This window comes from Pantherophis guttatus, chromosome 3 (genome assembly GCF_059756535.1).
Source record: "Pantherophis guttatus breed Tessera chromosome 3, ASM5975653v1, whole genome shotgun sequence".
NCBI classification, from domain to species: domain Eukaryota; kingdom Metazoa; phylum Chordata; class Lepidosauria; order Squamata; family Colubridae; genus Pantherophis; species Pantherophis guttatus.
Window position 1 is genome coordinate 53,444,969 of NC_142065.1, and position 550,518 is coordinate 53,995,486.

A 550,518-nucleotide genomic window follows, 5' to 3' on the forward strand; every position below is an offset into this window, starting at 1 on the left:
GGAATTCCAACCCAAAACGTACTTTGTCCAAAACCAGCAATGCATACAGTATATCTAATTCTCACCCCAACACTCACAACTGTGGGTGCTAGAACCACGTTATTTTTTTATCAATAGTTTATCATAGGGTGTAAAGAGAGTGATAGTTTATCATAGGGTGTAGAGAGAGTGCTGGGTAAGAATTTGAATAAATATTTTTATTGTCCTTAAGGAAAAGGTAACTACAATGAGATAATTCATTATTTCACAATAAAGCTTCCAAATGTTAAAAGACATTACCATATTAAACAATGCTATAGAATAATACAATGCTTGTTAGTTCTTTTAAACTGACAAATACTTTACCTGGCTAATTGTGAGTTAGAGGACCACAAAAATTGGTTCCACCTTGAGCATACATAATAAAGTCATATCAACAATTTACCAGAAATTATTCTGTCTCCCAAACACAGTTTGGGATAATTATGAATTGTCTTGCAGCAACTAACAAAAATTATCAATTCTTTACAGTTTTTTTGTTTCCTCGAATGCTAATAATAAAGCTAAAAAAACATCTAGTGCAATATCTTGATTGGTATTTCCTTCTTTGAATGAAAACTATGAATTATTTTTTTTAAAAAAATCATCATATATCTAAATATGTTCCAATTTGATTAAATTCTCAGTATCACTTGAGGCTAGTCCCTGGCATTATTAAACTGTTTTCTAGGTGTTATTAAATACCCTTAAGTAATTGCCTTTGTGAACTTTCTCTAATTTGGGGGAGAAGTTTAGTTCTTTATTTTTTAATAATATTTATTCTTAGTCTTTTAATAGCTATATTTAGGTAAAGCTATTAAAAACTTTGCTTACATATTGTTAAAAGCCTAAGGATATACTGTATTAAATATATGCTTTGATTACACCCATCCTGTGAAGCTAGATTAGCTCCAGTTAACCTCAAGGGCATAGACCACTCCCTAAACCATAATGCCATTTATTGCCGGTTGAGCAGAGAGAATGTATGAGCAGCCTGCTCTAATAAGGAAGTCCCAAATTACTCAAATATGTGATGTCATCAATTTATAATTTGCACTAAATCAAATAATACGTTATTTGAACTCACATTAATCATGACCACCTGAACCCTTGTCTAAATGTTGGTGTTTTTCTGGGAGATTTTTTTTTTTTTTTTAAATCTCTTTCTTCTCCAGTGTAGAATTCCAAGAACCACTGTGTAAATCAGTATTTAAATCAGTTTGTTTTTCTTACATTCAATCATGTTCAACTCTTGGAGTCTGCCTAAACAAGTCCATGCAGTTTTCTTGGCAAGATTTTCAGAAGCGGTTTGCCATTGCACTTCCCTGGGCAGAGAGAGAAATGGCTATCCCAAGGTCAGAGCTCCTACCAAAGCAATTGTCAGATAAGGAGGGCTTCAGCCTGGGCCAAGAAAATAACATGATAAAACATCCCAAACACCTCTTTAGTTCACACCTCCTTAGTTCACACTAAGATAAAATGAGGGAGAAGGACGCACACCCAGACCTGCAAGATTCTGTTACTATAGCTGTTACAATAAAAGTAATCCTGACCTATTTGGCATTGGTTCTCTTAGTCTGGTCTACCTTACTGGGCTGACTATATAAAGGGATAAAGGAAGCAAAGCTCTAATAGTGTACAGAGTAAGGAAGATAACCTTGATGGAGATATGCAGGAACTGTTTCCTAGGCAAAAGGGGCTGAAGCATTTTTTAAGTCCAAAACAACAGGATAACATTTGGAAGTAACACAGGTACATGCCTTCTTATTTCATTGGAATATAAGGAGAAGGAGGGATAGCACAGAGTTGCAAGATTTTTTATAATAGCCAACCTCAGTAAAAGTAATTTTAGCCTTCCTGCAGAGTTGATCTCCTGATCTGTTTTACCAAGTGGGACTGACAAATGCTGAAGGGCAAAGGCTGGGAGAGAAATATCTGAGTGGAAAATGCCTAGTGATCGAAGGAGAAGGGGTATGCCTTCATACAGGGTACACCTGCAACATATATCTGACTTGGTTTTTAAAATAATAACACTAAATATCCTGAGATAGGTCTTGGGTAGTGTTGGGATATGGGGGGGAAGTGTCACATTTTTACGGTATTATTAATGACCAACTTGAGCCTGACTCTCTCATGGATGGGAGGATGAGTAAAGATAAAGTTGTAGGAACAAAGTAGGAAATTGGTGTAATTGGGTTATTACTGGGCCATGTTAAGAGGTAACTCAAGATTGATTCAGCCTTCCATCCTTCTGATGTAGGTAAAATGAGGACCTGGTTTGTGGGGGCAATAAGCTGACTTTGTATAAAATAGAAAAACGCTTGGGGGGGGGCAAAAGCCCTACTAAGCAGGTATATACAAAAGTATGAAGGCTATTGCTTAAAAGCATTGTAAGACGCCCTGAGTCTCTGGAGAAGGATGGCATATAAATCAAACAAACAAACAAACAAACAAACAAACAAACAAACACAAATAAATAAATAGGAACAAGTCCTAGGACATAAAGCAGCAAATAGTGCATGGTATCTCTCATTTATATCATGAAAATTCCAAGAAGTAATCTAGTTTGCTCTTTCTGTCATTAAAACACCATATTCTTTCATTCTTTAATCTTTCCTCAACAGGGCATCCTCCAGATGTGTGTTGCAACTACAACTTTCTTCTTTCTCTACAAATTGTTGCCTTGTATTTTAATATTTTCTAAGTCAGAAATGGAGGCTCAAGACTGCCACCTGATGGTACAATTGCTTTTACTGTACATATTATACTCAACCAGATGAAAAAATTTTTATTATTGATTTGTCATCTATCTTGCTGTAGGGTTACTCTAGGCAGCTTACAATAATAAAAAGGAAGAAAATGAAAGGAGCCTAAACAGAAGTAAAATAATAGAGCCTATAAAATAATCAATGAAAAGGGAACTTTAAAACTTGCGGACTTCAACAAGCATGGCTGGCTGAGGAATTCTGAGAGCTGAATTCGGACCACAGGTCTTAAAAAGTTGCCCAATTTGGAGACCCCTGCCACAGAACATTTCATTTGTAAGAATTTGAAGACTGGTAGAGTTCAGTTAATGGTTTTTAAATTTTGCTTTATGTACTTTTTTGTGACATGTAGGAGTCATTTTGAAATTTGTGTGTGTGTGTGTGTGTTTGCATGTGTGTACATGCATGCACATTTTGATGTAAATAAAAATAAATAAATACATATTTTATTACCCAGCAACACATTTATAGATGCATTAAAATTCTAAACTTCATCAAAATACTTAGAAGAACATAGATAAGGATAATTTAGGTTAGTCAGGGAGGTCAATGAGGGCCTGGATCAATTTTACTTATAGCACTGTAAAAATGTACTGTTCAATTTAGCATTAGAGCATAATACTTCGTTGTTTTTAAAAATAAAAATAAAAAAGAACAGCAAAGTTCTGTTCTGTAAATGTTTTGCTGTTGTTTTTCTTTGATTATTGGAATTTTTGTATACTCTTCTCTTCTTATTCTTTTTCCTTGGTTACTTTCAGCCATATTCTTTGACAATGATGGACTGCATCACCGCTCTACAATAAGGTGATGTCTTCTCATCCATCTCAGAGACACAAGATAGTGCTGGAATAGAGCATCACAGTATCATAGCTAAATACAATGCAATTTGTATATACCTATATAGATCACAGAAAAATGTTTAAAGGCTTTTTGATATGAATGCAAAATAGCTACATGCCTCTCTAAGCAGCAATTCTGTGTACAGGTAATAGCCACCCTTTTCTGAAGAATACATTAAGTTTATTGCCAATGACAATAGGCAAATTCTTAAGAAAACAGAACTCAGAAAATTAGTCAAAACTCTATTTTTACCACTGTGCCCATCAAATTTGACTACTGGTTGCCAGAGATATGGAAGAAACTCATGTAACACCCAGTGTCTGCCTCGCAAAGCAGAGGACAGGCTTGAGATGGTCATGTTCCTTTCCTTGGAGGCAGTTTTCCTGAAAATGCCCATGAATGATCTTGTAACTAGGGGGAAAGAGGTATGCTGGCAGTTTCATACAGCAACCACTTTGCCACAGCAGAGAACCCCACAAGTTGGGCTCTTGTCAGCATAAATTAGGTTTTTTTAAAGGCACTGTTAAAGCACAACAGGAAAGCACGATTGCAATCTGCCTCTGCTCCATGATAAAAGTCAGCCAGGTGTAATGTTGTCAGTTCAAACCTTCTCAATTTGACTGTGTAGATTGCCTGTGGTTAGTAGCTCATCCAGAAAAACCCCTGGTATAAGTCTTGGTTCTCAGACTAATTAAGATTCAGATTGATTTATTATGTGCCATCAAGTTGTTTTCAGCTCCCACCAACTACATAGATTTTCTCCATAGCAATTTAGCCATAACCTGTTCTCTCAAGTGCTTTAAGTGATTGTGAGGTACTATCTATTCTCTTTCACCTTTCAAAACATTTGCTATTTTTGGCTCAGGTATCCTTAGTTTTGGATCCTTCTCTAGGAATCTGCCACGCTCCAGGATTCTCTGTAGAGCTCAAAACCCAGCTTGGCTTTGTTAGTAAGTCTGTTTTTGTAGCATTTTCATTTTCAACTTCTGCTTTTTCTCACCTTTAGTGTGAATTGTTTCACAGTTGCTTGAGAATATCATCTTATCTAAACCTAGCACTTCCCTTGTTTTACGGAAGAGTATTCATTTTGATTTGATTATTGCAGTGTCTTAGAAGACACTGGGAGCCTCCAATTTGCTCATGAATGCTGAGCAACCTTATATTCACAGGTTTTTAACACTATGGATGTTCCCAAGGTGGACTCCTTGTTCAATCTGGCCACCCTAGATGTCTTGGTTGCCATTCACAGCAGTTATTACAAGGCATATCAAATCATTTCTAACATGAAGCAATCCCAATACATACGGTTGTAGTTCCTAATCCAATGTAGAAATGATTGCATAGAGAAGTGATGAGCTCCTCTTTATTGGATGTGTTCCAAGAAAATATGGACAGACGGCTGTTATGGAAGTTTGAATTTGTGCATGCAGGAAGACATTGAACTCTATAGTATATAGCCCAACTAGCACCTCCGAATTCATATTCTTTTTAAAGTCTCCACAGCTTCAATTATTTGAAAACAATGGTTTATCTTTTTTTTAATTTTTATTTTATTTTAAAACGAAAACAAAACATAAAACCATCATTCCAAACAATTAGACAGTGAGTCTAACGATTAATATTCTCTTGTGCATAAATCCATTTCTAAAATACCAATTTATAACAGAAACTTATATCTTTTATAGAAAAAACCTTCAGATATTTTATCTTTACATCAACCCCATATTTCTTAACAATGGTTTATCTTTTGTTCATCTTGCTTTATAGGATCACGCAGTGCGAATCCGTATCTAGGGGGCTCACTATGCAATTCTAGGCTAGTCAGTAGACTGCAAGCAGGCAGAAGAGAAAAATCTGGATATTAATACAATAATAAATAGATAAGTAAACAAACTTTAGTTCCTATGAGTTGCTTCAAGGAAACGAGGACACTGTTTCAACTTTCAATTTTGATGTGAAAATTGAGCCTCGGTGGTGCAGCGGACTAAAGTGCTGTTAAATGTTGACTGAGAATAGTCATATGTATCCCCGGTCTACGAGCCGAAGTTACCACTTTTATTTTAATAAAAGACAAAACATTACTTCCAAAACGAACAAGAAACCCGATCCACAGATTTAAAACAAAAAACCAAAAAACTTGCGGGCGCGTCGCCCGACCGACCAATCAGTTTTATCGGCCTTCGTTTGTTGCTGCCTGAAAGGACGAGGCGCGCCGTTCTAGGACTCTTCGGCGATCAAGAACGCTTGGCCTATCTATCTGAGCTCGATTAGCCTCACTTGGCGGTTCCGGTGCCGCGCTGGCCGTTCGTTCCTCCTAGAGATGCGGTGACGAGTTCGCCTTTGGCTGGTGGGGCGGTCGTCATGGCTAATGGTGGGCAGCCGGTTCTCTCCCCTCGAAACCTTCTCCTGGCTGTTCTCTCGGGTCAATGTTGGGCATTCCCCGCTCGCCGGCCCACCCGAGTACTTATGCTCCCGGGAGTGGGGCGGTTCTCCCGTGTCAGAGTCCCCAGACCTCCGTGGGTCAGTCCCCCTTTTCATGCTTCCTCCCCCCCCCCAGTCCCCGAAAGCAGGAACGATCCTCGCCACCGGCACCGACTTTCTTTTCCCTGTTCTTCGCAGTGTATTCCCTGGACGGGCTCTTGGTCTTCGGCTTGCTCTTCGTTTGCACCTGCGCCTATTTCCGGAAGGTGCCTCGCCTGAAAACCTGGCTTCTGTCGGAGAAGAGGGGCGTCTGGGGTGTATTTTACAAAGGTAGGCGCCTCGCACTGAGCGTCAAGGACCGACACGGTAAAAGCAGAGGGGAAAACTTCAGACAAGCAGGAGTAAGACCTGTCGGAGAAGCTTTGAGTAGTAGCAGAAGTCAAGCTGATTGCATCTTCGGCAGGAAAGACAATTTAAGGGTTTCTAAACTTTTTTTTTTTGCCATCGCACTTCCCTTTAGTATATAAACTTAGCATATAAATCTCCGTTTAAAAAAAACCCCGAATACAAATGAGCAATGAAAACAGTACAATAAAACTTTGGAATAGGCCAGGGGTGGGCAACTGTGGCTCTTTTACAACCTGTGGACTTCAACTCCCAGAATTCCTGAGACAGCCAACCTGTCTCAGGAATTCTGGGAGTTGAAGTCCACAGGTTGTAAAAGGGCCACAGTTGCCCACCCCTGGAATAGGTGGATTTTATTGTGACAATGAACACAACTCAAAGGTTCTTCCCCGCCCCCACTTTTCCTGAGACACTTTCTGAACTTCCCCAAGGAAGTTTGGGAAACCTTGGGTTAGATGGAAGGTAGCTTGGTGTGTAAATCGGACTTGGGTGGATAGAAGTTAATTAAGCATCTGCTATATGTTCCCCTTGTGATTTAGCTTTAAATCTCTTTACATTTATTTGATAAAGTAAGGGTGTTGACACTTTGAGATGATTGGAAATCATCTCAAAGTTGCTTATATAAAGCAAACGGTTCATTCAACTTTAGCCTTGGTATAGCATATATATATTGAGACCAGAGGGTTTAATCATGTTTAACCTTATGTTACTCACAAAGGTGGTAGGACAATGTGCTGGTGAATATCACTTTTCACTGGTTGACGAGATCAGCAAGTTGGGTAGAGGTAGACTTCTATTGTAGTGGTCTCTGCTGTGGCTCAAAAGTGCTGGCAGTGTTATAGAAGGATTCTATGCCAGTGATAACAAATTGAGAAATCTTAAAGGGATTCTGTGAGCAGTATGCAGAAAACTGGCTTGAAATGTTGGGTCAAAAGATTTGAAGTTAGCGAGGCTGGCAGTGCACTCTTAGTGTGCATTGCAAGAAAGCATTTTTATTTTTCTTCATTGTCGAAGAATTATATGAAATAACATGTACTTATTATTGTTTGAATAATAAATGGTCTTTGATGTTTTTCAGCGGCAGTCATTGGTACCAGACTTCATTCAGCAGTGGCAATATCCTGTATTGTCATGGCTTTTTATGTCCTCTTTGTAAAATGAATCCCACTGCTTCAGATGGACAACTGTTTAAATGAAGACACTATGCTCTTTTGCTTCAGAGAACTGTACCTCCTAGCAGAATTCACAAGAACCTATACAGATGGCAAGAAGAAATTCTTCTGTGGCCATGTCTTGCTTGAGACCAAGGGAATGTTGTTTAGATAGAACGTCTAAGAGAGTTTCAACAAAAATCAAAAGAATGTTTTATGTGCAGATTATTAAAATTAATATTAGTCTATACAAAAGAAATATCACAGGTTTGTGACAAGTAGAAATGAGTGATGCTTTTTCCAGAGTTTGATATAACATGGAAGTGGAAAGGTTACTCTAGTGTTTCTTTTGTCCCCAAAATGTAGTAGCATTGAAAGGCTATAATTTTTTTTCTTTGATTACTATACTTAACCCAAACTCATTATAACAGGAATAACTGAAGAGGAGAAACTAGCCAATGATAGAACAAAACATTTATGGATTGTGGAATTCTTGAAGTATTGAAACATAAAGGAAACAAAATACAATTTGGTGGTGTTCACTTATCTTTTGCTATAATTAAAATTGCTGAGTATGGTTAAAATGTCATGTTATTTTGTAGAACCTAGTTTGCAAGTAAGAATTAAAAGAACTTAAAATATGATATGGTATTGGAGAAAACGGGGGGGCATATGCTGTTACATAAGACGTGAGTTGCTAACATGTTTAAATTACATATAAAGATAACATGTATATTTTGAGACGTGTACATACTTAAGAGATTTGTTCTAGTCTTTATTTTTATTATACTTTTAAATTTTCCTCATTCCACTCCTCCTTTTGATAGTAATCTCCTATCACCATGTGCTTGAAGTGTAGGAGATTCTCTTCTAAAATAGGAGCATTACTGTAAAAGAGCATGTTTGACTTGTCTGTTTAATGTTTATAATGTTGTAAGCATCTGGCTGATTCACAAATAGTTTCAACATTGGCCCTAAACAATTTTAATCCATTGTTTTATATATCAGTTCAACCTGAGAAAGCCAAGTTTCTTTTTCAACATTGTAATTTTGTCACAGTACTAATTACATATTTATAAATCAGCAAGAACACTAAAGCCATAATTTGGCCTTTGGTATTCCAGCAATATGTGTTTGAATAAATCTGCCTTTTTTTATCTTCCCTGTACTTCCTATCTGATATATATTTGAACCCTTCTCTTTTTTTTTCCTGTGTGATTTCTTGCTGTTAGAAACTATAGAAATAAAAATTTTGTCAGTTTGATGTAGAAATGGAAAGACAAAAATAAGGTGCTACTTTGAGTAGTGGGTTATTACTTTCAGCATTTCAGCATTTAGAGGATTTTACTTCAAGGCATGTCTCCAATGGAAATGTTAGATTTCTTTTAACAAATTGCATAAATGGTTGACCACATTAATGATACAAGTTAGCAATCAGTAAAGCAACTTTTTAAAAAGCTTCTTGTCTATTTGAAGATATTTTCATGTTTGCTATGAAAGCTAATTATCTAGACAGTGATTGGAAGGAAATATTATAATCTTAATGGTTTTCTGAAAAAAAAATCTATTAGAGATATTCCGTTTTTGATTATTTGTAATTTAGGGAACCTTTCTACAGGTACTTTACAAATACATAATTCTGGGAAACCATAATGCTGTCAAAGATCAATGCTAGGATTATTCCATTAATGAAGATAAATATCAGACTCTAAAAAATACAATTTATTCTTCACTGCTTTTGTCAAATTTTTAAAAGAACATGAAGAAATGCTGACAAGCATTTCGATACAATGTAATGATATATATCCATTTTCCCTGATGGGATTATATGAAAATCTGCCATGCATAAGAAATGGCTTTGTTTTAGCTCTATTATTCAAAATGCTCTTATTTAAATTTCTTTTAACCATTGGAAGTGAACTTGCTTGATCCACTAAATCTTCTCTTCATTTCCTTTCTTCACCTAAAGCTGATGACCAAGTTTTGTAGTGTTTAGGTTTTTTCATCTTTATATTAAACATTTTAAAAGAATATGAACAATTAATAAAAGACATATGAAAAGAATATAAAGATATTTAATAAACTATCTGAAATATCATGAATACTATTTTTAAATATATTAGTTGCTCATAAAGCTATGAAATATATCATTTTTAAAGGAAAAACTAAAATTGCTATTATTGGTTAACAAAATAAAACACTCTTTGGAAAAATAGGATATAATTAGATCAACATTAGAGATCAAATTTCTCAGAAAATTGAAATGTAGACTCCAGTGTAGAAAAAAATGAGGTGTAGTACAGATCTATGAAAAATGGTTTCCAGTTAGAAATTGAATTCTGCATCAAGATTTACTCTTTAAAAATGAAATTACTTTGGACATCAAGGTATATTCCTATAACTTGACAGCCATTCTTCCAAGGAAGGACTCAAACATCCTTTTCAATAAAAAACATATACTTTTTCTGCAGGTAACATATATACAACTAGTTCTGTATCTTTAGATGGAATATGCAACTTGGTAAAATTCAATAAAAATATTGCAGGTTACAAAAGGGATTAAACTTTAAACATATGTTTCATTCTAATATAAATTATTTTCCAAAAAGGTTGATCATATAAGAAAAATGATCAAACTCATTACATTTCAAAAACATTTCAGAAAATATATACGAGTTGCAAAGCATCCAAATTTTGATCACGTGACACGGGATGCTGCAATAGCTATATGAAAAAGCCATAAGCCACTTTTTTCAGTGCTGTTGTAACTTCAAACTGCCACTAAGCAAGTTGAATACCTGTATTCCCTCTTGTTCCTGAAGTTATTTTTGTGTTATTTATCTGAAAGGACTACTCAGGTAAACTAGATCCTTGTAAGAATCTGAAAAGATTTTAAGTCTTGCAACCTGAGCAAATTGTTACTTTTCCAATGGACAAATATTTTGGCTTCCTTTGTATTAAAAAAACGAAGCAAAGAGGGAAAAACCTGGACTTTTTCTCTGTATTTATCCCAAATATTAAATGCCTCTACTTATTATTGTAGGGTCTCTTTTAAATTGGATAGTGAGATGGGCAGCCTAGAAATTTAATAAATAGTTTAGTTATATTTGTATCAATTCATACACATATGGAAGCCATCTGGAAATGCAGTGAAGCAGTGAAGCATTAGAACACCTAATACTGATAACATCCAATTCCAATGGAGTTTAATTAATTAGTCATTTAGTGAGAATTGCTCTGTAATTGGTTTATTTAGTTGCAAATGAACTTTCTGCTTATAATTCTTCAATTCTTTCTTCACTTACTGTATCTGCAACTTCTTTCCATACCTGTTGTGAATATGAGACTGCACAAAAGGAATAAAAATGTAGCTGGTATGATATTGTCAAGAAAAATGTGAAGCTTTAATTGCAATTCTAACATTTTACTAAGCAGTCAGGATTACTTTCTGCTTGCTTCTGTTGAATTCTTCCACATAATTCATTAATAAATTAAAATGACTGTTTATAGTAATTTCAACACTCCCAAAACAAAAACAAAGATGGAGTTTTATGTTCTTTATAACTAATATATTCACACTTGAAAACTTAAATTTGTTTCCATTTTAAAGTAGTTGCCCTTCCTATGTATGGCTAATCTATAATTTTCATCAAATTGCAGATGATGAGACTAAGTTTTTGAAAATCTTATAACATTTTCACTGTCTCATTGAAGAAGCCAACATCAATATTGGCTATTCACTAGCAGTAATATAATCTGGCAATTTTATCTTTTTATCTGGAGGTAAGAGGGGGAAAATCCATTTGTAAAAGAATGTAAATATATTCTTAGAAACATGTATAATACTGTACCTATAACAAAGGTAGTTAATGTTTTTTATTTTTTTTAAATAATCTTTATTCATCTTTTTTATTTTAAAATCACATTTCCATTTTTACAGCGTTCAGTTATCAGTATCAATTCTAATTACATATTTTTCATTTACGCCTTCCTACCTTTAAAAAACCTGCACTTGAATAGTTAGTTATCTTGGTGTTGAAGCTAAATACTTTGTAGAGTTCTAATTGTTTGGATGACTACATCTAAGATATAGGAACTCTGGTATTCTAAGAAAGATAGAGAAATACTCAGTTTTTTATGACAGATAGAAGGTCCATATTCATAGGATTGCATTATCATCAACCAGGCTCCTTATTTCCCAGATTTTTCAGGGTCTATGAAAATCAGTATGAATGCTTGTGTTCTCATAGGATTAACAGTATATGCTTTTTTTTTTCGAGAGGCAAATGGACTTTCTTGTTTTTCTTTGAAGACATTTCGCTTCTCATCCAAGAAGCTTCTTCAGCTCTGATTGGATGGTGGGGAATGGAAGGATTTATACTCCTTGCAGACAGCTGGTCATTTGCATTCTTTTAGAGTGTCCTTGAGGCCACTTGGAGGTTTGTCGTGTCCTCAGGGTCACCTGAGTAGTGCAAATGGGTGTAGAGCCTTCTTGGAACTGTTGAAAGGACTGTGTTGTAGATTGGAGATGATGTTGTATCCCTCCCCCTCTGTTGAGAGAGGGCTGTTCAATTTTGACATCTGCAGAATATTTTCTGCCCTGTGTCCCTTCACCGTTGAACACAGGTGAAGGCTGTTAAGGATGAGTCTGTGTTGTCTGCATCTCAAACTGAAGTGCAAATAGTTCCTGTAGTCTGCAATTTTCCTGGAAATCTGTTCATGCTCCCGCACCATTCGAAGGGTGTTCATCCCAAAGTGCATAGCTAAATGTCTAGGAAGTCCAGTTGTCTCTTGAAAAAAAGCATCTTTGGGACAACCATTACGTGGATGATTGAGAATCTCCATAGACAATTAACAGTACAGTTTTATTTTTATTCCTTAGACCAGCATCTCTCAGCCACAGCAACTCTTAAATTGTGTGGACTTCAACTCCCAGAATTACCCAGGGTTGAGGTTCGTAGGTAAAATTTCTTGAGGTTGAGAAAAGTTGCTTTATAGATACTTGCCTTGTCACATAGTAACCCCAAAGTTTCAAATTATAGCGATGTCACTTTCAAGGAAATTTTAGCTGCGATTGTTCTCATTAGTCTAATGCAGATTGTATTTATTATGAAATACTGTGCACATATAATTAATGAACGCATTTTTATATGCATTTTTAAGGAGCCTTGGTAGCGCAGCAGACTAAAACACGGTTAAGTAATACCAACTGCCTGCAATTACTGCAAGTTCAAATCTCACCAGGCTCAAGGTTGACTCAGCCTCAGTAAGTAAAATGAGGACCCGGTTTGTGGGAGCAATAAGCTGACTTTGTATAAAAAAGAACACCGCTTGGGGGGGCGGGGCAAAGCCCTACTAAGCAGGTATATACAAAAGTATGAAGGCTATTGCTTAACGCATTGTAAGCCGCCCTGAGTCTCCGGAAAAGGGCGGCATATAAATCGAACCAAATAAATAAAACAAATAAATAAATAAATATCAGTTTTCATTGTTGATGACTTTTTGATGAACACCATAGTTAAAACGTTTAGGCACACTATAAAATGCCAATAAGAAAGCCATACGTTTATTGTACATCGAGAAAGGAAACGAATAGAACATACTGTTAGGCTTACTGTGCCGACTGACGGATCTGTTTGGTTCCGGTGAACCTTTGGAAAGTAACGTGGAAATGCAGCACACAAATAATCACGGATGCGTGGCGGAAGAAGAGTAAATTCAAACGAAAAGGCAATTTAAGCGAAAAGGCAACCACTTCAAGTACTTCAACTACTCTCCCCCCCCAACCTCCATATATTATTCTGAAACTACTACTTACCCAGCAGCCTTAAAACTCTTTTCGAAATTCCGGCCATTCGAACACCGAGTAACTAATACGCCCAATCAGGCGCCGGCTTTCTTGGAGGCTCTGATGCGCAGCGCTCCCTCCTCCCTCCTCCCTCGCAGGATCTCACGGAAAGCCGCAGCTCGCGCGAACCCCGCCCAGAGATCTGTGCGATGCCCAGAATGCAATGCGGAGTAGATAAACCGCGGAGGCCCCGCCGGCCATCTTTGTGTCGGCAATCAGGGGGGGAGTGATCGCGGCGTGCCTGTGAGTGGGAGCGAGCGTGGGTTGGAGGATATGCTTGAACCGCGTGTGTCTTATGTGAGGCTTCGTGAGGTGTGTGTGTGTGTGTGTGTGTGTGGCCCTGTTCGGCAACAATTACATTCCTTTTTACACGTTGATCTTATTTGATCGGGCCGAGATGTCGCCGCTTTCTCGGCCTGAAATGAAAAAAACCCGCTTCTGTGAAGCCCTTGGCGCTGTACAGAGAAGCTTCGGTTTAATGAGCGTGCGGCAGTATTGTCGGAGATGATGAATTGATCAGATAGATGAGGCTGGAGGTTGGAAAGTTCCTCTTCCTAGCCAATGCGTATCGAAGCGATTCTGATCCGGCTTCAGCCGAGGAACTTCTTTTGTTCTGGTGGGCCTTTTATTCTTCGGGCTAGAAGCACCGACGTCCAGCAAAGTCAGGATTCGATTTTCCTTAAATCAGCAGCCCTGTGCTGGCGGTTGAGTGTGTTTTCTTTAAAATTTAACAAAAGTTAATGCGCCCAAGAGGCTGGCGATGCTCTAAAGATCGATCTGAGTACGGTATGCGCCTTTGAAAAAAACGATAAAATGGATTTTATCAAAGCACACGGGCGCATGGTGGGTAAGGTGCTGCCTCTTACAGCTCCAAACTAGCTTCCTCTTCAGGAACTAATGTGTGCATACAAGTTTGAGAAGTCGCTTTAAAAAAAATGCTATTTCTAGTATCCAAATTAAAATTCCAACATTAAACAGAATGAGAAACTCCCAGCTATCATGGTCAATAGTGAGGAATCAAGGGAGTTTAAAAAGTTCCAGCAATACCTCTGAAATATCAAAATGTGACCTCACTTGAAACTTTTGTTAAGTTACTGAAATGGGACAAACCCTATCACTAATAACATTAGTGATATTTCTTATTTTTATTCGTTGGGACAAGAAGCCATTTGTAAATGAGATTAGACCAAGATGAAGACTTGGTATGCATTCCTGGAAAATAAGAATTATGTGTGTATGGAATGCATTTTTGGACATGATAGCGGTTAAAAGACTGAGCTTGTTTAGCCAGCACCCTGGGTTCAAAACTTGAATGCTGCATGACAAGGTGATCCCATTACTTGCCCCAGATCCTGCTTACTTAGCATGCAAGTACATAAATAGGTACCACTTCAGTGGGAAGGTAACAACAGCGTTCTGTGTACCTCAGTGTATAGTCATGCTAGCCACATGGCCACAGAAGCATCTTCGAACAACACAGGCTCCCTCAGCTAAGAAATAGAGATGAACACCATCCCCTAGAATTGATCATGACTGGACAGAAAAATGGAAAGCCTATATTCTGGCTTGTTAAAAAATTTCAAATTTAAAGTGTGGGATCTGGCAATATACTTTTAAAATGTAGCACAATGTATTATCTAGCTTATTGAACTTAAAAATATTTTTTTTAATGTTATTTAAGGTGCATGAGATACTCATATATTTTGCTAAAATTATGCTAGAAATAAATATTTGGGTTCAATGTTTTGGGGGATGTAGTCTTTCCATAATAGTAAATGCAGGGGAATGTACAGCAAAATTTTGTTTGCTGTGATGGAGAGAAGAAGAAGATTATAAGTAAATTCAAAGCCCCCTGGAAAGTCCGTTTTCTATGTTGGAAGGCTTAAACTAGCAGGAGAAATAATATACACAGAAGTCTTGGCCTTGTGCTTTTTTGAGAATATAAGGAGATAGTGTTCAGGGAGTAACCAGTTTGAATCCAACTTTTACATGAATGTAGTATCGTGTTTTCCCCAAAATAAGACAGGGTCTTATTTTCTTTTGATCCCCCCCAAATAAGGGTTTGGCCTTATTATTGGGGGGTCTTATTATTTTGGGGATGCAGGAGGCGTCGAGCATGGGAATGGATGTCCTGTCGCTGCTGTTGCCTCCCCTCCTTGTTCTTCGTGCCAGTCGAGCAGCTCAACACGTCAGACCCCACCCCAATGGCAACAGCTGCTTCCCTTCCTCGCCGTCTCTTTATCAAGAGGTGGCAGGTGGGGCAGGGAGAAAGCGAGACACCTAGAGCGAGACGTGGCTCCCCTTGCCATCTCTTCTCCCCCCCCCCTCAGTTCAATCAAACTTCTCGAACTCACGAGAAGGCTTTCTTTTACAGCGTGTTTCCCTGGACACAATGGCGAGGAAAGTGATGGAGCTTGAAAGGTAAAACGCATGTCCCGCTTCTCATCCGCCCTACCTGCCACCCCCAAATTACATCCCTAAAGGGGGTGGGTGGCTAAATGAGGGGCAGGAGCCCTGTCATGCCCGGCGGAGGGGGGAAGAAGAGACAGCCAGGGGAGCCACGTCTCGCTCCATGCGTCTCGCTTCTCTCCACCCTACCTGCCACCCCTCTTTAGAGACAGCGGGGAAGGGAAGCAGCCAGGCTGCTGTTGCCATTGGGATGGGGATGGGACGTGTTGGGCCGCGAGACTTGTTTCTTACCTTTCAAGTTCCGTCGCTTTCCTTGATGTTGTGTGTTGCATTCATCCTGGCGGGCTCCGCATGAGAGGTTCAGATGAGAGATAACACAAGGACAGGTGTTTCTCGTGATGAGAGAGCCTCGAGCTGACTCCAGACCTCTCTTTTATTAAGCAAGGGTATTGGGCGTATCAGAAGGCATGATTACAGCTATACATTCTCATATTACCTCCGTGATACAAAGGATTTTCTCCATATCTGGACATAACTTTCACATCCTACCATATTACAGTAAATCACGTGAATTCTAGGAAAGCGTTACCTAATGTAAAAACAAAACTTAACTTTGCCATGTTATCATATTTGGCTTTGTTCCCAGCATCCCATCACCTGCCAACAGAGAGGCCCCGTTACCAGAGATCTACCTCAGTTGTCAGGAATGTTCTACAAGGAGATGTCTCTGCTATGCAGGCACAGCCTATGTTATGAACAAAGAGAGAACGAATAGGGCCCTTCAGAGAGTATCCAATTGAACCCGCTTTTCATAGATTATTTCGGTGCTAAAGTCCATACACGTGTCCAACCAGCTAAACTGGTCTATACATGTACTATGGCCACCGCATTCCCACAGTTGTATCCAGGGAAACACGCTGTAAAAGAAAACCGTATCACGAGTTCGAGAAGTTTGATTGAACTCGCGAGAAGGCTTTCTTTTACACCGTGTTTCCCTGGACACAATGGCGAGGAAAGCGATGGAGCTTGAAAGGTAAGACCTGCATCCCGCTTCTCGCCCGCCCCACCTGCCACCCCCAAATTGCATCCCTAAAGGGAGCAGGTGGCTAAGCAAGGGGCAGGAGCCCTGCCATGCCCGGCGAGGAGGGGGAAAAGAGACGGCAAGGGGAGCCACGTCTTGCTCCACGCGACTTGCCTCTCCCCTGCCCCATCTGCCACCTCTCGATAAAGAGATGGTGGGGAAGGGAAGCAGCCAGGCTGCTGTTGCCATTGGGGTGGGGTGGGATGTGTTGGGCCGCTCAGCTGGCACGAAGAACAGGGGAGGGCATGTCCCCCCGTTCCACCCTCATCTCATTTTGGTTGCGCGGCAAGCAACCAGAGGAAATAGTGGCACCGGCTGCGCATGAATGTAAGAAGTGGGGGGGGGGGCTTATTTTGCAGGGGTGGTTTATCGCATGCACTGAAAAGCTTGATTGGGCTTATTATCCAGACATGTCTTATTTTCAGGGAAACATGGTAAAAAAAATCTTATTGTAAACTTTATCATTTAGCACAAGGGTTTCCAACCTTTTCTATACCCCGCACCCCTAGAATACTTCCAATATATTCACACACCCCTTACAAAAGTAAATAATTATATGCATATAATTATGCATATACACTATAATTTTGAAACTTCTAAACTCAAGTTTTCTCACTCCCTGGAATATCCCACACCCCATTGGGAACTCCTAATCTATAAGGACAAGCAAGCTAATTTTAGATAGTGCTTAATTGTAGATTTTTGCAGTTGGTTGGAAAAAATGACTAAAATACGTTTAGCAATATACATTCTTTCTGTCTTGACTGAAATTCTCCCCAAGCAATTTAGAGTGGAAATTTCACATTTGTTTATCTGAAATTTAATTTTAAAAAAATTAAAAACATAATATATTAGGGTTTTTTTACTCTGCTAGTCATAGGAAACTTTAGAGGCAGTGCCTATCTTCATTTCTGTGAGCCATTAAGCAAGCACTGTGATATGTTAAAACGAGAAGAAATTGACTTCAGATGAATTTCAATTCAAATCAGCCAGAACTGGCTTGGGAAGTGATTATGTTCCAGATAAGATACAAGATACAAATATATAATAAAACCTTTAATGCTAATTACTGTAACTGAGATGATATAATGCTTAGAATGTTTATTCATGAAATTGCATGATTTAATATTCATATACAAGAAAGAATATAGTTGGTTTGAAACCAAAATGTGAAACAATTATCTGGAATCTACCCAAAAAATCTTTTTGTAGAAAAACAGAAAAATTGCAGCACAGAAACCAGAAGGCAATAATGTGAAAGAAGATAGATGAAAAGATGAATTAAAATGCATATTGAGAGTGGCAAAAAAAAGATCAGCAGAAGAGGATGAGTTGATTCTAAGTGAGTGTTACTGCAGCATGGATTAGTTTAAAAAACTGCAATAGGAGGGAGTTAATACTAAATAATGAAAAAAATGGACAAAAGATAAAATCTTTAAAAATATGGCTTTATATGTGAAGATAAAGGATCAAAAATTAAGTCAATGCAGGAGACAGGAACTGAATAAGTCTGAAAGGTATAGAAACTTGTCTTTTTGGGGTTTCTTATCCTTTTTTTTAGAGCCAAATTCTCACAACCCATACTTAGCATAGTTAATAATCTAACATGTTTCAAAAGTACCAGGCTTAAAACTCCAAGGGAAAATATCAGTTCAATAATGGGCTGGATTTGAGATTCGGTTGTATTGGCAAACTTTGGCTTCAGCTTGCTTTTGTTAAACTTGTCTGCACCCAGCCATGGCGTTTATAAATGACATCAGGTGCTTAGTCCCCTTGATCCGTGGCAGTTTTTGTACTTGCAGAACTTTTTAAAAAGGTTATAGAATTGTGTATTTTGGCATTCAGCCTTTGTTCCTGGTTGGCATTCTTTTTGCTCTTGATATAATAGTTTTAATCTTCAGAAGTTGGATCACTCTGTTCTTCTGGGGACTTGTGTTCTGAAGTACTCTATAAGTGTATTAGGAATAATTTAGGAATGAAGTTATATTTGCATTTTGTGTTTGAAAAACATTTTTTTTTAAATTTAATCAATGTTCATATTTTGCTTTGGAGATGTTAACTAAGATACTTTTAGCTAAGATTGTGTAAATTAATACTGTTTATGGTTATGAAGAAGTAGTAGCTTCTTTGGAGGTGAGCCCGAAGTAGATTAGATTCTATTAGTTGAGTCCTCCTAACCAAATATCTGAATTTATTAGGGCTGATATGTTTGGGGCTCAGTCCATTGGCAAAAACAAGCTGTTTTTTTCAAATACAGCACAGTTGAGCTTTTACTAAAATTCAGTGAAGCTGGCTGGTTTAATGGATGATCTGAAAACTAAGCATACAGTGAGCAAAGAGTTAGCATATGGGAAGCAATTACAGGCCGAAGGGAATAAAGCTGCAACATGACCCTGCAAAAATCATTAATGATAGAAGATCCCACCATTCTCTTTACGGGAATATCCACTGTTTGTGGCAGCAGTATGTGGAGATTCTGCAAACAAAGACAAATCATTTTGTCAGCTGTCATTCACTGTTCTGAGAATTGACACTCCCCCTCCCCAACACCCACCCACACACACACACACACACAAATGTAAATAACTGGTATCTTGCAATGGAATAAAGCTACAGAACTCTCTTGACTTTTTAATGATTCTATCTTTAAAATACTGTAAGTTATATAGCCGGGAACATTTTTTAAAGAACTACCAATTTTTATTGTATTTTAGTTTCTACTTCACTATTGGAATTTAAATATTTATAATATAAAGTTTACAACAGTTATTGTCTACCGTATTTTCCGGCGTATAAGACGACTTTTTAACACATGAAAATCTTCTCAAAAGTCGGGGGTCGTCTTATACGCCGGGTGTAGTTCTCCTGTAACCAGGCAGACCAGCCCGAAAGGCTCTGACGAGCCTTAAATGGCTCTGGCGATCCCAGCTCTGGCGATCCCAGCTCTGACAATCCCAGCTGAGTTCCCTGCAACTCAGCTGGGATCGCCAGAAACCACGTGAAAGGAAAAAAGTTTTTTCCCTTTTACTCTGTGGATCCCAACTCTGACGATCCCAGCTGAGTTCCCTGCAACTCAGCTGGGATCGCCAGAAACCACGTGAAAGGAAAAAAGTTTTTTCCCTTTTACTCTGTGGATCCCAGCTCTGACGATCCCAGCTGAGTTCCCTGCAACTCAGCTGGGATCGCCAGAAACCACGTAAAAGGGAAAAAGTTTTTTACCTTTTACTCTGAGGATCCCAGCTCTGAGGATCCCAGCTGAGTTCCCTGCAACTCAGCTGGGATCGCCAGAGCCATGTAAAAGGGAAAAAGTTTTCCCCCTCCAGCTTGCTTACCTCAGCTGCTAGTCGCAACGCTTGCCTTGCTTTGCTTGCCTGAATCTATTCAGGCAAGCAAGCAACTCCCTGCCTGCAATCAAGCAAGGAGTTAGTTGTGGACTTCAACTCCCAGAATTCCTCAGCCAGCAAAGCAAAGCTGGCTGAGGAATTCTGGGAGTTGAAGTCTACAAGTCTTAAAGTTGCCAAAGTTGGAGAGCCCTGTTCTATTGGGTAAGTTTTTTTCCTCTTTGGGAGCTTTAAAAAAAATAGTCAATTGGGGTTTTTTTAGTTGTTCTTTTTTAGACCTAGCCATTTAAAGTTTAGGAAGTTTTAAATTTAGCTTTCATATAAAAATAAAAATAAAATAAAATAAAATAATATTTGTGCAGCTTTCTGAGATTTTGTGTGTTTCTGTAGTGTTTCACTCCAACTACACAAACACACAAAATCTCACAAAGCTGTATGTGGAATTTTGTGTGTGTGAAGTGTGAAAGTTGGGTTTTTGGACTTTTTGTGGCTGTGTGAGGTTCCTGCTTGTTGCAGGGGCCATTTTGGGTCTAGCACAGCTGCTTTTACATTGTGGGTGAGCCAGTTGTGTTGTGTTGTGTGTGTTTAGAGTGTGAAAGTTTTTTGGGGGGGCTTTTTGTGGCTGTGTGAGGTTCCTGCTTGTTACAGGGGCCATTTTGGGTCTAGCACAGCTGCTTTTACATTGTAGGTGAGCCAGTTGATGTTTTTTAATTTTTATTTGGTGTGCATTGGAAGAGGGGCAGTCTTATATGGCGAGTATAGCCCAAACCCTATATTTTAACAGGAAAAGTTGGGGGTCGTCTTATACGCCCAGTCGTCTTATACGCTGGAAAATACGGTACTTTGAATGAAGAAGCTTTTAACACAGACCTGTGATTAAGGATATAATATATTGTCTTAAAAGAAAGCTGGATAAAACTATCTAAACTAACTTGAAGGGAAGGTAGAAAATCGATCTACTGAAAAGGTTTCTGTTCTTATCCTTAGCTCCTCTTCAACCAAAAGAGGCATTTAATGGTCATGCTTACCAATGGCTCCCTCAATGTGGTGGATAGATTCTTTTACAGGATTAACCCAGTGTCTCACAGTAATACCCTTGGAGGTAGGATGCTGAACTGAAGTGTATTTCTTCACAGGCTCTAAACCCTTCAGTGTTCTGCCGTGCTCAAAAACAAAGGACATGCATTAGCAAGAAAGTGTTGCCTTTTGGGCAGAGATAATTGTTGAATGATAAACATTAAGGTGAATTAACATATTTTGTTAATTAACATATTTTGTTAAGTAAAAGTCATAGGATAGGGCTATTTAGCTAAGGAAATTGTAGCGCGCTTTTCAAATGTCTGAGAACACTTAGAATTCTAACAGGAATTATTGATCATAGAGTTAAAAAGGGCCATTTAGGCTATGGAGTCTAATCATCTGCTCAGTATGGAAAATAAATTAAACTATCCCTGGTATTGTCGAGTATATGTCTATATACAGTAGTCAAGAGACTGCATTCTAGAGCTTGGAAACATCTGTTATGTTTTCACACATGCATTTGTCTTTGTTCCAAATTGAAAATATTGAATATGTATTTTACATGCCTGATACCAGTTGAAATTTACTCTGAAGAAAAGGAAATGTGGCTTATGTGGACATCATGTGTTTAATGTAAAAATATAATAAATATGATTGGTAGGATTATGACTATGGGCTTATTGATTACACAATGTATATCCTACTGTTGGTTTCATGGCTACAAGAATTGCAGCACTATTAAGAGTATGCATCCACTGGAGTCTGATGCTCATTTTTTAAATTTAGAAGAATAAAAATTTATGTTTACCCATGGTCATCCAGGAGGGTCTCTTTATGGAGGACTACTTGACTTTTGTTTTTAAGCAGGTCTTCATGGTGATTGTATAGAGAACTGAGGTTAAAATCCAAACTGTCTTTAGAAATCTGCAAATGAGATTGGTAAATGGGGAGCATGTTAATTTACAAGCATAAATTAGGAATAGCATAGTAGAAATGTTTTAAAAGTGAAATAGTTTATGCAAGCTTTTCAAGAATTGCCTGTGTAACAGCAAAACTGAGAAAGCAAAAATTAAGATATGTATTAGGGTAAGAACCTAGTAATAAATGTTCTCAGAATTAAGGTTGTGTAAAGTGGCACTATTTTATATATCTATCCAGATTAGTAGAATGTATCTATACCACAACATAGAAAAGCAAGATGCCCTATCCAGACAGCTGTAATTTATATATCAATATAAGTTGCTTCATTCTACTGTGATTTCTTTTATAGTGAAATTAATGGAAATAATAGAATTAAAAGTATATCAATAATAATGGATTTTTAAAAAATTATATAGTAGTAATAGCTATCTACCTTGGTCATATAGATCTAGATCATATAGACGCATACTAAAATAGTATAAATACATTTCAGAAATCAAAACATCTCTAGAATTCACTCTTGACACATGGAGTGTTGTTTTTCCCTGTATCGGCTGATTCTCTTAACTGATCCCCATGTTTGTGCCAATTAGTAAAATGTGAGCAAACCCTACTCCCTACTAACACTGATGATGTTGTCTAGTTTGGTAATGAAACATCTTCAAGAAAACAACCAATCTCAGAAAGTAAATAACTCTTCAGAAGAGTTCTTAATACAATGTAAAATTCTGTAATTTTGGAATGCATTTATATATATATATATATATATATATATATATATATATATATATATATATATATATATATATATATATATATATATATATATATATATATAGTAACTATATTCTCTAAAATGAAACTATGATAGAATACAACCAAATTATATAAAAGAACCCAGAAATATCTTACAATTTCATTATGAGAAACGCCATGACAAAAAATGTTTAAGAATGAAAGTTTATTTGGAAAGTTCAGTAAACATGAACCAAGAATTTCTAATCAAGTAATTTCATCCATATGTCACAAGTGTATTTAGCATTTTTAAAAATTTGGGCCCATTGATTTTCCAAGAATTCCTTATTCCACAAATAACATATTACTGTCCTAACTTTAATTTGTATAGAATTGAATTGTTAGGTTGTATTTCAAATTCAAACAGCTGCTATTGAACATTCTTGAACATTAAAGAATTTCTGTTTCTCTGAAGCTGCTAAACACATCTAGGCCATGTTCTAATCATACATATTTAAACTGAATATACTGACAAGTAATTATATTCAAAATGTAACTGCAAATCCTTAAAGTAGTACTATTAATAATTAACCTATTTAAGGCATTGATTCCTTACTCAGCTTAGAATTTCTAATGAAACATTTCGCCCATTTTCATATTAAGATTACTCCATATCATCTGTTTCTCATGTAAATCGAGTTCAATTTTTTTACAGCTTCCCTGTTAATGCATCTAGAAGCTTTCAAAGCTAGAAAGGTGTACATCTGTTTGATAAAAATTGACCCAAGGACTTGCCAAAATTTCCAAAGACTCACTCTTTAAATAAATCCCAAGCAGATAGTAAATTTTTATTCCAAACAAACATTTTATCAAAATGAAGTGTCCTTTGAAGTTCCCAAGGTCTGTCTAATACACATAACATTTCTAAGGCATTTTAAAGAAGGAATAGTAAGGGGCTAAATAATAAAGAAAAGAGAAGACACCTTGAAAAACAACAAAGACAGCAATATCATTTCTTTTTTACCTCGGGTTCTGAGTACCAGACTTCTCTCCTAATGCTTGCCAAAGTTGCTGTTCCATGTAGCCGATTCCAGGTGTCTTGTTGCTGAGAAAGATGGGAGGGCATGCCATAGGAGGTTTTCTGGATCAATAAGAATGATACTAAACTTATACTGACTCCATAAAAAGATAAAACTTAACTGAACTGCTTACTATTTATAATAACTTCCAATATTGTCTATTGAAGTTGGGATCCAAAGACCCCAGGACATTAGAATCATCAAATACATGCCAGTTGCCAAATATCTAAATTTTCATTACATGGCCATGGGGACACGGCAACAGTCATAAATCAGGTTTTTTTAGTGCTGTTGTAACTTTGGTCACTAAATGAATGGTTGTAAGTTGAGACTACCTATACACAGGTTTTTCTAATCAGTAAAAAAGTCAACATAGCAACAAATTTCAGCAGATGGATAATATCAAACCATTCTTGCTTTAAAAGGAAATCTAAAATGTTATATAGAACTGCCCTTGTGTTTTTAAGATTGCATGTTACAAAGGATTCTTAACGTATTTTAGGCAGTCTTCTTCAACCTGTTACCTTCCAGAGAAGCTGGAATAAAATGCAAAAACATCTTGCGAAACTATTAGCATAGAAGTCTGAGTCTTGCAGTCTTAACACCTCTGAAGGGCATCACGTTGGGGAAGACTGAAGTTAATTTACCTACTTGGTAACATCCCAAAACTGATTGCTTGACTTGGAGAAAACTGATTGGTTGGCTTGACTCAGATTTGACCAATTAAATCTTTGGTACACATTCTGACAGAGGTTCTATTGTTATGTTTTACAGTAGTTCAGTGTTTTCTTGTCTTTCCATTTTTCCTAATCCCCTTGTTTAAGGAAGTTCTCATTACCTCAGTGAAATATAAACATACTTATAATAATTGCTTTGTGCTCTTTTCATGTTTTGTATTTTTATAAAGAACATTATAGCAAGTGAAGTCACGTAATTTTGACAATTTGGATCTCTTTTATCCTTTGCCTCCGAGTCTATTTTTCTTGTTCATTTTGATTTAATAGTCTGGGTGGAACGCCTATTTCTCTATATATAATTAATATGAGTCATTAAGGGGCAGTAATTGTCTGAAAAGCAAGAAAAATAGGATATATCTTCCAGATGTGCATTTTGCACATACTAGATATAGTTAGGGCTATTTTTAAAGCCAGACCTCCACATTTTATCCTGTATTAATAAACATCATAAAATGTGTATCTCAAGTTCAAAAGTAGTTTCCAGCATCATCTGTAAAACATTAAGAAGCTAAAGGGAGGCTGCCCTATCATTGAGTTCACAGCATCTGGCTTCTAAATTTCATTAGGATAAACTAACTGCATCACAATGCAAATGCTTTATATATTTTAAAGAAAAAAAAAATAAAGGGATCTCTCTTACCTGTGCATTCCCATTACCACTGTATGTATTTTCATTTTCGTAATGAGGGAATGAAAAAGAGTTCCTAGCGGGTGACATACTCCAGCCTTTCTCAGCAGTAGGGTTGCCAGCTGTCAATTGCGGATGCCGATTTCTCTCCCCGCGTGTCAAGTTTTGTTTAGGATATGATGGCGGTTGCTAGGCGACGGGGTCTTTTAGAGTCTTCCGGTCACTACGTATCAAAGCGCCCTCTAATGGCTGGAAAGAAAAGCGGAGCTCTTGGGAGGCGGAAAGAAACCACAAAAACGGCGCGGGGCAGGAAAGGACAGAATCCAGCACGCGCTTTATGCTCCAAATGAAATAAAGAAAAATCCGCCTTTATAAGGATACTTATAAAGTCCAACCCCACTTTCCTTCATGTTTACGGCCCATCAGGTTTAAGCGTATTGAATAGCTCTGAAAGACTTTTTAAACAATTCTCTCCTCTCCTACACCCCCCAGCGAGATTACTCCGAAGAGTTAGTCCCAAGTGAACCGAAACATTAAGGCAGCGCCAGGCAAACACCAAAATGAGAAGCGAGGCACCCCGTTTAATAGTCTCAGAGCCCGAGAATAACTTGGGGTAAAAGGAGCGCGCTCCCAGGAACCGGCAAAGCGAGGGGCGAAGAGAGCCGGGTTGCTGGCCGCTCCTGAGTCGAGAACGGCTGCCCCCAAAGCGCCACCCGCTACCCGGCTCAGGATTGGATCGTTAGTGCAGCGCGCGTGGCTTGAGCGACTCCGGCGAGGCCTTGCTGGGGGCCGCTGAAGGAGCGCTTCGAAAGCAAACGGCTTTTCCTTCGTCGCGCGCCTCTCGAGCCTCAGGTGCTCCTCGGCCTCGGGAGGGCCGCGCGGCGGAGGCAGCTGCCGTTGCTAGGCAGCGAGGTGTGGGCGGTCCGAGGGGGCGGGGCGGGCTCCTGCATCCCTTTCTGCCCCAGAGCGCGGCTACCGTCGCACCTGAGTCGGTGACTGCCTGCCCGAGGCGCCGCGCGACTACCGGCTCTTCGCTGTTTCTGCTGCGCCACGATGGCTGGGGCTGGCAGGCTCCATCCCGCTGAGGGGATAACCAGATGCTGCTGCTGCTGCTGCTGCGTCCACCCTGTTGGGATCGGCTGGAGGCGCCTGCCGCTCCTTCTGCTCTGCCTGCTGTTGCTGCTTGGGGCGGGCGCCGCTACCCAGGGGGAGAATCTCCACGCCTGCAAAGAGGTACCCGCGGAGGGACAGGGTGACATCTTACTCTCTCTGCGTGGGGAGCGGGGAAGCGCGTGGGGGGGGGGGGGCGCATCTGTGATCAGATCGCAAGAGTGGAATCGGGAGATCCCACCTACCTTAAAACCATTGGCGAAATATCCTTGTGGACGTCCTGCGCCCCCCCTCCCAAAAAAAAACAAAAAAAACCACTCTCCCATCAAAGTAGAGGAAAAGCCACTCTAGCTGCGCCCCGTTTCTTTCACTTAGGTCTGAATGAGGAAAAGCAAAAGCTTTGGCAGATTTTGATTGAGATGGGCATTGGGCAAACATTATAAACATCTGGCTCCCCTCCCCAAATATTTTGGACAACTAACACCATTTAGGATCAATTTCTATTTAATGGGCTAACTGTGTGTGTGTGTGTGTGTTAAGTGTGGAAGTAAACTAACTTCATACCATTGCCTCCCTTAAAGGAGGAGACTTCAGAATGAGCAAAATTTTGGACAACAATGAATCAGCAGTGGGGCTGAGTTTCCTTAAATCATTGCCCTCTGAATTTTGTACATGCTGCCTGTGAGACCTCTTTGTAATCCCCATAGAAATGGACAGGCATTGATGCTCTCTAAAGACCCACCCATTCTACCTCAAATGTAGCCATTTATTGCATATTTATGGGCTTTTGCTTAAAGATGTGTTAGCCTTTAAGATGTAGCTGTGTTCCCTGTCATTTAACAGTCTCGTTGGCCTAAGCAAATGTTCTAAAAGCAACTGCGATACCTGCCTTGGCTTAAAGCAAAGGAAATTGCTAGAATACAACTTGCAAAGCAGAAGAGAAAGTCTGTCTTTCAACTGCTGCTTAACTTTCTAGCGCATGAATATTTGTTTGGCTGGATCCCACACCCACTACGTGCTAGCTGCAATTTACCTTGGGAAATTGACCAAATGTTTGCCTATTTTTTCCTTTCAGGTTACGTGGCAGGTTGTCATTGAGTCAGACAGTACTAACTTCCTTGTAGGTTAATATAGCAATACCTTAATGTCTTCTGAGCTTGTTTTTGTTTCTTTTTGAAGGATATGAAGTATGGGAATGAAACTAAATACAGTGAAATAAAATGGGGTAAAATAATTATAGTAAAAGAGCAGCCAGGCGCATGAGAGTTAATACCCTTGTATTTGCTTTTGTTATACAGACTGTTGTGTATGTAGATTTTGGGCAGGCAGTTTGAATTAACTGACCATCAGCTGATTGGCTGACCACCACAGCTGCAAGGTATATAAAGGGAGCTGTTTCCCCTAGTCAGTTGCTGGGTTCTCACCCTACAACTTAACATTGGCGATGAAGGTGGGATTTTGAGGCCAGAAGCCACGGAAAGAGCTGAAGCCACGAGCCGATGAGAGAGCTGCAAACCCGAATCCAGCCAGGCGAGCGAGCAGAGTACTTGGAGAATCTACCAACGATGTCTACCTACGTACCGCCAGCGCCTTTCAACCCTGCGGAAGAGAAGTGGGGATACTACATGTCCCGCTTCGAATGCTTCCTGATGGCCAGCGACCTACAGGGGCTACCCGACGTACGGAAGAAGGCACTGTTCCTGAGCCATTGTGGACCCAAGGTGTTCGATATGGCCGAGGCCCTGTCGGAACCGAACTCGGTCCACACCATCTCATGGCAAACGCTTCAGACGCTGCTGAAGGACCACTATGCCCCAATGCCATCGAAGTACGTGCAGCGTTTCGACTTCTGGCAACGGCTGCAACACGAGGGAGAATCGATCAGCGAGTACGTCGCTGCCCTGCGCAAGGCTGCAAACCAGTGTGAGTACCGAGACCACGATGAGATGCTGCTAGAGCAACTAATCTGCGGAGTGAGAGATATTCGCTTGCAGAGAAGGTTGCTCACAAAGACAAATCTCACGCTACACATCGCACTGGATGAGGCGAGGGCTCATGAATCTTCCTCCAAGGCAGCCGAGAGACTACAAGGGTCGGCGCAGAGCAGAACAGCACAGAAGTCGGCCCCGGTTCACCAGGAAACCGTAGGCACGGGGAGCAAGGAAGAGTTGGACGAGGAGATCTGCCAGACCGAACAGGACCAGCAGGACTGGCGAGGCCATCGAGATGCCTGTGCCAGTTGTGGGGGATCCTATCCGCACCAGACCTGCAAGTTCCAGGACGCAATTTGCCGGCAATGCAAGCGGAAGGGGCACATCGCTAGAGCCTGCAGAGCCAAGCAGAACCCCCAGTACAAGCCGCAGAGCAACGCTAGCCAATCAGAGACGGTGCAGCGGACAAGAACCAATCCAAAGGGCGGCTACAGGAAGAGCGCAAAATCCAAGGATCTCGAGGCCTGCATCATTCGAATTGGCCAGACCTGCACATCCCCCGGGGAGAAGACCTACACGACGGTCGACATCGAGGGGCATGAGTGCATAATGGAGATAGACACCGGATCCCCAATTACCATCATGTCCTGGGACAAACTGAAGAAGGCCGTTCCCATAATCCAGAGACGGCAACTACGGCACCAGCGGCTGGGACTGCGCGATTACCAGGGGAACCGCATCCCCATGGAAGGAATTGGTGAGTTCCAGGTGGAGTACGGGGAATTCCGGGAGAAGCTTCCCCTCACTGTGGTCAGCGGAAAGCTCCCAAGCCTCCTGGGCATGGACTGGTTCAGAGCCCTGGGCATGGGATTCACTGGAGTCCGCAACGTGTGAAGCACCCTGAAGGATGACCTGATGCAGGAGTTCCAGGATGTGTTCGACGAGCGGCTCGGCAAGTATGTGGGGACCCCTATTTCATTCAACCTCTACCCCAATATTGCCCCCATCCAGCTGAAACCCAGGAGGGTCCCTTTCACCCTAAAGCCCAAGATCGATGTGGAACTGGACAAATTAATCAAGCAGGGGGTGTTAGTGCCAATCGATCATGCCCGATGGGAGACCCCAATTGTGACCCCCATTAAGCCGGACGGGTCTGTGCACATCTGTGCAGACTATAAGTGTACGATCAATAAGGCCCTGAAACAGAGCGCTTACCCAGTTCCGATCGTACACCATCTGCTGCATTCCCTAGGGCCAGGCAAGATTTTTGCTAAACTCGATCTTGCGCAGGCGTATCAGCAGTTGCACTGATGGCGCTACCGCAGAGGCACAGACTATAGTAACACATAGAGGTGCCTTCAATTCGGAGTCAGCATAGCCCCAGGACTGTTCCAGAGCACCATGGAACGACTGTTACAGAGGATACCCAGGGTGGTCCCGTATTTTGATGACGTGCTCATCACCGCAGAAGACGAACAGCAACTAGGGGAGAGACTGAGACACATACTAGAGAAATTCAGAAGTGTAGGACTCAGGGTCAAACACAGCAAGTGCATGATCGCAGTCCCTTCTGTGGAGTTCTTGGAGTATCGGGTAGACGGGACTGGCATACACCCTACCGAGAGCAAGATTAAGGTGATCCAAGAGGCCCCACCCCCAAAGACAAGGCAGAACTACAAGCGTTCCTGGGACTATTGAACTTTTACACAATTTTTCTAAGGGACAAGGCAACAGTAGCGGAGCCCCTGCACAGACTGTTGGCCAAAATGTCCAAATGGGTTTGGGGGAAGGCTGAGGCTACTGCGTTTGCTGCCATAAAGAAACTCCTGTTGGCCGAGAGTTTTCTAATTCAGTACAACTCTACGCTTCCCCTAGTGCTAGTCTGTGACACGTCCCCCTTCGGCGTGGGGGCCGTCCTGAGCCATAGACTATCGAACGGTCTAGAGGTGCCCATCGCCTACTACTCCCAGACTCTTTCGAGCGCCGAACGGAATTACAGTCAACTTGACTAGGAGGCCCTGGCAGCGGTCTCAGAAGTCAAGAAGTTCCACGAATACCTGTTCAGCAGAGACTTCGAACTCATCACAGACCATTGCCCCCTCCTGGGTCTCATCGCAGGGGACCGACCCACACCGGCAGCCCTGTCTCCCAGGATGACACGCTGGGCCATCTTCCTGGCAGCCGACTCCTATCGCCTGGTACATCGACCAGGGCTGAGCATGGGCAATGCTGACGCCCTCAGCTGTTGCCTGTTACCAGACAGGATAGAGGACCCCACACCCGCAGTTCCAGTCCTGCTGATTGACGTCTTGGACTCAGGGCCCATCACTTCAGCAGAGGTGGCGAGGGCTTCAACCAGAGACTATGTGATTAGGAAAGTCACGAGTTGGGTCATGAGGCGGTGGCTGGAAAAGACTGAGGGCAGGGAATTCAAATATTTCGCTAACAAAAAGGGTGAACTGACTATGCAAGGGGGTTGTCTATTGTGGGGCAATCGGGTCATTGTTCCCTTGTGCCTAAGGGAAAAGGTTTTGAATCTGTTGCATGAGGGGCACCCCGGGATCGTAAGGATGAAGGGGTTAGCTAGGAGTTACGTCTGGTGGCCCCTAATGGATAAAGACATCACTGAGTGGGTAGGGAAGTGCCAGCCCTGCCAGGAGTCTAGACCAGACCCCCCCACAGCACCGGTCAGGGAATGGGAATGGCCCCAGGGTCCCTGGTCCAGGATCCATATAGATTTCGCTGGCCCATTCCATGGGCAGGTATTCATGGTCGTCGTGGACACTTTCTCAAAGTGGTTGGAGATCAGACTCATGAAAACCACTACCACTGACACCGTCATTAGAGAGCTAAGGCAATTGTTCGCCACCCATGGCCTACCGGACACCTTAGTCTCAGACAATGGGCCCCAGTTCATGGCCATGCAGTTTGAGGGGTACCTAGCAGAGTTGGGGATCAAGACACATACTATCAGCCCCGTTTCATCCGGCTAGCAATGGATTGGTAGAGAGATTTGTGAGAACAGCTAAGGAACCTATCTCACGCCTAGGCCCAAGGGACTGGCAGGAACGGATAGACAAATTCTTAACGGCCCAACATGCCACACCATGCACCGCCCCATCGCGGAAGATTGGTCAGCCAAAGAAGTTGCCGCCCACAACGAATTCTCGGAGGTTCCATTGGCGGAGCAGGGAGAAACAGGGAGTTCCTCTGACCTGCTCGACGCCACACCTCCAACTGAACTGCGCAGGTCAACTAGGGTGCGGACACACCCTGGTCACCTGAGGGACTACGTATGCTAATATCCAACCCAAGTGACTTCTGTGAGGGGAGGAGTGTTGTGTATGTAGATTTTGGGCGGGCAGTTTGAATTAACTGACCGTCAGCTGATTGGCTGACCACCACAGCTGCAAGGTATATAAAGGGAGCTGTTTCCCCTGGTCAGTTGCTGGGTTCGCACCCTACAATAAAGAGCTGTTGTCACTCACTGCTTGGCTTGCTGAGTCCTCATTCACCCAACTTAACACAGACGATTGTTGCATTCCAGAGGCTGAAATGGGTGAGGCTAGTGACACCGCTTGCCATATGGTTCGCTTTTTAAAGTTGCGTTGGAAATGCCACTTTTCTGAATTTATTGAAAAGAGTATTTTTTTCCTATTGCAGCTTTATGAGTAGATTCTTAGATTTTTTTCAACTCATTACACTGAAAATTGTACCACTTCAAAAGTTATTGCAATTGCCAGAAAGGACTTTCTGAAGCTGAATTTGCTAACCTTTGTCAACCTAGTGCCCTGCTGTTTTGAAACTTCAATTGCCATAATTCCCAGCCAACATACTAACAGCTATGCCAGTTGAGAAATGCGGTTTTATCAGAGCTAAAGGGTAGCTAGTTGAGGAAAGCTTACAGTGAAATCTTATATATACATTATGCATATATGTATCTATAAAATATACAGATTGCTTTTTATTTTATTACTGCTTATGCAGTAATCATTTCTTTGTTTTCTTTATTTATTGGCAATACAATAGTTCAAAATAAACAAACTTTCAATCTTTAACAATACTGTAAGCTGAAAGTAAAGGAGTATCCATGGGCAGAAGGTCAGGGGTAAGAAGGTCAGAGGACCTGTTTCTTGTTTATGTGTGTTACATGGTGAATATATAAAAGGAACAGGTCTTTTGTTGTGTTATGTCACCATTTTAACTTTCTAACCACGAAAGACTCTTCTGGTTGAAGATGTTCATTTGTTAGTTGATAGTGGTGAGCACAGCAAAAAGATTACTTTGACGTGGGTCGATACCCATGATGACGAACCTATGGCATGCGTGCCACAGGTGGCACTCAGCGCCTTCTCTGTGGGCATGCGAGCCGTCACCTCAGTTTAGCTCTGCCACACATGCGCGCATGCCTCCCACCAGCCAACTGGTCATCGGGTCTCCGCCGCACATCGTGGGGGGTGTGGCATGTGCAAGGGGCCTCACATGCATGCACGGGGGCAGGGTGCATGCGCAGGGGTGCATGCGCATTGCAGTTTGGAGGTTCAGGCATGCATGTGCGCTTTGGGCACTCGGTCACGATTACATAAAAATAAATATTCGGTTTAACTATGGCATCAAAAATTCTTACCATCTCAATTGTCCAAAAGTTTATTTTATTAAAAGTGCTGCTTACTGAAGAAATTTAATTTCCTCAGAAACAAGTTCCAATTAAATGTTAAGAGATTTATTCCAAATCATTTCAGGTTCACATACAAAAATATAATGTGACTCCTGTTGAAGGTGAGTCCCTTGGAAGATTAGTGGAACTTTTTCCAAAGAGAATGTGCTTTGGCTAATGGCCAGATGGCTCAATGATTAACTTGGCAATTACATTATGTACTTAGGTTTTCATTTGATAAAAAGACTTTTATTAATTACTTCCTTTTTAGCTGGTCAAATAAGATGATTAAAATTAAATAGCAAGCAGTGCACTGCGGGCTTTTTTTTTTACTTGCAAGATCTGCACAGCTTTTGACCCATCCAGGTAATGCTACCCTTATGGTAGGTACTAGGAGTTGCCAAGTTTTAATAACTTTCACAGTTTTGGAGTTTAGGGTAGAAAAAACGGTTTCTTAAAGCCTAGATGGGAGCACTACTCTGCAAGTCTGCCTTCTGCAGCAAACCTAGATGGAGAGAATTGGTTCTCATTACTTACCTGTGCTTAGCTTTTATTATTAATGATATCATATGAATGGTATATAAATATCTCATCAACTTCATGCCTGAAATGGAAATGATATACAGTAGTTGTTTTTAGTGTACTGAGAAAAGTAAAGTAATAATAAATGCATTTAAGGACAACACATGTCATTTAAGGGTTTCAAGTTATGGCAAGATTAGTTCTGCCTGCAGATGTTATGGAGCCATGGGAGCAGCTAGATGCATTTTGCAAAGGCCCTTATTTCCAGCCAGTGGAGGATTGCCACCAAGTTTCAGCAGATAGACTTATGTGGGCCACCCCAGCCATGCTGAGCATGGTGGGCCAAGAGTAAAAGAAGATTTTGTCTGACAGGTTCAGTTTAGAATAGCAGGACTTGAAAGAGCACTTCTTGAATCACTTAAGGGGGTAGAAAGAAAGCGACGAGGAAAATGAAGGGCAACATGGATTTTTTTCAGCTAATTCCCTATTTAGGATTGTAGCCATGGGAGAGTAAAGCATTGTTCCAAATCCTATCATAACTGTTCAATTATCTTTAGATAAGAGACAAAAATAAGAGGTGGGAATAGAGAAAGTAAGCTTCTAATCCTGTGGTTGCTGTTTGAAAAAAATAAGGATTTGGGCAATATTCGCTGGGAGTGTTGACAATGACATTTGGAATATATCAGATTAGAAAGTTTTAAGAACGAAACAGACAAAAACAATGGTCTGTTCCTGTGCCTCCAACATCTGTATATATGGAATTTCATGCTGGCCTAGAAACCAAGAGACTTTGAGTTCCAGTCTTCCTTTAGGCATGAAACTAAGTTGGGGGACTTAGAGCCAGTCATTCTCTCTCAGCCTAAATTGTTTCTCAGAGTTATTGTTGTGGGGAAAATAGAAAGCAGGAGTACTAAGTATGTTCCCCATCTTTTATTTACTACAATATATAAAAGACAGGATAAAAATATAAGAAAAATCAAGAAAAAAGAGCTAAAATCATAAGAGCAAATTGTTCAAACTACTGCAATCAAGGCCAGAATTGAAAAATCATTAAATGATTCAAAGTGCAGATTGTGCAAAGAGGCAGAAGAAATAGCAGCTCATATATGGAGCTCATGCAAGAAAATAGCACAAACTGATAATAAACAACAACATAACACAGTCGCCAGAATGATTCACTGGAACATCTATAAAAGTTATCATGTGCTAGTAATAAAAAAATTGATGGGAACATAGAGTTGAAAAACTATCAAAGATGAGCAGGTTAAAATATTGTGGAATTTCCAAACACAAATTGATAAAGGTCTTGGCTGATAACATACCAGATTTAACTGTGGTTGAAAGGAAGAAAGTGTGGATAATTGATGTGATAATACCAGGGGATATACAGTAGAATAGAAGATAACGCATTGGAGAAGATCATAAAGGGCAGATCATCCTCAACATATGACAAAATTCCATCAATCGATTACAAAAGGCAACACTGCTTGGATCCGCACATGTACTACACTGATAGATTATGACGTCCTAGGTTCTTGGGAAGAACTTGATGTGGATGAAGGCCAAAACTAGCTAAAGAAGTGACAGCTGTGATTTCACATTTGTGTAAATAATAATAGGTTTGCAAAATAGGCAAAGTAATAGAAAATGAGGAAGCTAAAGTGCTTTTGCTTTAGTATTCCAACAGCAAAAACTGGAAAAAACTAACAAAAAACAAACCTGCAAATAGAAATAGAACAACTACATCAAAAGAAAACAAAAATAGTACCAGTAGTAATAGGTGCCTTGGATTCGATCCCAAAACATCTGGAGCACCACTTGAAGACTATCCTCATTGACAAAATCACCATCAATCAATTGCAAAAGGCAGCTTCACTTGGAATAGCTTACAGCCTATGATAGTATCTTTAACATCATCAAACATCAATATCTGCCTATTCAAGGTCCTTGGGAAAGACCTGATAGGATAAAAATGCCAAATCCAGTCTAAATATCTGGCTGATTGTGCAACCAATCTATCATAATAGATTATTTGGATTTGTGGGTTATAGTATAATCAGTAGATGACATGGGGACTGGAAGGTATGTGATATGCCACAACCAAATATAAGTAAAAATTAGAAAGGGATTATGTTAGTATTTTAAATAAATAAATAAATTACTTATATTAACACCTTTGTATTTATAGCCTAGACAAGTGAAAGTTAAGGCAGTTTATCAAACATTTAGAGAATCTTGGTCGCATTAATTTCCATCCTGCTCTTTACTGTTAAAGGTTCCCAGAGTAAGGCAATCCCTGTAGTTAGATTTACAACCTACAAAGATAAGACACAGAAAGAAAAGTTGATGGGCTGTACCAAGGAAAATAAGGATCTCAGTCAACTGTTATTAATGTTTACTGGCTCTTCTAATAATTGTGAAGGAACTGAGGCCCTCAGGCAAGGTTCAGAATAGATGATGCTGTTGTTCTTGCTGACAAGTCAGAGAGAGGGGATGCCCCAGTGGAACTGGTAGCAATCTCAGCAAGTGGAGATGTCACTTCTTTGCTGTTTTCTGTCCCCTTCAGCTTTTCTAGGAAAAAATTAGAAGTCGTGAGAAATAATAGTAAATTAACGAATAGAAATGGACATGTTTGGGTTCTTCAAAATGTCCATAGATAAAGCAGAGCAACTACAAAGCTTACTTTCCAAAACGTTCATGGACTAATTTCCCTTTTTCTGAATTAAAAATATTTTAAAAAAATATTGTTTGTTTCAGTAGGTTGTAGTCGTCTACTTAAGCATCCTTCCCTCTGGAAATGATTTTGCAATCCCTAACAGATACATTTAAGATAAATGTATTGTAATAATAAGGCATTAGGATATATTTAGTATCCTAATAAGTCTCATGATCATTGTTTTTATTATTGATATATGTTGATATGTTTTTCCTTTTATTTTTATGGAATATATTATAATCTTGATTAAATAAACTAAGTGTGTTATTTGGCATTAATAGTTGCAATATACATCCATTCCCAATAAATGAATGATTTGAGGGGGTTAATTTTCTCTCGCTTTTAAGAAGAACTTAATGTTTTAGGACTGTGGACATCTTTGGAATGTTGAAACAATGCCTGTCAGGTTCCAATTAATGTACCCATTACAAATCGAACTCCGAGGCCTTTTTGCAAAATGGCTGCCACACATATACACACACCTTGTTTGCTAGATAGTGGTATGAAATTGTTCCCACAACTTTCTCTAGTCAATAAACTCTGTCTTTGTCAGCTTTCCATTTTTTAAAGCAAAGTATTGAATGACAACACATCTATTTTTTTTACTAAGAATATCTCCATGGTTTACGAAGGGCTAAAAAGTATCTTTTGAAAAAAATTATATATGATGGTTGCATGATGTATGATGGGGGTGTGATGGCTCAGTGGTTAAAGACACTGAGCTTGTCAGCTCAAAAGCTGATAGCTCCGGTTCGAGACCTGAGCACTGCATGATGGGGTGTGCTCCCGTTACTTGTCCCAGCTCCTGCTCACCTAGCAGTTCGAAAGCATGGAAATGGGAGTCAATAACCTTCCCACTTTGGGTGGGAAGGTTACAGCATTCTGTGCACCTTGGCATATAGTCATATGGCCACATGACCATGGAAATATCTTTGGACCACGCTGGCTCCCTCGGCTAAGAAACAGAGATGAGCAGACATGAATGAACAGGGGAAATATTTACCTTTATGATAGTTCTACTTTGCTTTATGGTATTCTAGCCTTCCTTTTTATAAATAATTAAATTATAGACAAACACCTCTTTTTAAATTGGTCATAAACATGTAATGCTAAATCTTAACATGCTTTGTTGAGCTTTGGCTTAGAGTGTTGAGTGAAGCATAGAATATAATTCTATGACTTAGAATTATATTCAAACCAGGCCATTATGATTTGTTCAAAGCATCATGATTAGAAAAAATAACGCTTTGTCATTATGTGTGGATGCTTTTATTGAATGAACTAATTCTGATTTTATCACTATTACTTCAAATTCTTGATTCATAAATCACCATTTGCAAGATTGTAGTGCATTCAGGGATCTGCAGCCATAATTGGGTTTATTGATCCTATTCCATTCATTCTGTATCCACCTACTTCCTCTTGCTTCATTAATATGTTTCTTTTTTAGAAACATATTTTCTCTGACTATTTTTTATTGGCTGCTTATCCTATGACTTCTTGGCTCTTTCTCTTTCAGCAGCCTTCTGCCTTCTATAAGGTGTTTTCTGAGTAAATTGTCATTTTACTCCCCTTGTATAATTTGTTATTGAATTAGAAGCACTGGAAGATAAATGAGGGCAATTTATCTTCAAGGTCATTTGTTTCCTCTTCAAGTCTAGTCTAGCATAAGTTTGAAAGTGAGTATATTTTTCTGCCTTTATATAATTTCACTATTGTCATTTTTTTTGTGATAACGGATGCTTATCTGAATCACATTATCTAGGAATATTTCTATGTCTCAGTTTTGATATGTAGCTTCCCAGCACAACTGGTTTGCTTTAACCAAGATTAAAATACATAGATTTAAAATCAGGGAAGGCAAACTTCCTTAATGTATCACTTGTAACAACGAAACTGAATGATGTAATTTGCAGAACATTAAAAAGCCATGCTTTTGTATTGAATTTGCCCTATGCTTCTCTGGCATTTTCATAAAGAAGAGATCAGAAGTATTTTTCCCCTCAACAACTGCAATTTCTAATTCTCAGTTTGGGAAAGATAGTAGTCCTGATTGTGAAAGAAAAGAGAATTATTAACCACAATCTTTTATAAATTATCATTGGGCAACTAGCTTCTTCTACATGCCAGAAAGAGAGAAAAGTTCTTATATCACATCTGCAGTTGATCCAACAAATGGCTTTTCAAAATACTTCACATTGACATTAATAGTAGCTGGGGGTTAATATTTTCAAAGAATGGTATTACTGTTACAAAATAAATCATAGCTAAATTAACCATAACTTGATCTGAATTTTGCATAGCCACTGTTAATTTAAAATGGCTGATATACAAATTTGTTTTATTATACTTTATTTTGGCCTTGTTCAAATCCAGCCCTTGAATCAAACTATAATTAAAAGGAATGTTTTGGTACTTGGGGTTTAATATACGCTGTACATGTCATGCAAGCCTTGACAAATGGCTTAGTTAGGTTTAAGTGATTATTAGTCTTCCAACAATTGAGGTGTATTATAGTGCAAAAGGAACTAAAAGTAGATCCATTCCTGTCTCTGAGTCTTTAATATTATTACTTTCTTTCTGGCATTTATTTTTGACATTTCCTATGAAGACGTAGTGGTATGGTGGTGCTGATCCATTGCCCGAATATTTTTGCTAAATTCTATAAAAAATAAATCCAATCTAAAAATAAAAGTTGTTAGCATACTGATGGAAAAAGAGGGGTTTGATAGGTCATGTCTGGTTGGTGCTGTCAGTCGGTGTTGCTCTCCTCCTCCTCCTCCTCCTCCTCCTCCTTCCATATCTGTCATCAGACATTGGCGATTATGTTGATGATCCTATTTTTATTAACAAAAAGTGTTGCTGAGTCCCTTAGATTGAAGCCATGATGTTCTTCTTCCGCCTGGACCTCGTTTGCCTTTAATCTTTCCCTGGTTAAGGCCGTTGCCCTTAACCAGGCTAAATGCTAAGCAAATGTTGTCACATTGTTAAGTACAGTGTGACACGTTTCTTTCTGGAGTTCTAAAATATAACAAGCATGGTCTATAAACTAGTTACATTCACATAATATAATAAAACATAATAAATAACCACATTTTAAAAATGTGTGAATCAGGCCTTTCTCGTAACAGAGTACAGAATATGAAACTAGCCATCATGAGTTAGACATATGTAGAAACCAACCCATTATAATTTATTCAAACCATGATTAGAAATAATTCTGGCTTACATGGAATACCCTTGATGTTTCTAATCTTGTCACAGCACTGCTGGAAAAGAAGCAGCAGCAGGCAAGACACCTACCTGCAGTGGTGAAATCCAATTTTTTTTACTACCGGTTCTGTGGGCGTGGCTTGGTGGGTGTGGCAGGGGAAGGATACTGCAAAATCTCCATTCCCACCCCACTCCAGGGGAAGGATACTGCAAAATCCCCATTCCCTCCCCACTCCTGGGGGAAGGATATTGCAAAATCTCCATTCCCACCCCACTCTGGGGCCAGCCAGAGGTGGTATTTGCCGGTTCTCCGAACTCAAAATTTCTGCTCCTGGTTCTCCAGTACCTGTCGGAACCTGCTGGATTTCACCCCTGCATACCTGATTGATTGCAGCAAATCTCTCCCTCCTTACCTGTTGGCCCAGCTAGCCTGCTAGCCTGTAATTCAATGCTTCTGTAAATAAGAAAAAGATACTTGCTTTGCTTTACTAATTCTGGATTACAATGCAAGACAAATGTCTAATGGTTACTTATATAAGTATGTTCTTTCATTGCATACTTCACCAGATATACTGAATGTAGTCAAACTGACATATTGGTAATAATGTTGCAAGAGTTTGTAAACTGTAGAGTTATAGTATTACTAGCTGGATACCCGTGCTTTGCTACAAAACTATGTGATCGGGCTTGATAAATCGACACTTACTGCTTGGAATACATGAGTAGATCAGTGCCTGCAAAAATACATGAGTAGATCAGTGCCTGCAAAAATACATGAGTAGATCAGTGCCTGCAAAAATAAATGGGTAGACCAATGCCTGCAAAAAATAAATGGGTAGATCGGTACAGCTCTGCAAGCAGTTAAAAGCCTGGTAGACCAGTACCTCTGCTAAATCCTAAATAATTGTCACATTACCATCAAGCCATGCTCACAAAATAAGCCACGCCCACAGAACCAGTAGTAAAAACTTTTAGAACCCACCCCTGTCCCAGTTGTGGGTTTACCTTGAGGACTACCTGTTTTAGATTTATTTTTTTGAAATTTCAAAACCTTCAAAACTCTCCTTTAAAAGAAATCAAACAAATAGTGCTAAAATTATTATTGTTGAAATCATGCTTCTTTTCCATGTTCATGAAAATATAAAATAACTTTTATTTATGAAAGTTCCTGTGGAAGATGAAATGATGATAGCACCATGTGAATTCTCTCTAAAAAATTAGTGAACAAAGCATGCCATATCCATAATGATACCCATGAAAAAGCAATATGACAAGAAGTGACAAAGGAGATATAGCTAATGACAGGGAAGGTTCCATTTTTAAAAATTCTTTAAATGTTTGACTGGTTGAAAAAAAGCTTGATGCAATTTCGAAGCAAAACTGGAAAAACCAGAAGCATCAGTCTGTGATTTACAAAGAGACCTACTTGTTTCCAAACTATCACTAAGCTTAGTAAAGACACAAAAACCCTTCGTAATCCATAAATATTCCCTAGGAGATTTAAAAATTGGGTACTGGAGTCTGAAGTTACTTTTATATAAAGAACTTTACCAGATATTCTTGATAAATGATAAATGTTACCTCAATAGGACTTGTCATTTCATCAGGATATTGTCCAGTGATAAAGTTCAGAAGGGAGAGGTGAACCTTTAGCAGGTATTTAGTTCATCAATAAAATATAATGTTTTGGGTGCACTTGGTTTCATACTCTGCCTTTGGCATTTGAATCATTAAAAATGAAAGGCATATAGACTGAGCAAGAGTTTAGTACCTCAGGTTGTTTATGGGAGTTGGAATACCAATTCTGAGAACTTGGGCAAGTAGAGCCAGTTCAGATTATAAACTTGCTATCATACTAGTTGAGATTGACGTTTGTTGCAGAAAACTGATTTTCAGCGATAATGAAAGTTGCCAGGACTATGGTATGTGGTGAACCCGAATACTGCCAAGCTGAATGAATGAATGGATAGTATCAATGCTTTTAACAAAACATTCCAATTTGGTTTCAAAAGTGCCTATTGTGCTGTATAAGAGAAGTGTTTCCAGTCTTTTTTTTAATAAAGAGGTTGTCTACCTTATTAGGTTGAATAATTAAGGTATGATAGACTATTAAGTACTAGTTTGAAATAATTTGGAAAACTGAAATCATATGCATTGTCATTAATGACAAACTCACTTTTGTATTAGTATTAATTTTTGTATTAAAGGTTTCCCTGTCCAGTTGTGTCCAACTCTAGGGTGTGGTGCTCATCTTTGTTTCTTGGCCAAGTCATTGTTGTCTGAAGACTTTTTTGGAGTCATGTAGCCAGCATGGCTATACAACAAAGGCATACAAAATGCTGTTTACCTTCCCATTGAAGTGGTATCTATTAATCTACTTGGATTTGCATGCTTTTGAACTGCTAGGTGGACAGGAGCTGGGGCAGGAATTAGTACTCACCCCATTGCACACCCCCAAGTCTCGAACCCGGACTGTCAGCTTTCCAGCTGCCAAGTTTAGCTTCTTTAGCTGCTGAACAATTGCACCTCCTTTGATATTAGTATCGGATATGAAATATGCTAAAAATAGCAGAGGCAGAAGTAAGACTCTGGGCTGGCCCCAGTACTTGATTCCAAACCTTGGCAGGATAGCAGATTCAAGGTGCCTACAGAAGTATGTGATTGGTACAGATAAGAACTACTTGTTCCTACTCTGATGTTTTTTTACAATCTGTTCCTCACAGATAAATATCATGGACTATGAGATGAGTGAATTATTATCTATCAGTTTGGTTAAGTTAGCAGTACCATTAACAAAGCTTAGTCCAGTTTAGAGGAGAATGAATTATTTCAGAAGGGTATTCTAGATTTTCACTTCCATGTGCATGTTTGTGGTAGGTAAATCATTTGCAGTATATAGAATAGTATATACTACAGATGCATCTACTCAGAAGTTAGCCCCATGGATTTTAAGGGATTTTACTGCCAAGATGTATAGGTTAAGTGTACTGCTGATATGAAAATTGTGCTACCTTGACAACTGATTGATTAAGGTAGATAGAAGCCAAGTATTAACATAAGAAGCCGTATTTACAGTATGCTGTATGACTGAGCTACAGATGATCTAAAACCGCTGAATCAAATTCAGGGGTCTTTTAAAAAAAATGCCTACCATCTATTTTCTATAGATGATGGTCTGTTTTTGTTGCTTGACCATTTGTCTCCAGCAATAAGTTCCTAAAAGATTTTTAAAAATCATATTTGTGTTTGAAAAGACATCTCATAAATACAAAATGTATTCTTCTCTGTTTTTTCTGCCTTGCATTAATACTCTAGAAGAATATATTGGTGATATTACTCGCCACGATGTAAAAAAGATGTTGAGACTCTAGAAAGAGTGCAGAGAAGAGCAACAAAGATGATTAGGGGATTGGAGGCTAAAACATATGAAGAATGGTTGCAGGAACTGGGTACGTCTAGTTTAATGAAAAGAAGGACTAGGGGAGACATGATAGCAGTGTTCCAATATCTTAGGGGCTGCCACAAAGAAGAGAGTCAAGCTATTCTCCAAAGCACCTGAGGGTAGGACAAGAAGCAATTCTCAAGGAGAGAAGCAATTTAGAACAAAGGAGAAATTTTCTGACAATTAGAACAATTACTCAGTGGAACAACTTGCCTCCAGAAGTTGTGAATGCTCCAATACTGGAAGTTTTTAAGATGTTGGATAACCATTTGTCTGAAGTGGTGAAGGGTTTCCTGCCTAAGTAGGGGGTTGGACTAGAAGACCTCCAAGGTCCCTTCCAACTCTGTTATTCTATTCTAATATAGCTACCTTACATTTAGCGACTACCTCAGTTAGTGAGTATTTGTGTATGCAACAATAATTGTAGTAAACAGCAGTTTTAAAAAATCATTTTCTGACCAATGCACATACTTATGCCCAAATTTCTGCACTTGAGAACAATTAACACTGGAGTGACTCAAGTAAAGCTGGCATTGCTACAGGAGATAAGTTTATCTAAACAAGACAGCAGCAACCAGCAATGTTCCCTGTCTCTCTCATTGTCTCTGTAATATGGTTTGCTTTAGTGATCATTTTGCTGGTGTATGTATATAAGTGCCAGATAAAGATCAGTTCTGACAAGTGCCAGCAACAGATACTGTATGAATCTCGTGTTAAGAATACCAATTTATATACAGGATTCCCTTGATTATCACAGGTCTTGCTTCTTAAAAGAGGCACAGATTTCCGTGATTGTTTGAATCGAAGTAAAAATGTCTGAGATGATTTATAATGTATTCATTTTATTAAATTTATATCCTAAGGTATTAAACATGTTAAAATGTCTTATAATAATTGAAAATACAAATGAAAAGCATAAGAATGAAAATTTGTTTTTCTTTTTATGGTTTTTTAATTATACCTTGGTTTTTTTGTTAAGAGTGTTTGTTTATTTTGTTTGTTTGTATGTATTTTTTGTTATACAACTCACCATCATTCTAAAACTTTTCTAGTTGTTTAGACTTCCCTATCTGAAAGTCCAATGAGAAAATTCCCTTGGGATTGAAAGGAGGCAAGGCAGGGGAGCTGCCAACTGCTGGGCGAATGATGAGGGAATGAAATGGAGGAGTTTTCATGCAGAAACCCTGATCAGCCTGCAGTTATATAAATACAAGTTATCACAGTTCATCAATACTCTCTTCTCACTTGAAATAAATTTCAAAAACTTTCTCATTAAATTGAAGGAAACTGGCAGGAAAATTTAAATGATTTTTTTTTTGCATGGAATTGTACATTTTAAATATTCCCTATTCATAAGAGATATGAATAAAACTGGACCATTGTCCTGATTTAGAACGTTGGATTGTGTGATGCCAATCCCGTTTTTTTTTTACCACCAACAAATTACGGCTCAACATATCATATACAAACTACCCTACATCTGATAGAAAATGTTGAATTTTGCTCCAGGATTAAACAAAAGAATTAAACAAAATTGGCATCTTGTTAGGAAGACTGTTTCCCAAACTACCAGCAATAATAATAATTAGGTACACAGTGAAACACGAAAAGCTCTACATCCATTAAACAAGTACACTTTATGAGGGTGCAATGGGGTATTTCATTCCTCATTATTAAGTATGACTGAGAATTAGACCTTTTAAAATCTTGGCACTGCTGGCATGCCAAGTGAATGATAAGGAGGCTATTCTGAATATTGGCTTCTCCTTCAAGTACCGTCGATTAGTTCTGCTGCATGATTGTGAATGTCATGTTGATCTTTCACTCAGCTTCTAGCTAGATGAGTAGTTTGAGATGTATTGCTTGATTTTCTGATTGGAAAAATGCTTATAACCCTTTGGGCTTCAACTGGAATAGTTTGGAATGTCATTTGTAAGAGAACTAAGAAACTCCTTATTCTTTAACAGGTGTAAGAACTTTGTACCTTTGTTCCCATGACTGTAGTGAAGATTGATTTGATTTTTCTAGTATATTCAAAAATGTGTGCCAAGAAAATTACTTGGAATTGTGCTGGTCTGTGATCGTAATAAAGATTGAATTGAATTGCTTGGAATATTTGAATATTGCTTGGCCTGTATGACTTTTTTGAGGCAAAGGCTAGCTTGCCAGGAACAGACATGAAATTGGTGGAGCCAGGGTAAATTTGATTTAATTGAATTGAATTAATAATAAACACATTAAATACAATTGACCTTGTTACTCCTCATGTATTACATTATTTCCCTTAGTATCTGACTAAAACGACAGCTTTAAAACAACAGACTTTGAGGACTAAAATCACAGATTAAAATTGTGCATAAACTATCAGAGAATTTGGCTTGAGAATCCTAGTTTCCTATATGACATAAATGTTTTATTCAGGCCTCACCTTTGCATTTGTGACCATAATTTCAAACACTAAATTGCCTTCTGGACAGCAGCATCATAGCTGGAGAAAGTGAATCATGGAGGTTTAGGGAAGTCTAAATACTGGGGAACAGTTTTTCCATCTTTCAAGGTGTTTATCTGAAGGAATATTTGTATTCTCTGGAGAAATACAGAGAATGCTTGTATATTTTTCCAAAGCATGATATCTAGAGTGTTCTGTCACTTGAAAATGAATTTTCTTTTGAAGACTGAAAGTTGCTCAACTGAAATAAAATGTACCAAAAGAAATTGCATATAGCTGCATCTTTCTGTAGTATGGAGATCTAAATATGCTGAGAAAGATCAAGGATTTCAAAAATCATCCCTATCAAATAGACAGTATAAAATAACTGCTGACACCCATTTCCTTTTCGGCCTATTTAAATGCTGTAACAGTAAAACTTCAAAGGGTTTTATTTTAAACTGCTATTTTGAAGAGCTAGTGTTTTACATATAATTTTTCATCAGCCTAAAAGCAAAAGTATTTCTGCACACTAGTTTGACAACTAGTTTTGGGGAATGACTGAAAAAGGTCTCTTATTTGTTTAAGAAAATGTGAATGCAGTTCTAGAAATTTGGATCTGTAAGAAAGCTAAATTCAGGGGTGTTTTCAGAGTGTGGTCAAGAAATATATATTTCACCTCCCAAGTCCCTAAGATATTTGTGTATGTATTTCTTCATTTAAATATGATGGTTTAACTTTAAATGACTACCGTATGCCTTGAAGATTATTTTTTTAAAAGATCTGACATTTAAAGAATGTTCTTTCTGGAGTGTTGTTGTTTTGCCACTGATAATGATAAACTCACAACTGTTCACTACTGTGCTTGTTAGGCAAATAATAAAATTTAGTGCTAAAAAAGTATAGTACCCCCAAAGAAGAGCTGCTTTTGAAGACTGACATACTTGCTACATACAACTACACAAGACAATAATTTTAGAGGTGCTAACAGCTGTCATGGAATGGCAGTGCTGTATACACTTGCCCACACCTCGATTGTACAGATAGTCCTCGACTTATGACCATAATTCAGCCCAACATTTCTGTTGCTAAGCAAACACTTGTTAAGTTAATTTGCCCCATTTTACGACCTTTCTTGCAACAGTTGGTAAATGAATCACTGCAGTCGTTAAGTTAATAACAAAGTTGTTAACTAATCTGGTTTCTCCATTGACTTTGCTTATAAGAAGGTTGCAAAAGGTGATATATGACTCTGAACACTGCAACTGTCATAAATGTGAGTCCGTTGCCAAGTGTCTGAATTTTGATCACATGACCATGGGGATGCTGCAACAGTCATAAGGGTGAAAATTGTTCGTAAGTCACTTTTTTCAGTGCTGTTGCAACTTTGAATGGTCTCTAAGTAAACTATTGTAAATCAAGGACCATCTGTACTTTGTAGAACTCTAAATAGGGGCTGGGCTATTGAGTCTCTGCCACTTCATGATGTGAAGAGGTAGCCAGCTGTATGAGAAAGTAATGTTGGTGTGTCTCTCTTCTATGGATAGCTTTAAATAGAGGCAAGTATGGCTGTGAACCACACAAATTAGGAGGGGAGGACTGAGAATAGATAGAGTGTAATTGTTAAGTGCCTATTTCAAAATTTATCTTACTATTAGTGTGTGTGTTTTGCCAATCTGAAAATGGGAAAATGCACTATCAGTTTTCAGTGGTCGTTATCATTATTACAAGGGACTGCAAAACTTTGGCCAGATTTGGCCACCCTAGCCCTGGAGCTGTAGCCTGACCTCCCCACACAGGAAACTTAAAAACAGTGTACAAATATTGATTTGATGCTTAGGTGCCATAAGGGTGTAGACTCTATACAATCATATAAAATCAGTGATGGGTTTCAAAAATTTTTACTACCGGTTCTGTGGGTGTGGCTTGGTGGGCGTGGCATGGCTTGGTGGGCATGGCTTGGTGGGTATGGCAGGGGAAAGTTACTGTAAAATCTCTATTCCCTCCCCACTCCAGGGGAAGGATACTGCAAAATCCCCATTCCCTTCCCATTCCTGGGGGAAGGACATTGCAAAATCTCCATTCCCACCCCACTCTGGGGCCAACCAGAGGTGGTATTTGCTGGTTCTCTGAACTACTCAAAATTTCCACTACCGGTTCTCCAGAACTGATCAGAACCTGCTGAAACCCACCTCTGATATAAATGGATCTTCTCCAGGATGATCTGTTCCTAGCTTGACCCTTTGAGTCCTCCAATTGTTCCCCCATTTTTCCTTCCATCTTTCCTAAGAGATCTCTCAAGGGAACAAGAATTGGGAACTATTGCTTCCTGAGAAAACATAGACTACAATAATGATTCTTTAAGGTTACAATATTGTTTTTTTCATAAAAGGAAATGCCAGATGAGGAAGAAAGCTGAAACATATCCCAAAAGCTATTTTAAAAAGTATTGGAAGGGTTGACAAAGCATTGAAAGCAAAGTATAAAAACAGCCAGTGAAATGTGATGCTGATAAAATGACATGTGAAGAAAAGTGTCATAAAAGGTAACCAAGAATTAATTGTAATGTCATTCTCTTTTAAAAACAAGAACTAAGACTGACATATTAACCAAAAGCAGAATCAAAGCACTAAATAGAACATATTACATTTTCCCTCCTTATTTGACATTTCTTTTTATTTAAAAAAATAGAATTCCATGACACTTTAAAGAGATGACACTATGGAATAAGTGTTCATGGAAGGCAATAGTTTTCTGTCTATATACAGAAATATTTTTCACGATCATAGACTTTTGAAGGCTGCTTACAAGTACAAAAAGAATACATATCAAAAATATAATACAGGATCACTTTTTTCCACAATATAGTGCTAGGTAATTGAATCCACTTGGAGCCCAAAAAGTATTTAACATCTCCTGGAAGCACTGGGAGGTTCATGTCTGCCTTGGGGTTGCTTTACAAAATGAAGGCTTTTTGACATTCTGTGCCCATGTGAGTGCCATTTTGTGAAGATATTCATGATAGTTTCAAAATTCATACTTCTCCGAAAGAACTGAGGCTTTCTGCTTTAGTGTTTGCCAGCCCTCTGATGTTTGTGGTGGGCCAAGGAGTCTCCCTTAACATTTGATGAGCTTGTTGAGATCTTTTTGATGCTTCAAGTAACTGGGACTCAAATGATCAAAACCGGTATTCTGAGAAATGCCCTGGCAATTAGTGTATCTGATAAAGGACTGATGTAATATGATAATGATAAAGGAAGGATGACCTAGTTATTCAGAACCCATGGTAACTTTGACAGCACAATTGTCTTCAAAGGCAGTTCTACAGTATTTAAAATACATTTTTGTAATTCAGTATGAATAAAACTAGGGCACACTGTAAAGCAGCATAGAGTGGTATGTAAGTGCTATTGCTATTAGAACTGAACACCTACCGTATCTTTCTGGAAGTCTAAGTAAGCTTGGGGTTTTTGGTTTGTTTGGTTTGTTTTGCAGGGGAGGCTGCCTTTTTTTTTATACTCCTCAGAAAGTAGATTTTCGTTACTCTTTAAGGAAATTAGCCTGACATTTCAGAAATTGTAAAGTAGTCCTACTTTTTTGATTATGCTTAGAATAGTTTATACTGCAGCAATTTTCAGCAACTAACATTCTGTTCTCTACTTTCTGCATTGATCTTTTCTTAATGTTTTGAAACTTTTGGGCTTGCAAAAACTCAGAATTTTCCATAATCAATTCTGGGATGGTCAGCACGATTTCTTGTTAATTATTATTTTTTAAAACTATCTGCATAAAGTATTCTTTCAATCCAAAATGACATATTTGATTTTTCTAAGAAACTAAGGCTACCATTATTAACTCTATGAATAGTTATTGTTAGAAGGAAAATTATTGGGTTACTCCAGACAGCCTGTTTGGCTGTCTGGAGTAACCTCTTTGGTTCCAGGTCAGTAAAGAAATGTCATATTTTAGGACCTTCCTTCTCTACCCTCTCAGACCTATGGTCTAGCATTCTCTCCCCTGAATTCTGCAGAGCTTCAATCCCGTTGTCCTTCAAAAAAAAAAAAAAAAAACGCCATTAAGACCTGAGTTTTTTCAAACCTGAGACAGAGCATTTTGTAACTATGCATGGTGTATCTTGTTTTGTATTACAATATTGCAGTGGTAGGATTCAAATTTTTTTACTACACATTCTGTGGGCGTGGCTTGGTTGGCGTGGTAGGGGAAGGATACTGTAAAATCTCCATTCCCTCCCCACTCCAGGGGAAGGTTATTGTAAAATCCCCATTTCCTCCCGATCAGCTGGAACTCGGGAGGCAGAGAATAGATGGGGCGGGGCCAGTCAGAAGTGGTATTTACCAGTTCTCCGAACTACTCAAAATTTCCACTACCGGTTCTCCAGAACTGGTCAGAACCTGCTGAATAGCATCTCTGTAATATTGGTTTCTCAAGGAGGTGAGAGATATTTTCTTACTGCATGTTTTAAACTTGTTTTTTTTTTTTTAAACTGTAAACTGCTTAGAGTTGCCTTGGTGATTGAGAGGGTAATAAATTGAACAAATAAATTAATTAGGGCCCTACACTGAAAAACTGCCCCTGTGCTCCAACATGTAGATCAACTGAAGACCTAATCAAATCCCATTTTTATAACTGTCTCAGTTCCCATAATTACTGAAAATTGTAGTGTGTTTTCCTTTCATTTTGAGACAAAACACTCAAATCTAACTTAAAGCAATAGGTTTAACTTAAACAAACAACAGTTTAAAAAATCCAATTTGTTAGTGTTAAATTAAACTTTAGTGTTAAACTTTACAATGTTAAACGCCAACACTTTAAAATTCCCCTCAAAAACCAAGAATTTTTTTTTAGTTCACCCCATTTTGCATAATTTACTACTGTGACCCATGCATTCCTAAAAAAAATATGTTAAGTATTGCTTCTAGTTCTTAAATGGTTCCCAATTCTGTTGTAGAACTAAGTTGCTTCTGGTAATTTGGTATAACATTTTATCTGATGATCTGATGGGGAAGAGAGTTTACAGAAATATACAGAAGATCATTGTGCTCTGCCTATTGGGACAATGTTGACCTCTCTCCCAACCTTCAATTGCTTTTACTGCCTTACTGGGATATTTAAATGCTCTGATCTCTTATCCTCTTTTCATTTTCTTAAGAGCTTGCAGGTCGAGATTTCTTAGATTCCAAAAGTACAGTGGTTGTGTATTTACAGATTGCACAGATAAGGTCTTTGTACATTTGATTCTGCACAGGTAGCCTCCTTGTGCACATATTAACTTACAAGTATGAGTGACAAACAGGAACAGAACCTATACCAAGTATTTAGTGAGGTCTGTAGCTCAATACAATACAGGCTATGACCTCACAATGTTGCTATATGAAAAATAGGAGGCAGAAGCAGTATTGGGTGTGTTCGCCACCTTCAGTTATTTATAAATAATAATAAAGGGGACATAAAAAATAAACAAACAAAAGTGGTCCCTTTTCACTGATACTGTTGTTTTTACAAAGCTCTACTATGTCCTATGAAGATAAAATAAGTCTTGAATATACTGTATATGTACGTATGAATTTTTTATTGATAAAATGATTCCAAAATAACATATTTAGGTTCCTGCACTTTAAGGTCCAAGCCATTTTCTTCCTTTTAAGATAAGCGTGATGGTGATACAGAATACTTAACAATTGCCTTATATTCCCTTTGTGTTTTGTTATACAGTTATGATCAATTTTCCAGCTGACTGTATTTGCCTTCAGTGTTAGCTTTAACTCCTACATAAACATCCCTTCCTGGCCTCTGTTGGGAAGGTATTGGTTTTCAAGGTGATTAGCTGCAGAGAACACTTTGCCCATGTAACAGCTGTTCTTCCATATGGATGTACACAGCAAGGTCCACGAAATAAGATTAAACCAGGTTAGAAAATGTATTGGGAGACCAAAGGTGTGGGCTTGATCGATCCTCATGAAATTCACATCTTGGGGAAAATAATATTTACTTAGAGTTATCTTTTGTTGTTGCTTGTTCACTTAAAACTGCTTTGTGTGTTCCAAACAAACAAATTAATCTTTAAATTGGGAGGCCAGAGCTCCCCATTCTGCTAGCTTAGAACCAAGTGTTCTCCAGACAATATAATTTTTTAGTGCTGTTATTTAACAAGAAATTTAAAGCTTGGTTTTTATCTTCTAAGAACTGTGAGGACTATTGGAAAGAGAGAGGCATCTTGGGATGGCTTTAATTAGGGTTGGGGGGGGGAGTTTTATTTTGGCCAGTCATCTCAAAGTCTCTCAAAGAGCTCAAAGGAGGCTGGAGATGGATCAGAACTAAGGGATGCTACGCACTGTAGTTCAGTTCACATAGATTGGCTATTCCTGCCTTACTGCCTATAGATTTTTTTTTTACAGAACTAGGATCAATCTGAACTAAGGGCAGCTGCACAGGTGACAGATGCAGTCTTAGCATGCTCCCCATGTGGAGGCAATTGTGCATTCAGATGGCGATGGTTGTTATGCCTGAAGTCATTCATTGCCACAGCTATATGTTTGCTTTCTGTTGAATCAGAACTTAGACAACTTGACCTTATAACCATTATTGTATTTGAGCAAGGTAATTATTAAAACTTCCTGGATAGTGAAAGGTTTCAGTCCAATGTTAGGATTATATTAAAACATAGAATATAAAAATAGCTAGGTAACTTACATCCCATCTGCAGTTACAGTAATTAAACCCCAAAGTGCTCACCATCAAACCCATTTGTACTTTTCCTCTGATTCCATTCATAGATGCAATAAAGCTTTCAGGCTATTTGTAGGTTGGTTAGCCAAGCTTAGTGTAACATGCCCACATTTTATAGTCAGAAGAAATATCATAATACATATGCAGAACAATCTGTAAAATCTCTGTTGCAGAAATTCAGTGATTGATTTATTTAGCCAGTAAAAACATAGAAATATAGTACTTAAAAGGAATCGACTCATTTCCTAGTCCTTCTCTGCCCCCAGTTAACAATTTACAGTATGTTGGCAAGGAAGTGGAAGACATTTTTATATAGCAATAGCAGACTTATATACCATCCCATAGTGCTTTATAGTGCTCTCTGGGTGGCTTATGGAATCAGCATATTGCCCCCAACAATCTGGGTCCTCATTTTACCAACCTGGAAGGCTGAGTCAACCTTGAGCACTGTCAGAATTGAACTCCAGACTGTGGGCAGAATTAGCCTGCAATACGGCATTCTAACCACTGTGCTACCAGGACTTTGCATTTATAGTGTATAATGCATCTATGCACTTGCATTGCCTTTTATGTTCAGTTGAAATTGTTTAGATTAGAATACTGTACTGTAAGACACAGATATACTTTGAGTGTTCATCCATTTAGAATATTAAAGAAATGTAGTTATTTTTCTTTCTTAGGAAAACTCCACATCTGGGTTCTCAGGGAAATGTTTCATGAACAACTTGCATTGTTATGTTAATCTCCATTGTGCTAGAATAAATATAATTTTGTTTGGTGAAATATTTAGGTCTTAAAAGGATCAATTCAAATTAAAATGGTATTAAAGAGAGGCACTTACAAGCACACATCATATTAAAACAAACATTTTGGTTCTAGATCTTTGGTGTTCTCTTTTTCAAGTTGGGTTTTCATAGGTTAGAAAGTTTTCCTGTATCATCTTGAATCAGAAATTACATAACTTCCCTGAACGTGTATGGGAGAAACGGAAAGCAAGTTGGGTGATAATATGCAGTTAATATATTTGTTTAATTTGACAGTTATGCCCAAATTCAGAGAAACACTTGCATGATTGGTAGAAATTAACTTTTGAATTTATGTTGATTCTTTTACCCACACATGCTGACAAATATTTACAGTACTATGCTTACTCTTTAGATGTCAGATTTGGCTTATTTCAAAATTATTTTTGACATAGGGATTGGCTAGTTTGCTTGCTGTAAAATCCAGCATTACTAGCAGACAATAGGCATATATAAGATTAGAACTGGAGCAAAGGTCTGAAGTTGGGCTGATTGTATTATGTCCTATTCTACTGCTACATGAGGAGATATGAAGATAGCTTTGGAATCTGGATTTCACAGTTTTGTAGTATGTTCAGTAGCACAATCCGTTGTTGTTGATTAGTAGACATATTAGGATAGGTAGTTGTGTGTAATAGGGCTAGAGATCTGGTCTTCAACATCCAGAAAACCACTAGATGGCAACCACAAGTTAGTTTTCTATATCTCTTGACTATGTATAGCGGTCCTCTCCCACCTACTCAAAAAAATCCACGTTTTGTAGCTATAGTCTGCAAGAAAATGCCTGATGCATTCTCTGAGAGTGATTGTGATTTAGCCTTTAAGATGCTACAAAACTGCAGTTTTCCCTGCTTTGGCTAAATGGTTACCTCTGTAGAAACCATTACGGATTTAGAAGTAACTGTTTTATATCATTAAATGATAAGTCCCTCAAAACTGAAACTTGAAAACTGGCCCATGATTTGTTTTGTATGCTATTTTCACATCAAAAATATGATCTGAAATCTCTAGGAGAGTTGGATTCTCCCCCCGCCCCTTGCTGTAGTTTATAGATTTTAAAATAATAAAGTTCTCTTATATCCTGCAGAGAAACAATTTCATAAAATAAGAAAAAAATTGTCTGTCATTGGACTAAATGCACACCTTGTTATTTGGTCTCTCTCTCTCTTTTTTTTTCTCTTCCAGTCTGAATACCATTATGAATACACAGCATGTGACAGCCTGGGCTCCAGATGGAGAGTTGCTGTGCCCCACACCCCAGGACTCTGCACTGGCCTGCCAGATCCCATCAAAGGCACAGAATGCTGTAAGTCATGATTGCTGCCACCCATCATTCTTGTTCGCCACTGATTTCTTTCTTTTGATATTTCAAACATTATCAGAACCAGAGACAAAGGTTACTCTACACTACAAGATACTTTGTTTAAGAGCAGGGGCAACACTGTCATTTCAATAGAATTACAGTGTGTAACCATTTCTTTGTTTCGATGTAGTCTTATTTCCCAATTCCAATAATATGTGAAGATTCAAAAGGGAGAAATTTAAATTTGCAACTGACCTAGACTATCTCTCTCTCATATTTTTCTCCTGACCAAGGATATATCTGAAGAAAAAGCATTTCAGAGATTTAAAATGTTATGTTGTATAGAAGGCAGCTCATCAGTAAAGAATCCTTAAATTGTGACTAAACTATAATTAGGATTACCATGTTAGATATTAATTAATTTGTCCATAATCAAGTGGACCACAAATACGTTTAAAGAATTGTAAAATTCTTTTGCATGTGCTTCTAAAAATTGATAAAGGCAAATATATTAGAAGAGACATTCTATATCCATGATGGCGAACCTATGGCATGCGTGCCACAGTTGGCACATGGAGCCATATCTGTGGGCACGCAAGCGTTGCCCTAGCTCAGCTCCAGTGCGCATGTGCGTGCCAGCCAGCTGATTTTCGGACCTTCTGGGCCCACTGGAGGTTGGGAAATGGGCCTCCGGGGAGGTGGGGAAGGATGTTTTCATCCTCCCCAGGCCCCAAGAAAGCCTCTAGAGCCTGGGGAGAGCGAAAAACAGTCCTTCCAGTCCCACCGGAAGTCGGGAAACGGGCCATTTCTGGCCTCTGGAGGGTCCAAGAAAGCCTCTGGAGCCTGGGGAGGGTGAAAGACGGACCTACCGGGCCCACTGGTAACCTTTTTGCCATCACGTGCCAAAAGTGGGGGGAGTGCGGGGGAGTTGCGTGTGCATGTGCTGGGACGCGTGGCCTGGGGGGCATTTAATTATGGGTGTGGGCACGCATGTGTGCGATCCCCCTGTGCGACCCCCACTTTTGGCATGCAATGGCAAAAAGGTTAGCCATCACTGTTCTATATCCACCCACACAAGAAAATACAACTTTTACTTAGAAGTATAATTTTGATTATAAATTTAACCATAAAATTGTTCATTTTTATTCCAATGGTACAGAATTACCGATAGCACAATGATAGCAAATGGGACCTAAAAATTTAAGCCAGTGTATTTGTACATAGCTCTTTTGGTTCTTTCTATTACATTCAATACATACTGTTATTCCCAGTGTTACTATCAATAGTTAGAAGCAGTAGTGGGTTTCAAATCCCGACATTACCGGTTTGCTGTTGGTAGCGCGCGGGCACACGCACTCGCTTCGAGAGCGTGCAGTGCCTCTGCACATGCGCAGAGTGTTTTTGATGATGTCTGGGCAGGAGGGCGAACCGGGAGCAACCCACCACTGGTTAGAAATAAAGTAATAGTGATATCAGCACGTCAAGATGCATTTATCCTTGTGTTGACATAAGAAGGAGAATGCAGGCGTCTGCAACGGGACAGCCTGAAAACCTGACAAGTATCTTTAGAAACATACATCCCACTTCTAAAAGATAATTATTTCATAAGGTGCCATCAAGTTGCTTCAACTGGTTTCCATCTTGAACTATCTATGTAGTAGTAACATAGATCTGCCAAGAATATTCCAGTCATCTGTTTGATCCTTTTCATCTATTTTATCTTTCCCTGTCTTCCCCTCCTTCTACTTCCCTCAATCTTGTCATGCATCATTATTTTTTATAGTCTATCATTCTATCAATCACATGGCTAAAGGGTTTCTGGAGCTAGCATATTAATGAGCAATAGCGTATTCTGGCATTGTTAACTCTGAATTTTATAAAGAAGGATAGGACATAAATATTTAAATAACACAAAATATCAGATAGACTTTTCTGCCCATTTTTAGATCATTCACTTGCTTTCTTTTTAAAGTTCATAGAGAAATGATATAAAAGGAATTAGGATGTCCAAATTTCCATCTCCATTTAGATAAAGGAATCCTCCCCATACTGTTTTCTGTTGTTTTTCCCATAATTTCAGTAAATTACAGGTAGCCCTCAATTTACAACAGTTTATTTAGCAACAGATCAAAGTTACAATAGAACTGAAAAAAGTGACTGACGATCATTTTTCACAGTTAACGACCTCTGCAGCATCCCCATGATCACATGAACAAAATTCAGAGACTTGGCAACTGGTTCATATTTATGACCGTTGCTACATCCCAAGGTCATATGATCCCCTTTTGTGACCTTCTGACAAGCAAAGTCAATGGGGAAGCCAGGCAACAAGGTTACTAACTTATCAATGCAGCAATTCATTTAACAACTATGGTAAGAAAGATAGTAAAGTGGGGCAAAACTCACTTAAATTTCTCATTTAACAGAAATTTTGGGCTTAATTATGGTCGTAAGTCAAGGACTACCTATATTATGTACTTGCATTTGTATGCACAGGGCCTTGACATCTGAAATATTGTGGATATATTCTAATCACAGAAATACCCTTTACTCGTGTTGAACAATAAAGAAAAACCTGATTGGAAATTTAATATTTGTAACCTTTCTTACAAAAGACAAGAGCTGTATGCATGGTACAGAATTGTTTTGTTTCCACCTATCCATTCCTGCAAAGTGTGTGTGGAGTGTGGGTGTGTGTGAACAATATGTCTGGAGCTCATGGTGGACATTAAAAAAAATCCCCCACCCATACTTTCATTGACATGGTTTACACTCTTTTCTTCTTAAAAGAATATCATATGTTTTGTACAGTGAATCTAGCCTTTTTGGCTTATCTAGAAAATCGTGGTTAAAACATGCTTTGGTGTGATGCTTAAACCTATAATAGGGGAAACAGAGAAAAAGAAGGGTTGAACTGTGTGAACATGAGATTCATTATAGTTTATTCATGTACATGGGAAAAATAGCTTGTATTTATATAAAACAAAGTCTTACAGTACAGTTTGAGATCCACTTTTTAAAAAGTTCCATTGACTTAAAGGAACTTATTTCCAGGTATGGAAACATTTGGGTGGGCTGATTGGTCATGTGGAACAGCCCTTAGTGTCTTTAATTCTGTGTGTGTGTGCTTTATTTCAGTTATGTTTTGGTACTAGGTATCTAATGAAAACTTGTATGCAATGAAAATATAAAATGTAGCTAACGAACATGTCTTTCATTTTATCTAACAAAAAATTAGCCTTGTCATATGTTAAACACAACTCAAAGATATTAGAAAGTGTCATTCTATAAAGTCATCTGTAACAGATTTACTGAAGCTACCTGTGTTGGTCTGGATTCATCTTTTGCCCTGATTTTGTTTTGGTGATTTTCTGTATTTCAGCATTTTCTTGCAAAGCAGGTGAATTCTTGGATATGAAAGATCAGTCTTGCAAGCCATGTGCAGAGGGCACATATTCTCTTGGGACTGGTGTCAGGTTCGATGAATGGGATGAGTTGCCTCATGGATTTGCCAGCATGGCAACCAATTTTGAAATTGATTACAACCTCTTGGAGTCCTTGGGAAACTGCACCAAGTGAGTGAACCTGTTGTTATTAATACTGGGATATGTCTATTTTGAAAGTCAACCTATATGCCAGCGAGTGACCTTAAGGCTGCAAATTCTAAAGCTTGACAGCATTTTGAGTAGGAGTGTTTATGAAACATTGCAGCTAATTTATCTCTAAGCGTGGGATCTCAGAATAACATTATCTCCTTTGTACATTACCACCAGTGCTTTGAGTCTTCTACTTTAGATTGAATTTCTAGATTTTGTTCAAACATTAATGCCTTCTTTACTTGAAAGTAATAGGGGAAGAAACTGAAAACTGAAGCAAGGTGAGCACCTGCCAGTTCAAAGAAAGACGATGACTGGCCCAAGGTCACATAGCTAGCTTTATGCCTAGAGTGGGACTGAAACTCAAGGTCTCTTGGTTTCTAACCTGGTAATCACTACACCAAATTATCTCTCAGTAGTGATTTCCTTTATGCTGTTTAGATGAAAAACTGGTCTAGTAGAAATTTCTTTTTCTTGCTACTTCCTTGGTGGCAGTGGAGGGGTGGTGGCGGCAGGGATTTTTTCTACACTTTTTAAATGTTTCTTTTTCATTCTTTTTGATATATTTCTGAATTAGGTTGTTATATCTGTTTAATGTAATTAATAAAATTATCGGGGAGGGGGGGAGAAACTAGTCCAGGAAATGCTTTAAAGCAGTTATTTTCAACTTTGTGCCTTCTAAGCATGCAGACATCTGCATCTGCCATACTTCAGAGTGGACAAAGGTTTTCCAATATAATCAGTTAAGCAAAAAGAAAGGTATCTATATCCCTTTTTCATTATTGTATTACATTGTACACACACAATCTTGAATCAATATGCTTTGGCCTTCAGGTGGCTTTATCCATATATGCATATACAGTAGTAGAAATGAGCGTATAGATTATATGCTGTCCATTATGAAATTAGTATAATATCAATATGGCTCAACTACTCTAGATATGCAGCTTTTTTGTTATATAACCTTGCTTTCAAGACCAAATTAAACCAGATACAAACAAATTACAATTAATCATTCATAAATATTATTTTGTTTTCTGTGGAAATACAAGATCTGGCATTTGACTGTGTAACTTCTTCAGTAAAAATGTAACTCTCTTGTAATGTCTTGGGAATACCTGTTTGCTGATGATGTGCAGTAGTACTCTCACAACTGCTGGGCTCTTTCTTCTGTTCCAGATCAACATGGATTCCTAAGGGAGATTATATTGCCTCCAACACGGATGAGTGCATAGCTACTCTGATGTACGCTGTTAACCTCAAGCAATCTGGGACCGTCTCCTTTGACTACATCTATCCAGACAGTAACATTGTCTTTGAATTCTTTGTATGTTTCTTGCAATTCAATTAAAAGATTCTATCTAGGTTTTGATTATTTTATGTTATATAAGAGAAATTTTCAATTAAGTGCTACCTTTCAGAAACTAATCACTGTTTTCCAGAATTTGCATTCCATGTGATCTGGTATCTCCTCCCAGGTTGAATAAAACTGTTTCTATTTTATTTAAATCAGACACCACTAAAATTCATGTCCAGTAATCTGATTGCAGTAATCTGTTAACACCTTCCAGATATTCTTTCTTTCTTGAATTGCATTTGCTCATGAATTTTGGTAATGTTCTGGTGAGCTTTCAAAACAAAGTGATAGCTTTTTGTGCTCCTTGAAGAAACAACTTTGTTATTTTGGCACTTCTTTCCATAACTATAATAATGTTATAACCAAGAAGATTTTTCCAATATTTATTTCTAGTCCAGAACTTGTTGCTGGCATGTTCTTCAAAATGCACTTTTGATGACTTTGCAAATTTAAAGTATATTGAAATGCATGTTTCAATATACTTTTAATTAAAAGTGTTGTTTTAATTAATATTAGTGGCTCTATTCTTTTATATTGAAAGAAGTAGTAATAGAAAAGATTCCCATGGATCATTAAAATGGGCATTAAAAGATTCCAGCTCACATGTTACAATCTAAATAAAATAGTCTAAGTGTGCTAGAATCAGCCTGAACACTTTAAGCAGCCTGTATTTTTTTTAGTAATCAAGAAAAACATACTGTATTTCAATGTGCAGCCTTAAATATATACATTTTTAGAGACTGAGCTATAAGTGCCAAAATGGTAACCAATATTAATTTAATATTAAAGTATGTCAAATGTTATATTATTTCTTAATGTTCTTACACAAGATCTTGGGGAATTGTACATATTCCACAGGATTTTCAGGATTGTTTGAAAGGTAACACAGTTCTAAAAAGTTAGAATATCATTCGTTATACAAACTTGTAAAAAGAAGTTTCCATCTAGCATCAAAAGTAGAGCATATGTTCAAATTGTATTTAATTGTGTCACCTTAAATAGGTGCTATGAAGAATCCAATAAATCTCTATTCCTGTGAACAGAAATGGCATCCTTATTTGCATCTTCATTTATTGTAGGTTCAGAATGACCAATGTCAACCAACTGTGGAGGATTCTAGGTGGATGAGAACTACAGAGAAAGGTTGGGAGAAACACAGTGTAAGTATACAATGTTTTTAAACTTAAAACTGCAGCTAGCAGTAACTTGAGGAAGGAAAAATGTATGAACTACTGGGAACTAGCATTGCATTTCAATATACATATAATCTGAGCATTTTAACTAGATTTTTAATATCTATAGGTGGAGCTAAGTCGTGGCAACAATGTCTTGTACTGGAAGACAACGGCTTTCTCTGTTTGGTCCAAAACCCCCAAGCCTGTGTTGGTGAAAAATATTGGGATTACAGGTATGTATTTTGTCAGTTCATGCACTGAATCTAATGAAATGGTGAGGACCAGGATTATGACAGGCTCAGATAGCTTCTCTGCTCCCCTTGAACAGAGCAAAATTCACCATCTTCTGTTCTAGAAGATGATTCAGAGAGACACGAGTACTTTGAAGACTTCTCCAATCAACCATGTCTATATTCCATATTTTCTCTTCTCAGAGAGTTTTGTGGTCAGGGCAGAATCACAATTGTAGGTGTACAGTTTTTGCTACAGATTGTGACAGATTGGTGAGGGGACTTGGAAATAGGAGATGGAACTTTATGAGAGGGACCTCGTTTGAGATTGATTGGTTGGTTATCTCTGTGAAATTAGTCTCATGGGTCAGAAAGGTATTGCCTATCTCTAGTGCAAGTTGCTGCTGGTGACGTTCAAAGGATTATTTTGCTTGCTGCAAACATGTTTCCCTTCTTTTTTCCCATGTTTCCTAGGTGTGGCTTATACTTCTGAATGCTTTCCTTGTAAAGCAGGCACCTATACTGCCAAATCTGGTTCTTCCTTCTGTCAGCAGTGCCCAGCAAATTCTTTTTCTTCCAAAGGAGCTACTTCCTGCCAGCAGTGTGAGACAGCAAATTACTCAGGTAATACGTTCCATGCCTCAGCCATTTCTTTGATGTGTAGTTGATTTTTTGTACTTTTTAGATAAATTATCCCACATTTCCAGCCATGATAGGTTTAGATGTATAAATTGTCATCTTACATCGGCCCCTCTTTGTTTTTTAACTTCACTGCACATGCTCTGTACAAACTGAAAATTGGGTATCATTCTCTCTTATATTTCTAATCCATTTTTGTCTGTGTTTGCCATATCCTTGCCCTAAATTCTACAATATTGCATGCTAGATTTTGTTTCAGCTTCACTCTGTTGGTACTGTCTTATTCAGCAGCAGCAGCCACAAAGGTAGGCAGGGAACTGCCTTTTTTTCTAATAAGGTTTCTAACAGTCGAGGGTCACAAAGATGATGGCAGTGATGTTACTGGAAGGACTATGCCTAGGATTTGAGGCCTCTTTAAATAATTTGAGTGGGGGAGTATTCTTGGGTTTAACAACAAGAGCAAAAAGAAATTATAGCCTTAGCAAACCTATAATTACTTCTTGTATTTGAAATATTGTAGAAAAACTTGCTGCTGAATTTTGATAATGTGGTCTTGGGGGACTACAGAAAAGGAACAAAGAGGTTGCAGGCGATAATTTAGCATACCTGATTTACTAGTTCCTTTCAGGTTCCTCTGGCACTTTTCAAAATTTCAAAGTTCAGAAGAAAAACAACAAATGTTGAAATATTTACTCTGTGCTTTTGCTAACACAAACACTAGAATATACAGTACTGTATTGTTTGAATTCTTCCTGCCATGTTGATTAAAAAACAGTAGAAACTTTGTTCAAATCAGAGTCTCCTTTACAATGAATTGATTCAGCCCTCTTTGAAACTTTGATGGCAGAATTAGAAATTTATGAAGAGTCCACAATTTTTACAAGCTTGTTTATTTGTACTTATCCTTTTCACTGGCAATTTTGAAAGTTGGAGAAAAGAGACAAGAGGAGAAGGAAAATAGAAGGTGGACCCTCTAAATTTGGGAGTGCTTTTTAAAAAGGCTTGTATTGTATGATCACTCCACACCATTCCCATAATTTAATGAGGTTATAATTCCATACAAAATTCTGCTGTTTTTTATAACTGGTTCTGAAATATGGCATGGTAGCCCTAGGAGACCTCTATATGGAAGCATGCTGGGTCTTTTTTAGATGTGGTGAATTCTTGGAAAAGGATAGCAGATTCAGTGTGAGCCAACTTGTACCTGTATGGAATAATTTAACCCATGAGGCATATAATTTGAAACCTAAGTTCAAGATTTGTAGCCTCATCCCTTTAATTTTTCCTGAGCAGTAGCTAGGCTGACTGGGTATAATAATTGTAATCAAAGAACATGTGAAGACTGAAAAAATCTGCCTTATTCTCAAACGTATTTTTGTTGTTGATGATGCCACATTAATCCACCAGTGACTTGAAATAACTATGATCAATGTTATCCTTATATATATATCCTTATGTACACTGAGAGCAGGGTGAATAAAAATCAATGATTTTTTTAAAAAAATCAAAAAAATCAGATTTTTTTTAATTTAAATTGGATTTTTTTTATTTAAATTGGAGTTTTTTGATTTTTATCGAATTTATTTTAATAAAAAACTTTTGGGGTAAAAATCTATCGTAAGATAGTTTTCTATTTAAGATACATAAATAATTTAGTTTATTCAGCATGAAATGGAGCTTAGTTATGTAGCATGAGGCTGTATATTCTGCAACACTGGGACTATCGGTGAGTCAACAGTGGGTCAAAGGAGTAGCAGAGATGACAGTTGCTCTTTAAAAATTATGATTTAAATCGAGTTGATTTAAATCAAGCCTTTTTACTAGTGATTTAAATCATGATTTAAATTGTGATTTAAATCAACTCGATTTAAATCAAATCCACCCTGACTGAGAGCATATACACCAAAGACAAATTCCTTGTGTGTCCAATCACACTTGGCCAATAAAGAATTCTAATTCTAATTCTTACACACACATACACACACACACACAATATATATATATAGTTTTATAATTTTTATAGCTTATTGCTGAAAATGTTCCTGAATCTCTCATGTCTGCATGGATTTAACTGCTGTTTCTTTTGCAATAAAGAACCAGGTTCTTCTTCCTGCAAGACTCGCCCAGCCTGTACAGATAAGGACTATTTTTATACCCACACGACCTGTGATACAAATGGGGAGGTATGCAACCTCTAGAATTCCATACAGTAGTGGGATGCTGTTTGGGGGGCTTTTGAAGCACAGCCTTGATGATCAGCATTATTCAAAATGTTTTTGTTGCAAAGTGTCATATGCGTATAAATAAGATAGGGAATAGCAAGCACTTCCTTGTGGATACAATAATCAGAATGATTACCAAGACCTAAAATAGATAAGGATTGGTTCACACATCCCACATAGCCAGTGTTTATTTAACTTTAAGGAGAGTCAAAATATTTGTTACCAGTTCCATGAATATTGAATCTGGGTCTTCAAAGGGCTGTGTGGGCCACCTAAAATTCTTGGAGGTAGCAAACAAAATCTCTTCTCTCTGTCCAGCTGGGTTGAATTATGTTATCTGAGAAAAGGGGGAAATTATTAAATATATGTAGTAGGAAGAAAGGATTATTAATTGTGTGAACAGTAATCATAATGAATGATATATTTTTTAAAATTTAATTTATTAAATCAAATAGAACCAAATGCCATTTTGATCATGGCTCTGCCCCTTTTTTTGGTTTTGCTTATAGGTTTTTGCAGAAAAGTCCCAGTTAAAGCTAAGTTCAGTGTATGGTCCTTTTTTTCTTCTTCATACATACCGTATTTTCAGGCATATAAGACGACTGGGCGTATAAGACGACCCCCGAATTTTCCTGTTAAAATATAGGGTTTGGGCTATACTCGCCGTATAAGACTACCCCTCTTCCAATGCATACCAAATAAAAATTAACAAACATCAACTGGCTCAGCCACAATGTAAAAGCAGCTGTGCTAGACCCAAAATGGCCCCTGCAACAAGTAGGAACCTCACACAGCCACAAAAAGCCCAAAAAAACAACTTTCACACTTTACACACGCACAACACAACACAACACAACTGGCTCACTCACAATGTAAAAGCAGCTGTGCTAGACCCAAAATGGCCCCTGAAACAAGCAGGAACCTCACACAGCCACAAAAAGCCCAAAAAAACCAACTTTCACACTTTACACACACACAACACAACACAACACAACTGGCTCACCCACAATGTAAAAGCAGCTGTGCTAGACCGAAAATGGCCCCTGAAACAAGCAGGAACCTCACACAGCCACAAAAAGCCCAAAAAAAACAACTTTCACACTTTACACACACAAAATTCTACATACAGCTTTGTGAGATTTTGTGTGTTTGTGTAGTTAGAGTGAAACACTACAAAAACATACTAAATCTCAGAAAGCTGGACAAATATTATTTTATTTTATTTTTATTTTTATATGAAAGCTAAATTTAAAACTTCCTAAACTTTAAATGGCTAGGTCTAAAAAAGAACAACTAAAAAAAACCCCAATTAACTATTTTTTTTTAAGATCCCAAAGGGGGAAAAAACTTACCCAATAGAACAGGGTTCTCCAATCTTGGCAACTTTAAGACTTGTAGACTTCAACTCCCAGAATTCCTCAGCCAGCTTTGTTTTGCTGGCTGAGGAATTCTGGGAGTTGAAGTCCACAACTCCTGCCTGCTTGATTGCAGGCAGGGAGTTGCTTGCTGATGGAATGGATTCAGGCAAACGAAGCAAGGTGAGCGAAGCAAGGCAAGCAGCTAAGGTAAGCAAGCTGGAGGGGGAAAACTTTTTTCCTTCTCCATGGCTTTGGCGATCCCAGCTGAGTTGCCTGATTAGCAGATCGTCAGGGCTTGGATCGTCAGAGCCATGTGAAAGGAGAAAAGTTTTTTCCTTCTCCATGGCTCTGGCGATCCTAACTGAGTTGCCTGATTAGCAGATCATCAGGGCTTGGATCGTCAGAGCCATGTGAAAGGAGAAAAGTTTTTTCCTTCTCCATGGCTCTGGCGATCCTAACTGAGTTGCCTGATTAGCAGATCGTCAGAGCTTGGATCATCAGAGCCATTTAAGGCTCGTCAGGGCCTTTCCCGACACCCAGCGTATAAGACGACCCCCGACTTTTGAGAAGATTTTCATGTGTTAAAAAGTGGTCTTATACGCCGGAAAATACGGTATTTGTATTTTTGTGTATATTTGGGGAAATAGAGTATACCATAGTATACCTGTGAAAATTGTTCTCATCTTAGTAACACTGGAAGTTATAGTTCAACAACTTCTAGAGTACTGTAGGCTGTATGGATTGCATACTGTAGATGTATGATACCTTGCTTTTTGGATAATTTGGATCTCAACTCACATTAACCACAGTTAATATGACCAGCAACAAGGGAGTCCTGGAATTGTGAACAAAAATATCTGGATACCATGAAATTGTTTATACTACTGTATGAGAAGTGACAATTATAAATCCTTTGGCATATAAAGATGCTGTAAAATGTTTTATCTATGAATGAATGAATGACTGATTGATTGATTGACTGAATGAATAAATGAGTGATACTTTTATCTTCACAGACACAGCTAATGTATAAATGGGCTGAGCCTAAAATCTGCAATGAGGACCTCCCCAAGGCAGTGAAGTTACCTCCATCGGGTGTAAAGATGATGTGCCCCCCTTGTAATCCTGGTTTTTTTAAGACAAATGCCAGCACCTGTGAGCCTTGCCCATATGGAAAATATTCAAATGGGTCTGGTAATGCTATTCTGTTTTTTTCCCTTCTGAATTAGGTAAAACTTACATAAATGAGGTTCTCTAAATGGTTTAAACTGGCACCGTGCTCTGATCACTGGGAACCGCCTCTAAAAAGCATGAACTTGGCACTTCCTGGATTCAGTAGTGGCATAAAAGAAAATTCAGTCTTTTATTATGAGAGTTTTTCTTCTCTTTTTCCCCTTATTCATTGTTCTTTCTAAAGGCAACAGGGCTATGGGACTATAAATAATACTGGTGGAGAGGTAATTCCTTGGTTTACTTAGATTAACCTTCCCCAGTACGATGCTCCAAATTGTGTGCCTTCCAGTACACTAAAATACAGATTTTTCTTTGATGAACCATCCACAAAGCAGGAAAAGAAGAAAAAGCCAAAGGAACAAAGCTAAGAATGTCAAGAATACTGATTTATTCTTGACCTTGATATACCTGGCTAATTTGGAACATGAAGAATTACTCCCTGTATAACAATTCACTCCATTAAAACAAATGAAAAAACCAAACCATTAAAAGGTCATTGTGGCTGCTCTACAAGTTATATGTCTGAAAAAATGCTGCCTGCTTTTATGAAAAATTTCAAGACATTACAAAAGAAAACTAAGCCAGAGTAAAACGTTTAATGCAGTGATTCTCAAACTTGGCAACTTTAGGACATGTGGCCTTCAGCTACCAGAATTCCATAGCCGGCATTTCTCAAATTCTGGGAGTTAAAAGTCTGCATGTCTTAAAGTTGCCAAGTTTGACAAATATCGATTTAGTGGGTGTTCTTAAAAGGACTCTTTTAAAGGCTGCTACTATCATAGCTGTACTATATTTTACCATTGTTTTAGAAAGTGCCATTAACCTCAGCACCAGTTAAAGACTTTCATTAGCAGTAGTGATTCTTTTCCTGACTCTATATGTGTTTGGTGTTTTTGTTTTTTTTTAATTTGGTTCTCAGGTTGTACCAATTGTCCAGTTGGCACCGAGCCTGCGCTAGGCTTTGAATACAAATGGTGGAACACACTGCCAGCTAATATGGAGACTACAGTCCTCAGTGGAATCAGTTTCGAATATAAGAGAATGGCAGGTATCCTCCCAAAATGTGTATTTTTACCTAATGCATTTGGATAATGCAAGGGTCCCTAGTTGTGCTATGTGTCTTTATTAGGTTGCACCATCAGACGGTTTATGAACCAACCCTAGACTTGTTATTTTACTCTTATGGGAATGGATAGTTTATTTTTTTATAGTAATTTTATTAAAGATTACAATTACAACAACAAAAACTAATACAAACTAAAAAGGGAACCAGAAAGGAAAAAAAAAATAGAGAAATAGAAAAGAAACAATAAGAATATAGTAAAGAAAAAGAAAAGAAATAACAAATGACTTTCACTTCATCACAACTGTAGACAATTTTAGTAACTTATCGCCTTCTCTTAAAATGCAACAAATGATCTACTCTTCTCCTAGCCTATAAACAAATCCATACAGCCTCATCATTTAAGTCCCGATGTCATCAAAGTCCATTAAGGATTATCAAAGATAACTACATTTCTATTTTAACCTTGATCAAAGAAATCAACTTCATATTCTTTCTTGAGTCACTTATGACCTTCCATACCAATGTCCCCATTGACCTGGCTTGCAGGAAGCTGACAGAAAAGGTCTGGCAAACAACCTTGTTGCCAAACACCCAAATTTTGTTCATGTGACTATGGAGGTGCTGCCGCACCTGGAACTTCAAGAACTGGTCATAAGTACCTTCATACAGTGCCTTTTTAACTTTGAATAATCACTTAACAAATTGATCATAACTCAAGGACTACATGAAGTAAAGAAACTCAAAAATATGACTTTCTAGAATTCTATTTGCATTGAGTTCTAAGTACCAGAAAAGCAGCCATAATTAGAAGCCATATATGTTCTAGACTTGTTTCAAGGTTATAAAGAACTTGTCCCAATAAGAAGAGATACTTATTAAGAGAGTTTTTATTTCAAACCACATTGTATTATGCAGAGTTTGCAATGCTCTGAGGATTCCTGCCTTGCCCTAGGTTTAAAGAAGAAATTGTTTGAAGTCCCTTCTAACCATGTGATTCCATGATGAAAATCAAATATTACAGGAGTTGAATGACTCCCTCACAAATCAACAAAATCAAATCCTGATTTTTCTGTTTTTAGTTTTATTTCAAGGAAAAAGGAAAAAGAAAGAAAAAAGGTAGAATACAATAAGGAAAAAGAAATATATAAATGACTTCCAATCTTCATCACTACAAGTATAAATGGATTTAGTGACTCTTCATCAACTTTCAGGTTACAAACCATTGTCTCTTCATCTTAGATCCCATCTCTTATTTAGAAAACCTCTTCCAGTTTGAAAACTTCCTTTTCTAAGTCATTATCTTGGTCTGTCAGTTGTAAATTCACTTTTGATACCATCTCTATCTTGTCAGATAAATTTGTTCTACATCTGTAGATAACAATTTTTGGACATAGTCTGTCCATAGAAGAAGACATCATTATCAACATTGTTGATATTGTGGCTACTCTCTTCTGATTCCATTATTCAAAAGTCTCCTGTATTTTCATTGTTATGTTTTGCATCATTTTACAAGCTAATAAATCTTTACTTAAAAACTTTAGTCCCTCTAGTGTCCACTTTTTGAAATTATGAAATTGCTTAACTTTGTTATGTCTTGTGAAAACCAAAACAGAATCTATTTCTCATGAAAAGCTGTGTGTTCTTTATAATTAATTCCAAAATTTTATTGTAAGTTACAATATTCCAATTTTATCTGGATTCTTAATCCATTTATAGCTTTCTAAGCTCAAAACTTTATTTAGTTTTTTGCTGTTTATTTCACATACTTTGAATTCTAAAGCTTATGATTAAATTTTTCTTCTGTTCAGAATTGAAGGCAGACTCACCCAGTGTTTTCAAAATTGTTGTTCCAGAAGGTTTCTAATCATTTAAAAGTAGTTAATGTGCAATTGGTGATAGCTGTTCTTAAGTATCCTTGCAAACAGCAGCCATCTGGATCATATGTGGGCAACCTCCTGTCTTCTCCTTGTTTGGAGAGGTTCCAAAGAGCGGGTCTATTCATGGGCTCTTTGTTTTTCACTGCAGTTGTTAGCTCCACTTTCATGGAGACGTCTTCAGTTCTCCATTCCTCTCCTGGAAATTTCTTTAATATGCAATTCTCAACTGACCTCTACTGCATGGCTATATGTTATAACTTTCTATTATCTTGAGTTCTTCTTTCCAGATTTGTTGAGATTCCAACCTCCAGAATTCCCCAGCTAGTACGGTAGTAGCCCTGATCCCTGGAAAACTTCTCAAATTGTGATCCAAGTTCTTCTAGAAAAACTACTTTGAAAATGTTAGGGAGTGGATGGAAATAAGTTCAAAGCAATAGATTCCTTGTGTTTCTGTGAAAAGAATGTACAAAATTTCACATTAAATATGATATTACATAATGGAAAGAATAACTTTTCTTCAAATTGTGGTTAAGTGGTTAACTCTTGATTTTTATTTTCAGGGTGGGAAGTGGCAGGTGACTACATCTATACAGCTGCAGGAGCTTCTGACAATGATTTCATGATTTTAACATTGGTGATTCCTGGCTTCAGGTGAGGTCACTAGTCCAAATTAAGCTAAGTATTGGAAATGCATTAGGTAAAGCAATGTGAGCAGATATAATAAATAAGTGGAAAATATAAATAAAGAATTAATCTAAGCTGTGTGTTTAATTTCTAGATAATTTCTTCAGTCAACAGTAGCTTCTGGCTAACCTTGCCTGCTCTTGAAAACTAAGCAGGGCTGAATCTGGTCACCGTATGGTACACTGAAAAATCAATAGAAAGGGTCCAAAAGAATGCAGTGGCAAATCCCTGTTGTACTGTTATTAAGAAAGCTGCATAAACAAATTTAATTTCTCCCAGTCAATGTTCTGCTTGCATTACTTCACGATGATTAATAATAAATGGCAGAAGGAAACAGTGAAGGAAAGATTGAGCTGATTCTTAACATTTTTAACATAATTTTAAAATGTGATCTTTAAAACTGGGCAGAGATTTTATTGTTTTGTCACAACCAAATAAATGTGCATAGAGTGTACTGACATGCTGTACACTGAATCATCTATATGATTGAAGTGTGATTCCATTGGAATATCTTGTTCTGAATATATTTGAAGTGGAATGTAGATATTCTGTTTACCTAGTTACTGAAGTAAACAGCGATAATTGAGATGTTTCATTTATAGCTATTTCTACAATTTATGAGTCCTGCTTATTCTTTTGCAGTCCACCACAATCAGTTATGGAAGACTCTGAAAATAAGAAGGTAGCAGAAATCACTTTTGTCTTTGAAACCATCTGCAGTGTGAATTGTGAACTTTATTTTATGGTGGTAAGTTTTTATCCAACATCTAAAACCAAGAATTATTTAGGTGTATTGTTTATTCATAGACTTATACCATTTCATCTTTGGTAGGGTATGAATTCTAGAACCAATTCCCCTGTAGAAACCTGGTTTGGCTCCAAGGGAAAACAATCCTATACGTACGTTGTTGAGAAGAATGCCACCACGAGTTTCACATGGGCCTTCCAGAGGACAGCATACAACGAAGCGGTAAAGACTGAGAAATCTGTTTTTTACTAATTCTTCAAATATCCTTTTAGGGAATTCTCATCAAGAATTAGGTTTATTCTTAAAAATAGAGGCCATTAAAGTTAGGACTATGCCCACCATTTCCTGCAATTGTCCTGCCTTCTCTATAACTGAATACTTTTCCTACACAAAGGCATTCATGACACGCTATGTTTTCTTTCAGGGAAGAAAATACACAAATGATGTTGCTAGATTGTACTCCATCAATGTGACCAATGTCATAGATGGTGTAGCTTCTTATTGCCGGCAGTGCGCTTTGGAAACCTCTGGCTCATCCTGTACTTCCTGCCCTCATGGGCACTACATTGACAAAACATCTGGTAGTTGTTCTCCATGTCCATCAAACACTTACCTGAAAGCTCACCAACCTTATGGCAATCAAGCTTGTATCCCTTGTGGCCCTGGCACAAAAAATAACAAGGTACTATATTGTCCTCTTTACTGTTCGTAATTTCTGTACAGTGACAACTGGAGCTACATCATTATTTGAACAAAAGTGCAACATGAGGAGTGTAAATATTGGAGTTGACAAAGGATTGTCACTTAAAATAATGAAAGCAATATCAGGGCAATAAATTCCAATAAAATATTAGGTTCAGATACATTGCCAGAAAGTAGCAATTTGTCAGATTCTTGATGTCTGCTCAAAACCAAGCATGATCCTTCTCCTAACACAACTCTCAGAAAGTCTCTCTAGCAGAATTCACTGAGAAGAGCTGAGTTTTAAGAATGTCAGCAACTGCATTCTGTCTCCAATCAATATGTCCCAAACCACATTCAAGTGGAAACTTCTTTACTTTCTTTCTAATCGCCATCCATTGAATCAGGAAACGATGGCTCTTTTCAGTTATAATGAAGGAGCTTGCAACAGGCAGCTTACATAACATTAGAAAAAATACTATCCTGTGCTTCTGACAATTTTCCAGATGGCCAAATTAGCTATCTATTATCTTATTACATAAAATATAATTTTTTATGAAATATTGTCCATGTAGTCCTCGACTTATGACCACAACTGAGCTCAAAATGTCTGTTGGTAAATAAGACATTTCTTCAGTGAGTTTTGCCCAATTTTATGACTTTTTTTGCCACATCTGTTAAGTGAATCACTGTAGTTATGTTAGTAACACAGTTGGTAAGTGACTTTACTTGTCAGAAGATCACAAAAGGTGATCACATGACTTGAATTTTGATTACATGACCATGGGGATGCTGCAATGGTAGTATGAAAAATGGTCACAAGTCACTTTAAGTGCCTCTGTAAGTTCAAACGGTCACTAAATGAACTGTTGTAAGTGGCAAACTACCTGTATGTGTTGCTTGGCAGCCGACATTAATCACCCAAAGAGCCAAGCCAAGGATAGCAACCTTTGTGCATCGGCCAAATTCATTTTGGTGGGAAGGATGGCTATATATATTAGATAGATAGATAGATAGATAGATAGAGAGAGAGAGAGAGAGAGAGAGAGAGAGACGTTTCATTGCATGATTTTGCAAGAGTGCACAGAAGCTCAATATCTAATAAAAATTAACTTGAAAAGTCCAAACTCATTGGAGATTTTAGCTTTCTCACTCCAGGTCTTGTGAAATTTAGAGGCTCAAGCAAGATTTTTGCCATTTCTTTTTTGTATCCTCATGACATAAGATGGTATTTGTGAGAGAGAAGGCCCTGTGGGTGCTGGAATGCCAAGTCCAAAGTTCAGTGCATAAAATAGCAAACAAAACTTGGCCTTCAGCAAAACTAACTATTCTGTTTGCTCAACAGTAGTAGGAGCTTCAGGATTTCTTTTGGAGCTACATTTTCAGTTATACACTGTGCATACACAAAGAGCAAAATGTTCTTTGAAAATGTAATCTTTCCTTTCTTCCAGCATACAGTGCTGAGCATGGTACAATCTCTCAGTTGGTCATAAATTTACAGAATATTCTGAATCTGAAATGTTGATCTTGTTATTAAATCGTTGTGATCTTTAAAAAAAAAAACTCATATAGCTTTTGTGGGCCTAGATAAGCAATGACTGTAGCTGTAGGGATAGCAATAATAAAATATGCTAAATTAGCATATTTGATTAGATTTAATTTCATGTTCCTCAAATCATCAAATAATTTGTATGGATTTTTGTTTTATTGAATCAGTGTAGATTTCTCTTAAACACAAATAAAATTATATTCTTTTAGAAACAGTAGTTACTTCCTGCCAAAACTGAATTAGCACAAGAGCTGCTAAGTCCTTCCTCTCCAATGTTCTGTTTTCTATAATCATCCAGGTTGTTTAGGCAAGCAAGGCTTGTCTGAGCAGAACCCTAAGGGATTCAGGAGCTGGTATTAGGCATCTCAGTAACACTTGAGTGTCCTTCTACTGTTGCTGACAAAGTCAACAGTTTCTAAATTCTTCTGCTGGGGTGTGTTTTCTTTCTTTAGATGCATTCTCTGTGTTACAATGACTGTCACTTCTCAATCAGCATGAAGGATAGGACTCTGGAGTATGACTTCTCCAGACTGGCTTACAGCACCTCCTTTTTAGGAGAGCCAAGCTTTACTTCAAAAGGCCTGAAGTACTTTCATCACTTCAACATCAGTCTATGCGGAAATTATGTAAGTATATGTGTATTTTCATGAGGCACGCATCAGTGGAAGCGTCGAAGATGGTGTAGTTTTTCCATTTAGAGTGGTGTTTCTCAACCTTGGCAACTTCTCAATTCCCAGAGTTACCCAGTTAACAGTGCCAGCTGGCGAATTCTGGGAGTTGAAGTCCAGACATCTTAAAGGTGCCAAGGTTGAGGTGAAACGGGGTGCAAGAGTCTTGTATTTTATTATATGATCATATCTGCATCCTCATTGACCTTCCATACTTCAGTTTAATCTACAGTGGAATGCCTCCTAAAGGAAGAGTGGTGGGTGAGGGTGTCAGATAAGAAAGCATAGACAAAATGTTTGGCCACAGAGAAGGTCAGAAAGATGATATTAGCAGAAAAAATTATACCAGCATTTTTGACTGTTTCATAATAATAAATTGAAAATAAATTCTAAACCGCTAATGACAAAAAAGCATTTTTGCAGAGAAAACAAAACTTTGAAAAGTTAGCATAGCATAGCATAGCGTAGCGTAGCGTAGCGTAGCATAGCATAGCATAGCATAGCATAGCATAGCATAGCATAGCATAGCATAGCATAGCATAGCATAGCATAGCATAGCATAGCATAGAATAACAGAGTTGGAAGGGATCTTGGAAGTCCTCTAGTCCAACCCCCTGCTTAGGCAGGAAACCCTACACCACTTCAGACAAATGGTTATCCAATATCTTCTTAAAAACTTCCAGTGTTGGAGCATTCACAACTTCTGGAGGCAAGTTGTTCCACTGATTAATTGTTCTAACTGTCAGGAAATTTCTCTTTAGTTCTAAGTTGCTTCTCTCCTTGATATGTTTCCACCCATTGCTTCTTGTCCTACCCTCAGGTGCTTTGAAAAATAGCTTGATTCCCTCTTCTTTGTGGCAGCCCCTGAGATATTGGAATACTGCTATCATGTCTTCCCTAGTCCTTCTTTTCATTAAACTAGACATACCCAGTTCCTACAACTGTTCTTCATATGTTTTAGCCTCCAGTCCCCTAATCATCTTTGTTGCTCTTCTCTGCACTCTTTCTAGAGTCTCAACATCTTTTTTACACCATGGCAACCAAAACTGAATGCAGTATTCCAAGTATGGAATTATAAAGTGGTATTAACACTTCATATGATCTTGATTCTATCCCTCTGTTTATGCAGCCTAGAACTGTGTTGATTTTTTTGAAACTGCTGGCTCATATTTAAATGGTTGTCCATTAGGACTCCAAGATCCCTCTCACAGTTACTACTATTGAGCAAGGTACCACATATACTGTACCTCTGCATTTTGTTTTTCTTGCCTAAGTTTCATTTTGTTAGATAGCGCCCAATGCCCAATATTAGATAGCGCCCAAGTTGGAAGACAGGTCTTTTTTTGAAAACTATCAATTTTTATTGCATTTAAGCAAATGCAAACCTGACACTCCTTTGGACAGCTCTATTTAATGCAGGGAGAGTCACACATTCTTGGACAGAGAAATATGTTTGTCCCTGTACATCTTTTGAACCCCAATTCTTCAGCACAATGCCCATATATTTTTTATGATTACAGGTAGTCCTCAACTTGCAACCACAATTGAGCCCAAAATTTCCATCATTAAGCAAGACAGTTAAGTGAGGTTTGCCCCATTTTACAACCTTTCTTCCCACAGTTGTGAAATGAATCACTGCAATTGTTAAGAGTATTGTGGTTGTTAAGTGAATCTTGTTTCCCCGATGACTCATCAGAAGATTGCAAAAGTTGATCACATGACCCGAGGACATTGTAGCTGTCATAAATACATGCCACTTGCCACACATTTGAATTTTTATCACATGACTATGGGAATGCTGCAATGGTTGAAAATCATAAAAGTCATAAGCCACTTTTTTCAGTGCTGTTGTAATTACAAATGGTCACTAAACAAATGGTGGTATCTTGAGGGCTACCTGTACAATATTTCAAAAAGAGCATCTCACTTTTTAATAGCAATGAGAGACAGGGTTGCTATCAAGTCTCCCATTTTGTTTTTTCTTGAAGGGAAAGAAGTCTGCTCTCTGCATAGATAATGTCACAGATATTCATCTTTTGGACAAAGACACTGAGTTCTCCAAGTCAACTTCATCCTATGTATGCCAGTCCGTCATGATTCCTTCCGAAGTGATGGGTTACAAAACCATGGTCTCTTCTCAGCCTGTGAGCCTGGCAGATACCTTTGTGGGTGAGAGCCATTGAAAAAAAAATTAGCCTCTTTACTGAACAGAAGTCAAAAGCAGTTGCCAGGTGGAAGTGCCATACAGGTGATCTTTAATAATACTGAGCCAAATCTGGACCCAGTATTGGAAAAATCACTTTTTAATCACTGACACAGAAGAACAAAACCATTCTATAGAAAATATTAGGCAGGGGGATCCTTTTTCTCTTTAAAAAAAGCACCAGGTGTCCATTCTCTGTTCTGTTTTCCATCACCTCTCCGCAATTCGCAGAAATCTTCCTCCACAGTTTCTTGAGGCTCACCAATTCCCTTTTTACCACTGCCCAGACTTCTCTCCAAATACCGTAAGTTAAAATTGTGTCACAGTCTCTGACTATTAATGGTTTAATGGGTTTTTTTTTAATAACAAAGGAAACCTCCTCCCAATTCAGAGATGGGGGACGGGGGGGATGGGACCAGTGGTGCGTTCCTCCCGGTTCTGCCCGGTTCTGCCGAGCCGATAGCGGTGACGATATGACGTCACCGAACCAGTTCTGCCCCCCCCGCCCCGCATTATTCTTACCTTTTATTTGGTCCCACCCCCAATCTATTGCTGCCTCCTGAGTCCCAGCCCATCGGCTAAAAGGAAAAAAACCTGTTTAAACTCTTGCCACGGGGCTTCAAAGGGCCGCCCTACAGCTGATCAGTGTTAAAAGGCAGTGTGGTGGTAGACCGGTGCCTCCAAAAATAAATGAGTAGACCGGTGCCTGCAAAAATAAATGAGTAGACCGGTACAGCTCTGCAAGCAGTTAAAGGCCTGGTAGACCAGTACCTCTGCTAAATCCTAAAGAATTGTCACATGACCATCAAGCCACGCCCACAAAATAAGCCACGCCCACAGAACCAGTAGTAAAAAAAATTAGAACCCACCCCTGGATGGGACCCATAATATTTTGACCACACATACACACTCATAGTAGAGCCATTTCCACACTTGTTCCCTGTGCCTGTACCTCTTGGCCCTTTTTCACTTTAGTTCTTCTCATTGTTAGAAAAACAAGGTTATAGTTCATACCACTCATCATGCTTTACACACACACACACACACACCAACACTTCTTCTTTTTTTAGACTAGTGTAAAGGTGAAATGCACTACAAATCTTGGAATTGGCAAATAAATAGCCAAAAACCAGTGGCATACTATTAGCTATGTGATATACTGTGCAAAATAAATCAAGGCTTGCTAGATGCTCTAGTTCCAGTTTCAATTCCTGAAAACAACTATGGACAAAACAAATGTATTTATCAAACACAGTAATTAATACAACATGGGATTTACCTTCTGATGCAGAAAATCTTTAACTTAATATATTTTGGGGAACAAATTAGATTTATCCCTAAAATCTATCTTTCCTATGTGGTGGTATTCTTATTGATTGGGATTTAATCTCTAGGAGTAACAACAAAATCTACTCTGGACAACATAACTTCTCATGCTGATTATTTTCCTGCTAAAAATGGGGACTTACCTGATGTCATATTCTTTTATAGGTAAGCTAAAGAACTACCTAACAAGGGTATGGTAAAAGTTTTAACCCCAACTTGTTTTGTGAAAAAATGGTATATATCTGACAAAAATTTCCTGGCAATATTTCAGGATTTTGGAAAAGTTTGGAAAATTTATAGCTTGTGAAATCTTACTTTCCAAACCAGAACATAGTTAGAAATAATATAGCAGAAAATGCTGTTGTTGCTCTAGTGTTGAATTATCTGCATTTGACAAAGTGAGGTCGCCAAGGCCGGTAGCTGATTTGTGATTCATGAACTGGCAATGTTATTTTATATGTATTCTTTGCATTTTTATTAACAAAGAGGGGGCACTGACTGCCCCAAACTATGCACATGGACCTAAAGTTTGTACAGTTGTATAAGCCATGCTCATTCTGTTTGGGTCAGAGGAGGAGAGGGAGGGGGTCAAGGAGAAGGAAAAGCTGATCATTGACCCCTTGGATATTGGGGCAGAGGCAGGTGTGAAATCCATCAGGTTCTGACACTTTCTGGAGAACCGGTAGTGGAAATTTTGAGCAGTTCAGAGAACCAGTAGTGGAAAGTTTGAGTAGTTTGGAGAACCAGAAAATACTACCTCTGGCTGGCCCCAGAGTGGGGAGGGAATGGAGATTTTATAGTATCCTTCCCCTGGACTGGGGAGGGAATGGGGATTTTGCAGTATCCTTCCCCTGGAGTGGGGTGGGAATGGAGATTTTGCAGTATCCTTCCCCTGGAGTGGGGTGGGAATGGGGATTTTGCAGTATCCTTCCCCTGGAGTGGGGTGGGAATAGGGATTTTGCAGTATCCTTCCCATGGAGTGGGGTGGGAATGGAGATTTTGCAGTATCCTTCCTCTGCCATGCTCACCAAGCCATACCACGCCGACCAAGCCACGCCCATAGAACCGGTAGTAAAAAAATTTGGATTTCACCACTGGGCAGAGGTCAATATTGACCATTTTGGCAAACCCTGGTTTAGTTTTTCTTAAAATAATGACTTTTCTGAACTGCAGATCCAACGATGTGACCCAGACATGCCATGATGGAAGAGTAACTACCATTAGGCTGAGATGTGACCCCCTAAAATTTGAGTTTGGAGCTCTCTCTTTACCAAGGTAATGTCAAGATATTGAGTTGTTATTTTTTTTCTCTCCTTCCTCTGCTTCAGGCAGATAAAATACTGTCTGAAGTGCCAAGTGCACATGCTTTTGTAAAATTTAAGGAACCTCCCTGTTCTTAAAAGATTGCTTGGCAGTGTGGGATTTCTTAATATTACAGTGCTCAGCTAGCTTCTGAATTTATTCCTTGAGAATGAGCCTCAAAAAGTATTATTCTACTGAATGAGCCTCAAAAAGTATTATTCTACTGAATGAGCCTCAAAAAGTATTATTCTACTGAATGAGCCTCAAAAAGTATTATTCTACCTGTAGTCTGCTGAGTTATCAGCAGACTACAGGTAGTTCTCAACTTACAATCACAACTGAGCCCAAAATTTATGTTGCTAAGTGGAAATTTGTTAAATGAGTTTTGTCCCATTTTATGACTTTTCTTGCCACATTTGTTAAATGAATCACTGCAGCTGTTAAATTACTAACACAGTTGTTAAGTGAATCTGGTTTCCCCATTGCCTTTGCTTGTCAGAAGGTGGCAAAAGGTGATCATATGACACAGGGATGCTGCAACCATCATAAATGTGAGTCAGTTGTCAAGCATCCGAATATAAATCACGTGACCATGGGGATGTGCAATGGTGATAAGTGTGAAAAATTGTCATAAGCAGTGGTGGGTTCCTCCCGGTTCGGTCCGGTTCGGCCAAGCCGGTAGCGGTGACGATATGATGTCACAGAACCGGTTCTCTTCCCCCCGCCCTCCCACACCCCCCCACGTTATTCTTATCTTTTATTTGGTCCCACCCCCAATCTATTGCTGCCTCCTGACTCTCAGCTGATGACTAGAGGGAAAAAAACTGTTTAAACTCTTGCCGCGGGGCTTCAAAGGGCCATCTTACAGCTGATCAGTGTTAAAAGCAAACAAATGAGTCGGGTCGTAAGTGCGAGGACTGGTCGTAAGTGCGAGGACCTTCCAGAAATGACTCTGACCAGCTAGCCACGTCCTCCTAGTCACATGACATCCAAGCCACACCCACAAAATAAGCCACGCCCACAGAACCGGTAGTAAAAAAAATTAGAACCCACCCCAGGTCATAAATCACTTTTTAAAGTGCCATTGTAACTTCAAAGGGTCACTAAGTGAACTGTTGTAAATTGAGGAGTACCTGTATAGCCTTGTGAAAGAATCAGACCATTGGTTCATTAGTGTAAATTCATACTGTCAACATTGAGTGCTAGCAGCTCTCCAGGATCTCAGACAGAAGTGTTTCCTGTTTCTGAAGTTGAAGTTGCCTATCTAGTTTGGCAGTATACATTCTTGGATCAAGTTTGTTTATTCACATTATTCACATCTCAAACTATTTCCAACACTATCTCTAGAAGGTATGCTATATATTTCACAGTAGCTATATTTTTTAAAAGAGCTTTTACAAATGCCTTGACAATAAAATATATCAGAATGGTCAGATTAAGCTGCTTTGTAATTCAGCAACTCTTACATAACCTGTACATGAGGTATGATGTTGATCATTGGTTAAGAGAAACTTCCTTAATCTGACTGAAAGGAGCTGCAACTTCCAGAATTCCCAACATTTCTGGGCAGCATTAGGTTGAAGGGTGCTAGTTTAAGGGATACCTGCTGGAAAATTATCGTTGCTGAAACCTTCAACAGCTAGGGCTTGATCTGTTGATCTCCCTGCACAAGTATGTCTTTATTTGGTTCTGTTTAAGATGTTTCTTAAAATTTCAAAATAGCAAGTGTCCTGATGGAACCTGTGATGGATGCACTTTCCATTTCCTGTGGGAGTCGGTTGAAGCCTGTCCTCTCTGTTCTGCAGAAGATTACCATGCCATTATCAGTGCCTGCGTTGGAGGGATACAGGTAGATTAAAACTACAAGGGGTTATAGAAATAATGTAGACAAATATTAACCTAAGTGTGTGTGTGTGTGTGTGTGTGTGTATATGTGTGTGTGTATATATATATATATATATATATGTATGTATGTATGTATGTATGTATGTATGTATGTATATATATAAAACTGTATATATATCCGAAATAGATCTATCTTAGTCTCCTTAGTCTCCCAATGGGCAGCAGAGTGTTTGCTGGCTGCCAGAAAAAAAAGCCTAGAAACTAGGGGATTGTGATTTCACTGAACTAGGGCTGCATAAAAATCTTGGTTTACGTAGGAAGAACCTGGCTAATAATCTCGATATATATGTATATGGATAGATAGATGGATAGATAAATAAATAATGTCTCAATATCAGCACCCAAGAAAGTCAAAAATCTTTTTTTCTATTTTATTTACTTTTTTCTTTTCTTTTTGCATCTCTTTTTTCTTTTTTGATTTTTTTTTAAAAATTCTCAAACCTTTTCTTTCTTGTCTGTGTATCTTTTAATTTCCTGTTTTTGAAAATTTTGAAAATGCTAACAAGCCGGGAAGATGACTAACCTATAGAATTAAAAAGTTAAAGGAATATTCAGGTTTCTGCACTTGTGCTACTATTGCTACATTTGGGGATGAAACTCATAGGGTTGTAAGTATGACTTTAGAGCAAAAGCTACATATTAATTATTAATTATTAAACTCCTAATATTCCAAATTTATGAAGACATCACGAATTGTAGATCCTTTCCACATGAGGGATAGCTAAAAAACATAAAAATATAACACTGGAAGATATATCTCTATCTGATTTAGTAATTTACCAAAGTGTTACCAAAGTGTTACCCTGAGGCAAGATGGGCGGCCAATAAATTGTATAAATAAATGTTATCAGACATGAGCACCATGCCCTAGAGCCGTGATGGCGAACCTATGGCACGCACGCCACAGGTGGCACGTGGATCCGTATCAGTGGGCACACGAGCTCAGCTCTGCCAGCTGATTTTCGGGCCTTCCAGGCCCATTGGAAGTTGGCAAACAGGCCATTTCTGGCCTCTGGAGGGCCTCTGGTGGGGGGGTTGAGAAAGGCCATTTTCGCCCTCCCCAGGCTCCTAGAAAGGCTCTGGAGCCTGGGAAGAGCGAAAAATGGGTTTACCCGGCCCATTGGGCCATCACATGCCAAAAGCGGGGGGAGCTGCGTGTGTGTGTGGGATCACATGCACATGCATGGGCGGCATTGAATTATGGGTGTGGGCACATGTGCAGACAACCCCCCCCCGCGCTCCCCCCGCTTTTGGCACGTGATGGCAAAAAGGGTAGCCATCACTGCCCTAGAGTCAGACATGACAGGATACGGAAAAATTTTCCTTTACTACATTTGAATTAATCTCCCCCCCCCCAAGATAGGAACTTTCTGCTAATACCATGAAATTTTCTGCGTTGTTTAGGTCCAGGTGTTCTAAACGATGTTTGGCACCAAATAGTTATTCATACTTTTACTTTTGTTTCATAAATAATAACTGCTTATCAGACTGAAGCTATGACACATCAGCTTTCCTCACTATACAATGTTTAAATATGCAATTAATTGATTATTGTGCTCTGCTAATCATTCAGTAAACATGCATGTAAAAACAAGTAGAGATCCCAAATTGAAAAAGGAAAGGAAAAAAAATCTGTTGGAAATCCAAACTATGTTTACTTAGAGGGCAAGTAAATTTCACAGAAATGCATAGGAGTTCAAATTATAAACCACCTGGGGTAGCTAGTGCTGGACTGAAACATGCCTTAGGACAATGGGGAAAATGTTCTGGCACACCTGGATGCTGCCAGGTAGGGAAGGCTTGTGATATTCTATTTCAGCAACCATTTCAGTAATAAAACTCTGATATTTGTTCCTAAACATGCTTGTGCCCTGTGAGATCCCTGTAGCGTGCAAAAGTGGTGCAGCTGTCACTGTTGATCTTGACTGTGTTACTGTTTATCAGACTGAAACTGTGACAGACTATGCTTTCCTCACTATAGCGAACCACCTATGTATGGCGGAAGCCAAAGCTATGCGCTGGAGGCGTCCTGCTTCCAGAAGAAAAAGTCAGCATCTGCAAGTCCATGGACTTCTGGCTTAAGGTGGGGATCTCAGCTGGGACTTGTACTGCTATCCTGCTGACCGTCATGACTTGCTACTTCTGGAAGAAAAATCAAAAGTAAGTTGTTTCACTCCACTTGTCATCAATTCTGACTGTGGCCAGAAATCTTCAGTTTAATAGACTCTTTGGGTCAGCAAACTGAAATTTCATTAAAACAGTAAATGATGTCTTTTATTAATTTCCCTCATTTTTGTAATGACATATTTATGAAATGGTGTCTTTATATTATTTGCATAGAGTATGCAAATGATATAAACTGGTGGAAATAGATATGTGGACATCATTTACAGATGTAATTAACATTCAGATTTAATAATGAATTGTACTTTGCCTTGAAAAAAAATGTTCATTTTATATGAAATCCATTGAACCTAGTCTCTCAAATGTGGGGTTTTTTATATTATGGTAGTTTATACAAAGCTCCCATCCTAGTTAACTTTTTAAAATAATTTTGAACAACACAGCAGGCAATAACAAAAGCTGCAAGTCAGTTTTCAAGTGCTAATATTTTGCATAATAGCCATGTAAAAGTATGTAAAGTTACATGCGTGTTTTTTATTTTCTATTTGCTTTTTTTTTGAATTTCAGCCATTACACACTTATATTTAATATAATGTATTATATGAATTATATTAGGCTATAAATTGTTTAGTTATTTATTTGAAGCAACCTAGAAAATTTGTAACAAATAAATATTCCTTGGTTTCTCAAAAAAGAAAGTGTGTGTGAGAGAGATGACTTTATATTATAGTAAAGTCCCTGTTTAGCATCTGTAATAACAATTGATGCTTGTGTTGCTTTGAAATAGAGAAGCCAGCATTGTCTTTTCCAGTCTTAGTGCTTTGCAGATGTGTGGCCTTCATCTAACTTAGCCATTGCTGAGAATTCTGGGAGTTAAAGTTCAGATATTAGAGGAATCGCCTGGTTTAAGGAAGGCTAGATTAGTCTAGTTTAAAAAGAAAACATATTAAAAAAGAGAAATGTAAAAGACATTGACAGAATAACTCAAGGATGCAAAAGAATCCAAAATCTGCTTTACAAATATAATCCTTCCATCTGATTTTCACATGTCTATATCTTTTTAGGTTAGAGTATAAATACTCAAAGCTGGTTATGAATGCTAGTGCCAAGGACAGTGAACTGCCTGCAGCTGACAGTTGTGCCATCATGGAGGGGGAAGACGTAGAGGACGACCTGTTATTCACAAGCAAGAATTCTTTCTTTGGAAAAATAAAGGCATTCACTTCTAAAGTAAGCTGGGAGGGAAAGGGGAAGGGGTGGGAAAATAGCTTTTATAAGTGTCCAGAGTGAAAGTTCAGACCTTTGATTTAGTTCCCGTGTTTATCTAACCTTGACAGATGTTTCATCTGTCATATTTAACTTTTGAGTCCACTCTGAGTTACCATTTTCTAAATTCAGCTAATGTATGAAGTATTCCCAGGATGTGCATTGTAGAAGCTATTTTTTTTTAAAAAAAATTTGTGGCTGTTTGTAATTAATGATCTTGGCTACTATAGGCTGCATACTGTACAAGCCTCATGAGTCAAGCCAATAGAATTGTTCTGAGTGTTTCTTTTCTCCCCTGCTAGTATTTCTGGCAGAAATGAGTAGCAAAAGTTAAAAGGACCTTTCCCCATCCATCCCAATAATAAATACATTAAATTTTCTAAGATGCAACAGATCATCACCAATAATAACTCATATACTGTCGATCTGGCAAAATACTGCACTGGCATCCCTATTATTCTGGGATAAATCTGTGTGTACCATAAAATCTCAAAGCCTCTCCACATTTACTGCTATGTTTCCTGTTGTTCTAACTTACATTCTAATTAATGGTGCATTGTCGTTTAATGCTTATTTTCTAATGTGGCTATTTGTTTTCCTATAGGCTTCTCTTAGGTACAGTCAGGCATGGCAGGACTCTGTGTGTAGGGCTGTTCTCAATAAACTAAGAGGAAGACTCTTCCAGGTAGATGGAGTCAAATGTAGATACATGTAAAAACATGCCAGCAGATGGAGGGTGTGCCACAATCAAATATTACTAGACAGCTTGACAGTACGGTCTGTGGTCTCTGGCTGGGACATAGAAGGCCTGTATTGTGGGGAAGGCTAGACTGTGCCTAAAATCACAGACTCTCTGTTCTTAGAGATTTGAGGAAATAGTGTACTTGAAGACATTTAGCAGTACAACCTTTTCAAACTTACGCTCAAAAAGTGTTGAACTACAACCTTCAATAACTCCCAATAAGCATGACTGTTAACGTGGAATTATTGGACTTTTAATGCAGTGTAGATGGAAGGGGCATGATAGGGAAGGCTGCACAGGAGACTTCAAATTCATATTGCAATTACAGGATTGTATATCTAACCCAGAAAAAGATGTGGAACCCTGGCCTATCTCTGGAAGAAGTGACTGCTTGTTAAACATTCTTCAGAATAAGACCAATGAGTATTTTATGTTACCAGCTGGTCTTTTGCTCAGATACCTCATTTGGGAATTAGAACCCGGGCTCTACACTAACTTTCTGTGAAGCTGGACAACCAAAGCAGAGCATGGAACCTGGCTCTAGATGCTTAAATTCCATGAATGCAATAAAGACATGAGAATTTAATTCTGCAGATGAAAAATCCTCCTCCCCAATTCTTGAGACTAGAGGGAAACTTGAGTATTTTGGGTTTGCCCCCAATGATGATTCAGCAAAAATATGCACTTAAGTATTTAGCAAGCCATTTGTGTGCACAGGCAAATGTTGACTGCTCCTCACCTCCATTTTTCTTCTCATCCATTCTGAAGTAATGACTCTATTCATGGTTATTTCATGGTACACATAACTGTGGGTGTAAAGCCCCTAGTGAGATGAATAGTAAAGGGGGGCTTGGCAAAGAGTTGGTCCTATCTGTGTGCAAAGATATTTAGAAGCTCTTACATTCTTCCCGTTCCAGGTGCTTCATTTGAATGCACTGAGATCCATCAGAGTTTGCTTCCACACAAGGGACCTTTAGCACTGCTGAAGATTGTTCCTCTGCAATCCAAGCGTAGAGTTCTCCATTCTTATTCATGGGCCATATCTAAATCTTGGTTATTCAGAAATATTATCATTCTGCATTTACAACACCACCTAGAATTGAAGCCCTCAGTCTGCAAATACCTTCTTTTTTCTTTCAAAAGCAACTTCTGTTAAACAGTCCCTTGCTTATGTGTTTTTCATTCATTTCTCTCTTCAGCAGTTCTAAACTGATTCTTAATTAGCTCCTATTGCTTTTTATATTTAAAGCAGTTGCTTGCTCCTTTATTTTTTATTTAAAAAATGCAATAGGGATCATTTAAAACAGCAGAACTAGGAACTAAAAACTGAGTATTTAAAAAACAAAACATACCAAAATCTGGGGCTGACAACAGCTTCGTTTTCAATATTTGTAAATATTTTTTTAAAAAAATGTCACTCTCAAGAAAAGGGATTGTGAGAAGTATCCAGTGCTATTCACAAGCAGCTAAACTGTATCTTAACTGCAAGTATCCTCAAATGGATCCTTCTTTGGCCCCCAGTGCACTGATACCTCCCAGTAGAAGCAAAATCATGTGCGGACATCTGGGGAAGAAACATCAAAAGCAAGTTTCTGGTAAGAATCAGAGAGTCTTCAGTTGCTATTAAATGTTCCTCCCATGTTGGAATATGTTCAGAAGAACATGGAGGCAACTGGTAGAGAAATATTAGACTCACTACTAATGAGTTGAAATTGCATTTATTGAATTCCCAGCTTGCTTGAGCTTTGGTATGCTGCCTGGGAACTCTGGAAGATATAGTCCCTGTACATCTGAAACAGGCGTACAGTTCCTATACACTGGAAACACTTGTTTCACCATAAGTTCTTATGGGAGCCATTCTCATGTTCTGTGAATATAAGGAGCAGGATTGCATTGTTTGCCCTTTCCAGGTCACTAAATAAAGGATTTGACCTGATTCCTATAAAAATAGGACTCTGAATGACAAAGTATACAAAATCTTCATGTATTCTAGTTTTATTCACATCTCCTTTTTGTATTATCTTTAGAGAACATCTGATGGTTTTGATTCTGTGCCCTTGAAGACCTCCTCTGGCACCACCGACATGGATCTTTAGAAGTCGTTTGCCTCTCCCATACCTTTCGTGGAGGATGCTTTGGGAGTTCTCCTTGATTAATACTGGCACTTTGATGAACTTGCCATGTGGCCTTATTGGAATATCTTTTAACTTCAGCTTCTTACTGTACTTTTTTAAGTCAAACATTTTAACATTCCTCCAAAAACAAACTGTGCCAAATATAATTGTGGTTTTAAAATTATGTGTAGATGTATATTTGTATGTTTATTGCATACATTGTGCCCTCTTTTGTGATAAAAGAAAAAAATCCCACAAAAAGTTGTTTTCTGCAGTAAAGCTAATGACATTATACACATTTTCTCTTTAATAGCTAATACACTGTAAAATTGATTTAAAGTCATGTCACTCTGCTAAGACAAACTGCTTCTCTCAGTAACACCTATTGCACCAAAAGGTCTTAGTGTTAAGAATAACGTGTAGAATTGTGCTGTAAAACTTTCCATCTGCTTTTTGTAGCTTGCTACAAATGTCCCTCCTAAGGAAGTAGTATAACAACAGTTACATCAAACAATTTGCCTCTCTAAAGACTTTACTGTACTGTTGAGGACTCCTTAACAAAGTAGGCCTATCTTTCCCTGTCTGGATACCTGGCTATTCTGTAGTTGTCTCTATTTTCAGTTCTTTTATTTTAAAACAAGGAAAAAATATCTGCATTAACTTTTTCCAAGACTTGAAAACACTGTTATTTGCTTTGCTAATGACCCTTCAGGAAAATGCATTGTGGTCAAGGACTTGTGCTGCTGGTGCACCTATCATGACAGTAGCATATGTGAAGCTCCATGGCCTAATAGGTTTTCTGCCACATCATGCAACTCAATCAGATTAGGATTTCAGATCGCATTTCTAAACTCTGGGAGTTGTAAATGTTATAACAATGACTGCAATGATAAAGAAAAACCTCTAGCATAGCAAACCAAAATCAGGGTATTATATATTTGAAAAGTTCTGCATCACATCCAAGGTTAGTTTAATAGCTTTTAGAAACATGTTTCCAACTCTGAATTCAGATGTCCATTTTAAACCCATTCTCACTGTTTGTAGGAAACTATTGAGTCTGTTTAATATTTCAGGCAATTTTCCTGCCCTGATTCCACCCAGAAAAGCTTATTCTATAGGACAAGTTCCTGTCACATAAGACTTTTCTGATTTTCTTGCTGTTTTCAGTGCCTTCTAAATTTTAAAGAGCTTCTCCAATCTAGCAAGCTTCAAAGATATTGGCTGACTGGTGATAATGGGGTTGTAGTTTGACATACCTAGAAGTCATCGGATCATAGAAGCTGCCTTAAACTAAGTACTATATGAATTATTTTGAATGAATACTTTAGGACCACAAAGAACAATGCAGGAGACCTGAAAACAAGGCCGCCTGATATGAGTTTCAGTGTTTGTTAGATGACTTATGTTAACACAGTGAAAATGGCCCAAAATAACATTAATATTTTGAGTTCAGATGTTCTGTTGTGATTTTATCTTGATATTATTGTCTTTCAGAATTTTTCAGAACAACTAGCTAGAGATTAAGTCCTCCATTACACTTGGAAAGGACTAACAATTTGGGCTTTGGAATTCAGGCACCATCTAATAACTGGCAATTGCCAAGTTAAAATTGACTGATTTTGTTGCTTTGTTTGTTTTGGCAGGTTAGAATAAACTTCAGGGTTCTGTTTGCAGTTAAACAGAGGAATATACAAAAACCAAGTTCATTTTCTGACAGTATACTTCTCTACCTCAGAAATAATTCCCACTGAATTCAGTAGGGCCTTCCTCCAATTAAAAGATCTCCCTTAGATTCCTTTGAATGTCCAAATACACTGTAAAAGAAATGCAGTACTGTTTCAAGTATGTGCTTAAAGTATTCCCTAGTATAGATTGCTATCCACATTCCACTTTAAACATACTATCTTGAAAGTAGTAAATCCATTCTTATACCGTATAATGGAGCGTTTGAAAAAATGGTAACTAGCCACTACATGATTTTTATTTTTATTTTTGTCCATTTTTATTTTTTATTTTTGTTTTAAAAAATGTTTAATCAAGCCTTCCCAATCAAATATTTTTAGATGTATTGGAACCACAGCCGCTATCACTCCCAGCCTGTATAGCAGGATGCTGCTGCTGACAGTAATGGAAGTTGCATTCCACCACATTTGAAGGATACAATTTTGGGAAAACTTGGTTTAATCCATTTTTGCCAAATCAGTTAGCAAGACTATTATATTGTTTGAAATGGATTATATTTATTGGGATACAGCTATACTAGTTCAAGAGAGATAACCAATATTGTTTTCAAATGAGACAAGCTAAATGCTTTTACTCTATAAATAGCTTTTAAGTACTAATGCATGATAAAATTGAAAAATACTATAATCCTAAAGATCAGCATACTTTGCAGTTAAAAGGCCTAATAGCTGTTGCTGTGACAGTAATTGAAAAAAATTGAGACTGTGACAGCCTCTTAAAAATGATACAGAGATGAAAAGGCAGAAATTGCTGTGAGAGTATAGTTATCAGTTGTGCTTTCTTACCCAGTAGGAAACTGTACAGTCAGATCTGAATGAATCAGTTGTTGCTAGTTGCAATAATTTGAGACATTCTATACAATTCACAATATGTAAAGTTAAATGTGGCTTCTATTATGGCTTGCCAGTTATTTGACAATGTCTGTAGTGAAAGCCATATTTTAGAACACCCAAGGGACACATATGATAGGGCACATTCATTTTATGGGGTAGTTGCAAATCAGAGTGATTGTCAATATAACAACACTGACTAGAACAGGGGTGTCAAACTTGCGTCATCACAGTGGCGTCACGTAACGTATTGGGGCTTTTTTTTCCCTTCGCTAAACCGGGCGGGGAGGGGGTCAGTACGTGACGCATCTGGGCCACGGGCTGTGAGTTTGAGACCCCTGGACTAGAACATGTCTTGTAATGGAAGGCTGCCATAGTACCTGGACTGGTTTTCCCCAACTGGACTTTAGTTATTTAAACAGTAGATAAAAGCAAGTCTTGTCTAGGATTACCAAATCAATTTGGCATCAAGTTCCTGATTCTTTTCTAACTGTCTATGTCAGAAGATGTTCCAACTTATTTTGCTGAAAAATGTACATAGGAAGAAGGCCAGGGGTAACCTAATATGAAGGATGAGAAATTGGGACTTTAAGAGATATTAAAGAAAAATTACCCTTTGGTATTGCCATTTGCAGAAATTAAAGTACCACTTTAGCACTGTGTAACATCAAAGTATTCTGGAAAATTCTAGTGCTGAGAAAAGCAGCAGTCTTTTCTTTTGAAAACCTCCGATCTTTTCCGTACAAAAGTGCTTGCCTGAGGATAGGAAGGTTACACTCATGTAATACAGTAAGATATTATGGACAAATTTATCAGTTGTCATGAGGGTAACTTAGGAGAGTTTCTTAGGGCAGGAAGATTTCTTTTTTAGTTTCAAATGAAGCTCACAGGCATAAAGAAAGGCAGGGCTGGTATTAGGCTAGATAGAATACAGTATAGTTTGTAATAAAAAAAGATTTGGGCCTATATGTCCCAATGAAGCGTCTCCTATCCAACTTGAAAAGGCCTATAGTTTCAACCTCTTTTTCTTTTTCTAAAAAAGGAGACCACTTAAATTCAAACCATATTCAAAAGAAGCAAAACCATCACTTGTATTAAAACATACAGTAACAGAATTGTGCTGTGTCCCTAATCAATTCAAAAGAGAGGCTCTGGAGCATAAGGGAACATAGAAACAGCACTAGTGTAGGACTCCTTAAAGCAGAATTTCTTACGTTGTGTGGCTGCGGGAGAAGCTTTTGGGTAACTGCTTTAATGAATCATAGAGAGGTGGTGGATCTGTATATCTGCACATTTCAGAGCATCACTTCTAAATAATTTCAGGATCTTAAATTTAACATTCATATTATTAATATCAAAATATGATGTTTCAGTAACTTAACTGTAAAGGATCAAGAGGGGAAAGAGGCTGCAGCTGGACCACTAATAATGGGGACAGGGCTGCAAAGCTATTCTCAAAAATTATGTATTTATTACATTTCTAAATAATGTGTCATTTTCTTCTCTGTTTGGAAAATTAGATGTGTTGTGAAAGTAATCTTTTTTTTAAAAAACCAAATACTAACTTTGTAGGAAGCTTAGCGATAGCAGCAGTCCAAACAAAATAGCATACTTGAAGTTTTGGATTTGTGTATGCAACTTAACATAATTGATCACATTCAGTGACAGTATGTTGCTGAATATGTGTTTTAACACAAGGAGGAAAAAAAGACTTGGTCCATTTAATGGTATCAGTAGCCATTAAATATATGAATGGCTCATATATATAATAAATATAATACCAAATCAGAATTTGTAAACATTAATTGTGGTTTGTTGAACAAGCCATAATTGTCTGGTGTATATTAAATGCTAAGCCATACTGGATGCAACCACACATCATATAAGCAAAAAAAAAAAAAAGAATCACATTTTGGCTTTTCTACTATATGTAAAACAAGCCATTTAATTATTCCATAGTAGAGCAGTGAGCAATAGGAATATTCTTTTTCAGAAGTATGGAAATGGACCTTGAACAGCAGCCATACTTCTTAAGATTCAGAAATGCCCTTTTCTTAGATTTTTCTAATATTTTCTCAAAAGATATTATTATTAATGATGTCCACTGGTTAAGTATATTTATTCTTACTTAATGTTACCTAATGTAGAGGGTGGTGAACACACTACGGTATAGCATCTAGATTTTCTGATATGTCATCTGTGAGAATGTGGCCCAACTGTAATTCATGTTTGTAAATTTCATTCATGTAAGACAGGAAAAATACTTTTGTCTATTTAATAGCATAACAGCATTACTGTTTTGTATTGTTGTGATTTATTATGCTGAGGGATTTTTGCTTCCACAACATTTTTGTACATGCTTGGGGGTTTTGAAAGAAAGTGTAATCTTTTTAATATATGATTAATAATATGTCAGATATTTTATTATTCCAGTAGTAATCTTTAAGGACTTTTCAAAACATGGATGAATCATAAAAATGCTATTCAGGGACTACAATATAATACATTTCTTAAAAATATGACAATGAATTTTTGCAATGCTGTATAAAATTGATTTAATTATACTTATAAACCTGTGGGGGAGCTTTTCCGCCGTGTGATGATAAACTACAGCTTATTTTGTTCTATGTGCATAATGGGCTGGGTTCTATTTATAAGGTCAATACAATTTTATAATTAATGGAGACAACATTGCATGTGGATTTTTGATTAAGGACTAATGTACTGTTACGACTTTTGATGTGAGCTATTACCTTTTTTTGTTCATTTTAGATGAACTGAAAAAAGAGAGACCAAGAAAAGCTTCTGATCTCTATTTAATCAACTTTTATAATAATGTTGTTTAATATTCAAGATAAAGAAAATAAAATAGGAGCTGCCTGTACCTAATACCTTACCAAACAATGCTGAAGGATCTCAGGTTTCTCTGGGCCTGTGTAATGAAGATGCCATGGCTAGGGCCTTTTATTTGCAAAGTGCATCTGTTATTACACAGCTCTGATCAACCCAACTTGAAGATAACTTGAGAACAACTAGGAGCAAAAAGACAAACTCCACTATTCTCCATTTTTTTAGCCAAAGGTGCTTTTTGCAAAAAAAAAAAAAAAAAAAAAAAAGCCAACTGGACTTTTTTAGAAAGAAACATGACCAGGATAATTGAGAATCTCCATAGATATTTCTCCAATGATGTGTTGCACTGTCATCTCTATCTGGCAGGGAGACTGAGACCCTACAGAAAGCTGAGAAATAGCCACTGAATCTCCATTCTATGGAATACATCAGAAATAATCCCTTCTGTATAATATTTAACATTATACATATGCTAGAAACCTATTTTCTAATACATTTTTGGATCAATTGCATGATAAATGATACTGGAATGGGTATACCATTAATTTTCATGGTGGCAGTACCTGTAATGAAACAATAATACATCATCTTCACAACAGGTTCCATCCAAACCTACAACAATGCTCTATTTGGTTTTCAAGTACAATGAAACCAAAGGCAGGTTAAACCAAACTGATGGCTGGCAGGGGTAGTCATCCTGCAGCTGCCCAAAGGGACAACTACTTGCTGCAGTCCTGGCCAGTAGACAGAGAAGAGCTGGGAGTTACAGCTCAGCAACATCGGACCCAAAGGCTGCAGATTGCCCTTCCTAGTCCTTTCTGTGGCTTTCAGAAGATGATGTACAATTAAAAAGACTGGTAACCCAGATTCAGTTTACACATTTATTGCATAGCATTATATTGTACAGTTTATACATTTGTATAGTGACATAGAGTAGAGTAGAGTAGAGTAGAGTAGAGTAGAGTAGAGTAGAGTAGAGTAGAATAGAATAGAATAGAATAGAATAGAATAGAATAGAATAGAATAGAATAGAATAGAATAGAATAGAATTCTTTATTGGCCAAGTGTGATTGGACACACAAGGAATTTGTCTTTGGTGCATATGCTCTCAGTGTACATAAAAGAAAAGATACATTCATCAAGAATCATAAAGTACAACACTTAATGATAGTCATAGGGTACAAATATAAGATGCTTACAGTTCGTCTTAAATGTATAAAAGTCCAAGGTTTCTCAATTACGTTCTTTTATAGTCAATAAAACATCCTCCCAAGAAAAAAGGAAAAAAGAAGTGCTTTAAAATGCGAAGGGTTTGACCAGCGCGCCACCCCACTCAGCTTGCCCGGCCATAATCGCCACCAGAGGCAATTTAACGCGGATGGTGTGAGCTTTGAAGTCGGGGAGAATTCATAAGCTTTCAAGAAACCATCCCTAAGTTTGTCCCTTCCCAAACTTTACCTAGAACCTTCGCTACAGAAGGCGTGAAGCCGCCTTCGTTGCATTCATACAGGCAGATGCTCCCGTGTCAAGGAGCTCCTCGGGAAAGCGCCAGGGACCGCCCCACCTCCCTCCTCCACCCTTTCCAGGCAGGGAAATTCTTTTCAGGCGCGCGCGCAGTTCCCTTCCTCTGCGTCTCTACTGCGCAGGCGCCCTTCGGCTCCCCTTCCTTGCCTCCTTCCCTTTCGCTTGCCGAAGCGAGAGACGCACGTCGGGCTCCTCTCTCTCTTTTCGTCCCTCTCCGCTTCGGCGGCTCTCCTTCGCCGCCATGGTGCTCGACTTGGACCTCTTCCGCGCTGACAAAGGCGGAGACCCGGAGCTGGTGCGAGAGATGCAGCTGAAGCGCTTCAAGGACCCGGCTCTCGTGGACGCGCTGGTGGCCGCCGACGGGGCCTGGAGGAGATGTGAGTGAGTGAGCAGTTGCGGATGTGTGTGTGTGTGTGTGTGTTGGGTGTGTGTGTGAGTCCAGACCCATTTCTGCTGCGGGAAAGCGAGGAAAAGAGCCACGGTCCGACCCGGGTCCGTCAGCTTTGTTTTGGGTCTGGCGTGCCTTTCTTCCTGCCCGCTGTGCGGTCTGCTTGAGCGTCCCATTCATACGCGTGTCTGCTCCTCTCTTCCGCCTTCAGCGTCTTGACACCCAAATGAGGACCCGGATTGTGGAGGCAATAAACTGACTTTGTATAAAATAGAACACGGGTGGGTGTGGGGGGCAAAAAGCCCTACTAAACAGGTATATACAAAAGTATGAAGGCTATTGCTTAAAAGCATTGTAAGCCGCCCTGAGTCTCCGGAGAAGGGCGGCATATAAATTGAACCAATAAATAAACTAATAAATAAATCTGTTAGCAAAATCAGGGACGCCGACTTTCCGTATTATTTGTCTAATGGTCATGTCAATGACAAGGATCGCGTTGAAGTGGAGGGTCTCACGTGTTCCTGTCCTGCTTGTGATTTTTTTCCCCCTCCCCAACATCTGGTTAGGAGCCTTTGATCTTATCCACGTGGGACGCCCTTAACCCTTTCTTTGCTTGCATGTGGACGCGCCCCAATAAGAGGGGATCTCCTTCCTTTCTTAGCCTTATTGGGGCAGGCACAGTGGTGGGATTCAGCCAATATTGCTGAGCACATTGTAAGCCGCCCTGAGTTTTCGGAGAAGGGCGGCATATAAATCAAATTAAAAAATTTAAAAAAAAAATTGCACCAACCGGTTGTTAACTTTCTGAGCAGTTTGGCAAACTGGTTGTTGGAAGAAATCATTAGGGCAGAGAACCGGTTGTTAAATTACTTGACTCCCACCACTGGGCAGGCGTCCCTGGTTTAGCTAGTATCCTGCAAGAAAGCGTGTGTCCCCCCATATTGTTGTAAATGTCCGAAGGTCTAATCGGGAAAACAGATTTAAAGTGAACAGAAGAGTACAGCAATCCAGAAAGGTTGGGAAGGGGAGTTCAGTTTCTCCTTGGAATTCCCTGTTTTCTATGCCATCCTAAGGAAGAACATCGCACAAATACAGTTGTAGACATTTTTATTATTTTTTTTTCATTTTGTCATGAGAAATGTATAGTGCAGTGATCCCCCTCCCCTGCAGGGTAGATTTTGCCTTATTTTTCAGCATTGCGGTGCTCTTTAAATTGGCAAATTTACCCTATTTGTCAGGAGTGTGCACAGTTCAAGTACTGGTGCGTCTGAGTCTGATGCAATCCTGCTGTGTTTGTCATCACCCTGGAAAATGACTTCTGGGTGCTGCAAATACACATGTTGCAGTTTCATTTTCTTTTTGGCAGTGCTGCTTTATTTTTTAGAGAGAAGGAAAAGACCTGTATTTTGGGGTGTGATGTCCTTTGAAAAATCATCATTTTATATCCATCTCTAAGCTGTCTCAGGATTCTAAGAATGCATAATGTAGAAATGTTTTAATAAATATTTTTTTAAAGAGAAGTAAAAGGTTCTAATGTAAGATATTCTAAGGAGTAGGACAGAATTATGTTTGGATCTATTGAATTGGGAAAAGCAATTCCATCTTTTTCTTGCCTTTGGCAGCATGAGCCACTAGGCTTTGAAGGAGATAGAAGGCCTGTCACTTCAAATCAATTAAAATTCCATTGTAATGCAGTAGTAGAATGAGATCTTCAGGTTATTTTGTTCATTTTTCCAAGCCAGGCAAAATACCATTCAATTGAAAATAAACTCCATTCAAAAATGAAAGTTGTTTCTTTTAGTTAGAGTAGTCCTCTGTATTTGTAGGTTGGTCCTACTTTTTGGCATAAGGAAACTGCTGCTTTTGGTGGTAGGTAGACTTCGTTAGGCAGCAAAACAACAATGCATTTATATACTTTTCAGTTTTTTCAGTTATTAGTACAGGTAGTCCTCGACTTATGACTACAATTGATCCCAGAATTTATGTTGCTAAGTGAGAAATTTGTTAAGTGAGTTTTGCTCCATTTTACAACTTTTCTCGCCACATTTGTTAAGTGAATCACTGCAGTTGTGAAATTAGTAACACAGTTGTGTGAGATATAAGACCCAAATATTTTAATCCTCACAATTCATAAACAAGTCTGGTTCACAAAATCAAAGATTTATTGGAGATAAAATGAAGAAAAATTAAAAAAACGGTTGCAAGCGCGGCCTCTTAGACCCTTCCCAAATGGATTGAGCACAAAAAGCTGTTTTCAAGCTACACATTTTATACTCCTACACACTGAACGCCACGCCTAAGAAGCCCTCCCAACTCCCCTTTATTCTCCTAAGCCATTCTCCAAGGTGTTTTACATTTTAAAGGGTCATCTTGACATTTCCTGCCTAACAGCAACTATCTTATCATGTTTACTTTTAATTTTCACCTTGAGCGGATTTTCCATTCTTACTGATAGTGGTCCTGCCCAAGGCGTAGGTTCCTGTCTCCAAGAGAGCTTTTAGCAAGTCATAACACATTGTCTCTACTAATTACAAGTTATGGTCAGTTTGCAACAGTAAGAACATTATAGCTTTTTAATACATTAAACACTTTTATAAAAGAGTAACTTATTATTCATTTCCTTCAGTTGTGAAGTGAATCTGGTTGACTTTGCTTGTCAGAAGGTTGCAAAAGATGACCCTGGGACACTGCAACCATCATAAATATGAGACAGTTGTCAAACATCCAAATGTAAATCATGTTGCTATGGGATGCTGCAACTATCATAAGTTTGAAAAATGGTCACATCAGTTTTTTCTATGCCGTTGTAACATTGAATGGTCATTAAATGAATGGTTGTAACTATCTGTATTGTTTACTTTATGTACAGAAGGAGCTTTTCACTTCTATCAAAAATATAATTTCCTAATATTTCTGCAGTACTTTTTTCCATCTATTTGATTAATGTACCTAATTGCCAGTAATAGTAATACAAAAGGTAGATTTAACATTGTATTGGAAAGTTTGTCCTTTAAACATCAGATTTTGTAAACTTTCTGGTGCATTTCTTCTAGGCAGATTCCGGGCAGACAACCTGAACAAGCTGAAGAACTTGTGCAGCAAAACCATAGGAGAAAAAATGAAGGTGCAGTACATTGTATTAAAAGCAAAAATGTTATTACTTCATTGAACAGAATCATAGTAAATTGAAGTTACCGTATTTTTCAGAGTATATGACACACTTTTTTCCCTCCTAAAAGAGGTGGAAATGTTGGTGTGTCTTATTCACTGAATACAGCCATTTTTGGCCTCCCGAAGCCCCACCCCATGGGCCCATTTTTCGCAAAAACAGGGTGCGCAGAGTGTTTGGGAGGCCTGCAGAGTGCTCCTGGGGCCAGGGAAGGCAAAACCCTTTTTTTTTTCTTACTTACCTGTTTGAAATCTTGGTGCATCTTATAGTCCGAAAAATACAGTACATGCTCTGGTTTTGTTTACCTTTTATACATTATTATATGATTAAGTTGCTAAACAGTTGTAAAGGATGGATTGGAAACCCCCATCAGATGAATGCAGTCTGTGAAGTTTTCCATTTTACCTGCTGGTAACTAGAGGTCTTTTCCTGACTGGATCCCTTTTTCCATGTCCTAGGACCGTGATGGCGAACCTATAGCACCTGTGGCACACGGAGCCATATCGGTGGGCGTGTGAGCATTGCCCTTCCAAAGTTGTTTCTGGCCTCCGGAGGGCCTGTGAGTAAGGCCCGTTTTTCACTCTCCCCAGATTCCAGAGACTTTCTAGGAGCTTAGGGAGGGTGAAAATGGCCTCCCCCTCCCCCAGACGTCCTCAGGAGGCCGGAAACATCCCATCACTTTTGGCATGTGACGGCAAAAAGGTTAGCCATCACTGTCCTAGGAGGAAGGAGTTATCTGGAACAGTTGTTCCTTCTCTCTTGATACATAGGGACAGGGCCCTGAAAAGAACAGTCTTTGTGTGGTGAGAAGACTCTGACTCTTTGCAGTGATACAATATGCCCTCATGGTAGAATCTTAGGTAATCCAATAAAGATTCCCTACTGTTCGATTAGCAGTGTTAAAAACAACACCAGAAACATTTAAGCTTAGCAGATGGTATATGAACTAACAGTGGAGGAAAGTGGCACACTTGAATTGTGATCATGACATACACTAAATATTTAAACATGAACCTCCCAAAGCAGCTGAGTGGAATTCAGTGTGATTTTTGGAATAGTAAAGATAGCGATTCTCCCAAACTAAACTAAAACCCTCTCCCCAAACTAAAAAGAAGCCACCGGATGAGCTGCTTCACTTTGTCTTGTATGAACGATTTGAGTACCATTTGAAGTCAGTTTTACAAAGAAAGATGAGTGGGAACAATGCTTAGCACTGACAAATTCTTAATTAAATTCTTCGAAATGCCTTTTTAAAAAGAATTAGTCATCTTCTCTTCCTTCCTTCATTGATAAATACAGAGATTTACCATTGTATTTACAACAAATAATGCTAGATGATATGCTTTCATTACAGCATTCAGAGTTGTCAAATCTGCTGAATTTGCAAAAGTAAAATAATTTAGTAAGAATGGAGATACATTGGTCTGAAAATTTTGAAATAAATCCATCTATATTTTCCTGAGAAATATGAAAACCATGTGAAAAAAATGGGAGAGGGATAGACTTTCTTTTAAAGTCTTTGGATTTTTCTCTCCTTGAGGTTTTATATATTTAGACAAAAGATATACTCCTTTTTCCTCATCAAATATAATGCCTAGTTTATAATTGTTCAGCTTACTAATACTTTGTAACTAATTTTTTCTGGAACTCTGGAAATGGAATTCAGAGTGTCCTGGAAGCTACTTAATCTTTTCTATTTTTTTTTCTTTGCTGACCTGTTTTCCTTTTTATTAACATTTCTATTTACAGAAGAAAGAACCTGTGGGTAACAGTGATGATATACCAGATCATGCACAAAATCTTGACGAGCTCACAGTAGACATTTTAACAGTAAGTTCATTTCTTACTCTATTATTCATTGACTTTCAATGCATCCGTTGTATTTGAGAAAGTGATAGATTATATGATTTAGATTTGGGAGAGGGATGCTTGTACTTAATGGATTTCTGTTCTGTTCTGTTCTTGAATTTATTTCCATTATTGTGCTATTTGTTTGTCTTTAAGGTACAGTTCAGTGGTTTTTTAAGGTATATTCTTCCAATTCTCTTGCACTGTGAGCTGAACTATTATTTTAGTTCACATATTATGCTAACCTTTGGCTTATTTTTGATAGTAAATAAATAATTGACTGTGTTTGAACGTTAAGCTAAGCCATCTAACATGGCTTATACACCAAAATGGTTCTATTCATAAGACATATTGTCAGGGAAGGTGGAAAATAAAATGAGGATGAAGCCTATAATCCTGAACACATCCATGCTACTGCATCTTACTACTGATCTTTTTCATTCTTGGATTAGTAATTTTACCAATTAGCCCTTGTATGGTCATGTTATTATTACTATTCAGTCAAAGTATGTCGAAGTTAGCCTTTAGTGATATATTACTCACGTAAGTCAAACACCTTTCTTGACCTCATGTTTGGTATGATAAACTTTCAGCTAAAATATGATGAGCATAAAGTTACAGTCCTGCCCCCATAAAATCCTCTTTTTACAAGAAGTCTTTTTAAATCTTCTCTCATTATGACATGCTGACACACCCAGCTATTCTCTTGTGCTTCAGAGTCTTCAAGTTAGCCAAATCAAGAAAGTCCGTCTCCTGATTGATGAAGCAATTCTGAAATGTGATGAAGAACGTTTGAAACTGGAAGCAGAGCGCTTTGAAAATCTCCGAGAAATTGGAAATTTTCTTCATCCCTCTGTGCCAATCAGCAATGATGAGGTAGGAACAATTTTCATGCCCTGCATATAAATGTACAATGTGAAATGTATGATGGACCATTGATTATGGTCAATTTGAAACAATCTTGAGAATCTAATTTCAGGTGTTCTTTTGCACAGCTGTAGTGTGGGCATGATGAATCCCTGGTGAGAAGAATGAGCATTTAATATGGTTTGCATTATAATGCAATTATCCTTCAAAGAAAGAAGCCACAAATATAAAAGAACCAACTATGTCCTAAATCACATTCTTCTTTGAAATATAAATGTGAAACAAACTGTGTGGCTGGCTAAGATCAACTCCATTTTGTTTATTTAGAGCATTTTACTCTGCTCTTCAGGCAAAAATAAGCACCCAGGGTAGTTCACAGGTCAAGTAAAGGTAAGGCAATGCTGTCCATTGACACAATCTAAAACTTGTGATCCAGAAAGAATAAGAAAGATGGAATGAAGTTCACACTGGCATCTGCTGTTGAAAGTGATAGAGTTCTTATTAGCAGCCAAAAGAGCTGATAGACTGGTCCCTCTTTCTCTTCCTGTGCTCTGTAGCCCAATAGCAGCTCGTAAGTAAATGTAAGGATGAGCAGAAGATAGTTGAATGGCCAGCAGAACCAGTGTCTAGCAAGACCAGTTTTAATATAATAATACTGTTGGATCAGTCATGGTTAGAATTTTTAGTAATTATTGTCAGATTGTAAGTAATCACTTGAATTGCAAAATAGTACCTTTTACGAGGCAAAATTTGCAATAAGGAATTCCTTTTTAAGGAATTCTCCAGTACAGGGAAATCACTGAATGTAATCTTTACTTCCCAGAGTACCCATCACCTTTTCATATTAGATCAAATTCTGTCATCTCTTGAAAGTCCTTGAAGCATTTATCACAATACACATAGGCAGAGAACAGTGTAATGCAGAAAAGCTTCTGCGTTACACTGTGCTGGTGAGTTTATTAAATGCTAATGTGTAATTAAATGGAAGTCAAAGTTGTGTTGTGACTAAACAAAATGTCCAATAGGTTGTTGTTTTCTTGGTTTGTTCAGACACACAAAGTATCCTTTTTTTAAAATCGGTAGGATGTAGATAATAAAGAAGAGAGAGTTTGGGGAGACTGCACTGAGAGGAAGAAGTACTCTCACGTGGATCTGGTTGTCATGGTGGATGGCTATGAGGGAGAAAAAGGAGCTGTTGTAGCTGGAAGCAGAGGATACTTCCTTAAGGTAATGATTATCATCTTCATGAAAAGGTGGGAGACCTAATTTCTTCCAGCTTTTGCTAAATGTAACTCTCAGAAGCTCTCACCTGGCCGTGACTTTGAGGAGTTATACTTCAACTATAGTATCTGGGGGTGGGGAGTGAATATGATCACCACATGCATTTAAAATAAACTTGGATGAATGAAGTTTCTGTAAATAGGTCTTTTACTTAATTGTAGAAGAATATAGGGTCCTGAGGCCTTTTTAAAGCATGGTGTTAATCTGTTTCTATTTGATTGTAGGGACCGTTGGTTTTTCTAGAACAAGCCCTCATTCAGTATGCCCTGCAGACACTGCTTAGGCAGGGATACACCCCAGTTTATACACCCTTCTTCATGAGAAAAGAAGTGATGCAGGAAGTGGCCCAGCTAAGTCAGTTTGACGAAGAGCTCTACAAGGTAAGATGTGAGAAGAATGGTACTATTTCAATAGCACGGGCTGTGAGCTTCTAGACTATTTTTGTTGCTATTTATTAATTCAATTTGTATGCCGCCCCTCTCCGAAGACTCAGGGCGGCTCAAAATGCATTTAAAATCATTATAAAAAACATTTTAAAATTAAAAACATTAAAACTCATTCACACCATTCATGGCCGGATCTCGCCGGATCACAAGAGCGAGATCAACGGCCCCAGGCCTGCCGGAAAAGCCAGGTCTTCACCGCTTTTTGGAAGGCCAATAGGGTGGGGGTGGTCCAGACCTCAGGAGGTAACTGGTTCCAGAGAGCTGGGGCAGCCACAGAGAAGGCCCTTCCTTGCGGGCCCGCCAGCCGGCATTGTTTAGCTGACGGGACCCGGAGGAGACCAACTCTGTGGAATCTTACCGGTCGTTGGGAGTTATGTGGTAGAAGGCGGTCTCGAAGATACCCTGGTCCTGAGCCATGTAGGGCTTTAAAGGTAATAACCAACACCTTGAATTGTGACCGGAGACCAATAGGGAGCCAGTGCAGCTCGCTATCTCAGTGGGTAATTAGACTATCCATGGAGTCATGGGAATTTTTCACATATTCTGGTAAAAATTTCAATAGGATAATTACCTGTATATTTTATTTCAAATGTTTACCTTTCTGTTGGAAAATAAATATTCCTACCTACTATAAATAGAAGCATGTTCAAAGGTAACAAAAAAGAGGTGGCCCATGTCTAAATACTAGTAGTCGTATAATAATATTTTAAATGTGTAAATATATTTGTAATGCATATACTTGAGTTAATTTAAACTAGCATTCATCTGAAGTAGAAACTTTGTGGATATAAAACAGTGTGCTATTGCAGTTGTCTGATTGCCAAATTTCTTTCCAGGTCCTAGGAAAAGGCAGTGAGAAGAGTGATGATAATACTGTTGATGAAAAATATCTAATTGCTACCTCTGAGCAGCCAATTGCAGCATTGCACAGGGATGAATGGCTGAAGCCGGAAGATTTACCCATCAAATATGCTGGGCTGTCTACTTGCTTCCGCCAGGAAGTAGGCTCTCACGGTCGTGATACCAGAGGCATTTTCCGAGTACATCAGTTTGAAAAGGTAATGCTATCTAGTTTTTTGGGGAAGTGTGTTGAAAAAAATTATGCAGTTTTTCCTTGCACCTACTCTCACTATATAAGAGATAGTAAAATTTGAAAGCACAGAATGCACAGGTTGCTCTTTATGCATTCAGTACTGTTTCCAAGTCCAACAAGGCAAAGACAAAATTGGTAAAAGAGTCATTCCTAATCATTGGATACAAGTAACACAGTTTAATATTTCTGTACATATAGAATTCAGTCAGCGTTAAATGTCAAGATGGATTATGCTATTGATCTTCACCCAACCTAAAAACAGTTATTTAACCAACCCCCAGTTCTGTGCTTTTCTAAGCTATGTTCATTATCATCAGAGCTTGGACTTTATGGAACAGATCAGAAACTTGTTTCTCTTCTCCTTTATTTAAGACTAATAGTGGAAAATGATTGCATGTTGAGTTCTGAGGGACCACTTAACAGGTAGCCTTGCATATTTCTTTTGACTTCGGTATGTTTACTTAACAAGATGTCCTATTTCCTCAGCTCAGAATACTTAGTTCCCTATTATGCCATATGTCCAAGTATATCATGTGTTTACAATAAAGATCTTGGTTCAGTTATATTTCTTAATCTATTTGCGAATTATTTTCTATATGTTCATGTGGTTGTTTGGACCACCCAGATCTGGGGATTTGACCTTGGATGGGATTACTCTTCCCCATTCAAGGATGGTGCACAATTTGGGAATCTTCCTGGACTCACACTTGCTAAGGAGGCAGGTGGCAACTGTGGCCAGGAAGGCTTTTGGCCAACTTAATCTGGTGCTCCAGTTGTACTCTTTCCTAGATTGGGATGCCTTCAGACTGTCAATCATGCTTTGGTTATCTCACAGTTTGACTACTGCAATGCGGTCTACACAGAGCTATCCTTAAATTCCAATTAGAATTTTTAAATGGTCTAGAATGCAGCGAAATGGGCAGTAATGGATATGCCTCAGTATGCCCATCTAACACGTCTGCTTCACAAGCTGCACTGGCTGCTAATTCCCCAGAACAATAGCTACCACCTTTAATCCAGATTGATTGATTGCATTCTGTTTTTATGACATACATTTTTGGATTTTATTTTCTGTATTGTTAGAATGTTTCATAGTTAACTTGACAATCTTGCCTAGAGACCTATACTTACAGAATGGAGCAGAAGTATAATTAAAAAATCCCACCAGTTCCTCTTAATTGTAGCTATGCTCAGAGATTTCTGTCTTCGTACAATTTCCTTATTCAGTGTGCACAGGATTCAATGTCATAATAAGAAATGAACATGTTTCTTTAAATCAGTGGCAGGTAGGAGCCTGTCTTTGGAAAATGTATGAGGGATGAATATGTAACCCAAAACTTTTTAATACAATTAGAGTGGTTTACTAAGGTATATTTTCAATATTGGGCAGCATATTTCTTGTTATAGAAATTGCTGATTTAGTTTTGCTTATATATAATGTCATTAAATCTCAGTTCATTAACACTAAGAGCAGTTTGAGATTCCATAACATTGAAATGAATTAACTTTCTTAAGTTCTCATATTCTTAATATGACACTAGTTTCACAGCTGTTCTTTCAAAATCTGAGTCTCTTTCTTATATTTTATAGTTTGATTTCTAATTTTCCCCCCTTCTTTTCTTTTTTTTTAGATCGAGCAGTTCGTCTATGCATCACCGCATGATAATAAATCTTGGGAAATGTTTGACGAGATGATTTCCATTGCTGAGGAGTTCTACCAGTCACTGGGCATCCCTTATCACATTGTGAATATTGTCTCAGGTATTTCTCTCTCAGAACAATTTCTGGTTGTGGGGGATGATTCCCTAGTATATATGTACAGTATTTCACCATTAACTTCTAATAAAAGTAGAAGCTTTATGACTTCTCAGATATGTAGTTGTGTACAAGTATTCATTTCTCAAAGTGATTAAGAAAATCCTAGGCCATCCTAACATTTTCACTTTTAGAGGATTGAGAGATTCTTTCCTAATGTTACTTCTTCTAATACTACACTAAATGCTGCCTCCTGCTATTACAGGTTCCTTAAATCATGCTGCCAGTAAGAAGCTTGATCTGGAAGCATGGTTCCCAGGTTCTGGCGCTTTTCGTGAGCTTGTTTCTTGTTCAAACTGTACTGATTACCAAGCACGTCGGTTACGGATACGCTATGGCCAAACCAAAAAGATGATGGATAAAGTATGTTGTGTTATCATTCAAGCACTCTGGAAGCATTATACAGTTGTCAATAACTTTTTTAGTGTTATAGCCAATAAGGTTTTCTTGGAGCAGCTTACATATTTTATTCTTTATAGAAAATCTGCATTTTTGCCATAGCATGATTTTTTTTCATTCAGCATTTGGGGGCAGCTGCTCCAAATATAATAATTTGGAATTGTAGTAGTAGAAATGATATAGGAAGGCTGAAATAAATTTATAGATGCATATCCAATTTGAATATTGATTACTTACTAGTTATGTCATTTAGCTTACTAAAATAATGGCAAGCTATATATAAACCGTAGAATTGCTAACTTGGAAAAATAAAAATATTCGATATTCTAAAGATTATAGAAACTGAGATTTGTAGATTAAAAAAAATATTGGATTATCATTGGTTTTTATAAAGTTTAGAATGAATGAATGAGCACGTACATGTGTACACAGAGCTTTGGCATTTGTAAATAAAATTATTTGCAGAATGGTCTGCTAGCCAGATATACTTAGTAGCAATGTTTTCTGTGTGCTAATATATTTTGTATTTTAAAGTACTATTATCTTTTATATTTTAAATGTGGATTTAATGTGTAAAAATAAGTTTTAAATTTATTTTTAAAACAGTGGGCAGTTATATCAATCACAACAACTACTTTTAAATTAAAACCTGGGGATTTAGTAAGGTCTCTGGAAAAATATCTTTGCTTTTTGGGAAATGTATGAAACATAGCATGTTTTATTTTCATAGGTGGAATTTGTACATATGCTTAATGCCACCATGTGTGCTACAACACGGACTATATGTGCTATTCTGGAGAATTACCAGACAGAGGAAGGAATCATTATACCAGATAAATTAAAGGATTTCATGCCACCAGGTAATAATGCTCATTTCCCTTCCTACCTCCTTTAGCTCTGTAATTTTGCTGTTGGTGTCTGAATGCCTAATGTCCTTGAAGATTAAAGGTCCCCTTTTGAAAACTCATAATTACGAGATCGCCTTCTGCCACCGATAGCCTTCCACTGGCCAATACGCTCCCACAGAGAGGGACTCCTCAGGGTGCTGTCGGTCAAACAGTGTTGACTGTCGACCCCCCAGGGGGAGAGCCTTCTCGGTGGGGGCACCTGCCCTCTGGAATGAATTGCCCCCGGAGATACGTATGATCACTGACCTATGCACCTTTCGCCGTGCCCTCAAGACATTATTGTTTCAACAAGCTGGGTTGGTTTACACATGAATTTTAATGGTTTGTTTTAGTTTTTAATAATATTGGGGCCAAATTATGTAATATGTTTTTAAACTGTTTTAAAATTTTATGGATATATGTGTTTTATTGTTGGCTATGCACCGCCCTGAGTCCCTCGGAAGAAGGGCGATATAAAAATATAAATAAATAAATAAATAAATAAATAAATAAATAAATAAATAAATAAATAAATAATTCTGACCTTAAAGCATAGAATTATATTCCATGAAACCCGTGCACTGATCATCTGCTACATTGATTTAATTTAATTTAATTAATTCAATTTATATGCCGCCCCTCTCCGAAGACTCTCCGAAGATTGGTACTACAGATAGTCCTCGATTTAACAGTTCGTTTAATGACCATTGAAACTTAACAAAGGCACTGAAAAAGTGATTTATGACCGTTTTCCACATTTATGACTGTGGCGGCAACCCCATAATAATGTGATCAAAATCCAGATGCTTGGCAACTGACTCAAATTTATGAGGATTGCAGTATCCTAAAGTCATGTGATCACCTTTTGTGATCTTTCTGACAAGCAAAGTCAATGGGGAAGCCAGATTCACATAGCAGCTAGGTTAATAACTGATCAACTGCAGCAATTCATTTAACAACCGTGGCAAGACAGGTCGTAAAATGGGGCAAAACTCACTTAACAAATGTCTGACTTAGCAACAGAAATTTTGGGCTCAATTGTGGTCGTAAATTGAGAACTACCTGTTTAAGAGTGATCCTTGAGAGTAGTAATTCGAATATGTCTGATGCCAGTAAATTATGTGAAGCTGATTTGAACGGTGTTTCTTTACTATATTAAACTAAGAAGGTCAATTTTTATTGTAGTTTTCCTGAACCAGAATATTTTAGAAGTTGTACTGTAGTTGTTAGTATTAATTTTGCAGTCAAGGAAATCAGTGACAAAATAGAAGATGCCCAAGAAAGCCTGAGAAGGAAGGCTTCACTTAAGGGTTTTCTCCCTTTCAGCTACTCGTGACACTTGCTTGGAGAGAGAAGGGTGAGCTTGGATGCTGCCCCTAACCTTATAATATTCAGCAGCTAGTGTTATGTAGTAAAGTAACTACTTGAAATAGTTTTATATATAGTGGTTTGGGTTGTGTGAAATGGAAAATACTAATCTGAAAGAAAGATGCTTGGTGATACCCATTTTGGCATCCATCTGTATTTAACGTACTCTTTATTCTCTCTAGGTCTAAAGGAAATGATAACATTTGTGAAACCTGCACCTATAGATCAAGAACTTTCTAAGAAGCAAAAGAAACAGCATGAAGGAGGCAAAAAGAAATCAGCTGGTGGAGACTGTGCTCTAGAAGGGAAGATGCAAAGCATGGATGTGAACAGCCCCTGACAAAAACTCAGCTAGTCTCACTGAGGAGCACTGTGGAGTTCTTAAAGCTGAGGGGGGCAAGTGTGGGTGTGGGGGTCCCTGGGATTAGTTGCTGCTTTTTGTCTCCTCTTTCCTATGTCAGGAACATGTTACTTTTACTGTCTCAGTTTTCAGCCTCCAGTAGAGGAAGATGAAGCTTCTCATAGTGATTATATGTGCGTTTCCTTACACTGTGAAAGTGAAAAGCAGTACAAAAGCTGTTGATTTCCCAGCCCCCAACCCATTTTAAATTATGTTAATTATATGTGAGAAAAAAATTCTGTCCAAGCCCAGAATTGCAAATTCAAGCGGAGGAAACAAAACGCTGTATAATGTTCATTTACTTTTAAAAAATCTGCATATTGAAATAAGAGGTAAAGGCAAATATCAAAAGGGGAAATAAATGTAGGCACCTGTGTTATTTTACCATCATGATTTTTGAAATGACTTAGAGGGACTTGGTCAATAAAGCAAAGATTTAAGAAATTGTCTTTTTTTTAGTTAATTATTCTTCCATATTTCTTGGAGCCCTTTTTAATTCTCACAGTTGCAGAAATTTACGTGGCTTTACAGCATCTTACAAGATTAAGAATTTTTAATATTTTCCTATTGGCAGTGTACTTTCTTATATCATGCATTACATTTCTGCTTATTTAATAAATTTATAGGCCACCCATCTTATATACCTAGCTCTTGGTGGCTAGCAAAACAGAATTAAAAAAAGCAAAAGCCAGAATTAAAACAGGAAAAATAGCAGCTATAACATCTCTTGGGTGTTTGATGTATCTTAACATGCATCTTTAATTGATTATAATTTTTCATAAAACATTAAGGTCATCTAACATTCAAATCAACTACTTAATTGGTGCAAATTGCCAAGCTTCAGGAGTGTGATTTGATAGAAAGTTTGTTGTCCTTCTTCCTGTCATTATTTATACTTCATAAAAAAGAATTATACACAACAGTAGATTTTGTTAGTTCAGTTATGCTGAGTATAGAACTACTGTAAATTAACTACTAAATGGGTTATATTGCAATACAGTAAATTTACTTCAGACAGAAAGTCTGACCTGGTTTTACAAAACACTTCAGCAGCCTTCTGTTTTTTAAATCCCAGCTTGTGGCTTTGTTCATGCTATTACTGAGGTTGATTTATATTTGATGGTCTGAGAGAGAGCTTACTCTTGAAATCTTAAGAGAGGTACAAGAGGGAAGATGTCCAGCACTTGATCTTAATTTTTTAATCTATGAAATTAAAGGAACAGGAACTTTATAGAAAACTCATTGTTTATAAAATCACGTCACAGGGTAAAAAAATGGGCATGTGTGATTTTATAAACAATGAGTTTTCTGTAAAGTTCTGATTCATTTAACTATACTTATGCTTTCGAGAACATTTATTTTTCATTAAGCTTTCAATAAACTTTTCAATTTGGAGGAAGGTAATGATACAAATGATATTGCAAGTTTAATTGGTGACTAAATGCAGAATTTGCCATTAATTTTTCCTGAAAGGGGAAATTTGTAAATATATAAAACAATTCAGTATCAAAAACACTAATCACTTTAAATGAATTCAAGTCCATATGACAACATTGCACAGCATTCTAGGAACTTTTTGGTGTACAGAACTCTCAGAATTTCTTTCATCGTTTTTGTAAGTGGGATAACAGGTGAGATTCTCAATAAGTGAAACCATAATCTTTCTAACTTAAAAATTTTTTATTGAATTTTGGGGGAAAAAACCCTATAGATAAGAAATAAGTCAAAAAAAAAAAATTCAAAGAAAGCAAAATAAAAAGAAAATGACTTCTGACTTTCTTTAGCATAGACATAGATAAAAAATACATCAAATTCTAAAGATAATAGCCTACCTTATTTTTATAATTCCATATAACTTTAGTCATAAAATCCCAGTCAGGATTTCATTTATCTCAGTTCCAAAATTGATTCCCAAGCAGAGATAAAATTAGTCAAAAGTTTTTCTTTAATCAGAGTGTCAATTTCATATTGACACTATATTCTCTACCATAGTCTGATATGTTCATCTTCAATTTCCATCTTCAGTAAATTAGGACATCTTTGCAATAATGTGATTATTTGTACCCATTTCCACATCAGATTCAGTTCAACCATTTTCAAAATCATAATTGTCAAATTTAAATCTTTCCATTAGCTGAGCATAAGAAAATCAATGATATATACTATATAACCGAATCCCAAATCTCTTGTTTTTAACTTAAGATCTCCTTGAGAGAAAGACTACACTAGCATAAGTTAACCATTTTTGTTTAACTATCATTTCTCTTTTTTAAAAAAGCATCAAGTCATCAGCAAATGTCTTTTATGTTTCTTAATCTTTATTACCACAGTTCTTTCATCTTATATGTCTAGTCAATATTTCAAGAATTAAGATAAACAGGAGAGGAGACATCCCTATCTTGTCCATTTTTGTATCTCACAGGTTTTTTAGTTAGATCTTTATTGACAATTTGTGCTTTTTATGAAATGTAAATCAGTCTTACTTAATCTGAGGAAAAAGGGCAGTTAAGAAATATGGAGTATAAATAAATTCTCTCCAAAATTCATACAGGTAGTCTTCGACTTAAAACTACTATAGAGCCTGGTTGTGGTCATAAATTGAGGCACCATGTGACTGGTCTCGATTTTACTACATTTTTACAATGGTCGTAAGGTGAATCACTGCAGTGGTTAAGCATTGTATGGTTGTTAAGCAAGTCCAGCATATCCTATAGATATTTTTTGGCAGAAAAGAGCAAAAACTTGCAAATTACAATCGTGACGGTGGACATTCAACCAGTCATAAATGCAAGCTGGTTGCCAAGTGCCTAAAATGCAGTCATGTGACACTATGTGTTTCTGTGTGGCAACTGTAACTTCAAGACCAGGTTGTAAATAGATTTGTTTGAAGCTTGTCCTTTTGAGTTCACTATTATGTTGTATAAAATAAAAACTGTCCTTGCATCCCAAACCATTCTTACGTCTGTACCTTCATACAACTATTTATCTAATTCCCTAAACATTTTCTGAAAAAAAAATCTGGTGTAATTCTTTCTGCAGGTTGTTCTAATGATCCCCTCCTCCCTTGTCCTATTTTGGCCACTTTTCTGGTAATTGTCAGACCTATTTGTTTAATTCCATTCCAATATTTTCCAAAGCACCATCACAAAAATTTAACCTTTCAAAATTACTGTCCCCTTTATCTCTTAAACTTCCTTATAACTAATTCTTATTAAGCTGTTTGTTGAACATTTAAACCTCTTAAAGCCTTTTTCCTCTCCTTTAATCTAGAAAGACAGTTGGTTCATCAAGTATATTTCTTTTATCCTCCTGCTCAGAAAATCCCTCTTTAGTTGTAAATTGATTATATCCAATAGTGATTAAGAAAGTGAGGGTTTTGCCAACCTTGTGTACTTATAGGCTGCATTTTGGCTGTGAGTTTGATTGAAATCCCTCTAGCCACTCAACTGATGAGTTGACTGCAAAACTTCAGTTCCTGCAGATTCCTTGCAGAGTGCAATGGGTGATCTCATATTCTCTACTTGTCTGGGGAGAGTGGACTGGTTAGAATTCATGATAATCTCCACCGCAATGCTGTCGCTGCACCTTCAGGAACATGTAGTCCACCATAGAACCTCACTTGGGAGCCAAAAAAGTTATTTGTGACATTACCTCATGCAGGATTCTCAGCAGGTGGCAGCATCTGACCAATCTTGACTGATCTCAGAAAAGTTAAGCAGGATCAGATCAAAGTTACATTTTATTTATATATCAAATTTGGACACCACCAATCTCACAGAGTGATTCCGATGGACAACAATTTGGAAATGCCAGGACTGACCTGGACCAGCAAGTAAATAAGGCTGTGTGATTCTCTCTCTCTATTGGAAGAAGGCAATACCAAACTTCAAAATTACTTAGACATCTCCATGTAGTCATCAGGAGTTGAGCTTATTCAAGCAATAGAATTATATTACTGGCAAATGTCCTTGATGGTCTCAATGGCTGATAAACACAGTCAAGCCATTAGCAGAATATTCTTTAAGCATCACATTTTTATTATTTAGAGCAGGGCTGTCAAACTTGCAGCCCAAGGGCCAGATGTGTCACATGTTGGCCATGCCTAGTTTAGTGAAGGAGGGAAAAGTCCACATACATCACATAGCACCGCCATGATGACGCAAGTTTGACACCCCTGATCTAGAATAAGATCAGTAGATCTTCTACCTTATTCTACCTTCTGAGGTAGAATAAGTAGATCAGTAACTGGCAGCACCTTTTAGTCATTTAATTGTCTTTTGTGCCCAATAGTTAGCAGCAGTGCTACAGTAAGTTCTGAATATTGAGACAAAAAGGGGAAAAAAACTTGTATTCTCAACAATTATTCTTTCTGACAGTTGTGATGGATTGATGAGTAGCATCAACACAATTTACAAATAATTGATTGGAACATCAGGAAATTGCACCTGCCCAGTTAGCAGCTGCTAACTTATATCTGCTAATGCCTCATTCTTATTGCTAACCATAAAAAGCTCCCTCTGTTGCCATTTATGGTGATGGCCAAGTTCTCTCCATCACAGCATCTCCTCTATTTTTTTAATGGGGGCAAATTTTTCTTCAGTTTGCTGATTTCTCTCTCTCTCTTAGCTGCTTAGCAAAGAAAGTTGCCTGGGATAATATTAGTGCAAGAAAAACTGTTTTTTTCCTACTCTGAGAAACTATTTAGGATCTAAATAGTATGTGAGTTCTAAATATTAGGAAAAATATCAGTATTTTGCTATTATTTTTCTATGCCTGCTTTAGGGAAACCTGCTTTGTCTCATGCTTTTTATTATTAAAAAGAATGGATGAGAGCTTCATGCACAGGTACTTCATTAGCTACATAGCAGCTTTATTTGAACATTGTGCAAAGCTGAGTTTGTAAGAAGGAGACCGTTGCCTAAAAAGGGAAATAAAATAGTATGTGACGGAAAGAATGAGGATAGTGGTAAAGTACAGCCTTGTTTAGTTTAACTTAAGTTTACAAACATAATGACTGTGGCACACAAGCTAAAGAGACGCAATAAAGCCTTAGAGTAAAATGATGGCGTGTCTGGCCATCATTATAATAATTCCTTACAATTTTCCTTCCTGGCTTTTAATCTTTTGCTTCTTGCTATAGTTGCTTTTAAACTGTTTCAAGGATTATGTTTGATGTTGCTGGTCACTTCTGAACACTTCAGTCTATGCATATGTTTTTTGCTATTTAAAAGCAACTTTAGCTTCTATCTGGAAAGGAAGCATGTAATAAAAGCCACACGTCACACCCACACCCACACATGCCACTAAAAAACGCTAGAAGGATTTTCGTTGCACCTGTTTGGACTAACCAATTTTATTAATGGCCTAAGCGTTTGTGAGCTAGAGCGCTTCATTAGATGCATGGTGGTTTTGGCTAATACTGTGTTTGTCAACCTTAGCAACTTTTAAGAAGTGTGGACTTCAATTTCTAGCCAGCATGCTCGGGGAAGTTGAAATCCACACGTCTGGGAGTTGCCAGTGTTGAGAAACATTGCTATAGCCAAACATGATTCTCCTACAATGTCTAAAAAAACATAGAAGCCTATTGAAAAAGAGCTAAGGGGAGTAGAAGGTCTGTCTTCTGCCCTGTTCTATTTCCAATGGATATCAGCCTGAATTATGGAGCACTTGAACTATACATTATGTCTGGGACAAGCTCTGTAGGTATAAAGCAAAAAAATAATAATAGCACTCTCTGAAAACTGCAATGTGAGGAATTGGAATACACATGCAACTCCAATCACTGTAATAAGCTTTGTATTTGCCTGATACAGATGTGAATACCGTGTTTTCCTGAAAATAAGACCCTGTCTTATATTTTTTTGAACCCTGAAATAAGCACTTGGCCTTATTGCCATGCACTCAAAAGCCCGATTGGGCTTATTATGAGAGAATGTCTTATTTGGGGGGAAACAGGATATAATATGGATACATACAACGGATGTAAAAGATGCATGAATCAGAAATCCCAGGTTCATTAATATCTACTTCCATACAAGCATTCCCCCACTCACAGAAGAAAAGGCAGGTCTTAGATATTTTTTGAAAAAAGCCTAGCACTGATCTCATCTCCATTGTGCTGGCTGGGGAACTTGTGGGAGTTGAAGTCCACACATCTTAAAGTTGTCAAGGTTGAGAAACATTAAGCTACAGTGTTGTGCTTGCTTGTCAGTCAGGACCCCGTGCTGAGCCCGTGTGGAGAGCTTCACCTTCTAGAGCAGGGGTCCCCAAACTTGGCAGCTTTAAGACTTGTGGACTTCAACTCCCAGAATTCTGGGGCCTGAAGTCCACAAGTCTTAAAGCTGCCAAGTTTGAAGACCTCTGTTCTAGAGACAACTTGATTACTGTGATCATAAGTCTTCTTAATCTTTCTCCTCAGTGAAATCCACTGACTGTTTTCTTAGAGAGGTCCTTTTGGGCTACAGAATCCTGTTCTTTAGAATCAGACCTTGGGGATGGTTTCCTGAATGATAACCAACACAGGATTTCTGATGCCAACCTATTTTTCAATTATGTGGTGACTAACTGAAAATGTGAAACAAGAAAAACAGCAACAAAACCAGCTTTCTCAGTGTGGAGGCCTCCCACACTTGGATAGACAATCTTTGCACAAACAACAACTGGTCATATGGAGAGTCCCTTTCACACTTCAAGAGAATTTTTTCATCACAGGCAGATATTTTCGAGCAGGTTGCCTCGTGTGATTCATCCTGTGGTGAGATGAACAGAGTTTTTCTTTAATGCCAGTTATTATGGTAATCTGGATCTTGCTTTTCCACAATTACAAGTTTTGCCACAGCTTCCAGCCTATGAGTGATTACAGTCCTGCTTTTGCCCTTGTGCCACAAGCAAAAAAGTAGGAGAAAATGGTAATCAGTATCAATTGCCTCTCATTTTTCTTTTGATGAAAATATTTCTGGCTTGTCTTCGTAAATGGCATCTAGCTGAGAAAGTAGGCAGGCTGTGATACATTTAATGGAGAAGGAGAATATGCAGGCTGGCTTGAGAGAGAGGGTTTCTTTCAGACTACATTGTAAGACCCATTAAATGCTTGTGCACTTTGAGGGATTGATCTTATTAATTGTGTAGCTGGGTTTAAAAAAAAAAAGTTTTGCCCAGTTATTTTGCACATGAAAGAGCATCTGGTACCCAGAGAGCTAGGAGTAGCCATTCATTGGCCACTGGCTTTCCATCCCTCTGACTGAGAGCACTTGTCCCTGGCTTTCTTTGATCAGCTACGCTGAGGAATAATGCTAAATAGAAAGGAGAACAAAAGGAACAGCTTGGAGAGGCTCCCATTTGTAATTCAAAAAGCGGGCTTGGAAATTCACATTCCTGGTTCTTCCAACCCTGTTTGGGGGGGGAGGGAAGGGGGTTAGAAAAGGACGTGAACAGGATTTCACCATCTCTAATGATGGCTGAATCCACAAACATAAGGAGAGTGGTTAACAAGAAATTATCGCACACATTCACTCCTCACTCCTCAAATACTAAATTGACAGAGGCTTCCTATTTTGGGAAAGTGGGAGCTGATTTCTGAAACTGTCTAAATGAACAGAACTAAGCATGGTAGTTAGTGGCAGTAGGAAATAGGTTAATCTATCCTCCACTGTGGGATCCCACTGAATCCGAGTTTGGCAATCATCTTGCTTCCCAAAAGAAAGAAAAATCATAGAGTCTCACACTGAGTCTGTTCAGTGGTAGGTGACTTACAAGGCATAGACAGAGGCAGTCCTCTTGCCCCCAACCGAGCTGCTTTTCTGCCAATTTTAAAAGAACAACCCTGAAGGCAATTTCATCGTTCTTATCCCAGTGACATGAACCTGCTTGTAAAGCACCAGCCTAAGCTAGGACTTGCAAAGGGAATGAAAACTGATCCATGCTCTAAAAGCATACAAACCCTCTCTCTCTCCCCCCCCTCTCTCTCCACACACACACACACACACACACACACACACACACACACACACGGGGTGGGGGGGAGTATATTGTAGTTGCCACATGGTGGCTTGATTTTTGTCCGTGGATGGTTTGGATGGACAAGGTTATCCAAGCCATGACATAACAGACAGTATTTTTATGTTGAGAGCTTTTAGCAGTGGAACAGGTTTCTGCTAAACTTATTCCTATGTGTCTTGAAGTGTGAAAAATCCATGATGCCTTCATTTCCCCTGGATTGGCGTAATATTGGGACAGGTTCTGAAACGGTAAGTTTCTGTCTCATAGTGTTTCAGAATCCATTCTTCCACCTCACTGCTACGTCTTTTCTAAACAAGGCAACATGATTATATTATTATATTATATTATATTATATTATATTATATTATATTATATTATATTATATTATATTATATTATATTGTTTTATTTTATTATTTTAATTTTAATTTTATTTTATTTTATTTTATTTTATTTATTTTATTATTTTATTTTATTATTTTAGCACACCCAGCCACACACACACATTTGGATGACTTTTCATATGTAGGTTTCACAATGTATCATTGTATGTGTAAGTTCCCACATGGGTAAGTTGCTCTTGTGTAAGGCTCACTGTGACACTAACTCTATTAGGATTTATAAATGAGCTCTTCTAACAGCAAAATTAGAATTTAAGAATCATTTTTAGGTGTCAATTTTTGTTTTCTTGCCATGGAAACTCTTAGGACATTAACTGACTACATTCAGTCCATTCATACATTACCCTGCATTCTTTTTGGATTTCCTTCCCAACACAATGTGCTCAGTTCCAACATTACCTGTTCAGCTTCATTCATCAGTAATATAAAACTATTCATTAGGTTCAAAGAACAAAGTGCTGCCTTAATATCTCTGTTGGCTTCTAGCTAAGGAGGCGGCCACCTTAATCCTATAGACCTAGGGGTCGACTCAGTTAATTGCTTCTGCTCCCATACTAGCAGATCCAATCCTTCCCTGGTAGGCACTTTGCCAAATGCATGCAAAGATTTTCTTTCCAAATTACTGCAATCACTAGAATCATTGCTTGGCCATGACTGTAATTGCTCAATCCATGTTACAGGTTTTGTTTAGGCACCTAGGAATAACTAGAACAAACCTGTGTGGGTACAAATTGGCTGTGGTTCCTTTGCTTTTGGATCAACATCATACTTTCTGGGTGATTAAGTCCTTCCTTGGGAAGGATGGATTTAGAGAGCCCTTGTGGGGCCACTATGAGGATTGTGAAACACACCTGTTGATTAAAGTCACTTGGATCCATTTAGATTGTCGGTGCTGGTCTTGTGCAAATGAATGGAACTGCGTCTTGTCCAGTTATCTGGGCTGAGTTTGACTTGGCTACTCCTAATGAGGTGGACAGGATCCTTGGGTGGTTGACTTCTGCTCTCGATGGCCAATGTATTTCCTTCCTGCTTAGTCAAAGCCTCCTAGGAGGTAACATGTAGCTGGGTCTACGTAGTGGTAAATGCTTCTTTGCAGCAGGGAGCAGTTATGTGTGCTCTGATGGAGGTGGTAATCTGTTCCTTCCTCAAGAGATCATTCCTCAACATGGAAATATTGAACATTTTTCATCCAGTCTGCAACTTTCCTTTTTGGCCCTAATTGATCTCGGACTTTCTATACCATTGATCATGGCATCCTTCTGGCCCAGATAGGAAGTGATTCTCCTTCCTCCAAGACCAGTTCAAGTTTGTGTTGGCAGGGGGCTTTGGGCGGGGCAGATAATGTTTAGCTCTAGGCTCTGCTTTATGAGGAGCCATGGAGTTCCTTTCTCTCTCCACTCCTATTTAATATCTACATGAAACCACTGGATGAGGTGATATGTTGGCACAGGGTCAAGAATCAGTATGCTAATGATACTCAGTTGTACATCTCTGCCCTGGGCCATCCAAGTGATGCTGTGGAGGTACTTTCCCAGTGCCTGGAAGTGATACAGGTCTGGATAGGAAGAACCAACTTCAACTCAATCCTGACAAGGCCAAGTAGCTATGAGGTTTTGGGCCACCTGTATCTCATGGTTTGCCATATTTAACTCTGGCTGACATTACACCCCTGCAATCAGAGTTGGTGCACAATCTGGGTGTTTTCCTGGAGTCTGGGCTCCTGTCTAAAGAGCAAATGGCAGCCATGACATTTTTTAGTTGTATCTTTTTTTTAGATTGACAGGCACTGCTCCCATTTCTTCATGCCTCAGTCACCTCCCAATTGAACTATTGCAACCTGGTGTACATGGAGTTGCCCTTGAAGATCCTTTGGAGGCTGCAGCTGGTCCACAATGCAGTGGCAGTAGTGAGTGTATTACAGTACACTTATGTAATACTACTGCTACGTGAGCTGCATGGGTTCCTAGTGGGCTTTCAGGTGCAATTCAGGGTGCTGGTCATCATCTTTAAGCCCTTCATAGCATGGGGCCAGGTTATCTCTCTCTCTAATGGTTTCTGCCTACCACACCAGATCTGACAGGGAGCATACGCTCTGAATCCCCTCAGTGAAATAGTCTTGTCTGGTGAGGCCTCAGAAATGTGCCTTCTGGATTGTAGCACCTGCCTTATGGAATAGATATGAATAGACTTGACTTTGTTGGCCTTCATGAAATCAGTGAAGATGGGCCCAGAATGTTGATTAAGTCAGCATGGTATGGTTGATGAATGGAAGTTTTATTGCGATTTCAGTATTGTTTTTTATGGTTTTTTCCTTCTTTGCTCAGTTAATTTAACTATTTTGTGATTTATTTATTTATTTATTGGTTCAATTTATATGCCGCCCTTCTCCGGAGACTCAGGGCGGTTTACAATGTGTTAAGCAATAGCCTTCGTACTTTTGTATATACCTGCTTAGTAGGGCTTTCGCCCCCCCCTCAAAGTGGTGTTCTTTTTTTTAATACAAAGTCAGCTTATTGCCCCCACAATCCGGGTCCTCATTTTTACCTACCTTGAAAGGATGGAAGGCTGAGTCAACCTTGAGCCTGGTGAGATTTGAACTTGCAGTAATTGCAGGCAGCTGGTGCTACTTTAACAGCACTTAGTCAGCTGCGCCACCAAAGGCTCTTGATTCTTGATGTTGATTCTTGTTTGCTATTCAGAGTTGCTTCTAGTAGATGAGCAATTATATAAGTTTGTTTACTAATAAATCTCAGCCTAACTCGCAAGGTTTATAAATCATGGATTAGGGTGTAGTGTGACATATGAACAAAGCTGCTGTGTTGTTGTTGTATTTGCAAAGTATGGTCAAAATAAATACAGGTAGTCGTTGTTAAGCAACCACAATTGGGACTGGCAACTGGGTCATTAAGTAAAGTGCTTGCAAAGTGAAATTGCATCTTACTTCAGCTTTCCTTTGCTTTACAGGCCTGCAAAGTTTGTGAATGTTAGGACTACTTGTAAAGTTACTTTTTTCATTACCATCAAAACTGTGAACAGTCACTAAAGGAGGATTGCTTGCATGATGGCTTACATGATGCAAGAGCCCCACAGAAGTTGCCTATAATTCGTGGGAAGCTTATGCTTCCCACAAAGGTTGTTGAGAGTGTGGTGGCACGACAACTGCCCGGGCACCTGGATGAAGCTATCTATCTGGACCCGTACCAGTCGGGCTTCAGGTAGGGGTACAGCACAGAAACGGCATTGGTCGCATTGTTGGATGATCTCTGGAGGACTCGGGACGGGTTGCTCCTCTATCCTGGTCCTGTTAGATCTCTCAGCGGCTTTTGATACCATCGACCATGGTATCATGCTGCAGCGGTTGAGGAGGTTAGGAATAGGGGGAACCGTTTTGCGGTGGTTCTCCTCCTTCCTCTCTGACTGCTCGCAGTTCGTGTTGACAGGGGGGCAGAGGCTGACTTCGAGGTGCCTTGCATGGGGAGTGCCGCAGGGGTCGGCCCTCTCGCCCCTTCTGTTCAACATTTATGTGAAGCCGCTGGGTGAGATCATCCGTGGTTTTGGGGTGAGAGTCCATCTGTACGCTGATGATACTCAGCTGTACATCTCCACCCCAGACCACCCCAATGATGCCCTTGATGTGATGTCTCGCTGCCTGGAGGCCGTGCGGGTCTGGATGGGGAGAAATAGGCTCAGACTCAACCCCTCCAAGACTGAGTGGCTGTGGTTCCCGGCGTCGCGATATAGTCAGCTGGTACCATCTCTGACTATTGGGGGTGAGTCTTTACCCCCCACAGAGAGGGCCCACAATCTGGGCATCCTCCTGGATGCACGGCTGTCTTTAGAAGAACATATGACGGCCGTGGCCAGGGGGGCTTTTTATCAGGTTCGCCTGATCCGCCAGTTGCAGCCCTTTCTGGACCGCGACGCCTTGTGCACAGTCACTCACACCCTTGTCACCTCCTGACTGGACTACTGCAATGCTCTCTACATGGGGCTCCCCTTGAAAAGCACCCAGAGGCTCCAACTGGTCCAGAATGCGGCCACGTGGGTGGTTATGGGCGCAACTTGTTGTGCCCACGTGACACCCCTCCTGTGCGAGCTGCACTGGCTCCCAGTGGTCTTCCGGGTGCGATTCAAGGTGTTGGTTACCACCTTTAAAGCGCTCCATGGCATTGGACCTGGATACCTTCGAGACCGTCTTCTGCCACCAGTAGCCTCCCACCGGCCAGTTCGCTCCCACAGAGAGGATCTCCTCAGGGTGCCATCGGCCAAATTCTGTCGGCTGGTGACACCCAGGGGGAGGGCCTTCTCTGTGGGAGCCCCTGCCCTTTGGAATGATCTGCCCCCAGAAATTCGTAAAATCTCTGATCTCCGTGTGTTTCGCTGTGCCCTCAAAACCATGCTGTTCCGCCAGGCTGGGCTATCAATGTAAAGATTTTAATTGGTTTTAAATGGGATTTTAAATTTGGGGTTTTATAAACTGGGCCTATTATTTAATAATTTTAATTATTTTTAAATTTTGTCTGTCTTTGTGTTTTTAATTAGGCTGTACACCACCCTGAGTACTTCGGGAGAAGGGCGGTATAGAAATAAAATAAATAAATAAATAAATGCTGCTATGGTGCCTTAAAAGTTGCTGTGCCCTCTGCCACCATCCTCTCATTGCCAATCCAGCATAGAAATAAGATTGGGGAGGAGAAAATCATGCCAGTTGGCCTCTCCAAAAGAAGTAAGTTTGAAAGCATCCTTCCTGTCCTTCTATCACAAAAGATGCTACAGTAATGCTCTTTTGGCTGGTTTTCTCACTAGGGGTGACATTTCCTGTTCTTTGTTTTCACTGAAGGGCCAACAGTACATAAGGAGGACCAGAATTGATCGTGTGATGATTTAGCAGCTTCACAGGGCCAGGCTCAGTCACCTTGAGATTGCCTCATCTCCACAATTTGTCTGTCTTGCTCTTGGTCTATCTGTACCAATCATTCCGGTCTTGGCTTTGGTGTAGAAACCTGCAAACCTTCCTGCCAAGAAACCTTTCCTCCAGAGATGGGTCTGTTACAGAGACATCTTCTTTAAAGCAGAAAAAGGACTTCGCTTAACTGAGCACTTTTGCTTTGAAGCGATCTTTTGCCTGTTTATTAAAACTCTGTTGGTCACTTCTTGCCTTATGTTTCCAAACCAGGCAAGTGATTTTAAAGTCTGGAATCATCTCCTGCACTGTGTCCCCCCAGTGCCATCATCACCATCTGATTGCCAATGCTATGCGATTGCGTTAGCAGTTATTTGGTGCTTCCAGGAGAGAATTTAGCTTTCCCACTGGATATATGTTTTCAGCACAACAGTATGACCTGCCCCACTACTAATAGCAGTAACAGAACAGTTTCCTCTCCCTAATGCTGGATGATTCAATGTCATTATCATGCTCCAGGACCAGAACTGCCAACTTTTAAAGTATCATTTACCAATCTATTGACATAAGCCTTTGGAGTCAGTGGTAAGGAGGAAGTAACCTCCATAGATTCTGGGTGATTTGCAACAGATTGACAAAGACTCTTGATTTCCAATTGTTTAATAACAGCAGCAAACAGAAAGAAAAATTCCCCCTCTCATTTTACAAGTGGAATTAACAGGATGGATTTTTGTGGGGAAGAGTTGCAAGTGCCATTTGATTTTGATGCTGAAGACAACTGTCTGAGTGCAACATTTATTTATTCTAATTTGTGTTTCATACCAGACTCCATTGGGTGGATTTCTAGTTTCCATTTTTAAGAGTCCAGTCTTGATTTAGTGACAAAGATTATTACACAATTCTTTGGGATTCATGAAAAATTGACATTTTTATTGTAACATTAAAATATTGTCTTTGATCATTTAAAGGAGAAAATCCCCCCTACCTCTTCTAACAGATGCTGGAGCTTGGATATTTTCCTGACTAATAATTTTACTGGCTCATGTAATCTGTAGATTAAGTATTAGAATTAATACCATGAAACAGTTTTTTGAATGGCAGCAAATTTTGCCTTTCCTTTATGAATATTCTTGGAGTAGTACAAGAAGCTTAAATAACTTTTTAATGGTTTAAAATGAATTGTGTCTAAATGTTTTAGAGTGAGTTTACCATAATGGGAAAGCTGTTTGACAATAGTGAGAGTATACCAAGGAGGGTCTCATCTGGAATGCAAATCATTTAAAGTACATTTTGAACAGATTAAATCTCCTAATTCTTGCTCTTTTTTTGTGGAGTTCTATAACCCATTTGGTTGTGTTACTTACTGTGAGGACTATCACCAAATTTTGATTCCAAGTGTAATGGATTTATACAGTGATGGAATTCAATTTTTTTTACTACCAGTTCTGTGGGTGTGGCTTGGTGGGCATGGCTTGGTGGGCGTGGCAGGGGAAGGATACTGTAAAATCTCCATTCCCACCCCATTCCAGGGGAAGGATATTGCAAAATCTCCATTCCCACCGCACTCTGGGACCAGCCAGAGATGGTATTTGCTGGTTCTCCGAACTACTCAAAATACCAGTTCTCCAGAACCTGTCAGAACCTGCTGAATAGCACCCCTGCATTTATAGCTCACCCCGATTTCATTTTATAAGGTAATGAGTAGGACATTAATACGTGGTAGAACAGTCCTGCTGCGTTTGCAGGGGTGGGGGAATCATTATAACATGTGAAGCTGTAGGGTTTTGTCCCACAGTCCTGTCCTGATGGCAGTCTCTTCCAAATTCTACTTTAAACAGGATATAGAGAAATTAGATCACATACTTGTTTAAAGGAAGAAGTAACACACACAAATAAGTGTGTTTCTGTGTTGTAGAGTTCCACATGAAAGAGGAAGGGAGTCACATGTGGGAGGGGGCATATACATTTTAGCTACAATCAGGGTTTTCCAATATATCTGACACTCTTGCCAGATGTAGTTGGAGACTGGAGACTTCCAGATTTTCCCATAATGAGTTATCTGAAGTAGTGAACAATCTGAAATCACGAGTAGCCACTAGGCCAAATTTTAAAAATCGTTTCATTAAAACTAAATGAAATGAAATCCCATTGTTTTTTTTTTCCCTGGCCACATCTCTCTACTTTGGGGAATGCAACCCCTGACATGCCATTCAAAATCCGTGTGAGCCTCCTGCCCTAAAGGAACTTAGAGTCTGCTTAGAGAAGGTGCATTTATTTATTTCTACCTAGAAATATTGCTTTGAAATTTTTTTCCACCTGTGATGCAACCTGATGGCAGGAGCTGCTGATATCTCTGCCTCTCTTATAGTTCCATTTTCCTGTATTCTTTGTCTAATCTTAACCCCTTCACATCCTTAGCTCAGATCCCGAGATGCCTTTAGAAATTTAACAAAGTTGTCTGAAGGCAATTCCCCCTTTCTTGGTCTCCCTGATGGTACTAGATTCTTTCAACACCCTTCCAGGATGGGTCCTAAATCCAGGGTATAATTAATTGATGGCCATTCTTCTTCTGAATGGTGGTGTCTAACTTGTTTGTTTTCACTCCTTAGACTAGGAGGAGCGGGTAAATTCCTCACTGTATCCTTGGGATCCATTGATAGTTCCTGCTTGCTGGCTGGCTTGCTTGCCTGTTTCATTGGGGTTTGGCAAGAAAATGACTTGGCCTGGCCATTAATGGTTGAGACAGGAGTTTAAAAGTATTTAAGGGAGACCTTCCATAATTTGCTTTCAGCTTTGCTCTGTGAAAGTGCAGAGAGCCATGTGGCCAAGACACCCAAATCAGTGCCAGGTTTTGTTTTGTTTTGTTTTTGCAGTTGTTTTGTTCTATAATAGTTAGATGTCAACGTTCCATTACAAACTAAGGTATTTATAGGAAGGCAGTTCTCCTTAGCACAGTGTTTTCATACTTGGCAATTTTAAGATGTGTCTACTTCAACTCCCAAAATTCCTCAGCCAGCATATAGAACTTGGCAGAGCTCCATTTTTCCCCCATATTGTGAAACTGGTTCACTTTAAATTGTTTGATTTTGTTGCAAACACTGGACTCCTTCATTTTGTTTTTGTTTGCTAGGTTGCTGGTACAATAATTGTTGATCTCTAAGCATGGTGGAAATTGAATACATTGAAGTTATCTGAAAGTAAGCCCTGTTGAAGTGACATGTAACAAAGGGTTGGCAGGCATGGGTTCACACATTTTAAAAGCCTCCATATAGATACAGAAACATGTACAGAAGCAAAACAAACCACAGATCTACAATTCTAGCAACCTACATCTAAAGGGGCTGCACCATAAATAACACAGATGAAAAGACAATCTGTTACGTTTTATTTGTCCAAACATTTTTGAGACCCTTTTTGCAAGCTTGCCAGCATGCCTAGATCCATCATGTACCCAACAAAATATTTTTAAATGTTTGCTCTGCTCTGAAGATAAAAGGAGTAGAGGGAGGTACAATATACTCCATCTCCCTTGCTGTCATGGAAAAATGCCAAGGAATTCACATTTTCAACATATTGTTACTGTTGTGAAGAAACACCTGTGGAGTATGCTTGTACAATGCCTAAACAAGTGGCAAATGGTGTGTGCATTGCTGCCGTCGCCTCATTATTATTGTTTATTTCTTTAAAATATTTAAATCCAAATATGCAATAATGCATTTTATTCCTTATCCCTAAAATGTACTAGGACTGATTCCTAAGTGATCTCTGTGTTTTTATTGGCGTATAGTATAAGATCAAAACTGAACATTACCATCTTACCAATTTATCGTTCAGAAAGGCAATTTTAAAAGTTTTCTCTGCTGATAAAGAAAATCAGCTGACATTTCCACTCGGGCTTCATGGGAATAGAGCATATGGCTGCAATACCTGATGAAATGTTTCTTTTTGTTTTTTAATATGGTCTTTGACAATGCTGGATGGAATTTATCGGAGTTGAGATGCAATCACAGAATGCGGTACCATATGGCTAAACTGCCAAGCTTGGAAAAACTAAGTAGGGTGTAGCTTGGTTAGCAACTGGATGGGAACTCCACGACTATAGACTACTAGACTGAGAAGTAAAAAGAGTCATTCCATAAGAAGACAGTGGTAAACCACTTACACACTGTTGTGAAGATGACTGCACAGGCATATCTATGGGATCAAGCTCTATTTAGGGAGACTTTATGTCAACAACTGGAAGACATCAGATTGGAGAACGCTAAGCCCTTATATACTATCTGATACATTCTGTTTTTAATGCTTTTCTCAAGTACCATATGAATAGTTGGGTGTTTCAAATTCCTCCTCCTCCCCCTTCCTCCTCCTCCTCCTCCTTCCATCATAATGCACTGCATTAATCATAAACCAATGGCATGTAATAGTTAAAGCCTTGGATTAGGACCCAGGAAATCCAGCTTCAAGTCCAGCTTTATAGATGGAGGAAGCTCCCTGGGTGATTTTGGTAGTTACTTATTTTATACGATTGTGTAAAAAGTGGAAAATAATGTAGCAAATAACCATTGCACAAATATATAAATGCAAATGTTTAAAAGCAAGAGAAGAGAAATATTTTTGCTGCAAAATTTTTCTGACCTATGGAGGATTTAACTACTGTATGTCTTCATATTATATTGTAGAAAGAATTGGCTTTCAGCATTCATTTTCTAAAAATGCTATCTATCATTTCTCTCTCTCTCTAATCTATCTATCATCTGCCTATCTATCTATCTATCTATCTATCTATCTATCTATCTATCTATCTATCTATCTATCTATCTATCTTTCTAAAGAGATTATTGGAATGTAGATTTAAACATGTTTAACAACTGTAATAGGAACATTGATTGCACATTGCCATTATGTATATGACAAACATAGTGCTGGTATTATGGCATTTGTCCAGCTCACTAGTTGAAACTTTTCATAGATGCATGCACCTGCAATGAGTGTTGCTGTGGGAAAACTAGAGGCATTGCCCTTTTAAGAAAGACTATTCTAAGAGCAGCCCTTGTGGTTTCTTATGGATACAAAAATGTACACAAGCAAGATGTGCTGCAAAAGCTGGTGTGAAAAGGAAAAAAGATGAATGAGATAGAAGGAAAATATAGAATCCAGCCCTTAGCTCTGACTTTGGATCCAGACAGTCAACCACTGGGGCTGGACCAGCTGTTGGAGACTGGAGAAATAAGGAACCATGTGGGTACTAGTTAAGGCTGCTGTCCAGCATAATTTTACTATTTATGCTTATCTGTATTTATCACTCAGACAGATTCTTGAGCTCAGGCTTCTTTAGTTTAGGCCAGCCCTGTGACACAACAGTGGGTTGAATGAAATCTTCTCCGGAAAAATTGCCTTGATTCAGAGAACAGATTGAGAGTTGACCTAATCAATAGTCTTACGGGTTAGAAAGAGGAATCTTAGATTTTAGGATGATCAGATGCTGATTTGGAACAGCCCAGGCACATGGTCCATCAAATGCGGAAGTATACAATTCAAGACCCAAAGCCATGAACATCCCCAGAAAGCCTCAGCTGTGGTCCTCAGACCCCTTCCAAAAGACGTCATGTTTTACTTTTTAATATGATAGAAAAGCAAAATCACCAACTAATTATATGAAATTAATGTAACGTAATATTAATGTAATGAAAATGTTTTTTCAGAAATGTTAAAATCAAGGGGTAAAATTGGTAAATTACAACATAAATGTTGTAATGTAAAGGTCAAGTAAATTGTAGATGATAAAGAAGATAGATAGCAATATGGAACAAGATAAAGCTAAAATCTGTATAAATAGTAAATATTAAGAAAGGATCACTACGAAAGCTGTAAAAAGAGTTTATGTATATAAATGTTGCATGTTTGTGTGTTTGTTTTAATGTGTTTACAATAAAAAATTTTTTAAAATTTTTTTTAAAAAAAGAAAATGTTTTTTCAGGCCCCATTCACTTTTTTGTCCAGACTTTCTTTTCACCTCCATGCCTCCAAATTTGTGCATTAGTCCAGTGATATTTGCTGCATATTCTTTGGCTCCTTCTGAACATGCTCCAGTGCTTCATCACACACATTTTTTCTGCTGTTTCCCACCTACCCACCCAGGAGTCATCTGTCTTCACAAGGCCTCCACAGTGATCCATAGTCCCAGGATCAAGCCTAATGCCTTCAGTCTGATATAAAACGTGAGGGACTGGCTCTACATTCATGACTATGCCAAGCAACTCAGTTTGCCTAAACAACAGGCGTGCACAGGTAGCTATGTATTAACCAACATATCTAAGGAGAGATGATAAATCATTACATGCAAGAAACTTTGTGGCATATGGATTCCCTGCCATATCTTGAATGGCTTGAGGTAAACTTCACACATACAGCATCCTACATTTGCTAAACATAAATTGTGTGCTGAATGCAAAGGAGCAGCTGACAAAATTGTTTTGAGAAGTATAAGGAATATTACTACAAGGTGGGTTCCTGGGCCCTCCTTCAGATGCCGAAGTGTTCCGCTTATAGCTGTTGATGATCTGCAGACTTCTACCTGCTACCTCCACTCTGGGAATCCTAGCAATCAATTCATACTGCTGTGAATTACAGAAATTCAAATCCAATACATCTGTAGGGTAGCAGATGAAGAAAGGTTTCATGCTTTACAATATAGACTAGCTGAGCATCTGCCTCTTCCAAGACTGCTGGGGAAGAGTTATGTTTGTAACTCATCACAACATCTGTAAGAATCAAACTCAGATATATGGACCGGAAGGACAGTTTTCTATGAACCTTAATGGCGGAAATCTCGCACATAATCTATTTGCTTTATGTCTTCAGTGGAAATTAATTCTGCTTGTCTGCAGAACAGACTGTTCATGCTTGTGTTATATTAGATTAGGGGTTCCTATTTTTTTTTTGCCATTACACCTCCCTTTAGTATAATCTTTAATGTATACAATAATCAATAGGCTACAATGAAATCCTTACAAATTTACACGAGGATGCATATGAAAAGAATAATTTTTTTTGCCAATACTGTGGCTCCCACATAGACAGTTATGATGTTGTAGCTTGAGATACTGTGTAGAGTTTTCAGGAGTCTGATAGCACTTTTTCCAACTAGCAAATTGTATTAAATGGCGTAAGTTTTCATGAGATGCTATTAAGCTCTTCCTGATTTCTGCCACCAACTAACATGTCTCTCCTCCTTTAATGTGCACATTTTTATTACTGTACTCCCAAAAAGATTGTTTTGGGATGGGAGAGATGTAGAAAACAGCAGAATGATTAAGGGACTTTCATTGTATTAAGTTTGGGGAGTATAGCTTAAGGGGAAAAGGTGAATGGAGACATTGATAGTGATGTATTATATTATATCGTGATGTGAATGCATATTTTTTTCTCCCTTTCAGAATAGTAAATCATCCAAGTAAGCTGACAATAGGAGAAGAAAGACAAAACAAAGTATCTCACATAATGTAAACTATTGGATTTGCTAATGCTGTGAGCTCAGAAGTTGGATTTGCTAATTGGATTTGCTAATGCTGTGGGCTCAGAAGTTTTAACAAAACATAATGGAGAATCACACTATCATTTTTAAAAAAACAACACTTTCATTCAGAATTTTCAAATGTTTGAATTTTTCTGATACTCTTAATTCAAGAATTAAAAATCAGTGAACAAGTTATGGCTTAATTTGCAAGTTTGTAAAAGTTATTTATGCTTTTGCATTGTATATGGAACTGTTCATTAGGGCTTCTTCATGGTTCTAAGAATCTGTGGCTTGATGGAATATGAAAGTTCCACATGTTAACTCCAGCCTCCTTTGCTTAAAAATAAAAAAGATACATGAATTCTCATGTCATGTTAGTGATCATTCCATGGATACTTGAAGGACCATTCAAGTAGGGTCCCAATGTTGGGCCAGAGGGGCTTTGGGGTGGATCCCGCTGAATTCTTCCTGCCTTGTGAACCTACCTGAGCATTTTTTTTCCTTGGGGCTTTCTGCCAAGTTCTCCCCATTACTATAGGACAGACACAGTCTTTCTTGCTGTGAGACCCACAACATGGGATCCTTTTGTGAAGAAGTTCTTTGTGGACAGCCAGGAACATCCTATTTCAGCAGGACACTGGGGATGTTTCCTTTGCTGATCCAAACATGAACTGTTTTTTGTCTCCTGATCTTTATGCATATCTTGTACCTACCTTGTAAAGATAAAGAACAATTGCTGGTTTGGAGTAGTGTTGCCTTCTCTTTCTCCTCCTTTTCCTTTTCCTTCTCCTTCTACAAACTTTGTTGACCAAAATGAGCCCATCTGAGAAGACCATATTTGCTAATAATAAGTGATAACTAATGTCTATGACAATAAACAAAATGATCAATTATTATAGATTTTAGAAATAGTCAACATAAACGCCATCTTCTGGAACGGAGTCCTCTCCCCTTGTTTTTTTTTTTTTTTTTTTTTTAAAAGATGACTTTTCTTGTGAAATTACTCCACTTTCACAAGGTGGAACATTGGGGAAGGCCAATTGTCTTTCATTTCTCAACCCCACCATGTTTTTTTGACCTCCTCGCATCGTTTCAGAGATCATTTTGGGGCAACCTCTTTGGCAGTGTTTCTCAACCTTGGAAGCTTGAAGATGGGTGGACTTCAACTCCCAGAATCCCCCAGCCAGCAGCGCTGGCTGGGGGATTCTGGGAGTTGAAGTCCACCCATCTTCAAGCTACCAAGGTTGAGAAACACTGCTCTTTGGATTCACAAGTCTCAAGATCTGCCTGCCTGGAAGTGCTCTTGTTTCATTCTCCAACAGGTGAAAAGAAAAGCACATTCACAGGCAGCCTCTTTCTGACTGCTTTGGGCTTCGAGGGCTGAGCACTCAAGGCCGCCTTTCAACCTTGGTCTCAAGTGAGGAACTTGGAAATGCGCCGCGCGGGGAGGACTCCCCCCTCCCCCCCACCCCGCGATTCTACAGTCCTTGATTGGTGGAAGGTATTGAGGGAAGCCCCGGATTCCTCTCTGTTGCACGCTCTGCGCTTTTGCGGTGGATCGTAGCCATTGGAGCAGAGGTGCGAGGCGGCTGAGAAGGCCTCTTGCCCTGAGGTGGCTGCTGCCCACAAGAGGCGGGCAGAAGGGAGGCCCCACCGCGCGCCAGTTTTTTTTTTTTTTTTCTCAGCAGCGAGGCTGACGCGGCTCCTTTAAGAGCCGCAGGTCTATGGAAATGAGCCTCGCAGAGCTGCTGCCGCAGCGGAGGCGAGCCGGGCTTGCTTGGCAGGCGGCTAGACCTTAGCTGGCTGCGGCGGGAGAGAGCAGGCGGCGGCGGCGGTGGCGGCGGACCTGCTCGGGCTCATCGGGAGAACCCGGCGGGGAGAGCCCGTCGGCCCGGATCTCCCATTTGGCATGAAGCGCAATTGCTGATCGCTGGACGGACAAAACGAAAACCGGACTGCGGGCGGTGGGAGATGGGCGGCGGCGGCGGCGGTGGCGGCGCCCCCGGCCGGGCTGTGCTGCTACTGCTGGCGCTGGGGATCCCCCGTTCCCGCGCCGACGGCCCCGAACCGCCCCCTCTCTGCGCCCCCTTCAGGGACCCTCGGCTGCCTGAGCGGCCGCTGTCACCACCGGGCGAACCGGCCGCTTGCGCCGAGCCGCCGCCGCTGTGGCTTTGCCGGGTTTCGCGTCCGGCCCGCGGCCTCTGGGCGCACCTGCTGGGGCCGCCGTGCGATGGTGCTTCGGCGGCGGCGGCGGCGGCGGCGGGCGAGGATGGAGAGCTGTTGCTGTTAAGCCACCTTCTCTTGGCCCCGGTTCCGGCCGGCCGATTCCGCAGAGGGCGAAGCCGGACTCTGTGCTTGAAACCGGGCACCCACATTCCTTTGCCGCCCGCTAGCTCGCGGGGCGGCTGCCAGCTAAGGTGCGCGGTGCGAGGCGGCGGCGAAGGCGACGTTAGAGACAAGCGTGGGCCGTTGCATCCCCGGGGAGAACTGATACTGCCCCCACGAACCCTCTGTCTCCGGCCGGGACGCCCATTACGGTTGGGGCTGTCGTGCCAACTCTGCGATGAGAAGAAGGAGATCTCAGTCCACTGGCTCCTGGCTGTGGGCTCTTCGCAGCAGGAGATGGAGAAGCTGTGGCCCTCGGAGGGGTGCGGCTGCCAAGGAGAGGGGGGTAGCAGAAGGAAGCGGGATGTGAACACCGGCCCCCAGTTCCAGATGCCCACCTACCAAGTATCAGTGCCGGAGAACAGACCAGCAGGCACACCTGTGATCTTGCTGAGGGCCATGGACCCTGATGAGGGGGACGCGGGCCGATTGGACTACTCCATGGATGCCCTCTTTGACAGCCGCTCCAACAGCTTCTTTGCCATTGATCCCCAGACAGGAGCCGTGACCACAGCTGAAGAGCTGGATCGAGAAACCAAAAGCACCCATGTGTTCCGGGTGACGGCGACAGACCACGGCATACCGCGTCGCACAGCTCTGGCCACACTCACAATCACTGTCAGTGACACCAACGATCACGATCCTGTGTTTGAGCAGCAGGAGTATAAGGAGAGCATGCGGGAGAACCTTGAGGTCGGCTACGAAGTGTTGACGGTGAGAGCAACCGATGGCGATGCAAGCCCCAATGCCAACATCCTGTACCGCATCTTGAACGGGAACGGGGTCAACAGGATCTTTGAGATTGACCCCAAGTCTGGAGTCATCCGCACCAATGGCCTTGTGGACAGAGAAGCTGTGGAATCCTATCAGCTGATAGTGGAGGCCAATGACCAGGGCCGAGACCCAGGAGCACGCAGCAGCACGGCCACAATTCATATTACAGTGGAGGATGACAATGACAACTCACCGCAGTTCAGTGAGAAACGTTATGTTGTACAGGTACCCGAGAATGTTGCTTCAAACACCCACATCCTGCAGGTAAATGCCACAGACAGGGACAAAGGCAGCAATGCTATGGTGCATTATAGCATAATGAGTGGCAACACTCGGGGACAATTTTACATAGATGCCCAAATAGGTAATATTGATGTAGTCAGCCAGCTTGATTATGAGATGAATAAGGAATACACTCTTCGCATTAGGGCCCAAGATGGAGGAAGGCCGCCCCTTTCCAACATCAGTGGGCTGGTGACCATCCAGGTACTGGATGTGAATGACAATGCCCCTATCTTTGTTAGCACCCCTTTCCAGTCCACGGTGTTGGAAAATGTACCTGTGGGCTATTCTGTTATTCACATCCAAGCCATTGATGCAGATTCTGGGGAGAATGCCCGACTTGAATATGCTCTGGTTGATATGAGTCCCGGTTTCCCTTTTACTATCAATAACAACACAGGCTGGATTGTAGTGGCTTCTGGTTTGGATCGTGAAGCTGTGGACTTCTATAAATTTGGGGTTGAGGCCAGAGATCATGGTAACCCTCCAATGACTTCTTCAGCAAGTGTTAGTATTACTGTTCTGGATGTCAACGATAACAATCCTGAATTCACGCAAAGGGAATATACCATGCGTCTCAATGAAGATGCAGCGGTGGGTACCAGTGTTCTTATTGTCTCAGCCATTGATCGGGATGTCAACAGTGTCATCACCTACCAGATCACGAATGGGAATACTCGCAATCGCTTCTCCATCACCAGCCAGAGTGGTGGTGGTCTCATCACTCTGGCCCTACCCTTGGATTATAAATTAGAGCGGCAGTACCTTCTTACAATCACAGCTTCTGATGGCACTCGGTTTGACACAGCTCAGGTCTTTGTTAATGTAACTGATGCTAATACACATCGACCGGTGTTCCAGAGTTCCCATTACACTGTTAACATCAATGAGGACAGTCCAGTGGGTACTACCGTAGTTATTATCAGTGCTACGGATGAAGATACAGGGGAGAATGCTCGCATCACTTACTTCATGGAGGACAGTATTCCTCAGTTCAAAATTGATATAGATACTGGTGCTGTGACAACTCAGATGGAATTGGATTATGAAGACCAAGTATCCTATACTTTGGCAATTACAGCTCGTGACAATGGCATCCCACAGAAATCAGATACCACCTATCTAGAAATACTAGTTAATGATGTAAATGACAATGCACCTCAGTTTTTAAGGGATAATTACCAAGGATCTGTCTATGAGGATGTACCTGGTTTCACAAGTGTCCTACAGGTTTCTGCTACAGATAGAGATTCTGGGATGAATGGGAGAGTGTTCTATACCTTTCAGGGTGGAGATGATGGTGATGGAGACTTCATAATTGAAACCACCTCTGGTATTGTTAGGACGTTGCGTAGACTGGACAGGGAAAATGTTCCACTCTATGAGCTTAGAGCATATGCAGTTGATAAAGGAGTACCGGCCATGAGGACTCCAATTGATGTCCATATCACTATTCTTGATGTCAATGACAACCCCCCTGTCTTTGAACATGATGAGTTTGACATCTTTGTGGAAGAAAATAGTCCAATAGGCTTAGTGGTGTCCCGAATCACTGCCAGTGATCCAGATGAGGGTACCAATGCTCAAATTATGTATCAGATAGTGGAAGGTAATATTCCGGAGGTCTTCCAACTTGATATCTTCTCAGGAGAGTTGACAGCATTGATGGATTTGGATTATGAGACCAAGTCTGAGTATGTCATAGTAGTCCAAGCTACTTCAGCTCCACTGGTAAGCCGGGCTACTGTGCATGTTCGTTTACTGGATAGGAATGACAATGTCCCAGTCTTGAAGAACTTTGAGATCATATTCAATAACTACATCACCAACAAGTCCAGCAGTTTCCCCACTGGAGTGATTGGCAGGATCCCAGCTTATGATCCTGATGTTTCTGATAGTCTTACATACAGTTTTGAGCAAGGCAATGAATTGAAACTTGTTCTCTTGAACCACAGTACTGGAGAACTACGTTTGAGCAGGGCCCTGGATAACAATAGACCTTTGGAGGCAACCATGAGAATTTCTGTAACAGGTAAGGTGTGTTTTGGTGTGGGAGGTATTAGTCTGAATTTGTGTCAGCTAATGGACTGGGATCAAATATACTACTAGGCTATAATAAAATTTGGTTTATATCACTATAAGTCATGGTTATATCCATTCTGGTATATCAGCTGTAGTTATAGTTTATAGTTTATGTGATGTGTGAATCCAGCTAAGTGTGGCTTGGCTAACAAAATAACAGATTTTTAAAAAATTGTGGTTTAGCAATGTGAACATAAGACCAGAAGGAAGTAATGAAGCTATTTTATCCAATTTCTATTTCTTCAAGTTTTCCTCATTGCCCAATTGAGAAGCTATAGCTAAAATTATTATAGCAATTAAGAAAGGAAACAAAATCACATATGAAAAACAAATTACTGAGTCTGATCCCTAATCTTTGATTAAGTTTATAGGTGTTGTGCAAATGGATGGATGACACCTTTTAGAAATTCAGCTGCCAGTCTCTCATTTTTGGTTCTTTCGGTAGAGACATTGTAGAATTGGTGGAGATTGAAAAATATGCAAACAATTAATCTTGTTGCATTACCCCAGTTTACTGTCATAGTCTTCATTCTAAAATAGTTCCTTTTCTCTATGTTGCCAATTTTCCAGAAAAATATCTCCTCTTCTTCTTTTTTCTGTTGAAATCAGTCAATCACTCAAAATTAATCCCAAATAAGATTGACTTGTCTCATATATGACTAGACTGAATGATGATGTGAAGGCATCAAAATGGCTTTTTAGTGGCCAGGACAGATTGCATGAGATGCCAGGAGAATGAATTTTGTGAATATTTCTAAGTAGGAATTGATGTTCTTCTGTCAGCACTTAGAAAGCAGGGAAAGAAAAGAATTTGGTGCAGTTGTCACGAAGAGATTTGGTTATCATATGAAGCATTTTGGATAGTTTGTCTGTATTTGCCACTTGGGGTTCCCATAAAAATCTTGACGATGTAAATTTATGCCATTGAAAGTTTGCTGGTCTTTACATTGCCTCAAGACTATTTTTATTTGAGCAGACAAATAAGTTGCTCTTCTGCTAAATTTGTGCCACAGGTTGGCATACTGTGGAAGAAATGTGTCAGGGGAGCTGAAGATACAACCCCTTTAATTAGCCACATGCTCTTCTTTTCTTACATTGCCTCTTTATTAGGGTGCCTAATGCCTAGCAATTAACTTAAATTAAATGTCACTATCCCAATTCAGAGCTTTCCAAGGGCTGCAGGGCTGCAAGCATCAACAGATAGATATTTATAAGTAACATATAGCTAAAAGTAAAGGAAGCTGCTGATGGTGTCAAGAGCGTGCAAAAAGGGCCAGTGATTAAATCTTAAGATAGTAAATGTTCAAATGACAAAGTTCTTCAATGACAGGAATATTTATACGTTTGATTATGCACGACAAAAATGTAACACCGCGTAGTTTATTGAGGGCTACCAGATCTGGGCTACGAAAATCCAGATAACCATGAGAGGTCAGGAAAGTTTTAGAGCTTTCTAGATGTCTTTGCTGCCAAAGACCTGGAGTTCCTAATCCTATTAATAGGATAGGATAGATGTTGTCTATAAAATAGTTTAGCTAAAATAGGCTTTCCTGGTGTTATGTCCTCTATGTATAGTTGGATCTAGTGGGAATAAATATGGCTGGATTAATTCTTTAAGAACAGTTTTGGCCAGGGCTTAGATGATTAGAGACATGGCATTTCAGGCCTTCTGATTAGTTTCTGGGTGCTACAGTTTGCTAAGACTTTATTTTGCTAAGGCTTTTTGCTCAAAAACCTCCCTACAACCATCATCGTTGGCAAGCTCTTTCCGGCATCAGTGAACCCTGTGTATTTCAGGTGGCTCTGGCAATTGGGGCTTCTTCCCATTTAATTTTCTACATTGTCCCTGACTTAGTATTCTGCTTGGGATGTGTAGGAAATAGTTAGTTTCTTGCAAGTCCTTGAACTGTAAAAATCGGATCTGGAAGTAGACAGGGCTTATACTAGAATAGCCCTTGGCTAAAATGGTACCAATTGTGCCCATTCCAAATGATTGGAATATGAGTGAAGAATTAGTATTGATGATGCAAGTGCAAGGAGACAGCACATTTGGTTAGCCTGGATAAATCCTATAGTGGTGTCTGTTGCTCATTCCATCTCCACTGCTGAAACGATTATCCTCAAATCTTACAACTCACTTATGTAGCATCTCCCATTTGGTGCAAGACATAATTCACCTTTCCCTAGAAGAAGCTTGGTGGCCTACATCAGTGGTCCCCAACCCCCCGTCCCTTGACCGGTGCCGGGCCGTGGAGTACCTGGCACCGTGCCGCGCAGCGGCCGGGGGACATGAACGCTGCAGCGCAAAGGCTCCTGGGCCGTATGCAAAAGCTCCTGGGCCGTGCGCAATGGGCCGTGCGCAAAAGCTCCTGGGCCGTGCCCCCACCCCTGCGCGTGCTCAGCGGGCCACGGCGATAAAAAGGTTGGGGACCACTGGCCTACATTATTAAACTTATCTGGAAGAAAAGGCTCTGCCCCAGGTTCTTCAGAAGAGAATAGGTTACAACTACAAAACATTTAAGTCTCTACTTCTATAGCATCTCCAGGAGGCAATTACCTCTGTACAAAGTCAGATGAGTTATTGCATGATGTTTTAAATGCATATGATCCATTACTGAGTTAGTTCTGGTTAGGACTGTGAATTTGGCAATGTTTATTTTCCCTATGGTCTTAGACGGTGTCTACCCAGACCAGCACTCAAAATTATTTTCCTTCAGCAATAATTTTTACTAGTCATTACTTGTCTATTTCTTTCTTGGGTCGTTGTAGTCACACCTGTTCTACCAGGTTTCTGGTAGGAATTATGGAGCCACATTTATGGTCCAAATTTTGCATGTGATGCTGCTGGTATCTACCTCCAGGGACAAAATAATGATGGATAGTTGGAGCAAACTCAGTTTGAAGTGAACCAAATGCCAATGGCAAATTTGACAGACTTTGCCACTGAAATATATGTTCATGTGTGTGGATTGATTGCAGATGTGTCAAGAATTGTAGTTTCAATAGACCTGTTTTACCTTACCATTTGAAGGCTATTATTGAGCCATTGTATACTTCTTTTTAATGAAAAAAAACTTTACTGCTTAATTATTATTAACGCCAACATCGTCCTACATTGGAGAATATGTTTTCCTGCAGGTTCTATATATTGACATTTGCTCTGCTTTTGTTTGATAAAAGAAATTACATGCTTTCAATTTTTGTGTCTATCAAATTTTTCTTACATAACTAAATTTTCTGCAAGCTTTATAATTAAAGGATTATTAATTTTGCATCTTATTTTCTTGCTCCTAGTTTATAATATATTTTGCAGTATGTATCTCCTTCTTTAGCTCCAACATACAGCGTATTTTTCTATATAAAATCCCAAACAGTATTATTATTATTATTATTATTTTAAAAAATCCTATTTCAAGCGAGCATAGTACTACATCTCCAGATATAGACCAAAATTTGTCAACCTGATATCCTTGAGATCTGTTGGATTATCAACCTCTTTTCAGGAACATTGATGTTGATATATTATTGTTGTGAAGCTATTGAGATTGAAATATTATCTGTGGCTCTTAAAGGAGTGTTCACACCAAATAAGTACAACCAAGGCTAGAAAATGCAGGATACAGTGATTTCAGCCTATACCTTCCTAAAAGGAAAGATATATTTTTTTCTTCCTGCCTGTTTGTAAGAATAACAGTCAGGCTTTCTAGATTATCCCAAATGTTGCAGAAGAACAAAGGAGAGAGATTTAAATATATGTTGGGGGGAATGAAATTCTTTGTCCCAGGAGCATCATTGCATATCCACCCCTCAACCCCCATTAATATCACCGTCCATAGCATAGATGATGATAGACCTGCTTGCTGGAAACAAATTTGGAGATGCGTAAGAGCAGCTGTCCCTGGGTTTCAGCAATTAAACTCTCAGCATGGTAGCTAAAGATCGCACCTGCTTGGTGGGGATAGGCGAACAGGGACTGGGGAATACTGCACAGTGGCTAGATTAAAGGACTGATAATATCCATGGCTCCTGGCTGCCTTCAGAGCCTTGCTGAATGATATTGCTGCCTCTGATGGAAGCCCCTGGCATTATTAGAAATTAATGCAGCTGGCACTCTGGGGCCGGTTACTTGCAGCAGAGAATGGATTTTCTTTGATTCTTCTGCCATAGCAATAAATCAAGAATACCCAGCTATATTGCCAGATAATAGATTGGTAATTTCTAAAGAAGCATCCAAATGCAGGTAGTCCTCTACTTATAACAGTTCATTTAGTGACTGTTTGAAGTTACAATGGCACTGAAACAAGTGCCTCATGGTCCCCATGGTCATGTGATTTACGTTTGGATGCTTGGCAACTGATTCATATTTATGACGGTTGCAGTGTCCCGGGGGCACGTGGTTTCCTTTTGCAACTTTCTGACCAGCAGAGTCAATGGGGAAGCCAGATTCACTTAACAACCGTGTGACTTAACAAGTGCAGTGATTCACTTAACAACGGTGGCAGGAAAGGTCGTAAAATGGGGCAAAATTCACTTAACAAAGGTCTCGCTTAGCAACAGAACTCTGGGGCTCAATTGCGGTCGTAAGTTGAGAAGTACCTGTAATAAGTTTTCCATTGTACCATTCTCTTTTCTTTCTTTTTTTAAAATAATTTTTATTAAACATTTTTTCAAAAAAACAAAAAAGACTCCTTAAACAATAGTTTCGCAAAGGTTAAACATTTCTTACTTATTCATTTTTTTCTCCTTTATTTCAATGTACCCTTTATACATACAAGTTAATATTGATTTATTTACATATATACATATAAATAACAGTGTACACAATTTCATTTCTACAAACTGCATTTTTTCTGTTTCCTCTTATGTGTTGTTACATTTCTACTCCTATATCTTCCTTATTTGATCTTCCCTTGCCTTTTATCTCTCTCATCTAGCCATTCGTACCATTTCTCCCACACTATATAATATTCCATTTTAATATAAATAAATTATAAATTATTTAATATAAATATGTACATATAATATGTACCATTTTCTAATTATGGTTTGTTGCACCGATATGATGATGTTGAGCCCAACTGCAGTATCTACATATGGCAGATAAAAAAGATGCTAGAAAATACAAAGATAATAGAGGAGGAAGAAGAAGAAGAAATAGAAGGAGATGTAAATTTGATGAGTGGTGGTTTCATGTACTTGGATCTTGTTGCAATAGAGCCATGATAGTGAACCTATGGCACGTGTGCTGGAAGTAGCACGCAGAGACATCTCTCCGGGCATGCGGGCCGTCCCCCCTTGCTCTTCCGGGTTGCGGCGCACCGGCCAGCTGGTCTTCGCATGTGCACGCATGCCAGAAACCGGAAGTTCAGGTGACCGGTGTGTGTGTGCCGGACACCTGAAGATCATCTTCCCAGCACGCGCATGCACACCAGGCAGCTACTCTTCTGGTTTCTGGCATGCGCATGTGCACCAGGCAGCTAGTTTTCGCACGTGCATGGTGCCAGAAACCGGAAGACCGGGTGGCTGGTGCGCATGTGTGCACCAGAAACCGGAAGATCATCTTCCCGGCACATGCATGCGCACCAGGCGGCTGCTCTTCCAGCAGACGCTCCCATTTCAGCACTCAGTACTGAAAAGGTTCGCCAACACTGCAATAGAGGGATGTGGGCCTTTCAGTGGTTTCCAGAGAGTTTGGCTTCCATGTCTCAAAACTTGCTGCCACTGACTGTGCTTGGCTGATAGGAAGGCATCTAATGGAAAAATAAGCTGTAGGGAGAAAATATATCAAGGCCATATCCATAATTCAGAAAGGAATGAAATTAATTAGTTGAAGATGTTTGAGTATACAGTATTGAGTTGGAGACCATTTGAAAATACGTTGCCATAAGATCAGAGTTATAATTTTTAAGATCTAAGTAAACATAACAGATCTAGAATGTTCAAATTACATAAAAGAATTTTTAAAATAGTATTTTAGCTGAACATTATGACATAAAAGTTAGCTTTCATAAAACCAGCATGAACAATCCTATTTTTTCCCTCCAAAGGAGCATGGAGCCAATATTAATGATTTTTGTTCAGAAAATGATGGGCAAGTTAGTATAACGCACTAAATTGGATACTATAGTGCAAAATGACTCACCTGTATAACAAAATAATTCTTTTAAAATCGTACTGCTGTTATTAAGGTAACACTGAGAATACAAGAGGATCTTTTCTCTATTAGAACAGTTTTATCACATACAGTAGATTACAATTGTGTCTGTTTGGACCATAATTTAGCTTGCTGCAGTGAACCATGGATTCACACAGTCACTGTTCACTCTGTACTTCAAAAATCAGAAGTTTACAGTATATATTAACTGCAATATACCATGTGATCGGAAACAAACATTATGGTCAATATGAATTTTGATAGTGACAAAGTATCAGCTAGACTCATAAATTGTATTCTGAAATTGCCATGTTTAAGCATATTATAGATAAAATCAGTCACGTTTTATGTGTGTAGAGACTTCAGTTACTATAAAAGAGAATGAAGGCAGCATGTGTAATAGAGGTTTGTTGCAGTTTTGACTTGCAGTATTAACCTATGGTTTATTTATTATATCCCAATACAGCCAGTAGCTGGTTTTACCATTCTATTTCAGGTTTCTTCATTTTAGCACTCTCTACATTATTAGGATTGCTGCCTGCAATCCTAATAATACATGGGCGGAATGTATGTATTTGCATAATAATTTTGTTCTTTTTTCTTTCCCCCCATTATTTAAATATAATAGCAATAAAAATAATTAAAAGATATTCTGGATGAAAGGCTAGGTAGAAACTTTTCATGAATTATTGTTGATATCACTAGGGGAAAAAAAAACATGTTTCAGATTGCTAGAATGTATCCAGCCTGAATATGATGTAGACCAGGGGTGTCAAACTGTATTTCTTCAAGGGATGGATCAACATTGTAGTTTTCCACTGGCTGGTGGTGGTGGTGGTGGTGGGGAGAGCGGGGGGTAGGGGGGGAGACAGGACGGACAGCTCCTACAGCATCCTGCCAGCCGAAACGGGGTGAGGGGGGCGTGCACAGCCCCCTCTGCCCTGTTTTCGGCCTGAACGGCCTCCCCGCACCTCATTTTTGCATGAGGTGTCCCCCTCACCTCAACTTTGGCCTCCCCGGCTTCTAGCAGCACTCTGCCGGCCAAAAACGGGCCATGCAGAGGCCTCCGCAAGGCCCGTTTTTGGCTGGCAGAGTGCTGCAGAAGGTCAGGAAGGCCGAAAACAGTCCGTGTGGGGGCCACACATGGCCCATTTTGGCCAGCAGAGGCACTGCACTGCAGGCTAGTTCTTTGATATTTCCAGACCGGCCCCACGGACCAGAGTTAGGGTTGATGTAAGTCTGATGTAGACCATTCAGTAGAGGTTTCTTTTTGGTGTCAGTTATAGGGGTTTTTTCTCCCGCATTTTGCTTCTTACTAATCCTTTTTATATGCTATCCTATTAGACTTTTTTCCATGTCATTTTTTTGCCAGTCCCTATAATCTTGGCCCAATGACTTTCTGCTTTCTTAGATTGAATTGGTTTACAGTTGTAGCTGTTCAGGTATTTTGAACCATGAAATAGGATTTTCTATAAATTAAAGGGTGTTAGGATTGAGATTAGCATGTGAAAATATAAGAGCCGGCTTGGCAACTGCTAGAATCCTTCAGTCCAAGTCCCAAGTTGGCCTAGATAATTTATTTAAACCATCGGTTCCACCTTTATAACTATAATACCACCTCTAAATTAGAGGAATGACTATGGAGGAATGGCTAATCAGTTATCCTTTCAAGGATCTTCTGGCTATGATGTAATTTTAGTATTGGGAATGAATTGATTTATGATGTGGAAGATTGTAGGATGCAAAGCAAATAAATTACCCAGTTCCTATTTCATAGATTCTAGTAGTGAGATAGCAGATAATAAAAATTAAAAGGAGCAGATCTCTGCCAGCAATATCTGCTGAAGAAATATAAACCATCAAAAATTGGAGTATGGAAAATGGAATTCCTTTTATAACTGAACAATATTTTCTAGGCAAGTGTATTGGAATGTCTTGTGAAAATAACTTCATTACGGGTAGTCCTCGAATTACAACAATTCGTTTAGTGACCATTTGAAGTTACAATGGCACTGAAAAAAGTTACTTATGGCCGTTTTTCACACTTACGACTGTTAGCATCTCTATGGTCATGTGATCAAAATTTGACTGCTTGGCAACTGGTTCATACTTATGACTATTGCTGTGTCCCAAAGTCATGCTTTTATGACCTGACAAGCAGAGTCAATGGGGAAGTCAGATTCACTTAAGAATCAGTTACTAGTTTAACAACTGCCTTGGTTCACTTAACAACTGTGAAACGAAAAGTCATAAAATGGGCCAAAACTCACTTAACAACTGTCTCATTTAGCAACAGAAATTTTGGGCTCAATTGTGATCGTAAGTCGAGGACTATTATGTATTTTTTAAAATCCATACATTCTGATAGCAGTGTTCAAAATGTTTCTAAGTTGCACTGGTTGTAAATAAGATTGTGCTCTAAACCGATCTGTAATTTCCTTGAATATGAGTACGGCACTGTAATGCGACGAGAATGAAAAAAAATTACCATTAGTCAATATCTGAGCAATAGTTTGCGTCTCTGAAGTGGAGAGTTTTGAATCAAAGTTCATGAGTATGCTCAAGAGATGGTGTCCAGGGTTGGGCTGCTGGGGGTTTGGAGGAGTTTGGGAGAACCTCTAGCTAAGATTCTGTGCAGTTCAGAGAACCCCCAAATCCCATTCGTGGCTGGCCCCTCCCACCTCACCCCGCCCCTCCCAGGAGTCCCCACATGGCCCATTTTGGATGCAGGTAATGCATGGAGGCTCGGGGAGGGCAAAAAACATGTCTACCGGAAGTTCGGGAGGCCTCCAAAGGGCCTCTGGAGCCTGGGGAGGCCGTTTTCGCCCTTCTGGAGGCTTGAGGAAAGCCGTGGTGCAGGAGGCCGACTTGGCCACGCCCACCCAGCAACCGGACAGAGAACCCCTTGCTAAAATTTTTGAAGCCCACCCCTGGTGGTGTAGTGTTCTGTTTTTGCATTGTGCTTACCAGATTGACATTCTCATGTATCTCATTCCAAAATAATTCACATGCAGAAGAACATTTCAGTTATCACTTACTGTGGAGCAGTTTACTTGACTAATGTTAAATGAGGAACATAAAGGAGCTTTTTTTCAACAGTCTTGTTCCCATAGCAAATGTCTCCCTTTTCCTCTGAATGAGAGTAAAATCTGATTGGGTGATTGCTTGATTATGTATCATCAGGTTGTTTTTGACTCCTAGTGACTACATAGATAGATTCCCACCCCCCATAACACTCTATCCCTAACCTGTTATTTCAGGTCTCCCAATGGTGCTGCTATTGCCATTGCAACTGAATCCATTCCACCTCACTGCTGACTATTTTCTTTTCCTCTTTCCTTTCACCTTTCCCAGCATTAGAGCCTTTTCCAGGGGGCTGGATGTTCACCTAATGTATCCAAAGTAGGATAATTTGAACCTGATCATTTTTGCCTTTAGTAAGAACTCTTGAGTTGATTTATTTGATGATCCATTGGTTTGATTTCTTGGCTGCCCACAATAATCTTGGCCATCTTCTCCAACACTAAAATTCAAAGGCATCAATACTTTTCCTGTCCTGCTTCTTTAAAGTCCAACTTTTGCTTCCAAAGAATATTACAGGATATGCTTGCATGATTCTGATCTTTGTAGGAATAGACATAGGTAAAGGTAAAGGTTCCCCTTGCACATATGTGCTAGTCGTTCCCGACTCTAGGGGGCGGTGCTCATCTCCATTTCAAAGCTGAAGAGCCAGCACTGTCCAAAGACGTCTCCGTGGTCATGTGGCTGGCATGACTCAACACCAAAGGTGCATGGAACGCTGTTACCTTCCCACCAAAGGTGGTCCCTATTTTTCTACTTGCATTTTTTACATGCTTTTGAACTGCTAGGTTGGCAGAAACTGGGACAAGTAATGCGAGCTCACCCCGTTACGCGGCACTAGGGATTCAAACTGCTGAACTGCTAACGTTTCAATCAACAAGTTCAGCATCTTACCCACTGAGCCACCGCATCCCTTAGGAATAGACATAACACAGCACTAATAATTTCAGCATACACGTAGTCTGGTTCCCTTCATCCCATGGAGATACATGTTTAATCCGTTGCTTTGGGCCAATTTATCAAACAAACAATATTGAATCTTTAGAAGGGGTTGCATCAATTACATATATTCTGAGTTCAGCATCTGTTTTAACATTCCTGCAGTTCTTTTGCATTAAGTTCTCTCCTTCCTATTCCACTTGTCAGTCTGTTTCTGCCACTTCTACAGTGGCAGGATCATTGTGGTAAGGTTGTGAATCGGTATCCTGATTTGGTACCATGTCAACAGCATTTCCATTTTTAGCAAAGCAGTTCTGACTTTCGATATTGTTATGTTGACCCAGATGGTCTGGCTTTACTTCTTCGGCATTGGCCTCCATTATAATAAGAATACATATAATGGCTTTTGCTCTATCCTGAGCATGTGTAGAGCATATATTTGGAAGGGCTTTGGTTAAACAGTATTCCCAACTTGCTCCCTTTATTCCTCAGTCTCCAAATTACATTTTCCCCTTAAAACTTTTTGTTGCTGGGCTTTGAGGGATGGTTGTGATGTGTTAATGCTATTTGTTTCTAAATTTTATGCCCATGTCATTGCACAAGAAAAAAGGTTCAAGACTCTGCTTCAGATCAAGTGACTTCTTACACTCAATCCCATTTTATGCTTCCTTTGGAATAAATAGAATTTTGGCCATTCTTTTCCTTTGCCTTGAGAGTTGGAGATGTCTGGTCCATTGGTCTGTAGCCTCACAAGTTCAGTCCTTCAGACAGGAACTGCTTTTCCTTTAATCTGCAACTTTATGCTTTATGCATCAGAGTGAATTAGTGTGCTTTAGTCTGAGACAGGGATAGCTCATGTCCAGACAGGCTATCCCAGCTGAAGTTTCATGGAGTTCAGAAAAGTAGGTTTCCAACTGTCTCATCTTGGTTGGGGGGTCTTTGCCACCAAACAGAATTTGAGGCTTGGTTTCTTCTGTTGTAAAAGTATAGTTGAGTAAATAAAACATTCTAGACTTCATAAAATTTGGTAATTGGGAGAAAGTACACCTATCAACATTCCTTCCTATTTCACTTGTCAGTCTGTTTCTGCCACTTCTATTGTCTTCTATTGTCTTTCCTACAAAATAAAAGAGAATCCAAATTCTTATATGCCATTTATGTCAACCCAAAGGTGCTTTGGATGAGAGAAACAAAACGTCTTCAAAGAAAAACCAGAAAGTTCAGTTGCCTCTTGAAAAAGCACCTTTGGGACAACCATGACTCGGATGACTGAGAATCTCCAGAGAGATTTATGTTCAACAATATTTAACCAACAATATTTAATATTTAACTTACCCTGTTTGGCTTCCAGTCCTACCTGACTTGACTTAGTATCATAAGACCCTGTCTTATATTTTTTTGAACCCTGAAATAAGCGCTTGGCCTTATTGACATGCACTCAAAAAGCCCAATTGGGCTTATTATCAGGGGATGTCTTATTTGGGGGGAAACAGGGTACTCAGAAGGATAACTTAGAGAATTTGTTTTCTTGCATATGAGTGCTGCTGTTGCCATTCATGCTTGCACAGTCCAAAATCAAACATTTATGGACCAACCTTAATTGATTCTGCTGACTCCTTTTAAACTTGGATTCCTAATTCCTGGTTGTCTGGGCAAAATTCTGCAACCCTCTTTCTTGCTGAACATCATGTTTTACTTTTCTAGTGGTTTTTTTAATCAAATGGTTGTCACCCCTATTTCCATACTGTAGTTTCTTTAGACAGTTACAAGACAGTACCTGCAATTTGATTTATCAGCACAATGCTAATAATATAGAATTTTCTTAGTAGTATGGTACTGTAGAAGACCAGCATTCTAAAGGTGCACAATGGAAAAAAAATGAAGACTTCAAAATTCAGTTTTCCCCCAGTTGTAGAGCAAATCTGCCAAACTTTTTACATCGACCTATTATTTTTGAATAACATCAACCTTCATAATTTAAGGAGAAGGAAAAGGGATTATTTAGGCGATATAATGCATTTCATCAGTAAAGTCAATTACAATTTAGGAAATTAGATCCTAACTGCAAAATAGAATTTGATTGAAAGATCTAAGTTTACCATGAAGTTACTAAAACTCTGGGATTAAAGATGATGTATGCTGCCTGCAGCATATTCATACAAAGGTGATAGAGCACAGGCAGAGAGCCAGTTAGTTCTAGTGGTTAAAGCACCAGCAAACTATGAGCTCTAGTCCTGATATAGCTAGTGGGGTGACTTTGGGCCATTTATTTTTCTCTCAGCCATGAATTCAGGCTTGGGTGACATGTTAGTCAGTCAATTTTTGTCACAACCAAATGGATCAAAACTTGGTTGATAAAAAAAAAAGTGAATGCTACCCTTGCAGAAAAAATGCTAGGAAGAAAATAGAGAATAGGTATTTATAAACGTTAGGATGTCTTAATATTGCTGGTAACTCACTATTCAGGTCTGCCCATTGTGATCACTTTGCAGAATCCCTCTGTCCATAAATTTGAGGGAGATAAAGTTTTCTGTAAGTTGTCAGTGGAAATTCAACCGGCAAAAAGAGGTATTGGAAGCCCAAAGAGGCAACCAAGAGGAACTTGGTTCTTTTTGAGGTGTGAGATGATTTATAGGTTTTGATGGGAGCTGTATCTCTCTCCAAATCAAAGCTTTAATCTGGACTTCTGTCTAAAAGCGTGGGTTTTCCTTCGCTGCCTGATAAGGGAATCTGGGCTCCAGCCGTTGCCATAGCAGCTATTGCCCTTCACCAAACAATGAATAACGGTTAGAAAACCACATGCAGATTTTTTCTGTTGGAGGTTTGGCTTCAGGCATGCAGATGATTGTGTCCCTTTATAATTCTGTGCTGATGCCACCCAAATTCACGTTGCAGCTGTTCTGTTCCTCAGCCTTGAATTTCCCACATATCCTCACCTCTACAAGATGTCTCATGTGTTAAATCATCTACCACCTGCCACTCAAAACCCTTATTTTTTTTCCAGTAATTTATTCACCTGGCACAAACAAATCAGCCAAGAATATACTGTGCATAAAAGTGCCCACCTGGAGAGAAGAGATTATCAGCCCCTCCTACCTGGAATATCTGAGGCATGCAATCTTCAGATTGGAGAGCCCTTTAGCTGTTTGAATAGCACTCCTGAGGACAGTGTTTGCTGATCTTAATGGAGAACAAGGAAAGGATTCATAAAGCCTAAACTCACTCACTCACTCACTCTCTCTCTCTCTCCCTCCCTCCCTCCCTCCCTCCCTCTCTCTCTCTCTCTGTATCATCTGTATCTGTATCCATATGAGGGAAGCAATAGTATACTGCATCACGACTAAGTATTGGCAGCTGTTAGAGTTCAGTCAGAAGCAGAGTGAGAGCCAAAACTCAGAGCTGAAAAATGTTCAGAAATACTATGCAGCCCGGAAGAGATTTGTGCTCATGATGGATCCCAGTCCAAATAAGAAGCTTTTCATAGCCCTTTCTGTTCAGAAGAGCCCAGTGACCAGCTTGTCTAGAGTCTGAGAATATTTCACTGCCTAAAGAGAGGTTTCCGGTGTCAACTTCCATTCACTTTTCTATACAAAAAGAACCTAATGCTCCTGGTTTAATTAAAGGAAGGGAGTTATATGCTCTAGATGCATATTTAAATACTGCATGCAAACATTTGGCTGACATTTGCAAATTTTCTTTGCTATTTTTCTGATAGCGAAAAATAATGGTTAGTCTAGAACAGGGATGTTAAACTCAAGGCCTGTGGACCGGTTCCATCCCACGGGGTGCTTAAATCTGGCCCGTGAGGCCGGTCTAGAAATATCAAAGGACTGGTCTGCAGTGCTTCTACCCACTAAAATGGGCCACAGGGGGCCCATTTTCAGCCTCTCCAGCCTCCAGCAGCACTCTGCTGGCCAAAAACAAGGCCCCTGCACAGCCCGTTTTTGGCCGTCAGAGTGATGCTGGAGGCGTCCATCCCATCTCCCTGCTGGCCCACAGAGGAGAACAACAATGCTGATCTGGCCCTCAAAGGAATCCAGTTTGACACCCCTGGTCTGGAAGTATGAAAAACATATTTCAAAAGTATCATATTTATCTGAAGAGCTTCAATGCCCATAAACACTACTTGCGCTTTTAAAGTACCAGTAGTCTGTTCAAAGTTACAATGGCACTGGAAAAAGTGACTTATGACCGTTTTTCATACTCATGACCATTGCGGTATCCCCGTGGTCACATAATTAAAATTCAGACACTTGGCAATTGATTCATATGATGTTCACAGCGTCCTTAAGGTGATCATGTGATCTCCTTTTGCGACCTTCTGATAAGCAAAGTCAATGGGGAAGCCAGATTGACTTAACAACCAGCTACTAACTTAATGACTTAACATTAAGTTACTTAACAACTCGAGGACTACCTGTAATTTGAAATGAAATACTTAGACATAGAAAATAATTCTCATTCATTTTCCATTCTTATGTAGGATAGAATTTGACTAGGTTGCTTTGACCCACATTTGCCCAATGTTTGGATACTTGCTGGGAAATAACATTTGATAAATGACTTTCACGCATCCTTTTTGCTGCTTGTCATAGAGAAAGGAGCACAACCATTGCAACCATTGTGCTGAGCCCAAATCACAAAAGGCACAAAACCGAAGACAGTAAAGAATAAAATTAGCAGATGTCTTGCTATCAGGGAATCTTGCAGTCAACTGATAAAATTAGAGGATGCCATACGGAAGTTTCTGTGACATTTCTATAGGTGCAGTTGAAGTAAGAAACATCAGTGACCTGATAGATTGAAATCATTTGAACAATCCCCGTGAAGATGGAGGGATCTAAGTAAATGTGCATAGTTTCTGTTTGAGTCTTAATGCTAAGAGATTCTCAAAGACAGAAGGATGATTCATCTATCCATGTGGGAAATCTGGTTCTACAGCATCCTTGGTTGGTAATTATCCAATCTGTTTTTTTTTAAAAAATCTCATTTTAACTCAGGAAAACCCTTTAACTTTTGAATGGCTCTTCAACATGGTAGCCACCAGCTCCTGTGTGAAAACTGTCAAGATACAAAAATGACTTAAATAAATGTTCCTGGATTTCATCCCCTTCCTTCACATTAGCCACAGTGATGGCTTGATGTTCTCTTTGTCTACAATGAATTGAGGTGCAGGAGACAAACTGGACAGCACCCCTTGAGCCAGTGCTGCTTGCAAAGTACTATATTTGATGCATAGCAGGAAAATGATGAGTTGCCTTCACCGAGGGCAGGAGATAAGTAGAGATGGCATTGTGCATTCTTATTCCTGAAAAATTGTGTGCAGCAAACTAGTTGTGTGGATCATCTCCATGATATCCCATTTTGTGGGCTTTCCCCTTCCATTAAATTATGTCTGATTCTTGGAGACTTCCTGGACAAATCCCTGCAGTTTGGTTTGCCATTGCCAAAACACCCTAGACTTCATAAAATTTGGTATTTGGAAGAAAGTACACCTATCAACATTGTCTTTCCTATAAAGTAAAAGAGAATCCAAACTCTTCTATCCCATTTATGTCAACTGAAGAGGCAACTGAACTTTCTGGTTTTTCTTTGAAGACGTTTCTCTTCTCATCCGTTTGCCATTGCCTCCTTCCTACGTCTGAAAGAAAGAAAACCTAGTTGGTTTTTTGCCCAAGACAGGACTGGAAGTTTCTAGTTTAATGCCTTAACCACTACACCACACCTGTTTTGTTTTGAGGTCAATGACAATCAGGAAAAGCATTGCAGTACATCATGTTTGTATTCTGAATTTATTCTGAGTGGAATTTTTCTACTTAAGATGGCTAAAACATTTGATATGGTACTTTATTCTTCAGGTAGCTAAGGACCTGCAGTTTACCTAACCTGCTTGACAGCAAAATTCAACTGCATTAACCTGCATTTTTTTTCAGTACAAAGAGAAGTTGGTCTAGCTACCCAAAGGTGTTTCTCTTTGTTTGTTCCTTCCTTGTTCTTCCAAAGACAATATAGTTCATTATGGCCATTATTCAATAGGAGGGTCTGAGCAAATAGGAGATTAAGCCCTTTTTTCCTTCTCCTTGCCCCTTGTTAACAGATCTGGCAGTCTAGGTAGCACTAGCAATCCCACCATTTCCTTGTCTAGACAGGCTGGCTTGTATCTGCAGAGGGATTTGTTCAGGCACGGTCTGGTATCAGAGACTTAGACCAAGTTCCCGCGATCTTGGAGGATGTTGGGCTAATAAGAGCCATGGTGGTGCAGTGGTTAGAATGCAGTACTGCAGGCTACTTCTGCTGACTGCTGCAGTTCGATTCTTGCTGGTTCATGGTTGACTCAACCTTCTGTCCTTCTGAGGGTTGGTAAAACGAGGATCCAGATTGTTGGGGTCAATATGCTGACTCTGTAAACCTCTTAGAGAGGGCTGTAAAGCACTAAGAAGCGGTATATAAGTCTAAATGCTATTGCTAATTCCAGCAAGCATGGTCCTGGATCTCCTGAGCTGTTTCATATGCCATGGATCTCTCTGCAATCCTCATATTATTTCTTTTTGGGGGCAAAGAGTGCAGATGGGACATAGCTGTTAAATCATTCACTATTCTATCTAGGGATGAAGTGTGTGATTGACCAGTCTCCCCATGGTTCTCCAAAGATTTCCAATTTGAGAACGAGAGAGCTCCGAGAGGGCTATGTTTTTCTTAAACACGCAGGCCCATATGGAGCTCCCGTGTCAGTTGACAAATGACCTCCCGTTTTCCTGCTGTTTCTGAGCTGAGCGCCTTCTCTTTGTCAGGGACATGGGATGTGTTGGAGTACAACATTGCCATGATGTCTTTTTTTTTTTGCTTTCTGTGGCTCTGAGAAAAAGTGCAGCTCTGCTAGATGCTTTGTTAGTAGTTGTTGCCATGGTGATGCTGAGGCGATAGTGAAGCAGCAATCTTTCCCTGAAAGGAGGAGTAACATAGTAGTGGGGAAGAATTCAAATTCACCTTTGTTCCCCAGCAGCGGGGTCTCCATCTGCAGAGAGTTCAGCAGAGAGCAATCTTGTGGGGGGTTTTTAAGCAGAACACCGGACCCATAGGCAGGCAACCAAGTAACTTTTGCAGACAAACTAACTGTAGCACCATGAGGGTCTTTGATAAGATAAATGCTTAGGGTTTGTTGCAGGATAAGAAGCCCGTTTTCACATATTTCAGGGATTGAGTATCAGACCAGATATTATAGTCTCAGGAATGAGCATAATAGGACAAAGCGTCTGTGAGGAAGTTATTTGAGTGCAATGAATGGTGTCTCTGCAGAATGAGCACGCAGAAGAAAAGTAGGGTCATATTAGCTGTTTGTTTTTTTTCTCAACAACTTTTAAAGTCTGATGCATATGAAACATGAATTGATATTTGGCAGTTGTTATTACTATAAAAACTTCGGCCAACCTAGCAGTTCGAAAGCACATAAAAAATGCAAGTAGAAAAATAGGGACCACCTTTGGTGGGAAGGTAACAGCGTTCCGTGCGTCTTTGGTGTTTAGTCATGCCGGCCACATGACCACGGAGATGTCTTCGGACAGTATTGGCTCTTCAGCTTTGAAATGGAGATGAGCACCGCCCCCTAGAGTCGGGAACAACTAGCACATATGTGCAAGGGGAACCTTTACCTTTACCTATTACTATAAAACGTATTACTAAACTCTGATCGTGGATCTGTCTATGATATCCCCCATGCACAGTCAGTCAGGAAGGTGAAAAACAATTGCCTTATTCAAAGGCTTTAGGCAGTAATACTTCCTGCAGTTATAGTTAGCAGTATAGTTAGCAGTCACCAGCGATAACATTAATTATTCCTTGCTTTTCCCATGTGACCATCCCCCTCTTGTGTGGCCCATGTGGCCAAGAATATTATACATTCAACAGAAAGGATGTTAGTTCACTTTCCGGGACATAGTAGAAAACTGTAAAGCAAACAGTGAGCCAGGTTCTATATTGGGAAAGATGTTTCAATTTCTTCTACCTCATAAAACAAAAGTTCATTAAACTATTCAGAAATATTTATCAAATAATTCAGGAAGTCTAATTTTAGGTGGCAATAGAGCTTAATTACAATTGGTGGAGGTGTGATCATTATAATTAATTCTCCTTTGCTCAAAATAGTTATTACATTGTTGAAGTGTTTATACACCACAGAATTCACTGGTGGCATTTGCTTATTAAAAGGCAGTGTTGGTCATGTGTTTACAATTGTAAAACAAGGGGTGTGCTTCCACAAACAAAGGAATCCTTTAGATACAGAGCAAGTGGAATTGGCATATGGAATAGCAAAGGCTTACGTTGTTTGATTTTCTATTCCAAATATGATGGCTTTCAATTTCAGTAATTTTCAGTAAGAATCCTGAAGGCCAAAGACACTTGGTGTCTTATGAAATCCCGGATCTTTGAAATTACTTTTACAATACTGTAGTTACAGTAGGGGTGAAATGCTACCAGTTCGGACCGGTTTGGCCGAACTGGTAGTGATGGCAGCGGGTGGTTCGAAGAACCGGTAGTGATGGCGGTGCAAGGCTCTGCCCACCCTCCCAGTTGTTGTTACTTCCTGGTTTTAACCAGGAAGTAACCTGTTAAAACCAGGAAGTAACCTGTTGTTTACCCTCTGCGCATGCACAGAAGGGTTTGCGCATGCGCTGAGGGTCCAAGCGCACACGTGCACTTCTGAACCAGTAGGGAAGGTAAGTAGATTTTATCCCTGAGTTACAAGTAGTCCTCAATTTACGACCATAATTGAGCCCAAAATTTCTGATGCTAAGTGAAACATTTGTTAAGTGAATTTTACCCCATTTTATGGCCTTTCTTGCCACAGTTGTTAAGCTAGTAACACGGTTGTTAAGTGAATCTGGCTTCCCCATTGACTTTGTTTGTCAGAAGGTCGCAAAAGGGGATCATGTAACCTTGGGACATTGCAACAGTCATAAATATGAATCAGTTGCCAAGAATCTGAAATTTGATAACATGACCATGGGGATCCTGTAAGTATGAAAAACAGTCTTAAGTCACTTTTTTCAGTTCCCTTGTAACTTTGAACGGTCATTAAATGAACTGTTGTAAGTCGAGGACTACCTGTATTTAAAGCTAAAGGAAAAAAAAACTTTGTTTAAGAGAGCTTGTCTCTAATAGATTCTGTTTCTCTTACTGTGTTTATAATATGCCATAAAATATGCCAAAATTGGTGAGATAAAGTATATTCATATATAGGAAGAATGATGCCATTTTTTGCCCAGTGCATGTACTACTTCCTCTGATTTTTCTCAGAATGGTCTTTACAATGAGGAACCCTAGCAAAATATTTAATTCATCCTTCCATCATTTATTGGGTGTTGAAGGTCCCGTATTGTACTTCTGGCACATTGCTGTTGTGATGTTTCGTGATGTTTTTCCCATTCGCGGAGCTGTGGTGGATGTGGCCTTTGTGTGATGCATCTCGCCCACGGGCCACCAGTTTGACAACCCTGCAAGTTATAAAGCATAGCCTCAGGCTATGTTTTACCCACAGCTGAATCTGAACAAGGTTCTTATATTGCAGGCAATGCTTAGTCTTTGGCTGGTTAATCCCAGTCTTCCAAAATCCCAGTATTTCCTTTCCATGCTTTAATCTTCTACCTTCTGTATATCAACACTGACAAAGGGAAAGTATTTTGTTTTGATTGTTTTAGTTTTGTAATAATTAGAAATGATGCAAAGAAAGGAAAAATGTCTGCATATGGTACAGCTAATTCAGAAGTAATATTGGTCTAGATCAGAGTTCCTCAACCTTAGCAAATTCAAAAATTAAAATTGAAGTTTAACTTGATGGGAACCCATTCCCCCTCCATTTCCTGCTCTCCCTCTGCTCATCTTTTTAATTTTGTATTATTGCACTTCCACTGTTTATTTTTATTGTTTCATTCCTATACTATTGTTATTTTTACATTTTTTATCATTCCCCCCCACATTTTATTGTTGTAGATTGTCCAGAGTAGGCCCATGGTGAGATTAGTGGAACATATGAATGAATGAATGAATGAATGAATGAATGAATGAATGAATGAATGAATGAATGAATGAATTTCAAATCTTAGAATTTGTGTGGACTTCAAATCCTAGAATTCTGAGAGTTGACGTCACAACATGTTACAGTTGCTGAGAAACATAAGTCTAGAGACTTTATCCTATGTTTCAAAGGAATGTTAGGGTTCTTCAGCATATGACATTTTCGTCAGTTTGGGATCATTGTGAGAAGGCAGCAATATAGAATAGTAAAGTTGTGAGGTTTCTGCATTTGTTCTACAATAGGGCTGTTTAACCTCCAGTCATCCATGTCGCAAAAGGAAACAGTGATTAGGAACGGACATCTATACAGCTACCATCTGGAATGTAATTATTAAAGTGGAAACTGGATCAGATTTGAACTATCCAAGAAACAAAAATACTGTTATTAAAGCCAAAAATTCACTTTTCAAGTACTTCAAATTCAAGTACTTCACTACTATGTGAAGTATGGTGCCACCTATTAGAAGGCAGCTTGATGAGGATGTTCCCTGCCATATCTTTTAGCCTCAGGATACCGCCTACCACGTTCCATTTATTTGCCTTCTTTCTGCATAGATGGGAACAATTCCAGAGAAAGCACTGAGTTGCCAGTTACATTGCATTTTTATTTTCTAAGGGCCCAGGTAAATTTCAGAAGTATTCTATGAAATGAAGACAATTCTGGGGGCTTTTATTTTGCTTGGCAGCATTCCATATTGTTTAAATAAACAAAAAAATAATTCCATATAATTTTTTCTATATAATTGTAGCAAAACCAGGCTTATACATAATGATCTGCCTTTGTCATATATCTTCTGCCCTTTAATTTCATTGCTTCTTGAATTTTTGCTAACAGCTTTTAGCTAAGTGGTTATAACTGCATTCATATTCTGCTTATAGCATATAGCATATTCTGCTATTCTCCCATATTCTGGGAGTGTTTCTCCCATGGCAGTGGAATGTGCTTTGACCCCCTTGTCAGAACCCAAACACTGATTTCACGGACAGCATCATGTAATTATCAGGTGGGAGCCTAGATAAATTTTTGTATTCCTTTCTTTGACTGAATAGCAGGATTCTTTAATTTTTTTGGATTCTCACACTCCTAATTGTAGAATTGGGGCAGTGGCCATTTTTTTCCTGAAGTTCTACAAGGCCTCTGAATTCCTATTCTCACTGAAATTAATGCAGCATTATCTTTCACGTTTGGATGAAATGTTTAGTTAATGCAAATCTGAACCATTGTTTAATCCTGAACTACGGTTGCAATTCTATGTCTATTTACGGTGCGGATATAATGATAAAGAGGTAAACAGATTTATAAGTACCCTATAATTTAAATAGAAATATCATTAATCTTAACATGATTGGGAAGATTACAGTTAGTGGTCTGTTTGATCTTCAGATACTTATTGGACTGGGCAAGTGGACAGCCTCTGACATATAGGTCCTGTTGTTGAATTAGAGGACTGTCTTCTATTTAATAGAACACACAGTTAATTCACGCACAAGGACGTGTAGATTTTGGATTGTTTTTTAGATAGACATGTCTACCTGTCACTTGGCTTTTACAAATTTAACAGCATTTACTTCTGAGTAGACATGTAAGGGATGCGGTGACTCAGTGGCTAAGACGCTGAGCTTGTTGATCGAAAGGTTGGCAGTTCAGCGGTTCGAATCCCTACTGCCGCGTAACGGGGTGAGCTCCTGTTACTTGTCCCAGCTTCTGCCAACCTAGCAGTTCGAAAGCATGTAAAAAATGCAAGTAGAAAAATAGGGACCACCTTTGGTAGGAAGGTAACAGCGTTCCATGTGCCTTTGGCGTTTAGTCATGCCAGCCACATGACCACGGAGACATCTTTGGACAGCGCTGGCTCTTCAGCTTTGAAATGGAGATGAGCACCGCCCCCTAGAGTCGGGAACGACTAGCACATATGTGCAAGGGGAACCTTTACCTTTACCTTTAGACATGTATAGAATTATAATGCAAGGATACTTCAGTAAATATAGTATGGGGTATTTTGCATATAGGTCTGAAAACCGATATGGTTGCTAACCCTAAAGAGATAACTTGGGGAGTCTATGCAAGGAACTTCTATTTCATGCATTGTGATTACAATCCACCTTTGTCATACTGTTTCTAATTTCAGCACTGAGGGCTTCTAGTTTGTATGCTGGGCTTAGGATATATGCACTAGATCTCTGACTGAAAGTGAAGGAGGGGCTAAGGCACTTTCCTAAGGGAATTTCCAAGTGCAGGTGCCAGAGAGTGTTACCACTCCTGACTCTTGGGAGCTACTCAACCGGTAGATTCCTACCATTGCTCAGATTAAGAAAGTTAATTATTGATAACATTTGTCTGAACTGGAAGACTGAACAGACCAGCTGTAGCCTCTTTCATGACTGGGGGTGGGTGGAAGAAATGTAAGGTTTAGGGCACTATGTCCATTTTTAAAAATCAGCCATAGGGAAGACAAGACAATAGCTATTTTGGATAGCCTCCTCTCCTTGTTTTGTGTAAGTACAAAGATGGCACTTGGTTCAGCTCTTTGTTCTTGTGGCTCCATATACTAGAAAACAAAATGAATCAAACAAAACCAGACTGGAAACATCCCCCACCCAGCAGTGAGTTGGAGTTGAAAGAGCCTGTGCATGTGAGAGGGGAGAGCAAATGACTTTCGATTAGTTATGGTTTAATAGGGTATGGGAATAATTTCTTAAAAATGCAGGTAGTGAATGGTTTAGAAATGTGGAATCCTTGGTGCTCTCTAAGCTTGGTTGTTTGCTTGAAGACAAAATTAACATGATTCCATTAGACCTTTGACTCAATTTTTGTACCTGTTCTTATTCTAATTATACTGCACTGACTTTATTATGTGGGGTATAGTATGATCATGGAAGCAAATAGAAAAGACCCAATTATGAAAAAGTTAAATGCTAAAGAAGGAGAAAGACACAAATTACATGAATTGGGAGTAAAAAAAAACATGTGACTGCCAGGAACACCGTCTATTTTTCTTTACAATTTATAGAGGTTGTATTTGTGGGGAAGAGCATGGTGGAGTAACAGAATAACAGAGTTGCAAGTTGGAGGTTTTCTAATCCAATCCCTGCTGAAGCAGGAAACCCTATACCATTTCAGACAAATGATTGTCCAATCTCTTCTTAAAATCTTCGAGTGTTGGAGCACCTACACCTTCTGGAGGCAAGTTGTTCCACTCATTAATTTCTCCTTAGTTCTAGTTTGCTTCTCTCCTTGATTAGTTTCTGTCCATTGCTTCTTATCCTACCTTCAGGTGCTTTGGAGAATAGGTTGACTTCCTCTTCTTTTTGGCAGCTCCTTGGATATTGGAACACTGTTATCATGTTAGCCCTGGTTCTTCTTTTCATTAAAGTAGACATACCCAATTCGTGCACCCGTTCTTCATGTTTTAGCCTTCAGTCCCCTAAGCATCTTTGTTGCTCTTCTCTGCACTCTTTCTAGAGTCTTAACATCTTTTTTTATATTGTGGTGACATTTTGTAGACATTGTAAATTGTAGGTGTTTATTATTTTAAAAGTGAATGCCACAAATCATGTGTAGATTGCACTGAACACATATATTGCAGAAACATTTTGGACCTGGCCAAACAGTATCTCTCTCCCCCCGCCCCCAACCTCTGTGTGTGTCTGCCTATGGAACTATTATTCCTGCATGTTTGTTGATGTCCTGTCTATCTTCCCTAGGTGTGAATCTGCCCTTGTGACTAACAACAGGATGATATAAGTTTCTACTGCTGCTTCCTGACCATGCAGCTCATTTGTTTCCTTTCTCCTCTTTCCCTTTGCTTGAGCCAAACTACTGGCAGAAACCAGGGCCAGCTTCCTTCCTGCTTTTGTTTGCTCTGAACAGCCTGTTGTAATTTTTACTATAGCATCATTTTCAGTGCTTCTCTTTTCATTTGATTTGGTCATAATTTCTGGATACTTTTGTAAATATATAAACTCCCCCCCCCCCCCCGGCGCTTTTCATTTTTACACTTCTGTTTGGATATACTAGATGAATCTGAATATCATCCAGAATAAGTAAATTACCTATTAACAGCAGTTGAAACAGGGAGGGACAAAATGATAGTCGGAAAGTGTTATATCATCATGTCCAAAATAGGCAACAATAAGAGAATTTTTACCATTTAAAACATATTTTAAGGTTGTAGTGATTATCCTTTATTATCTCTTTAGATCTTAGTGCATTCCTTTGTATGTATGTATTTTGTTCATATCCTGCTGGATTAGTTTAATCCTAAAATCTTAAAACAAATAGAAGGTATAAATTAAGAAGTAATCAAATTAAAACTTCTAATAGACTTTTACCTATCTGGTGGCAGATCATCCATCGGCAGGACTGAAACCATTTTCAAACGGTGTCCATCACTTAGAGGAGTGATTAGTGTTGTCAAATGAAACCATAAGGATAAACGAACAATCTGAAGAAGGTTGTACTATCGAGACGGTTTTGGAACTATATCAAACCAAAGTGCAAGACTGGTGTAAAAATTAAAATTTCGGAACAGGTTAAGACAAGTTTGGCTATGAAGGTGGAAACTAGATCTTGAAACCTCAGAAAGGTCTATTCTCTGGAATTATGTTAATAATTCTGATCACGATCATTGGGTAGGCTCTTTTAGATCCTTCAGCAAAAAGAGCCCCATTAATAACAAGGCACTAGGATAATAGGAATGGGTCACTAAAGCCCAAAGTAACAGCAGAGAGAGTATTTACTGGTGAAAACTGACCCAAAGGTTTTTTTCTTTTTTTAAGAAATGGATACAGTGGGCTTGAGAGCCAGTTTTGTGTAATGGCTAAGGCACCAGAATAGAAACTGTGAGAACACGTATTCTAGTTCTGCCTACAACTTGAAGCCAGCTGGGTGGCTTTGGGCCTGTCATTCTTGGTCAGCCTTGTAAAGTATAAAGTATCCAAATAAGAAGCATACCCAGAAGTATTAGGTGTATTTTATTGTAAATTCACTTTAATCTTGCAAGTCTGGAAATCCTTTTCTCTCCCATTATCTTTATAGCCCAAGAAACTAGGGAGGGTCCCTCCTGTGACATTTGCTGTCCACATTCCTTCTGCATCTAAGCTGCCTGTTGTTCAACCATTTCCCTGGCTGTCGGTCTTTTCTCTGTCTCCCAAGATTATTTCCACATACAATAACAGTACACTCTCATAGTACTATTACACTAGCTTTCAGTCCTACAAAGAAAGAGTGGCAAGCTACTTCTGAAATCTTGCCAAGAAAATTGCAGGGACTTGTCTAGGCAATTGCCAGGAGTCAACAATATCTCAAAGACACAAGCATTCATGGTGGGTTTTGGAACTTTATGCAGACCTTCAATTTGAGACATTTGCAATAGCAATAGCATTAGACTTATACACCACTTCACAGCGCTTTACAGCTCCCTCTAAGCAGTTTACAGAGTCAGCATATTGCCCCCAACAAACTGGGCCCTCATTTTACTGACCTTGGAAGGATGGAAAGCTGAGTCAACCTTAAACCAATGAGGATTGAACTGTCAAACTACTGGCAGCCAGCAATCAGCAGATGTAGCCTGCAGTACTGCATTCTAACTACTGTGCCACCAAGCTCTTCACTGTGGTATATGGAAAATCATTTGTACATACTATATGAAAATATGAGGTGAAGTTAGTCCTCGGGTGCATTAGTGGCCAATATTTCTTGGAACTTTAAAAAAAAGATTTTTAGACATTCAATCAAAAGTTACAAAACAAAAGTTACATCCCATAAGGTGACACTGCAAGGAATATAAGTCTCTATCTTGATATCAAATCAACAAAACGTGTGACATCCTGCCATTGCTTTCTCTGTTTTCTTATCTTTCATTTCTAGCAGCTAATCAAGAAACATGAAGAGTGTTGCAATCTCATTGCACATCATGCCTATGCCTTGTCTGTACACAGGCAGTAGAATGAGGTGATAATTGAACTGGAAATAATTGAATTACAGTCCTTGAAGGGACTGTATCCTTTCAGCTTTGTTAGCTGGGGCTGTAGCAGTCAAATAAACACCTGACAGGGACCAGGTTAGGATGGAGCAGGCATCTTGATTTTTTTTTAAAAAATATGGAAATAACTTGCAAATGCAAATAAGGAAACAGTACAGGTAGAAACCCACACCTAGGGGTGAAGTGGTATAATTGGTTCTTTTTGCTTTAAGAATCTGCCATCTTGATTTTGTTCTTTTTTAAAATGTATTACAAGTTTTAAATATGTTACAAGAAAGACAGCAGGAGGAGATATCAGTTACGTTAGCTCCGTATTTTGTAGAAAATCTGCTTCTGCCATAAGAATGAAAAATGATTATGCCTCAAATCTTCTTTAATGTGAGGGAATTTCAATTTGACCAATAAGCTTGTCTTCTGTCTCTTGTCTTCACGAAACTATGGATTTTCACCATTGCCATTTCTAAGTAGACATCCTCATTTGCAACTACTCCAGCTTCAAGTGTTAAAGATTGAAAGCTACTTAGTCATTACTTGATAAAATGAATTACCTACCTAATAACATTTTATAAATGTTCAACTTGTTTGTGTTTCTGAATCAGTAGTTTAATTGGAAAATTGAATGGCTAAAATTCAATAAAATGATGAACTGAATAACAAGTAGAGGACAAGAATGCTGTAGATTAAAAGTGTTTCCAATGTTACTGTGTTGTGATTGCATATATTGATATGCAGCAACACAAAGATATATCTCTCATGCCATGCATTTATTTGAAGGTATGAATGTTTATATATGAAAGATGGAATGTATAAGAGATCCACTCAGTGCAAGCCTTAGAGGCAGAACCAAAGCATTTGTTCTGGAAAAATACTACTTCTGCATTGGACAAATGCCAGGGTTCAGATCTTTAAGAAGACTTAGGAGGGAATTGTTTTGAAACAAAAGATGGTTTTCCACATGTAGTGAACTGGATGAGGCAATGCCGCATAGATAAGGAGGCATGGTAAGAGTTCCAAGCTCAGAAACATTAGACCATCACATAAATAAAATATTGCCCATGATAGGTATCCCATCTTGAACTCTAAACTAGCTAGAGTTTGAGTTGGGTAGGTATGTATGCATAAGTGTGTATGTGCACACTGGTATGAATGAACTATAGCTTTTCATTCACAAAGAGAATAATAAAACTTTTAATTAGTATTTGTTTCTATGTGCCTTGATTCTCTGCATAACAAAGAAATAGCACAGGAGGAATTATAAAGACTCTGCCTATTAAGCTGTGTGAGAGCTTGACAAAGAGTATATTACACTAATCCAAACTGGATGTGAGCAAGCCTATGTGATAGTACCTCATTTAGTTTCACCAAAATGGATGAAAGTGGCAATCAGTACAACTACAGCTAGACAGCAACACTTGGGGATAAGGATGGGAATGATTACAGTCCCAGTCAATGATTAATAGGTCATCTAGAGTTCAGGCATGCCCCACCTATAGATGAAAATTGTTTTGGGTTAGTTTTAGTTTCAAATGATCAGCTAAATCAAGCATGTACGACATATGGGATTGTAGAAGTTGTTGAACTCCCATCTGTGCCAATCACCATGGTCAGTGATAAAAGGTGACACGTTGCTAATCTGTGATCCATGTAATTAGAAGTAGAATAAAATATTTGATGAACTCAGAGAGCTTAATCTATATTATAGTACTATATCTATAATACAGATAATACAGATTATTTATTAATTAGATTTATATATCCCACCTTTTGTCCTAGTGCTCAAGGAGGTAGCATTCCCTTATCCCAACAACAACCCTGTGAAGTGAGTTGGACTGAGAGAGTGTGAGTAGCTCAGAGTTCCACAATGAGCTTCCATGGTTGAGGATAGACTTCATCCAGATTGCCCTGTGTCATATTAACTATACTATCTTGGTTTAGACACTATACTGTACATTAAAGAGAACAGTGAAATACTTTCCATTGTGCACATTCCATTGTGCCTCACAATACTGTACATTTGCACAGCCTGCCTTTTTAAAACTAAAGTAGATGTCAGTCCCATTCACCCATGTGCTTGCTGTATAAAAGAGAAACATCGTTGCCCCAAAAATAATATGAATATTACAAGGTGATCTCTACATTCTCTTCTTCACCCTTCAGTGCACATTGAAACTAATTATTCTCTCCTGTTTTCTATAGATGGGATCCACAGTGTTGCTGCCCAATGCATGCTTCAGGTGACCATTATCACAGATGAGATGCTGACCAACAGTATCACTTTGCGGCTGGAGAACATGTCCCAAGAACGCTTCCTTTCACCACTGCTGGCTCTCTTTCTTGAAGGAGTAGCAACTGTGCTATCCGCTCCCCGTGATCATGTTGTCCTTTTCAACATCCAGAATGACACGGATGTTCAGGCTGCCCAAATCCTGAATGTTAGTCTGTCAGTACAATTGCCTGATAGAGTCCATGGCAGCCATTATATTCCTTCAGAAGACCTCCAAGAACGATTGTACCTCAACCGGACACTCTTGGCTGCTATTACGGAGCAGAGGGTCTTGCCTTTTGATGATAACATTTGTTTGCGGGAACCTTGTGAGAATTATATGCGCTGTGTCTCAGTGTTGAAGTTTGACAGCTCAGCACCCTTCATTTCCTCCGACACTATACTTTTCCGTCCTATCCACCCTGTCAATGGTTTGCGTTGCCGTTGCCCACTGGGTTTTACTGGAGATTATTGTGAAACTGAGATTGATCTTTGCTACTCCAATCCATGTGGAAATAATGGTCATTGCCAAAGCCGGGAAGGAGGATATACTTGTGAGTGCCAAGAGGGCTATACTGGTAAGTATTGATTTGGGGGGGAAATCAGCCAAGGCAGATCTCTCAAAAGGGAGTCACTTAGTAATCATTGGAAGCTGTTATCTTTGTTTTTTGATAAATCCCAGTGCCAACATTCTATCTGGAATCATTGCAATCATTTTCTCCAAGGGTGTTTTTATTGCTCAAAATGACTTTTGTAATTTTTTTTTTTTAATTTGATTTATATGCTGCCCTTCTCCGGAGACTCAGGGTGGCTTACAGTGCGCTAAGCAATAGCCTTCATACTTTTGTATATTTTATACAAAGTCAGCTTATTGCCCCCACAAACTGGGTCCTCATTTAACCTACCTTAGAAAGGATGGAAGGCTGAGTCAACCTTGAGCCTTGGAGAGATTCGAACCAGCAGTAAATTGCAGGCAGCTGTGTTAATAACAGGGTGCTTTAAACCACTGTAGTACCAAGGCTCTTAATTAATTTATGCTTGTTAAGTAAAAGGGATTAAAATGCTGAAAGATAGAGGTTTCAATTCAAACTTGGAAAGAGAAAATATAAGTTATTTCTATTGATCGAACAGCCTATCTCAGCCTTTCCCACTGTGGTTACCTAGGCAACACGGCCTAGGTAACCACAATTCCCATCATCTTTAGACAGTAGCCAACACTAAGAAAAGGCAGCTGGGTGCTGTTCAGATTAAGACTAACTGACATAGGTTTTATGCAGGATGGCTAGTGCCAAAGACTTGTTGAGGTTGTCACCCAAAACTTCTAGAAGGCACAAAATCACCTGTTATTGCTATACATGATTTCTTACAGCAGAAAGTTCGAGGACCTAAGAGTAAAGCTCAGAACATCTTGTGCTAGGAAGTCAGCTGTAGTCCACAAAAGCCTGAAAGATGGCCTTGTTTGGACTTTTATCCAGTGGTGGGTTTCATATAAGACAGGGTCTTATTTTCCCTGTTGGTACATATAGCATTTCTCACCCTGGTGTTAATTCCCTCCATCAAGAATGTTTTTAAAAATCCCTTTTTCCATGCTAATCATCTGGATTGCAATCTTCACCACCTTCATGGGTTCACTCATTCAGTAATGATCTTCCCCAAGTGCTTTTCAGGTCTCTTAACCAAAGCTCCATCAAACCATTTGATGACCAGTGGAATTTTCCTAGAATTGTCTGCTCTGAATAACTGCAGGATACCAGACCCCTAAATTCCACACTGTAGTTTTTCCTGAATTAGGTTGGATTCTGCTTTCTATTTAGTAGCCTCAAGATATTTCATTTCTTCTAAAACTTTCCATAAGTTCATTCTTACTAAAGAATATATGGCAATGTAGAAATGCAAATTAGAAAAGTGTAGCAGGTTATGTGTATAATCCATTTGATTGTTTTGATTGTTTGTTGAATAGGAGAGTGAGGCAAAGGAAGGCCAAGAAGATGCTCAGTCAAGACTCTAGTTGAATCAGGGAGAATTACAAGAAAAACATCACAGGATTGTGCTTGTTTCACTCCTGATTATACAGTAGAGTAGAACAGAGTAGGCTGTAGAAGTGGTGCCCCTTCTTTTTAGGGAAAAGATAATGCCTGGCATCTCCTGTCCTAAGACATCTTGGTATTCTTTGTTTTTCACTGTCAATTTTCCAATTGTTCCTTTAATCAACTACTATGGCTTTGACACAATTTTTGTTAGTTTCTCTGGAAACATGAACTAGGATATTGTAAATTGTAATGTATAGCTTTACCCTGGGTTAAAAAAAAATTAAAAGTAAACTAAACTAAAATTAAATTGTAGACATTGCAGAATTCAACAGCAAAGGTATTTTGATGGACTAGTTAATTCATTTATCTATGGCCATTTTCCTACTCAAACCCTTCCTCCCTGTCCCTTAATTATTTTACTAATAATAAAACATGCTTCTTTATTGTATTATTTTCTCTATGGAAAGCACGGAAAGCTATTTATTAAATAATAGCGAACTAAAATCCAGAACTATTAAAAACTATGCGTTATATCAGTGTGGATATTAGTGAGTTTTAGGTAATATTCATTTCACTAATGCAATGCCACTACATGGATACCATTGCATCCATATCACTACAGCTAATGTTAATCAAAACTCACATGGGCTTCAAAATTTTTAATCCTATCCAGATACCATCACTATACTTAATACTGAAAATTATATTACAAGAATGTTAATGTTAGCAGCATGTTGACTGATAATTCGCGTTGCTTAGAGTGACCACCGGTGAAACAATCCATACCTTCTGTAGTCCACATTTTATCTTAAAATGTCTTCTGTTTTAGAGGAACTGGTTTTGTAGCAGTATAGATGACACAGCCTTGTGTCAGCAAGAGCATCTCCTCAAGGTTGTGTGTTTTTCATAGACAGAGTCCTTAGAAAAGGAAACTCTTGCTGAGGTATGTTCCAGGAAAATGTTCCAGATCCCTGTAGCCAAATGCCTAGGAGGAAAGCTATTTCTGTGTTTAGTGCTTATGGTGAATGCTGAGGATAGAGGCTGGGGAAGAGGAGCAATGAGAGTTGGTTGCCCTGTGTAAATCTATTTTTTTTCTTTTCTTTTTTGGCTGCAATATTGGCTCTCCCTGTGCAGGTAGAGGAGGAAGGGGGAGGCAGACAGCATAGTGGGGAGGTGGAATAGGGGCTTTGTCTGCTCAAGATTGGGGAGGGGCACTCTGGGAGAATATTTGTTTCCTTGGCAACCAAAGCTGGTCACTAGGGTAAAGAATCAAAAAGAGGCTGGGAATAAATCTTCTATTCAAAAAAAAATCTTGATGAAAATGTGTGTGTATGTGTGTGCACACACACAGATGTGTATGCATGGCAGGGGTATGTGATACATATAAAGGAATGTGGAATAAACTGGGCTAATGGAGAGGAACAGAGTGGAGCAGAAAGAATGTGAAGACACAGACATATTTTTTAATCATGAATTTAGTGGACATATAGCTATTAAAATGCCATGGGGAGCTGAATCTTTAAAAATCCCCACACTTTCTGTAGACATATTTCTTGCTCCACATTCTGCAGAGTTTGTCTCCAGAATGTACAGCAATCAAAATTGTGTCACATTGCCATGACTGCCATGCACCATCTTACAAACTTCTTGGGAGCATCCCTTAGGTCACACAAAACCTAGGTTTCTAGGTTACAACATTTTAGAGTAAAACCAACGAGTAAATAAATAAATAAATAAATAAATAAATACTGGAGCCCCTGGTCAAGAAGCAAACTCTTAACGATGAAAAATTGGCTGTCTTCAAATGATATTCGCCCCCCCCTCAGACATGGAACTGTGTTTCATGAAACACGCTAGGCTCCCATGAAACATAGTGTGAAAAAACATCTTTTAGGTGATTCATCATCTTAGAAGATGATTCCATATCATCTGAGTCTGTTAATATATTGAATATACTTCTAAGTTGGTTTGGATTTGGGCAACACTATGTTTGCTTATAAAATACTCTCTAGTTTAGAGACTGTAGCTTGCATGAATACATTTGGAGTAAAACTGCATGTTGGCCAGAATGTACAAAACTGACCTGTACTGTTCATACTATTAACAGGAAATATCGCATGTGTTATTTGGTAGGTATAGTTAGAGCTAATAACTTAGTCTGCCCTTTCTCCACCTTACTAAAATATTATGTGAAAGTCTTGCTTAACCAGAGCGATGATCAGTAGCACAGGTCAACATCTATGAGCCCATCTGGAAGTGATCACAGTGTGTAGAATATTGAGATTTGGTTTATAAGGGGCATAAATGATAAAAAGTATATGTTTATAAATGAAATGAAAGAAAAATAGATATGTGTTCAAATGTATCTAAAATGAGGGGAAACAGGAAGAGTAGAACAGACTCGAATGAAGATTGTCTAATTTAATGGAATGGAGTTGGTTAATATCTGTAGGAAATATTAATGATAGTGAAGTTTTGATTATGAATGAAATGTACAATGAAATCTATTTTGATGATAATTAATGATAATTAATGGTTGATTTTTTTGTTTATCCCCCTCCCAAACTCTGTTTGCTTTTATGTTCTTATAATATTTTATAATTTTGCATGCCATCTTGAGTCCTTTTTTAGTTGGAACTTATTAATATAATGAATTATTTATAATTATTAAGTATTAATATATTTAATCCATGCATGTGGCAAAGGAATTAATATACATCTAAATGCAAAGTTCAATGTATGTTTATAGTTATATTAGTGAATTATTGGTTGGGAACTACTGCATATGTATTTTTTTTAATCAAAATGATGCTTTTCTGTTGACTGAGAACCAGAATAATTTGTGGTGAATATTAGATCTAAAAATTAATGTATCAAAGAACACTGCAGTTGTGTTTGGCAAGGAAAAGGAGTGAACAATTACTGTACGTGTTAAACATAAATGGTAAAAATTAGAGCAAGTAGACAAATTGAATCTTGGTGTTGTGTTTACTAAAGATGGAAGAAATGGATGGGGAAAAATTCAATACGGGTAAATGCTGTTGCAACAGTACGGAGGTCATGTGTAGTTTGTTGTGAGTAATGAATGTTTGTCGAAGGGGTGAAAAGGGCTGTAAAAGAGTGCTTTTGCCCAATTTGTGACATGTAAATGAGTTTTGGGTATGTCAGGGAAAACGGGAAAGAGTGCTTTTATATTAGAACTGAAGGGAAGGGGAATTTAAGAAGTGTGTATGGTAAACAAAAAGCGATAGGGTCAAGACTTGTGGACTGAATACAAAAAGAATGACTGGTAGGGGAAAGTACGTTGGGATGTTTTGCTTGTATATAGTGAATGAAAGAAAACTGAATATGAAAACAAATATAGGAATGCACTGTGAATGAATTGAAAAGAAGGGAACGACTGAGAATGAAGTTAGATGGGTGAAATCCTGAAAAATGGAGAGGTGAGCAGTTTAAAGGCTTAAAGAATAAAAGGTGATATATAATGTGGCAAATGAACACGATGGGAAGAGGAATAGTTTGCAGAAAGGCATGGAGAAGTATAGTGAGTAATGTTGGTATAAACTTGTTTTAGCAAAGTTTCCTTTTCTCAACATGCCTTTAATTTCTTTGGTTTACTATTTCTCAGTATAGTACTCTTTAGTATTTTTATTGGGTATGAGTTTATATCATCTCTTTACCACCACAACAACTCTGTGAGGTAGTTTCTGCTGAGGGCCTGACTGGTCTAAAATCACACACTCGGCTAAGGGTGGACTGAAATGGGCCAACCCCTGAAATTTCCGTGCCACCACACTAGTTCTCTCCTTACTCCTTTGCTGTGTTCTGTTCTGCATAATGTTGCTTACTCTGAAAGAGAAGAGGGCTAGGAATGTATGTTCTATGGTAACATAGAATTCCATGGAGGCCAAAGTTCCAACTTCGACTTGGAGCAGGATTTTTTTTTAATTGGACAGATTTTGATTTTGCCTTTCCTTCAAGAGCTGGAAGAAGCATACATATCCCTTCTTCTCCATTTCTCCCTCCACAACTACCCTTTGATATAATTTGGGCTTAAAAAAATAATCAAATTCAGTGAGCTTCTGTAGCTGTGTCTGAATTTGAATCTGGCTCTCTCGATCCTACGGTAGTCTAGTACAGTAGTTTTACTATCGTAGTATATTACTCGCTGGAATTTTGCTCTAGACTGGAACCCTCTGCCACTTCTTTTGTCTCTGTCTCCTTCTTCTCTATCTTCTGTTTTGTAACACAGTTTTCACATATATCAAATTATTTGCATTATTATATAGAGACATGCAAAAATGCATTTCATGTGTCTCATCTACTTTAACTCTTATTACAGAGTAACAAGCATGCTTTTGGCATAAGCCTCCTAGCTAACATTATGTTATTAAAGCAAACACCTGCTTCTCACTTAAGAGCATAATTATGGCATGTGTACGGATAATGAGGTATCATTTAACCCTATGTCCAAGACCTCATAAATGCTTTGGTTTGCTGAATGCAACTTAAGAAAATAGCTCAGAAATTTCTCAGAGTTAGGTAACTTACATTTATTAAATGTAATACATTTATTTACAATTTATTTTACTTGGTGCTTCAGAAACTACCGTAATCCTAAATCAGAGTCGGGCCATATGTGAAGGTGAACTTTTCAACATTAATTTGTGATGCGTTTCACCATGCATTACTAGCATTTCTAGCTTGGGTGTGTAAAATGGGATCAACATTGCAGGAAAAATTCTATATATTTTTGATAAAGTACTTTTCATATTTATTATGGTCAAGAGACTTATGTGAAGGTTATATTGAGGAGAAAGGCCAAAAAAGTAGGCCAGGTTTAACTACAAATTCATTTTATAACAACTATCCAATCCCTTCCTTTCCTGTCCTATTTCTGCATATGTCAGAGACAGAATATGGCCAGAGGAATCATTGCACTTTGTAATATGGCCTCAGCATAAATTCCTGTTATTATGTATATTTATAGCAGCCCCATTTTTCCCTAGGGAGAAATTTGAACCTGTCCTGCAGTTTCCTAAGTGACTTCAGGATAACATAGAAATAAGTTTCTATTAAATTACCTCACAAACCAGATGGGGATGTATATAGTCCAGCAGCAAAATGGTGTGTCTGCAGCCTATCAAATTATTTCTTCCCATATCCAAAAATCTTTAGAACAGCTTCTTGAAACTCCCTTTAAGGCTTCTTTCCAGTTCAAATTATACTTCAAGGAAGTTTCATAATTTTGTCTGGAGGCCCAAGGACATTTCTATATGATCAAATTCTACTAATTTTCACAGGCCAAGTGATGGTAAATATATTCTAGAATCATAACATCACCCTGCTAAACACCCAATTCTCACAGATTTGTCTAATGTGCATGTACATCAATCTATAAAGTGTGGCTTAGTATCTATCTATCTATCTATGTAAAAAGTTAAAATCTCGGGTGTTTTCCCGCGTCATTAAAAGTCTGTTAGTTAAAATGCTTAAAATCGTGGCTAAAATCCCAGCTTAAAATCCTCCAAAATCCCAACAAAACACTTTGTAAGGTCTTTTGAAACTCTACCTAAAATCCTAACCAACACTTCAAAAGTTTTATTTTTGGCAACGTTTCGACAAGCTCTCTAACTTGTCCTCATCGGGCCCCTACTTTCAGTTTAGAAGCTTTGGGTATGCTGCCAGGTCGGAGTTGTCGCTTTTCTATGTTTGCTGCTGCTGACGTATGCTGATTAGCCTGCAACTCTGTGTCCTGATTGGAGGGCAGCAGTTTTTTCTCCTGCTTCATTATCCTAGCTGCAGCCTGACTGCGTGTTAAAGGCCCAGTTCTACCTCTATTTGTATTTTGTTTTCTTCTCGGGTTCCTTCTCTTCTCTTCTGCTGTCTCCAGGTACTGCCACATCCATTATCCAGACTTTTTTTTTGTCTTTCTTATTGGCAGTTGTTAAATCTGGTGTGTTATGCGGCAGACGCCTTTCTGTTTGAATTCTAAAGTCCCAGGCCACTTTAGCTTCTTCATTTTCTATTACTTTCTCTATTTTATGGTCCCAGCAGTTCTTGCTTGCAGGCAAATGGTATTTATTACTATTATTATTATTATTATTTTCTCTGTTGCCTTGAAAGTACACTGAGTGCTTCTGTACCACAGACAAATTCCTTGTGTATCTAATCACACTTGGCCAAATAAAGCATTTTATTCAATTCAATTCAATAACAAAAGATGTTCAAATTTCAGGTCTCTGATTATTAGTGTTATGCAGTTATTTGAGAATGATTCAGGAAAAACCGTTTCAGAATGTACAGGAGTGTAAACAAGCTGTCTGTGAATGATTAAAGCACTCACAACGGTTTCTAAGGTCAAATGGCTGCTGTAGAAGACTCCCTCCAATGGCTCTAATACATCGGGCAGTTATTCTACATTAGTACCTTTTCCAGATCAGATCTGAAGCATTATACAGCCCTATTGGTCTTACTACACCTATAGTCATGTTATGAGAGCTAACTAGTCAATTTTTAAAAGCGTAACATACCTTTTTATACATTCAGATGCAGTAAAACATTAGGTTTTTGTTACAGCCATTTTGAAGTATAGAGCTTCTTCAAAAAGTAGAATTTGTCTCTTAACTTTCGGAGCTTTGATATGTAATAAAGCTGGACCCTTTTCTGTCTGCCACCAAATCATGCTATTCATAATGATTAGTGCTGCATTCACACCATTTTAGTTGTCCAGGTTGATTTTTTAAAAGTAACCTTAATCTTTGAGTACTTGGAGATTTACATCGATGTATGAATCTGCGGTAAGGTTTTTAACATGTTTTGCCACAACCATGTAGCTGGATTTTAATAAGAGAAAGAAGAGAAAGGAAGATCAGTTACAAAAGAGGAAACTCATTTACTTAGAATTTGTTCTAATGAAAAAAATTGCAACTTGCAAAAAAATATATTTTTATTATTATTTTTAAAAACGATACAGTTATTAAAAATCAAAATTATATTGTTGGGATAGAACCCATAATGTTGCTCAGATGATTAGGACCAAGTCTCCCCTAATACATTATATTATTATTCTGGCTGGATTGACTTGCTTTTCCTCTTGAAATCTGAACTGTTGAAAACTTCCAATCTGAGTTTTTGAGGTATTGGCAGAGAATTGGATACATGCATTTAGTTTGGCTTGCAGTTGCTTAGGATAAAGCATCTTGAAAATCTTTATGAGGTTTTCTTGGATCATAATTTAACACAATTCTTTTGGGAACCCCTCTTGAAATAGCACTAAGACTTCAGACCTTTGCATGCAAATACAGAATAATAGAGTTGCAAGGGACCTTGGAGGTCTTCTAGTCCTACCCCCTGTTCAAGCAGGAAATCCTATACCATTTCAAACAAATGGTTGTCCAATATCTTCTTAAAAATCTCAAGTTTGGACCACTCACCACTACTGCCAAGTGTAAATGTGTAGATTCAATCTAAAGTATATAACTCTGCAGGATTCTATGCAAATATGTCCCTGAGATCAAAATAGCCAATTTTATATTGCTAAAGAGAAGCATTGAAGCACAAATGATTAGGCTCAAATTATCCTACTTGAGACATGTTATGTGAACATCTAGATTCCAAGAAAAGGCTCCAAGGTAGAAGATAAAAGAAAAGAGAAGAAAAAGATAACCAGTTGCAAGATAGATAGACCTATTTACCTTTTAAAAAATCTGAAAGAACAGATTAGGGACAGATTTTGACATGCTCAAGATGTATCAGGAGATGTAGCTCCAGCTATTGACTGTATTGGTTGGGAATTTGTTGTTGTTGTTGTTGTTGTTCAGTCACTAAGTTGTGTTCAACTCTTTGCAACCCCAGGGACCATAACATGCCAGGCTCCCTTGGTTTGGAATAATGATAGTTAAAAGTCTGGATTCTGGAGCATTCAAATAGAAGGATGTTTGTGTAAAATAGGTCATGTGGCTAAGCTAGTTAGCTTCCAATCTATCTTAATGAAACTGTTGTCTGAACCCAGTAATTAAAACAAAAATGAGAGAAGAGGGAAGCTAATGTTGGCAATCTGGTTTAGGATTCAGAAGAAGTTTTTGAAGGTAATGAAAAATAAACAAGAAAATATGAAAATAAGGCTGAAAGGAAGGGTGTAAAAGAAAAAGCTGGTGGGGAGAAAAACATGTTTGGGTTTCAACTATTTATTTTAGACAAATCTCAGTTTTGGTTACTTGAAATTTACAACAAATGAATGCAAAAGTTTTTAAATCAGAACTTGAGTCTTCTTTGCTTCCAATACAAGAGCATTCAGTATACAAACTTTTGAGAAAAAGTGGTATCAAATTATCAGCTTAGTTTATTTGTATCCATCAAAGGCTATTCCTGGCAAATGCAGCTTTTCTACATTATCAGATCCTGCTTTTTCAACTCTACAAGCTACCCATTTGCTCTGCAAATTGAGAAATGAACAACGGATAGAGTTAAAGTAATAAATCACTCCTTCAGATTGCTAATAATACAGGGAACAGATTTGCTTGTTTATAACACATGCTTTGCAAGTGAACATCATTTTGTTGAAGACATCCCATTGTTAAGCAGTTTCCATTATTAACAAAAGCAGCTGCATGCATATTGATAGAATATATCAAAGACATTTGACATTAAACCTTTTGATTAGGCAGATTTTTCACAAAAGCAAATTGAAGAGTAAACTCTGGAGAATCAGACTTGTTAGGGCTAGGCTTTCTAATCAAGTTTTAATTCAGCTTGCACAAACATGCAAATGGTTTATACGATATGACCAGAGACTTTCTGAGATTGCTCTTGTGTTTTAGTGCTAAAATGATAACTTATTTGACTATTTATCTTCTGCTTTATTTTCTGCTTTAATTGGTGGGAAATCCCAGCCACTACTTACCTACAACTGGTATCTGAGAACAAAATGGAAACTGATATTGCACTGCTAATTTTCAGGGTTATGTTATAGATCTTAAGAACTTGGACATCATTTTAAAAAGGGCCATTGCTTAATATCATAGGAGTGTTTGAGTGTTCATATATTTCATATATCAGGCACCTTAAATTAAATTAATTTCTGTAGTCTCACAAATGAGAAAGATCAGTCCTGCAACAGTATCAAAACAGGAAATAGAAAAGAACAGCTGAACTAGCATAAAACTAGGTTTTAAGAGTCTTGGGAAAATAAAATATTTTCCCTTGGCTTTGAAAAGTGGGGAGATAGTAGTTATTGAGTCCATATTGTTGACATCTGCTTCTTTGAGGAAGAAAGTTGTGCCCTTAGCCTTAAAGGAGACTGTGGGGTGTCCTCAATATGCTACTTATGATTCCAAAGATTCTAGACAAATTTCATCCAGTCTCCAACCATCCCTTTTAAGGAAAGGTTGTGGAGAAGGTGATTGGGCTTTAGCAATAATCTTTGAGAAGATGGTTTATCTGAACCCATTTCAATTGGTTTTCAGGCTGGATCACATCAGGTGTTCTTTTTGATGACCTGTGGTAGAGCCAGGATGAGGCTACTGCATTTTTCTTTGTGTTCCTTGATGTCTTTAATAATTTTAATCATCATATCCTTCTGCACTGGCTGCAAGTTTTTTTTGGAGGGAGCACCATTTTGCAGTGTTTCTTCTTTCTTTGTGGCTGATTCCAGATGTTAACATGGAGGAGAGATGAAGCCTACAGTCTTCTACTTATGGGGAACCACAAGGGTCAAAATTCTTACCCTTTCTGTTTAACATATACATGGAGGACCTTTGGGTCACGTATTATCATAACAATGATGACATCCAATCATACATCTCATTCCCAGATTGACTAAATGATGCTGTTGAAGTCATGTTCCAGTGTCTAGAACCTCTGCATGTCTAGATGAGGAGGAACAGATTCGGGCTCAATCTTGACAAGACTGAGTAGCTGCAAATATTTGGATCATCTAGGTCTGAGGATGTTCCATTATTGATCTTGGGTGGGATTGCATAACTTGTTTATACTGCAACTGACAGGTTCTGTTCAAAGAGGAGGTGGTAGCTGTGGCCAAGTGGATCTTTGCACAGGTGTAACCAATGTGCCACTGGCAACTTTTCCTGAACCTGAAGGCTTTCAGGCAGCCACTCACACACTAGTCACCTCACAAATAGATTACTGTAATGTGCTCTACTTAGGACTGTTCTTAAAGAGCACTTGGAAGTCCAGAATGCAACAATCTGGACAGTGTGGGGCATGCTTCATTATTTCTGCATGATCACACTGTTCTCTGAGCTGCACTGGTTACCAGTTGGCTTCTGGGAGCAATTCAAGGTGCTGGTTATCATCTATAAAATTATTCATGGCATAGAGCCTTTTTTTTCTTCGAGGGACCACTTATCTTTGGTTGTTTTTGCCTACCCAGTGTGATCAGGGAGAGTGGGTCTGCTCCATGTCCTATTGATTAAGCAGTATCATCATGTGGGAATCAGAAAGTGTGGGTGGCTTTTGGAATGATACTCATTCAGACATCCAGATGGCTCCCACTCTGATGACGTTCAGGAAGATGAGCTATTCTTCCAGGAGGTGGATAGAGTGAAGGTTGAGCCCCTGCTGGATGATATGTGTGTGGTTATACTGTATGTTGTTTTGAGAGCCTCTCATGATTTCCTTTTGTGTTTTGTATTTTTTTTACTTTTAATTTGTAATCCATTCACAATCAGGAGTTATGTAGCCTATAAATGGTATAAATACTACTAGTAGTATATATAGTTAGTTATACCACCAAATCCAAGTGCTTTGCTTCAGATGGATTTGTGGGAAGATGGATTTGTGGGAAGAAATTCAATTGGGTTTGGAGTAGCTTTGAGTCTTAACTAATTTTGAGAATTATGGAGAAGGTAGGTGGAGAATATATATGTTTGTTGATCGATATTCTTTGCTTCTGCTACAGGAGAGAACTGTGAAGTGAATTCCCGGTTGGGCCGCTGTACCCCTGGTGTCTGCAAGAATGGTGGCACCTGTGTCAACCTGCTGGTGGGTGGTTTCAAGTGTGACTGCCTTTCTGGAGACTATGAGAAGCCGTACTGTCAGATGAATACCCGTAGTTTCCCGGGCCACTCCTTTCTTACTTTTAAGGGGCTGCGCCAACGCTTCCATTTCACCATTGTTCTCACGTAAGTACTTGGCTTAGGAAAAAAAAGAAGTCCAATATAGTTTTGCACCTATATGTACATTATTTTGTCCTTCCTTAAATTTTCCTGACATTCTGTACTATGAGCCAGCAGGGTAACCCTCGTAACTATCCCTGTTTTTAAAAAATCTATTTCATTTTCAATTTTTTTTTAAAAAAATAGCTAGAATATGAAGTCCTGAGAAAAAATATTTTAAATATAAAATATAATTAGAAAAGTATAAATGTTTAACCAATTTTCCAAATATAATGTTACAGAATTAAATGTTTGCAAATAGTAAAGTTTTTTGGGGGAAATCCCCCCCCTTTTTTGAAGCCAAACTAGATGGACTATAATTCCTTGGATAATATATTCACTTTCATTGAAAATAAGTTCTATAAGTTTAAAAAATGTCCCATTGTGTCTAGATGAACCATCTTCTACTAAACATGTTTAAAATTGTTGTCTTAAAAGTTTTGATACAAAATTCTGCTTCATCTTCATCATATTTTTTTCATGCTGTTATTTTGGACAATTTAAAAAGATTTGAATATGGACATTATGTGTCAGGGGAATCAGCTTGATCCAGACTTTTACCCACAGCAGGAAGTTGTATAGGTAAACACTGATGGTGTTCGCTTGTATATCTCCCCACTCCCAACAATTGCTGTCTGTATTAGATTTGTCTGTGTTTATGTATATGGAGGCTGAGAGCTACCACAGGCATCTGGACCATATAGACTGCTTAATTTCTTGGATCTGTTTTGTTCCATTTTCAGACGTATTGTGCTACCTGTTGAATAATCAAGTGTCTTCCTCTTTCTGTATTAGCAGTACTGTTAAACTAGAAAGGAACTTTTACTAGAAGGAAGCATAGCAAAATTTTTGGGATTTGTGTATCTCACTTCTCATTCTGTCCTTTCAGTCTAAATGGGCATATAAGTACTGTATTTGTCGTAAGGATGTTATTTGCTTGAGCTCCTCTGATGAGATTATGGAGCCTTCCCCATTTCCTGGCCTTACCACCCATAATTATTCCAATTCCATCCTTTTTGTTAGCCTAGCACAAAGAAGCCAGCCAGCCAAAGCCTTTTTGTCCCCGGCGAAGGGTCAGTGATCTCCAGTTCTGCTCTGTATACTTGTCACACACTTTTTCCTCTGGGACTGTGTATGTGTGTGGGGGGGATGGGGGAAAACTGCCAAGTGCTGACAGTCTAAAACGAATCTACCTAGGAGAGCAATTCTGTGTGTGGTCACAAGGGAAAGGAAGATCTGGTTTGCTCAGATGGGAACCATATTTTTCAGCCCTGACAGGCTTACCATTCACTGTTTCTATGCGGGGGTGGGGGGTGGGGTATCACTCCCCACCTGCTGCAGAAGGGGTTGCTCCAATAACTCAGCCCCTTGGTAATCTGGGATCACACTTTGGTTTGGGGAAGAGACAAAAACAAAAATGGCTGATGCCTGATTTGAGAAACATTCTATTGTTGAATACAGGTACTGCTCAACTTTCAACAGTTCATTTATTTGACCGTTCAAAGATACAGTGGCACTGAAAAAAGTGATTTATGGCAATTTTGCACACTTACAACCGTTGAAGCATCCCCATGATCAGGGTGAAATGCTACCAGTTTGAACCGGTTTGGCTGAATCGGTAGTGATGGCGACGGGTGGTTCGGAGAACCGGTAGCGACCCACCCACCTGGTCGTCATTACTTCCTGGTTTTAACCAGGATGTAACCTGTTTTTTACCCTCTGTGCATGCGCAGAAGGGTTTGCGCATGCGCAGAGGGTTCACATGTGCATGTGACTTCCGAATCGGTAGGGAAAGTAAGTAGATTTCACCCCTGCCCATGATCAGTTGATCAAAATCCAAATGCTTGGCAATTGACTCATATTTATGAGTGTCCTGGGGTCATGTGATCTGCTTTTTGTGACATTCTGACAAGCAAAGTCAATGGGGAAGCCAGATTCACTTAACAACCGTGTTACTAACTTAACAACCGCAGTGATTCACTTAATAACTGTGGCAGGAAAATTCATAAATGGGGCACAACTCACTTAACAAATGTCTCAATAACATAAAGTTGGGGATTAATTGTGGTCATACGTTGAGGACTACCTGTATAGTAATTCATCTAGGGATATACATATACATATATGGTTTTAATATTGGATAATCAGTTATGAAGCACATATTTTTTCTCTTTTTTTTAACCAACCTTATATGTGTTACAAATGTCTCTCTATTCTTCACATGTTAGATCAGAACAAAATACTCTTTATCAACCTTAATAAAATAGAATATGCTGAGCAGGTGTAATTTCACATATTCCACTGAGGTACTTAAGAGTCCAAGTATATCTGCAGGTATAAGAACAGAATGGGCCTCTGCTCATTTGATTCTAAGCATGTATGTTGGGAAAGAAGCATGTTGTTTTTAAAGAATAGACAAGTGTGTATTTGAAATAGCAACAATAAAACAAAAATTTGCAGCCATGCAGAAGTTCGTAATTGGCAATTGGCTGAATCCAATTATAATGTTTTTTTTTTAAATATTAAGAAAAGTTGCTTTAGGTAACCGGCAGCAGCTCTAGATTCCCTATGCCAATCCAAATATTAACTGACCTCCCTTCAACTTTCTGAATGGCAATTTAGGAGTAGGGTTCTACATTTCATTAGTAGGTATACCTTTCCTACTTCACAAGGTTGATTTGTGCAGGGCAAATGAAACATTCAGAACCAGTAGTAAAGAGCTCATATCTTAAAGGAACGTGTGGATGAGAAGTTTTATGCAGAGAACATGGTGTATCTTTTTCAATGTCTGAGTACCGATCATGAAATGTATAAAATGGGTAGAATTCAAAGGTGGTAGAAATTAATGAAGATATATAATTTGTATAGTTTGTGCTTTCTGACTGTTCTGAGCTGGTGCTTATTTTAAACATTCATTATTACTTAACAAGCATGTTTTTAAAATCATTGGGAGATTTTAAAGGCTTCCATGCTCAGAAATAGTGTGTATTTTTACAAGTGTGAAACTGTATCATTGATAGCTAAGATGCAAAACATATTAACTGACCTATTTGAATGATGTTTTAGTCTCTTTTTTTATATAAATCAGCCTACATAATAAATACAGAAGATGAGAATGAGAATAGTAGGCCCACCTTAGGCCCACCTTATACATAGGTAATTCTGGTTGTTATACCGAGAAGCATTCATGTCTTATTTTCCCATTTGCAATTAGAAATGGTACATTTTAGGAATGAGTAACAGTAAGTAATAATGCTCTGATAAAAGCCTATATGAAATAATCAACTAAATTTATAAATTATCCATTTTTAGTGGATTTAGTTCAGTTCAACTACAGTTGATAGGTGGGCATATTGATGTCCCTGAAATATAAGAGAAGATAAGAAGGTGATATAATTCTTGTTATATTTATCAGAAGAGAAAAGATGGAATAATTTGACACCTCTAAGCTTATTTGTTGGGATCTTTGAGTTCCTTTTTCTACCGGATTTCATTTTTGATCTGGTGCCAGGAAGCTATAAGGATTGAAACTAGTAAATGGATGTTCTTTGTTCTACCAGAAGATTGTAGAAAGCAAAGAAAAAAGACACCCAGTGATCTGACTATATAGACAATTAATATGTCAGTGTGCACAGTTAATTAAAGAAAACATCATCCTAATTATAGTGGTTTTCGGATGATTTATTTCCATTTCTTTTTAGACTAAATCATAGTAAGCAACCTTTGAGTGCCTGATGATCAACTGAATTTGCTCTGGAGACTCAGCAGTTATGTTAAAGCGGACATGACCATGAATGTGGAAAGGAGAATCTTTTGCAATTTTTTTTTTAAAATAAAATCTTCCACCACCAGTAACGGAGTAAAGAGGGCACCTAAAAATGGCATGCCAGCAATCTTAAAGTTGAAATAGATTGGTGGGGGTTTTGATTTCATAATTACATGGAAGTTAATGAGTATCTGAATCTTTCATCTAAATGTACATTTTGGAATTTTGTGTTTGCTGATGTTAGAAAAACTGACCATTACATTAAGAAAGTAGAAGTTTCATTATAAATCATCTAGAAGCACTAGTGTACTGTAAATCAATTGGACATTTAATTTAATTTAATTTAATTTCCAATTTATATACCGCCCTTCTCCCTGAGGACTCAGGGCGGTGTACAGCCAAGATAAAAAACATAGAATACAAATATTAAAACATTTAAAAATATATATAAATTTTGGCCCGAAAGTTAAGAATCACAAACTAATTAAAAGAATTTTAAAATTTTAAAAATTTCTTCTTAAGCCAACCCGGCTTGTTGAAAAAGATAGGTTTTCAGGGAACGACGGAAGGCATTGAGGTCCTGGATTCTTCTTATCTCCGGGGGCAACTGATTCCAGAGGGTGGGAGCCCCCACAGAGAAGGCCCTCCCCCTGGGGGCCACCAGCCTACATTGTTTGGCTGATGGCACCCTGAGGAGGCCCTCTCTGTGGGAGCGCACGGGTCGATGGGAGGTCATCGGTAGCAGCAGGCGGTCTCGGAGATAGCTAGGCCCTATGCCATGGAGCGCTTTAAAGGTGATAACCAACACCTTGAAGCGCACCCGGAAGACCACCGGGAGCCAGTGCAGCTCGCGCAGGAGCGGTGTTACATGGGAGCGCCATGTTGCTCCCATCACTACCCGCGCTGCTGCATTCTGGACCAGCTGGAGCCTCCGGGTGCTCTTCAAGGGGAGCCCCATGTAGAGAGCGTTACAGTAGTCAAGGCGAGAGGTGACGAGGGCGTGAGTGACTGTGCACAAGGAATCCCGATCAAGAAAGGGCCGCAACTGGCGAATCAGGCGAACCTGATAAAAGATCCCCCTGGTAACAGCCGTCAGATGTTCCTCCAAAGACAGCTGCCTATCCAGGAGGACTCCCAGATTGCGAGCCCTTTCAGTGGGGGCCAAAGACTCGCCCCCAATAGTCAGTGATGGAGTCAACTGACTATATCGGGACATCCCACTGTATTTCCCAAAGTAGCCCATCAGTGCATTTTCTCCTCCTAGCCACGTGTGAGGCTACAAGTTAAGTTGTGAGGTATGAAGCAGAATCCAGTTTCTAGATTGTTTGGCCAGAGCTTTAATCAGTAGCTAGCAAAACCTTTTAATTTATACTGAGCACTTTCCCACAAGCTGTGAAGGTGTGATTTTCTTCCAAAACAACTATATTATTTTCTGGATATGTTTGGATCAATTTGCCCACCAATCCCTATTTCTGTTATCATGGTTTCTAGCTTGACTTAACAGAAATCTTACTCTTCTTGGACTTCTGGCTGACGTTGCAGCGAGATCGGATGGGAGAAGCAGGTCTCCATGCTCCCGTGCCAAGTTCTCCCCATTGGAGGGCTCCAAAAGGAGCTAAAGCCATCCTGGAGGGGTGGTAAAGAAAAGAAGGGCACCTTGTAGGTCGCGGAGAGTTGCATCTCTCCCACTTGACCCAGGGCTTTTCCCCTCTCATCCACGACAAGGAGAAGAGGCAGTCATCATGGCTGCTGTGAAGTTGGGACAGCCAAGGCAACCAAGAAAGTGCAGGAGCGGTGTAGATGAACAGTCATTGGAACTGGGTGAGACGATTCCTTTTTTACCTAGAACCTAACCCTAAAAAGAAAAAAAAATTCAGGAAAAGAGATATTCTCAGAACTATCTGTTAAAGCGGCAAATGACTACTGAGAGAAACAGACATGAAAGAAAAGAACTAAGAGGAGAAAAGTAAAAAAAAACTTCTAAAACATACAAAATTGGACTTTTAAACTGGGTAGGTATTGTTTTTGGGAAAGGCATTTTAAAGTGCTGGAACTATTTACTTAATAACTGACTTTGCTTCCATAAATGGAATTGAAATTGGATTAAATATTTGTGAGATCTGAGACAACGCTGAAACCTAAACTGAAGGCACCGCCTACTGATGAATGGAAAATATACTTTGCCCCTACAAGTCTGGGAAAATTTTTGATAAGAGAAATAAATAACATTTATCTGGAGGTGATATCTACTGTTAGAGAAATAAACAACATTTATCTCCAGTGATATCTACTGTTCTATATTTATCAACTTTATTACTACTGGAGGTTCAATTGTGAGAACAAGGAAGATACCTAAGTAAAGTGACTTTTGAATGTTAAGATATATGACTAAACCTATAGAGTGAATATAAGGAGATATTTGGAAAGCTTCCTGGACTATCTAAATGGAACTGATTGAATAATCCTGGGATATAAAGAACTATGATTATTGTACTCTCTGAGGAGCAAATATATGTGGTTTTGGCCTATTGACCAAGAGTGAGACTTATTAAAATAAGACAAGATACTCCACCAAGAGGAAATGAGTGGAATTTTAAAAGAAATGGCATTGATGTTCCAAAGTATCAATGACACTGTGACAAAAAACTACAGGGAGATAAAGAATCTAATGCATAGCATAGATGGGGAAATGGAAAATATTCTACAAGGGACAATGAATAAAGATCAAAATGTCCAGGAAAGGGAGGAGACAACAGAAAAAATGGAGGAAAAGATAGAACAGACAAATCAGCAAATAAGGCAAGAAGACAAGAAGGAGAAGACAATAAAGACAATAATGACTGATAAAACAAATCAAGGAAAAAGTATGTATGCTCAGATAATATTGGCATTAGAATGGCACATTGAAACTCTGAACAACTAAATAATGAAGGATTATATTTTAATACAAATGTGTATTAACACTAAGATTACAAAAGTCTGACTAATGTAATAAATATTATTAATGTTATTATTATTTATATACCAATATACTTATTATATTTATTATAATATATTATTTATATTAATGTTATATACCCAGATGCCACACTGTTCATGTATTGATGTTGATGAATATTTAAAAATAAAATAAAAAATATACAAAAAAATAAATAAATCTTACTCTTCTTGTCCCATTTCTTGAACTTGACCTGGACACCATGCTTTCTTGCCTCTTCCTCAAGACTATAAATATATCTTGGGCTATCTCAGAATTTCTTTTAAGGACTATGACTGAGACTTGATACTTCTTGTCATTATGTGCCCAGTAACAATATGTGACTCCAGAGTCTTGATTTTGGGAGTAGTAATCAAATTCTCATAATATTCCCAGCACATCATTAACCATTTGAAATGACCACTCTGGCTTCTTGCTGATCGCTTCCAGAACTTGAAGACCTTCCCAACAACATTGGAGAAATTGTTATTTCATGCTTATTGTCCTTTTCCTTACTCTTACTCATTATTTATATACAGTCACAATGCAACCAATATGAATGAATGGAGGGTTGAGGGGAGGAGTGGTGGGGGGAGTTCCAGGATGACTCACAGCTGAGCCAGCCTTTTGGGCACTCCTTTGTATGAAGGAACTACATGTCTAATCACAAAGGAATGCCTTTGTTAAATCTAGCGTGCTTCCTTAGGTAAACCATGGCACTCAGCAACCAACAGTTCCTCTGAGGCAGGATATCTCCAAAATTTCTATGTAATAAATTTTGTGAATTCCACATGCAATGGGTCTGTATTTGTGAATGTTGTATATATGATCTCTCTCTTTGTGCGAATGTTTTCAGAGGAAAATTGTGTGTAAGCATATGGGCTCCAGTGATAACAGTTCGGGATACAGTTTCTGTTGCTTTGTGTGGGAATCCATTCTGGGGGTTTTCTAAACTCTTTTTTCATCTTTTAATTTCATAAGGCATTAGAAGCTATTGCAAGATTTCTGACCAGACAAAAATTCTAATAATTCACGTCCTACAAATCACCTTAGTTCTTATGAGCATCTCGCAATGGGCATTGGGATGCTTGGAATGAGGCTCAGCTTTCTCTTCTTTTTGGGCAGGTTTGCCACTAAGGAACGGGATGGCCTTCTCCTCTACAATGGGCGTTTCAATGAACGGCATGATTTTGTTGCATTGGAAATCGTTCAAGAGCAAGTTCAACTTACTTTCTCAGCAGGTGTGATTGTTCTCCAGTATATCTGTCAATTTGTTTTAGCTTATAAACATTCCACTTTAGGTTTTACTTTCTGTACCTTATTTTTCTAAATCTTTAGCAATATTCTCCTTCACTCAGCATGCTATAACTCTGATGCCCTCACCGCTTCTCAGAATCTTTGTAAAATGATGGGGAAATTATTCTTTTTCTCCTCAGACTTTATTTTTAAAACCTGAGTGGTGTTTCATCTTTCCTTCAGGAGAAACCACAAGCACGGTTGCCCCATTCATCCCAGGAGGTGTGAGCGATGGACAGTGGCACACTGTCCACCTGCACTATTATAACAAGGTAAGATTATTTTGTGCTGAACTGCAACAGGCCTAGTGTTGAAGTACCCAGCATAGCAATTGTCTTGGGATCTCTGAAGTATTCTGCTCATTTTATGCCAATTTTCCCACTGGTATCCCCCCGGGTACCATGTCATTATCTGTAGTTGGAGATGTGGCTTATAGGGGAAGAGGAGGATATTTTCCATGCCCATGAAACATTCAAGAACTAAAAGAAGCTTTTGATTGTGCAGTCATTGTCAGGATGGCTGCCTCGAAATGTTCATCTCCTATAAACTGCCGGATATCTCCAGCTATTAGTATTCATAGTGCTCTAAACACAGAAGCATGGCGGGGAGGGGGGAGTGGAGAGAAAACTGTGGTGGTCCCAGCATGATTGAGTCCAAGAAGCCAATCGCTAAATAGGAGGATGCTGACAGGGGGCAAGAAGAGGTGAACAGCTGGTGCAATTGTCACAGCCTGCTTCAGTTAATAAGCACGGGCCTGAAAAGGCTGCCCAGGGGAATGGAATGGCATTGATGGCTGGTGGGTGGGATCGGAATGGAGGGAATGATACTAATCTGGGGGAGGGAAAGGAGCAATAGAGAAGTCCTCCTGTGCTCTATAGTTCAATCAGAATCAATCAGAATAAAGCTGGAAGGGATCTTGGAGATCTTCTAGTCCAACCGCCTTCTCATGCAGGAGACCCTATACCATTTCAGATAGGTCCAAGCTTTTCTTAAAAACCTCCAGTGATGAAGCGCCCACAATGTCTGGAGGCAAGCTGTTCCAGTAGTTAATTGTCTTCACTGTTAGGAAGTGTCTCCTTAATTCCAGATTGCTTCTCTTCTTGATTAGTTTCCATCCATTGTTTCTTGTCTTGCCTTCTGGTGCTTTGGAAAATAAATTGACCCCCTCTTCTGTGTAGCAGCCCCTCAAATACTGGAATACTGCTATCATGTCACCCCTTGTCTTTCTTTTCTCTAGATTAGCCATACCCAAATCCTGTAACCGTTCTTCATATATTTTTGTCTCCAGGCTTTTAAACATCTTAATTGCTCTTCTTTGCTCTTCTTTACATTTTTTCCAAAGTCTCTTTTTTTCTAATCTGATATCCAAAACTGGATGCAGTATTCCAGGTGTGATCTTACTAAAGATTTATAAAGTGGTACTAATACTTCACTTTATTTTGAAGCTATGCTGTGTTTATACATCCAAGGATTGTATTAACTTTTTTGGCTGCTGCCGCACACTGCTGGCTCATGTTTAAGTCATCATCCATCAGGACTCCAAGGTCCCTCTCACAGTTATTGTTTTTGAGCCAGTTCCTGTGTGCTGTCTCCTTGTTGACCTAGGGCAGTCATGGCTAACCTTTTTGTGCTTTTGTGTCAAAAATGTGTGTGTGCGCATGACAGTGCACATGTGCGTGCCCACACCCATAATACAATGTGTGCACGACAACCCCCTGCGCATGTGTGAACCATCCCCCCCCGTGCGCAAGTTCCCCCATGCATGTGCATGTGACCCCCCCGTGCCCCATTTTGGGCCTAGCAGGCCTCCCTGAAGCCACCTAGGACCAAAAAAGGCATGCAGGGGGGACGCACCACACCCCCTGTGCTCCCCCCTGCACCCCCAGAATGCCTACGCTTACAGGTGTTATGTCTGCCTTGTATGAAGCTTTATTCCTCTCTAGCATTCATCTCCATTTTTCAGTGATGCATTTCCTGCCTTTCTAGGATTTACCTCTATCTGCTCCTGTGAGGCACTTCCTGTTCCTGTTGGATGTATATACAGCTCAGCTGGGGCGAGGGCTCACGTGCCGGCAGAGACCTGTGGCACACGTGCCATAGATTCGCCATCACGGACCTAGGGAATTACCATCGCTTCTGTACATTTTTCATTCATTTGTCCAAAAGTCATCATGCTGATCCAATTCATCCTCTGCTTGAATGTGATGAGCTGAATCTAAAGATCATTTGAAGGATATAAAAACCTTGATCACAGACTAGCCCACTTGATGTGAGAAAGCATCCAGAAAGATCAGTTTAGAGAAGCCCTGGGCAAATTGTTTGAAGTAGAACTACATATTGAAGCCACAAAGGTGCCATAGATACCCAAATGCTCAGCATGGTTGCTTCAAGGCTCTCCCAAAGCATTATAAATATGCATTTACATGTCCAGGAGACATTTCTCCTGAGTTCACTAGTGGAGAGAAGCAGCAGGCATTTTACCTCACCTGTTATCCTGGCAACTGTCGAAACAACTTCAGGAAAAGCTTTGAAGCAACCTTGTGTATTTGCTTGTTGCAATTATTTATATACTCCCATATCCCAAAATTCTGAGGAGTTATGCAGTATCAAATTCCATAAAATATCATAAAATCCACAAACCTTTCACAATAAAACCAAATCAAAATAAGGTTGTACTAAACCTGGCAGCCCATTTCATCATTAAAATTCAGAATTAAAAGTCCCTTAAGAGAACGGTCTTCCTTTTCTTTCATTGTCTAAGCTGAGAGCTAGAGGGCAAGAATACCTCTAAGGCCAAGTTGTTCCATTGTGTTGGGAGAAAAACAGATAAGGTTGTTCTCCAGGTCCATGTCTCAGGCACCTCTCGAGAAATTGGGATTTTAAACATCCACTTCCTAGATGATCGCATCAGACAGGCAAAATCCATTTAGAGAAGATAATGTTAAACAGTTGCATTTTGAAAAAAACAGATCTGGAGCATCCTATTGAATGATTTTCATGACACTGACTTACTTCATAACATTCAGCTTTAATAATTATGCTTTTGTAGTGTTTGGACAGAGAAACTAATTCAGTTATACATGTTATGTTGAACTGAGACTCGTAAATGGTTTCACGATAGTGCTATAACAGGACTCCAGTCTTTCAGAGCTTGAATGAAAATTCTGATGCCAAGATTCAGCCTAGTTAACAGGCATTCCTCTCATTTGCTTAATGTTATGCTATTGCATCAATACAGTACCTGTTAGGCAAGGACTTTTGCTACACACACAAAAAAGGGATCAGACAATCCCTACAACTGTTTGACACTTATTTAGCATTGACATCGTGTTAGATAAATACCATGTTAGACAGCACAATTAGCCATCTGTTGTTGTGAGCTGCATTTGTTCTTGTTTGACCGGTGCTTATTTCATTCCTCTATCAAATGCAGAAGTCAAAGGTGGCAGTAAAACAGAATCACATTTTTGTGACGAATTAAGAGTTTTAGAGGAGTCTGGCTTGGCTCCATGTTCTAATTTGAGAGCACTTTATTTGGGATGGGTGTTGTTCCTCCCATTCCTGGGAATATTTCTGAATATTGTACAGGTGTCAGCACTGATGAGCTGGATTGCCTGTGGGTACTTCACCCAAGCACAATGCTTGTGCGCCAGCAGACAGGTCTTGCTAACTAATGTGGGAGGGTAGCCTCCAGCCTCCAGCTAATGCCATAGAGCGGTTTCTTTCTCCCCCCTCCCAAATTTTCACCTTCGTTTTAAAAGGATAGGTGCCTGACAAGTTACAATGTAAAAATCAAACTGGAATCAAAGGTGCTTTCATAGGTTGTTGTAGGTAGCTTGTCAATGACAAGTTCTTAACAGCATGTTGTGTTGACCTAGAGTTCCATAACTTGGGCTGAAGCATTACAATATTTCGTTACACCAAGTCAAACCTGCATAACCTCCTGATTTTTTGTAGAACTAATTCTGTGACTCTCCCTCCTACCTTGCATTGTAAGAATTAAAGGTGTCCTGTGAGTTCTGACCCTATTGTCAGAATATTACTTTCTTTAAAAATGCTTTCATACAAATTAGAATTAGAATTTTTTTTATTGGCCAAGTGTGATTGGACACACAAGGAATTTGTCATGGTGTAAATTACATGGGAGATAGAGGGATACTCTATCCCTGGCCTCCTTCCCACCAACTAAAAATATGTTATCCTTTGCTTATCCTGGCTGGAAACCAAGATGTGTTAGCTTTTACTGTTGGTTCTTTGGATAGTTACTGTTTTGGGTTTTTCTCCCCTGCACACTGTGGCAGGCAGAGGTGAAGCTGGGGAGAGGTTTGACAAAAGTGCTCTTTTAAGTGTTTGTAAGAGTGGCTAAGCTTCCAGTATTTGGAGTGCTTGATAAAGTGAGCAAGCTCTGGGTTTCAGTGCCATGCCTGTCAAGTGGTAATAAGGTAGCCCTGCTGTTTCTTTCAGAGCAATAAATACAGCTTATTAAAAACCACTGTGAATCTCTGCCCAAACATGTGAGAGCTTGCTTAATTGTTGAAGGTGCCTTGTCTCTTTATCATAGCTTTGGAAGCTAGGACACACAGGAAGTGAAGCTCTTTTTCCCCTTTCTTTGTAATGAGCAGAAAGCTTTCCAATTAGGGCAAAATGTGCTATTTCCACCAACGATTCCTATAAAGAAAGAGTGCGATAGCTCATTGCATACCTGTGGCTAACCTTGGCTTTCAGTTTCTCTATTCTCTTGTGTCAGTAAGTGGATCCAAAGAACACCTCTCGGTACATTTGCTCCGTGTCCTCCTAGGCATTGCCTTGAGGCTTATTGGTACATCTAATAAAATTTAATGAGAGATTGTGTGTGTTTCTGTGCATATATACGCACTTATGGGAACAAAAAATACTAGAGCTGTAGAAAAATTCACTCCTGTTTTCCTCTAGCCAGTGAAAAGAATTGAAGGATTTGGGGACTTTTGCTAGAAAACTAAATCACTCCCTTCTAAACCTAAAATGCAGAATATTCATGAACTGACAGACAGATAAGGCATACTAACACTACATTATGGAAGGATAAAAAACAGTAAAGTATGATCCTACTAGAATAAAATTAAAGGAGATTATGAGGTCTTCCCTATAGCTTGGCTAAAGTGCTCCCCTCCCGTTTGCAAATCTGCAGAAAACATATTGCTGTCCATATGCCAGTCCCTGTTGTTTTTGTTGTGGCTTGTAGCTGAAAGATACCGTATATCCAAGTATTGGTTTTGGTTTTAGTTAATAAACGTTAGTTACATTTATTTTCTAAACGTATCTGGAATACGTTTAGAAAAATTGGAATCCTTGAATACATAGTTGCATTCATGTAAAATCTATACATAGGTCAGAAAACCACAGTATGGACCGAAGATGGCAAAACACACTGGCTCTAATTAGCAAAGGACTGAGACAAGGCTGTATCGTCTCCCCTTATTCAATTTATGTGGAGAATATATATTGGGGATAGGTGGATTGGATGAAGATGAGCAGGGTTTTAAAATTAGAGGAAGAAACATTAATGACCTATGCTCTGCTGGTGATGCTACTCTGGTTAAGTGAAGTGGCAAAGAATCAGCAAGCTCTCATAATGAAAGTGAAGGTGCATGGTGGAAAAAAATGGGACTAAGATTAAAAGTACAGAAGACCAAACTCATGACAGCAGGTTCATGTAATCGACAATGAAAATATTGGTTAGTTTTTGCCTTTGGAGTTCAGCTATCAACAATAAAGGAACCAATATTCAATAAATATTTTCAAATGCCATGATGTTTGTATACTTATAAATACTAGAATTGCGCAGGCAATGGTCTCCCTATAGTGTTCTAGGGAAGCAAAAGTTGGACTTTGAAGAAGCAAAATAGAAAAAATAGCTTTTTAACTTCAGTATTGGATAAGACTCCTGAGAATGCCCAGGCTAGCCAAGAAAATGTACAATAATAATTAAACAAAATAATTAAACAAAACCTAGAATTCTAACTCAAGGCACAGGTGACCAGGCTCAAATGATCATACTTTGGACATATTATGTGAAGACTTTGGCTTCATAAAGACTGGAGATCTCCTGAAAAAGAAACATCTCTAGTAACTTTCAGTTGGCTGTTTTTTTGGCAGGTTAAAAAGGAACTCCCAATGCGCCATTTCCCCTTACAATTCTAACGATGATTACTCGTGTGTGTGTGTGTGTGTGTGTGTGTGTGTGTGTGTGTGTGGTCTTGGTGCTGCTATATGTATGAACAGGAACGTTTATTTTGATGATAATGGGAACTTTCTTCCTACAGAGCCATCAGGAACCCTACACTGAGAAATTTTTCCTCCTCTACCTACAGGGGTAGGCAACTACAGTATGGCACCTTTACGACCTATAGACTTCAACACCCAGAATTCCTGGATCAGGAAGTCCATAGATCATAAAGGTGCTATAGTTGCCCATCCTTGGTTTAGATACTCATTTGTGGCAATAACTGTGTTTTTCTAAAATGCCCACATTTGCATTTATCATTGCAAACTGCATTCCTCAACAATAGGAGCAACTAAAAGTTGCTCTCCTCTAAAAGGCCATGGTGCAGCCATTGTTTGTTTTCATGGTTTACCTGGTATTTCTACAACCCAATAAAAGTTTGTATGAAATTGAAGTTCATACTTATAGCTCCTGTTTTTTTGGGTTGTTTTTTTTTATTGGGTTTCCTGGAGTCCTCTGTAATCAAAGCAATCTTCTGATTGCTTTTACTTTCCATGAGTTTTTTTTTTCCTCTGTGGTCAGATATCAAGCACTTTCACCAGTCTGATGTCCTCCAGATGTGGAGGAGGTTGGGAATAATGATTTGTAGAAAAAAGAGAGAGACCTCCTTTGTCACTTGTCACAGTGGGTTAGCTGAGGACCCCTCACTATACAATTAAAATGTTTGAATGACAGAATGGAGAAGTTCGGTTTACCAGACTCACAAATCTTTCAGGCTACAGTAATTCCAAAATACTGTAATCTTATCCCAGAGAAGTAAAGCCTCATGTTTAATAACCTGTGGCAAACAAGAACTGCCTCTGGGCAAAACAGAGGGGAAAACATATGCTGCCTTTTGTATTGTGGAACTTGTCTCTGAGTGTCAGCTATCCAAAAATAGGTATGTGTACCTGGAGTTTGAAAGCAGGGGCGTCTGTTGCTTCAATTGCTTGCACGAAAGGGAGATCGGCAGCTGCAGTCTTCTTCTAATCCTGCTCCTGTAGATTTTTTTGACCGAAGTCTCTGTTTTGCCATGTGCCTGCCATTTGCAAAAGCCACCCCACAGCTTGTATTTGATCTGAGGCAAATTTAGACTTAGCTCCAACTCTGAGGAGTTTGCTTGGATCTGCCTGGGGCTGAAGTGTGGGGGCTGTGCTCTGAAGCTTAAGATCAGTTCCTCCCTCTCCGCTCTCCCATTTTGCTTTGCATGTTTGGAGAGAAGGAGTGACTCAAAGGCAGAGAGAAGATTTGGGCTGCCTGCCAGTCCCTTGGTGCTGTGCTGTGACCTGCTGCTGTGGGCACCCCCCCTAGCTGTCTTCACTCCCTTTGTCTGGAACTGGCCTGTTTCCTGAGCCAGGCCTTTGAATCCTTCTTCAGCTACTGTAGTCAAGGCCTTCACACAACAACACTGCCACTGGTGACCCATGGGTTTCCCGTGCAAGGGACAAGGAATGTGGAGGATAGGCCAGCCCCATGATGGATGAACACAAAAGGGGGAGAGAGAGAGAGAGTCCAGAAGTAAAGCTCACACTGTGTTAGTTAAATGGCAAACGGATGCCTTGTGGAGGGTTTGTTTTTTTTTAAATGCATTTCTGAAAAGAAGCCTGAGAATTTGTAGCATATTTTAAAGAGATATATAATTAAATTACCATCTGAAATGTAGATTGTATTCTCATAAGCAAGATCAACATTTTACACCTGAAGGGGAAAAAAAAGATCAAAAGCAGCAGTAAAAAAAATCCACAGCAAGAACAAAGAGTGACCTCCAACTCTCAAAATGACGGCCGCAAATGGAGTTAATTTGAATTTTTCTGTATGCTTTAGTAACTGTCTTCAGAAAGGAAAAAGAAAAAAAATACGAATAGATTTTTAATCTGACACATTCATTTGTTCACCAGTTTTCCAAACCAGATACCTCTGGTTAAGTCATGATTACTCTTTTCCTGATTTTGTAGATGCTTATCTGTTCACATTTTCCTAAACAGGCACCTTGTCAAGAGTCTTTGTGAGATATTCTGTCCCTCCAGCAGTGTATAAAATGAAAAGTATAAGTGGGGAGAATGCTAGATAACAAGATTTTATTTAATAAGACAAAATGCACACCTTTAAGTTGTTCTACATAGTCTGACAGTTCAATAGGCATTTTGCAAAACAATAGTGTGAATTGCTTTGAGGGCTTTTAATGTAACTGGAGATGTTTCTAAGGTGAATACTAGCACAACCTATTTTAACATTAGACAGTAGTTGGGTATGTTCCTTGTTTCTGAATTTGGTTTTGGTAAGGAAAAAAATGGAAAAAATAATGCAAACTATGGCGATAAGGTTACTTAAAGGAAGTTGTTATCTGGTTCCCCTCCTCCCTTTTCAGTGGTGCTTTGCCTATTTCTGTAATTGCATTTTGTGGGAGAGTATCTTCCAGCTATTTGGGGGATATAGACTCTTCATTGTACACATAGCTACTGGCGGCATGGTGGCATCTTTGCAACTTGATATTTGTCACAATAGAGCCAACCCTAGTTGTGATTTGTGGTTTATACCTTCTACAGGTATGTTTGTGGGTTTTCATGTGTTTGATGGGAGAGAGACTAAGGGCTCACTTCAGTTCCACTCATGTTGTTTATTTAAACAGAAAACCTAGTCAGGATATTTTTTGCAGTGATTGTGAAACTGACTACAAGTGTTAAGAACTCCTTTAGAAATTATACAAGCAGAGGAAAGCTGCTTTCTTTTTCTCATATTGTGACATTGACTAGGAAGTGAACAGAAGGATTTAGATTGAGTTGTTTGATAGGGTTGTTTAAATTCCTTTCTTAGAATAGTTAAGGAAATGGATGCTGAGAAATACTTAATTATGGCCAGGAGCTGACAGGTGTTGTTAAAGAAGAGCAAAGTCAGTAGAAAACCAAATTGTTCACAGGCCTTATCATTTCACAGGAAAAAGGTTAACTTTGCTCCAGGTTCAGACAAACAAGTGTGGAATTAAAAAAAAACACCTTGAAATAAGCCAATTTATCATGGGGATGGTGCATCTGGAGTCAACTGTAGAGGGGTGCAAAGAGAGTATGCAAAGTGCAAATTAGAAATGGGCCTTTTTACTAGATTCATCCTAATTTGGGAGCAGCTGTATTTGCATTGTTCAGTAGGTTTTGGTCAGTATTCTGCGCCTCCCTATCAATATTTTCTGTCGTAACCATTAATTGGCTGCCCTGAAGTTTTATAACAGAATTCTGCTTTCTTTTCGCAGCCTGTCGTGGGGACGTCTGGAATTCCACAGGGGCCTTCAGATGAGAAAGTAGCTGTGGTGACAGTAGATGACTGTGATACTTCAGTGGCCTTGAAATTTGGCTCTATTCTAGGAAACTATTCCTGTTCAGCTCAAGGGACACAATCAGGCACAAAGAAGTGAGAATTTTACAAGCACTATTAAGTTCACCTGATGAGCTTGTAATCATAAGTATGGAATAGAGATGGGTGAAAGCAGATTGACTTTACAGGAGTTATTCAGTGGGGAAATGGCTGTGAGAAAGATAAGCCGTGGGGCTATAATTAACTTTATTAATTTTTCTGGCTCAACTTCATCCTATATGAGAATGTGAAGTACTATAGATTTTATTGGTCATCTGCTTTAATGTGCTAGTATTCATGGAGATAGGAAGCTAGTAATTTGACACGTTGCATGGATGCCTATACAGTACATAAACCTGTAACCATAATGAGAACTAATACTACTGTATGTTCCAAAATACATTATTTCTATTTTATAAATACTATTCGGCTGTTATGTTAGTCTCCCTTAACCCGAGTGCCTTCTGGATGAATGAACAGACATCAACTTCCAAATACCAATCAATTTGGCTATTGCTGAAAATTCTGAGAAGTGAAGACTATACTCAGGGCAGGACATTTGAGATGGTGATGATATATTCCTTAGTCTTCCCTGCTAATTTCTGCTGCTGCACTTTTACATACATAGTGATTTGCTAAAATCTCAAACTTTTACTATAAACCTCTAACTATAAATTGGATTCATAGTGACTCTGAGGTCATATGTCTACTCTTTTAATATAATGTGTGATTGATGACAGCTTAGTATCTGTTTAGGTCAGAACAACTTTCTCAAGCAGATTTTTTTTCCCCTTGATCATGTTTTTCTCTTGAGTAACTCTAATTTGACTTTACAGATCCTTGGATTTGACAGGTCCTTTGTTACTGGGTGGCATTCCTGACCTTCCTGAGAGTTTCCCAGTACGGAACCGGCATTTTATAGGTTGCATGAGAGACTTCCTGATCGATAATCAAGATATAGACCTGGCTGACTTCATTGCAAATAATGGAACTTTGCCTGGTATGATGAATTCAGGGGAGAATTGATAGTTTACGCAAATGGTGGAGTTTCTGTGGGTGGAAATTGGCAAACAGACAACCACCTATTGGGAACACCACAGCAGGCCCTAGCCATTGTCTGCAATATAACACATCCATAGGAATGACTTTCATTCATGACTTAGCTCCTCATTACTCAGTAGCAAATTCAGCAAACACTTTCCTAATCCCTGGAGAATCTTCTATTACTAGCCTTCCAGTGCATTGTTACATTCTCCTTTCAGGCTGTTCTGCCAAGAAGAATTTTTGTGATAGCAGCACATGCCATAATGGTGGAACTTGTGTCAACCAGTGGAATACTTTCACCTGTGAATGCCCCCTGGGTTTTGGAGGCAAGGACTGCAAACAAGGTAAAAGATGGAAGCTGCTAAAGAAGGTGCTTTTTAGGAATGACATATGTGCTAATTGCCAGGAACTATATCAGGAAGTCACACCTTTCCTAGCTCCATAGAAAATATACTATTCTAATTATTAGAAGAAATAGAAGAAAAGGTGGGAATGCTAATGTCCTAGAAACTCTTCTCTCTCCCTCTCCCTCTCTCTCTGTCTCTCCCACCCTCTCCCTCTCCCTCTCCCTCCCTCCCTCCCTCACTCCCTCTCTCTCTCTCTTTCCAGTCCAATAAAATATATAGAGAGAGGATGTGCTGATCCATTCTTGCAAATGCCTGGAGATCTAAGTTAACAAAACAGCTGTTACTTACTTAGCTGCAGAATACGATTCTCTTAAATACTCTTTCTTCTAAAGTGGTTATATCATCCAATATAAATTAGCAAAAATGGCAGGGGTAGAGAAGCAGTGGTTCAAGCCCTTATTTAGGATGGTAGCTCCCATATGTCTGGTTGGTTATAACAAGGAGTGAAAAAAGAAGAAGAAGAAGAAACATGCTTGCCCAGATTCAATCAGAACAGCACCACAATGGAATGAAATGATTTTTTAAGTGCCCTGTGGAATGGGGGAGAAAAAGGAAAATGCCAAGTATACCTCCACATAAAACATGAGCCAAACTCTGGAGGCAACCACAAAGAAAGCTGTTGTCTCATATATATTGCTGCACTTTACAAGGGAAATTAAGAGTACTCTTAATAGAAGCCTTTCTTGATATTTGGACAGGATGGGCAGAATCAATTCTGACAAGAAAGTGCCTAATGTATCTTGATGCTACACCATGTAGAGATTTACAGGGGATAATTAACACTTGTAAATTGGACCTATAAGCTTAATAACAGTCAATGCATTATTATTATTCTGCAGCATTGGGTAGTCTTGACACCAATCTGGCCACTTCATTCTGTATCTTCTGCAACTTCAGAAGTTGCAGCTTCTGAGCCACCTCTAAAGGCAATTCTGCATAGAATGCAAGTGGTGATTAGGGACCGTGGTTCCATTGTAAGGATATTCTGATCCAGGTAGGATCATAACTAGGATACTAGACAGAGCTAGGCAAAGTTCAAATCTTTGACCATGGCTTCTGCCTCTTATTTGAACAGGAACCACAAATTCAGAAGGTTCCCTAATCACAAACCATTTCTTTGGGAGGGAGCTAAACCCCATTAAAAGTAAACCTTGGAATCAATGTTTCTATACTGTCTAAGTAGTTATTAACATAAAACAACTCCATCAGCTAATGCTTAATCTTAGTGTGTCTTGCTCCATCCAGGGTTTAGTAGCCCAGGTTCAAGACTTCCTTGGAATATGTAGGGTGACATATAACTGATTGTTGAACACATGTGGGTAACACCCCACTTAAGCCAATGGATGACCTCTCCCAAGTTTTCATATAAATGTTAAATAATACAGGGAGAGCACAAAGCTCAGGGGTACCACACATTAGAGCAACCAAGGGTTTGAATACTATGCCTTTATAGTAGTCCACTAAAACCATTTGCTCAGATAGGAGTGAAACTATAGGCCTTGCAAGCAGTCCAAAAGTGTGTTGTTAGTTGCGAAGTCGTGTCCGACCCATCGCGACCCCATGGACAACCTTCCTCCAGGTCTTCCTGTCCTCCCGGAGTCCATTTAAACTCACGCTGACTGCTTCAGTAACTCCATCCAGGCACTTCATTCTCTGTCATACCCTTCTTCTTTTCCAAAAGAGTGCTATGCTTTATATTGTTGAATGCCACTGAAAGACTTAATAGAGCCAAGAACAGTACACTCCACCCATCCAGATTTCCAAAATAGCTCATCTTTTAAGGAAGAAGTGTCATTTCTTTTCCATGCCTGAGTCTGAATCCTGACTAGAAGGGATCTGCATAATCCATTTCCCCTAGGAATTTTTTTGTAATTGGGTCCTCACCTCCTTGTCAACATCCTTCCACATGTTAATGACTAGAAAAGTTGATAATTATAAAGTGGGTTTATTGGTTCTCACATTTTCAGCAATCAAGAAACCAATATAGTAGGCTTTAGCAATCCAGCAGAAATGGAGTAAACCATTTTACCTCTTCTGGAATCTTATATAACAAAACTACAAAAAGGATATTAAAAAATGTTTTCCCTCTCTTTTTGTGATGTGTGTACAAATATGTAACACCGTAGAAGGCAATGGCAAGCCAATTCTATATAGTTGCCAGAGATTACAATATGAATATGAAATTGTAGTTACCAGAAGGCCCTTCTATTGGAATGGGTTCAAACACACTCATTTTGTATCTCCAACCTATGCAAGGGCTGGGTATGGCCCCTCCTATATTCATTTGTACAGCAAGAAAATTGGGAGAAAGAATGGACCCCCACAAACTCCCCACTCTAATACAGGACTACAATACAAAATTCTCTCCTGCTTCTCCATATGGTACTTACTTTTTAAGGATTTTTTTTTTAAATCATCAGATCATTGATTAGAACTTGGGTGGAATTGTTGAACACTTTAAGCCCAAAATGCTGAAGGAACACTGTTTTAAAAAATATTATGAGTATATAAGAATAGTCCAACACACACACACACACACACACACACACACACACACACACAAACAATTTTATACACTTGTTGAACTCCTCTTTTTTCTCTGTGAAGACATGGCAAGTCCTCAGCGTTTCTTGGGCAACAGTATGGTGATCTGGAGTAATTTGGCATTGATCATCACGCTTCCATGGCATATTGGACTTATGTTTCGTACCAGGCAGAGCAACGGTGTCCTCCTCCGTGCTGCAGCAGGGCAGCATTCTACCATAACTCTTTGGGTGAGCGGGCAACTCTTTACTATTGTCTTGCAGATTAGTGGCCTAGAGAAAACCACTTTGTGTTACAACACAACAGGGCACCTTGTGGCCCATGGACTAGGTGCAGCCTCCTAGCATATTGAAAAATATCCCACCAACATTTATTGATAGAATATGTATATTCTGGAGCACCATTTCAGAGGATTGGTGGGGGGATTTTAAAATGTGGAGAAGGGTCTAGTTTTCTCCCAGATGCCTCCCATTCCAGTTGCAGTGGCAGCAAACCACAAAGGGAGTTATCGTCTCCATGTACCTCTTAAGGGCAGGTATGGAACTGTGTACTTTCTGGACTCTAGATGGGGGGATTTGACAGACAGAGATGGGTAGTGCCTTCTGCAGTGAAAACGTGGCTCAAAACTAAACTCATTCTGTTCTTATTTCTTTGCTCAGTTAAATGAAGGTACAGTGCTGATGACCGTGTACCGAGCCAACAGCCAAATTTCAGCATTGAGGCTACACCAGGTGAAAGTGAATGATGGTGACTGGCATCACCTACAATTGGAGCTGCATAGCAGCTGGGACAATCCAGAAGCCCAGTGGTTAGCCATAATGGCTTTTGATTATGGTTTGCACCAGGTACAGTGAGCACTAGAACTCAATTAATATCAATGGTCAACTAATGGCTGAATCATTTGGCATTTATGAAGCATCATTCTGTATATTCCCTAAAGCTTGAATGTAACACTTGTAGCATAATTTAATCCAGGGGAACTAAAGCTATCTATGGGATGGCTCTAAATGGGATGGCTCTAAATTGATTCCTAGTAGTCTAATACACTTTATCACTAATCTCTTTGACTATCCTTACACTTAGACTCTTTTTCTATAGATTTTGATTTATAATTAGTTAATTCTATAAAATTCATCAGTATTAAGCTACAGCTATCTTAATAATTTATTCCAGCCCACCTCTTCTTGGTTTTCACCACTGTCCTGATGATTTATAACATCTGATCTGTATTATACAAATAAGTACTGTGGGCTCATCAAGAAATTAAGGAAAAATGATGTTTGCTTTGCCTGTCTATCCTCCAGGTGATGGCCAATATTAGTAGTGAACTTCGTGGACTAAAAATGCGGAATTTGAGTATCGGTGCTATACTGGGGGAGAAGGGAAACCTGCAGCATGGATTCCGTGGCTGCATGCAGGTGAGTGGGTGAAGAACAAGCCTTGATGGCCAGTGGTGGGTTTCTACTGGTTCGCACTGGTTCAGGCGAACCGGTAGTGATGGCGGTGGGAGGCTCGGCCCATCCGCCCAGACATCATCACTGATGCTCTGTGGTTGAAGCGCTGTGCGCATGGTCACAGTTCCGAATCGGTAGCAAAGGTAAGTGGAACCCACTACTGTTGATGCCCCTTTCTGGATGTTATTGAGCCAATGGGCCATATCATGATTGACCCATCAGGTGCAGGCTCCACTACTTCTTTCAACTCTTCTTTCTTTGGTGCTTTTTATATAGACATATGTTTTAGGAAAGGTAGGCCCAATTGATTAGACCACATCACTCTTAAGCAAATAGCGTAACTGACATCCTTAAGAAATTACGTAACCGGGAGAGATTGTTGTGGAGTATGTGTCTGTGTCAGTATAACTATACATATTAATAAATTAGAAGCTGTTACGTCTGGAAATCTCCAGGAACCAGAGCTGTGTACTGATGAATCTCATCCTCCAGCCTGATTTTGCTGAAAATTGAATGAAGCAGGAATGCTTCTAGGTCCTAAGTCATGTCTATATTATGCAGATCTTAAACAAGAGCAACAACACATACAGGTAGTCCTCGACTTACGACCACAGTTGAACCCAATATTTCTGTTGTTAAGAAAGAGATTTGTTAAATGAGTTTTGCCCCATTTTATGACTTTTCTTGCCACAGTTGTTTAAGTGAATTACTGCAGGTGTTAAGTTAGTAACATGGTGGTAAGTGAATATGGTTTCCCCATTGACTTTGCTTGTCAGAAGGTCACAAAAGGTTATCACATGATCCCAAGAGAGTGCAACGGTCATAAAAATGAGTCAGTTGCCAACATCTGAATTTTGATCACGTGACACGGGGATGTTGCAATGGTTGTAAATGTGAAGGTCAAAACTCACCTTTTTCAGTTTTGAACGATCACTAAACAAACTGTTGTAAATCAAGGACTACCTGTAGCATACAATTCACAAGTCTATAACAGCATTTTTTTTTCACTTAATAGTCATGCTGGCTCCGTATTTCCCGTTTATGAATGGGGACTGAGCATCTTAAATTCAATGAATGCTGGAACAAACTGTATTTGTGCAGATCTGTCAAGTATCAACTGTGTTTATTTTTAAGCAATACAGCACCATCTAGGGGCTGCAGATCTCATAGTTGGCTTATTTATTTAAAGATATTTACATTTTGCTTTTTGGGTTCCTAAAAGGCGGTTGGTATAAATAGGCTGTAAATTGTGTTCACTCAATTTCTCAGTTCATAGTTCACTGAGTTCATAGGTTCACTGAGAATCAGAAGCAAGAATGAATGTGCAGAAGAGTAATCTATGTTATCAAAGAGCTGATCTTCTCCTTCCTTGTGTTTTTGGGGTTTTTTTGCTTGGATCCTCCAGGGTGTAAGGATGGGAGACACCTCAGGCAATGCTGTCACCCTGAATGTAAACCAGGCTGAGAAAGTGAATGTGGAGCATGGCTGCAGTATCCCCGATCCTTGTGACTCCAATCCTTGTCCTCTCAATAGCTACTGCAATGATGATTGGGATAGTTATTCATGCAGTTGTGATCCAGGTCAGTGGAAGGGACAGTGTGATGATAATGGTGAAGAAGCCTCCATATTATGGTTCTTAGGTGGCCTAGGATTGCGTACCACAAGATGGGCTGCCATATAAATTCAATGTATGCATATATTTTTAAAAAAATCCTCTGAAACAGTTCTAATGCTGTCTAAGGTTTAGGTGACTATAGTCCAACATATCTGGAGGGCACCAAGTATTTGCCATGTATGATATGTAATGGGCTTAACTGTTGTAAATAATATTTGCATTGTACTCAAAGCATTATTTTTAGTTGTGTAATAGCTGACTCAGAGTACTATTGAAATAGTACTATTAAAACTCTGATACAAAGTTTCAATAATTTATTCCGATTCATCCTGATTTGATGGAAAGAAACGTTATAAATTTACTGTGTTTTGACTGTTTTTTCTTACGGTAGTTCATTTTTACAATATATATGGACTTTCTGTGCTGTTTGCTTTAATCCTATGTAGTTTGTTTTTGACAGTTTCCTTAATTAAATAACTAATATACAGCAAAATGAAGATTGTTATCTTAGCATAATTATTGAAATAACATGAACTATATTTACATAATTCACAGTGGTAATATTTAGACATTGCACCTGATTAGGATACTATACAAAACATAACTACCAGAAATAAACAATTTTTATTTCATTATTTAATACTTAAGACTGAGGTTGGGCCAGAAGCCAATATTCTTGCTAGGGATTGTGTAGATATACATATACGTACGTATATGTATATGTATATCTACATACATATATGTACATATACATGCATATATCTAATATTAGCCTGTTTCAGGTTTTCATTGTTTTATTAAAAAGTTAAGATACAAGTAGGTGGTTGAGTAAGCACAAAGTTCTCTATAACAGAGCAGGACTTCATTTGCATCAGACAGGATAGGTGCCATGTCATTTCTATCTTTCAAGCCACCCCTCCTACACGCAGCCTTTAGCTCAGTTGTGATTGGAGAATGATTATCCCAGAATTTCCTGCTTGGCCAGGCTATCATTTAGTCTCAGGTTGGAGATTATTGCCAGAGATATACCCAGAATTCTTCCTGTGATGCCCAGGTTACTATGGAGACAGCTGTTCCAATGCCTGTACCTTTAACCCCTGTGAGCATCAAGCCATTTGTGTCCGCAAACCCAGCTCATCCCATGGCTACACCTGTGAGTGTCCTGACAGCTACTTCGGGCCATACTGCGAGAACAAGTGAGTCTGAGAAAGTTCACTTACATTTGTTGTGATGTGCCCATAAGTGTGGGTTTGTACTTTTTCAGTATTTGTAGAATTGAAATGTGGAAGTGCTGGATGCATATTGCAGCTATTAATAGAGATCTTAGGCATTTGCATCTCGGTATATATGTGCAAATAAAAGGTCATCCTAAAAGTGTGTAACATTCGTTCATGTATGGGAGAGGCATGAATGCAGTGACATTGGCTTGCATATACAGTGTGGATGCTGTACATAATTAACATACCGTGATTGATATATATGTGCATGCCAACCAAGGAGATTACTTCAAATAATGTGATTTACCATACACATCAATATAGCAAACTTGTGGAAATCCGAAATAAAACATCCCAACATCTCTTTAGATATTGTCTCTTTACTGAAAGCTTGTAAATTATGACAGTTTTCATGTGCAAAGGAATGAAGATCTTAGAAAAGGCAAAACCATAATTTGTAATGAAGAAGTTACTATACTCTTCTACTGTATTTGAAAGATGCTTACAATAGGCCTCATGTTTTCATTGTTAGGTTAGCCCAGCCTTGTCCGCGGGGATGGTGGGGGCATCCTATATGTGGCCCCTGCAACTGTGATGTTGATAAAGGATTTGACCCCGACTGCAACAAAACTAATGGAGAATGCCACTGCAAGGTGAGCTTTGGATTATTTATCTAGTTAAGGGTAGAAACGTACAATCTGGTGTTGAATTATCAAAGAGGATGCAGAATGATTGATCAAATGGTTTCTGTTTCTGTATTAATATTTTATTGCTACTCATTGTTTTAATAGCTTGGCTATTAAACATTTGGCGTGGGTTTTAACAAATGAATTTGCTTACTAAGGAAAGTTATGACACACCAAACAAATATGTGGGTATCTTTGTGTATACAAAGTATTTTGCTTTTTTCCAACTATTGATTTGCTGTTTCCCAGACCAATAATTATGGTATTTATTATACCAGTTAGTTTATTTGTTTGCTTTTATGCATTTTGTGATTTTATGTGAGTCATCTTCAGATTAAGGAGTTTGATGAGGTAAAAATTAAATAAATAATGGTTCAACAGCCTTAGTTAAAATTTGTTTTAACAATATTTTTAAAAATGTCTGAATATTATTTGATTCTACAGGACAATCACTACCGTCCAGCAGATAGTGCCACATGTTTCCTCTGTGACTGCTACCATACCGGCTCATTATCTCGCACCTGTGAAGCTGAGACTGGGCAGTGTTCCTGCAAGCCAGGTGTCATTGGACGCCGCTGTGACCGCTGTGACAATCCTTTTGCAGAAGTTACCATCAGTGGCTGTGAAGGTTAGAAATACTCCTTAGGCAGGAAGCACAGCTGAATCACTTTGGATTGGATCCAATTTGTGTACTGCGATTACAACCTTAGCTGATCTCAAAGAATGGTGTAGGGTTAAAGTTGACTGGGATTTGAATGTAGGCCACCAGGAAACCCTAGCAATAGGCAAGATTGAGGGGGGGGACGGTAAAGAAATCTTGGAAGAAAGCAATCGCAGACCACCTTTGTGCTAGTTCTGAAAAAGTCTACATCAAGGGTGTCAAACTCAAGGCCTGCGGGCTGCATCTGGCCCATGGGGTGCTTAGATCTGGTCTGCGGGGCCACCCTGGAAACAGTGAGGGACCGGCCTGTGGTGCCTCTGCCACTGAAAATGGGCTCCCGAGCTCCATTTCCGGTTGCGACGGCCGCCTGCAATCATCTACCAGGGAAAATGGAGCTTGGGAGGGCTGCATGCGGAGTCCGCTTGGGAGCCCTTTTCTGCTGGCAGAGTGCTCAGACCGCCACCCCCCCGACATGAGTGACATTGAGCAGGCCACACCCACTCGCCATAACCATTCCGGCCCCCTGAGATCAAACACAACCCTAATGCAGCCTTCAATGAAATTGAGTTTCACACCTCTGGTCTACATGGACATGTCTATGAAGTGAAGAGAAAACAAAGTCAAGCTTGATTTGAAGAAAAGTGCTTTATCATGCCCTTTTACTTTTGCTCACCAATTTTCTGAACTAAACAGCTCCCAGCAATTAAAGGGGATAATACAATATAACTATCACATTGATTCATGTGATTCATACACATTGGATTACTTGGAGGTGGAGTGTTGTTTTCTATATGACCAGAGTGCATTCTTGCTCTTTGTTTTCTGTATGCAGTTTATTTCCAAAGCAAGTATTTGTAAAAATATTAAACCTTGATTACCTTCCCTTTTAAACATGCTTACTGAAAAGAGCGCACTGAGTTTGCATAGAGCAAATTACTACACACAGACTCCTTAACGGTTTTTCTTGCAGTGAATTACGATAGTTGCCCACGTGCCATTGAAGCTGATATTTGGTGGCCACGCACCCGCTTTGGTTTACCTGCAGCTGCACCTTGCCCTCGGGGATCTGTAGGTAATGAAATATATTTAAGGATGCAGTCGTGTACATATAGTAATCAATTGAATTATTAAATAGTCTTTGAATGCTTCCAGATAAAGGCTTCTTTAGTTATCATACTTTCTTTATGACTTGTTATAGGTGGCCAAAGAAATAGTCTTCCTCAAATAGGCATCCTATGGTTTTCTAACCTTCATCATTTTTTTAAAAAAAAACTCTGATGTGGAGTAAACATTACAATATATGTTGCAGAGTTTTTCTCTCTGCTTGGACCACATTTTGTGTCAGCCATATTTTCCTCTTAGCATCATGGCAATCTGATTTGTGTCCGGAAAGGAATATTCCACATTATTAAAAGGAAAATACAAGCACAATCCCATTCTTCTCTCTGTGAGATGTGTTTAAAAAACAAATGTTTCAATCAGGAAGGAAGGAAGGAAGGAAGGAAGGAAGGAAGGAAGGAAGGAAGGAAGGAAGGAAGGAAGGAAGGGGAAGGGAAGGGAAGGGAAGGGAAGGGAAAGGAAGGGAAGGGAAGGGAAGGGGAAGGAAGGAAGGAAGGAAGGAAGGAAGGAAGGAAGGAAGGAAGGAAGGAAGGAAGGAAGGAAGGAAGGAAGGAAGGAAACTGAGCAAGCTAATATTTTGTGGCATTTTATGAGCTAACTTTCACATTGTCACACAAATGATCCCCTCTCCTCTCTTTTTGCTCCACAGGGACTGCTGTACGGCACTGTGATGAACACAAGGGCTGGCTGGCACCCAATCTTTTCAACTGTACCTCACTGACTTTTGCTGTTCTCAAGGATTTTGTAAGTATTTTTCTTTCGTTTTCCTGGTCCAGAGCAAAGCCAGGAATCTATGGATTTACTCTTTTCTATATGTATGAATGAATACAAATAGTTTATTTTTATTTCACCAACATTCTCAAAAGCAATGACTGTTCGATACAGCTCTTTGTCCTCACTATGAATGAAACTATGGTTTCATTCATAGAATCCCCAATCCTTCCGATTACCATCTCTTGACTATAAGGCAGGGAGAAGATGTTGACTCTCTTAGTAAGATATTTCACAAGGAACTTGTGGAGACTAGGCCTGTATTATGGTAAAAATAGAAGGACAGCAGCTTTCTCAGGACCACTTCCTCTTATTGTCTGAATTGATAAATGGAATGGCAATATGAATTGTCTTTTAACGAAGAAGTGCAAGGAGACATAGTTTACCAACTGCCTCATGCATTAACCATTTTTTATTCATTAGATATGTATGCCACTCATCTCTCTACCAAGAGACTCTTAGAAGGTTTAAAGTTACATTTGAAGTTACATTGGTGCTAAAAAAAACAACAACTTTGTGGCCAGGCACACTTTTACAACTTTCACAGTGTTTCTCTCTCTTTCTCTGTCAGTCACATGTTTACCATTATAATCAGTTAGTATACCTTGTCCTGTGCCTGGCCCATTTTCCTCCCCCCCCACCTTTCTTTCCTCCTCACAGAGTGGGGAGATTGCTTAAACAAGCTATCTCTTCACGAGTTGCTTTTCTTTAAATACTGTCAGTTGCTGCCTGTAATTGATAAGATTTCCATCATTTTCATTTCTGGCTCTTTCAGCTGGTATAATCCTCACATTTTCAGGTTATTTTTTTAGCTCTGGGACTATAACTTGAAGAAAGAGATTTTCAGAGTATTAAATTCTGTGATGAGTATTACATTCAGTACTAGAGCATTTTGATTGAAGTAGCTTAGGATAAGCTTTGGTTCAGTTTCTGACTATATCTTAGCAAAGCTGTGATAAGACAAAAGCTGCAATTGAGCTATCAAGACGCTGAACGACAAAGATTTTGCTTCCTGAGTACTTTTGAGTATAGATTTTTGGCCTGCTAATCATGAAAACAGCCTGTAATTTAACGTATCGTGTACCATTTTATAGAAATATTTTTTTAAACAATGGCAATGTACATCCTTCAGTACCTGTTGGCTATGCTGCACAGATGAAAGAAACATTCAAAAACTGTTTGAAGCACATTCAGTACACCTGGAATATCTGTGGAAATCTAAAGTACTGGCTTTGCTGCTTGGAATGCAGCTCAGATGTACCAAGTACTGTTGTTACTTATGTGAATGGGACAGCTGTGGAAGAGAGTCTCATTACATTAAAAAGAAATGGCTTTCCAAATTAATTTGATTCCAGGACAGTAAAGCATAGCACACAAACTACCTATGGACCTGACAGATATATTTTTTTCTCCACTTCACATAAAACCCAGACTAATGAAAGCATATGTGAAAGCAATGAACAAGGAAGGTGAGGGTTTTTGTTATTTCAAAAGATGTTTTCAAGAATAACTGATGCCGAGGTTAAGGACGGTTAGCCAAGGTTTTTGTTGGTCTACAGATCAGATACATCACCAATGACCGTTAATAGAGCCAGAGAAAATCATCTGGAAAGCATTCAAGGTTGTAGTTGAGAATTTTCTTGGCAACTATAGAGCATCAAACTACATTCAGTTGGTTGACAAGTTTCTTACAACATATAAGATTATGAAGTGCAACATGTCACTGAAGATTCGTTTTCTGCATTCACACTTGGGCTTCTATCCTGAAAACCTATCAATAATGAACGTAGCAAAAGGTTTCACAAGATATTGCCACAATGGAAAAATGGTACCAGGGCAACTGGAATCCATCAATGCTGACTGACAACTCTTGGACATTGCCACAAGTTGCATCAGACACTGACTACTAATGAAAATCAGCAGCAATTTTTTTAGCCCTGTTGAACTCATGCAGCATGTCGGAAATATTATGCAATTAAAAACATAATAATTAAAAGAGAAATTAAAAATATTTCTCAAGATTCCTATGTGATACAGTCATTCTGAAATTATATTTGTGTTCAATTTGAAGGGGTCTATCATTATCACCAAAAAAATTTCAGAAAGCAAAACTTCTAAAAAAAATTGTCCAGTAGAATCTATGTTTGGTTAATTTACCTTGTTTTGTTGAAGCGCCTTTGCAAAATATCTTAATCTTTCCTGTGGAACAGGCAGAAAAATTGCTGCGGAATGAATCCTTTTTGGATACAGAGCAGTCTCAGCGGGTAGCTCTCCAGCTTCGCAACGCTACACAAAACACCGAGAATTTCTTTGGCAGTGATGTCAAAGTGGCTTTTCAGCTCTTAGCTCAACTTTTGAAGCATGAAAGCAACCAAGAAGGCTTTGGCTTGGCTGCTACCCAGGATGTTCACTTCACTGAGGTAAGCCCATCGGCTTAGGTTTATATGAAATAAAAACTCTTGCGAGCAGCACACCCTTTTTTAAGCAAGCAAGCAAGTTTGAAAACCAGGGTTTCTTTGATGATACCAGATGCTGATTTGATCTGATGATACTAGGTTGGTCACTTGGTCTACTCTTTACAGCATGGGAATATGTGGAGCACTACATGGCTTATTGGAAGAGAAGTGACAGATATTCTGTTGCACCTCTTAAGAAAGGGGTGTTAAACTTGCATCGTCACATTGTCGTCACGTGACGTATCACAACTTTTCCCCTCTTTGCTAAACCGGGAGTAGATGTGGCCAGGGCGTGTCGCATCTGGCCTGTGGGCCACGAATTTGACACCCCTCTTTTAAGAGAAGCAAATTATTTGGTGCTTTCACTGATAGCTTAAGGGAGGAACAGATCTGTGTAGCTCAGTTGAGCATTGTGGAAGGAATGACAACTGGCAAATTAGGCTTCATCCTAAATGATTAAAATTTTATCTACAGGTGTTTTAAATAGAAATAAAATCAATAAAAATAAATGCTACAGCATAATCTATATGAATCCAAAGCCCAAGTTAGTTCTCCAGTGAAGATTCTTTTCTTAATAAATGTGGTTTGTTAAAAGGCACACACATATTGTAAACAAATGTTTCTTGCAAGAAATACCAGCAATGAATATTCTTTTGCCATTGATTCCTGTAACTTTTTTGGCCTTCCTAGATACCAGTCTTGCCCCTTGAAGCAAGCTGTTACTTTAGATTTGTTATCAGAAGCTACTCCTAGCTGTCTCATATTCTTTTTTGTGTCCTACAGAATTTGCTTAAGGTAGGCAGTGCTTTACTGGACAACAGCAACAAGCATCATTGGGAACTGATCCAACAGACAGAAGGTGGCACAGCACAGCTGCTCAGGCACTTTGAGGACTATGCAAGCACTCTGGCCCAGAACATGCGCAAGACATACTTGAACCCATTTACCATCATCACACCCAACATTGGTGAGAGAATAATAATAATAAGGTCTCCTAATTAGCAAAATAGTAGTTGCTCAATTCTATGCATTTTAGATAATTATACAGTTGAGTACGTTGGTTCTCAAAATTCATGTCAAAATGTGTTGAGAACCAAATTTGATGAGTTTTAAAGCAGTTGAATACCTTGATACTCGGTACTCAACTGCTTTGAAACTCATCAAATTTGATACTCAACACATTTTGACATGAATTTTTTTCCCCGGTACTCATCATTTGTTTTGTACTCAACGCACAAGCTAGAACTTGTTGGTCTCAGCTGCCTTGTGACTCATTACATTATTTCTAATGGGAAAAATTTGTTTGGTACTCATCATTTTTGGTACTCATCACTCCTTCCAGGACCAATTTAAGGATGAATACCAAGGTACCACTGTACTTACAGTAGATTAATCTGCATCTGAATAACAACAATGATAAATGAAAGACTTGATTATTATTATTTAGTTTTTGATGAAAACATGACAGAAGAGAAGCTTACTTCATATATCCCATAATTATAGTAACACTTCTATGGGGTTAGGGCAGTGACCTCAAAACTGGATGTCCAATTTAGCTATCCAGGCAATCTTTCCTGATGTCACTTCATTCAGATCTTCTAAGGAATCAAATAATGCATGTTGTGGACAATCTTGCACAATATGCATATCACTTCGCATATCAGCACCTCAATCCCAACAAGGGGAATCTTTCCATCCCCATTGATACAGGGCAGAGGCACTTCTTTCAGAATCACAACCAGGTGCTTTGGTAGAGGGATCACTAATGGTCAAGCCACAAGTAGGTACCTTGGACCATTCCTCTCCTCAAGAAGTCTTGGGGTTAAACTGGAAAGATGTTAAGTGAGTGGCTGTTTCCAAGCTGGACAATGAGATTCCAATCAATTCAATGAAAGAGGTATTTTGTGATTATATACAGCTGAAGCACCCATGTGTGTTTTGTGGCAGGCTCCATCTTGGAAAAGGTATTCTCTTGTAAAATTGGAGTAAGAGGCTATTTCTTTTAAAATGATGCTTGCTATCAGTTTCTATAAGTCCTTATATTTGAATAATCAACAATAATTTGCTCTAAAAGTTACTTTGATTAAGAAATTGTGGTAGAAATACAAATTTATTTATCAAAAGGATTTAAATTAATTATTTAACTAAATATCAAACATGATATTGAACTATCATGTTTTTAAAACGGGCATAATAGCTCTTTTCTTATAGTATCCCCATAAAAGTCCAATAAATCCAAGATACACCTAGAATATTACCTGCAAATTAATGATAGGGAGCTGAAATGAGGTTTCTTAAATTTTATTTAGTTAATTACTGTCTAGAACAAGGATGTCAAACTCAATTTCATTGAGGGCCGCATAAGAGTTGTGTTTGACTTTGAGGGGCTGGGGAGGGTGTGGCCAGGGTAGGTCTGCCAGCTCGATGTCACTCATGTCAGGGGCACCTGTGGAGGCCCGAGTGCTCTGCCAGCAAAAAGGGGCTCCCAAGCTCCATTTTCACTGGCAGAGGCACTGCAGGCCGGTCCTTTGCTGTTTCCAGGGTGGCCCTGTGGGCCAGATCTAAGCACCCACATCCGGTCCCCAGGCCTTGAGTTTGACAGCCCTGGTCTAGAATATGGGGCAGTGATTCCCCTCATTCAGAATGATATTAGCATGGCTAAATGAGCATAAGTGGGTTGTAAATCCGTGTTAGCTTTACTGTCAAACACAGCACCTCCAAGAATATCACTAGGGTATACTGGTGTGGTGGCATTGCATAATGTAACTTTGTGATTCCTCCACAAATTTATTTAACATAGTAATTAAGCAGCAGCAGCAACAACAAAATTATTAGTTATTATGAGTGTCCTTCCCTGCTTTGTGCAAAAATATTTCATTATACCAACTGATGATGAGTGGGCATATTCTGGAAATAATTTTTGCCATTATGAGATGATTTGAAACTTAATGTGTTTGTCTGTTGCTTTGGTCTGGTCATATAGTTAGGATTTATGACAGTATGTGGAGATAAAAGAAAGGGACATAAATGCCCACTCAAGAACATCCAAGTCTGAGTGAAAGAGTTATAAGTAAAAAATCCAACTGGACACTACCATTCAGTTGGCTTGATGCTTCATGCTTGTGTATGTGGGTCTTTATCTATCTGTGTCTTACATTGGCAGTTATTTCAGTGGTGAGGCTAGAGAAAATGAACTTTGCTGGTGCCAAACTGCCCCACTACGAGACACTCCGTGGTGAGAAACCAGCCGACATAGAAACTACTGTCATTCTGCCTGAAAGTGTATTCAAGGCTCCAGAAGGCAAACGTGAGTTTTGGGCATGGGGGTGAAAATTCCTGGTATTGTAAAAGAGACGAGGAAGAGCAATCAATTGATACAATCCCTCTTTGGCAATACAACCAATTTTGTTTTGTTTTTTACTGCCCAGGCTCTTGTATCTGGGGCATGAGCAGTAGAAGAAGCATTATTACATATACATATCATTTATAATACCTTGACTATGTCAGAATGCACAAGGTTGGGCTGATTAGATCTTTTCTTTAACCAATTGGCCTTTTCCTGAAATCTTATTATATGACACTTCCTAAGCTCTTAAGTGACTGGATTTTATTCAGTAAGCTAAGCTGTAGAGTACTTACCAAATTTCACTGAATACAGCAGAACTGGCAATACACTAAAATAAATTACATTATGGCTTAGTGCAACATGGAAACCCATCCATTCTATCCTTACCACCTTGTTTTCTGACGAATTAGCTGTGTGTTATGTAACAGAAATGGATTTATTTTGAGGCTTCATGGTTTCCTGGAAAGCATTGGATGATCAGTGCAAATTAGTACTGAATGCCATGATCAAAACTAAAATGCACATGAAGAGGAAGTCCTATTGTTAGATAGGTGGATTGAAGAGACTGGAGACAGGCTTCAGACAACAGCTCTTTATTCAGCAACTATTTACAATCCAACAGCCAGCCTCTCAGACCCTTTTATAGGGAGCTGTCAGGGAAACCAGCCAATCACACTCAAGCATTCTTCCTGCTTAAACAGCGGACGAGAGGGAAAACTATCCTGTCAATATAACACCTATTATCTATTATCTTCATAAAAAGCTACCAATAGGAAGCTGAAATGGAAAACAGAGATCAAAATAAAGAAGCCTTGTTAATATTTCCTTTCCTCTTATACAGCATGTCAGTTCCAAAGAATTTTATTTTCTATGTGTGAGGGAATGGGAAGAGGATATCTTTGCCATAAAGGACAACTTTGGGCCCTGTTATCAAAATAAACAGTCTAAAAAGAAAAATAGTAGGACTAGCCCAGTAGATCAGAATGATGTAAGAAGTAATTTAATAGAAGTAATTTGTTGGGCCAAGCAAGAAAGGGGCAAGACAAGAGCAATTAAGTTGTAGTTTCAACTAACACGTAAACCAGGAGAATTGGGATGGCTCTAGTATGCAGAAAGCTTCTAATCACTTGTTAGAAGGGAAATGGTGGTCTTATAGGAATAGGGAATGTGTCATGATGGTTTAATGGTGATCTAATTATTTACTGAAATAATTTAATAAAACATAGGCATAAACATAGAGTCCTAGGGCAGGAAGGGACCTTGAAGGTCTTCCAGTCCAACCTCAGGGCAGGAGACCTTATACCATCTTGAACAAATTGTTGTCCAATCTTTTCGTGAAAAATCTCCACATCTCCTGAAAAATGTCAGCTTCTTTTTTGTTTCCCCAGACAAGCAGACTACAAATATTGGAAATAAATATTAGTGAAACCTTGTTTAGCCTGTTGCTCTAGCGAAATAAAATGTGGCTCCATGTTTCACGTTCACTTTTCAGAATCTTCTGTAGCCAGTGCCAAGCATTTGCCAGGCACCAATGAGGAAGAAGAACATGCCCTTATGACAAGACAGAAGAGACATCCAGATCTAAGTGAGGGCCAGGCGATTGCCAGTGTAATCATCTACCGCAACCTGGCAAGTCTGCTTCCAGAGCAGTATGACACAGATAAAAGGAGTCTAAGGTAATGTCTGCATTGCACCTCAATGCATGGATGTATTAGTAGAGAGGGTAGAAATGTTTAGGTACTCAATGCTTGTGTATTATTCCAATTCTTCTTTGGGGTTCTCCATGTTGTTTATTGAAAGGGTTGTTGAAACTCCAACAGCTTCATGACTGTCTGATCCACAAAATGGTTGTTGTTATTTACCTGGCTGATTTTATCTCGATTTAGAAACTAAGCAGGGCATATTCTGGCTAGTACTTACTTGGATGAGGGACCACTAGAGAATCCCAAGACTGGGAAGTTGAAAAAATATTCCCTGAAGCAATTGCAAAGCTCCATCTGTCGTGTTGGTAAAAAAAGGAGGATATCGATGTAATCATTAAATCTCCAAGACCCAAGCTTGATTTGAAAGAGATTTTATTTTATTTTTGAAGACCTAGCAAATGTCTGAAAGCACTAAATGGGGAGGGTCTGTGTGATGGTAAGCAGAATTCAACTTTACAGAAGGGAAACAGTGATTTAAGTAAATACATTTTATTGATTTATGTCAGTGGTGGGTTGCCCACGGTTTGGACCGGTTCCCAAAAACCAGTAGTAAAACCGGCACGAGGCTCCGCCCACCGCCCCGGATGTCGTCATCAGCGATCTGCGCATGCGCAGTAGCTTCCGTGCATGCGCAGCAGGGTGCACACATGCAAAATGAGCGCGCGCACACAATTTTGTCTGCGAACCGGTAGTAAAGGTAAGTAGAACCCACCCCTGATTTATGTGTTTAGGGTCCTGCCATTTCGCTGTACTATAAGTTGATTAATCATCATGGCTGCTGTTTGTACTTACTTTGTGGATGTTTTTACTGTTTTAATGCTTTTTAATTGTTTTATAATTTTAGAGTTGTAAGTCACTTGGCTGAGTTGAGCAGCTATAGAAATTGAATAAATGGATGAATGTATGACTAAATAAATGCACTGTTGTCACCACAGAGTCCCCAAGCGTCCCATCATCAACACTCCAGTGGTGAGCATCAGCATCCATGACAACGATGCATTGATGCAACGCGCCCTTGAGAAACCCATCACTGTGCAATTTCGGATGTTGGAAACTGAGGAACGGACCAAGCCTATTTGTGTCTTCTGGAATCACTCCATCCTGTGAGATCTATTTCCCAGACAAAATGGCTGGGACAGCCATATAACGAACAGGGAGGGAACAATAGATATTGGGACAGGGGGGCAGGGTTCCTCAGGCTGAGAGCGCCGTCTTGACTCTGCTGTTTTTCAGGGTCACTGGGACTGGTGGCTGGTCAGCTAAAGGCTGTGAGGTTGTCTTTAGGAATGAAACTCATGTCAGCTGCCAGTGTAATCATATGACAAGCTTTGCTGTGCTGATGGACATTTCCCGCAGAGAGGTGAGAAAAATAAGGACACTACTTTAAGGAGAATAAGGAGAATAGGGCAAGGGAGAATTCTGAAGGGAGCATAACTTAGTAGCAGAAGTTAGGTTTTGGCTCCTTAAGGATGATAGATTCATAGGGTTGAGAACAGCTATTTGGGCCATCAAATACGCCTCCTACTCACTGTTGGAACTCAAAACAAATAGCTATCCAGCCTCTGTTTGAACACATTTAGTAAAGGGAAATAATTGATTCCACTGTCAAATTGCTCTTGCTTTTAGGCAGACCAAATAATAAGATGCATGGGTATCCATTAATAAATTCTCTGTTCCTCCCAGAATGGTGAGATCCTACCCCTGAAGACCATCACATATATCTCCATTGCTGTGACACTGGGCAGTCTCCTGCTTACTTTCTTCTTCCTGGCTGGATTGCGAACTCTGCGATCCAATCAACAAAGCATCCGCAAGAACCTAGTGATTGCGTTATTTTTTTCTGAACTTGTCTTCCTACTGGGCATCAACCAGGCTGATCTGCCAGTAAGCATCTGTATGGGTGGGAGAGAAAAAAACTCTGTTAAAAAGATTTAAGTTCATAGTCATGGTCACATCTACTAAGTATCAATACAACAATTACTATCTATTGCTAATGAACAGTCAGACACCCCACTCCTCCCCAACAAACCATACAGGGTTATCTGGCATCCACACCAGGGATGAAATGCTCCCAGTTTGGACCGGTTCGGGTGATCCGGTAGCGATTGTGGCCAGTCGTTCAGAGAACCGGTAACAATGGCGGCGTGAGACTCCGCCCACGTGCCCGGGTATCGTTATTTCCTGGTTTTAACCAGGAAGTTTTACCCTCTGTGCATGCACAGAAGGTTTTGCGCATGCGCAGAGGGTCTGCACGTGCATGTGATGCGCACATGGCGCGTGCACTTCCGAACCAGTAAGGAAGGTAAATAGATTTCACTCCTGATCCGCACATCCTTCTTTGTTTGGGTGCCTTTGAAAGCCAAGAAAACTGCCTTACATTAATAGCAGGAGCTCCTGGAAATGTGAATCAAAGATAGGAAAATATCCTATCTGAATTCCGAATATACAGTGAAATGGTTCATTACATTTCAGGTTTTGTGTACCTTTGGAACAGGTTTCTAATCCTGCTCTTTTGTCCCTTTCCATGATAGTTTGCCTGTACCGTCATTGCCATCCTGTTGCACTTTCTGTACATGTGTGCCTTTGCCTGGGCACTGCTAGAAGCATTGCATATTTACCGCATGCTGAGTGAAGTGCGAGACATCAACTATGGCCCAATGCGCTTCTATTATATGGTCGGATGGGGTGTGCCAGCATTCATCACAGGTGAGGCCTGCACTAAACTTCAGATAATCTGGCATACAGCCATGGCCATTCTGAGGCCATTATACTCTTTGTGAACCTTGTTTTATTAAAAAGAAAATAGCTTATTTTATTAAAATAAAATGGTTCCTTCCTCTGCTAGCCTTAGGTAACTGAATCAGGTAACTGAATCAATTTAAGCAGGATATAACTGGCCAAGCCTAAAGATAGGGCTGGAGTGTATTGAGCTGTTTAAATTATTTATTTATTTATTTATTTAGAAATTTAGAAATTTATTTGCTGGCCCTCTCATGTCCAATGACTCTGGGCAGCTTACAACATAAAAACATAAAAATAATCAATTATAAAATAACAAAGCAGATAAATCATGAACACAAGATGGCAAAGGAGGAAGCCAGATACATGGGGGAGGGTGAGGTAGGATTAGATTTTAATTGGTCCACCACATCCAATGTGAACGTCTCCCATTGGGAGAGCCATCTGGCAGGATCAGGTCTTAAGGCTCTTACAAAAAATCAGGAGGATGGGAGCCAATCTCACCTCAGGGAGGAGGTTGTCCCAGAGGGCAGGAAGGCTCTTCTGGATCCCACCAGCCAAAATTCCTTGGCTGAGGGGATCCACAGTATGCCCCCTCTGCTGGCATGGATGGGGTGGACCAGTCCCATCTGGGTGAGACTGTTCCTCAAGTAGTCTGGACTCATGCCATGCAGGGGTTTAAAGATGACAACCAAAATCTTAATACTGTTCTGTCACAATTCATTCAATTCGAACTGGCTGTCTAAGTGACAATCAAAGCTATGGAGTAGATGAAACAATTAAGGACTTATGTTTCCTCTTTATTGATTGTTTTGTGTGGTATTCTCCTTAGGACTTGCTGTGGGCCTGGATCCTGAAGGATATGGGAACCCAGACTTTTGTTGGCTCTCCATCTATGATACCCTGATTTGGAGCTTTGCTGGTCCCATTGCTTTTGCTGTTGCAGTGAGTAGAGAAGCAAAGGAATACAGGGAGAAAAGGCAAAAGACCCACATTTCACATTATCAGGACAGCTGTCTGGTTCCATACAACTATTCCTGGTTTACCTGCAGTGTAAATTATACACACTATATACATTATATTTTTTTAAGATGGACATGGCAACTATTACTTTCACAAAAGGGTTTAGTTTTATTTATACAGCGTGTCAAGGACTGCCTAGTTCTGCCATTTTATTTTTCCATCTGAAACACTCTGAATAACTTGGAAAACAATCTTCTTGGTCAACTGACTGAAGACGCAATGGAAGGGTGAGATGCATTGCCCAGAATTGCAGATCTTCCCTTGCTCCAACAGGAACCTCAGATGATGGGTTACATGAGTTTCCCAGTCTGTCATAAAACTCAGTTATAAAACTGAAGGGTCCTTGGTGCTCTCTGAGCTTCCTTGTTTTCTTGCAGACATCTCATTACCCTAACTAGGTAACATCATCAGTGCTAGTGCTAGTTATAAGACTCTTATGAAAAAGAACTGATCTTTGCAAGAATCAGGAAAGGGCGCTGCCAAGGAAGAGGGACTGATAACAGTATTTAAAATATTCCAGGTTTGGGAGGATGCACTATTAGCCAGAGAGAAATTTAGTATTAAACCTTTCCCTCTTTCATTCTATAGATGAGTGTCTTCCTCTATGTCCTGGCCACCAAGGCCACTTGCGCGGCTCAACAGCAAGGTTTTGAGAAGAAGGGGACAGTGTGAGTCTGGCATTGTTTATGCACAACTACTCTTTTCACCGATTATGAACATTTAACTATTCTTCCATGTCCCTGCATTGTGATTTCTGCTTTTTTGATCCTATGTGCCTTTCCTCTGTTATTTATTTATTTATCACCCTTGTTATTGTCTCCACCTTATCTCACCCTACTAAGTCGTTCTGTCTCCTGCTTTCCATTTTCTGACTTAGCATTGATGTATCCCAATAGTCAATGCTTCCAATATTTTTATTGGAATTGTGGGATCAGTCCTATATAAGTGCAAAACTAGGTTGTATTACAAAGTCAATGGAGGCCATGCCCCAGAGTCAGCCAAGAGAATCAGGAGCTTATTCATATTCTACCCATGAGACTTGGGGGTTGTTGTGTGGGAGAGCCCCCACTGACTGCTCTTTCTCTACTATAGCTCTGGTCTACGGTCGGGCTTCATCTCTCTGCTGATCATGAGTGTCACCTGGTTGCTGGCTCTGCTGTCCATCAACAGTGATGCCATCCTCTTCCACTATCTCTTTGTGGGCTTCAACTGCTTCCAGGTAATTTGGGTATCAGGACATAGCACAATAGCACACATTGGTATGGAATCTCCCCAGGTCAGTCAACATTTGCTCAATAATATTGAGCTGTTATCAAGTCCCCCAATTCTATTTTGTTTTCACCATTTTCCCTTTTCTCCAAGAACTCATTTATCTCAATTTCATACAGTAATAGAAATTGAAGAATCAGGCCAAAATTGATTCTTAGAATTTCATGTGGCTTTTTGAGTACGATTGACCTCTGTTTGGCAATTGGAGCAGGGAGCATGCAGATTTTATTGATCATGAGGCTGTATCAGGCACATCAAGCACTTTCTAATTAGGGAGGGAAGAAGAGCTAGTTGTTTCAGTGGGTTAGGATATTTTAAAAGATGAAAGAGTTCTGGAAACATAAGTGTACTGGGAAACATGAACAGAATTTACACAGCATTTGGACCACATGTTTTAGACCTTTGAAATAAATCAGTCCTTATATTCTTGAGCTCTTTGGCTCTCAAAATGATTGAGTCCTATGGAACAACAGGATTTTAATTTCCATTTATATATATAGAAATAGGGGTGGTTTTTTTAAACTTCCCTTTGTTGCTCCAAATACTTGGATGTGTATAGATTTCATATAGGTTCATACTTTACTGCTGGGTCAGAGATCTGTTTCGCTAAATAATTAGGAAATGATTTAAAATAGGATTTTTACCAAAACTTTAGAAACATGCAAAACATTTTTCTTTTTTACAACTACTGTTATTTTCCCAAGGTAACATCTACTAGAGCAAGTCTTATTAATAAAAGCAGCAATTATTCTTGATGTAGAAATTGGTGAAGCCCAGTCAAATCTTTAAAAATTTAATACAACCTTTTTCAATTTTTAAGAAGAAAAAAAATTACTGCTTATGAGTGGGAAGAAATATATGAAACAAAAATAGCAAAGACCATGTAGGTTTGAAAATAGAAAACAAGTCTGCAGATTAGGCTACTGGCTTTCCCTTACTATAATACTTTGGAAACTCGGCATGATACAATGGTTAAATTGCTGGACCAGTACTAGGGTTCTAAGAACCCCTTTAGCATGGAAATGCCATGATGACTTTGGACTCTCTCTCAGCACAACCTGTCTCACAGCATTGCTATTGAGAAGATACAGTGAAGAGATCTCCATAGAGATCTCAGCTGCTTTGAGCTCTTGAAGGAAGAGCAAGATATAAGTCTAAGAAACAAATAAGCATTATGAAGCTTGGAAGCCATGAGGTTGTCATTCATTGTTTATTCTCTCATTGTTCCATAGGGACCCTTAATCTTTCTCCTCTGTATCATCTTATCTAAAGAAGTGAGGAAGGCTCTCAGATCTATTTGTGGGAAGAAGCACAACACTGATCCTACGCTCACTACCAAATCTACCTTGACAGCAGTGAGTATTTCAAGGCACTTTCTTTCCTAGGCTCTCTGAGGGCCAATAATACCTTTGAGTAGAAAACTATGGGTGTTTTGTTGCAGAATTTGACACTGATCTTAAAAGGCAAAATAAACAAAACTTTGACCTGGAGTTGGCATTTTGCTCCAGTTCAGAATTTTAAGTCATATTCTGCATCAAGAGATGACAATGAAGCTACTGGCAATGAAGCAGATGTGCATATATTTTCATGTTTTCCCTAACTGATTCTCCTTCTAATAGTATTATGGAAGGCATCCTGAGCCAAATTATCTACAATCTCCAGGTTTGACCACCTGAGCACTCACATCTTTTCACAACCAACTACTGTCTCACTTAAAGCAGACTCATTTCATGAAAACTGAGATTCATCTCTGAATTTTGTGTTTCTTAGATCAGACGGCATGCACAATATTCTATATCCTGCTTTCAGGTCATCATCTGAACGTTTATATATCCAGGATATAACAGGAAAAAAGATGGTTTGGTTTCTTATAGCAAAGATGAGTTTTTGCAACAGATTCCAAGGAACAACTAGTGAACAAATGCCTGTGAAAAGAAACACACTACTAGCATTGAGAAAAGAGACTTAATATAAAAGAGAGGAATGGTCAAGTAGATGAGCAATGGTGGCACAATGGAAGATATGAAGTCCAGAACTCAGAACTGTGCTAACAAAAAACACTCAGATCTTTAGTCTAATTGGTGAATACAAAAAATATATATATTGAAGGGACTTATTAAGTTACCCCTTGCCTCTCTGCTACTATTAATGCTCTCTCTCTCATATTATTCTGATCTCAACAGGCTTATATTTGCAACAATACCTACGTGGATGGGCAATTGTACCATACACCATTTGGGGACTCCACTGGTTCCTTGCATAGCACTGTCCGCTCAGGCAAGAGTCAGCACAGCTACATCCCTTTTGTGCTCAGGTAATGCTAATGTAAAGAATGTATAACTCTTTCCTTACCCCATGGTATAGATCTTGCTGTCTGTATTGTGGAATCTTAAGGTAAATGTAAAGGTTCCCCTCGCACATGTGTACTAGTCGTTCCTGGCTCTAGGGGGTAGTGCTCATCTCCATTTCAAAGCTGAAGAGCCAGCGCTGTCTGAAGACGTCTCCGTGGTCATGTGGCCGGCATGACTAAATGCCAAAGGTGCAGGGAACACTGTTACCTTCCCACCAAGGGTGGTCCCTATTTTTGTACTTGCATTTTTTACGTGCTTTCGAATTGCTAGGTTGGAAGAAGCTGGGACAAGTAACAGGAGCTCACCTCATTATGTGGCACTGGGGATTCGAACTGCTGGACTGCCAACCTTTCGATTGAAGTGGAACCTTGGCAGCTATCAAATTCTCTATTTTCTGTTCACAGGGAGGAGTCGGGCTTGAACAATAGCCAGGTACACATTGGGCCTGCAGATCCCAGTTCTTTGTTCTTGGAAGATAAGGATCAGAACAACGGTGAGAGGAAGAGAATTGGACAAGTTCTGGACAGAATTGTCTACCTCTCTGGGCTTATGAATTGCCTTCAATTGATAGCATGCCTTATAATTTGCTTATTGAAGCTACAGTATAGTATTTCTCATTTCCATGTAGTCCTTTTCTTGTTTTTTTCCTTCTACTTCCTGATCACCTTCTTTAAATGCTCTATGATTTTGGACACCTATGGTGATTACATGTGAACAAAAAAATCCACAATTCTTCCTCCTCATGTTTCTCAGAGTCCAATCAAAGTTAAATATGTGCTAGGACTGAGGATGTAGTAGAGCCATAAAGCTGCAGCTTAGTATATTTCATGTTATATACATATTATATCTATAGATCCCATAAAACTCAATGATATCTTCATAGAATTGCACAGCATTTTTTTTTATTTGCTTTGCTGTGCTAAAACTGTTTTATTCTAAAAGAGAAAGGCAGATTAAAATGAGCATTGTCTTTGTTTGCATACAGAAATGACAAGCTAGGCCATTATGATATGTGTCTGTGGGACTTTTTATAGAGGGATACTTGCCTTTTTCATAGACACTATCCCATTCCTTATGAAATTGCTATTTTAGCCCTTCATAGTTAAAGAATCTGTATTTTATCTACACTGTCATCTTGTGGAATAGATTAGGCGGGCAGATAGCCCATTGCCGTTCAGTAAACTTAGTCAGTTACAATATAAAGAGGGGTTTGGGGTGGATACTACAGGTTAGAAAGCAGACAAATTCATTGTGTGAGAAGATGTATTCCTAATACCTATAATTCTGATTTATTTGTTAAATTGTTGAGAGACTAAAAAATTAGCCTGGACTTTAGAAACTGATAGGACAAAAAGCGCCACAGCCAATAAGACCACTCTTGTATAACCAGTTTGGTCTAGTGGTTAAGGCACCAGGCTAGAAAGCAAGAGATCGTGAGTTCTAGACCTGCCTTATGCATGAAAGCCAGCTGGTGACCTTGGGCCAGTCACTCTCTCTCAGCCCAGCTGACCTCACAGAGTTATTGTTGAGGGGAAAATAAGAAGAGAAAGGTATATGTTAGCCACCTTGAGTTATTTGTAAAAAAAAATAATAAAGGCAGGGTACAAATAAATAAAGGGGTAAGAAGTAAAGCTACCTTCAGTCCGCTTGATTCCTGGTGAACTGCTGGGATACAGGAACATCTTCATGTAGCAGATACGTGAACACTGGAAATTGAAAGAGATAATGTGCTGTCTCTTCCACCAATGAGTGAAACATAGGACAGAGGGATTTTCCCCTACTGCAGAACTGAATTGCTGAAATACTGCATTTATATTTGTACAGATAAGTTTGTTTCACTCATGGGTTGGAAACATGGTGGTGATAACATAATGTAGATATGACAATCTTCACCTTTTCCTCCCCAGGAATATGTTTGTTATGGTTAGGTAGAAGTGGGGAAAGCAGTAGCAATAGCAATATACTTAGACTTACATTACTATACAGTCTGTATATACCTCTTCATAGTGCTTTACAGCACACTAAGTGGTTTACAGAGTCAGCATATTTCCCCCAACAACCTGGGTCCTCATTTTACTGACTTCAGAAGGATGGAAGTCTGAGTTAACCTTGAGCTGGTCAGAATCAAACTCCTGGCAGTGAGCACAGTCAGCCTGCAATGTTGCATTCTAATCACTGTGCCATCACAACTCAAAAGTTAGGACCCAGGTTTTTTAAATGGTAATGGTGTGTATAGTATCCTTAATTGAATGGAGAAATTCTAATAGTAGACATGGGAAGAAGCTTCAGGTAGTGTTCATATTCAAACATACATTTCATCAGTGTGAACCAAGGGACATTTTTTTCCCATCTTGAAACCATCTCAGATTGGATGATAATGTTACAGACCTTGTATCTTAAAATGTGTTTTGCAAGAGAAACAAAAACTCTTAAGAAAAAAACTCAGCATTGTTAGGTTTGATGCTGCTTGAACATTTTATTATCTTCACTCTGGTTTACTCCAAAGTGACACATTCTGATGACTTTCTGAGTTTAGATTTGAACCTAGTTTTTCCCAGTTCTAATTGGACACTGTAGCCACTACACACATGGAACATTATAGATTGAGCTTGCACAAAAATGCATGTGCAAGAGAACAATTTAATTGCATGCTATAATCCCCTGATTTGTGTAGATAGTTCTTAAATAACCATTAAGTACCTGGCATGAGACTCTGGTATGAGTTGAGACCGGAGAACAGGTGAGTGAAGAATGGATGCACTATTAATGCAGTCTGATTACTATTTGTCTCTCTCCCTGCACTTTTTGGGCACAGAACGTGATACTGATTCAGACAGTGACCTTTCCATGGAAGATGACCAGAGTGGTTCCTTTGCTTCCACCCATTCCTCTGACAGTGAAGAGGATGAAGAATTTCCCAAGGAACCTTGCTGGGAGAACTTACTGTGTCCTAACAATGAGAAGCTGCCAGCACTCAGCACTCCAAAGGGTAATGCTAGACATGGGCAACTCCAGGAATATCTCACTAAAACTGGAGGAAGGGATGAAGTCAACACTAAATCAGACTTTATCAAACGTTGAAATCTACAATCATCTTCTCCTTTCTCAGTAGATAACATCTCTGGACCTGGAAAACCTTATTGGCCGGGTGACTTTGTAACCACTGCCAGTGAGAGCGATGGCCACCCTGGCTCAGAGTCGCTGCGGGTAGAACCAATGGGTAAGAATGACCGGCTGGGACTGACAGAGGAGTTGGCCAGAGAGAATGGAGAGGGCATCTTGGGCTCACTGCCTCACCCCACTGCTCAGCCCCAGAAAGGTAAAAAATTAGATTCTGGGAACTGTAACACCGACTGGTCTGTTTTACCCTAGCAATTTTCTCTTGAATTGCACTAAATACCAAGTTGCATTTGGCAATTGCTCTTATTATTCAGGAGTGAATTCAGCATCTTAAGTCTCTCAGACCAGATAAATATGGATTAGGTGTATGTGAATTGTGGGAATTAATAGAAATAATTTCTTGCCTCTCTGTATGACTGGAAGAAGCAAACAAAAAAATGTAAAAATGTTTTGCAAATAAGCATTTTCTCTGGTGTGATACAGTAGTACAGAATTTAGCTTTATAGGACATGACCTTATAATAACCTTTTAATCAACTAATCTAATTGTGTGTCATTCTTTGGTATTCATCCTGGATAAACTAGAAATAAGATTGAGCCTATAGAAAGCACTGGGAACAGACTGTTCCTCCATCATTTAAATGCCTCTTGGAATCCTGTACAGACAGCATAAGCAGTTGATAATGAAAGAAAAGAGCTCAATTACCAATATATTTTAATATAAATATATTAAATTTAAGCATCACAGTAATTCATTTATAGAGCATAAACTGCAGTGCCTATTGATACATGTTAAGGGATACAATATTGGTTATGATTAATTTTTTCTGTTAATAAAACTAGCTCTCTTTGGGCAGAAATAATGTGTCATTGCAGCCTTTGGTGAGAAAGCTCCACAATACCAATTTATAAGAGTTTATATGCATTATATAAATAAGCTGGCAATGGCAATTCTTGTAAAGTTAAAGACTGAACTGGAATAAACATTCTCCAAATTACCATCTTAGAAATGAGACAAAAAAAAAATCTGATTTCTTTTAAGATCTTGCTACCAGATGGGCCTAAGACCATGGGATGTGATAATATGATGAAGAAAATACATAAAACCAGATAGCTTTTAGTCATTAATTTCAAAACCATTTTAATTTACCGAGAGGATTGGATCCTGGTGCCTTTAAGGTTTGGAGATGAAAATGGGACACAGCTCTGCTTTTTGTTTTTTACAAGTAGAACAGGGGTGCTTAGTTCTGGCCCGCACCTGGAAACAGTGAGGGACTAGCCCACAGTGCCCACACTGCCTCTGCCAGCGAAAACAGTCTCCCAAGCTGTGTTTCCAGCTGTGATGGCCTTCTGCAACCCTCTGCCAGTGAAAATGGAGCTTGGGAGGACCACGTGTGGCCCTCCCAAGCTCCGTTTTTGCTGGCAGAGGGTTGCAGGAGGCCATCACAGCCAGAAACGGAGCTTGCGAGCCCGTTTTCACTGGCAAAGCACTAGGGCTGCCACAGGCGCCCCTGATGAGTAACATTGAGCAGGCCACACCCACTCTGCCACACCCACCCCGACCCCCTGAGATCAAACACAACCCTGATGCGGCCCTCAATGGAATTGAGTTTGACATCCCTGAAGTAGAACATTATGGAGCCCACACCTCTATCCATAAAGAGAAGTAGTCATATCCTTTGGCCTTGGTTTCCTGACTGTAGCAAGGAATGGTGTGTTTTTTCTTTGACTCTGAATCTTCTGCCCTCAGGCATTTTAAAGAAAAAATACCTGCCACCCATCAGTGAGAAGAGCAGCATCCAGCGTATCCATAACAAGCTCTCCAGCTGCCGCTCAGGGATGGTATCATTGCATGGTTCTTCGGGGAGCGATGGCAGCCGTGGGGGTGGGGTACCACGACCCCGACAGACGCTACAGGAGCAGCTCAATGGCCTTACACCTATCACCATGAGCATAAAGACTGGCACAGTGGATGAGGACTCTTCAGGCTCCGAGTGAGTATGGCTGAGCCTTCTCCTTGCTCGCCTATCCTTGGTGGTTTGCGTGTGACAACCTGCTGCCTCTGTGAAGCCTCTTGTCCACACGCCAGATCTGGTGCTTCCGATCTTTCAGGCTGATATTTTGTTATATTTCATAGTTGCCCCCACCTTTATTCCCAGGCTGTGCCTTTAGGAACTATCTACTTACAATTCCCTAGATTCTTCCTGACGTTTGTGTTATAAAAATCCTTTAATATTTCACTGACCTTGGGGGAGGGGGTGTTCCCATTCTTGGAGAATATATTCCTCTGACTTTGGGCCCAGACTATAACCCCTTAGCTCCATCTGGATGTAGCTCAGAATTTAAAAGGCAGGATGTAGCCATCTCCTTCTTAGGTGGGAAAGGGTTTTTTTTTAAAGCCCAGGGTTACCCTGTAGCTTGCCCAAGGGGCAGAGGAGCATGTCAGAATTAAAGTCCTTGAGAAGTACTGAGCTGCTCCTGTGAGATGCTGTGGGACTCTGCCCACCTATCCTCTTTAGCAATGTGACGGGGGAATTGGGGGATGCTATCCTGTTCTAACTTCTTCCTGAGCTCTCTTGCACTAACCCCCTTCTCCTCCTCCTCTCCTCCCTTCTCTGTTTCTTGTTCTCTCACCTCTCGCTTCAATCGCCCAGATTTCTGTTTTTTAATTTCCTCCATTAACACACGAGCCCCAGGGGGGGTGCTTTGCTCAAACCTGCTCATGACCACACTCATGTGTTTGTGTTCCCCCTGTCCTGTCTCGCTTTGTGTTTGATCACTGAGCAGGAGCGATGAAACCTCAATCTGATGTCGCATGCACCAGACTCTCTCTGTCTCTCACACACGTTTGGCCAGTCTGGGAGCCAGGATTGCTCTCAAACCACAGCGAGGAATGTTGTCTCCGTCAGCCCGGCCTGGCCCAGGGAGCTGGACCCACTGTATGTAGTGCCAAATGAAAAGTGACCTGCCCCCCCACCCCCTGGGGGGAACAGCAGGTTCCAGGAGGCGGACCTTGTCGAACAGATGCACTTTGGATCATTCTAAAATGGACTGAAAGAACATAAACTTAACCACCTCCACGTCTTCAGGGATTTTCATGCTTTGTTGCCCAGTCTGGAAGTGCTGCGTGTCTGGAATATATATATTTTTTTCTTTATCAAAATTGGTCTGGGGGAGCCTCAGCAGCCACCATGTGGACATGTATTACTGTGCAGATGTTTTCATTGAATATTTGACAATGGGGTGGAGCTAGGGGCCACTGTGCTTGAAGATGGCTGCAATTAGGAGCCGCCAAGAACTGTATGTTTTGACTCGAGTAACAAACCAGGATAGGCCCAGTTTTGGAGGACACCATCCTGGGCTTCTCCTAGGACGGAGGGAAATAGCACCTTTTAAATGGAAGCTGGAGGGTGTAGCAGACCTGGCTGTGCAGGGGACGCATGTGAGACCTACTGTATGCTCGATATTCCTTAAGAACCACAGCTGGCTTTGCATTGAATCTGGAGGGCACAACCCAGAGCCTCCCTCTGCAGTATATGTGCATCCACCAGCCATGGTCATGCTTTTTTCCTGATCCAGCAGCGTGCATCTAAACACACCTTCCAAGGTGCAATTGAAGCATATTTAATCCAGGGTGCACTTCAATCTCGGGCTCTCTGGCACGCACAGAAAATGGGAATCTGACATCTTGGTTTTGCCATACTAAGCAATTATAGAATAGGAAAGAAATTCATCATCCAAATAGCTTTTCCAGAATGCTGTATAAGTACATTGCTGTTCTGCAGGGCAGCACTAGTTCCACCTGCACTTTTCTGGCCTAAGGAAAGTTTTTTAAAAAAATGTTGAAAGAGTAGGCTTGTTCCAGACCTACTAGCCATTTCCCCAGGATGTTCATCACCATCACGCTGCCTACATTCATGGACTGTACAGATTAGCGTCAGCTGTGGATCTTGTTCTTCTCTGGCAAGTTGCTTACTCCAGCCTTGGTGCTTCAGATTGCAGTGGGATCAGGGACACAGGACCAGCATATCCACTGGCATCAATGGAAACGTTCTTCCTTGGATCACAGTTACTTTCAAACTGCTTTGTTTGACAGCCACTTCTCCAAGCTCAGCTCACCATTCCAGTAACTTGGCCCCATCAGAATGCTCCAAGAGGCAGCCCATAAGGTGTTGAGCACCACGGGTGTGGCCTGCTGAGCCATCAGTCCATGCTGCAATTATTTTCGTAGAAAATGACAAAAAGAAAAAAGTCCCACCTCCCGCTCCTCCCAGCCAATCAGCACGTGTCCCCCTGTTGCTACTGTGGCTGGAGCAGGAACGCTGCCTTGATGTCTCCCAAAAGCGCCTGGCTCTCATGCCAACAGGTTGCTGCCTTTCTGCCTCAGAAGCCTTCATTTTTTTCTACACTCAGCCAAGTCCTGATGCCTGCTCATAATGGGGATTTTCATGTCGGTCCTTTTGGAAAGTACTTTTTTTATAACGACGTTCACCGGGAAAGAGACTTTTCTGCTGAGGGAGAGTGGGAAGGGGGGGACAGCTTGGGGAGGGTGAAGGCACTGTTACTTTGACGTGTTTTGATTTTTGTTTTTTCATTTGACCATTGCTGAAGGATGTTCTAATTTAAATAGCTGAAAAGCCCTTGGGGGTCATGCTTTATAGCAATGTTAAATCTTGTTAGCTGGGTGCAGAATCTGATGCGCTTTATTGACTTAGCCAAGGTTTGCACAATAAGAGGTTAATTGGGACTTGACTGTTGTCATGGCCTGGCTTGTCAAAGAAAGGAGTTCTGAAAATGAGGCTTTTCTTTTCAACACCTCCAGTAATATTGTCCATTACTGTTTAGCCTTTTGTGGCCTCTGTACTTGCCAATTCCAAAACCTTTCTTGGAATGTTTTGACACATAGAATGTGATTCTCTGAAATCTGTATAAGGTCAAATTGGCATGGCAGTGGCATCTACAACGCTAAGTAGATCTACGACAACTCATCACGACCAAATCGCCATGGGATAATTTGCCATGGCCAACTCGCCAAGGGACAATTCGCTGCGGGACAAGAGTTACATTAATATCGAAGAAATGGTGGAATAGAATCATTAAAGAAAGGATGCCAAAGGAGGGACAAAATGAAATGTGAATGATGAAACTTAAAATAATTTTTTAATTATTTTAAATAATTAAATTGAATTGTTGAATTGTCCTGCAGCGAGTTGGCCATAGCGAGTTGGCCATGGCAAGTTGGCCGTGGTGAGTTGTCCCATTCCAGTAGGTCGCAGGGGATGAAGACCAGCCTCTTCAGCGTATGATCTACTACTGTGTTATTTCCATTGAGTGTTCCTTCTGAACCATTTGACTTTAGCTGGTTAAGCGAAAGGAGACACAACCCCCACCCCCCCCATCCAAAAAAAGTCTGTACAAAAGAAGAGCCATTTGCCCAAGCTCCACCTGGAGCCTGTATTGCTGTTGTCTTCAACACCATTTTGGTCAATTCCTGCTGCTCGTACTGAAGCAAACTGGAGATACATATGGAAATAAAATTCAACTAGGCAGGAATCCCTTTGGCTTCCTAATATATGGCTTGTTGCAGTTACTGCAGCAAGAAGGAATATTTAAACCCGGAGGACTTCCCATGTTGCCCTGGAAGCATTTTCCCTCATGACTTGACTCATAGGTGAATGCAAAATGGTAAGTGATTGCCAAATTCAGGCAATGGGACACACTTTTGGCTATCCCATATCTATAATGGCTTTCCTCAGCCCTCTGCTGTTCAGATGTGTCTGAGCTACAAGTCCCATTATCCAGAACCAGTATGATCCATTAGTCATGCAAATTAGGGTTTGTTGAATGTAGTCCAATGTCTCTGAAAGGCATTGCTTGGGGAAGGCCAACTTGAAATGCAAAGGTATTAGAGTAAGCAGATCAGATGAAAAATTCATTAGGACAGGAGGCCTAGTTACAGTTCTAGGTATCCCTGACCCAGATGATCAAAGCTGGGAATTATTAGCTGTATTTGCAGGACTACACATGTCTTACTCCTGGACACGGAGAGGCAAACCAAAAAGGCTCCCTTTTAAATTGCCACCTATTAAGGTAGAGGCTAGTTTATTCCTGAATATCTTTATTTTGTTTTGGTATGCTGAACAAAGGTTGGAAGGAAAGATCAATGGCTACTCTACAGTGTCTTCCATAAAGCCCCATTCCTTCATAAAAACATGACAATTATATTCTTCTCCAAGCAACATTGCATTATATTTTATGTCAGGGCTCCATTAAGGCAGCTATCAAACAAATGAAGCCTTGGGAATTTTTCCTTATTGGAAACATCTTCACTTACCTACATTTTGGCTTCTCTGAAACCATTCGCAGTATTAGATTTCTACCAGACAAAAGCACTGGTTACCTGCTCCATCACCCCAGTCCCAAGTACCTCTAAATGCTGAGTTTTTAGACTGTACGTCAAATGCACAAACTAGCCTACAATAACTTCCTATGCAAAATCTTTCTTATATGGCAAATCCATTAATTGAAACAAACTTGAAAGCAGTGGTACGAAAGGATTCAAACTAAGCTCTCTACAGCAGCAGTGACTTCCAGGGAAAAGAGTTGATCCACCTGTTCCTGTGCCAGGTGGGACGGAATTGGAGGGGAAAGGTGTGCCACTCCATTCATGACCAAGGAAGTGTTAAACCTTAACTGTATTAAAGACTGAGAAACTGTCTTGTATGGGGAGCTTGATGTGAAGAGTTCAGCTTCTGCTTCATCACTGCAGCCAATTAATTTTTTAGTGTCCCTCTGCTGTCTATAAAGAGCTAATTAGCTGTTTTAACTGTGGAAAGGATGTATTTGACATGTCTGCTTTTTAATTTATTATTTTTTAAAGATGTATATGCATATATTTACAACTGAGCACACCTTTCATTTCCTAGGCAATAAATCGCCACCGCCATTGTCCAGATCTAAACATATGCCATTGTAGGTTCAAGGTTCTTGTCTTCTAGTGCGAATTCCCATTGATCCAATCCATTCTTTTCCTCTTCGCTAGCTAGTAAAGTCATTCCCAGCAGAACTCAGCTACAGCCATGTACAGTTGTTTCCATAGTCTTGAGTAGCTGTGATGCATGCAGAAATTCAAGAAATAAATGCTTTCGTGTCACAGCCTCATCTACTGAATTGGAAATAGTAGTCTTTGAATTTCTGCTTGACAAGCAACTGTTGAAGTTGGTGGAATAGGGCCAAGGAAACAAACCTTACTTTTTCTTAAAAAACCCAGTTTGGTGAGAGAGGAAAGCACAGGAAGAGTTCTGATGATTTAATTTTTTGGGAGGAACAAACTGTTTTCTTAATACTTGGTGGGTTACAGGCTTTTCCTTTGGTTTAGATATCTCAAGTGTATAGGGAGGGTTCTTAATGTAAATATAACAGAGTTCACCCCTTTTCCTAAATAATAAAACCATAGTTTTGTGTAGGTGGCTCCATTTCAGTGCTTTGTCTACCTTTTCTAGAAAATTGAGTAGGGAAAGGGAAGACCAAGAACCTGAATTCAATAGAAAGAGTTGAAGCTATTAAGTTTCCTTGCTACTGGCAGAGGCATTGTGAAGGAGGATCTAGATTTCTTCTCTTCCAAATATATAGAGAAATGGCCCCCAGTTCTTCTGATGATGATTTATCCATTATGAGAAACCCTTAGTCTTTGCAGAAACATGATGGTTCACTGCAGGTTTTGTAATTCATTCAGTTTTTGTCTGCTGTGCTGAACAAATGTACATGGTCTATCTATCTGGAGACATTACATTAACAGTATCAAAATGGGACAAAAGTCAAGCTTCTGTTACTGAAAAGGAACTGCAGTACTGGTTCTCTTATCCCTGAATGAGCACTGATCACCAAGAGGTAATAATAGAATTACTAGAGGAGTTCGTTTTGCTACAAGTCATTATACAGATGTGTGTTTTATTAGACAGGCATATATTTTTTCAGAAATTAGAAAATATCAATACAACATACATGAATATGGCAGAATTGATACTGCATTTTGTCACAGCATTTGTTCCTTCAATCTTGTGCAAGACATAAGGATTAACTTCACTGTTGCAACTCCTTAAACTGCAAAGAATTCATCTTCCATCTCTTAGGATCTACTGGAGGAAGAATTTCCAGGAGTCACTCCACAGTCTTTGAATAGTGTCCTGTCGCTATATTGTCTTGAAATCAAGAGTATTGTGGTGCTTAACACATTATTACACCCCTTCTACAGAGATTGTTTAAATAGTCTCAACTTCCTTCACTTAAAGCTTTATTGTACAACAGGGAAGCACCATTTAATTTAGAATAAGAAGGAGCTGAAGATTTTTTTGATCAAGGCATTTTTCTCTGGGTTAGATTGTTGCAAATTTGCTTAAGTAGATAGATGATGAAGGCAGGCAGGTAGCTCTGTTCAAAACTGAGATTCTAAGAATTCCACTGCACCAGCTTAGAAGTATTATTTCGTCTTTATATAGGTCTAAATGGTATGAAACTGGCTCACAAGCACAAGTATTTTCAGTACTGTGTACTGCTTTTCCATCATCTAAGCCACAAATGCCCTGAGAATAATCAAGAACACTATACAAATGCTATTTTATGAGTGTGATTCGTGTTTTGGGGTAAATCTTTATCAACTCCATAACAGAGTAAGTTAATTTTTTTTAACCTGTTTAGGTTTCTGTCTCTTATGCAACTATTAATAGCACAGGAAATCTGTGGATTAACAACATTACCACTGGCTATCCTCAGTTTAATTATAAAGAGGAGGTATGGAATAAGTATGAAAAGATAAAGGGGTTTGACATGAGCATTGTGTAGTCTTTCACATAATAAGAATCAAAAGCTTTCTTACTTTTGAATAAGTTTAACCGAAAGAAACAAGTCCTTCACATATAACAACCGAAAGTGTACGTTAGTGTTTACCTTTAAAGAAATATCAAAATGATCAACAGTGCATACATTATTCAGTATTACATAATGCTTCTTTACAGCTCAATGCTGTATAGTGGTCGGCGTATCTTATAAAAGACTAAATATTCCACTGGGCTCCAGTAAGGCTGTTTTTAACCTAAAAGTTTTAAGCTAAACCAATCGTCAAAAAGTCAGGGGAGTCTCTACTGCTGAGCTGAAGTTCTCCCTTTCAGCAATGGCTCAGCAAAATGTCATAGGACGCAACTCAAGACTTCTAGCCCACACAAGTTTCACTTGTAAATCTAAGGAATGTAATGATAGGACAAGGACTGGTAGTCTTTGCTTCCTTACTCCAGGATCCTCAAACCACAAACCCAGAGTGTGATAACATTAGAGGAGATGCACAGTGCAAGCTTTGAAAGTTCTCTTGAATGAAGTGATTCCAGGAGTTTCTATGAGACCAAAGCAGCTTTATCTTCAAAAGGAAGGCACCACCTGAGATTATCAGTTTTTTCTGGCTTGTTCCCAAGATTATAGTAATGGCTGGTAGTGTTATCTTAAAGGACAGATGGAGTAGGTAGTTAGGACAGGTTTACAAATGCTTGAAATCAGTATACACTTAATATTAATTTGTACAGGTAGTCCTCGACTTGTGACCACAATTGAGTCCAACATTTCTGTTGCCGAGACATTTGTTAAGTGAATTTTGCCCCATTTTACAACCTTCCTTGTCACAGTTGTTAAGTGAATCACCGAAGTTGTTAAGTTAGTGACATGGTTGTTAAGTGAATCTAGCTTCCCCATTGAGTTTGCTTGTCAGAAGATCGCAAAAGGGGATCACATGATCCCAAGGACACTGCAACCGTCATAAATATGAGCCAGTTGCCAAGCATCTAAATTTTGATCATGTGACCCCGGGGGAGGTGCTGCAATGGTCGTAAGTGTGAAAAATGGTCCTAATTCACTTTTTTCAGTGCCATTGTAACTTTGAATGGTCACTAAAGGAACAATTGTAAACCAAGGACTACCTGTGTTGTACTTTTTACATACACCTTAAATCTATTCCATTATTTAGACCAATCAATAGTGTACTTTTTAAAATCTGAGGGTTGGGATTTTGTTTTTGTAATCAACGTGGATAGATTTTCAGCTGCTAATCATTGGATCCACACGTGTTCAGTATCCAGATCATTCGATAGATGATCACTGCAGATAATCTCCCACTAATACGTGGGTTGACTTTCTCCCCACAGACTGTCTTAGATGTTTTTCCATTGACAGTGGTGAGGTAGGACACTTACGTGGCTTCAAAACCCAGGGATCCATCCCTTCATTTTGAATTGCTAGAAGTCTTTGGCAGTCTGAGCCTGCTGTTCTGAAAAGTGCCCGGTGGGATTGGCTTCTGACATGCAGCTGTAAAGGGAGGTGGAGAGAGAGAAAAGAGAAGTAAATTTATATTTAATTTATTATTTATTTTATAATTCTATCACGGAGAAAACTTATGTTCCCCAAAAGATCAGACAATTCTTGACTGGAAACTGAGCAGAGAAAACCAAATCAACCAGCTCTAATCTTGTGTTATTCTTATATGGGAAATCCATTGTTTGAAATAGACTTAACCTCCCTCTCTACATATTGAGCAAAACAAACAAAACTCTGGCAGCCCACTTAGATTCAGTATGGCAACCTGAGTGCTACCAGTTGTGTCCATTGCTGAGAATTCTGGGAGCTGAAGTCCCCATATCAGACAACATGCAGATTAGGGAAGGAAAACAGTATACAGTATTCAGTACAAAAATGTAAGTGTAAAAGCGTGCAAGAAACGGGTCATCCTGTTTTCACCAGAGGATTTCTCTTATACAGACAGTGCTCTACTTATGAACAGGTTACATTCAAGATTTATGATCAATTCCATTTCGTCCACAAGTCAAAACAAGGGCAGGTATGTGGCATGCTGTAAATTATCTTCTCCCAAATTCAAGGACTTTCTAGGTTGGAATTGCAAACGCTTTTTTGTGTGTGTGTGTGTTTAACACAAGACTGTCCTAGCATCCAGAGTATAGAAATTCTATATCTTCCTTGTACATAGATCATGCTAATTTTCTCTGTTGTTCCTATTTTAGTGTATGTGCTGCTAAAGTAAATAACCTATAAACCAGGTTATGTAGTCCATTATCCGGCATGGTTACAAATGTACTTCATGGCATTTCAAGATGATAAAGAATTGTGGGAATGAGGAATGACGTAATGATTATACCTCATTGCTCCTATTACGGTATTTTGGTTTTACAGGTAGTCCTCAATTTACGACCCTAACTGAACCCCAATGACTTTGCTTGTACGAAGCTGTCTGGGAAGGTTATGAATAGAGTTCACATAATCCTGGGATAGTTCAATTATAATAAATACATGCCAGTTTGTCAAGCATCCAAATTTTGATCACATGACCATGAGGATGCTGTAATGGTCATAAGTATGAAAACCAGGCACAAGTCACTGTTTTCAGTGCCGTTGTAACTTCTGTCATTAAGTGAATGGTCTCCAACCACCTTTCTGAATAGGAGAGAAGGTGGCAGCATGGAAGCTTCCGGCCTAATAGGGCTTCCAAAGCTGACAAATGGTTGTAAATTGAGGACTACCTGTACTATCTAAATAAGACCCAGATGGGATTATTTCATATTATGTGTAGATTAAGAACTTGTTTCTCACCTAAGAAGGCAATCTGAGGTCACACATGCCTACCATTTTAATAGATGAAATGGCACTGAGGACAATCTTATCCCTATATATAGTTTTTCTAACAATACATTTCAACAGAATTGCAAAACTCTTTAGAATGTCCCTGTGTATTCACTCACCTTTCTTCCCAACCCCAGCAGTTGGTTTAGTGGATCTCTGCCCACCAGATGTTTCTGAACTCACTGGTTTAAACTGGCTGGATTTCCCAGGAACTGTGTATCTGCCTGAAACAGCAGCAGTATGATTGGTTGGCTTTGGGAGTTGGCTTGCCAGTGGAGATGTGGCAGTGTGTCTTGTTTGACCAGAACCACCACGAGGCTTGGAGGTGGCTTGTCTTTTGGGGCCATTGCCTCCCATAGTTTTCACCTGACCTGGGATGAAAGAAAGAAAAAATTGATTTAATGGCAAATCAGCAAAATGTTTCTAGACATAGTGACTGGATCCTACTTAATTCTTTAAATGTAAAAGGATTATAGGGGCCAAGATACATTCTTTATATGGATTTTCAAGAGTACTTTATTTAAGTCCCTGTCCAACAGCCATTCAGCAGTCTCACAGCAAGGAATGGAGTAAGAAACAAAGGCAACTCATAGTGAAAGGGGAAAGTGTGTGGGCTCTAAAGATTTGAATTAATGCTGATACCAGTTCACTTATCAGCTAGAGAATCAGGCATTAATGATGGGTCAATAATATGTGGTATATAGATAACACTTAAGTTTTCAATCTAGTGAAGACCCAGACTGAACAGCTAAAAAAACTGTTTATAAACTAGTTTATCTCTTGTTGCCACATAGCAGATTGTGGATTTTAGTCCACTTTAGGCATAAAGCCAGCTGAGTGACTTTGGGCCAGTCACTCAATCCTAGGAAGCAGACATTGGCAAACCACTTGTGAAATCTTGCCAAGATTTTCATGAAACCTGATCAAGGGATAAGGCAAAATACAAGTACCGGTCATTTATTTTAACTTACTTGCATTTGTCTTTTGGAGAGGTGCCATCTTTTCTGGAGCAACTGGATTTTTTTTCACAGGGCTGGTCCGCCAGAGACGCATCTGAGGATTTGGCTTTCCTTTCGGTTGTGCAGCAAGCACTGTCCCTTGGATAGAGGAAACCTGCAGATATATTCACAGCAAGATTCCAGAGGAAATTACATTTTATAGGATTGTGTTACACTGGTTAAAGATGGCTGGTGCTCCATAACATTCAGAAGCTTCTCTGTTGTGCATGAAAAACAAACATATGGTCCTACATGCATACACACCCTTCCATGGATGAATATATATGAGGGCTAAATTGTACAATTTACACGCATGCTTTTTGAGATGTTTATAGCCTTAGCTTGCATTGATACAAACAAAGATATGCTAAGCACCCTTTCGGGCTGGAGAACCATGCAAACGTTAGTCACTATACATACAGCTTTTATGCAGGGGTGTACATTCTTAACTATCTGCCCAGTTTTCTCTCTTCCTTCCCCCCTCCAACCACTCCAGCAGCATTTCTGTTGGAAATACCTGTGGGCCTTGATCAGGACTGTTTTTAGCAGAAGCTTCTGTCTTCCTCTGCATTTTCCTTATGCTGGTTTGAGGGAGAGGTTTCAAATGCAGCAATGGCTGCTGGCCTTTTGTGGTAGTGGGGAGGATGAGTAGTTTATCTGTCCTTTTGTTCGTGATGGTTGCCTGAAGCTTAAGGCAGAAATAAAACAGCTGCAGCTTTTGAACAGAACTGCTATTCTGTAGAAAATTAGCTAAAGCTTTTTAAACAGATTTCCTGTGGGGGGAAAAAAAATAATCCAGAACATGGATATCCCGTTCGAAGAAGTATGGTCCTCAAAGCAGAGTAGCAGTTTTTAAAAGGCAAAAAATCAGTAAACATATGACTGTTAAGGTAAAAGGTAAGGTAAAAACAAACAGGCAGATTCTACAGAACCGAAAAGTACATAAACTTAGGTGAACAAAGTTTTAAGTGGTTGTCTAAACATGTTTATCAGAACATATTTTTTTTCCAAATGGACTACACACAGAACTTTCTTCCACGGCTGTGTTGTAATGTACAAGGTGGATATGAAAAGACTGAGAAACATTTGATGGCCAAGAGCTGTATTTCCCATTTAGAAGAGGGAAGCTGAGATGTACATAGGTGAAGCAATGTTATGCTGTAGGCAGGGCCATATACTAGGAGAGCCAGGTTTTGGATTCCTACCCATTCCCAAGGTGGCAGGCAGATTGTTTTTTGCTTGTTTGTTTGTTTAACATAGTAACTATTTTAGGACATTGAACTTTGTTTGTATTCTGCCTTGAGATAGTGAAAATCTTAGCAAGCTGTTTGATAAAATAAAAGGGACTACAAGAGCCACAAAATTAACTACTTGGGGAATGCAGCTACTCCTGCCTTTAGCAATCTTCAATTCCTAACAACTTTCATACAAATCTAAAATTGACTAGCATAGATTCTGGGCAAAAAACTAAGGTTTTGAAAGAGTACAGTAGGCATCTCTGTCCCTCTCTCCTTTTACTATACATTTAGTGCAAAGTGAAACAAGTATCTTTCTTAAATGTATATAACTCTCTCTCAAAAATCGAAGGACTTTGATTGCAATGTAGACTTCTGCATTTCCAGAATCCATGATCATGACTGTATATACTGTACTAGATTTTACACACAGAGATACATTCTTCTTTAAGAGTGTTAACTACTACTCTCTTTGCATTTTGATCTGCTCCAGAAGATGCTTCTAAAATAATAGGGCTTCCTTGTGATTTCTGAAGCATAAGGCAACTATGGGAATGTAAACTCAAAGCAGAGAATATAATGTATAATTTGGTAAGGCCACATTTGGAATATTGCATTTGGTCACCACGATATTAAAATACGTAGACTCTGGAAAGAGTGCAGAGAAGAGCAACAAAGATGATTAGGGGACTGGAAGTATGAAGAACAGTTATAGGAATTGGGTATGTCTAGTTTAATGAAAAGAAAGACTGGGGTGATATGATAGCAGTGTTCCAATATGTGAGGGGCTGCCTCAAAGATGGCTCAATCTATTTTCCAAAGCATGTAAAGGCAAAACAAGAAGCTTATTCTGGATGTTCCATCCATGTTCTTGGACGGAAACTAGTCAAGGAGAGAAGCATCCTAAAAATAAGGAGAAATTTCCTGAAAGAACAATTAATCAGTGGAATGTCTTGCCTTTAGAAATTGTGGATGCTCCATCACTGGAGGTTTTAAAGAGTTGGACAACCATTTCTCTGAAATGGTATAGAGCAGGGGTGGGCAAATATGGCCCCTTTATGACCTGTGGACTTCAACTCCCAGAATTCCTGAGCCAACTTGGCTGTCTCAGGAATTCTGGGAGTTGAAGTCCACAGGTTGTAAAAGGGCCACATTTGCCCACCCCTGGTATAGAGTGCCCTGCTTGGGAAGGCAGGCGGAGTAGAAGACCTCCAAGGTCCATTCCAACTCTGTTATTCTGCTATTCAAATAAGAAGGTGCTGGATAGAGAAAGAAGTTATTAGGATGGGAATTTTCTTTCATAATACTGAATTTGCAGATTCAATTTCACAAAACGAAAATGATTAAAGCTAAATTATCTTTTACAGGGCTAGTGAATAGATTACCACAAAAAGTACTTGGAGAAATTGGTAAAGAAATGCTACACATTGTCACAATCCATATAATGAACTATTGCATCATCTTTATTATATGGTAATAAGATAATGCTAATAAGCACCATGCAGAGCTACTTAAAATGATCTTTGTGTCACTACTGCAATATGGAAAAATTCTGCAACCGTACTATCTCAGTTTAAAATATTAAAAAGAAACAAATTCTTTAGGTCTAGCAGTCCAGAGATTTGGGGATGGGGGTTTACCCAGCAATTAGATTAAAAAGGGAGCCATTATGTGTGCAATATGTGTGGATGAAATGTCTACAAACATTTTCAGTTAGCGAACCTCCCACTGCAATCTTTGCAATTCTAAAAAGTCTAGGAGGTCAATTGCTGAGGTTTTGCGAGTTGTAACTCTTAACAGAGTTGAAAGGCTGACTAAGTATAATAAGCACAAGCTTAGGAAGAAATCAGAATCAAAACCAATGGCACAACCTAAGCACAATCTTCGCAATCTACATGCCTTATTGATGAGCTTCTGTCCTGCCACCATACCTTTTTATTGCCGGATGTCATTGTCATCAAGGCCTTAGGTTCAGAGAGCTTAGCTTGGGGAACCTCAGTGCTGCAAACATAAGATGTATTTTGGAGTCTTCTGGGACTAGGCAAGTCCACCAGGCGGGAAGAAGGACTTCTACCTTTGGGAAATAGAGCTTTGGGGGAACCTTGAGCCAAGCAGGTAACTGGTTCCACTGTTGGGAGCAGATCTTTCAGAGGACTGTCCTTCACATTGAAAGTCTTTCTCCGGGAGTTCTGGGGGCTCTTAGTCTCTTCACACAAGGACCTGATTGGAGATAAAAGCTCATGTTCTAGAACTGTCTCAAGCTTTGTTTCAGAACTGATATTCTTCTTTTCCAGAAGCTGACATTTCTCAAGCTGCCTAGCCAGCAGGTTAGCTTCTTTCATGACCTCCTCCAGCTTCAATGGAGTCAGGGGACTCCACTGGGGATTTGGCTCTTTGGCCCTTCCATCATTCTCTTTCAACAAGATGTTCAGATCAACTGCTTGTGCCACACTCTTGTCACTGAGTTCAAGGGGACAAGTTATAGATTCTTCCTCTTCTTGTCTATAACAGCAATAAGTGCTGAGAGAGAGAGAGAGAGAAAATGTAACACATTTACACATTCAAGGAAATAGCCATGTAACTCAAAATAAAGTTTCATATTTTTATTATTGTAGACTTGTTATGAGAGCCATGTAAATATTGTAAAAAAAAAAAAAGAATATAAGAAGGTCACCTAAGAAAGCTGCTCCCACCTGGCCGGATTTCAAAGTATTTGGCTTTTGTACAAAACCAGAATAAAGCTTCTCAGTATTAGCATTTTCAACTGTTTTTATTTAAAAATACATTGGAAATATATTAGGGATAGATGCATAATCTTTTAATTTAAGGAACGGACAACAAATTAGAATCATTTGTGTATATTTTCACTTTTCTCCCAAGTAATTTAATTGATCCGCTAAGACCTTCATTTGTGCACCCTTGAGCAAAAACTTTGCACTGGGCTTTTCATTTTTATTCTCCAGGGGAGTATAGTAGCTTCAGTAATCCTGACAGCATGATCATGAACTTCAGGAACTTATCCTTGCTGATAAGATCAGAAGGATGAGAAATAAGGTAAGAATGATTCAGTAGGAATGAAGGCAAGTGGAGCTTGTTATCTAGGGAAGGAGCTCCAAAATGAATGCCAGAGGATGGCAAGGCTTCCTTGTTGCCAAGGAAGCTTTATAGACATGGCTGTAACATTTAGATAGAATTGATTCTAGATTACGAGACCATCAGATTAGAAGACATTTCTCTTGTAATTGAGAAAAAAAACCCTGAATTTTCATTAATAGGTCTGGAATAGACAATGTGGCTTTATCAATGCTACAAGTGAGCCTGATCACTGACAATGGTACTCTCATTTTATAAGGGCAGACTAAGTTGGAACATGGAATGTAAAGTACGATGATCCAAAGGAAATCTGACATTTTCAAAGTAGGAATGAAATGTACTATATTGCATGTTTTAGGAATAACTCAACTTAGTAGATACACTATGTGAATCAGAATTGGTCACTTTAATTACAATATATTATATATGAAGGACATGAGGCCATACACAGGAATGAAGCATCACTGATACTTAGAAAAGATATAGTGTGCTTACCTATAACATGATAAATGACAAGATAATATATTTCAGAATTAGGAGGGCATATAGTGAACATCAACGTCAAGAAAGGTATGCATCAATTATAGACACATTGATGGAAGCCATTGACAACTTCTATGGCAAATTGCAAAAGGATGATTGAAATGCAAAATTTGGAAAAATGGAGAAAACTTGAATTACAGGAAGATTTGGACTAAGTAAATGCAACAATGCAGGAGATGGTAAGACTTTTATGAAGAAACATCTATCTTCACTGCCACCATTTGCATCAAGCAATGTAAAGGCATATCACATCTGGACATCACTGAATGGACAACATCCAAATCAAATCTTTCATAATAAAATACAGAAAATGGAGATATATATTCTAATTCATCAGGACATTTTCAGGTACAGTTTGTAAAACCCACTGATTTGACCTAGAGAATATACAGTAAAAATATAAGACAATTGAGGACCAAATTTAGTATATTTAATTTAGTGAAAAAAAGATCTCATAAAAAAAATAGTGAAAAATATTAAGATGACAAACATAATATCAACCACAATTACTGAATTCACAGGTAGAATCAAAGAAATGAAGGAGATTGATAGTTTTGCCTTCTTGGACTCAAGAACTGACAGGCATGGAGGGTGTTTCACATGAGTTAAAGAAAGTACAGTAATCCTAGCAATGAAAACAATGACAAATTTAGACAAGATGTGAAGATTAAGGACATTTTCTATGACAAAAGAGTTAAGACAATCCCCTCTCCAAGTGATAACATATAGATATGGAAGCTAGATATTGTAATAGATCAAGGGAAAGAATTTGTTAGAATAGTGCCACCTACAAGAAAACAACTGTCAGTTGGTCCTGGACAAAGTAAAGATTCCTTTAAAATTCTGATCACCAAGTAGAAACTCATACATTACATAGACAAACTTTGAATATGTAATGCAAATGGATGATGAACTAGAAAAAATTATTGTGCATAGCCTAATTGATGGAAATAGAAGAATGGAAAGATAATGGAAAAATTGAATGAGCAGGATCAAGGAAATTATTGGAATATCCTTAGAAGGATTATCAGTTGATCCTGGTCAAGATAGCAAGGAGGGACTGGACATGAGTTCATGGCCACTAAAGTCACTAATTCCATGTTTAATTTAAAAAAAACCCCACTATTAGTGGTTGTGAAGGTACTTGCTTACCAACTTCACACATTTGCTATTTACTCATGTGATAGCTTCTATGAATTGTAATTATTTATCAGTCTTACCCATCCAATGGAGAAAATAGTTCAAAATCCAATGTCTCATCAGTAATAAATTTTATATCTGAAAAATAAGAAATCATAATCATTAGAAGTATTAACCTATTTAACCTTTACCATCAACACAAATATTACCTAGGCATCTTAACAGTTCTAAGCAAGAAGAGAGAGGGGGGGAGGGAGGGAGGGAGAGGGGGAGAGAGAGAGAGAGCACATTATTATTTGTACTTTGTAGTGAAGAATATTCCCAAGAAAAAGCTACTTAAAGCCCTTATAAACTCCATGGAAACAAAAGTTGTTAATTCTTGTGCCCCGAATCACACGGAAAATTAGTGGCAAAACAGAGAATTAAAGTCATCTGTCTATTCATTATTCTGCTACTAATAACTTTAATATGTTCTGAGAATTATACATGTCATGGAGGAAACTGACCTAGACAATTATGAATAGTTAGGCATATTTATACCAAATGAAATCTACCTGAATAAATTTATAATTCTTCATAATATTGTACAGAAAGCTTCACACCAAATATTACAGAGTGTTAAAAAGTTTCTACACCACCCTGAAAGGGGACTTTTACAAAGAAGACTGATGTTATAAAATTTTTGCAACAAGTTGTAATGTTTCTAGTCCAAATGACTTTGGATATGGTGTGGAACAATTTCATGCATATATTTAAATGCATAGACACTGACTTTCTGTACTCACCCTTTGATGATTCCATGCTTTCTAGCAATCATCTCAGGATACTACTAAACAATTGAAGTGGGAAGATAACAGTTAAATACATCTTGAATGTTAAGGGAGATGCGTTCTGCTATTTTTACATATTAGAAAAATAACTCGATTGGAACATAGAAAGCTGTTATCTTCAGATTACTGGCATTGACGTTCTAGGTTTTCAGGCAAACAGTTTTTATTTGAAAGTTTAATCCTGCTTTGATCATACAAAACCATCTTGTTTAATAGCAACTTTAAACCTGACATCTATTATTATTTTAAAAATTTGAAATCCATAAAATAATGTACTGTATGTGTGTTAATTATACAATATTGGTTATTGATAACATTATATTCTGCATTCTGCAAAGGTGGGATTTGGAAAAAGCCAACTCAACAAATGCTACAGAAGTTACAGAAATTTCACTAATGGCAGATTGAAAAAGGCTGCTTGGTGAAATACGGTGAAAAAAACTCTGGATGAGAAAAAAAATACAAGAGTGCTCCAAGAAATTAGAATTAAAAATACTCAATAATTTGTATATAAAAAACACAATGACTAGGCATGTAATCAGAGAGAGCAAGATCCAGTTCAGATTAGCAAATGCAGAAATATTTGAATGAAAGAGTTTTGGAATTGGGTATGATATGCTCTGGGATGAAACTGAACTGAAGGAATACTGAAAGGTATATTTTAGAGATCTGTATGGGCATGTCAGAGACACATAAAATAAATGCTGTAAATGTTAGTACTCCAGAAAAAATAGACAAAAATAAATACTATGAGAATGTTGAAAAATGTATAAAAGTTAAACTATGGGTGTGGTTTGTTTATGAAGTGACTGTGCTACTTGTTCATTTGTATGTAAAAGACCTGCATCTGTGCCTATCTTTGAAAGAATGAAAGTGAAAGGTAATAAGAGTGAATGCATAACTACAGGGAGTTTAATTTATTAAGTATGCCTGGGAAAGTGCTTGGCAGAATTCTCCTTGAAAGGATAGAAGTTATTATGTCAGGATGCAGAATCTGAGAAGTGCAGGGCAGCTTTACATAAGGCAGGGGTTGCACAGATTAGATCTTACTTTTCAGCAATTCAGTGAGAAATGTATGAATGTGAGGAAGATTATTTATTGTAGAGTTGTTAATATGAGTAAGTACACAATGAAGCAAATTGCCTGACACAGTGGATCATTTTTTGTGGAAATGGAATTGAAAGATGGTTGCTGAATATGTTAAGTTATGTGGAAATAAAATGTATGTGAGAATGAACAGAATGCTTAGCAAACTGTTCCCTAATGAGCAGGGAATAAGTTCCTTTTGGTTATTTAATGTACTTGAATATATGTATAAATAATACTTGTGGCAATATTAGAGACAGATTATGAATAGAAATGGCTGTGTATTTTTGTATGTAGCTCCTGTGTGTTATTGACTGAAAACACCAATGAGTTTCAGCAAATATTAAATGAATTGTATGAAATATACTGGAGTGATTTTGTGATATAATGAAGACTGAACTACAGAGAAAATATATGCAGTAAGGGAAAAGCAAGTGGGTTAAATGGAAGAGAAGACCAAGAGGTTGGATGGAATAGATGAAATCCTCAAAAAGAGAGGGATGAAATTTAAGAACAAAAAGCACTGCATAGGCAAGAACACTTTGCAGGGATAGAAGTGTGGAGAATAAAATGTTGTTGATATAAACTAATTTAGTTACACTATCTTTTACTTTCTCTCTTGCCTTTTTTTTTTTTTTTGCTTACTAATTCTTATTCTGTGCTTTGAATGGGTATTTATGGATGGATGTGGTTACATTAAATCTGTTAGAAACTTCCTGCTCTTAAAATTGTTACAAATTGCAGAGTAGTTTCATTACATTATTAAAACAATATCTAACAAATGCAGGCAGAAAGTGGGACCCAAGAACTTTGAATCAAAAGACTTTGGAATGCTGTGCTTAGAGTGTTGCAACTTCAACAAGCAATCCAATTCAACCATCCAATCCAAATGAAAATTATGCAGCTTTTCTCCTCAATTTAGGGATAAGAATCAACGTTCTTTACTCTGATTATTCAAAAGGACACTGAGACAATAACGGTGTTGAGCGTAATGCCACCTCGGAGCACCTTTTGTATCACCAGGATCGAACTCGGCAGGACCAGTCAGCTTCCAAACATCTGTAGCCCTGGCCACAGTTTATTTCAGGCAAGAACGAAGCCATCTATAACCTATATCCATGTTCGTTTGACTCGTCACGCTTTTTCGTGTATCCCAAGATTGGGAGTGAAGTCCTTTTGAGTCTGACCATCCTCTGACTATAGTAACTAAATTGCCGTCATTTTGAGCAATGGGCGTATGCTTCTTAGAAGAAACTTAAGACCTCCTTTGCCTTACCCGTTAAAAAGAAAACAAAACAGCTTACAAGAATCAAGGGCAACCCTAGCGGGGAGGAAGGAAGGCAGGCAGGAGGCAGTTTTACTTTGCTTGGAGGAAAAATCTCACTCTGCTCAGGGAAGCGAGCGGGTCGATTCCCCGATATGTTCAGCATTGCAAGTTTTAGCTCCCGAGTAAAGGAGCTAAAGACGGGTGCTTAATTTGCAAACAGGAGCCAGGTGCAAATCGAGTCTCCATTCAAATGTTTTGCACGCTCTCGTTTCGTTCTTAACCTCACCTAAATCCTCACCTAAATGAAGTGCGGCTTCATTTTAGCCCCCTCCGTGCGAAAAACCTACCCATCCCTCCATGCAACATGCAAGCCATCCCCGCCTCCAGCGTTACCATCTCCCCCACGGTCTCACCGCAAAGCTCCTCCGCTGCTACAAACAGCCAAAAAAAAAGAGAGAGAGAGAGGCAAAAGCAAATTCGAATTTTCCCCCTTTTGACTCCGTCACAATAGAGTTCGGCCTTCCTTTATGGCGATTGGCCCGAGGCACGCGGGACTCCCATCGGCAACGCCCCCCTTTTCGGCTTTCTCTTGCGAGGGGGACGACTTAGTCGGTGGTACCGGAAGTGTGGCGCGAGAATTTGATTCCCCCAGCGGCAGACGAAGGAAGCATGGCTGCGGTGCCTCCGGACACTTGGCAACCGCCGACTGTTTCAATGGAAACCACGTAGGTGTGAGGAAGGGTTGGGTAGCACGACAGAGGGAAGGTTCCAGGTTTGGTTTTAGCACGAACTAAAGAAAAGCTCGTGGAAAACTTCTGCTGGGAACCATTGCAGTCTGATAGACCGATTCCGGTTAAGTTTCCTAAAAGCTGTTTTTGGAAAGAGTTGAGAGGTGCTGATATCCCAGAATTTCTGACTGAGGAATTCTGGGAGTTGAAGACCACAGGTTGTAAAAGGGCCACAGTTGCCCACCCCTGTCTTAAAAGATAAATTTTGCCCACGACGATCTGTCCCCAATGGGCTTCCAGAGATGCACTCATCACCACTGTAATTGAGTCCATCCTCCTTACTGCTGGTTATCCTATTGTTTACTTGCTATCTTTCCTATTATTACAACCAGTGAGTTAACTCTTCGCATAATATGTCTGAATCAGAGGTGGGTTTCAGCAGGTTCTGACCAGTTCTGGGGAACCGGTAGCGGAAATTTTGAGTAGTTTGGAGAACCGGTAGTAAAAATTCTGACTGGCCCCACCCCCATCTATTCTCTGCCTCCCAAGTCCCATATGATCTGGAGGAAATGGGGATTTTGCAGTAACCTTCCCCTGGATTGGGGAGGGAATGGAGATTTTACAGTATACTTCCCCTGCCACGCCTACCAAGCCATGCCCACAGAACCAGTAGTAAAAATTTTTGAAACCCACCACTGGTCTGAATAGGATAATGAGCGCCCTGAGTAAGAACTCTGGATCATGCATTTATTTGTTTTCTTGGCTATCCATGGGATTCTCAGGACTCTTCTCCAATACCAAAGTTCAAAAGCATCAGGAGCTTTTCTATTCTGCTGCTTCAAATTTGAAATATGAAGGTGCCATATTATATCATGTTGTACTTTTTCATCTTAATATTTTATTAAATAAGCATGAAAATTCTATTTCACAGCATGGGGCTCATGGTTTTGGAGCTATACTGGAAGCACGCACCCAAAACTTGCAAAAATTTCGCTGAGCTCTCCAGACGAGGCTATTACAATGGCACCAAGTTTCATAGGATAATCAAAGATTTCATGATCCAGGGAGGTGATCCAACAGGAACTGGTAAGAACACATTCAAAATACATTTATTAGATGTGGTGTTAATAAATGCTGATAAAATCTAATGTATAAGATAAATGTGATATTACGATGGCCACAGTTTGTCCATTTCAACTTTTCCCTAAATTCCTCCAGTCTCATTAAATCTAGGTATCCTAGAAACACAAATTTTCAGGAAGCATTTTCTATGTTGGCTTTCCAAATTAATTTAGTCTTATTATTGTGATAGGAAGAGGAGGAGCATCTATCTATGGCAAGCAGTTTGAAGATGAACTCCACCCAGAACTGAAGTTTACAGGTAGGTAATTGTTTAAAAGGATTTATATCGGGGTGAAATCTGACTGGTTCGGACTGGATCAGGCGAACCGCTAGGGATGATTGGCATCGGTTCGCCGAACCGGTAATAATCACCCCTAGTTGCTCACACCTGCCCGATCACCCAGTCACCACTCACCTCTTCCAGCTCGCTCACCCCTCCCAGCTCAGCGTTTCCGGCTGCTAGGCTCCTTTTTTTTTTTTTTTTTTGGGTGTACCTGGAGGCGGTTCTTGCACCGAAAGATGCAGCAGCTGCAGGCTCCTTGCAAGTGAAAGTTACTGGAGCCACTCCCCTTCTTGAACGTGCCGTTGCCATTACCGCCCTGTTCCATATGCTGGCCGCGCACGTGCACACCATTTATTCATTGTTCATCAGCGGCAGGTTGGATGTGCACGTGCACGGCCAGCACATGGAACAGGACAGTGATGGTGACGCATTCAAGAAGGGGAACGGCTCCGCAGTAACTTTCGTTTGCAAGAAGCCTGCAGCCATTGTATCTTTTGGCGCAGGAAGCGCCTCCAGGCACACCGAAAAAAAGAGGCTGCAGCTGCAGCCATCTTAAGACAAGGGAAAAGGCAGAATAGAAATTAATTTTTTTTTCCTATCGGGTTCTGTGGGCATGGCTTGGTGGTGGGGGGTGTCCATGTGACTGAATGGGCATGGTTGTGAGTGACGTTGAGTTGGCCATGCCCACTCAGTCACCGGCTTACACCATCCCCCCCCCCCCCAACCAAGCCATGCCCACAGAACTGGTAAGGAAAATTTTTTAATTTCACCACTGATCTATATGCTCTAGATCAGGGATGTCAAACTCCCAGCCCACAGGCCGGATGAAGCACATGCTGGCCACGGCCCTGCCCGGTTTAACGAAGGGGGAGAAAGTCCTGATACATCATGTGACAGCGCCATGACGACGTGAGTTTGACACCCCTGACCTAGATAAAATGCTTCATATCTGAAGTCAAATCAATTTCGTAAAATTGTACTTTAAAGGCACATCTGACATTATTATCCCCCCAATTAGTTATTGGTGGCCAAATTTATAGTGATTGTGCTCAAATCAAATTAATAGATTTTTGTTATAATTTCTCTTAAAATTATTTGTTTAGTTTTTAAAGGTGTTTTTATTTTGCTTGACTTGAACTAACTCAATGTCAAATTACAAAAGTAGTTTATGAATGTCTTCTGGGGTTTTTTTTTCAATTTCCCAGTCTAGATCACAGCCAAGAGTTTTCATCAAAGTGCTAATATAATCAGGTCCAACTCATCTAAATACCAATTTGATCCTGTTAAATTCTGACCAAGATTGAACAGTTGTCATTTGCTGTGAGTAATGACCCGCTCAGCCTTTCCCTGCCACTGTAGAAATGCAGTGCCCCCCTCCTACCTCTTCATCATTGGAAGCAAGGGAAGAAGTTATATCCCTTTAAGCATAATTCAGTATTGTGAAAAACTTAGTCCCAATGGTTCATGGACCAGATGACTGATAAAAATCTTTTCATCTTTTAAGTCTAGGTTTTTAGGGGATGACACCAGAAATTTTTTAGTTACAGAGATACCCTAAAAGTGATGGAAATGACACATAGCACATTCCAGAAAGTGCTGTGAAAAACATCTAGTATTACAAAGGCTTGTGGATGTCAGGTATTAGTCAATAGAGATGCGCAGGTATCTAAGTAAGAAGTGGGAAATGTACTTCAGATCCAGATAGACATATATGTTGTACCTTTCAGTGGCATCTTAATAAAATTGTGCCTTTTCCTGGTCACAGTAGCTCACAGAAAGATATCCATTTAGGTACTAATGTCTCCTTAACATCTCCTGAGCTTAAATCCGTATGTTAATGGTTGATATAAGTGTAAAAGCCATCTGGAATGCATGAGCAGTCCTATAATCTCAGTAAAAAAATTCTATTGATTTGACTATGAATTTTGATACCAGTGACGGAGTGATATGCCATAAAGATCCAGCAGGGTGCTACCATTTGTTTTGTTTGCATGTTTCATACAGATAACTTAAAAATTATAAACTAGTAATATTTTTTCCTCCTTAAGGTGCAGGAATCCTTGCTATGGCAAATGCAGGTCCAGATACAAACGGAAGCCAGTTCTTTATTACACTAGCACCAACCCAGTGGCTTGATGGCAAGCACACTATCTTTGGTCGTGTTTGCCAGGGAATTGGGATAGTCAACAGAGTGGGTATGGTGGAAACGAATGCGCAAGATCGCCCAGTGGATGATGTAAAGCTTTTGAAAGTTTTTCCATCTGGCTAGACTGAAACCACAAAATTGTTACATGTAGACTCTTCAAAAACAAACAAACAAACCCAAAACTGCTGTGTGTCAAGACATACCTGCCAACTACTTGCAAAATAATCTCTACTAAAATTACCTTCAGGATTCACCGTTAACCTTTTTATTAAAGCTAAATAATCAAGAGGTTCCTGAATTATTTGTAATGGGTAAATGCCATCAAGGTGTGACAAGTGTTGTTGATAGCATAATTTTGTCATCCATTTATGCTTCATTTCAAATGTAGCAAATCACATGCATAAATAAACATAAAATTTTAAATGCCCAGAAGTAATCAGGCAATATGTAGTATTTTACAAGTCATCATAAATGCCTGTTAACCTAGTGCAGGGTCCACATGCCTCTAGAAGTAAGATTAGAATGTTCCAAGTAGAAATAGGGAGTTGATTTGTTACCATTTGTTTATTATGTAATGATATAAAATATCATTTATAAAATATAAAATTTAGGACCAAATCATTTATACTGATGGTAATTTAACTCTTGGTCTCATTTTATATCCCTCAAAGTCAAGGACATGAAAACTTATGATACATTGTTTGAATAAAGTGTGTTTTACCAAATACATTCCCTTCTTGTTTTTAACATGATTAATAGTTCAGTGCTGCAAATAAAATACGTATTTGTACATATCCATTCTGTGTTTCTCTTCATAATATCGTTCAGCTCTATTTCTTTCAGATTTCCATAGTCTTAACACCTAAAAAAATACATAATAGTATTTCAGTACAAATTTGTACTTCAGTACAAAACAAATAATAATAGGAATCTGAAAAATGCTGAGAAAACAGTGCATATTTTTGACAATGATTGGTTTAATACAGCCTAAAACTCAGTTCATTAGTGACTTAGCAAATTACACATTTGGTTGTTACTTTTTTAAAGTCCAGCTAAGTGTAGTTTATTCAGTCAACCTCTAATGGCAGTTTTTGATGTCAGAAGTTAGCAAGTCACCTATAATGCATCAGTTTGCATTAACATTTGATCTTTATATAGACTTAAATTTATGACAGCAAAGACTTTTGTAGTCTCCATAGAATTCATTGGACAAATGGAATATGCTAATGGCAGACGCACACATACAAATTCACCTCTAAATTGAATGGTTATGAAGAATTAAGAAAAATGTAAGTAAAGTTAGAGGAAAATAAAATGCAGGATGTACCCTGATGATGATGATTGTTCAAAAAATAGTTGTTCACCTGAAATGAACATTTTTGGACTAGTAAACACATCTGGAAAACAAACCCTTTGCTCTTTTCCTGCTTTGTATTGTAGATATGTTGATACTGCACCATCTTAGTTAGACTAAAGAGGGCAGTCCTATTCCACAAGTATTCTAAGCTGTCTGTAGAGAAATGATTGAAGAGGTTACTAATGGCCATAAGGTGGAGATAGAGCCACCTTGCAGAAATATGGCACTGAAAGAAAAAATTGCAAGTAATGGAATCATTCTTGAATTATTCAAGATTGAAACAGTTTAATGGTGAAATGAGACTTGGTATTTTTAAAAGCATATGCAAGATTTCCACATTATACTCTACTTTTTTTAAAAAAAAAAACCTAAGCAAAGTGTCACATAATGAAATGCCTTTCAAATATATTCATAGTATACAGATTTTACCTAATGTTGGCTGGCTGTTTTCTGTATTTGTTTGGATTACTTACTTGCATAAACATAATATTTCTCAATTTTCTAAAATATTCAGTAGTTTTTCAACCAGTTTTTGAAAGATGAAAAATATAGTACCGGTAGGATTTAGCAGAAATGCATCTGAGTAAACACAGTTCTCACTCAATTTAAGCAATTATGCTATCATGTAAAAGGCTCACTAGTATAGTACATAGATTAAACATAATGCCCTAATTATGCCACCATCATAATCTAATTGGAAAAACTCTTGGCTTTGATAATGAGATGTGTACATGCATAATCTGGGAATTATTTTCTTTGGAAATCTGTGTTTTATTTTTCTCTTAGCCTTGCATTCTTCTGGTGGTTACATTTTTCGCTATGATTAATTGGCAAGACAGGAAATGCCATTAACTTCAATAAGAACAAAGTTCCAGGCGGCTGCATTAATATCTTCTAATGATTAATCTGTAGTGGTTTGTGAAAAGGAAGACAAGCACACCTGAAAACATCTTGGGTTGATTATGGAAAAAGCTGCTGCCTAGTAACCGAGAGGGCATTGGTCTCAGATTTTTAATATAAAAGATGTGATGTGATTTAAGAATGCTTAGAGAACCTCTATTTATACTGCAACAGACTTCTAGTTCATTTAGACAAGCGCTTCTCTGCAATGTCGGCTATCATTTGTCCAACAGTTTCCGGGCACAACGAGAGAGACTCCCCTTTTTTAATCCATTGCTATACAACTGATAGGAGAATGCATTCTGTCCAGTTTCTCTTGCCCATTTTTCATCTCGGCTTGCAAGGGATGAGAAAGGACCCTGCTTTAGATTAAGGGAAAATACATGAAACCATGTATATATACTGTGGTTCTCAAGATCTGCAATCTTCCGAATTGTTACAGGGTTGAGATTAAATAGAGAGCAAGCAGGAGATCTAAACAAAGAGTCAAACTGCGTAATGGAAAATCTGGGAAGCTAGGTGATGTGCTGAGTAAGCCCATCACATTGTTGGACTGGGGTGGTTTTTTTTCTGCTTTAAAATCTAAATCATATTTTCACAAAATATTATTGCATTGCATTTCTCACAAATAAAACTTATTTTTTTTACCATTGCATTGGCATGGAACATGCTTGTAAATAATTATCCCTAAAATTATGCCTCCCTTATTTTCTAAATCTGTGAGCTCTTAAATGTTTGATGTCATCCTTTGCCCTGGGGAAGAAAACATGTTTCAGAAGCAATTATGTATTTATTTTCATGAATAAATCTTAGTCCTAAAATCGCCATGTCCTGGTTTTATCACACAGACTGCAATTAATAGAAGAAAGAAATTTGAAACTCTGGCTCCTCCCAACATCTGCACAGACACTGTTATTCATTTTCTACTGCTTACTTATATAATTAATGCATTCAAATATGGTTCTTAATAGAGAAACTGTTATTGTGTATGTGTGTATCTCATACATATACATTCCACAATGTATTTATTCCTCACAAAAAAAGCAGCTTTTTAGAGCAGAATCCAATTTAAACAATAAAAATACTCCGTACCATATTCTGAAATGTCCTCCTACCATCTGTGAACCACCTCTTAGGAGTCTACATCCAAAACAGGATAAACATGGTCTAGAGAAGGGGGCTCCAAACTTGGCAACTTTAACACTTGTGGATTTCCGAGTCCTAGAATTCCTCAGCCAGCCCCACTATGGCTCTACGAGCAGGCGGCTTAACAGTTTCCCTCCTTTCCAGCCTGGTGCCTAGTTCTCTCAACCATTCATGATATGGTTTAGCCTCCAGACACCTTATCATCTTTGCTGCTCTTGCATTTTGTGGGGTCTCAGCATATTTTTGTATCGTGGTGACTAGAACTGTATGCAGTATTCCAAGTGTGGCCTCACTATTGCAGTATAAAGAGGTATCACTTTTCATGTTCTTGATGCTGTTTCACTGTTGATGCAGCCTAGGATTGCATTGGCTTTTTTTTGGCAGCTGCAGCACATTGAAGGCTCAGATTTAAGTGGTGATCCACTTGGATTAGCTTAATCAATGCCAGGCTAAGATCCACAGAACAGTATTAATCAATACTGAGTAAGAAATAAGAAAAGGTAAAAAAGCCACCTAGGTAGGCAAAACTTATCAATGAGACATACTACGTTTCCACACCAAATAAAGAATGTAGATATGTCCTTAGTTCAGAGTAGAGTTCGTCAATCTTGGCATGAGTGAATTCGTGCAGTACACAGGGCACTTTAAGATGTGTGGATTTCAACTCCAAGAACTCTGGCATACTAGTTGGGGAATTCTGGGAGTTGAAGTTAACACATTATGCATTTGTTGCGAAAGATTGAGAAACATTGCTACAGAGCATCTAGTAAGGAATATAAAGAGGACAGATGTTTTTGTCAACACACATCTATACTTTTGCCTAGGGTCCAATCCATTGGGAAAGTGAAACCTTGAGTAACTACTGAAAAGCTTCTAGTAACTGATCTAATTCTGAGATAGGATTCCTCTACCTTGGAACCCAGATTTGGTGCTATTCATTCTGAGGAGAAGATCTCTTATAAAAAAAACTACTGGGAGAATTGTCTAAGTTTTCTACCTGCTACCCTTCAACAGACAGAAAACTCTCATTAACCAAGAAAGATCAATATTTACTGGAAAAGGATATGAGCCTATTATTGCAAGCCAGATCATCCTGTCCTGTTACATTCTGTCAATTGTTCCAGATTGATACTCCTGCATCTGCACTATTTTCAAGATTGCTTTCATTTCTTGCCTGTCGCTTCCATTTTGATTGCACCTTTGCATTTTCCTTCATTCTCATCTTGCTTTAGTTCTACAATTATGTTGTACATCCCTGCATAAACTGACACTTAAAGTGGATTGGAAAATCCCTGATGAGCCAAGAAAATGCACAATTAAAAAAACCATCTGCCAAATACAGTAGGTAATCTTGATTCAATGGATTATCATATTAATTCAAAGCTAAGGAATGTTAAGAAAATAAGTTCAGTCTGAACTTTAATTTGTTGATTTGATTAGAGAGATCAGGAAGACAAAGAATGGTACAATATATAACAAAACAATAGCCAGATTAGAGGCACAATTCAGTGTTTAGAAAATAATCCAATTCAACTGGACTGAACCAGAAAAAATGAAATTTGGGAAACCAAAGGGCTTTTTTGGGAGTGATGGTGGTGATGATTTGTCTGTTTTCTTCTTTAATTATTAGTGCAGAGGTACTAATAATTTACAGCCTTTGCTGTAATACAAATATTACAGCGAAGGCTGTAATATTTAAGACAGATATGAAATATTCAGGCACAGGAGCCATCCCTAAGGCAGGGAAACTGGAAAATCTGTAATGAACTGTTTTCTGGGATTAGTGATGCCTTAGCAACTTTCCCAAGCCTGCAAAAGCATCATCTGAAACTGTCTCTTTTGGCCAACAATTTCTGTCTTTCTCCTCCTTTAGACTCATGCAGTTCACAACGCACTTTTTACAAAAATGTGCAGATTTTTTGTACTGAAAACCATTTTCTATCCTTGAATGTGCTCCTTCCTACCAAAGATAGCATTTGTATAATAGTTACAGCGGGAATGGAAATCTACACCCTCCAGATATTGATAAGGTGCAGCTTCCAATATCTCCAACCAGAGAGCTGTAGTTCAACAGCCTCTGAATAGCAAGAGATATTTCTAGGGAGAAATTTGTATCAAATAATGATATTGGAGGAATGTGGTGGTTTTTTTAACATCCCCAATCAGTACTGTATTTCCAATTCTAATGTTCCACCTTTCAAATCCATCTTTAAGAAATACTGTTTTTGCATCTCAGATTCTGTGCTTAAGGTGCAACGTAATGGGCTGTAGTATAAGTTTCTTTAACTCAGTCATTGGTTCCCTCAGTGCGCAAAGTGCACAAAGATGTCACGTACATGATTCTGGCTTAAAGGGAGCAAATGATTACCAAATATTAGATACACATTAGATTGGAAAGCAATCATATTAAGTATATTTATTTTTAATTCCATATAAATGATGTTATATTTAGTCCCTCCCTGCCAAATTTTTGAAGGGCAATTCACATACCCATTTCAAAGTCAATTGCAGCCCTCAGAACAGAAATGACTTGTCCACCCCTTAGTTTAAATGTTATATGAACCCAGTTGTTGCAGGTTGCAAAGCAGGTTTGTGATTCAATGTGTTTTGAGAAACCAGCCAATCATGGTTTCTTCAGATACCAGATATAAGACAACCCTGCTGAGATGCAATATATCCATGTGCTGAAATGGGTCCTGTATCACATTGATAAGTTGCAATCAAAAATGCATTTACCTTCAATATATTTTTTTGGGATAACAATTAACCCTTTTTTTTTTACAATGAACAGCTATTGGGTTGATTTGATTGGTAGACAATAGATTTGTATGTTTGAGATATTTGTCAAAAGAATGTGATGTAAAATAATAATTTAGTAAGCATAGATGAAAAATGTATAACTATTTGTAGACCCGCGATGCAAAGGAGCAAACCTATTAGATTATGTGAGACACAGCATCCAACTAGGATGGAGGCCATATGTTTATTATTAATTTTATATTTGCTTTTGTTTTCTTTTTTTTTGCCTGTAATTTTTTTGTTCTTTTTTTAATTTTTATTATTATTATTATTATTATTATTATTATTATTATTATTATTATTATTATTTATTGGATTTATATGCCGCCCTCTCTCCGAAGGACTCAGGGCGGCTTACATCAAACGAAACAATCCCAATAAATACAAATTAAAACAGACTAAAACAGACTAAAAACCAATTTAAAACAGTAGACCCCATCAGTTCTGGCTAGGGTGTTTAAACAGCCAGGTCTTAAGCTCACGACGGAAGGTACGAAGGTCGGAGGCCAGCTGAAGACCCACGGGAAGCTGATTCCAAAGGGTGGGCATGGCCACAGAGAAGGCTCTACTCCTGGGGGTCGCCAGCCGACATTGTCTAGCCGACGGCACCCTGAGTAGGCCCTCTCTGTGGGAATGCACCGGGCGATGGGAAGTCAATGTTGGTTGCAGGTGCTCCGACAGATATCCTGGGCCTAAGCCAAAAATTTACAAATTTTGTATTTGTATTTTATTTCTGGAAAAATAAAAAAAAAGTAAAAATGCATTTTTAAATGCACCTGAGGATAAGCCCAGTTAAAGATTACTTATACTGTTAATCTTTTAAAAGAAATCTATTTTATTTGTGCACTGATATTATATAATCAATTTCTTTATAATAGAGCCCTGTGGCTTACCACTAGGTTTTTAACTGAGTGCAAATTACCTTATAATTATAATTACCTCTTGTTAGCTTCATAGTGACAATGTCTTACAGGAAATGCAGTTGTTTCATTGCCAACACTTAATTGCCAATTCACACAGAAAAGCAGAGTTTTCAGCCCAGCAAACATCCTTGGTCCAGTTTTTCAAGGCATTTTCACATCTAGAACAGGGACTTTTTAATGGAATGAATAACTGCAGTACTTATATTCCTTTTTCAAGACTGTTAATAGATCATACTGTGCAGTTTATCTATCTTATGGCAGTTTGCCGAAATGTTTCTGGCTACTTCATGCACACATAAAAAAAATAAGAGTTCTGCTGTTGAGCAAGTATGGTCAGATTTGTCACTGAATAACATCAACAGGAAGAGATGTGCCACCATTTGGAAGATATTTCCTGACAGGTATCAGCTTGTCCAGAGATAGCTAATGAAGTGGCATGCATGATGACAACAAATTAAGATGCTGTTTAGATAGTCTGAAAGGAGGATTATAAAAAAAAGAGTGAGAAAAGAGTATGAAATTAAGGGAAAGGATGTATCTGTGCTGACTTATTGGACAAGAAGGAAAAAGGAATGCATTAGCAAGCCACATTAGAAATAAAATTTAGAACTGTTTATTACTGAAAATCAAAAATGGAAGGAAATTGATACATACAGGAAGAAGCAAAGAGTGGGATCCAGCACTACAGAGAGAGAGAGAGAGAGAGAGAGAGAAGTCCCATTTTTGCAGAAAGTTTTCTTGTCATTCTCCTCTTTCTTTCAGCCTCCTATCTAAAAATCTTTCCAAAGGTTCAATGGACCCTCCTGAACAAATAAGGGTACATAAAAGAAAATCATTTTCCAAATTAGGGAACAGAACATCACTATGCCTAAGTTGCTATAGATGGAAATTGTACAGTGTTAGGAAGATGACCTTGATGGAGATACGCAGGAGCAATGAGGGGAATAAAACATATTTCAAGTTACAGGAGCAGGATAAGATTTGGAAGAGGCTTAGACAGAAACCTGCCTAATTCAATGAACTGTAAACAGCAGAAGGAGGCAGAGCATATTCAGATTTGTGAGATTCTGTTTTTACAGCCAATATCACTTTTAGCCCTCCTGTGTATTTCTTGCTCTGGTTTACCTGGTGGGTGCTGACAGAAATGAAGAAGAGCTAATGGTCTTTAAATGAATGCAGGCATCCTGCCTTTTACAACTGTGCCCTGAAGAATTGCAAAGAGGCAAATGCTGGGATAAGAACTTGCACATGATCTTACTCGTATTACGGATATTACCTTGTTAGCCATGATTATGGTCGGAGACAAACTCCCTCTGCGGTGTTCCGTGTCCCTCCAAAATTTCCACATGTTATGTGGTAGTAAATTTAAAAATCAAGAGTGACACAGATATACATGCTTCAGATGTGGATTTCTAAAATTTGGCAAATCTCCGGTATTCTGAGGTAGTGAAAAAAACTAAATGAATCCGAGAACTAAAAAACAGATTTCACCCTCCTCTGTACACCAAAACAGTCAATGCTGCCAAAATTCCACTCAGAGTGGCAGAGTGACAAGCAAAGGGTGGCAAATCACCTGTTGAAAACAGGATGAAAATAAAAAGAATAATCAGAATGGTTAATTTTTACAGAAATATTGCACTTTGGCAGGTAGTTATTGAGAAAAAATTCTTTTCCTTAGTTTAGTATGGTGTTACAATAACACGGCCATACAAGTCTGGAAGGCTGGCACAGATTTTTCAAGCCAGGTGCATCTTACAGGTGCTTCAAATCAACACCACAGGTAAACAGCTGACACAGATGTGACCTATAATTTCCCTGTGCCTAAATCCTCCTATACAAATGCAATTATGTTAAATTAGAAATAAAATCAGTTTAGTTCCGCTATGCTGATTGGAGCTCTGGGATTAGGTTTAAAGTACAGCTTCCTTATGGATCCTGAACCTTGGGTTACAGATGTTTGACACCACAATCTTTCAAGCAGGAAAAGCTAAACCTTATCTTTACCCAAGTCAGTAGTACAGGTAATGCAACTGCAATATACGTGAAATGCTCTCATTGGTAGATTTTGCTGTTTCAGAAGGCTAGAATTATTCCATTTTCCATCTGCTGCATAGGGCATTCTGGCTCTTTGAGAATGTTGTGCGTATTTGGCAAGACTGTCAAATTGTCACTCAGTTAATCTGCAATTGCCCAAGGCTTGACTTAGAATAATATATCATCAGAATTATCAATGAGTGTCTGTATTTTGGCTCGGCTATGATAAGAGAATTACTACAAAGTATATGCTGTGAACAGGTCTGGATGGCAGGAGGAATATAATAAATGAGAAACATCTTGAAATGTTAGCCCTCTATTTTAAAATATTGTTGCCCCAGCATGCAAAATACAGGGGCAATGGCAGAAAAAGCTGGTTCCTGCCTCCTCTGCATTTAATCTTCTTTCTCTGGCAGAAAATGTCAACCACAATTGGCAGAGAGAGTGACAAGGAGATACACCTTGCATAGAAATGAATCAAATTTAGTCACTCAGAAGCCCTCTTTGGCTTGCTCGGAACACACTCCTATCCTCACTATGAAGCCAATTAAAAGACAGTGAGGAGTTAAGGGTTAGAAAGAGACTGGAGGACTCAAGGTAAAAAGAGATGCAGGGGAGAAAAAAGTGAAAAAATGTCCATCTGCATGAGGGAATTACTTAGGAACATTAGAAGAATATTCTCACTTATAATGTGAGGCTTTCAGAACCATTGGAAAGCTTTGAAATGGTCATAAGAAAGCAATGCACCACTGAAGAATACTGCTGGGTTTGTTTTTCTGGGGGTGGGGGGATTAGAGGAAGTCTCTTCTAAAGGAAAGGAACAGGAAAAAACCCTTAATCAAAGGATAATTCTTGTAAGCTATTTGCAAGGAAGGGGCATCTATGGCGTTAATCAGAGGTCTTCAAACTTGGCCGCTTTAAGACTTGTGGACTTCAACTCCCAGAATTCTCCAGCCAGCTATGCTTGGGGACCCCTGGTGTTAATGAAAGGGTCTGGCTTGGAGACCCGTGAGCAGGGTTGAGAGAAAAGCGATTTTTGTCAGGTCTTTCCTGAGAGGAGAAAGAGCTCTTATCTTTCCGAATGCTAAGCAAGCTCCCACTTTCCACACTTAAAAAATAAAGCCCACTAATTGCATCTGTGCGGTTAATGTGGCATATAGTTTAGTTCTTAGAATTGTTTGCAATAAAACAAAAGAAATTATTTAAAAATTCCCACCATGTCTCCTTCCAGATGCTGGAAATGCCCGTCTTTTGGCTTGAAAAGCTGCAGATGCATTGGACGTCCATCAATCATTTTCAAGTTGCTTGAAATTCAGCACAGGTCGGTGGAAAACAAGAAATAATTATGATCATCATCATCATCATCATCATCATCTTCTGACCTTTGCTTTTCCTGGCTTTGCAAACACATTGATCTCTCTGCATCACACTCTTTGAGATACAACCCTTGCATGTTGCTCAGGCTTTGTGAGCTTTCTTGCAGCAGCATGTTAATCTCATATCCCACAAGAAATGCAGGCTGTAGACCCACCAGCAATATTTATCCAGCTGAAAATTGCCAGGAATTTTGGACACATGGATGTCATCCTTCCATACAAATGATTCTCATTCAGCAGCTGGCACACAATAGGTACCTATCTCTCCATTGCCAAAGACAATCCTGAATTAATATGCATTCACAAAATAGGAGCACTGGGCCAAGTGTTTAGAAGCAGACGGTTTGTTACAATAGAAAGAATCTGCATCTCACTAAATAAAATACGATGAGTAATCTCCTCAATGATTCTTTACAAATATTGGAAATTGCTTGACGTGTTGACAGATTTGAAGTAGAAGCCACTGAAATTCTTAGTTTTATGCTAGAATAATTCATCTGAGTTTCAAACTTCTTACTTGCTCTTGAATTCTTGACAGAAATCATCAGAAAGATTTTTTTTCTGCTCTGACCTTGACTTTTTCAAGCTTTCCACTAAAACCTCTAACTAAATAGTTTTGAAAGTGCAAAGATACTGCAGAATTAGATACCCTCCTTATAGTATCTTTGTCCTGGGAGATAATAATTAATAATCATGCTATACATCACTACCTTATGTAATATATTAAATTTTTTACATTAAAATAATACTTAGCAATATTTTAAAATGAATGTAAAAGTCTATTGCTATTTAAGCCACTCTTCAGTTATCTTCACCATGAACATGAGCCAATAAGTGTTCAAGGAGGAAAAGAATAAAAGACACTTGTTGTGAAAATGCTTTTATTGGGGAAGCAAAGAATGGCACCGACTACTTTAGCTGGTTTGAATGGGATGCCCCTGATGCTTAGGTGGCAGCAGAGAGAAAAGTCTGTATGGCAGAAATTATAGTACCACTTTATACAGGACTAGTGTGGCCATCTTTGAAATACCACAATACAACAAAGATGCTGAGAGCCCTAGAAGTTGTGCAAAGAGCAACAAAGATGATAAGGGGCTTGGGGTCTAAATTATATGATGAACAGTTGAGGGAGCTAGGTTTGTCTAGCCTAATGAAAAGAAGGATTAGAGGTGATATGATCGCTGTCTTCCAGTATTCGAGGGGCTGTCACAGAAAAGAGGGGATTGACATATTCTCCAAAGGACTTGTAACTCCAAAGGAAAGTAACTTGTCAAAGAGAAATCCAACCCAAATTTAGGAGAAATTGACTGACAGTGAGAATAATCAAGGGAACATCTTGCTTCCTGGATTTCTGGGTACTCTTATTGCTGGAGATTTTCAAAAATAGACTTGACAACTATTTGTCCAGGATGGTATACGTTCTTCTACCTTAAGATGGGGGATGTACTAGAAGAATAAGTTTCTTATGTCATTTATGCTCCTCATAATGTCATTTTGTGGTTGTTAGGATTGCTGCAGCTCCAATGTTATGGTGCTCTTCTTATGGACTCTTCGTTTTCTATAATAAACTCTTATTTCTCTGCAGTAAAAATAGGTGCAAAGGATCCTCACTCTAACTAATGAAGCATAAGAAGCTTATTTGTACCAGATATTCCAGGCAATTCATTGAGACTGCATTGTTTTCAGAGTCCTTAACCTTATGAAGGCATGTGTTTCTATAGTTTCTGCAGGTAGAAAGATTGTATAGACAATTGAGCGAAGAAACAAATAGGATGAAAAGCTGCTATGATTCCACTGTTGTTGTTTCTTGTTTACTCCTGGCCTAAGTGATTATGCTCCTGTTATTAAATCTTTTGTTTTCAAAAGGTTTCTAAGGATTTCCCCACTCCAACAATTTTACTCCTAAGATCTTTGTATTCTTTTTGTTCTCTTTCAAAAGCCATCAAAATAGCTCAAGGCAACCTTTTCTCCCAGTTCCTTTCTCGAAGCATCCAGTGCAATTTTACCTTTGTGATCCAACCAAGATGGGCTTATTTGTTTCTTCCATAATGGACGGAACCTATAATTGCTTAGAGCTGTGCTGTTGAACCAATCCATTTTACACAGGTCTTCCTTACTAGTTTTTCTCAAATAGGAGAATGCACACCATAATATATTATTTGGTCTGGGCATCTTCCATTTGAAAAGCCATTCATTCTTTTTGAGGTCAGCCACAGAAATCTTCCATGTATGATTATACCTATTGGCTTGGTTCATAAATATATCATATAATGGTTTCTCATCTTTTGCTTAGTACAACGTACACATTTTAGTATTATCTGTGACCAGGCAACCTATGACTTCTTTAGCAGATTCTGATTAATAATCTAGGCTTAACAATATTGTACATAAACAGGCCAACATAAATATTTAACATTCAACATTCAATAGAGAATGTGAATATGATGCTTCTTCCCACATTCCACTAAATGTAGGTAGCCTAGATTAACCAGACTGGTTTAACTGCTAAACTCTGACAATTATACATCCAAAACAACCTACCTTTTGCTGGACTAAAAGTATAATATGCTAGTTTGGAGACAGCCATGAGCAGTGACCCTTTTGTGATAGAACAAGCATGACTGGTTAGAACAAAAAGGAAGAATAACAAGTAGGACATATAGCACAATAAACACCTAAATGCTTATTTATTTATTTAGCCAAATTGTTATAGCTACTCATCTTACAGAATGCAATTCTGGGTGGCATACAACAATGAAACAACAAGTACAGGTTGTCTGTGATTTACAACCACAACTGAGCCCAACATTTCCGTTGCTAAGTGAAATATTTGTTATGTGAATTTTGCTCCATTTTTACAACCTTTCTTGCCACACTTGTTAAGTGAATCGCATGGTTGTTAAATGAATCTAGATTCCCCATTGACTTTGCTTGTAAGAAGCTCACATGACCCCGGGACACTGCACCCATCATAAATTTGAATCTGTTGCCAAGCATCCAAATTTTGATCACATGACCATGGTGATGCTTCCATGGCTGTAAGTCAAGGGTGAAATGCTCCCGGTTTGGACCGGATTGCCCGATCCAGTAGCGATGGAGGAGAACTGGTAGCAAAAATCCCTGCCCCCCCACATGTCCAGCTGAGCCGCGCGATCATCAGAGGCATTTTTCTTTTAAATGGCTCTGACGATCCAAGCTCTGATGATCCCAGCTGAGTTGCCTGATCGGCAGAGGATTTTTTAAAAAACCCTCTGACAATCAGGCAACTCAGCTGGGATCATCAGAGCCTTTTGAAAGCATTTTTTTACAACCTCTTCGCCAAAGAGGTTGTAGAAAAAATGGTTTTAAAAGTTAAAAAAAAAAATTGGCCACTCCCACCCAGTCACATTACCCCACCACCACCAAGCCACGCCCACAGAACCAGTAGTAACAAATTCTAGATTTCACCACTGAAGTAAGTGTGAAAAACTGTCATAAGTCACTTTTTTCAATGCTGTTGTAGCTTTGAAAGATCACTAAATGAACTGAACTAAGTTGAGGACTACCTGTAGAAAAACAAGAAATATAAATATATATATTACAAAAATATAAAATCCCAATTAAAAATAAATATTATAAAAACATACATAAAATATATTAAAAAATACACAAACCCTTGGCAACCCCAGCTGATGGTATCCAAAGCATGCCTTTTCTGCCAGATCTAATCATTAGATCTAATCAAATGTGATGGGGAAGAGGCAATTCCCTCAAATAGCCTGCTCCCATGCCATGAAGGCATGAATATTAAATTATTGCAGGACTTTCTGACTTGTTAGGATAGTACTTGATACGATAATAAAAATCTCTCCGAGGTAATAATCGCAAAGCATCAATGTCATCGAGCATGTAGTTATGTATTCTGACTGAATATGAAAAGGAAAAAAAAGAGTAGTTCATTTGAATGTGACTCAGTAGACTATTTTAGGAAGTGATTTTTTTAATAAAAAAACCTTTATAATCTGTATTTGAACTGAGAATTTTAATTACTGTTCTTTTGTTAAACAGGTTTTGTGGAAAAACACCTAATCAGAGTGAATACATTTATTTCCAGAACAACTGGTGATGTGAAATGGAAATGCAATGCATGTCCTCACAATATAGAAAAGTTGGTAAAAAAAAATTGGGAAAAACACTTCTTTGAAAGTGTCTATATGTACTAAATGGATTCTTTAAATGTTTTTAATCAGTAGAATTTTGTACTTTATATTTTCAATTTTAAATCTTACCATGCAAATGTATTTTGCAATTTTTTAAAAAAGTGATTATTTCAAAATGCCATTTGTCTGCTGTTTTCCTAAATATCTTTTACCCAGGATTTACATTTTCATTGGCCTCCTGTTTATATAGCCAGGGGTAAAGCAGAAATACAGATAATCCTCAAATTAAGACCACAATGGAGCTCAGAATTTCCATTGCTAAGCAAGGCAGTTGTTAAGTGAGTTGTGTCCCATTGTTAAGTGAATCACTGTGGTTGTTAAGCCAATCTCACTTCTCCCATTGACTTTGCTTGTTGGAAGCCGGATGGGAAGGTTACAAATAGCGGTCACATGACCCAGGAGAGTGCAACTGTCATAAATACATGCCAGTTGCCAAGCGCTCAAATTTTGATCACACAGCCATGGGGATGCTGCAATGGTTGTTAAGTGTGAAAACCCATCATAAGTCACGTCAGTCACTAAATGAATGATTATAAGCAAGGCCTACCTGTAATCCAAGAGGAATTTAGACAGATAAACATTTGTTATTCCAGTGTTTCTCAACCTTGGAAGCTTGAAGTCTACCCATCTTCAAGCTACCAAGGTTGAGAAACACTGTGTTATTTTCTTTCCAAGCAATGTTCCATCAGTTTCTTAGTTAGATGTTAAGAAATGGGTTTTTACAAACCATAAAATCTTGAAGTCAAGATACAGTAATAGTAGGAAATCAGATACAGCATCCACTCTCAACGTATCAATGTATTTCAAGGAGATTCATATCAGCATATATAGGCTGTCTGTTCAAAAATGGCTTCTCGTGTTGAAATATGACCCATCGTTTTATATTATCACACACACTATTTGTCCCAGATTCTTGGAACCCTGTAATAGCCTAAGGAGACCAGGTGAAGAGATACTGCCTAGGGAACAGTCAGATATGAGGGAATATAACTCACAGCTGCACAGTGGGAAAAGCAAGAGGCTCAGGAGAGACCCTCCCTAAGCAAACAGGCTGTAAATAGGGGGAAATAGCAAGGTTTTCTACAATATAATCTTCATCTATATCAAATATAATTTTAAAAAATGTCCCAAAGTTTTTTTCCTTGAAGACATTTCACTTCTCATCCATGAAGCTTCTTCAGTTTAACTGAACTAAACTGAAGAAGCTTCTTCGATGAGAAGCGAAACGTCTTTATGGACAAACAAACAAAAGTTCAGTTGCCTTTTGAAAAAGCACCTTTGGGACAACTATGACCTGGATGACTGAGAATCTCCATAGACAATCCAAAAAGTTATTATAATTTAGGCTCACCTGTGTCAATTTGTACTGAATGGTTCAGCACTTTACAAAATATTGGTTAACCAAATTATCCAGGATTAATTTTACATTGAAGTTGTCAGTTACATTGTCTTACATTGAAGTTGTCAATTTAACAAAGAATTTCCTGCTGATCAATTCTAAATCAAGCTGACATACACCAATAAAATGGTAATGCATGATAATTTTTTGTTTATCAAAATTAAACTTTTTTTATGAAATACGAACAACAAATATTCATCAGTATACATATTTAATGAAGATCCAAGAGAAAGTAATACAGTGATGAATTTATAATAGAAAAGAATAGCTTTTATTAGAAAAGTTGAAGTAATTAATTTGAAAAATGTTGACATAATGTGGATTACAAATAGATCATCAAACTATACCCCTAAAATAGGGCTTCTCATTCTTTGTGATATTGTGCTGTGCTAAAATGATAAATCAATTTGTGTGATAGCTATTAAAACTAATGGTTTCATTGGATTGGCTAAGAATAATTATTGTAATATTTTTTAATTTATACAATAAATAAACAAAGAAGATTGCAACTATATAAATAAAACCTTTTCATTGAAAGTGAACAATAAATTGAACACATTTAAAAGTGAGTTTCCTTACTTTTCCATAGTTCTAGAAAACTGGGTTTTATTTTTTTATTATTTTATAATATAAAATACAAAAGTATCCCACATAAAAGAATCATTTACCCATTTTACCATAATGCAAAAACTATACAATATGTATTCTTTTTTTACTTCCTGGAAGATCAGTCTGGATATAGGAGGCATATGAATTAACTTTTTTTTGCTACTATCTATATTGGGATTGCAACAGTGTTTTCTATTTGCTACATGAAAGGAATACATTAGAAAAGTAAGCAAAACCCTTAATCTATAACTATATTCTAAGGATATATGGCAGTGAAACATTTCTAACCAGGCTGAATCCATACAGAGTATTTTTGGAAAATCAGCCTCCTGCATATCCAAGCTGTTTTTTAAGAGGGATAGGAGACAGTCTATTCAGAAGACAATCTCTCTTTTTTAAAATAGCACCCTGAAGATCACAAACTATGCTTTGAGAGTACTTATTTCTCTAATGTAACTCATATCCAACACACTGAATGATTATTGTAAAATAAAAGGGGGAGACTTATGCCAGGACTAAAGGAAAAGTATTTTTTCTTATGTTTTTCTCAATGTTTTCATTAGAGGAATGATTATAGAGTTTAATGAGAGATTTTATACATTTTGTAATATATCATCCACCCTCCAAAATTCTCAATAGAGTGCCAATTTCTAATTAATTATTTTACTAATTTCTGTAATGCATGGAATGACAGCCACATTTTTAGGTAGATTAGCAATTACAATTAATTAATCACTAACAATGTCATTACTCAGCTTTAAATGAAGCATTTGTGTTACTTTAAGAGTAAGTTTATAAATGCTTTACAAGCATTTAGTGTAATTTTTATATAGTCGTCCTCAACTTACAACCAGTTGCTTAATGAAATTACAAATGGCACAGGAACAAGCCTTTTGTTTTACAAAGGCCAGAAGTGCTTTACTTCTGGCCTTTGTAAAATGTCATGCACCCACCCACCCACATGGCCACATGACTGCATTTTAGGCCCTTGGCAGCCAGGCTAATTCTGCCCACTACCAGCAGTTCGATCCTAACTGGCTCAAGGTTGGCTCAGCCTTCCACGGTTCGATCCTAACTGGCTCAAGGTTGGCTCAGCCTTCCGAGGTTAGTAAAATGAGGGCCCATAAACCACTTAGAAAAAGACTAAGTGCTATTGCTAACTTGTCTTTATGGCCTGTTGCAGAGTCCCACAGTCATGTGGTATTTTTTACCAGTTTCCAGCAAAAACTGTCCATTTGGAAGAATGCTTAATAACTGTAGATTCACTTAACCATCATGATTCACTTAATGACTGCTGAAAAAAATATCAGGTTGTGAATGCCTCAACTTATGATCATAATGATTTACCACTGGAAATCCGTTTCCAATTACAGTCATTAATCAAGGATTACCTGTAAATTATTTTTTATTTCCAAGACATTTAGGCTCGCTCTACAGACAATTTCATAAAAGTTCTATCTTTAGTCCCTTATCCGAGAAAGCTATATTGCCTCACTCTGATGGGAGAGATGAGCCATGGTGGTGCAGTGGTTAGAATGCAGTACTGCAGGCTACTTCTGCTGATCCCAGCTGCCAGCAGTTTGGCAGATCGAATCCCACCAGGCTCAAGATTGACTCAACCTTCCATTCTTCCGAGGTCAGTAAAATGAGGACCCAGATTGTTGGGGGCAATATGCTGACTCTGTAAACCGCTTAGAGAGGGCTGTAAAGCACTATGAAGTGGTATATAAGTCTAAGTGCTAGTGCTAGTGCTATGAGCAAAAAACTCCAGGAGTGTATGCCAGGAGTTCATACTCTCAGAATAATCCAAGCAAAAGTCACCCCACTGCCCGGCTAAAGCAAGCAAATACATATACAGGGCAATAGTGATAAAGGAAGATGTTGGAAGGGGATGATTCCAAAGGAATCCTTTTGTCCCATGCAGGAAAAGGTATGGTATTGGAGTTTACCAAGAAAACCACATGTATAAAAAATGATTGACAATATAGTACCAAATGATGGGTTCCTCAGATCAGATGGCATTCAAAATGCTTCTGAGAAAGAGCTGAAGGTTTTCCATAGTACTAATAGTATTTATGACATGCCTAGTTTAAACCTTTTAGTATACCTTGCTGATATTTGCCATGCAGAAAAAGAAAATCCAAAGCTATAAAGACAGAATTACAGTGGGAATGTAACAACCATGATCATGGGAAAGGCCAACACAACGAAAGGTGAACTGAATCAATTACACGTTGAAATTTAGGCATCAGTTGATTGAGATGGACTGGGATTGAACACTTTCAGTCAGAAGATCACATTGATCATTACTTGGGACATGAACAATAAAGAGGGAATGGCGTTTCTCTTATAGTTAGGAAATGTATAGCAAGAACTGTACTTCTACAATGCAGTCAATAAATGTGTAATATTAATTGGCTTTGGTGGACAACTATTTAGCAGGATGATTGTCCAAGTTTATGCTCCATCCATAGGAGAAGAGGAGGTTGATGAGTTTTATGATCTATCTAGATCCGTTCCAGTCGGGTTTCAGGTCTGGGCACAGCACGGAAACGGCATTGGTCGCGTTGGTGGATGATCTCTGGAGGGCTCGGGACAGGGGTTATTCCTCTGTTCTGGTCCTATTAGATCTCTCAGCGGCTTTTGATACCATCGACCATGGTATCATGCTGCACCGGCTGGAAGAGTTGGGGGTGGGAGGCACTGTGTTGCGGTGGTTCTCCTCCTTTCTCTCCGACCGGTCGCAGTTTGTGTTGGCAGGGGGGCAGAGGTCGACCTCGAGGCCTCTCATTTGTGGAGTGCCGCAGGGATCGGTCCTCTCGCCCCTTCTGTTCAACATTTATGTGAAGCCGCTGGGCGAGATCATCCGTGGCTTTGGGGTGAGATACCACCAGTACGCTGATGACACCCAGCTGTACATTTCCACCCCAGGCCACCCCAACGATGCCCTTGAAGTGATGTCCCAGTGCCTGGAGGCTGTGCGGATCTGGATGGGGAGGAACAGGCTCAGGCTCAACCCTTCCAAGACTGAGTGGCTGTGGCTCCCGGCATCCCGATATAGTCAGTTGACTCCATCACTGACTATTGGGGGCGAGTCTTTGGCCCCCACTGAAAGGGCTCGCAATCTGGGAGTCCTCCTGGATAGGCAGCTGTCTTTGGAGGAACATCTGACGGCTGTTACCAGGGGGACCTTTTATCAGGTTCGCCTGATTCGCCAGTTGCGGCCCTTTCTTGATCGGGATTCCTTGTGCACAGTCACTCACGCCCTCGTCACCTCTCGCCTTGACTACTGCAACGCTCTCTACATGGGGCTCCCCTTGAAGAGCACCCGGAGGCTCCAGCTGGTCCAGAATGCAGCAGCGCGGGTAGTGATGGGAGCAACATGGCGCTCCCATGTAACACCGCTCCTGCGCGAGCTGCACTGGCTCCCGGTGGTCTTCCGGGTGCGCTTCAAGGTGTTGGTTATCACCTTTAAAGCGCTCCATGGCATAGGGCCTAGTTATCTCCGAGACCGCCTGCTGCTACCGATGACCTCCCATCGACCCGTGCGTTCCCACAGAGAGGGCCTCCTCAGGGTGCCATCAGCCAAACAATGTAGGCTGGTGGCCCCCAGGGGGAGGGCCTTCTCTGTGGGGGCTCCCACCCTCTGGAATCAGTTGCCCCCGGAGATAAGAAGAATCCAGGACCTCAATGCCTTCCGTCGTTCCCTGAAAACCTATCTTTTTCAACAAGCCAGGTTGGCCTAAGAAGAAATTTTTAAAATTTTTAAATTCTTTTAATTAGTCTGTGATTCTTAACTTTCGGGCCAAAATTTATATATATTTTTAAATGTTTTAATATTTGTATTCTATGTTTTTTATCTTGGCTGTACACCGCCCTGAGTCCTCAGGGAGAAGGGCGGTATATAAATTGGAAATTAAATTAAATTAAATTAAATTATGATCAAGTTCAGTTTGAAATTAATAGAACAGAGAAAGAAGGTGTGCTGATTATCATTTGGAAACCGGAATGCCAAAGTTGGAAATATTAAGAAAATAAATGTAATTGTATCATATGATTTAGGAAACTGGAATGAAGCAGGAGAACAATTTACCAATTCCTACCACCCAATGATTCTTCATTGCTAGCACTGTCTTCAAACAATCAAAATAATGCCTGTATATGTAGACATCTTCAATGCATAGAAATCAAAGTGACTATATTATTGCAAAAAAAGAGTTGGAGGTGCTCAATTACAGCATCAAAGACATGGCCAAATCTTGACTGTGGAAATATGATGGAATGTAGTAGTCTGGATTCCCAGGAGTAAAAAGGTGCATTTCAGAGGAATAAGAGACAGCTCAATTTAGATATTTGCAAGAGAAAGAGGGTGAAGATAGTCCATCCATAATAATTATCAGAGTTTATGGTAGATTCAGAGAGAAGAGTGTTTCAACCTGGCACTTTTGTGGCAAGTTGTGTGGAAGAATCACCACATATCTTTCTTGGGTGGGGGGAAGGGGCTGACAGGAACAGATCACAAAGTGATCATATGCAGGTTCTAAGTTAAGCTACAGAAGAAAAAAAAGTAAGCCAATCAGTTTCCACAATATGATCTTGAGCTTATACCTACCATTCTCAAGGGGAACATCAAAAATTGTTTTGAAGTCCTGAACCTCACTGATAGAAAAGCAGAGGAAGTGTGCAATTTATTTAAAGAAGTTGTGAATATGAAAGGAGACTGCCAAAAATGGAGAAACAGAAGATAGCAAACTCGATATCGGAAAAAATGATGGAGATTGCCAAGAAGAGAAGCCAAAGCCAAGAAAGGCAAAGATCTCAGGAAAGAGTTTAATAAAGATTTTCAGAGAGCTATTAGAAAACACAAGAAGCAGTATTGCAATGACATCTGTAAGACATCAAAGATGGAAATAGATTTAGAAAAAAAGGAAAGTCTTTCAAAAGATCTCTGAACTCAGAAAGAAGTTTCAGCATTGAATTGTTTAAATTGTTATAGTAAAGGATGTCAATTGACAGATAGTACTATAACTGATTCAAAGATCAAATAAACATGGGAGGAGTATACTGAAATTCTGTACAGTAGAGATGTCAAATCCAAGATAACTAAGAAGGTATATCTCACAAGAACCCCTAATACTAGAAAATGAAGCTCGATTAGCATGCTGGTCATTACCAAGTCAGAAGGCTACAGGAATTGATAGAATAGTTATAGAAGCAAGAGAAAGAAATCAAGTTCTAACCAAGCTATGCCAGCAAATTTGGAGAATGAGTGGGAAACAGACTGAAGTAGTTTACATCCTACAACAGAGGATACAAACTATTGTATATAGGTCATTAAGTGACCACTCATTCAGTGACTGTAATTGCAACAGTACTAAACAAGTGGTACTTACAGCTGGTCCTCAAAGTTCTGGCTGTTCCACCATCCCTACAGTCATGGGATCATGATCTGGGCACTTGTCAACTTGTTTGTACTTATGACTATTGCAATGTCCCACAGTCAGGTGATTGCCATTTGGGATCTTGTCTGCTGGATTTCTGCAAGCAATGTCAATGGGAAAGCTGACAGGAAGGTCACAAGTTGCTCCAGTAAGCCTCCCCTGGCCCTGCTATCCTAGTACCACATCTTGCTGGCTACCTGTGCACCCTCCCCTCCTGGCAGCAACCATCCCTAGATCTGAAATCATGTGTGTATATTGCAGCAGCCACCTATGCCTCTCCCTCACCTGGTAGCATCTACTTACCTGCCTGCTAGCCTGCTTGTGAGCCATCTGGGACTTGCAACTTCTTGCTGGCTTCCCATTGACTTTGGTTGTTGGAAGCTGTCAGGAAGTTACAAAGAAGTTCTTGCTTAATGACCTATGATCCTCATTTAACAACAGCAACAGGGACTGCTGAATACTTAGGTTCATCCAATGCGGATTAGAACCCTATATGGAGAGGGAAATTGTAGATGTTCAAAGTAGCTTTTGAAAAGAATGAAAAACACAAGATATTATTGCTGAGGCACACTGAATAATTGAGAACATCAAAGAATACCAAAAATAAGTCAGTATGGGCTTCACTGATTATAGAAACGTCTTTGATTGTGTCAATCATATCTAGCTGTGGAAGGCACTTGGAAAAATGGAAATCCTGGAACATCGTATTATCCTCATGCAAAGCCTGTACACAGTCAGCAAAAAGCAATACAGATAGAACGTGGTGAAACAGACTGACTTCAGGTTGGCAAAGGAGAGATACTCTCCCCTTATTTATTTAATCTATATGTAGAGTATATATTGAGGGAAGCTGGACTGGAAGAAGAGTGTGGTTTTAAAACTGGAGGAAGACACCAATGTGAGAAGGAGGGGTGTACCATCTTTGGGATGAAACCAGTTCCTTGCTATTATGTGAAGATTTTTATTGCAATTTTATTAAGATATTGAACATATGTTGGCAATATTATTTCTATATTCTATAATCTTCATAACTTTTAAAATTATGCTTTGCTTAGACTGCTTAGAATTAAATGGTTGAAGAGACATAAACGTGTAATGAGCAAATACTAAAATAGCTTAGATGGACAGAAGATAACTGCCAATGTCTCACTACACTAGTTGATTCATATGCTACTGAATGAGGCAAATGCTGTATTCAAAAGTTGTGAATTCATTCATTTGCTCTGGGATTATGTTTAAACAACAAGTTGCCTCGGTTAAAGAAAGCTGATCCTAAGAGACATGTTATACAATGGGAGAATGTCTATGGAGATTTTCAGTCACTCAGGTCATGGTTGTCCCAAAGGTGCTTTTTCAGAAGGCAACTGGGCTTTCTTTGTTTTTCCTTGAAGACATTTCACTTTTCATCCAAGAAGCTTCTTCAGTTCAGTTCACTTCAGTTCAGTTAAACTGAAGAAGCTTCTTGGATGAGAAGTGAAACATTTTCAAAGGTGGGGGGAAGTCCAGTTGCCTTTTGAAAAAATTTGATACAGATGAAATCTTGCAAATTTCCCCCCTTACTTGAAATTTTTGGCAAAAGGTTGAAATGATGACATGATGGTCAGTTTTACTTTTATTGCCAGTATAATAAAAAAATCCTTGATAGCCAGTTTCTCTGCTAAAACTGTTAGTTTTATTTTACATGGAAATTTAACAAAATATGATTGAATTATATAAACATGTGGTAGATCATTTCTAATAGAAAAAAGTTACACATCGGCATTTCTGACTTCTGTCCTGTGATTCAGCAATATTAAAAATCTAAGCAGTATGTAAAGCAAAGGAAGGAAAACTAAACACATTCTCAAATTATTTTTTAAAAATAATGACAATTTACCTGCAAAATGTTGAAAATACTCTTCTTTACTCACCAGCCCTTTATAAAAAATCCTGTCTTGCATGAAATTGTTTTCAACTATTTAGGTCAAATATATGCTCAAGGCATTTTCTTTGTGATTGTGGGTTGGACAGATGAATATTGCTTATATCACTCACAAACTTTTTTCCCCCCACAGGCTGCTGTTTGGTTACATTAGGCTAATGTGAACAGAACATGAAAAATATGACCTAATATTATGATAATAAAAAGAAGGCGGAGTCAGAGAATTGGAATATGCTAAATCTTTATCCTGTTGCTTTTTTCTAATATGGCTACTTGCTTATGCAGAGCAAGAATAATAACAGAATATTTCTCTCCACGCTCTAAATCCGAGCACTTCTTGATACAAAGCCCCCTTCTCTTCCTATCTTGTAAAATTCTGCTTGCATGCTTGCCATTTATATTATTATCTTATTCCTGGGCAACAAATATGAGTAATATTATTTATTTATGGGACTTATATGGCTGCCTATTTTATGGGCCATAACTCTGGGTGGCTCACAGCAGTGATAAGAACATAACAATAATAATAAAAACAAACATTCCTCTGACCAAGGAAAGCAAAACAACTTTTAAACAATTCTTTTCAATCCATTAAAAACAACAACAACAACCCCACATTAGACACTTGGGGGGATGTTGTCACTCTCTAATACACATTCCTAATTTCTCCAGCTCACACTTATATATACACCTGAATTCATGCTCCTCCGTATTCCAGGCATACATGTAATCACTGGCCCATGTGTTGGGAAAATCTGCCCCTTGTGGCTTTTGCTAGGCACAGCTAGGATCTACCAAATCAGTCCCTTATAGACCAGGGGGTATGTACAGTAGAAGTGAAGTGGGATTGAGCTTCACACATTGATTTGAAGGTTGCTAGGTTTTGTGGCTGAGATCCTGGACTCCACCCCTGGCCTTGGGCATCTCTCTCTCTGTGTTTTAGCATCTCCAAAATGGGCAAATGCTTCTAAACAATTTTCTACATGCATATTCATCATAAAATGTGTAATTGACACAATGGCTTAGTGGCTAAGACGCTGAGCTTGTCAATCGAAAGGTCGGCAGTTCAGCGGTTCAAATCCCTAGTGCCGCGTGACGGAGTGAGCTCCCGTTACTTGTCCCAGCTTCTGCCAACCTAGCAGTTCAAATGTACATAAAAAATGCAAGCAGAAAAATAGGGACCACTTTTGGTGGGAAGGTAACAGCGTTCCGTGCTTAGTTTAGTCATGGCTTTGAAATGGAGATGAGCACCACCTCCTAGAGTCGGGAATGACTAGCACATATGTGCAAGGGGAACCTTTACCTTTTATGGTCTGTGCCTTGACTCACTTTCTTGATGTTTCTCTTGCATATTACATCTATTTCTTGCTTTTTGACAGACATTTAGTCTGGATGGTGCTGGGCAGCTCTGTGACAGTCTACTACCTTTCTTGCATTGCGTAGTCAGGTGGTTGGAAACTATAATTACTTGTTTTAAGGTGTTTAACAAGAAAAAGGAAAACAAAACATCCACATACCCTGGAGGCACTTAAGGTATAACCACTCTAGTGGAGTTTAGCATGTATGCCTCCTGCTCTGCATATGGAGGGCATGAGCTTCTCCCAATGGCCTTGTTTTATGATTTCACCCTCATACCTTCCCAAAACCTTCACACAGGAGAAAGCTGATTATGTCCTATATATGAACCTTTGTGCCTTGCCCTGGTCTGCTTAGGCCCGCTCATGTGTGAGTTGTGTGCCCGCGCGCGTGTGTGTGCAGCTGTCCTAAGAACACACATGTACCGAATGCATTCCTTCTCACACTCGCCACACTCATTCCTCTTTTCTTCCCTGGCCGCAGCCCAGTCTCGGATTCCAGGTCTCCTTCAAATCGCATCCCACAAAGCTACGGCACTTATAGCCAGTTCGCATACTTTCAAATGCTAGGAAAACCGCTTGCTCCGACCCGGGGCCCTCGGACCAGAGGACTCGGGGCCCCCGGTTGGGAGAAGGTCGCAACTCCGAAGCCAGACGCCACGCCACGGGCACCTGCACCAGAGACAAAAGAGCCTTCGCTCTCCGCCCCCTGGAGAAGCGCGGATCCAAATCCCCGCGCGCTTCAGTGGCTGCCCTGCGGTTGCGAAGGCTCCTTCCTAGCCCTCCGAGGCTGACGCTCCCCCGGGCCCCGGCGCAGAAAGGGTGTGCGGCGGGGAAACAGGTTCCCCGGGGGATGGGGGGGGGTTTCCCCCTGTTTGCCGTAGGAGCAGCGCTGGGCTGAGGCGCCCCGCCGGCCGTTTTGACTCTGAAGGAGGTGGAGCTTCACTGAAATCTCCCTCCGTGGACTTGAGGGGAAAGAAAGCCCCCCCCCTTTTTTCCCCCCTTCTCAAATCGCGGCGTGCGTGGCGAGAGAGAGAGAGAGAGAGAGAGAGAGCGCTACCTCAGATTAGCTCTCCAAGCTCGGCTTCTCGTCGCCGCGGCCAGCGCTTCACGCCCGGCTGGTGCGTGGGTCACCGCGGCGCTTGAGCGAAGAAACACGTACCGTCCAAGGGAGCCAGGGAGAGAGCGCGCCTGCTCGCCCGCCCGCTGGGCCGGGGCTACGATTAGGGTTCAGTGGCGGATTGGTTTCTCCGGCTAGCCGGCGCGCTCGGCGACTTGTTGAGAGGCGCCGGTCTCCCGTGCTCTCGCTCTCGCTCTCTCCCATGGAGGAGGACGTTCTGGATAAACTCGAGGACATGGCGTCGGTGCAGGACTTCGACCCCCTCACAGGCAGCATCCCGGCCACCAAAGTGGAGATCACGGTCTCCTGCAGGTAAAAAAAAAAAAAAAAAAAAGCGGGGTGGGGGGTGGGGGGTGGGAGAGGCCGGCGCGGTCGTCGAGGAATGGGTGGGGTTTGCGGGTGACGAGGATGAGGAGGATGGGCGGGAGGTGGAGAGGGGGCTCCGTTGGAAGTAAGACGGCGGCAAGTTTCTCGGCGCGTTAGCTGCCGCGAAGGTGGCGCGCCAGGGGGCGGCGGCTGCTTTGCCGCCGGTTCGAAGTTTCTGCCCCGGCAAACCTTGGGCTCGCGCGGGCGGCTGCTTGGGAACTTGTGGGAGGAAGGGGAAAAAAAAAAAAACCCGCAACGAAACGAGGTTGGGGGAGTCCGTCTCGAGCTCGGATATCGCCCTCCGTTTTGCGGAGGGGTCAGGCTCGAAAGCTCGTGGCGGTCGACCCTCCTTCCCTCCTCCCCCCGCCCCCCCTTCCGCACGTTTCACAAATAAGAACGAGGAGATCGCACGCACGCACGTGCACAAGTTGCAGGGCGAGCCCGTGGGCGGGGTCTCGGGGAGCTGACAGGTAGGGGGCGGGGCTCGTAGGTTCGGGAACATCTCACCTGTAGATACGCGAAAGGGAAGAAGGGCCTTCATTAGCCCCCCCCCATCCCCACCCCCTGGATGTGCAACTTGGTGTGACTGGTTTAAAGAATTCCTGGAGTGACTGTATTCCATTCCAAATAAAAGTGAAGCTAGGCTCTCATGCGATTAGTGGGGAGATAGAGAACAATCAATCAACTTTTGGGGATCAACTTTGTCAATCAACTTTGGGGGGATAGGCTTTCAAGGTAAGAGCTAGATCCTCAAGAGCTGCTTTGTCTGAGTACCCCATTATTTTCAGCGTTGCATGTATTCTGGTGGAACAGCTGCATGTGAAAAAAGTGGAAGTCTGTTACCTTCAAATAAAAATGGATTCTCCTAGTCTCAAGAAGGCTCTACTTTAATTCTTGTGTCTCGGCCAGGAAAGATCTGGAAAGTTGCCTCCAGTGGGATGAAGGAGTTCTAAGTTACATGAAGGATTTTACAACTGTTTCATATGTTAACAAAGATTGCCTGCTTGGTGAGGCTCCAACAAACTTAATTCGAGGGAATATTTTACCTAGATTGTGCTGTGTAATGAACTGTGAGAGACGACCTATTCTCAAATAATGAAATAAGCATGTATTTGGGGAAGAATAAAAACTCCTGGGCTATTAAACCTGCACTAAAACACTGTTTATTACTGTATGTCGAATGAAAGAGGCTTTTGTAATACCGGAAGTCTACTGTTATACAAATTCACTTTAAAATTCCAGTAAGTATTACAAATTCACTAACTGACTTGGATCTAGGGCTTATAGGAAACATATGAAGTATTTCTGCATGGAGAGCTAATACTGAACTCTTTGATAGAGTTTAGAGGTGAGGATGGAAGTTGCTGAGGACTGGAAAAACCTCCTGGGTTTTAGCCTCCCTCCATCCAGTTATGGAAGCTCACCAAGTGACTTTAGACCTTTGACTCAACCTACCTCACAGGACTGCTGCTGTTAAAAAAATATATGGAGGAATGGGTCTCAAATGTTCTGAGTGAAGCTCTCAACCTCAGCTACTTTAAGATGTATGAAATCAACTCCCAGAATTTCCCTGTCAGAATGCTAAGCTGGTGAATTCTGGGAGTTGAGGTCCAGGCAGTTTAAAGTTTATGCTATTGAAAAACACCGACTTAGAAGAAAGATGGGATAAGAATAAAGGAGAATATTTGTACTTCAGGATTGGAATGGAGGGTCCTTAGTGGTCTCTGAGCTTGCTTGCTTTCTTGCAGATGGTTCATTACCCAAATTAGGTAACATCATTAGTGCTGAATGTCTATGGAGATTCTCAGTCATCCAGATCATGGTTGTCCTAAAGTGCTTTTTCAAAAGGCAACTGGACTTTCTGGTTTTTGTTTGAAGGTGTTTTGCTTCTCATCCAAGAAGCTTCTTGGATGAGAAGTGAAACACCTTCAAAGAAAAACCAGAAAGTCCAGTTGCCTCTTGAAAAAACACCTTTGATTTCAGTGTTGGGATAAGAGTCTGAGAACAAAATACAAACAATAAGATATTTTGCAACCTAAATATCTCTCTTTGGAGTAATTAAGAACCCCAGATTGTTACACATATGCAAATGCTGAATATGGTATGTGGTTTGCAGTATTACCAGGATTGATGTTTTTGCATATATGATCCAAGATCATCTTATTAATTGCATCATAGGGTAGATAAGAGGTTCTCACAATTGTATTTCATAGTGATAAATCCAAAAGAATCCACGTCACAAATTCCCATGCTTTAGACAGATCCACACAACAACCTTACCTTGGGGTGAAGAAGACCACTATCTGTTTGCAGAAAACATTTCTGTGTGCTATCACCGCTGTAGCATTTTCTAGCCATGGCTGAGGCAACCTGGGAATGTCTTGGGAAGTGTTTTTTTTTTCTCTCTCTCTGTTCTCATGCTTCAGAAGCTGTATGCTGGCATTGTATAATGTGCTGAAGTGACATGATCTGTGTTGGCAATTGATTCTTCTAGTTTCCTGTGAGACCGTCCCTTCCATCTGGTTCCTGACCTGTATTTCTATCCCTCAGCTGTGAGGGAGATCAGAACCCTGGCCACCACAGCCACTTGCCCTCTTCCTCCCTTTTTAAACCACTTGGTTGTCTGGTTACCCAAGAGAATATGAAGCTTTCCGGCTGAAATGGACTAGGAAGCCCTGAAATTGATTAGGATGTCCTTGGCTTAATGCATATAACTGGAAGTCTTACAGAAATAACTCATCTAAAGCTTGCCTGACTGGGAATGTCCTTCCCAATAGCTGGTTCCCCCAGGATCCCCAGTTCCTTATTTCTTCTTTTCACATAATATTCTTTGGGTAATTTACATCACTTACATGGATGCCCAGAACCTCCCCTTTACTGAAAATCCAGTTATTCAGTGCTACTTATCCAATGACTGTCCAAATCCAGACAACCACTAGAGAGCAGCCAAGAGTTATAAAATGTCAAGTGCTTGCTGCCATCTATTGGTCAATATAATAAATAGGCAAGCAGCTGATTCATATATTGAAAGATTTTTTTAAAAACCCAGTTGGCATTACAATGGGAAAGAAAATGTGTGTGTATGTGTGTTAGTAATGATTGTGCATGTCAATTAGAGGAGGATTTTCACATTGTTTAACAGGGCTGGAACTTCAGCTGAGAGAACAACGAGCATCTCCCTTTGAGTGTTGTGCATTCAAGCTGTGCAGAGAAGAGCACAGCACAGAATATTCTGGGTGCATAGTAAGGGCTTGCTATAAAAACAGCAAAGCCTAGGGCAGAGTGGTTTCTGCTAGCTCTGAGGCAGGAAGGGAGTTGGGTTGATGTAATCTTCCAGGGTTTTACATCCCTCTCAGTAGCATAGGTACTGAGAGGGATGTAAAACCCTGGAAGATTACATCAACCCAGCTCCCTTCCTGCCTCAGAGCCAGCAGAAACCACTCTGCTCAGTACCTATGCTGTATATAACAGGGATGTCAAACTCATGGCGTCACAGTAGCATCACGTGAAATATCGGGACTTTTTCCCTCTTTGCTAAACCAGGTGTGGGCGTGGCCAGCAGATGACACATACAGGCCAGGAGTTTGACAGCCCTGCTGTATAAGGTATTGTATGGGATGGTCAGTTTATTACATGCCTCCAAGAAGCTTCATCAGCTCTGACTGTTATGGTGGAGGATTTATACTCCAAATGACCAGACAGCTGGTCATTTGCATTCTTTTACTGTGTTGTTAAGTCACCTGGAGGTTTATCTGTATCATCAAGGTCACCTGAGTGGTGCAAACAGTTCTTGGAACTGTTGAAAGGACTGTAGATTGGAAATGATGTTGTATCCCTCCCCCTCTGTTGAGAGAGGGCTGTTCAATTTTGACATAGATGGCCTCTTTAACCCCTCTTTCAAACCTCTCTGTCCAAAATGTGAACTTTGGACACTCTTCAAAAGAGTGGCCTGTGCCTTTTAAATGCAGGTGATTTTAAACCTCCAGGTGACCTTAATGACCTGCTAAAAGAATGCAAATGACCAGCTGTTTGCAACAAGTATAAATCCTTCCATTCCCCACCATCCAGTCAGAGATGAAGAAGCTCCTTGGATGAGAAGTGAAATATCTTCAAAGAAAAACCAGAAAGTTCAGTTGCCTCTTGAAAAAGCACCTTTGGAACAACCATGACCTTGAATGACTGAAAATCTCCATAGACATTTAACTGTTGTTGAGTTCCACAGGACACCTTCCTAGCAACATGGGTAGAAATCTATTGATTTAACATGAAATTTACAAAGGAAAGGAAATTGTCACCAACCATAAGCAAAGTCTTCACTCTGGCACTATTCAGTTGGACAAACAAAAAAACCATGAAACAATGAAGAAACTCAGCCTGCTTGCTTTGTTATCTCAGATGATGAAGAGCCCTAAATAAACAAAAAGCCTGCATACTGTTTTTATGATATTTTGGCTGGATTTCAGGTGAAGGAGTAAATTGATGTTTTATACAACCAGACTAGTCATGTTGCATGGGAAAAGTCATTGTAACATCCATTCAAATATAAGCTTGTATATATGATATATTCCATGTGAAATTACATCTGCATACCATAGAAGAAACATCCTTTTTTCACTCCATGCTAGTTAATTAATTTGGAAAAAGAAATCCCATTTCAATGCTAATATTCAACGATTTTTATCTTGACCCAAATACATTCCGTACAATCAGTTTTTTGTAATTCTTTTTTCCACAGACACAAGTGGAAGAGGACTTTTGCAGACAGATTGGATTCAGAGTATTTTTTAAAGCAGCAGGCCAAAGAATTTCTTTAGACAATCAGAAATTGTCTGCCTAATCCATTTGACAATTTCAGTACCTCTATTTGCACTGACACAAGCAAACATAGTGTTTGTGCTATGCTTTTGTGACTCAGGACCACAGTCTGTTAGTTCGGTAATGAAAACATTCCAAATAGCGTAGGAACTTGTATTGCGAGTAGTTCTAATCTGTCAAGAACACTTTTCCCCCTTGCATTGAAATTCTTTAAAGAGTATGACATCTTAGATCTGACATTCAGTCTGAAGTATTGCTTTTCTAGGTGTTGGCTAATTGGGTATAATTAGCAGGGTCATTATGAAGTAAGCAGTGGATTGAATCATATGCAATCTGATTTTTAACGATTTGAGCAAAATGGAATGAATGCTTTCCATCCTGAGTCACCAACCTTCATTAAAACCATCCTTGCCCTGCTTTCAAATGGAGAGAACTCTTCTGAATAGGGCAGTGAGACTATATTCAACACAATTAGTACCATGAGTTGATTGTGCCTCATGCTTCACTGCCTATCTGGGAACTGAATTAAGATATAGTTTCTGGTAGTTTGTTGAATCAGCACAGTTGACCAACTTCATCTATCTCTTTAAAACATAGCACATATTTTTCAAATACTTGTGTTACAATTCCATAAGTTTTAGTTAGGTTTGGGTTGTTTTGATTTATTATGCTGTGTGAACAGTTATTTTATTTATTAAATTTGTATGGCCACCACCTTGACACATAATTCTGGGTAGCTAACAATCAAATCAAAAGTATAAAAAATATGTATTAAAAAAGCAATATAAAGCAACATTAGTGATCATGAGTAGATCCTTACAGTTTTTGCCATGGTTTAAAATGCAACTTCTGAAACAGTTTGTGTGTCTCCTTTTTCCCCACTAACTTTAAACGGGGCCAGGTCCATTCTCTACTTTTCCTACTTTAGAAAAGGATCTCTTTCTCTTAAGGTAAAGTTTTTCAGTTTGAGTTGTGATTCTAAATATAGTTACAACATTTTCATGTTTTATTTTTACCTTTAGCCAATTTAGATGGCCTATGAATGGAACAGCAGTGTATCAATAATAAAGAATATTCAGTTGTCCATTTGTTCAAGTTACATGGCTATCTAAATGAATATATTGTTGTCCTTTCCTCCAGAAGACTAATGATCAATATGTGATACATTTCAGAGCAGGATCCATACAAATGTGCATCTAGGTTCCCTGTACCCACACTGATTTGCAGAAACTGAATCTTTCTATGCTGCTTAAAGATAAAATTCTCTGGACTATCATCACATATCACAGAACAGCTCAGGCAGTGTAGTTTTAATGTCACTAGTAAAATCCCTTTGGTTGCTTAACTATATGTTGACCTCAGCTGTATCCCTACGGCCATAAATTCTAAATTATTGTAAGAGCAAGTTGGCAACTTCCAAATTGCCTTCCCTAAAGAATTGCATCATAGCGTGAAGCTATTCTGTTACAAACATCCTTTAGCACTTATGCACACAGTGGAACTGCAAATATACAACCTTCCATTTTCAATGAATTTGCATTCAATTTCAGATCTTAAATTAAGGTTACAGCAGGGTTCCCCAACCCCTGGTCCATAGACAGGCACTGGGGTGTGGCATGCCAGAAACCGGGCCATGCAAACAAGCGAAACCCCATCCACAGGATGCAGACAGCATGTGAAACCACGTCCCCTCCAGTCCGCAGAAAAACCTCTGTCCCCAGAACCAATCCTTGGTGCCCAAAAAGTTGGGGGCCGCTTGGTTACAGTAATGAGAATTAATCCATGTTTGGGTAAACTGATGGCATTTACATTGTACTACAGTTCATGTGTAGCTATGAGGTATTCGGTGAAGAATCCAGTTAGTACCCAGGGTCTTTTCAACAAGTGGCCAAGTCCAGGATTTCATACATAGGCAATGAAGTTGAACAGAAGTCTTGTATTTTGCTACTGTATCACTTTAGTTATTGTCTTCAGCCCAGATGTTTTAAAGAGAGTAATATACCTCTTGGAAGTGCCAAATACATGTACAGAACTCCCAAATAGAGAAACATACTTTCCTCTGCAAACTCCGCAAACAAGTTTGTGGCTCAGTGTAGGGCACAAAGCCAGCCAAAGGTTCACAGTTCTGAAAAGCTTGAGTACAAAGATGGTTAATTCTTTAGTACTGAGGACCCCTCAGCTTCCATGGTTATGAAGGAGAGGAGTTTCATTCAAACCTACATCAATCTGAGTTGGAAAGCACTGATAATCATTCCTTCTGGGCAACTGTTAAAGCAGGGTTAAGCCTTTTGTGGTCTCACAGCCACACAAAATTTCCAGACTCTTTTCTCTCTGTGTTTATGTATTCTTTAAAATCCTCCTGACTGCACTGCCGAATTTAACATTTCCATCATTTTGAGACAGGAAGCCCTTGAAAACAGTACTATAAAAATAAAACTAGGCTAACATTGATTTCTTTCTTACTTTCTTTCTTTTTTTAAAGGTACACTCCAACCTCCACCTCAGCCCCAAACTCAAGTAGTTTCAGTTCAATCCATTGCATATCATGGCCCATTCACTTTGCATAACCACCCTACCCTTTGGAGTCATCTCCCGCACCCTCCAGCTCATTTAAGTGCATGAAGAAGCTTTCTGCCAAAGGTTTTCAGCCCTATTAAAAGGGGCCAGATATTGAAAACCTAATAATCTTTTCCCATAATTCAGTTATATTGTATTACCCTTATGGAAAACCTCTGTGCTGAGTTATACTGCTGAGAACTAGTCCGTTATTGATTGCTTTAGCTTCTGACAGCTCCCAAAGGCGTAGAAAGATATTTTTCCACATCTGCCCCAGGAGTTTATATCATGGACAGATACCTGTTTTTGGATGGATGTGCTCTGCCAATGCACAGTACTGTAGGTTTCTCCAATAATATGCCTTTACTTTTTAATTATTCATCTATTTGGTTTTGATTGTCTCTTCCCTACCCCAGCATTTGCACCAGAACCTTACTAAAAATATTTGTGTGGCATTTTATTCTTGTTGATTCTTTGATATGAGGATTGAAGCTGTGCGGTATTACAGAGTAGATATGAGCAATGGACGAATTTCATATTCAAACAGTTTCAGAATCCCAAGTCAATACTATCAGAGACTAATATCTTGTTATTGTTTAATTTATCACTTCATCCTGAAAACTTCCATTGCTTTGCAATTTGTGATTGTCCCCATTCCCCTTTATTACCTGAAAAACAAAACAAGTTGGAGTGAGTATCTCCTTAGTAACCCCTGTCCTAAAGACAAATTTTAAAGCTCCCATTCATTTATCTGTCATCAGTGAGTACCTGATGGAGTTTTGTGGCCGCCATGGTCCTACTGATTCTGCAAGAGAGTATTTGCTCCAAGGTATCCTTTTAAATAATTTTCTCTTCCATGTACTTCAGTTCTTTGTCTTTACTGTTTTAAAACAGATCCATGCCTAAGTGTCCTTTTTCAAGGGGAGACTATAAAGAATTGAGGCAAATGGAGATGGCAGAAAATAAATCTATAGACATTATTGATACATTAAAAATTAATCACTAGGAAAAGAGAGGCAAAACACTTTCATATAATTTAAATATCACCAATTCAGTTAAATATTTATTTTAAGTTTTCAATATTTAGCTGCCATATTCCTGGCAGCTAATAGCTGAAGCAGGTATTTGCATTGATTTTATGTATATGTCTTAGGAAATATATACAATAAACCTGTAGCAGTCCTATGATTTTTCCAGTTTCTTTAAATACTTTCAGCCAAAACGATTGTCTCATTGGGTCCTATAATTAAAGATGGCAAAATATTCTAATTTATCTACATCTCCACCAATACAGTCCAGGAGGTTTACACAATTCCATATATAAATTTATGATATAGTTGTACTTGGAATATTGTGTGTAGTTCTAGTCATTGTACAGTGTCAACAATCTAATTGCAAAGCTGTTAAAAATTCAGGCAAGGACAACTAAAGTGATTAGGAAGCGAGGGAAGTTTTCCTGTGAGAGAAGACTACAATGTTGGGAACTTTTCAGTTAAGGAAAAAGGAATCATGATAACGTTTTTTAAAAAAACATGGGAAGAAAATTCTTCCCTAGTCAGGGCAGATTCCCAGATTTATGGACTTCATTTCTTATAACTCCTCAGCTAAACTGGCTATTACTGACAATTCTGAGAATTGAAGTCTTCCGGAAGGCGCCCAGTTTGGAGACTGTGGAGGGTGGAGGTTTTTTTTCCTCGTCTCCCCAATATTACAGCAAGAGGAAACCATATGTATGATTTGGATGAGAATATTAGTGAATCAAATTTAGAAAGTCTCCAAGAAAGAATGTTTGATCACAGACCAATGAAACAAAAGGATTTGGGGAAGAAAAGATGAAACACCTTCATTTCTTAGCCTAATTCTGTGTGGAACTCGGGAAATGCCTCAAAATGAACAGTGTTAGAATCATCATGTCTGATGCTTAAAAAGAAAGATGTCTGCAAAATGACAGAAATACCCTTAAACAAGTCTCTGAACATAGATTTCAGCTATTGTGGACTAAAATTTTATGTAAATCACTACCAGGAAAATAAAAATGGATAAATACTATATGATTGAAAGAAGAATATATAATAGCTTTAATGAGAAAGTGACTTTCAGTTTATCTCTTCATATATCCCTGGAACTAGTTACGAAAATAGTAGAGCAGGAAGAACTCCAAATGGTGAACTATTCTCACATTCTCAATTCTTCTTAATCGCATCTAGTTCAGATAGGCTTTACAAGCCTTGATGTAGAAATATATTAGTAATTTGATTGTTTTAATGCTGTCTAGTAGTGCTAAATCAACTTGGTAGTCTTTTGATATAAATTTTGCTTTTTTTAACTGTAACAGATTTGTGTTCTAAGAAAAGGAAAGGAAGACACTTTTTGCCTCAGAGAGTGAAATACTGTAGACATAAATGCTGTGCATGTAAATCCCCAAGAGATTCATCTCAAAAGAAGTGTAGCAATATAGTTTTTAAAAAATCCTAAACTCTGCTATGAACCACTAAATTATTAGCTAAAATAAAAGTATACACATGGGGGTCATTCCATGTCAAGTGGTCTGGGATTTCCAGCCTGACCATCATGGATTTCAATGAAATTTGGTGTGAACATGCACACATGTCCCCAATGAACATTGGTAACCAGAGTTTTTACTTGGAGTTGGGGTTTTTTTCTGGAATGCTGACATTGATATGGAATGACCCATGGGCTTGTTTACTATAAAGTAATTCCTTACCATTCATTGAAACTAAATATATGGATGTCCTCCTAGCTGCAGTGATTGGCTATTAAGTGGCCCAGAAGACTTTTCTCCTATTCCTGAGGATGCCTAAAATTCCTAAGAATGCCTGAACAATTCTACCAGCATGTATTCTGTAGTTGGTCCTACGTCCGTGAGAGTAAAAGAGGTTGCAGGAGGAGCCAAGGTGAGAATGTGTAGCACATCTATTCAAGATATAATATTCATAATATAATAAAAATGCAAAATTCAACAGAGAGAGGCTATGAATGTAAATTCCAATCTATAATGTATAATCCACAGCCATAATAGATGGCAATGATAAATTACATTTGATATAGGAGCCCTGTAGTGGCAAATAAACTCAGTGTTTGGCCTTTTAACATACGTAAAAGCAGAAGTCCATTTGTTTTGGCACGCCCTCTGTGTTCTGCTTAGAACTTTATTATATTGTGATTGTATTGCTGCTTCCAGTTTTGTATTGATTATATGGGGTCTCCCAGCTCTTTTTAGCTTTTAGGATGTGCAGATGTAAATGCCCACCTCGTAGGGTCAGGGCACTGATTTTCTGATATTTAGTCTTATGGGAGGTACTTAATATCTCTGATTCTCCAAATTGGTCAGAATTGGTAAATAGCAGACAGTTTTGGGAACCATTTTCTAGTGAAAATAGAATGAATCTATTAGAATATTTTGTACGTTTAGTATGTTTTGTACCTTTGTTTGGATCATCTTTACTGAAAACAAATAGTTATAATTGGAAAAGTACAGAAAGGGGCAAACAAAATTGCATTTTTAAATATAAATAATGGGGCACATCAAATCTTTCTGAATACCCTTTCTAAAATCAAATCATAGTTCTAAAAACAATACATTTCACAATTTGAAAGAACAAATTAAATATTATAGGCTATGGAATGAGATGAGATGTTTCTCATAGATTTGTTATAATAAGATGTATTAATGGCCATATAGATCATTTAGAAGTTTAGAAAAGGCTTTTCCAGTTTGGTGTCTTCCAAATGTGTTGGATTCAATTCGTATCAGTCCCAATTTGCGTATCTATAAGTGATGGATTACATTCAAACAGGTTTAAATCTATGACAACCCAATTCTATTTTGAATTATTTATTTGGGAGTCAAGTACATCTCATATGTACTTGAGACTTATTCCCAGCTAAGTATTTATAGCATCATAGTCTGATAAACCTTGTTGTAGGTCCTATAGTAGTAGATGCTACATGCTTAATACTATTCAGAATCAGAATAGAGCTGGAAGGGACCCTGCTCAAGCAGAAGACCCTATACTATTTTAGTCAAGTGACTGTCCAGTCTCTTCTTAAAAACCTCCAGTGATGAAGCACCCACAACTTCTGACAGCAAGTTGTTCTACTGGTTAATTGTCCTCACTGTTAGGAAGTTTCTCCTTAATTCCAGATTGCTCCTTTCCTTGATTAGTTTCCATCCATTGTTTCTTGTCCTGCCTTCTGGTGCTTTGGAAAATAAGTTGGCCCCCTCCTCTTTGTGGCAGCCTCTCAAATACTAGAATACTGCAATCGTGTGTCCCCCATCCCCCTCTAGACTGGCCAAACCCACATCCTGCAACCATACTGAACTGCTGAGTATCACAAGGAAAACAAACTAACCAGGGTTATCCAATATGGGCTGCGAACATCTAAATGACCTCCGGATGTTAGGTGTCATGCCCCTGTTGGAGTCTGACTCTGAGATGGAAGAGGAACATCTGACAGAGAGCGAGAGAGCGACTCCATTGGCTGTGGAGGAAACCGGGGAAGGGCAAAGTCAGGCTGGGCAGAGCAGGGGAGAGTTAGAACAAGGGAGAGGGGGATCTGATGAAGACCAAAGCCCACCCCCTCCTCATCCTAGGACACACAGAGAAGAGAGCAACGTGGGTTGCGTGGCTTACGAGGGAGGAAAGGGCCTCGATCCCCTTCACAAGATACACCTGGAGCTGGAGTTTAAAAGGAGAGGCAAATGGGAGGGATGGTTGTCGGGAACAAACACTGAGTTCATCTTGTGTTTATCTGAGTTCCTGGCATCCTACCAACTGGTTTGATTTACTGCCGTGCTACTTCACTTCTGGAATTCCTTATCTTGCTTGCCCTGCCAGATTAATTGCCTTATCTTGCCCTGTTGGATTTATGGTTGGGAGCTATGTCTGCTAACAGGTTTGTGAAATAGTTTTTCTCCAAACCAGAGAGTAAAGGGATGTTGGGAGCAAAGTTTGGAGCTAATAAAGGGACTAGTACTTATTTTCTGTCTTTGTGCCAGGCCCCGGGTCATCACAGTAGGAGAGAAAGAGAGAATAACTGTAAAATAAGTCAAACATCTTCATGTTTGGTTTACGTATTCCTGGAAATTTCTAGCTGACATTTGGCTGGGAATGTGGTGATCTGGCAAGGGAATGCTTATAAGGCTAGCCTGATAGTATCTTCCATATTATGTAAGATATGATACAGAACAGAGATTTTTCCCTTGTCTACTTCTTTTTATACTCAAAGTATATGAAGATTTGTGTGAACAAGATACACTCTGATGGGACTTTGTAGGAGCACCTGAAATATATACTATATTTATGTGTGTGCATGTGTGTATTTCTTGCTGTTTTTAATAGGGTAAGGAAGGACAGAGTAAACTTCTATGTTTAAATGCCTATTTTTGCCATTTTTATTGACTTGTGTTGTTTTTGATGAGAGGAGTTATGGGTTAAAGTTTCAGTGTTTAAAATACAGGATTAGATTCAGAAATCCTCTGTCTCCACAATTCATTAAACTCTCTTCAGCTCAAATTTACGGTACATTTTTAAATTGGAAGAGTACCTTTAAAAAAACCCACTTTTTTGAAGATCCATAAAGTTTGCATGGTTCAATTTTTCTGATTTCCTTTTCTTTTCCTCAAGGGAGGTATCAGGGGGTATTTTGATGTTTAACATTCATAAGTCCTCTGATATATTTATTTCAAAGCACTTCAGATGCATTATCTAGTTCTAATCTTTGCAGCAACCCTGTAAGCTGTTTCTGCCTTAACTTTCTTTGGTATAAGAGAGAGGAAGAAAAGAAAAATACTTCCTTTCAAGATTCTGTTATTATAACCTATATCAATAACACAAAGTTTCAGTATTTCTTGTGAAGTCTGTTTCCTGATCTGGTCTATTTTAGGGCTGACGCTATTTAGAGAAGTTACCTGAGTTTAATTTTTGGACATTTCAAAGAGAACCATAGAAATCAGTGCAGTAGTATTTCTGTGAAACAAGCAAAGTATATACTTCCCTTGGAACTTGATATTTCTTGTATTTGTAATCTTCATGGGTCAGACTTGGATTAAATATAGAGGAGCATCTGATTTTGTCACCAACTGTTCTTACCAGTTGACAGGTTTTATCTCTTATTATTACAGATACTCTGGCCACATGGGGAGAGGGAAAGCACAAAGGAATTAATAGTAAAGCAAAGAAATGATCTTTAAAAGTTTTCCTTTGTTCCCAAGACTTCCAGTCTTCATTTCCATGTGATATATTAAGTCAGGCCATAGCATATACTGGGCTGCATGGCACAGATGCAGATAGGCTGAAAGCACTGTTACAGGAGAAAGTGCTTGGCTAAAGGGAGAGTCTCATTAATGAGAAGTCCTTGAGGGAGTAATAAGCACAGCTACAGTCCTCTTTCAAGTTTGGTTTCTGAATAGAAGCAAAAGGTTGAGATCCTAGCATGCCTATGGGATCCCTGACAAATTATCCAGCCTAAATTTCTTTCTCTTTAGTACAGAGGAATCTGGATGAAAGCAGGGTGATTTATCCTATGAGGATGTCCCAGATTGTGTTTTCCTGGGGCAATTGAGAATGCCAAGCATGTTATGAGGGCTCTGCTTTTGGAATTACTATTTCTTTACAATTGAAAAACAGACACCAGAAGTCTGTTTGAATTTTTTTTTCTAACACAAAGAAATATTAAAAGGAAGGGGCTAATTTGTCTCAGTTTTTAGCATCAGAAGCCTTTAAACAGAATCCCCCAAGGATACTCAGGTTTCCTTCTGCATTCTTCAAGAGATACCAATCCCTTCCATCTATTGCATAGGACCACATGTGCTGTCAAGGCAAAACAGATAACTTGAAATGTGCTTTCTTGGTTTTTATTAGTGTAGCTACTATTCCAGCATGAAGAGTATTTCAGTTGTAAAACCAGTAGGAGGGGGAAGGTTCTTGTTGCTTAGCATTAATAAATGCAGAAATAAGAATACCTTGCTGCGTAGAAGAAATTGCATCCCAGAATATTTTTAGTTTTCTGAATAAATTTGGTGATCCTGATTAATCACAGATCCTGGCTTTCTTGGGCTTAAGCTTCTTGAAAAGCATTCTGAATAAACAGGAAATAAAGTAGAATGTAAGTGTCACATTTGGGAGACTTGAATTTTGGCAGTCTTGCTTTGTCATGAAACCTTGGGTGGTCAGAGACAATCTCTTTTCATTTAATCCATCTTGTGGACTTTGTAAAGATAGTAAGGAGGATGATACCGTGTAGCCATAAACGGCTGTGGAAGGGTGGGAAGGGCAAGAGATGTCATGAAACATGTTATGTGTCATTATATATGATATTAGAAATTGCCTCATTGCAATAAGGGCAGCAAAACCAGTTTGATTTAGTGGTTAAGGCACCAGGCTAGAAACCAGGAAACTCAGTTCTAGTCCTGCTTTAGGTTTGAAAGCTAGATAGGTAACTTTGGATCACTCACTTTCTCTCAGCCCAAGCCATCTCACAGAGTTGTTCTGGACAAAATAGGAGGAAGGAAGAGTATTATGTATGTTCACTGTCTTTAGTTATATATAAAAGTAATAAAGGTGAAAAAATCAGTATTTCTCTCCCCTTAACTGTGGTTCACTGATAGCAGTACAATGACTTTATTTAGGATGATCCCATCCAGGGTGGATTTGATTTAAATTGAATTGATTTAAATCACAATTTAAATCATGATTTAAATCACTAGTAAAAAGGCTTGATTTAAATCAACTCGATTTAAATCATAATTTTTAAAGAGCAACTGTCATCTCTGCTATTCCTTTGACCCACTGTTGACTCACCGATAGTCCCAGTGTTGCAGAATATACAGCCTCATGCTACATAACTAAGCTCCATTTCATGCTGAATAAACTAAATTATTTATGTATCTTAAATAGAAAACTATCTTATGATAGATTTTTACCCCAAAAGTTTTTTATTAAAATAAATTCAATAAAAATCATAAAAATCCGATTTAAATAAAAAAAATCCGATTTAAATTTAAAAAATCTGATTTTTTTGATTTTTTTAAAAAAATCATTGATTTTTATCCACCCTGATCCCATCCCTACTAGACAGTGACTAGGCCTAGAACCATCTGCAGGGATATTGTGAAGATTATTTTGGATATTTAATGGATAATGTTGCTCTGGACTGCTGCAAGTTGGATTCAGACTGGGCAGATCTAAGTGAGGTGCCCAAGACACAGTCTTATGGTCTGATCTGGGAGGAATTTGAACATGGGACAGAATTCTCTGTGCTGTGAGCTTGGCTGCCTGTTTGTTGGATACAGGTCTCTACTGAATCATGAAAGAAGCCAGGAAGAGGACGTGTAGGGGAGTCCCTGCTGTGGTGGTGTCAGCCTCTTTGAGGGAGGAGTAATGCCTCTAGCCTTGAAAGAGGCAATGGTACATCCCTTTCTCAAGAGGCCAATCTTGGACCAAGTCGTCTTTTTCAAATATAATTTTTACCGGAGAAGTTTTTAACAAGGTTAAAAACAATACAAATATTGGAAAAGAAAAAAATAAAGAATTTGAATAAGAAAGAAAATAGGAAAAGAAATAGAAAAGAAATAAAGAAGCAACTGATCTTTTTGACAGTAGATATAAATGCATTTAAATTTTACCATCTCTCTCTCTCTCTAAGGTTATATCAAAGTTTCCTTCTTTCCATGAGTTATCTTTTCTAATATTCAAGACCATAAATCATAAGTTCATTTTTTTCTTTTTTCATCTTTTATTCTCCTTTTACTTGTTCTAGCAACTTTCAAGAGAATAAACATTTTTCTTTACCTACTGTTTCTTTCTTGTAAAATACTTTTATGGTAAAACCATAAAAGTATTTTCAGGCACAGTCTGGACTTATATCTGTTCCATGCTCTTAATATAGTAGCACTTCTAATATTATGAATCTTAAAATCTACATTAACCTTAACTTTATTATATAACCTCTGAACCTCAGATTGTGCCCTTCCAGTCTTCCTTTTTCTTTTGCATATTGAAGTATTTTATTTTTAACACTTGGTTTTTTTCCCCTTGCCATTAAAAATTATATACATCTTTCTGCTATTGTTTAAATGTACATCAGTTGTCATTATAGGTTGTCATTATTTTGAAATAAAAACTCTTTCTTAGCAAAACATTCATTTTTATCACAGAACAATGACAATTGTAATTTCTCCTATCTTAACATGTTCTTCTTGATTTCATTCCATGTTTTAACATAATTATTCTGGTATAACATACAATTCATGTTAGTCATAGTAATACCAAAGTATTTAACCTTTTCTCAATCTTAAAACCATTTTTCCATCAATTCCATTTACTTTTTGATATTCATATTCTTTACTAATACTTTTGGTTATTAATATTAAAGCCAGCTAATACCCGCAAGTCCATAATTTTTTCCATTAATATTTCTATTCCTTCCAGAGGATCTTCCAAAATAATTACAAGGTCGTTAGCAAAAAGTATGTTTCTTTTTTAATCTTCACCTCCAGCAATACTCTCATCTTGCCTTATATCTATGTTCAACACTTCCACAGCTAAAATAAACGGCAATAGTAACAAAGGGCATCCATCTTTGCCTAGTCCCTTTCTGTATCTCCAGGGTTTTGTTAATTCCCCATTCGCAACTATCTGTGCCTTTTGTGCAGTGTAAAATCCGTTTTACCTATTTGATAAAATTCTCACCAAAGCCTGCATCTTCCAAAGTTTTAAACAAAAAAGTCCAGTTCAAATTTTCTACATCAGGAAAAATCAGTGCTGCTTGCTTTTCATTATGTTGTTTTAAATACTTCAAAATATCCAATACATTTCTAATATTGTCCCTTAGAACCAGTGGTCTTGAATAATGTCCCTTCTCCTTGTTAAGAAGTTGGTTGGATTGCCATGTTTAGGATCCTGGAGGAAGCAAATTATCTCACCTGGTTTCAATCAAGTTTCAGGACTGGATTCAGGACAATGATAATCTTGGTTTTGCTTGTTGATGACCTTTGCCAAATCTGGGATGGAGGTGATGTATCTATCCACGTGCTTCTTGATTTCTCAGCTGCTTTCAGTATCATCAACCACAGTAACCTTCTACGCTCTGGGCAGTTGGAAATTGAGGGCAACATCTTGCAATGTTTCTTCAGGTTCAGTTTGAATCAGTGATTGTTGGGGATGGAGAGGTCACTCTCCAGGTCCCTCTTTTGTGGTATTCCACAGGACTTAATGCTCTCTCTATTCCTCGTCAACATCTACATGAAACACTGGGGTGAGATTACCTGTTGGTTCAGTATCATGATGATGATAATCAGTTATATCTTTTGACCCCAGACCAGCAAAGTACAACTGTCAAAGACCTGTCCCAATGCATACAAACCTGAATGGGGAGGAATTATCTAAGTCTTACTAAGACTGGGTAGCTGTAGATATTAATGTCACCTAGTTCTGGGGAAGTTCCAAATTTAACATTGTGTGGGGTTGAACTTCTTTATTCAAGGGTGGTGCACAATCTGGGGGTCTTCTTGGACTCACTGTTCTAGCTTGAGCTCTTGCTTGTGCTGTCTCCAAGAAGGCCTGTGTCCAGCTCCATTAGTGCACTAGTTGCATCCTTTCTTGGATCAGGAAGCCCTTCAGATGGTGGTTCATGCCCTAATCACCTCAAGGGTCAACTACTACATTGTACTATATATATGGGATTACTCTTGCAGTTCAGTTGGAGGTTTCAACTGGTCTAGAAGACAGCAGTGAAAGCAATTGTTTTCTCTCATCTTTATTCTATTTGGTTCAATTACATTATATTTTATTTTCTTTATTATGTTGTGAGCTACATAGAGGAAATTCTGTAGTTAGGCAATACCTAAATTAATTAAATTAAATTATGGCTTCTACAGGCCACCTACATGTACAGAGCCTTATGGATTTCTTGGAGGAAGGACAGGTTGATGTAATTAAATAGGCTTGAAGAATCTGTGGTCTTCTAGATGTTCCTGCACGGAACATCTTCCAACATGTCTCCTTATTGGCCCTGCTGCTTATGGCTACTGGGAACTTAGTCCAGAGCTTCTGGATGACCATAGATTCCAGTTCTAAGAGCAAATGTCATTTTTGTTTGTTTGGTCTAAAAACAATAACTTTATATCTTTATTTACTGAGTGTTATTTTTTTTATTATTTCATATCTTTCCAAGATTTAGATTGTAGCAAGTAACAGTTCAATGTTTTCAGGGACAGGGGGGCAATTAGGTAGTGTGTTGGCATGGCAAAACCAATGCTTTTTTTTTATTTAGTTGTTATATTAACATTCAGCCACAGCACAGTTGCATCATAATGGTATTTTCTGCTCCTATTTATTCTGTTTCTTCATTAAAAATATCCTCATTACCCATAACAATCCCATAATATTGCTCCTCTGGTGAGTCCTTCAGAATTCATGGCTCTTGATGGTGGCCTCTTTCTCATAGAAAGTTGGAGATGAATTAATGTTACATTTTTTCTTCTGTGGCTTTTACAGGATGAGATGAAATGGAAACTTTCCTGGACTCAGTCATCATTCCCAGTTTGTCAAAGTGAAAATAAATCCTGTGACTGAAGAATATCCCTTGCTTGTACTTTATTATTCTTGTGATCACTCCTCCTGAATCAAATATTGTTCTTCACTTCTTTTCTAAATCTAGATAGATAGATAGATGCCTTTATTAAAATTGTTATGTCATTTGAGTCAAGCCGAACTCCTGACACCTATCAAGGCAGTTTTTGTGAAAGTAGGACAGAAAGAGTATTCAGTTCTTTCTTCTAGAACATTTTCCCCATTTCTCCATGTAAGAGTCTTGCTTACATCACTAGGATCTTCTGGGGTCTCATCCAAGCACCAACAAGATCCAATCCTGCTTAGCTAACATTATCTAGGTCTGCTTCCTAACTGGACATTAGATGAAGTTCAAATTAATTTTAATCTAGTAAGTATGTTCTCTGAGCAGGCCAAGGCTGTTTTTGACTTACCTGTAGTCAATTACAGAGTGGCTGCCTTTATGGTGTTAGTTGAATAGTTCCATTAGAGTATTATTTACAGCAACTTATCCAAGGTTTCAGAGCAGTCAGTCTTTTCAGATCTAAGTGGAGATGCCATTGACTGAATATGGATGATAAAGCTGCAAATCAGGACTTCTGCTCTGTGATTTGTCTGCAATTAAATGTCATGTTTCTATGGAACTTTTGGCAACTTACAGAGAGAGGTTTTAGCAGCTTCATCTTATGTAGCAAGGAAAGGATCTGTTGAAGCTTTTAGCTTCCAATTTTCCTCTTAAAAGAGAGACAACGTTGCAGGAAAAACTAGAGTGCTCCCACTTAAAACAGCCATCTTCTGAACTGTTTTTTTTTAAAATTTCCCATTGGATTAAATTATAAAATCCAATTGCAGATTGATGAATGAGGATCAGGAACTGTTTCATGTAGAGGAATTTTATAGAGAGAGATTAACAAATGATGGTATTTAAAAAAGTATGAGTGGATTATGATTATAGAGTCTCAGGGCAGGCAAGCTTTATATTTTATATTTATAAAATATGTACATTTGTTGAACATTTCAACATAAAATTCACTATCATGTCTGAAGTTTGTAATGTGTGAAGTGGCACTCATTCATATATCACCATAGGCCTAACCTAATTTAGCATGTTTTATTGACTAAGCCAAAACCAAGCCAAAATCAGTCATATAGGGGAAAAAATTGCATGGTTTGTTTTTCTTTCTAGCCAAATTTCAGTTTTTCCTTCCCGATTTTAACTTCCCAATTTTGATCTTCTATTGATTTAGAGATAGGAAAAGATTGGAAACAAATCAGGGATAAAATTATGTGCAGGGATAAAGTTATTATGTAATTATAGTTACTCATTGTACGAAGCCACAATTGCATATAATAGCAATTACATGTAATAAGTGAAGTAAACAATAATATTTATGACAAGGAGGAAAGAACTATACAGTCTTGCTGAAGTTCTTTTTTCTTTTTTTTTTACTTACAGAAATGACTTGTCACAAAAATTTGCATGGAATTTTTAGTGTTGATTCTTTATGATATATGAACAGTTTGTGGGGGGGGGTGAATATCATGCTTTTAGTTAATATTTATTGGCTACAAACAAGAAAACAAATGGTTAAGTCTTGCTTGAATGGCTTGTCTGTTCAGTCGCTCAGCTCTATTTGTCTTTCCATATGCTCTCTTTTTGTTGGCAAATCTACTTTTGGAATGATGATATCTGTGTGGCACCAATACAAACTCTGTATTCACGATGTACCTCTAAACTAATTAGCTAGTGTAATTTTTTTTAAAAAATCGTCAGAATCAGATTTTCTGGGTCAAGTTTCAAAGCTAACGGAACCAATTTTATTTGTTTACAGACTTAAAGCCAACTTGGAATGTCATACGATTTCCATATTCAGATTAAAAACAAACAATTAGACATATAAATAATATTGATAGAACACATCAATAGGAAAAGAAAAAGAAGAAAGGAAAAGAATGGGAATGGACCAAAAAATTAAAACCCTACTCTTCACCAGAGTAAGGAGCAGTAGCATTCAGTTTCTATGGCTTGATGAAACAGTCACAATTTTACAGATTTTTCAAAAGCCTGCCAGGAAGGGACTATTCTGATGTCTGGAAGCAATTATTCCAAAGGAGCAGAACCACGGTTGAAAAGGAAGATTTCTGAGTTTCCTACACAGGAAGTCTCCTTTACTTGAGGCAAGCCAGTATTATTAGGATACTGGGAGAAGATGGTCCTGTAATTCTGATTTTAACAGCTACATTTTCTATTTCCAAAAATGGAAAGCTTACAAACATTTCCTTTTTCTTCTTCTTCTCAGCAACCTTTAAGAGAACTGCTAATGGAACCTAGCACTGATAAAATGAAGTTGCATGGTTGAAGAGTATTCATCATATACCACTGAATAATCAGACTCCTTCTGATTTATTTATTTATTGCTACCATAATCCAACACAGCTCTCCTTCTACAGTGTCTCCATTGACTAATGTAATGTGCTTTATTGATCGGACACATTCCTCCCTTCCACCAACTATTTGACTAGATAAAAAAAATCCTGACAGTCAAAGGGCTGCAGTGATTTAGAAATAATAAATGTACCGCTTTTGTGGACTTTGAATTGTTTTTCTCATGTACAATATGATTATTGTTTGCCATTTTAAATACTATTTGAATAAATTTAAGAACAAAAGGGAAGGCTTGCTAGGTCAGCTCAAAGCCACCCTCCCCAAACCAGTCCTGAGTTTGCACCACGTTGGAAAAGGAACGTAATCAGGTTGCCCAAGTGGAGGTCTTGTTATGTCGAGAAACAACTATTCTAGAGCCATTTGTGAAGGAAGCATATCCCACCAGTTCTGTCTTTGCTTATTCATTAACATGCACATAGAAGCATGAGTTTTAAAAATGACAAGGAGTAAACAGCCAGAATGAATAATAAAGCAATTAGCAAAGCAACACTGACTCCCCTTAGAAATGTGCAAAGCAATGGGAGAGAATAAAACAACTCTTTCTCCTGCACTTGGTGTCAGAAAACTGAAAAGCTGGATGAGGTATTTTGTTTATAACAAAACAGAAGGTATTTGATGGGTTGAAGGGCCCTGAGTTAACCAACGAGAAATAAGCAATTATACTGAGATTTAAGCAATATTGCATGCAGAACAAAAACTGATTATCTTGGGAAGATGGTTGTATCAGGGCACCGGCCTCCACTTTCTCAGAATGCAAAGTTAAGCAGAAAACAAGAGATGTGAAACTGAGTTGGAAACCAAGTATTGCTGGTTAAAAGAGTATCCCACTGTTATGGTCTGCAAATAGAGTTAGAAGACTTGAGAAATTTAAGATGCTAATTACAGGCTGTGATGTTCTTGAATAGTGTGATAAATACAAAATGTATTCAGAGCTCATTGCTTTTCAGGAGAGTATTTATGCAACCCTATTATAGTACTATAAGAAACCTGTATAGCTGTGGCCTTCCCCACAAGGGTATGTCTTCAGGGGAGAATTTTAAAAAGTGACATTGGCAACCATGACTGTGTAACTAACACCCTGCTCCTTTCTACTTGTCTTGCTTGATGCTTGCCTGCAGTGTTGAGGTTACAACTCCCAGGATTGCCAAGCAATTTCCACCAGGGATGGCACTGGAGGTTCATAGGAAACAGATTCTTCCAGCTAGTTTCTTAGTGTCCAAAGCTGCATATGTGTAATTTACTTGGAAAAACATAAGCTATAAAATCTCAGACAATTTTATAAACATATAAGGGCATTTTTAAATTAAACATTCATTCAAGTTGTTTTTAAAGTTGACACTAAAGATAATTAAATCTGAGCCAAAATGACTTATCCAAATTTGTGTTCAATTTTTTCCAGCTTTGAGAAAAAGTTTCTTTGCTGTGTTGGTTGGTTACTTCATTGCATTTATTACATGATTGCTGAAATGCTGCCCTTCTTGATGTCATTTCCCATCACTCTCTTTCTCTTCCCAGGTTTTTAAATTTAAAATACCATCTAATAGGATTCATTATACAGAGCCTGTAATGTTACTAATAATGTCCTCAGATCATATGCATGATTCTTATAATGGTTGTATGTAAACAAAGATATGTGGGTCACTACAGACATTAGGATTAAAAAACACAGGGTGCGTTAAGGAGGATGAGAGTGGAGGAAGCAAAGAAGAGAAAATGAAATAGCATCGGAGTGGAATGAACTTTTTGTAAGATTTTAACTTCATCAGATCGTCACCTTTTTTGTAATAAATGGTAAAGTTGGAAGGAATACACCAAACATGCTTCTAAAGAATAAAAATGACTAAGGAGCAGTAGCATGTTTTTAAAATATATAAATATTAATGGGGGTGGAATTGGAAAATCTAGCTGACTGGTTTTCCATTGAGGTTAACACTTAGATAGGGTTGCAGACCAGGGCTACAAAGTCTGGGTAACCAGTAGGTGGCAACAAAGCTTTCTATATCTCTTTGCTATATGGTGGTCTTCTGAAATTTTACTGCCCAGATCTGGTACCCTGGTTTAAGGCACATCTTGGTATAATGTGGCCAAACTGCTGAGAAATGGGGTGGGGAACTTCATAGTAGAATTCTGAACTTTCAAGAACCATCAGGATAAAAAAGATCTCTAGACCACGTCACTAGCTTAGAATATTTTACTGCCAGAGACAGAGGAGAAAATGATTGCTCAAAGTGCTTAAGGCCTGTCAGGTAATTTTGTAAGCTCAGCAGAAAATCTCTTCCTTGATAGCATAAAACATTACATGACCACTTCCTATTATGTTTATGACCCTCAAATCAGATGCCAAAGGCCATTCAGGGACCTGCCAACTGTCCATTATCTTGGAAAGGTAGAAAGAAGAAATTTTAAATGTGCTAGCATACGTTTATAAAGGCTCTGAATTCTTGATGTACTATAAGCAATCAACTCTTGTGTTAAGGCAGGGGTGTCAAACTCACATTGTCATGGTGGCATCATGTGACGTATTGGGACTTTCCCCCCTTCGCTAAACTGGGCCTGGGCGTGGCCAGCGTGTGACGCATCCAGTCCATGGGCTGGGAGTTTAGCCCTGTGTTAAGGCTTCTTCTTTTTTTTGTCTATGGTAAAATTCTAAACTAGTTGTGCTTTGTCCTGGAGGCTTCTGTCAAGTCTAGCCAAGATCTGAATTAAGAGCTAAGGGTCTAGAAATCTGTGATTTCCTGCCAAGCCCGAGTGTTAAGTCTGACAAATGCAGTGCCTCATTCTGTTCAGTAGTAGGGCTGTCAGTGCTGAGATTATTAAGCCAACATTAGTAACAGTAAAACAAATGGATCCCCAAATACTGAAATTGTTATATGTCTACATTTCGGTGATTTCTATTTGTTTGGATTTCTTTTTCCGATTTGCCCCACACTTTTTGGTATTTAAAAATCTGTTTGTAAAGTAGTCATATTCTTAATGCAGCATGGCTTATATATATATTTTTTTCCTCTTGATTTGTGCCTTTCTCTTGATTTATGGGTCATTCGAGTAATACATAGCAGCCGCCTACACACATTCTTCTGTTTCTGTACATAATAGCCAAGCAGTGAGTGCAGCTTATCAGTATACGATAGGGCATCCTGTTCAATGAAAGTGAATTATAATTGAAAGTCCTGGGATTCTCTGGGGGGAAAGCAGAGCTGTTTTAAGTGTCTGACCCACAAAGTCCCCTATCTTCAATCACTCCAGAGAAAGCCAGGGGTCATGTGGAAAAGGGTATCTGGGGCATTACTTAGAAATCATGCTTCTTCTTTATACTGTCTGTGTTCTTTGCTTGCAGGTTTCTGTGAGATCAAATGTGTATCTTAAGCAGGAAAGCTCAAAGATGAGACCTATTCTCTACAATAAGTTCCAGGACATCACTTCATACCTCTTCTCTCTCTCTCTCTCTCTCTCTCTCTCTCTCTCTCTCTCTCACACACACACACACACACACACACACACTATGCATACGTGTATAGAGATATGCAGACCTAACCTTTCTAGTCTGTTCTCTTCTATTTGCACACCTGGAAAGTCAGCTTCTCTAGAATTCCTTGTTGGCTTTTATCTCATTTTACTGGACAGGGCTCCCCCTCCCATTATGATTTTAAAAAAAATTAAAGAGAGGAGGAAGGTTTTCTTGGTTAATAGCTGGGTATCACGTCCTAGAAGAAGAGGATAAATAATTATTCTCTGGATGCTAAATATTTGAGTCTTAAGAATGAATAATAATGGGTGACTCACTTGGTAGTTATTTCCAGTAGTTTCTTGTACCTGACTCTGAATATTCATCTCCCCAATATGACTGATGTGTCTTCTACTGCCTTCTGCATTCCCACCTTGCCTTGGATTTCATCACCACAGTGTCTTCTAGAAGAGCTGAAATTACAACTCCCAGGATTTCAGCCATGCTGGCTATAAATCCTGGGAATTGTATTTCCAAAACTCTTAGAGAACACCACACCGAGGAAGACTCTCTTAGTGGGAATCACATAGGAAATGGGTAAGTCTTATTTGATCGCCTGACCTGCTGTGATCCCTGAAGTTTTTTTTGTCTTTAAAGTAGTGAAAGATTGCTTCTAGGAAGAAATGTGCCAAGGAGTTGAAACAAGCTCCCTCTGCATTCAGTCTGTGTATCTTCTCACATTTAATTGGTGCTCTTGCGTGCTTCAAAGATAAGCTATTGAAAGGCCTGGCTCTGAAATTGGAATGCTATTAAGCTCTTTCTAATCCTTCATTATTTCTGCTATTCATTGATGGCACAATATGCCATTAGTGCAGAATCTAAAATTTAACCACATCAGCAAAGAATCCTATACACTTTTGTGAACTTTAAATCCTTCAAGAATTTGCCTATTTTCAAGTAAAAATCCCAATAACAAGTACTGTAACTTTTCTAAGAGCTGTCCAGCACTTGCAGTGCTGAATATAGTCTGGAAACATTTCAATAAGACACTATCGTGTCTTATTGTAATGTTTTCAGACTATATTCAGCACTGCAAGTGCTGGACAGCTCTTAGAAAAGTTACAATACTTTATAACAGGCAAATTCTTGAAGGAAATAAAGTTGTTAGGAAGTTTCCTGAGACAAAATCTTAGTATTGTGAGATTTATGCCAACTTTAAGAAAGATTACACCACCTGGCAGAGAATAAAAATGCCCCCTAAGTTTAAAGAAAGAAACAACTTTCTCATTTTTTACATCATCAGTTATCAAGATATAACTTCTGAAAATATAGTCCATTATAGTCTATTTTTAGCCATCAAGAATTTGTGAATCAGTTATGAATTTATTTGCTGTGAAAAGGACAATCTGAATTGGACAGTAGTGATATTGGTGCAAAGTATCAAAGCAACATAATTTCTTACCTGACTAGATAAGTCTTTCGTTCCCTACTACTTACAGAATGATTCAAGGCAACACAATATGAAGCTATTGCTTAAACTATTCTTGAGTGATTACTAAGCATATTGGTTCAGGCTGATTAAAGTTTTGTGTGGGTTCCAGAGGGTCAGAAGTAAACATTTTGAAGATTGAGACATGTGAATTTCCATTAAGGATGAATTAATGGTTTCTAAATTATAGTGAAATTTGGAATAATTCCTTGACAATTTCTTTTAGAGAATAATAGCTAAAGCACAAAGGAAATCAAACATCTTAACTAATGTGCTTTCAGTGCTGGCTCATTTTGCAAAGCAACTACTTTAATATTGTGTTAATGACATTTCCTCCAGTTGTGTTCATTTGCATGTGCTTTGGTATTGGTACCTACACTTTGGCCATCATTTGAATTGGTGTTCTGCAGATGTGTTAGATTTTAACTTCTATCTTCCCTGGCCATAATGGGCAAAGGCAATACTAATTGAAATTATTAGAGCTGTATTTCAGCTTATCTGAAAAGTGCAAATTAAGGGAAGCTGATTAAATTGGCCCTGGGAGATAATATGAAGCACTGAATAGATTGCAAGGAAGTGTTTTTCTGAAGAGAGAAAACTTGTTCATAAGTTTTTATAATAGTGAATTATAAAATGCTTGGCTAATGTTAGGAAGCATATAAGCTGGAAATTCTATTACAAATACAGTTCTTCTGTATGCCAAGTATGATAACTACAATGTGGAGTATCTCCTTGGACGATCAAATGTTCTCAGCTTGTAGACTTTCCTGCTGAGTCAGCATGGTTACTGAGTACTGCCTCATTGTAAGCAAAAACCCATTCTTCTTGGCTTTGGTGTATTTATTTATTGTCTTTTTTTTTTTGTCTGATTCTTCAGCTCTTATTCCCTAGGTTACTTCTGATGGCTGCCTTGACAATTTCAGCGGAGTTCAATGATTTCTGGGTGCATATAATTATTTAGAAAGCAAACAATATCGGTGCAAAAAAAAAAATAGGGAGTTTTTTGTCAGTTCCATTTCTGAACTGAAAACTCATCTATCCTGATCCTACATAATCCTTTTTATTTTTTCCTCCCCCCCTCCCCAGGAATCTTTTGGATAAAGATACATTCTCCAAGTCTGACCCATGTACGTAAGTGTTGCATGAACTTTCAGTTTTCTTCAAGATGAGTTTTGGTTACAATATTTGGGCTTCGTTCATGAAATTTCTTGTCTCCAATTTATGGATCTGTCAAGTTCTCTATTGCAAATGTATGCAAATTACAATCCTAGGGCAAAATAAAATCCCAATTAAATATTTTTAATTTAAATTAAATTAAATTAATTTAAATCTGGGAAGCATAATGCATAATTATAATTACTGGGATTTGCTAATATCAGATTATACACAGAATTAATAATTCCTGGTGTAAAATAAACAATATTTACTACTTTAAAATGTCTTATTGGCTTTGAACTTTCATTCTTGCATCTTTATAATCTGAATGACCTCATGCTCTCACATATTTATACAAAATAATCATACTGGTCAAGAAATCCAAGTTAGTGAACACAGAGAAATGTATTAAGTGTGTGGATGTTTTCAGTTTTCACTAGTCAGGTGACTCACTTTGAATGTATAAAATGAGCATAGACAGAGTGAGTTGCTCCTTTGTATTAAACAGAAACAGCTCTGAAAGGTAGATATTCAAGCCTATATAGCAATTATTAAGCCCAGCATAGATTATACTGTATAGATAAAATTCTTCTCCTGGTATATGTTTCTAATACATTTGAAAGCCTGAATTAATAGTTTATTATCTCTGACCTTCATTTCTTCGGCTTGAACAATTACATTGCCTATACACCTGATATGTGCTGTCCAGTGTATTTTATTTTATTTTAGTTCTCTATAATCCTTTCTACCAGTAGAATGGAGATAATGGTGCATTGATTGCAAATATATGTTAACTGACTCTCCTGGACTGATTCTTATATATGCAAAACAGCACCATCTATATGCATGACACAGGGAAATAACTGGCTTTGGAGAAGCTCAACCTAAACCACCTTGAGTGCCAGAATAAACAGAAAGCCAATAATATTAGGTATATGAGAGAAGTTGGCAGAAATGCCAAAATAAGTTAGATTTTTAAAAAATTATATCTCCTAATAGTGGGAAGGGAGACAACTCACAGAATCCAGTAAAGCAGGGGTGGGGAACGATGACCCTTTTATCGGGGAGGAATCCAGCAGATTCTGACAGGTTCTGGAGAACCGGCAGCAGAAATTTCGAGTAGTTCAGAGAACTGGCAAATACAACCTCTGGCTGGTCCCAGAGTGGGGTGGGAATGGAGATTTTGCAATATCCTTCCCCTGGAGTGGGGTGGGAATGGAGATTTTGCAGTATCCTTCCCCTGCCACACCCACCAAGCCACACCACGCCACCAAGCCATGCCCACAGAACCGGTAGTAAAAAAATTTGAATTTCACCACTGCCTTTTATGGCTTGTGGACTTCAACACCCAGAATTCCTGACCCAACCATGCTGGTTCAGAAATTCTGGGAGTTGAAGTCCACAAGTCTTCAATGGGGCCATGGTTCCCCACCTCTGCAGTAAAGATCAGCTAAACTTTGTGGTCTTAGAATGTACAGTAATTAGCATAATGGGATAATATGGAGTATCTTAGAAAAGATGTGGAAGATGTTGTGACAGTCTAGATTTCTGAACAGTAGCACTTCGCAGTGTAGCATGTTGTTGCAGATTCAACTTGTGAAGTTCTAGTTCCTTTGATTAGCACTGAGGTTACAACTAGTATGTATAGATCCTTAGGCAGATAAAAGACATGATCACAGAATCGGGGGGGGGGGAAGCTTAGTGGGGCATCATTTGCTCTCTGGCAGCTTCCCTTCATTAAAATCTCATTAATCATTCTTACATCTTTTTGCTATGCTTTAGTAATGGGGAGCAATTGAAAGTGAGCCAAATACATTATTGAAATACATTATTGGTAATTTAAAAGTCTTGTTTGGTTTTCTGTGCTAAATCATGAAGGAGCTACAGTTCCCTGATTCTGCATTTAGCATAGTACCTAGTAGAGTAGACTTTGACAGAGGGAGATCAGATGATGAAAACAGCATCACTGTGTCCCAATTCAAGTTGCATTATTTTTTTATGCATGTCATGTACAACCTTGTGATGCTGCTTTTTTATCTTGCCTTTATTATTTGTATAAAGAACTTGAGGCAGCAAACATACCTAATATTCTTTGTCCTCCTGTTTTTTCCCCACAACAACAGCCCTATGAAGGGAATTGGGCTAAGAGAGAATGAGTGGCCCAAAGTCACCCAGCTGTCTTTGATGCCTAAATCGGGACTAGAACTCACAGTTTCCTTGTTTCTAGGCTCATGGCTTAACCATTAGACCGCACTAGGTCTCTTGTCTCTTTTGTCATTTTGATGAAAGCATTAGATTCGGCCTTGACTTATAAAAGGAAGTATCCACCTCTCCGTAGAAGAAAACAGGGTAGGTTCTGAGCACCTTTCCTGTAGCTCTTTCTCTACTTTATAGCCCAGATGCTTCATTGCTACTTATACAGAAGGGGAAGCATGGAAAAAGATTGCGTTGTAGGGAGGATCCAGTCCAAGAAGCATGGCTGAGGTTTCTCTTTATGGATTTGGACAGTAAAATAAGGCCAGAACCCAAAGGCTATTGGTTTAGTTATTCCTTTTATTTATATTCTATTTTTATTCTAGGAACTCAATGTAATAAACATGAGTCTTCTCTCCCCTACTTTGTATTATCTGCACAAAAAAATAGGTTAAGCTGAAAAGTCTTCACAAAATTGCCTAGTTTAAACTGAGAGAAAACTGTGAATTCTAAATCATCTACTGACATGTGTGGTGGGTTTTTTTTGAGGAATGGGGGATTAAATCTGAATTTCCCATGTTTGTTTATTTATTAAACTTCTATGCTACCCATCTTGCCAAGGCAAATCTAGTTTGATTTAACAGAGTAAATCCAGTGAATCTAATGAATCTAGATAGAATTAAGCTGCAGTGTTTTGTGTTCTTTCTGACAAGAATTCTAGTGACGCTAATTTTCGTATAGGACTAGGCTTGGCATGCGGTAGTTCCCAGTTGAATGTGGTATAACTTCTGATTCCAAAACAACCTCTCTTTTTCTTCATGTAAGCTAAGGCAAATAACTCTTGTGCTACTCCGTTATGTGGGAAGACAATAGCAATAAGTCATACTCATGAAATTGATGTTATTCAGATTATTGGAGATGAGATGTAAAAGTAACTGATCCACTCTTTTGAGCTGATGGGGCAGAATGGTTAGGATGCTGAGTTGAAATACTTGCTTAGCCAGTTTCTGTCAGTCAGTTTACCTCATAAGATTATTGTGAAGATCAAACACAAATACACACAAAAAATATGATGGATGTTTAAGATGTCACACAGTTCAAAATGTGCTTCTTAAATGCGATTTGCATCTAAGACCTGATCAAATCACAAGTTCTAGCATTTGTTGCAGCTAATTTCCCTTTTCAGTTTTCCATTATAACCTAAACCTCAAATCCTCCCCATTCTTGCCTTTTCATTAATAGCAACATGGAAAAAGTTTAGATGCTATTTTTGTGTACATAGCAATAAACAATAATTTTAAAAGGAAAAAAAGGGGTGCAGAAAAAGAACTAATGCACCATAGCTTTACAATTTTCAGGAATCCAGTCCTCCCATCCTCCCCTCAACCTCATCAGTGGGGAATCAAGCTTCAGTAATTTTGTTTAGCTTTTGATCTTGCAGAAGCTTGTGAAGTTTGCTTAATACAGTCTATGTTGTGTAGCACTAGAGCGAAATTCTTTTCTCTGTGCTGGTGGCTTAGTTAACTTGTGATTTTTTTCCCCTTTACAGTATGTGTGCTGTATACTCAGGGCATAGAAACCAAGCAATGGAGAGAGGTATGTAACTTGTGTGTTAATGGAAAATTTTGTGTCTCAGAAAAGTAGTAACTCTTCAGCAGATCATATCTCCTGGATTTTATTCTGTTTTACTGCCTCTTATTACAATGCTTGCAAGTCACATTCTTACCTTGTGCCTTGGTATTTGTGTGTGTGTCTGCGTGCGCATGTGTGCTTTTTTATTTGAAAATCAGACTAGGTTAAAGGCATTTGATGAAAATTCGTTGGTTAAAAATGGCTGAGATGCCTTGTTTATCTGTTGTGGCACCACTGAAGGGTGTGAAAGCTTCACTCAGAAAGCTTCACTCAGACTCAGTATGTGTCCATTGGATTGCTTTTACATTCCCTTTTGCTAGCATATGGCAGTGTTTCTCAATCTTGGCTATTTGAAGACGTCTGAACTTCAACTCTGGGAATTGAAGTTCAGACATCTTCAAATGACCAAGGTTGAGAAACACTGCAATATGGCATTGGTGTAGCTGGCATAAAGCTGCATAGGCTGATGGAAATTCATCCAACTGATGTGAAAGAGAATATGGCTAGAATTGAAAATATGATGCAGAAAGGACAGAAGTTAAGGCCAAAGTGAGACATGAGAACAGTGACTCTGGATCTTGAAAACTAGCACATAGCAGCCACATGGGAAGACGAATTAAGGGGCTGAATTTAAGACATAAAAGGAAAAAAAGAAAGCAAAACTCAATCAACTTTTGTGGGTTGTTGTTCTGCAGACTCTCAACTTTCCTTCCTGCTGGATCATTTCTGGGATTGAAATATCAGAGGAGAAAAAGGAACCTGGAATGAGAAACAGACGGGATAGAAGCTGTAGATGGGTGGGCAGGTTTCCACTCCTGTCCTCTCCCTGAAACACAAACTTGTTGCTTTTAAAAATAAGACCTCCTACTCCTCTCTTCCTACTTTTACATATTTTCACACACAACTGCTGCTGTGTGGGTGCTGGGGGGAATCCTATGCCTTATTTCTTTGGCTCGGTGATGTAACATTAGAGTGGGAAAGACGTGGAGGATGAAGGTACTTACCCTTAAATGCAAATTGTACTGAAGGGTCCCTTCTGTTTACAAACCTCCTGATTTTCCTCACAGGTTTTTCTGTCTCCCCCCACCCCCCACCCCCCTCTAATCATGAAGAAGAAACCTGTAGATATTTTAGTTTTGGATCTGTAAATTGTTCTTGGCACTTATCAAAGGCATCATCGCAAGAGGCGGACACTTACACATGAACTGTTGTGCAGTTTAGCAGTTTGCAGACCCTGGAGGGTTGTGGAAGTTGTGGAAGACAATATTCCTGATGAGAGCATATCTGGTCCCTGAGATCTTTCCTCTCCCCCGGCTCATAAGCAGCTGAGCTGCCCAAGTGACCTGGTGCCCTTGCAGGAGGCTTTAGGGCAGTTTAGCAAGATGTTTATCAGGGATACGCCTGTCATTTTGCATTGGGAGAAGAGCCTAACTAGTTTTCCACTACTTTTCCTCTTTATCTAAGGACTTAACTTGCTTTAGTGAATATTGTGGTTATTTTATTGTTTTGTACTTTGTTATGAAATTGATATCCTGAACTGACCTAACCTGCAAGCTCTGTGGGCAAGCCAGGCTACAAAGAATAAACAGAATAAAATTCTATTCCAATAGGATAAACAAATAAAATACTGCTTCTCCATTCAAGGTGGAGGAAGGGAAGTGACATCGCTCCACACTGAATGCCTGATCTGCACTTAAAAGCTGGGTTCACATAGACTTATTTGATTAGTAAATTAACCTATTTTTAGATTCATACAATACTCTTTTCCTGATGAGTTATGTTTTATTCAACACAAGTTTATGAATCATGCATTCTTGGAAGCATCCAGTTCTATGTAACGGCTGTTATAGCAGTGGATTTCCTACCCCATTTTACAATGGGATGGGAGAGGCCTCAAAAATTTTGCTGATTGCCAATGTAGTTACTTTTTGTAGAACAGCAAGAAGGGAATTTGTGTGATGTTGCCACAATATGAAAAAGAGCAGATGGTGCTCTCCCACCCCACCATCCCATTCCAATAATGTTGAAGTCTATCTCTGTTTCGCTCAGTTACATGACAGTTGCACTCCCCCTGAGTGCTTTCCATAAAGACTTCCAGTAAGGAGAGAATCTCTCTGTTCTATGAAATTAACTATTTGGAAACAGCACCACTGAGGTTTCATTATTTCTTTCTCAGGAGCAATTCCACTCTTTCTGCAGAAGAAAAGGGCCCCGTGATTTTTCTATAAGCACTTAAAGCTGGCTTAGCAACTACATCACAGTTGGCAAAGCAACCAATCAGGTCAGGCTTCATAATGTTGTTTTCTAAAGATTTTGGATCCCAGAATTCTCAGCCAGTAAAGGCAATGCATCTGGAGTCCCCCATTTTGGGCAAAGCTTGCTTCTTAGAATATGGATGTATCTCTAGTCTGTCATTTACCCAGTTCAAAAGAATTTGTCATTCCTTTGGAACTTTTAAAGGCAATTTTCACTCATATGTTTCTTTTGCACCTGGACAATAAGCAGTATGGAGGCTATGTGTCCCATTTTTATCTTGGGATTCTCTCATTTTACTAAGCTAAACTTCAAAAGTGGAACAGATATCTCACTGTTGGATGGGCCTTATGGTGAATGTTTCAGATCAATTGCTATGGCTTTTCCATGCTTGAAGTATTGTACATGTTTTTGATTATAGCTGCCACCATCCTTAGTCATTATTGACTAGGAGTGGTTGGAACTAATATAACACATATGAAGTGCATCTGGTTAGAAAAGGCTTCTTTAGAGACTTTGGAGCCAACAGTTGTAATCAAAGAATGAGCATGTGTGTATTTCCTTATCATTATCAAATTCCCAAGTCCCAAAAGAATCTTTATGGCTGTTGGCAGTATGTTAGTCATCCAGCATTTTTCCCCAACTGACAATTGTCTCTCAAAATTGGTGTCACAATCTGTGTAATCATTGGACCATATCACTGGCTACTGTTTTACTGAGATTTAAAGTAGTAACGGAGAGCAAAAGTACATGGCGTTTAACCAGAAGTCCCTGGTTCAGATCTCACTGCAAATGTGAACTTGGGTGAGTTCAGCAAGGCCTCCCCTCCCTTCTTTTGAAATAGAAATATAAGGAGATTGAGATAAGATACAAAGATACAAAATCTTTGTAGCTGAAATCAGGTATCTCCTCAACACTGCTGATTGAGCAGCTGAACTAATGAACTGTTGGCTCAAGATCAGTTTGCTGCATTTCCTCTGGAATATTAAGGTGGGCAATTTCCCAGTGGAAACTGCCTTCTGGGATCCTTTCTCTTTCCTAGAGCCAATGTACTGTCTTTCTCCAATTGCTCTGTTTGTTCTTTCGTTGCTGGGCTTTGGACAACCAAAATCAAGTGCTGTACTTTTTCCCATATTAGTCATAGATAAAAAAATTCAATATGCACTGCCCTATATCTGAATATGTTTTGGATATCCTGAGTTATATCTTATTTGATTCTGCACTAATAAAATCATAACTTGAAACATATTTGCATAGATATCTTTCTTTGCCTTTCCTTTCCACCCCTCATCCCTTTTCTCCCATTAATACAGCCCTTTCTAGTCCTGAAACCTCTCCTGGACTGTTCCACTGGAAAACTGTAAAAGTAGAGTCCCCTATTCAAATAGGAAATAGTGTGAATGAGAGAGAGAGAAGTTAACTTTTTCCGCCAACATATCCATTTTTTCATTTAGTAAATGAGACGAAATTAGAAATGAAATATTCAAGCTTGTTCTTTGAAGTGACATGATCCCGAAAAGTTTTTATCACTTGATTCTCCAACATGTACATGGGCAAAATTAGCTGAAAGATAGGCATCACCTATTAGGCATCCTCTCTTGTTATTTCTCTTAGATTCAAATTTATTCCCTTTGATTCATATACTACAAAGCTGAATTGCTATCATTTTCCTAAATTGAGAATTTAGTCCATTTTACACTGCTGTTGTAATACAAAATTTCATTGGTATAAAGTTAACTTTAATTATTAAATACAGCCTTCCCCCACACAACACCGAACAACTCTGCTGCTTGTCTGAATGTTTTATGGCTTTTTGCATTTCTCTGCTGCAGACATAGATTACTAAAATGAAATGGTTATTAATATTATAACTCATCACAGACATAGTTCCCTAAAGTATTGCTTCATATTTGAAGATAACATTTGAGGCTTATTTTGTCCTTATTTTTCCCTTCCCAACTGCCATATAGCTAATCTGTGTATATTGCTATTCTTTGTTAGTCCCCAGCAACTCACTTCCCAACAGAGGCATTAAAAAAGCCTGGGGGAAAAAATGAAAAGGCAGTAACCACCATGGACAAGGAGAATGAACTAAGAAACTGAGTTTGCTCAGTACCTGAACAAATGCCACTGGATTAATTACAGCCCCCAGTTATAAGCAGACATTCAGAACAATTTATTTGCCACTGCAGTAGTTCAGAAGTGCTCCTACTATAGATCAGTGTTTCTCAGCCTTATCAACTTTAAGATGTGTGGATTTCAGCCCGCAGAATTCCACAGCAAAAGATGCTAAGCTTGAGAAACACTGTCCTGAATCATAGAAAGAAGCCAATTGAAGTTTAAGGTGACAGGGGATGCCCTAAGATATTATACCAGTTTGATATCTGGAATACCTGGGAGGAAGGAAATCTTTCATTGGCCTTGGTTTCCAAACTAATGGTAGGATTTGGGCTAGATAAAACATAGGGGTGTGTGTGTATGTATATGTGTGTACATACTTATACACATACATGGAGAGAGGGAGAGAGATGGTGGTTGTAGTGGTATTAATGTCTATGAGATTGGAGTTATGAAGCTAACATGTTTAGTACAAGGATGGGGGAATGCCTCAAATCAAAGGCAATTCTTGGAATTGTGGGCATGTGGCATAGAAGTAATAGAAAACTGCCTTAGATGGTAGGCATGGTAGTTGGCAGTGAATTTTGCTCTTAGCCTAACCAGATGGCTAAACATAAATATCTCCATTGTTAGAAGAGTGAAGAATATTTGTACTTGTTTTTCATATAAAGTCAGAGAGGGGGAAGAATCCTTCCCTCGTATGAACTGAACCCAGCTGATCATTTGTTACCTCTTAATATGAGTTAAACTAAATGTGTCTGTATTGAAGGTGGATATTTTTAAAATTGCAAATAGCAGTTGGTGGGTAGGAGGGACTGTCAAAGCAATTGTGATGGGGGAAATTTAAGCCTTTCCTTCCCTGGAAAGATTCTGGAAAATACTTTGGTGAAGAGAGGGGGGAATTTGTGTTTAAGGAATCATGTTTTACTACTTCCTTAAATTTTCATTTAGTGCTTGGTTCTTTACTCTTGCTAAGCTTAGGCTACAATGCCAGTGGGGTAAAAATTTGTCAAAGTCTTCCGAGATCTGGTTATCTCTACAGTTCCCACAATTCCTGAATTTCATTGACCAAATCGGCAGAAACTTCTGCTTCTAATCATCTGGAGGGTTTATATTGGGCAAGACTGGTTTATACATTATAATGTGAGTAACTAGATACATGGCAGCTTGTAGATATGAAAAAGTTCACTCTGAGGACAATTCTGAGGCTCTATCAGTGGCATTTATAGAAGTCACAGATAATCTCAATTCATCTCTTCTCATCTTAATAGAATAGGATGTTTGGTGGAAACTGAATGCCAAACTGACAGGTTTAACCTTTTTTTGAAGAAGAAGTAAGTAAGAACCCTCTGAGGGGAATCAATTTACTTTATTTTCCTCCACAGATAGCAGCATTTGGCCAACTTAGTCTCTGTTCAGGAACTAAAGAGGGTCAAGCCTTTTAGGACTCAGAAAGGAGACCACCTGGGAACCCTAAGCAAAATTGATCCGTAGGCAAAATAGAGGAGGCACCCTTCCCCCACAAATCTGTGGAAAAAGCATTGGCAATAGAAAACCATTGTTGCTAAGAAAAATACATGGTTAGATCTGTGAAGTCATCAGGAATTAAACTTGACTCAAGGGTGTTTTTATTTTCACTGCAGTCATAGAAATTGTAACTGGGTAGTGAACCATGTTGCATTTCAAGATTAGACCCAGTCACCTGCCCCAAGTAGGATGCCCACTAGTATTGAGCTTAAAACTGCAGAAATCAGCCTCAGACCAACATATGGTGCCTCTGCCTTCCCAAAAATAACAGATGTTCAGCCTATAGCAACATGATCCTTTGGGGGATTTGCTAAAAAAATCCCATATTATTACTATTATTTTAAGCTCTGTGTTTTCCTGCTAACAGATGCATACTGAAAGTGACTCAGTTACTGTAATGAAGTTCAGCATCTCTGCGTGGCAAGCACACCAACTCTATGGAAATTAGTTTTAATTATATATTGTGTTTAGCTACTTCTTCAATCAACAAAGTGTAAATATTTTGAATAAATAAACATGGATTCTTTGATAAACAAAATGGTGAAAGGGAATGCGAGAAAGACAGAGTGCTCTGATATTGTTCTTGGGATTTATTGGAATCTATTGGAGCCACTCTCCCACCTCAGGAGTCTCAGTATGTATCAGTTTTCAACTACTTTATTACAACATATTCAACACCCTTTTTTTTAACCTTTATTTTCTTTTTCTCTTTCATATTTACATCTTTTTTTAAAGTGCTTATTATATATGTAAAGTCTTTTTAATAAAAACTATTTTAGAAAAAATCAAAAGCTATATGAAATACAATAAAAATCAAAGCTCATAACAATCACAACATTAAATGTATACCTTTTAAAATATGAAGGCTTAAATTGCCTAAATTGCACAAAAGAACTTTAAAAAAAAAATAATCCTAGTAAATATACCTATCTGGAAAAATTGTTCCAAACACTGTAAAAAAAAGGGCTCTCTCCCTATTATTAGCTCCCTATTATTAGCATATTCCAATATGTTCACATATTGGAATTCAACCTCTCTTTCAGTTTTATTAGCTTAGGGTTAAATTTATAATAATGTCAGAAAGTTGTTTTTGATCCACCTTCCCCAACAAAATGCTATTCAGGTATTTTTGACCTATTCTCAAACATGGCAATTTTAAAATGGATGGACTTCAACTCGTTGGGGAATTGTAGAAGTTGAAATCACATCTTAAAAGTTAACAAGTCTGAGAAATACCAGTTTAAAGAATATCATTCTAAAGGAAATTTTTTCACTACCTACCAGTAGCTACTCCTGACTTGTAGCTCTTGTTTCCCTAGGAGAAGTCCCCTAACTATTTGAAACTAATGGGCACATTTGGAATTTTTGAAAACTGGGATTTTCAACACATTTGGAATTTTTGAAAGCTGGGCAGGGCATTATTATTATTATTATTATTATTTATTAGATTTCTATACCGCCCTACTCCCGAAGGACTCAGGGCGGTGCACAGCCAAACAATAAAAACACATACAATACAAAATTTAAAAAATAGAATAAAATCAAATTAAATAATTTTGGCCCCGACAAATTTAAAACCCCAAACTTTTAAAACCAATTTAAAATTGAATATATAAATACTAAAAAATATTTAAAATTTTAAAAATCTTTTATAAAAGAGGGGGAAAATTAGGCCAGGCCGGCCTGGTGAAATAGTAAGGTCTTTAAGGCGCGGCGGAAGGTGCGCAGATCCGGGATCCTCCGTATCTCTGGGGGGAGCTCGTTCCAGATAGTAGGTGCCCCCACAGAGAAGGCTCTCCCCCTGGGGGCCGCCAGTCGGCATTGTTTGGCTGACGGCACCCGAAGGAGCCCCTCTCTATGGGAGCGTACCGGCCGGTGGGAGGCTATTGGTGGTAGTAGGCGGTCCCGCAAGTACCCAGGTCCTAAGCCATGGAGCGCTTTAAAGGTGGTAACCAAAACCTTGAAGCGCACCCGGAAGACCACCGGGAGCCAGTGCAGCTCGCGCAGGAGAGGTGTTACATGGGAACGCCATGTCGCTCCCATTACCACCCGCGCGGCCGCACTCTGCGCCAGTTGGAGCCTCCGGGTGCTCCTCAAGGGGAGCCCCATGTAGAGAGCGTTGCAATAGTCCAGGCGGGAGGTGACAAGGGCATGAGTGACCGTGCGTAAAGAGTCCCGATCCAGAAAGGGACGCAACTGGCGAATCAGGCGAACCTGATGAAAAATCCTCCCGGTCACGGCCGTCAAGTGCTCTTCTAAAGACAGCCGTGAGTCCAGGAGGACGCCCAAGTTGCGAGCCCTCTCCGTGGGGGCCAATGATTCGCCCCCAATAGTCAGTGATGGCGTCAACTGACTATATCGGGACGTCGGAAACCACAGACACTCAGTCTTGGATGGGTTGAGCCTGAGCCTGTTCCTCCCCATCCAGATCCGTACGGCCTCCAGGCACCGGGACATCACTTCAAGGGCATCGTTGGGGTGATCCGGGGTGGAGATGTACAGCTGGGTGTCGTCAGCGTACTGATGGTACTCCACCCCGAAACCATGGATGATCTCGCCCAGCGGCTTCACATAAATGTTGAACAGGAGAGGCGAGAGGACCGACCCTTGCGGCACCCCACATATGAGGGGCCTCGGGGTCAACCTCTGTCCCCCTGTCAACACAGACTGCGACCGGTCAGAGAGAAAGGAGGAGAACCACCGCAACACAGTGCCTCCCACCCCCAACTCTTCCAACCGGTGCAGCATGATACTATGGTCGATGGTATCAAAAGCCGCTGAGAGATCTAACAGGACCAGGACAGAGGAGCACCCCCTGTCCCGAGCCCTCCAGAGATCATCAACCAACGCGACCAATGCCGTTTCCGTGCTGTACCCGGGCCTGAAGCCCGACTGGAACGGATCCAGATACGTCGTTTCATCCAGGTGCTGGGGGAGCTGTTGCGCGACCACACTCTCAACAACCTTCGCAACAAAGCGAAGATTGGAGACCGGACGATAATTTACCAACATTGCCGGGTCCAGGGAAGGCTTCTTGAGGAGAGGCCTCACCACCGCCTCTTTCAAGGCGGCGGGAAAGTCACCCTCACTCAGCGAAGCGTTTATAATCCCCTGGAGCCAGCCTCGTGTCACTTCCCGGGAAGCCAGTACTAACCAGGAAGGACACGGGTCCAATAAACAAGTGGTTGCGTTCAGTCTACCCAGAATCCTGTCCACGTCCTCAGGGGTCACAGGATCAAACTCATCCCAGATAACATTCTCAAGACCTGCCCCTGTCTCTCCCCCTGAGACTACCCAGTCGGAGTCCAAGTCTTCCCGAATCTGAGTGATTTTGTCATACAGATACTGAACAAAATCCTCGGCTCTACCCTCCAAGGGGTCCTCCCGCGCTTCCTGGTGGAGCAGGGAGCGGGTCACCCTAAAGAGGGCGGCCGGGCGATTATCTGATGACGCAATAAGAGCAGCAAAATAACTACATTTCGCTGCTTTTATCGCCACTAAGTAATTCCTAATGTGGGATCTTACTAGTGTCCGGTCAGATTCAAGAAGACTGGCCCTCCAACTACTCTCTAGGCGTCTTTTCCGGCGCTTCAACTCCCTCAGCTCCTCGGTAAACCAAGGAGCCAATTGAGATCGGCGCCGGGTCAGAGGCCGCAAAGGCACGACCCGATCCAGAGCACCAGCAGCCGCCCTATCCCAGGCGGCCACCAGGTCTCCAGTCGAGGCGTGTGCCAGAACCTCAGGAAATGGCCCAAGCTCCGTCTGGAATCTGTCAGGTTCCATCAGGCGCCTGGGGCGGAACCATCTGACCGGCTCCGCCTCCCTGCGGCGGGGTGCAGCGGTTTGAAAGTCGAGACGAAGGAGAGAGTGATCTGACCATGACAAGGGTTCAGTAACTATATCCCCTATATCAAGATCCCTCAACCACTGTCCAGAGACAAAAACCAGATCCAGCGTGTTTCCCCCTGTGTGGGTAGGGCCATGAATTAACTGGGTCAGGTCCATAGCTGTCATGGAAGCCATGAACTCCCGAGCCATCTCTGCATGGTTTGCCCAATTTCAAAATGGTATCAGAATTCTACCTGCCATTCCTTCTTGTTTGCCATCATACAAACTTTTATCTCTGTTTTACCTCCATCCTTTTTTGTGAGCAAGTGTATACAAATTTGAAACAAACAGCCTTGTCTAATATTTATTTTCTAAAATAAAAAAAGTAATGGAACAAAGTTGGGGCCCATATGCGTTCTTGAAGGTGAAGTTAAGCAGAAGTCTTAATATAAAGGACAAACATATCTGCAAACATTTTTTAAAATGCACAAATCAGGTGAAGGAGAATCAAATAAGTTGTTGGTGATCATTTTGGCATCATGTTATATTTTCAGCTCTGATAACCCTTGTATTGCAAACTGTGTCTGGGCATAGCAGGAAAGTTCATTCTACAACACGCAGGCAATTTTTTTTTTTTTTTTTGAAGGAAATTGACAGGATGACATTTCTATAGCACATAATAAATAACTCAGCCCACAGGTGTAAATAGCACGCCTGGTATATTTTCTTAATACAAATTTATATATTGCCCTTGTTCCCATTGATTTTACTTCTCCTTTGCTCTTTAAATGGTCATAAAAGATAAGTGCTGCTGTACTCGTATTACTGGGGCATCTGCCAGCATAAATTATACAAGTAAAGTAGAGAGGAGTCTAGCCTGTGCTGGAATATGATGGACTAAGGACCAAAATGCTTTGCTAGCACAGTTAATTTTGGACTATTTGTCTGCCTCTTATTCCACAGTATTGCACACATGGGTAGGGAAAAGCTAGATTTGCAGACTTCCCATCAATATATATATTGAACCTGCTTAAACCTGAGGAAGTTCCTACTTGTGTTGGCCAGGAATGCTAAAATCTGCTCTAGTTTAGTATTTAGTGCAATGTTGTAGGACTATATGATTGTTTTTGACATTCTGGCTTTATTTGACTAATTCATTGTCCCAGGGCACTTTGGTTCATGAACCAACTGTTCTTGGAAACACTGTTTGCCCTCCAGCTACAAATTATTTTAAATGCCAATCCCAATTCTTTCCCTTGCTGGCATTATCAGAACTACTGGAATCCAGAGGGGGCATAAAGTCTTTACTCAGTTTATTTTTATTTTGCTACATTTTATAGCCTACCTTTCCTTAAATAAATCAATATAACAAGTCCTGCCTCTAGTTTCTCCCCACTACATCAAAACTGAAAGGCTGGACTATATATACATATACAACCCAACATCACTCAGTAACCACAGCTAAAAGTGATTTAAACCCAAGACATATCATTCTTCACCAACATCGATTATAAAAGTACTACATCTAAGCAGTGTTAGGCAGCATCAGGTTTTTATCTTGTGTTCTTTAACAGTAAATATTCTGCAGATCTAATTTATATCACCGGGACCAGAGGGTTAGTCTTCTGGGCTTTTGGACTTGTGCTGGAACCCATCCTCAGGGAGCTTCTCTCCCACCAGAATGTGTTCCTCTCACATTCCAGTGAGAGAGAAATTCTCTGAGGATGGGCTCCAGCATGAGTCCAAAAGCTCAGAAGACTAACCCTCTGGTCATGGTGATCCAAATTGGATCCTGCAACTTTATCCTGGGACACGTATATTTGCCTTCATTCATGAGTGAATATTCTCTTCCTTTCTGTATGAGCATTTGGTTCATCCTTAAACATATTCAAGTGACTGCACTGCAACCTGATGGACACATTGGGCTTAATAGCAGAATTAGAGGCTGTCTTTTCATTCACATACGGTCGTTATAACTTAAATTCTGTCCTGAATGTTTTTGAATGATTTGTTCTTTGCTCAGTTTTCTAGAGTTTCTTTATTTCATCTGCAATACCTTCTTTTATGGCTTTTTAGATGTTATCAGTTTAAAGTTGGTATCCCCATTTTCTTGCTCCCATTTGTGGATTTTTTTCCCTTTGGGTGGCTGGCTTGAGGATTCAAAATCCTGAGGCTCCTCTGTGTGGCAAATACTCATCAACAGCTTAATCAAACTCCTTATTTTTCTTTTGCTTCTGGCATCACAATTCATCACAGAAAGCAAGAGGAAAGCTGCCAATTCAGCATGAAGTTTATATAGACAACAGATATTTTAAAGTTCCTGTTTCAGTATTTTTACCTAAATTTTCTTTGCTTTTTAAAGAAACCTAGAAATTTCTCTTTTATGGGAAGGCAATTTCATATCATGTCATCTTAGGTATCTGGATTTGTTCCATTCTGTCTTGGTCTTGAAAATCTCTGCTGCCCTTTGGTATACACGCTTGAAATTCCTCTACTTCCAGAACATGTTAGATGGAGGTTCTGACAATTCACCCCTTTGTTGTATGACCCCCTGAGGAATGATGGTTCTAATTAATATCTGACTAATTGAAGCACTTGGAGACTTAGTCATGTAGCCTTCAGATATTCTCACTAGGCTAGCTTTGTCTCAAGGCGACTACTAGTTGTTGTGATGCAAAGAAGAAATTAGCAGTTCTTGATGCAACAAGCTTCTGTCTTCGCAAGTGATTTTGTTCTCCTCCCCTTTGCTGATTTCACTGTTATATTTTGCCCTGTGCCCCCAGCTGTGCCTATGTAACTGTGTGCTGCTTTCTGTGTGCGTCACTTGCTGTAATGTCTCTAGCTTGCACCTAAATGTGGAGCATTTCTTCCAAATGTGCCTGCTGGCTTGGCAGAGTTCTTGCTTTTTGGAAACAAAATCAAACAACTTTGGCTGCTGAGCTTGGAAATTCTGACATGCTGGAGGTGGCACAGATTTTTGATAATTGAAATATTATAAAAACAATAATGTGGCTGAAACTCAATCGATTAAGTACTGTTTCTTGTTTTGCTTTGTTGTGTTTTGTTTCTTTCCTGAGCTAATTGATGCATATTTTATCTGTTTCTGCCTTCATGTGTATTATTTGCAGTGCTACATAACTAGAAACAGCAGTACTAGTACATCCAGCTTTAATAACTAAATCTTGACCATTGCATGTAAAGTGCAAAAGAACGATATGCCATTCAAGGAAATAATTTTTGATAAGGAGGGAGGGAAGCTTAATGAATCCTCCGTGCACCCTCCTTCTTCCCTTCTGTTGATGTTGTTTCTTTTCACCTGCCAAGACTAAAATCTTTGTCCTGAAGCAGAACTAGGCAAGCCGTGGCACTCAGCCCAATTTCTGAACTGTCTGTAAGTTATCAGATCTCTGAAAGAAGCTTCTCCCCAGCCAGTGTGGCTATTTCTCAGCATGCTAGAAGTTGAAGTCAGCACATCTGAAAGTTACTCGCTCTGGAGACTAAGAGATGAAAGAATTATTTCCTGCTCTTAGGCCTTGAAGACGCTTGTAAGAAACATAAAACAAAGATATTTAATGCTACCTCTTATTTAAATGTATCCAACCTAGCCTTCATCCCAGAATCAGTTTGGAGTGTGCTAAAAATACTGTTTCTTTTCAAGTCTTCTTGCTAATGGTTATAATGCTACTGCACTTGTCGCGCTCATTTGGTTCCCTTTCCCTTTTCAGTTTGGCAGGACTGAAGTCATTGACAACACCTTGAACCCCGACTTTGTGCGGAAGTTCATCCTCGATTACTTTTTTGAAGAGAAGCAGAATTTGCGCTTTGATCTGTGAGTGGCATATTTCTTGGTCTTGTAAAGGCTGTGAGCGTGTGAAGGGAATACCAGTGTGCACCCATAAGACTTCTCAATTTGGCTGTATCCTGTAATTGGTGAGATTCTGTGAAGAATATGCAAGTGCTTTATCTTAACAAGGCATGCACTGGGGAAAAAAATAGCGATGTGAGATGAGATCCAAAAGGGGTCTCTTTATTCTGAGCTCCAAAGGCAGCAATAATTCTACGCACATTAAAGGCAGAGTTTTCACTTTTCAGTAGGGTCCAAAACTTGTGAATATAATACTTTACATTCAAAATTTTTATCTTTATTTTTTCCCAATATTGTACTAATACCATTAGTATAGGGTTATGTTTCAACATCTGCATGATGCAAGGGGAACATGTCAGACAAAAGTTAAGACACTTACATTTGGGTCTATTTTATGCTGACATTAAACTTATATATTGTCAGTGTAAAATAGAGCCAGATATAGGTGTCTTAACTTTCTTCTGAGATGCTCCCCTTGCATCATACCAGACATCCTTGGGTCCTCTACTAGACATAGGAAATATTCTGCTGTTTTATTAACAAATGATTGCATACTGATTTAACAATCAATAAAATATTAGCCCACTGATTTCTGAAAACAGAATATTCGAACCTATTCGTCTAAATTATCTCCAAATGACCCCATATTTATCTTAATATATCATTTTAGTTATAAATAAATTAACCATAGGTTTAGCAACTTTGAGAATTTTGGAATGATATCAGTAGTTTAGGAACTTCAGAAACAACTATTTCTTCAGACTCAGTATACCTTTAAAATATATTTTAATTAAATAAGCAGCCATCGAACAGTCTTAGATAATCCAAAATGGGATGTATTTTTTGCCAAACATTTTGAAGAAAATTTTAACAGTAACCTTTTGGTCCATAATTTCCATAATAATTATTTACCAGCAATCTTCAGTTTAGATTTTCCCATAATGTCAATTTCGCATGAGAGTTGGATTAAATTTGAATTTACTTCCCAATATACATATCTTGAAACTTTTAATGTGAGAAAACCAATTAAAACAGAAATCAAAATGTTGGCCAAATATAAAAAGGCACTATAGTAGCTTTCTAATTGTTCCCAAAATAACTTTTGAGATAATCAGTTGAATTCAAAAAGCAATATACTGTAAGTCACAATATATGTCCAATGGTATAATTGAAAATTGACAAATTAAAATCCCCATATTCAGAGAAAAGTAATTCTAATATAGAAAATCTACAAGTCTGAGAATACCATGAAAGTTTTTCAGTATCCTATCAGTCTGGTTAAAACCCGTTACAAATATTAACATAGGATTCCCTCTAATAATATACATCAACTTTGGACTTACTTTTATATTGACATTTATTCTTCCTCATAGACTCCTGGAGATTTTACACTATTTGTTTATATCTGAGATAAGCAACTAGGAACTATTAACCTAGTTCAACAAAGGAATCTAGGGATAATTATTCCAAGATATGTAAATGAATACATAGAAAATATGAAACTGTATTTTTTCAAATATTCATTGAAACCTTAGAACCAGTAAACAGTGTATTAGATCTCTCCTAATTAACGAAGCAACTTGAAAATGTTTACCAAAGTATTGTACTATAAATGGGATCCATAAATATTGGTTAAAAACATTGGTAATTATCAGTAAAGAATACAGTATCATCAGCATGTAATAATAATTTATATTTGTCATCCCTTCAGGATTGTCAAGGTGAAAAAACAAGGGGCACAAGGGATTCCAGGAATGGTCTTTATTGTTGTAGGGTAGCATAATAAAATATTGAAAACCTTCCAAAAAAATTTTCCTACCTCATTTTATACCAAGCAAAATCAAGACAGAGTTTTTTTTAGTTTCTTTCTCACGCTTTTCCTCTTTCTTGGTTCTAACTGATTTTTTTTTCTCTTCCCTTAAGAGTTTGTTATTCATTCCCAATGCAGATCTTTCTTTCACAATGTTCCATTACCACTAATTTGATACCTGAAATATTCTTAGATATTTATGTCAATAGTGCCAACATCACATTAAATAAAATTAAAGTAAAAGTATTAAAGTACTCTTGATGTATTAACACTCTTGATGAATTCCTCATAACATTCTAATAGATGAAGAAATAATTCCAGTTGTGATAATCCTTGTAATGGGCTAGAGGATCACACTTTACTCCAATTTTTAAAATTTGAAGGGAAAACCAAATATAGGTAGCTCTCAGTTTACTACTACAATCGAGCCCAAAATTTCTGTTGCTAAGCAAGATAGTTTTGCCCCATTTTACGACCTTTCTTGCCACAGTTGTTAAGTGAATCACTGAAGTGGTTAAATTAGTAACATAGTTGTTAAGTGAATCTGGCTTCCCCATTGACTTTACTTGTCAGAGGGTCACAAAAGGTGATCGCATGACTCCAGGACACTGTAACCTTCATAAATATGAATCAGTTACCAAGCATCCAAATTTTGATCATGTGACCATGAGGATGCTGCAGTGGTCATAAGTGGGAAAAATGGACATAAGACTCTTTTTTCAGTGCTGTTGTAACTTTGAACGGTCACTAAATGGTTGTAAGTCAAGGACCATATCATATCAAAAACTTTCAATGAAACAAATGTCATCAAATCCAATATTGTATATCAATTACATCCACCAATTATGGAATATTGTCTGTTGCTTGGCATCCTTTAATGAAATCAGATTGTTCCAGATGAGGTCCCAAAGGTAGTCTATAGGCCAAAGATTTGTCAATATTGTAACATCCACTTTTAACAAAGGAAGTAATCTATACATTCTGTAGCATTGAATTTAGCTTAAAAAATTTAGTTATAAATAGAAGAGGAGAAAACTGTGTGAAAATTGATTTTTGTATTCATGTATTCAGCAACATAGGAGGGGGGGGAGAGAGAATAAATGGCTTACAGCTAAATTCTCAGATTTGTGCAAAAATGCCTTGGCATTGTGCTAATTTGTGCAAAAATGCCTTGGCATTGTTTAAGTCTTAGTAAATATATGTGAATTATTGCTGAAAGAAATTCCCTTTGTAATTTTATGGCAAACTGTTCTCCTTATATGCTTGGAATGAACATCCAAATAACTATTCTTTATTTTATCATCCAGTGATATTTTATTTCAGTATCTGTTAGTGAACAATACTAGATGATTGATAATATTTATCGTGTAATAATATTGAAAAATGTAACCACATTCATCATTATTTGCAGTAATGTTTCTATAAAGTACATTTCTCAATATTCTGTTTTCTACCTTAGTAACCACAAGAGCTCTGTGTCTTCAGGGAAATTCCCAGTTCTAGCTACTTCATATAGAACAATGCTGGCCACATTACTCCGTCTAAACAAAGAAAGATTCATCCCAAAACACACCCAATGCTCAGCTTCTGAAAGTTTCCCAAACTCAGAGTCCTCCAGGGAATATTTGGAAGTCTATAGGCATACTATATTTGTTAAATAAATATAATAGTATTTATAATAAATAGCATTTGATAATTAAAAAGATAATGGAATTACATGAAAAGTATTAAGAGTCTAGGTAATTTGTTGTTAATATAGAATGATAGCTCAGAATTTCTCAACATCATTTAGGAGATAGGAGTGGAGGCCTCAGAAAACAACCTGTTCCCCATTTTTTATTTAGCTCTTTCATCAGTCCCGAAGAAGATCAAGATCATTTCACAGGTTCACGAGGGAACCCACCAGAGGTGGGTTTTAGCAGGTTCTGACTAGTTCTGGAGAACTGGTAGCGGAAATTTTGAGTAGTTCGGAGAACCGGTAATAAAAATTCTGACTGGCCCTGCCCCCATCTATTCTCTGCCTCCCAAGTCCCAGCTGATCAGGAAGAAATGGGGATTTTGCAATAACTTTCCCCTGGAGTGGAGTGGGAATGGAGATTTTATAGTATCCTTCCCCTGTCACGCCCACCAAGCCATGCCACGCCCACAGAACCAGTAGTAAAAGTTTTTGAAACCCACCACTGGAGTCCACACTTAACAACCCACATAGAATAAAGGTTTTAGGAGTTGGAGCATTTATATCTCAAGAAATGCTACCGGTTCGGGCCAGTTCGCCCAAACCGGTAGTAAAAAAAAGTTTTAAAAAAAGGCTCGGACGATCGCGCGGCACAGCTGTGATCGTCCGAGCCTTTTATTTTACATTTTTAAAGCATTTTTTTACTACCTATTCACTGGAACTGGTTCTGGCGGATAGGTAGTAAAAAAATGCTTTAAAAAAGTTTTTAAAAAGGTTCCCAATATCGCGTGCCACAGCTGATTCCACCCCACCCCCTCCCGTTGTTCCACTTACCTTCCCAAGCCTCCTTTTGGTGCGAACTGCACATGCACGTGCACAGCACATATGCGCAGCCAGCGAACCAGTAGCAAACCGGTTCAGATTTCACCACTGCTCAAGAGCATATCCAGATTAAGTGAGAAATGAAAGCTGCCTGGAGGACATATCTGGGATCCTCCTAACCAACATGCTCAGATTGAAGAACCTATTTGGATAAGCTAAACATTTCAAACCAACAAGAAAAGAAGTCCAGTTGCCACGATTCAAATTCTAGACAACTCTTGCCATGATTGAGAATCTTCATTGACATCAATCAGGGGATATTAATAGTTCTTAACAGCATTCAACTTTTCAGTTTAATTTTTCAAAATTCAAGTATGAATTTTGATGTTAAGACATTTAGAAAAAAATACATTTGTTTGAAAATTATTTGTTTCAGCTTTAGGATGAAGGATTAGGAGTAATGTATTTGAATATAAAATAATATTCCATATTTCCTCCCCACTAAATATTATTAGAAAAATGAAGCTTCCTTAACATGTATACAGGTAGTCCTCAACTTATAACCCTTTGTTTAATGACTGTTCAAAGTTACAAGAACACTGAAAACAGTGACTTATCAATGGGGAAATCAAATTTACTCAACGTTCATGTTACTAACTTAATAACGTCAGTGATTCTTGTGGCAAGAATCGTCGTGGCAAGAAAATTTGTGGCAAGAACAGTTGTAGAGTGGAGCAAAACTTACAACAACTGTCTTGCTTAGCAACAGAATGCTTGGCCCAATTGTGGTAGTAAATCCAGGACTACCTGTATTACAATTTTTGTCATATTCCATCAGCTGTACTCCTGTTTCCATTGGTTTGTTTTGCCATTTTTCCCCAATCTACTTCTAGATGCATTAGACTTCAACTGGCATAATAATCCAGCAATATTATCTTTAGGATGTGAATATGGAAATTGAGTCTACAAATGATTTGAAGAACACTATTTTAAGTAATGGACAAGGAAAAGGATTCTCAGAAACCCATGCAGAAGAAGTCAAAATCTTGATTTCCAACCCTGACTCTGTTTCCTTCTTCATAGATATTGTACAATGTCCCTATTGTGTAGATTTTGCAAAAGAGAAATAGCAAGATTCTACATGATTGAAATGCCAGTGTGTGATCTCTGCTTCTTCTTCCCTGCAGTTATGATGTAGATTCCAAGAGTCCTGACCTATCCAAACATGTAAGCTAAGTACACATTTTCTTCTTCATTTACATGGTGTTTTTGAGACACTTTCTCTTTGATCCAATTTTTGTTGCCTATATTTCAGTACATCATATTCATGTAATGCAATAAGCCAGAATTGTAAAAATAAAAATTAAAATTAAAAAAATTCTGATTGATCACCCATATGTTAGATGCTATACAGACATATGTAGTGCCATATATATATGTACTGCTAGGGCATTGATGCTTATGGGGGACTGAATCTGGGGCTTTCAGAATGCAGTCTATGTAGGGTAATCCATTGAATAAAGGTTTTTCTAAGTTGTGAAATATTGCTAAAACTGCATTTTATTTCTGCCCTTTCTACGCATACTTTGGCTCATTCTGTTCCTTTATCCTGAATTATTATAATGTTTTACATTTCAAGTAAGTAAAAAACTGCAAAGAAGTATGTAGTGAATCTCAGTTTTTATTTTTGCTAACTACTTAAAGCATGCATAAGTAATTTTGGTAGGTACTCATTGCAAAGTGTAGGCTTATGGGGTGACAGCGTAAATTATAATAAATTGGCATGATTTGAGGAAACAGATATAGTCAGGTTATGCTGGAGAAAAAATACCAGTCTATTTTTTTAATCTTCTGTTTTACTAACATTACTGACAGATTTAATTTATGAGAATATGACAAAATATGCATTCTGGATCTACAGAACAAAATCAAGGATGCCAGAGGCTGAAGCACCTATTGTACCTGGACAGACACTGAGTAGGCAATGAGCCTGATACATGAGGTCCTTGTTCCTGATGCTACTGTCTTTCCACCAGCCTAATTTTTTAAAAAAAATTCAGCAATGATTTTAACTCATATAATGCATGTATTGTGGCCAGATTCATAAATTCCTAGCCACTTATTCCCAAACTTCTGTTGTAAGAGCTGTAGAAAGGAGCTACATGAGGGGTGAGATGCTCCCAGTTCGGACCGAATTGCCCGATCTGGTAGGGATGGCGGTGGGTGGTTCAGAGAACCGGTAGCAAAAATCCCTGCCCGCCCCCATGCCCAGCTGAGCCGCGTGATCATCAGAGGCTTTTTTTTTTACTTTTAAAAGCATTTTTTCTTCAGCCAAAAGAATTGTAGAAAAAATGCTTTTAAAAGGCTCTGATGATCCCAGCTGAGTTGCCTGAGGATCTGAGGATCTGAGTTGTCAGAGGCTTTTTTTTCTTTTGAAAGCAAAAAAAAAGTGTTTTTAAAAGAAAATAAAAGCCTCTGACGATCAGGCAACTCAGCTAGGATCGTCAGAGCCTTTAACCTCGGCCGAAGAGGTTGTAGAAAAAATGCTTTTAAAAGAAAAAAAAAATTGGCCATGCCCACCCAGTCACATTACCCACCACCATCAAGCCACACCCACAGAACCGGTAGTAACAAATTTTACATTTCATCACTTAGCTACATGAGTTGACTGAAGGACTGTTCTTCTCCATAAATTAACTAGAGCAGAAGTTAAGTTTTTGATAATGTCTTGCCTTCACTCTCTAGGATCTTTAGAAAGAGGGGGAAACCCTGCTAGGAGAAGTTTCATAACATTCATGTCAATTTCTTTCATCAGGATTTCCTTGGTCAAACATTCTGCACTCTGGGGGAGATTGTTGGATCACCAGGAAGTCGCTTGGAGAAGCCTTTGATGTGAGTCGCTAGTCAATGTCATTTGGGATGTCATTAGTGGGACTTCAAGCTTCTCGCCTCCCCTCCTCCTCCTCCTCCTCCTTCTCCTCCTCCTCCTCCTCCTTCTCCTCCTCCTCCTCCTCCTCCTCCTCCTCCTCCTCCTCCTCCTCCTCCTCCTCCTCCTCCTCCTCCTCCTCCTCCTCCTCCTTCTTCTTCAGTGGGTTCATTCTACTACACCTAGCGATGTATAAAGCATACATGTTTAGATAAATCCTATCAGAGGGGAGTCTTTATTTCACAGAGATATAGACTAAAGACTAATTTAAGTTTGGGCAAAACCAGCAACCGGATATTAGCTTCTTTTCTGTTTCTGCTATTATGTCTACGTCAGCTTTCCCCAACCCAATGCTCTCCCTAGATGAGCATGGATCACTGATGCATGGAGAAAAGCAAAATATCAAGCCCACATGTCATAAATTCTTCTCAAGTTTGTGGGAGTCAGTGTGTAATATTTTGTTCTAAACCTAAACACACTGAAAATAAAGTCACCAAAACAATTTAGTCATATAAACATGTTTAAAAATAGTAAATACAAAAGTCTATTTTTATCTCTAGTGAATTTGAGTTCACATATATGAACCTCAGAGAAGATCTATATCTTGAATCTTTTCTCCTATTTCTCATATATGTAATTGGCATACTTTATAACTTTTTATATTCCCTCTCAGATGTATTAATATTCATTTCAAAGACATCTGCCTTTTACTGAATTTACCATCTGCATTAGCTTGTTTTAGAACTAGCTCTGTTAGCTACTTTTTCTTCATTTAGTAGAGAAACATGATTGTTTTTTTTTTAATACAGTACAGCGCTCCACTTTTGAAAAATTATTTTTAGTGCTGATTCTATAGGTCAAATGGAATCACAGCTAATTCCAGCTTCAATTTTTGGCACATTTTAAACTGTATACTGCCTCCTTCTGTAGCCAGAACATTAACAGGAAGCTTGGGCTTATGATCTCCCAAAGAAAAGGAACAGAAGCATGAAAACGATGACTGTGTGGTTTATAACACATTGCTCTTTACAGTAGCATCCAAATATGTTGAACAGTGGTTTATAGAATACATGGTTTCTTAAGATAAAGAAACCTTGTTTTAGGACCAGAATTGGAACTAGAATTTCCATTGCTAACCCAAGGTGGTTGTTAAGTAACTTGCACCCAATTTTACAACTTTTTTTTGCAAATTTGTTAAGCAATTGTTAAGTGAATCAACTGCAAATGTTAAGCGAATCATATAGTCATTAAATGACTCTGGCTTCCCCCATTGACTTTTCCTTCTTGGAAGCTGGCTGGGAAGGTCAGAAATGGTGATTAAATGTCCCTGGACTGCTGCAACCATCATAAATACATGCCAGTTGCCAAGCGCTTGGATTTTGAACATTGTTACCATGGGGATGTGCGATGGTCATAAGTGTAAGTCACTTTTTTCAGTCCATTGTAACTTTGAAGCATTGCTACACAAACGGCTGTAAATCGAGAACTACTTGTAGTAGATTATTTTTAAATGTGAGGCAGAAGTAAGATGGAGCCATTTTCTGAGAGAAAACAGTGTAAAGAAAAGTCAGTTCTCCTGCTACATGTAATCTGGATTGTGGACCACATCTTTAAGATACAGGCAGTATTCTGAAACAAGCCTGAAGTCTATCTAGTGTAGCCTTAAGCAATTTACTTTTGCTGCTTGTTTTGCTTATTCTGATGTTCTGTTTTGATTGCACTCCTGATGCTTTTCTTCGGTTTCATTGCTTGCTGGAGTTTTGGATTTATTTTTAGGTTTGATTGGTTTTACTGTGGATCCTTTTTAATTTGTTTTGTAAATTGGGAGCTATTAGATTTGAAGGACAGTCAAGACTCTGCTTAACAAATAAATATAATACAACATTTGAACACATAGCATTCTGCCCTTGCTGTGTGTTGCTACCATGCATCATGTTAATGTGCTGCAGTAGTTAAAGACCAATTCACTGGATGGAATTTTTCCTGTTGTACAGTAGTCTGTAGAACGTCTTTAAAAAATTGAACTTGGAATCCCTTAGGAAAACAGGATACAACAAGGCCTGCAGAGATTTTAGGCTTCCACAATTGACCATGTTTTCTGGGGTCGACAACATCTAGGAAACAGTCTGTTGCCAGATCAGATTTATCATTATGAGTCCTTCATAATACCAATATGTTAGGTCAAAACCCCTAGTATTTTTAGGAGAAGCAAAGTGGGATCAGTGACATCCAAGACAAACCACATGGCAATGCTGAAGCCTCCAAGATGGTCTCAATCAGGCCAGCTATGGGTGTATTACTTTGAACCCTGACACCATAACAATGCCAAAATTGCATATGCAATATGACATCATCATACAAATGCTTCTATTATGTAATGGTATCCTGATGTTTGATGCAAATATTCAGTTTACAGCATTTGTATAATGATTTTGTTATGGACACATTATCATTTGCTGCTCTGCTGTTCTCTACTCAGCAGAGATTATTGAGGAAGATCCCAACTTCTTGTACTGGGCTGAGTCAAATCTCATCAAATCCTTGCTGAGAAGATGATGTTAAGAGTGCAGAACGTCACTAATACAGCAGTATGCATGCAGCTTCCAGGCCCAGCAAATAACACCTTTTTCCTCGTTGTCTGAAAACAGCTCCAGAGTCTCCGGAAGGAAGCAGGTGCCAACGCTCCTCTTGCAATTGCCAGCCATAATTGGAAAGGAGAGATACATATAGTGAAAAAGAGAAGCTCTCTACTGTCTTTTGAGAAGCAGCTTATTAATTCAGATGCACCATGGGAGGGTAAATGCAAGGTGCAAAGCAGCATGTACAAGTGGTGGGGGCGTTACAGAAGCCCACTGTGGAATTAATTATCATTGCTGTTGGAAACAAGCCAAAGCCCAAGGCTTCTCCCTAGAGAAGCAGCAGATAGAAGAAAAAAAAACATAAAGAGAGGCAGAGAGCTCAGGATTCTGAACACAATAAATACTGTGGAAAGAAGTTCACAAAAAAGGGCTTTGCTACGTACAAGTATCAAAAACATTTAAACATGAAAGATCAGTTGTGAAAATGAGCTGTATGAGCATTAAGTCCTGATGGGTGTTAAGAACATATTTTTTTTTATTAAGGGATTTGTTTCAGAACTTTTTGGTAGCCTGCTCAAAATATATTGTCTTGCTGCTCACCTAAGATGTGCAGGTGAGCTGCAGGACATGGGGATACAAGCAGTTTACTCTAAAGCGTAGAGGTCCTTTTATCAAGAAGGACCTGAAGTCCTTCAGAATATAATAATTAGTTCAGATCTCCTGACTATTTCACACCCTCATCAATGCAAGGTGGAGTTTTCCTTCCAGTAGTGCCTAAGCACGTTCCACACTTCTTTGGGAAGAGCTTCCAAATGCTCTGGACTCTACAGTTTCCTCAAATTATTCTTAAGTTTTAGTACCAACACAATTAACTGGCTGTCAGGTAGAAATGACTAATACAAATGAAAGTTACGGGAAGGAGGAATACATTTGGTGGGCAATATGGCACATGTATAGGATGGATGCACGGTTATATTTTGGAAATGGAACATCACCGGATGATTCCTCTTTGTAGATCATCCTCATAATCCAAATTCTCTTAATAACCAAAGCTGGTGACTTCAAGTAGCTACTGAAACTAAACTGTCCATTCTATTATTTTGCAAACTCTGTTCTGGTAGAGGCACATGTTGCAAAATAATACCGGTAATTACCCATGCAACAATTTTTGGCATTGTTATTAAAATAGTTCAGTTCAGAAATAGAGTTGCTTTGGTAGCTCATTGACGTTGATCTTCTGAAGCACTGATGCTTTTTCTGTATCCTAAAACTTTCTTTTTAACAGTTCTAAATTAATGAGTAAAATCAGTATTTTTGTTTCTTTTCTCCACCTTTCCATTAAAATTCCTGATAGTGTTCCTGAGGTCTGTATGTTAGGAAGGATTTATATACCTTGAGTCACTCACTTATATTTTGGAAATCTTGGTAACAAGGACCATAAAATCTATTGTAGACTTTTTTCCCCTCTCCCTTTTCAGCTTTCATTAGCAATGAGTTTAAAACCAGAGATCCTCAACTTGAGGTGATCAAGCTACCTGCCGTCTTCCAAACATTTTGGCTGTAGCCCCCACAGAATCCATAAAGATTTTTATATGGCCAAAGATAATATATCTATGCATGCATATTTCTACAGCAATATATCAGAAGAGTAATTTTAATAATTATATTGTCAACGTTCTGACTGACGAACCCAACCAAAGCATGCATGGCTGAGATGATCCAATCTATTAATACAAAACTTTATTGAGTACATGATATTGGCAAAGATGAGGGCAAAACCAGATCTAACTATTTCCCGCACAAACCCATATAGTTAAAGTTCAGGTCTTGCCTCCCCCCCTCCTCCCATTAGACCAGGTCACATTGTCCAATGGAGACTTCTGGTGTTTTTGTGATAAAGTCTTTTTGGCTCTGGAAAACACCTGTCGAAATGTCCTTGATTCCCATGGCTGGCATCTTGATATCTGGAGTTTAGTTCTATCTCCCCCTTCCCTGCCCCTATAGTTCATTGGCAAGCTGAGAAGAGATAATAGTTGCAGCAGCAAAAACGCCATTTGAAGCTTGACATATATTTTAATCAAACGTGCAAATGAATATATAACAAATGAAACTTATTTTTTGTTGGCTTATGGATAATCTTATGGAGTGTCATCCCTAAGTTACCCACTTGTAGGAATACAGTACAAGCTGATTTATTGTCATGTCATCCTGGCTGTAGGCCAGGGGTGAAATGCTGCTGGCTCTATCTGGCTCGCGGCAGCTGGTAGCACCGGTGGTGGGTAGTTCGGAGAACCGGTAGCACCGGTGGTGGGAGGCTCCGCCCCCCCCCCAAACCGGGACATCGTCACGTCCTGGTTTTGACCATCTGCGCATGCGCAGAAGGCTTTGCACATGTGCAGATGATGGCGCATGCACAAATGCGGCTCGTGCACATCAACGAGCTGATAGGAAAGATAAGTACATTTCACCCCTGCTGTAAGCTGAAAATAACTATGCCAGTCAATGCTATACATTGATCTCAGCCTAGATATCATACTGTGGCAACTGCAGACAATATTCATTTGTTACATTTAAAAAAAAAAATCTGCCTGCTATATCTTAGTGGATTACTTAAGCAATTGCTCAAAGTGAATTTAGTGTGTTGGTGAAAGTCTTGATTTAGGATCATAGAAACAATCAGCCATAGAGGTCCATCAGAAGCCATTAGACTCTCCTTAGGTGACTTGGGATCAGTTATTCTCTATCAGACCAAGCTACTTCACTGAGTTGCTATTATGAGAGAAAAATAAATTTAATTAAATAACAATATAATCAATTCAGCTTGAAGCCAGGCACTTTAGCAACTCTGGGTGGCTTACAATAAAAAAGAAAGAAAACAATACATATAGAAAAAAAAGGTGTAGCTGACCAAAAGGCTAATTTTATAACAGAAAAAAAAAAATCCAACTTGTAGAGACTCCACAATTATAGTTTCCAAAAGTCTGGGCGAACAGCCAAGTTTTTAATGATTTTCAAAAGGGTGAGAAATGTATGGATCTCTGGGGGAGGGGGAGTTAGCAGGTTTCGCAACAAAGAAAGCATTCCTCCTGAGTTCTGTAAGATGACACTGTTTAATCAATGGGACCTGGAGCGCATTTGCTATCTCACTGAATAGCCCGAATTAATCAGAAATAAGTGATCCCTCAGAAAGACAGGAGTTTTGCCATGATAGTTACCCAGAAGCCAACTGGTAATCACTGCAGCTCATGGAGAACTGGGCTCACATGAGCATAATGCAATATTCCCATTGCCGTCCACACTGCCAAATTCTGAACCAGCTGTAGCTTCTGGATGCTATTCAGTACAGCCCCATGTACTGCACATTACAATTATCCAATCATGAGGTGACCAGGGCTTGCGTGTCTATCTAAAAGGCATAGGTATACCCCTCTACAAATCTAATAAAGAAAAAATAGTGTCAGATGAGTCACTTGCAGAATGTGGTATCATTTGGAACTTGTTGCTGTAGCCTGAAGTCTTTGACCTCTCTAAGTCTCTCATTCACTTGTGGATCCTAATGAATAGATGACATTAGAAGCAGTCTTCCAAGGGACCAGTGTAGACTAATGTCTTTTACTTCCCAGTTCATAGGACCCAATCAGTCTGATCTCAGCATGGACTGTTTTTGATTGCTCCACAAGAGCCATAGCTGGGAGGCTGAGGTTTCTCAAAGCAAAAGCAAAACAGCATTGATTTAATAAGAAGCATAGATGGGAGCGAAAGAGCTGACTCTATATCGTCACAATTTATGTTCTGTTTGATTTCCTGGAGGTGTGAGTAGGCCTTTCAAGCACAGCTGCAATCCCAACATTTTCTCCTCTCAGTGCTCCTGCTCCCTCATGTTTCACTTCAAGAATCTGGCATAATAAAATTGGACAATTTGGAGGATCTGGATAGCCTGTGAAGACCTGCTTGGACCTCTGGTTCCAAACATCTGTCTGCTGCTTGCTTCAGTAAAAGTGAGAGGGCATCACAGGACAAGGACACCAGTGTGCTAATTTACAACTCCATCACAGAAGTCCCATAGACTTGGGAAAATGAAGCAGAACACTTAAGTTTCATCCTCTTTAGGGGAAAAACAGTCATGTGCATTTTCTGGGTTGCAGTTAATTATTATCATTTAAGAATTAGGAAGCTGTTCAGCTCCTTGCTGCTCCAGCCTGAACAGGATGTTTGATATTAAATCAGAAGCTCAGAACATCTCGGTAAAAGAAACTGGATGATCTGGAGGTATTTTACTTATTGTGGGTGTTCTCAGTGGATTTTATTTTTTCATTTGTCCCTCCCTCTGATAACAACAGAAGACATGCTGGTAATGAAAATGGCATTTCCTCCCCTCCCCCTCCCCGAATTATGTCTCTCCATATAATTCCAACAGGCTTTACTAATAAAATGATGCCCCAAAGGCAGCAGATTTCCCAAGTATGGTTTGGGCTAAGTTAATTCAAGATTATTTCCTCATAAGATTATTATTTTTTCAGTTTCCTTTTTTTTTTTTTAGCAAACTTTTGAAAGCTTGGGGCAAATGGTCCAATCTCCTTCAGCTATCCCTTAAATTCATCCATCCAACTGTTCATTTCTCTCCTTCCCCCTCTCTTTCACACACAACATATACATACAAAACACAACTTCTCTGCAGAGTAGTTATTTGTTATTGGAACCTCATTTTCAGTATGCAGATAATTCTTCACAGCTATCCTTGATTATTAGCTGATTGCTGCCCTGTGCAATGTTCATGTTCATTAAATTCAGATGTAGTAGTGAAAGAATGCTGCCTCCCATCATTCAAAGGGAGAGAAGCCATATTCATGAAGGTTACAAAAGAGCTATGTGGGATGGGGGCACCGTTCAGCCTCAGGGCTTAATTTTTCAGGATGCCTTGAGGATGAAGGTAGACATGGAGTTGATCTGTCAGCTCCTCTTTAGGCAATCAGAAAAAGGGAGATAATTCTGGTTGTTTCTGTAGCTGGTTCCCATATGAAATATGATGATGTGGGATCTCCTTCATTAGCTCTTTCTTGTGCAGATGTTTAGATTCTTTATATTTTCTTCTTCATGTGCAATCCAGATCTTAACATACTAGTGACCTTCTTGAAATCTCTCTGGACTTCATATTTATTTCATACAATAATGGCTGCATAGGGCTGATTCACAATTTATGCTTGCTCCAGCATGAAGATGAGCTACCTATTGTGTCAAATGGCATGAGTGGATGATGTCCTTGACTTGCCCTAGGTTGCTGGACAATACACCACCACCAGAGATGTTCATAGTCTTCTGCTGGTGCAAGTTGAGCTATCTGGTTGACCTGCTATACTTCATTTCATTGTGTACAAAGGTCTCTGTTCCAATTGACTGTGGGTGCTTTGGAAAATGTTTTCCCATGAGCCTGCTCCATAGTAGCAATAGCACTTAGACTGATATACTGCCCTCTTTACAGCACTCTCTGAGCGGTTTATAATGTCAGTATCATGACTCCAACAATCTGGGTCTTCATTTTACCAACCTTGGAAGGATGAAAGGCTGAGTCAACCTTGAGCCAATCAGGATTGAACTCCAGACTGTGGGCAGAGTTAGTCTGCAATATTGCATTCTGACCACTGAACCACCAGGGTTTCAATGCCTATTTTGCGTAGGGATGCCTCCCTTGAAAAGCTGGACTGGGGGGGGTGGGGATTTCTTTCATTTTTTTACAGGTTCAAAGGTTGATCGGCCTTCCTTCTTTCTCTTCCTCCCAAATAAAATTGACAAGATTTTGCCAAGTTTCTCATTTTAGCCCAAGTGACTGGAAGAGCCATAAAAGCAATTAGCTCATGCTTTCCTGGGATTGGTAGGAGAATGAAGCAGGGAAATCCACTAATGAGGAGTTCTTTTAACAATGGCCAAGACAGAATCCAGTCTATCACTGTGGTCAAAATGAGGAAAGGGCATGAAATTCAGAGAATGATTTCTTAAACAATCTGTTTATGTATGAGAGAGAAACAGCTGAAGGAAGCAACCCTTAAGCCTGCACTGACGCAATAAAAATGTGGAGCAAGCAGTGAAAATTCCATTTATAAGAAGGAATCATTATTCTTTGCTGTCCCTGCCAGCTTACTTCCATAGTGTTGGGGCAATGATTTTAAGTGACCCTTTGTATGGTGACCATTGGAAATTTGAAAGAATTCAGTGCATTATCAGGAATTTTGTTCCAGTTTGCTGATCTGCAAAAAAGGCAAGCTGTGACTGATTTCCTCTGTCTTGACTTATTAAATTCAACTTGTCCTTACAATCTGTGAAAAAGGAAGCCTAGGAAGAATTTGGCCAACCATTTTCACATAGTTTATCTTGATTGCACCTGAAATTGTTTTTTTATATTTTCTGCAAATCCATTTCTTTCTTTCTTTCCCCTCTTCTAGAGTTAGCCATTTCTCTGCTTTAGTGTTTCAGAACCTGTTCCTTTCTTCTTTCCTGGGCCCAGTTCTGCAGGAAGTCTGTCTGTACTTAAGATGAGCTTCTTTGGCCTTCCTCCTGCATGTACAGTTCACCAGATCCTTAATATTTATTTATTTATTGGTTTGATTTATATGCCGCCCTTCTCCGGAGACTCAGGGCAGCTTACAATGCGTTAAGCAATAGCCTTCATACTTTTGTATATACCTGCTTAGTAGGGCTTTCGGCCCCCCCAAGTGGTGTTCTTTTTTATACAAAGTCAGCTTATTGCCTCCACAATCCGGGTCCTCATTTTACTTACCTCAAAAGGATGGAAGGCTGAGTCAACCTTGAGCCCAGTGAGATTTGAACTTGCAGTAATTGCAGGCAGTTGGTGCTACTTAACAGCACTTTAGTCTGCTGTGCCACCAAGGCTCTTGCAATATGTACACATTTGCAACAAGGCAGGCAGAATTTGCTTTCCCAAATAGACTCATTTATCCCACTATAGGACAACTTTCTGTAGTCTTGCTGGGTGATTCCGGGGGGTAGAAGTTCAACCCACTTGGAGGGCATCTCTTTGAAGAAAGCTGATGTGGGTAATTGGGGAGATGTTCAGTAGACCAGTGATTTTCTCAGCAGTTCCTTCAGTGCTACTGAAGACTAATTGGTTTGAGCCTTATGAGTTAATGGCAAGGTCTGGATAAATTTTCAGTTTTTGCTAGAGAAATGGCAGCTGGCAAAGCCATGTCCTTTGTCTCTGCAATTTGTTAGTCAGTGCTCTCCAGCTGGTAGGAGAAAGGTTGCCACGCTTCACTGTCAAGTAACTGCAGCTAGGGCAATCTGTCATCTCTGCTCGTTTGCCACTGCCGTTATTCAGGCAGCATGGTGATCACAATCTTAATAAGAGGCCCAGAAAGCCTCTCTGAGGCTCAGTAATGGGAACTAACCTCAGTGAATTTGCTCCCATATTGCTAAATAAGGGATTAGCGTTAGATGGGGAAAGCCACGTTGCTTATTTTGCAGAGGCTGCCTACCAATCATTGTGGTATCTGAGATACATCTAACCCGGGTTAGATACATCTAATCTGGGTTAGATGTATCTCATTACTGGGCTCAGAATCTGGTAACAACACTGACTGCACTGATTTGTGGACTTACACTTCTGAAATTTTCTAGAGACAGCATTTCCATTGGAATAAATTCCTGGAATTGAAGCCGATTTGAAAGCTGCCCAAGTTGGAGAAGATTTGTTTATTTAGGCAAAAGTTAATGATATGTCTGAACAAACCATAGTTTCTGCTCAGTAAACCTTTTAAGAGCATTTATACAGAAGGGATTGGTTCTACTGTTCTCCATCTCATTGCCCCACCAGCAATAGGATGGGAAGAACATGTGGACTTAAAGCTTACAAAGCTTTGATTCAGAGCATGTCCACAATTTGGTGTTACCCAGATGTGTTGGAAATCAATACTTCCACTGGTCAGGTGGGCTGTGAATTCTGGAACTTACAATTCAGCATATCTGAAGGGCAAGGACTTCAGCAGTAGTGAAGCTTGATGGTACCATCCCTGCATAGCCCCAAACTTTCAAACTGCAGAGAGAGAGAAAGAAAAGGAAACATTGAGTACTAGGTTATGCCACTGAAGGAGCAGAACAAAAGAGGAACGGGATAGTTTTGCAGATTGCATGAAATAACCTTGAGACGAGGGAGATCCAAATTCAAGTCTGCCCTTAGCTATGGAAGTTCATTAAGTAACTTTGGGGCAGGTATTATCTCAGCTTAGCCTACCTTAAAGGGTTGCCATTGTGAGGGTAAAGTTGGGGAAGGAGAAATACTATGTCTGTCTTGAGCTCCGGGAGAAAGCAGAGCTTATGAATATAATAAACCTGAAGGTTTATTAGTAGCTAGCTGCAGAGACTTTCATTGAGGGACACATCAGAGTTGTCTTTGACCTCAGGGGGCTGGGATGAATGTGGCCAGGGTGGGTGTGGCCTGCTCAATGTCAGTCATGTCGGGGGCACCTGTGGCAGCCTGAGCGCTCTGCCAGCAAAAACGGGCTCCCGAGCTCCGTTTCTGGCTGCAACGGCCTCCTGCAACCCTCTGCCAGCGAAAACGGCCCTCCCAAGCTCCATTTTCACTGGCAGAGTGTTGCAGGAGGCCATCGCAGCTGGAAATGGAACTCGGGAGCCTATTTTCGCTAGCAGAGGCACCGCAGGCCGGTCTCTCATTGTTTCCAGGGTGGCCCCATGGGCCAGAACTAAGCACCCCATGGGTCGGATCTGGCCTGTGGGTCTTGAGTTTGTCACTCCTGAACTAGTACCTCATACCTATTGATTAAATTGACCATTAGAAGAAAACAATGGTTCAGTTAGTTCCAGTGCAATGCTATTTACTGAACCAATCCTGCAAACGAATAAAAGGGATGGAAGACACTCCCACTGACTGTAGAAACTACTTTTTTCCAGTTGCCTCCCATTCAGCTGAATATATGAGCAGAGGCAGCAAGAGAGAAGGCTCTTTAACTGTTGAACATTCCAGGAGAGGAGGAGGAAACCTCAGTCAAGTTCTATAAATATTGTCAAGGAAATTGTATCAATGAAAGAAGGGAATTAGTCACTGTCTCTGTAGCTGTGGCCCCATGCCAAGGAAATTTAGAAGGTATCATTGTTGCTCTCAGGGGAGAAGCTGGAGTGGAAAATTTAGGCCGTATTGTAGTGATTATCTTATCCCCATATACATAAGGACTGGGGGTGCTTCTTGCAAGGGTTTTTACGGTGCAATTGTCATGCCTTGCCAACTTTTTTTGGGGAGATGGAAGTGCCATTGCAGTATCTAATCTACTTTTTCTTCCATAAGAAATTCATCAAAGAGGGGAATACAGAATAGCTGAATGGTGTAATGCGACTGGCAACATTAATTTCCTGCTGTGAGCAAAATGCCCAGCATTGCTAACTTACATTCTAGAACTGAGACCTTTTGTCAAGGTCATGCAATACAAGGTTGTGTATTAAGCATTGGCAGGCATGCAGATTCTACAATTATCATATCTCTGTGCTGCATTAGATCTCAGGGGATCTTTGTAAAGAAGGGGAATCTGGAAGGGTGAATGCTCATGAACAAAAACAGGTCTCAGGGCACCATAGCCAGAAGAGTCTCCTTCCTCATTCCTCATATAACTGCATACTGGGAGACGTTACAGACCCAATAAGGGAACTTCACTTCTGGATTTCTGTTGCAGGTGATGAGTTCTTGATTTAACTAATTCACTTAACAAATGCGGGAACAAAAGTCAAAAAATGGGGCAAAACTCACTTAACAACTTTCTCATTTAGCAACATAAATTTTGGGCTCAATTATGGTTGTCAGTTAAGGACTACCTATAATTCAAATTCACATTTGATAATTCACCATTTTGCAACTGCCATTTTAGGCGAGCACCCATGACGGGCTCTTCAGATGTTAGAAATACCTATTGGTTCAAAAGAAATTGACAATCTCTGATTTATAGTGTTGAATTACATGTGATCTTATTGCTGAATGTTTATTACTTCAGTGCTTGGTGCAAAATGAGAAAATAAACCAGCCCTGGGTTATGATAATGCATTTGTTGAGAACGGGGTGGGTGGGGGGAACCATGGAAGGTGTTATGGAGTAAAAAGAGCAAAAGTGGTATTTGTGAAAATTAATACTACTTGTTTGTTTTATTCTCATATACTGTTTTTCATGTTCATTTTGCATTAGTATATTAACATATTTAACTGTGTTTACCCCCAGAGTGACTTATGTGAGATCTGCAGCCATATATATTGAATAACATAAATAAATCATAATTTTAAGTCTGTTTTATTCTTTTTTTCCAGGATGGGAGCATTTACATTACATTCCAAAACAGGGAAGCCTATGCCATCTGTCTCTAATGGGTAAGTCATATTTAAGGTCTCCTGCAGATTAGAAAACAGAGAAGAATTGGTGCATTCTACCCCTTCAAATCATCAATATAAACTGCATGAGGAACTGAAGTCTTTCTTACCAAATTATGAGATATCCACTTAATTTTTGTTTTAAAAAAAATCCCTACAGTGTTATCCCGAGCCTAGCATTAATATTAGTAAAAAACGGAGTAATCTAATTTTGCTGATGGAGTGCTTCATTTATGTTTTAATGGAGAATTTACACACAACATAATGTAATAGAACTCAGTTATCATTAATGTGGACAAGTTCACAACAGCTCAGATATGATCTTGGCAAGCTCAGCCTATTATTGTTGGCTCTTTCTATCATTCTTTTCATTTTTAGTGAGAACTCAACAACTCTTGTCTCATTTGTTCTCATAACTCAATTGATAAACCATGGAGAGAAAGGGGGGGAAAGGCACATCTCACCATTCCTATTTAATATTCAAAGCAGGTAATGTCAAATCTGTTGGGTTTCTTCTTCCTGAATACATAACATCCAGCGTGGGTCTCAATTGAGCTTGGATCTTGAATATTGAGTCATCAGTATTTAAATATGTATGTTCACAAAATCGTCTGGATAATCACACATATTTGTCAAATAAGTGGATTGTTACGCATGTGGCCAATTCTATATATGTGTTGTCTAAAAAAATGTCAGAGGTGAGCATTTTTGCCAGACAATAACATTAACAAAATATCTTCTAAGGTTGATTTAGAATTCCTTGTGGTCTTGAATTGTTCTTCTTTTGTTAAATGTGCAACAGAAAGCTGAAATATACTAAACAAACATGGATATCTCTTGAATCTTACTTCTACGGAAAAAGCAAGGTATGGGGTACTGGAAGGTCTACCACAACTCATCATGGCCAACTCGCCGCAGCCAACTTGCAGTGGCCAACTCACCAGGGCCAACTCGCCATGGGACAACTTGCCATGGCCAACTTATCACAGATAAACTCACCGTAAACAAGAGTTACACTAATGTTGAAGAAATAGTGGAATAGAATCATTAAAGAAAGGATGGCAAGGGAGGGACAGAATAAAATGTGAATGACGAAAATTAAAATAATGTTTTAGTTATTTTAAATAATTAAATTGAATTGTTTAATTGTCATGCAATGAGTTGTTCTGGGGCGAGGTGTCCTGCAGTGAGTTGGCTGTGGTGAATTGGCCATGGTCAGTTGACCATGGCGAGTTGGCTGTGGCGAGTTATCCCATTCTGACTGGAAGTCACCCCTGCTGATATGTGTGGACAGGCTGATTGATACTGGCTTCCCTTCAAATACATAATATGTACAACTACAATCCTACGATTGTGTGACAGTGCTTTCTATGATACAGAAATATAACACAAGTTTAGCATGCGCACACACACACCAGAGTCACCAGGCAAGTGGCAGCCCTATAATGTGAATGAATGAGAGCAAAAAGGCTCTTTCCATCATTCTGAGAAACTTTGACCTGGCCAGTTCCAGATCGAAAGATGCCCTTTAAAGAAAACTGGTGGTGAAAGGGAATATAGATGAAACACAAGGCAGAAAGTAAACAATAAGGAATGATATCCAAAATTGTAGCAAAGTTTACTGCGATAAACCAGCACATAATATTAGAGTTGCCTTGATTTGGTTAAGGTTATATTACCACATTGACAATTCCAGATAGTTTCTGCCCCTAGCCATTGTTTCCTTTGAGGAATGTTTTGACTTTCCAATTTTGCCTGGGATCTCAAAACATTCTATTGGTCTCCCATCCAAGAATTAATTGCATCCAGTTCTTCTTAGTGGTTTGAGATCAACCAAATCTGGCTATGTGCTGCCACCTGCTGGGCCACATTCAAATTGATACATGGGAAAAACTCATCACAGTTGGTGGCCATTACCACAAACCAGGATTTTGAGTCCACCACTCCATTTGCCATCCATGAGGGATGATATTTAAAACCAAACCTTGCCTATGAAAGTAATGCAAATGGTTTACATTGACCATCTTAGTTCTAACTTTGACTATGAAGAGAGTTTAGAGTTTGGAGCTGTGATTATTAGGCATCAATCGCTACATAGAATAAGAAGTAAAATATTTTCATATTTCCATTCATTATTAATTGAATCTGTATGTATAATTATATCATTTTTCTAAACCCAATCCTTATTTCATCTACTGGTGAATGAAAATAATAGGAATCATAAGTAGGGTAATCCTTTTGATATAATTTAGGGCTTTATGTGATTTATCTTTCTGGCCTGAGAAAGATCATATTAGTTATTCACTGTCATACTTCTAATTTCCAAACTCCATGAACAAATAGACTTGTCATCAGCTCTGAAGATTAAATCCATTTTCAGCCATCATTATCCAAGACCTCATCTGTCTGTGTGGAATTAAATGGACAAAATCATAAAATTGACACTTTTTTAAAAAAAAGAAAAAGAAAAAAGAGGGTTTCAAGTAAACTGCTTTTCTTCCTAGCTTTGTTCTATCTTGAGTTATATCTCTCAATAATCAACTTGAGCTGAGCATTCAAATAAATATTTCAATTTTGTTGCTACACATTCAGGCAGTGGTTTAATTTGCCCCAAACTCTCATATGGTTTTAACTTGGAAAAAAATCTTTATTGGTTCTCAATTTTTATACTCTCTTTGAACATATTTAATGTTTGAAAGAACTCATTTTAATTTGTAATATTTAAGATACTTTTACAATATCAACTGTGGGCATAATGTCCATGATAGCTTGTAGCAAACCAACAACCAATTCCACATAGAAACACACATAAAGTCAACCATCAATAGTAGAGTAATTAAAAGCCCTAGAAGTGCCTCCAATATTTCAAAGGGGCTAAGAATAGGTCCAGTGCTTGAAAAAGCTAAACACTTTGGATATCTTAGTTTATTTAATCCACCTACCAGAGTTCCCTGAAAGAAGTACAGGGTTACTGAGACATTTTATAAGAGAATCCAAACAATATAATAGTAAAATAATTAATTAATAAAATACAAGAGAACACTTATCACTGTGTATAAAACCTACTATCCCCATCTAACATAGGCACTCAGTAGTCAAACCAAAATTGAGTTATGTGGCTGTTGCAATATTTTCAGGATCAGACTCAATAAAGATAATAGGAGTTAGAGCTTTAAATATATTTCTTTTTAATTATGATAGGCATTCTATATTCACTGAATATTCAAGGTAGAAGCAGCGAGAATGGTGAGGGTGGCTCCTTATATATACAAGGGGTGGAGCTAGGAATGGGAGTGGTAAGTTATGAATACATTAAAGTCCAAAGAATAAGTTAACCTCTGATGTTCCATATATATACATTATTTACACATTGGAGAATAAGGCATTTACATCTGACAAATCCCCCTCTAAATGCCGGTTCGTTACACAACACCAATTACATTCTGATTCAGGACAATATAATACATATAATTTAGAAGTTAAATATTTGTGTTGTTTAGAAGGTAAGGGTTTTGTTAATATGTCAGCTAATTGTTCAGAAGTATCGCAATGTATTGCTTTAATGAATCCGTCTTGAGACAGTTGTCTCACATGCTTAAACTTTATATCAATATGCCTGGACCTTTGTCCAATTGCATCGGATCTGGATATTTCAATGGCCGCTTTATTGTCTTCATGCATAATAAATGGTAAAGTGGGTTTCTTCCAAACATCAGTGATCAGATCATTGAACCATACAAGGTTATTTGCAGCCTTGGACAAACAAACATATTCCGCTTCTGTAGTAGAAGTGGCTACTAGTTCTTGTTTACCAGTATACCAGTAAACTGGACAATCATTCAATAGAAAAACATAACCAGAAGTACTCTTTCTGCATGATGTATCACCAGCCCAATCTGCATCAGCATAACAAGTAATTTTTGGTTCTCTGTCATTATTGGGTTCCAACATTAAACAAAAATCTAATGTACCCTTCAGATATCTTAGAATTCTTTTGACAGCTTCCCAATGATACAAGGTTGGTTTACTAACATATCTTGACAATAGATTGAGAGGTAATGCAATATCTGGCCTAGTCCAATTAGATATATAGAGGAGTGAACCTATAACTGATCTGTAAAATGTGTTGTCTTTAAACTCAGGGGAAGATTCATCAGTGTTTCTAAGAAAATCAGTTTGCATAGGGGTGTCACAGGTTTTGGCATTATTTAAGTTACATTTGTTTAGGAGTTCGATGATTTTATCTTTCTGTGTAAGTTTGAATCCCCTTTTAGTTTTGTTAATTTGCACACCAAGGTATTTATTCACTTTACCCAGTGATTTCAGTGAGAAGTGTTCATTTAACTTATTTACAAAGATTTCCCTGCTCTCTTTATGCTTTCCAATGTATAAAATATCGTCCACGTAAATTAATACAAATTCAATATGATCATTACTCTTTTTTACAAAGAAACAGTTATCAGCAGTGGTGGCGTTGAAATCCATGGTCTTAAGTACTTTTACCAAGCAATCGTACCATCTTTTGCCGGATTGCTTTAATCCGTACAGACTCTTATTTAATAACCAAATTTCGTTCTTATTAGTGTATTGACTGTGTGGTGCTCTTACATATATTTCCTTATCTAATTTTGCATGTAAGTATGCGGTCTGTATGTCATATTGGAATACGTCCAGATTGAGTGCAGATGCTACTACAAGGGCTGTTTTGACACTCTCTGTTCTCACTGTGGGTGAATATGTATCAGTATAGTCTTCTGGATATTTTTGTGCATAGCCTTGTGCAACTAGTCTAGCCTTGTATAAGGTATTGCCTCCTTCTAAGTTCTTAATTTTATAAATCCACCTGGTACCTATAATTGTTTTATCCTTAGGTGCGATCGCAGGTGTGAATACATTTAATCCTTGTAAACTTTCCATCTCTTTTTCCATAGCTAGTTCCCATTTTTCTCTTTCTTCATGTGGAAGTTTCAATACTTCTTCATATGTATTAGGTGTTATTTGTTCTCCATTCATATGCATTATGTAGTCTTTGTATTTATTTGGTATTTGGTTTCTATTGTTTCTAATAGTTCTTTCAGGCTTGCTATGGTTATCATGCAAATATCTAGCTTCCTTTTTTGTTAATGTGTCTGTCTTTATTTTATGCTGACTATTAGTCCAAGTTTTGGTTTTGTTCTTACTTTTGTTAATATTTTGATTTTCTGTTGTTCCTTCCTCGCAAGATATCGTATCTTTACATTTATTAGGAAATATTTCATTAAGGTGCAATTTTGACCAATTGGCCTGTTCATGGAACACAGCTGTTCTGGATACTATAAATTTGTTATTACTATCAATAAATCTGTACCCTTTGGTTCCAGTTTCGTATCCCATGAATCTTAATCTCCTGGATACGTTTTCTCCCTTTCTCCTCAATTGTTTAGGTATGTGTACGTCTGCAGTGACTCCAAATATGTGCATGTGTGATAATTTGGGTTTTCTATTGTACATCACCTCATATGGTGTCTTATTCACAATACTGGACCAGGTTCTATTTTGAGTGTAATTTGAATAATGTAATGCCTCTGACCAAAATTGTTTGCCTAAACCAGCATCCTCTAATGTGCACCTAATCATGGTTTGTAGTGTGGAATTTTTCCTCTCTGCAACTCCATTTTGAAATGCAGAAAAAGGATTGGACGTGAAATGTAACATTCCTCTATCCTTTAACCATTGGGAGAATTCTTTAGACATGAACTCACATCCCCTATCTGTCATAATTTGCTTTATTCTGATATTATGTTGTGTTTCTATACGTTTGTAGAATTCCTTAAATTTCTGAAATGTTTCATCCTTGTGCTTTAATGTGTAAACAAAACCATATCGGCTGTAGTCATCCACTATTGTTAGGAAGTAACGTTTTCTATAGGTAATTGAGGGACTTAATGGACCAACTAAGTCCATATGTACCAAATCAAAAATATTGTTAGTTGATCTGTTAGATTTTTTTGGTCTGGGGCTGGTTTTTAGTTTGGTGGATTTACATACTGAGCATTCCAAATAATTTTCACAATTTTTTATTTTGACACCTTCTGCGTGTTCAGTCATTTTTTGTACTACAGGAAAGCTTGCATGTCCTAACTTCCTGTGTAAGATGTGAGCACACTCATCATGAATTGGTTTACCTATTTTTGGTTTCTTTTCCTTGTATGTATTTTTGTGATCATGAGTTATTCTACACTCATCATTGTCACTGTTACTGACATTTTCATCATCTGCTTCAATACAATCTTCCATATTTGAATCAATGTTATGTAAACATCTTTCTTTAGTTATCAGATAGGGTAGACCTCCTTTTATCATTACAGTACCTACATTTGTTTTGTTCTTTTCTATAGTTGCTTTCCCCTTTGAGAAAACTATATTGATATCAGATTCTCTGCTTAATTTTATGGCACTTAGTATGTTGTGAGGTATTTCTGGGATTAATAATACCCCCTCTATTTTCCCTAGACCAGGCAAGGTCACATTTCCTTTGCCTAGTACTTGAACCTTTTCTTGATTAGCTACCTTTATCACAAACTTATCTTCTATAAATGAAGATAATATACTTTTGTTGTTGGTGGTGTGATTTGTTGCACCAGAATCAATAAGCCAATTGTTATTCTCATCCTGCTGTGTTCTGGTGCTGTCTTGTTTATTTAGCCCATTCAGTGACCCAGATTTCCTCTCCTTTGAATTTTCTCTACCCCCTCTACCTTCTTTGTAATTTGGTGGACTTCTATATTTGTGTCTATCTGTGGAAGATTGTCTGTAATTATATTTGCTCTTATATTCTGGCCTATGTCTCTCTCTTGAGACTTTGGGGCAGTCTCTTCTACTATGTTCCCTGGATCCACAATTGTAGCATCTAAAGGCATCATTATGTTTATCTTGAAAGACTACTTTCCTAAAAGGTTTGTGGTCTGTTTGGTTACTGGATCGATTTTTTCTTGAATTGTCTTCTGCTATCAATTTGTTAGATAGGCTTTCTATGGATAAATATCCCAAATTAATGGTATCTAAGTGTGACATAAAGCTATCCCATGATGGATCAAGTGAATTGATAATAACACTTTTCATTGTTTGATCTGAAATCACTTCCCCCCTCAATTGTAGCTCAGCTCTTATTTTGTTTAGATTTATCAAATGCTCACTTATAGAAACCCCTGGTTTTACTCTAGAGGAAAAGAAATCCTTAGACATTCTTGTGGTTGTAGCTACGCTATCGCTGTGAAATAGATTAAACATGCATTGAATTATTTCTGATACTGTTAGATTTGGTTTGATGCTATGATACATTGCAGGAGACACGCTAGATATTATTATGAAAAATGCTCTATGATGTAAACAATCTATTTTTAAGGTCCAAGGTCTTCTTGGAGGGCTAGTTATAAAGAATAGTAAATTTTCTTTCATGAAAATAACCTGAAGCTGTTGATACCACTCTTGTAAATTAATGCCATCAATTCTAAGTTTTGGGAAGTCACTGGGTAAGTTACCTACATTATTCTGTCCATTACTTACAACCTGGGGCAGTCCGTGATCTCTCAAGTGCAGGAAATTACAGAACGGCATTGGGATGCTTGCAATGAGTCTGCGCGGTTCTTTGGCCAGTTCAAGTCCTTCTGGGTCGTCTACGTAGTTTCGCACATGCGCGTTGCTCATTTCTTCTTTGGTGGCGTCGTGGAAGGTTCTCTCCCTTTCAGCTCTCTCGATCCGCTCCTCCTCAGATGAGTCGGTCTCTGGCTCGGTTTTTGGGGTTCTGGTGGTGGCGACGGTTCTTTTCTTCTTTTTGTGTGCGTTGGCATTCGATCTTGTCTGTGGTGTAGGGCGAAATCGGCATGGCTCTCTGGGCTCTGGCGTCGTCGCTTTCGAAGTCAGGATGGGAGCGTGCAGGTCTTGAGTCGCCGGTTTGATTTCTTGCTTCTTCGTAGATGTCTTGGTAATTTTCAGTCTTGGCCCAAAAGCAGCAAAAAGCGTTTTCATTGCTGATTTTACTTGAGATTTTGTTAAATCGTCTTCACTTTCTGATTTTGAATCATCTGAAGAGTTTGAGACTTCTTTCTCACTTTCTTCGTCTGATAGTGTTTTTCGCGCCAGAAATTTTGAACTGAGCGTTTTGATTGGCTCTGCTCCATTCTCTTTTGAAGTTCGTTGAAACCAAGATGGCTGCCATTCAAAATTTCGCGCGGGATCACATCTTTTCTTTTTAACAACTATTTTCTCAGTAGTCATCTCACTTACGGTTTTTTGATCTTTGGGTTTTTCTTTAATGACGTTTTTCTCTCTCGCTGCTCCGCTGTTCTTCAGCATCTCCTGGAGGTCCGCGATGAGATTTTCATCATTCTTTTGGCTTTTTAGTATCTTTAATATCTCTGACCTGAGTTCGTTATTTTCTATTTCGATTTCTTTCTGGTCATTATTTTCACTCATTAGTTCTTCTTCTTCAGTGGTGTATTCTTCGGATTCTCTCGAAATCGCATTGGTGGATTCGTTGGTCATCTCTTGATCAGTTTCTATTTCTTTGCTGTAGGCCCTGGTGTTGGGCCTATCTTTCTTGGACATTTTTAATTACTTATTGAGTCAATTAACCATCCTCTGCTACCAGATTGTTGCAATATTTTCAGGATCAGACTCAATAAAGATAATAGGAGTTAGAGCTTTAAATATATTTCTTTTTAATTATGATAGGCATTCTATATTCACTGAATATTCAAGGTAGAAGCAGCGAGAATGGTGAGGGTGGCTCCTTATATATACAAGGGGTGGAGCTAGGAATGGGAGTGGTAAGTTATGAATACATTAAAGTCCAAAGAATAAGTTAACCTCTGATGTTCCATATATATACATTATTTACACATTGGAGAATAAGGCATTTACATCTGACAGTGGCCCTTGCTTCACTTCATGGAAATGGAGCTTTGGGCTTTAAGGTCAAGTGTCTTGACAGGGAAAAGTCAAACATTTCACCCCTATGTTGGGCCATCTTGCTTAGCCCAACTGCTTTGCTTTGGCAAATATATCTTCTGTGCATAGCCACACATTCATCAGAGATTGGCTGGGGCTGATTTCACAGGTTGTTTTCACACAGTACCAAACACAGGACACCTTTATGCTTCATGGAGCTGCGTTGAAAGTGTGCTTTATCAAAGCCTTAATCAAAACACAGTATTGTCAGCCCTAATGACAAGATTTGTGCAAGTCTGAACACACTTCCCACCCTCTCTCTCTGTATCTTCATGTGAACTATGGGTTTGTTTATTCCTATTACATTCCAGCCCTTGACTCATCCTCTATCTGGCCTTTGCCTTGGTAATGGCTATTTAGCCTGTCCCTCAAAGCTATCCCTTCTTCCTTCTACTCCACTGCAGAACGTAGAAAAGGAGTTACAGGTTTGGAAAATTCAAAGTTGCTGACATTTTGGAGTTTCATAAGAGGAGACACTGCAAATGGAACAGAAAAAATAAAATTGACATTATTCTGCATCTTTCCTCCCTTTTCTACCCACTTCATAAACTATTTTCTCTTATTATAGAGGAATTCCAGGGAAAAAGTGTGGCACCATCGTTCTATCAGCTGAAGAACTGGGCAACTGTAGGGTGAGTCATTCTTTTCTCTTTGAATTTCTGTTCATGTCTTTGCTTTCAAAAAAACTTGTCAAAAGAAGAAAGGATGCCTTTGAATTCAAAAGCCCCAGTGCCAGGGAGTCCCTGATGGTTTAGAAAGCTATTTTGTTAAAGTTACACAGACATGCCATGCTACATCCGAATCAGAGATATCGTGTTGCGGAAGATAATGAGAGACTCTGATATTATTTTTTGTGATGCAGGACCACACATAAGGTATATATTTAAGCAAGTTCCATCTAAAAACTGCTATTTTTAAATGCTTTTATTATCTGTCCTGATCCACACAACTGCAGTACTAGTACACTGGAGATCTCTTCCCCTTCTGGGGGAAAATGCTAGCTGTATGTATACATACAGACCTGTGGATATTTAGTAAAACCATTGAAATTTACTTATTTATTTATTCAATTTCTATAGCCACTCAATTCAAGCAAGTTTACAATTCTAAAATTATAAAACAGTTAAAACAATTTTAAAAACTTTACAACATCTAAAAAATAATTAAGTATAAACATCAGCCATGATGGTGAATCAACCAATCATACTAAAGCCAAATAACAGGACCCTTAACTCATTCCAAGCCCCAGGCCTGGATACATAGCCAAGTTTTTGAAGCTTTGCAAGAAGCCAGCAGCATTGGGGCTATACTAATCTTCAAGTAGAGAATATTCTACAAGGCAGGGCTATAGCAGAAAAAGGTCATCTTCTAGTTCTAAATGAAATACAACATACTTTCCTAGCTAAATACTTTGAGAATGGCCAGCAACATGACCTTGGTAGAAGTCTCAGCAGGATGTCCCATGCTGAAGTAAATCAGATGAACTCTCACTAGTAGATCAGCAGAAGTAAATCATATGCAGAAAAGTAAGATGGGCAGCTCCAAGGAGTCATGAGGCTGCAGCAAGCTATTTCACCCTGCTTCTCCAAGAGGGAAATCTACTGTAATTGTTAGCTGAAAATTTCCCATAATAATTCTGGGAACATGAACCAAGATTACAGTCAACATTAGTACCTAAAGAATGCTTATCGTGGGAAGCAAAGAGCTCAGATTTGTGTTGTTTAAAAGATAATAGTAGATGATCACCAAAAATCACCAACAAAGAGCCTATAGTACAGTGGACTAAAGCACGGTTATTAACATCTGCTGCTTGCAATTACTGCAAGTTCAAATCTCACCAGGCTCAAGGTTGACTTAGCCTTCCATCCTTTCAAAGGTAGGTAAAATGAGGACTCAGATTGTGGGGGCAATAAGCTGACTTTGTATAAATATACAAAAGTATGAAGGCTATTGCTTAACGCATTGTAAGCCGCCCTGAGTCTCTGGAGAAGGGCGGCATATAAATTAAAGCAAAAAAAAAAAGATGAATATCTTAAAAAATGGAGAAAGGAAGATTATTGGGCTCGATACCTAACAGTGTATTTGAGGAGAAACAGATATAAGTCTGGGATAGAATTGTGTAACTTCATATCCCAAATTATCATGGCAGTGGAAATTACAGCATGAATATTGAAGGGGGGGGAGTCCCACTTTCTTTTGTGTGTGTGTTTATTTAGTTAGGCTATTTTTTGACAACTTTATATAGATGCCTGAGTGCAAACACACACACACACACACATACACATCAAACCCACACGATAAACCAATAAAATCACTTAAAAGAATCCAATTGAAGTTCCCACGAAAATTATCCTAATCACACAATAAGCATACCCACAGAGACTTCATTAACACCCTAGTCCCAATGCTGAGGGCAGAAAAGTCAAGTCTTTAATTCTTCTGGAAGACCACTTGGTTAGGCTATCTAAATGGGAGGGAGTGATTATTCCATATAGCTTTCCCCATGACAGAGAAGGCATATTCCTTAGGTCCCAACAAATGACATTACTTCACCAAGGGGAAGCCAACCATATACACTTTGTCACATCTGGTGGAACAGACAGACACTAAAAGCAATAGACAATCCTGAAAGTAACTGGGGTTCATGCCATGGAGGGCTTCAAAGCTAACAGTTGGCACCTTAGATTGCACCCATAAATCCCCTGGGAACTAGTAGATCTCATATTAGAGCGATGTTAAATGGGTGTGCTGCAATATTTTCAATATTGAACAAATATTTCATGTGAAGCCATTCTTCATCTGGATGAAATAATATCTGAAAGATGTAGGGGGCATACAGTGAGCTGTGCTACAGACAGGCAATAGAGAACCCATTTGGTGTAACAATTAAGGCACTAGAAACCAGCAGACCATAAGCCACCATCAGCACAAAGGCAGCTGGGTGATTTGGGGCCAGTCATTTTCTTTCAGCCCTAGGAAGTATGCAAAGTCAAACTACTTTGCAATCTTGTTACAAAAACTATTAGTCCAACCCATTGGCAGGATTCAGTATTGACTCAAAGACACACACGAACAGATTGTGTTGGAGTGCTGCACTAAGTATAAAAGGCCATAGTTTCCTTCTCTACTTAGCAAGGAAGCTCACAAGATCAACCTGAAACAATTATTTTCAGTGGACCCACATCATAAAAGGCAGAGTTTCACTCTTTTCTGAGAGCTGGTCAAGTAGTTGTAGTTTATCCCATCTGGGAAAAGCTGTCATACTTTTTTTTTTTTCACAGCCTGTTTCCATTACAGTAAATTGACCTAAAAGATGCCCTCAAGCTTGTTTTTGCCATAGACAGGCAAAAAACACGCTTTCTTCCAAGGAAAAGGTTCAGAACATCTGGAGCTTTAAGAGTTATGACTGAGTTGTGTTGGTGATGAAGAAGAGAAAGAGACAATGCTTGGGTGATCCAAACAGTCAAGTATTGGTGGGCCAGTAGAAGTTTACTATCTCTTTACAACCACAGCCAATTTGCTGCTGACACCAAAGAGACCAAAATAAACCCGTGGCTGTTTTTCTAGAAAAGGATCAGCCGGTCTAAACTCCAGCAAAGCCAGACATTTTCAATCTCCTTTTCTCCCACGTACAGAAGTTAACACAAACAATATCACTATCTCACCTCATCTCGCCCACAAGTCTGACGTCTACAAAAGGGATAAAAAAAATTGCTTGTGCAATTCTTTGTCCTCAGACATACTTGTGTTAAATTCCCATGCCTTAAAAAAAATGTATGCAGATCAGCACTTTCTCACCCATGTGTCCATGTACAAGTGTTTTCTGTGTATATCTGTGGAAATGGATGCACATACCATGGTACAAGTACATGGTGAAAGTTTAGGTGAATTATAGCTTGTTGTATTTTATCTCTTGCTTTTTTGTGCTTGAATGCTTATACACACGCCCTGTTTATTATCTAAAGTATGTGGAAAGGTTTGCATGTTTGTATTTACTCTTTCAATTCATAAAATGCACAGCCTTTGCTATTGCATGCTACTTTAGACATAAGATCCACTCAGAATTTCAGGGGTATGCTTGAATGCATTCAAAGCAGCCCATCTGTTGTGTTGTAAAGGGAATTTTACTCCCATTTCCATCACAACAAACCGAGACCTAAGCAATTAGCTTTACATGAACAGTCCTGCAGCCTGTGCTAGAAGTTGGCTTAACTCTTTCCCTTGTGCAAAGAAGATCATTGGAAGCAGAAGGGGGCTCTATTTCTTCACCCAGGGCCATATCTTCCTACCCATGGCTTACTAATTTCACCGTAACTTCAAATGTCTATTCATGAAATAGACATTTGAAATGAAATAGAGCTTGGAAAAGGAGGTCAGTCAAATGGGCAAGAAACTGCTGTGTTGCACCTGCTAAGGAGACTAGATAATGTTGCAAGATGCTTCTTCCACTGAAGCCCATGTGATTCATCAATATTCATTGATCTCAAACAATGTCAGTGAAGAAACCATTGCACCGGAGAGCCAGCAGCCTTAAGGGGTCATTTTAAGGCCCTTCCCTAGGACACCTTTTTTTTTTCAATGAGCACATCCACAAGGCAAGGATACTTCCATGGGATATGGTCTGATTATTTGCTAATTTATGTAAGGCTTTCCCCTTAAAGTTATTTTACATATGCATATCCCCCCGAAAATACACATTTTTCATATTATTATTATTTTTTTATGTGGGAGATTGTACTGCAAGATTCTGAGAAGTGTTAATATCATAGGATAATTGGATCCCAGTTCCATATTGCTTTAAGAAGGTTACATTTATTACATTTATCTCCAAATGCAAATTGATCAAAATTCTCTTTCATATCTAAACCCCAAGGATATTTTTAGGTTGAAGTGCAACTTTCTTAAATGGAAAAGGGCATTTTGTGTATTCTTGCATTCTGGGTGCTTATTCATATATCATTGCTTCTGAGACATGAACTCCTGAAATATATCTTACATTAATGTTATTTGTCACCCTGTTGTGTAAGTTCAATGCTTCATTCCTTACACATTTTCCTGTTTGATTTGCAAGGTACATTAACCAGAAATAGCAGTGATATTGCATCTCTTAATGCTTTCCAAACTCCCTTAGGAAGCATGAAAACATATACCACAAGCAGAGATAAGGAAGCTTGCTCATGTTCTTATAAGGCAACCTGCCTGGATTTTTGCTTCTTTTGAACTCTACAATCTACATTTCTGATCTGTGTTTTTTTCTTTTTCTGCACCTTAAGCTTCAAGCAACCCTAGATATTTGTTTATAAACTATGAAGTCCAGATTAATAAATAATTTTTTTTAAAAAAACCCAGAAAATTAGAAATGCTTTACTAGGTAATAACAACTCTTCAAAGAAGCAAAGACATCCTGACTGTCCTCTTTTTATTTTACCCTGCATGCTCTATTCCTTTTTTTTCTCCCAGTTAAAATGTACCTTTCGAAAAATTCAGTGTTCATACACACATAGTAATTCACTCATTTTCTCCTAGAAAATAACCACTGCTGACTGCCTCCAGCAGCACTGGCAGAGAATTTTGCAGAACAAAAATGCCTTGAGTTGGAATCAGAAAGGATTGATAAGTGGGGTACTAATCTCTTCTAGCTTCCTTTCATGCTTCCCTACTGGTAGAAAAAGTCTCATCAAACTGACTTTTCATCTCTTAACATGACACTTCAAGACACAGTGTGATCTTCAGTGCTTTATAGCTTGAAACATTTGGCTTACAATAGCAAGGCTATTATTTCCTTAACACAGGAATATCTTATAGTGTATCTGCAGATAGTTCAAGCCAAATGGTTGGTCCTGGCGAGCATGAAATAAAAAAAACGTATTATACATGAACTCCTGCCAACTAATTGTGATATTTGAAAACTCCTGGTGGTGCTGGAAGACTGGATAAGAGCAACCAATATCCAAAAGGGTAGTGGGAGCATCTGAGAAAATATGCACCTATTATTTAGCATTTCTGCTGAATAAATTGTCAGGCATGTATGGCCATGAGCATTTTAAAAAGAATGTTACCATTGCCAGGAGCTAACTGTGCTTGTTAGTTGTGTGTTGTCTTTCTATTCCAACTTGAAGATGTATTCAATTCAACTCTGGGAATTGAAGTCCACATATCTTCAAATTGCCATGGTAGAGAAATACTGGTCTGGTCTTTCCTCTATTCATGAAACACAAATAGTTTAAAAGACTGAGGATGGAATGTAGATGTAATATATTTTGATCTCGGAAAAGCATTTGTTAAGGGTGTTCATGATATTTTTTTGTGGACAGAAAGGATAAATGTGGGCCAGATGATACTGTTAGATTTGTAACTGGTTGAACAATCACATCCAAAGGGAGCTTGTGAGTAGTTCTGTATTATCCCGGTGGGAAGGATTAAATGAAATTCCCCAGGACTCTATCCTTGGCCTCCTGCTATTCAGTATCTAGATAAATAGCCTAGAAATGCAATGGAAGGCATGCTTATCAAATCTGTAGATACAGAGCTAATTGAGAAATACCTCAGAGCACAAAATCACATCTACTTTGATAAGATTGGGCATTGGACCTAACCCACAGGATGATGTTGAACTGTGGCAAATAGGTAAGAGATTAGGGAGACCTGATTTATTTATTTATTTATTTATTTATTCAATTTATATACTGCCCTTCTCCTATTGGACTCAGGGCAGTGCACAGCCAAGGATAAAAAACATACCAATACAAAATTTAAAATCAATTAAAAGAATTATACAGCTTTGGCCCACAGTTTAAAACAATCCAATTAAAACCCAATTTACACTTAAAAGCTAAGAAGCTAAAAAAGCTAAAAAGGGGGGGGGGTTCACGCCAGCCCTGCTTGATGGAAAAGAAAAGTTTTTAGGGCACAGCGAAAGGCCCGGAGATCTGGTATCCTTCGTATCTCCGGGCGCAAATCGTTCCAGAGGCAGGTGCTGCCACAGAGAAGGCACTCCCCCTGGGGGTCGCCAGCTGACATTGCCTGGCTGACAGCACCCTGAGGAGTCCCTCTCTATGGGAGCGTACTGGTCGGTGGGAGGCTATCGGTGGCAGAAGGCGGTCTCGCAAATACCCAGGTCCGATGCCATGGAGCGCTTTAAAGGTGGTAACCAACATCTTGAAGCACACCCGGAAGACCACTGGAAGCCAATGCAGCTCGCGCAGGAGAGGCATCACATAGGAGCGCCCTCTTACTCCCATAATCCCCCGCGTGGCCGCATTCTGCACCAGTTGGAGACTCCGGGTGCTCTTCAAGGGGAGCCCCATGTAGAGAGCATTGCAGTAGTCCAGGCGGGAAGTGACGAGCGCCTGAGTGACTGTGCATAAGGAGTCCCGATCCAGAAAGGGACGCAACTGGCGAATCAGGCGGACCTGATGAAAAGCCCCCCTGGCCACGGCCATCATATGCTCTTCCAAAGACAGCCGTGTATCCAGGAGGACGCCCAAGTTGCGAGCCCTCTCCATGGGGGCCAATGATTCACCCCCAATAGCCAGCGTTGGCACCAGCTGGCTATATCGGGACACCGGAAGCCACAGCCACTCGGTCTTGGAAGGGTTGAGTCGGAGCCTGTTATTCCCCATTCAGGAATGTATGAAGGATCTAGGAGTGCTCTAGAAGTGCTTTGTCTACATTAGGAAAAAATATGCATAAAATGCAGAGCAGGGGAAATTCTACATAAAATCCACACATTCTTGCAAGTCAAAATGCAACTTATAGAAGAATCAGGGGAGATGTTTTAGCAAGCGAAATAAGATTGTTGTATTTATGTAATGCCAATCCTAACAAGATTTGTGTGTGTGTGTTCACAGAGCAGAAGTGACGCTTTGATAAATATATGAAGTTGTTTATATTTTTCTAACTCACGAAAGTAACTAGTTCCATTATAATCCTCAGGGCCTGGATTGATTTAAATGCCAGGAAGTGGAAAAGTGTAGTGGATGATTTATCTACTATGAAAATCATTGGCAAGCTGTAACTCTTCTATAAAGAGTTCAGTTTAACATGCTTCAGTGCATGTTCCAGAGACCGATGGGGAAAGAAAATACCCGAGTACCAAAGTCTATGAGTAAAAAGTCTTAGTTGTAGGTGCAGTATCCATGTTTTATGCCAAACTGATAGCTTTCCCAGATTTTTCAAGCCTTGCTCATGCTATTATAGTCCTTCAAGCTACACACTGGATTAGAATTTATTTCAGTGGTGAGCCTCAGTCTTTCTTTTCCCATTTCCTATTGGGCCAATTGCAAACTCTGTTGTTTATGTTTAGTACTTTACCACTTTGCCATACAACTTTTTAAAATTGCTGTTAGCTCAGCAGCAATGCTGTTAGACAATATATTTTCTGCTTCCAATTCCAAGGATGTTGCCACAATGCAGTTCTGTGCCAACAAGCTGGACAAGAAAGACTTCTTTGGGAAATCAGACCCTTTCATGGTATTCTTCAGAAGTAATGAAGATGGAACGTGAGTACAAGTGGTTTTTTTTTTCTGGGAACAGATTTGCTCCAGTTTTAACTGGCTCTTCACTAGCACACGGTGAAATTTTCCATTGATACCTTGTTGGTCATTCTGGAATTTTGTTTGTGATTTCCCAATCTAGCCTATAAGTCTGCGTTGTCTGATTATCATTCTTTCAAATACCAGTCAGATCCAACAGGTTTTATTTAAGTCAATCAGTGTAGCTGGTTGCTGCTTCCTGCTCAGGCTTTCTTTAGTAAACAAATTTTTAAAAGCTTCATATAAAGAACTTGTCCAGTCTAATGCCTATCATGGACAAGACTATTGTAGCCATATATAATCTGCCTTAACACCAAAACAATGGGTCCCTTCTTCTTAAATGTTCTTCACCTCACATTCCAAAAATACAGTCATTTTGGTTAATTGAAAAAATCATCAGAGAACATCAAAAAGAAAAGCTTGATTAGGCCAGGCATGGACTATTAAACTCAGGGTGGATAAATGGTGGTGTGTGTTTTTTTTTTTTTTATCCTTTCAGTTTTGCAATCTTAACAATTAGGGTATCTATAGGATGTGGTTTAAAAAATCAAGATGATGGCTATGATTGTGTGATTTAAGCTTTACATGTTCTTATGTGTGATCATACTATGATGGCTACCATGTCAATTGGGCAAACCTTTATTGTGAGTTGGAAATATTTTTTTGGACCAGTTCAAGTAAGAAACTGCTTTGATTAATATTTTAGCTGATACAGGAGAAAGTAAAAAGACTCAGGTATGCTAAATTTTCAACTTTCAGGATCATTTTAAAAAGATGATTTATGAATATTCCTAAACAAGCAAGATGTGAATGAAATGAGATGTTGTGTTTAATAGAAAAGGGTCTGGGCGAAAGTTAACTAACAACAAGACAATTCCCTAGCTGACCATTCTGAATAATTAAATAAGTAAATGAAACTCAGATCTCCTTGAAATTGAGAACATTTTCCTCAATTTTCAATGTGCAAGGCTGGTGCTGAAATAAAATATTGGTTTGCATCCTAATTCCCAGGCTCAGACCCAGGGGTGAAATGCTACTGGTTTACTCCGGTTTGGGCAAACCGGTAGTAATAAAAACTACCGGTTCACTTGAAGTGAACCAGTAGTAAAAAAAAAAAAGAAAAGCTACCAATTCAGGCGAACTGGTAGTTAGCTACCCGTTCGGGCAAACAGGAGCTAAACAAGGCTACTGATTCCCCTGAACCAGTATTTCCGATGATCAGCTGTGGCGCTGGGTTTAGCTTTGCTAGAAAACAGGATTTCCTGCTAAATCGCACGCCACAGCTAATTCCTTCCCTCGCTGTTCTACTTACCTTCCCAAGCCTCCTTTTGGACTGTGCATACGCACGTGCATAGCACGCACCAAAAGGAGGCTGGGGAATCAGCAGGAAATCCTGCTTTCTAGCAAAGCTAAATTGCACACCACAGCTGATCTCCCCCTGCTTCTACTTACCTTCCCAAGCCTCCTTTTGGTGCGTACTGTGCATGCATGTGCACATGCATGTGCAGCACACAGTTGGTGCACACTGCACATGTTTGGCACACAGCACACATGCGCAGCCAGCAAACCGGTAACAAACTGGTTTGGATTTCACCTCTGCTCAGACATTTTTTTATGTGAGCAGGGTGGAGATCCATATTCCCAAAATCAAAATCTGGTAGATTGGGTAGTCTGAAGCTAAGACAGGCTACCACTGTGCTAGGCAAACTCTTTCTCATTGAGATGTCCCAACCAAATTACAGCAAGGATGAACAGAATGCTAGATTTGGATAATTCATGTTTATGAGTCATGTAGCCTTAAATATTAGAGGATCATTGCAAAAGAGTCACTTTAAATCTGTCCTTCTTCCAGCAGTAGGTTGGGTGGAAGCAAGCACAGACATCATGGAAAGTTGAGCTAATAGAAAAAGAAAAGAAAAGAGTGATCTGCCCAATTTTGGCTCCAGTCATTATTGGAACATGGCTCCCAGCAGATTATTTCTTAAAAACACAGGCCCTGCCTGGAAAAAAATTCCCCCTCTCCTTTCCAGAGATATTGCCATATCTTGCTGTTTATTGCTTTAAACTGGTTTCCAATATAGTTTGTTCTGCTTTCAGCAAGTTTTCTCTCTGTGGGAATGGATATTGCACTACTTGTGCTAATAAAAGTATAATTTTAATAGAAAATATTTATATCCTCTGTGAAAAATGTTAGCTAATATTGCATGAAGTTGATGCTTATTTCTGCTGCAAGTGCTTGGAGAATGCTAGTGTTTACAGCTATTAAAATAATCCATTTTTATCTTGATCCAACCCAGTGCCAATTTTCATCATCCATGGTGATTTGGAGAAGCATATTTCAAAAACAATGAGATTTTTCTTTCTTCTTTATTGTTGTTTAACCCATTCTTCAGTTTCTGATAATTAACTTAAAACTAAACAGATGTTCTGTATCTTGCTAGATTTACCATTTGTCATAAAACTGAAGTGGTGAAGAACACTCTGAATCCAGTATGGCAGTCATTCGCTATCCCTGTGCGAGCCTTGTGCAATGGAGACTACGACAGGTACAAGTTTCACAGAATTAGTATTAACATCTGACATGATTTGTTCATTAAAAGTGGTTAGAACTGATGTCCACCAAATTACAATCACAGTTCTTAGTTTCTAGAATAGCTGGAGATTTAAGAGTTGTAATCCCAACATAGGGACCCTAGTGGGACCAGTTTGGAAAAGATCAAGTTAGAAGAAATGAATTATAACCCCTCCTCAGTTTAGCTGATATCCCTAGATTTTCCAGATGTTCCTCAGCCATCTGGAACAAACTAGAGCCAGCCATGCTTAGATTTCTAGATCAGCCAAAGTCGGCTACGTATTGCCATCTGTTTTTAGATGAAAATTCAAGTCTGTCATACATGCCCAAAATGTACTACAGTCACCTATAAGCACTCATTAGCAAACTTGGACCTTGACTTTAAATCCACAAAGAAAGGGAAATGTGATTTCAGCTGAGGATGAGTTTATTAAACCTGGTTGTAGAAAAAATTAATGGGAGATAAAGAAACTCCTACAAAGATAGCTTGGATAGATAAGAATTGTCCCGATTGAGGTTCACTTTATTATAGGTATAGAAGGGCAAAAGATGCATGTTTAATTAAAATATTAAACTCAGCAACTTCCATGGTTCCATGAATTTGCACCAAACGTGGCAGAAGCTGTCACATCCAGGAATTTAGTGATACGAAAGACTTTTCCTCCCTTAAGATTTTTAAGGAGGCTTAAAAAAACACTGACAGTCCTCAGAGCTGTTCTAAATTAGGGAGCTGTTATCCTGTCAGCATTAGTGAAAAGACAAAAGGGGGGAGCCGCTGGGAGGGCTCCCTTGGGAAGGCTGTTTGCCCGCTTCACAGATGGAACTGAAATGTACTTAGGGAGTGATGAATGGATGGGAATGAACCCAAAAAGTAGAAAAGGTTTGTTGGGAGAAGCACTGGCAATAGATTACAACTACATTGATAAAAACTGCCATTACTGTCAGTCCACAGCAAAAGTCTGTTTCAATTCAGGAATGAGAGTCTTGCTGATGAGGAACATCTTCAAGAGCACCCAAGGATGATTGGCTCCATTATCAGGGCAATATACTCTTCATTCAGCTTGATGATTTCCTATATCACAATTGATTCTCTGCATCTGTGTTCGTTTGAGAGCTGTGCATTAATTGTAGCTTTTATCAGCATATTTTCTGTTGATTAGCTGCTCAACCCTGCTACACTGTTTTCACATCAATGCTTTCTGTTAATAGAATACAATTTAGTTCTGAGAAAGCTCTGTATGAATCAAAAGCAAGAAATGCCCTCTGACATTTTAAAAGCTACACTGGCTTTAATTTAAATTCATTTTGTTGTTTTTTTAAAAAAAAGCATCTTTTTTTAGTCCCTGTAAATTATTCTTAAAAGACTTCAGAGATTTTGAAGAGATGAAAGCAAATAAAATTCCTCTTAATTAATTTTGTACAAATGTCAGGGTTGTGTTTTGATGAAGGTGTTGAGCTGGGGTTGATGAGTCCGTGGTTCAAGTCCACTCTCTACCTTGGAAATTGACTGGATGATTTGGGGCCAGTCACAGCCTTACCCACAGGATGGTTACAGGGAAAAATAAGAGGATGCAATGCTAGGTACACTACCTTGAGCTCCTGAGGAAAGGCAAATGTAGATCTAACAAATATGTAAATAAATAAAATGAATAGAAAATCTATTTACTCCTAATAGGTTTTCTTTTCCTAAAATGTCCTAGATGCACTTTTAGATGATTCTCATCTGTTGCAGAGACTGGCTTAAAGTAGGCCTTTAGTTACGCAGGGTCTGACATTTTTGCTGGCTTCTACTGCTATGTTCACCTAATGGAGCTAAACTTGAACAGTGAGGATTTAATTTATCTACCAACTCTGTGTGTATTCAGAATAGCATTTTGAATTGGCAAAAGTTAGAAGTGTTAAGACTTTGAATCTTCTGTCCCTAAGACTTCCTTCCGTAATTAATTAGAATACCTTATTAAGTAATCCAGTGGCTTGGGAAAATTGGGTTCCATTCTGTATCTTCACACCAGCTGTGTTTATCCTGGCAAATGTGTCATGCAGAGCATGAAGCTTTGTTTGTAACTAATTTGAATAAGACTGGTTCACATATTGGACTAAGCCATGTTGATAGACAACTTTGCGTGAGATGGCTGATAGAGGGCTGCACTTGGTGTCCATGGACTTTCCCAGCCTTTTCCTGGGGGTTGGTGGAGATTTAACCTTGGAAAGGGGAATAGGAGATCTTTGGGAAGCAAAGTACTCCCATTTCTCCTTCCCCCTTCCATACCTCCCTAAGTGTCCTGAAAAATTGTTAATTGAAACTTAGCAGATCAATTGCTAAATGTTGTTGACATTTAGAACTATTTTGGGTGCCTGTGGGGGTTTTAAGGGTCAGAAAGAGTATAAAGTTGCAGTCATTAATTTAGCTATAAAAGTGGTCAAGAATCTGCCTTATTTACAAAGTGGAACTTAGAAGAATGGGGACTAAATCTGCTTTTTCTCCATCCTTCATTGCTTGATGATTGTTTTTCCCTGATCATTCATCTTCCTGTACAGGGCCATCTACAGTGTGTGTGTGTGTGTGTGTGTGTGTGTGCGCATGCATGTGCACATGCACATGCGGTAAACATTCAAGATGGCAACCACAACTGCAAGATTGATGTTTCATCCCTCTTTCATGCATAATACATTAAAAAGAGGTAAAACTTTGAACTTGATTGTGAACACCATCTTGGCTTTTTTTATGCTGCCGGTAGAGACACTTTTCCTATTAGCAGAGCTGATATGAGGGGCAAATTAAACCAGTGGAGCATAGGAAGCCAGGAGAAGAATGAGTTCTGCTCCCACCCTTTGTGGGTTCCATTTATTGATAACAGTATAGCCCACTTTATTTTATATTTTTATATTTCTTAACTGCCGATCTCCCTCCCTTAACACTATTGTTAAATTATTGGAAATGATTATGAATATTTTTATGAAGTTTCAAACATCTCTAGTACATAAACTACATTATCTAGTTGTGATTCTAGCAACAATAGCAATAGCAAAAGCACTTAAACTTATATATTGCTTTACAGCCCTCTCTAAGTAGTTTACAGAGTCAGCATATTGCCTCCAACAATCTGGGTCCTCATTTTACCCACCTCGGAAGGATGGAAGGCTGAGTCAACTTGAGCCTGGTGAGATTTGAACTGCCAAATTGCAGGCAGCTGGCAGTCAGCAGAAGTAGCCTGCACTACTGCACTCTAACCACTGCACCACCACGGCTCAAGTCATTAAATTAGTGCATTAGTAATATTATTTACTGCTATTTCAGATAGGTGCATTGTAACCAAAAGTGGCTTGCTAAATCTACCTGGTGTATTCATGATAAAGGTGAAAGTCAGACTGGGAATATCTGACTTGAATTTCTCTAGCCAGCATTTAGCCCTTAAACTGGGTTCTCATGACTCAAAAGATCACAGATTAATCAGACACATGTTGGGTCAATCCACCCTATATGGTTAGCCTCTAATTCAGTGATTTATAAGAATCTGAACATTGAGTGAACTGAATAAACCATGGCTCAGGTATCATTGGGTAAATGTGCTGTGTGAATACAGCCATAAAGTGCTAAACAAACATGCAATCCCAAAATACTTACTAAAAGAAAATAAATCAGTATATTTGCCAGGCAAGGTTTCTGGGTTCATGCCAAGGCTTCCATCCAAAACTGTAGCTTTCAGAACATTCCTCCAGTAGTGCCAGCATTTTTCCAAGATACTATGGAGCCTGTTTAACTATGCAAAATATTTAACCACAATTGTTTCACAAAAGCTATCTGAATTAGATCTTCGTGGTAGTATTTCCCAGGAGGTACACAGCCTTCAGAAATATGAGCCCACACAGAAAACAAAACTACACATTACACTAATGAAGTAATTAGCAACCATATTTATGTTTCGTAAATCTTTTAAGTGCTAGGCACAGAAATGTGGAGGTGGAATGGCACAGAAAAAGACCTTTAACCTCCCTGTTGGCTGTAGAAATCTATGCAGCAGGTTGGTTTCGGACCCCAGTTCTTCATTGCTATATATGCATATGATTCCAAAGTAAACTCTTGAAAGTTGCAGCTCTCTATATTTTTATTGGAAATAAGCCTCACTGAAAAATTGGATGTGTGCATTCAGTTGAAGCCTTTATAGTACACGCAAAGAAAGAAAGTTTCATCTGTAATCTTGTCTTTCTTCAAACTCAAATTCTGAAGTAATTGTTAATCATCCAGCAAGGTGACAGACATTTCCCAATGTTAATCCAACATTTTTTTATTTTTTTGTGAAAAGTGGTAACTGTTTATTTTAAAGCCAGTTGGATCTCAGATTTTGAAGTATTCACTTATCTTATGATTTAGCTCTTTTTATTTTGTTAGATTAAGAAACAAATAAGAATGTGTGTTAGTCCATTTTTTAACCTTAAATTATCTTTTCAAATGATTGATATCAGAGAATGATTTGGAAAGTGTTCATTTTATTTCATCCAATACTTTCTTTTTAGCTTCTAAACATCTGAATACATGCAGCCTCACCAAAAGACTACATTATTAAAGTTCTCTTTTGTAAAATTCATGTGAGATTCCTATATTTAGTATTCTTTTTTACTGAAGGCAATATGTAGCTGCAATCTGAATATGTCTTCTTAAAACTGAAATAGTGAAATTGACTATTCTCAGAGTTCAGTGGAATTTACTCCTAGAGAAGTATATGCATGAATACTGTATATACACTATGATTAAGACTTGTCCAGCTTAATGGAATTTATTCTGAGTAAACATGCATAATGTGCCGATAATAATCTGTTAGATTGGATCCATTTTTTACAAGTTTGAAAATTATTCATTTTATAATGATTTCAGGGACTCAGCGGCTGTTGTATATTGGTAGTTGGTTGTATAGTGGTAATGTTCTCAAACTCATGTGTTTGAGAACATTAAAAGAAAATCCAAATAAAACTAGATAATTGAAATTTAGCTGCCTTTAAGTTAATGAGATGGTGCTGATATAATGTTTTTTTCTGGGAGCCAATTGGAAGGGAAATAATATTATTTATTAAAGCTGCTTTTTCTTCCATAATACTGCCTGGTTTGTACAAGATTGGGGAAAGTTTGCTCTGGAATGTAGAAACTGGAAAGTAATACTAATTGGCTTAGTTAGGACATTATATTAAACCATAATTTAGAGCTATGTGTATGACTGGGAAGCAGTATATGTGAGCTTCAGGCTGTCATGCAGCTCTCTAGTGTAAAATAAACTTCAGTTAGTTAAAACAAATAAACTTATAACCCATGGCTTGAAGGCTATTTTCATAACTGACAGATTTTAATCTATGACTTCTACTGCACACAAAATAATAGATAATTTTTAATGGAAAGTGTCACTACTCACTGGCAGGATTGTACTGATTGAATAAAGGAACGTATTAAACCAAATTCAGAATAACTTTGTCCTGCTCTTGACCATAATGCTAAATAAAGGTGTGCCTCCTAATTTTCTTGGATAAATGTGTGTTGAATAAATATAAATAAAGCAGTGGAAATTTCTTAGCTATATAAAAATAATGAATTAAAAGAAAATGCTGTTAGTCCAAATATCATTGTTATACTTTTAATGGTGGTCATAGAAGTTTCCCAAGACTTTTATTTCTATTTCCTTATTTTATTTGCTAATTAAGGGTATATCCTCCAAGAATAGAAATAAAGGATCCTGATCCTTGCTCTGATAAGATGCAGATCAAAGTCATTGCAAAGCCTCTGCAATCTTCCTGCACGTATAGAAATCCTGACACTAATTTTCTAGCTACAAATTTATGAAAGATGAAACCGGCATCACTAATATTATTCCTTTGTGAGATAAAAGGTAATTCCCAAATGATAGGCTAGAATGTAGCAGCCTATTTTATTAAGCTTATTTTTGATGCTGCCTGATCCCTATCGTATTTTGCTTAGAGTAGAAATGAGAGACTCTTTGATGGCTACAAAAGTCTTGATCATCTTTAATTATTGTCACCGGCTCAGCAGTTCCATCCCTTTTCATTCCCATCTCTTGGAGAAATTCAGAATCTGTTATGGCTTACTAATTCATGTCAGTGGCTACATCCATGAAGTGAGAACAGAGATTCTAAAGCTGTTTACCTGATTACTGTACTTATATTTTAGTGTTTTATGTATATACATACATACCAGTGGTGGGTTGCCCCCGGTTCATACCAGTTCTATAGAACTGGTAGTAAAACCGGCCGGAGGCTCTGTCCACCGACCCCGAGGTCAGCAGAATGCTTCTGCGCATGTACAGAAGCTTCTGTGCAAGCGAAGCGCACACGTGCAGCCCCATTACAAACTGTAAAGGTAAGTAGAACCTACCCCTGATACATACTGTATGTGTGTATAGAGAGACGCAAATATATACACATGTGAACATGTCTCTAAGGTCTGAAGGAAAGAATGCTTTTTGCCTCAGCTAAAGTGATCTGTTTTGGGACAATGACTTGATTAAAAAAAAAAGTTGCTTCATCTTAGGCTTCCAGTTCAATTCCAAAGTAAAGTTTGGAAAAATTTAGAATCTGATGGACATTCCTTGATCTTACCTCATTGCGGGGAGTTTAAGAACAACAGCTTCTGTTTTTGTATTTCCCAGTATACTTTATCTATACTTTGTCATAAGGATATTAACTTAAGCTATCAGTTTCCTATATGATACAATTGTTATTGTTTGCATTCATAATTCACAATTTCTCTGGTATGTCCAGCACATTTATATCTAGATCCTCTAATTTTCTTTATTTTATAACAAAGATCATCTTAGGTAGATTGGAGTAAGAGAACAATGGCCCAACATGAGACTTGAATGTGAGTCTTTGTAAGTTGATACATTAAATCTGACACTTAACTGGGAGTACCATATGTAGTCAAAATATGTGATTGTATGGAATAATTTAGGAAGTTGAAAAAATTTCATAGATTTATTGTATTATTGTAATCTTTATAACAATGCTGCAAAATAACGCTTTATCATTCCTGTAAAACATATATGACAGTGGAATAATATGATTCTTTTCAAGCAAGAAATATCCCATTTGAATGTAAAGCTCAATATTTTTTTTTTTTTTGTTCTCAGGACGGTGGGCACGGCAGTCATGCCCGGGGAGTGACACTGCCTTCTTCCTATGAGACCGAGTCTGCTGTAAAGTTCTTAAGTCCCGCCTCTTCCTGTGTAGTCCAGTTTTTCGACTCGGTCTTCTCTGGGACAGTCGTGTCTGTAGTTTCTTAGCTAAATTTAGAGTATTTACTCTGCTTTTTTGTTTTTATTTTATTTTCTTATATAGTTTAGCTTGAGCGTGAAAGGCTTTTGCTCGAAACTGCTCTAAGCCACTGAAGTGGCTTCGTTCTGCCGGCTGGCAGCAACGTAAATATTTTCTGCCAACGAGCTTGCTCCGCGGCTCTTGCTGGACAAATAGATTGGTTTTGAGCCCTTTGGAGGCATTTTGGGCTATATTGAAAGGTTAAAAAGGGGGCTGCCTGCTGTTTCAAGGACTTCGGTTCTACAGCTGATTAGTGCGACGTGATTACCGCGCCTTTCTCTTTCGCGCCAAGCCGGCCAGCTAGCGATCTCTGCATTTTCCTCAAGGCGAAAAACAGCAAGTATTGGGGATTTCCTCTCAAGTTTTCTGAAGTGCTTCTTATATTGGTGGCTGAACTTAGTAATCTCCTTTGTGTGGGAAACGTGAATATCTGTGTAAGGTCTCTGAATATCTGGAATTTTTGTGTTTTTTCTGAACATGAGGGATTTCCAAAATGGCCGACGCGTCTGCAGCCAAGGCTTCTAGCAAGTCATCTAAGAGAAAGAGAGGGCATGTAACTGATCCAGGAGAGGGTTGTTCTTCCCACCCTCCTGCACCTGCTAAAGTAGCTCGCCCCTCTACTTCTAAAGGATCTAAACCCTCTAAGGATGAGGAAAGACGCCACAGAGCCATGGTAAGAGCTTTTAAAAAGGCTCAAGCAGAAAAAGATAAAGTCCCAGGCCTTCCCCAGGCTTCCATCCTCTCTGCAGTGGCTCCTCCCTCAGGCACTCAAGCTACTAGGCCCCAACCATCTCAGACACCTTCTCTATCTCCAGATAGGTCATTGCAAGGTGATACAAATTTGGCAGATGCTGCCACTGTTTTTCCAGTGTCCACAGCAGAGCCCAGCATTAATCAGGTTGAAACCCAGGATATTGCTCTGACAGCCCCTGATCAGTCAGGTTCTCAAATTGGGGTGTGTGTGTGTGTGTGATCATTCTTTCCCTGCCCAAGATGTTCCAGAAATTTCTCCTGCTCTAGCCTCTCTCATTTCTATGGCTATTCGCCAGGGTATTGCTGAGAGTCTTCATCATCGGACTCCTTCTGAGGCTTCAGAGGTGCAGAGTCATCATAGTCATTCTCATAGACTTCAGGAGTCCAGAGGTACTTTAACTCATCATGAAGCTCATGATGCTCCTCAATCTGACAGTCAGGATTCACTATCTGAGGGTGAGATCATTCCTGATCAAGAACTGAGGGCCTAGAGCCAGACCAACCTGCATTTGTGGGCCTATTCAAACCTCAGATGTTTAGGTCCTTGTTGTTCAAAGCTCAAACCACTTCACGTATGGGTGTTCCCAGTTCCAGCTCTGGTTCCTATTCTGTGTCCTCTGATCCAACGACATCTGTTTTTCTAGAACCCACTGTCCAAACTGAAGTGGTTCCGGCTTCCAAACTGTTTTCAGACGTAGTTCAAAGACAATGGAACTTTCCAAGTACAGGTCCTCTCCCTAATTCACTGGACAAACGTTTCTATAATTTGGCAACTGACTTTTCCAATATATTGCAGGTTCCTTCTGTGGATTCTCCAGTAGTAGTTTTGTCTTCATTGCCTCCAGTTTCAGGCCCAGCTGATGAGGTTTTACAACCGGAGGACAAAAGAGCGGAGCGAAACCTCATTAAAGGACATCAGGCTTCCTCATGGTCGGTACAAGCTTCTTCCGTGGCCTCTTTCTTCAACCGCGCTACCATCCTATGGCTGAAACAACTCCAGGAGAGAATTCCAGCCACTGATCATAGGTCTCACCAGGACTTAAACAAAATTTTGGCGGAGATGGAATTCTCTGCAGATGCCATCCTCAATGCATCTCGTTTTTCTGCTAAGACTATCGGTTCTTCAGTTACATCTAGGCATCTCCTCTGGCTCAAAAATTGGCAGGCAGATCAAAGAGCCAAATGACGTCTAACCTCTTCCCCTTTCCAAGGCGACAAGTTGTTTGGGGCACCTCTGGAACCCCTCCTGGTTGAGACTAAAGACCATCGTAAAATTTTACCATCTATTTCTAGGAGGTCGGAGATCCACCCACAGTCTTCCTTTCATTTGGGATCCTTTCGGGCCCACGACTCCAGTTTCTACCAGCAACGTTCCCATTGGCCATTTCATCCACGAGGACCTCAACAACAGGACTCTCAGGTCAGACAGGGGTACAGGTTCTCCTCCAGGAGACCGCTCAGAGGCTCCAGAGGCCGGCCTTTTCGCCGAGCCCGTTAATTCTCCTCCTGATTCTAGGATTGGGGGCAGGTTATCCTTTTTTGCTGATTTATAGGATAACACAGTTTCAGATTCTTGGGTTAAAGATACTATTCAATTCGGCCTATCTCTTGAGTTCCGCTCTAGCCCTCCCAATTGTTTTCTGCGTTGCCTTTTGTCCTTGGACAGAGCCAAACGTGGTCGTGTTAATGCGGCCATTGAACACCTTTTGCTTATAAAAGTCATCCAGCCTGTCCCTTCTCACCAACGGGGTCAGGATTCTATTCCCGTTTATTCCTAGTTCAGAAACCTTCGGGGGATTTGAGGGCTATTCTAGATCTGAAATCTTTGAACCGGTATATAATTTACCGCCGGTTCAAGATGAAATCCCTCCACACTATTCTTTTAGCTATTAGAGAGGGAGATTTTATGTCCTCGATTGATTTAACGGAAGCTTATTTACACATTCCTATTCTCTTTGCCCATCATAAATTCCTCAGGTTCTGTTACAATGGTAAACATTACCAGTACAAAGCCCTTCCCTTTGGTTTATCTTCAATGCCTAGGGCATTTACTAAAATTATGGCGGCCCTTATCTCTCACATTTCTTCCATTCCGGTCAGAATTCTTTTTTACCTGGATGATATTCTCATCCTTTCCCAATCTGAGCTTCAGGCTCGTCGGGAGGTTGCCACATCTCTGGATATTTTAAGGATTCATGGGTTTTCCATTAACTGGAAGAAAAGTCATTTGACTCCTTCTACCCGTCTCCAGCACCTAGGGTCTCTAATTGAGCGACAGGATAGTCTCTGTGAGTTGGCCCTTAGGTTTGTTCAATCCAGGTCAGCTTCCCTACTGAGCTTGTCTAGCCTGCTAGGCAAGATGGTGTCTTGTTATGGTATAGTACCCTGTCTCGTCTTCACAGCAGGGAGTTGCAGTGGCTTCTTCTGCCCTACCAGCAAAACCTCAACAGTCACTCAACCTTCCGCCTGCATCTGACCACGAACGCCGTCGAGTCTCTCAAATGGTGGATGCCAGAGAATGTCTCCAAGGGCTGCTCATTCCTGGAACCTCAACGGTTAGTCATCATGACGGATGCCAGCCTAATAGGTTTGGGAGCTCATCTGGAGTCTCACATGATTCAGGGCAGGTGGACTCCTCAGGAATGTGACCTCACCATAAATCTCTTAGAGCTCAAGGCGATCTTTCTTGCCCTTCAGGGATTCCTGGCCTAGGTCCAGGGCAGGGATGTCCTAGTCCTCACGGACAACATCATTGCCAAATCACACATAAACAGACAGGGGGGACCCGTTCCCAAGCTCTCCTACAGGAGTCTCTTTGGCTGGGGCTCTGGGCCGAATCTCATCTAATATCTCTCAGGGCAAAACACATCTCGGGGGTGTCCAATGTTCTAGCAGACTCCCTCAGCCGCAATCCAATCAACCCGGCAGAGTGGAGCCTACACCCTCGGCTATTCCACGAGCTCTCCAGATGGTTCGGCCATCCTCAGGTGGATCTGTTCATCTCAGCAGCCAAGCATCAACTACCCCGTTTCTTTTCCCGTTTCCCCGCTCGGGGAGCGGAAACAGTCGACGCCTTACGCAACCCATGGCCAAAGGGAATCCTCCTCTATGCCTTCCCTCCCTTCCCTCTTGTAGCCAAGGTGGTCCAGAACCTAATCAGAGAGAGGGCAGAACTGGTGTTGGTGGCCCCCCATTGGCCTCGCCATCCTTGGTTCGCGGACCTAGTGTCCCTGTCGGTGGCCCCTCCCTGGAGGATTCCCAACAGTCAGGTATCGCTGTTGCAAGGACGGATAGTTCATCCAGATCCACAGTCCTTCCAGCTAGCCATCTGGAGATTGAGCGGTTCCTCCTGACAGAGGCTCAGGTTCCGCCGGATGTCATCGCAACCATTCAAGCCTCTCGTCGCGAATCTACCACTCGTATTTATGACGCAACATGGACGGCTTTCTCCAGATGGTGTAGAAGACGCAGTATCGTTCCCACATCAGCATCGGTGATTCAGATCCTTGGATTCCTACAAGACGGTTTATCTTCAGGTCTCTCTCCGAATACTCTATGGGGCCAGGTGTCCACGATTTCATCTATCCTGTCTTACTCATCAGCTGTCACGCTGTCTAAAGATCCGTTGATTCACAGTTTTTTGCGTGGAGCTACAAACCTCAGGCCTCCAGTCATACACAGGTTCCCAACATGGAACCTTCCCAAGGTATTGTCAGCACTCACTAGACACCCTTTTGAACCTCTTCGGGAGGTGGACCTCAAATTTCTATCATTCAAGGTCTCGTTCCTGGTAGCCATAACATCAGCCCGCCGGATTTCAGAGTTGGCGGCCCTGTTGATCCGCCAAGATCTATGTATTTTTCATGCGGACAAGGTGGTCCTGCGTCTGGATCTGGCTTTTATTCCCAAGATCAATTCAGTCTTCCACAGATCGCAGGAACTGGTTCTTCCCAATTTCTGCCCTTCTCCTCAACACCGATTAGAAAGAGCATGGCACACTCTAGACATTCACAGAGCCCTCAAGATCTATATTGCCCACATGTCTTCTTTCTGTCGCACAGAAGCCCTTTTTGTTGCCTTCCAGCCCTCGTCCATGGGCTCCAAGCTGTCTTTTCGGCTATTGGCCAGTGGATCAGAGCTACCATAGCTATGGTGTATTCGGTCCAGGCATTGCCGGTCCCACTCCACAAGAAGCGCGGCTACATCAGTGGCCTGGTCCACCAGGGCTCCCCTGGAGGAAGTTTGCAGGGCGGCCACCTGGTCTTCTCCTACTCCGTTCATCCGGCATTACTGGTTGGATACATATGCCTCGGCGGATGCGGCATTTGGAAGGAGAGTGTTGCAAGGAGTACATCTGAAGACTGCTTCCCAGATCCGGCCTGATCCCACCCTATAGGACATGGCTTTGGTATGCCCCAGGCATACCCACCGTCATGAGAATGGGCGTTGGTCTTACCTGATACGCCCTTTCTGTGATAGGTGGGCACGGCAGTCAGCCCCTCCCTGTTGGGCCGTTCCCGGTCATGGGGATGGGTGGCAGTCTCATGTATATTTTAATTTTTCAGACACGACAGTCTGCTGCTCTACCTCATCTCAAAACTGGACCACACAGGAAGAGGCGGGACTTAAGAACTTTACAGCAGACTCAGTCTCATAGGAAGAAGGCAGTGTCACTCCCCAGGCATGACTGCCGTGCCCACCTATCACAGAAAGGGCATATCAGGTAAGACCAACGCCCATTCTCTTGACCATGAAACAAATTCTCAGGTTTCTTCATATTGCTCTTATCAGTTATTAAGATAACAAATATCAAGATAGCTTTTGGGTAGTCTATTGTGATACCAATATCATATTATCCTTAAATGTTGTAATATTATTGCCAAAGTTTACTTTTAACACCCAATACTTTTTCATCTTAAATTTACATTTTTCTGCCTCTTGATGTTTGATACATTACCCCAGAAATATAAAAAGTACAAGTGGGATCATTTTTAACTATTTGTTAAAATAAAGTATTTTCTATGTGCCTCTCTCTCTATATAAGTATGGGTCTATTTATAATTATACTTTGTAATCTGTTCAGTCATTGAATTTGGACCATATGAGGCTCCTAATCTAGATCACTGTCTGCTGCACAATGCCAGTTATCTTAAATCAAAAATCACTATTGGGGAAGTAAAAGATTTTTCACTTGATCACACTCATATGGAAAGCGGCCTGAGGAATCCCATTTTCCAACACAGCTGAGCCTCCTTTCCACAGTGGTTGATGGAACTGCGAGCTTTCTCTCTCCAGAATCTGTTGTTTTCTTCCATCTTGTTTCATCACCTCCTGAACAAGTCCAGAGAAATTATTAAAATTACTTTTTTCCCCATTATGATTGCAATTTGATCTTTATTTAGTTTGTTTTGACTGCTGCGTGGGCCTTTCCCCCATTTTAGATGGTATATTTTTAGCTTTTGTTGCTATGGAAACGTATGACATTGGGACCAAGCTAGTCACAGATCAAGACAACAGACGCAATAGTCTCATTCTGTTTCCTGATTGAAAGTATGCTTTAAAATATTAACCTTTTCCTAGTCCAGTGGATGAATTATAAAGCTGCTACAAATCCTTGCTATGTGAAAAGTCAATGTTTATAAAAGTAGGAGGAATTATGATACCTTTATTTGGCATATTCTCCTGTGTGCCATGCTCTGAAATCTGTTCCTTATCATCTGAGCCCCAGTCTCTCTGTAACCAGAGCAACACAATCACACCGCCAGGCTTGGGGCTAAAGGCTCCCCTATCCTAGCATTCTGTGTTACAACCAAGGGTATCCTAAAATCTCACAAGCAAAATATGGGGATGATGCCCTCTTCCACTATTGTTCCTTAGCTGATACTGTACTAAAAGAATACTCCCTGTTGTTCAAGGAAACAATCTGTGGATGCATTAACATGTGTAGCTATTCATTGCACAATCCTCCATGAATGGTTTTCTTTCCTTTGAAAACCAGTTAATTCAATGCCAGTAGGCATATCTCATGACAGAAAACTATTCGTTGGGTAAATTGTTACTTCCTTTTATTGAGGAAAGTCTTAAATTCCTCCAGTGGTAATAGTAATTGGATCATTTGGGGATCTAATATTGTTAGAGAAACTATCACATTTTTTGCATAGTATAAAATGGTATATATCGCCATCATATTTTCCATGCCTAATATTATTATAAAAATTATAGTCTTGTTCAACCCAAACATCTTTATGACTGTTTTTTCAAGGTCATTCCCATCTGTGTAAAATCAAAATTATATATGCTGTTTCCCATGTTTGTGGTTTCCTTCATTGGACTTGTTAGGAGGTCCAACAATTGCTCCTTGGGTTCTTTATAATATTGGTTGCTTTTCTTATATTTTTTCCAGATTTCAAAACATCCTTTCTGAGGAGCAATGAACAGAACTGGATGCTTATTTTGAGTGCTGTCTCAGCCCAAGGCTTTTTGAGAGCACTTGGTTATTATATTGGCAGTTTTATTTTCTGTTTTCTCCCTAATGATTTCAAGGATTAATGTGGGTTGACATTTTCATGGAACTGTTGATTCCAAATTCCCTTTCTTGATCTTTTCCAATCAGTTACTGCCAACTCAGCCCCACTTTTGTAAGTATGAAATCTGAGGGCAGGAAGTGTTGCAACAGGATGCCATTGCTTTGCACTTGTTTACATTGAACTGGATTTTCAGTTTAAACCCCATTCACTACAGGGGGGGATTTTTTGAAAGCTCTCTCTAATCCTTTTTTAATGTTACCAAACTGAGTAAATTGATATCATCAAAAAATTTGGCAACTTATCAACATTTGAAATAAAACAAAACTGCAGTCCTAATGCAGTTTCTTGATAGGCCCTATATTAGATACTTATCTAATCTGAAAGCCTTTTACTCTCATTTACTTTTCATTCTTTAACCATTAAGTGAATCGCCTGCTTGTTAAGCAACACCTCATACAACTACAACTATCAGTCTCCTGCCAGCTTCCCCTTTGATTGTGCTTGTTGGAAGCCAACTGGGAAGGTCATAAATGACAGTCACATGACTGTGGGATGCTGCAAGCTATTGTTCTTAAGAACAAGCCAGATGCCAAGTATCTGGATAATGGTCATGTGACTGTAAGGATGCTGCAACAATTGTATGTGCAAGGACTGGTTGTAAGCCACTTTTCTCATCATCATCATGGGACTTCAAGGACTACCTGTAGATCTAAAACTGGGAGAAAGAAATTGAAGAGTTTCCAGAGGCAAATCCAGAGAACCAGTGAATACTTTGTAGTGGTTAAGGTACTGAAGCAGGAGCTGGGAGGTTTAAATTCCCCCTCAGCCATGAAAGCTCATTGAAAATTATTCTCAACCTAATCTACTTCATAAATTAGTGTGAGGAAAATAGGACCGATCGCAATGCAAATCATCTTAAGATCCTTTACAAAAAGCTTGAATATAAGTGAAACCTGGATGGTTTTTATGTCCCATCCATGTGAGAATTGCCTTACTCATATGCACACAAGACATTCATCCTCATAATAGTTTATTAAATATATATATGCTGCCCAATTCCCAGGGACTTGTCATATTATTTTCCCTCAAAAATCTGTATCCTTGGATTGGGTTTATTTCAGGTTTTGGGGCAGTCGGAGTTTTGTATTTGCCAAGGACACTTTGTTTTCCAGTATTTTACTTATAGAATGCTACTAAAGGAATGGTGCATACTGTTTATGCTAGCAGTAAAAATCAAATGGCAGGTTTTCAATCAAGAAATTGAGGGGGAAATGAGTACAAATGAGTTTGGTTTATCTAAGATTTGGTTGTGAAATTTGCCAGCAAAATATATCCAGAAAATGAAGAATAAACAAAGGTAGATCTAAATTCCCGACTTTCTGAAGGTTTTATTTTTTCTGTCCAGTATCAAGTGTACTGAACATAGTTCAAATCTGTACATTCTACACTATTCACAGTAAATTGTTCTCTTCAAAATCTCCCCAGATTTCCACACTCAAAAGTACACATGCATGCATTTAATAAGCAACCCAAGAAAAGGTTGCCAACCCCATCTTGACTGCTTAGAAAACAGCCTTTAGTGGAGCTCAGCAAATTCTTCACTTGAAGTCTCTGAATTGCTGTTTACCAACAAAATCACCTCAGGCTTGTTTTTTAAAAAAGGATTATTCTCTGTTTTTGGAAAGGGAGTAAAATTCAAGCTATCGGTCACTCTGAGAACATTTTGTAGAATGCAGTAATTGTATGAAAAACCTTGGAATCAGTCACCAGGCACTCAATGCTCTAAATAAAAGGACACTCTTCTTGAATGTTAATTTCCACCAGAGTGTGACTTGCCATTTTTAGAGTAGATGTGTGTGAGATCTGCTCCTATGATTGATAGAATATTATCATCAGTTGGGTTTATTTATTTCAGTGAAGACTCGTTAAAGTTTTACCTTCTACACGAATGCTTTCTTACCCCCATTGTTGCCCATCCCTCCTCATCTATTATAACGTAGTTGAAATTTTGGGATTGTTTGCCATTCTTCTGTTTTGCTTTGCTTTTATAACATGAGCCTTTTCTTAAATTGCTGATGTGTGCAATAGTTTGGAAGTTTGGTTGACTTCAAGAAGCACTGAAAATATCGAGAAAGCAATTCTCAAGTCACAGAAGTGGGTGAGGAGATGTGGCAGAGTCTCTGTAAATTAGTTCCAAATGGAACTCAAGTCTGCTCTGACATCTCCACTCATTCCTGTGCCTCTGAGAATTCAAATGTCACCTGTCAGCATACATACAGCCACAGGCAATTTAATCACTGTCATTTTGCTAACAAGAGTTTAAGAAGCCACTAGCCTGGAGTATTTACTGAGAATAATCAGTGCCTGACATTGAAAATTGCATTGGAGTTAAGGGTAAAAGGCTAGTGTCCCCACTGTCTACTTGGGAACAACAAATATCTCTGGCATCCTTGTAAGGCAAATATTAAACTGTTGGGGTTAAATAATATCTACCAGACATTGGCAAATTTTGTCTCAGAAGACTGTCCGTTTATCAACATTTAAATGGTTCTTCCCAATGTAACCCAGGCAAAATAGATGAAATACATGTGTGGCAACCTCCCTTCTTCCTCATACTTTAAAGACAAACCACAGTTTGCATGCATTTATTAGAATATTAATAAATATTAATATTTATTAATATTGCTTAACGCACAATGTTTAACGCATTGTAAGCCGCCCTGAGTCTTCGGAGAAGGGTGGCATATAAATCAAATTTAAAAAAATAATAATAATGTGTATCTCATCCTTCAACTTCACAGAGAAACATAAGTAACTAAAACATTACAAAAACATAGGAAAACAAAATAACATTTGTTTTCTGATAACAGAATTTGTATCTGATAACAGATACAAAAAAAATCACATGTAACTAAAAGTTGAGAATTGGGATGCAGTGCAAAATACCAGAGCTGATCAAAATTCTGTCTGAAGTTGTCTTCAGTTGCCAGAAAAAGCTTTAAAAGATAGGAAATCAGACCTTCAGAGAGAGAGAGAAAATGCTTCCTTGGAGTATTTTCGGGTGCCATCACAAAAATGATACATCACGTGTGCTGATTAATTTGTACCTTATTCATTTTAGAACAAAGAAAAATAACTTTCCAGTTTTATGTATTGGCAGGAAAGTGGTCCAAAGACACTAGGACACAGACTGGGTAGAACGTGGGTTTAAAAGAAAATTATTTTGATTTCTTCCTAGATGCATATTGCTAACAGTGCTTTTTTATTTTCATTTCCTCTTTTGAAATGGGGGTAATATACCTACTTCGTTGCATTTCCACATCTGAAACCTTTTGGCCACAGCTGTTATGTGAACATTAATTACAGTAATAACCAAGAGAACTCCCAAACTGTGTTTAATTTCAAGTAGGGGAGATCCTATTGAAGAATGCAATAAACCCCCTCATTAAGAAAACTAACCACCACCCAGGAAGGAAGGAAGGAAGGAAGGAAGGAAGGAAGGAAGGAAGGAAGGAAGGAAGGAAGGAAGGAAGGGAAAGGAAAGGAAAGGAAAGGAAGGAAGAAAGGAAAGAAAGAAAGAAAGAAAGAAAGAAAGAAAGAAAGAAAGAAAGAAAGAAAGAAAGAAAGAAAGAAAGAAAGATCCTCTGCCTTGTCTAAATTAAACTTTTAATGATTGCCTTCAAGCACATTGTGGACAGCCATTTTCCCAATAGAACTGTGTGATAAAGGAGATATTTTAATTGGCCAAGTAGAATGGTCCAGAGGCAGCACAAAAGGCTCACCTTAAAAAAAAATCTTGCACCTTTACAGCCTATTTATTACATGGCTAGCGACTTCTTTGCCCAATCATATCATGTTCTGTGTTGAGTCCGAATAAAGATAGGGAGTTGTTCACCTCCTGGCAATTCCATTTTCCCTATGTGGCAAGAGACTTTGATGTAAACCCATGCTTATTTAATACATTGGTTCCAAGATGTTTATCCAGAAAAGGCTAACAGGGCAGTTGTAGGCCTACTTAGGAGATTTTGGCCTATGTAGAGTAGCTGGAATAGTCTTAATATCCCCTAAATCCCACTGGTCTTACTTGCTCAGCTTTCTTAAAAGAAAGAATGTTATCTCTAATGCACAGCTTGACTTTTTTTTCATGCCAGTGGTTTTCTCAGAAGAAAACTGTAATAGGAATTGCAACTTGACCACTAATGTCATCTTTTGCAGAACCATAAAAGTAGAGGTGTATGACTGGGATCGAGATGGCAGGTAAGTAACATTTAGTTCCTTGCATTTAGTCATTTTTTTAAAAAAGGAAAACTACCTTGATAAAAATTAAATGAAAAGAAAATGCAGCAAGAACATATAGCATACTTGAATTTATGGAGCTTGAGGCAAAAGGGCCCTTGTCCCCCACAAAAGAGGAAAGACTTACTATCCCAGTCTTCCATGTGTATTGAGACTAGAATTCCAGCTGTGATGTTGAAAATGATGAGAATTATAAATCCAAACACATCTCACCGGCCCTAGATTTGGAAAGGTTGGCTTTGCCTTATGAATCACTTTATTTAATAAATAGAGCATTGTCTAAGTAAATGACAGGAGAAGAATGAAAAGTAGACTAGACTAGAACTCCATATACTGGTAGCTGGACCAAAAATATACAAATTAAGGAAGTGAGGAATAGGCAGATTTTCCACTGATTGGCTCTGACGTTTTATTGCTCCTCATCTTGGACCATCAAGGTATAAAGAAATAGGATTCTTTGTTGTATATCACCTCTCACAATCTTATTTTCTGTTAACAGTCATGATTTCATTGGAGAGTTTACAACCAGCTATAGAGAACTGGCACGAGGACAAAGCCAGTTTAATGTCTATGAGGTGAGTAGCTTCTCAAGGTGCCCCTTAATATCAGCATCCAAAGTTAATTGATATTGATGGATGACTGAAAAAAATGGTTGAAATGGTTTAAAAATTCTTGTCTTGAGCAAACAGCCAGACTTTATGATCCATCTGGTCCATTCTATTATGACCCCTGCATTCTGTGGTGATTTGATTAAAACCATAGGTTTTTTTTCACCATGTGCCATCACTCTGCTGAACACTTAATTCCCACAGCACTGTCTCACTTCTCATCTTTTCTCATCTTCTCATCTTTTCATCTTTCCTACTATCTTCTCCTATTGGTTTCTTATGATTTATCAATTGTTGTTTTGTAACTTATGATTAATGATTGTAACTATGATTTATGATCTATGGCCTATTCCTTGCTATTTATATTGTATGTACTCTATGAGTTTATGCACCAGAGACAAATTTCTTGTGTGTCTAATCACACTTGCCCAATAAAAATTATTCTATTCTATTCTATTCTATTCTATTCTATTCTATTCTATTCTATTCTATTCTATTCTATTCTATTCTATTCTATTCTACTCTGTTCTGTTCTGTTCTATTCTATTCTATTCTATTCTATTCTATTCTATTCTATTCTATTCTATTCTATTCTATTCTATTCTAGCCTAGCCTAGCCTAGCCTAGCCTAGCCTAGCCTATCCTATGCTATTCCATTCCATTCCCAATAGTTACATACTCTCGTGAAACCACATTTTTGTACTTATGACGACCTTTCCCATCAAAATAACTAAATTGAGCTGGATGGTTTCTTGTCATTTAAGGTGTGAAATTGTAGAAAATGGTAACATTAGCCTTAAAATAGGCTTAACTTAATTTTTTAGAAAGACAAATTAAAAATCCCCCTTCCTCGAATTCAAGACTTCATTTATCAACTTTGCTCATCTTCATGATGAATTATACTACTTTTTCCTGGGGCTTCCTCCCTAGGGTTTTTCCAAAGCATAGATCGGGGTGGGGGGCGAGTTCTACTGGAACATCAGTTCCTCAGTTTACTACTCTCAACATACATTGGACTAGTCCCACACTCCATATTCTTAAAGGGACTTGAGCACACAACACATTTTTTGGGCAGCTGGTTGGGGAAGGTTGTGTTAGGAAATTCCAGCTTAAGTTGAATTAAAATTAGTAGGAGTTACATAAGACCACTATTAATTCAATAAGGTTTCTATAGACTGTGATCTGAAATACCTTTTAAAAAATAATTGAGCAGCAAATGGTACCCTTTAGCTATCCAAATTATAGGAAGCTGAACCCAAAGACTGGTAAAATATTTTATTACTGTAAGGGGAGGAAAGATCAAAGATCATCTTTCTCCCAAGCTGATAAAATGCAAAGCGAATAAGAGTAATTTCCAATGCTTTCATGACATTCAGCCAGAGGCAGTTGCTTCGAAGTTCATAATAGTATTGCTGCCCCAGTCAGGAAATACTATCCCATTGAGGTTTCATTTTCATCCTTTCTCAGTTCAAACCCTCCAAAACATTTGAACTTCAACACCCATTAATCCTGCCAGTGTGATTCCTGACTGGGAATTATGCAGGCTGGAAATGATGGCAATTGCAAGGAAAGAATCAGACTGTGGAAGGATGAGCTATTAACATTCTTTCCTCTTTTTTTCCTATTCTGTTCAATCGTGCCAATTCTCTGAGACTGGCTGGACAAGTTCCTGCCGTTTTTCTGGCAAGGTTTTTCTGAACTGATTTGCCTCTACCTCTTTCTAGGGCTGAAAGAAACTGGTCCACGATCACACAGCCAGTTTTGTGCTTAAGTTGGAACTAGGATTCACACTCTCCCTGTTTCTAGCCTGATGCCTTAACTAATACACCAAACTGGCTTTTATTAATATTGTAGAACAGTTTTTATAGTTACTGTTGATTCCTCTGGATTCCTGGAACAGTAGCAGGAATTCTTCTCTCTTATTGAATAAGATTCTAATCCCAACACAGGTAGAAATACTGTCTTGCCTCTCACAATCAGTCTATTTTAAGACTAGTTTTAGACCACAACCATCATTTCCTTTTCAATGCATCATGTATCAATGTAATTTTCTCCTCTGCTAGGGAACTTTTTTTTTTCTAAATATAAATCTTCCAAAAACCATCTATACTCCTGAAATATTGAGGCTCTAAGCCAATGGAGTAATGCTGTATATATATATTTCATATTGCTATATGCTTCAGTATTTTCTAAAGGCTATTGGCCAAATTCTAGTCCCCATAAGGCAGGCAACGTTCAGCAAGGAATGAAATGTTCATCTGGTACATTAACCAGATTTTATAAATTTGGTGCCTCCAGAATTGTTGGCCTAAAACAAAAGGAATTTTCTGCCCTATAAATTGCACTAGGCTCCTAAAAATATATGCACACATTCCTTGTATTTTATAGAAGCAATATTTTTTCCCATTTTTCAGTTGGGAGAAACAAACCCTTCAAATTCTCCTATTTAAATCTTCCTATTTAGACCCGTTTCAGATCATTGCTTCCATATACTACATTAGCAGCTTTCACAGTCCTATAGGCAGGAGCAAATAAAATATTTACAATCAGGTGTTCACATGGAGAGTACTCTCTGAAGTATATACCTGTCATTTTAGATGACAATATGTTAGACTAAAAATGAATAATAACTCTTGAGCATGACTTATATCTTTACACTAAAGTCCTGCTGCTGCTAAAATACCAAGAAGTGTATCTGCTCTATAGCTAAGCAAGTCATGGTGTACACCTGATTTAGTATGCCCAATTGTAGTACAAAACCATTAATAGGGCATTGGCAACCACAGTACCATGCTAATTTCAGATCTCAATAAAAACATAAATAAGGGATTGCCAGAATGACCGTGGAGAGAAGTAATTTCAGACGGATTACGTGCAGTATCATAATTAGAGTGAATCAGTAGCTTGACTATTATCCACTCCAGCTATATGATTACCAGTCTTTCTGATAATAGGAGGAACCCTATTCCTCCTTTAAGGAAAGCCATTTGAAAGAAGTTAACTCTGTGTCTTGAAATATACATATAGCATTTACTAATTTTCTGTCCCAATTTGTCCAGGAGCTCAAGCAATTAATGTGGATTCTTTTCTCTTTTATGACTTTTATACATTTTTTGTCAGATATTGTAAAGTGTTGTTTCCCCATTTACAATTCTTTTTCAAACCTAAAAACTTTCAGCCTGAACATCCCATTGTTTGGAATGGGACTACCTAAGCTTTATGCAACAGTTCAGTTGCACTCTCCCCACTGAGTTATATAAAAGCATTATAACACTGGCTGTTCTATTTTTAACCTATTTCCTGATCTTCCCAAACACAGCGTTTGCCTTTTTCATTTCTGCGACTGCATGCTGAGATGATGTGGGTTTTTTTTTTTAAACCTATCCACCACAACCAAAATATCTCTTTCCTGTTGAATCATTAGAGCTTAGGCTACCTGTACATGTGGCAAAGAACTCTTGTTTTCCTAATCCAGTTTGAAGAGGTTGCTCTGACATTTATCAAATTGTGTTTTCACCATCTTGAATAATTTAGTGTCCTCTACAAACTTGGCATCCTTAGGGCTTGTTTCCTGACCCCAAATCATTGATGAATAAAATGCAAAACACGAGGGGAGGGGTATGTGGGACAGAAGTGGGGGGGGGTAACCACTTGTTCCATTGTGAAAACTATATTTAATTCTCCCTTCAATTCCATGTCGTGCACAAAAGTTCTTTTTTTATGAGATAGCAATAGCACTTGCACTTATATACCGCTTCACAGTGCTTTACAGCCCTCTCTAAGCAGTTTACAGAATTAGCATACTTCCCCAATAATCTGGATCCTCAGAGATAATGTATAGGTTATCATAGGAGTCCATGGAAAAAGCTTTCCACTGTTTCCAAGTTGAAGAATATATATTTCCCTTATCTGTGTACAGCATTTAGTAAAAGCTCTGATGATGTTACATAATTGTAAATTGGCATAATTTGTGTGATAGCATCATGATATGCACAGATGCTCATGCATATCTACATACCTCTTGAGACTACTAACATGTAATGTTAATATTGGGCTTTAAATAGCACCGAACAAGTGCCAAGAGGCTGGAACTAGATTTGACTGAGTTCACATAATGCCAGCCCCACTTAAACAGATCAGACTGTGAAATCAATTTTGTAAGATGACAAAAACTGCTTTTATTGAAAGAGATTGCTATAACAGAATCTTGCAACTCTAAGTGTGCTGTCCTTCTTACAGTTCAGTGAATTCAAGAGGTATAGTATCAAGAGCTATAGTATAGCCACTTCTGAATGCTATCTGGATATTCTAGACTTAAAAATGTTTCAGCCCCTTTTGCACTATTGAATCCTGCCATAATACCTTTTAAACGATGATGAACAATTTAATATTAAATGTAAATCCAACCCATTAATGTTTTTTTAATAAAACATGATTTAAAAATCACATCTTGGCATGGCATGTGATGATCTTAACCAATAGAGTGTGGGGCCTGTCACTAGTTCTAGTTGTAATATGCATTGATGGTGCCTAAATTGAAGATCTGTCTTCACCAACAGATGACAAAACCCGTCTGAAGCTGGGAAAACAAAAGTTGCAACAGTGTACATGCCCAGTTGCCCACATATGTGCCAGTTACTTCAGACCCTGGGATTCCTGTTATTACCAATCATTTTTTTACATATTAATGTCTTATGCTCGGTAGTTTTGCTATAATAGTATCTAATGTGACAGTTCCAGGGCAATTTCTCATATGACTGGCCTGACTAGGCATAGGGAGATCCCAGCTGCTCCTCTCAAAGAACCTAGTTTCTCTCCTCAATAAGGGGAAATGGGGAGGAGAAGAAAATAGAGATATTTGCATAGTTTATGTAATTCACAAACTCTGCTGTTCTAGAGAACAGAATGCCATGAAACGGGAGAAGGAATCTAAATTTCTGTTTTTCATAATAATGAAAAGAAAGACATTCTCTTTGGCAATGGGCCATAAAAAACAATTCTGATATTTGTCTTATTCCCTTTCAAAGGAATGAAGGAACCACTATGTAAGATTATTTTTAAACCATTAATAGGAGAACTTCTGATTCTCCAAATATTGCTTAACTGTAAATCCTTATAGCCCTCACTGGCTATGCTGGCTGAGATTACTGGTTGTTAAAATTTAGCAAGAGCTTCTAGAAAGTTAGATGTTTACTGATTCTGCAGTGACCCAACTGTCCCTCTTTCTTGTTGTAATCCAACCCATATGAGACACATCTGATTTTAAATTCTTATTTTTTAGAAAGATTGCTTAGTATGTAATGAACTCTCAATCTTTTTAGTCCCTTCTCCCTTGTTCAACTACACACTGTGCTTGAAAAGAATCCCTTTTGTCTTTAGAAGAGAGAGAGACTCAGTCTAATTTTGAATGTGGCCAAGAATCATGCCTCACTTGTGGATGTGGATTAACTATCTGCAATGAGGCTGGTTACCTGTGAATGCCATATTTTAGCCTGCCCATTCACAATAGTTCCATTTTTCCCCCCATCCTCATTTAAAATTACCCAGCCACTGTTGTATGTGGATTAGTGAATTCTAAAGAGAAGTCTATGGATTATGAAGGGTACTTCCATTGAATAGTCTTGACTCTCCCACCAGTCTGCTATATCTTTTCTGATGTCCAATAGGCCTGTATAAAACTTTAGAAATGAGCGCTTCAAAAAAATTCAGAGATATGAATAAAGTATTCTTTGCCGAAGTTTTGGAAAAGTCACATTACTTAAAAGTTACATATAAAAGCTTTAGGTCTTTTCCCAGTTGTCTGTCTGTATGCATTTGTATGCAGACTGTGACCTACTGGGATTTTCACTGAAGTGGGGTGGCAGCACATGGATGTATCTGTGCTGCAGTGAGCCTTCAAAGTAGCCACATAAACCTTTTAAAGCTTGCATCCATTTTAATGCTCTGAAGAGGGATATTTTGCTGGCACCAAGGTGGCTTGCAAAAACACCCCTTTCAAATGATTTGCACAGCCTGAATATGCAGTGAATTGTCTAACACATACACATTTCAAATACAGCTGTGTCATAAATTGGTATAAAAATTATGGTGATAATTTTATTTTCAAATTTCTTTCTAAAGATCCATCAGAAATGGATTTGCTAAAAATGAACCTTTTGCTCCAGAATAGCCCAAATCTTTTAGCAAGGAAATCTGAGTTTCCTAATATGAATAAATTTTACACTTCTTTTTTTTTCTTTACTTTTTACTGCATTGAAGAATTTATTCTGGCTTTGAGAAGAGGTTAAGCAGGGCACTTTAACCTCATTCCCAACCCCTGGAAGACTTATGCAGCTGCATTACTAGCTGCTATGATTTAATAGGTGTGGGCTAGAAATTAGCAGGACACCTGCTCTGTAATTATGCCTTTGATTAAGACAAAAAGAAATGAATATAGAAGAAGAATAATTTTAATTCTGTACTAATATTTTTGTAAGGCAGTGCAGCACACCTGTAACTTGATCTATGGCAGCCTACAATGGAGGAAAGGGTGTCAGAATGCACTGATACTGCAGCATATGATGGCAGTCATGATGCAGAGTGCATTGTCAGATATTAAAAATGTTTGATAAGACTAAAATCAGGGGTTGGTGTTGGTCATGGAATAAAAACATTGAGAAAATATAGTCAGTGTGAATAGGATAAAGGACTGGATAGTCGTATATTCCAAGTTCATTGTAATGCAGAGGAATAGCACATATACCTACAATATTACAACTGATTTATTTCATGTTTCATGATAGAATTTATTTATTTATTTAATTAATTAAACTTATATACCACCCTTATCCCCAGGGGGACTCAGGGCAGAGGACAGCCAGAAATTAAAACACATATAGTACAAAAGTTAAGAAAAAACTAAAATAGATTAAATCAGCAGCATTTACCAATTTAAAATCCCAAATCTACAAAATCAAAAAATTCCCAATTTAAAACCCCAAAACCAATAAAATTAAAAGATGAAAAATCCCCATTAAAACCATTTAAACTAGGCCGGCTTGTTGGAATAAATAAGTCTTCAGGGCCTTGCGGAAAGTGCGGAGGTCCGGGATCAGTCGTATTTTAGGAGGTAGCTCATTCCACAGGGTGGGTGCCCCCACAGAGAAGGCTCTCCCCCTGGGGGCCGCCAGCCGACATTGCTTGGCTGACGACACCCTGAGGAGGCCCTCTCTGTGCGAGCGTATTGGCCGGTGGGAGGTTATCGGTAGCAGCAGGCGGTCTCGCAAGTATCCTGGCCCTATGCCATGGAGTGCTTTAAAGGTGAGAACCAACACCTTGAAGCGCACCCAGAAGACCACTGGGAGCCAGTGCAGCTCGCGCAGGAGAGGTGTTACGTGGGAGCGCCCTGTTGCTCCCATAATCACCCATGCGGCTGCATTCTGGACCAGTTGGAGCCTCTGGGTGCACCTCAAAGGAAGCCTCATGTAGAGAGTGTTACAGTAGTAGTACAGAGTTGGTAGGGACCTTGGAGGTCTTCTACTCCAACCCCCTGCTTATCAGGATACCCTATACCACTTCAGACAAATGGTTATCCAACATCTTCTAAAAAACTTCTGGAGGCAAGTTGTTCCACTGATTAATTGTTCTAACTCTCAGAAAATTTCTCCTTAGTTCTCAGTTGCTTCTCTCCTTGATTAGTTTCCACCCATTGCTTCTTGTCCTACCCTCAGGTGCTTTGGAAAATAGCTTGGCTCCCTCTTCTTTGTGGCAGCCCCTGAGATATTGGAACTCTGCTATCATGTCACCCCTAGTCCTTCTTTTCATCAGACTAGACATACCCAGTTCCAGCAATCGTTCTTTATATGTTTTAGCCTCCAGTCCCCTAATCATCTTTGTTGCTCTTCTCTGCACTCTTTCTAGAGTCTCAAAATCTTTTGTACATTGTGGCGACCAAAACTGAATGCAGTATTCCAAGTGTGGCCTTACCAAGGCATTATAAAATGTTATTAACACTTCACGTGATCTTGATTCTGATATTACAACTGATTTATTTCCTGTTTCATATTTGGCATGCTAGGAATTACGCCTGCTACCATTCTTTATTATTTTATTTTATTTGTACAAAGAAGCTTTTATTCAAGATGAGAAACAAGTTTAAATTCCATTGGTATTACGGTAAAATACCTCCACTTTAATACAACTCCCCCACTCCAACCCTTTGAAAAATACCTGCTTCCCCTGTGAAGAATAGTATAAATTGGTTTTGGTGTCATATTAAAAGAAAATCTTATTTTTGCCTGTGTCGTGGAAAAGAAATGTGTATTAATTAAGGTTAACCTGGATTAAGGTAGACTATTTGCCTTTTTAGAAAGATCTGTTGATTGTAACAGATGTGTTGATCTGTTTGGGAGCTCAGGAGGCACAGCTTCACCACCTCCTTGTCTGTAGAAGTTTAATTGGTGCTTCAGTTTTCATTCTCATTGGTACGTGATGAATAATAATGAGCATCTTGTGGGATAGTTGCAAGGATAAGAACAAGAAAGGCTGAATTCTTCATAGCCCTTCTCAAAGTGTACGTTTGTTTGTGGGAGGCTTTGGTTTAAGTCCTTGCTCTCTGCATTGCTGAAATAAAAACCCTAGCATATATAACTAAAGCAGAAGCCAGATGATTTGCAAATGAAGTTGTTTACAGCATATCCACATTTTGTTCTCTGAGCCTCCTTTCCCCACTTGCCTCTTCAGCCTTAGACTTCCTTTTTGTTTAAATAGAATTTGTATATTCCTTGGGGCAGCATCACATCTTTTATTTTGTTTTCCAATATCCCTCTACAAAGTGTCATGTATAGAGATGGGATTAGTATAAGTAAATACCAGGAGTGCATCTACTGCTTCTAGTGTACATTACAGGCTCGGCCAGACCAGATGTCTCAGAGAGATGTTTATATTAGCATCATTTTTCTTCTTTCTCTCAGGTGGTAAATCCCAAAAAGAAAATGAAGAAAAAGAAATACTCTAATTCAGGAACAGTGAGTAACATTATTATAAATGTACTTGATGTATTAAAATATTTCCCCAACATTCCATCTGAGTAATTTTGAAGTTGGGATTTCTTTTTTATTTGAGCCTCAACAATAGGAAATAGGCAGAAAATTGCATGTCTTGATGTAAAGTGAGCAGCAAATAATGCATGACTATCAGTGTTGTTTCCCCCAGCAGTTGTATTATACAAATACCAGCCGGAGGATTGGCCAATAAAAACAGGTGGCTTTCAGTCCTGTATCCAGGATTCCACAATTAAAATACCATAATAGAAAATAGTGCAATCTGATTTGAATCAAAGGCAGACAGAGCTGATAAATATTTCAACACAGACTAAATGTAGAAAATGTTTTGAATTAATGTTAATTCCTGCATTTATGAAAATGTTTCTTCTGGATTTTTGCAACCCAAATCTGATAATCTTAAAAAAACAGTTGTGGTAACCTATTGGACTGGAAGTAGACTGAAGATGGGGTGGCCTTGGACATGACTGCAAATCATCATTAGCGTCAGATGCTCCTGCCGCAGTAACAATTATTTCATTGGTCCTTATGTGACATACATCCTGTTTCTTCCTTTTCAAGGTAACATTGCTGTCATTTGCCACAGAATCAGAACATACGTTTCTAGATTACATCAAAGGAGGGTAAGTCATCTCTCCTGCTAAAACACTGAAATTTAACCCAGACATCATGGGAAAGATTGTTGGTAGGTATACATATTCCTACCAACCTGTGTGCGCTATTGCCTAATTAGAAGAGAATTGTACTTCAGCCAAAACAAGTAACTAAAATAAATTATGCAATTGACTGCTTTTAGTTTGCTCTTCTCTTTTCAAGATCTTGAAGAAGGCATAGCTTTGTATGATTAACCCCAACATCAGAATTAGGTTTTAAATGTCCAGATAACGCTGGCTTAAAGCTATAAAGCAAGGTTCATTATTAGTTTATGAATTTTGATTTGTTTGAGAATGCATAATTTTAATTCTAGGTTCAAATGTTCCTCAGCGGCAAGCTACAGCCAGCTACATATTTAGTAAGTCTGGCACCTCATTTATAGCCTCTACAATGTCCAAAAATGTATCCTGCCAAAACAGAGTGTCAAGATGATAATATTTATGATTTTAGGTATGAAAATATCTAAAGAAGCAGTGGGAATGTTCCCCAAGTCTCCAGGAAGCAAAACATGTCCTGTTAAAATTCTCCAAAATCCTCAGAAGATAGATCCAAATCATGCCGCCAAAAGTTGGTATCGAAATGGCCAAGGATTTTCAGCTGCAAAAACAGAAATAGAGATGGGAAAGCAAGGATAAAGTTGTAGTTTTATGAAATGCTCCCATTTCCAACCATTTCCACACACACAAAATAAAACAAAACAGGCCAAGATTTTTTTATCCCAGGTCCTTCTGATCACATCGTTGGCATCATTGCAGTTGTGGCCCCAAGATCAAACAATGGCTCCCATATAAATTTCTCTTTGCTTCCTTTATTCCTCCAAAGAGAAGAAGCAAATAGAAGGAATCCAGCTGTTGCACCAACATGATGCTTGTTCCAGTAATGGTTTATTATCCTGGTTTGACGTGACATGGGAATGCAATAGGTGATTCTTGCATTTCATTGTAAAATTATGTTGTAGGATTAGAGATGGATGATAAGGATTGGTGGTGGCAAAATGTTAAGGACTAGGCACACAAGAGTTTGATTTTAGCTAGTGATGGTAATTGGACTTCTTCTACTTTGAGAATGCTCAAATAGTATATAAGCAGTCCTTGGCTTACTTTGGGTTGCTTAGTGACTGTTTAAAGTTACAACAGAGTCCCTCCCCCCACAAAAGTATTCACAACTTGATTCCAAAATTCTGGTGGCTGTGCCCCCTTGTGGTCACATGACCACATTTTGGTTCCTCAGCAACTAGCCTGCATTTATGGCCATTTGCAGCATCTCACAGTCCTGTGACCACAATTTACAGTGTTTTTGCCAAAAAAACAGGGTTTTTTTCTGGTTTTTAGCAAAAGCGCTCCCTGGTGAACAATGAGTTTACTTAACAACCATGGTGTTCACTTAATGACCACAGATTTACTTAACGACCATATTAATTCACTTAAAGACTGCCACCAAAAAAGTCATAAAATTGGGTTAGGCTCCATTACAATTGTAAGTCAAGGAGTACTTGTAAACCTCCTGATGGAATGTTACACTTTCTGGAAAATATTTTCCATTTTGTTTCAATAGCTTGTATCAGAGTGACTAGAACTGATCAAGAAAGATGCTGCAGCTCTCTGACATAAGCTAGTTGTTTGCTGTTTTCTTTATTTGCTGTTTTCAAATAAGCAACTCTGAAATGCCACAGAAGCACAGCCATTGAGCTATTTAGGATTTAAAACTTCACATATGGCTGCCACTCATACAATTAAACATCTGAACAAGCTCATGTATCAGATACATCTCTATAATGTCATATTTGTTATCATGTTTTGTCCGCCCTCTTTTCAAAAAGCTTAGTGCATGGGATTTTATGATAATAAAATGGAAAGAGAAACAGATAAGATTCCCCTGATTATGTCAGTGTAACAAATGTCTCTGCCTCCTGATTTGAAATTGTGCTTATTTGCACCATCAGACATTGAATTACTGATAAATTATTCAAATGAACACTGGAAAGAAAATTATGTTCTGTTACACAAGAACATAAAAAAAAAAAAAGCTGCTGAAAATATACAGAGTTGGATCTAATTTTTGCCATGCATAGAGAATGCCTGCTAAAAGGGCTTTTTAGTCTGGTGTTACTGGGCTTCCAGATATAAAATTAATGTCAAAATATGCAAACAAAACAAAAGCAAGAGAATCTCTTTATATTTGGGACAATGTAAGAGGGTGTAATACAGAGCTTTTGGTCCAGTGCCTAATTTATTAGACCTAAGAATAACAACTTACCTTAGATAAAGCAAGCATTTGGGGGAGAATCTTAAAGCATAAGCTAATAAAAGATTGAAGACGGGTTAAAAAAAATAAAAATAAGGTAAATTAGGAGAGGCTTAGTTATTACTATTTTCTGTGTTCATCTTACATAATATAGCTTTATTACTTCCTATTTCTCTTGCAAGCTGCACAGGGAGTGGGGGGATGAAGAAAAGCCTCTTAAAAGTCCAAAGTCATTTTGAAGAAAGAAGCTCAAACACCTTGGAGAGATTTTGTTTTGCTGATACACTTTTGCCTCAGGCAGAATCCCTTTTGCCTGTGATGAGTCATCACAGCCAGTTCTCGCAAGAAAAATCTCTTTATATTCAGTCCATGTAATTTATCATATAGTTAATCAAATGTCTCTTTTGTTCAAGTTTCCCAGGCATCAGTTTTCCTATCCATTTACAACACCGTGACTTTTCCTAACAAATACATTTAATAGATGGTCTTCCCTAGGGTGCACATTTTGGTGTTGAGAACTGGTTTTGCAAAACTTGGAGATGTGCCTGAAGGATCACTAACTTATTTAGTCACACTTAAAAGTACAGGTAATCCTTGAGTTACAACCATAATTGAGCCCAAAAGTTATGTTGCTACGTGAAACATTCGTTAAGGGAGTTTAGCCCCATTTTACAGCTTTTCTTGCCACAGTTGTTAAGTGAATCATTGCATTTGTTAAGTTAGTAAGATGGTTGTTAAGTGAATCCAGATTCCCCATTGACTTTACTTGTCAGAAGGTCACAAAAGATAAATCAAGTGACTCAGTGGTGAAATCTAAAATTTGTTAACTACCGGTTCTGTGGGCGTGGCTTGGGGGGGTGGTAATATGACTGGGTGGGCGTGGCCTTTTTTTTTTTACTTTTAAAACCATTTTTTCTACAAAAAATGTTAAAAAATGCTTTCAAAAGGCTCTGACGATCCCAGCTGAGCTGCCTGATCGGCAGAGGCTTTTTTTTCTTTTAAAAGCCTCTGCCAATCAGGCAACTCAGCTTGGATCGTCAGAGGCATTAAAAGAAAAAAAGCCTCTGCCGATCAGGCAACTCAGCTGGAATCATCAGAGGCTTTTAAAAGCATTTGACGATCCCAGCTTAGCCGCACAATAATCAGAGGCTTTTTTTTTTACTTTTAAAAGCATTTTTTCGGCTGAAGAGGTTGTAGAAAAAATGCTTTTAAAAATAAAAAAAAAAGCCTCTGATGATTGTGCAGCTCAGCTGGGCATAGGGTGGAGGGGGGCAGGGATTTTTGCTACCGGTTCTCCAAACCACCCGCCTCTATCGCTACCGGATCAGGCGATCCGGTCTGAACCGGGAGCATTTCACCCCTGACATGGTTACTGCAGCTCTCACAAATATGAACCAGTTGCCAAGCATCTGAATTTTGATCGTGTGACCATGGGGATGCTGCAACGGTTGTATGAAAAACGGTCATGAGTCACTTTTTTCAATGCCGTTGTAACTTTGAAAGGTCACTATATGAACTATTGTAAGTCGAGGACTACCTGTACAAATAGATAGTTTAGTTAAAATGCTAACCGTTTTTTATTTTATCGTAATGCACCTGGATTAGTAATGCATCTGGCAATGTGAAGGATAATGTTGCATTGTGGGGACTCATATTAAAAATGCTCCCTTCCCTAAATAACAACAGTCATGATTTCATGATCACCTGGAAGCAAAGTCTTGATCGGGCTATTCTGCAATCCTCTACTTTTCAAATGGTGTGTTCTGAATTTCTGCCACCCTTACAATTCCCCAAGTCTGAAGGATATTTCCACCCTTTGCTACTGCTTTGTTGTTGTTATTTTCTATATATTGCTGAGAGCTGGCTTTTGTTTAGATGTTGGGCAGCAGGCTCATTGTTTGCAGCCAAGAGTATTTTAGCTGATGGATCTACCAGTCATTCTTGGCCCATAAAAATCCGGCATTCTCCATATGCAAATATCCAATCACTGAAGAATCCATCAGAGCTCAGTTTGTGGGTTTTGAGAGGCACTGGAGTCTAGAAATCAATCCAAGCACATTCAGAGCACTTAACAACCAACATGGATTGTTAACCCATTAATTTCTCAAAAGGAATCCTGAAAGAGGTAGATTAATTGAAAGGTAAAGAGATTTCTTAGATTTATTCAATATTAAAGAGGACCTTGAATGATTTATGGTAACTGAGCACATTGTAAGCCGCCCTGAGTCTTCGGAGAAGGGCGGCATATAAATAAAATTAAAAAAAAAAAAAAAACTAGCACACATTCTCTGAAATATATTGGTAAGATTGTTATATTCTTCTTTTTCTTGAAACTCATTATCCTGTTACCTTTTTCACATTAGTAATTCAATGTGTTTCCTCTCATTCAGTCCTCTCATTGACCAATTTTTCCTTACGATCCTCTCAACTCCGGAGAAAGCTACTTAGTTTAACATCTTACTAATTATTCCTTCCTTTCCTTGACCATCTGTTTTCTTTCTCTGTAAAAGTCAAGCCAGCTTCCCAGCAGAGCTCCTCTGCCAAGCTTGTCTGGTGATTTCTTACTATCCTGCTTCAAGCATCATCCTGAATAGTTATTAATAATTAAATAATAACAGGGGGGAAAAAATCACAAAATACATAGTCCTGCAAATAGAAGTAGAATGACGGTGACAAAAGAATGAATTTATTTAGTGTATGACATACAGTGTCAGGGAAATCTACACATGCTAGACACAATGCAGTCCTGACGGCCTAAATTGCTAGCTCATTCTGTTCAGCGCTTATGCACCTATCCTTGGTGTACTGCAGGGTCATACCAGTTTACTTTATACTAGTTAACTAGCGGTGTTCAGGTTGCTGGCTCTTCTGGGCTTCTTTGCTGGTCTCGACTCAACCCGACTCGACTCGACTCGATTCGACTCATGTTGTGATGTCTCACATCCAGCCAGGTCCAGCACCAGCTTTCACTCTCCACACACACAAACCACAGTTAGGGTTTTTTTTCTCCACCAAAGTGGTATCTACTTGTAGTATTGCATGCTTTTGAACTGCTGAGTGGGCAAGAGCTAGGGATCGAGTGACAGGCACTCACTCCATCTCACGGAGCCGGGTTTGAGCCACCAGAATGCAGACCATTTCTGACCAGCAGTTCCAGTGTCATTGTAAAAATAGTACCAATAGGTTTCTGGATGCAATCCCAAAATGACTGGAGCACAACATAAACATCATCAGCATTGACAAAATCATCATCAGTCAATTGCAGAAGACAGCTGTACTTGGAACAGCTTACATCTTGCAATGATACATTTAACACCATCAGACAACAACATCTGCTTATCCCAGGATTTGAAGGACTCAATAGATGAATAAAAATGCCAAATTCAGTCTGATCATTTGGCTGTGTGATCAACCATAATTCATTATTATGATATTTGTTCTGAACTCAGTAAGCTGGGTGAAAAGCTAGTGTTTAAGGCCTGGAGACCAATTTGCTGTGTATGCAGGAGTTTTTGGGTTTTTTAATAACTTTTGATTTTACATTTTACAGATTTCTTTTATTAATTATTGGATTTGCCTCATATTCCAGGCTCAGAGGTAATATGAAAATAAACACAAATGGGGAGTGTCCTTAGGCCTTCCCACGTAGCTTTAGGAAAATTCAAACACTACCAATTGAAGAAGTGGAACTATGGGGATCTCAGTTTTGCATAGCCACAGATAGTTACATCTTAGTGCTCTTTTCTAGAGTTAAAAATACATCCCTGGCCAGTGCTATATCTAATTCAGATGTATTTCCATTGCAGCAAAACAAAGAAGCCTTTCCCTTCAACCTGGTCTCTGTCTTTCCACCCGGCATTTTAAATTGTTATCTCCCACTGACAGCTGCATTCTTTCATTGAAGGCTTGTATGACATTTGAAGGAAAGACCTGTCATGGGAGCAATTGCTTTTGGTGGAGGGTGGGAGATGAGAGATTTGGAATCTCATCTGAGAAGGCTGCCAGAGAAATGTCTGCAGACAGCTTTTTTCAATCATCCATTTTAATAGCACTAATGCGCACTGTCCTTTAAACCTGTATTCCTTGTCTACCTAGATAGGCTCTGGAACTGGGAATTGTGCTGATTCATAGGAACCCACGGGGGGCGGGGGACACACAAAGAGTTATTATTACATAGTTATTATATACCAATAGTTATTAGTATTTGGTACTAGAAGCAATGAAACACGTCTTCGCTTTATTTCATTTCATAGCATTTTAGACCACTAGTTTGCGGGATTTATATATTTATTATACGAAAAACTGCCAGAAAAACCCGTCAACATTTCCATTTAAATCATAAAATCATTTCAAATGTACTGAAGGCCACCAAACAAACATAGGTAGACGTTAAATGTCTTTTAGAGATGTCTTCCAATGTCTTCCTGAATACCAGAAGAATAGAGTCAAGCCCACCTCAGGAGGTTGCTTATTTTACAGAATGAGGGCAACCATTGAGAAAGCCTCCCTTCTTTCTTCTCTTTGGGACAAAACTCTGAGAAGGTCATAGAACAGAATAGAATAAAATAAAAATAACCAAGTTGGAAGGGACTTTGGAGGTCTTCTAGTCCAATCTTCTGCTCAAGCAGGAGATCTGTACCATTCCAGATGATGGTTGTCCAGTCTCTTCCTGAAACTCTCAAGTGATGGAGCTCCCACAACTTCTGGTGGCAAGCCATTCGACTGATTAATTGTTCTTACTGTCAGAAAATTTCTCAATTCTAGGTTGGATCTTCATTTATAAGTCTCCATCCGCTACTTCTTGTCCTATTCTCAGGTGCTTTGGGGAATATGGCGACTTCCTCTTCTCTGTGACATCCCCTCAAATAGTGGAAGACTGCTATCATGTCACCCATAGTCCTTCTCTTTGCTAGACTAGACATACTGTATTTAGATCCCGCAACCATTCATAGCAAAGCTTAGCCTCTAGACCCCTAATCATTTTTATTGCTCTTTTCTGCATTCTTTCTAGAGCCTCAACATTTTTTTATATCAGAGTGACCAGAACTGGATGCAGTATTCCAAGTGTGATCTTACTAGTGCAGTATAAAGTGGAACTATCACTTCACATGCTCTTGATATTATCCCTCTGTTGATGCAGCCTAAGACTGCATTGGCTTTAAAGCAGCTATGGTACACTGCTAGCTCATACATAAATGGTTGTCATCTAGGACACTTAGGGTTACTGCTGTTGAGCCAGATACCACCTATTCTACACCTCTGCATTTAGTTTTTCTTACCTTACTTGCCTTACTTTTCTCACCACTGATTTGCATTTCCTTGGAGAGGGCCCAGTGTTCCAGTCTGTCAGATCTCTCTGTATCTTGAATCTTATCTTCTAAAGTGTTGACTATTCCTCCCAGCTTGGTATTGTCCACAAATTTGATGAATTCCCCTTTTATCCCCTCAGCTAAATCATTTATGAATATGTTGAGGAGAACTGGGCCTAAGACAGAACCCTGTGGTATCCCATTGCATGTTTCCCTCCATTTACATATAATTGAGGACTGTGAGCACTCAAATTTCATTGAGGACTGTGAGCTGAATGTGGGTGGCCAGCCAATTGCAAATCCTTTTGGTGATGGGACTATCTATCCCGCATTGTTCTATCTTAGACTGAGGTCTACTTTGTCAAATGCTTTACTGAAGTCTAAATAAACAATGTCCGCTAAGCTTCCCTTATCCACTAATTTTGTCACATTATCCAAGAAGGCAATTAAGTTTGTCTGACATGATCTGTTTTTAAAAAACCTATGTTGGCTTTTAGTAATAGTTTTGCTCATTTCTAGGTGTTCACAGACCCATTGTTTTATTAACTTTTCCAGGATTTTCCCAGGTATCAGGGTCACGCTGGTTGGCCTGTAGTTTCTTGGATCCATTTTTTTCCTTTTGAAGATTGGAACCACATCAGCTGTTTTCCAGTCCTCTGATTTTTTTCCAAGCATTCCAGGAGCTTTGAATGATTTGGTCCAGTGGTTCCAAGATCACATCTGTCAGCTCCTTCAGAACTCTTTCCTGTTTGGACTTGTATTCCTAGTCTATCTTCTATTGTCCTGCTTTTGATAGGTTGGTCTGTTTTTTCCTTTTGTGTAAAAACAGATGCAGAGAATTAATTAAGCAGTTCTGTTTTCTCCTTCACCTCCTTGCCATCTTCTCTCATTGGTGGACCGATTGTTTCCTTGACTTTTTTCTTGTCTTTTACACGTTGAAAGAAACTTTTATTATTATTTTTGGCATTTGTTTCAAGTCTTAGTTGATTCTGAGCTTTAGCTTTCCTGACTTCATCCTTGCAGATTAGGGCTATTTGCTGGTATTCTGTTTTAGTTATGTGTCCCTCTGTCCATTTTTATGCTTGTCCTTTTTGTCTCTTAGTTTACTATTCTAATTAATTAGTATAAACACAATTATTGGAATAAAGATAATACTAGAAGGAAAGTATGGGATGCGGTGGCTCATTGGCTAAGACATTGAGCTTGTCAGTTGAAAGGTCGGCAGTTCAGCAGTTTGAATACTTAGTGCCACGTAAGGGGGTGAGCTCCCATTACTTGTCTCAGCTTCTGCCAACCTAGCAGTTTGAAAGCAGGAAAAAAATGCAAGTAGAAAAATAAAGACCGCCTTTGGTAGGAAGGTAACAGCATTCCTTGTGCCTTTGATGTTTAGTCATGCCGGTCACATGACCATGGAGGCATCTTCGGACAGCGCTGGCTCTTTCGCTTTGAAACGGAGATGAGGACCGCCCCCTAGAGTCGGGAACGACTAGCACATATATGCAAGGGGAACCTTTACCTAGAAGGAAAGTTGAGGACATAGTTTCCAACAACTCTGGATTTCATTTTTCTCAAAGGCTAAATAATTTACTAAACAATTTACAATTGTAGCTTGTACAATTACAGCCTAAATGATGATATTGTGATTTTTTTTTCTTCCAGGACACAGATCAATTTCACAGTGGCCATTGATTTCACAGCTTCCAATGGTAAGTTTTTATTTCTTCATTGTTGTTAGTGTGTTATGTATTTAGTGTGTTATTTGCTTATACAATTTACTAGTGTTTAAAAATAAAATTGGATCATTATACTTTTATTAAAGTCATTAAATCTTAAGCCTAAACATATTGCATAAAAGTGCCTATTATGTTCAATGGTAGCTTTTCCCCAGGAAGCTACCATTCATTAGATCATAACCTAAGGTGACCTCAGAAAAGCTATCTAAGGGGTTATAGAATATATTGATGTTGTCTCTCTCCTCTCAAGGGAGTGATCCAATCTTGCATACCTCTTCTAAACCCATGGAAACTTCTGAAGCTGATTCTTCTTTAATTCTGAGTTTTGTAATATAAGGTCAGATTGCTTTGCCTGCCCTGTAAAGGCACCAAATTAAGTATCAAATGAGAAAGCAAAATATTTCATGCTGGAAGCGAGCTTCAATTAGGAACCCTGGAAAAGTGTGGTGAGATAATAAAGAAAAGGGCAAAATCAGCTACTCTCATCACTTTATGCTTTAAAAATCAGGCTCAGTTCATGGTGTCTCCTGTTGTACTGATTTTTATGAACTGGGTTCAGGGACAAAACTAGAAGAGGTGAGCAAGACTAGTGATTTATATACAAATGTAAAAGATGTGAATATGTGCCTTGCAAAATCATTGCCAAGAACTTTCCTTATTTTAGCTGCATAAACAAGTGAATGCTCTCTTTTGTACATGCACACAACGCACGTCTGCTTGTACTTGTAGATAAGATCGCTGAATTCTTAAGCAGATCCAAGAATATTTCAATATAGCAAGCTAAGACTTATTATGCCACCTGCTGTCTCTTTCATGAAATTTCATTAGATGTTCATTAGATACAGGGTAGTCCTCGACTTACAACTACAACGGACCCCCAAATTTATGTTGCTAAGTGAGACTTTAAGTGAGTTTTACTACCCTTTCTTGCCACAGTTGTTAAGTGAATCACTGCAGTGGACAAGTTAGTAAGATGGTTGTTAAGTGAATCTGGCTTCTCCACTGACTTTGTCAGAAGGTTGCAGAAGGGGATCACATGACCCTCTTACGACACTACAACCATCGTAAATATGAGCCAGTTACCAACTGTCTGAATTTTGATCAAGTGACCATGGGGATGCTGCAATGGTTGTGTGAAAAATGGTCATAAGTCACTTTTTTCAGTGATGTAACTTTGAACAGTCACTAAATGAACTGTTGTAAGGCGAAGACTACCTGTACAGTAATGACAATTTCTACCTTTTCTAACTTCTAGGCCTTATATATCTTCCTGTGCTTCTACTATCTTTTTTTCCCCTTGCCATAGAAAGTTAGCAATATAAAAGTGATTGACTGTGCTGTATAGATTTTATTTGGTAGTGTCCTAAGGCAACTCTGAAAATAATGGCAGATTACTGTAGAGAGTGTATGACAATTCAAGTATATAAGGTGTGTAATTTGCCTGATGTGTTTTAATTGTTTAGAGCATTTGGCCCTGCATAATGTTGAAATCAGTAGGACAAGCAGGGTAGAGCAATACAACTTAACAACAGATTCAATACTAATTCAAACAGCAATGCAAATTCCATTTTCTGTATTTAAAATATGCTTTCAGTACTTAAAATACCAACCACTGAAGTGCTTGAGAGGATGAAAATGTCATGATTGCCAGCTCTGAAAGATAATGTAGTAGCATCAGGTGAAGCTCCTCAGGGAGAGGTTCCCAGTTACAGCACTCCAGATAAGGTTTTTTTTTGTTGTTGTTGACGTTAAGCAAACTTCATCAATGCAACTGGCTCCCAGACAATGAATTCACTGCTGTTCCTTCTCCTTCTTCCTCCTTTGGATTCTTCCTCTTTCTCTCTCTCTCTCATTTTCTGCAGGCAATCCTTCTCAATCTACCTCCCTTCATTACATGAATCCATACCAGCTCAATGCATACGCCATGGCACTGAAGGCTGTTGGGGAGATCATCCAGGACTATGACAGTGATAAAATGTTCCCAGCGCTTGGGTTTGGAGCCAAGATTCCCCCCGACGGGCGTGTGTCTCATGAGTTCCCCTTGGTACTGACACTTCCCTTTGAGTCACACCAGCATTCAAAAAACAGCTCCCGAGGGACGCTTTGTTTCAGATCAGATCAAGTGCCAGACAGAGGAGTCCAATGTGTCACATTCTGAGATGCCTTTTCTGGAGAGAGCAAAAATGCCATATGATCCTGTTGGCAGAGACTTGGCCTCATTGACAGCAGAATCAAGGAATCTTTTAAGCTGCAATCCTATACACACTGACTAGGGAACAAGCCCCGGTTTATTTCTCCTTGCTCCTGAATAAAATGAATAGGCTGGCTTGCTGGCACTGGGTAGCCTTGCTTTCCTTGCCCTGGCCTGACTTTTCAAGGAGCTTGGAATTTACTTACAAAAATGCCTATGGGCCTCCAGATCTTCCCCGCTGCATCTTTTAGCAGGCCCAGCTAAGTACTGCAGTTCAGCATCTGGAAGTCAGAGATTGCCCACTCCTGAGTTAAAGCCTTGAGGGTTATAATAAGAAAAGAAGCAATGTTAACTGGCGCCTTTTTAAATGTTGATGTATCTGTAAAATCTGGATGAACCCTCAACCCAAGAAAAATGTCTTCACTACTATTGCTATCCCTTCAAACCCCTGAGAGGCAGCTTCAGTTGTATCTGCTTAATCTTTGCTTCCAACAGGGAGGGAGTCATTCAAGATAAATCTAAGATGCATGCATTACTTAGACATAGCTAGCAGTAGTTCTGCCTCTTCATATTCCATGAGCAAATATGCATGCATGTGGTGTGATCTAACATGCAGGGAGAGAGATAAGATATGTATTGCAAGAAATACACCCAGTCATAGATCAAAGCTGCAGGAGAGAGCCACAAAGATAAAGCTCCTAATTTGTCTCAATAGAATCCTGAGCAGTCACATGCTCTTTCTTTTAAGAAGGAAGCCAAGCTGCTCGACTGTCTTTTTACATACATTTTATAATTCTGGGTCTTTAAAGAAAACTGTTATTCATCTTGCTGCCTAGCATTTTTATCTTTGTTGTGGCACATTGTTAGATGAAAGGGATGTTTAAGGGCAAGTGGAAGGATTAAAGCCAAAGGAAGATGGTTAAGATGCAGCATCTGCCTGGAGATTGCCTTTAGTTGTGTCCCCATTTCTCTGTTTTCAGAATGGCAACTGTGACAATCCTCACTGTAGTGGAATAGAAGGAATCCTTGAAGCGTATCACCAGAGCCTCAAGACTGTGCAGCTCTATGGCCCAACTAACTTTGCACCAGTGGTCAACCATGTGGCTGGGTAGGTCCATACAAATATAAAGTATTTTATAAAGCATGACATTGAAAGCTTCTTGCCATAAAGTAGGCATACAAATTCATACCATTCGTTTTTACAAGCCAGAAACCACATAAACTGACTGATTTGCATGTTTTATTTATTAGGATTGCAATGTAGAAGGGAACATAGCCAAGTGACAGAACATATTCAGAACAACTCTGAATTGGAGGTGGTCACAGATGCACATATACATTTATCAGAAATCAACCTACATTCAAAAAATCATTGGGCCATATGGAGGTCCACAATGTCATGATATACAATCTGATAGGCAAGAAAATTGACTATGACCAGGACAGGTATCATTGTCCTTCCTTTTCAGATGACATCTCATCTGCTCCTAAACAAAGACCAAGTCAAACATGTCCACCCATACCTGTTGTGGCCCCATTTTTGTGTGACAAGCCCATGATTATCTTGGTATACACAAGCAAGATGGACTGTCCCCCAGGGCATGTAGGATGGAAATCACCCATGGAATCTGGTGAACTCCAACACCAATCCCAAGACAACGTCCAGGAATTAATAGAGGGTTGGTGTTTAGATGGTCTGAATACATTAGCAGCCCAAGCTTGTCTTTGCTACTTAATTCCACACAAAGGCACTTGCAATCTGACTGTATCCAAGTACTCCTCATCGCTGTGAATATTTCACATACTATCCCATCTGCACCCCACTCTTCCGCTGCCTATCAAAGTCCTAGTCTATTTCCCACTGCATCATCCTGGAAGCAAACAACATTCCCTTCCTTATATCCATCCCTCAACTTCAACTATCATGAGCATCCAGTGAATACGCACTACCCATCACACTTAACATAAGCAAATCCCTCTCATAATATACCCAGAATCCTGCAGACCTTCCTGACTTGTACAGTTACAGGAAAAAGTGCAATGGACACTTTCTTGAGAAACAAATTATTTCTACTAATGCTTGTAAGATTACAATTTGATGCAGTTAACTGCACTGTTTGTGTTCAGTTCAGGATTCAGAAGTCCACTAGGAACCTATATCTTCCTGCATTCAATATTATTTCCTCCCAAATCAGATATGCCTCGGCTGTGCAGGATGGCTCCCAGTATTTCATTTTGCTCATCATCACGGATGGTGTGATATCAGACATGGCTCAGACAAAAGAAGCAATTGTCAATGTGAGTAGCTCACGTGGGGAATGGAGCAGCCTGATTTCAGCTTGGTCAAATAACAGACATATTCTTATATGTGCCTGGTGGGAAAAAAATGGCTTCAGTTCAGCAGCATAGCACATTAATAAGCTGAGCACCTGGAATTTACTGCTAGCCACAGTAAGTGGTATAATCTTGCAGCCACAGCATATTCCTGTTTTCCCTATTGTAAATCTATTGAATGTTCCCTAACTGGAATCATAGACGCTGCCTTTTTTGCTAAATATGGGAAACCCTGAGGCAGGAAAGGCATTTTTTGGGAATGCTTTCCTTGGAATTCTTGTATTGAACAAGTCTTGGACTCAGTGTACTAAATGGCCCTTTCCAATTTTGTGTATATATTCTTTTCTCTAGGCAACTGGTTTTTGGTTCCATCCCATTCTTAATACAGCATTTACAATCAGATTTGGAATCAGTGGCTTCCACAGGAAGGAGAAAAATGGGGCACTCTGACAAAACTAGCCTTTCCTTTTCTTATATGGGATATCATTTTGCACACATGCCCCAAAGAGATCAAACTTCTCTCTTTCCTTATTCTAACAAAAGCAACAAGATCCTTCTTAGGCCACCACTTAGAATTCGTATGCTTCATTCGTACATAATGCCAGCCTACAAGAATGAAGCCACAGTTTACAAGCCAAAATGGATGGACATCAAGCGAAGTCCATACTCAATGCATTAGCTTTTAACTAATTAGTTCATCATGCCATAAAGTGCTCAGTGCATTACATGATTGTCTTGGTAATCCTTTCACCAGGAGGGGAAAATCTGTAGCCCTTCGGATGATGCTCAGCTACAACATCCACCTCTATGGCCGTGCTAGCTGAGGCTGCTGTTCAACAAAGGCTGGAAGCCCACACATTCCCCACGCTTTATTCTACCAGATATTTAGCCTCGTCTAATCCATGGGGTGCCAAAGCAAATAAAGAGCAGTCAACCTCAAATCGTATAGCAAGAGGGGAAAAAAAGAAAAGTCCTTCTGAGGACTGCATCATGGAGAAGGTCTAAACTCGCAGCCCCTTTTTTTTATTTTGGTTGGGGATTGGATCAGTTTTAGGAGGCTGTGCCAAGTGGGGAGTGTAAGCAAAAATTTAAAGCACTCTTTTCAAACCAGCTCACCCCAAATGTATCCTGGCCCTGCCCACATTTAGAATGTGGCCCTCAATATACTGTGGGGGCAACTGAAAGAGGTCACTACAGGCTTTTCCCAGAAATAACGGGAAGGAATAAGAAAAATCATTTGCCTGAAACTACAGTACTCTTCCCAGGGCTCCAATGAACCTGGAACTCAGGTTTCCCAGAGGGGATTTGAAGATCAGCTAGACCATATGAATAAACAAATCTTCTTGTTATGCAAGTATTTGCTTCTGTGCACAATCTCCCCCGCCCCCTCAACATTGCCCTTCTGTTTCCAGCCATTAGGACGCTGCCATGTGCTCTGCTTTTGATTCCAGTGGTGATGAGTGATGAGTGTGCTCCTGATTAAATTGTTGCTGCAGTCCATTGTTCAACATTGCCAGAGATTTGTTATAGCAAAGAGCCCTGATTATTGCCACTTCTGCGCTTAACAGCAAAAACAGTCACTGATTGCTGAAGGGGAAGAGAAAGGAGTTAGATAATTTGATAATAGGACAGTGTGTTAAGGACAAGCTCCGGCAGACTGGAAAACACAGAGTATCACTAAGAATTTATTTTATTTATTTTTTTTGTACTCTTGCAATGACTTCCGCCTCTTGATTTTTAGTCTTTAATTTTTCTTAATTTTTAGTCATTTTGAATTATCTTTTTATCCTGCTGTAAGCTACCCAGATGAATTGCATATCGTGAGATGAATGGCATGTAAATTTAATAAATAAATATATATAAATAAATAAATTCGGCCCTCCATGCACAGAGGGCTGTGGAGCCAAGCAGTGAAGACATTATGATGAATTGAGTATAGCCAACAAGTTGACTGTGCTATTCTGTCTGCATGAAGGGAGGAAGTGGACTTCTGGATTTATTTAATTCAGCTTTCTCCGTATTATTTTATAGTTATCTGTTCTAAATTCAGGCTCTTTCTTTGTTTCTTGTTCCCATCTCCATTTTGCATTTCCTGCCCTATTCTTGCTTGTTTCCTGATGGTCCTCAGGCTGCCAAACTTCCAATGTCTATAATAATTGTGGGTGTTGGACAGGCTGAATTCGATGGTAAGAATCTATGTTGTGTTACCTTGTTTCCAGATATGATATATGATATATGAGAATATATATATTATTCTGTTGAGAGCTAGTAGGGCTATACTAGGCTGATATAAATTCAGTTCTGCACTTAATCAACAGCCATGGGTATTCATTAGGGAGGAGGTGATATCATGTGCATCATGATGTCATTACACAAATGAACAAGCTGTGCCTTTTCCGTCACTTACGTGATGCCATTGTGGCATACATGATGTCATCATGACTCTCTGCAGATGTCTGTAGCAGTGGCAATCAACATTGCAATGCCCATAAACATAGCAAGACAGAAATTGGTTTCATACAACATTAGACTTGATTAAACTTCATATCTTCATGTGAGCACAGAATGTCTTTAGGCCAGTTTCTTTCTTGGTCAGCCTAACTATTTTACAGAACTATTACTGTGAGAATCCGGCTAGGAGAGTTTCCCATGTGTAATCTCTAGCTCCCAGAGAAAAGATGGAATATAAACACAATAATATATTAAGACAAACCTTACTTAAATAAACCAATACATAGATTAGAGCAATGGATTATATTGCCATCTCTTTAAACAGTTTATTTCATGATCAGATCTTTCGGGAAGATCTTTTGGGATCTAGAAATATATTTTACCTCTGTAATGTATGTAATGTGCAACAACATGTGTCTTAAATTCTTGTCACCCAATACTTTGGATACGGATATTGAAAATAAAAGTATCTAAAGAAATTAGAACAATTAGTAGATATACATTTCTGTGATTAAAGATTAGAACAGACATCTTAGCTTCTTTTAATGAAATATGATTTGTGAAATAAAGTATATACAGCATTTAAGGCTCTACAGAGCAGCTGTTAAAATCTGTCATGTATTTTCTTGAGCTTCCAATTAACAACTTTTAAGCCTCCTATTGATAGTCTTCTGTGCAAGAACTATTATTTGCTGAAAATCTGAATAACGTAGTTCAACAGGTAAAAGTGTAATGACTTAATTATACTTTGTGGAGAAGAATGGGGCCTCACATTAATTGATTCATTAAGAAAGCAAGTTGCAACATGCAAAGAGAATATTCAGTATATGATTCCAGTTCAACTCTTTGAAAGAAAAGAGTAGTGCTATTTTTTATTTTTTTAAAAAAAACATCATTAATCAATTAGTTGTTTGTGACACAAGCAAATTTTTGGAGCTTTTGGCTCTTCACTGTCTTGTTCCCATTGGATGTTTAATATTTGATAAACATTCATTTCCCTTTCCTCCAATGGACAGCAATGGTGGAATTGGATGGAGATGATGTTCGGATCACATCTCGTGGAAGGACTGCTGAGCGTGATATTGTCCAGGTATTTAGAAGAGAGCAATGAAGTTTTATTGTACACATTCATTAGCCAATATGGAATTGTAAGGCTTGCTGCAAAGCTGAATCTCCAATCTTGAAAGCCAGGTCATTTCTCAGTGAGGTTTTTTCCTAACATTTTTAGAATATTCAAATCTCAGATTATGTGTGAGCAACAATAGCCACCTTGCAAATTCCCTGAACAAAATGTGTCAAACCCTGGATAAATAGTTTTCTTTTCCACAGCCTACTCAGTCTAATGGACATGGAAACATTCTAGTTTTGGATCACTATGGAAAGGAAACAACTCTCAGAATAAGGTCTCATTGGGAGAGTACGTGTTTACATAGAGAAATCTCCAAACTTAATACATGATATAAAAGTTGTCTACATGGAACAGTGGAGAGTTAATAGACAAAGATTTGTTGTGGTATAAAGTAGTTCTTGTACTCCTAATTTTTATTTACACTCAAAGAGGAATTAAACAAAGATAACCTTCTGAAACTGTAGCAAATTTTGAATTTGCAAGCATGACATGGGGGATGCTCATTCAAGGATTATTGTTATAGACATGGCCAGCAGTAAAAAAATACCCTTATCAAACTAGTATAATTAACACCCCATTCCTGACTAGCTCCCTAAGATGTTATTTCCCAGTCTAGTATTTTAAAGATAATTTAATAATTATGGAGATATTAAGGCCTTGGCTATGATGTAGCATAGCCTGGCCACTTTTTTAAATTTATCTAAGATTAGTGAATTCTCTTAACAAATTTCTGTCTCTATTGAAGTATTTCAGCTGGGAAGTTTGAGCACAATAAGTAGCTGGAGTATTTAAATACATTACCTTTTACATTACTTTGTGATGCTGTCTAAATGTTGATATCTCTCTCTCTCAGTTTGTACCATTCCGTGATTACATTGACCGCACGGGAAACCACGTCTTGAGTATGGCACGGCTGGCTAAGGACGTGCTGGCTGAGATTCCAGATCAGTTCATCTCCTACATGAAGGGGCGTGGCATCAAGCCTAATCCAGCTCCACCTCCTTACTCTCCCTCAAGCCACACCCTTCAGACCGAAATCTGAAGATCGGGCAAAGAAAAGAGTGATTTTAGAGAGAGAGAGGCATCGAAACACCCAGTCACTCTTCGGGGTCTGTTTATCTGTTTTCTGGGGCCAGAGATCCAGGCAGTATCCACACCAGAGTGAGAAACTCCACAATGTGTTCTCTTTCCAAAAAGTTCATATTGAGAACTGTTTATGCTGAAATGTTAGCACAAAAATGTGTTTAACTCACAGACATTTCCATTTGGGAAACAGCAAAAATGGGAGGGGTATTTTTTAAAAAGGACACACTCAAACATAGGTAAATGTCCTCATTTCCTTTCAGCAAAATAAACAAGATGGAGTCTAGTGTGTCTTCTGGAAGTTACATGATTCATTTTGCTTATGGTATGTGTGATGGATTTCCATAAATCTTCCAAGCACCCATTTCCCTTCCTCCTTCCAGCTTCAAGAAGTTTTGAATTATTGGAATTTTTTATAGCCTATGTATCATCCGCCTGCCACATTAGGCCTTCTGTCTTTCCTTTGTAACAGCTCAACTTCTGGATTGACTTGGCAGGCTAAATATTGTGATTGAATATCTGTTTGATGTCATGTTGGTGCTGCTACTATTTCTTGTACTAAACCCAATCCCTAGCTTGCCCAATTCCCTTTATTGTTTGTAAATCTGCTTTGGCAATATTTGTGCAAGCTTGGATTGTTTATTAGTATGTCTTAATGCCTCCCTTAAGTCTCTTTTTTAATTTTTCTAAAGCTGCGGTTTCCAGTATCTACCTGGAAACCAATTTCTCTCTTGACTTTGATATCTGACATTTCTGTGTGGGGCATTAATGATGTATTTGGAACATCAGAGAAGAAAATTAAAACTGAGCTTGATTTGTTTAAATACCTTATTGCAGTTTTGCCTATCAGGTTAGCAATATAAAACATTAACAACAGTCTACTCATTCAGAGCAAATGTAGAGCTGCCACATGAAAACATGAAACTGTCCAAATTTCATAATTTCCCAGCAATTTCTCAGCAGTTCATTCTTTTCTGGAGGAAACTAAAATCATAGAGTTTGAAGGGATCATGGAAATCTTCAACCACCTGCCTTAGGGCAGAAATCCTCTCACATCCCTGATAAATGGCTGTCCAATCTTTGCTTGAAAACCTGCACTGATGGAGACCCCATGAGCCCCATTATGCTTAGCCCAATCCTTTCACTAAGACCAGATGGAAAGCCTATTTGGATCCCGCTCATGAATAATGTCCCTCAGTGGCAGCAGGTAAACTTCCTCTTACTCATAATTGCTTGCCCATCTTAAGACTCCTTCCAGCTTTCCAGACCCAATTTTTGCATTGCTATTATGATCCAATTATACAACCACTCTGGTAGTTGGGGTTCTCTTTCCATAGCAGAACTAGCTAGGGAACAGTTCCCTCTCCAATGATGATATCTAAATTGTTTCCAGAAAGTAGGAAGGTGAACGGCAGAGGTCAGAAATGACATCAAAGATTATGCAATGTTCCTTCTCAGGGTTAAGTGCAAGAATGGAAGTTTCTGAGGATTTGAGTATATTGATTATATAGGCCAATTAAAAGAAAACTTATGCTGAAGTAAATGTTGATTCTCACTTCGCAAAGGATGTACTACTTTGCTTAATTATTTGGAGCATCTCAAATATTCCACCACCACCTCCTTTTAACTGACTGCTTTGTAGAAGTTCAAAGAAGGTCCACTTCAGAGAACTCACTCTTTGAATCTTTCTGATCTGTTAATAAGATTTGCATTGCAGCTGGCTGGTATTTTTGCTCAATTGTAGGGAGAGTGAAAGAAGTATTAAGCAGGAGCTGAGCAATTATGCCCAGCTGTCTCCTTTAGAGTGGTAAAAAAAACATGATACAAGTTGCAAGGCACTTTCTTGTCCTACAACTAATTTGTTTAGGGTTGATCAAAAGGTACGTTAACATTTTAGGGATTCTCAGATTCTATATACTGGAACATCATTCAGCTCCTCCAATTAGTATGGCAAGAGTGTGCATCTTCCATTAGCCATCAGCCATGTTGGTCTTTGCACAGCACATACTTCCAAAATGGGTGGATCCAGGACCTATTCTGGGAGAAGATTCAGGGAATATAAGGAATAATGTCATGGGTGCTATAATCATCAAGATTTAAGGTATCTATTTTGGCCCCAATGTAAATGAAAATTCAAGGATTTGGGCCCTCTTGCTCTACTGGGTCATGAGGGCCACTGAAAGAATGGTGGGAGCTGTAATTTTTTTTCTTTTTGCTTCACTGATCTGAGGGACAAAGGAGTTTACACACTTAAGAACATGTGAGATCATATGAACCAGTTGGTCCATGACAGTTGTGGTCCAGAAGTTCCTCTGTTTAAAATATCTCATGTACCTGAAATAAGACAAGTTCCACTGTAAATAGGAATAGCAACAGGATATCACAAACTTCTGTAGAAGCCTGGTGTCCTAATTATTACATGATGTCTTTCAGGTAATATAACCATCAAGTAAATTGGCACAAGGCAGATTAACCCAGGGATTGGAATGAAAGAAGAAGTCCCTATCTGTGGATCAAAGATGCCTTTATTGATTACGTTATTCCCCAATAGAGATGTGATACAGAATTAGGAGAAAAGACATGCAGTGTCCTTTCTTGCCATTTCGGCTATTTTGGATCCAGTTTATGGCTGTCTAAGTGGTTTTACTTGGCCACTTATCTTTATAAAACCCATTATGTGCTAGTGGTTGTCTTATCCATAAACTAGTCAACATTTTTAAAAAAAATTTTTTTCCAGAGTTCAGTAGTGGGGTTCTTTTGGTGCTTACTGAAAATTGCTGGATTTAGGCAGCTGATAATGACTGACAGTCTGCTCAGTCCTGATCCTCTGTTGACCCCCAACTAGTTGGTGAAATTAACTTCAGCTAGAAATTCTTGGACCGAGGCTGGAATTATTATGTAAAACTATCTAGCCCATATGCTGAATGACATAAACTCAGGGAGAAATCCTGAACTATTTACAGTGAATGAGAGTTCTATTTTTCACTTTGCTTTTGGCTGTGAATTATATCCCAGAAATATAACTTGCACAGCTATATGGTCTTCCAACCCTCAAAAGAAATTAATTTCTTTGTCTTAGCGCTATACAGACATTTCTCTCGCCCTCCCTGTCCTTTTTCAGAATGAAAAGCTTCCAAAGGAAACAGTGGGAAATACTGTGGCCCAAATACTGAATGAGCAGAATGTCTGTGCATGCTGGTTGTACCCCGTCTTCTATCTGTGCATTACTGACATCAGTAAAAGTAACTGGTAGATATTATTTACTCTGCAGTTCCCTATACTGCATCTTTGTAAAAGCATGATGAAGCATGTCAGAACAGTCCTGTCCTCACTTGTGTGAGTGGAAGAGCAAGAAAACCTACATCGTGCAAACTGGTGCTCCATTGAGTAAAGATGCAATGCTAGCGAGAGAAAGTTATCTGACGTAAAAATCAGCTTTTTAGGTGGGCGCAAGTACTGAAACTCAGCCCCATAGAATAGCTCTGAGTTGTAATGGAAACAATGACATTTTTTTTTAGGCAATCTTTTGAAGACATGAAGTAAGGCTGTTGAACAATGCAGTCTATTGCCCAGATCAAAATATCATCTACTTACCTAAATTTCTTACAATCACCCAGCATGATTTTACCTATCTCATTTTCTTTTTCCATTCATAGCTCTTTTTATTTGCATGGCAATGACTTTTATCTCTTTTATGCTACGATATTCTATGTTGAATGTTTGATGTAATATGGTTTCTATTGGATTGCCTTAAATTGAAATAAACGATTCCTTTTATTTAAATAGCATGGAAGTGAGCATAATTTGTGAAGGTTATTAGATGCCGATTGCAAAATTGTAGAGGACAAGTTGGAAAAATCATTTCAGGAGAGACAATGGTGTTATATTGCATACACTGAAAAGAAGCAGATTATAGAAGAAATCTTTTGGAGACATAATTATTACTGATACTTTTTCCTCCTTGTTTCTGGGGTATGTGCAGAAACTTTGAACAACTCCTGAAAGAATAAACATTTGCACATTCATCCAAACAGTAATTAAAATATGCTTTATAACATAACTCAATGAGTGTCTACCGGAACATACAATACTGTACAACAGCTTTAACCTAGGTACAGTGATGGTTACTAAGAGCAGATGTCAATTAACAGCTGTTCAATTATTATAATTAGACTAAACGTGGAGGCAGAATTTAAATGATATGAAATCAGGACGGAGAAGTTCAGTTTGTAACCCTTTCTATCTTTAAAGGAAATACATTTAGAGAAAGGGCCTTTTGACACAATTTGTGTTGACACATAGAATTTGAATGTGCTTGAAACAGGATAAGAATAAGATACAGTACTTAGTAATATTTGAAATGAGAAACAACAACTTTGAATTTCAAATGAGATGGTGTGGACTTGAAAGTTTTCCAAAGCTGGAAAACATCAGTCTCAAATTTGAAATACCTCAAAATTACCCAAATAGACTCTTTTAAATGCAAAACGAGTGATTGAAGATGAAAGCTGCTGTTTTCAACTCAAAATGGAGCATTTTGAAATAGAAATTGTTCAAATTGGAAAGGTTTTGCATAAGTCCAGAATTTAATTTTAAGTCTTAACTATAGCTATTTACTGAGTAATATCAGGTATGACTTGTAATGTATTCTTAACAAAGGCCAGTATTTCTATTTTTCCTTAAAAGTAGAACTGGTAAAGACAAGGTCCTAGACAGTGGTGAAGAGAGATCCTGATGCAAGACAGTTTGACTTTAAAGCTTCTTATCCTCCGGATAAGGGGGCACAATGGCTCAAGAGTTAAAGAGGCTGAGCTTGTCAGTAAAGCTGACAGCCTAGGTTCGAGACCCGAGCACTGTGTGATGGGGTGAGCTCTCATCCCATCACACTGCCCCAACATCTGCCAACCTAGTAGTTCAGAAGCGTGCAAATGTGAGTAGATAAATAGGTACCACTTCGGTGGGAAGGTAACATTCCATGTACCTTGACATGTAGTCATGGTGGCCACATGATCACAAAAATGCATTCAGACAATGCTGGCTTCCTCAGTAAGAAGGTGATGAGTATCGCCCCTAGAGTTGGACATGACTAGACAGGGGAAATCTTTACCTTTGCTTTATCCCCTAGGTAAATTAAAATCTTAGGGCTTGAAAATTCATGTTATAGAACAAAATTGTTGAACACTTTTGAGGTTGTTCAGTGTAAACTTTAAATCATTGAGAGGTTTAAACTTTAAAGCATTGAGATCAATATGGTATACCTTGGACAACTGACACTACTGAATTCACACAGGTCAATGTGCAATAATATTCAAAAGGACTGTGGCTGCCTGCAAATTGCTGTGTTTCTGTTCATGAAAAACTTAACTTATTATGGCTTCACAACATGCTAATTGACTGTAAGAAGCACACACATACATACTGCTGGCATTGGGAAGAAAATTAGGCACCATAGAAGACTGGTATTGAAATAAAGAACATGAAAGAATAAGACAAACAAACACGAAAGATTTGAAATGCAGCAAGTGGACTTATATTTTAAAAGATCTATATTCTCTCCCTCTAGAGTGCTGGACATTTATACTTCTAGAATAATGGCCTCCCAATTTGATATTTTAGATTGTACAATCTCTCTGCACATAGTCAATGCAATACACATCAATCATTAAACACAAAGCTCCTCTCTGGATCTCACTTGCTCTAAAATGTTAAGACAACTCAAGAAATGTCTTTCAGGATGGTATCAGGAGCTGTTATTGAGAAAACAGAATCAAAGAGAGAGATTGGCATGTTGTACACCTGATGTAGAATATCAAGGAAAACCTTGATCCTATGAGGAGAGTCCACGGAACCAGTTTCCCCCTTCATTTTTAAAGCAGCATTTTGACATATTGCCTAATTCCTAATTTTCAGACACTCATTCTAGAATGATAATGTAATACAGTGTAGCAAAAATCTAGAAGATGGTAATTTTCTAAACCAGGGGTCTTTAAAGTTGGCAATTTTAAGACTTGTGGACTTCAACCCCAGAATTCTGCAGCCAGGCAGGCTGAGGAATTCTGAGAGTTGAGGTCCACAAGTCTTAAAATTGCCAACTTTAAAGACCCCTGCTCTAGAACAACATGAAGAACAGTGCACTAACTAGTAACTTAAGTAACACAATTCCACCATAATACTAATGCAATACAGACTTAAGAATTAAAATCATTCGGTACAGAAACTAAAATCATATCCTCCAAATGACATTGGGATCAAAACAAAAGCTTACAAAATTTAAAGAAGAAGAAAAAACGAACTTGAGCCTGGCACTCAAAAAAAAAAAAAATCAATTTTGGTGCCAGATGAGCTTCTGCTACAGTGAGAAGTACTTGTTTTGTGTCTTTGTCTGTGTTGGCTTCTGGCAACTGTTTTCTTGGCAAGATTTTAGAAGTTGCCTGCTTCCTAGAGCTAAGAGGGAGTGTGTGGCTCAAGGTCATTCAGCTGATTTAGTGCCTAAGGTGGGACTAGAACTCAGTCTCCTGGTTGCCTTAATCATTGTGTCAAACTGCCTCTCAAGAAGGTAGGGTTACCCCTAAAAATCCCTCTCTCAAGTTATCATCCTTAGAACTCAACAAAGAGAGGTCCTATGAGCAAGATCATGCAAAGACCATGTTTTTAATGCAAAAATAGGTACATAAGCAAGAAGCATCATTATGCAAACAGTCCTTTGCATTGAGTTTGGAACAAATCAGCTGCCTGGGTAGCTGAGATACTTTTGACTAGATGATTGGGTACATTTTTTTATTTTCCAAACTTTTGGATGATTACATTTATACTCAATGAATGGTCCAGAACAAAATGTATTAAAATCCAGATTTAAGATTTCTCTGATCTTGGATCTTGCAGGTCAGGAAGAGTGTTTTGATCTGCAGTTTTCCAGACTTTGAATGGGAATTCTTAGCTTGGAAAGCTCCCAGAGAGTCCATGTCTTGGATGGGATTTGGGAAAGGAGATCAGAATCCAAAGGATTCTACATGTTGCTCTTAATCTATTAGCACATTTCCAACCTCAGACGGATGTCAACTGGTCATATGAGATGAACAGCCCCAAAGTAACTCCATGAGTTCAAAGGGATTCACTTGAAGTATGAATTCTAATGCACATAAACATGCAGCTTTTCAGCCTGCCAAATTCAATTACATAAACTAGGCAATATTTATCATCACAAAAAAACTATTAACAATTGTTGTTTAGACATTTATACATACTGATGCTTATTACACACAAGCTGAAAGCTCCAATTCAGAATCTCTGAAAAGTAGAGAAGGCAAAATATCATAATTAAGGCCCTTAGAAATAAGGAGCTGTTAACCAAAAAAGAATAAGGATAATTTGAACCACACATAAAACTGAACATATTAAATATTGTGGGAAAATAATTAAGAAATATTAAGCATTTATTTATTTATTTATTTATTTATTTATTTATTTATTTATTTATTTATTTTGTCGCATTTCTATGCCGCCCAACTCCCAAGGGATTCTGGGCGGCTTACAACAAAGCCTATGATTTCTAGGGAAATGCACCAATATGAGACTATTAAGCAACACCTACAGCTTGTGCAGTTCCCAGCTGGCCTTGGCTGACCTCTGAAAATTAAGCAAAGTCAGACTGGATTAGCACTTGGATGAGAAACCACTATTCACTATTCACTCCCACCCTCCAAAATACTAGGCAATGGTATGATGCGCAGAAAAAACTGACAAAACTTTGATCATGGCTGCCATCTTGACTTTTTTGACCACATCCTATGAACACCCTTGCAATGCAAGGGAATTGAAACAAAACATTCTGTGAGAAGACAATGTGTAACCGCTCCCAACACAATTTGTAAGAGTGTACTTTTAATTAAAACACATGATGTTAATCTGCACTGCAGACCTGAATCGATTTGATACATTAAGCATACTACCAAGCAGAAATCTAGCATTTAAGTGGAAACTAGCTCTTAAGAGGGAGGGATGTCAAAGAATTAATTGATGAGGATTTTACTGGTGAAATGTATTTGTATAAATATTTCATAAATGGCAAAGTTGTTGTGGGCAGGGTGCAAACAAGAGGGCAACTATCTGGCTGCTTGCAATTCCAAAGGAGCTTTTGAAATTATGAAAGCAGTTTTTGTGTATGAGGGTGAGAGACAGTAAAACACATGAGGGGATCTGTTGAATTAAAAACAGCAGGAAGTATCAAAACCAAAACATGAAAGGGGAGGAGGAATGAAGAAAAATAAATAATAGGTTCACCCAGTGAAGTTTTTCTCATACTGTCTGCCACTGTGGGCCATTAAATCAGCAATCAGCAGGGATGCCCTGCTTAAATAAACATTGCTGCCTATACTTTCATTTGTAAAGTAGGAGAAAGGCCCTGTTTCGTGAAGAAGATTTTAGGTGCATATATGTATGCTATTCCATCGTCTCCATTTCAACATAGCTTATTAAAGCTAAATTTGATATATATTTGATTGACCACTTGAGATGAGGGAAGAGGCTTCCAATGGGTTATGGTCAGTGAATGCAAGGGGCAACAAAGAATTATAGTAGCAATTTTTTTTTTTTTTTTTTTGGTCTCTCTCTGCTGCCATCTGGTAGTCATCTGAAGGTCCGGTAATAATAGATTCACTCAAGAAGTTTACTTGGAGGTAAACTTATTTATTTATATAAATATTTTTTAATGGATGGATGGGTGGATGGACAGATAACATGCTAAACTATTTTAAGCAAAGATTCCTTAAACAAATGAATGGTACATCATGGCTTACAGAATAGTAAGCCATTGTTTATATGAGAGATGTAACAGTGCCTGGGATGTGACAGACTGGGTCATCCAGCTCCCTCCAGATATTTCTAAAACCTTCTCCCACCATCCTCAGTGCCCTCTCTCCCACACTATTTGCTAGGTTTCCACCAGCTACTTTATTCCTGAGAATAGCCCAGTCTGTACTGGTTTAGTCAAGAGAAAGAAGGTGACACATCTGCCTTCTAGGCAATATGGTAATTTAGCTGGGCAGAAAGATTCAGTGAGAATGGAGCCCTTTGTTCTGTATATCTAGGTGAAACAACAAGATTTGAAGACCAAAGCAGGAAGCAATGAAAGTAACAATGACTCTGAAGGGTTTTTCTGGCATTGTATGACCTCCAGTACCCATAGAAAGAATAAGGGAAAGCACTCTAGGTCATAGGATAACAAAAGCACCACCTCACAGATCCTTTTCCAGAAAATAAAATCAAAATTCTAATTCACATCTAGCTTCTATTGATTTCCATATTGCTGTATATATTTCCAGGTTTTTCAGTCCCAAACTGGTTATGGCTTGGAAGCAGCCTGAGAAAAGATGCTTCACTCCTTCCAGGAGAGAAAAGCCACAACAAAGATAAAATGGAGCCTGCTCCTCTCTTTTCTTAAAAACTCACTGAGAGAGGAGAATTTTTCCATGCCTGGTGAGAGGCTGAGAATTTGATTTTCCTGGACTTTGATGGTCTCTGACTGCTACTTAGATGGATTTCTTAGGTTTGATGGTCAGATTGTCACATTCAGTGTTTCCCTTAGCTCTTTCCTGTCTGAACTTTTGGGGAAGAAAGATTTCTCCATAGACTACTGACGTAAATACAGCAGATGCAGGCAGGATTCACCTCATCTGACACAAGGGAGTTGAGAGCAATGGCAGTGTCACAAGTCCTGCCTCAAGACATTGCACCCAGGTATGAAATGGATGAGGCTTGTGGTGGGATGCCACAACAATGGTCTCACTAGTCTGAGGAAAACAGTAAGCGCCTCCCCCTGTCCTGCAGCATCCATGCTCTTCATAGAGGGGAGAAAAACATTGCTGAGGTGATCGTGCTGGAATCTGTAGAATTATGGCTGTGGTCTGGCTCTTAAATGGCAATACTTAAATGGCAATATTGATTACTCAGGTTATAGCTATTAAACTAAAACCATTAGTTCTCCTCCCAAAGTGTCCAACTCAATTTGGGAGAACCACAGCCTGATCTTTTTTGAAGAGAGGCAGATGGAGAGGCTTGGACATACCGTATGTCTAGGGAGTCACCTTTCTGGTCAGAATCTTTAAGGTAGATTTAACCCTCCTCAGGGGTCTTGGATGGAATGAAGGGACAAGGCCACTCTTCCGGTCACTGTCTCAGATAAGAAAGAACCTACCCAGCTTCACAAACAATGAGAAAGTTATGGTAAGGATATTCATATTGCAGTTACAGAGGGTCATGTATACGTTCTTGGAATCCATTCAGAGGTTCATACAATAAAGAGGGCTCTGCTCCATAGGAAAAGGGGAACCACAGTTACCAGAAGAAGTGGTGGAAAGGCACAACTCTTAGCCAGCTCAGACTTCAGAGGTGATTGTAACACTCGCGTTATTCCAATCTTCCCATCTCGTAGCAAATAAATGAGTGACACAAGCCAGGTTTCTATACAAAGGAGATTTGCTTGTAGCTCAGTACGTTGCATGAACCCAAAAGAATGTTTTCTAAAGTAAGGTCTGTAGCTTTTTGTTTTGTTTTGTTTTAGCTTAATGTGTTGTGTGAACCCAGATAATTGTAGTTTATTCAGCAAACTATGTCTCAGTATATCAAGGGAGTACAACCAATATTTAAGAGGCAGGGAGTTTGGATAGGAATAATCTTTTTATGCCCAATAGGCTTGTCTCTGCATCCCACTTCTTTTGGAAGGAGGAGATAAACAACGGAGGAGGCAATCAATCATGTTGCCATCTCTTTGACTAAGCAGATTTTTTTTTAAATCGTGATGTCCAACTTTTGTACCAGTTTGGTAATATTCAGATGTATTATTCATTTATCAGAAACTTCCATCTTGCTGAAGAAATTGGTTTATATTTGCATTTGATTAATTTTTTTTTCATTCTTTGGCTATTGAGATAACCACTGAAAGCTCAATGCCATCAGAACTCCTTGCAGAGAGGTCACTGTTAATACTTTCAAGCATTGGCTATTTTATGTTCAGAGAACAATAATTTAACATGAAGATTGAAGTGCTGCTTTCTGCTCAGAACTCCAGCTTGCATTCCTATTTTATTAAAAAACTTTTCTAAAATGCAGCAGCGACATCTAGGGGCCAGCTCAACAAACAATTTTCTTTTCTTTTTGCACCCCAAACTCCTGATAGCTTGGGTAGATTATATTATTATTATTATTATTATTATTATTATTATTATTATTATTATTATTATTATTATTATTATTATTATTATTATTATTATTATTATTATTTATTTATTTATTTATTTATTTATTTATTTATATGTCGCCCTTCTCCGGAGACTCAGGGCGGCTTACAGTATGTTAAGCAATAGCATTCATACTGTTGTATATTTTATACAAAGTCAGCTTATTGCCCCCACAAACTGGGTCCTCATTTTACCTACCTTAGAAGGGATGGAAGGCTGAGTCAACCTTGAGCCTGGCGAGATTCGAACTTACTTTAATTGCAGACAGCTGGTGTTAAATTACAGTGCTTAGTCTGCAGAGCTATCCAGGCTATCCAGATTAGCCTTAGAATCATAGAATCATAGCATTGGAAGGGACATCAGAGGTCTTCTAGTCCAACCCCCGCCCCATCCCAGTCAAATGATTGTCCAGTCTGTTTTTGAAAATCTCCAGTGATGGAGCACCCACAACCCAGGAGGCAAGCTATTCCATTGATTAATTGTGCTTACTATCAGAAAATTTCTCCTTACTTCTAGGTATGGATCTTTCTCCACCCATCACTTCTTGTCCTGCCCTAGAAAATAAGTCCATCTCGGGTTTTTGTGACAGCTCCACAAATACCAGAGGACAGTTATCTTGTCTCTCCAATTCTTCTCTCCAATAGCCTTTGTTGAAAGGAAATGTGAATGGGGAGGAGGGTGCTTTAAAAAGTCAAGATGGCAGTCGCAATCATATCATTTAAGCCTCACTACCTTTCTATGTGTGTCAGCTATGCAATGCATGTAAATAAGGGGCAGGGCTTCAACTGCACAATCACAGCTGGGCTGGAGCACAGTTCCAATTATGAACAGCAGGACAGAATGTCTGTTAATATATTGGCAGAACATCATCAACAGAATGAATTAATTATAGGCCACTCTGCCCAGTGGGCAAGATTTATAAACTATGTTGCAAACAATGTTATCTGACAATTGGTTTCCTTGCTTATTCCCCTGGATCATACTTCTGATTCTGTTTTCCTAAATATATAGTCTGCCTTGTATCTTTCACACTGTGGAAATAATATGTGGACATCTATATGTCTAGATTTATAACAAATTAATGGGTAATATTAAAATGTTGCGTCATGATCACATCGTGCATTGAGTACAAAACCAAGTCTCAGCTTTTTCTTCTATCATGTGGCTTAAAGTTTTTTTTTTCCTAAAAAGGCTATCACTTTATGCAGAAAAAAATTGCAGAAACAGAGCTGATAAATGGGAAATCACAAAACACATAGGAGTTTGTGGAAAGCTGGAGGTGGCAGAGAGGGAAATCACTGTATCTGTGGGATGAAAGCTATGAACACAACTAGGATGCAACATAAGGTTCATCTGGATGTTTATTTCTAAATGGCCTCCTCCTCAATTACAGTAAGTGGATTAATTCAGAAATAGCAAAGATCTTCGGGACAACTTGGTGTATTGGTTAAAGTATCAGGTTACAAACCAGGACAGTGTGACTTCTAGTCCTGCCTTAAGCACAAAGCCAGTTGGGCCATTCTCTTTCTTTCAGCCCTAGAAAGGAGGCAATGGAAAACCATTTCTGAGCTCAGGCTCAGCGAAGGGAGTAATGCTGTGGATGTTCTTTCACATTGCCTGGAGGCCCCTCTGTATCTGGGAATGTATTGTCTTGATTGGGATTGCACTACCCCAGACAGATCCAGTGCACAATCTGGGAGTTCTTCTGGATTCCCAGCTCTTGCTTGAAGACTAGGAGGCAGATATTTAGGAGGGCCTTTGTTCAGGGGTGGGCTTCAAAAATTTTAGCAAGGGATTCTCTGCCCGGTTGCTGGGCGTGGCCATGGTGGGCATGGCCTAGTCGGCCTCCTGCACCACGGTGCCCTCCCCGGACTCTGGAGGTTTTTTTCGAGCCTCTGGGAGAGCGAAAACAGCCTCCTTAGGCTCCGGAGGCCCTCTGGGCTCGTTTCCGGCCTTCCCAAACTTCCGGTAGGCCTGTTTTTCACCCTCCCCAAGCCTACGCACACGCCCAGAACTTACATGCATCCAAAACAGGCCGTGTGGGGACTCCGGGGAGGGGAGGGAGGGGTGGGTGGTGCCAGCCAGGAGTGGGATTTGGGGGTTCTCCAAACTGCACAGAATCTTAGCTAGAGGTTCTCCCGAACCCCCAGCAGCCCACCCCTGCCTTTGCTCAATTTTGTATGGTGTACCAGTTACCACCTTTCCTTGGATAGGGAGTCTCTCCACTTGGTCACTCATGCCCTGGTTATTTCCCAGTCATTGGACTTTATAATGTGCTTTACATGGAGCTACTTTTGAAACACCCAAAAGCTTCAGCTAATACAGAATGTGGTCACCTGAGCAATTTTGGGCACCCCAAGTAACCTCTGCTACGCAACCTGCATTGGTGTTCTGCCCCAGCTACGGACCCCAAAGAATACAGCACACACAAAGTTTGTACAAAACTTAATTTACTAAAATAATTCAGTCTTTATCAAAACAAAGGCTGTTAATAAACTTTCTTAACAGCCTACAAGAAACCAAAGATAAAGTAATCACAATCTTACTAAAGTTGGCAGAAAGCCCAGAAACAATTTGCAGAGAATCCAGACGCGAAGTAGAATGAACTAAAGTTGTTCCCTACAAATTGCTTCAGTCAGCGTTCCTCCTTAAATAGGCTAAGGGAGTGGCCAATTAGCCCCAAGCCTTACTCTCGAGGAGACCTCCTCCTGAGGAGCCACTCCTGCCTTTTGGCCGCCCATGCATCAAGAAGAGGTTCCTCCTCTTCGTCCTCTTCACTTGAAGGAGCTTCTGGAGGTTCTGAAGGCCCTGGCTGAATCCCCGCCTCTGGCACCACATCTTCTCCAGCCTCATTGTCCGACTTGAGTGCCAGCTCCACAGGCTGCTAGTGCAATACCACACCAGCCTCCTCGTTGTCAAGTCAGCTACAATCCGCACAGGCCGCTGACGGGCCACAGCAGTTGGTGCCATTTTGTTTCTGGATCCAGGTCAAAGTTTCGGTCATGATCTTTAAAGCCCACGTGGCATGGGGCCAGATTATCTGCAAAACTGACTTTGCCCCATTATATCAGTCCATTCTATCCAGTCAGGCAGGAAAGGTATGTTGCAGACCATGTCTGAGCCTGGATAGCTCAGTAGACTAATGCACTGTAATTTAACTCCAGCTGTCTGCAATTAGTAAGTTCGAATCTTGCCAGGCTCAAGGTTGACTCAGCCTTCCATCCTTTCTAAGGTAGGTAAAATGAGGACCCAGTTTGTGGGGGCAATAAGCTGACTTTGTAAAAATATACAAAAGTATGAAGGCTATTGCTTAACGCACTGTAAGCCGCCCTGAGTCTCCGGAGAAGGGCGGCATATAAATCAAATTTTTAAAAAAATGGATTGCAGGGTTCAGGAAGAGAGCCTTCCCTGCTGTTGCACCTGTCCTTTGGAACATTCTCCTCCCAGTGGAGAGGCAGGTCTCCACTCTCGTGGACTTTTGGAAATGTCTAGACACCTGGCTCTTCTTTTGGGGGGAAATTAGCAGGGAGTGCAAACTCCATCATAATTACCCACGCTACCTGCCAGCTTCCCATAAGATGTCAGCAGGGAGCATAGGCAATGGGGAAGCCAGCAGGGAAGATCACAAGTTGCTCTGTGAAATCTCCCTCACCTACACAACCTTCTGCACTCACACTGTGCTGGTCACTCCTATATCCCATGTACCTTTCCTGACCTGCTCCATGCCCATCCTTTCCCACATGGCACCTCTTGTGCCCCCACACACTCCCAGGCTTGCTTCTGTTTCTTGTCTCACTCCTATGCATCCTTCCCCAACCCACTCCCCACCTCTCACATATTCTGTGCACATCCATATGCGGTTCCTGATCAGTGCTTCACTCCCTCACACACACACACACTGCCCCCTGTAAAGCCTCTCACGCACCCCCAACACACCCCACCCAATCCTCACTTTAACCTTACAGTGATAAGTTACTAAAACTATTTACGGCTGTTGTGATAAAGAGGGAAGTCACTTCTTAATATATTTCTTTTTCTTTACTATATTCTGATTTTTTGACATTTATTTTTTCTTTTCTGCATCTTCTATTTTTTTCTTTTTAAAATTTGTAACAGTTTTTACTGCCAGACTGTAATTTTCAATAAGATTTCTGTTTTTAAAAACTCCAATTGAATCACTCCAGCCTTCTTCAGATTAGAGCCCCTTCTGTCTTGATCACTGTACAAGCTATTGCCATTTTCCATTCTCCTTGAACTAGGCAGAGGCCTACTGCTTCTTTGTCATCAGGATAGATGGAAGAAGTCATATAATCCTATGAAGGATACAGATATTTTTGAAGCATCATGGCTTACATTAAGAAGCTTTAGGTGGAGGTGGCAGCTATATTTCTCAGGAGTGAAGAAACTCTTTCTTCTTAGATTTTAATTCCATTACTGGTTACAGCCAGAATCAAAGTGGACGGATTTAAAGATGGCTTTTCTATGAATAGTACGTGTGTCCGTGTGAGACAGTAACAACAAAAGAGAAGTATATCTAGGCAATCTTTTTCATCAGGAGCTTTTTGAATTTGCAATTTGAATAATGCAAAATGGAGATGTGGAGGTAAGGCTGAATAGTCTTAGGGGTAACCTGAATAACTGTAGGTTTTATTTGTTAGAGGGGATGCTGGTTCCTCATCTTCACAATAGTGGCTGAAATTATGGCTCTCAAAGGATGACTGCAGAGAAGCTTTCTTCCTGAGATCTCATTAGCCTATTTGGCAAGGCACTGGATTTCTTCGCTCAAATATTAAAGGTTATTCCAGGGACTCTTAATTCCCAATGGAGAAGCTTCAGTGCAATTAACGTTGCCTCTAGAGGCCTCCTTCTGTTGTTGCAACTAGAACCATTTGAAGTGAACAAACATGTAATATTCCTTGGGAATGAATAATGTCCAATTAAAGGTACACAAACAACTCAGAAATAAACAAAGCAAAAGCAGCAATCTGTAGTTGAGGCAGGAAGAAAACTATCTAGAGACATTCAAACTGAGCAGCTCTCTCCAGATGCAGTAAAATATGTCATTGGTTGAATAACACAGCTCAAAAAGAAGCCATATTTAGGATCAATAATGAAATTAAAAGTTAATTGTTCCTTCAGAACTTTTAGGGAATGAAGCAACCAGAACTGCAACAAACTAAAGATATCCCAGAACTATTGTCTTTTCCCAGATGAAGAACTCAAGTAACTACCGTGTTTCCCCAAAAATAAGACCCTGTCTTATATTTTTTTGAACCCTGAAATAAGTGCTTGGCCTTATTGCCGTGCACTCAAAAGCCCGATTGGGCTTATTATCAGGGGATGTCTTATTTTGGGGGAAACAGGGTATTTTAAAATTGGTACAAATTATGTTGGCTCTTGTGAATGCTTCATAGGAATCTTTCAGCTTGGCAATAATATTGTAACCCCATGTCTTTGATAATCGCAGCCTATATAACATAAGTCTTATGATGAGCTGCCCAAAATATCTATCCTACCCAGGTGGATGGTGCTTAGCTGATTCTGTCTCTTCCTTGTCCTCTGAAAGAGATTCTTCAATCTAGCTCGGAATTGGAAGGAGAGACAAAAACAGATAAATGGATTAATGCAGCGATTTGCAAAGGCGAGGAAGAATGTCAGGTGATACGCTATATACTTACAAGCTGTGTTTAACAACTCTTCATACCTGATGAAGAAAATAACTAGCCAGTATGGAAGCCACATGATCACAAGGACTACCAAGTTGACCAAAATCATCACTGTAGCTCGCCAATTAATATGCAAGGTAGCAGTTGTCTGAATGGATATTACTCTCCTCATCCTTAGGGTGAATATGATCCTGAAGTAGCAGATCATCATCAACAACATGGGAGGTAAGAATCCTATTCCTCCCAGGAGTCTTAAATAAAGGGTCATTTCTTTGTTTTCCACTTGGTTCACACAAAATATTTCCCCTTCCAGGTGGATAATTTTATAATGAATCCAAACAGGAGTGGTGAACAAAAGGCCAACAATACAAATTAACACACAAACACCAATTATTTGCTTTAGGGAAATGGATACTACTTGCATTGGATGGATTATAGCAGTATAGCGGAGGAGAGAAATAGCCAACATGCTATAGAAGCTGGCAAAAGAGATCCATAAGGACAAGCTGTGATTAGTGACACACAACAGGTGATTCAAGTGCCAGTTCTTGAAAATGGAATTGCCAAACATCACCAGAAGGCTGTAGAAGAAGAAGAAGAGATCAAGAGCTACTATGTTGATGTAGAGAAGATCAGTCAAGCGTGAGATGTGGCTGCCACTTTTTCTTTGGAGACCTCTGATGAGTACAGAGAGCAACAAGATGTTCCCTGGAATGCCCAAGAGGAAGAAGAAAGTATAAAAAACAACAAACACTGTCTTGCTGTGGGACAGGAAATGTTCACTCAAGCTAGAGCTGGTGTGGTTCCTTGAACTTGAATTTGAAGCCATAGTTGCAGGAGGTCTGATCTACTACACGGCTTAGCAATAATTTAGCTTTCCTTCTTTTCCTGAAAACAAAACATGTGACAATGAACTGAACTCAGAACAGCAGAATTTGGGATAATTTCAGTAGTGAAACTGTACTTCAACGTACTGAATTTTCCAAGAGTTCTTTTATCTGTTTCATTTCTGTCTCTTGCTCTACTCTACAATACTTGTTCAGCTATTTTTAATTATGATATATAGGCTATTTTTCATTTTAAGATCTGTTGTATATTCCAATTTGGCTTGCATGCACTCCCTGAACATTTCGTGTTTATGGGTCAATGAAAACTTAATAAAGAACTTAAAGAAGAAAAAAAATCTAATTTCATAAATAGAGTGTAGCATCATAGAATGGATTGGATTGGTCTTAGAAATATAATCCAACTCTTTGCCTAGTGCAGGAATCTATCACTACAGCATCTCTGACCAGTGGCACTCCAGCTTTTGTTAAAATATCTCTAAAGAAGCAGATTCTATAACCTCACAAGGCAATCTGTTCTTCTATTGAAAAGCTCTTACCGTTAGGATTCTTTTTCCAATATCCAACCAAAATATACCTCTATGTTATTTAAACCCACGTTCTTGTACTGAAACAACATTGAACAGTTCTGTTCTGTCTTCTGCATGATAGCTCTTCAGATACTTCATGCTAAAACTTATCTAGTGGGTCCAACCATTCCTTGGTTTTCCCTTCTTTCTGTAACTACAGCTCGGGTGTTTTGAAGTCATGTGGCTTTACAGGCAGCCATTCCAACTCTGTGGTAAATGCAACATGGAAAAATAACTGTCACTTCAGTGCCTCCAATCAAACTATTAGGGTGGGTCTCATAATAGCCTGGCTAGGTGGTTCAATGGCTAAGGTACTGAGCTTATCGATTGGAAAGGTCGGCAGTTCAGCGGTTCGAATCCCTAGTATAGGTCTCCTGCATAAGCAGAGAGTTGGACTAGATGACTTCCAAGGTCCCCTCCAACTCTGTTACTGTTAATGTTAATTTCACCCACCTGTTTGGCTCCAATAAAAATAAGCTTTGACAGGTCCTCATGCAAGAAAACAGAATTGGGAATGTGCTCTAGGGCCTAGAAATAGGGTTCTCAGTTCATGGTTTTCATCAAATCAAACTTCAAGCATTCATAGGAGCCTATGTGTAATTATATCCCTAAAGAATTAGATTTTAGTCAAACATAAGCACAAAATTAGATAAACATAGAATTAATGGAACTTAAATTTGATTCTTGCATCATTCTTAAATTGCATCTTGTGTCATTTTTATATCTGCCATCATGGAACAAGAACTAAATCCTGCCATACTATATTCAGAGCCCCAAATCCAGCAAATGTATGTGGAGTATAAAATGTATTTAATTATAGCACACAATAGACCATCGTGTGTGGTATCTATACTTCTTTTTTATCAAGAAATGCATTGTTTTTAATATGAGGTAGTCCAATATGGACAACATGACATCTATCCTAAACTTGTTTCTACAACTTCTACCACCTTTTAGTTCTATTGCATCACATTTTTAGCAAAAACTATGCTGTGCTAAAGAACCTTGCTTATCCATCCCATTGGTATTAACCCGAAAATGAGTAACTCTGTATTCTGGTCTTTTCAAGCAAGAGCTCCTACCTCACTGCTGGTGCCTGGACTAGGTACCACTAGAAGAAAGTCAAGTGATGGGCAAATTATGCTGCATTGTTCAGGAGCAATTTCTTCATGAGTGGCCTTCACTTTTCAGTACCTCTATTTATATTATTTTCAAACCACAAAAGGTGCACACCCACATGCACGCTGCCAGATGGTAATACTGACTTGTTGCTGCTGACAGTTATTACCAAGGAAAACCTGCCTATCAGCAGCACCCATCATTTACACAAGTAGGCAGCTCATTTATAGATTCACCGATGCAGTTCATCATCTGGAAATTGGAATTGGTTTGTAATGTCATTTTTTCAAAGCTGATAGTCCTTGATTGTTCGAACTTCAAAAGAGTTGTGTTAGTTTGCTATTGGCATCACTGCCTCCAATAATAGTGTGGGTCCTATTTCGAAGGATCTTGCTTGACAAAAACTCCAAAGACAACTTGCTGCTATTTAATGACTTCCAGGAAAGGGATGAGGTACTTAGCTCACCTCTGTGTAAGTAGTCTCGGGGTATGTATTGTCTCTCATATTTGTTATTTCATGACCCAAAGGTTAATATAAAAATTTTAACAATTGTGTATTCCATTAAAATGCAATTTCCATGAGAGGGTAGATTTTAGCTTGTAAAAATCACATATCTCATCAATACTGTAAAAGTCCTGGGTAGGCAATAAAAATCATTTGACAAGTTTGCATCTGACATTTAATCTGCTGTTTTCAACTGTTATTAGATGTAACTCTAATTATGTAGGATATCACTTTGGGATCTGCTTCTTTATTTTACTTGTATCAAAAATTACCTTAGCATAGATGAAATAAATGATCTTCACTGAAATCCACATCAAGCTCTTGTATTCTTCCTTTTGTCTAATTCTGATTTTTAAAATGAAATCAGAAAAATGCATTTCTTTTCTAGAAACAGATGTCTGGAAACCAAAAGGGATGTAATTGAAGAATACAGATGTAGACATATAATCTGAACTCTAAATAATATGTCCATTAATATGGACAGCATTGTCGGATTGAAATATTTACCTCAAGAACATTACATCCTTGAATATTCCATGCCTTTTGTCATATGGTTGAATTATGCTGAGAAATAAGAAGCTATTCTTGCTATTTATCTTGCTTTCCTTCTAATTCCAGGCATGTTACTTATAACAACATATAGATATAGGGTACCTTAGTATCTGATCTTCATAGTTTACTCCATTTCTCCCTGTATTTTCTTAAACATTTCATGTTATCAATAATGTATATGACACTGAATCTCCAATTTTTCTCTCATATCGTCTTTACTGCTTTGTATTTTTCTTGTGCAGACTGCATGTTCTGGACAAATCTAAACACATTAAGCTGATCTTTCCTGATCCAGCCTGTCTTCCTGCTTGATTCCCATTGTGTATGAGAGAGATAAGATTTGTGCACTAGTTTCAGGAAAAAAAGATGGAATAATCTCTTTCACAAATGCACTGCTGAACAAAAGGGTTGCAGGGAAGGACAAAGGAAGCAGCATTCAGGACAAGTTAAGTGCTGCAATTAAAACTGTCAGGTGGAAAATAACTGCAGAAAGGCAATTGTGGGATGAAAAAAAGTTGTATCATGATAGACTACAAGCACTGAGGAGAAGGTATGAAATTTAGAGATCTTTCCTAGGGCCTTAAAGCTGTTCAGAAAAAAAAACATGAAACAAAGCCTTGGTAGTACTCTCATTGGGTAAGAGGCTGAGCTCTGAGCATTAATATTGATTTTTAGGAAGTACATCACTATGGGAGCACTATTGCTGTAGGTTTTCTGTTAAGAATGGCAAAAAGACTTGAGGCACCAATATAATTGTCTACCATGCAATTTAGCATCCTGTAAACAATATCAGGAGTATTTGTGCTGACTAGGAAACACCCAAAGGTGCTGGTGTTTAGAGGGGAGAAGAATAATGTTCCTAAATTCAAAAGATCCATCTCCTCCATTCTGTTTCTAATGACTCCAGGCTTCAGATTTTTCCACGAACATTTTACAGAATTGCCACTTTATGCTAATGAGAAGTACTGATGAGGACTTGATTTTTTTTTTTTTTGAGTTTTGACATTTTAACAACCAAAAAAGGCATTGTGGAAATATATCCTCAAGTCTTCCTTAGTAGGCCCCAAAAACTCATTACAGCACTTCCCAAAGGCTAGTACCATTTTACTGAGAGAGGCAGGAATAATTTCAGCATTTAGTGATGATAAAAGACAACACATTTGAAGGAGAGTTGAATAAATGCGCTGGAATTGCTTGAATTTATTTTAACTGAAATGGCAACTACTGCAAAGCTTTTTAGAGGAGTGGGGGAAAGATAATTGCACAATTTCACTGAGAAAGTGCTATTCCTTTATTCCACTTAGATCTGATCTAAGGCAGACAGCTTATGTCAAGAAAAGATGAAATACCAAATGCTGCCATTTGTTCCAAAATTCCACCGTCATTTGTTCGGTTCAGTTAGTCACTTGGATCAACATAGTCCAATCAATCAATATAGTGATTTTGTAACCTAAAAAAATCTGTGACTAGATACCACCCAAAAGCAAATATTGAACGTATTTGTACTTGGGTTCCCAAGCATTGATGATTTATTTGTATACTTAAGGTGAAATAGTTTATTTGTACAGTAATGTAGAGACTGCCAACTTCACAAGGATTTGAGGTGGTTTTGATTCATTTTTATTTCATTCATATATCTCCCCATCTCACATACGTGACTCTAGGTGACTCGCTACAAGAATAATCAATAAAAACAACATAGTAATCAGAAAGAATTAAGAAGCCCGAGTACTCTTGATGGAATGTTTCAAGGCTTCCTAAAAAGTCCCAAAGTGCTTTTACCTTGAATAGCCATATGTTTTAAAGGGCAAGGGAAGTCACAGAGGTACGTTGCCAAAGCCGCTACCTTTATCACCTATGGGGTGGGCATTTTTTTTCTTAAAGATTGCAGAGGGACATCTGAATGTGCAGCAGAAATGGACTTGTGTATATCTAGGTGCAAGCCACACAATGCTTTGACACTATTTAGATCCCGATGAAAACCAATAACTAATGCAGTGTTTGCAACTGATTGTTAAATCAGTTACCCATAAGTAACCGAAACCACCACATGTATTTTGGACCCATTGAAGTTTCCAAGTCATCTTCAAAACAACCCTGTGCAGAGGATGTTACAGCAGTGTGCTTGTGAATAGGAATCATTGTTGTCCTGACATTCTGGTCCATGGTGGCACAATTTTTGTGATCTCCACCTGCTGCTCTAGCAGAAGCCATGAATCCAAGACAAATCCCAAATCCTTAAGGATGCAATATTCTCAAGTGCTAAGATCAGAGATAAAATAGAGCCAGAACCATCGCCAACTAACAGTAATACCATTTTGCAGGGTTTTAATCTGAATGTATTTGAACTAGAAGGCGCTTACAAACTCCAAGCCTTTTGTGGTGTCCCCAATTTAGTCTAGAGCAGGGGTCAGCAACCTGTAGTTCTGGAGCCACATGTGGCTCTTTCACCCTTCTGCTGTGGCTCCCTTTCACTCAAAATATGTGTCACAACTGCCAATGTGCGACACCTGCCCCGGCACGCGATTGAGCTTTTCAACCCCCGGTAGGCCAACCATGGATAAATCAAAGAAAAGTTTCAGAAGAAAACAGAACATTTAATTCAACTACATATGCTAGTTTTGTGGCCACTAAAGAAATAGTCAGGCATGGGAAGGGTTTTGTGGCTCCCGGTGTTTTTTTTTTTTTTCTGTGGGAAACAGGTCGAAATGGCTCTTTGAGTGTTTAAGGTTGCAGAGCCCTGGTCTAGAGGGGCAAAATAAAGGATAAATCTTTATCCTTTAAAATGTATTTGAAATAAAAGTCCTATCTGCCATGTGAGCAAGATGAGCAAACAAGGATGTGAAAGGGAAGCTCTGATAAAACTGCAGCTTTTTATTGGGAAGAAGAGAAATTTCAATCCAAAGATGCTGGACGGGACCATATGCTTTAAAATATTCAAAGAAAATTAAAATTTACTATTCCATCCAAACCATCAGATTTTAATGCTTGCTTACTCCATTTCTAGCCTGTTAATCAGTGTTGTAAGAACGTTTCCATTACTTGCCTAAGCTACATATACCTATATACATACATTCTGAAAACCATTTGGGGGGTGGGGAAGTCTGAAAATATCACTCTACTCTCTTATTTCTAAGAGTCTGAAACCAAGTCACTTGCTCTTAAAATGATTCTGCATTTAATCGACTTGGAATTAACTTTAGGCCTATGGTATTAAGATCTGAACAGCAGTGGTGGGTTTCAAAATTTTTTACTACCGGTTCTGTGGGCGTGGCTTGGTGGGCGTGGCATGGGTTGGTGGGAGTGGCTTGGTAGGCATGGGAGGGGAAAGATACTGCAAAATCACCATTCCGTCCCCAATCCGTGGAGCTTAGGGAAATGAAGCGTCAGAAAAGACGCCTGGAGGGCGGTTGGAGATCCTCCCGGTCGGAATCTGACCGAACACAGTTAAGAACCCATATTAGGTCTTACCTTGTGGCGATGGAAGCGGCGAAACGCCATTATTTGACCGCTCTCATTGCATCTGCAGAAAACCGCCCAGCAGCCCTGTTTAGAGTGACCACTCCCTTTTCAATCATGGAGTGAGGGAGGGCCCCTTGCAGGGCAGAGCTGAGGATTTTGTACAGTTTCTGCAAGATAAAATCGCTCAGATCCAGACTGGGTTGGACTCTTGACTGGGCAGAGTCTATCGAGGAGACAAGGGCTTGTCTTGAAGGTAACATCTGGGTTGGGTTTGAGCCTGTTTTGGTGGATGAAGTGGACAGGATTGTAGGTCGGCTCGGCGCCTCCACGTGTTTATTGGACCCTTGTCCCTCCTGGCTTGTTTCTGCAGGCAGAGAGATGACTGGAGGCTGGATCCAGGCTGTTGTCAATGCTTCTTTAAAGGAAGGGGTCTTCCCCGCTGCACTTAAAGAGGCGGTGGTTCGACCCCTCCTTAAGAAGCCTACCCTGGATCCAGACTCCCTTAACGACTATCGTCCAGTCTCCAACCTTCGCTTTATAGCGAAGGTTGTTGAGTCCATGGTGGCACAGCAACTCCCTCAATTCCTGGAGGAAACAGAATACCTTGACCTGTACCAATCAGGTTTCAGGCACGGTCACAGCACGGAAATGGCATTGGTCGCCCTGGTGAATGATCTCTGGTGGGCCCAGGATGGGGGCTGTTCCTCCATCCTGGTCCTACTTGACCTCCCAGCGGCTTTTGATACCTACGACCATGGTATCCTGCTGCAGCGACTCGGGGGGCTGGGAATAGGAGGCACTGTTTTACGGTGGTTCTCCTCCTACCTCTCGGGTCGCTCGCAGTTTGTATGGGCGGGGGGACAGAGATCCTCCCCGAGGCCCCTCACATGTGGAGTGCCTCAGGGGTCGGTTCTCTCCCCCTTGCTCTTTAACAACTATATGAAGCCGCTGGGTGAGATCATTCGTGGTTTTGGGGTGAGGTATCATCAATATGTTGATGATACTCAGCTTTATATCTCCACCCCAGACCACCCTGTGGATGCCCTTTCCGTGATGTCCCATTGCCTGGAAGTGGTGCGGGCCTGGATGGGAAGAAACAGGCTCAGACTCAACCCATCCAAGACCAAGTGGCTGTGGATGCCGGCATCTCGGGATCTAGTGGTTCCGTCACTTGTGATAGGAGGGGAGGTACTTACTCCCTCTGAAAGGGTTCGCAATCTGGGTGTCCTCCTGGATTCACGGCTGTCTTTAGAAGATCACTTGATAGCCATAACCAGGGGGGCTTTCGCACAGGTATGCCTGGTGCGCCAGTTGCGCACTTTCCTAGACCGGGATGCCCTCGCCATGGTCACTCATGCCCTTGTTACTTCTCGGTTGGATTACTGTAACACCCTCTACATGGGGCTGCCCTTGGGATGCAAGCTAGCCCAGAGCTCCCGGAGGCTCCAGCTAGTCCAGAATGCGGTCGTGCGGGTTGTTATGGGAGCCTCTCATTACTCCCATGTAACACCTCTCCTGTGTGAGCTGCACTGGCTGCTGGTGGTCCTCCGGGTTCGTTTCAAGGTGCTGGTGCTCACCTATAAAGCCCTACTTGGCTTAGGCCTGGGGTACTTGCAGGACCATCTTCTGCCATCCTCCTATCGTCCTGTGCGCTCTCACAGAGCAGGCCTCCTCAGGGTGCCGTCAGACAATGTCAGCTGGCGGCCCCCAGGGGGAGTGCCGAGCCTCTGGAATGGTTTGCCAACCGGGCTTAGGACAGCCTCCGACCTCCTCTCCTTCCACCACGAACTGAAGATGTGGCTTTTTCATCAAATGGACTGACCCGTTGAGGAGGGTTTTTACATTGTAATAATTTTAATTATTTTTAATTGGATTTTAATTTATATTTAATTCATATTGTGGAATTTTTATCTTGTTAGCAGCCCTGAGTCCTTCGGGAGAAGGGCGGCATATAAATTGCAATAAAAAAGTTTACTGCAAAAATCCCATTTCCTCCCGATCAGCTGGGACTTGGTAGGCAGAGAATAGATGAGGGTGGGGTCAGTCAGAATTTTTACTACTGGTTCTCCGAACTACTCAAAATTTCCGCTACCGGTTCTCCAGAACTGGTCAGAACCTGCTGAAACCTATCTCTGCTGAACAGCATGAAAAGTGAAACTGTTGCTCAACTTCAACTTTCTGCTCCCAGAATGGAAGCCTGGAAAGGGACAACTCATTGTCCCAACTTGCCACAGGACAACCCACAGCAGGACAATTCAATGCTGTATTAATCATTTCATGCAGGTACTTTTATTACTGGTGACCACATTTTCGTTGAAATTACTGTAACTTTTGTATTTCTGGACTGACTTTATTATTACTGGCCACAGTTCCGTCAAAATTAATTTAACTTTTGTATTTGTTGAATTGTCCTGGGGTGAGTTGTCCCACAGCAAATTGTCCCTTTCCAGGCTGGGGAACTGAAGTCCATACATCTTAACATTGCTGAGGTTGAAAAATACTGCATTAAAGAATTGGCAATTTCTTGATTGATAACAATACAAACTTTGTGGAACTCAAGAGCATCAGGACAAATGCCCCGGTGCTCTTCCATTCATTCTTATTCATGACCTGTTTAACTTGAAGCATAGTTTTTCTAAAAGAAAAATGTCTTGAGGCCTTGAGCTTCTTCCATGAAACAAAAGAAAGAGACCTAACCTTTCTAATAGAGAGGTCTTGCAACCTATTCACAGGGGAAATCAAAGAATTGGTCAAGTTATTGTATAGAAGAGCACAATGGTTGAGAGAGTAATCAGTCAATTGTGAAGGCAAACCAGGGATAGAAACTAGATCTCTCTTCATTTATACAAAACCAGAACATTGTGCAGGAAGCTTGAAAACATGAGCTAAGTAATGCTTAATTGTAAACATAATCCTATAAGAGCTTTGATACTCAAAGAGTAAAGGTAGACAACATAAACTCCAAATAAAAGCCAATTTATTAATTCTAACCCAAATATTGCAAATATACAGAAAAATACCAGTACAAATTTATAATATAGCCAGGCATATTTACAAAACTCTATACATGGCTCCTTTGTGTTATCTTTTGCATGTTGCCTCAGACTGTACATCTTAGGAAATTTCTGTATAGAGGAGTGCTATTAACAATGGCTTTTGGCTACACAGCATTCCGTAGCCATCCCACAGATGGTATGGAACGAGAATAATCTGCCTTGCAGGCACATTAGGAAGACAGTTATGCTTCAAAGCGCATGCAATGGCAACACTGCCATGGTTGCTATGTTGCTTGGGCAACACTTACAAAACAGTGAGAAATATGTCACATTATCTACATATTCAACACTATGGGAGGAAGACTACCACTGCCCAGCGCAGATGTGTAGCTGTCATAAGCCCCTGATTTACTGGGCAGTTTTCAGTTTACTGGAATGTTCTCACCATGTCAGTCAATGTACTTGAGAAGAAAAGGCCAATAGAAATGAGGCAAAGGAAGAGGTCCCAGGCCTGAGAGAGATAAATACCCAATAACAAGATTTCTAAGCCTCTCTGAGATGCCTTAATACACAGGGAAAGTTGAGATATACTAGAAAGAGGAAGTAATCACTTATTACATACACATTGTGCTGAGGAAGATCTATGACAGATTTTCTCCTACACTTCCAATACCAGATTTCAGTCGTCACATCCAATTTAGTGGAGCAATTTGATTCTATACAGGGGAGGTTCTGCACAAGTATGTTTAAATAGTTTTAGAGTGTAATAAAGGACTAACTATCTCTTTTAGTTCAAGAACTGGTAACCATGAGCTTTAAGCAACATCATTGCACTGTACACGTTACTGATGTATCAGGTGTGCTTGTGTATTATCCAATACTATACGCAAAAAATAACTTGTGGGATTGTTATGTGGAACAGGTCTTCCAGGAACAGACATTTCTTCCTGCCATTTCTCTTGTCTTATGAGTATTCCTGCTGGTGCATTTATCTTTTTTTCATCAGGGATCAACAATCTGGAAAGATTACTGCTGTACCCTGGGCTCAATTATATTATGCAATGGTACAAAGGAAGAAAAAGGATCAGAAACCAAGTAAGGCCACAAGAATTGAGAAGAATAGGGGACAAATTCAAGACAGCCGCTTGCTTTCAGGCTTCTCACTCTCATTTTATTGCTATCAAAGGAGAGTTGGAAAGCATTATAACTTTAGTAGCCTGCTCTTTCTTGAAGTACCAAGTAGCTTTTGAACAGCTAACAAATCCTAATTGATCTGATGCAAATCACCAGTGACACGCTAACTGCCTCGCCAACAGATCAAGCTTATTTTTAGGGACTGCATCAAGATGAAAGGAAAGGAAAATGAAGATGAATGATGAGACAAATATTAAACAATTAATCACCAAAGAATGCAGAAGGTGGTAATTTGCAAATAGGAATGTGTATGCTAGATCAGGATGAGATTGTGTAACATATAAAATTGGTGATATTTGTAATTACCCAATTTAGTGCAATATAAGCTCAATTTCCTCCATTTTTAGTCAGTCCAGAGTCTCTGCGTACTCCCCCACCCAACAGCTATGATTTACAATGCTGTGATAGCAGCATCTCAAGATCAGCATAATCTTTGGAAGTATATCTCAAGTGCCAGATTGGTAGCATGGCAGTAGAGAAGAAGAGAAGTCTCCTGCAGAGACCTTGAATGGGTATTTTTTGCTGATTTGATCCTTTTCCAGGTAAGACTGAAAGAAGGGAATAGATGGATGAACATCATCATGCAAAACACCCTGAGATCCAGATTTAGAACTGACCTAAAAAAAGAGGTTCTTTTCCATTTTTTTTTTTAAAAAGTTCTATTTGCCAAGCCCAACTCACAAATGAGGAAAAGTCAGTCACAATTCTTTATTTTGAAAGAGACCAAATTTATATATCTGAAACAAGTGTATCTTCTTGTGGGTTTAATCCTTTAATGAAAGGATGAATAAAAACCATCAAAAACCAAGGTTAATGTTTATGAACATTCCTTTGGAGTGCAAATAAAAGGATTCCGTTTGTTTTATAAATGAGGTGGCGCAACATTGCTCAGTGTTTTGCAGCTTAGTTAACACTGTGGATTCAACAGTTGAACCTGGAAATGGTTTTCTAATATTCTGAAGCAAGCACATGGTATCTGTAATGGAATCCCTAAAATAGTCTTAAAATATTTTTTAAATGAAGAATCCTCCCTCAGTGTTTTCCCCAAATTTAAGGGGGGGAACCTCAAATTTCAACTTCAATAACCATGTATTACAGCTCTTCTCTCCACCATCAGTGGAAAAACCTCACCATTGTTACAGTTGGATTTACCCAATTGTGCTTCAGCAACTGATCAAAACATTCACTCAGTTGCTGAATGTATTGGAAAATATTCCTCTCCTTCCATCCCAACCTGTACCCCAAATATATTTTGGAGGATCAAAGAACCTCCTGGAGCACAGATGGAAACTGCAGGAGGGAGCACTGGAGTCACCCCATTGGGAAAGCAAAAGTCTACCCACATAAAATTCAAAGGTGTCTATTGGTGTCTGGAGTGCTTTCAACTGGTCAACTAGTTTTCTAGTAGATCAGTTTCTCACTAGATTTCAAGACAGTCTGACTTAAATATTGTGAAGATTCGATTTCTATTACTTTAGGAAAATCAAGCATATGATTTCACAAGGGTATTACAGCAGTTTAACTGTACTGTAATGTGTACTGATAGAGAGGGACTCATAAATCCACAATAGTAAAATGGTGATGAAGTGGCAAGCACCAATCTATTGCTTTCAAGAAAACGTGAAAACGTGAAAACGTGAAACCTTCATAGTGCTGCCGCAAGTAACAAAGCTTTCTTTCAAGAAACTGATCTAATGTATCTAATGTAATACCTAAAGAGATAACAATTTAAATAACTCTTACTTCTAACAGATCTGTACCACTTATTTTTAGATTTAAAAAAAAAAATCTCTTTCCCATCCAGAGCTGTGTGGTTTGTTTTTGAATTTATGGCAGTACACATGCTAATTTCACAGTTCAGTTCCTTGGAATTATAGGATGTTGGGCCGCAAACTTATTTCAAGCCTTGGAGTCATCCTTACGTTACACGGTACACATCCACCCATTTGATTACATTTTAGATGAAACAAAAACAAAATGCATTTTGGCACACAGCCCATTGTGATGCTGGTTAATACCCACAATCTCTGACCAGCATCTCATTGCTCTGTTTGCTAGGAGTGTTGCCGTGCTAAAGAGCATCAATGCAATTTTATCACAGTGTTGGAGCGCAGTATGGGTTTCCCATTTGGGGATTTGGGAGTTTCTTCCAGCAGCATAGTACATCGTACCTAGTAATGCTAATATTTAGTGAAATCCTTATTTCACAGTCCTATTAGTTCTCCTTTTAGAGCTGGAAAAATCTGATTAAAATAAAATTATGTTTAAATCAAACAGCTTTCCTTCTTCATTCCGCAGAGTTAGAGAACCTTGCCCTCACCCTTAAAAAAAATCTAATGCAGTTCTTGCAGCTCTGTTGGTTTTAGACATTTGATAGAAGCAAAAGGAATATAGACTCTCTCAGATACGGGAAAGGCGTCCATATCGGAAGTAAAATGGACTGTTGGCATTCATGCCCTTCTGTAGCAGCAGCCAAACCCATGAAGTGTGCAATCCTAGTGAGAACATCACTACTCCAATAAATCCTGAACAGAAAGAAAAAAGTATTATACATTAATTAGTATTTTGAATTAAGAGTTCTTCTCAAATCTGGCTGTGGTAAATATGAAGCCAGCCAGTTTCTTAAAACAGTTCTTATCCCCACTATCTCAGAAAACAGATCGTCTTTTTAAACTGACATATGCTAAACAATATAGAAAGACAATTCATAGTTGTCAGGTTCTCAGCTAACCAATACTACCTAGAAAGATGCATGTCACTTGCCTCATCAGAATCATCATGGTAACCAGTTTTATTGGCACCAGGTACGTCAAGTCCTTCAAAGCCATTCGCTTCTGCATGTTGCTGCAGGACAGAATACCGGTGAACCAGAAATCTAGGAATGTGAAAAACACTGATGAAAGAACTGTTGTACATTTGGTTATATCAATTCAGACTCCTTTAAGAAGTTAAAGTAGAGACCTTTTGAAGGTTTTAATATATCGGCTGCTATTACTGATCTCAATTTCTTCAGAAAACTATTTTACAGTAACAATAAGCTATAAAAAGTGGAAGGAATAAAGCCTTCAAAATGATAGAAACAGGAACAGTGGTCAAGAGAAGTTACTAAGCCTAGAAGTAATCAGTGATTCTCATTATATCAGTGGTTCTTCAACTCTGTGATACCAAGTTCTCTCTATATATCCCCTACCCCATATACAACTACACAACAAACATTTCAGTGATTGGTGGATGATTCTAACAAATGGCCAAATCTGATCTGAGCTTTATTCTTGCTCTGGGTGAACCTCTTGTGCCCAGGCAAACAGAAGTGAATGTTGTCACTGCTCTGATTTTGCCTATGCAAACCTGTCATCTTAAAAAAAAATCTCTTCCCCACCCACCCCCAGCTGCTCATGATGCTCAATTCCCCCCCCCCATTTCATGTCTCTCATTGATGTAAATCTAAATAATCTAGATTTTTCTAGATTATTCACAGCAGCATTGCCTCATATCTGGAACAATCAGGTGTCTCAAAGGGCCCAGAGGCCACCTTTTCCCCACTGCTTTCATTCAATCAATCACAAAACCCAATTCTGGAAACAAACAAAATCAATGACTTGCTTTGGAAACAAAAAAAGAAAGAAAGAAAGAAAGTTTAGCAGCATCACTAACACTCAATTCATAGGAATATGTGTCTTGTTTCTCCTCATATAAGGATGACATTGTTACCTATGTGTTTCAGTCTAGTTCTTTTGCTTCCACATCTATGTAACAAAGACAGCATAATATCTATGTTCCATTCCCCCCCCCCTACAGCTCTATTTTTGTCGTTCTCCACTCTGAGGCTCACCTTCCCCCACAGACGTATTTCTTAATGATGACTACTCCAGCGACAGCAGTGATGAGCATCAAGGCAATTACAGCCAGGATGACTGGAGTAGAGTTAGAAGAGGTATTCTGTAGAAAGCAAGCAGAAAGCGGTCTAAAGCTTTAAGTAACACATTATTAGACACAGGACCACGGTAGTTACAAAGTGCTTCTATAATTATCTTTCTAGCATTTCTCAATTTCTCCTTACCAAAAGGGCCTGCACTCCTGTCTTGATTGCAGCACAGATTTGGAAAAGCAAAAAGAAATTGGAAAAAGGTGAAGCCCTTTGCAATTAGATTTCCCTCACTCAAAATGCTAATCAGCAGCTAGACTGCAAAGCAGCTGGTCTCAGCAGCTGATCTCCAAAGCTCATTTATCACAATGACTGCAGAATACTGAGTTTAATAGTATCAGAAAATTTTATGAAAAATACTTCTTAGGCATTAATTATTAACTGGCAGTGTCCCCCCTCCCTCTTTTTAAACTATGTTAGAATGTTTTCTCTTATCCACCACAATTATTTCAGCGGATTTTTTTTTTCTTTTCTTTTTTGTGTAACGTACCAATGGACTTGACCTCAAGTAGTTGCTTGTACATTTTTGTTTCAGATCTGTCTCTTTACGTTTGGGGTTCTTCCCACCTACACATTTGTCCCCTGGAATCTTCCGATATCTGAAAAGCAAAAACAGTTTCAACAGATAATTTTCTTCAATAGGTGATTTTCTCTTAATGAGTGACAGCATCCCAAGCCAGCGAAGATTAGTTACCTATGTCAGTGCTAGTTCAGAACAGGGAAGTTGAACAGTATTTATTTGCCTGATTAACCTTGAATTATCTCAAGCTCTACAAAACTCCCCTACAGTCAACATTATTTTAGGACTGGCCCTTCAAAATGGTATTTAAACAATTAACAAGATGGCATATGATCAATTAATATTTTTATCAAGCTTTTTGCTCTCAAAACATTTTGGCAATAGAACTTTTCGGTCAATATAACATGTAAGTCAGGAGAGTTTCACTCACAAAAAGAATCTTCTCTAACCTCATATCCTACAAATGTGCTAGGATTAAAAATCTTTATTATCACCCTGCCTCAGGAAGCCTCCCCAGTGAAGTCAGCCTGTCTCCAACTGGCAGTCATTTTCCCACTGTTGGACCTGTTTTGTGTCCTCTGTGGCTGTGGTTTCTCTGGAAGGCCTTTCATCAGGGGTGTCTTAGTAGGTCATCCAGTCTATCTTTCTCAGTGGCCTGAGTCTCACTGACTTTCTCAGTGGCCTGAGTCATTATCCTGTAGAGCTCCAGGGTCTCTTATTAGACCTGCCCCCTGGACCATCTCCAGTCCCAAGCCTGCTGGCAAGCTTTTTTAAAGCTTGATGCTGCTGAACTAGCCTGATTAGCACAGGTTATCTCGCACTAGGTCTTCCTGGTTTTGAGCTGTCTTAGCTGGATCTTCTCCAACTGTTGGAACATCGGCACACCTAGCTGTCTGTTGCTTCAATCTGCTTAACTCCCATCTTTTCCAACTCATGTGCTAACAACCAATGTTCCTTTTACTTTCTCAGTTCAGTGAGCTTCAAATGGCAACTGAAACTCCTTCATCTCTGACTCACATTTCTATCTTTTCTCATACCCACAGAGAATTAGGCTGTACATTCTCTCTTTTAGCTATACAAACTTTGCAGGATCCAATCTGGGTCGGTCACCAGGACCAGAGGTTTAATGTTTTTGGAGTTAAAGCTTGCATACAAATGAAGGCAAAATTAAGTGTCCCAGGATAATGTTGCATCTGGGTCAGTCACTGGGACTGGAGGTTTAGTCTTCCAAGCTTTTGAACTAGAGCTGGAACCCATTCTCAGAGAACTTCTCTCTTACCAGAGTGAGACACATTCTGGTGAGAGAAAAGTTCCTTGAGGATGGGCTCCAGCATGAGTCAGAAAGCTCAGAAGACTAAACTTCTAGTCCCGGTGATCGACCCAGATTGGATCTTACAACATTATCCTGGGACACTTATATTTGCCTTCATTCATATACAAACTTTATCTCCAAAATAGGTTGGATCATTTAAAGGCAACAGGGAAGGAAAGGTCTGCAAGGCATTCCTTTCCAGACTTTGGCCAAATAGTTTCCTACCGCAGGCATCCCCTGATCCCATGGGATTCTCCTACTGGGCCAGGTTATACTTTGTAGAGGGGAATGCTGTTGAACAGAGCACTATGGGACCGTAAAAGACCCAACAGTTTAAACATATTTATTTTACAAAAGGATCCACAACGCTAAGTCCATCTTCCAATTTCTCTTGCTGGCTAAGGACATCAATTTGCATGCTACTGCTAATGCATTAGGATCTTACAAGAAAATTACCCGCTGGTCTTTAACAGCTCTTGCTTCCCATACAAGCAGAACTCCAAGTCATGACCCTTCAGCTCTGGCTGCTCCACACATTCAGACTGGTTTTCTGGGCGGAAATAGCCAAAATCACTGGAGGACAAAAAAACAAACAGATAGATAGAAAGAAAAGCCATTGACTTCATCTGAAACATATATGCATGTTTACCCAAATATTTACTGATATTTAGCTTATGTGGAAAGAAGACCATAAAGATTTTGACTGTTATCATGATACTTGTGGTTATATAAATATCTGCAGAGGGGAAAGGTGATTATTAAGATGCTTTATCATGAATGTAATGCATACATACACACGCACATATACACACACGTGCATGCATACCCTTTCAAAATAAGTACTGAAAGGTTTTTCTGTGGCAGGCATTGCAAGCATAGCAAGCAGAGGATGATACAGAAATGACAGGTGTTCCTGATTTCTGTTAGTCTCTCAGCTATAGTCTTCTACTTGATGGTGCCTTCCCAATTCAGTATGAAGATGGTATTCCTGAATGCCAGATTAGAAAACAAGAAAATTATGGTAACATTCAGGATCTGGCTGTGCACTATTGACCTTACCTAACGCGTATTACAGAGATCAGGTTGGTGGAAAAGATGAGGTGAAATTGTCCCTGTTCCCTTTGCCATACTGGTCTGGGGACAAAAAGTCATAGTTGCTTCAGTTTATAATGACTTCATTCCCAACAAAGTGCCCTGCTTAATAACCTGGGGGTTTTGAATGTTTCTCTTTGAGCAGAAATGACCAGAACAAAAGGAAGATTCACCTGAACTACAGAGAGTCCTTGGTTAACATTGGTAATTGGGACTGGAATTTTCAGCGCTAAGCAATGTGGGCGTAAAGGACAATGTCATGTGATCACATTGCTTAGCAACAGCAATCCCAGCACTCTCCAATGCTGTCATTAAATGAGAATTGTTCATTGAGCGAGTCCCAGGAGTTTTGCAAACAGGCTAGTAAGCAGATAAGGATGGCATGAGTGCTGCAGGGCCAGTGATGGCTGTCGATGGGCAGGGAAAAAGTGCACGAGTGGCTCACAAGAATACAGTAACTACATGTATTGTTAACTCCACAGACAGTTTTTCTACTTGAGCTTACTGTATTGGAGGTTTCCAGACTGGTGATATCATCCCACTTCATTAGTAATGAAGTGGGATAATAACACCAGTCTAGAAACCTCCATATCTTACTTTCTTGGGAGTTATTCAGGATTTCAAACACTAGGCTATCCTGAATTATACAGGTAGTCCTCAACTTACAAAAACTCATTTAGCAATAGCAATAGCACTTAAACTTATATACCACTTCATAGTGCTTTACAGTCCTAAGCGATTTACAGAGTCAGCATATTGCCCCCAACAATCTAGGTCCTCATTTTACTGACCAGGGAAGGATAGAAGGCTGAATAAATCTCGAGCCAGTCAGAATCAAACTCCTACCAGTGAGCAGTGAGTTAGCCTGCAATATTGCATTTTAACCACTGCTTCACCACAGCTCTTTTTTAGCGATTTAGTCAAAGTTACAACGGCACTGAAAAAAGTGACGTACGACCATTGCAGCATCCCCATGGCCACGTGATCAAAATTCAGACATTTGGCAACTGACTCATATTTATGATGGTTGCAGTGTCCTAGGGTCATGTGATCACTTTTGATAACTTTCTGGCAAGCAAAGTCAATGGGGTAGCCAGATTCACTTAACAACTGTGTTACTAACTGAATAACTGCTATGATTCACTTAACAACTCTGGCAAGAAAGATCATAAAACGAGGCAAAACTCACTTAACAAATGTTTCACTTAGCAAACTTTGGGCTCAATTGTGGTCATAAGTCAAGGACTACCTGTATTTGGTCATGCAGCAGGACATGCTCTGAATGGTATTGTTCTGGACATCATTGGGTTCCATTTTTTCATGGACAGATCATTAGGTGGTGGCAAGTTTTAGTTTGGTGTAGATTACTTGTTGCCTTCTATATTTTGGATTACAACTCTCAAAGTGTCTTACTGTTTGTCAGGCTGACTTGGGGCATTAGGTTGTCTAGTCCTACTTTAGACAAATATGAGCCTATAAACTTTGAAAGATTTACTAAGAAATGTACAGAGATGGCTCTGAATGGTTTCCTGTTTGCCTTGAGAGAAGCATGTTCCTGTTTTAACAGCTCATGAGTCTACTGAAATTCCAGTCAACTGCTTGAAAAAGGAAGTAACATAGACAGTTCATGCAATGCAATGATAAAAATACTGTCACACAAGTTTGCTAATTTTCCAGGATGTTTGAAGTGTTAGAAGAAAGCTTGAACAAATTCTGTTAAATCTAGGTTAAAGCACATATTCAGGCCATATACTGCTGTTGTTTTGGGGGTACAATATTCAACAACAGTACTGTATAGTATTTTAGTTCTTGAATGATCTTCAAGATTCCCTTAATGTTAACAGGTAAACAGTAAGTTTGCTGAGAGGAAGCCTTATCTTGGTCCTCCCACGACAAACTTACCTAAGATCACTGGTTTCTACTTTCATTAGTAATATCAATAAGAAATCTAGTCCTACCAGTTTACTGATCCACTAATCTTCAAGAAACAAAAATGGGACACTGTATGAAACAACCAGCCAATTAGTTAGTGCTTAACAGCCTGCCAATTTCTCACTACCACTGGGGTTGTATAACTTGTTTGCAAACATCCAGCTGATGAGCTGGTTAGTGAAGATTCCCATATTTCCAGAGGACATTTTTTTTGCATTGAGATACCAACTGCCTACTCATTTTCCAGAATAAGCATCTAATTTGTAATACATTAAATATTTAAGCTCACATGTATATAATTGAATGTATTATATTGATTCACGTATTTCATGAATGAAAAATACATGAAAAAATAGGTCTTGTGCCAAAATGAAAGGCATGATACACATAAGAATTTTAGAACAATTATAGTACTGTTTGCTGAATCCTATTGCAGTGAAAAATGGCTTTTTAAAGAAATATTAGCAAGTGCAGCCATAATTGAGAGCATAAGATCAGGTATTTTGTGCAGAAGCACAAAATAGTGCCATCTCAAACAAACCTATTAATAAAACCTGGTAATCATAACCAGCTTCTAGCACAGCTCTTACTGCTTGCTGTAGTAATCGCTAGTAATCTTTGTGACATACTAAGTCACATTGCTTTGTCTTGTTCACTAGTGGTGACTCATTGCAACAGGTTTTGTAGTTTGGACTATAACCATGTTATGCCATGTCATACACAGAAGGTGGCAGTGTTCACGCTTCATTATTTTATTTTTTAATTTATTTGAATGTGGTTATTAACATGGTTAGGGTGGTTTTAAAGTACTATGGTTTTTTAATCCAGCCACTGGATTTTATAAAACATGTATAACTTTGCAATTAGATCAGAACTAGGCCACTATGATTTGTTCAGTACTTAAAACAAAGCATACTTTACTGCTATATGTGAATCAAGACATTGTCTGATGCCTGACGTTTAATAGGTCACCAATGACACAGATCAACTTCCCTGATGACAATGGGGCTGGACAATCTGCTGTCACAGTCTGAGAAAATAGAAGATACTTGAAGATGGCAGTAAGAAAACGGACAGTTTTGTCAGTGGAGCAGAACAGAGGAAGCAGAAAAATGGGGCCTGACCTGGGGGGGGAGGGGGGAGACTAAGAAGCCAGACAGTGTCTCTGGTACAGTTCAACCCTAAGATATAACTGCAAATCTTGAGCAGATACTGTGCCATTATTACTGACTAAAGGTAAGTTCTAGTGGAAAACTAAAGAGAGAAAAAGCAATGGCTCTGACCATTTCATAACATTTAAAAAAGACCAAGAAAGGAAAAAGCCACTCTAAGCATCTAATGAAGTTTCCAAAAGCAACTCATGAAAGCTTATGCCTTGTAGTAAAATTTGTTAACTGGAAAAGGTGCTACAAGACTCTTGATTTTTAGCGTACCAAAGAAAGTCATCTAATGTGCAAATGCAGACAGATGGCTGCTTGGTCACAATGTAGTCCCGGCCATTTTTACAGACAGAAGATTTGCGAAGGCGTCTATATTCCTCCTTGTAGCCCAGTATGCATCCATCTGTGGGGTTACTGGGATTGTTGGAATGAGCCAACCACTTTGTATAGTCCTTTTCTTCACCTGAGGAAAGAATAATGGCCAGATTTCTAAGATTGCCAAAAGAAACTAAAAAGACTAGTAAGTGTTTTTCCTGACAATTTTCAATTCTACAGGAAGTGTTACAATCAGGTATTACTGGACCCTAAAGGAATTGTGTAGTTTTTCCAGTTGAGAGTTTGCAAAGCTATATCTCATGGGCCCTGCATTTGCAATACACATCAATCAACAAGAAGGAATGAAGGGAGAAATCCCTGCTCCCCTGTACAATCAATTTAAGGGCACAAAGATGCAGGAAATGTTTTGTAGAATTACATAAATAGTCTAGAACAGGGGTGTCAAACTCGATTTCATTGAGGGCCAAATCAGGATTGTGTTTGACTTTGGGGGGTCTGGGGTGGTGTGGGCAGCTCGATGTCACTCGTGTCGGGTAGCCTGAGTGCTTTGCAAGTAAAAACGGGCTCCCAAGTTCCATTTTCGGCTGTGACTGCCTCCTGCAGTCTTCTGCCAGTGAAGAGGGGGAGGTGCAGTTCACATGCAAGTTGGGTGAGGTGGCTACTGTGGCATGAAGGCTGAGGGATGGAGACACAGTGCAAGTGCAGGGAAGCTGAGGAAAGGAGAGCATGGTAGGAGTGCATGGAGGCCGAGTGGAGGAAGGCATGGTGTGGGTGGGAGCTCCGGGAGGCCGAGGGAAGTATTTGGCACAATGGTCAGGAAGGCAGAGAGAGAGACTTATCAGAGCAACATGTGGTTTTCCTTCCCAGCTTCCTCATTGACTTTGCATATGGGAAGCCAACAGGGAAGATTCCAGATGGCGAATATGTGACTGTGAGACGTTACAACTGTCATTAAATTCAAGCTGATTGCCAAGTGCCGAAATCATGATTACATAACTGTGGGAGTATTGGAAGGGGCGGAACTTTGAGGACCAGTTGTAAGTACCACTCATGTCGCAACTCTGAATACTCACTAAACAACTGGTTGGTAAGGAAGGACTATGCTGTATTCTAATTCTGAAAAGTACGGAATCACCTCTGAATAACATCACAGTTTATGCAAGATGTTCTGCCTCAGCTGCTCTTCTGATCTCTAAAGCCATAATAGTGTGTGACTGCTGATATTTCTGTAAGTAATAAGGTCACTCACAGTCTCTGCTGAGGAGATCTTGGAAATCAATGGTATATGAGATCCACTGGCGAGATAAGAAGCTCTCTTGAAATCCCCAGATGCTAACATTCATTGATTTTGCTCCAGGTTCTGATGCCAAACCAGTGAAAAAGATGGGTTCCTTACTGAAAAGATAGCTGTGCCAGCACTGTCCTTCATCTGTTGAGAACCTAAAATAAATAATGATTAGAAATTTGGTTTCAAATCCTGGCCCCGGTCTATTTAAAGTAATCAGGCAGATAATTTAACAACTGTTCCTAAGAAGATGACTCATCTTATTAGGCCCCCAAAATTTGGAATCATTCAGGAAAAAGAAACCTAAGCATATACATAAAACAACCTTCTCCCCACCTCTTTTTTTTGGGGGGGGGAGGAGATGGTAAAAAAGTAGATTTCTTCTCAGGAAACAAAGCTCCTTTTTCCCTCAAGCACTCATTTCTTCACAAAAGATTACAGGTAATCAGTCACTGAGCAACTGGTCGAAGTTGTAAAAAGTTTCTTATGATCCTGATTCAAAGTTCCAACACTTTCCTCCCTCCCTACTGTCATGTGATCACATTTGGAGTGCTCGGCCACTGTCCTGCGTTTACAGCAGTTTGCAGCATCCTAAGGTCACATAACTGCAATTTACGGTTTTTGCCATAAACCAATGTTTACTTTGGGTTTCCAACAAAAGTGGTCATTGCAAACAATGAGTTTATCTAATGACCACAGTGGTTACTTAGTGATAGTGATGTTCACTTAACGACTGCCACATTTGCTTAACAACTGCTGCAAAAAAATGTCATAAAATCGGGTCAGTGATCCCAATTAATGATCAGCATGATTTACAGCTGTAATTCTGAACTCAACTAGTCGTAAATCGAGGATTACCTGTATTACCCCAAATTATATGCTCACTGCCACTTCCTTTCTTCTTTGCACCCTTTTTCCTAAGCTTTTTTCTTGAATATAATTCCATGTATATTAACTTCAAATTAAGCCCATTTTTCTGGAGAGTTTAGTTTTGAAATAAGATTATAAATTATCTTGCAATCCTTTTTATCTAAAACTGGCTCTTATCCATTTTCATATATTTCATATGTTCTAATTCAGAGTGATCCAATTTGACATTAGCCGCTCTGAGTCTCTAGAGAAAGGTGGCATATAAATTGAACTAATAATAATTATACCAGGAAAACAATTTCTTTGAACTACTGTAACCAGTAATGTGGAGGTGAGACGCAAAGAGAGAACTTATATCCTCCCAGTAAATATTAGCAAAACTCTTACATACTTAATCTCGTTGACAAAATGAGTTTGTTCAACAGCCACAATGATGCCCCCAGAGTCCAAGATTGCATAGTGATGGGGACCTTCAAGTGTCCGTAACCAGGTGTAGCCACCATCATCCGAAATGTAAACATCTGGGTTTGTTATTGAGATAGCATCTCCAACACTCCCTGCAACATAAAGCACCATAAATGGCAATTATACCAATTTTCTCACGAAGACCTGCCACGTGTATTTCTTTGACAAACCCACACATCCTTTTAGTCTCTCACATCCTTTTACAGTGTCTCTCTCCTAATCAAGCAGGGAGAAAAAGCAATCTGAAGATAGTGAAGGATCACAAGAAAAGTCTCTGCTCTTGCACATTATTTCATTACATATTATGTGTACGTAAGATTAATTCATTACCATGAGAAATAATAATCCCAACAGCATTTGGTTCAGTCAGAGGTGCCATAGGTACATTCAGCTTCTGGGAGATGCTATAGGAGGCATGAATGTGAAGGTTGCACTGTAAATATAAAATAATCCAAACAAGAATGAGAGACAAAATACAAGTGCATCATGGATCCAATTTCATTAAACGCAAAGCTACCATCATTACTCGTCTCAATGCATCTGCCAATATAGAAAACCTTTATTAATGCAAATCCAAGGCAGACTAAATTTAAGAATCAAAATCTCAAAAGTGAGGCAATTCATTCAGAACCTATATGGTCCAAGCAACTTTCTAATTTTATAGGATCAACTGTCTTCTATTTTCTTCTTTTGGCTAAATTAAACTCAACTCAGCATACATTTTTTCAGCATTCTACTTTCCTTGCAAAATATTCTTAATAATATTTTTAACTTTAACGTTATCCCAAATTCTAGGCATTAATCTGTCTTGCATATGAATTAAAACAACCACACAAGTCAACATCCAACTGAGCAATTCCAAAGGCTGCTTAATATATCAATTTTCTTCGTGTAACATCTTAACAGGATGCCTTGATCGCAGTAAAGGTTAGTCTGGACCTACCTACTTCTTTTGCTTCTCAACATTTATTAGGTTTACACCTCATTTTTGCTAACACGTTAAAAAACAAACCTTTTCTTTATTTTTGGCTGTTGAGTCACACTTAGCATTTTCTGGTTTCCTCAAGTGTACCCATTCCCCTCCTTCATCAAAGGTAATCACAGACTGAATGGAATTATCTGATTGAAGGAAGAAAAAGAAAAATTCATAACTTTGTCTAATACAGTATAATCCTTACAATATCCTCAGAAAACCTAAAATTTAATGGGGTTTTTTATTTATTTGTTTGTTTCCAAGTTCTACAACAGCTATCATCCCAAGCATCGAAGAACCATGAACTTTTGCAAAAAATACTAAAAAGCTTTTTCTCTAGCAACCAGTCGGGTTTTATTTTTCAAAGACAGATTACACATTAATTAAACTAAAAGCAGAAAATATCTGAAATTTATTCAGGAAAATAAGTAGATAGGGAAAACAATCAACAGGCAAACCATCCATCTTCCTTCAGTATTTTTTTTTTACAAGTTTATAATGGCAACACACTATAGATTCTAGAGTACAAAAGAGCACTTTATATACACTGATTTAAATTGGCACCTAATCATTAATTTTTCAGCAAATGGGGAAGGAAACAAGATAGGAACACAGCTTGTCCTGTCTGTGTTACTTATGATATAATAATCACCTCTATGCTTAGAAGCAATTTGACCAATATATGTAGTTTGATCTCAAAGTTTCAAACACCAGTTCCTATGCAGAAGTGTTATCTTTTTGGTTTGAATAAAACATAATTTCCATATAGAATTTCAAAGTTTTACATTGCAGCTTGACATTTCTACTCTGAATAAAACTTCTGATCACCATCTACAGAAATTGCTTGCCTTACATCACAGTTTGGGACATATTCATTTATCTTCTTACTTTACACAAGTAATGTAAAAAGTTTTAACTTTGGGCAGAAACTAAATAGTTCTAGTCAATATCGCGTAAACAATCACAGCCAAAGAGCTAATTAATTATGGTTAAGAGTTTTATAAAAGTGCTCCACAAAAACATAGTCTAGATCAGTGTTTCTCAACCTTGGAAGCTTGAAGATGGGCGGACTTCAACTCCCAGAATCCCCCAGCCAGCAGTGCTGGCTGGGGGATTCTGGGAGTTGATGTCCGCCCATCTTCAAGTTACCATGGTTGAGAAACACTGGTCTAGAGACACTTTAACTATTACTTAAAGTGATAGGGAGTATTTCTTTCATTCTAAATGAAATTGTATCCAAATATTTTAACCATTTTCTTAGCAGAGTTCAGCAATTCTATAAACTTTCAGTGACAATCAAAGAAATTTAAAAATGAAAACCCACCCTCTGAAAGCACACTGGTAATATAGGTGCCTCGTAGGGAGGTTATATTGGTGAAATCTGTCTCTCCCCCAGTGGTAGTATAGAGATGCCTTTCCAGGGACTTGGAGTATATGATGCCTTGATCATCAGAGGTATAAATTGTTCCATGTCCAGTATCTGGGAACGAAATAGTAAATTGAAAGGAGAGGAAGAGCATTTTACAGACGGTGGTTTTAAGTTGTATCATAATTCACCAACAAACTGTAAGTTTCTACTACAGTAGAAAGCTCCTGCACACAATCTGTATTTTATTTTAGATCAGCCTAAAACCTATTGCAGTAATAGTACACTAAATGAAGAACTACGTGAAGTCTACCTAAGTAAAAACACATGTTCATACAATGTATTTGTTTAAACTGGCGTGGAAAAGAAAGTTGTCAAGAAGCCCACATGTTTATATATACTACACTGACACTGGGAACAGATTCTCAAAACAAGAATTTGTAAATCTGCTGGAAATCTTGTTTACTAAATATGCAATTCAAACATTTTTGTCTTAGGTAAAATCTTTGTGCCTATATAATAACAACAATTTAGAGAACCATTTTTCTTTTAAAATGCAATTCTGTAACCATAATCAAACAAAATTTGGATATACTGAATGATACATCACCCACTTTGTATTCCCTCTCACCTCCAGGTTCATCTACATGCATGAACACCATGTCATCATTCGCTGCCAAAATAGAGTAAAATTGTTCTTGTCCAACTGAAGGAAGTTGAGCCATGTTCCATGTTTCACCTTCATCTAGTGACACATGGATTCTCCTTGTATTGGTCTAGATAAAGCAAAAATATTTCTTTTCTCTAAAAACATCCATATTCATTTTTGAGGAAGTTGTTCATAATATGAAACAACTAGAAAACGTTTATGATGATATATTGTTTTTATAACATTTTTTAAAAAAATATTCCTGTTTATTAAGCAATGACAAAATTTCAAAGAACTTGCAAATTAGAGCAGGCTTGCCTTTGAGAAAATATAGTAAACAAGGGTGGAGCACGCAAAGTGAAGCTAAAGTCCTCTGGGGCTCAGTTGGGTCTCAGGTCTGGTCAATTCAGACAAGTAAGCACTGATGTGTGCTTAATGGTGGCCACTAGATGAACAAAGGAACTTTTGGCAACGGGGATGCTGGATTTATGGTGATGGAAATGATCCATATGCACTGAGAGTATCTTTTCAACTTCTGTAGAATAGACTTTGCTTCTTGAATTTGAAAGGGTGGGAGCAGCCATTGCTAGGGCCTTGGACCTTGAGCCTGAAGGGTGCCAAAATGTATGGATGGAGGAATATATATACTGTATTTTTCGAAGTATAAGACGCACCGGAGTATAAGACGCACCTTAGTTTTTGGGGAGGAAAATAAGAAAAAAGCTGATTGGTGGGTGGATCCGTCTCCCGGAATACCCCCAATCAGCTGTTCCCAGAGGTAAATTTTAGCAACAGGTTCGTTGGTTGTGAGCTCTGTGCCTTGCTTTTTTTTTCAGCCTATGAAACTCCATTTCAGAAAAAAACTTTTTTTTTTCTGCCTCTGAAAGCCTCTGAAACAGAGCTTCGGAAAAAAAGCCTCTGAAACCTTGTTTGGAGGCTTTTTTTTCCTGAAGCTTCGTTTCTGAGGCTTTTTTTCTGAAGCTCTGTTTGGAGGCTTTTTTCTGAAGCTTCATTTCTGAGGCTTTTTTCAACCTCTGAAATCTCCGTTTGAGAGGCTGGGCAGGGCTACATTCGGAGTATAAGATGCACCCAGATTTTCACCCTCTTTTTTGGGGGAAAAAGGTGTGTCTTATACTCCAAAAAATACGGTATATAGAAGAACCTGCAACAGATGGGATACCTGGTAGGAAGATCTGGTAGATAACAGGCTGGCTGTGTGAGGGAGAGCAGGCTACAAACAGTAAAGAACAGTGATACTGGTTATAAGGTGAAAACATCTGGCAACATCTACGGATTTCATAGCCAAGCATGATACTTGGGCTGTAGTGAAAAAACTCATACATATGATGTTGTATATCTTGGAAGGAACAAAAATACTGTTGCAGGCCAGGTTGCTATTTCTCCAATCTTTCTCCTAGGCTAGTCAAGTATTTGTCTCCTTTCTACTCACATCAACCAGTGCAGTATTTTTCCATCAGCATCTGCACCAGTGGAAAAACTATGAATGGTTTTTTTTGGTTTGTTGTTTACTATATTTGTTGTGGACTTCTCGCAATACCTCAACAGCTCACAGTTTAGGGACATTGCGTTAGAGGAAAGAAAAAAAAGAGCATGATGCAAACGAAGGCACCAAGTCTATAGAAAAACAAAAGAAGCCCAAGAATAGTTTTCTTACTTTTTCTATCATCACAGATGCAAAAAGAAAACGACCACCTAGGCCAAAGGAGTAGATGTTGTTTCCTATGGTCTTGAATGTCTTTCCAAAGTCTTTAGTTTTCTTTAACTCCAATAATCCGATATCAGTTTCTTCAGAAGAGAATAGATGCATTAAGATCGCTCCATTTAGAAAACAGATAATTCCCTCCATGACATGCTAAAGAAACAGTTAACCCCATCCTAACCTTGTGTAAGAACCCAGCCTGCATACTGAACAAGAGCATCTGAAGAAAGAATTCATATACATAGACTTGAGCCTTGATAGCACAGTGGTCTAAGCACCCTGTCATTAACACAGCTGCCTGCAATTACTGCTGGTTCGAATCTCTCCAAGGCTCAAGGTTGACTCAGCCTTCCATCCTTTCTAAGGTAGGTAAATTGAGGACCCAGTTTGTGGGGGCAGTAAGCTGACTTTGTATAAATATACAAAAGTATGAAGGCTATTGCTTAATGCATTGTAAGCCGCCCTGAGTCTTCGGAGAGGGCGGCATATAAATCAAATTTAAAAAAAAAAAAAAAAACCCATAGACTTCCATTTTGCAGACGTCCACATGTAAACATCAGGATGGAAAACCAAACTAACTCAAAAACAGAGTGCTACGGGGGGGGGATTCAATACTTGAAGATCTCTTTACATCAAAAATGCAGTTGATTCATATTTATGATTATGTTATATACAGGTTTTTCAACTGTTCATTCACATAAGACAGCATTTTATATCCGATTGTAATAATAAGATTCTTTTATTGCTCACTATCAATCATGAACAGGTTCAATTCTACATTTTTTAGTTCAAAAAGAATTAGCTACTTAAATTTCCTCTGTTACATTTCATGCAATAATCATTGCAATATGCCATGGGAAAGTAGGAAAAATTAGTTATTGCTGTCTTGATTATGGTTTCAGTGACACAATAGTGGTGTGATTTTTTTCAATATGACTAGTCAGATTTATATTTGTTTTTATCTTCATATTTATAAACTTTATTTATTCATAAGTAGTTTGGAAAAGTAGAAACGTGAAAACCCAGGGTCATATGTCAAATCCCTCTCCTGTAAAACTTCCTTCAATATCATAATCAGAAGTTAATTTTATGCCATTTGAAGGCAATAAATACCTATTTACTAGGCAAAAGTTCTGTAAATTGGAAATGCATCAGCAGCAGAAAAGGTTAATTAAAAAAGAGAGAAAGGAGGAAAAAAACAGAACTACTGTAACTCCTAAGCACTAGCAAACCAGCTAAAGTTTTGACACTTCCCACAATGTTTAGTGAGACCTTTTTTAAATGACAAACTCTTGTTTCACAAGACAGTGACTTTTTATAACTACAACTTTCTATGGGAGGATCCCAGGGAAAAGATTCCAAACATTGGTAAATAAATATATACTGTAAATATAGTCAGAATATGATTTTCCCATATTAAAATAACTGCAGGTGAATAAGCTATGGTCAAGACTTCTTGAGGTTGTGGACTCAAAGAAAAGAATCCAAAAAAATCTGCAAAAAAAGCTGTAAACTGAAGTAGCTCTGTTTATTATACTAAGGATTACTTACTGCAAGAGCCATTCAGGTAGGTAGTAAAGAAGATGGTTCCACCAGAACCCCTAGGAAAGGCCAAGAGAATATAATTAGTATAATGATAGAAGCATGTAGGCTAACTAAACAATTGGGACTTCAATTTGTGGAATGACTTCATATATTATGTTAAATTATGGCTTCACTATGATTTTTTAAATAACCTACAACAGTGATGGCTAACCTTTTTGCTGTCGCGTGCCAAAAGTGGGGATCATGCGGGGAGGTCATGCATGCATGTGCCCATACCCATAATTCAATGTGTCCCCTCCCACATGTACGCATGACCCTCCCCCGCGCGACCCCCACTTTTGGCACGTGATGGCATGGTGGGCCCAGTAGGCCCGTTTTCCGCCCTCCCCAGGCTCCAGAGGCTTTCTTGGAGCCTGGGGAGGGCAAAAACGGCCTTCCCTCCCCCACCCAGGAGGTCCTTCGGAGGCCAGAAACAGCCCATTTCCCGACTTCAGGTGGGCCCGGAAGGTCCGAAAATTAGCTGGCCGGCACGCATGTGCGCACTGGAGCTGAGTAGGGCAACGCTCACGTGCCACAGATACAGCTCCGCGTGCCACCTGTGGCACCCATGCCATAGGTTCGCCATCACGGACTTACAATAACCCAGATTCTGTTACTACACTGGGCTAGGTGATAATACTTCGTACAATCAGATCAGAATGGTGTGAAAATATTATCTTAATTTCAGTACAGAGCAAGTTTTCCAGTTGTTTTGAAATTCAATTTCAGGAATGCTGTAATGTAACCCCAAAATATGGACATTTCAGTTCTCTGAATTTTCAACAAATTGGCTAGAGAATTATGAGGGATTTAGTTCAACATATCTGGAGGATATCAGTTTAGGCAACTTCATGTCTACAGAGATGAGTTGTCACAAATTCTAGTTAGTAAGCCAAGCTAAAATTTTTGAAAGATAAAAATGCATCAAGTGGCAGAAGAAGCATTAGGATTGTATGAAATCCATCAATAAGCCTCACTGAAAGTAACAGTCACACTCTAATAAGGAGTTCACTTCTTTATAAGTTAGACCATTGGTTTATCACTATGCTAATAAGCAACAACTTCCCAAGATCTTGTGCAAAAGTTTTTTTTTTTCTCATTTATGTAATATACTTTTATTTGGAAATGTTAGTTCCGAATCTGGCTCTCCTATGTTGGCCTGTGATCATCTCCCCAGCTGTTTTATATCTACTTGTTAAATTACCCTGGTATATTCAAGATGAAAATTAGCAAAAGCAATGCATTTGAATTTAACGGCTACAAAATCGGCTCTTTATATAGAGTACTTGCTATGTACACAAAATGTGGAAATAATGTAAAATACTCATACAGACAAGAGTTATTTTTCTGAAACCATATGCTATAACTGTGGTCTTAAATAAAGTTTTTAATTACTTTGTTACAACTGAGAAAATAATATTAAACATTTTCTCAACAGGTTTCTTCATATTTTTACAAACTACCAGATATAGCACCTTTAATAGACACTTAAATTATGTTAATATACATTTAAGCTACTTTAATATATATTAAACCATCAGTTCTCCCTGGATAGCATTAAGAAATTTACCATTTGGCCAAGCAAACATCTTTGTGGATTTCTTTCCATTTCTCACCAAATGTCTTTGATATCCACAAGCTACCCTGGAACATTTAGAAAGAGTTGCTTATTATTGATTCATCATATTCAAGTGACTGGCGCTTAACAAAACAAAAAGTCCATAGTAAAGTTACACATTTTTATGTTTATAGTGTATGGATTAATCTATAACCTAATCTGAGCAATTTATTAAAAATTGCTGATGTAAAACAATCAATGAAGTAAATGAAGATTAACAGAAAGCAAAAAAAAGGAAATACTTAAAAATCATTTTATAATAAGAAAAATATATTAAGTCATTAGTAAGATTGAGAAGAGGAACCATATCTGCAATAGTAACTGAATTTCAGTAGGAGAAGGGGAGAGACAGATCTCTCTTAGCAGGCATTCCAAAGAACATGGCCTCAGTAAAGGTCAAATTTGATGAACATAAAGAATAGCTTGATGGATCTTTTAAAAATGTTCTTTTAACATCCTGGACCTAAATGCTTATATCATTGAAGTCCAGAACCAGCACTTTGAAATGTGCCCAGAAACAGAGCAGAAACTAGTTAAACTCTAGAAAAGAATTTGCATACTCCTGAAAATCAACCCTTCCCAGATATGGTCCTATCATTCTAGACCAGAGGTCCTCAAACTTGGCAGCTTTAAGACTTGTGGACTTCAACTCCCAGAATTCTCCAGCAGCTATGCTGGCTGGAGAATTCTGGGAGTTGAAGTCCACAAGTCTTAAAGCTGCCAAATTTGAGAACCTCTGTTCTAGACCAATTGATGCTTATGTAATACAAGTCTATCAATTTAAATTGGCCAAAGAAGCTTAATCATACTTTAATCAAATGTATAATGTTTTATAATCCTCAAAGAAAAGGACTTGTTCATCTAGGCTAGGGGTGGGCAATTAATTTTCCAAAGGAGACACATGAGAAACTTGGTTTCTGATAAAACCCCCAGACCCTGCCACCAACACTGCTGATAACATAAACTGGACTGAGACTGGCTATGGGCCAGATGTGGCCCAAGGACCACAAAATGTCCAAGATTGATCTAGACCAATCCCTATTTCTTAGCCTCACCTTCCTCATGGAATTATTGTTATAAAGGTAAAATGAAGAAAAACCTTCATTGAGTTCCATAACAAAAAGCAGAATATAAATAAAAGGTAGTAGCCCTTGACTTAAAACAGCAGTTGGTACCTGAATTTCGATTTCAGATGTAAAACATGACCACATCACTTAGTGACAGCAATCCCTGCAGATTTACCCAGTGATTTGTAACTTCCCCTACTGGTTTCCCCACTGACCTTCAGAAGAAATCATCAGGAAAGGTTGCAAATTGTGATCATGTGATCATGGGGTGCTGCAACCAGTCCTAAGTGCAAGCCAGTTAGCAAATGGTCAAATTGCAATCATATGAATGCAAAGATGGCCAGAATTCTGAGAACAGGTCATAATCACAATTTATTCAGTGCTGTCCTAATTCAGTGCTGTCCTAATATCTGAATAATCATCAGTAAATCTAGAAAACACATATTTTTCTAGATAAAAATTGTGACCATAAGTAGTCATTCAAAATCATTCCCCCACCTATATACTTAATTTTAGATCACAAGATCACAATTTCAATTGCCACACCAATGAAGATACCTCCATCCCCTTTCTCCAAATCTTACCTCAGTACTGAGGGTCAATAACAAATCAGAATTCTGAGGGTGATAAATTATTTGAGTTAAAGGATGGAAAGGAAGATCTGTTAGTACAAAATTCTTTGCAAAATCAGACGATCGGAAGATTCTTCCACTATGGTATGGTCCAGATCTGTCCCCAGTCAGTATCACCTAGACGGATGGAAAAGTAAAGATGAGACTCATCTTCCAAACATTCACATAGGAGCTCATCCACACTTCCAGTTTATCATGTGTTGAAACTATGTTAAAATATGTTATGGATTAAAATATGTCTGAATCCATATTTGGAATAGTTTTAAAAGGACAAAATAAGTCCCTGAAAAAACCAAAAATAAGCATAAGTAAGGTAAAGGTAAAGGTAAAGGTTCCCCTCGCACATATGTGCTAGTCGTTTCCGACTTTAGGGAGCGGTGCTCGTCTCTGTTTCAAAGCCGAAGAGCCAGCGCTGTCCAAAGACATCTCCATGGTCATGTGGCCAGCATGACTAAATGCCAAAGGCGCATGGAACGCTGTTACCGTCCCACCAAAGGTGGTCCCTAGTTTTCTACTTGCATTTTTTATGTGCTTTCGAACTGCTAGCAAAAGTTGGCAAAAGTAATGGGAGCTCACCCCGTTATGCGACACTAGGGATTCAAACCACTGAACTGCCGACCTTTCGATCGACAAGCTCAGCATCTTAGCCACTGAGCCACCGCTCAGTGTATCAGTATTAGTATTAGTAGTATTAGAAATTCTAAGGTAATGCAAGACACTGGGTTTATGGCTTTTGTGATGACAAAATGAACTGCTTTGCTATGCCACAAAAGGATTTTATGAAACCCATCCAGGAAATCTCTAAAGAATTAAACTATTCCTGCTTATCCCTCTAATAGAAATGTCATGGAAAGAAATATCTTATCCGTAATATATCCATGGACAGGCTCAATAATGTAGGATGAAACTGCGTTGGGAACAAAAATGTTTATTTAGTTCTTGAAGCAAACTAATGACAGTAATTTAAAATTCAGTACAAGTTAGAGAAACCACAACCATAACCCTATCTCCCCACTAATGACCAACAAGTCCTATACAGTTTATTTAACACAATGTGCAGCAAGAAGGGGAAAGAAGAATTAGATGATACTAGCCAGCTCTAACAAGTAAGTTTCTGAGGTTGCATTGCAGAGCTGTCCAATTTTCTTCACGTCAAGGGCTGCCCAGATTTTGAACAACACATCAAGAAACACAATCCAAATGTGGAAAGTGATAGGAATCCAAAAAAGCTTAAGAAACACAGTTTGCTCAAACCTTCCCTTGACCTTTTAAAATCCAAGGAAAAGTCAATATTTTTGGCCCTATTCATTAGGTTCATGAGGACGTGGTGGCGCAGTGGTTAGAATGCAGTATTGCAGGTTAACTCTGCTCACTGCCAGGAGTCTGGTTCCTTTGATCCTGACTTGCTCAAGGTTGACTCAGCCTTCCATCCTTCCAAGATCAGTAAAATGAGGGCCCAGATTGTGGGGAAAATATGCTGACTCTGTAAACTGCTTAGAGAGGGCTGTAAAACAGTGTGATGTTGTATATAAATCTAAGTGCTATTGCCATTGCTATTCAGATGATGCTAGGCCAGGGATGGGCCCAGTCAGTTTTTTGCACTACTGCTCTAGAATGCCTTGGCAAGTAGCAACCACTGGAAAACTAGTAATAAACTTAAATCCACCTAGATTCCAGCCATGTTAACAGCTCAAGTACCATCTTAAATCTATTCTCCAATACTAAGCTAAATTATTAAAATGCAGCCATTTTAGATCCTTCATCTCAAGACTTCCATTTTTATCACAAAGAATAGGGTTAGCAAACAGGCTAGATTGTACTATTTGTTATTATTATCATTATTCCTACCTTCCCTGAATTCTCTGGCCCAATAGCCATTCCAAACTCTGTTCTGATGAAAGTGTTGTTAATGAGGTCTGTAATGTCTGTGAAAGTTTTCCCATAATCTTCACTAAGATAAAAGGGGGAAAAAAGACAAAGTAAGGACAAAAATTAGCCAAACACCTTGAAGTAATCATTTGTCTTATTGATGCAGTAAAATAAATATAAAAAAGAACTGGAAAAATATAAAAGTTAACAATGTAAAAATCACTTAAGATTTTTCTACGGCATGATTTAGTTCAATGATGAAATATGTACACAATAATAAAATGTGCACAAATATATATATAAAAAAACATATTGCAGTGAAAATTATCCTTTACAGAGATACAGCTAGTACACTTTATCATATAAAATAGCTCCCATGTTTTAAAATTCCTCTCACTTTCAGGTAATCGCCAAAATAGTTAACACAATTAAAAATTAAAATAAGTAGTCAATTAAACTATAAAAATATGCTATGAAGAATCCATAAATCTGTACCTACACCAAAAGTAGGGACCATAATCATAAATGGCATGTTCTACTAAACCTCTAAGCCTAAGGAACGAAATTTATTTGGCTTGATATTTGAAAAATAATATTAGCAGCATTGACGATTCTGTCAAAGAAGAGTTTTCACAACTGGTGCTCTCACATAGCTAGTAGGATCTAGAGAGTAACTATTTCGTGCAAGATTCTGTATTAGGTTAGAGCAGTGCTAGAGCAGCAGTCACCAACTGGTGGTCAGTGGTCCACGAGAAAATTTTGGTGGTCCGCAGAAAAATTATTTGCATTTTTTATATTGCACTAAATCAGGGGTCCTCAAACTATGGCCCCTGAGACAGATATGAGCAATGAATGTTTGTGTTGCTGCAGAGTCTCCCCTTTGGGGTCTTTTTGTGTGGGTTGGAGGGGGGCAGAAATTCTGACTTGGGATCTGCTTAAGCCTCCTGGTGTGGGGCTTTGGGCGAAAGCTGGAGGGAAGTGCTGCTGGTGGCGAAGAGCTGGAGGCTCTTGTTCCAGTGGGACTGCATCATGGCCTGGAACTGGCTGACCATCTCAGCCCACTGAGCCTCCAGGCACCTGTACCTGGCCTTGCACTCCCGCAGGTCTTCCCTCTGCTTGGAAAGCCTATGCTCACAGTCCTCAGTGAGGTGCTTCTACTGAGCCTCCTTTTTGGTCAGATCCAATTTGAACTGAGTTGTTTTGCCAACTGTTTCTTGTCGTAGATGCTTCCACAACTGCTTCCTATTGGGGCCCTAAGGAGCCCAGGCAAGGAGGCGAGGAGTGGCTGGGAGGGCAGGGCAAGTAGAGGGCGGGGAGGCTGGTGTGTGACATTGAGTTAGCCACACCCACCCAGTCACATGACCACCTAACCATGCCCACCCAGCCGGTCATTAGACGGATCATATTAGTGGTCCACGGGATTTAAAATTATGAATTTAGTGGTCCCTGAGGTCCAAAAGGTTGGTGACCCCTGTGCTAGAGTAGTGTTTCTCAGTCTCCACAATTTTAAGAGGTGTAGACATCAACTCCCAGCACTGGCTGGGGAATGCTGGGAATTGAAGTCCATACCTTAAAATTGCAGAGACTGAGAAACACTGCTCTGGAGCAATAAGTTCTTTCTTTTCCCATTCCACAGCAAATCTTAACTAACCTATGACCACATGCCAGTAAATCCCTCTTCTGCCTCTTGGATCCTTGAAGTTGGGAGCAAACTACCACTGTACAGTATGCCTACCCTTGGCAGGAGCAACTCTTTTCTAAAAGGACTACCTTCACCTCTCTGGTGCAACTTGTTCTACATAACAACTGAAAAATGGAAAAGCAGGAACAGTCAGCCACACCAAAGCAAATATTGGAGGAAAAAGTCTAAAGCAGTATTTCTGGTTTCCACCAGAGAAAATATGGCTGTAATCCCAGCATGAAACATATGGAATGTTAATAAGCAGGTGAAGCTTTCACCTTATCTCAAAGTTTTATTACCTATACTAGTATCAAAAGGGGGGCTGCTTCTGAAGGATTTCCAATAGGCAGAGGAAGGAGATGGATTATATTTGACAAACTATTCAGATAAAAATTATCCTGGGTCAACATGCTCCTATTTCAACGAAAACAGGTTTATACTGCCATTGTTTGAAAGTTAATCATGGAAAACTATACGTATTTACAGGAAAACAGCTTTTGAAAGAAACAGGTCACCCAGCACTTGATGGATGGAACCAGAGAAGGCTGTTGCGGGCAATTGGGCATAGAAGCAATACTGACTTTTTAAAAAAAAGAAAAATATAATAAATATCTATTTACATAGAACTATAGACAACTATAACATCTTTACCTTCGGTATAATTTAGACTGCCCAAAGCTCATGATCACTAAGGGAAGCTGAAAAGTAGTCAACACAAGAATAACCTGGAAACAGAAAGTGGAAAAGTTATTTAGCTCAGATAGTTCAAGAAAACAAGTTTGTCTTAATGTTATTTAACTATCTTAATAGAGTTTAATTACTATAATAGATGCTACATAGCAAAGGTAACAAAAGGGTTCTGGCTAACAATTGGTTTCTACCAGGCTGAACAGGTTTCAGCCACATTTCAGCATACTCATACAGTCTGACTATTTAAAAGGCAGATCAAGCAAATAGAATTTATGCAGCCAGCTGAATAATTCCCTAGAAATAATTTCATGTTCATTTCAAAAATTAGGTATTATATATTACAATTTTCTATTATATTAGAATTAGATCGTCTTATGAAAAAATATCCTCTCCTGCTTATTTCAGTTATCTAATGCTTAAGTTTCTATCCTCAACCATCACTCTATTTGTCTCCTTTTCTTTGCTGAAGGAATGGTAATTTATTTAAACCCTGATAAGATGTCACCTAAATGAATTCTCTGGAAAGAACTTTACAGAATAGTATCAAATGTAGCTATCATTAGATTCCAAATTGTGCTATCGTATGTTAAGTTATTCAGTGTACAATATCACAATAGGAACCAATTTTCTCTCTTATTTCTAGCTATTCACTAGAAATACAAGTCTTTAATCAAAAGAGGAACTTAAACTGTCAGTAGACTGTTCGTTTAAAAAATATTTATATAGCTTTGATAGAGTGATGCATGATAGAGCTAATATATGATAATTCACTTGGCTAAGTATAAAAGATTTGAATCGCAGTCTTTTTTTAAATGTGTAGTTTTTTTTCTGGAATGTCCACTTGCCTTTTGATTATTGAAACTGTGTAAATACCTAGATTGTATACTGATGAGATCAAAACATTAATAAATATGTTTAGAATTTGGTATTTTGTCCCCTCCCCCCCCCAAAAAAACATATTTCCAATCTTAACACATCATGAACTGAAGGTGTCTGCTTTTTAGTAGCACCAGAAATGGTGCTCTTATGCCGAGCATCAGTGAAATTTCTGAATGAGCATTAGATTGGATTTATTGAAAGTTAAAAGAAAGATTCCTTCAGGTTAGTATTTGTTTGTTTGTTTATTAGTCATCTCCAATGGACTGAGTTCAGCTCCCAGTGACTACATGAACATGATCATACATTTTATTGGCACAGAGGTGATTTGTCACTGTATTCTTCCAGAATTATTGATTGAAGGGGGTGGGAGAAGTCTCTCATCTAAATATTGATCAGGTCTGACTCTACTCACCTTTTTTGATATAAAAGTTGGCCTAGTTATTGATACTGCTGGTAGTTTAAATAAAGGAGTATGAGAAGCAGACAGAAATAACTAGATTAAGATTCCATTATCTTTGAAAGAAAGAAAAGGAAGTTGGCAAAACTACGTCAGATACTACTGGGCAGCTCCTCAGTGTCTCTTTTTGTTCCTTTTGTTTAAAAGGAAGAACCGGAAAAACATATATGATTCTTCCTAATTCTTCTCCCAATATGCTTAATTAAATCCAACTCTCAGCTGATAATTTATATGGCCCTTCCTACTATTGTCACCTGCCCTTCACTGTACACTGGATAATCTTAATTGTGTCTAAGGATTGTCAAAATTATGCAAATAAAAAATGCTCTTGAATTGCAAAATTCTCTTTCAGCGTGAGGTGAACAAGCAACAGCTCTGTGGAGGATATTAAGAAATATGAGGGATTTTTTTCTCCACACCAATAAGGCTTCATCACTGAAGCAATTATCCCCACAACCCTGAATGGGTAGATATATGTTACTTACCAAACCTGTGTGTCACTTCATTTACACAACAAAACACCCACAATAGTTCTTTGTTCATGAGTAAGATGGCAATATTTAAAAGAAGAACCAGAATAGCTTGCAGCTGTAGAGAATAACTTCTTATCACCCACCAGGCAAAAATACTGTAATTCTTTTTTTATGTGGGAAGGTTAAGGCAAAAGCATCTCTATTTGAAAGCACGAAACCAGCACTGTATGGAACTATTTCATATATTATACTTTTTCTCCTTCTGAATACTTAAAACATCTGCTCAACCAATTTTATTACTTACTCCAGTGCTGTCTCCAATCCAGGAAAGGGACACTGAGCCACTGAGGTCATTGAAGACACGCTGTAAAGACAATTGCAAATACATTTTAGTCCCTGCTCCTGTAGCTGACATTATTCAGCAAATACCCCTTCCCTTTCTTCCAAGAAATTTTCTTCCTAGAAACTTATTTCTGGAAACCATATTCCTCACAATCTTATTGCCCGTTAAATTTAATAGTTATAATTTCCCAATAACACTTATGGAGATAATATAACCCTTATGGAGTTGATTCTCTAGAGCAGGGGTGTCAAACTCAAGGCCAGCTGGCCGGATCTGGCCCACAGGGTGCTTTGATCTGGCCAGCGGGGCTGCCCTGGAAACAGCAAAGGACCTGGCCGAGGTGTCTTTGCCAGCAAAAATGGAGCTTGAGAGGGCCGTGCACGGCTCACCCGGGCTCCGTTTTTGACCATGACGGGCTCCTGTAGCCCTCTGCCAGCTAAATCGGAGCTCGAGGACGCCGAGTGTGGCCACACCCTCCCCAGCCCCCTCCCCCAGGTCAAACACAACCCTGATGCGGCCCTCAATGAAATTGAGTTTGAGACCCCTGCTCTAGAGCATGCGTGCCCAGCCCGCTGTCACATGCAGCCCTGGATAGCTAGCAATGAAACCCCACAAGATTGTAATCATTTAATATTATTTTGTGATTTATATACACTAACTATATTATATATTTTAAATGTGGCCCAGGATAATTCCTCTTCACTCAATGTGGCCCAGGCAAGCCAAGAGCTTGGGCACCCATGCTCTAGACCAGGGGTGTCAAACTGGATATCTTTGAGGGCCAGATCAGCATTGTAGTTCTCCTCTGGGCTGGGAGTGGCAGGATGGATGTCTCCTGCAGCACCCTGCCGGCCAAAATGGGGTGGGGCGGGGGGGGTCCATGCGCTCCCCCCCCCGTGCCTCATTTTCACCCTCCATGGCCTCCTGCAGCACTTTGCCGGCCATTTTCGGCCAGCAGAGTGCTGCAGGAGGCCATGGAGGGTGAAAACAAGGCAAGGGGGGGGGCGCATGCAGCCTGTTTTAGCCACCAGAGGCACCACTTTGATATTTCCAGGCCAGCCCCACGAGCCGGATTTAAGAACCCATGGGCCAGATTGAGTTTGACACCCCTGATCTAGATGCTTTGGCTTGGATTTGAAGGAGGGACTGCATCACACTTAAGAGAAAAGCAGAGATAAGACTATTTTGGATGTTTAAAGAAGTCTGCCGCTTAGTATTGTAACACATTTATTTTCATCTCCCTTTTTAATCTTGAAATATTACTACATTTTTATTGACTAACAGAAGTAGGAAAATTAGGAGAGATTTCATGTAAATTTACTTATAACTAGAACTACTAAAGTCTATCAAGCTATGCAAAGGAGGTACGTTGCCGGAAATGCATCTAGTGTGACCAATAATTCTCTTTTCTTAGTATAAAGATCAAGTTGCCATTGAGGTGAGTTTGATTCTTAGTGACTTTATTGTTCCAGGAAACTTTTCTGGAATTCCTAGGCAGTTTTATTTCCATATACTCACCAGAATTAATTCTGTATACCTTCATCTATAAGCTGGTTTGATAACAGTATAATCATCTCTTAAGGCACTATCAATGTATCCTTCCTGCAAATGAAGTCTGACCAGAATCAAATACCACATCTCTCTTAGATAAAAATCTGCTGATGTAAAACCTCAAAAGCCTTCTTCTAAGTATGTCAGTTCATTGAAGCAAATAAATACATCTTTCCTACAAGTGAAGTCTGAGCAAGTTAAGAATAAGATAACCTTTATTGTCACTTTTTTCTGTGAATACACTGGCACACATTAAAAAATTAAATTTTGATGCCCACTCTCAAAACTACACACACACACACATTAATCACAGACCATTTAGAATACATAGTGGAAAAAAGAGCCTTGAAGTTAACAAGGTTAAATATCATAGGTTCTCTTAGATAAGCTTCTATGTTTATTTAAATGCTAAAATAACATTTTAGCACCGTGATGGCGAACCTATGGCATGAGTGCGAGAGGTGGCTCGCAGAGCCCTCTCTGCTGGCATGTGCGCTGTCGCCACAGGTCAGATCTCCGTGGCGTTTCTTTTGTGAGCTTCTGTTTCGTCGTTTGCAGGGAAACAGAAGCTCATGAAAGAAAAAGATCTTACCTCTTGCTGCGCTGCTGGTGTTCGGATGCCCCGCCTCCCGCCGGCTAGCAGGTCTTCGAGTCTCTGCTGCGCATTTCCGCGTGCATGTCCGTGCATGTCACCGCATATCTGTGTGCATGTCTGTGCATGCACGTGTCTGTGCATGTGCATGTTCGCACATGTACATGCATGCACATGTTCGTGCATGTCCATGTATGCACGTTTGCGCGCACACACCCCTTTCAGTTTGGGCATGTGCACATGCGCAGTCTGGGCACTCAGTGTCTAAAAGGTTCGCCATCACTGTTCTAGCATATCACTCTGTTGTTAGTCAGCATTTTAGTTAGCTATACACAGGTGGCGGTAATGGCAAAACACAGTTGCAAAAGCCATTCTTGCTCTAGAACAGAATATTACTACAGTACTTCCTCTCATACTTCCTTCTGTTTTACTTTGCAGATTTAGTTAAATATTCTTGGTACAAAATCCAGCTCTACAAATAATTCAAAATTACCCTAAATTGGGAAAAGATTACTGAGACTAATAGATTCCCCAGAATTAACATATATTCATAAAGTACCATTTAACACTATTACTGGTATTACCCTAAATAGCTCTCTCCAACTTGATGCAAATACTGTAATTCTTTTCTCCGTGGTCTTTTTTCTCTCTTTTTTTTAATTAGAATTAAGGTAGTCTCCTTCAATGACACAAGTACAAGATCAGATTGCTCAAACATTTTTTTAACCCAAGTGGAAATAAAATAAAAAAGGCTCTTCACATTTCCCATTCTCTTCTAAGATGGCTTAAAAAATGATTTGGGCAGAGCAACTGTAAGCTAAAAATAAATTAAGTAGGCCAACCATCCATCGTTCCAGTATGCATCTGGTCTTTAAAAACCACTCCAATACATAATCAGAATACCACATTAGAGAACTCTGTGTAATATAGAATAATGGTCCAAATTTCTCTTATTTATATTTCCTGATGTCTGTGCCAACACTTGCTCAATAGGATCACAGCCATCACAATAAACTTGTGTGTTGCATAAGGCATGACACCCCTAATGTTCCAAAGATACAAGCCAACCGTATTGTTGTTTGCCTAAAGATATATGTTAATGTTACTTCAGAAAGAAAAACAAATATACATGCAAAATTAAAATCACTAATTCTTCTACAAAGGCTGTAAAGCTTCCTTTAACAGCTCCGTAAGCACCTGAGCCCAGAAATATCACAATTCAAACACTGTTGTAAAGTAGAAAACAGACTACTGATCAACCAAGATCAGTGTAAGAATCAATATGAAATACACAACCTCTGAGTCACCAAGTATATGAGATGAAAGCTTCCAAGGCGTATATATCACTTCAAAATAAGAAAAATAAAAGCACACTAAACAATGCGTCATTGGCATAACAATTACAGTTCAGAAAGCCAAACAAAGCACTTCATCCTCAGGAATCCAGGTGCAATTGTTGGTTCCCAGAGGAAAGGAGATGGCACAAGAAATGCTGCAAAACACAGTCTCATTTTAATATTGCTTTCCTGAACACAATATATTTAATGCAGCACAAATAAGAATCATATTATAACTGCAACTAGCATTTTGTTTCAGATGAACAACAGTTTAAGGAAGAAGCAAATATATATAGCTATACAGCTATATAAAATAGAGAAAACTGATATTATGAGGGTTAAATTACCCTTGGCTATGGAAACATAGCTGTTATTAGCAACCAGTCTGAAGGAGGAAGAGGTTGCTAAGAGCTATTTGTGTAACAGACAGCTTCTTCAATAAAGGCACAGAAGGAGTAATATGAATGCTTCTCCTGAACTATTCTAAAAGCTGGTATCTGATTCAAATATATCCTTAGCTTTGTTGCTAAATATCAGCCAGTTAAAATTTAGAAGCAGCAGTAAAACTGGATGAAAGCATTTGGTGGAAGAACAAGTAAAACAGGAGCAAGGAAGACAGAAAAATGAAGAGAAAACCAAGAGTTATTACTTCTGACTTGAAATAGAGCGTTTTATAGAGCCTGGCTCCACTGGAAACCCAATGAACTGTATTGTCCATATTACTTAACAATATATTTAAAAGAATCCCAACCATTTAATTCTACATTTCCTCCAGGAGCTCAAAGCAATTTACTTTAAAAAAAAAAATAAAAATCACCCAACCCTATGATATATACAGACAGTTCTCGATTTACAACCACAATTGAGCCCCAAATTTCTGTTGCTAAGTGAAACATTTATTAAGCGAGTTTGTCCGTTTTACGAACTTTCTTGCCATCGTTGTTAAGTGAATCATGGTAACTGTTAAATTAGTCAAACTGTTAAGTAAATCTGGCTTCCCCATTGACTTTGCTGGCAAAAAAGGTTGCAAAAGGGGATTACGTGACCCAGGGACACTGTAACTTACATATCAGTTGCCAAGCCTGCAAATTTTAATCAAATAATCATGGGGATGCTACAACGGTCATAAGTGTGAAAACTGGTCATGAGTCACTTTTTTCAGTGCCATTGTAACTTTGAACGGTCACTAAATAAACTGTTGTAAATCGAGGACTACCTGTACTAATCTGAAATTAATAGACCCAAAGTCACCTAACAAAGTTTCCATGGCTGAAGAGAGATTTGAATCTGGGTTCCCACAAGGAACCCTTGTGATAGCCAACTCCCCTGCCAGAAGACTCATCATAAACATAGACTCATCCCCAACAGCCTGGGCCTGTCTTCAAGAGTGAAGGGACACAGGGCAGAAAACATCACACAGCCAAGAAGTCTCCATACCCATTTGCACCACTCAGCTGACCCTGAGGTTACAGATAAACCCCCTAAAAGAATGCAAATGACCAGCTGTCTGCAAGGAACATAAAACTTTCTGTTCTTCACCATCCAGTCAGAACTGAAGAAGCTTCTTGGATGAGAAGCGAAACGTCTTCAAAGGAAAAAAAACAAACAAGAAAGTCCAGTTGCCTTCCGAAAAAGCACCTTTGGGACAACCAGGATCTGGATGACTGAGAATCTCCACAGACTTTCCCCTTCAAGAATTACTGACTTCTCCATAGAACAGTGTAACGTTTTGTCTTTAAAGCCATTTTGGCTTCACAGAATGCTCCAAAACACCTTTTTTGCCTTTGAATATAAAAAACTACCGGTAAGTACTGAATAATTTGGTTATATGTTTTTCTCCCAATTTTTATACTATGGTTCTAATTCTATAGCCACCTATTCCTTTTTCCAAGGTTACACTCAACTCTTTTATGTCAACAGGATCAGAAAGTTATTTCCTTGTACTTTATTAATAAAAAGACCATGGTTCCTTTTTGGCCTCACAATGATAATTTCACTTTGACAGTATTCTCTTCATAAAATTCAGAAATTTTAATCAGCATTGGTCAGTTCTTGATACAGCAGTCCAAGAAGTACACTGGAATCCTGTAGGACAATTAATTTGATTCCTCCTACTTTCCTCAGAACAGCTGCGCTCTGAATCACTTTGCAATTTCTTCCACATTAGCCCTCATTTTCACAGCACCTTAATCTTTTGTTAGAGATTGCAGCATTATATTATTAATTTTGAGACTTCTTACTCCAAGACAAAGCTGTATACTAGGTATCTGAAGTTATTTTGTTAATTTTTAATAGCTTTTACTGCCTTCCTTGTAGAATATTAATAGTGCGTGCATTTCCTAATATATTAGTTGGTTTTTAATAAGGATTTTTTTTCTGTTGCTCACAAGCATTCCTGATGTAATTATTATGGATATTGCTTCCATCAATTTTCTTGATTTCTTTATTTCTCAGGGCCTTCTTATAAATTATATTTATAAAAAGTATATTTATGTACAGTCTTGTTGTTGTTGTTAGTTGTGAAGTTGTGTCCGACCCATCACGACCCCATGGACAACGTTCCTCCAGGCCTTCCTGTCCTCTATCATCCTCTGGAGTCCATTTACACTCATGTACAGTCTACCTATATATATGTAGGTAGACCGTATCCCACATTAAGGTACTAAATAACATTTATAAACCCCACATTCATAAATATATGGAGAGTTTGCTGCTTAAATTCTCAGCAATTTTACATCAATTACATCAAGCTATACATCAAGCTATAAAACATTTGCATACCAACAGTTATGGATTGCAGAATGAGTAAATTACATGACAAATACTTTATAGAGAAAGTTGGAAAACTCCTAATCATGTTGAATCTCAAGTGCCTAGTTCTTCAAATTTCTTCAGATATTTGGTTCCCATACTGCAACAGCTGCAGTTTGCTGATGTATTTCACAATCCAATTAAAATACTGATTTTAACTGAATCTATTAGGGAAATCCCCCTGCCTTGTTAGTTTGAGACACGAGAGTATTCTAAGTTTATATTCATTTATTAAAACTGGATATATGTTACAGACTTGCACTGAGATTATAGGCTTTAACATTTCTGCCATGCTAGAATTGATGATGGTTGTGGATTTAGTTTTGCTGGTTCTTGCGGTATCTTATTGAAGGTGCTGCAGCATAACTTTTAAAGCACCTTTTAATATCCATAAAGGTGCTTTAAGTTAGAGGATTGAGGAGTTGTCAAAATTAAGATGGTGGAAGTACGATTGCATACCATTCTCTGGAAGAAGAAAAAGGAGGGCAGTTTGCAAAATCATTATAGCACTAGCACTAGCACTTAAGTTTTATATACTGCTTCAAAGTATTTTTCAGCCCTCTCTAAGCAGTTTACAGAGACAGCATATTGCCCCCAACAATCTGGGTCCTCTATAAATGCACAAGGAACAGGAAGAGTTAAAAGGAACACAAAGAGAAAATGAAAAACAGATGGCTTCAGCTATAAAATAGTTAAATAATCATATCCAACAAGTTTATGTGAATAGCCCTTCATCAAAGTTGAAAGAGGTCTTGAGCTGTGTATTGCAGAGCTCTCCTCAAGCCTGTGCTATTCAATATTCTAAATTAAGAGAAGGGGTTAAAATTGGGTTTAATCAAACTTCTTGACAACACAAAATAAGGAAGGATAGTAAACATCTTGTAGAACAGTATTGCGGCAATAGGCATAAACTAGCCAAATTAATTTCAGTACAACAAACATAATAATTTGGGTAGGAAAAATTAAAGATATGTATACAGAATGGGGGATACCACACAGCAGTACATGAGAAAATTATTGGGATAGCTTGATGAAGCACAAGCTGAGCACGAGCCAAGAATATGATGCATACACAGAAAAACTCAAAACTGCATTCCCCAGAAGGAATGGGTTAAGATCAACAGAACCACCCCCTCCTTTCCTCCTCTCTATTTTGCATTGTTCAGATTACATCTAGAATACATCGCCAAGTTCTTGGCGCTGCAGTTTAGGAAGGACATTGACAAATATATTCATGGAATGAAAACAAGATATTTGTTTAAATTTTTGTAAGTGTACTTGAGCGTTTTGTCAATATTTTGTTTTGTGTGTTTTGAAAAACAAAAATAAAAAAAATAAAAACCCAGGAGGAACAGTTGGAAGTGTTGGGTTTGTTTAGCCTGGCAAAAATAGAATGTGGGGAGTCTCTGAAACATGTGAAGAATCCTCATGTAGAAAAGAAGATAGACTTGAGCAGCATTACTCTAGTCTAGAACATATGACAGTCACTTTACATTGAAGAATATGGAGTTCAATTGAACACCATAATGATAAGAGCTGTTCAACAATAGAAACTACTAGCTTGGGAGGTGGGTAGATTCTCCTTCTCCAGAAGTATTCGAACAGAAGCTGACTAGTCATTTAACTAGTACAGTTAGGTCTTCAATCAATGCCCTACCTTTAGTCTAGCCATTTTTCCGCATCTTATTCAACAAATTGAATTTCGCATCGCCATTTTGTTTTATTCTATCATTAGTATTAATAATCATTTGATTATAGTGTCAGTTCACTGCTCAAGTTAAAAGATGTATTAGTCATGTTTTTCTTTCTATAAATATATGTGGAACATTAATAATGTTTACTCTTTATGCTTAAGTCTTCTTGAACTAATTTCTTCACTGCTTCTATGCACAACATGTATGATGAGATCTTCTTCTGTCCCTAAATCTGGTACTGCATTTGTGTTATTTGACCATACATGCCTTGACGTAGTTATATGCATAGTAGATCCAATGCATAGCAGATCCAATAATATCTAGCCAAAGCTGATTTAAGAGGTTCATATTTGCTTGGAATTAAATTGCTTTTAAATCATCATACAGCTGCAAGGATAGCAATCCTTCCTTATGCAACTCTGAAAGATTCTCTACTACTACATAGGGGTCATAGTTTAATGCCCCGGTTTCTCATTTCTTCCAAAATTAATCAAACAATAATGCTTTAAAATAATCGACTCAACATTAAAATAAATTATGCAATATGGTACACAGCAGCACAAATACTAGCACCAAACTGCATATATCATCTACATCTGCATCTTATAGCTATGAAAATACTGCACCTGCATCACTACTACCTTAGCAATAATATGAAGGGTTACATGAGAGGCTGCCAAGCTGAAATGCAGCAGTAATGATATGTTAGCTGGGGAACAGCTGGGGAAATTCAGATCTTCAATAAAACAGACATTCAAAATCCAGATTGTTTACTTGAGATTCCTCACTATTAATAACTCATTTAGCATTCAACAAGAGCGAAAAGCATAGCTTAGCACTTTATTTTGCCAGAATTACTATAAAGTTCACAAATTAGTGTCATTAGCACTTCAGTGTCACAATCTTTCTGGAAGACTACAGTAAATAGCAGGATCACAGCATTTGCCTAGATCTTGACTTAAGGCAGTTCAATTACCATTGAATCATTCAGATGGCACTGCCAGAGCATATTTGTCATCTGGAAAACTGTAATTTATAAGTTCTGATGATGTTTAACATCCACAATTATGCAGGAGGGATAGTGCAGTGAAAGGAATGCACTTATGGCAATGTCATAACCATCTATTTAACCATATATGTGAGATTACTGTGAGGCAGGATATAGTTTCCCCAGTGCCCAAATCATTAAAATAAATCTGCAAGATTGCTAGACCAACCTTTTCCTCAAGTCTTCCATCCTAACAAATGATACTGGTAGAACTGCCAATATCTCAAGTGAGGTGACTCATCTCAAAAGGCATATACTGAATATGGTCCTAACACTAGTAATAGCGAGCAGTATTTGCAATTTATAATTCAGAACCTGAAGGGGATGAGAAATTGGGCATATCAGCATTAATTATGCTTTCTGCAATTTCACTTCAGGAAGACTGAAAATAATTGTGAGAGTTAGTCTAAGAACTAACTCCTGGTCTAAGAAAAGCAACTAGGTATCTAATCTATTGCCAAAACAAGAGAAATCTAGAACATGGGTGCTCTGACTACAAGAAAAAGATGTTCTGCCTTTACACAACTGGGTGCAATAAACACTGACTTTGCTATAAGTAAGACTCACTATTGATGACTTACCAGAATTCTTCCAAGATAGCTTCTCATTAGGGCCAGAATGGAAACAGCAAGGAACACATATCAGAGGAGAAATTATTAGTAATTTAATTCCAACATTGGGGCACTCAAGAAATAACCTAACAGAAAAATAGGGAAACAACCTCTTCAGCATCACTTATTCCAGGAGTATTTCTGAAGCCTCAAGAACTAATGATACTAGCTACCAAAATAAGGCAGTGCAACGCAATGTGTATTTTGCAGAGAGGAAAGGTTGTAAGGATTACATACTTATTTTGTATTAAATCCTTGAAACTTCCTCCCCCTATCAAGGCTTTATCCCTTTTCAGTGTAATATGTACTTTCTGAAATATATAGTTCTTCTTACCATCTTCCATAGCAAAGTACCTAAATAAAAACACAGTATCTAACCATTCAAACCTTTCTTGTCCAAGAAAAAAGGCAAAAAAGAAAAAGCACTCCTAGAAACTTATTCAAACCCTGAAAAACTGGTCTCACCAGTTTACTGAGCCAGAAATTATACACTGCCCTCCTTACTAAAAGTGATATCATGATGACCTAAGATTAAAGTACGGCTTGAGATGGACACACAAAACAGCCTTGATTTTTTTTTCAGGGTTGCCTACACGTCTAAATATAAAGAACTCCTACATATAACTACAGTATTAGCATTGTAATTCATTCTTCTCAAGAGTATATTTATTGCAAACAATATCACCACATGTAATGTTATAAATCATTGGTGCAGAAATGATTCCCAACTACCCTCTGACATCTCACAACAAGCCATAACAAAAACATAAAACACAACAGCAGTAATAAAAATATGTAAAATAATAAAATAGTAAAGGCGGCACTGCTAAAAAGAATCCTCAATTTTTAGAGGATGATTAATGAGAAACAAAGAATCTCCTGAGAGAGTTCCAGAAGCCACAACACTCGCAAATACATATTTTTTAAAAGACTAATTTTTTTGTAAAATTAGTCTTTTGTAAAAGACTAATTAATTTGTTGTAAAACAAAAATGAACACACTGCATACCACATTTACTTACTTCTGTAGTTTCCAAGTTAGCTAAATAGTAAATTACTTATTGTTTAAATAAAACAATGACATTTGGTTATTTATTCTGCTTTTATTTTTTTATTTATTGTCTTGGGAACTGTGGAGAAAGATTCTTATGACAATGATACTGGACTCTGGCACTTTGTATCACCATGTCCATTTCCCAAGGGTTTTTTTCCCATAAAAAATATAAAGACAAATTAGTGATAGATAGGGTAGAGATCACCACAACATTTGAAAAAAACACACGAATATTTTCAAGAGTTTCAAGAGTTGACATTGATAATGAGACAGTAACTGATACCCACACACACGTTTGGGATATTCTTTTTGAAATGCACCATTTTCATGGAATTGCCTATGATTTAGAAAAGTATTCTTTTAAAGCAGTCTACCATAGCTGGTTAATGAAAGACAGCTGGAAAATGCTAGAAAAATATTCAGATGAAAAGAATTTAACTCCTTATTCCACTAAGCAAATAGAAAAATTTTAATTAGGTCAATGATGTGGTTCTTATTTCCTCTATTGCAATGGATCTTGGAAGGCATTGGCCAAATCAGGAAGGGAAATTTTGATGATAAATTATGATTTAGTGTAGCACTGCCAAATATAGATGCCCAACAAATAGAACAATGCCGCTTTATGAATCAATGAATGCCATTTCATGCAATCAAGCCCAGCAACCAGGTCCAATTGGATGATTTTCATATCCAGGTTAACTGTGTCCTGCCATCATTGTTAAAGTGGTAGGTGGTGCAGGCAACAATGTGGAATGCTAACTTGTAGAACATAGCCATCCCATGCCCAACAGGCAGTTTCCCCACATTTTCTCTGTTATTCGTGCAACACCCATTGCTGCCAGACTATATCACTGCTGAGCTGATCAAGAAGGAAAATGCCTAATGACCAAGGGAGCATGCTTATCCCCATGGCATGGAAAGGGTACTCAGCACTTTTGATGGTTGACCAGCATTCAGTGCCATACAGTACTATTGAGCAGACCATCCTTCACACACTTTTGATTTTAGGCATACAGCACTCCTGTGAACATCTTCCACCGCAATCATGTTGTTTTCACTAGATCTTCACTGCTACTTTATGATGCTTTATAATTTCTTGAAACTAAAATCATAATCTTGTATGCCATTAAGTTCACCTCTTCATGAAGAAACATGTATGGCCTTCATACATTTATCATTATTTAAAGTAACACAACTATAAAAAAAAATGTGACATCATTACTTGAATATGTGAATATTATGTACTAATAGCTCTATGGTAGATGCAAGGTCTAAATGTCATATCCCAAATTATCTTAGTGTCTCCCTAGATTTGATTTAGCTCTTATTCGGAAACTGAAACTCATACCCCAGTAAGAAGGATAGCTCCAATACCCTTGCATATGTGAAGGTTCCCAAGATACAGAGCATGGCTTAGTGTCATATATAATCTTGTATTAAAACGAATCAAATAAATCTGATACTGAGTTTAAATTTAATTCAGAAAATAGAAACTATTTATTGACTATACTGTAATTCTGGACATAGACTTAAACTACATCTGAAGTTCGAGTTTACTTTAGCATAAGATTATAAAAAAGATTTTGCTTACTTGTTATAATAACTACTGATGCTATGAAATTGAACCAAAATTGCTATTGTTTACTCTGATTATTCATATCATGTTGGTTGCCTTTCCTAATTATTGATAACAATAGTTTTAAAGTAGTACACTGATATAAGATCACCTTTAAATATAGTACCTTAGTTAATAAAAAATTCTTATTTAATTTTACACAGCTTATAATCTTTTTCTATTTTTTATTTTTTTATCTTTTTACTTGGCTGCACTTTTAAATAACTGTTTATATTTGGAAGAAGAGTCCTAGTTGGCTGATACAATGGGTGTGAGACAGCAGCATGAGATTCAGATATAATTTTAACTGTTACTTTTTAAATGTGCAAAAAGTCTGTAAGAACATTGTGAAAGCCATTGTTAGCTTTCTAGTCTCCAACAGGCACTGCCTATTCTATTACAGATGACAACAACCGAACAGACACTACAAGCAAACAATTCCACATTCTTTCACGTGCTGAGACGTCCAAGCTCTTGTGAGGTTCTTTTATCATAGAAGCTTTGCATTGAAACAGATGAAAAATAACCTTGTGTAAGCTGAAGGCAAAGGGCTGGCGAGCGAAGTATCCAAGTATTTCACAGTTCAGCAGCAGATGGAATTAAACCAGATCTCAATTCCTTTCCATTCCAGCAAAAATAAATAAATAGCTTTTAGAAGCTTATCATAACTGAAAGCTGAATATCTGAGATACATCACATAACAAGAAATGATTTCCAACTTCCAAAGCTCTACTGAAAGCGGGCACTTTAATAACAATGACATTTTAGGGCAAACAGGGGAAAAGCAGGAATAGATGAAAGGAGAAGATAAAAGAAGGCAGATGTAGGTCTCCAAATATCAAACTCAGATTTCCCAGTATGGATAATGGTAAAAGACAATGGGAATTGCAATCTAATACAGGCAGATCGGATAGAGACTACTTCAACTCAATCTCTATTACTGGTGACCACTCAACAAAGCTTTCTTGGCAATATGTGGATGTGGTTTGCAGCTGTTTTCTTTCAGAATGTTTTTCAACTTCTCAGACAAGGCTTATAACTCTTAAGATTTCTTAATAGACTCTTGTTAAATATTGACCAGGTCTGATCCAGCTAAGTTTTTCTAAGATCAGCCAAATCTTGCTTTAAATTATCTTCATATTAAGAAAAATATCTATAGTACCAGTGACACACATTTTAATGGATAGTTAGATATTTTGAATAAAGCCCCCTAAAGCAGGAAAAAAAGGGAAAAGAAACTTTAAGCAAGTTGGCAAATTAACCTTAACATAATTCCCATACTGTGAAACCTATGCCACAAATAGCCTAAAGAAAACATACTAACTGCAGGCCCATTGTCTTACCAGTTGGTCGGGTTTTCCCTTTCTATTAAGGCCAGATCTCCGCCTTGGCCAGCAAGAGTATGAAATGAATATTTCACCTGACTTCCTATTTTGAGCTCCTAAAAAAATAACTAGAAAAGTCAGACCTTGGGGGAAGGGAGGCAACCCCTTTATAATTCATACAAATGAATACACAAAGATACAAATTGAGATATGATACTCTTAATAGATATATAAATATTGATTTGTTACAAAACACAAATTTTAAAAAAATACAATTCATGGACAAGAGGGGGAAGAAAAGTGAAAAAGTAAATTGTCATCGAATTATACATAAGGACACAGATTCCCCGATACTAGATACTCTTTTTTCACATATCCCAAAATATATATTTTTTATCCATTGGACATAATTATATGATTTTTCTGAATTGTAAATATTTTTTTAGGTAAGTGTTTAGCTGCAGATGGATTAATAAGTATTCAAAAATTGAAAGTTCTGAAGTACATAAACTGCAAAATTTAATTTAAAATTTAAAATTGCAGAAGATAATTAAGACAGATAAGATTTTAGGTTTACTAAATATAGCATTTTCTTAATATTTTAAAAATATTTCATTAACTCATTAGAATTATTTCTGTTGCAATATATTGTTTCTTTAACTCAACCATGTACAATAATGTTATTAGAAGTACATATACAAATGTATACCAACTGTTACCTAACACAGTTGATACTTGTCCTAACTAAAAAGAGTATGAGTTTAAGATCACAACTTTTCCTCTCAGGATTTCAATTGAGAAACTAAGCTAGAAATACATACTGTCAACTAGTTTAATTAAAATGAATAGACCACAACAAGAAGAAAATACATAGGTTTCCCTTAGTAAACTATGATAAACTTTCCGCTTGATATGATCATTATACATATTAAACACAGCTGCAGATCGTGGAGAGAAAATAATGTTCTTCTGACATGCTGTTTATTGTGTTCTTTCTCAGTAGAAATTGTGCTGCTTTTGTATTTTGTGTAATATCTGGTGTATTATTACCATTAAATATATGATAGATAATATTGGTATTGATTTATCTGACTATAATTTGCCTCAATGTGCTTTGTCATAACTGCTTTAGAGCCAATATTGTACCTTAGCGGATTCTGAAAGTGATGTACATATTAATATTTAAACACTTTTATAGGAAAAATAATTATAAGAAGCAGAGATGTGGGGGGGGTTTTGAAAATTTTCTTATGCAAGTGAGTATGATTCTAATCAACATATTCATCTCTGTATCCATAGTCAATGGTATTGATTATTGAATTGTACTTTGGAGGGTTTTCTTCCTGGTAAATCAGAATATTGCATATGTGTGACAGTCTAAAACTCCTAATAAATAACTGTGGATCATCTGAGCCCCCATTAGTGAACCAGAGTTGATGAGGTTATTATACATGCCTGTTTCATTCTTTTCTGTTCCCATTCTCTGACTTAGTTCTGAATATAGTTTCATGTTGAACTGTCATTTTTGAACCAGATTCAACTGAGCCAATCTGCATTTAACAGAGCTTTCAGTCTTAAATTTAGTAAAATTCCATATGAGAACTTGTAGTAATCTCTGGCAGAAAAAACAACTGCTCTTTCTATTTTGTCATATACACCGTAACAATAATAAAAAACCCCAGCATCAGCCATATGGACAATAAAGAATAAATGTAACAGTAATCAGGAATGGGAGCAGTAATTTGTTAAAGGTAAATATATATTTATGAAACGCTCAATTCAGAGGATTTTCACTATTCTTTTCATTTCTGAATTTTATTTTAAAAGTGAGCAACAATGTAATTCCAAAAATAACACAACAGAAATTAAAACTATTACCACAGGAAAGAGCTTTTGCAGAATACTGACAGATGGAGAAGAAGTTTAGCATGCAAACTGGTTTTCTTTCTTTTCTTAAGAACTATTTTTGGACTTTGTTATGTACATTTAGAAATAATATAAGGTTATTATCACTAAGTGCCTTCCATAAATTAGAAATAAAATGTAGGCGTACTTTGGGATTTTCTGTTTTAAGCAAAAAAACACAAACAAGGAAATGGGGAGAGGCAATGCAGACATGTGAATGCATAGATTCAAGTTACCTAACATTAAAATACACCAAGAAAGTCATCAAGTTAGATCATATTATACATAACACAAGTATCAAAGTAAAAAAATACTGGAAATAAATGACGAATTGAATTACCAATCTGCTTGAAAGGAAGAAAAATAGGCCTAGCAAAGAAAAGTAGAAAAAAATAGGAAGCAAATATTTACCGTAAGTTTTTTTAAAAATGAGAATGCATCTAGAAATTGTTTTTAAAAAGAGGAAACATGTAACAAAACCATACTAAATAAAAATAATGAAAACCGAATATATTTAACTGGATAGGGTTAAAAAAATGAGGAAAACGTAACTAGAAAACTCCCTTGAAGTTTTTGGATTTTCCTTACTTGAGACCAGTGAACATTTGAGTGTTCAGTATTTGATACATGTGACTATTTCATTCCATTTCAATCATATGTTACAAATGCCTAGCAGCGCTGCTTGACATACATAAAAAATAGAATAGTCTTAGACCTATTGCATTCAGGAACAGGATAACCAAGTCCTATTCTCAGGCTTTCAACAGTTTACTTTCTGTCAAGGGCCATTCCCGTGTCCAACTGTCATATTATCTTGATAGAACATTTTTCCCCCCTAAGAGGGTACCCACCAAATGCATTGAACCTTCACATTTCCAGATAGCATCAGGACAATAGGGCATTGAGGAAGACTGGTGTAGTGATAGGATTAAGGACCTGAATACAATAATTTAAGATTTAATCGCATAACTGATGACTCCTCGCTCCATAGGAATTGACTTTTTTATTTTAATCAAGCTAATAATTTCTAGCCCTGCTATTGTAGGATGCCCCCATCATACAAATGCTAATCTCAGAATCAGTATGCATTACTTTTTAATACCCAAAGCAGAGACTGGTTAAGAATTTAGTATGTTCTAAAGGTAACCTTTACATTTTATGAATGTCATCAATGTTTGCATCCCAGCTAAATTGTTCCCTATTTTCAGAGGCTCCAAACGGGTCTCATTCTGTCAAGTGCATCTTTTTCTCACACTATTTCTCTAATCACGGCAGCGAATACCAGCCTAGCCTTTAGCTCAGGAGAAAGGGGAAAAAGAGATAAAATCACTTTTATGCCTAACTCCTTCTAACTAACCTACCGGATCTTTCAGCTCTCTTGTCATCTAAAAAGGTGTGGCTGTTTTACCACATATGCATCACCATCCACATCCCCTACACCCAAACACCACACTAGGTGTCATGTTGCCCAATGACAAAAGAAAACGATCTGCTCGAGTGTCATGCTACAGTCCAAGACAAACAGGGCGAAAGCCAAGGAGAAGCTTATACGGCTGTTGTGTTGGTTCTCAAAAGAAAAAAAAAAAGCACTCTGCCCATGTTCAGAGGAGCCACTTCAAAGGCACCAAAGCGATCCTCGCGTGTTGCGGAGAGATCGCGCCGGACCCTGCCTCGATTCTCTCGCTCGCTCGCTCGCTCCAGCGGGAAGTTCGGTTTTCCAAAGTCAAAGCCCTCCGCTCTGCATCACCAGCCTTGGCGGCGCTAGCGGTACCCATCAGTGCCCCAAGCCTGGTCTCTCGCCCCGGCCAGGAAGGCCACTCCCTGCTCTCACCTTGTGAGTGTTGTTGCCCAGCACCTCCTTGCCGAAACCCTCGTCCTGCGGGCCGCATCCCGTCTCCAGCTCAGCCCCGCCGCGTAACCCCCGCCGGACCCGCAGAGCCTTCGCCCCGAACCGGATCTCTCGGCCGTAGAGCGGAGCCGCCAGGAGCAGCAGCGGCAGCAGCAGCAGCCCTGCGCGCACCAAGGACGGCGACAACAACATCTCTCTCCGCGGTCCCAACCACCAAACTCCGCTCCGCGCTCGGGGAACTGGCTCACCTGCCGCCCGAGCCACGAACGCCTCATTGGGCTGCGCCAATACAGGTATGCGAAAGCCATTGGCTGCCGCGCACGTCAATCTGCCCGATTTTCACCCGCCGGCCAACCTCTCCTGGAGCTTTTTCCCCATTCGCTCAGCTATCCCCGCTTCTGTTTTTTAAGCGGCTCGCTGAACTGCCAATCTCGCACAGTGGACACTTCATCCCACCGGCCAGCGGCCATTGGCTACTCCTATTACCAGCCTCCTCCCTTTAAATTATCCGGCTGGTCAATATCACCCCACTTTGAAGAGCGCTTTGCTCATTGGTTGATTTCCTGCAAGTGTTTTCTTCTTTCACATTTTCCGTGTAATTTAAGGCTTCACGAGAAGGCTTTACTCCTGTTGCTAGGAGGCGAAGCCGACAAGTTTTGTTTTTGTCCTTTTTTTTAAATAAAGGGTAAAGCCGGCTTTCATCCATTGTGTGTGGTCGGAACGAATAGTAGGACGGGGCGCTCTCTCCTATCAAGCGTTTTCTCATTGGCGAAGTAGAGGTTTAAAGCTGGCCAAGATAGGAATCAGAATCAGAATAAAGCTGGAAGGGACCTTGGAGGTCTTCTAGTCCAGCCTAGTTCCTCAGTCTTTTCTGCAGATCTTGAATAGAATAGAATAGAATAGAATAGAATAGAATAGAATAGAATAGAATAGAATAGAATAGAATAGAATAGAATAGAATAGAATTTTTTATTGGCCAAGTGTGATTGGCCAATAAAGGAATTTGTCTTGGTGCATATGCTCTCAGTGTACATAAAAGAAAAGATACATTCACCAAGAATCATAAGGTGCAACACTTAATGATAATCATAGGGTACAAATAAGCAATCAAGAAACAATATCAATATAAATTAATATAAATTTAGAGAATCATTTAATATATGACAAGTTTATAGATAATCCTTGATTTACAACAGTTCGTTTAGTGATTCTTCGAAGCTACAGCAGCATTGAAAAAGTGACTTATGACCGTTTTTCACATTTATGACCATTGCAGCATCCCTATGGTCATGTGATCAAAATTCAGACCTTGGCAATTGACTCATATTTATGACTGTTTCAGTGTACTGGGAACGTGTGATCACCTTTTGCGACCTTCTGATAAACTATGTCAATAGGGAAGCCGGATTCACTTAACAACCGTGTTACTAACTTAACAACTGCAGTGATACACTTAACAACTGGCAAGGAAGGTTTTAAAATGGGGCATTTTTAACACGGTTAAATGGTTTTAACAAATGTCTCACTTAACAACAAAAATTTTGGACTCAATTGTGGTCGTAAGGCTTGTATTAAAGGGTAACTATGGTACATTATGGCAGAAATTAAGCAGGGTAGTCCTGGTAAGTAGTGGATGGGACACCTCCAAGAATCTCTGTTCAATTTCAATTTCAATTTAATTCAATTTATATGCCGCCCCTCTCCGAAGACTCAGGACGGCTCACAATACATTTAAAATCCTAATAAAAAACATTTAAAAATTAAAAACATTAAAAACATTAAGACTCATTCATACCATTCATGGCCGGATCTCGCCAGATCGCAAGAGTGAGATCAACGGCCCAGGCCTGCTGGAAAAGCCAGGTCTTCACCGCTTTTCAGAAGGCCAGTAGGGTGGGGATGGTCCGGACCTCAGGAGGTAACTAGTTCCAGAGAGCTGGGGCAGCCACAGAGAAGGCCCTCCCCCATGGGCCCGCCAGCTGGCATTGTTTAGCTGATGGGACCCAGAGGAGACCAACTCTGTGGAATCTTACCGGTCGCTGGGAGCTATGCGGTAGAAGGCGATCTCGAAGATAACCTGTCCCTGAGCCATGTAGGACTTTAAAGGTAATAACCAAAACATTGAATTGTGACCAGAGACCAATAGGGAGCCAGTGCAGCTCGCGGAGAATTGGTGTAATGTGGGTGTACCTAGGTGCACCCACGACAGCTCGCGCGGCTGCGTTCTGGACCAACTGTAGTCTCCGAACACTTTTCAAGGGTAGCCCCATGTAGAGCACATTGCAATAATCTAACCGTGAGGTGACAAGGGCATGAGTGACTGTGAGGAGAGCCTCCCGATCCAAGTAGGGTCGCAATTGGTGCACCTAGGCGAACCTGTGCAAAGGTTCCCCTAGCCACAGCTGTCAGATGTTGCTCTAATCTTAGCTGTGAGTCTAAGAAGACACCCAAATTGCGAGCCCGTTCTGAGGGGGACAATTTCTCCTCCCCCCCCCCAGAACCAAGGATGGACAGTCAACATAGTCTTTAGGAGGCAATACCCACAGCCATTCGGTCTTGTCTGGGTTAAGTCTGAGCCTGTTGACTCCCATCCAGATCCTCACAGCCTCCAGGCACCAGCACATCACATCCACCGCATCACTGAATTGACGCAGGGTAGAGCTATACAGCTGGGTATCATCAGTGTATTGCTGATACCTCACCCCGTATCATTGGATGATCTCACCCAGCGGCTTCATGTAGATGTTATTTAGGAGGGGAGAGAGGACCGAGCCCTGAGGCACCCCGCAGATGAGGGACCTGGGGTCGACCTCTGTCGTCCTACCAACACCAACTGTGATCGACCAGAGAGGTAGGAGGAGAACCACCGTAACACGGTGCCTCCCACTCCCAGCTCCCTTAGTCGTCCCAGAAGGATACCATGGTCAATGGTATCGAAAGCCGCTGAGAGGTCAAGTAGCACCAAGATGGAGGAATTACCCCCATCTCGGCCTCGCCAGAGATAATCCATCAGTGTGACCAAAGCAGTGTTAGTCACTAAACTAGTGTTTCTCAATCTCAGCGACTTTAAGTTTGTGGACTTCCACTTCCATAATTCAGAATAAGAATAACAGAATGATAGAATTGGAAGGGACCTTGGATCTTCTAGTCCAGCCCCTGGCTCAAAAGCAGGAGACCCTATATCATTCTCCAGCTAGCATGCTGAATATTGAAATCCATGCAGTTTAAAATTGCTGAGGTTGAGAAACATTTACTATAAACTATGCAAATAATTAGTGTGGTTGGGTGGAACCCTGAAGAAGGCAGTGATAAACCACTTTTGTATGTGAACATGCCCATGAATTCATCAGGAGTTATATTCAACTCACGTTAGATCAACTCATCATGTACACATCATATCATGCACTTTGGGAGTAATGAATAGTTATGGAAATAAGAGAAAATGAATACTAATATATAAAAATAATTGAAAAATAAGCTAAAACACAATCTAGTTTACATCAACCCAGTTGATTTATACAGTTATATATAAAACTGTTTGGAGTACTTTAAATTCAGTTTGATTGGTACATGTCCCAGTTCAGTTCAGATTAACAAAATGATTAATTCCAGGTGTTTTTTTACCAAGAAAAAGGGTTAGGCCCTTGTTGGGAGTGACCTAAAATGTGCAGCAATTGTTACAGATTAATGCAAAGACCTCTGTAATTTGTCTCTACAAACAATTTACATGTAGTTTCAAATGTTGCCATCTTTCTTTCTCTTCCGGTCTCACTTCCTTCTTTGTTTGATCTCGCATGAATTGCAGAGAACTCAAAAGGTTTTCATTAATTTTGAATGTGAAATGACAGTCTGGGACATATTACTTCCTGTGTCTTTTAAGGACTTTACATATCAGATGCAACCATCCATGATCCTGCTGATAATTTAACAACTTCTTCTTGTGCCATATCCATCATCGGATGTTGGCAATCATGTTGTGATCCTATTTTTATCAACATCCGCACAAAAAAGTGCTGTTGAGTTTTGTCCAAACCAGTCTCTTAGACTTTGAAGCCATGATGTTTTTCTTCTGCCTGGACCTCATTTGTCTTCAATTTTTCCTTGGAGGATTAAGTGAAGTATGCCATATTTTTCTGGGTGTTGCATCGCATGTTCAAAATATTCTAACGTTTGCTTTTTTTATGGTTTTGATGATTTCCCTTGGCTTTCCCAGGTGGCTTATCACCTCTTCATTTCTGATTTTGTCAACCCAATTTATACATAAAATAGCTGATAATTAACAGATAATCTTTATTCAGTCTTTTTAAGTCTTACTACCTTATTCCCAACAAAAGCAAACAGATTTTATATGAGGATCTGGACAAATACTATTTTTTCTTCATGCAAGAAAAATATTGAGAATCATTAGTACGCTAAATCAATGAGCAATTCATTAATTGGCTGATCTGCATTCCCATTGCCTTGAAAGCACGCCCAGTAGATCAGAAATTATGACACTAGTAACAAGTCAAGTTGGTATTTATATTTTTCCTAAAAAACTGATTTTTTTTCATCTAAAGGAGTTAGTACAACTGTTAATGCTACACCATATAAAAATGTACTGTATCAAAATATAAGCAGTCATTGGAAAAGATCTGAGTCAGGCAGGACATACTAAAAAAAGTGTGTGATAATATCACCCTCCTAAAGTAATAATATTTTTTCTACTCTAATGATTAATGCTAAGTTGCATCTTACATAATGAACTACAAAAGCCAGTATCCGCCCTGTAGCACAATAGGATTGCTAAATTCTGACATACACACAGGGATGGATTTTCCTATAGGCTAACTAGGCTTCAGCCTAGGGCCTCAAGATCAAGAGGGGCCTACATTCAAATTGTTAGCAAAATTAAAATTACACTTTCACTATAGGTGAAAGGGCCTCATAAGTGGAATAGCCTAGGGCCTCTTTTCATCTAAATCCGGCCCTGCATACACATTCTTATGATCTAAACCTAATTAAGAAATGTATCTCCTAGTAAGGTGACAAATTATGGGCTTGTTTAAATCTGCATTTGAAAAAAAAGAAAGCAATAGGTCCAATCAAAGTATTGCACAAAATGAATAGTGAAGTGCACAAAATGAATAATATGCATGCTCTTACCTCATTCATACTAAAGGCAAATTTAAGGTTACATGCAAAATCAAAATGTATTCTCAAAGCTATAAACCAGTAGAATTATAAATCTTCAGACTGAAAAAAAGACAATTAAACAAGTGAAAGATTTAAGAGAATAACAGAGTAGGAAGAGACTTTGGAGGTCTTCTAGTTCAAACCCCACCCCCCTCAAGCTATACCTGTGCATTTGTTTTATCTTGCCTAAATGTAGAACCTTACTTTTCTCACCATTGAATTTCACTTTATTAGATAGATAGGGTCCAGTATTCAAGTCTATCAAGATCTTTCTGTATCTTGAGCCTATTATCTGGAGCAGGGATCCCCGAACCCTGGGCCGTGGATCAGTACCAGTTTATGGCCTGTTAGGAACCGGACCATGCAAGCAGCAGGCAAGCAAGTAAAGCTTCATCTGTGCCTGTGCAGGATCTAGGTTGCATGCAAAACCTTCCCCACTCCCCATGTCTGTGAAAAAATTGACTTCCATGAAACTGGTCCCTGGTGCCAGAAAGGTAGGGACCACTGATCTGAAGTGTTGGCTATTCTTGCCAGCTTGATGTCATCTGAAAATTTGATGAGTTTCTTTAAACTATCATCTAATTAGTTTATGAAGATATTTTATTTTATTTATTTTTATTTTATTAAATTTCTATACCGCCCTTCTCCCGAAGGACTCAGGGCGGTGAACAGCCAGAGGATAAAACACGGAGATACAAAATTTAAAATAGATTAAAACAAATTAAATAATTTAGGCTGAATTTTAAAATACCCCATAATTAAACAGATTGAAATTTGTGTTTAAAATTTAAATTTAAATATTGAAGAGTATTGGGCCTATCATTCTTTATTAACATTTTTAAGGAAAAGGGAATATTGCATCCTATATCAATGCTATACATGTGAAATGTAGATGCAGCCCAAATGTTAGTGTATTTTTTCAGACCAAACTTGAGGATCCTGATGAATTAGCAAGATAGAAAATCAAACAGACAAAAATGGAAATAAGGACAGCCCACAAATCATAAGTGGCCAAGTTCTTTAATTATAACAGAGGATCATGATTACATAGCCAGTTTAGTGTGTTAGAAATGAGTTTATGAGTATGATTATTTATACTTTGAACAATGCTGTAATGTGCAGCTGCATGAAAAAGTGAACAGGAAACTAAATTGGCATATAGAGAAATTGCAACATGAAACTTGGCAAGGAAGCATGGGAAAAAAAGACAATGTCATGCAACAAGAACCACAAGTTTTTGCAATCATGTATACCGTAGGTATCATGCAGAGGGAAAAGCAACATATTCAAACAGGGTTAAGAGCAAGGAATTTTTTTTCTAATAAACAAGAATAATAAACAAAAACACAACTTAGTGTTACTAATAGAAGAGAATATTGTAGCTCAGGTTTGACCTGTGAGGTACTTGCTGCTCTTTGAGCTTGATTGTTTTGTTGCAAATGTCTGCAACTTAGTGTCCTCTAAATAGTTTGGACTTCAACTTCCATAACTCCAATCCACTGTAGAGTTCCACTTGGGCCATTAAGCCAAATGAACTTCAAGCCACCAGATACCTTAAAAATCAGCTTTGCAAATGGTGAACCTACAAATATTAAGATTTGTAGCAGTCAATAAACCTTAAGCATTTTTTTCCCAATTGGCATTCTGTAGAAGTGTTGGGATTATTATTTGACTACTGGGTGAGTATTTTGAAAGTTACAGTATGAAACTCTAACATATCTAATGGTCACTAAATTACAGAATGCTGCACCAGGCACATTAACTTGGATTCTTGTATCGCAACTGCAAATTGTATATTTGATTTAAGACAAAACTATTAACCAGGATAATTTGATATAACAAACCTTGCTCATGCATTTCATAATATATGCAGCAATAAAAGGTAAAGGTAAAGGTTCCCCTTGCACATATGTGCTAGTCATTCCTGACTCTAGGGGATGGTGCTCATTTCCGTTTCAAAGCCAAAGAGCTAGCGCTGTCTGAAGACGTCTCCAGGGTCATGTGGCCGGCATGACTAAACGCCAAAGGCACACGGAACGTTGTTACCTTCCCACCAAAGGTGGTCCCTATTTTTCTACTTACATTTTTTATGTGCTTTCGAACTGCTAGGTTGGCAGAAGCTGGGACAAGTAATGGGAAGTCACCATTACGGCACTAGGGATTCGAATTGCTGAACTGTCGACCTTTCGATTGACAAGCTCAGTGTCTTATCCACTGAGCCACCACATCCCATATGCAGCAATACTGGCTATTAATTGGTAAACAAAACTCTTAATTTTTCCATGCCATGTTCCAGCCAAACATTGGCTAAAGCAGTGATCATCTGCTAGATTGAAATTGAAATTATTTGTACAAAACAGAAATCAGCAAAAAAAAACCAAAAAACTTTTGAATCATGAAATGTTCATGTCTAAATAGAAATGAGAGATATTAATTTGTTTTTACATAATTAATCTCTCTTTAAATTTCTACAGCTAATAAATTATTGAAAAGATTGACAGATAATTATATATTTGAACTTCGTTCATTTATTTTGACCTTAGCATATTATATGTTATGCTAAGTTTATAAACCTTCTTTATTAAACCATGATCTGAGGCTCATAAGCCATAGTTTATATTTATGTGCAAAGTCAGCAAATTGTTCAATGAACAAAGTTAAATGGACAATGGCTACATGCAATGTAAAATCCTAACTATTATCTCAGCTTTTACTTTGACGACCAATATTCAGCTCATTAAATAAATTGTGAAAAAGAAGCCCCATATCCTTTAAAAAAAAAAACTCTATTCTATTAGGACGTATTAGCACAATGTGGATCCAGCAGGTAGAGGAAGTAATATACCTATTACTGAATAATAAATGAAATAGCTAAGTAATCAGTAATTGGGTTAGAAAAACAAAGAATAATTTCATTGAATCACAAAGCATTATGATGGGATACATAATCTGATCCACATGAAGTATCACCAAGTCCAATCTTCCTGAAATGGTGAACAGGTGTAAGAACATAAGAAGTACCGTAAGCTCACACAAAATGTATTTGAAATGAAGAAGATTGAGTCCTAAGATAACAGAGATATTTATTTAATTTCTTGTGTCTCCTGGACTAAGACTAAAGATCTTACTTTTTGGGTGGCTTCCATCAATGAAAGTTATGTGCGACTTCTTCATAGATTAAACTATGGAAGAAGGCCTTTAGAGAAATCATGAGACAGTCACATTGTAGCTGGTACTAACAACTGTGCTTAAAGCAAAATATAAAAAACCCTTTGTCTTAAGTGCCAGGAAGATTCTTTTTGTGCAAACTAAGAAGGGAGGGTGGGGAGGAAACTAGTTACAAAAAAAAGGAAACATTTTGTGTTCTGGAAGAACCAGTCCCTTCCTTTTACTGCATTTTCCAAACACACAGTCCCATTGTAGAATGGAGAGTAGGTCCCTTTTTATCCAGGTTCTTTATTTAACTTATGCTTTATATTAATATTCCCCAATAGGTGGATATGAACTTCAACTCCCAGAATTCCAAGAATGTTCAATGCTCAAGCAACTTTTCTATTTATTGTTCATTAAAGCTACTAACTTCTGGAAGTAATCCCAGAGGACCAGATTTTGGAACATGCTCCCAAAGGTCAACAATAATACATCAGTCATGGATTTTGGATTTTTCACTATATTAAGAAGTGGCATTAAATAGCCTACAAATTTTATGTAAAAATGTATAAGCATCCTAGTTCCTTCTATGCATAATTCAAGAGTATCTTCTCTTTCTCCCCCCCCCCAACTCTCTAAAACTATTATCGCTTGGGTGGCATTAGATCATTGTCTCATCCTCCTTGTAGTATAATGTTTGACTGGCAAAAAGTTGCCCACTTTTATTCAAAGTTTAAGAGCACTTTCTAAAGCATAACTGTATACATAAAACAGTTTCAATAATGTTCCAGTTGGTCATCAGAACCTCCTTGCTTCTAATTACTGTACCTAGAATTGAGGCAAATGGCTGGAAAATGTGTTAAGGAGTTAAGAGACTAAAAGACAAATTTACTTTATTTTTTTAATGCCTTGAAATTAGTGTTTACTCCTGGTGATGTCTGGACTGGTCACTGCAGTTTTCGTGGCAAGATTTTGGAAATAGCTTGTCATTGCCTCCTTCTCAGAGCTGTGAAAGTGACTGGAGGCTGGCCCAAGGTCACCCAGTGGGCTTTATGCCTAAGGCTAGATTAGAACTCACAGCCTTCTAGGATCTAGGCTGATTCCTTAGACACTAGACCAGTGATGGCTAACCTTTTTGCCATCGTGTGCCAAAAGCGGGGGAAGCACGGGGGGTCGCGTGCACGTGTGCCCACACCCATAATTTTATGTGCCCCACCACCGCGCATGTGTGCGTTACCCCCCTGCGCTTCCCCCGCTTTTGGCATGCGATGGCCTGGTAGGCTGGTTTTTTTGCCCTCCCCAGGCTCCAGAGCCTTTCTAGGAGCCTGGGGAGGGCGAAAACAGCCTTCCCCACACACACCCAGAGGCTCTCCAGAGGCCAGAAATGGCCTGTTTGCCGACTTCCAGTGGGCCCAGAAGGCCCGAAAATCAGCTGGCCAGCGTGCACATGTGTGTTGGAGCTGAGCTCGTGTGCCCACCGATATGGCTCCATGTGCCACCTGTGGCACGCGTGCCATAGGTTCACCATCACGGCACTAGACCACACTGGCTCAGATGTATTTTAATAATATATATTTTTCCCCTACCCTGTTTCCCCCAAAATAGAACATCCCCTGATAATAAGCACAATCGGGCATTTGAGCGCATGGCAATAAAGCCAAGCGCTTATTTCAGGATTAAAAAAAATATAAGACAGGGTCTTATTTTTGGGGAAACACGGTAGAATAAGGTCTCCTTCATGTGGTCTGTGCTTCAGGTATATCTATTTTCACTTTGTGAACAGCTGGCCTTAAGTAATTCCCAGACATATTGAATGGACACCAAACACAATACCTAGGTTTGAGTATTTCTAGATGAGGGCATACAGCATAACCACAATGACTATTTTACCAACATGCCACCAGATGGTAGCAAACAGCAATTGAGGCAGCCCTTACGCTTTCAAAGGGCTGGAAAAAAAATTAAACAAACCACATTTTGGAGTCTTTTGGGAATATCTTATCCTGCCTAAAGGTTTGTGTTTCATGCTGCAACTTCTACTTTTCTTGGCCTGTTTGATTTTTAAGAAGTTCAAAGTATTAAATTAAAATTAATTTAAAAGGCAGGCCAATAAAAATTAACCAACTTTTGACATTGACCATCTACTGGATAACTATCCACTTCATAAAAAAGAATAGTGTCTTCCTCTCCTTTTGCCTCTTTTATTTAAGGAGAAAGTGGGACAATAATCTAGGTGGCATGCATCAACTAATAGAAAGAATGTCATTGGAACATAATAAATATTAATATAAATCAATATTAATCTGCTTAATATATAATTACAGTATATCTCTCTTTGTAAAAATCCTTATTCAATACTGAAGTAACAGTCACCTCACATTCAGTGGAGAATTATAGACTACAGAACTGGGAAACCAGCTGTCATTTACTAGCATGTTCACTGGACACCTCAGCCTTGAAGCTCTGTGTGATTCTCAGCCAGTGAGGACAATTCTGCTTTCAATAAAAGCACCTTTCATGTCCATCCAGAATCTTATATAACCTTGACACATTCCACACTGGATACTTTCCACATCAGAGAACAGAATATTAATTGTTCCTTCTGTTTGGTATATAAGATATCCAAATCTATATAGTTGTAAACATTCAGTAGCTGTTGCCACTTCATGAGTTCACACCTTTTTAAGAAATGGAAAATGTTCCGTTTGTATTGGCAACATATGGCAAGAAGCTCACTCTCCAGTTTATTATTTCATTCCTGTGTTTCACTGCAAAATAAAAGCAGATTTATCCTGTACAATGTGGGCACCCACACCGGATCTGTCAACACTTCCTTAAGTTAAACTTGAATTTTACTGGGCATTTTTTTAAGGAGTTGCCAATATATGCTATGTGTCTCTGTATCCTGAGAATCACTTTTTCATCTTCTGAATCTAGATCATTATCCTAAAAACTAAATAGGAGTTCTAGCAATGGATATGATACATGAAACCCCACAATACCTTACTTTCTCCTTAACTTGTGCAGTTCATGGTATGCACCTATGCTCCATTCTTACCTTTCTTGGCCTTATACCTTGCATTCAAAGTAAGGATATGAGTTCAGAGATTTTGTTCACAAAACAGGAAAACAAAGTCTCCTTAAGGAGTTTAAGCAGTCTATAGATGTAATCATGTTTCGTCTCTAAATAATCTCAGAACATAAAAAATGATCATTAAGGGAGGCTCAGTTAAAAAAAAAAGGCAGGTGTAACATAAGAGGTCAAAATAAGAGCCATATGATCTTTGGATGCCTCCCAGGTGCCTCCTAGGTAAATACAACTGAAATAATAAAGGAATAATTTCTGCACATATTTGATTCTGTGCCACCAAACAAATGTCAACTCTTTAAGTGAGCACATAAATATTCTCCATAATGATCTTCCCCATGCCTGTCTTTTAAGTCTTCCAACAGTGTACCCATTGCCACTGTAACTGAATTCATCTACTTAGCCCCTGTCAACCTCTTCTTCTCTTTCCTTCCATCCTTTCCAGGGTTAGAGCCTTCTGAAAAGAACTAAATCTTTGCACAATGCATATGAAGTAGGATACTTTAAACCTGATCATTTGTTCCTCAAGTAAACATTTGGGGATCTTTGTTCAATGATCCATTTGTTTTCTTAATTTTTATTCTCAAGAGTCTTTTCCAACACAAAGTTTAAAAAATGTCAATACTCCTTCTATTCTCCTCCCCCCACACCCCCCAGCTTTGACCTCTTGTTCAAAGCCAAAGGGACTCATCCATCAATACACACAGCATAAATGCAAATAAACCTTGCCCAGATACTGACACTTTTATTTAACATTCAATGACTAAACCCCAGACAACACATCTGATGCTCACCATTCACTTGATCACTCCTCTTATCCACTCTCTAATCTCACTCCCCCTCCCCCCAATTTTAAACTAGGAGGAAGAAAGTTTATACTGGCAGGAGTGGCAGTCAATGTTCTCCTTCCTGTGTCTCTCACTTGAGGCTGGTGACCAAATCCAGCCTCACCTTGCCTATGGTCTCCAAAACAGACTCTCCCCCTCGACCCCCAACCAGTCCAGATCTCTCCTCATAGTGCCAACATCCACAATGTAACCCCCTGCCTCCCAGCAAATCATTTGAAATCTGCTCTGATTTACAGGGCTAATTTCAATCCAGTTTGAGGTGGGGAAAGGCGGGGGATTATCAAAGTAGCCAATGCAAGTCAGGATGCAGCCACAGGACTCTTGTAAGACTACCAACTTATTCCCATTCTCATTGTTGTCACCCAGATAAGCATGCACTCCCTTTTCGGCACTTGGTGCCAAAAAGGTTCACCATCACTGGCCTATACTATACCTTTTGTCCATTGCCTGGAGAGATGCAAATGGAACTTTCTTCCCCTGTTGCTCATGCCACTGACTCCTCTCCCTTTCTTATGCTGGCCTGCACTTCACCCCAAGTCACTTCTGGAAGCCAATCACTTCAAAACCCCATCTAATGTCTACACATTTCTAACATACCCAAAGCCCTCAAAAATATCATGCCCCATACCACACATCCACTTCAGCATCGTAACAAATATAATATATAATATAAAGAAAAAATATTAAGAAATTCAATCTTTTTTTTTTTTACATATTTTTTCCTCTAGGTTTTATTTTGGAGTTTTACCTTTGTTGTAAATAACTGATTTACAAATCATTACATATAAAGGAGGTAGTCAGAACTGATTCATTTGCTTAAATATACTGCCTGATTTATCTCATGTTCCACATGAGGGAGCTAGGTAATTTAAAAGGCTAAAAATGGGAGCTCCAGGAATGACTTTTGAAGGCCACATGTCTGGGAGTTTGGTTACTATCATGCCATCCAGAAAAGGAAGAAAGTTTAGCCTACTGGTAATATTAGAAAGACTACCAGATACCAGCAGTTAGACAACGTAAGGGAAGTAATATACAGTAATTATAACTGTATGTACAGTGGTTTAAGCTGTACTGAATTTTAGGAGGGAACCTTTCAGTTTGAAAAGGAGACTATAAAGGCCTGCAATATTGTCCCAAGGGATCCTTTTTCTCTTTTATAATGATTTATTGATCTGCTCAACTGCTGCTTTAATCCCAATGACTGTATTTTATTCAGCCTTCCCCAACCAGCAATGTGGTCTCTGTGACTAGCATCAAAATGCAGTAAAGCCTGTAACCAGTTGGAGCTTTAAGATGTTCATTTATCCTATTAAAACATCTGATAGTTAGTTCTCGACTTATCACAATTGAGCCCAAAATTTCTATTGCTAAGTGAGACATTTTGTTAAGTGAGTTTTGCTCCATTTTACCACCTTTCTTGCCATAGTTGTTAAGTCCACAGTTGAGTGACTCCAATTGTTAAGTTTGTAAGTTATTAAATGAATCTGGCTCTTCCCCACTGACTTTGCTTGTCAGGTTACAAAAGGTGATTACAAGACACTGCAACCATCATAAATATGAGTCAATGGCCAAGCGTCTGAATTTTGATCACCTGACCATGGGGTGTTGCAATGGTCATAAGTATGAAAAACAGTCATGACGTCACTTTTTTTCCAGTGCTGTTGTAACGTTGTAACTTCGGTCACTAAATGAACTGTTGTAAGTCGAGAACTACCTGTACCAAATAATAAAGTGCTGAAAATATATTTGTGTGTAGGAGAGAGGTGGAATTACAGGTAGTCCTCGACGTATGACCACAACTGAGCCCAAAATTTCTGTTGTTAAGTGAGACATTTTGTCTCATTTTACAACCTTTCTTGCTTTCCTGTTAAGTGAATCAGTACAGCTAATAAGTTAGTAACCTGGTTGTTAAGTGAATCTGGCTTTCCCACTGACTTTGTCAGAAGGTTGCAAAAGGGGATCACGTGATCTTGGGACACAGCAATGGTCATAAGTATGAACCAATTGCCAAGCTTCTGAATTTTAATCACATGATCATGGGGATACTACAAAGGCTGTAACTATGAAAAACGGTCATAAGTCACTTTTTTCAGTGCCGTTGTAACTTTGAACGGTCACTAAGTGAACTGTTGTAAGTCGAGGACTACCTGTATCCCCATCCTCTTGTATGCATTCCTGAGAAAGCCAAATTTGATGTATGAGGAAGAAAACATTTGAAGATGCAGCTACCCTAACACTACTAATTTTAAGCATACCTCCCACCGAACTTTATTAAAGAATTAGTGACATAAGAATAACAAAATGATTTATTCTAGTTTCCTCTTGTTGAAGATCTTTATGTACAGAAACTGTAAAAAAATCTTTGCGCCTTTAAGAGCAGGCATACGTGCTGCTGAAATAAAGTTACGGGCACTGGAAAACAACTGATGATTCAGTTTGCTGTGGTCAGGGAATGAGGCAGTTGGGAGAGTTCCTCCTCTCATCAAATATCTTTGATGACATCTTCAAGTTCTTCTTTTGTATACATGTGGAACTTCTTTCCAGGTTGCACTGTTGCAAGCTGCAAGGACAGCAAAGGCAAGTTATAAATACTTATTCACATTAGAAAGTAGCAACCCTTGACATACAGAAGATTGATTACTGCACATGAAACAGATACTACTATTCGACTGTCTGAACAATTTTGGCTTGTAGATCTTTCCACCCTAATACATTTCTAAAAACAAAGTCATTTCTAACATGCTCTAGTTCTTTGGAGAAAAGAAGAAATTACAAAAGCTCTACTACCTTTGCTTAAGTTTAGCTTAATTAGGGTGAACAAGTATTTTTATCCACACTGCTCCATCAAAACTTGAGATACAAATTCCTCTTTGCTCCATAAAACACAGAGGAAAAGTAGGGCTGTGCAGTATATTCGCTGCACAAGCTCTTGCTGCCCCGAACAAGCTGATTTGTGATAGTCTGTGCCTAAACCAAAATATGCATGTTTCAGATATATGGTCCATGGAATAAGTTTGTTGTGGAAAGTAACCAAAATACAAGTCCTCTGGGCAGAACTGAGTGGTGGGTTAAGAGTGGGAGCCAAAGGGTCTCCTTCATCAGCAGCTGAGATAAGACAAGGGAGGGAAGGCACTGGGAAGATTGGGAAGCACCAGGCTAGTGAAATAAATTGCACTGGGAGATTGTTCTTTACTGCTGAGACCATCTTGGTGTGAAAAGGTCCCAACACTATAATAGTGCACTGACTGAGAAAAGGCAAAAGAGGGAGGAAAGAAAATATGGGGAGTGTGTGTGTCGGGGTGTCAGCACAGTGTGTGTGTTTTCATTTATCTTTTGCAAAAATACCATGCAGCAATGTCAGCATTACTGACTGAGGGAAGGTGAGGAATGGAAGACAGGGAAAGTGTTAGAAGACCAGGCACTGGATGGCAGATTGATGGGGATGCATTTGTAATCTAATGTTTAAAGATCATCATGGCAAGAAACAAGCCAATATACAGATAATCGGGGATGGGGGGGGTGGGGGTAGAAGGTATAGTACTGAGAAGATTTGGGTGCCTATCAAGAATCCACCAGTAAGAATCCCCTATAGCCCAAATATTTCATCTGTTGTGTTATGTCAAAACACACATTTCTGTTTTGGAGAGGGGCCACTATGTTAAGTTTATGCTGTACAGTGTAAGCACAGCATTTTAGTTCCAACTCCCTCAGCTTTAGTAATTTCCTGACACCTTTATGCAATTCACTTAACAATTTCTGTTGGTCTTAAGGCTACCCTCAGTGGCTGCATTCAACATTGCATACATTCAATTTCCTAAAAACCATTGCAATAAAGCTACTTGGCAGCTTTATTGGAGTGGTTTTCCACTAGTTAGCAGAACATTGATTTAGATGGAACTTGAGTCACTAGTGTTAGTTTTTAAGATTTTAAGTACTTGATTTATTCACATCACATTAAATTTTTGCTGCTATGGCAGTAAAGAACCTTTCCCATTGCTATGTAGATGTTAAGAAGTATATGGGTCACTATTTCATTACAAAGATCTCAACACTCTAATCTCAGAAATATCAACACTGAAGCAGCAGAGCCAAATGTGCAACTTAACTCCTACAATTCTACCCCAAAATAATTGGGACATAATATACAATCCATAGTAAATCTAAGCTACTTCAATATCTGTGCCGAAATTCACATAATATGGACATTGATGGAAAACCTTTAATAAATGGATTGACATACCTCAATGTTAGTTGCATTCAGCTTTTCTTCCATAACTTGTTTTAGAATTATAAGGGATGACTTAATTGCCTCTTTCAGTGTCATTGACTGTAAAGAGAAATCATGAAACTTAAGGCTGATATGATAGGCACCAAGTGGCTGTAGTTATTACATTAATTGGATAATTTTCTTAAATTAAACAAATGCTTAACTAAGCCATTATATATAATTACATGTCTAAAACTGACTGGACAGTGTTCTTACTCCACATGCTAGTCTAAACTGAATTTACATACAGTAAATTTCAATTCGATGGAAAAGTATTCATAGAAACCTGTTGCTACAGTTGGATGCAGTTTACCATTGTGAAAATATTTTTATGGCTGAGAACTGCAGGTTTCAGTCATTGACATATCATAATTAACATGTCATTTTTATTTAAAGACAATACAAGATCTTGTTTAGGCATGAGATTAAATTACTAATTTGATTTGTTAGTCAAGAAAGCAGATTTAATTTAAAATATCTCAAAATTTCTTTTCATGATATTTCTATAAAAGGTTCTAAACTCCTGTGAACTTTTCAGATCCAAAACCACCTGAAGCTTATAAATATGTTGAAAAAATATTCAAAATGCCATAGGTAATGACACTTTTTAAATTGCTCAAAATACATTGATGAGAAACAAAGATAACCCAGGTGATTCTAGAACACAGTATTAAAGTTACAGCTATTTTAAAAGAGAACCAAACAACAGGATTTTGTGGATACTGCTACAATAAAAGTCACACTTATTTTCTTCATTTCTCTGCTTTCATCAAGGAGCTGCAATAAAGAGTAAGGCCAAATAAAATGGGCTTTCACCTTATGATAAACCTCCTGCAGTGAGCTTTGTGCACCTTCTGAAGCTGATCCAATTGCTCTTGCATCACACTGTACAAAAGTCCCAGAAGGATCCATATGAAATCTACATGCATAAATAAAAGATATGAAAATGAACAAACATCAAGTGCCACGCAGATCATTTATAAAGTCTGCAGTTTTATTCTGAGAGTTATATTTGATTAGGAACAGATTGTGTAGGTACACATGTGTGTATCATAATAAAACGCTTACATCCAACAAATTTGGGAGACTAGTACGGAGAAACACATTCAATACAAAAAAAAGAGGACACTTTGGATTCAAACAAACTTTAGGGTGTTTTTTTTGTTCTTTTAATAGCCACAAAAATATCACCTGTATTAAATTCTCCTTCTCTCTTTCCAGCTCTCTCCCTCACAATCAAATCAAATCAATTTCTACTTATTTGTTTTCTAAAAAACATAAGATTGAAGTCAGATTTGTCCTTTCATTTATTAGAATGGCCAAGATTATGCTGCAGAAATTAGTTTTACACTTTTCTATAGCAAATTCCGTGCACTCCCTTGACTAAGCATATAGTGTGAACAAACGAGTATCCCTGCCCTTTCCTTCTTCTTCTAGAAGAGTCCTATGAATTTAATCTCCTTGCTATATTTTGCGGTTTTCAAATTTTTGAACCTTTCTTTAGGATTTAAGTTCCTATAGCTCATGCAATTGCTTGTACACCCATAATTCTACAAACTATGATTTTATCAAAGCTATCTATTGAAAAACATGTTGCTGGATATTTATCTAGCAGCTCAATGATTGGTCCACAAGCACATTAAACTAAGTAAATAAATATGAAGGCACAGAAGGCAGTAATATACTGTAACTGGGTGAACCAAAATCTCTACAGGCATAACTGAGTTGGTTATAAAAATACAGTGATGGTAAAAAAACATTTAGAGATGGTTCAGAATTGAAATAAATTACCTTATTTTCTTGCAGCAATTTAATAAATCTCAGCAACTGATTAAATATTTTACAAACTATAACAATTCATGTTCTTTAAAATATATATTTACAATACCATTTCTTATATACTTGTTTTAATAAAGAACATTTTGTTGTTAAATAGTTGGTGTCAACTATATTTTCCTCTTATCATGACTGTATTTAATTACTGAAGAAGAAATTGAAGATGAGAGGAAAAAAAGACAACCTAAAGATGAAAGAAATCTGAGTTTATTAAAATGCAATGTATACCATTTAGAATGTGCTGTCTGTCAAATGTATTTTGCTTGTATAAGTAAATTATGTTTCTCCAACCTCCTTTTGGAAATGGCAATAGTGGAAGTTTTCCTTCTTCATTCTCAAGCCTTTCTTGCACTCTTAACTGAGTGCTTCCACTATGAAATTTAGGACAACTTTCTCCTTTAAAATGTACTTGGAACTTTGAAGTGCTTCTAGTTACAAGGACAAGACTGTCTTAAACACCACCTAAGGGAGTCTGCAAGTTCTTCTGAAAACATGCAACAACAATAAAGGAAACTTACTCTTTATTTTCATTGAATTTTGCATTTTATCAGAGGTTTTATACATATACAGAAGTCATATACTATACAAAGTGCCATTCAAATGGTTTTTGCATATGTATCTATTAGAAAAATAATTGAATTTCTTGTTTTTCAACATTAATGGTAGATGTAAGGTGTTTGTGCTTTCATATCAAAATCAAATTTATCATATTTTTACACCTATGTGTCCTTGCAAACACTGAAAAATCTTTGAATTATAATTATATATATAGCTTTCACTATGAAAATGTATACACCTCAAAACAGCTTTGCTTTTTGGCCAGTATCTTTGTACCTTTAATAATGGAGACAGATACTAGCGTAGGAGAGTTTGGCAGCTCCTAAAAGATTGTATGTTAATCCATACAATTCATACACCCAATCCAGTCTTCATCTACTGATATTCTTCTTCATTTCTAGTTTGGAGTGGAGTGGAGTGGAGTGGAGTGGAGTGGAGTGGAATGGAATGGAATAGAATAGAATAGAATAGAATAGAATAGAATAACAGAGTTGGAAGGGACCTTGTAGGTCATCTAGTGCAACCCCTTGCCAAACAGGAGACCCTATGCCATTTGTGACAGATGGCTGTCCAGTCTCTTCTTGAAAGCTTGTAGTAGTGAAACACCTACAAATTCTGAAGGCAAGCTGTTCCATTGGTTGATTGTTGTCATTGTCAGGTTGATTATGTAGAACTCTATGGTACTCTATCTTCTAACTCAGCAGTGATAAGTAGCCTGGATTTAAACAAATAATGAGAGTGAAGAAACAAAACCCAACTTACAGTTGAGGTCCTTTTTCATCAACTCCTCCAAAGAGTAACGCCACACCAAATGGCCTTGACTAGAATTAAATCATAGAAGAATCAGGCATTTAATGACTTAGTAACTGAACAATACAATTGTCAATGATGGACATTTAACAAATAATTGACATACATACCATTGCGCCTGGATCAGCATCTTCTTCTCCAAACTGTAACGCTAAGTTGGATACAGCTTGTGTCACACTCTCCACAGTCATGATTTCATTGTATGTAAACCAGTGATTCTGAGATGATAAAAAGAGACATCTATATCTCTTTTCATAAAAGATATATTTCTTCTTCAATACATATACAATCTGCATCCAAATAAACTTAAGCCAAAATTATAACCATAAGAAGAAATGCACAAGATTACCTACCATGCAAGCCAACTGCAATCTAGTATGAAGAACGCACAAGAGGCAAGATTTTAATGATTCATGCCTAATTTGTTATTCCTTTTAGAATAGATATGTGCTATGAATAACACTGTCCATATTTTCTATTCAAGCTTAGTTAAAGTTCTTTTAGAGGCTTCCAACCACATGGGAAGCATTCTACCATGAGCAGTTCCTATGCAAACTGTAGTTTATTACATGAAAGGAAGCTAATCTTACAATCACAGAATCAATATTCCATAGTTGAGTAGCTTAAATATTTTGCCATCTGTGCAGAAACCACTCACAGAAAAATGATTTATGTGCTTTTAAGTGTGATTTGAAGCAGCTCCTTGATCCAAGAATGTTAACTTGCAAAGATTATGGAAATCATTCATTGAAACACATTTTCAATTTAACAACACATCCATAGCAAGCAGAGTCCTGACAATTATGAAGATTGATTATTTGGAAAACAGTTTTACCTGTGCCCTAAAATGTATCTATTCCCTAAATTTTACATGTTCTTTTTCTTTATTGGATAGAGAATTTAAAAAGAGAAATAAGACTATTAAAATGTTATCAAACTCAGTTCAAAGACAGCAATCCTAAAGCCATAATAGTAGAACATATTCTGCCATCACAGTTTTTCTAATATTCATGTAATTGTAAATAATTAGTGACATAAAAGTCCAGTAATGGAATCTTATTTTCACCTTTTCATTTCCATCTTGAATTTTGCATATTTTTTTCACATAAAATTTAATTTGTAATTATTTTCTGCAGTTCTGCTGTCATGTTTGTTTTAAGTCTGAGTGAATAACTAATTTTCTAAAAAAAAAAGCAAGAAGTGGGAGAAAAAAAGCAAGACGCAAAAAGATCAGTATTTGATTTTTACCTGTGTCTCAACTCTTGCTTTGTCAATTAATGTCTTTGCATCGGCTATCAAGCCACTCATTGCACAACCTATAAAAAGGGAGATACAAATTAAAAAGTACCAGCCTCAACACTGATTCCTATGAGACACCAAAGATTGATTCATGAACATTCAAATAAACAATGCGTTTGAAATCATCCATCCATGTGCATATTGATACTCTTAAAAAATTGTAGAAGTTCAAAGTCAAATGTGTTATAAACAAAGTTCATGCACTTGCATGTGAAAGAAAGCAGGTCATAAGGTACTGATACCTTACAATATTTGTCAGTTATACTTATTTGTTAATTAACTTTGTTAGACAATACCATTGTTTACGGCTATATTAAAATAGGCAACATTAATGTTAAACACAGAGAAGGGTAGATATAAATGAAGTCTACTCCAGTTCTCATCAGAGGTGTGTATGTGACTATATTAAAAAAATGGCCTCATGTACAGAGGACAGGCTAACATTAGAGGTCAATCAATGAGCTTCCAACAGAGGAATTGGCTGGGGATCAAGAGCACACATTGCAATTCCCAGCTCTCCAATTTCTATATTTGGAGACAAACTTTTATTAGAGAGGTCATATAGTAGCAAGTTGCTTCTGATTTCTACATCTGATTCTATATTGTGCTGATTTTGAACACAGAAACCCAATGATCATTACTAGTAAATATTAATTTCATACCAAAGGAAGTCTACATATAAGCTTATACTATAGGAATTAGAAGACCACCAAAGAAAGGATTTTAATCATATTGCAATTAACTGCAGAATTTTCTTAAGAATTAGCTTTCATTCTTACCTATATGAGAATCAATTTCTACAATTTTCTCAATACTACTTGGCTCCATAAGTGGGGAAGTAATCCTCTTCTCCACAGCCAGGCAAACTCCTTCTGATGTCTGGATTCCAATTGCTGTGGAACCAAGCTAACAAAAATAATAATAAACCATTTTTAACCATTTTTAATTTTAAAGGGGACGCAGTGGCTCAGTGGCTAAGATCCTGAGCTTGTCAATCAGAAGGTCGGCAGTTCAGCGGTTCAAATCCCTAGTGCTGTGTAAGGGAGTGACCTCCCGTTACTTGTCCCAGCTTCTGCCAACCTAGCAGTTCGAAAGCATGTAAAAAATGCAAGTAGAAAAATAGGGACCACTTCAGTGGGAAGGTAACAGTGCTCTGTGCACCTTCGGCATTTAGTCATGCCAGCCACATGACCAAGGAGACGTCTTCGGACAGCACTGGACCCTCGGCTTAGAAACGGAGATGAGCATCACCCCTAGAGCCAGAAACAACTAGCACACACGTGCGGGAGAACCTTCACCTTTTTAAAGAACTGTTAATTTGCTTTATATAATCTAAGAAATACTCAGCACATAGAGTCTATGATAGTCAGATGCAGAATTTCAGAAGAGTATTAAACAATAGGATGTATGCTAGGTGCAAGCAAAACCCAGAATACAAACATGAAAGGGAAAATTTAGACCATATTTTCATTTAAACAGATATGTCATGTCTGAACTTGCTGTATTTTGATTCTACACCTTCATAGAAGTTCTTAAACCTGTTTCTATAAGGACATCTTGTGCAATAACAGATATGTTGTGGCAAACAATGGCAAACCCTCTCAACCCCCAACATTAAAGTAAAGATCCCCCTGCACATGCGTGCTAGTCGTTTTCCAGCTCTAGGGGCGGTGCTCATCTCCATTTAAAAGCCAAAGAGCTAGCACTGTCCAAAGACATCTCTGTGGTCATGTAGCCGGCATGACTCAATGCCGAAGGCCCATGGAGCGCTGTTATCTTCCCACCAAAGTGGTCCCTATTTTTCTACTTGCATTTTTACGTGCTTTCAAACTACTAGGTTGGCAGAAGCTGGGACAAGTAACTAGAGCTCACCCTGTTAGGCTGCACTAGGGATTCAAACCGCTGAACTGCCAACCTTCTGATCGACCAGCTCAGCGTCTTAGTCACTAAGGCACCACAAAATAAGGAGAAAGGGCAGCTTTGGAGAGGAAACATTTAAATCAATGGTCAATGTTTTGTCCTTAAACTGCAGGTGTCCTAATAATTGGACCATTATTGATTAACCTTATCATGGACTGAGGATGAGGGAGAACACTTTTTTACCATTCATTCACTGTTATTAGTCTCTCTCTCTCATCTTAAGTCAATATGTAACATTTGACAAACTGCACTAACTACATCAATTGATCTGGTGGATCTAGGGCAACTCAGTGCAGCCAGCTCACCAAGTCACCTCTGCCAACTCATTGCCACCAAGTCACCGCATGATAACTTCACACAGCCAACTCGCCGCAGGGACAATTTGCTATGGTGAAGGGAGGAAGAGTCAGGTGAGTGGGCAGACAGGTGGGTAGAGCGGTAACTTCCCACTGGAGAGACAGCCGGGTGGGCAGGCAAGCGAATGGGGAGAGTGCAGAGCAGTGTCAGCAACTGGCACATCCAATTTTCACACACACCGCTGCTACCATACTGAGCTCTGGGCTGTTCAGAGTTCAGCCTGTTCAGCAATGGTGGCAGAGTTCAGGCTTGGTGGTGTGCTGGGTGGGTAGCATCTGGGTGCGTCCCATTTTTACACACCCCACCGCTGCCATGCTGAGCTCCAGGAGTTTGCTGCAGCATTGGTAGGGGATGTGAAAATGGAATGCCCCCACTCACCATTGCCTCCCCAATCCACTGCTGCCAACGTCTGTTTTGGACCTCTTCAGTCTGGAGCTTGGCAGCAGCACTGCCAACAGTGGTGGGGTGTGTGAAAATGGGATGCCCTCAGCCGCTGTTGCCATTCTGCATATCTGCTCACACGCCCAACCACCCAGCTCTCCCTCCAGCCTTCTGCGGCAAGTTGTCCCTGCAGCGAGTTGACTGTGTGGAGTTGTTCTGTGGCGACTTGGTGGCAGTGAGTTGGCAGAGGCGACTTGACAGTGAACTGGCTGCACCAAACTAGCCACACTGAGTTGTCCCATTCCGTGATCTGGTATATCAATTCTTTATTTAATATGTACAATACGTCCTGTCAAGCCCTTATATGATTACGTCAGCTCCACCCCATTCAAGAAATACCCAAGATCATTTTGTATAAAATAGATCATGCATCTTCTCATAGCAGTGTAATTTGCTTGAAGATATTTGCATTAAAAAACTGTTATTTTTTAATGTTAAACTCAATTATCTTCAAAACAATAAGGCTCTGGCTTGGCTCTGAGAAAGGCCCTATAGCACAGATACAAACTATTTTAAAATAAACATATTTTTTAATATTAATGAATAGCATGCATTAGTTTAGATAATTATGACTCTGAAACAGATAAGATAATCATAATACCAGCTATGAATAGTCTATATGTCAAGCATGTTTGCCATCAATTTTTCAGAGAGACATGCAGCTCTAACTATATATCTTTATTAATGAAACTTGTAGGCACTGATGAGTCAATGCTTAGTATACTGAGCTGCATAAAAACAGCATATTTGCTTTTTTCCCTTTTTTTTTTAACATATTACATGTAGACCGCTATATATAGCGGTCTACAATTGTAACAGACTAGCCAACTCAAAACATTGTGCATGACCAGATTCTGCTCCAACCCAAGCTTTCTGGCAATAAAAGTAGATCCGGACATGAGAATTTTCCTGCTAATCCACAGGAATTTTTCAAGGTGTTTAAAACATCCTCACTCTTCAATCTGCTACATTTGGCCTGTTAGGAGCAGCTTTCGGGAAAGTGTAATGGAATGCTTATTGATTAAGTCTACTAATCGTTCACTTCATAGTGTGCCACTATGAAGGTTCAGAATAAGAAAAGTTGAATTTAATTTTATTCAGTGCAAAATAATCGCGCTGTCACCATGCGAAAAATAATAACCACTGATAGTCCATTGTGATTGTAGTCGACTTACAACCACAATTGGGACCAGAATTTCCATTGCTAAGTAAATCAGTTGTTAAGTGAGCCAAGCCTGATTTTATGACTTGTTTCCACAGTTAAGTGAATCATATATTCATTAAGCAAATCTGGCTTCCCCATCTCTGCTTGTCAGAAGCCATCTGGGAAGATCACAAATGATTCTCATATGACCCCAGGATGCTGCAACTGTTTAAATACATGCCAGTTATCAAGTGCCTAAACTTTTATCATGTGACCATGGGTATGCTATGACAGAACAAGAAGCATGCAAAGATAGGTAATATGAAATACTCTGAAAATATAACATTTCCTCTGGCCTCAGGAACCCTTGCAGGAATTTCAAAGCTATAGTTACTATTATCCCATCTTTAAAAAGGTACTACTACCAGTACTATTATCCCATCTTTTAAAAAGTTTCTTTTGAATTATGAAGCTTGAGTTATGTATAAAGCAATCCCTCTTAATATTTCCCCTTACAACCATAAGGTAGGCTGCACTTTTTGGCCCAAAGTCACACAGTGAACCTCCATGGTTTAGTAACAACATGAACCTATATCACACTAATCCTACTCTGCACTGTAATTACTACAACAACAGTGGTTCTCAATGCAATATAACAATGTTCTAGTTGCTGCATACTAAATTGCTTACTAAAATCATGCTACATAATCAAATTGGGAAATGGATTTTCTTTCTTTCAGTAAGCATACCGTGTTCAGATATAAAGATTAGCTTATTCTTATAAAGCTGAATTCAAAATGTGTGCAAAATGTTACACAACTGATTCCTGAGCATTTTTCAACAAGACCCATCACATTATCCCAGTTATTTACATTAACATTTTACAGAAATTCTATTTGATGCAACTGGGTAAGTGAATGAATATAGCATGCAACACACTGCCAGTCTCAACCAATTATTGTGACTGTGTAAAAGCTATCTCAGCATTACTTCAAAGAAAGTGCAGAAGAATTGGATAGGATTGCTCAAACACTACTCTCAAACTGTACTCTCCATTCACTGTTCTGAGATTCCCACATTCCAGTCCATCCAGTTCTATGAAGTAGCTCAAGGTACTTTTTGCACAATAGTTTCAAATGTACCTTGATAGCTTCAATAGCATATTCCACTTGGAATAATCTTCCTTCTGGTGAAAAAGTGTTCACGCCTCTGCAAAGGAAATAATCAAGAGTCACATTGAACATTTACTAGAATTTAGATTTTCAATCACTTATGCAATAAAGTTTAATTTCAAATAATTCAGAAAGACAAAGTATTTTTCTAGCTGAACTCGACTTGTTGCAAATAACCAACAAGGGTGTTTTAGAAAGAAACTGGACAAATTCATGAAAGATACAATCTTATCTATAACAGCAAATATTCAATCTTCATATCTTAAATATCTTAAATTTTCTAGCAAAAAAAATTGTATCAATATAGTGAAAAATCATTTTCTCCAAAGACAGCATTCTATTTAGCGGTGTAGTTTTAAACTCCAAACTTCTCAGAAATTTCTCATTTTCCCAAGAAAGTGAAGATTTTTACAAGTTTAACAAGTTTGTTAATTCAACAAATCCCTTGAAACAAAACAGTGATTGAGGAGGGATTGAGAGTTTATGATATTGCAAAACGTGAGAAAAAAAACTAAATGTATGAAATGATTTATGAAAGTCACCACCAAATTAAACTTTTTCTTCTTGATAAATATCACAACATATTGCCAAAAATACTTTGCAAAGTTTATTCGGCTATCCCTGTATTGGTTTGTACAAGTAACATTCTAAAATATATATCTGTGCATAGTAGATTTTTCTACGATGTGCTTTATTCAACAATAAAGTATTACAGTACTTGATTTCAGTGAGCTCGTCCAATCCCTGATAAGCATAACCGAAAGCAAAAGTTTGAGGATCATCATTATGACTAAGGAAATGTATTGGCCTTGAGTACACACTACTCCAAAATACACTGTAATAATTTCACAACACAAATTAGGCCCAGTCTGCTGCGAGAAAAAGAATACTTTGATGAATTACCTCTAGCAGAAAGTATTCAAAAAGGGATCCGGATAGCCTGATTTCTGACTAATAAAACTTGAAAAATGTCACAATCCCTTCTATTTTTTTTTACCCAAGCAGGCATAGTTAAGGCAAATCGAAAATCTTTTCTTTTTTAAAAGCACCCTACAAAGAACGAACAAACTGAAATTAAGTATTCAGACTAAATGTAAACTTTTTTTGGGGGGGGGGGAAGTATGGTTTCAAATACACATAAAATCTCTTTACCGCCAGTTTTGGCTTAGATTTTGCAGTTCGATTTACAGTAAAGCTGCTTTTTCGGCCGACGGAAAGCTTTTGCGGGACACTCAGTGACGGGAAACTTCGGTGTTAAGACCTTATTTTATTTTTTTTCCCCCCCACGCAGCCAAAACTGCTCTCCGTTCCCAAGCACTGAGGGCACGAAGTCCGACCGAGGCGCTTTCTTTCCGAAGAAAGAAGCAAAAAGCGGCCCTGCCACCCCTTTTTAAAGAGACCCTCGAGGAGAGGCCGGCAAGCTGGAGGAGGGAGGCCGCTTCCACTCCCTTCCGAAAGCCTTTGGACGAGTCGGTCGGAAAGCCAGGCCGCTTCAGTGACTCAGCCCCGGCCAAAAAGCAGGCCGCGCTTCCGCTCGTCCTGGCTGCACTTACCTGTCGTACTCGGAGCGAGTGAGGAACATGCTGGCAACGGAAGCCGCAGCAGCGACAGGAAAGAAAGGATGCGCGCGCCGGACGCGAAGCTTTGGCGTTCGAGCCTCGATTTTTACTTTAGTCCGGAGACGGCTATGGCCCTGTCAGCACACAAGCACCCGGTTTCAGCCACCACTCCAACACCGCGCATGCGTGAATCTCGACGGCGTACGCCTCGCGTGCTTACCAGCCAATAGAGCTCCGAAGCGGGAGCTTACAATGCCATCGTGCAATTGGCCCTGGGAAGGTTCGTACCAAGGCGGGATTGGCTAACGGTTGCCATGGTCTACGAGGGGACTATCAATCCCGCCCTTCAGATTTGAGAACCAACTAAAACAGTGTTTCTCAATCTTGGAAGCTTGAAGATGGGTGGACTTCAACTCCCAGAATCCCCCAGCCAGCAGCGCTGGCTGGGAGATTCTGGGAGTTGAAGTCCACCCATCTTCAAGCTTCCAAGGTTGAGAAACACTGAACTAAGAGATTACAGGAGGATGTGCTCGTTTTGTTTCTCCGGGAGTCGATCGTAGCGTTTTTCCCATCCTCGTGTCTCTTCGTGTTATGACACAGTACTCCATTATTTTGATAAATAAATAATTTAATAGTTAAACATTAAGCGTTATTAGGGGCAAACGTATATTGAACTAAAAACGTGCAGTGACTTTTTACCTAAAATTGTCCATAAGCGGTAACGAAACCCAAGCATGAAATCTGAACCAGCTCATGATTTTTAGTATTTAGGTACCAACCAGACCTATACTATCTGCTCTCGCCTGGTATCACGCTGTTACCAATTCACCCTGTTTTGAGATTCAATATCCAAGTGAGATCTTCGGGCAAAGGGCAATGATCCGTTTATCACGAGGATTCTGAAAATGCCCAGCATCATTTATAGGTGGGGGAAAAGACCAAAACGTTCAAAGTATTAAAGAGTTATGTCCCAGGACTGAAGCAGTCTATATATTATGGTTAAAGGGCAATGCTGTGTTTCATCCGTTCAAAACAAAAATATGGTTTGTGTGGTTTCAATACATGTTATATGAAGGCACTATTGTGATTTATTAAATGGTAATTAAACAGTGGCTTAAATCAAGATAATGAGACAAGCAGTACTTGGTGTTCTGGTGTGTCAAAGCAATTGACTGGAGAAGGGACTGTGGGTGCTGTAAAGCACAAAGAACTACATGCAATCTTTCTTCATGACCATAGTTGGGATTGGCAGCTTGGCCACTAAATGAAGCAGTTGTTAAGTGAAACCATGACTGCTCTTTTGATCTTATTTCATCTTTCCTTTGCTTTACAGACCAATGTGACTGCAAACAGTTGCTAAACAAGGCAGTTGCTAATAAAGACAACCTGTGCAGAAGCTACGTCCAAAATAAAAGTCTGAAATGTGACATCCCAATGAGAAAAGCAATAATAAAATAAACAGTTGTCATCCCAAAATATTACTGACCAAATTTTGCATGTTTCCATATATTTTGGCTGCATAAATCTGCCCACTTGTGCCTGTCAAAGGACACCAAACTGAGTATGCAGTGGAGAAGCTTTTGTTTTTGATCAGATAAGCCCTTTCCTGAATCTCACTACTTAGCTTCCAAAATCCCATGCACCAAACACTCCTCTTATTTTCTTAGAAGTGGTAAAATTGTTAACTCCCTCTTTAAAATATCTTGTTTTAAAAATGAAAGGGAAAGAGGCTGGTGTTGAAGTATACAGCAAAGTGGTCCCTGGTAACAGGGATGAAATTCAGCAGTTCTGGAGAACTGGTAGCGGAGAACTGGTAGCGGAAATTTTGAGTAGTTTGGAGAACCGGCAAATACCGCTGGCCCCAGAGTGAGGTGGGAATGGAGATTTTGCAATATCCGTCCCCCAGGAATGGGGATTTTGCAGTATCCTTCCCCTGAAGTGGGGTGGGAATGGAGATTTTGCAGTATCCTTCCCCTGGAGTGGGGTGGGAATGGGGATTTTGCAGTATCCTTCCCCTGGAGTGGGGTGGGAATGGAGATTTTGCGGTATCCTTCCCCTGCCACACCCACCAAGCCACGCCCACAGAACCGGTAGTAAAAAAATTGAATCCCACCACTGCCTGTAATCACTCCTATGCTCTACTGTCCAAAAATTCTAGTTGAAGGCTTCAAACATTTGTGTAGACCTTTAATGCAAGGTGTAGACCTTTTTTTTTTTTTTTTAGATTAATAGCTATGAGGTGGGAGAGGTGGAATTATGGAATGTGTTGAGAAGTACTCATGGGCAAGGTAGATGGAGCTGGGGGGGGGGCAAAATCGAAATTAGACATTTTTATAGCAAAAGTATTTTTCTTAAATCTCACTTAAAAGGTGGGGATTTTTTTTACCTTTCCTGCATTCATTCATAAAACCCAAGATGTGTACTTGTACCTGAGAAGGGACATGGAAGCCAAATAAAAGCTTTGGGCTGAAGCTGCTGAACACTGTATAACCCTTACATACCAGTAGGTAGCCAGAAACAAGCCACCCTGCTTGTTGACCATGCATGTTCTCTTGTTCTCTTTTGCAGTCCTTGGAGCCCATTTGCAGCACTCAAATTTGTTGGGAAAATGTCAAAAATCAGCAGGAAGCAGGAAGAAAAAAGGTGTTTTCATAAGCTTAATACATCAGTGAAAGTACAAGTCCCACAAATCTCTCCAGATGGCAGGAAATTGACTAAAACCTCCACCCTCTGCCTTCTGTAATGGTATTACATCATGGCTTTGCTGACAGCTGTGCTTGGCTGCCAAGAATACTAATACAAAATAGACCTCAGCAGTAGAAAACTACTGACCCTTGATGCTAGGATATTATGGACAATATTGAGGCCTCACTAATAAAGGTCCTACATTTCACAATAGCGCATTGGATGGGTCAAAAAATAACTAGGTAAAATATTCACTACTGCTTGCTTAAAAAGACTAGCTGAAGATGTCCAAGGCTTGAACTGCAGAGGTATTATTTGAAATTGTAGGTATTTTGATTCAGTTGTCTAGGGACATCTTTTTGCAGAATCCACGTATCCATATTTCTGTGAATGTTTATTAATTAGATTTATATACTGCTATTCACTCAGAAGCCCAGAGTGCCATATTCCTATTTTCCATATAATATTGATACAAGATAGGGTGGCAGAAAGAGAATGATTCATCCAGGTGATGATAAAAGGCTAAGGTTTAGAGATTAGATTCACATAGTAATGATGGTTAGTTGACAAGCCACCCCTGGAAGAATTTAGGTTAGTTATGAAATAAAAAAAAAACTACTTTGGTTTAGCAAATTGTACAAATCTGATTTGTGTAGGTGTATTTCCAGGATCTCACCAATACTATACACATAGGAAGAATGTGAAATTATTGTGCCTTTCCTTCTTTAATGGAGGGGGAGAAGCAGAAGAAGTGATGGGAGAAACAAGCGGTTCATAAATGGAAAATAACACGATCAAGTTCTTTTATACAACTCTGTGTTTGACGCAATGTGACTGTACAGTAAAAAATCTCATGTGGGAGCTTCCCCTGTCCTTGGAATGAAATGATTTCATCTGCCACCAAGTTACAATTTAGAAACAACTGTTTTGTAGCCTACTAGTATGGATATTTGTTGAGTATCAAAACTTACATTCAGCATGATTTACTACCAAGAAAGTACATAACCATAATCATAGACTCTTCCTTGAACATTTTGGAATTGTGCTGGCCAGAGGATAGTATATTTTCTACTAGTCTCATTTCTACTATTTTGAAATCCAAACAACAAGTTCAAGTTCAGGTTCATAATGCTCTCAGATATTTCTTGTAGTACAGACATGTTTGTGTCATTTTATGGTCCCTGCAAGAGACACATTGAACTATTTGATCAATGTTTTGCATAGGTTATCTTTCTATGAGGCTACACTGAGGCCATTTTGCAAAATTTAAAACAAACTATTTTTACGCAGGCATTAATTTAATGGCAGTTCCCTAAATATAGGAGGAATGCTGAGCCAGCCATAAGTAGAGTAGATCTAGGGGACTCTGTTCTATCACATAAGGAAATATATTGGAGGTGTAAAGCTCAAGGCTTAAATGGTGATTTAAAAGAAGGCGATTCACAAGTGAGTTTCAGGTTACATCACATAGATGTCTATAATAAAATCTTTTGCTGCTGATTGCATCTACCAAATATTTAATTTTCTGTATTAAGAAAAAGCCAAACACTGTTTTCAGAAAGTCCCATGCTATATGTCCTTATTTTTTCTCGGAAAAATAAGAATGCCCTGGAAAATATGTAAAATTTAAGCAATGTCATCTTATTTTGAGATATATAGTAATTGTCCAAGAAATTTTAATACACACATTTCGGCTTTAAATACCCAGAATTGTTTAGCATAAACCAGGGCTGTCAAACTCCCAGCCCGCAGGCCGGATATATCACATGCTGGCCATGCCCACACCCAGTTTAGTGAAAGAGGGAAAAGTCCCGATACGTCACATGACGCCACTGTGACAACATGACTTTGACACCCCTGGCATAGACAGATGCAATCTTACTCACATTTCCTTACTTTTCAAAGTTGCTCTTTCCTGAGGTTACAAATAGCCCTCCAAAGAAATATACCAGCAAGGAATAAAAGGTAGGATTTTGGCTTTGATTTTGTTATTAGCATGCTTAACATCCAAGCAAGCATCTTTTAATCATCATTATCTGTTGATCTGCACAATAATTCACATGATTTCTATCCAACATACAGATCAGCTGTTCTAGCTGGCAGATAATACAAGTTCTAGTCAAATGCATAGAAGTCACTAGATACAGAAGAATGCAATGAGGCAAGCAATTGTTCTTGTGCCTCAGATGCTTATGTGAACAAGAGTACTGTACAATGAGGATAAACAAATTCTTAACTAAGCTTTTTCAAATAAAAACATATTTTGTGGAACAGTCTCACATATTTCTTTTTCATTAGAAAAATAAACATTATGATAGTGTATACTTAAATATTCAAATCACAATTTTCTCATTAACATATGTAAATTTGCTGTATTTAAGAATCTACACCAAGAAAACAAAATTTAATTTTATTTCATGTTTTTGCATTATTTAATGATACTTCACACGATTTAGAAAATAAACAATAACAGATGAAGGAGGAGAAAAGAGACCCTGAAAAATCAATTCTATAGATAATTATTTTTATTTTGTTTAAAGCAGCAGTTCCAGAATATTTTAATATTTGCAATAAGAAAGAAAACATAATTAGCATAGCATAACAAGATTAAGAAGAATCAAGCGGCCGGTAAGAAATCATTGCTGCTTACCTAACTTTGTAAATTCTTATTTAAATTAATATAAATTATGATAAAAAATAATGAGTAAACAAAAGCATATATTATTCCCCACAGCAAGAAGCAGAGATGGTCAAATTGATTCTTTTATCCAAAGAAGAGAATATATTTAACTTTGTTTCTATTTGGAAATTGCTTCCAGATTTTGTGTTTGCAATGAAAAAAAATGAAACTTTGATTTTGTTTTTGTTAATTAGATAGGTTTGTGCTTATAAAAATGGCTAGTATATACTGTTGTGTAAAAGTAAAAAGTTGAGGTTTTAATGTTATCTTCTACTGTGCTACAGAGAGTTGGAAGTTGGTGCCTTTTTCTTTCCCTTTCCCCTCTATACACCATATTCCCCATCCTCCTAGTTTTCAGAGAAATTTTTCTGAATTTCTCTTTGTTTTTGTATTTTGATAAACTAATAAAAATGTGAAACCAAGAAAAAAAAGTAAATTCTTATTTAACTTCCATAGATTAAAATCAAAGAACATAATAACAATCTTTGAGTCACCCTACCCATTATCCTATTAATGTTCTTTATCCATCAAAACAGGACACAACATTCTGACTTTAGCAGTATGTCGCTATTCTGCTAGAATGTACTGTATTTTAATCATGAGAGCAGAGTAGACAAATGCTGTAATCAATATACAATCTGAAAGTCATTTATTTGTCTTGTCTCTACAGCAACCCCTACAGCTGAAATAAACTGGCATAAACAAGCTTGGCCTGTTGTTCTCAACTTCCAGTTATTGTTTAAAAGCATTAACTGCACAGAGTACGTTTATTATATGGTGGATTAAAAATATAAAGAAATGAAATGCCCTGTTTCCCCCAAAATAAGACATCCCCTGATAATAAGTCCAATTGGGCTTTTGAGCGCGTGGCAATAAGGCCAAGCGCTTATTTCAGGGTTCAAAAAAATATAAGACAAGGTCTTATTTTCAGGGAAACACGATATCTAACTCTTATTATCTTGGCTATTTCAGTTGCTTCGGGTCAGGAGCAATGAATGAATTTTCCAGTAAGATAATAAGTAGTGCAAAATAGATCTAGAATAGATTGTAAAAATCTGAGTGACAACTAGATGGTAGCAAATAGTTGGAGCATCTCTTTGCTACCTTCTAGTGGTAAAAACCCCTCTGTCCAGCTGGGTGATGAAAATGATGTCCCCATTCACAGATACAGTATTTGGTAGAAAACATAGTCATGTCATAGATATTGTTATAACATCAGGGTATATTGTTTGCCCTGCCTTGTTCCCTCTTATGGACACACATACTTAATATTCATCATAATGACTACATCTGGCATTCCTCCACTATTACCAAACAATATGGGGCAAGAAGACTTCCTTAAGGGGGAAGAATTTCCTTTGTGAAAGTCCTATTTGGGGCTCAGTGTAGAGTGCAGAATTGTGTCTGAAAGATTCGAGGCTTGGTTTGGACCTACTTTTTCACTTCACAAAAGTGTTGGTCCTAACTCAGGAAGACCCCTTAAGATGCAGGGAGGCTTTGGCCTTTTGGTGAGGACAGATGATCCTTCTGGATGAAGGAGAACCTACAGATTCCCACAAGAAGATAGGAAAGACTTCATAATGCCTGAAATAAAGTAAATGTGAGTTGATAAGAATGGGCGCAAGGAAAGTCTGGGAATAAAGCAAGCAAGGCCTGAGCTTGTGTGACAGGTAAAAATACTATTCAATTTTTGTCACAGTTAGGCTTACCATATTTTCAAGCAGACGAACCAGGATAAAGGTCATGCTCAGCAGCCAGGGAGTGTGGATCTTAGTACTGTTTCAAAGCTTACCTCACTGTATGCAGATAAAGAGGGGGCATGTTTGGGTAGACCATTAATCCCATGCTTCTTTAAAAAGGGGGACACATACATTTAAACTCCCTCACCCTTTGATTGAGCCTGCTGCTAAATTGCACAGGCAAAGGGGAAGCAAGTTATGACAGATGGGATAAATCTGTCATGCCCACTGACAAGCTGTACAGTCCTATTTGCCAGGAAGTATTTTTTTTTTTTTATGCCTGCGATAAAGCACACAGCCAGGCAATCCTGGTCAAACCAGGATATATGGCCAGGAGAGTGACCCTGGAATAGTTTCAGACTACCATTTCAAGTGTGATTATTACCACTTGATCATTTGCATTCTTCATTGTATTACATACTGTGTTAAAATTGTTAATATCTTCATAAAATTCTGTATTCTGTTAAAAGAATGATGGAGAATTTAACTATGTCACTACTTTTAGCTAACTACTAACTTAACAAAACAATTCTCCTTTGATAAACATGGAGCTGTTGGTGGTTTGACACTGTGTATATCAAAACCAGCTCCATATTTAATGGAAAATTGCTAATAAATTTTGATTCATGTCTGAAACATTAACCTATATTCATCTATTACTAAACAAGGCCCATTGAGTCAGGATAAGTATGTGTATGGTTAAATCTGCACATGAATATTCAGGAAAAGCTATAGAGCAGGGGTGTCAAACTTGATTTCATTGAGGGCCACATCAGGGTTGTGTTTGATCTTGGGGGGCCGGGCAGAACTAGGGTAGGCATGGCCAGCTTGACATCACTCGTGTCGGGGGGCCCTGTGGTGGCCCGGGTGCTCTTCCAGCGAAAACGGGCTCCCAAGCTCCCAACGACCTCTTGCAACCCTCTGCCAATGAAAATGGAGTTTGGGACACATGCAGCCCTCCTGAGCTCCGTTTTCGCTGGCAGAGCACTCCGGGCTGGTCCTTCGCTGTTTCCAGGGCGGCCTCATGGGCCAGATCTAAGCACCCTGCGGGCCAGATCTAGCCCCGGGGTCTTGAGTTTGACACCCCTGCTATAGAGCATGGGTGTCCAACCTTTTAGCTTGTCTGGGGCGAACTGTCTTGGGCCACAAATAAAATATATAATGTAGTTAATGTATCTAAATCACAGAGTGTTAAAAGTTTATGATCTTGTGGGGCTGCATTACTAGCTGTCCAGAGCCTGCATGAGGCCCGGTCACAGTTGGACACGCCTGCTATAGAGAATTAATATCTGCATTGAGACAAACCTAAGTACATGTGTGGAGAGAGTCACAAAACTGCCCCATTTCAGTGTGCTGTGGTGTTTATAAGGTGTTATCTAGCTAACAGGCTAACTATAAATCCGAATTATTTAGTGTAATTTTTCAAAGCATTTAATTTAAAGAGTAAAATAATTTTAGCACAAACAAAAAGTGTTGCTACATAAGATACATTTTAATGCACATGAAGATACATAAGATACATTTTCATATATGATGAGAAACCTGCTTTGTTTATTAGTAGTAGTTCACATCTTATCTTCAAAGGTTCCAATAGCAACTTCCTGTTTCCGCTCTTAGTTAAAGCAAGTTATAGCAATGACTAAATTCAGCCTCATCCCTGCAAACATTCAAACTGCCTTTTCTATTTCTAATATCGTTTAACTTAAAAAGATAAAATATCACAACTTTCTATGGTTTTATAAATGAATACTTATTAATTCTTATTGTTTAATGAATAAAGCTTGGATAAAATATATTCTAAACAGTAACACGAAAAAATGATTGACTGAACACCTTATTTTTTTATTAGTACAACTTTAAAAAGCGGGATTCTTAAAAATATGGAGGACAATCCATAATTGTTGCTACGAGGAATCTCTGAAAGTGATCAAGATAACAAATTCTGCTTTGAAATTGCTATTCTTTTAAAGGATGACATGAGCTAGCAATATGGAAGAAATAACATCCTTTGAAAACAGGCCTGGTGAGTATTCTAATAAATGACAAAACAGAACTAGTAATTTTATCTGTCAGTATTTTTTTTTAATTCCTATATTGTGGTATAGTTTGCAAAATCTACCAAGCTCTACAAACATGAATAATGTTACTAAAATATGGACTTTTAAAAAGCATTCTAGACATTGTTTTTTTCTTAGACAAATGTTTTGGTCAGACAATTAAATACATTTTTTTTCTTTTAATGAATGGATTCCAAACATTACCGTGAATAAATTTGGAAAGATATTATGGGAATGTAAACATTAACTGCTTGAACTGTATACTTGCATAGTTAGACATTATAATTTAAGTTTTGTACTAAAATGCAATTTTATTCTCCCCAAATACTTTTTGAATATCAATTTATTATCAAAAATTAGTTTTTAGATAAAATAAACGAACTATGAATACTCATGGGACTTGCTGGAAAAAGATGCTGTTCTTAATAGACAGATGACATTGCACCAGCCAAACAGCAGATCAAATTCACATTGGAAACCTATATAATTATGTATTCTACTTTCATTTAAATTATTTTACCCAGAAAATTGTATCACATTAATAACCATCATTCTATTACTTGGGATAGAAGCAGTACTTCATAATCTCTTATCTAGCTGTATGGCTATTAAAAGCTAAAGAAAAAAATCAAGCAAAGGAGAACTATCATAGAAGTACTGATAAGCTAAGGAACTACGTAAGGAATAAACTTAGATATCCCTGAATCCCCCAGCTGAATGCTAACTTCTAGAAATGAGGGCCATATGTATGATTTCTGGAACTGCATTTGAAACCATATGTGTGGTGCATTATCCAAATACCGATAACTAGAGAAAGCATGCAGGTATCCTTCCAGATGTGAAAATGCGTGGAGCTAATTCCCATCCATCTTAATATTTTAATCTCATACTATTTATATTGTAGTTTAACGACTGTGATTAATATGTGTGAACATAACCTCTGATGTGTGGGGCCCACATGCTATTTTGTGTATTGTGATTAGAGCATTTATATTTTACTCTTGGAGTACATTCCCAGAATAGCTAACAATAACTTCTGAGGACCAAACTAAAATACTACCGCTAGTGTCAGTATTGTAAAATAAATAATTTAAAGTAGCATATGAGAAGAAAACAGACCCAAAAAAGTACACTACTATGATAGCCAGTTTCAAGATATCTGGAAAAATAAAAATAATAGCCAATCACGACTTAGTAGACCTAAGATATATTGGTTTTAATAGTTTTAATGATTTTAATAGAAGAAAATATGTATAGCTCAGGACTGAACTGTGAAGTTCTTGGTGCTCTCAGAGCTTGGTTGCTCATTTGCAAATATTTCATTACCCAACTAGATAACATCATCAGTGCAAACATTTGGGTAATGAAACACTTGCAAGCGAACAACCAAGCTCTGAGAGCACCAAGAACTCTATACTAGCTTTGTTCGTACATTACATTAAGCACAAAATTAAAGTCTTTTTTTTTTTTTAAAGGAAATATTCCTTCTGGACTTAATAATTGCACAAATATATCATTATATATCAGACCTGCATATGACATTGAATCTAAAGTGTTAGGAAATGTATCTGGTTTAAAACATAGGAAGTGACTTTTAACTGGCATAGGACACTCTTAGCATATAACATGAGTAAATGTTATGAGCTAAAAATAAGCTTCCAGACATAATTCAAGTGTCTAGTTTTAATGTTTAAAGCTTGAATGGACAAGGCCCAGTATTTTATGAGCTCCGAATTTATCTTGCTTATTGAGACAGGATTATCCTTTGAATATTAATTTCCTGTGGACTAACTTTAACAAAGGCATTCCTAATGGAAACCTTCTCCTTGACGGAAGATTATAATTTGGAGCCACTGCTGACCTAAACAAAGCCACTGCTTTGTTTTGGGGAACAGTTTTTAAAACTTTGTTAAGTGTTGGATTTCATGACATTATGAAGTTAATTGCCAAAAGGTCTGAAATGCAGTCTTATGCTCAAGAGCCAGCTGAAAAATTATATAGATTGGGCAGAAACATCACTATCAGACAAAACATAAATTATTATGGAGCCCACAGAATATCTCTGATATACCAGAAAAACATTTCAGTGTCAGTAAAAGGGTTACAAAGTGAAGGAACAGTGAATAGGATGGGAGTGGGGATAACAAGGGAAGAAGCATGCTTATCCTATACCTGTGATGGTGAACCTATGGTACGCATGCCACAGGTGGCACGCTGCACCCTCGCTGATGCACACGAGCCGTTGCCCCAGTTCAGCTCCGCTGCGCATGCCAGATGGTCTTAGGGTCTCTGCCATGCATGCACTGGGGGCAGGGTGCATGTGGGGGCTGTGCACGCATGCAGGAGGCCATGTGCATTTTGGGGGGCTCGGGGGCACGCATGTACATTCGCATGTGCATGCGCTTTTGGCATTCGATCCAGAAAAGATTAGCCATCATTGTCCTATACCCTAAGGCATCATCTACATCAGCTCTTGATCTGGAGCAAAAAAAGTGATATTGCTATTAACTTCAACAGGATTTGGGGTTAAAAAAGTAATAATATCCACATTAATAATATTGCCTCGGCTGAATGTAAAGTAAATTTTATCAAATACCAAGACATCCCTATCCATATCTACGCCTCAAACATAATTCCTTTGCAGACATTTGCCTTGATAAACTGCTTTGCATAGTCAGAATGAATCTGTAATGTTCTTAAGGGGTGCTCAGTTTGTGATTGTAAAAGTTTAGAGAGCTCTATTGCAGACTAAATCATGTCCTGTAAAGGTCTAATGGTTTCCTCTATGTTCACATCTCCTTTTATTCATTTTAGCTATACATACTGTATATCATAACAGAGATAAGGTATGGGGCACCAGGCTCTCACATGCCTTTACTGTTCTCAAAGTGAAATTCTGTTGATGAGAACCAATAAAGCATCTTCTCTCCAAAACATGTCCCACAGTTTCAGCATTCAAGTAATTGTCATTTAGCAACTACAATTGTGACTGGCAACTTTGTCATTAAGCAAAGCAGTCACTAAATAAAAATGAAAATGTTCTTATGATCTTACCTAACCTAACCCTTTCCTTTGCTTTACAGAACTGCAAAAGTTGTAAATGTGAGGATTGGTCATAAAGCTACTTTTTCATCACCATCAAAACTGCGAAGTCACTAAACAAAGCAGTTGCTAAATTAGGACTTCCTGTATTGTTCATGCTTCACTGTCTTCCATAGAAATGAACTGCAATCCAATGCAAAATACTTGGGAATAAGACCTACTGGACGCAACAGAAGCTTTTCGAGTATTTAGCATTGGATTGTACTCTCAGTGACTTCATGTGATGAAGTGATGGAAATCTGTAAGAATAAAACTTTTATGAATTATTGTGTGAAGGCAGTTCAAATTTATTTAAAACACTTTTATACTGTTCATCATGCCAAATTTGAGAGGAAGGAACAATATGAAATACTAAAATAGGAGAGTCAATAAAACTTAGCAGACTACAGTAAACTCTTCAGCTAGTAGCTGAATTTCCAATGGAAATAATTTACAGGACAATATGCCTATTCATTATGGAGAGCACACACCAATTAATTAAGGGATTGAAATAGGAAAATAAATAAGTATTTAGACATTAAGTAATAAGCTGTTTGAAGCAGGATCTAACTGTCAACGATCCTTATGTAAATGAAATGCCTAAGTTTGACAGGAAGAATTTAAGAATGCAAGAAATAATTGTCTTCCTATGCGTGGAAAAAATTACAATTGTACATCGATGCTACTAGAGACCTTAGCAAGACAATGACATTCATCCAAGCTCAATCATTTACAACTATCTCATCCCGTTTCTGGGGTGGGACACAAGGATAGAATAAAATTAAGTACGGGTTCCTCAACCCCTGGCAGACAGCACAAGCAGTCCTATTTTATATTAAATAGAAGAAGGGCATCTTCCCATCAACCAATCTGTGTTTGCAAGGATTACTTTCCTTTTTCAAACAGCGTCGAAATGTGCCAAATGCTCGCTTAGAAGCCCGCATCCCTTCAAACTTAATATCAGTGGTGAAATCCAAATTTTTTTACTACCGGTTCTGTGGGTGTGGCTTGGTGGGAGTGGCAAGGGAAGGATATTGCAAAATCTCCATTCCCACCCCACTCCAGGGGAAGGATACTACATAATCCCCATTCTCTCCCCACTCCTGGGGGAAGGATATTGCAAAATCTCCATTCCCACCCCCTCCTGGGGGAAGGATATTGCAAAATCTCCATTCCCACCCCACTCCAGGGGAAGGATATTGCAAAATCTCCATTCCCACCCCACTCCTGGGGGAAGGATATTGCAAAATCTCCATTCCCACCCCACTCCTGGGGGAAGGATATTGCAAAATCTCCATTCCCACCCCACTCCAGGGGAAGGATATTGCAAAATCTCCATTCCCACCCCACTCTGGGGCCAGCCAGAGGTGATATTTGCCAGTTCTCCGAACCGCTCAAAATTTCCGCTACCGGTTCTCCAGAACCGGTCAGAACCTGCTGGATTTCACCCCTGCTTAATATGCATTTACTTGCATGAAAGGAAAGAAAACAACGCCCTTTGCTCTCCCCCACCCCCCGCTTCCTGCATTGGCCAAGTTCTGCGCCCCCACCCCACCCCCCAGCACTAAAATGCTTGAGACCGACGTTCCCTTCGCAGCCCCTTAGCTTACATCCTTAGCCGCCGCAGCAGAGAGAGAGCGAGGCGCGTCCTGCCTTCCTCCGGCGAGCGAGAAGACGCCGGGCGCCTGGGCAGTCCGCGGCCGCCCCTTCGAAGGAAGGCGGAGCCGGCGGCAGGAGAGCACCGCCCTCACCGCGGCTTCAGCCTAGGAGCCGAAGCGCGCGCAGGAGGCGAGCCCGTCCGCCTGTCCGCCCGCCGTCGCCTTGACGCGCCTCCCTCTTCTTTTGCCGAGTTTGACAGGAGTTCCGACGGGGCTTTTTTCGCCGCAGGTCCGTAGAGGAGGGAGCAGCCGCTCACGCCGCCAACTCCAGCCGGGGCTCCCCTCGCCTGGCTCACTCCCCCCGCCCACTCGCCAGAGAGGCAAGGAAGCCGATCTCGACCCGGCGACCAGCTCTCCTCGGACGGCATGTCAGAATCCAGATCCCAGAGCACGGCGGCGGACAAGGAGTCTTCCAACCTGGTGGTAGGGCTCCTTTTGCTGGCCGTTTCCTCTTTGGTCTTTCTTTCTTTCTGTCTGTCTGTCTGTGACTGTCCCTCACTTTCTGATGCCCTTTCCTAATTCTCCCTCTTCTTCCTTCCCCCCCCCCCATTTGCTTTCCCTCCTGGCTGACCTGAAATCCCTGCCCTTGTTTCTCTCCCCCCCCTTCTCCTCTTTTCTGCTTTCCTTGCCAGGCCCAGCTGTTTGGGGGGCTGCGTTGGGGCCGTCTGGAGGAGCCCCTGGGATTCATTAAGGTGCTGGAGTGGGTAAGTTTGCTCTTTCCGTGTGCAACTTTTCCGCTTTTGCCTTCTCCGCTCCCCACCCCCCACCTCTCCCCCCCCACCCCTCGACCTGGTCCCCAACCTGGAAGGGAAGGATGACAATGTGCTAAAACTGTTGCCTTGGTGAAGTTTCATCAAGGGAAGGGGCCACACGAGGCAGGGAAATTGGACCTGGGTTGTGTGAAGGAGCCGGTTGAGCTGAAGGGGAGTGCCTTCTCGGGCAGTCCTTCTATGTGCAAAGGAGTCTTATGGACTTGGGGTATGTATGGGAACAGTGGCGAGCTGCGCTCACATTTCACTCAGGCGGGTTTAACCTTTTTGGAGCTCTGATTCTGCACATACCACGCCTTAACTTGTCCCTGAGCTCACAAATTCTCTCTCTTCTCAGCCTTCCCAAGAGGAGATTAGAAACTCTGGATTTATTTAGTCCAAAGCACAGACCAAGCGCCAGAAGACTCCCCTCCAAGGCTGTATTTTTGTGTGTCTCTTTTCACGGGAGAAGAGCATTTCAATTTCAATTTGATCGCTAGGAACACTTTCAGGTTTCTACCCTTTTTAATAAAAAAGTTAGAGGGGAAAACTGAATAAGCCTTAAAGGACCCAAATCGACTTTCTATTTCTTAAAAAAAGAAAAGAAAAAAGAAAAACCCACTTCCTTTTTTTTTTTTTTTTTACAAAATCCTGTTTTATATTATAAACATCCAAAGATAGCACTGTTATTGAGTAACATGCTGTACCACCATTTGTTCTATCTTTAGACAATAGTGGTATTACTTAAATGTGAAGAATACGTTTTGTCAAAACCATAGAGTTAATGATTCTAATTTGTATAATTGCACAAAGCGTGTTCAATACAGGTTCAGAATCTGAAAAGCATCAGGGAGGAACTGAGTGATAAGGGGAAAAAAACTTGAGCTAAAGCATTCTATCTAAGTGTGCAGCAGATTTGGATGAGTTTAAACTTCTGTGAAAACACATCTCAAGTACTTTAAAGATAATGCAAGTGGGTCCCCTGTAAATGGCAAGGACTTGTCTTTGCATGATGCATGGCTTGAGGACAGCAATATTTGCATTGCTATATGAAGATTCTGGTCATGGCAATTTTGTGCATTGAGTGACTGGTTAAAGCATTAGATTGTGAGAATAAACTAGCTCTAAAATCTAATGACGAATGGCACAAGTGGCCTTCCATTATACATCAAGACATTATTCTTCTTAGATATGCAATATAAGTAGCTGTTTGGGTCTTCCTTCATTGTTTCAAATGTGTGCATAGGCTTCTTTCACAGTCTGTGATTTTTTATTATGCTGTGTTGCTGCCTGACAAGGTCTTTAGATTCACTAAGCATTTTCAGATCTCGCTACACTTTTTTGCATTGTGATAAGACATTATATCAATCATCTCAAGAAGCTTCCATTTTAGAACATAGGCTAAAATTAGCATATGTTTAAAAAAGCAAGAAAGTTCTAATGACAAAGCTCCTTAGTAAAAGTCATAGTGACTGTATCTTGAAAGGATTCCTTTGTCCTAACAGATCTGTTCATTTTATTCAATGATAATGTCATAGCTTGGGAAGTGTTAACTACTGAAGAGCCAAAACCAGATTTTTCATGTTTTATTGAGTACACAGAGGTATTTTTCATGATAGGTGGCTGTACACACTGCTTGCAGGGGTACGGATAGTATTTCCTGAATACAGCATTTTCTTTTCTATATAGAAGCTTTTTTCTCAATTATATGTTTCACATCTAGCAAAATATTTGAGAGCCATGCTAGTTCTCTTTTTCCTGTATAGATAGAAAAAATAGTTGGCTCTAAATTCTTTGAAGTCAGCACTTAAACAGTTGCTTTGGGATAAGTCAGTACCGCTGAGAGTTTGAGCCTGATTTTTCCCCTGGTGCAGAAGTAGTGTTGAGTGCTGTCATTAGCTGTTACGTGAAATCTGGAATTACGGATAGTAATTACAGATTTCATGGAGTACTGGAGCTCATGAAAGCAAAGTCAGTATTGGCTGCCAGTAAACATTTCTGGATAAACTTTATTAAATCAAGACACAGGTAGTCCTCCACTTACAACAGTTCATTTAATGACCGTTGGAAGTTACAACTCACGATCATTGCAGCATCCCCATGTGATCGACATTCAGACGCTTGGCAATTGATTCATATTTATGAGGGTTGCAGTGTCCTGGGGGTTATGTGATCTCCCCTTTCAACCTCCTGCCAAGCAAAATCAATGGGGAAGCCAGATTCACTTACTAACTGTGTTACTAACTTAACAACTGCAGGGATTCACTTAACAACTGTGGCAAGAAAGATTGTAAAATGACCCAACACTCACTTAAGCCACAGAAACTTTGAGCTCCATTGTGGTTGTAAGTCAAGGACTATCTCCTGGTTTATTAGGATAGTAAAAAATGAGAGTCTGGCAGATTCAGTAGCTTTTTTTCTGAGCTTTTTATATTATATTATAATTTTGTTGCAACTGTTACTTTTAGTTGATGCTAAACATCATTTTATTTATTTATTTATTTATTATTTAAATTTCTATACTGCCCTTCTCCAAAATAGGACTCAGGGCGGTGAACAGCCAAAGTAAAAAACAATACATACAAAATTTAAAAGCAGTTTAAAATAATTAAATATTTTGGCCATAAATTAAAACAACCCAATTTAAAATCAATTTAAAATTAACTCAAGCCAGCCCAGCTAGTTGAAATAAATGGGTTTTCAGGGCCCGACGAAAAATCCGGAGGTCTGTTATTGTACGTATCTCTGGGGGAGGTTGTTCCAGAGGGTGGGCGCCGCCACAGAGAAGGCTCTCCCCCTGGGAGTCGTCAGCCGACATTGTCTGGCGGACGGCACCTTGAGGACGCCCACTCTGTGCGAGCGTACTGGCCGGTGGGAGGCTATTGGTGGCAGAAGGCGGTCTCGTAAGTACCCCGGCCCTAAGCCATGGAGCGCTTTAAATGTGGTCACCAACACCTTGAAGCGCACCCGGAAGACCACCGGGAGCCAGTGCAGCTCGTGCAGGAGAGGTGTTACATGGGAGCGCCTCGTCGCCCCCATAATCCCCCACGCGGCCGCGTTCTGGACCAGCTGGAGCCTCCGGGTGCACCCCAGGGGGAGCCCCATGTAGAGAGCGTTGCAGTACTCCAGGCGGGAAATGACGAGTGCCTGAGTGACTGTGCGTAGGGAGTCCCGATCTAGAAAGGGGCGTAAATGGCGTATCAGGCGGAACTGATAAAAAGCCCCCCTGGCCACGGCCGTCAAATGATCTTCTAACGACAGCCGTGCGTCCAGGAGGACGCCCAAGTTACGAGCCCTCTCCGTGGGGGCGAGTGATTCGCCCCCAATAGCCAGCAATGGCGTCAGCTGGCTATATCGGGACGCCGGAAGCCACAGCCACTCGGTCTTGGAGGGGTTGAGTCGGAGCCTGTTTCTCCCCATCCAGGCCCGCACGGCCTCCAGGCACTGGGACATCACTTCAAGGGCATCGTTGGGGTGGCCTGGGGTGGAGATGTACAGCTGGGTGTCATCAGCGTACTGATGGAACTCCACCCCGAAGCCACAGATGATCTCACCCAGCAGCTTTACATAAATGTTGAACAGAAGGGGCGAAAGGACCGACCCTTGTGGCACCCCACAAGCAAGGTGCCTCGGGGTCGACCGCTGCCCCCCTGTCAACACAGATTGCGACCGGTCAGAGAGGTAGGAGGAGAACCACCGCAGAACGGTGCCCCCCATCCCCAACCCCGCCAACCGGTGCAACATGATACCATGGTCGATGGTATCAAAAGCCGCTGAGAGGTCTAACAGGACCAGGATAGAGGAGCAACCCCTATCCCGAGCCCTGCAGAGATCATCCACCAACGCGACCAATGCCGTTTCCATGCTGTGCCCAGGCCAGAAGCCGGACTGGAGCGGGTCTAGATAGACAGCTTCATCCAGGTACCGGGGAAGCTGTTGCGCCACCACACTCTCAACAACCTTCGCAACAAAGCGAAGGTTGGAGACTGGACGATAGTTAGCCAAAACAGCCGGATCCAGAGAGGGCTTCTTGAGGAGGGGCCTCACAACCGCTTCTTTCAAAGCGGCCGGCAGGACCCCCTCACTCACTATTGGCCATGGATTATCACCTCCCCTTGATGTCCAGATGTACTCAGTGAATGACCTTCGTGCCCTGCGAGATTCCCCCCTCTCGCAGGTTTGGCCCTCTTCATTATCGAGGGCCTATCTTGATGACGGGCGTTGGAGCCCCGAGAGATGGCATGCAGCAAAGAAGAGTTTGAGGGGTTTTTTAAGTGGGTTTTTTAGTGGGTTTTTAACAAAAATTTTAAGGGGTTCGGGGGGGATTAGGGTGGGTTCTGGGGGAAATCCACCGGGTTCAAGACCAGCCTTAGCGAAGGGCTGCGACATTAGGGACGTAGAACCAGAGGTTGGGGAGGGGGTTGGAGTTCGATTTGAAGAGGGCTGTTCCATCAGCATAGTGAGTGGGAGGGGCAGATATGGCGGAAGCTGGGGACCACATCATGTTCGGGGAATGCGCACTCGCTATCTTAGAGCGATTGCACACTCCGGTCCCCAATGCTTTTCTCATTCCCCAGGCTGTCCAGATTCTCAGGGCCACAGCCTCCGGCTGATGTTATGCAATGCCAGGTCCGTTGTTAATAAAGCCCCCCTCATTCATGATCTTATTCAGGAGGGGGAGGCGGACCTAGTGGGCATTACGGAGACCTGGTTGGGCCAGGAGGGGGGAGTTCCCCTCGTGGATATATGCCCACCAGGCTTCCGTGCATTTCATCAGCCGAGGGCTCAGGGCAGGGGCGGGGGGGTGGCGGTTATTATAAAGGAAGCTCTGGATCCAAGGGAGACCACTGTTCCACAGATAGCCGGATGTGAGTCCCTCTTTGTAAAGTGGGGTCGTGGAGTACAGGTGGGCTTGTTGGTCACGTACCTGGCTCCCTGCCACGTGGCAACGGCCCTGCCCAAGCTGCTTAATGTTATAGCCGAGGTGGCAGTGGACACCCCCAGACTTGTTATTATGGGGGATTTCAACCTGCCATCTATCGGTGAAACGTCTGAGGTGGCTCGAGAGTTCATGGCTTCCATGATGGCCATGGACCTTACTCAGTTAATTCATGACCCCACTCACACAGGGGGACACACTCTGGACTTAGTTTTTGTCTCTGGTCAGTGGTTGAGTGGCCTTGATATAGGGGATATAGCCATCGAACCCTTGTCATGGTCTGACCACTCGCTCCTTCGACTGGACTTTCTAACCGCTGCACCCCGCCGCAGGGAGGCGGGACCGACCAGGTGGTTCCGCCCCAGGCGCCTGATGGACCCTGATAGGTTCCAGATGGAGCTTGGGCCATTTCCTGAGACTCTGGCTCATGACTCGGCTGAAGACCTGGTGGCTGCCTGGGATAGTGCGGCTGCCGGGGCCTTGGACCGTGTCGTGCCTTTGCGGCCTCTGACCCGGCACCGAACTCACCTAGCTCCTTGGTTCTCCGAGGAGCTTAGGGAGATGAAGCGCCGGAAAAGACGCCTGGAGAGTAGTTGGAGGACCAGCCGCTCCCAATCTGACCGAACACTGGTGAGGTCTCATATTAATCATATAATTTTGGTCTCTTCCAACACTAGCATCTGCTTTTATATACTTATTATATACCTTCCTACAGCGGGGTGTCAAACTCGCGACCCACAGGCCGGATGCGTCATGTGCTGGCCACGCCCATGCCCGGTTTAGCGAAGGAGAAAAAAGTCACAATACGTCAAATGACGACATGAGTTTGATATCCCTGCTGAGCTTTGCTTATTACAAAAGTCATGTGTATCTCTGAATAGAATGGTGTGTTAAATATGAATAACTCTATCAGCTTCAAGCACATTCTTATACTGTGGATTTCACTTTTTGGGTGGGGATTGATTTTATGTAGCTCCAGGCAATTTATATTGAAACAAAATATTTTTGATATATGTGGCATAATTGTTCTTTGTCCAATAATTAGGGGCAGACTTTAGTAAAACCATTTAGCTTTCTATTGGAGCTGATGGAATTATTTCACTTACTTTTCTGAAAGATGCTTTTTTTAAAGCTATTAGTTATATCTAAGGATTCTAATACTGCTTACTATCCTGCAAAAAAGCAAGACATCTTGCCTTTTTTTTTTTAATTTGATGCTTTTTCTCTTATAGAAGTTGAGTATAAACCTGGATATTTTTTCTGCAGTGTTGGCTCCCACAAGCTATTTCTTTTCTTTCAATATTTTGTTTAATCTATCCAAGAAAACATGCAACTTTAAAAAAATTGATCAGATGTGTGTATTGCTTACAAATAGTTTTTTCAAAGGTTGATGTGCATTGATGATTGATGTGGTTTTATTTAAACCCTTTTTATAAACCTTGGTAGTTGTATGCAATTTCTGCGGTCTTGGGATTGTTCACAGGAGTTGGTAAATGTGTTGTCTTGTTTAGACAAGTTTTTTTTTTCCTATTGATTGTTAACAGATTTAATCCTAAACTCTTCTCCCCTTTTTCTTCAGCTCTTTGCCATTTTTGCCTTTGGAGCCTGTGGTTCTTTTAGTGCAGAAACGGGGGCTACTGTGAAATGCACCAAGCTTCCCAAGGAGACAACTGCTATTACTGTGCAGTTTGGATATCCTTTCAGGTAAATGAAAAGCTGACTGAGTACAGATATAGAAGATATAATGTGAAACTAAACACTGTTGGTAATAGCCTCTGATAAAGGGGAAATGGTTAATTTATATTTCTTAGAGTTCTTTTTATGAAGATATCCGTAAACCTTTTTCAGTGACAAGTAATTCTTTAACTAGAATTGCTCAATATCGTAGGCTATTTTTCAAACCATTCCTCTGGAATTGCCTTCAATCTCTTAACTACTGATTCAAAATAAATTGAATTAAGCAGTGAATGAATTGTATCATTATTACAACAATGGCTGGACATTGCTCTGCATGGTGTTACATTCAGAAATCTCACTTAAGCATGTTAACTTGGATGTGCTATTCCCCCCCCTTTTTGGGGGGGGGGTTGTTTTTTTAAATGCCTCTAATTTGTCAGATAACTTTTGAGATTTTTTTTAGTTTTCAAAGTGATTTGTCATGCAGCATAGAGTATTACTACTCGGGAACCAAGGCCAACTGTGCCTTGATTGCACATAGCAGATTTTATAGAGCTCTGTATCCCTTTTCTTTTTTCCAGAGATTTGGAGACTGTTTGTGAAGGAAAATATAATTCATCCAAGACACTAGTGTATGCATGCCACAATAGGAACCACTTCTGATCCACTATTCAGATGCAGTGGTCAGCCAAGTGTCTATTGGATCTTTGATGGTTGAAAAAAAATTCAATGACTTATATAGTATAAATAAGCTGCATTCCATATATTGGAATATTCCCACATGAGAAAATGTTTGTTACTTAACACTAAGAGTGAATTAGAAAATGCATTGACCTGCAGGAAGAAGAGATGCTGTGATTTCCCGAAAACTTTGTGGGTAAAGAAGTTAAGCCAAATGTATTATTTTCTGCGCCATTATATCTAGAAGTATGCCGTCTGTTATTTTGTTTGGGGATATATTTGCTCAGTTCTGACAGCTAGAAATGAACCTTCCCTTCTCCCAAAACTTCAGAATCTCCAAGAGGAGTTTATCCTCACTAGAGACCTATTAAGACAAGGCAGCGTTACCACCAGCTTACACCACTGCATCTATTTAAAAAGGGCTCATGTCTGAAATATCTTGGTTAGAGACAACCAGAGGAGGTGAGAATTCTGTTTCTAGCTGGGTACCTTGCTTCCAGATCGGCATTATCACCCAGAATGGCAGGTGGAAAGCCCAGCTGCCTTGCACTTGTATTTCAGCATGTTGCTTAGGAGTAGTTTAATTCCTTTCCGCCACACCCCCACTGTGGTTTCAAATACATTAAATTGTATTTCAAATGATATGAGGGGGAGAGCTGGATAAAAATAATATTGTCTAAAACTTTGAGAGCACCACACGAGCAATTTTCATTGAGGAGTTTAAGCAGATGTCAATTGAATTTATGCACTTTATGGCTGTACTCTGTGGATTAACACCGGCAAATCAGAGTGTAGCAAAGTTGTATCATCTGAATTAAATTAAAATAACGATTACGGTACAGCAGTTCTGAATTGTTGTTTCTCTTTCTCCTTTGCCCTTACTTCCAGATGAGCGTTGCTATAGCAGGTTACTAGCTGTGTAGGAAACTGCTGTGTAGCCAGAAATACAATAAAGCATTTTGAAAACTCTCATTTGCTTTGAGAGGAAAAGGATTTTTTTTTTGTTACACACTTAAAAGCAGCAGCTGACCTGATACAGCTGTCATTTATTGAGGGGCATATAAAGCAGTAAAAAAATATCAGCAGTTCTTTATCTAAATCTTAGTGATCTAAGATTTGGTGGCCTTTGTGATCAGTGCCACTGCCAAAAACAAGAGGCAGCATTGGAGTATGCATAATATCCTTAATTTCTTTTTGGTATGCCAGATCAGATAAAAGGTTATATTTTTCTGGAGCACAAATCAACACTACGAAAACTTTCTACATTACATGTAGATGCTACCATAAGGCTTTTGGATAAACAGAAACAAGATCTAAGTTGGAATGAAATCAGTGCATGAAAGATCTAACATGGTTATATCTGTGTGCATCTTTCCCTCCCTGCCAACATCTGATAGCTATAAATAGAGGCATGTCTGTGAAGTATTTTAAAATGCCTTTGACAAGAAGGGGAACAAATTGGAAGGGTTGTGGTGGTACTGGCAGTGACAGTTCAAAACAAAACACAGTATCTTAATGAATTGTATATGGGTTGAAAAACATTTTAGGTGGAATAGATTCCTCGCTCCCCATCCTTTGAGGCCCCTTTGTCTCTTGAATTCAGAATTATGTTAGACATGGTTGCCAAGGATATAAACCTCTTTTCTCATAGATGTATCTTCATTGCAAGAAATTCTGTATATGCATTGTCAATTGTTAAACTATCATTACAATAAACGCATAAATTATGGTTTGCAACAGGGAAATCTCAAATAAATTCTTCTCCTTTATATTTTTTCCAAGATGTGTGTTCAATAGAAATCATGCTAAAAATAATACGGAAGTAGAATAAGGCAATCCGTGATGTGATACATGGATGTGTTGGAAGCAAGGAGAGCTTGCAAATACAGAAAGTTATTATATGCACTGGGAAATTAGATTTAGCTGTATTTTTTCTTAATTCATGCTTTTATTTTTTTTTGACTTTTTAAAATGTTTACATGTTTACATAACTTTACTTACTCCAACATATAAATGTTTATATGTTTACATAACATTACTTACTCCAAAAGGGTTTCTTCATATATAAATTGAAAATTTTAGAGCATCATCTCTTTAACCCATTAATTCTGTTAAACTTTTTCAAAGAAGGTTTAACTACTTTTTAATTCTCACTTATTAAAATTGGTAATAGGGTTTGAAAGAATTTGCCAAACAATTGTATTAGTGTTGTTATTGGCAAGAAAACTTGATTTATCATAAAGTCTTAGATGGATGTACACTAAACAGGACTGGATAGAATATGAGGTAGTCTCATAAAATCTGGAGCCAAGCTGTGTTGATCAGAATTTTTTTTCAGACTACTGTTTTAAAAAATTTGCTGCTTGGGACTTTTCATTTTTGTCTCTAAGAAAAATGTTTAAAACCTGCAAAATATTTTTAACAAAGGTGGGAATGAGGCAAATATATATTTCCCCCATGCAGATCTCTAGATGTTGGAGATATCCTGCAGCCTAATTCTTCTGTACTAGGTACTCAAATTACATTTAAGCTGTTTCTCTTGCTTTCGTTTTCAATTTGACCAGGTTGTATAAAATCCCATTTGATATGCCAGATTGTATCGAAGGATCAACTGCTAAAAGAGTGCTGCATCTCATGGGAGACTTTTCTGCACCAGCTGAATTCTTCGTGACCTTGGGGGTTTTTAGTTTTCTATATACTATGGCAGCTCTTGCAGTATATCTGCGATTTCACTCCCTCTATAAGGAGAATAAGAAGCTACCTTTTGCGGTAAGATCTCAAGTTTGGTTTTCAAGCTCTTTAGATTTCAAGTATTGCATCACAGAACTAGTTCTATACAAATGCAATTAATTTAAAGCAAACTCCATTAAAAATATGATTGTTTCTGAATATGAAATCCGAGAAAAAGGGTAGAAAACTCCATTATGTACATTTACAGGTAGTCCTTGTTTAACCAGGGATCAAATTAACATTGGCCTCATTGCAAAACATCACACACACACACACACACACACACACACACACACACACACACAGAGTCACATAATTGCAGTCTGGTTGTTTGGCAACCTGTTCACATTTATATTCACAGTTGCCAAGTGCTATGCAATAATGTGTTCACCATTTGCAATCTTCAATGGGAAAGACAGCAGGAAAGGTTTCAAGCTGCTGCTGCCTGCCAAAACTCCCTCTCCCCTCTGGGGGCTAGCTGAAAGAGCCTGCTTGCATGGAGCTGAAATCCTTCATGCCTGCTTGCATGGAGCTGAAATCCTTTAGCAGGGAGCTCTTTCACCCAGCCTGCAAAGACAAGAGGGGAGCCAAAATCCAAGCAGGATTTTCAGATGCTGATTGGAGAGGAAGCACAGTAAAGCAAGGGGTGTGGGTGCCTCAGGAAGGTAGGGGAAAGAGCCTAGGAGGCTTGGTGTAGGTTGCGTATGAATATCTCTCTGCTCAGAGGCTGAAAATCCTGCTTAGATTTCAATAGGGAGGATCTTCAGCTCCTGAATAGAGAGACACTTGTGCAGAACCCACAATGGATCTCCCAGGGTTTCCCCCAGCCCCAAGTTACCCCATGCTCCTTAACTAGGACTTTGACCATTGAACAACCATAAGATTGCTTAATCACCACAACTGGAAGTGCCAACATTGTTGAATGAAGCAGTCATTATATTTATTTGTTAAATTATTTGCCGCCTATCTCACCATGGGGTTACTCAAGGCAGCTTACAATAATAAAAAGGGAGACAAGGAAAGGAGTGTAGATGGAATAGAAGTAAAATAATAGAACAATGAAATAAACAATGGCAAAGGAACACAACAAGAATAAAATATTAATACGATAACCAAACAGGTGGATGGGTGGAAAACAGAGAGCAAGGGAGATGGGGGGATATGGAGTCTGCCATCAATCTAGCAGTCCCTTCCAGTGTAGAACTCCCCCATTTGGTCCCCAGACAAAACCAGGTCTTCATGTCATGTGATGACTTGTTTAATAACTGCTTTACTCAATGTCTGAGATTTCAGTCCCAATTGTGGTTGTTAAGTGAGGACTACTTGCATCCAGTTTTGAAGTCCTGCCCTCTTTGTTTTGTATTTTTCTTGACCTTGGAGTACTAGCACAAGAAGAATCAACCTATGCAACAGTATTATCACCTGATTCATGTGATGCGCTTAGCCTGGATTTGCTTATCCATGATTTGTTGAATAAGCTACAATTGGTTTATAAACCAATAATAGCTGATGCAGCAGCAAACAAACTATATTATGACTAGGTGCAGCATGTGTACCAGGGGTGAAATCCAGCAGGTTGTGACAGGTTCTGGAGAACCGGTACGGAAATAACACCTCTGGCTGGCCCCAGAGTGGGGAGGGAATGGGGATTTTGCAATATCCTTCCCCCAGGAGTGGGGAGAGAATGGGGATTTTGCAGTATCCTTCCCCTGCCACACCCACCAAGGCACGCCCACAGAACCTGTAGTAAAAAAGTTTGGATTTCACCACTGGTGTGTACCTTACTTACTATGGAGTGGAGTGATCATTGTTAGCCTACAAATAGTGTGAAATAACAAGCATGTCTGATTAAAATAAATGGTCTGCCCCCTCATTTGGGCATGAGCATTTTGGATGAAGGGATATAGCAGAATGGAGCTACTGTCATGGAGTATACTAACCATGACTCTCTCTCTCTCTCTCTTTCCCCCCTTCATTCAGGACTTCTGTGCGTCTGTCTCATTTACCTTCTTTTGGCTAGTGGCATTTTCAGCTTGGGGCAAAGGTCTATCAGACGTGAAAGGAGCTACACGGCCTTCCAGCCTTATTGCAGCCATGTCAGTATGTCAATTCAAAAATGCAGTGTGCAATGCTGGGGCCACTCCTTCTATGGGTTTGGCCAACATCTCTGTGGTAAGAGTTGCCTGGAAGTAATGTAGTGATTGGGAGGGAGAGGATGGGGACCTTAGCTGCACTATAGTCAATATAGTATCATTCCATTTTTTTAACTAAATCAAAGGCATTCTGACAACCAACGGGGTAGTCTGTTAAGTCTTATTCTGCACTAACTCTGAAATTATGCATTGAAAGAGGGTGAACAAACACCATCGTTTTTATAAACAGAAACTTCTGTTTAAGTTTGCTCAACAAGCAGCTGCTAATCAAGAGAAAGGCAAATCATAGTGCAGTGATGGCTAACCTTTTTGCCATTGTATGCCAGGAGGAGGTTCTCGTGCGTGCGTGCCCACACCCATAATTCTATCTGCCCTGCCCTACGCATGCACACGCAACCCCCCTCCCCCCCGCTCCTGGCACGTGATGGCCCAGTAGGCCCGTTTTTCTTTCTCACCTGGCTCCAGATCCTCTCTATGCATCGGGGGAGGGCGAAAACAGCCTTCCCCACCCCCTCGGAGGCCCTCCAGAGGCCTGAAACGGCCCATTTCCCAACTCCCAGTTGGACAGGAAGTGACTTTTTTGCTGTTCCCCAGCCTCCAGAGACTCCTAGAGAGGAGTTGGGAAATGGGCCATTTCAGGCCTCCGGAGGACCTCCGAGGGGGTGGGGAAGGCTTTTTTGCCCTCTCCAGATGCATAGAGAAGATCGGGAGCCAGGTGAGAAAGAAAAACGGGCCTTCCCCACCCCACCAGGCCCTCTGGAGGCAGGAAACAGCCTGTTTCCCTACTTCTGGTGGGCCGAGAAGGCCTGAAAATCAGCTGGCCGGCATGCGCATGCATGCCAGAGCTGAGCTGGTGTGCCCACTGATATGGCTATGGCACAGATGGCACGCATGCCATAGGTTTGCCATCACGGTCATAGTGATTAAAGAAGAATCAAGAATAGCATAAGCATACAAACATAAGTTTAGTTTAGTATAGTTATACTAAATACTTTGTCATTGCACATTACAACTAAATTAAATGCCGTCTTCAGTGTACATTATAACTATAAAAATAAAAACACAAACATACTTCCTTTACATTCTATATAATTGGAATTGAAAACCTGATATTGCACTATAGTACTATACCATAGAATTCAATATGGTTATTGCCCTGGGATAGAAGCTGTTTTTCAGCCTATTTCTCCTTGTTTTTATTATCCAGTACTGTCTGCCAGATGGTAATAGTTCAAAAACAGGGTGCCCAGGATTAGATGGATCTTTAAGAATATTTTGAACTTTCTAAGAACTTTATAAGAACGTATTTCTAAAAGATTACAGTTTAAAACATGGTATTTTAACATTTAAAAGGAAATATTGAAAAACAGCAGTGTGTTTAAAATAAAAGCCAGGCAATAGAAATTATTTGTAGAACCTTAGTCATCAATACAAACATGCCTAATAAAAACAACAGTAAAAATGTTATTTGGAAGAGGTACGTTTTTAACACCCTTCTGAATACGTATATTCCTTGGGAAGGATTTAAAATACACTACTACCCTCCGAGGCAGGAGAAAAAGAGAGGACTTTCCCTGCTTATTGTAAGCATAACCTGACCCTAAACTGGGTGGGGTTTATGTGCTACTGAATACAATCATTATTATTAAAATTCACATATGAGGAGTATTAGCACTTGATTGTTCAGTGGATAAAGAACAGACAAATAGACAGAATATCCAGTCAAGGCAGAATAATTTTGTAATGGACAGGCCGATTTCAAAATTATGTTCCTCTATGACTTTGGATCTCACAAACATAATATGAGACAGTATTGCTATTGCATATGAACATGTGTAAACCAAACAGAAGTTCATTGTTTTTCTGTTCTTTAATCATTGTGAAAATCTGAACAAGAGGGCATTAAAAAGTACTGAACTGACTTTATGTAAGCGTTCAGCATTCACCTATAACTGCTTTGTATTAACTACGCACTTCTCATTTTCTTCCTCAGCTGTTTGGTTTTGTCAACTTTATACTCTGGGCTGGAAATTGCTGGTTTGTTTTTAAAGAAACCCCTTGGCATGCACAGACCACCAACAAGGAAAATTCTGCTGAACAAGGGGCTGTTGATAAGCAATAAGGAAAGCCCACCCCCATTGAAGCCTTCTTCCCCCCCCCCCTCACAAATCAAGAACATGCAGTTTCTTTGCTCATCCCATGCAGGAAATGTGTCTTCTCTGCCATTTTTGCTACTGCTCAGCAGTCATATTGGCTTCCCTTTGTGACTGAAATGGGAGGCTTTTCTCCAGCTGCAATCATTTGGTCTTCTTGTGGTCGTAGATACACAGACTGTTCATAGTTACAACAAAACTCTTCTTTATTTGGATTTTTTATAAGCATATGCTACTGTACATTTTCACATTAGTCACCTATCTTAGGATGTGTGGCAATATGTCTTTACTGATGACTTTTATCATTATCTTTTTTTAAACGAAGCCAGTAGAGTTGAATAAGAACCTAGAGAAAACCAAATAATTAGAACCACAGAACTTGGGACAACGAAGTGCCTTAGAGAGAAAATATGTCTACTTTGTAACTATAAGAGCCTTGGTGGCGCAGCAGACTAAAGTGCTGTTAAGTAGCACAGCTGCCTGCAATTACTGCAAGTTTAAATCTCACCAGGCTCAAGGTTGACTCAGCCTTCCATCCTTTCGAGGTAGGTAAAATGAGGACCTGGATTGTGGGGGCAATAAGCTGACTTTGTATAAAAAAGAACACTGCTTAGGGGGGCCCGAAAGCCCTACTAAGCAGGTATATACAAAAGTATGAAGGCTATTGCTTAACGCATTGTAAGCCGCTCTGAGTCTCCGGAGAAGGGCGGCATATAAATCGAACCAATAAATAAATAAATAAATACAATAAATAATAGTTGTAAAAACAGTAACTTGCCACTTGGCTGAGCAGCAAAATAAAATTAAAACAAAATATTTTTTTTACCTTTAATACATTTGACGGCAGAAAGGAGTGTGTTACATTTCTCATTTTGTACTACAGAGTATACATATTCTAAACATATTTTTGCTTCCATTAAATATAATTGATTACAACTTAAGATACTGTTTGCACACAGGTGTCTTGTTCAGTCTTGCATGGCTAATATGGGAAAGTTTTTTTTTTTAATTGAAATAAGAGAAAGTCCTCATTGGTCATTTTGAGCCACAAAGGATAATCCTTGCCAATGTGAGCTGATTTTGCTATCCCTAGATTGCACACAAATATTGACCATCCAGAAGTAGCTTTAGTGAAATACTTCTATTATTCTAGATTTTGACATCTGTTTCAAAACTTCTTGAAATTTTGTTTTATTTTAAAACATTTCACAATATGAACTTCTTTGAGTATGCAGACTAATTCAATTCACCTGAAGTTAAGACAGCCCAAACTTGGCTAAGAAACATGGAGAGCACAGATGGAATTTTTTAATATATAACTTATGATATTGTTCAGAATCTTTGTGTTTTGTAATGGCCTTTAAATCCTCTGTAATGGAAATTGTTAATTCTTCATTTTTGAAATTGACTATCAGTCAACTAATGTATACTTGTTCATATCTCAAATTTAACTCCCATTTGGCTGCAATTAGCAACATCATTTGATGGTGACATGAGCCACCCTAATCACCCAAGTTGCTATGGGAATTCTTAAGGAAGCTTTTAGCATCTCTGGATGTCTCTTAGATAGAGGACAAGACTGCCAGAAATTAAGTGTAGTACAATAAATCTGCATTTTCCTTTCCTCCATCTTTTTCATTAGAAACAACTTGCTCTTGAGAATATCAGCTATTCTTCAGTTATTTCCCACCCCTCAATCCTCAAATCTCTGTTTCCATAGACCTAAACTTAAATGGGGGGGAGGGGATAGCTTTTAGGAAATGTGGGAGATGCCAGAGTATGGAAGGATGATTATTTTCTCTGTTGAATTAAATCTATTATATCAGACCTTGTTCTTGGACTTTCTCTTATTTCCACATCTTCTTTTATCAGAAAAGGGAGAAAAAGATCTTAATATTACTAATACTGGTGCTTTGTTAGGTGTGGGACCTTCATATTAAGCAGGTGTCCTTTGTATTTTTTGTAAACTTCATTTTCTTCCTGAATTTTTATTACTGGTACTTCTTCACCACAGTGATAGTTTTTAGGAAATCCTGTGGCATTTTGGCATTGAAACTATGATATATAGTCTCCTACTGGCCCTGCAGTGTCCTTTTTTTTTTATAGAAGAAAAAGATTACTATAAACCAAAGAAAACTGTTTGACTATCTTTTTAGAATGAGTTTCTCTGGTAGTCAATTATTATGTGCGCTTCTATCAACAAATTAGTCCATACCTAGACTAATAGCTTTTAGCTAATAGTGTGTTTACATAATCATTCATTTCAAGGAGTTCTATATTTTTTTCTGAAACACTGAACCTACAAATGTAGTTAGATATGTGTGTCTTTCATCTTGTTTATATCTTTGATTCTTTCTTCTGAATCTTACAGATTACTTGCTACCTTTGCAAAGATTTGTCCAACGTCCTCAATTAATAAAAATCGATGTCACGATACTAAGTGTTATCGTTTGATAGTACCAATTGAAGATCTGATATTTGTGCAAATATTGAACAATACTTTGTAAATTGATGCGGTAAACAGAAACAAGTATCTGGCACATGCTGTGCTGTCCCTTTGGCAGTAAATATTCTTTAAAAAGTATATGATTGTTGCATGCCATTGGTCATGCAAATTCTGCAAGCCACTTTCTGACTTAAAATATGCTTGCTTCTGTATTTGAAATAAATACAGTTGTGCTACATTTGGCATTACTTCTATACCCAATGTAGAAGAGAGCTGTATAACAGCTGACCAGGCAGCAGGTGCAGATACACCCATTACATTGAATCCAAAGCCATCCTAGATGATTGACTCACCGTCCTGAGACTGTATCTTGGGCATGACACAAGCTAGAAAGAATGAAGGGGCACTGCTTTTGCTGCCTTTGGGTTTTTGAAAGTTGAAGCATAGCATTTCTTACAAATTCAGTGTAGCAAATGGTGGTTAATGATGTGTAACTAAGATGCTCATGATGTCTATCTTCCCTGTCCTGGAAAAATAAAACATTTCTATTGAAAGTGGAGCAACCAATAGTTCATTATTGAATTCTGGGCATCCATGCTTACCAATTCTGCTTACTTTCTCAGGCATTTTACTCTTCTAGTGACAGGATATTGCATATTTTTACTCTCCTAGTGATTGTTAGTATTGTTCTAATAAAATATTTTGAGAGTTCACTTTGAAGGACTATACCCTTTATGTATACTTATAGTTTTGCTTTGATCTATGTCCAATCTAGTTCCTAAGTATAATGGCTTTAAACACTATGTTACTGAAGTGTCTATTTTCCAGGGATTAATTGACTGTTTTAGAACTTTTGTATTTGGTGTAGTGTATGACAAGCTTCACATATATTCACATACACAGACTTGTCAATACGTGGTGTCTTCTAACTTTTAAACTTATAATATGGTGGTCAAACAACAAAAAATGGTTTTGTCAAAAATTTGCAAGTAATTTTCTAGCCAAACTATTCTCTATGTTATATATTTTCTCTGTTAGGTTGTGGTTACATAGTGGAAGGGATGAAAAAGATTCCCAATGTGATCTGTATTCGTTATGTGCATTTAGTGTGATTGGTTGAGATGCCTAACCGAATAGTAATTATTCTATGTAGAATACATGCATGCGCCATAAATAGACAAATACCTATAAAGTATATAGTCAAAATTTTGGCATAATGCCAAAATATTCAGAACACAAGCACTTTTTAGGTTGCTAAATCTCTGACCATCAATTTTCTAAATCATTTGTTTCATTTTTACCTATTCTTAATAGAACAATTTGTTTCTAATGTGCAACTAAAAATATATTCTCTTTTTGGCAACCAAGTCAAAAATTGGCTGTCTTCTAAATCTTTAAAATATTAGAAAAGTGCTATCAAATTCTTGTTATATTCTTTTCTTCAAATTAAGCATATTTCACCATGTCCAAAACATTTGAGGAATTTAAAACATGGCTGTGTGTTTTATCTGAAAGATAGAATTATTTATTCTAACATAGATGGATAAAAATGACAAATTCAGTCTAAATAACTGGCTGACCTTGTGGCAACCATAATAATAAACCACTGATTGAATAGGCTAGCAATTGATTGCAGTCTGCCCTCGTCTCTAGTTTATAATGAAGCCTTTTCTTGCTCTCTTTACCACTACTCACTGTATTAATATAATCTAAAGCATATATACTGTAAGGCATTGAAAAAGGAACAGTATTGAGATATACATGGGAGACTTTTCCATTCTGATCTTAAAGCAATGTTTTGTGAAGAAATAGAGAGAAAGAGAAGGCCATCCATGGAATTTCATGGGTGTTGGGGGGTTTGAACTTTCATTCTGCAAGATACCTCAATGATTTGTAACAAATAAAATAACATAAAATATTGGAAAGCAAAAAATTGTATTGATTTTTTTAAAACATAGACATAAATCCCTTGAAAACAATGTGGAAAAGGGGAGATAGGGATGTGGAGAGTTGGAGATTAATAACCCCAAACATATTCAGGTAAGTGAAGAAAAGTTCTATTTTGCATTTTAAATAAATACCAACTTGCTCTTTATTTATTTAAAATTGAAACATGCATAGATGCTGTTGAAGATATCACTTTCCATTATTTGTAACAAGGCACGTTGTGCATATGGTCAGACTCGCTACCATCTGATGCGTTATCTACTTCCTGCTGTTTTCATGGAAGTCTGAAAAACTTCCCCACACAGACTGATTCTGATTTGGTGAAATCGAGATGTCAGGGGAAACAACTGTTGGATCAAGTGAGGACACAAAAGCCACTGCTGGCACTGTGATGAGAGAGGTGTTCTGATACTTAGTGTATTAAGTCAGCTCTATTCCCATTTAAGAGCCGAAACTAAGATTGTATTGACGTCACGGTCCACTCAGTTGCATTCATAATTGAACTGGATCTTAAGTTTGGCCTCCCTGATCAAATGTCCACATTCAGTTTGATAAACTATATTGCTTCAAAATAGCTCACACAAAAAACAACTGGTTAGATAACTGACTTAGCTAATCATTATGAAGTGAAGATTTCTACGCACACTGTAACAGCATACTGTAAAGCCTACCAAATTAATGGGGGAAAAGGAATCCACTGTCATTACAAGTTATCGACAATAGCAACTCTTGTCTTTCAAATCAACTTGGTGCAATAAGAATTGGCCAATGCATTTGGGTTTTTGCTTTTCATCATTGCATACTAATATCTTTGATCATGAAAAATAACTATGTTGATAAAATTTTGAAGTGCTCTCTTTAATAAAAGGAAAATTTAGAAATTCACATGGCAGTTTCAGAACATACCAGATACAATACAACCATGTAATCTACATTAATAGTAACTGAAAGCACAATACAGAGTTTGTACAGGGGGGCTTTTGTTTCCATCAAGTTTTAGGTTACTAGAACCTTCTTATTAAGGTATCATATAAAATGAAGTTTACGAAGATATGCACAAAATATGGAGAACATTTATGTTTCTCAAATTTTTCGTTTTGGCAGACCATATGCTTTACCCTCATATGGTATTTAAAATATTGGGAATGTATTCACACCAAATCTGGAGAGTACTGGGTTGGGGAAGACAAGCAAAGGACTCACTATCTTAGCTGAGTCACATCCAGTCACAGTAAGCAGATGGGGGAAGAGGAGAGCCAAACTCACTACAGTGCATTGATTGCCCATAACATTCTTTGTTCTGTGTATTTCAAGCACCTAGGCACAAGAGGGCCCTCCAATGCAGGGAGCTCCTCTGATTTCTACCCTGAAAACAGCTAAATCCTAGATCCTCTATAATCAGAAACAAGGAATTAGAACTACGCTCTTGCCTTTTTTTTTTTCTAAATAACCCTAAACAATTTATTCTGAATGTAATTTTGGTTGTAATTTATGACACTTCTTTAAGGTTGCAAAAAGGTAGGGAAGATGTATTTTTGTAGAATGGATATGCAAAACTATTGTTTTTCAAAGGCAGATTCAAGCTGGATTTTTGAAAAAGTATTTGAACACTATACTTTTCTTCATGACCAATTTACTGTCCTAATTATCCAGACATATATACCTATTGTCTAGCTAGAAAACTCTCTAATTGTCCTGAATTTTTAACATAACTAACTGGATTTATGTTATTATAGTTATGTTATGTTATTTCTAATATTTATTAAATAAATGTAGAGTCATGACAACTAGCAAAATGAAATAATAAGCAGGCCAAAAGAAGCAGGCAAACACTTCCAGAGATGCTATTCCAGAAAAGCTATCCATCATTTAGCAGCAGTAGATCAGAAAGCTCCAAGAAGTCAATCCTAGTTCCTGGGTCAGTTTATATGACAAGTGAGAAAGTTTATTGTGAAACAACTTGGATCCCAGTTTAAACTCGACTACTACTATCCATGTAGTTTATGCGAATAGTTGAGCATTGCTTTTTTTCCTGGATTTTTATAAAAGCTTTCCAATATAGTTCATAAGACCTAGGATTTCCTGGGTGATCTATCATCCAAATAGCAATAATACTTTTGATTTTTTTTTCCTAAGGCCATTTGAGTTGGCCTTTAAAGATCAAACCTATTGATTCGAATTTAACCTTATAACAAATGGGTAAAATCTGTAAGAAGTGAGAAGTTAAAAAGAAGAAAAACACCTCAGGTCTCGCTTGATTCTTGTGATTACATGAACTTGTCCATGTCATTTTCTTGGGAAAGTACAAAAGAATTTGCCATAATCTTCCAGGATGTTTTCCCCTTTAGTCTACAGCCCTCTCATTCCTGGTATTTTGACATTCAGACAGCAATAGGGCACAACCCTGCTTGACTTTTGAGTCCTGGAGGTTTGCAAAGTACTGTCACCTACTGAGATAAAGTTCAAGTCACACTGGATAATATATGCCAACTTGCAGGCTCCAGTCAAAGCCTGGCACTTAAATTCTGCACAGAGGTTTCCAGAGTTTTCTCCAAAGAAAATTTCTTTCAGAGTGCAGATGTGAATAGTCTAATCAGGAACTTTTTCGGCTACCCTCCAATCAGGGGTGGGTTCTACTTACCTTTACTACCGGTTCGCAATGGGATTGTGCGCACAATCTCACTTTGCTCGCTTGTGCGTCTTGGTTCTTTGCATGCGTAGAAGCTTCTGTGCATGCGCAGAGCGGTCAATGATGACATCCGGGGTGGGGGGTGGGGGGTGGGGGGGTGGGCCCTCCCACCAGTTTTACTACCAGTTCTTGCGAACCGGTCTGAACTGGGGGCAACCAACCACTGCCTGCAATGTGCTGGGGAGCCTGCTGGGGTCACTGGGCATTACATAAAAACAGAAAATAACTAGACACTTCACATCCTGACATAAATTGTTTCAACTTCTCTCCTCAAGATGCTGCTAGAGGGCACTGCGTGCCAAAACAGCTAGACACAGGGACAGTTCTTTCCCCTCATGCCATCACTCTGCTGAACACCTAATCCTCACAGTATTGTCTTATTTCTAAGTATATTCATCCATGTTATATGGCTGTAGTATTATTATTATCCTTCCAGGGGTGGGTTCTAATTTTTTTTACTATCGGTTCTGTGGGTGTGGCTTGATGGTCATGTGACAATTCTTTAGGATTTAACAGAGGTACTGGTCTATCAGGCTTTTAACTGCTTGCAGAGCTGTACTGGTCTACTCATTTGTTTTTGGAGGCATTGGTCTACCCACTTATTTTTGCAGGCACTGGTCTACCCATTTATTTTTGCAGGCACCGGTCTACTCATTTGTTTTCTTTTAACACTGATCAGCTGTAGGGCGGCCCTTTGAAGCCCCCTGGCAAGAGTTGAAACATTTTTTTTCCCTCTAGCTGATCAGCTGGGACTCAGGAGGCAGCAGTAGATTGGGGGTGGAGCCAAATAAAAGGTAAGAATAATGCAGGGGGGGTGGGGGGCGGGGGGCAGAACCGGTTCGGTGACATCATATCATCACCACTACCGGCTCGGTGGAACTGGGCCGAACTGGGAGGAACCCACCACTGTATCCTTCTCATCTACTACTAACCCCTATTATTGGTATTATTATTATTATGATTGTCTATGGAGATTCTCAGTCATAGTTGCCCCAAAGGTGCTTTTTGAAGAGGCAACTAGACTTCCTGGTTTTTCTTTGAAGACATTCTGCTTCTCATCTAAGAAGCAAAACTTTCAGAGTTGAAGAAGCTTCTTGGATGAGAAGCGAAATGTCTTTTTTTTAAAAAAAAAACCAGAAAGTCCAGTTGCCTCTTGAAAAAGCAGCTTTGGGACATTATTGTTACTCTGTTGCATTGCATGTACACAGAGACCTTCTGTACTGAGACAAATTCCTTGTGTATCTAATCACACTTGGCCAAATAAAGTCTCCTCTCCTCTCCCTCTGCTCCCCTCTCCTCCCCATCCCATCCTATCAAAACAGAAGGGTGCACTAGATAATGTTAGAGATCTAATTGCTCCAATTGCTCCTTTCTTAAAGTGGTTGTTTAGAGGCTTCAATGAACCTTATGATCAGTGCATAAAATGATAGTTCATTCCCAGTAACAGATGCTGTTACTGCTCAATATATTTCATTATTTTACTTAATCCCCCTTTCAATCTGTTAATTTCACCTTTTCTAGGAAAAAAATCTTAGAAATGTGCTATGTTCTGTCTGAAAAAGTACTTTCCATAGTCCAAAATGAGTTCCCAATTTCACTAACCATTAATTTTAATATTAAGGAGGGCAAGTAATGACTTATATCCACATACTTTATTTACTTATCATCATTTTATAAACTGCTATCAAATTCCTGAATGATATTTTTCTTCCTGAATTAAGAAAGTCCAATGTTTATCTTTCTGAATTTTCAGTTCATCGTCAGTAACAGACGTTGTATATCAGCTTATAGATGCTAATGTAGTTTTGTTTATAAATCTGGCTTTTAGCAGTTGGTTATTTCCTAATTTTTGACAAACACTTGGAAAGTATCTCTTAAGGCAGGGATCCTCAGCCTCTGGGCCTGTACCTGGTACTGGTACTGGTCCATGCATGGCCTGTTAGGAACCAAGCCACGGAAGCAGCAGGCAAGCCAGCAAAGCTTCATCTGCACATGTGTGAGATTCAGGTTGTGAGCAAAACCCCCACCCCCACCCCAGTCCATGGTGGACAATTTTTCTTCCAAAACTGGTCCCTGGTACCAGAAAGATTGCGGACCACTTGCTCAAGGGATGACATTCCCAGGACTGCCTGCAACTTTAGTGCAGTCATCAGGTAAACGAAATGAACGTTTGTAGCAATTCCAGTATCTTTAACTGATTCTGTTAACAAAATAGAATTCTAATTCTAATTTAACAGAATAACACAAATTATAAAACTATCATTTTTTAATAATTCGACAAGATGGGGAAGCTCTAAAATGGTCCCTTTCTCAAGGAAGCCAGAAAGCCTTCTTCATAAAGTAATGTTGCTATTTCAGACTGTGGTTTCATAACAGTACAAAATAGCCTAGGAGAAATGTATCAGAAATGTGTTGGTGTTAATATGTCTCCAATAATTGCAATAAAGATTGTGCAGGGTGGGTTTCAGAAAGGGAGATTTCTTATGAGCAAAGGTAGAAACAAACCCTGTTATTAAAACTCACCACAAGCAGAATGACATCCTGAAGGAGAAATATTGCTGTTTGGAGACTTTAGCAACAGCTCTTAAAGGGAGAAAATATTCATTAGGAAAAGAGCAAAGTGATGGATGAATTTACTGTACAGGCTGGACAGGAGGATGCTGGCTGGCACACAGGATATTGATCCACAAATGGAGCGAGGGCATTTGTATAGCAACAGAAAAGCTTCTAGGGATTCAAGGGCTTCCTAGCTTGCAATTCTTCTCAAGCCCAAGGGAGCCTTCTGTCACCGTGACAGAAGATGCAGACCAGCTGAGCTCTAGCGCTCTCAAGAATAGACCAGTTGGGCTGTTTCTCTGAAGAGCAGACTCTTCCACGCACAGGATGAAGGAGAACTGTGATTTCGGCACTTGCAAGCCTTACTTGGCAGACGCTCAGGCTGCAATCCCACATAATTGAGACGAAAATAAGTTCCATTTAAATACCCAATTTTTACCTACTTCAAAGCAAATGTATTAGGGTTGGAAGTGCTAATGAGGACCTTGATCTGAGGTCATCTTCACTGCTTCTCAGTCCTCCCCACCTCTCTCGAGTTCTTGCAACATAATTGGCTGTCCTATTTTGATTTAGCTTGCTGGGTGCAGTGAGTGACTTGCTGCAATGGAAAAATTAAAAGGTAAAGGTTCCCCTCGCACATATGTGCTAGTCGTTCCCGACTCTAGTGGGCGGTGCTCATCTCCATTTCAAAGCTGAAGAGCCAGCAACTGTCCAAAGACGTCTCTGTGGTCATGTGGCCAGCATGACTAAATGCCAAAGGCATACAGAATACTGTTACCTTCCCACCAAAGGTGGTCCCTATTTTTCTACTTGTATTTTTTATGTGCTTTCAAACTGCTAGGTTGACAAAAGCTGGGACAAATAATGGGAGCTCACCCCGTAACGTGGCACTAGGGATTCGAACCGCTGAACTGCCGACCTTTCAATCGACAAGTTCAGCGTCTTAGCCACTGAGCCACCGCATCCCAATGGAAATATTGCATGTGTGCTAAATTACTGAACATACTTCCTGTAGATACCTGCAGTCTCCAAGCATAAAGAAATACATGGACTTCTTATATGAATAAACCTTTCTTGCAGCTTAGTTTATGCTGGCTTGTTCAAAGTCCTATTATATTATTCATTATCCTTACTGTAAGATGAATGGGCATAGAATTATCGCTTTGGAAAGCTATATTCAAGAATATGTTCTAGATACCATTGAATGCAACTTTCTCATAGTGGCAGAAAGGAAGCAATTATTTTAAAAAAGGAGAGGGTCAGGTAATAATTCTATTGTTATCTTCAAAATTCAATTTATTCCTCAAGTTGTCTCCATGTACTATAGCTGTTCTCTTTTGGGTAGGAGGTTTTCACATATTTATTTTGTTTTAAGAGATTACTTAGTTGCATAAATCTTAAGTGCTTCTATATTTGAACAACTACTCTACTGCAAAGACTTTTATTTGTAGGACTATTTAGAAATCTGTACTGCATTTAA

General features: G+C 39.0%; 12 protein-coding genes, 2 long non-coding RNA genes, 1 other non-coding gene and 1 pseudogene across 30 annotated transcripts; 10 read left to right on the forward strand and 6 right to left on the reverse strand.

Moving 5' to 3' along the window:
• The first annotated feature begins 5,837 nt into the window (after window positions 1–5,837).
• TMEM167B (transmembrane protein 167B) lies at window positions 5,838–9,057 on the forward strand. Of its 2 annotated transcripts, none has more exons than XM_034414747.2 (3): window positions 5,838–5,994; window positions 6,243–6,374; window positions 7,528–9,057. In XM_034414747.2, exons 1-3 carry the CDS (start codon window positions 5,985–5,987, stop codon window positions 7,608–7,610), a joined length of 225 nt encoding a protein of 74 aa, XP_034270638.1. In that variant the 5' UTR covers window positions 5,838–5,984; the 3' UTR covers window positions 7,611–9,057. The 2 variants fall into 2 exon arrangements, with proteins under 2 accessions (XP_034270638.1, XP_087745708.1); XM_087889582.1 differs by lacking the exon at window positions 5,838–5,994 and adding an exon at window positions 6,010–6,143.
• A 4,630-nt stretch (window positions 9,058–13,687) lies between these two features.
• LOC117664422 (small Cajal body-specific RNA 2) lies at window positions 13,688–14,036 on the forward strand. Its single transcript, XR_004591050.2, has one exon.
• Window positions 14,037–18,024: 3,988 nt separating this feature from the next.
• Window positions 18,025–26,638, reverse strand: CFAP276 (cilia and flagella associated protein 276). The gene is made up of 6 exons (XM_034414752.3): window positions 26,384–26,638; window positions 25,412–25,648; window positions 23,980–24,096; window positions 22,108–22,223; window positions 21,308–21,435; window positions 18,025–19,414 (listed from the first exon to the last, which is right to left on the reverse strand). Exons 2-6 carry the CDS (start codon window positions 25,487–25,489, stop codon window positions 19,344–19,346), a joined length of 510 nt encoding a protein of 169 aa, XP_034270643.1. The 5' UTR covers window positions 25,490–25,648; window positions 26,384–26,638; the 3' UTR covers window positions 18,025–19,343.
• ELAPOR1 (endosome-lysosome associated apoptosis and autophagy regulator 1) lies at window positions 25,608–86,517 on the forward strand. 3 transcript variants are annotated; one of them, XR_004590905.3, is made up of 24 exons: window positions 25,608–26,632; window positions 54,154–54,274; window positions 57,654–57,846; window positions 59,047–59,194; window positions 60,304–60,384; window positions 60,527–60,632; window positions 61,104–61,253; window positions 63,363–63,451; window positions 65,865–66,042; window positions 67,001–67,129; window positions 69,585–69,675; window positions 70,351–70,456; window positions 70,541–70,678; window positions 70,881–71,138; window positions 73,139–73,312; window positions 75,343–75,523; window positions 76,952–77,048; window positions 78,057–78,158; window positions 79,908–80,034; window positions 82,072–82,250; window positions 83,279–83,444; window positions 84,085–84,165; window positions 85,744–85,817; window positions 86,250–86,517. XR_004590905.3 is itself a non-coding variant. In XM_034414748.3 (23 exons), the coding sequence occupies exons 1-23, from the start codon at window positions 26,453–26,455 to the stop codon at window positions 86,316–86,318; spliced, it is 3,144 nt and encodes a 1,047-aa protein (XP_034270639.2). In that variant the 5' UTR covers window positions 25,622–26,452; the 3' UTR covers window positions 86,319–86,517. The 3 variants fall into 3 exon arrangements, 2 of the variants coding, with proteins under 2 accessions (XP_034270640.2, XP_034270639.2); XM_034414748.3 differs by lacking the exon at window positions 85,744–85,817 and having other exon boundaries at window positions 25,622–26,632; XM_034414749.3 differs by lacking the exons at window positions 84,085–84,165; window positions 85,744–85,817.
• On the forward strand, window positions 27,910–29,388 carry LOC148114583 (uncharacterized). The gene has a single exon (XM_087889581.1). It carries the CDS (start codon window positions 28,009–28,011, stop codon window positions 29,332–29,334), a length of 1,326 nt encoding a protein of 441 aa, XP_087745707.1. The 5' UTR covers window positions 27,910–28,008; the 3' UTR covers window positions 29,335–29,388.
• A 6,866-nt stretch (window positions 86,518–93,383) lies between the features above and the next one.
• Window positions 93,384–107,688, forward strand: SARS1 (seryl-tRNA synthetase 1). The gene is made up of 11 exons (XM_034414750.3): window positions 93,384–93,660; window positions 96,725–96,795; window positions 98,590–98,670; window positions 99,406–99,564; window positions 100,639–100,782; window positions 101,061–101,216; window positions 102,119–102,340; window positions 104,007–104,136; window positions 104,396–104,553; window positions 105,320–105,449; window positions 107,027–107,688. Exons 1-11 carry the CDS (start codon window positions 93,525–93,527, stop codon window positions 107,182–107,184), a joined length of 1,545 nt encoding a protein of 514 aa, XP_034270641.2. The 5' UTR covers window positions 93,384–93,524; the 3' UTR covers window positions 107,185–107,688.
• Window positions 107,689–129,576: 21,888 nt separating this feature from the next.
• On the forward strand, window positions 129,577–229,397 carry CELSR2 (cadherin EGF LAG seven-pass G-type receptor 2). 6 transcript variants are annotated; one of them, XM_087889585.1, is made up of 35 exons: window positions 129,577–133,534; window positions 162,010–162,654; window positions 175,028–175,250; window positions 183,152–183,267; window positions 183,506–183,594; window positions 192,808–192,965; window positions 193,745–193,908; window positions 194,171–194,296; window positions 196,967–197,133; window positions 197,563–197,748; window positions 198,208–198,321; window positions 199,763–199,937; window positions 201,027–201,168; window positions 201,722–201,842; window positions 202,320–202,503; window positions 203,507–203,608; window positions 204,305–204,399; window positions 206,637–206,846; window positions 207,666–207,849; window positions 210,046–210,189; window positions 211,721–211,904; window positions 212,867–213,034; window positions 213,165–213,291; window positions 213,615–213,815; window positions 214,463–214,637; window positions 215,503–215,615; window positions 216,282–216,361; window positions 216,786–216,912; window positions 218,195–218,317; window positions 219,146–219,276; window positions 219,718–219,806; window positions 222,129–222,302; window positions 222,426–222,533; window positions 224,183–224,426; window positions 225,220–229,397. In XM_087889585.1, exons 1-35 carry the CDS (start codon window positions 130,033–130,035, stop codon window positions 225,239–225,241), a joined length of 8,913 nt encoding a protein of 2,970 aa, XP_087745711.1. In that variant the 5' UTR covers window positions 129,577–130,032; the 3' UTR covers window positions 225,242–229,397. The 6 variants fall into 6 exon arrangements, with proteins under 6 accessions (XP_087745711.1, XP_034270646.2, XP_034270644.2 ...); XM_034414755.3 differs by having other exon boundaries at window positions 222,423–222,632; window positions 225,220–225,391; XM_034414753.3 differs by having other exon boundaries at window positions 222,423–222,632; window positions 225,087–225,250.
• A 949-nt stretch (window positions 229,398–230,346) lies between these two features.
• Window positions 230,347–244,904, reverse strand: PSRC1 (proline and serine rich coiled-coil 1). 3 transcript variants are annotated; one of them, XM_034414758.3, is made up of 9 exons: window positions 244,711–244,904; window positions 241,900–241,943; window positions 241,195–241,252; window positions 238,270–238,858; window positions 235,621–235,791; window positions 235,077–235,218; window positions 234,225–234,476; window positions 232,668–232,779; window positions 230,347–231,922 (listed from the first exon to the last, which is right to left on the reverse strand). In XM_034414758.3, exons 2-8 carry the CDS (start codon window positions 241,913–241,915, stop codon window positions 232,697–232,699), a joined length of 1,311 nt encoding a protein of 436 aa, XP_034270649.1. In that variant the 5' UTR covers window positions 241,916–241,943; window positions 244,711–244,904; the 3' UTR covers window positions 230,347–231,922; window positions 232,668–232,696. The 3 variants fall into 3 exon arrangements, with proteins under 3 accessions (XP_034270649.1, XP_034270650.1, XP_087745714.1); XM_034414759.3 differs by having other exon boundaries at window positions 241,900–241,940; window positions 244,711–244,869; XM_087889588.1 differs by lacking the exon at window positions 241,900–241,943 and having other exon boundaries at window positions 244,711–244,825.
• Window positions 233,413–233,509, reverse strand: LOC148114584 (U6 spliceosomal RNA; annotated as a pseudogene).
• Window positions 244,844–249,370, forward strand: PPIL1 (peptidylprolyl isomerase like 1). Its single transcript, XM_034414760.2, has 4 exons — window positions 244,844–245,022; window positions 245,957–246,111; window positions 246,338–246,406; window positions 248,479–249,370. Exons 1-4 carry the CDS (start codon window positions 244,967–244,969, stop codon window positions 248,697–248,699), a joined length of 501 nt encoding a protein of 166 aa, XP_034270651.1. The 5' UTR covers window positions 244,844–244,966; the 3' UTR covers window positions 248,700–249,370.
• LOC117664041 (uncharacterized) lies at window positions 249,301–275,165 on the reverse strand. Of its 2 annotated transcripts, XR_015733062.1 has the most exons (4): window positions 275,096–275,165; window positions 271,063–271,140; window positions 258,952–259,039; window positions 249,301–249,438 (listed from the first exon to the last, which is right to left on the reverse strand). It is a non-coding gene; the product is annotated as an uncharacterized LOC117664041 (long non-coding RNA). The 2 variants fall into 2 exon arrangements; XR_004590906.2 differs by lacking the exon at window positions 275,096–275,165 and having other exon boundaries at window positions 271,063–271,152.
• On the forward strand, window positions 275,044–412,148 carry CPNE5 (copine 5). Of its 2 annotated transcripts, none has more exons than XM_034414757.3 (21): window positions 275,044–275,467; window positions 302,932–302,972; window positions 306,743–306,789; window positions 320,277–320,380; window positions 325,911–325,950; window positions 327,539–327,615; window positions 340,543–340,602; window positions 350,159–350,222; window positions 357,988–358,091; window positions 360,566–360,670; window positions 379,506–379,547; window positions 380,086–380,161; window positions 389,146–389,199; window positions 389,797–389,858; window positions 399,102–399,148; window positions 401,038–401,219; window positions 402,347–402,474; window positions 403,562–403,664; window positions 405,829–405,886; window positions 407,168–407,241; window positions 408,134–412,148. In XM_034414757.3, exons 1-21 carry the CDS (start codon window positions 275,358–275,360, stop codon window positions 408,320–408,322), a joined length of 1,767 nt encoding a protein of 588 aa, XP_034270648.1. In that variant the 5' UTR covers window positions 275,044–275,357; the 3' UTR covers window positions 408,323–412,148. The 2 variants fall into 2 exon arrangements, with proteins under 2 accessions (XP_034270648.1, XP_087745712.1); XM_087889586.1 differs by having other exon boundaries at window positions 275,271–275,467; window positions 302,932–302,976; window positions 408,134–408,457.
• Window positions 412,149–435,275: 23,127 nt separating this feature from the next.
• SORT1 (sortilin 1) lies at window positions 435,276–483,146 on the reverse strand. Of its 2 annotated transcripts, XM_034414761.3 has the most exons (21): window positions 482,777–483,118; window positions 465,365–465,424; window positions 463,213–463,286; window positions 460,860–460,962; window positions 458,964–459,128; window positions 457,265–457,338; window positions 455,662–455,711; window positions 454,066–454,196; window positions 452,373–452,517; window positions 451,700–451,855; window positions 450,415–450,521; window positions 449,733–449,835; window positions 449,329–449,494; window positions 448,032–448,222; window positions 446,720–446,909; window positions 442,719–442,835; window positions 440,921–441,029; window positions 440,566–440,586; window positions 440,338–440,444; window positions 439,269–439,380; window positions 435,276–439,030 (listed from the first exon to the last, which is right to left on the reverse strand). In XM_034414761.3, exons 1-21 carry the CDS (start codon window positions 482,984–482,986, stop codon window positions 439,016–439,018), a joined length of 2,406 nt encoding a protein of 801 aa, XP_034270652.1. In that variant the 5' UTR covers window positions 482,987–483,118; the 3' UTR covers window positions 435,276–439,015. The 2 variants fall into 2 exon arrangements, with proteins under 2 accessions (XP_034270652.1, XP_034270653.1); XM_034414762.3 differs by lacking the exon at window positions 440,566–440,586 and having other exon boundaries at window positions 482,777–483,146.
• A 14,197-nt stretch (window positions 483,147–497,343) lies between these two features.
• On the reverse strand, window positions 497,344–510,791 carry PSMA5 (proteasome 20S subunit alpha 5). Its single transcript, XM_034414763.2, has 9 exons — window positions 510,413–510,791; window positions 508,830–508,896; window positions 504,605–504,731; window positions 503,775–503,842; window positions 502,637–502,744; window positions 502,479–502,537; window positions 500,139–500,241; window positions 499,296–499,382; window positions 497,344–497,615 (listed from the first exon to the last, which is right to left on the reverse strand). Exons 1-9 carry the CDS (start codon window positions 510,439–510,441, stop codon window positions 497,538–497,540), a joined length of 726 nt encoding a protein of 241 aa, XP_034270654.1. The 5' UTR covers window positions 510,442–510,791; the 3' UTR covers window positions 497,344–497,537.
• Window positions 510,792–514,959: 4,168 nt separating this feature from the next.
• LOC148114585 (uncharacterized) lies at window positions 514,960–522,947 on the forward strand. 2 transcript variants are annotated; one of them, XR_015733063.1, is made up of 3 exons: window positions 514,960–515,068; window positions 519,372–519,545; window positions 522,663–522,947. It is a non-coding gene; the product is annotated as an uncharacterized LOC148114585 (long non-coding RNA). The 2 variants fall into 2 exon arrangements; XR_015733064.1 differs by lacking the exon at window positions 514,960–515,068 and adding an exon at window positions 517,271–517,453.
• Window positions 522,948–524,403: 1,456 nt separating this feature from the next.
• On the forward strand, window positions 524,404–541,836 carry SYPL2 (synaptophysin like 2). Of its 2 annotated transcripts, XM_034414764.3 has the most exons (6): window positions 524,415–524,741; window positions 524,951–525,022; window positions 531,586–531,710; window positions 534,929–535,133; window positions 537,075–537,266; window positions 539,241–541,836. In XM_034414764.3, exons 1-6 carry the CDS (start codon window positions 524,685–524,687, stop codon window positions 539,367–539,369), a joined length of 780 nt encoding a protein of 259 aa, XP_034270655.1. In that variant the 5' UTR covers window positions 524,415–524,684; the 3' UTR covers window positions 539,370–541,836. The 2 variants fall into 2 exon arrangements, with proteins under 2 accessions (XP_034270656.1, XP_034270655.1); XM_034414765.3 differs by lacking the exon at window positions 524,951–525,022 and having other exon boundaries at window positions 524,404–524,741.
• Window positions 541,837–550,518: the final 8,682 nt, after the last annotated feature.

Coding starts and splice junctions, on each gene's coding strand:
- ELAPOR1 (XM_034414748.3), top strand. CDS start 26,453: ATGGCTGGGGCTGGCAGGCTCCATCCCGCTGAGGGGATAACCAGATGC. Junction 67,130..69,584: donor CGAATATAAGAGAATGGCAG/GTATCCTCCCAA, acceptor TTTTATTTTCAG/GGTGGGAAGTGGCAGGTGAC. Junction 83,445..84,084: donor TAAAGGCATTCACTTCTAAA/GTAAGCTGGGAG, acceptor GTTTTCCTATAG/GCTTCTCTTAGGTACAGTCA.
- PSRC1 (XM_034414758.3), bottom strand. Junction 238,859..241,194: donor CTATTTTCTCCATTGGATGG/GTAAGACTGATA, acceptor TCTCTCTCTCAG/CACTTATTGCTGTTATAGAC. Junction 235,792..238,269: donor TGACATCCGGCAATAAAAAG/GTATGGTGGCAG, acceptor TTCTGCCTTAAG/CTTCAGGCAACCATCACGAA.
- SYPL2 (XM_034414764.3), top strand. CDS start 524,685: ATGTCAGAATCCAGATCCCAGAGCACGGCGGCGGACAAGGAGTCTTCC. Junction 524,742..524,950: donor AGGAGTCTTCCAACCTGGTG/GTAGGGCTCCTT, acceptor TTTCCTTGCCAG/GCCCAGCTGTTTGGGGGGCT. Junction 525,023..531,585: donor TCATTAAGGTGCTGGAGTGG/GTAAGTTTGCTC, acceptor CTTTTTCTTCAG/CTCTTTGCCATTTTTGCCTT.
- TMEM167B (XM_087889582.1), top strand. CDS start 6,050: ATGTTGGGCATTCCCCGCTCGCCGGCCCACCCGAGTACTTATGCTCCC. Junction 6,144..6,242: donor GAGTCCCCAGACCTCCGTGG/GTCAGTCCCCCT, acceptor TGTTCTTCGCAG/TGTATTCCCTGGACGGGCTC. Junction 6,375..7,527: donor CTGGGGTGTATTTTACAAAG/GTAGGCGCCTCG, acceptor GATGTTTTTCAG/CGGCAGTCATTGGTACCAGA.
- CFAP276 (XM_034414752.3), bottom strand. CDS start 25,489: ATGTCACCCGCTAGGAACTCTTTTTCATTCCCTCATTACGAAAATGAA. Junction 21,436..22,107: donor ACCCTCCTGGATGACCATGG/GTAAACATAAAT, acceptor TGAGCACGGCAG/AACACTGAAGGGTTTAGAGC. Junction 19,415..21,307: donor CCACATTGAGGGAGCCATTG/GTAAGCATGACC, acceptor CTTTGTTTGCAG/AATCTCCACATACTGCTGCC.
- SARS1 (XM_034414750.3), top strand. CDS start 93,525: ATGGTGCTCGACTTGGACCTCTTCCGCGCTGACAAAGGCGGAGACCCG. Junction 99,565..100,638: donor TGCCAATCAGCAATGATGAG/GTAGGAACAATT, acceptor TAAAATCGGTAG/GATGTAGATAATAAAGAAGA. Junction 101,217..102,118: donor TTGACGAAGAGCTCTACAAG/GTAAGATGTGAG, acceptor ATTTCTTTCCAG/GTCCTAGGAAAAGGCAGTGA.
- CPNE5 (XM_034414757.3), top strand. CDS start 275,358: ATGGAGGAGGACGTTCTGGATAAACTCGAGGACATGGCGTCGGTGCAG. Junction 350,223..357,987: donor AAGAACTGGGCAACTGTAGG/GTGAGTCATTCT, acceptor TCCAATTCCAAG/GATGTTGCCACAATGCAGTT. Junction 403,665..405,828: donor CAAAAGAAGCAATTGTCAAT/GTGAGTAGCTCA, acceptor GATGGTCCTCAG/GCTGCCAAACTTCCAATGTC.
- PPIL1 (XM_034414760.2), top strand. CDS start 244,967: ATGGCTGCGGTGCCTCCGGACACTTGGCAACCGCCGACTGTTTCAATG. Junction 245,023..245,956: donor ACTGTTTCAATGGAAACCAC/GTAGGTGTGAGG, acceptor TCTATTTCACAG/CATGGGGCTCATGGTTTTGG. Junction 246,112..246,337: donor AGGTGATCCAACAGGAACTG/GTAAGAACACAT, acceptor TTATTGTGATAG/GAAGAGGAGGAGCATCTATC.
- SORT1 (XM_034414761.3), bottom strand. CDS start 482,986: ATGTTGTTGTCGCCGTCCTTGGTGCGCGCAGGGCTGCTGCTGCTGCCG. Junction 450,522..451,699: donor TACCAGTGTGCTTTCAGAGG/GTGGGTTTTCAT, acceptor TCCTTCAATCAG/ATAATTCCATTCAGTCTGTG. Junction 449,495..449,732: donor TGGGATTATTATTTCTCATG/GTAATGAATTAA, acceptor TTTATGTTGCAG/GGAGTGTTGGAGATGCTATC.
- PSMA5 (XM_034414763.2), bottom strand. CDS start 510,441: ATGTTCCTCACTCGCTCCGAGTACGACAG. Junction 504,732..508,829: donor ATGCTATTGAAGCTATCAAG/GTACATTTGAAA, acceptor TATTTTTGTTAG/CTTGGTTCCACAGCAATTGG. Junction 500,242..502,478: donor GATGAAAAAGGACCTCAACT/GTAAGTTGGGTT, acceptor TTATGCATGTAG/ATTTCATATGGATCCTTCTG.
- LOC148114583 (XM_087889581.1), top strand. CDS start 28,009: ATGAGAGAGCTGCAAACCCGAATCCAGCCAGGCGAGCGAGCAGAGTAC.
- CELSR2 (XM_034414753.3), top strand. CDS start 130,033: ATGGGCGGCGGCGGCGGCGGTGGCGGCGCCCCCGGCCGGGCTGTGCTG. Junction 175,251..183,151: donor CATTTCACCATTGTTCTCAC/GTAAGTACTTGG, acceptor CTTTTTGGGCAG/GTTTGCCACTAAGGAACGGG. Junction 216,913..218,194: donor TGGGCTTCAACTGCTTCCAG/GTAATTTGGGTA, acceptor ATTGTTCCATAG/GGACCCTTAATCTTTCTCCT.